The following is a 576,716-nucleotide window of genomic DNA, read 5'->3' as shown; positions in this document are numbered from 1 at the left end:
AAGAATTGGCTTCTACTGCTGTTCAGTCTCTTTTAAACCATTGAGTTGTGACCATTTCACTGAGTGTGTTCACAAGGATGCAGGATGGAATCATGCAGCAGACGATGGTAAAATAAAGGACCCTCAGCAGATAAATGAGGTCTAAAAAATGTAATACAAACCCCCATAAAAACACATTCCCATATTAAATAATATAGAATAATAGAGTGTTTTATGTTAACATACACACATCTCTGTGGTGTCTGCTAATTAAATACCAGAACAGTGTTTGTACTCCTTGGAAGCTTTCATTTTGTTGAGAACAAAACCTGCTGTATTTCTGGTAGTCATCTTTCATTAGGACACCATTTGAATGGATCAACAAGCCCCACCTCTCTGAAAATGAGATTAAATGAAAAGCAGCAGAGTCTTTTCCAAGCAGCCCAAACACCACAGCAATATCATCAAATCTCTAAAACTCACGATCCCATCATGATGGGCAGCAACAGTTTCATGCTGTCATGGCAACAAGAAATCTTAGGGTTACAAATCTGTGATTTAAAAAGATTATCTTGAGAGTGCCAAGGATTTTCATACTGCAGCTGCAGCCAAGGCATACACACTGTAGAGTTGCTGGCTATATCTATTTCAAAGAGATATAAAAATATGTATAAACATACATATATAAACAGACACACACACACATGTGTATATATCTATCTTTTATGTTTCAATTTGTCCTGCTTGCCATGTGTTTTTAAGCCTCATTCCTCTGTCTGATGTTCTCTATTTCGTTTGTCTTTCATTTCACCATGAAGCCTTGTTAATCTGATTCCATGGCAGTTTACAGAAGGCTTTTAGGAGATGTCTTGGGGGTTGGCCACTTATTTATTTTCTAAGAGCAAATTCAGCTCTTCTCATAGAATCAGCCAGGTTGGAAGAGACCTCCAACATCATCCAGGCCAACCTAGCACCCAGCCCTAGCCAGTCGACCAGACCATGGCACTAAGTGCCTCACCCAGGCTTTGCTTGAACACCTCCAGGAGCAGTGACTCCACCACCTCCCTGGGCAGCCCATTCCAGTGCCAATCACTCTCTTTGCCAAAAACTTCCTCCTAACATCCATACTAGAACTCCCCTGCCACAAGTTGAGACTGTGTCCCCTTCTTCTGTTGCTGATTGCCTGGCAGCAGAGCCCAACCCCACCTGACTACAGCCTCCCTTTAGGTAGTTGTAGCCAGCAATGAGCTCTGCCCTGAGCCTCCTCTTCTCCAGGCTAAACACCCCCAGCTCCCTCAGCCTCTCCTCACAGGGTTTGTGTTCCAGGCCCCTCCCCAGCTTTGTCACCCTTCTCTAGACACCTTCCAGTACCTCAACATCTCTCTTGAATTCAGGAGCCCAGAACTGGACACAGTACTCAAGGTGTGGCCTGAGCAGTGCTGAGTACAGGGGCAGAATAACCTCCCTCAGTACTTCTTTTAAGAAGTATCCTGCTTTGCATCTTCGTGTCCAAAGTACTTGCTTTAAATTATTTTACTGTTATTACTCATCTCAGGTCTAGTTTAATCTTCCCAGAGATTCAACTATAGTTAATAGAACCAATAACAATGGATAGGATGCCTTTCCCTCTTCCCCCCTTTTTTGTTTCCCAAAGAAAAGGAATTAGATGGAGAGAGAGAAAAGGTAAAGCACACCCAAATAAATAATCTCACTTTGATTTGGAAGTTAAAAGAAGAAGATTTTAACAATAAATAAAATATATTCGAGATAGGGAAGTCACAAAAGGTACAGGGAAGGGAAAACAAGATACAAAATATGTAAATACAACTGGATTTGTTGGCAATGGTTTTGTCCCCTTGTGGGTTATGTCCACTTGGTAAGACAAGGGTACCAGGAAATCGGATGGATGGATGGATGGATGGATGGATGGAGAGAGAGATGGAGGGAGGGAGAGAGGAAGAGAGAGAGAGGGGAAGAGAGAGAGAGGGAGAGAGAGGGAGAAAGAGGGAGAGGGAGAAAGAGGGGGAGAGAGGAAGAGAGAGAGGGCAAGAGAGAGGGAGAGAAAGGGGGAGAGAGAGAGAGAAAGAGAGAGAGAGAAAAATAGGAAGTTCCTCTGTTTTTCATGGGGTCAGAGTCAAGACCACTCCCCCAGAAGGGTTAACTCTTTACGTCACTGCATATTATATTAGAATTATGAGCATGTAGACACTGTTCCCTTGAACAAAATACACTTTACCTCCAGCATTGTTGATAGCTAAATATAGCTATAAATATCTCCCTCTCCCTATCCTTTTCCCTCTCCCTTTCCTTAAATAACCAGAAGTAGAAAGGAGGAGGGAGGTTTTAATGTTATGTTTCTTGGGTTGCTTTTTTTTCCCTCTGGCAGGAGGAGTAGAGAGGTTTTACTGCCTTTTTTCCTCTGGCAGTTATACCCCTGTGATATCTGAGGGTTGACTTTTCCAACGCTTGCCTGCCTTTAGCGTTGAGTAGCCATAGCATTGGCCGTTCGATGCATGATTATAGTGTACCTTTTACTGTGATCAGTGAAAAGAGCATTGTAAACTTTTGGGAAGCTGAGATTTTAATGCAAAAGGATGTTCTGTTCTGAGCAAAGGGAGCATGAACAAATTATGAAATGTTCTCTCTTGAACTAAGCTGCAAGATTGCTCTGCTAGTCACATGCAAGAGAATATCTCTCCAGCCTAAATTTAGCCTCATAGCAATCATGGAGGAGGAACAATGTCTGAGTAGATAAATCTTGTTAGCACATTTCATAAGACTAAAGGGAACTCCTGGATATGTGCCAGCACCAGAAATTGTGCCATAAAGTTAATGAAGCTCTATCTTAAAGCTACCTAAGTTGTTTGCATCTTCATTACTCATACTGAAAGCCCATTCCTGTAAGTATTCCTCTAACTTCCAGCCCAAACTGATTCATACCACATACCCATTTGTTCTTGTGTTAGTCTTGTTCTTCACCCTTAATAGATCTTCTCTCTTCCTGCTGTCACCCTCTAATGTATATAGAGGGAAAGATGATATCTCCTCTCAACCTCCATGTTTACAGCTGAACTCCTAGCCTCCAAAGCCTAATTTTTCTTGATTGATCTAGTGGCTCTTTTCTGCATTTCCTCCCATTGGAATTCTGTTATCCTCAACAAGGGAGCAGGCAGATCAGTAAATTTGAAGCCACACCTGAAGTATTGTGCTCAGTTTTGGGCACCTCAATCCAAGAGACGTATTGAGGTCTGGAGGGGATGCAGAGGAGGGCAATATAAAACTGGTGAAGGGGCTGGAGAATAAATCTATTGAAGAGCAACTGAAGGATCTGGGGCTGGTTAGTTTGAAAGAGAGGAGGCTGAGGGGAGACCTCATAGCTATCTACAGCTATACCTGAAGTGACCTTGCAGAGAGGTTGATGCTGTTCTCTTCTCACAGGTAAATAGTGCCAAAACAAGAGGGAATGGCCTCAAACTGCAACGGGGTAGGTTTAGACTGGACATTAGGAAACACTTTTTTCACAGAAGGAGTGGTCAGGCATTGGAATGGGCTGGACAGGAAGGTGGTGTAGTAACCAACCCTGGCTATGTTTAAAGGTCATTTGCATGTGGTGCTTGAGGATATGGTTTAGGGTGAGCTTTGTAGAGCAGTGTTGGTGTTTGGACTTGATGATCCCAAGGGTCTTTTCCAACCTGAATGATTCTGTGCATCTGAAGGAAATGTATCTAGTGTGAAATAACGATTTCTGTGCTTTTAAAAGGTAGGGCTGAGTTAGAAGGCAATATCTAAGCTTGCAAAACTGGAAGTCTTAGCAAGCACTCTTGGCAAAACTCTGAAGTAATGATAATTGCCACAAGTTCACTACTGGCTAGAGGATAGATAAGGCTTTATCTTTTTTAGTTCTTATCTGGAATAGCACATCCAGAATACAGAACAGACACAGCCTGAGTTTATCTTATACAAACTATCTCCCAGTGCTCTGAAAAGTTCTAAATTAGCTCTTGAGACTTGAGGGCTTTTCCAGAGTGGCACCAATGATTACATTAGGACACATCCTGAGGCTTTGCTTCCTTGGCATAGCTCTAGTTGTGAGATCTACACAGAATCTCAGATGTGTTTGGGCTGAAAAGGATGCTCTGAGCCACAATTCCTGGGTGAAGCAAGGTCTAGACTGAATTCAGAGCAGATTGTCCAGAGCTTCTTCCACACCTTCCTGGGCAACTCGTTCCAATGTTTACTTTTCCTTATTGAGATTTTCCCTCTCCTATATTTCAAGTCAGTGAGTCACATTTTAATTTATGAGCATTACTGTCATCCTGCTATCATGCACCTCCATAAAGGATTTGCTTCCACTTTCCTGGTAATGCTTGTTGTGACATCAGAACTGTTTCCCCTTCTCTCGTCCTTTCTTGTAGCTCAGTGTTTCAAGGCTGTCTGAACTCAGCTGCTTGTCTTTTCTGCTTCTTCAAAGCCCTGCTCCTGTGGCTGTTCGGTTCTGTGCATGGAAGCAAAGCTTTGAAATCAATGCTGTGTGACCACAGCATCCAAGTACTGAGTATTTAAAAGGAAGATGAGTGAGCACTGGGAAAAAGGACAAGAGGATGAGCTGAGGGAAAGGCTCATCTGTTCAAAATGTCAAGGCTTAAAATACTGCTGCCCAGGAATTTCAGGGAGCTTTCAGCCCAGCCAGCAGCTGCCAGCTTGTCCTACTTCAGGCATTTTGTCTTCAGAGAACTATAGACTGCTTTGAGACATTTTGGGTTTCTTCACATTGTGGGTTTGCATGCTCATTAACACTCCTTGCTTGGAAATGCTGAGTTATTTCTTTCTGACAATGAAAATCTCATTCAAATGGTGTACACAATCCTGGTGTACGTTTGTCAAGTTGAAGCGAAGCTGACACAGCCTGTCGAAGGCATGAGGTGGTTACATATGCAGTGGGTACTCACAGACCTCAACCCATGGAATAATTGCCTTCCCACTGGCAATGCCTCGATGCCCCACCCACTACCTTCCACCCCAACTTACTGATGAATTCATTTTTCCTTATGGATTGCAACGTTCCTATTACTGCAATTTAATTAAAGCAATTAATATTCATGTAGTAATGAACGGCGGCAGCGATTTTGTGTGCAAAATGGTCTTGGAAATAGCCTCTGTGACTGCAAATGCTTTCATTTAAATCAATAGCATAATTAACATCTTACTTATAAATCAGTAGACGCTTACAGAGCTCTGTGTTGGATTGCATTGGTGATAAGCAATGTTTGTCACAGCACCAGCTTGTGTTCAAGGCTGCTGGCTTTAGCATGAAATCTCTCTTTTTAGCATGAGATCTCCCTTTTTAGAATGAAGTATTTCTCTTCCCCTTTTTCCAACCTGGTTGATCCTATGATTCTGTTTGAGCACAGATCTGAGCTCTGTGCCCAGGCACCACCCTTCTCGGCCATGATGTAAAGATGTAGAACGTCCTCCTCAGAGAGGTGTTTGAATCTCCGTCCCTAGAGCTCTTTAAAAGAGGCAGAGATGTGGTGCTGAGGGACATGGTTTAGTGCCCAACTTGGTAGAGTTAGAGAGTGGTTGGACTCAATGACCTTGAAGGTCTTTTCCAACCAAAATGCTTCTGTGATTCTGTGATTCTGTGATTGCACTTTGGAAAGACAAAGCTCCAGGCAGCTGTGGACATGCCAAGAAGCAGGGGTGAGGGGAAGAACAATACAGCACAGTGCTGTTTTCTACCATTTAAACCTTCTGAGGTACATCTAATCATACAATGAGAAGATAGAGAATCAAGTGAAAGATAGGAAACTGAAAGATGAGAATCACACAATGCTGTGGGGGGAAAAAAAAAAAAAAAAAGAGGTGCTGAGTTTGAATCCTGTCCCTTGTCACCATTTCATTGTATTATTTTTAGTGGGAAGCTCAATATGAAGCCTTTGCTGGATGTCAAGAGTCACTGTCTTCTTGCAGATCTATAATTCTAAGCTATCAGATGTGGAAAAACAACCCACATGCACATCCTGTCATTGCATCGAGGTGGGAAAAACACTTCAGATATTACTGCTGTGCCCTGGCTTCAATTATCCTCAGCTAGCTAAAGCTGCCTGACATATTTTGTGGTTTGAGGGATCTGTTCTTCATTAAAAGTATTAGTAAGTACTGCTGGGACCAGGGAGGAGGGGGTGAACCTTTTTCTGGAGCATTCCCTCTACTTGCTCTTATAAATAAGTCTTTCTGCTGATTGGATTTCTCATCTGAGCAGGGGTGCTCTGCAGAGCTGATTGTCTTTGCTCTGTTCTGCTTTGCACTAGAGTGATATGACATTGTTCCCTGCGTAGGAGAGTTTTTAAATACCCTTCTGGATGGCCTTTCCAGCTGTTGCCTATTCTTTTTCTTTCCTCTTTCTTCCCTTCCCTGCTCGTTTGCTCATGTCTCCATCTCTCAGACATCACAGCTAGCCTTTCAGAGTGAACTGGGTGGGACACATGCCCTACATGTATCTCCACACTGTTTCTCTAGGAACATTTAGGCACCATGGCCAATAAAAAAAATGAATATCAGTTTTTTTGCTGAGTAAATAATTCAGCTGTATCAGAAAGACTCCTGAAAGGTTTCAGCCAAAAGTATGCACTTCATAAATGCTGTTACACTGCATGAATCTGGAAGGGATGCTTTTTTCCTAGGAATCGTGCTCATCCACAGTCCTAAGCAGCAAGCACCACAGATGCTGGGGATTTGCTCCTACTGATGTGTGAATTCTTCTGTGGACAGAGGCTGTAAAGTCATGAGGTAGAGGAGTTAGCTTCCTTTCATGTTGAAACTCATATTGGGATTTTGCTGCTCTGCAACCAAGCTTGAAAACTCTAAGAATCACAATGCAAACAATTAGAAACTGGTCTGCTCTGCAGCCTAACAGTTAGGACATTCATAGAATCATAGAATCAACCAGGTTGGAAGAGACCTCCAAGATCATCCAGTCCAACCTAGCACCCAGCCCTAGCCAGTCAACCAGACCATGGCACTAAGTGCCTCAGCCAGGCTTTGCTTCAACACCTCCAGGGACAGTGACTCCACCACCTCCCTGGGCAGCCCATTCCAATGCCAATCACTCTCTCTGACAACAACTTCCTCCTCACATCCAGCCTAGACTTCCCCTGGCACAGCTTGAGACTGTGTCCACTTCTTCTGTTGCTGTTTGCCTGGGAGAAAAGGCCAACCCCATCTGGCTACAGCCTCTCTTCAGGTAGTTGTAGAGAGCAATGAGCTCTGCCCTGAGCCTCCTCTGCTGCAGGCTGCACACCCCCAGCTCCCTCAGCCTCTCCTCATAGGGTTTGTGCTTCAGGCCTTTCACCAGATTTGTTGACCTTCTCTGGACATGTTCCAGCACCTCAACATCTCTCTTGAATTGATTCTTAAATACTGTTTTGTGTAGGAGTCCTTGAGTTGCATGAAGATCATGGCTATTTCATGCACCTTTAGCAAGAATGTGGAAGTATCAAATAATATGTTCTGATTTTATTAGTTCCAGGGGGTTTTATTTGCTTTAGACTCATAGTTTCATTGGTAAATGGTAGGTACAGCTTTTTGATCTGCAGTTCTACTGATATGTTGGCACAAATGGTCTAGTGAACACTGAGATTACAATGCACTGAGAAGGTAATAGCAAAAGTTGTTGCAGCACTTAAACTAAGCAGCATGAAAGTAACATAGACATTATGGATAAAGCAATTGTTTTTCTTGATAAGATATTTTAATAGGCTCTACTTGTAACTCACTAATGTGCCTCCTAGGATTTGATGGAGCTTGCTCAAAACCTCATCCTACATAGTTAGCAGTTTTTTGCATCAAGCAGCACAAATAGATTCTCAATATAGTTCAGAACAGCACTGCAGTTACAGCCAGATAATTGTAAGATGTGTTGTATAGCACAAGTACTTGGGTGTGCAGAACAAGACAAGAGAGTTGGCTTTCTAAAGACAGCTGGAAGCATTGACTGGATTTTGGTGGTACTTAAGCATATAATTTCTTTTGCAATCAGCAATGGGCTCTACACTTCAGAAAAACTAAGAAAACCCAACATTTCTTTTACAGGGCAGACTATATATCCATTTGCAGGGGCTTGCAGGAGTTTACAGGCCATACCCAAGTGTTTATGCTGCCTCCCTAAGAAGAGACTCTGTATTGCCTTAGGACCTCTGTTATGTGAAAAGAAGGTTATATGAAAGAGCCTGGGTACATCAAAAGGAGATTCCTCCTACAAGTGCTTTTCTACTACAGATGTTTCATACTTGAAATCCAGTGAAAAGGCAAAGGACAAGTGAATGTCTTTGTGTGTGTGTGTGTGTGTGTGCAAGCCAGTAAAGTCTGAAGTACTTAAGACAAACCCCTCTCTGGTTTTAGAATCATAGAATCCTAGAATCAACCAGGTTGGAAGAGACCTCCAAGCTCATCCAGTCCAACCTAGCACCCAGCCCTGTCCAGTCAACCAGACCATGGCACTAAGTGCCTCATCCAGGCTTTGCTTCAACACCTCCAGGGATGGTGCCTCCACCACCTTCCTGGGCAGCCCATTCCAATGCCAATCACTCTCTCTGCCAACAACTTCCTCCTAACATCCAGCCTAGACCTCTCCTGGCACAACTTGAGACTGTGTCCTCTTGTTCTATTGCTGGTTGCCTGGGAGAAGAGGCCATCCCCCACCTGGCTACAGCCTCCCTTCAGGTAGTTGTAGACAGCAGTGAGGTTTGCCCTGAGCCTCCTCTGCTGCAGGCTGCACACCCCCAGCTCCCTCAGCCTCTCCTAATAGGATTTGTGTTCCAGGCCCCTCACCAGCTTTGTTGTCCTTCTCTGGACACATTCCAGCACCTCAACATGTCTCTTGAATTGAGGGGCCCAGAACTGGACACAGTACTCAAGCTGTGACCTGACCAGTGCTGAGTACAGGGGCAGAATAACCTCCCTTGTCCTGCTGACCACACTGTTCCTGATGCAGGCCAGGATGCCATTGGCTCTCCTGCCCACCTGGGCACACTGCTGCCTCATCTTCAGCTACTCTCTATCAGTACCCCCAGGTCCCTTTCCTCCTGGCTGCTTTTCATCCACTCTTTCCCCAGCCTGTGGCACTGCTTGGGGTTGTTGTGGCCAAAATGCAGATAGAGAGATTAGCTTTTGATTACTTAGTAACCACAGAAACACCTGACAACAACAGTCAAGTAGGAACTAGAACCTCTGCCTGCAAAAAGGTGGTGGAACCATCAGACTGGCTGAAGTGCATCTGCACTAACGCATGCAGAACAGGAAACAAACAGCAGGAGCCAGAAGCCATTTGGTGTCAGGGACACTATGACATAACAGCCCTCACAGAAATGCAGTGGGATGTCTCACATGACTGGAGTGCTGCAAACCCTTCAGAGGGATAGCTAAAGAAGGAGAGGTGGTGGGGCAGCCTTGTATGGCAGGGGAGGTTTTGATTGTGTTGAGGATAATGATTGTGATGATAAGGTTGAGTGTTCATGGGTAAGAATCAGGGGGAAGTCTGCTGGTGACACTGAGTTAGGAAGAACTGTTGATCTGCTTGAAGGTAAGAAGGCTCTGCAGGGGGACCTAAACAGGCTGGATCAATAGGCTAAGGCCAGGTGTGTGAAATCCAACAAGGCTCACTATTGAGTCCAGCACTTGGGCCACAACAGTGCCATGCAGTTACACAGACTTGAGCAAGTGTGGCTAGAAAGTTGCCTGGCAGAGAAAGACCTGGGGGATTGCTCAACAGCTGGCTGAATATGAGCCAGCACTGTGCCCAGGTAGCCAAGACAGTCAATGGCAACATGGTCTGTTTCAGGAAGAGCAGCAGGACCAGGGAAGTGATTGTGTCCCTGTACTCAGCACTGGTGAGGTCACACCATGAGTCATGTCATGCGTCTTGGAGCCCTCACTACAAGAAAAGTGTTCACTTGCTGAAGCAGATCCAGAAAAGGGCAACAAAACCAGAAATAGACAAGGGAAAAGGGAATACAGAAACACAACAGTCCTCCCAGAAACCTGAGTCCCCAGGAGGGGCTCCCAACCACCCTTCCACCTTCTCCCCTTCCCTCCCCTCTCTCTCTCAACCTTAGCCCAGTCCCAAGGAAGAATGGAGGTTCGGCCAGGGGGTTAGGAAGCAAAGTGGATTAGTCAGAGAAGCTAGAGAGAGAAATGCATCTCAGAGATCCCCAGCAGAAGGAGCACCTTATCTGTGTTTGGATTTTTGTTCTTATACCTCTCAGCAAGCCAATGAGTGAGGTAGACATCAGCCTTATTTTCCTTTCACAGCCTGTAATCTAACTCTTCTCACCAAAACATTCTAGCTAGGCTCAAACCAGCACACTGTGCAAGAAAAACAAATGCAGCCCCAAAAGCCCACCAACAAACAGGTAGATAAGACTGCCTTTGCCACCACTGAGAGGTGTCAGGGGCAGCTGAATGGAGCAATGGACAGCCTGCTCTGACACTCCTGGGCACCTGGAAGAAAGCAGCTCAGCTCCTACCAGTGGAGAAAGATTTAGGGGAAAAGCTTTGGTTTACCCCACACAACTTAGTGCTGAAAAGAATAAGGCTGTTTTGTCCTGAGTCCTCAGCTGATCGTAGCAGACAGGAGCAATGAGGTGGCACTAATCCTCTGCTGCTGTAACTGGCCATTTGAGGAGCACAGGTCTCTCTTCATAGGCCGCCTGCAGGCAGGTCTGTTACAGGTGAGTCTGTCTGTGCTGATGATGGGGCTCTACATCAGTGTTCATATAATGAGGTGGACCTGTTCAATTCAGGGTCTGGAAAAGGTTAGATCCAGGAAAGAAAACATCCTTTTAGTTTCAGAATAAAAGTCTCTAAATACCTTGTTTGGTTGGGTTGGAACTCTAAACTATTTCTGATGGCACAGGTCAGCTTACTTAAGAAACAACAAAAAAAAGAGAGATACTGAGATGCTGGAGCATGTCCAGAGAGGGGTGACAAAGCTGGTGAGGGGCCTGGAACACAAACCCTATGAGGAGAGGCTGAGGGAGCTGGGGGTGTGCAGCCTGCAGAAGAGGAGGCTCAGGGCAGACCTCATTGCTCTCTATAACTACCTGAAGGGAGGCTGTAGCCAGGTGGGGTTGGGTTCTTTTGCCAGACAACCAGCAACAGAACAAGGGGACACAGTCTCAAGTTGTGCCAGGGGAGGTCTAGGCTGGATGTTAGGAGGAAGTTGTTGGCAGAGAGAGTGATTGGCATTGGAATGGGCTGCCCAGGGAGGTGGTGGAGTCACTGCTCCTGGAGGTGTTGAAGCAAAGCCTGGGTGAGGCACTTAGTGCCATGGTCTGGTTGATTGTCCAGGGCTGGGTGCTAGGTTGGCCTGGATGATGTTGGAGGTCTCTTCCAACCTGCTTGATTCTATGATTCTATAAAAAGGAGGAGAGCAATCCCACAGGTGCTTTTCATGAGGCTACATTTGCTTGAAGTTTCAGCTTTGTTGCAGCCAGTGAAATTAGCACTAGATTTGGCAATGGCACCATGAGTTTTGTTCCTTTTTTCTCCCACTGCTTTTGCAAACTTCACAGTCCAAGGAAGGTTAAATCCTTAGCTTACGACTTGCAGCCTCCATGTTGGATTATTTTTTGTTACTGTTGTGTGGGCAAAATGCCCAACTGAGAACTACTAGGGCAGTAGAAACTAAAACTAAGACTGTTAAAACACATTAATTGCATCTTGGGTACCTGCAAGATGCTTCACTGTTCACAAGAGGTGAAATGAACTGTCCTCACTGTGCATCAAGGATGGCATCCATCCGTGCATGCCAGCGTCTGTGCCCTGATTCATACCATGTCTCACCTTCATCTGGAACCTGTCTTTAAGAGGTATCCTGTTTGGACTTATTTCTACTGGACTGGCCACAAGACAATAGGGCAGCTGGGAGCAGGAGGTGGAGGGGTGCTGTGCGTGTGAGCAGGACCGGACTCTGCAGAGATGGCATCCAGCGCACAGAGAAAGGCACTGTAACAAAGCTGAGCCACTTCTTCCCTGCAGGCTCCCACCACGAAGCAAGTTCCTGACCCTTGTTCTGTCTCAAGCAGACATGCTTTCAATTAAAGCTGCCTCCTTGGCAGAAAAGGAGATATATTATAAAGGGCAAGCTGGGACATGTGATGTTTCCTCTCGACTCTTCCCTGGCAGTGTGACCAGAAGAATGACCTTGGGCAAGACTGCTTATGAGAAGGGGAAGAAAGTTTCTTTTGCTGCCTTTCAAGCTAAAGCAAAGCTGGAGGACTTCTTTTTCCTCTGACTTGAGCTTTTTTCTCTGAATAGTTCTCCCCTGTCACACAGAATTATTGTGTCCATTACAATCCTGTTTCTGTGAAACCTTTATTAGTATCTCCCAAGCAGACAACACTAAATTCAGTGATGTATGGATGACAACAGTTTGGGGTTTATGAGGAAGGAAAAAAAAAGGTTGGGGGGGAGGCCAAAAAAAAAGTCCAACAAACAAATGAAGAAACCCAAACCCAAAAGCTGTAAGAGTTCCTTCCAACTAACATCCTACTGGTGCCAGTAGCATGTCCCCTACTGACCAAATTACTGCATCACCACTACTGTGACCTCAGCAGCTCTTGTTTCTTGTTCATGGCCCCACTGCCATCATTCCCGTGACAGACATGAGGCTAATTCTCAGTTAATCTTTCCTAAGGGAAGCCTTGCCCTTGAGTTTCCTTGTTTCTCAGTAACCACTCCTTCCTCTCATGTTTCAGTTAAGTCCCATGTTCACAGGCTCACAGGATGTTAGGGGTTGGGAAGGACTCAAGGAGATCATCCAGCCCAACCTCCCTGCCAGAGCAGAACAATCCTATCTAACACAGATCACAGAGGAACACATCCAGACAGGCCTTGAAAGGCTCCACAGAAGGAGACTCCCTCCTGATCAGCCTTCAGATACTGATAAACATTTATCAAATCCCTTCTAAGTCTTCTCTTCTCCAGACTAAAAAGTCCCAGGTCCCTCAGCCTCTCCTCATCAGGCAGTGCCCTCCAGTCCCCTCATCATCCTCGTAGCACTCTGCTGGACCTTTTCCAGCAGATCCCTGTCCTTCTTTAGCTGGGGAGTCCAAAACTGAATGCAGTATTCAAGATGAGGTCTCACAAGGGCAGAGTAGAGATGTTCCCCCAAGCATTGCTCTACTTTTCAAGGTGGAATATAAACATATAGGTATATGCATACATATCTACATAAAGTAATCTCATTCTATTTGGATTCCTCTTGGAAGATAATGATGGTTGGACTTGCTTTAGAGTATGAATCTAAACCCTAGCCATGTACCAGCTACTTCCACAGGCGCTACTGCAGTTACAAAACAGCTTCAGCAGACAGGAATTGGCTTAGAGGAAGGTAACAGAAGGCAAGAAAATTGGAAACTAGAAGGGTTTGCATTCCCACGCTCCTAGATTAGTATTAAATTTAGAGCAGCTGATGCTGAATTATGTACCTATGCACTGGAGTTATTTGGTTTGATGTTGTAATGCTGGCTGCTCATGTGCACAGTGCTGTTTTCATTGTGTGGCTTTTCACAGCATCTCTTAACTCCCAGTTCTGTGCTTTAATAACAATGCCATCTGGCCAAGGTTGTCAGACTTGCCTCTGGAGGTTGAATGCCCATTTTCCCACTACAATTAATGAGATTTTGGGTGTCCAAAACCCCTGGGCACCTTGGAGTACACCACCTGCATCTTCTTGTGTTCACAAGTGCTGTGTGATTTTCAGCAGCAAGAGCCATTAAGCTAACTGGAGATGATGGGATGCTAAGAAGTCTTAGTGCTCAGCACTCTGGTTTCTGTGTGAAGTGTCCAAAGCTCACTTTGCTGTGCCTGGAATGGAATGCTGTTGGTTGGATTAAGAATGAACAAATCTCTTGAGCATCTTATCAAGTACATTTAATTTCTGTTCCTTAAAATAGTTGAGCAGAAGGCTAGAATGCTATTTTTTGTTGATCAGTATAAATGCAGCATTCTTAATGTCTCACATTAGAGAAGAATTTGCTAATCATAAAAACACATAAAATTCTGGCAGCCATCAGTAGCAGCAGTGCTCTGTAGCAGAACAAATGCACACTAATTTGATTCAGGATTCTGCTGACCAAGAGTGGCCAACCTTAGTGTTAGGTTCCAAAATCCTCTTCTATATTTGCAGAAGTGAGAAAAGAAGGCAGGCAGTTGCTCCTTGCAGGTTGTATTTCAGACTTTAGCTCTCTCCCCTGCATCATTTCTTCCTTCAAGTGAGAGTATGGATGGCCTCACAGCTGGACCCAGCTGTGCTAGTGAGTCATACTTACATTGCATATGGCTCAAGAGCCACCCTCTGGTCACTTTGTTCTTAAGCAAGTGGCCAGGAAGCTTGAAAGCAGAAATGCTGCACCAAAGCATTTCTATCCCATGGGTAAATAGCGCCTGTCTGATGGCAGATGTATTTCATGAACATCTGCATTAAAGGGTTGATTTATTACAAAGCTTTGCTCCATGAAAATGGGGTAAAAATGGACACTTGTAAGACAGAATGACAAATTATTTCTGTATACCACAGGAGAATCCTTTCAGCAGAGGTAGGGTAGGCGAACCCACTAAAATAATACATGGGATAAAAAGAAATGTGCTTCATGAAAGGACACTTTGGCCACAACAACCCCAGGCAGCACTACAGGCTGGGGACAGAGTGACTGGAGAGCTGCCAGGCAGAGAAGGACCTGGGGATGCTGGTAGATAGTGGCTGAACATGAGGCAGCAGTGTGCCCAGGTGGCCAAGAGAGCCAATGGCATCCTGGCCTGGCTCAGGAGCAGTGTGGCCAGCAGGACATGGGAGGTTATTCTTTCCCTGTACTCAGCACTGTTCAGGCCACACCTTGAGTGCTGTGTCCAGTTCTGGGCTCCTCAATTCAAGAGAGATGTTGCAGTACTGGAAGGTGTCCACAGGAGGGCGACAAAGCTGTGAGGGGCCTGGAGCAGAGCTCTGTGAGGAGAGGCTGAGGGAGCTGGGGGTGTGCAGCCTGCAGCAGAGGAGGCTCAGGGCAGAGCCCACTGCTGTCTGCAACTACCTGAAGGGAGGCTGTAGCCAGGTGGGGTTGGCCTCTTCTCCCAGGCAAGCAGCAACAGAACAAGGGGACACAGTCTCAAGTTGTGTTGGGGGAGGTCTAGGCTGGATGTTAGGAGGAAGTTGATGGCAGAGAGTGATTGGCATTGGAATGGGCTGCCCAGGGAGGTGGTGGAGTCACTGTCCCTGGAGGTGTTGAAGCAAAGCCTGGCTGAGGCACTTAGTGCCATGGTCTGGTTGACTGGCTAGGGCTGGGTGCTAGGTTGGACTGGATGAGGTTGGAGTTCTCTTTCAAACTGGTTGCTTCTGTGATTCTGTGACAGTCATCTGTAGGCAAATGGCAGTGAAAAATCAAGTAGTGAATCTGTTCCAGATAGTATTGTCTGGGGTAATCCATTTGCCTGTGCTTATATAATCTATTTATATAAGCATCTACATTGAAAAAAATCTCTGCATTCAGTCTTAAGAGCCTTGCTCAGTTTTATGTCTTTCTGGACTTTAAACAAAGGATATTTTACCCTTTACAGTCAACAAATAAAAGCTTTGTTCCTTTAGAAAAATCATGGGCTATCAGAATCTTCATGCAATAATCTTCTAGGACCTAAATATGCACAAATATGACTCAGCTATTAGATTTATAAGCTGCCTATGGGAGGGCTGTGTTCATTGTAAGCAGATATATCTTGTTTCACCTCTCAGTGTAGAATTTTTAGCTGAAGGATCTCAGCTTTTTCCTGTGCCAGGGTTAGCATGGAAGAGATTTGGCTGAAGACAAAGCTGCACTCAGGAAAAATAATAACAGAAATTTAAGAAAAATAAGAATCACAGAACTGTCAGGGCTGGAAGGGACCTCAAGCATCATCTATCTCCAACCTCCCTGCCTTGGGCAGGGACACCTCACACTAGATCAGGTTGCCCAGAGCCACACCCAGCCTGGCCTTAAACACCTCCAGGGAAGAGGCTTCCACCACCTCCTTGGGCAACATGTTTCAGTGTCTCATCACCCTCATGGTGAAGAATTTCCTAACATCCAACATGAACCTACCCATTTCTAGTTTTGCTCCATTCCCTCCAGTCCTATCTCTACCTGACACTCTAAAAAGTCCCTCCCCAGCTTTCTTGTAGCCCCCTTCAGATACAGAAAGGCCACAATATGATCTCATAGAAATCATAGAATCAATCAGATTGGAAGAGACCTCCAACATCATCCAGCCCAACCTAGCTCCCAGCCCTATCCACTCAACCAGACTATGAAAGTTCTATGAAAGTGCCTCAGCCAGGCTTTGCTTGAACACTTCCAGGGATAATAGTGACTCCACCACCTCCCTGGGCAGCCCATTCCAATGCCAATCACTCTCTCTGCCAACAACTTCCTCCTAACATCCAGCCTAGACCTCCTCTGGCACAGCTTGACACTGTGTCCTCTTGTTCTGTTGCTGTTTGCCTGGGAGAAGAGGCCAACCCCACCTGGCTGCAGCCTCCTTTGTAGACAGCAATGAGCTCTGCCCTGAGCCTCCTCTTCTCCAGGCTATCTCCTCAGAGCCTTCTCCTCACAGGACTGAATAATCCTTACTGTCTCAGTCCATCTCCATAGGAGAGGTGCTTCTGATAATCAAAGACACCAAGAGTTTCAGCATGGTCAATTTGCCTAAGAGAGTCAGTGAAGGGAAGGAAGCAGGACTGCAAGGGCAGGGAGCTGGAGCAGGAGCCACCCCTCTGGCCTCTGTGCGGGCTCAGTCTGGGTCAGGCTCCTTGTGCCATCGCACTCCTACATCGGTATGAATATGCCTGTGCAGAAAACACACAGGTCACTTAGGGCAGCAGAAGAAGCTGGCTGCAGGTTAGCATATCAGAACTGCTGATAAATCACACTGATGGGGGTCAGGGGGAGCTGTGTGGTGTCAAGGCTGTGGTTTTTTCCTTTCCTGAGACTGCTGGCTCTATATCTCAAGCGCTTTGGGCTAAATCAGAGGAACAATTAGGCTGTGTAAGCATGCAAAGCAATTCCTCCATTAGCAAAACAGGAGGAAACCCTGACAGACATAAATGAGAAGGAAGAAAGGACAGCAGTTTTCCCAGGAATTAGACACGTGTCTCAGAAGAAAGGCTGTGCAAAGAATATGCCAGCAGGCTCGGGAGGATGTCAAAAGGCAGGGGGATGGTAACCTCTGAATTGTTATTTGTTATGAATTTCAAAGGCTGCAGCCTGGCCTCTGGAACAGTTTATTAGCTGGGCTCAGCAGATCACTTCTGCCCTTGTTTACTGGTACAAGTGAGCAGAAAGGGAATAATACAGCAATGCAAGGAATTACAGGGAATTCATTACAGAGGGCTTGCACCGCGTAGCCGCTTGTTAAATGATACAAGCATTAAAAAGGCAAGACCCCACTTAATGCTTCTGGAAGGGTAGAACCTTGGTATTAAAGTGAAAAATAACGCTGCCCGATTTGAGCTCAATATTCCAAGAGGGGATTGTTGATTCATGTATACTGTAAGAAAATCATTGCAAGCTGCTGCAGGCTTCTATTTATTTTGCCAGGGCTCCGGCAGCATCCCTCCCTCTTCCCCCCCCGCCACCATGGTAGCTGAAGTGTGACTGAAATACTGTTTCTCCATCCCCCAGATGGCAGTGCTGCCTTCCAAGATAATCACCCTCAGTAGCTCCGGGAGAGGAATACGTGCGGGTCCCCAGCTGCCTTCCGTGCCACGGTTCTTTGTTTCGGGGGAGATATGCTGCAAGTTCTCCGGCAGCACGGCTGAAGCAATCAGGAGGGGTTTGCTCAGCCAGGGCTCCGTTAAGGCACCCACGGGCTCTCAGCCCCCTCATAATAAATGACATCTGTGAATGCAAGTTGCAATTGCTATTGAACTTTCGTGTTCTGACATCTTCTAGATGGACTGAGGAAGCAAAGTGATTTAGCCAATTTAGCTCTTAAAGGAGCTGCAAGAGACCATGCGAGCTAAGCTCGGGCCACAAGCCTTTGGCATCAGCCTTACTCCTATGTCTGTTTTCCTTACCAGCACAACCTTTGTACTCCTTAACAAGGTAGACTTGCAGACACTTCTTTAGGCTATTAAATCTCTCATTGACTTCCAGGGCAAGATGCTTGCTTAGAATCACAGAATCATAGAATCAACCACGCTGGAAGAGACCTCCGAGATCATCCAGCCCAGCCTATGTGTTTAAACTGGTGAACCTTTTGTTTCCTAAGAGGTTTGATTTTGTGTACAGAATCGTGTATCTCACATGTATTTAACTGACATTGCACATTTCCTCTCAGAGAGACTTGTGTGTTACTTCTGTCTTCCTATGGCTGTGAGAGTTTGTGGTGGCTCGGCCCAGGTGCTCTTAAGAAAGCCATAGAGTTCTCCAGAAGGACCAAAGAGGTCCAGAAAGTGGAGCCCAGAAATCATAATTTTGTTATTTGATCCTATATTCCTGCTAGCACTTTATTAAGTGGGCAGCAAACCCATGTCATAGAGTCATAGAATCAACCAGGCTGGAAGAGACCTCCAAGATCAGCCAGGCCAACCTAGCACCCAGCCCTGTCCAATCAACCAGACCATGGCACTAAGTGCCTCACCCAGGCTTGGCTTCAACACCTCCAGGGACAGTGACTCCACCACCTCCCTGGGCAGCCCATTCCAATGCCAATCACTCTCCCTGACAACAACTTCCTCCTAACATCCAGCCTAGACCTCCCCTGCCACAACTTGAGACTGTGTCCCCTTGTTCTGCTGCTGCTTGCCTGGCAGAAGAGTCCCCACCTGGCTACAGCCTCCCTTCAGGTAGTTGTAGACAGCAATGAGCTCTGCCCTGAGCCTCCTCTGCTGCAGGCTGCACACCCCCAGCTCCCTCAGCCTCTCCTCACAGGGCTGTGCTCCAGGCCCCTCTCCAGCCTTGCTGCCCTTCTCCAGACATGTTCCAGTATGCTTGATACCTCTGTGACTTACGCTGCACTTTTGTGCGTGGCCTTCAGATAGCTGAGTAAAAATCCAGCTGTACTCCCCTGTGCTGCTCCTACTGAGGCACAATAATGCATCTTCAGTGGCCTGGCTTTAATGGTAATTAATTAATCCTAGACATAAAATAAAAGATGCTATGGAATTAAAAACAAAGGAAAAAAAAGGACCTCAAACAAGCAAAGCCAAACCACACCAAACCAAACTCCAAAATGTGGTGTGTGAGGGTGGCTGGCAGCTGTGCTGGTACACTGAAGAGGGAGCAAGGACCTCTCAGCCTCTCAAGAGGAGCTGGGAGTCAGCCTTGTTTTCATAGAAAGTGAAGCTTTTTAGCTATTGAAAATCCAAAGTAATGGTCTGGGATGTCCCCCTTGTATTATGAAGTAATGAAAAAGGTGTTTCCAGACTGGGAGGCAATGATCTTTTTCAAGGCTCCCCACTCTGAGTACAGCTTATTTTCATGACTGGCAGGCCAGAAGCAGGAAAGAGACTTTGTGATAGTGTTTTCATCTTGCTCCTTTCCTTCTCTGGAGATACTTGTGTGTCAAGCAACCAGCAACAGGACAAGGGGACACAGTCTCAAGATGTGCCAGGAGAGGTCTAGGCTGGATGTTAGGAGGAAGTTGTTGGCAGAGAGAGTGATTGGCATTGGAATGGGCTGCCCAGGGAGGTGGTGGAGGCACCATCCCTGGAGGTGTTCAAGAGAAGCCTGGATGAGGCACTTAGTGCCATGGTCTGGTTGACTGGCCAGGGCTGGGTGTTAGGTTGGATTGGATGATCTTGCAGGTCTCTTCCAACCTGATTGATTCTGTGATTCTATGATTCTAAGCCCTCTCCAGAAATTCCTGCTACTTCTTTAATATCCTTAAATCACAGGTGACAAACGAATAGTATTAAAGATAATCCTCTGAGACTCTGCTCTGGCCACCCACTTAATGGCTTACAATTCAGTAGGGAATTGTTTTTCCCACCTTTCTTGTCCACATGGTCAAAGAGACAGTGAGGAAAGGTTGCAGGGCTTGAACATGCATTGCCCTTCCCCTACCAAGCCCTAGAGATGAATGCAAAGGCCTGTGGCAGAGGAGGATGAGGAGTCTCCCTGGGTCAGAGGTGGGCAGGGAGCAAGGAGAGAAAAACAGCAGTAACTGCACTGACAGCCTGTGTCAAAGGCTTCATCCTCAGTCTCTTCTGGAGGTGGTGCTGCTTTGTGCTGCTCTTTAATTAGAGCAACTGGTAAATATAACCTGGCCTTCCCAGTTAATTGGATAAGAGAAATGCAGATTTAGTGCAGGGCAGCTACTGTGCTGCTAACAGCACTTCCATCCTCAAATCCTCCTTTATCCTCTTCTATTCCCTTTGCCTTCCTACCCAAAAAGAAAAACACAGCCCTTGTTTTCCTGGAGGGAACTGTTTATTCTCCCATTTCAGTTTTCTCTGATTCCCTCCCTCATCACTCAAAACCCCTGTGTCATCAAGAGTCATGGTTTCCAGTCACACCTTCATGACCACCTCTTCCACTGGCCTCAGAAATTGCTAACCCACCCCACATAAAACGAAGAGCTGTCAAACAAATTTTGAGTTCTTGGCTCTTCCATAGCTGGAATTTATCCCCTCCCTTCTCCGCTCATCCCCTCCCCCTCATCCCCTCCCCTCACTTCTCCTCTCATCCCCACCCCCATCCCCTTCTTCCCCCCTCCCCTCCTCTCCCCTCCTCTCCCCTCCTCTCCCCTCCTCTCCCCTCCTCTCCCCTCCTCTCCCCTCCTCTCCCCTCCTCTCCCCTCCTCTCCCCTCCTCTCCCCTCCTCTCCCCTCCTCTCCCCTCCTCTCCCCTCCTCTCCCCTCCTCTCCCCTCCTCTCCCCTCCTCTCCCCTCCTCTCCCCTCCTCTCCCCTCCTCTCCCCTCCTCTCCCCTCCTCTCCCCTCCTCTCCCCTCCTCTCCCCTCCTCTCCCCTCCTCTCCCCTCCTCTCCCCTCCTCTCCTCTCCTCTCCTCTCCTCTCCTCTCCTCTCCTCTCCTCTCCTCTCCTCTCCTCTCCTCTCCTCTCCTCTCCTCTCCTCTCCCCTCCTCTCCCCTCCTCTCCCCTCCTCTCCTCTCCTCTCCTTCCATTCCCTCCCCTTCCCTGGGAAACTGGAGACAGTTTGGTTCAACAGCTGTATTACTAAACCCCCAAAATACCTTTTTCCTTCTTTCTATCTGCTTAGGTAGGGAAGAGGGAAGAGGGACTCAGCCATTTCAGGCATTTAAAGACATATCTGCTTGTCCCCAGCATTTGATTTCAGCTGTCACCAAGTCCCCTGAAATGCTTGCAAGGGAACCCAAGCTCATCAACTGCAGCCTCCCATTTCCAGTCATTACAGCCCTTTGCAACCCTGATCTATTTTGCCTGCAGAATATGGCAGCTGAAATGTAATCCTGGTTTGTTGGTTTTTTTAAGTGACCAGATTGCTCTGTTTAAAAGAAAAGCAACCCAAAATAAAACCAGCATTTGTGCTGCTTCAGAACAAGGCTTCTTCTCTCTTTTTGGATGAAGCTTGCTGCCAAACCCCTGACTTTTCCATGGATAGAATGGATTTTTTTAAATTATTATTTAAAAGCAAACTATGCAAAGTTTACTGAAAACAGAGATATTTTACCTCAAATTTACAAACCCAGAACAGTCTTTTCTCTTCTAAACAGAACAGAAAGTTTGTAACTGCTCATTATCATTTCCTTTATCTGAAAAACTATGTTTGACATCGCTTGGAAATGGAATCCTCCCCTGGAAGAGGGGATTGAGTCCAGCATCAGTAAGTTTGCAGATGACACCAAGCTAGGAGCATGGATCTATTGGAGGGTAGGACACCCCTGCAGAGGGACCTTAGCAGGGTGGATGGGTGGGCAGAGGCCAATGGGATGAGAGTGAACAAGGCCAAGTGCAGGGTTCTGAACTTTGGCCACAACAATCCCAAGCAGCACTACAGGCTGGGGAAAGAGTGGATGGAGAACAGCCAGGCAGAAAGGGACCTGGGAGTGCTGGCAGATAGTAGCTAAACATGAGCCAGCAGTGTGCCCAGGTGGCCAGGAGAGCCAATGGCATCCTGGCCTGGATCAGGAACAGTGTGGCCACTAGGACAAGGGAGGTTATTCTGCCCCTGTACCCAGCACTGGTCAGGCCACACCTTGAGTGCTGTGTCCAGTTCTGGGCTCCTCAATTCAAGAGAGATGTTGCAGTACTGGAAGGTGTCCACAGGAGGGCGACAAAGCTGATGAGGGGCCTGGAGCAGAGCCCTGTGAGGAGAGGCTGAGGGAGCTAGGGGTGTGCAGCCTGCAGCAGAGGAGGCTCAGGGCAGACCTCATTGCTGTCTGCAACTACCTGAAGGGAGGCTGTAGCCAGGTGGGGTTGGGCTCTGCTGCCAGGCAACCAGCAACAGAACAAGGGGACAGAGTCTCAAGTTGTGTCAGGGGAGTTCTAGGCTGGGTGTTAGGAGGAAGTTGTTGTCAGAGAGAGTGATTGGCATTGGAATGGGCTGCCCAGGGAGGTGGTGGAGTCACCATCCCTGGAGATGTTGAAGAAAAGCCTGGCTGAGGCACTTAGTGCCATGGTCTGGTTGACTGGCTAGGGCTGGGTGCTAGGTTGGACTGGATGACCTTGGAGGTCTCTTCCAACCTGGTTGATTCTATGATTCTGTGATTTCTCATGTATTAAATTAGAGGAGAGTAGCATAACTTGTTGCTATGCTTGGATTAAATCATCTGGACATTTATATTACATTTATATTAATAGACAATGAGGGAAAAAACAACAACAACCCCAACAAAAGAATCTTTGCTACCTTCTACTCAAAACTCAGAGGGCAAAACACCTTCTGAGGTGCAGCTGTCCCCATAGGGACTTGCAGGACATGTGCATCAAGGCATGTGGTTATAGATTTCTCCTTCTTTTGCAGGGACAACATTAGAGAGTCTAAGGAAAGGTAGTTAGAAAATGAAAGATTAGAGCTTTTAGGAGCAAAGATTAAATAAAAAGGAGCTTTCACTTCTCCTCATGCCCAAACGTTCTCCTTGTTTTGGCCAGGAAATGCACAGGCTGCATGGGAGAGATGTCTGAAGAGAGGTCTGTCTAATCTTAGCTTTGCCTCTGAACTAAACCCTCTGTCTAAGTGCGGGGGTCAAGGAGGGCAGCGGCACTGTGCAGCTTAGCTGGCGGAGCTTGGTTAAGTGTCTGTCTCCTGACAAATCAGTGCTTCTGAAAGCAGGCAGCCAGGGGCCCTTGAGGCAGGAAGGCTGTTCAGCCCCAGCGACTGGCAGCTGCTGCAGGCTCAAGTCCTCTCAGCAAAGGTAAACTCATAGAATGGGTTAGGTTGGGAAGGACCTCAAGGATCATCCAGCTCCAAGCCCCCGCCATAGGCAGGGACACCTCCCACTTGAACAGGTTGCTCAAGGCCTCATCTAAGCTGGCCTTCAACACCTCCAGGCAGGGAGCAGCCACAGCCTCCCTGGGCAACCTGTGCCAGTGTCTCACCACCCTCACTGTAAGGAACTTCTTCCTAACATCCAGTTTGTATCTCCCCTCTGCCAGTTCAAACCCATTCCTCCTCATCCTGCCATTACCAGACATTGTCAACAGTCCCTCCCCAGCCCTCCTGTAGCCCCCTTCAGATACTGAAAGGTCACTGCAAGGCCTCCTCGAAGCTTTCTCTTCTCCAGGCTGCAGAGCCCCAACTCTTGTAGCCTGTCCTCATAGCAGAGCTGCTGCAGCCCTCTGAGTATCTTCATGGCCTCCTCTGCACTGCTTCCAACACTTCCATGTCCTGCTTGTGCTGGGGGCTCCAGAACTGCCCCCAGGACTGCAGGTGGGGTGTGAGGAGAGCAGAGGATAAGATTTATTCCAGCCAATTTAATTGCAACATCCATGAAGATTAGTAACTAAACAAGAACCACCACAGTGGCACTTTGTGTTTCAGGAAGATTTTGCTCTCTGTCTTGCACTGTGTGAGAGTCTAAATCCTCTCTCTCAATCATCAACAAAGACAAAGACTGCATCTCTCTCCCTAAGCAACAAAGATAAAGATTGCCTTTGTTGACTTCTGGGGCTCAGACTCGGTGCTTGGCCTAAAGCTCAGGGATGCAAATCAGCAGACAACACCTTCAAAACTCCTGGACCTCAGCCTGGCTGGAATGCCCAGGATGCCTACATCTTATCTCAGCTAGCCCTAAGGGAAAAGGCTTCTGTGTATGCAGGGTATGGACAGGTGCAGCCAGGGAGGGGGTGGAGGCTCTCTCCTTGGTGGCGCTGGACCCCTGCGAATGCATGAGGATGTGCAGGAAGATTTCCTGGGGAGCTGCAGCTGGACACCAAGCAGAAAACTGTATAAAAGCAGGAGGATGCTTGCCAAAGGGTGGCTCTCCCACCAGACCACCAGTGGCACCTCCACCAGACCACCAGTGGCACCTCCACCAGACTACCAGTGGCACTTCTACCAGACCACCAAGGGCAGGCCACCACCAGACCACCAGAGTTGCACCACCACCCAAAGAATCCCTGACAAGCTCCACAGAAGATCATCCGTGGGCCATGCACACATCTCTCTCCCCCCTCCATCTGTGACTGAGGGTAATATGATCATAGCTTTTTTCCTTCCCCTCTTTTCCCTTCCCTTCCCTTCCCTTCCCTTCCCTTCCCTTCCCTTCCCTTCCCTTCCCTTCCCTTCCCTTCCCTTCCCTTCCCTTCCCTTCCCTTCCCTTCCCTTCCCTTCCCTTCCCTTCCCTTCCCTTCCCTTCCCTTCTCTTTTCTCTTCCCTTCCCTTCCCTTCCCTTCCCTTCCCTTCCCTTCCCTTCCCTTCCCTTCCCTTCCCTTCCCTTCCCTTCCCTTCCCTTCCCTTCCCTTCCCTTCCCTTCCCTTCCCTTCCCTTCCCTTCCCTTCCCTTCCCTTCCCTTCCCTTCCCTTCCCTTCCCTTCCCTTCTCTGTCATTCTCTTTATCTCTCTCTCTCCCTCTGTTTTGTCCAACCTTATCCTTTAATAAATAGTTTTGTGGTGATCTATGCTCTCGTTTGCACCTTAATTTCACAACATGGAAATCCATAAGAACAGGTCTTGCTCCTCTGGACAGAGATACTGTTAATCTCTGTTCTCTGGACCTTGACACTCTGTGACAGAATTTGTCATCTTTGCTCATGAAAAATATCTGATTCTGCCCATGAGCAACTGCACTGATTTCACTGGGGGGGGGCTGGAGGGAGCCATCCCTCAGCACTCACAGGGATGAATTTCACTGGGGTGGCTGGAGGGACCCATCCCTGGGCACTCACAGGGATGAATCTCACTGGGGGGGCTGGAGGCAGTCATCCCTGGGCACTCACAGGGATGAATCTCACTGGGGGGGCTGGAGGCAGCCATCCCTGGGCACTCACAGGGATGAATTTCACTGGGGGGGCTGGAGGCAGACATCCCTGGGCACTCACAGGGACGAATCTCACTGGAGAGGGCTGGAGGAGGCCATCCCTGGGCACTCACAGGGATGAATTTCCCTGCTGGAGGCTGAAGGGAGCCATCCCTCAGCACTCAGGAGGATGGGTTGGCCTGGGTCCCCATGATCCCTACCAGGCCACAAGATCCCTCTTTGCTACAGGTTGCATTCCACTGCATTTACTGCTGATTCATATTCCATTTAATTTTTGGCATATTTATTCATAATTGCTGTCCAGAACATTCACCACGGAGCAGATTCTGACATTCTGAAGCCCTAATTGCTAGTCTAACAGGGAAGCCTATGCTAATTGCCAGTAAGATAGTGTGGCTATTATCAAAGTGGCTGCTGGCAACATACCCAGCTGCCTGTTATCAGCAATGGAGAAAGTCTGCCAACTTTATGCTAAAAAGAGTTTTTCCTCAGAGTGGGTTTTAGATTCTGGAAGTTAAATCCAAATGTAGGGGGTATTTCCAAAAAGAATCCTTATGAAAGGATTCTGCACAGGGAAGTGAAACAGGGAGACCAAGAAAGAGAAACCTGCCTGGGAGCAGACAAGAGGAGAAGATGCTGTTCCTTTTGGAGCACTGGAGACAGATTGTTGGGATTGGTACAGGAGCACTCCTACTGCTTCTAAAATTGCTCGGGGGCTTGATTGGTGTAGCTTGCTCAGGTTTACAGGCACTGACTCATTGGTGGGAAAGAAAGACTTTTCCATAGGACAGATATTTAAGATGTGTTTTCTTCCTGGTTTTCTTGCCCAATCTCATGGGGCATTGCCACAGACAGCCCAGGCAGTTAACTTCACCGGTTTTGTCCCTTGATCTCTGCTCTGGTTTTGTGACACATTGGTGTGATGTGCTTCTGCTGCAAAACAGCACACTGAGTATGCTCAGGGCTGCTGGGAGGAGAGGATTCTGTAGTTCCACAGACCTTTCTGAGCTAAATTCTCACTGAGCCTGCCTACATCAGTGAGGAAACAATGAGCTAATGGCATCTAATGCCACCTCACATAGAAGAGTTCCCCATAAAACCACATGCCAGCTTGCAGCCTCCTTACAGAGTAGAACACAGAAGCACAGATTCATAGAATCAACCAGGTTGGAAGAGACCTCCAAGATCATCCAGTCCAACCTAGCACCCAGCCCTAGCCAGTCAACCAGACCATGGCACTAAGTGCCTCAGCCAGGCTTTGCTTCAACACCTCCAGGGATGGTGACTCCACCACCTCCCTGGGCAGCCCATTCCAATGCCAATCACTCTCTCTGCCAACAACTTCCTCCTAACATCCAGCATAGAACTCCCCTGGCACAACTTGAGACTGTGTCCCCTTCTTCTGCTGCTGGTTGCCTGGCAGAAGAGCCCAACCCCACCTGGCTACAGCCTCCCTTCAGGTAGTTGTAGACAGCAATGAGGTCTGCCCTGAGCCTCCTCTTCTGCAGGCTGCACACCCCCAGCTCCCTCAGCCTCTCCTCACAAAGCTGTGCTCCAGGCCTCTCACCAGCTTCATTGCCCTCCTCTGGACATGTTCCAGCACTTCAACATCTCTTTTGAATTGAGGAGGCCAGAATTGGACACAGTACTCAAGGTGTGGCCATAGGACCATGGTAAGTATTTACCCCCATGGTTAAAGCTCTGGATTAAAGCAAATAGACTTAATCAGCTCCCATCCAGGACACTTATTTCTTTAAGAGTTAATTGTCAATGATCATTTCTTTGAGCAGTCTAGTCTAAAGAGACTAGCCTGGAGAAGAGGAGGCTCAGGGGTGACCTCATTGCAACCTCAGGTCTACAACCACCTGAGGGGACATTGTAGCCAGGTGGGGGTTGGCCTCTTCTCCCAGGCAAGCACCAATAGAACAAGGGGACACAGTCTCAAGCTGTGCTGTGGAAAGTCTAGGCTGGATTTTAGGAGGAAGTTGTTGGCAGAGAGAGTGATTGGCATTGGAATGGGCTGCCCAGGGAGGTGGTGAAGTCATTGTCCCTGGAGGTGTTGAAGCCAAGCCTGGATGAGGCACTTAGTGCCATGGTCTGGTCGACTGGCTAGGGCTGGGTGCTAGGTTGGACTGGATGATCTTGGAGGTCTCTTCCAACCTGGTGGATTCTATGATTCTATGAACCCAGGATAACTTGAAAGATGATTACAGTTTGCTACCAACTACCGAATTTTCTGTAGGGCTATACCACAGCTGTTTCTCAGGGGTGATCTAGTAAACCACCACTAAACATTATGGAAAGCTCATTTCTGTTATCTTTGCAGTGTTTTGTTGCACAGTAAGGGGTATAGGGACTTCTTTGCTGCACTGCTGTACTGCTGTGCCTATTTCCTCTTATCACCTCAATTGCACTGGGAAATGCCTTTGGATGTGTGCTTCGAGATGCTTTATCCCATTCTGATAAGAAGATGTTAGGATAGACTTGATAGAAGGCAGTAAAAATGCTTTCCAGAGAAAAAGTGGTGAAAAGCTTCTGTTTAGAGCCCATGCTTTTTGCCTCTCTTAAGGAAGTTTAAAAAATAAGGGCAATAATTAGCAAATCCAATTAAAACAAAGCAATTTAGAGTTCAAATTCACTGGAGCAGCTGAAGCAGAGTGGCAATGTTGTGTTTGGCTGACAGATGTTGGACATGTGAGATAAGTCCTGATGTTGGGCTGAAGTGCTTTCTCTTGGGGTTTTCTCTGTGGGATTACAGATGACACCAGCTTTAGAATCATAGAATCAAGCAGGTTGGAAGAGACCTCCAACATCATCCAGTCCAACCTAGCACCCAGCCCTAGCCAGTCAACCAGACCATGGCACTAAGTGCCTCAGCCAGGCTTTGCTTCAACACCTCCAGGCACAGTGACTCCACCACCGCCCTGGGCAGCCCATTCCAATGCCAATCACTCTCTCTGACAACAACTTCCTCCTAACATCCAGCCTAGACCTGCCCTGGCACAGCTTGAGACTGTGTCCCCTTGTTCTGTTGCTGGTTGTATGGCAGAAGAGACCAACCCCACCTGGCTACAGCCTCCCTCCAGGGAGTTGTAGACAGCAATGAGGTCACCCCTGAGCCTCCTCTTCTCCAGGCTGCACACCCCCAGCTCCCTCAGTCTCTCCTCACAGGGCTGTGCTCCAGACCCCTCACCAGCTTCGTTGCCCTTCTCTGGACACCTTCCAGCACCTCAACATCTCTCTTGCATTGAGGAGCCCAGAACTGGACGCAGTGCTCAAGCTGTGGCCTGACCAGTGCTGAGTAGAGGATAAGAATAACCTCCCTTGTCCTGCTGGCCACACTGTTCCGGATACAGGCCAGGATGCCATTGGCTCTCTTGGCCACCTGATCACACTGCTGGCTCATCTTCAGCTACTCTCTACCAGTACCCTCAGGTCCCTCTCTGCCTGGCTGTTCTCCATCCACTCTGTCCCCAGCCTGTAGCGATGCTTGGGGTTGTTGTGGACAAAGTGCAGAACCCTGCACTTGGCCTTGTTCAGTCTCATCCCACTGGCCTCTGCCCACCCATCCAGCCTGTCCAGGTCCCTCTGCAAGACTCTCCTACCCTCCAGCAGCTCCATAACTGCTCTTAGCTTGGTGTCATCTGCAAACTTACTGATGGACTCAATTCCCTCATCCAGATCACCAGTAAAGATATGGAACAGGACTGTGCCCATCACTGATTCCTGGGGCACACCACTAGTGACAGTTGCCTACTGGATGTGGCACCATTCAGCACCACTCTCTGGGCCCAGACTTCCAGCCAGTTCTTGACCCAGCACAGAGTAAATCTGCCCAAGCCATCAGCTGTCAGCTGTGCCAAAAGCTTGTTGTGGCAGATGGTGCCAAAGGCTTTGCTGAAGTCTAGGTAGACTTTGAATCTAGTGCTACTAATGCCACCAGGAATTTCTCAGTAACCATCCTTTCCTCTTACAGAAACAAGTTTATCTGGTCCTCTTAGTACTTTGCCTATAATGAAGGTTCTAATTGTCTTTTCCTCATTATTCAGGGCCTTGATTGTTAAAAAACAAGAGCTGGTACAACTCCATTCTGTTCCCTTAAGTGTTATGGCTTTAGTTTCCCAAAGGTCATTTTAACTTTCCTGATTGCCTTCCCTGCTGTACAGTCTAACACTGATTGCAACCATGGGTTGACCTACTTATGTGCTCCTAATCTGGAAAAAAAAAGACAACAAAAAAGAACCAAAAAAGAATCCTAATTTAATTTTGGAAAGAGTGTTTGCTGGAATTTCTTAGCAGGGGAGATTTGGAGTGAGAATTAAGATTTTCCTGCTGTTGAAATGCAGAGTATATTTTTAGTCATCCTTTGTAACACATTTCTTCCTTTTCCCATAATGACTCAGTTAAATCCAAACAGTTTCATGGCAAAGTGAAAGTCAGTTTCTAGAACATTTTCTCTTTCTATCAGCTGGGGCATTTCTCTTAATGCTCATTATCAGCCTGTACCAAACCTGAGCAAAGTGAAAAGAAAGGTTCCCCTTGCAGGAATAACATCAAACCCAAACAACAGGAATAACATAACCCAAATGACATCAGACTTCAGTTCCACTTTAGATGTCTTCTCTTTTGTAACTGTGACACTTTGGGTGTTACCCCCCTCCTTATCAAATCACACAAACCAGACTCAGCCTAGATGGAAGTTAAGGAACGAAGCTTTATATTCACAGCTTAGCACAATACACAATTAGGCATTTACAATATCATAGAATCATAGAATCAACCAGATTGGAAAAGACCTCCAAGCTCATCCAGTCCAACCTAGCACCCAGCCCTAGCCAGTCAACTAGACCATGGCACTAAGTGCCTCAGCCAGGCTTTGCTTCAACACCTCCAGGCATGGTGACTCCACCACCTCCCTGGGCAGCCCATTCCAATGCCAATCACTCTCTCTGACAACAACTTCCTCCTAACATCCAGCCTGTGCTTTCCCCGGCACAACTTGAGACTGTGTCTCCTTGTTCTGTTGCTGCTTGCCTGGGAGAAGAGACAAACCCCCACCTGGCTACAGACTCCCTTGAGGTAGTTGGAGATAGCAATGAGCTCTGCCCTGAGCCTCCTCTTCTGCAGGCTGCACACCCCCAGCTCCCTCAGCCTCTCCTCACAGGGCTGTGCTTCAGACCCCCCCACACACACTGTCTTATCTGCATTTATGTTCTTGTCTTTATACATCTCAGCAAGCCTATGAGTGCAGTAGACATCACCACTGTTTCCTTTTCATAGCCCATAATCTAATTCTTCTCAGTAAAATATTCCAGTTAGCCTCAAACTAGCACAGTGACCCTCCCACACCCTTGCAATGCATCAAGGAAAGGAGAAGAGCCAACACGGTTGCAATATCCTTTGCTCATTTAAAAGCAATGCTTTTAGAAGGAAATAAATATAATATTGTGTAACCACTTAAAATAGCCGTGGGTAAAATTATGCTCCATTGGTTATTGTTCTTTACATATATTACCAACTGGAAAGGAAGTGAAATATGAATTAATGGACCCATTTGTACAAACTTGATTGTTAAGATTAATATGCAGGGTATGTCAGTTGCAAAGAGCAGAAATAAGTTAGTGGGTCTCACAAACACAGTATTTCACTGGAGACTAAGTGCACAGATGCTGGAAAGACAATTGTGTAGTTAAACCTCTATATGGGGAGAGCTCAGGGAAGATATCAAAGTGCAGATTCCCTGCAGCATGCTCTTATTGGCCAAAGGCCTGCCTGTGCTGCTGGCAGATTATTAGTGTTTATGAGTAAGAACACTCTGTGAAGGAAGGAGCTGGTGGAAGCAACAACCTTCCCCATTTCCTTCCAGGGCTGCTGGGCTCATGCTGCATCTGCAGCAGATTCTAGATGGATTTTTGCAGCTGTAAAAAATAGCTACAGGGAGTTTGGTTTGGAGTTTGTTTGTTTGGTTTTTTTTGTTTGTTTGCTGAGGTTTTTTGTTTGCTTGTTTGGTTTTGATAAAGCCCAGTTTTTGAACCCTGGGTAGTGTTCAGGCTGACTTCCATGTATGAAGGCAGACATCACAAGCAGCAAGACTACAGGTACATGTAGCACCTTCAAACTTGCAGGCTCACAGGATGAAACCCTGTCCTTAGTAAAAGGGTAAAGCTCTAGAGAGCTGGCTGGGAAGCTGATTAGTAGATTAGAAATTCTGTTAGCTGATTATTCAGGTTTCTAAACGGTGCCTCTAAAGACAGCCAATTTGCAGTCTTTCATTATGATGCAGAAAGCCATATTTTTGTGCATTGAGTCCAGATTTCACTTCACTATAAATGATCTTCCAGGAAATGAGCTCTGGGTGGGAGGGGGGAAAGAGAAAACTCCCACCATAACTGCATACCCCTGCCTGTAGTCTTCCTTTGTTATCTCTGATTCTTTCCACAAAAAAAAAGTGTGCTACTTTTGCTGGGCCATTTTAGAACCAAGTTTGGAATCATAGAATTAGAGAATAGAATCATAGAATAGGATCATAGAGGCAGTCAGGGTTGCAAGGGACCACAAGGATCAACCAGTTCCAACCCTTTCTGTCATAGGCAGGGACACCCTACCCTAAATCAGGCTGGCCAGAGCCCCAGCCAGCCAGCCTGGCCTTAAGCACCTCCAGGGATGGGGCCTCAACCACCTCCCTGGGCAACCCAGTCCAGGCTCTCACCATTCTCATACTTCCTCTTCATGTCCAGTTTGAATATCCCCACCTCCAGCTTTGCTCCATTCCCCCCACTCCTGCCACTCCTTGAGAGCCTAAAAAGTCCCTCCCCAGCTTTTTTGTAGCCCCCCTTCAGATTCTGAAAGGCCACAAGAAGGTCACCTGGGAGCCTCCTCTTCTGCAGACTGCACAGCCCCAACTCTTTCAGTCTGTGCTCACAGCAGAGCTGCTGCAGCCCTCTGAGCATCCTTATGACCCTTCTCTGGACACACTCCAGCACATCCACACCTTTCTTGTAATGGGGGCTCCAGAACTGGATGCAGTTTAAATCACTGAGGGGAAGCTGCCAATCTCTTCACGTGAAGAAACTTTGCAGCTCAAGTAAAAGATATCCTTTTATCATAAGGAAGGACATCTTCTCCCAGAACTAATGAATCCACTTGGAAACAGTCAATTTCCTGTGGAATACTTCCCATGTTCCTTCATTTTATCCATTCATCAAGCTTTTCAAGTAGAAGTGGAACAACAGTAGGAAAAGAAAATCAACTGGAAAATCACTAAACTGTTCTATTCTGCATCTGGATGCTAAGAATCCTCTTCAAACTCAACATTAAAGCATTGTTTGCCTGGGAAAAAAAAATATCGTGGCTTTGATAAAGACAAACAAACCCAACCTCAGCTTTTCCAGCTTTAATGAAGTAATTTGTGAGGCAGTAAGAGCTCTGCACTGCTGAGTTATTTTCAGAGCGTTTATCACAGGTGTTTCACATGCGTTCGGCACATCCCGGTTCTAATCTTCTTAATATGCTTAACAACAGGAGGGCAGCTATTGAGAACAAGTGAATGGCTTTCCTGCTTATTCTGGACAAGCATTATTTATTTGGGATTCACAGCCCTTTTCCAGCACTCATTTAATCTAAAAATCAACTCCACCTGCGCCACATCGCTAAGCAGAACAATTCCAATAAAGACAGAGGGACCTTCACGGACAAATCTGAGGCTTAGTGTTGTGGAGGGCCTGTAGGACCAAAAGCAGGCTTATTTATGCCTTGCCCTGCCTGGACATGTCTCTCTGCCTGCACCAGGGGTAAACAAGCACAAAGGGGCACAACAGAGCTGGTGCCATAAAGTCAGTTGCCCAGGACACCTGATTGCGTAAGCCCCACACGCCCAGCTGGTGCCTGCCCAGGGCTAGACCCAAGTGATTCCCATATTTGGAGTCCAGGCCTGTGGCTTTTGCCTAGTATGGTAAGGTTTGGCTGAGTGCCAATCTGATTGGTCATTCCAGTGGCCAATGGGCATTAATTCTTGGCCCACATTTAATAAACAGAGGTGCAGAGGCTCACGTGCTTGCTCCCCCACATTGCTTGCTTGCCTGCCTGCATACATCCTTGCAGAGCTCACTTATGCCTGCCTTGCTATGATTACCTGGTGTGTGCCACTGCCACAAGTTGCCAGGAGCAGACCCACTTGTCTGCATTTGATCGGCCTGAGTAGCCAGCACTACATTGTGCTCAGACAGCACGGCATCCTGCCTCTGCACCTGGGATCCTGCCTACGTATCCCTGGAAAGAGCATCCAGAAGGATGCAGCAGTGCAAGGTCAGAGACTGCCATTTCCCCTGAAGCCAGAGGATTCCAGCCTCAAAGTCCACAGGCAGAGACCCTGACGAATTGGACACTAGGCATAGGCTGTGACGTAGCCCTGGAGGGTGATTCATAATTAATCAGAATTGTGAGTAAATAATGTAATGCTTCTGTAATTTCTATTATCTCTGCCACAGAGCAGAAAAACAGTTTTCAGCCCACTCTGCTGGGCAAATAGTATATAGAGCCCAAGCAGCATTAGGCCGTGAGGAAAAATACTCTCTCTGTTAATAGCTTGAATGTCTGCTAGTTGTTATAATAGTCAATGTTTGATATATTCCCATGATGTCTTCATAACAGTGTAGAACAAATATTAATATTAAAGTTCAGTGTTTGGGGGTGGGGAGAGTTGAAAATATTGAAGTTAATAAATATATGTATTTTTATAAAACATCCTCTGGCATCAATTAATTTCTCCCCCTCCGCCACAATTGGCATAGGTGGCAGAATACCCCTCCATGGCACTTAGGCCAGTTCCTTCCATGTCTGTGGGGTCAGGAAAGCCAAAGATGACTCAATATCATAGAATCATAGAATCATAGAATGGTCTGGGTTGGAAGGGACCTCCAAAGGTCATCTAGTCCAACCACCTGTGCAGTAAGCAGGGACATCCTCAAATAGATCAGGTTGTCCAGAGCCCTGTTGAGCCTCACTTTGAGTAGCCAGTTCCCAACACACATCCATGCAACAATGCTCAGCGTGCTGGACATCAACCATTTGAAGACACTTTCATTCTCTGGGTGCCCACCATTTGGGGTTCACCCATCCAGGTTCTCATCCAGGTAACTGGCAGCTGGACAGCACTGTGGTCTTAAATCATGCAAATAGAGCAGAAACAACCCACAGTTCTCTAATTAGCCTCATTAATTCATTATCTGTGAAAGCTTTTACTTCACTGGTCCTATGATGGATTGCAGCAAATGCAATGCACATCCCAAGCCAAAGGTGAGGGCATGTAAGAGAGCAATGTCCATGAGATAATTTTCAGCCCCAGCAGCAAATATTTCTGTTTGTTTATTGTTTTTAACTACTCCTGGTTATTCCCCCCCCCCCCCCCAGTGTTTATGCTTTTAGTGTGTGATAAATAAGCTTGCCTGAAGATACCAGAGGGCATGTGGCACCAGAATATCACTGCAACATATTCTGAGTGGTGATCACACAATTTCTAGCCTACCATATGGCTTACTGCAGATGTCCTAGCATTAAAATGACCTTCTTCATTGCATAAAGGTCACAGATGCAGAATCCAACATTTTGTAACCCTTGGCAGGGGTACAGGTTATGCAGGTAGTACACCTGTTGCCTTGCCTGCAGTTCAGAACATTATCACCCAAAAATTGATGGAAATAAAGGGAGGGAAATTTAGCTTGGATTGCCATTGGTAACGTTGGCAACAAAGTGCAGTGTTCTGCGCTTTGGCCACAACAACCCCAAGCAGCACTACAGGCTGGAGACAAAGTGAGGACAGACTGAAAGAGTTGGGGCTGTTCAGTCTGCAGAAGAGGAGGCTCTGAGGTGACCTTCGTGGCCTTTCAGTATCTGAAGAGGTCCTCCAAAAATTCTGGGGTGAGACTTTTGAGGCTGTCAGAGAGTGACAGGATTAGGGGGAATGGAACAAAGCTGGAGATGGGGAGGTTCAGGCTGGAGGTGAGAAGGAAGTTGCTGAGCATGAGAATGATGAGAGCCTGGCATGGGTTGCCCAGGGAGGTGGTTGAGGCCCCATGGCTGGAGGTGTTTGAGGCCAGGCTGGCTGAGGCTGTGTGCAGCCTGCTCTAGGGTAGGGTGTCCCTGCTCAAGGCAGAGGGGTTGGAACTGGCTGATCCTTGTGGTCACTTCCAACCTTGCCTGATTCTATGAATCTATGCTTCCTAAGTTGTGCATGGCATTGTTCTCTGCAGCTGCCCATCTAAAAAGACTTTTACAGTCACTACAACCCACTAGTCCTTTCTGAAGGATTTTAACAGTGCAGTGCTGATGTATTCGGGAACATCTCAGAATCCTGTTCCCTCAGCCAGTCTCAGAGCATCCTATCATGCATGCTGTTTCTGCCTGCTCTGTGCATCTTCCCTAACAGTAAGCTGTCATGAAAACTACTGATTTAGTTTGCTTAGGAGATAACCAAGACATGCTCCCCAGCAATCTGACTGAATTGGGAACACTGGATGTGGGAGCAGGTCATTAAAAAAGCATAGCAGCCACTGCCACTTCTTTGTTTGGTTGGGTTTTTTTTTCTTATTTTTAATATTTTTAAAGTGAAATAAAATAATAAATTTACCAAACAAAGCAAAAGAAAAAAAAACTAAAAGCCAAAAAGAAAAACACCCCCAAAGACACAAAGGAAAACAAACATTGCACAAACCCAGACTAACTACCTAAGGAAAGCCCACATGGAAAAAAAACAAACTCCCCCAAATGTGGAAATAAAATAAAGCAAATGGAAAAACCCCAAGAAAATGATGATCCTGAGCCAGTGTGGTGTTCCCGCAGGGAAAAAGGACCAGGAGAAGTGCAAAGGCACAGAAGGTGAGGTGCCTGATGCTCAGGGAGATTGGCACAGCATTATGAAGCACCATTTCAGCTGCCAGAGGGCTTCATATTGATTTTCATCTTTCTTTTCCCATTCTCTGTGTATGCTTTTACAGAGACTTGAAAGAGAGTCTCCATTTTGCTCTTAGGAAAACCACATTTCTTGGAGGGCAGTGTTGGGAAGGAAAAGGAATATCTTTCTGCTTGGGAAAGTAGCAGCTTAGCACTTAACCAGAGGGTCACACACCCTGATGTTCTGAGGGGGTCCTGTTCAGGTCTGTAGAGTGGAGTTGGATGCTTTAGGAATATTTAGAGGAGTGATGTAAATCCATGAAGAGCTGCTGTGTGTTTTCCTATTTGTGCATTGGGAAAAAAGAGCTGGAGCAGCTCTGCTGTGAGCACAGACTGAAAGAGTTGGGGCTGTTCAGTCTGCAGAAGAGGAGGCTCCCAGGTGACCTTCTTGTGGTCTTCCAGTATCTGAAGTAGGCTACAAAAAAGCTGAGAAGGGACTTTTTAGGCTGTTATGGAGTGATAGGATTAGGGTGAATGGAGCAAAGCTGGAGATGGAGAGATTCAAACTGGAGGTGAGGAGGAAGTTGTTGAGCATGAGAGTGGTGAGAGCCTGGAATGGGTTGCCCAGGGAGGTGGTTGAAGCCCTGTCCCTTTAAGTGTTTAAGGCCAGGCTGGCTGAGGCTGTGGGCAGCCTGCTCTAGGGTAGGATGTCCCTGGCCATGGCAGGGGGCTTGGAACTGGATGATGCTTGTGGTCCCTTCCAACCCTGACTGATTCTGTGATTCTAAGATACAGACTCCAGGCATTCCTTTTGGAGCTATAAAACTGACATTAAGGCAAAGAGCACAGAAATACCTGCACTTGTAGATTATACATTCAGAAATACCTCCACTTGTAGATTAGAACCAAAGTTATTGAAAAGGTGGATATAAGGAAAATACTTTTTTCCTCAAGGGTGCACCAGTAGGTGCTCAGATAGGGAATATGGAAAACTCTGGTTGTGATTTAGGAAGGGAGAAAGGAATAAAGCAAGGAAGGGAGGGAGGGAAGGAAGGAGAGAAAGAGAGGAGAGAAAGAAATATTTGTTTGAATTTCAGTTAAAGTACTGTGAATAGTCTGACTCTATTGCTGCAGATGTTAGCTGCCTCTCTCTGTGTAGCAAAGGAAAAGGAACATCTTTGTGCTTGGAAAAGTAGCAGCTCACTTAGCAAGCACTTACCAGAGGGTTACACACCCTAACGTTCTGAGGGGGTCCCGTTCAGGTCTGTGGAGCAGAGTTGGACACCCAGGAATAAAGAAGTGATGTAAATCCATGAAGACTGCTGTGAGTTTTCCTACATGTGCATTGTGGAAAAGAGAGATACAGATTCCAGGCATTCCTTTTGGAGCTATAAAACTGAAATTAAGGCAAAGAGCACAGAAATACCTGCACTTGTAGATTATACATTCAGAAATACCTCCACTTGTAGATTAGAACTAAAGTTATTGAAAAGGTGGATATAAGGAAAATACTCTTTACTTCAAGGGTGCACCAGTAGGTGCTCAGATAGAGAATATGGAAAACTCTGGTTGTGATTCAGGAAGGGAGGAAGGAAAGGAGGGAGGGAGGGATGGAGAGAGGGAGAGAGGGAGAGAAGGAGATAAAGAAAGATTTGTTTGAACTCCAGTTGAAAGTACTGTAAATAGTCTGACTCTTGCTGCAAATGTTAGCTGCCTCTCTCTGTTTAGCACAGTAACAGATCAAAATTTCATCCACCCAAATGACAGTTTTAGAGGAGGAGGAGGAGTGAAAGGGAGGACAACAAAAAAATTGTCATGACACAGACATCTTTCCCTTTTCCACCCCATCTTATCTGGCAAAATTAAAAACCCAGCAGGAAATTAAACATATACACCTGACAAAGGACTGCTTAGGAGATGTGATGTGTGATTGTGGATGAGTCATTCACATTCTGGAAGGCTGAGCTCCTGGAAAAGATTCTAGTAAGCTCTGTTCTATTTATTTATTTATTCCCCCCCCCCCCTATTTTTTTTCTTCCCCAAAAGGCATTTTAGAACTCCTGTATTATAAATATGATTTATAGTTATTTTTATTGCCTGGAAAACAGGAAATGTTAAAAGCAAAAGCTTCCTAGCTAGTCAAATGGTTATTAATTTATCTGCCAAGTTCACAAATGAAAATATTTTAGCACCCTGTTTTCCCACCCTGTGGAAAGAATTCCTTTTTCTAGGTTGCTGTGAGCTGTATTTTTAAACTAGCATGGAGCTAGGAGGATGCTCTATGGAAGGAAGAAAAAGCAGGGGGTGGGAAGGTAATATAATAACAGGATTGCAAGTAACACAGTAATATTTAACACTTCTATGGCACCCCTTACATAAAAGTCTGCAGTGCCTTCATGATGGCTGAAATAATTATTTAGAATCATAGAATCAACCTGGTTGGAAGAGACCTCCAAGATCATCCAGTCCAACCTAGCACCCAGCCCTAGCCAGTCAACCAGACCATGGCACTAAGTGCCTCATCCAGGCTTTTCTTGAAGACCCCCAGGGATGGTGCCTCCACCACCTCCCTGGGCAGCCCATTCCAATGCCAATCACTCTCTCTGTGAAGAACTTCTTCCTAACATGCAGCCTAGACCTCCCCTGGCACAACTTGAGACTGTGTCCCCTTGTTCTGTTGCTGCTTGCCTGGGAGAAGAGGCCAACTCCACCTGGATACAATGTCCCTTCAGGTAGTTGTAGACAGCAATGAGGTCACCCCTGAGCCTTCTCTTCTTCAGGCTGCACACCCCCAGCTCCCTCAGCCTCTCCTCATAGGTTATAGAATCATAACAGCCTTAACACAGAGTGCAGATCCACGATGAGTGCTCAGTAGAGGATGGGATTGTCAGCAGTGATTACCTCTGGTGTAGCAAACAAACACTGCTTAAGGCTTTCGTCAATAATAAACATTTTAAACAGTATTTTGCTCTCCATCAATGAAACCATCTTGGGAATTCCAGTTTGCAGCATGTTGTTCCTGAGCTGGAATTGGTTCAAGGTATCCAGGTTAAGAGGCAAACTGTGGTTTGCAGGAAGATTGCCATGGGTGTTAAATGATCAAAAAGAGGTCACATCCCAACAGTAGGCTCCATCAAAGGATTAGACCTGCACCATCAGGGTGCTCTTTAATAAACCCCTATTAGAGCATTGGCTCAATGCAGACTTCAAAGGAAGACTGCAGTCTAGTGAATCACCAGCACTGTTTAGTGCAGACTGTGTAATGTCACTTCTCTTGAAGGATTTGACACAATGAGAGCACAAAGTGGTGAGCTGTACAGTCTGCAACCAGTGAGAACTTGTGCTTTCAGCAAACACATTTGAAATACTGCACTATATTTGCAAGGGCTACATTTAACTCTCCACTATACCAGGCCAATAGTGCTTTTAATAGGGGCACCTGTTGGATTAAGAAGGCCAGGTGTGATGAACTGTGAGATGCTGTTGTTAACTGCCTATAACATTTAACAGCTTGAATAGTTCTGAGCAGTGCTTATCCTGCTTGGGTGCATAATTTAGAATCATAGAATCAGTCAGGGTTAGAAGTTCCAAGCCCCCTGCCATGGCCAGGGACACCCTACTCTAGAGCAGGCTGCCCACAGCCTCAGCCAGCCTGGCCTTAAACACCTCCAGCCATGGGGCCTCAATCACCTCCCTGGGCAACCCATGCCAGGCTCTCACCACTCTCATGCTCAACAACTTCCTTCTCACCTCCAGCCTGAACCTACCCATCTCCAGCTTTGCTCCATTCCCCCCAGTCCTGCCACTCCCTGACAGCCTAAAAAGCCTCTCCTCAGATTTTTTTGTAGGACCTCTTCAGATTCTGAAAGGCCACAAGAAGGTCACCTGGGAGCCTCCTCTTCTCCAGATTCAACAGCCCCAACTCTTTCAGTCTGTGCTCACAGCAGAGCTGCTGCAGCCCTCTGGGCATCCTCGTGGCCCTTCTCTGGACACACTCCAGCATCTTCACATCCCTCTTGTAACAGTGGCTCCAGAACTGGATGCAGGACTCCAGGTGGAGTCTCAGCAGAGCACAGTAGAGGAGGAGAATCACCTCCCTGGCCCTGCTGGCCACACTTCTGCTGCTGCAGCTCAGGCTCTGCTTGGCTCTCTGGGCTGCAAGTGCACACTGCTGGCTCCTGTTGAGCATCTCATCCACCAGCACCCCCAAGTCCCTCTCCTCAGGGCTGCTCTCCAGCCACTCACTGCCCAGCCTGCATTTGTGCTTGAGATTGCCTCCACCCAGATGCAGGACCTTGCACTTGGTCTTGTTAATTTATTTGTTTGTAAAAGTTAAAGCTGTTTCAGAACTGAGATAGTGCCATGTGTTAGTTAATTAGAAGGGTTAGGTGATAGGTTGGACTCAATGATCCTAGAGGTCTTTTCCAAACTGGTTAATTCTGTGATTCTGTGAGATTGATAATGAAAGAATAATTTTTCCCATGTTAAAAAAAAGTAAAATGCCAACAACTGTTTCAGTGAGAACAGAGAAGGGCAATGAGGTTGGGGAGAGGTCTGGCAAACATGACCTATGAGGAGCGGCTGAGGGAGCTGAGGGTGTTTAGTCTGGAGAAGAGGAGGCTGAGAGGGGACCTTATTGCCCTCTACAACTACCTAAAAGGAGGTTGTGGTGAGGCTGGAGCTGGTCTCTTCTCCCCAGTTACTAAGGATAGGACAAGGGGAAATGGCCTCAAGTTGCATCAGGGGAGGTTTAGGTTGGCTGTTGGGAGGAAGTTCTTTCCTGAGCAGGTGGTTAGGCACTGGCACAGGCTGCCCAGGGAGGTGGTGGAGTCACCATCCCTGGAGGGGTTTAAAAGGAGAGTGGCTGTGGTGCTTGAGGCTATGGTCTGGTGATGGAGGCTGCTGGGATGAAGGCTGGATAATGCTGGTGCTCCTTTCCAACCATAGTGATTCACAATGATGAGCTGTTGTGCTGAGGGATTTGGTTTAGTCCAGGACTTGTCAGTGTGGAACTAATGCTTGGACTCAATGATCTTGAAGGGCTTTTCCAATCTGAGAAATTCTGTGATTCTGTGAGAAGTTCTATGGCTTCCAAGCATGGAGCTGATGACTGTAAAGGGTTTTTATTGTTTTGAAGGGTTGAGTCTCCTGTTACTCTTGTAAAAATCAACTATGACTGTCCCAGGCATCATGTGGTTATGCTCAGTAGCCATAAACATGGCAGCAAATTTCTCACAAGCTCCTGATATGTTCCTGTCAATGGCCTGGACCTGACACCCTATCTCCTTGTCCAGCAAACATCTTTCACCTGCTGGTCCCCACAAAAGCTCCAAAGTATGCAAGAAAACATCTTTCTTTTCTTATCAATGGGAAGAGGTTGGACCAACACACGGTAGCAGTGATGAGCCGAGGGAAGGAGATGTCAGGGAAGTGTGATGGTTTGGGTGTTCCCCACCCCCCAACACTCAAGAAAATCACCCAGACTAGGCTCAGTCAATCTGGGAATTGAATGAAGCTTTGTATTTACAGCTAAGCACAAGATACAAGCAGGTATTCACAATAGATACAGAAATAGACAAGCTAAAAGGTAATACAGAAACACAGCAGCCCTCCCAGAAACCTGAGTGCAGTGACTCCCAACCACCCTGCCACCTTCTCCCACCCCTCTACCTTACCCCAGACTTTGCCTTACATTCAAGGTGAGTTTGGAGAATCAGCCAGGGAGGTTAGGAAGCAGAAGGTTTAGTTAGGCAGGATAGAGAGAAGTGCAGCCCAAAAAGCCCAGAGAGAGAGAGAGACTCCATTATCTATATTCATGTTCTTGTTCTTATCCATCTCAGCAAGCCTATGAGTGCAGCAGCCATCACCACTGTTTCCTTTTCACAGCCTAGCATCTAATTCCTCTCACCAAAATATTCTGGCTACCTTCAAACTAGCACAAGAAGACAAAGCAGAGGACAATGGTGAGAGGTAGAACTGTGAATGGATAATTTGAAAAAGAACATATAGAAGGGAATGAAAGCAAGAGAGTGGAAAGCTACTAGAATAGAATAGAATAGAATAGAATAGAATAGAATAGAATAGAATAGAATAGAATAGAATAGAATAGAATCAACCAGGTTGGAAGAGTCCTCCAAGCTCATCCAGTCCAACCTAGCACCCAGCCCTGCCCAACCAACCAGACCATGGCACTAAGTGCCTCATCCAGGCTTTGCTTCAACAAGTCCAGGGATGGTGCCTCCACCACCTCCCTGGGCAGCCCATTCCAATGCCAATCACCCTCTCTGCCAACAACTTCCTCCTAACAAAAGGAAGAAGGGGAGTGATTAGTGAGGAAAAAATGAGCAAGTTTCTGTTCTGTGGCAAATGCAAATGGAAGACATCCACAGGAGTGATGACAGATGTAGGCACTGGAAAGAAGGGAAGAAGATGTTCAAGAATCAAGAACTGGTGAATATAATGATACAGATAAAAGAAAGAGAGAGCACTTCTCTATCCTGTGTCCATGAGCCTGAAAGAGGACTAAATAATAAGCTATGAATTCTCCCAGGAAAGTCTTTTCCTACCTTCATCTAATGTCAGCTCTTGATGCAGTTCAGTAGCAATTCACTCTTTAGATTGAAGGGGATTTTGTGCCACTCAAACTTGTGTGAGTAAAGCTTTGTTTAAATCTTGGTAAGACAGCTAAGCTGTGAACTCAGACACTTAGGAAATGAGGGGAGCAACAGTGACTGTTAGATTTTACCTGGGTTTGGGCTTGGTGCTGCAATGAATGGCTTGACTGAAATGTGAGCAGCTGTCTAGGGGATAGAATGCATAGCTATTTGGGAAAAGGTGGGGGAAAGAGCAGAAGCTGAAACAGAGCAGAGGAGAAGGGAAAGCAATCAGAATTTGGAATCTATTCTGAGCTGTATTGTTGATCATAATTGAGTCCAGGCCAGCAAAAATTGAAAGTGATAGTCATCTACTGGCCTATGAAAACCTCCTGAGAGAAAGCAAAGCATGTTTTTCTTGCTGATAGTAAACAGGACTCTGAAAAGAAGCTGTACAGGTATGGAATATGACCTTGTTTTGCCAAAGGACAGCTGGAGCACTGTGAATTTCCTATGAGAGCAGAATCATAGGCACCAGGTCCAGTTCTGGCACAGGAGGTGAACCTCTGAGGGGAAAAAAAAAGCTGATTTCCAGCAGCCCCTTGCTGAAAGGCTGCAGATCGCTTCCCTGGCTCTCAATACTAGTGTTGGGCTCCACTCCGCTGCAGAACAACTGCACATTCCTTGCATGCAGTGCTCAGAGCTTACTGAAGTAGGATTCTGACTGAATTCTTTGACCAAAGAACAGGCATAAACTGGTTTGCTTTGCTAAAGCCTTCCTTAGACTTGCAGCAGCTTTGCTCACAGACGACTGAGGAGATTTACAGATGTCCAGAGAAAAAAACAACATCTGACAGCAAACTCCTCCTTGTATCATCACCATTGCTGGGATGCCTTTCAGCATCCTCAGGGGGAGCAAGTCTTCCAGTCCTTCACTTGCTCAGCTCAGCCCTCTGATGTGCCTGGTGATTCGTCTCCTTTTGTTCTTCTTGAAGAGCCTGTCTCTTTGATGACAGCCTCTGATGTTCCTGTTTCAGATTCAAAGATACTGCCTTTTTCTACCGTAAAAAGAAAAATTGAAAGCAAACCAAAGGTCACAGTAATAAATGGAGTTCATAAAATCAAACACAATTAATTAAGATTGCAGAGAGAGATTCCTTCCAGTCTCTGGTGCTGTGGAAAACAACTGATCACTTAGGGACTTTCCTGGGTATGGTTTGCAATTCAGGATTGAGTTCTGGGGCTCTGTTTGGTTTTTTGTTTGGTTGTTTTTCAGTTACTGCTGCATACTTACACAAATTAGGAAGGAAAAGAAATCCCTGGTTCTGGGAATCATTTCAGATGCTGCTCACTGCTCTATGGCTGTCATTATGACCATAGTGTAGTCTCTGGCTGATGGAACTTAGCTTGGTGAAAAACAGTTATTGCTGTCAAGAATTATTTGTTTAGGGGGATTTTCCTTCTTAGGAAGCCCTCCAAATCATTTCACTCTCATGCCCCTGTACACAGCACTGCTCAGGCCACACCTTGAGTACTGTGTCCAGTGCTGGGGCCTCTCAATTCGAGAGAGATGTTGAGATGCTGGAACATGTCCAGGGAAGGGCGACAAAGCTGGTGAGGGATCTGGAACACGAACCCTATGAGGAGAGGCTGAGGGAGCTGGGGGTGTGCAGCCTGCAGAAGAGGAGGCTCAGGGCAGAGCTCATTGCTGTCTACAACTACCTGAAGGGAGGCTGTAGCCAGGTGGGGTTGGGCTCTTCTCCCAGGCAAGCAGCAACAGAACAAGGGAACACAGTCTCAAGTTGTGCTGGGGGAGGTCTAGGCTGGATGTTAGGAGGAAGTTCTTGACAGAGAGAGAGATTGGCATTGGAATGGGCTGCCCAGGGAGGTGGTGGAGTCACTGTCACTGGTGGTGTTCAAGCAAAGACTGGATGGGGCACTTAGTGCCATGGTCTAGGTGACTGGATAGGGTGGGTGATCTTGGAAGTCTCTTCCAACCTGGTTGATTCTATGGTTCTATGATTTACCCAAACTGCTGTAGCACAGTAACCACAAAATGAATGCTGATCATCAGCAGGCAGACTGAAATCTGTCATTTCTTATATTGGGCAGATGCTGTCAGTAATGGACAAAAAAAAAAGTCTTTTGCTTCTAAGGAGCTGAATTTTCAGCTGTGATGATAGTTCCAGCTGAAGGAAGTTAGAGCACTCAGGGTTGAAACTGGGCTCAGTGCAGAGTGGTGCCACTACTCTGGCTTATTCTCCATCCACTGTTCTGAAGTGCTGTCATATATTGTTCCTTTTGAATTTGAAAGCAAAGAAAGGTGCCCTGAGTATAATAGACTCTTTGACTTCCTTGGGTTTGAATGATCAGAAAATTCATTTCCCAGCAGGGATTTTTAGACTGTAATGAAGACTTTTAAAAGCTAGCTGTGTGTCAAGGAATCTGCCAGCTTTTCATCTGTAAGCTAGGGAATCACAGAACCACAGAATGGTCAGGGCTGGAGGGCACCTCAAGCATCATCTAGCTCAAACACCTCTGTTGTGGGCAGGAACACCTCACACTACATCAGGTTGCTCAGAGCCACATCCAACCTCATCTTAAAAACCTCCAGGGATGAGGCTTCCACCACCTCCCTGGGCAACCTTTTCCAGTGTCTCACCACCTTCATGCTGAAGAACTTCTTCCTAACATCCAATCGCAATCTACCTGCTTCTAGTTTGCTCCATTCCTCCTAGTCCTATCACTACCTAAAAAGTCCCTCCCCACATTTCTTGTAGTCCACTTCAGTTGCTGGAAGGCCTCAATAAGATCTCCCTAGAGCCTTCTTCCCTCCAGACTGAACAGCCTCAATTCTCTCCGCCTCCATAATGGAGGAGCTCCATCCCTCTGATCATCCTCATGGCCCTTCTCTGGACACACATCAGCATGTCCACATCCTGCTTCTAACAGTGGCTCCAGAACTGGACATAGTGCTCCAGGTGGGGTCTCACCAGAGTTGAGCAGAGGGGCAGAATCCTCTCCCTCACCCTGCTGCTCACACTCATCTTGATGCAGCCCAGGCTCTGCTTGGCTCTCCAGGCTGCAAGTGCATGCTGCTGGCTCATGTTGAGCTTCTCATTCACCAGTACCCCCAAGTACTTTTCTTCAGGGCTGCCCTCAAAATGGCAGAGTCTCCACAGAAACAGCAAAGGAGAGCAGAAGCATTGCTCAGTAGAGCTCTTTGGGCTCTGCACAGGCCAGCAAGCTGTAAACAAGCAAAGTGTGTGTTGGAGAGGAGTACAGATGTGCTGAGTACAGATGTGCTGAGTACAGATGTGCTGAGTACAGGTGCGTTGTGCCCCTGCAAATGATTTCCACAGACAGCACCAAACTAAGATTTCAGTCAGCCTGAGCACTATTGCAACAGTTTAGGGGATTAATGAGGGGAGGATGCTGCTCCAGTTTCCAGAACAATATAGCTGTCTGTGGAAAGTTCAGGGTGAGAGTGACTGAAAGGCAGGCTCGTAGTCTCTGTCTGAAAAGAAAACCCATCCCTCTCCAAAAGCATCAAAAAGTAGAAATGCTATCCCTGAGGAGCCTGACACAACTGTGTGGGGTGTTGAGAACATATTAGCTCTTAGCCATAGTTTTATTCAGAGCCTCAGTCTGTAAATGATACAGCAACAGTTTTGTTCAAGAGAAAAGAGAGTGAATGTTTGTAATTTCCACTACAGGATTTACTATAGAGAGTGGAACTTAACAATCAAGCCTTAGCTTCTCTTTTGCCTGGGGAAATAAAGTACTCATTTAAGCCAAAAGCTTTAAAGGATGTGGATGCTAAGTTTCAGGCTAGTTGTCTGAAAGTATGGATTGCAATATGACTAAATAACTGGCAGCAGTCACACCGTGGTACTGATGCTCCTGGGACTGTCATTCTAACAATTCCTCTGCTTGTCATCTTTGAGGAGGTAGGCTGAGAATTCCAGCCATGAAGAGCATGAGGCAATTCCCACATTCCCCAGCACAACAAGAGTGTAAGGATGGTCTGAAGCCTTCAAGATCATCATGGTAGGTAAAGGGGCCACAGAGATTCAGCTGAGTATGGGGAAAAAAACCTCTTTTCCTGTTCATGAGGTGAAGGACATTGCAGGCAGAAAGGGACCTGGGGGAACTGTTAGATAGTAGCTGAAGATGAGCCAGCAGTGTGCCCAGGGGGCCAGGAGCGCCAGCAGAACAAGGGAGGTTATTCTGCCCCTGTACTCAGCACTGGTCAGGCCACACCTTGAGTGCTGTGTCCAGTTCTGGGCTCCTCAATTCAAGAGAGAAGTTGAGGGACTGGACCATGTCCAGAGAAGGGGGATGAAACTAATGAGGGGCTGGAGCACAGCCCTGTGAGGAGAGGCTGAGGGAGCTGAGGGTCTTTGGCAGGGTAAACAGATCTGAAGGAATGTCAAGGGCAGAGGAGGAGATGGACAGGTGCAGGTACTGTTATCCACAGCCCTGCCCCAACAGCCCACGGGGTGAGCCCAAGTAGCTTTGGATCCTATCTAGCAAGACGGAGGTCATTCTGCCCCTGTACTCTGCACTGGTTAGACCACACCTTGAGTACTGTGTTCAGTTCTGGGCCCCCCAGTTCAGGAGGGACATTGAGATGCTTGAGTGTATCCAGAGAAGGGCGACGAGGCTGGGGAGAGGCCTTGAGCACAGCCCTACGAGGAGAGGCTGAGGGAGCTGGGATTGGTTAGCCTGGAGAAGAGGAGGCTCAGGGGAGACCTTATTGCTGTCTACAACTACCTGAGGGGTGGTTGTGGCCAGGAGGAGGTTGCTCTCTTCTCTCAGGTGGCCAGCACCAGAACGAGAGGACACAGCCTCAAGCTGTGCCAGGGGAGATTTAGGCTGGAGGTGAGGAGAAAGTTCTTCACTGAGAGAGTCATTGGACACTGGAATGGGCTGCCCGGGGAGGTGGTGGAGTCACCGTCCCTGAAGCTGTTCAAGGCAGGACTGGACATGGCACTTGGTGCCATGGTCTAGCCTTGAGCTCTGTGGTAAAGGGTTGGACTTGATGATCTATGAGGTCTGTTCCAACCTTGGTGGTACTGTGAAGAGCCATTGAGTATAGCTTCTTCTAAAGGTGTCACTAGTTCACACAAGTGGTCTCTGCTGCGTGACTCAGGCAAAGAGAATGGCAAAGAAGGTGATGCCAAGGAATCATCTGGCAAGCAGGCAGTTACTTTCCAAGTCATCTTCAGTTTGAAGAGCTAAAAGATTAAAGCAGAACAGGTGAGGGTTTGCTGTATGAAAGAAAACCAAACTCCTCAGCAGAGCTTCTGGCTAGTTTGGAAATGCAGCTTTTAAGGTGATACAACAATTAAAGTCTATTTTCTCTTTGATTGTATTTCTGCCATTCTTGTGCCAAGTTCTGCAGGTTTTCTGGCATTAACAGCATGAGGAAGCACCTGCTTAGATGTGAAAATAAGTTTAAAATTAAAGGCTTGTCTTAAAAATAAAATCTTCTGAGAGTAAGGCAGTTTTCTATCACAGGGTGGTTTGTTTCACCCTGAATCAAGAAAGGTTTTATTTAGTAATGTTATGTTTAGGTTTTCCAGTGTTTTCCTCCCTCCTCCTTTGTTGTCACTGCTGTGTGTTTTGAGATTTGTTTGTTTGATGTAGTTAGAATCACAGAATCAGGCAGGGTTGGAAGGGACCACAAGGAGCAGCCAGTTCCAACCCCCTGCCATGCCCAGGGACACCCTACTCTAGAGCAGGCTGCACACAGCCTCAGCCAGCCTGGCCTTAAATACCTCCAGCCATGGGGCCTCAACCACCTCCCTGGGCAACCCATTCCAGCCTCTCACCACTCTCATGCTCAACAACTTCCTCCTCACCTCCAGCCTGAGCCTACCCATCTCCAGCTTTGCTCCATTCCCCCTAGTCCTGTCACTCCCTGAAAGCCTCAAAAGTCCCTCCCCAGCTTTTTTGTAGGCCCCCTTCAGATACTGTAAGGCCACAAGAAGACACTTTGAAGCCTCCTCTTCTGCAGCCTGGGAAGGTTCTGCAGTGTGTTAAATTAATGAATGCCTAGAAATGCTCTGCAGAGGCTCTCTCAATAGCTTCATCAGTGTCTCCAACACCAGATGGATCACCAGTGCCAGGCTACTTCTTGCAGAAGTGACTATTATGAAGGGATTGTGAGAGAAATAAACCAACTCTGTCCTGTCTTCTCTGAACTCAAAACATCAACAGTGCCACTATCTCTTCTTGTCTGGGTCACTCTCTGCACTCCTTCATATTCTGGTGGGTTGAGAAAAGTGTGCAGAGCTCTCTGAAGTTGCAGTTGGGACTGGGCTCACCACTCCTGTGGTGAGACAATGATGAAAGGCATCATGAGGAGGTTTCCATGTTCCTCACTTCTCTATGTGTAGGTGTTATGTGTGGAAGAAGTCCAAAATGACTGTTTGCTGGACTTGATTCTTCTGCACCATCCCTTGGAGCAAGAGTCTTCTTTTTTACCAGCTACTTATGACTAAGTGTTCTGCCAGATGTCTTGTTCCCAAGGTGTGTGATTCAAACACTCCTAACAGCAAATGATAGGTTTGCTGTAGAAAGGGTTGCCATGCTTAAGTTGAAGGGCCAACCTTTGCCACATAGGATGCTCCACTAATTAGGCTGTCTGTGCAATCTTAGTTTGAATACAAATTGGCATGAACAGTACTTCACAGTGCTTTAACCACCTCAGCCAGGTCTGGCTAATTTCATAGAATCAGTCAGGGTTGGAAGGGACCACAAGGATCAGCCAGTTCCAACCCCTCTGCCGTGGTCAGGGACACCTCACACTAGATCAGACTGTCTATAGCCTCATCCAGCCTGGCCTTAAACACCTCCAGGTATGATGCTTCCACCACCTCCCTGGGCAACCTATTCCCGGCTCACCACCTTCATGCTGAAGAACCTCTTCCTAACATCCAATCTGAATCTACCCATTTCTAGCTTTGGTCCATTCCCCACAGTCCTATCACTGTCTCACAGCCTGAGAAGTCCCTCTCCAGCTTTCTTGTACTCCCCTTAAGATATGGAAAGGCCACAGTAAGATCCCCTGGGAGCCTTCTCCTCTCCAGACTGAACAGTCCCAACTCTCTCAGTTTCTCCTCATAGCAGAGCAGCTCCAGTCCTCTGATCATACTCATGACCCTTCTCTGAACACCTTCCAGCCCCTCCACATCCCTCTTGTTACAGGGGCTCCAGAACTGGATGCAGTACTCCAGGTGGGGTCTCACCAGAGCAGAGTAGTGGGGAGGATCACTTCCCTCACCCTGCTGCCCACACTTCTCTTGATGGAGACCAGGATCTGGTTGCTCTCTGGGGTGCAAGAGCACACTGGCAGCTCATACTGAACACCAGCACCCCCAAGTCCCTCTCCTCAGGGCTGCTCTCCAGCCACTCACTGCCCAGCCTATACTGATGCTTGGGATTGCTTCGACCCACGTGCAGGATCTTGCATTTGGTCTTCTTGGACTTCATGGGGTTGGCCTGGGCCCACCTCTGCAGCCTGTCAAGGTCCCTCTGGATGGATCCTTCCCTCCAGCTGTCAGCCACACCACACAGCTTGGTGTAGTCGGCAAACTTGCTGAGACTGCACTCGATGCCACCGTCCATTTGTATGTTATGCACTCAAAGAACACAGAGCTAAGAATTCCCAGACCACACAGAAAGGTATTTTCCAAGTCATCAATCTTCCCATCAGACAGAATTCCCAGTGTGGAATCAGAAATCTCTAGTCACTGTAGAGTAACAGAGGATAAATATCAAACTGCCTGTCACAGAAGGTATTAAAATGACCTCTGGAGGTCATTCAGTCTATCTTCTCCTCCAGGGAGGCAGGACTGTTGCCAACATGAGGTCATGTCACCGTGGCTTTGTATCTTGAAAACTCCCAAAGCTGGAGTTTACTTGCACAGCTTGACTCAGGGCTGCACTGCAAAGCTTCTCCTCCTAGGGAAAGGGTTTCTTTCCTAATGACTCCCTTAACCTCTCTAAGTCTTTCTTTTAGCTACCTTTGCAGTAGTTGTTGCCTGCTGTTGGATCACACCAAGGATCACACTAAGGACCTCTCAACATTTCCTTGTGGCCCAGGCCTATGAACCTTTCCCATAGGTGGTCCAAACCTTGATTGAGTTTTACACATGCAGACTCAGGAGCTCTAGGCAGAGGGGAATAAAAACTTCCCCATATACTTTTGGGCAGTTTCTCTTAGCAAAGCCTGGTCTGCAGTTTACCTTGTTCACAGTGAGAGAGATCAATCAGCCTGGAGTCTATCACTGCTCTTTTCAGTAGGGCTGTTACTCATCCTTTACTCATGTGTGAACTTGCACTGTCTCCAGAGCAGAAGCTTGTTTTGCTGTTTTCTGGACATCATAAGACCTCTGCTGGCCCAGTCCATAAGTCTGTCAAAGTCTCTTTGGATCCAGGTTTTGCCATTCATTGTGCAAACGCTTCCAGTTCCATATCACTGATCCTAGGTCATCATGATCACATCCTAGGTCATCACTGTGGTCATTGAACAACACAAGTAAGAGCTCAGCCCTAGGGGTACTCTGCTCGTTGCTGGCCATGAAGCAAATGCTGAGCCTCTCATTGTCGCTCTTTGGGCCCAGAGGTAGAAGCAATTTGCAGTCCATCTAACCATAATTTCTTCCAGTCCATAATTCTTTAGCTGCCAAAAGAACCTGCTGCGGGGTACGGAGTCAAAAGCTTTCCTAAACAAGAGTTGTGAGTTGTATCACGTTTGCAGACCTGCTTTTGTCCTTGTAGGAGGCCCTCAGGTTAGCTGAGCTTGGTTTGTCTCTCTGGTAAATCCATGCTGTGCACAACTTTCAGCTTCTTGTTCTCCACATGTTTGTAAGTGCATCCCCAAAAGACAGGCTGTGTGATCTTTCTAGGGGCTGCAAGATGCTTGGCCTGTAAGCCCCTGGATCCCTCCTTCCTCTTGCCTTTCTTAGAGAATCATACAAGCATAGAATCACCCAGGTTGGAAGAGACCTCCAAGATCATCCAGTCCAACCTAGCACCCAGCCCTAGCCAGTCAACCAGACCATGGCACTAAGTGCCTCAGCCAGGCTTTTCTTGAACACCTCCAGGGACAGCGACTCCACCACCTCCCTGGTGGCCCATTCCAAGGGCCTGTCCAGGTCCCTCTGCAGGGCTCTCCTACCCTCCAACAGATCCACACCTGCTCCTAGCTTGGTGTCATCTGCAAACTTACTGATGCTGGAATCAATTCCCTGGTCCAGATATTGATATTGAACAAGATATTGAACAGGACTGGTCCCAGCACTGATCCCTGGGGCACACCACTAGTGACAGCTGCCAACTGGATGTGGCACCATTCACCACCACTCTCTGGGCCAGGCCTCCAGCCAGTTCTTGACCCATATCAAAGTGAATATGTCCAAGCCATGAGCTGCCAGCTTGGCCAGGAGCTTGTTGTGGCAGACAGTGTCAAAGGCTTTGCTGCAGTCCAGATAGACTCCATCCACAGCCTGCCCCACACTCACCAGGCAGGGAACCTGATCACAAAAGGAGATCAGGTTGGTCAGGCAGGAGCCATGCTGGCTGGGCCTGATCCCTTGGCTATCCTGCAGGTGCTTTGTGATGACACTCATGACAACCTGTTCCATGCCCTTGCCTGGCACTGAGGTCAGGCTGACAGGTCTGGAATTTCCTGGTTCCTCCTTCTGGCCCTTCTTGTGGAGAGAACCCAGTGCCAGTATGCAAACCACCCAGGGAAAGCCAGTGGGAGGTAGGGAAATTTGTGTTTTCTCCGTGACAGGCAGGACACCCTGGAACTGCTTTGCTCTGGCAGAAGTGCCTGAGCCTGGGAAGGTCCTTGTTCATCCCATGCCAGACCATGTCTGTAAATGCACAGATTTGTATCCCAACAGACTCTGTCACTCGTATGCAGTTGTGGTAGCTTTAGGCTTCTCACTTCAGAATCTGAATTAACAGGACAGGTCACCACAAACACAATCACTCCTGCAGTAAATAATCCCAAACTTGCAGTCTAATCAACATTTTAGCTCAACTTCATTCTCAGTGTTTTGCCCTTTTGGGGGAATATTGGTTACAAAGGAATCTGACTCAGTCCCCTGAGTTAACGAATCACTCCTGTAGGCAGTGTGACTCCTTCCACTGAGGTCAACTGAGCATTTATTTTGTTGCATAAAGCAGCAAAATATGATTCATACACTGCTGGTACTCAGTGGCATATTTGCAATTTGAGCACTTAATGAATTTCAGTTCACCAAATTAATTGCCAGCTTAGACTGCAAAGGTTTCAGAGATTCTTGGGAACAAGAGAGATGAAAATTCAGTTCCTTCCTCCGAATGAGGTAGCACATGACCTCAGCAGCTAAGGTTCTCTTCAGAAAAAAAGATGGTTTATTTACTTGGAACAATCATCAAGCCAGAAAAAGTGTTCCCAAGTTCACCAGGACATGCTAAGGATGCTTTTACTAATTATTGCTGACATGAATGCAAAGATCATTCCAGAGTAGCTGGAGAGCAGCCAGGAAGAAAAGGACCTGGGGGTACTAGAAGCTGAATATGAGCCAGGAGTGTGCAAAGGTGGACAGGAGAGCCAGTGGCATCCTGGCCTGGATCACGAACAGTGTGGCCAGCAGGACAAGGGAGGTTACTCTGCCCTTGTACTCAACACTGGTCAGGCCACACCTTGAGTGCTGTGTCCAGTTCTGGGCCCCTCAATTCAAGAGAGATGTTGAAATACTGGAAGGTGTCCACAGGAGGGCGACAAAGCTGTGAGGGGCCTGGAGCACAGCCCTGTGAGGAGAGGCTGAGGGAGCTGGGGGTGTGCAGCCTGCAGCAGAGGAGGCTCAGGGCAGAGCTCATTGCTGGCTACAACTACCTGAAGGGAGGCTGTAGCCAGGTGGGGTTGGTCTCTTCTGCCAGGCAAGCAGCAACAGAACAAGGGGACACGGCCTCAAGTTGTGCTGGGCAAACTGTGCCAGGGGAGGTCTAGGCTGGATGTTAGGAGGAAGTTGTTGTCAGAGAGAGTGATTGGCATTGGAATGGGCTGCCCAGGGAGGTGGTGGAGTTGCCATCCCTGGAGGTGTTGAAGCAAAGCCTGGCTGAGGCACTTAGTGCCATGGTCTGGTTGACTGGACAGGGCTGGGTGCTAGGTTGGACTGGATGAGCTTGGAGGTCTCTTCCAACCTGGTTGATTCTATGATTCTCCAGGAGGGCAGGAGACAAGGAGCAACAGGTCCAAACTGAAACAGAGAAGGTTTCACCTCAGCGTGAGGATAAAACTTCTTTACAGTGAGTGTGACAGAGCCCTGGAGCAGGCTGCCCAGAGAGGTTGTGGAGTCTCCTTCTCCACAGACTTTCCAAACCCACCTGGATGCATTCCTGTGCAGACTACCCTGGGTGCTCCTGCTCTGGCAGGGTGCTTGCACTGCATGATCTCTGGAAGTCCCTTCCTACCTCTCGTGTTCTGTGATTCTGTAGTTCTGCTTGAGAGGTTGGGGTTTGACATAACAAATGGGGCTCATTTTCACTGCCACCAACTTTCAGTCTGTGTAGTCAAGGAGGCCTCCCAGGCACGCTTGCAGGCAAGCAGGGCATTGGGAGTCAGGCTTTGTGCATGTGAAAATGAAATGAAGCAGGCAGTGCGCTCGGGACGTCTGTCCCACAGGATGGCATTATTGCTGTTTAACCAAAAGCTGTCATTTGCTGACATAGTTAATTTTACTGTTGCTGTCACATCTGAACTGATCAGTTCGAGATGTAAATTTGATTTCAGATGAGAAATTAAATGGCTAATCAGCTGATCATTACATTCGTAGCATGTCATTAGCGTTTCAGGCCCGGCATCATTATTTCCTTCTGACTGCTGGGTACTTTCACTCTCACAGCATGCTATTTAACCCAACTGCTATCCTTCTTCTTAGGTTTAATTAACACTTGTGGGGAGCAAAAGAAAATAAATAAAACTCCCAAACGTTTACCAAGGAAAACAACCAGAATGACTCCTTTAAAATAGCCTGGGGTAAGCCTTACAGAGGTAGAAGAACACGAGATAAACACATCTGTGGATGTGAGATACCAGGCACATACTGCCTTTGGCACACAGTTCATCCAGTATGAGCCCACAGCTTGTTCTCTTCAAGTAGAACTTTTGTTCCATTTCATAGAATCATAAAGTCAATCAGGTTGGAAGAGTCCTCCAACATCATCCAGGCCAACCTAGCACCCAGTCCCAGCCAGTCAACCAGACCATGGCACTAAGTGCCTCACCCAGGCTTTGCTTCAACACCTCCAGCAACAATAGCTCCACCACCTCCCTGGGCAGCCCATTCCAATGCCAATCACTCTCTCTGGCAACAACTTCCTCCTAACATCCAGCATAGAACTCCCCTGCCACAAGTTGAGACTCTGTCCCTTTGTTGCTGGGTGCCTGGCAGAAGAGCTCAACCCCACCTGGCTACAGCCTCCCTTCAGGTAGTTGTAGACAGCAATGAGCTCTGCCCTGAGCCTCCTCTTCTGCAGGCTGCACACCCCCAGCTCCCTCAGCCTCTCCTCATAGGGTTTGTGCTCCAGGCCTTTCATCAGCTTTGTCGCCCTTTTTGTCTCTGAGTGAGTCTCCTGTATCAGAGACACCTGACACATGGTGCTAAGCCCCCTAGCCCTCAAGGCTTTGCTCAAACCATCACACCTTCCAACCCTTAACATCCTGTGAGTCTGTGACTCTTAGAAACCAACAACTCCTTTTTGAAGAGGGAGATCAAGTGCAGAGGAATCTGGGGGAGAATTGTCAAAACTAACTTTTTGCTTAGAAACTCCAGCAGTTCCTGGCTTGGAGTTGCATTTGGCATTTAGTGAGGAGTAACTTCTTTATACATGAAAACCCACACACACTTTATAAGTCAATGCATGCAGCTTACACGTCTTGAAGTTCCAGCATATAAATGCACTGAAAGTGTAACTTTCTCTGAATGCAGAGCAAAGAGGGAATTCTTCTGCCACTGCAGCTCTGGGCTGCTGGGATTGTGCACACTCCACACGCCCACACTGGATGAGTGGTGTGCTTCTCCAGTTCTCTTCATGCCCCTTCTTCTGGTGGTTGGCAAGACTAAGACAACCACTTCAGATGAACAGGGGGCAAGGCAGTGCTGAGACAGCGACTCTGGAGGGACAAATGACAGTGAAGAGCTTAGACTGTGAGTAGGACTGGGAAGCAAAATTAGGAGTTTGGATAGGCTGGATGTTAGGAGGAAGTTCTTCACAGAGAGAGAGATTGGCATTGGAATGGGCTGCCCAGGGAGGTGGTGGAGGCACTGTCCCTGGAGGTCTTCAAGCAAAGACTGGATGAGGCACTTAGTGCCATGGTCTAGTTGACTGGATAGGGCTGGAGGATAGGTTGGACTGGATGATCTTGGAGGTCTCTTCCAACCTGGTTGATTCTATGACACTTAAATGTCTTCAGTAGAATCATGGAATGCTTCAAAGATCATCATTGCAACTTCTCTGCAAAGCAGGACCACTCAGGTCAGGGCACAAAGGAATTTTTAAGCAAAATGTTCAGCTCTCTAGAGAAGGAGACTCCACAGCCCCTCTGGGCAGCCTGTTCCAGGCCTCTGTCTTTCTCTCAGTAAAAATGTTTTTTCTCATGCTGAGACAGAATTTTCTGCTCATGTCCATTGCACCTTGTCCTATCACTGAAAAGAATCTGGCTCCATCCTCCCAACAACCACCATTCAGGTATTTGTGTACAGTGATAAGATTCTCTCTCAGCCTTCTCTTCTCCAGACTAAACAGCCCCAGATCTCTCAGCCTTTCCTCCTAAGAGAGACCCCTCAGTCCCTCAATCATCCTTGTAGCACTCCACTGAAGTCTCCAGCAGTTCCCTGTCCCTCTTGGACTGGGGACCCCAGAATTGTACACAATATTCCAGACATGGTCTAACTAGAATATCAGGAACCCCTAAGAGCAGCTGGTGGTATTAATCTTCCAAACACCTTGAAAAGCAATCAAGGAACCAATAAAACGGCAGGAGAGAAGAAGAATAGGTCTGAAAAGAAGCTTCAGTGCCAGTGCAAGAGCAGCAACTCTTCAGGCAATGAGAGTGGGAAGAAAAGCAGAAGGAGATAACTGGAGATTGTAAAACAAGCAGAAGTCTAGAGTGGAATAGAAGGGAAATGTAATCAAACTAACAGAAAGGGAAAATGAGCCTAGTGAGCATGGCCACTGAATGAGGGAGTGGGTAGCAGTTCAGAAGAGCAGAGGAGCTGGCTATGCAATTGTACTGCACACCTTGTGTTTACCTGCATATCTCTTCTTATCAATGTAGCCCAAGACTAATGGGCCTTGGGACACAGAATGGCCAATCAGAATGGCAGTTAGCCAAGCTGGACCACATTAGGTGAAGCCATAGTCTTGCTTTACCCGAATTTGGGGAAAGCACAGGCCTTGCACAAGGCAGGCACAAGCTAAGTGTGTGTACCTTGTCTACCACAGGAGCAAAACAAGTCTGGGCAGGCAGAGTCCTTAGACTCAGTGGCTCCAGGTTCTTTGTCCTCTTTCCCGTGGTTACTTCTCCCCAGAACAGAAGGAGAGACAGCAGAAAAGCATTCCTGAGCAAACCAGGACAGGGATAAGCCTATTTGGGGCCCATCAGGCCTACCACAACAGCATATTGCTTACAATCAACTATTAAGCATTGTGCAGTAGCTCCAGATGTGGTGGCACAGGCCAATGTCAACCAGACCATCACGTTGAACTTCGCTTCTTTTCCCCACCTCTAGTGGGGGACTTGACTGTGGGAACCTCACAGTTACTGCTCAGATACCTATGGCTGTGGCAGTAACTCTCCTGCTCTAGCTAAGTCCCTTACGTCTGCATGGTGCTACTGTCTTGCAAGTCAGTGTTGTCAAGGGGCACAGATTGCCATTCTTTTACCTGTCTCTGTTGGATAGGTGTCTGTTTCAGAACCTACCTTGCACAACACAGTGTATCACTGCCAGAGGTACTGCCACCAGTGGTTTCTTCAGTATTCCATGCTCTAGAATACACACTTAGGGGTGGGAAGCTCAGCTTAAATGATTTAACCACCCTCTGTAGAGTAACAACTTTAATGAACAGTATTCTTTGGCTGAAAAACTTCAGTGGTTCCTGCTGAATTTTCTCCACTCTCTCTGAAATAGTAAAATCTGAGGTAGGATCAGAAGTCAGCTCCCTTGGTTCTGCACCTATTATCCATAAGTGCCTTTCCACGAATGCCCATCTATTAAATCTGAAGCTTTTGCTGCTTCTGTGGTTCAGCAAATGTGTATTTATTTCATGCAGTGGGAAATAGGTTCCACTGAGGATTTGTGAATCAGTAAGTCTGTGAATCGTGCTCTCAGATACTGTACAGGGACCATGAAGCTATAGAAGCCTATAAATGGACTGGGGCCAGTCTGTGGAGTCTGGGGTGTTGGCCTATGCAGCATGAAAACAGCACTTTGCACTGATTGTTTTCACTTTCAGCCCTTGGTTTCTAGAGCTTAACCCAGGTCGTGTGCTCTGAGATCCAGGAGCATGATATGCACTTGCTGTAAGTGATGCAGCAGCAGCTACACTTGAGTGTATATGGTAGTGTGTAAGTCCAAATGTTCTGACCATTCGGGCTCTGGGAGTTCAGACTGAGCACTCAAATGTTAGGCAGGCTCCACACCTAGGCTCTTTGTCTGTCAGATGGAATTAACACTACTCCTGGCAGATCCCAAGATTGCCCTGAATACAGTGTGTGTGGAACATCCAAACGGTGCTGTGAAGAGCGGCAGAGAAAAGCCTTTAAGGAGATTAATTTTCAGAAGAGTTCATTTTGTGTGATGCCTGAATCCAAAACCTGAAAAATGAGAAGGCAATGCAGTCACAGACAGCTCATAAAGTGAGCTCTGTCCATTTGGGTGCTAGTTCGAGCTAGCTAGAATGTTTTGGTGAGAAGAACTAGATCACAGGCTGTGGAAGAAAAACAAGGCTGATGTCTACTTCACTCATAGGCTTGCTGAGAGAGATAAGAACAAGAATCCAAACACAGGTGAGCCACTTCTGCTGGGGAGCTCCAAGCTGCATGTTTTCTCTCTAGCCTCTCTGCCATCTCTCTGATTAATCCACTTTGCTTCCTAACCCCCTGGCTGAACCTCCATTCTTCCTTGGGACTGGGGTAAGGTTGAGAGGGGTGGGGGAAGGTGGAAGGGTGGTTGGGAGCCCCTCCTGGGGACTCAGGTTTCTGGAAGGGCTGTTGTGTTTCTGTTTTACCTTTTGCCTTGTCTATTTCTGTCTATAACTGTATATACTGTAACTATCTGCTTGTCTATTGTGCTAGCTGTAAATATAAGCTTCATTCAATTTCCAGAGCTGGCTGAGTCTAGCCTGGGTGATTTCCAAAGTGTGTGTGTGGGGGGGGGGAGGGGCAGGGAACACCCAAACCATCACAATTCTGAATGAGAGAGTATCAAGTTGGGGGCAGGGAGGGGAGGGGGTAGAGTGTATAATTCTTCATGTGGGGAATATATCCTCACGTAGATGTACATAAGGCTGAGTACTCCAGCTTTAGTTTCCACATGCCTAAACTTTGGAGAGTTACACTCCATGACCTCTTAAAGTAGTTTTGGATGTAGGTGCTTTTATGTATGGCTTTACAAATCTGACAGATGTAAAGCTTGTGCAATTATTATCTATTTATTTCCTCAGACTGAGACATAAGAGACTGTAGAATAAGTTCCTAAGGGAAATGCTGGTTGCTTCAGTGGCTGTTAAAGCTGGGGTGTACCACGTACTGTACAGGACAATTCTACACTGCTAAGTCAGAGGACTGTGTGAATTTGTAGGGCTTTTTCTGTTGTGCTTGGCATGGTTCTGGGAAAGGCAGTCAGCCTGTTTCTGTGTTGTCCTGCTGCTCTGCCACAGCAAAAGCCTGGGCACAGGCAGGATAAATTCCCCAAGGATCAGTGCTGGGCACAGTCCTGTTCAATATCTTTATTGATGATCTGGACGAGGGGATTGAGTCCAGCATCAGTAACTTTGCAGATGACACCAAGCTAGGAGCAGCTGTGGAGCTGTTGGAAGGTAGGAGCCCTGCAGAGGGACCTAGACAGGCTGGATGGGTGGGCAGAGGCCAATGGGATGAGATTGAACAAGGCCAAGTGCAGGGTTCTACACTTTGGCCACAACAACCCCAAGCAGCACTACAGGCTGGGGACAGAGTGGCTGGAAAGCAGGCAGGAGGAAAGGGACCTGGGGATACTGATAGAGAGTAGGCTGAAGAGGAGCCAGCAGTGTGCCCAGGTGGCCAAGAGAGCCAATGGCATCCTGGCCTGCATCAGGAACAGTGTGGCCAGTAAAACAAGGGAGGTTATTCTTCCCCTGTACTCAGCACTGCTCAGGCCACACCTTGAGTGCTGTGTCCAGTTCTGGGCTTCTCAATTCAAGAAAGATGTTGAGGTGCTGGAAGGTGTCCAAAGAAGGGCCTGGAACACAAACACTATGATAAGAGGCTGAGGGAGATGGGAGTGTGCAGCCTGGAGAAGAGGAGGCTCAGGGCAGAGCTCATTGCTGGCTACAACTACCTGAAGGGAGGCTGTAGCCAGGTGGGGGTTGGCCTCTTCTCCCAGGCAAGCAGCAACAGAACAAGGGGACACAGTCTCAAGTTGTGCCAGGGGAGGTCTAGGCTGGATGTTGTTAGGAAGTTGTTGCCAGAGAGAGTGATTGGCATTGGAATGGGCTGCCCAGGGAGGTGGTGGAGTCACCATCCCTGCACACAAATGGCTTTCAGTCCTCCTGATGTGCCTGAGGTTACCTGAAGGAAGCAAGTGTTGCTGCCTGAACAGGGTGAGTGGCAAGGGATAATCTTGGCAAATGGAGCTGCTGCTAGCCCTGTGAAACTTGCCAGCATTTCTTCTGTTACCTCTCCTAGCAATAATGTCCTTCTGAACTGCAGCACTGTGTGTAACACCTACTCCAAGTGAGTGTGCAAAACACTTATCATTCTGATCTTGTTTTCAGGTGCTTGTAACTTTGTTGAGGCATTCAAATCTCAGTCTTCAATTCTGTCTGAAATCTGCCCTATCTATTCCCCCAACCCCCCCAAAGTTAAAAACCAGAAGAAAATCAAATTGTATGTTTTAACAGCTTAGCACTTCCAACAACCCAATGGGTTTCATTGCCACCTCACTAAAGCATTCTGGCTGGAAGATAAATTCCTCCTATTCCACAGAACATTATTTATTGAAGCTTTTGAAATCCTGTCAGGAAGAGGTTTATTTTGCATAACAAAAGAGTGATACTGCTCAGTGTGAGGCTGAGCAGTGCTGTTGGTTCAGCCTCTCTGTGAGCTGAGAGTGTTTCCCAAAAGAACGCTTACTCCAGAGCTGTGTAGAGTCTTACAGGGGGTGAGAAGAGTAGAAGTTCCCAGAGGTAAAGTAAAATGTGATAGCTTGCACTTAACATAATGGCCATAGACTGCTTACTCATGCCCTGTGCTGTGTTGGAACAAGAAATATTCTTCATGCAATCAGTGACAGCTATAGAGTTTCACAGTGCCTTCCAACGGGCATCATCTGGAAGGATGTGCTACTGGGTGGAAAACAGTGTCCTAGGACTTGTGCAGAAGGGCTGGAGCTGGAAACTGGATAGCTTACTGTGGATCCCTCCCCCAGTACAGCAAATTCACTGCAACTCAGAATTCTGGAAAGTGTGTGGGAGGGGAAATTGTATGAGAGAAGTTATTCTGCCCCTGTGCTCAGCACTGCTCAGGCCACAGTTTGAGTGCTGTGTCCAGTTCTGGGCTCCTCATTGAAGAGAGATGTTGAGGTGCTGGAAGGTGTCCAGAGAAGGGCAACAAAGCTGGTTGGGGGCCTGGAGCACAAACACTATGAGGAGAAGCTGAGGGAGCTGGGGGTATTTAGGCTGCAGAAGAGGAGGCTCAGGGCAGACCTCATTGCTTGCTACAACTACCTGAAGGGAGGTTGCAGCCAGGTGGGGTTGGGCTCTTCTCCCAGGCAACCAGCACCAGAACAAGGGGACACAGCCTCAACTTGTGCCAGGGGAGGTCTAGGCTGGATGTTAGGAGGAAGTTCTTGCCAGAGAGAGTGATTGGCATTGGAATGGGCTGCCCAGGGAGGTGGTGGAGTCACTGTGCCTGGAGGTGTTCAAGAAAAGCCTGGCTGAGGCACTTAGTGCCATGGTCTGGTTGATTGGCTAGGGCTGGGTGCTAGGTTGGACTGGATGATTTTAGAGGTCTCTCCCAACCTGGTTGATTCTATGATTCTCTGATTTTGTGATTCTAAGAAGAATAAACTACTGCAGAATATGGAATCATAGAATCAGTCAGGGTTGGAAGGGACCACAAGGATCAGCCAGTTCCAACCCCCCTGCCATGCCCAGGGACACCCTACCTTAGAGCAGGCTGCTCACAGCCTCAGCCAGCCTGGCCTTAAACACCTCCAGCCATGGAGCCTCAACCACCTCCCTGGGCAACCCAGTCCAGGCTCTCAGCACTCTCATGCTCAACAACTTCCTCCTCACCTCCAGTCTGAACTTACCCACCTCCAGCTTTGCTCCATTCCCCCCAGTCCTGGCACTCCCTGATACACTAAAAAGTCCCTCCCCAGCTTTTTTGCAGGCTTCCTTCAGATCCTGGAAGGCCACAATAAGGTCACCTGGGAGTCTCCGCTTCTCCAGACTGAACAGTCCTTAAAGCAGATGGTGATGGATGTGAGGTCAAGTGACAGCAAAGCAGCAAGGAAGAGATACAAGTTGTGCTTCCAGATAGAAGCTTTTGACACTCCAATCAAATTATATTAACTTATCCATTGCTGCCATTCTATGGCCTGTCCTTGGATGCTTCCTGCATCTGGAAGGGATGAGAGAAAACTGTTTCTTCTGAGCAGAGCAGCAGAAAATATGCTTACCATGGATGGTACCCCTCACTTCTGCAAGTCCCAAAACATGGCAATGGTTCCATAAAATCAGAGAATTCAGACAACAGTCAGCAGCCTCAGAACTCCTTTTGGAATTGTCTGTTGGGTGGCTTTGAACTCATTTATAGTTTTCAATCTAGAAGAGAAGTCTTTGCCTTAGAAATATTTCAGTTAGCATTTCAACTAAAACTAAGAGAAATATTTTCTATTTAATAACAAAGAAATTTATCCAGTTTGAAACAAATCTTTGTTCCATGCTGCATTCTATTTGACAATCTCTCAGCACCTCTCCTATAAGGACAGACTGCAAGAGTTGGGGCTTTTCAGGCTGGAGAAGAGGAGGCTCTGAAGTGACCTTCTTGTGGCCTTTCACTATCTGAAGGAGGCCTACAAAAAAGCTGTGGAAGGACTTTTTAGTATATCAGGGAGTGACAGGACTGGGGGCAATGGAGCAAAGCTGGAGATGGGGAGGTTCAGACTGGCTGTGAGGAGGAAGTTGTTCAGCAAGTGAGTGGTGAGAGGCTGGAATGGGTTGCCCAGGGAGGTGGTTGAAGCCCCATCCCTGGAGGTGTTTGAGGCCAGGTTGGCTGAGGCTGTGTGCAGCCTGCTCTAAGGTAGGTTGTCCCTGCCCATGGCAGGGGGTTTGGAAGTAGATGATCCTTGTGGTCCCTTCCAACTCTGCCTGATTCTATGATTCTGTCTGATGCAGGCTTTGTATCAAGTTCTTTTTGGAGGCTACCTGGTCTTATAAAACCAGAAACTGTCACTTGGTTTTTAAGTGCTGTGTAGCTGTTTAACAAGTGCTGCCTTTGGCCAAAGGCACAAGAAGCTTCTCCTGAACAAAATAACGTGAGATGAAGTTGAAAAATGATGTGTCACCTATGTGAGTGGGACAAATTTATGACAGCTTTGTCATGCTGAGCAGAGAAGATTAATGGAAGCTGAGGCTTGGCTGAATCAGTGTTGAAGCAAACCAAACCAATTAATTAAGTGGAAACATTTAGCAGAGCCTGCAACAATAAATGCATATGAATCTTGATGCAGATCTGTAAGATTTGGGGCAGGGAAGGAGGAATGAAGCAATGTAGAGAATAGAAAATGCTTAAGGGGGAAGAGTATCATTATGTTTCTGATGATGATTGTCTAGAAGGATTTAGCACTGAGGGAAAAACTGCTCTAGGACTTGTACAGAAAAGCTGGAGCTGCATTATTATTCTTCAATGTATCTGCTCTATATTTCACTCATGGTTCTCTGTTGTAGCCTTCAGATAAATTCTCCTCTTTTTGGTGTGTATTGTTCATGCTATTTGCTCATAATGCAGAAGAGTGATGAGTTTATTATGTTTAATTAAATGACCAAGACAAACTCCACAATTAGGAATTAAAAATGTATAGCCACCAAACCCCATGGGGCAGTTAATATCCACAGAAACTGTGTTTTCCCTGGATCAGTTATTCAAGTGGGGACAATTCTTTATAATTGTGTATGATAAGACCACCCTGGTGACTGTGCAAGCTCCTCTGGAGTTTCTCAAGTTTCCCCTTCCAAATGTCTCCAGAGTGACTTACAGACTAAGAAGAGGAGATCATAACTCTTGTTAGGCTTCAATACCATGGGTGTTAGAATAAGAGATGGGGCAAGCTTAACATAAGCAAGTTCCAATCCATTCATTGCATTCCAAACCTGTGTTTTTATACCTTTCATCAGAAGGCTACAAACTGTATTGAACTGCAATTGGTTACATGTACTTGGGTTAGAAATTACACACTAATTAGCATAGACATTCATCATATTCTCTCAGCAACACCTAGATTGTGTCTAAGCAGAGATAGGAGAAAACCACAGGCTCCAGCCCTACATCTGTTGATATTTGTTACACCATTCTCTGAGGTCATCCCAACCTTCTATTGTATCTTAACTCAGCACTTCTGAGCTTGTGCACTCTCACCTGTCCATGGCTGTACCATTCCAACATTTCCATAGAATCACTACAGTTAATATTACTATACCCAACAATAACTAATACCAGGAGTATCAGTGACCATCAAGCCTATTCCTATGTAACCGGGGGGCCACCAGGCCCCCCGGCCTTTGATCCCCTCCACCATTCACCCAGTGTGCACCATGGGCACTCACCAGCGATGCCAGGAGGAGGATCCCTCTGCCCAGTTGGGCAAGCTTGAGGTTTCTGCCTTTCCTGGGGCCCATTAAAAAGGGGAGTGAGCAGGGAGAGTAAAGTGGTGACACCTGGGGTGGGAGGAGACTCCAACAGAGCCCAGGTGCTCTGGGTTTGGGGGAAAAAGAGGGGAAATGGGCAGGTATGATGTTCCCTGGAGAGGAAGAGGTTCAGGTGAGGGCTTATTGCTCTACAGCTAACTGAAAGAAAGAATCAGAGAATCAACCACCTTGAAGAGACCTCCAAAATCACCCAGTCCAACCTATCCCCCAGCCCTATCCAATCAACCAGACCATGGCACTAAGTGCCTCATCCAGGCTTTGCTTGAACACCTCCAGGGATGGTGCCTCCACCACCTCCCTGGGCAGCCCCAGTTCTGTGAGGAGTGTGTCTGCTACCCAGGTTTTGCTCATGGGAGCTGTAATGAACCATGGCAGTGTAATTGTGAAACCAACTGGGGTGGCCTGCTCTGTAACAAGATCTGAATTACTGTGGAAATCACCACCCCTGCCAATCACTCTCTCTGGCAAGAACTTTCTCCTAACATCCAGCCTAGACCTCCTCTGACACAACTTGAGACTGTGTTCCCTTGCTCTGTTGCTGGTGATGTTGGGAATAACAGAGTTTGGGCTGCTCACCATGGTGTATCTCCACTTGAGATGCTGGGTTGAGATCTTCAGTGAACCTATTTTTGACCTTCTGTCTCCCATATGTCTCAAACAAAAGCTAGGCTGACAAAGTGGGAACCTACTTAACTCACAGATAGGTTAATAATCAAGAACTGTTGATTTCAGAGCAGAGGCAAAGTGTGGGTGGATTTCTTGCTGACAGAGGACATGAATTGACAACCATGAAGCAACCTGTGCTGCGGAGTGTCCTTGAGTCCATCCCAGAGGCAGCAACTAAGGCGGTGAAGCAAACCCCCACATGCAGCTGCAGCAGGCAGGGTCTGCTGGCTGCAGGAGGCTGACCCTACAAGTTGTTTATATAAGTTTAACCTATCTGTACCTCACACACAACCTTAAGCCTATCTGTACCCTCCACATGAACCAGTCTTAACTAAGCCAGCTATGCAAGCCTCTTCCAGGTTAGCATATAAGTCACTGTATCGCTGCAATAAAGTGGAGAACAATGATCTAACCATGTTGGTGTCACGATCTGTGACTCTGGGGTGCACTTGCTGTCAGCAAAATATACCACTCACTGCTTGAAATGTAGTTTTAAACTTGCAGCCAACTGGACTGTCAAAGTAAGGTTCTTAGAGTTCAGCTTTGTAACAGCTCAAGCAGCTTTATCCGATCAGGATGTGAGAGGAGTTTCTTCAAAGGACTCAAAACCTAAGTCCACAGTCCTGATCCCCAGTCTTTTGTCCTGCAGAGAAGAGTGACCCCAGCCTCAAGTGACACTAAATGATGTTTCTGTTGCTGACCATGCTAAATGGGATAGTGTTTTACACTCTTATTGATAATCACTTTGCTGGAGCATTCAGCAAAGTTACTTACAAGGGTACTGTTTTCTCTTTAGCAGAACACAGCTGATTAATTTTCAGGCAGACACAGGAGTGTAAGGATGAAAGCCTTCTTTCTTTGAACACAGAAATTGTCTCATAGCTCTGCCAATTCTTTCCTTTAAAGCAACCTCAGTAAATGAAGTCAGAAAAAGATGCTCAATATTTATTCATTGAAAAGCAGAGAGCTTTCTATTATCTTTTGGTGCCAAAACAATGTTAAAAGCTGCCCCCATGGAACTCTATTGAGCCCAATGAATTGTCACCCAAGATGAATTTGGTCCTGATACCTCAGTTTGGTCCTGATATCTCAGTTTTCACCTGCTAAGAAAAAATGGGTTTTGTCCAGCTTTACATATTCATCCTTCACAAGTAAGAAGACAAGCACTGAAATGATTGTTTTCTTTCTATGGACTTTCTGGTTCAGTTTGTTTTCTAATAAGGTGAGAGGGAAGTCAAGATCTCTCCATTTTTGTAATGGCTATGAAATAGCTTCACAGATCTGACGATGTTTACCCCCAAGCTCAAGATTTTTTTGATGGATTAATTGTTGTATGAGAAAAAATATAACATAGAATAGAATCATGGAATCAACCAGGTTGTGCCTCACCCAACCTTTACTTCAACACCTCCAGGGACGGTGACTCCACCACCTCCCTGGGCAGCCCATTCCAATGGCAATCACTCTCTCTGACAACAACTTCCTCCTAACATCCAGCCTAGACCTCCACCACCACAACTTGAGACTGTGTCCCCTTGTTCTGTTGCTGGTTGCCTGGCAGAAGAGACCAACCCCACCTGACTGCAACCTCCCTTCAGGTAGCTGTAGACAGCAATGGGCTCTGCCCTGAGCCTCCTCTTCTGCAGGCTGCACACCCCCAGCTCCTTCAGCTTCTCCTCACAGGGCTGTGCTCCAGGCCCCTCACCAGCCTTGCTGCCCTTCTCTGGACACATTCCAGCACCTCAACATCTCTCTTGAATTGAGGAGCCCAGAACTGGACACAGCACTCAAGGTGTGCCCTGACCAGTGCTGAGTACAGGGGCAGAATAACCTCCCTTGTCCTGCTGCCCACACTGCTCCTGATGCAGGCCAGGATGCCATTGGCTCTCTTGGCCACCTGGGCACACTGCTGGCTCATCTTCAGCTACTCTCTGCCAGCACCCCCAGGTCCCTTTCTGCCTGGTTGCTCTCCAGCCTCTCTGTTCCCAGCCTCTAGTGTCGCTTGGGGTTGTTGTGGCCCAAGTATAGAACCCTGAACTCAGCCTTCTTAAATCTCATCCCACTGGCCTCTTCCCACCCATCCAGCCTGTCTAGGTCTCTCTGCAGGGCTCTCCTACCTTCCAACAGCTCCACAGCTGCTCCTAGCTTGGTGTCATCTGCAAAGTTACTGATGCTGGACTCAATTCCCTTGTTCAGATCATCAATACAGATGTTGAACAGGACTAGGCCCAGCACTGATCCCTGGGGCACACCACTAGTGCCAGCTGCCAATTGCATGTGGCACCATTCACCACCACTCTCTGGGCTCTGCCATCCAGCCAGTTCCTGACCCAGCACAAAGTGAATCTGTCCAAGCCATGAGCTGCCAGCTGCTCTGACTGCTCTGACTTCATTACCATTCATAAAGTTCTCCTGCAAAACACTCCTGTGATTTCCTTATGTCTGTTTATTTGGATCCTAACCTGCATTTTTCTTCATGTATGTAATTGTTTCCTCTCTTTGGATTTCTGCTTTTGGAAGATGCTGATTAAGAAATGCAGCTGGTTTGGGAATGAGAATACAGAAATATCTGTTGGTGCTCACTGTAGAGTTTGGAGATTGTGTTTTTAATGACCGCTTGCATTGACCCAGAATCTTCTGAAGGGTAACACAGACATTATGGAGTAGTCACCTCAAAGCAGCCTCCCATAAAGCATTGGCCATTCACTAATGGTCACTATCTGTTCTATCACATCACTCACATGATTCATCCAGAGTCAGGAAGGAAGGATTTGCTTTTTCAGGCTAGTACAGAATCGTCCTTAATGTAGTTTCTGATGTAACTTCCAGGCTGAGTGTTGCAAGGATTTCAGACAATGTAATTCTATTGAAAGCCTTTGCACTGCCAGTGCCTTATTTGAGAGCTATAGTTTAAAGCAGATGTATCTTACAGCTTCCTAATAAAATGTTTTGTTTGTTCCTACTCTCTCTTGCTTAGAATCCACTTTGCCTTGGGAATAGATTTGCAGTTTTGTCCTGTTCTTGTAACTGTGTAAGTGGGCAGGGCAGTACTAAAACCAGATTTTTCTTTCATAGTAAACCAATTCTTCATCTCCAAGTCTGTGAGCTGCTCATGATTTGCAAAGGAAAACAACTACTAACTAACCCTTTTTCTTCCTGTCAACAGAAATGAGAGCAGCAATTTGTATTTATGTCCCTGATGAATTTTATTTCTTTTTACTGTATTTAGGTAGGAAAGGAGTTCTTTAGGAAGGATCTAAAGTGTTGCATCCATATATGCAAGCTATAAAGTAATACAGAAACACAACAGCCCTCCCAGAAACCAAAGACCCCAGGAGGAGCTCCCAACCACCCTTCCACTCTCTCCCCACCCCTCTACCTTACCCCAGACGTTTAAGGTGAGTTTGGAGGGTTGGCCAGGAGAGTTAGGAAGCAGACAGATTAGTCAGGCAGCAAGCTAGAGAGCAGTTCATGCAGCCTCAGAGCCCAGAGAGAGACTCTGTTATCTATATTCATGTTCTTGTTCTTATAGATCTCAGCCAGCCTATGAGTGCAGCAGACATCACCACTATTTCCTTTTCACAGCCTGTCATCTAATTCTTCTCACCAAAATATCCCAGCTAGGCTCAAACTAGCACACCAGACTTATAACAAGAAATATGTAACAGGAAAGTTGTTCTAAAGTACAGTTCCACTCAGACACACAGCCCTAATCAACAGTGCTGACAAACGCATGGCAAGAGATGTCTTTGTTTGCGAGTTCATAGAATCAACCAGGTTGGAAGAGACCTCCAACATCATCCAGTCCAACCTAGCACCCAGCCCTAGCCAGTCAACCAGACCATGGCACTAAGTGCCTCAGCCAGGCTTTGCTTGAAGACTTCCAGGGACGGTGACTCCAGCACCTCCCTGGGCAGCCCATTCCAATGCCAATCACTCTCTCTGACAACAACTTCCTCCTAACATCCAGCCTGTACTTTCCCTGGCAGAAGAGTTCTTACTCTTGATGTCCCTGAAGCCACTCAACAGCATCAGCAGCAAAGCAGATATGAACCCAGATTTTTTTTCTTGTTCTTATCCATCCCAGCAAGCCTATGAGTGCAGCAGACATCACCACTGTTTCCTTTTCACAGCCTATCCTCTACTTCTTCTCACCAAAATATCCCAGCCAGGCTCAAACTAGCACAAAGAGAACACTACAAATAAACTAAAAAAAACAAGAGAAAAACATTGACATTGAAAAATCCTGCTCCCTACTGACAAGGTTAGCTTTTCAGATGTGCTCAGACATCTATGAGAATTAATGAAATATCAGTTTGAGAGCTGGAATCATATTGCTCTATTACATTTTAATATGAGTAGGTGAAGATGAAGTGCATTCATGTAATGAAACAAATAGAGAAGTCTGCAGTCCTTACTTGGCAAGCATACTTGCATGTCATTACAGTAGTGGAAGGGGTAGAGTCTTTAGGCCAGCTGAAATTAATGCCCTGTTTAGCAGGATACATGGCAAAATGGATAAATTGCCTCATCTGGGAGATGCATTCTTATTTCCATATGAACCAAAATGATGAGGCAGCTTCTGCAGCTTCTCTTAGCTACAGCCTGATGATACAGTGTCCTAATGGAAATCAAGCAGTATGAAGAGAAAGTAGCTGTAATCTTCATGCCCATTAACAATTCTATATTCAGTGCCATTAACTGTAATAGCATTTGACCAGGACAGAGTTGAAGCCATTGATGGGCAGATGGGGGAAGGGAAGATAAGTTACATTTTCTTTGGAAAATTATATCTGATTCTGTACTTTGTCTTTCATGGCTACTCTTCCTCTACAAAGAAATATTAGCTGCTATTACTATTATTACTGAACTGTTAGAGCAAGTCCAGAGGAGGACCATGAAGATGCTCACAGGGCTGCAGCAGCTCCACTATGAGAACAGGCTACAAGAGTTGGTGCTCTTCAGCCTCCAGAAGAGAAGGCTTCAAGGAGACCTTATAGAGGTCTTCCAGTATCTGAAGGGGGCTACAGGAAGGCTGGGGAAGGAACTGTTGACAAGGTCTTGTAATGATAGGATGAGGAGTAATGGGTTTAAACTGGAAGAGGGGAGACACAAACTAGATGTTAGGAAAGGGTTCTTTCCAGTGAGAGTGGTGAGACATGAATGAGCTCATGTGTCAAGCTCCTCTTCTCCAAGCTAAAGAGCCCCCATCCCCCTCAGCCTTTCCTCCTAAGCAGGATGTTCCACTGCCTTCATCTTCTTCTTGGCTCTGCACTGGACTCTTTCAAGTGGTTCCAATATATCTCATTGATAAGTTCTTGTGGCACTGTGCTGTGCTTACTTTTAAGGGAAATCTGCCCAAGTGCTCAGGTATTTTACTGATAATTATTCTAGCAGAATTTCCTCTTTTATGTCTCACAGAAATTGACTCAGAATGATACTTGAATGTATTTCCTTAAGACAATAATATAGGTAAAAATGAAATGATGTTCAAGATGTATTAAATACTGCACAGGCTTTAATAAAAATACATCTAACAATATATGAAGCTTATTAGCTATAAAGTCTAAAAGCTATTTGTTATTTGCTATTAAGTATAATGGCACTTGCTGTTGAGTATAATTATTCTAGCAGAATTTCCTCTTTTATGTCTCACAGAAATTGACTTAGAATGATACTTGAATGTATTTCCTTAAGACAATAATATAGGTAAAAATGAAATGATGTTCAAGATGTATTAAATACTGCACAGGCTTTAGTAAAAACACATTTAACAATATATGAAGCTTATTAGCTATAAAGTCTAAAAGCTATTTGTTATTTGCTATTAAGTGTAATGGCACTTGCTGTTGAGTGTAATAGCAAATAATACCCTTGAGTTTTGCCAGGGAAGGCTTAGATTGGATATCAGAATCAGAATCAAGTAGGTTGGAAGAGACCTCCAAGATCATCCAGTCCAACCCAGCACCCAGCCCTAGCCAGTCAACTAGATATTAGAACAAACATCTTGATTGAAGGGGTTATCAAACACTGGAATAAGCAGCCCTGGAAAGTGATTGAATCACCATGCCTGGAGGTGTTCAAAAGGTGTACAGATGTGCTGCTAAGGTACATGATTGAGTTAGATAATGTTTGGACTTTGATGATCATAAAGGTCGTTCCCAAACAGACAAAAAAAAATCTAAGATAAGAAAACCTTCAGGTAGACTATGCAGAAAGCTTGACAACCTCAAGCAATTTTACTTGAGTACTGTGTTCAGTTCTGGGGCCCCCAGTTTAGGAGGGACATTGAGATGCTTGAGCATGTCCAGAGAAGGGCAACGAGGCTGGGGAGAGGCCTTGAGCACAGCCCTACGAGGAGAGGCTGAGGGAGCTGGGATTGGTTAGCCTGGAGAAGAGGAGGCTCAGGGGTGACCTTATTGCTGTCTGCAACTACATGAGGGGTGGTTGTGGCCAGGAGGAGGCTGCTCTCTTCTCTCAGGTGGCCAGCACCAGAACAAGAGGACACAGCCTCAAGCTGTGCCAGGGGAAATTTAGGCTGGAGGTGAGGAGAAAGTTCTTCCCTGAGAGAGTCATTGGACACTGGAATGGGCTGCCCGGGGAGGTGGTGGAGTCGCCGTCCCTGGAGCTGTTCAAGGCAGGACTGGACGTGGCACTTGGTGCCATGGTCTGGCCTTGAGCTCTGTGGTAAAGGGCTCGACTTGATGATCTGTGAGGTCTCTTCCAACCTTGGTGATACTGTGATACTTGTAAATGAAATTACTCTCCTACTCTGCATTCTCTTCAAGAACCACTTTTCAAGAGAGGCTGCTTTGATATTTATTTAAGCAGTTAGAAAACAAAGCTTCAGGTTGTGAAAACATCTGCCTGTCAGTAGCTTGTGTTTCAAACTGCCAGCCCGTGCATCCTCTCAGCAAGTCTCAGGTGGTTTGTAGTTAGCTGGTCACGTTAAAGATTTCAACTTGTGGGGTTAGCACTTGCCCTTTTCACGAGGAGATAGCTTGCTACATCTTGCTCAGCTGCAGACTTGCAGGGCATTTTTGCTCCTGGCAAATGGAGTTCAGGCCACACTAAGGTTTCAGCCCTGCTGTCCATCAAGTTGCTTTCTCATACACAGGAGCAATTTGACTGGTGACCAGCACACGGCAATTGTCCGGTTCCGTCAGAAGCAAGATGTGGCAGTTACAAGAACTCCAGTGGCTGAAGAGCTGTGTGCTACCCCTGGCCATGCAAATTCATGGACCTTCTTTCCTTGCATGTTTTTGGTTAAGTTCAGCACAACTCAGGTGTCCTCATCTTTGATGTGGGGACACAGGCTGTCCCTGTAGTATTCAGCTGCTCCCTTTTCCTTAGAAATCAGATATAGTTTCTGCCTACACTGCTAGGATACTGTGATACTGTGACCCTGGGGCATAAGCCTAAGGCAAAGTAACCCTGCAAGCACAGCTGAAAGTGAGCACTTCCCACATAAATGGACTTTTCCTTCCCTTCCTTTTTGTCATCTTTAAAGGTTGCTATTTTTTCCCAATGTAATACCAAATAAGTAAACTGAGGCACATAACTGTTAGGGGTAAAAAAAAACCCACCTCTTTTGTGCTATTTATTCTGTTCTTGGATCTGTTTCTTTCTTTAAATCTTCCTTAAGAAGCTTTCAACAATCTATTTAGCTTGACTCAGTTCAGAATATAAATAGCAAGTAGATCACTGTCCCAAATCTCATGGGTGAAACTCTCTTTAGTGCTTAAATAGCATCCACGAAGTGCCTGGTGCACACACACAGGAACGAGTCTGTGCAGACTAAGCTGATTTAAACACACGTCATGAGCCTGGCATGTCAGTAAGTGTCAGGTTGCAAACTGAACCTCCTGGCTGACCTAAGTGCTCTTAAGTGACAGGAAAGGAGAAAAAATCATGACAAGTTACCCCAAGCTGCCATAGTAAGTTTTACAATAGACCGTGAATGTTCTCAACTTGTTGCAAGCTATTTTTCTAGTGGAGCCTGAATTAATATGGATACAACTTCTGGTTGTATCCAAAGACCAATGTTCTCCTGGAGGGAGAGGTCTGTATTGCTGTTAGAGTGGCCACATTATCTGCCAGATCTTTTATTAAAGGGTTTTAGGAAGAATCATAGAATCATAGAATGGTAGGGATTGGAAGGGACCTGTGGAGATCCCTGGAGGTGTTCAAGAAAAGCCTAGCTGAGGCACTTAGTGCCATAGTCTGCTTGACTGGATAGGGCTGGGGGATAGGTTGGACTGGATGATCTTGGAGGTCACTTTCAACCTGGTTGATTCTATGATTCTATGATTTTATGATCAAATGCAACCCCCCTGCCAAAGTAGGGTTACCTAGGGCAGGCCACACAGGAATGCATCCAGATAGGTCTTGAAAGTCTCCAGAGAAGGAAACTGCACAATCTCTCTGTTCAGACTGTTCCAGTGCTCTGTCACCCTCACATTAAAGTCTTTCCTCATGTTGCAGTGGAACTTCCTGTGGTCCAATTGGTAGCTGTTGGCCATTGTCCTATTAGAGGGCACCACTGAAAAGAGCCTGGCCCCTTCTTCTTGACAAGTATCTTCAGGTATTTGTAAACATTAACAACATCTCCTCTCAGTCTTCTCTTCTCCAGGCTAAACAGCCCCAGGCCTCTCAGTCTTTCCTTACATTTAAGAGGTTCCTGTCCTTTAATCAACCTCATAGCCCTCTGTTGGACACTCTCTACTATATCCCTGTCCCTCTTAAATCAGCGAACCCAGAACTGAACACAATAGAATCATCAAATCATAGAATGGTTTAAGATGAAAGGGACTTCGAAGGTCATCCAGTTCCAACCACCTGCCATGGGCAGGGACACTTTCCACTAGAACAGGTCACTCAAGGCCCCATCCAACCTGATCTTGAACACCTCCAGGGAGGGAGCATCCACAACCTCCCCGATCAACCAGTGCCAGTGTCTCACCACCCTCACTGGAAAGAATTTCTTCCTAACATCTAGTTTATATCTCCCCTCTGCCAGTTTAAGCCCATCACTCCTCATCCTGTCACTGCAAGACCTTGTAAATAGTCCCTCCCCAGCCCTCCTGGTACTGGAATACTCTGAATGTGGTCTCATTAGGACAGAGAGGGAGGAGAACCTTCCTCAACCTCCTAGATGCATTCTCCTTATGGCACCCCAGGATAGCATGGTGTTTATTCTCTCCAGGTGCAGGACTCTGCACTTATCCTTGTTGAACCTCATCAAGTTCCCCTCTGTCCAGCTCTCAAATGGCTGCACAGTCCTCCAGTGTATCAGCCAATTGGCCTTGGTTGGCATCAGCAGCAAGCGTGCTGAAGGCATCAGCCAGGTCATTGATGAAAATGTCACATAAGTCTGACCCCTGGGGAAGACCACTAGTTACAGATGTCCAACAGGACTCTGCATCATTGATCATGACCCTCTGAGCTCTGTCACTCAGGCAGTTCTCAACCCACTCCACCATCCACTCATCTAATCCACGCTTCCTGAGCTTTCCTATGAGGACACTGTGGGAGAATGACAAGAATGGAGTGGCACTCTGCCAGGCATCACCATATTAGGTGAAGCCAGGGCTTTCACACTCCCCTTCCACAGTTGCCTCCTCCAGCACAGGAGGAGCAGAGGAACAGGGGAACATGTCTGGGCAAGCCCATATGGATAAGCCCATGTTTGCCCCATCAAGCCTACCACCACACAGCCTTCAGAAGCTGGCAGTTGTTCACTTTTCCAACGGCCTAGTGCAGTCCATTTTTCTTTCTTTCAGTGCAGCAGGTACATTCACTCTCAATTTCCTGCCGGTCACACTGAAGTAATTGCATGAAGACAGAGAAATGGGACTTTGTTTGAAAACAGATGCAGTTGAAAAACAAAAGCCAGTTCCATCATTTTCTTTCTTTGTGTCAAATTTTGCCCACAGAACTCTGAAGCTACTTTTTATATAGCATTTTATCTCTCTTGAAGGATGTTATCTTTCAGTGTGCCTTATCATTGCAGCGACTGCGAGTTTAGTAAGAGGTGTAAAGAAGACATATTGCATCAACACTTTGGGGTTTTGGAAGTGTACTCTATGCTACAGCTCAAGTGGAAAATGAAAAGAGTGTGAGGTCTGCTAGAAGCACATCATGAAAATATTGTCCTGGAAAGCTAATATGCCTAGCAGATGTCCTGGTGTGCACCACCCTTCTGCTTATGAGGGAAGCTAGGGTGGGAGGAAAACAAAGGCTTGGGCCATTATGTCCCCTCCCAAAGTGATAAACAGGTACCCACAGGTGTTTAGGTACTTGTTGGTGTCTTGCCCAGATAAAGGTGAGCAAGCCCTGGGTTCATCTAACATGGTCAGTTTGGCAAATGCCATTTTGATTGGTGAATCTCTGTGGGCAAAGGAGAAATTGAGGTCAGGCAAATAATGTAAATGGAGCTAAGTTGCAAGCAGTTGAGCTACTTCTGTCTTGCTGCCTCTGCCTCATGGAGCTGCCTCTGCCTCACTGCTCTTGGACAACGTTTTCTGCTTTGCCTCATGCTTCAGACCAGCTTAGCCCTGATGTTTTGGGCTTGAAGTACCTGGAAACTTAAGTGCCTCCTGATGTGGCAAGAAGTGCCACTGATGTTGTGCTCTCTGCACATCTGCAAGAGATCCTGCCTTCACCTCTGCAAACCTCTGTGTCAAGAGGAACCAGGATCAGGTCAGAGATCGTCTGCCTCTTTCCCAGCACCCTGGGAAGATCTGGAAGCCTCTCAATGGCTGAGCAGTTCCAACACTGCCACAAAGGAGCCAAGGACTAGCTTGAACTTTCTATTCCACTGCAGTGAGTAGAACAGACTTCCCCTAGGGCTCCAGGCTGCCTTTTATTTGTAAGTGTGGCAAAGCCATTTTGTGGCTAAACCTTTCCAGTTCTCTGATTTCTCTAAACTACTGAATTGCCCATAAGCATCCTTGTGAAGATCTTCCCAAATGAGTTAGATCCCAAAATGTAACTAATTTGTATATAGTTGTGGGTGAGACTTTCTGGAACTAAAACCAACTCCATATTTTTTAATTCCTGCCTCAAACTAACTCAATCTCTTTTTTTTTTTTATCAGTATTAATGTCTGCTACATGTAGATGAAGCAAGAAAATACATAAAGAAGCATAAAATAGGATTAAAGGGAATCACTCCTTGAGGATTTTCACAAACCCTGTATCATAATATCATGTGGAAACAGCTTCCAGGGTTTTTTTTCATTCCTAACCTTTTCCCTCCCTCACTTCTACAGGCATGTAGCAGGAATGCTTTAGCACTCTGCATTTAGACTTAACAGGCATTTGAACTTCAAAAATCCTTTTTTTAAACATAATTTAACTGTTCACATCTACATAATCATTTTCTTGGTAGCACTTAAGTAGCATTTTCCATTTTCTTGCCTATCCATGGAAACAAAGAAAGCTCTTTTAACATGTGACAGTCGTTCTTTGCTTCATTCACTGGTGTAGCACAGACTCACAGAACATCAGAGGTAGGAAGAGACCTCCAGAGATCATCCAGTCCACCCCCCTGCCAAAGCAGGATCACCCAGGGTAGTCTGAACAGGAATGCATCCAGGCAGGGTTTGAAAGTCTTCAGAGAAAGAAACGCCATAACCCCCTTGGGCAGCCTTCTCCAGGACTCTGTCACCCTCACTGTAAAGAAGTTTCTCCTCATGTTGGGATGAAACCTTTTGTATTTGCCGTTGGAATGGGCTGCCCAGGGAGGTGGTGGAGTTACTGTCCCCGGAGGTGTTCAAGAAAAGATTGGATGAGGCACTTAGTGCCAGGGTCTAGATGTCTGGCTAGGGCTGGGTGCTAGGTTGGACTGGATGAGCTTGGAGGTCTCTTCCAACCTGTTTGATTCTATGATTCTCTGATTTGAAATCACAGCTGTCAGCATTAGGAAGCCTCCATCCATTCAAGTTCAGCAGAGGCAGCACAAAGGGTGCTTACATGGGCAGTGTTTTCTAAACAGGCACTCTTGCAGAAAAAGCCTTTTTATTTAATATAAGTGTGCTAAAATGTAATTTTGCTCTTTCAAGTAAACCATTCCCTAAAAAAGATCCAATTATAAAATCACAACTCAATCTGTGACAAAGTGATGCTCAAAAGGCTCCACCAAGCAGACTCTAGACTACCTTTCGGGCTCTTCAAAGCAGGCTGTCAAGTCACACCGCCTAATAACAACAGGGAGTTGCATTCTTTGCACATAAATTTAGTCCTGCAAGAGTTCCTTTGGTGCAGCACAAGATAGTAATCTCATCTTTCTTTGTTGGCAGCAGAAAGAAGTAGATGCAGTGAATTGCTTCGTGGCTGCTCCTGTCTCTCCACTGACTGCAGATAAAAGCCAGACAACAATCTCTGACTGGCCAGTACATTTGCTATCTTTCAGAGAAGGGAGTTGTGTGAGAACAGTTCTATTTGTAAAGTTACCAGCTTCTGGTGTACCCCAAGAGGACTCCAGCTGGTTGTCCAATACTTACAAAACTCCAAGGCCTCTCCAGCTGATTTCTTTCTTTAATGAAAGAAGACCTTTGTCCAGCCTTGTGGTGTTTGTCAATCCCTACTCAGTCCATGTTTCTTTACTAAAGGTCATCACAACTCACTGTGAAATTATTGGAAAGTTTCTCTCTGATTTCACAAGGACCTGATCTGAGCCTTCTGCATGCACTGTGACCCTCTAGGATTTTCCTATTCTTCTCTCTCCATCTCCAAATTTGATGCTAAGCTTCTGATTCAAACAGCTGTCAAACACCCTGGTAGGTATTAAGTAGCTAGTGCTAATTTCACATTGGGTACATAATGCAGGCTACAGCACATACAATTCATAATCTAGAGTATCACAGAACCACAGAGTGTCAGGGGCTCAAAGGAACCTCAAAACCTCATCCAGCCCAACCTCCCTGCCAGAGCAGGATCTCCTACACCAGATCACACAGGAACACAGACAGGAAGGTTTTGAATATCTCCAGAGAGGGAGACTCCACAAACCCCCTGGGCAGCCTGATCCAGTGTTCTGTCACCCTCACAGGGAAAAAAATCATCCTCATGTTTAAATGAAACTTCCTATGCCTCAACTTCCACCCATTGCTCTTGTCCTGTCACTGGGCATCACCGAGCAGAGCCTAGCTCCAGCCTCCTGGTACTCACCCTGCACATATTGATAACCATTGATGAGGTCACCTCTCAGTCTCCTCTAAGCAGCACAGCCCCTGCTGCCTCAGGCTCTCCTCATAACAGAGATGTGCCACTACCTTCATCATCTTTGTGGCTCTGCACTGGACTTCTCAAGCAGTTCTATGTCCCTCTTAAACTGGGGGCCCCAGAGCTCAGCATAGCAGGTGGAGGGAGACATTCACTCTAAATTCACCATTTCTTTTTGCAGAGTAGGTAGAGTTTACAGCTGTAACAAATCCTTCCTGTTTACCCTTTTGATGTAGGCTTGGTTTCTCCTCACATTCTGTTAACAATATGAGCAGCTCAGCATGTTGCTGTTGCTTACAAATATGCTTTCTGATTCAAAATGGGATTTTTTACCCATTTATTGGCATTTTTGTTAATGGGAGCATGTGAGAGAGTGGGGAGAAAAAGCACTACTAAGCATAGGCACTGCCTTTGCTAGCAAGAGCAGACAAGGGGTCTCACACTACAAGGGCATAGAATTGCCTGCAAATCCTCACTGGCTGTGCAGCCTGCTGATTTAGCTCCTAGAGAGCCCAGATCTGTTTTGTGCAATGACTGCCTGTCATTTCTCAGGAGGCTACAATAGGAAGTTGTCACCTCCTTCATGAAGCTCCTGGTCGCCCTGCCATGTAGCCAGTGCCAATGTTTCCTGGATGAGTCTGGGCTGCTATTCCAACTCTCCTCTTTGATGCCTTTGTGACAGATGGTATGCAGCTATGCAGTGGCCACAGCTGAAAGTAACTTCTCAGGGTGTGATTGCTCTGTAAAGATTTTCCAGTGCTGCAGCTCAGAAAAACTTCAGTGGCAGGAAGTGACAGTTCAGAATTCAATTATGTAGATAAAAGCATTACTTCCCCCCTCATTGCATACCATGCCTACTAGTGACAATTTGCATTACCTAAATACCAGGAATCTCTGCTGCATGGAAACTAATCTGATGCATCCTCCTAGAAGATATGCTAAGGCACGTGGAGGTCACTGAGGTGACTTGAGACAGCCAAGCTGGTATGAGGAACAGTTATCCTTTTTCTACTGCTCTGTTATTGGGCTGCCTTTAACAGTCATGGGCATTGGCATCTCATGTATTTGGGAAGCTGCACAATCAGCAGATGGGCTAGTGTGGTGGATTTATCCAGCTGAATCTGTTTATGAGTGTTTGATGCCATGCTGCCATCATGCCAGCTTTAAACTGGAATTGCTGGCTGAAGCAAAGTGTCTAGTTTGGATTGTAACAGAAGAGGTAGCTTCCAGTTTCTGGATGCTGCTTCTAGCTTCCAGTGTTGAGGTGCTGGGCTTTTCTGCTGGGCTGGCTGTGGACTTGGGGGATGTGGAGGTCATTTTGTCAATGGCTTCTGTCACTGCTTCTGCTTTAGCTGTGGGTTTCTGCAAAACAGGTTAAGGTAATTGCATGTTGGAGGCACCATCCCTGGAGGTGTTCAAGAAAAGACTGGATGAGGCACTCAGTGCCATGGTCTACTTGACTGGCTAGGGATAGGGGATATGTTGGACTGGATGATCTTGGAGGTCTCTTCCAACCTGCTTGATTCTATTCTATTCTATCTCATGAAACTACTTATCTCAACCCAGGGCTTTTTGTGTCACTTTCCCTCCCAGTCTGGAGGTGGAGGGGCTTGCTTGTGAGAGCAAGCTGTCTTAAACCAAGAGAGCTAGCAACAAGAGCTGCTTGTGAGAGCAAAGCTGTCTTAAACCAAGAGAGCTAGCAACAAGAGCTGCTTGTGAGAGCAAAGCTGTCTTAAACCAAGAGAGCTAGCAACAAGGGCTGCTTGTGAGAGCAAAGCTGTCTTAAACCAAGAGAGCTAGCAACAAGGGCTGCTTGTGAGAGCAAAGCTGTCTTAAACCAAGAGAGCTAGCAGTAAGGGCAGTGCATGTTCTTCATCTAGGGCTAGTGCATATTGCCAACTTTTCACACAAAGCAGTGGCACCAAAGAAAAGGTGAAGAGCATTGCTGCTGGGTGGTCTGTGTGAGCCTGGTGGCAACACCCTACTAGCACAGTCACCTGGACTTTGCACTGCTCTTGACTGGCTTACAGTTGACTTAGGGGAAGTGGTTAAAAGACACATAAAAAAAAAAAAAGCTTTGTCTGATATTCAGATATCTTCAGTTTTAGACAGTGTCAGGAAAAGCCAGCTGATACAGTTCAGACACCAAAAATGTTATCTGAGCTCTTCGTAGACGCAAAGACAATTCTGCAGCACAGCAACCAGCACTTAAAGCAGGAGAAATGTTATTTTCAAAAGACTGCCTATTCCCAAGAAAACTAAGACACTTCTACTAAGGCCCTATAAAGGGGAAAGATGTTTTCTTAATACACCCTTCTGTCAAAACAACACAAAAATAGAATGCCTGGAGAATTAATGTGCATCTCGTATCAGTCACCTCTCATCATACTGGCCACTGAAAAGTGGCCACACATTTCTATCTCGGGGTACTCTAAACCTTCATGCTTGAATAGTGTGTCCAGTTCTGGGCTCCTCAATTCAAGAGAGATGTTGAGGTACTGGAATGTGTCCAGAGAAGGGCAATGAAGCACAGCCCTGTGAGGAGAGGCTGAGGGAGCTGGGGGTGTGCAGCCTGGAGAGAAGGAAGCTCAGGACAGACTTCACTGCTCTCTACAGCTACCTGAAGGGAGGCTGTAGCCAGGTGGGGTTGGGCTCTTCTTCCAGGCAACCAGCAACAGAAGAAGGGGAAACAGTCCCAAGTTGTGCTGGGGAAGGTCTAGGATGGATGTTAGGAGGAAGTTGTCAGAGAGAGTGATTGGCATTGGAATGGGCTGCCCAGGGAGGTGGTGGAGTCACCATCCCTGGAGGTGTTGAAGCAAAGCCTGGATGGGGCACTTAGTGCCATGGTCTAGTTATTTGGACAGGGCTGGGTGCTAGGTTGGACTGGATGATCTTGGAGGTCTCTTCCAACCTGTTTGATTCTATGATTCTATGCTACTCAATCACAGGGGCTACACTGACAGTTATCTGTACAGATACACTACAAGAGTGCAGCTTCTGGTGTTTGCATTGAAGCATCTTACAGCTGTTGACTTTTTGGTTATAAACCAGCTTGGACTCTTCTCCTTCTCCTCTCTGTCTTTAGCTGGCTTCATTTCTCTACTGATTTTCCTCACTCCTCTGATTCCTCAGTCTGAGGCAGTACAATTGCTTGTTGTCAGTGAGCATACTGTATAGGGCGTCTGCCTCTGAATTGCTTTCAAACTGATAACTCTTTCTAACAAGCTGCAAGACAGTGCTCAGCATGTTTAATGTTTCTATTATATTGCCACAGAATTAAAAACCCTTGCCAAGAGTTTTTTATTTCTTGTTTAAATCGTTCTGCCCTTCAATCAGGCAGGAGAGAGAGAGGACTCAGAGTGCAGGTGCGTAATTCCAAGCACAGCTATCTCTCCTACACATTCATGAAGGTTGTCATAGAAAACAAAACTGCTGCCAACATAGCTGCTAACAGAAGAATATGTACTCAATGATTATTAATTGTGTTTGGGTTTTATTCCTCTGCAAAATAAAAATGCAGAGGTAGAGTTCTACAGGCTGTCGGTGCTGGTGCCCTGTAGGTCTTGTCATGGAAAATGGACCAAAAAAAAAAGAGAGAGGGAGAAAGATGTTTGCTAATTTGTCATTATAATAAACAAACAAAAAAAAGCCAACCCAAAACAAAACAAAAGAAAAAGGCATCAAAGTGACAGTCCCCTCATAAGTCTGGCAACAACAGGGAAAAACAACTTCACAGCCTGATGTTGCTGCAGTTTGGCAGCCAGAGCGGTTTGCGTAGGCTGTTGCTGGCAGCACTTTTCATTAGCTTAAGGCCTCCATTCTGGAAAGAGAGTGGAGCTGTCAGGTGCAGATGTCCAGTTGTGCAAACAGGCCTCACTGGCACACTGTCCTGCTGAGCAGCCCTCCTGGGTCTCGCCCATCTGCCTTGCTTTAAGAAATGATCTCTTGTCATTATGACTTCCCTTGTAAAATTCAAGGATATTACCTGGCAAAATTTCTGCCTAATTCCCTGTCTCACCAAGCCAAACCCTTTCATATCTTCCTCCTTTCTGCTCTGCAGGTCTCCAACATGAACACTATCCTTCCTGCAATTCCTTACATAGGAGACAAGAATAAGTTTCTTTGGAGGTTTTGGATAAAAGAGTTTGTGGTCTTAAATTCTTAAATGTTCTACTCTAAACAAGGAGAGAAAACTTGTCTTTTTCCTCAATAATGAACTTATATGTGTTTAAAGCTAAATTTCCTGTTATGTTATAGTAGATATTAATAATCATAACATACAATGGCAGGCTATGCCATTGTACCAGAAGACGAGTCGATGAGGGAGGCAGCCAGGCTTATTTAACAAGGCCAAGGGCAGGGTTCTGCACTTCGGCCACAACAACCCCAAGCAGCACTACAGGCTGGGGACAGAGTGGCTGAGAGCAGCCAGGCAGAAAGGGACCTGGGGGATACTGGTAGATAGTAGCTGAAGATGAGCCAGCAGTGTGCCCAGGTGGCCAAGTGAGCCAATGGCATCCTGGCCTGCATCAGGAACAGTGTGGCCAGTAGGGCAAGGGAGGTTATTCTTGCCCTGTATTCAGCACTGCTCAGGCCACACCTTGAGTGCTGTGTCCAGGTCTGGGCCACTCCATTCAAGAGAGATGTTGAGGTGCTGGAATGTGTCAGAGAAGGGCAACAAGGCTGGTGAGGGGCCTGGAACACAAACCCTCTGAGAGGCTAAGGGAGCTGGGGGTGTGCAGCCTGCAGCAGAGGAGGCTCAGGGCAGAGCTCATTGCTGTCTATAACTGCCTGAAGGGAGGCTGTAGCCAGGTGGGGTTGGGCTCTTCTGCCAGGCAACCAGCAACAGAACAAGGGGACACAGTCTCAAGTTGTGCCAGGGGAGGTCTAGGCTGGATGTTAGGAGGAAGATCTTGCCAGAGAGAGTGATTGGCATTGGAATGGGCTGCCCAGGGAGGTGGTGGAGTCGCCATCACTGGAGGTGTTGAAGCAAAGCCTGGATGAGGCACTTAGTGCCATGGTCTAATTGATTGGATAGGGCTGGGTGCTAGGTTGGACTGGATGAGCTTGGAGGTCTCTCCCAACCTGGCTGATTTTATGGTTCTATGATTTCTTCCAGTCTGCCACTGTCTCCCTGTAATGAGATGTCCAGAGCTGCTGGAAGTGTAGCTGTATTTATTGTCCTACTCAGACTAAATATTCCTTGTGGAGCGAATGCTATTAAGAAAAACCTGCTTGCAAACTATTGCAAAGGCATTTCTCAGTTGTTTCAGATCTCTTTATGTGTGTACAAGGATGAGATATTAATCATTTCAACAACTGAAGAAAGATAATCCTTTCACTTCCATCTGAGGCAGCCAAGCTGAGCCAGTGCCTCACCTTCACTTGGATTAAGTTAAGTAAGAAGTGCCCAGTGTGAAAAAGTTTGTGAAAAGTAATAGTTAGAGCCTAAGTGTCATGGAAATGCAGAGAAGAGAACCTAAGCATGATTCTGTGAAACAAATGCAGTTCAGGCCATGCTCACACCTTCTGAGACTTACACAAATGACAGCTGCAAGTTCTTGATTGGCTCATTATGTAGACAGCAGAACTAATGCACAGCTAACTCATATATTAGGCATGCCCTGCATAAGGCAAGCAGAGGCATCACTGTGGCTTTTAAAAGTACACACTAAGACATGTGAAGGAGTAGTGGTCAAAAACTAGAGTCCCAAATGTTGTTTTTTCCTCTCAGAATACATAGCATCTTTAAAATTCAGCAGCTCCCTTGATGTCTGTCAACGTGTCTGTCTGTCTCAGGGAAGCAAAAGATGAGATGCTTCTTTTTCCTAAGGTCAAAACCTTTTCTTTTCAAGGATGTTTCTGTTGTTTCAAGATTCACATCCTCACTTTACAAGGAAAAAAACAAAAAGTAGATCTCCATGCTCTAAAATAGAGAGTGTATTTACATCTATCTCTTACCTTAATAGACTAATCAAAAGAAAATTGTGGGATCACAGGCTCACAGGATGTTAGGAGTCTGAAGGCACCCAAGGAGATCATCCAGTCCAACCCCCCTGCCAGAGCAGGACAATCCTATCTAACACATATCACAGAGGAACACATCCAGACAGGCCTTGAAAGGCTCCACAGAAGTAAAGAAGTTCCTCCTTGTGTTGTCACAGTATCACAGTATCACAGTATCACCAAGGTTGGTCATATAGCTTTGTTAAAAAAATATGGTTTAATTGATGCTGTTATCCCTATAATTCAAAGGGGAGAAAAGAGAACATTAGAAATCTTTTCTTTCTCTCTATTATTAGAGCATCATTTTTGTGGGACAGAAATTGCCATACTCAGTCAGGCACTGAGCTGGCTTTGAAACACTGAATGTAGTGTGCAAGGTCAACATAGCAAAGGCTAGGTTAGATAGTGCACAGGTGAAAGGATACAATCCCAGATAACATAGAATCATGGGATCATAGAATCAACCAGGTTGGAAGAGACCTCCAAGATCATCCAGGTCAACCTATCACCCAGCCCTATCCAGTCAACCAGACCATGGCACTAAGTGCCCCAGCCAGGCTTTGCTTCAACACCTCCAGGGACGGTGACTCCACCACCTCCCTGGGCAGCCCATTCCAATGCCAATCACTCTCTCTGACAACAACTTCCTCCTAACACCCAGCCTAGACCTCCCCCGACACAACTTGGGACTGTGTCCCCTTGTTCTGTTGCTGCTTGCCTGGGAGAAGAGACCAACCCCACCTGGCTACAGCCTCCCTTCAGGCAGTTATAGACAGCAATGAGCTCTGCCCTGAGCCTCCTCTGCTGCAGGCTGCACACCCCCAGCTCCCTCAGCCTCTCCTCACAGGGCTCTGCTCCAGGCCCCTCACAGCTTTGTCGCCCTCCTGTGGACACCTTCCAGTACTGCAACATCTCTCTTGAATTGAGGAGCCCAGAACTGGACACAGCACTCAAGGTGTGGCCTGACCATTGTTGAGCACAGGGGCACAAGAACCTCCCTTGTCCTGCTGGCCACACTGCTCCTGATGCAGGCCAGGATGCCATTGGCTCTCCTGCCCACCTGGGCACACTGCTGGCTCATCTTCAGCTACTATCTACCAGCACCCCCAGGTCCCTCTCTGCCTGGCTGCTCTCAGCCACTCTGTCCCCAGCCTGTAGTGCTGCTTGGGGTTGTTGTGGCCAAAGTGTAGAACCCTGCACTTGGCCTTGTTAAATCTCATCCTACAAGCTGGACCCAGCTGTTTTATTTCAAACACCACTTCAAATAATTCAGCTTAATGGGGACATGTTTTACAGCAAATCTATGCCAAATCATCCTCTTTTATCCCATTCCTCCTGCAGAGCTAGCAGCATAAGTAAAATCGAAGCTTCACTGAAGAGTGAAGCTCTGTGACTTTACCTCATAGTTCTGTCGGTACCTGTGATGTTTCAGGTGTTACCTGTCCCCCCACACACACTAGAAATCACCCAGACTAGACTCAGTCAGCTTTGGAAATTGAATGAAGCTTATTATTTACAGCTTAGCAGAATATACAAGCAGATAGTTGCAGTATATACAGTTGTATACAGAAATAGACAAGGTAAAAGGTACTACAGAAACACTGCAGCCCTCCCAGAAACCTGAGTGCCCAGAAGGGGCTCTCAACCACCCTCCCACCTTCTCCCACCCCCTCTCTACCTTACCCCAGACGTTACCTTGTGCCCAAGGAAGAATGGAGGGTCAGCCAGGGGGTTAGGAAGCAGGTGGATTAATCAGGTTAAGTTAGAGAGAGAGAAAGCAGCCCAAAGCCCAGGCTGTGACCGAATGTCTTATCAATGTTTACATTCTTGTTCTTATACCTCTCAACAAGCCTATGAGTGAAGTAGACATCCCCATTGTCTCTGTTTAAAGCCTGTGATCTAATTCTTCTCACCAAAACATTCTAGGTAGCTTCCGACTAGCACAGTACCTCATACAAGACCAAATGCGCCAGCAACCTCCTGTGCTCTGTGGGAAGGTTGGAACACAGGATTTCAAGATTTCTCCTCTAAAGAGGTTCAATTTCATCTAATGAGAACATATGGTTTTGACAGCACCCATCTTTAAGGAATGCAGTTAGCTTTCTTTTTCTCCTGTAGAAAGTATCAGCTTGAATGCTGAGCTCACTTACCAGTATATCACCAGAGTCAAGTATTCCAAATGCTCTCCTAACTATATGCACTTTCAGAAGGCTTGGGTTGGTGTGAATCATAGCTGCACTTCATAGCAAAGATAATGTTGTGTAAATGTTCCTGCCCAAAAGCAGTGAGTCATGCTACAATGACCATCACTTAATCATCCTGACTAAACAGAGGCTCAACATTTACAACGGAGTGTGCTAGCTTTCCAAATATTTTGGAGAGGGAGAAATATGGCAAAGTGTAAAAACTTCCACAAGCTACCACTGAATATTAATGCAGATGACCTGGCAGCTCCTGGTTTTACCTGTACAGTGTGTTATGGTTTTAATGAACGTGTTTGCAAAAGCAGTACAGTGGGGAATGCTTTTTTCAGCATCAGGAAGATTAATCCACTTGGCCTTTAACATGCTGACTACATTCATTTCACAGGAGATTAATGTAAAGCTAAAGAGATGAGAATAGAGGCAGTCACAAAGGGGGGATTCTGCTTTTCCCCTTGCTGTAACTGGCTTTTCTATACTTTGACTCTTGATGCCACTTATAGAGTGGCATTTTGTTATCAAATGGCCCTTCAAAGTACTGATTTACAATCTCATAGCTGCTGACCTGGGATTTCTCTTGGTCAGGTAATCTCTTTAACAGAACCCCATTAACAGAACCTCTTTAACAAAACAAACCTTCTTCTACAATAAAATCAAGTGTAAAAGTAAAATTCTTCCGTGTTGCTCTTTTTTCCCATGCTGATGAACAGCAACCACAAGCCAGCAATGTGTCCTTGGTGTAAAAGGCAGTGAGGTGTCCCAGACTGCATTAGGAAGAGCATTGCCAGCAGATCCCTCAGCGTTGTTGAAGCTGCAGCTGGAGTGCTGCGTCCAGTGCTGGGATCTGCAGTACAAGTGAGACATGGTGTGCTAGTTTGAAGCCAGCTAGAATGTCTTGGTGAGAAGAGTTAGATGCTAGGCTGTGAAAAGGAAACAGTGGTGATGTCTGCTGCACTGATAGGTTTGCTGAGATGGATAAGAACAAGAACACAAATACAGATAACAGAGTCACTCTCTTAGTCTCTCTCTGGGCTTTGGGCTGCACTTCTCTCTCTAACCTAACCTGCTGTCTATGTGACTAATCCATCTGCTTCCTAACCCCCCTGACCAACCCTTCAAACTACCTTAAACATAAGGCAAGATCTGGGGTAAGGAAGAGGGTTGAGAGGAAGGTGGAAGGGTGGTTGGGAGCCCCTCCTGGGGACTCAGGTTTCTGGGAGGGCTGCTGTGTTTCTGTATTACTTTTTTAACTTGTCTATTTCTGTATATATTGTAACTATCTGCTTGTACCTTGTGCTAAGCTTCATTCAATTTCCAGAGCTGGCTGAGTCTAATCTGGGTGATTTCCACAAGTGTGTGTGGGGTGGGGAACATCCAAACCATCAGACACGGACATAGTGGAAAGAGTGTGAATCCATCACTGCTAACGTGGTATGGGGCCAGCCTCTTTTGAGTGGTGCCCCATGACTGCACAAAAAACAAGTACAAACTGGAATACAGGAAGTTCTGCTTCAGCTTAAGAGGAAAAGTTCCAACTCAAAACTTCTTCACTCTGAGGGTGATGGAGCATTGAAACAGGCTGCTCAGAAAGCTTCTGGAGCCTCCCTCTCTGGAGACTTCCAAAACACACCTGGATGCATTCCTGTGTGGCCAGTCGGGTTTGGAAGGGACCACAAGGATCAGCCAGTTCCAACCTCCCTGCCACAGGCAGGGACACCCTACCCTAGATCAGCCTGGCCACAGCCTCATCCAGCCTGGCCTTAAACACTTCCAGGGATGAGACCTCAACCACCTACCTGGGCAACCTTACAGCAGGCTGCCCACAGCCTCAGCCAGCCTGGCCTTAAACATCTCCAGCCATGGGGCCTCAACCACCTCCCTGGGCAACCCATTCCAGCCTCTCACCACTCTCATGCTCAACAACTTCCTCCTCATCTCCAGCCTGAACCTACCCATCTCCAGCTTTGCTCCATTCCCCCCAGTCCTGTCACTCAGAGCCTAAAAAGTCTCTCCTCAGATTTTTTGTAGCTCCCTTCAGATAGTGGAAGGCCACAGGAAGGTCACCTGGGAGCCTCCTCTTCTCCAGCCTGAACAGCCCCAACTCTTTCTGTCTGTGCTCACAGCAGAGCTGCTGCAGCCCTCTGAGCATCCTCGTGGTCCTTTTCTGGACACACTCCAGCATCTTCACATCCCTCTTATAATGGGGGCTCCAGAACTGGATGCAGTACTCCAGGTACTCCAGAACTGTGTAGCCTTTCTGTTCTTGAGCAAAACTAGGTGGAATGCAGCCATTATCAGTTTAAAACATCAATTTTAAGTTAATGAGCCTTTTTAATACAAAGGAGGTCCTATGCTTTTGAAGGACTGAGGAGACAACATCTCTTTAATCCTTCTTTTGTTCACTGATGATGGTGGACCTTTCTGGATATAACACATTTTAGATCCCTGAACAAATGACAGAACCAGGATGATGAAAGGCAAACATGGGGGGGGGGGGGGGAGGGGGAAGGAGGGAAGAGGGAGAAGGAGGGGGAAGGAGGGAGGAGGGAGAAGGAGAGAGGAGTGGGACATGGTGGAGAAAGAAAAACAAAAGATCCCAGTTGGATAAAGGCAGATGTTACCCTCTTTAAAGGTAATTTAAGCACAGCATGGCATATGCCCTTTCTAGAAGGAGGACTAGATTGTATGCTCTGCAGTAAGGCTGGAATAGTGAGGGAAGAGCCTCTATTCCTTAACTTTAATCTTGGTGAGACCTGGCTATTCAAACATGTAGACATCTGCACAGTCACTCTGAGGGGAAACAGAGTAGGGAAAAAAAGTGGCCATAAGAAGTGTTGATGAGCTAGGCAGCTGCCACCACTGCTGCTTGCTATTCTTGCACTGGACAGGAAAACAGCCACTGGTGATGTTCTTCGATAAAATCCCTTCTGCTTGAGGTCACAGCTGAGCCCTGCAGTCTGCACTCTCTCATTCTTTACACCAGCTCACTTGGGCTCTGCAGCTGCCTACTCCCTCCCATTTCTAGGTTCTGGTAGTGCAGCAGCAGGCATTGCAGCAGGGAGATACAGAATCACTGAATACCCTCCCGGATAGGTGGGCTCCCTAGTACACAGAAAAGCCTCCTTCCTAACAACACCAGGCTGGAAAACAGTGGTGTGCACTACTCTGATGCAACAGATATGTTTAGGTAGCTCAGCTCCACACAAGGAGCACACTGGGTCTCTGTGAGAGGCTCGTGCAGCTGGATGTATATGCAGCAGTGGGGAGCCTGCCTTGGTTGGGTGGCTGCTAATACATTGTGGACAGAGTCTGCCTTGGAATTGGCTTCTGTATCAGTGATAAGAGCTCTTGCAGTTAATACAGGGGCAGGAAGTGGACACCTTTCTGCCTCAGCTGAGTGCTGCAGGTGCCATGAGGCAGGTCTCTCCAACAGCTGAAGAGACCTAAATGTCTCTCACCTTTCCCAGCAGACTTGGTCCAAACAGAGCAAACAACAGCCTAGGAAGAAAGGAACAGCAGCAGCAGCTGTGAAGGTTAGATGATCACAGAACAACATAGAAACACAGAATCTCCCTGTGTTCACAGAGAGAGTGATTTGCCATTGGAATGGGCTGCCCAGAGAGGTGGTGGAGTCATCATCCCTGGAGGTGTTGAAGAAAAGCCTGGCTGAGGCGCTTAGTGCCACGGTCTAGTTAATTGGATGGGGCTGGGTGCTAGGTTGGACTGGATGATCTCGGAGTTCTCTTCCAACCTGGTTGACTCTATGATTCTATGTGAGGTTGAAAGGGACCCCAAGGACCACCCTTTCTAGATGACAGTGAATTTTAAACTCAAAATGAGCAGAAAATAGATGCAGATGGGTCCAGTCAAATGAAGAGGTGCTTAATTTCTGTTCCCCATGCTTTATTAGGTGGTTGCTGTGGCTCCAACATCAGTTACCAATTCCAGCATGTTTTCCTTCATGTACAGGATTAGCACCAGTACATGCAGATACTGCTAAAGGGAGCAAAAACACTGAGAGTGATAAGTCAGCCAGACAGGTGATACGTTCTGAAAGCAGCACAGTGATCTGCTTTATTTACAGTCGGTCATAATAGCTAAAGAGGAGCATGTAAATCCTGAAAAGGGAAGCCAAGGCAGAAAGATGAGTGGGGAAGGAAGTGCATATTGAAAGTAAGGAGCACACTGGACTCTGCAGTTATTTTTGGCATATTTCTCTATAGGTGTTTCAGATACAAGAAGGATGTGGATGTGCTGGAGCATGTCCAGAGCAGGGCCAGGAGGATGCTCAGAGGGCTGCAGCAGCTCTGCTGCAAGCACAAACTGAAAGAGTTGGGGCTGTTCAGTCTGCAGAAGAGGAGGCTCCCAGGTGACATTCCTGTGGCCTTCCAGGATATGAAGAGAGCCTACAAAAGAGCTGGGGAGGGACTTTTTAGGCTCTCAGGGAGTGACAGGACTGGGGGGAATGGAGCAAAGCTGGAGGTGGATAGGTTCAGGCTGGAGGTGAGGAGGAAGTTGTTGAGCAGGAGAGTGGTGAGAGGCTGGAATGGGTTGCCCAGGGAGGTGGTTGAGGCCCCATGGCTGGAGGTGTTTAAGGCCAGGTTGGATGAGGCTGTGGGCAGCCTGCTCTAGGGTAGGGTGTCCCTGGGCATGGCAGTGGGGTTAAAACTAGATGATCCTTGTGGTCCCTTGCAACGCTGACTGATTCTATGATTCTATGATTAATCCTTGGACATAAGGAAAAATAAGTTGTTAATTTGGGGAAAACCCTGAGTTTAACTGATTCCAAAATAAAGAAGTGAAGGTCAGGTTGAGGGCATTTTAAAACTCCCTCTGAAATTCTCTTTTCCATACCAATTCTCAGTCACAGCTTGCATTGGGCTGGAAGGGACCCTCAAAGGCCATCTTGTCCAACCCTCCTGCAGTGAGCAGGGACACCTCTGACTAGAGCAGGCTGTCCTGCTTGTGGGCAGCCTGCCATCAGGTCTGATTTTGAACATCTCTAGAGATAGGGTCTCAATACTTTTCAACAATATTAGCATGTTTTAAGATGAGCAGTCTGATTTGCTTCTGCCAGGTTAAAAAAGGAGCAAAACACCAAAATCTAGGTAAAGAAGAAAAAAATCTCCAAGCCAGTGAAAGTCAACGTGGAAAATTATACTTGCTGCTTCTTAATCCAGACTGACACTGCAGTACCAGCAGACACAAAATACTTCTGCAGTGTCATCCTAAGGTGAGGCAAACAGAAGAAGCACTCTGGTAGTCTCAGCTCCTGACCAGCCTTAAAAATCAAAGACAATGTTTGCACCTAAATATATACAAAAGCAAAGCATACAGGGCTGTATAAAACTACTTGGATGTTCTTGGTTCTTGGGTTCTTAAAGAGCTTTGATTTCTTTACTCAAATGTTAGAGGTCAGCCCTGAGGAACAGGCCCTGGGGGTCTGGGGTGATGAAAAGCTCAACAGGAGCCTGCAGTGTGAGTGCAGCCCAGACACAACCCTGTGCTGGGTTGCAGCAAGAGCAGTGTGGGCACAGGGCAAGGGAGGGGATTCTACTCCTTGTCTCTGCTCTCCTCAGACCCCACCTGCAGTCCTGGGGGCAGTTCTGGAGCCCCCAGCACAAGAAGGACATGGAACTGTTGGAGCAAGTCCAGAGGAGGACCACGAAGACGCTCAGAGGGCTGCAGCAGCTCTGCTGTGAGGACAGGCTGCAAGAGTTGGGGCTCCTCAGCCTGCAGAAGAGAAGGCTTCAAGGAGGCCGCATAGTGGCCTTCCAGTATCTGAAGAGGGCTACAGGAAGGCTGGAGAGGGACTTATAACAAGCATGTAATGACAGCATGAGGAGAATGGGTTTAAACTAGCAGAAGGGAGATTCAAACTAGATGTTAGGAAAAAGTTCTTTGCAGTGAGGGTGGTGAGACACTGGCACAGGTTGCCCAGGGAGGTTGTGGCTGCTCCCTCCCTGGAGGTGTTCAAGGCCAGGTTGGATGAGGCTTTGAGCAAGCTGCTCTAGCAGCAGATGTCCCTGCCTCTGGCAGGGAGTTGGAACTGGATAATCCTTCCAACTGTTTGGATGCTTCCAACCCAAATCATTCTGTGTTTTTAAATGTAAAATACAAACCCAACTCCTACATAGTTCATCTTAGTTTGTGGACTGACTATTGTCAACAGCAGCCTTCATAACCCTCATCAGTAAATGTACATCTTTTTGCTGTAGTGTTTGCAGGAGTTAAAATTGCAGGTCAGCTAAACACATTGTTTTGCACCACATAATGTTTCCATATGCTTCAAATGTTTCCATACAGCATAGCAGCATTTATCCATTACCCATCTGCTTATCTGAAAAGCAGAAGGATGATCTTGGAGGGCTCTTCCAACCTTGTTGATTCTGTGATTGTACGCAGAGAATGTTCTGTTAGTGTTCTAGTTTAGAGCTTCCCAAAGCCCAAGAGAACAAAATTAAATATAGGATGCCTCCCCCTCTTCCCCCTTTGAAAAAAAAAAAAGAAGAAAAAAGAAAAGAACTAGGTAGGATGAGTGGAAAGGGGTAAAATACCCACCAAAACCAGGCTGGCAATGATTTTGGAAGTTAAAAATAACGTTAACAATAAATAAAGGGAATTCAAGGTAAGGGAGTTCACAGAGAGCTACCAGAAGGAAAGAAAGGCAAAATCTGGTGTGTGCATTTAGCTCATCTTTATCTCTGGCCTACCAGCTGACTGCCTGTCAAAAAGTTTTAAGTGAAGTTCTTGATTGTAGGTCAGTCCTCAGTGGATAAAACACCGAAACAGTCAAAGATAAGACACGGGGTTGGTCGTTCTCCCCCTGAGGAAGAGACTGCATCAAGGTAGACTAATGAATGCTGAATCATTTTCTCACCCTCGGGGTGGACATCCCTGTCAGGGCTGAGTCACTGTGAAAGCAGTATGCTGAACTGGTTTAAAATGCAGCAGCCTCCAGTGCTGCTGACAGATGGCTGTAACTTGAGCATTATGCACACTGATTTCTACGCCTTAGCAAGCCACGAGTACAAATACGCACGGCAATGACAGACTATCTCTGATGCAACTCTGTGCTAAGTGCACAACTGTCCATGGCCACTGAAAAGGACCAGAGGGGACAGGCTGCCAGGGTAGGCAAAGGCAGATATTTGATTCCAAGGTTTCTTCATTGCTTTTCTTCTTTTTTTTCTTTACCTTTTTCTTTTTTGCCTCAGAAGACTGCAGAATTTCCTGGAATAAGAAGTGTGCTACCTCTTGTGCTAGTTTGAAGCTAGCTAGAATGTTTTGGTGAGAAGAACTAGATTACAGGCTGTGAAAGAGGAAAAAAAAACATGGTGATGTCTAGTTCACTCATAAGCTTACTGAGAGGTATAAAAACAAGAATCCAAACATAGATAAGGGAGTCCTGCTGCTTCTGGGGGAACTGCCTGAGCTGCATTTCTCTCTAGCCTCTCTGTTATCTCTCTGATTTGCTTCCTAGCCCTCTGGTCGAACCTCCATTCTTCCTTGGGACTGGGGTAAGGTTGAGAGAGGTGGGAGAAAGTGGAAGGGTGGTTGGGAGCCCCTCCTAGGGACTCAGGTTTCTGGGAGGGCTGTTGTGTTTCTGTATTACCTTTTACCTTTTCTACAGATGTATATACTGTAACTATCTGCTTGTCTATTGTGCTAGCTGTAAATATAAGCTTCATTCAAGTTCCAGAGCCAGCTGAGTCTAGTCTGGGTGATTTCCCAAGTGGGGGGGGGCTTGGAGGGAACACCCAAACCATCACACCTCTGCATAATGAAACTGCATCTTTTACATTTTCTGATGAAAATTTCTTCTGATGTGCTCATCAGTTTACCTCATCAGCTGGAGGTGTTACAGCATCAGAACTGCAGACACATTCATTTTGAGGTACCTTTTGATTTTATCCACTGCATTTTAAATAGACAGCTGTGGTCTGACCCAAGAGAGAGAAGACAAAAAGGTAACTTGAGAAATATCTATCACCCAGGAGCAAACAATTGATAAAATCTTCTGCCCAGCAGAGAAAGATTTGGGCTGTTGATCGACAGGCAGCTGAACATGAGCCAGCAGTCTGCCCAAGAAAGCCAACAGCAACATAGCCTGTACTAGGAATAGTGTAACCACCAGGATCAGGCGAGTGATTGTGCCTCTACACACAGCACTGGTGAGGCCACACCTGGAGTCCTGTGTTCAGAGTCCTTCACTACAAGAAAGACAGTGAGGTGCTGAGGCAGGTCCAGAGGTGGAAAACAAAGCTGGTAGAGGATCTGGAGCACAGGTCTTACAAGAAGCAGCTGAGGGGACTGGGATTGTTTAGTCTGCAGAAAAGGATGCTGAGGAGAGACCTTATCACTCTACAACTACCTGAAAGGAGGCTGTAGCAAGGTGGGTGTTGGTCTCTTCTCCCCAGTAAAAAGTGATCAGATGAGATGAAATGGCCTCAGGTTGCACAAGAGGAGATTTAGATGGGCTATTAGGAGAAGCATCTTCACTGTCAGGGTTCTGAAAGGCTGGAATAGGCTCGCCATGGAAGTGGTTGAATTGCCACCCCTGGACAGATGTGATGCTGAGGAGCATGGTTTAGTACCAGACTCGGGAGAATCAGATGATGGTTAGACTTGGTCTCTTCAACACCTTTTCCACCTTAACTCTGTGATTTTCTAATTTGCCCCAGTTGACATCTCTGCCCTTTTTCAAACCCCACAATAGCAGCACTTCCCCAACCCTGGAACACTGCATGGCACTGTTGTGACCCACAGTCAGGCCCCAGCGCTCAACCTCAGCTCATCAATCCAGCCTCTCCAGCTGCCTCTGTTGAGCAGATCAGTGCTCACCCCCCCCCCCCCCCCCCCCCCCAACTTAGTGCCATCTGCAAACTTACTCAGGGACCACTTGATCCCTTTATCCATATTATTGCTAAAGTATTGAAAAGAGCTGGCCTCAGTACTGAGCCCTGGGGGGCACCACTTGTGACAAGTTGCCAACTGGACTTAAGTCTGCTCCTTGAGCCTGGCTAGCCAGCCAGATTTTTACCCAGGGGAACACCTGCCCATCTAAGCCATGAGGTGCCACTTCTTCCACAAGAACATTATGGGCAATTGTCAAATGCTTTACTAAAGTTCAGACAGACAACATCCACAGCCCTTCTCTGCTGGTTTGAGAATAACTGGAATGTTTTGATGAGAGAAATCAGATCATTGGTGGTGAAAAGAAAACAATGATGATATCCACATCATTCATTGATTTGCTGAGAGGGGTTAAAAAATCAAAACATAAACAGTGTTCCCTCTCTTTGTCCTGGGATGTTGCCCTATTTGTTTCTCCTGTGTCTTCGGATCTAATCATTTCCTTTTAACCCAGATTGGCTCTAATTATCTCACCTCTAATCTTGGTGACTAACTCATGAGCTTTGCTGGCTTCTGCTTGCTTGCTTTGTCTGTTTGAGACAGAGAGGAAAGAGGCAGGTGGTTTGAGCCCTTCTGGGCAGTTTCTGTGTCTGGAAGGGAGTTTGTTTTTCTGTGCTTGTATGTAATTGTAAACACTTGCATATATTGTGCCTATATGCTTGTAAATTGTGCTGTGCTGTAAATATAGCTTCATCTTACTTCCAAGTCATCTGAGTTAGTCTGGTAAATTCCAAGACGGGGGAGGAGAGGGGGATGGGAGGAAGCTCCAAATCCACCACACCTTCCTTCACTTGCTAAGCAGTCATCTTGTCATGGAAGGAGATAAGGTTCATCAAACAGGACCTGCCAACTATAACCCTGTGCTGGCTGAGCCTCATCACCTGGCTGTCCTGCACATAAGGCTCCCAGGAGTGATGGGATATGTGTGCTCTGCAGCTGAAGCCTTGCAAACAGCTAGCAGCTGCTGCCAATGGGATAATTTATATTGATTAGTCAGCAAATTCAATCCAGAGGGCCATGTGGAACAGGAGACCTTATCCTATTGAATCTGAGCTGTGAACCTGGAAAAGAGCTCCCAGTAGACGAGAGAGAAAAGCAAAATGCCTATATGCTTTTCCCTGCTTCGCTTCTCTACCTTCCTCACCTTTGAGGAGCAGTGGTGTAATTTTAAAGGACTGGTCAAAACTCTCCACGTTTTACTTTGATGGTTTCTTTTTTTCCACATCTTGTTACTTTTCTGTCATTTCTCCTGTCTGAAACAAGCAGCCTTAAGTCCTTGAGAAAATAAACACCACCTCCTTTTGACAAACAGCCTCTGTTCTGCTTTGTCAAGTGACTGATTGATCAGTTACTGTAGCCTTGACCAGGCTGTCTCTGAGCTGCCAGTTACTTCACACAGCAGTGCTTCCATGTAAATGACTGATCACCAGGGACTCACAGCCTTGTGCTGTTAGGCCTGGATCACTCTCTACTTTTACACTGATGAAGATACTCGGATAGTGAAACCCTTCAGTCCACTGGTTGGAATCTGACACACCCATGTGAGTTTGCCAGTACTAAAGACAACTCACAGGAGTTGAAACAGATTTCTCAGATAACCACAGAACATTACATCACATTATTTGCACTTGGCTAGCACATCCTCATAGCATCATGGCATGGCTGAGGTTGGAAGGGACATTTGAGATCATCTACTCCAACTTCCCTGCCATGGGCAGGTGCAGAGACACCTCTCAACTACAGTCAGCTGCTCAAGGTTCCAGCCAGCCTGGCTTTGAAAACCCCCAGGGAGGAGGCATCCACAACCTCCCTGGGCAACCTATTCCAGAGTCTCACCACCCCCATACTGAAGAATGTCTTCTTAAGACCCAGCCTAAACCTACTCTCCCTGTATACCAAAACGGCAGAAGGGAAATTTTCAATGTGGAAATCTTTTGTTCTCTATTTCTTCAGTTAGTTCCATAGACTAAACAGAGGGGGAAAAAACAGTGCCTTTTGTTCCTTTGTTCCTTGCCCTTTTCTGGGAGGTGCATTGGGAAGTTCAGGCAACTTTTTAAGTCAAGTTAGTTTTTTCTTGAAAGCCCTGTTCCAGGTGAGTTACACACAAGAAGAGAAAGGGAGACAAGAAATGATGAGAAAAGGAGACAAGAAATAAAGAGAAGTTGGCTTCAGAGAATACCTAGTCCCTATTCCACTTCTGCAGAAAGAGCCTGCCAGGAAGGCAACAAACAAGATGAACCCTAGACACGAACTCAGCTATAGCTTGCACCAGTGACAGTACTTCTGAAGAGTGTTTTGACACTTCTTCCCTTTAGTTTTCCATTTTTAAAGCCTGAAAGCATGCCACAGACCAAGACAAATACCTTAGACAGAGAAGCAGATTGCTTTGCAGCATGCAGATCCATAGGGAATACCCCAGGAAACGTGATGGGATTATGCTTGGGATATTTACAACTGAACTAGGCAACCTTTTAATGGACACAAACAGGTTGTCACCTGGGGCAGGCATTTCCAAACAGAAGATTGGGAAGTTTTGGGTGGCCATCCCAAAAAAATTTGTGGAATGCATCCTAGGATTCCCTGATTACACTTCTTGCTTCTGTTACAGTGCATATGCCTCTTACACCCAACTACATCCACTACTGTCACTGACAGTAATCAGACAAAAGCAAGGACCACCTTTGGATTGAAGCAGGTGCCCTTTGTTCCATGTGAGTGCAAGGGTAAGACTTGTGTAGGCCAAGTGCCAGCAGCACAAGTGTGACAAGTGTCAGCCATGTAACAAGCATCCCAAGTGTCCCCATCACCTCACAATGACTCACTTTATATCACCCTACAAACAATACATAAACATCATTCAGAGCCAGTCCTTAATATACATCATAGAATCAACCAAGTTCGAAGGGACCCCCAAAATCATCCAGCCCAACCTAGCACCCAGCCCTAGCCAGTCACCTAGACCATGGCACTAAGTGAAAACCTCCAGGGACAGTGACTCCACCACCTCCCTGGGCAGCCCATTCCAATGCCAATCACTCTCTCTGACAACAACTTCCACCTAACATCCAGCCAATCCTTCCCCCAGCACAACTTGAGACTGTGTCCCCTTGTTCTATTGCTGGTTGCCTGGCAGAAGAGCCCAACCCCACCTGGCTACAACCTCCCTTCAGGTAGTTGTAGACAGCAATGAGGTCTGCCCTGAGCCTTCTCTTCTCCAGGCTGCACACCCCCAGCTCCCTCAGCCTCTCCTCATAGGGTTTGTGTTCCAGGCCTTTTAGCAGCTTTGTTGCCCTTCTCTGGACCCGTTCCAGCACCTTAACATCTCTCATGTCTTGTTTCTCCCTTGGACCAGGTGGCCCACTACCTCTCCTCCCCCATGGGAACCATCCTGAGGCTGTGGGAATGAAGGTCAAATGCTCTCCACACAGCTCATTATCTTTCTCTCTTACAATTCTTCTTCTTGGACTGGCACACACTATGACCCTCAAAGCAGGTGGCAACTCACTGAAACAACCAGCAGGCAGTACAGGATCCTTCAGTTTGTGATTTATCTATTTCCAGCTCAGCTTCTAATTTTGCTAAAGAAGGCTTCTCAGCATGTGTCAGTAAGAGATTAATCTTGTATCCCTCTCAAAAATAACTGTTCATAGTTCTCCTTGTTTATCAGAAAGTCTTCTTTTATTCTCAGCAAGTAGCCTTGCGCTCTGCGGATGATGTGCAGATGGTCCTTCTTTCACCTTCTGATCCTGCAGTGGACATAGCTGATAAGCCACAGTCCTGCTCAACCTGCAGAGCATTCTGACAAAGGCATCCACTTCTTGACAGAAATTAATAACACAGTGGCTCTATTTGCATAGCTTCTTAGTTTTCCTGTCCCCAGCCATCCTGGGGTCGCACCACAGAAACTCAACGGAGGTCTAGAGCTGCGCACAGCCACTAGAAACACCACCTTAAACCCTGACTTCTGCCAGCTGAATGACACTGAAGGGCAGGCACTGCAAGTTCTCATTTCACAACTATAAACACTGACTTTGGGAAAGGATAACTCATTAACTTCTATTTTGTTACAGCACAAGTAAATACATTGGTGGAACTAAAACAGTTGCTTTAGTAAAGCAGTTGAATGAAGTTGGATAAATTGCTCCTCTGAAAAGGCTGTAATTATTTTTTACCCAGACATGAATAAATCACTTTTTTTTTTTAGTAAGCTCAGATGGTCCATTTGACCTGATGTACTTGTAGACTTCTACAGCAGTTGAGTCACCTGGATCAAAGCCATGTTTTAATAAGACACAGAAGAAATAGTATATTAGATCTCAGTCTTCTCTACTGGAAGTATAAAAGCAATCGGAATTGATTTTACTTCTGATTGATTTTACTTCTGATTGATTTTACTTCTTTGCTTTTTTTACCCTGACCCTTCTTTTGTTTGGTATAGGGAGGGTCTCCTCCCCCTCTACTCTGCCCTAGTGAGACCACACCTGGAATACTGTGCCAAATTTTGGGCCCCCTGGTTCAAGAGACAGGGACCTGCTGGAAAGAGTCCATGTCTCAGTTCTAGTTTAAATTTCCCAGAGACTCAAATACAGTTAACAGAACCAATAATAATTCATAGAATGCCTTTCTCTCTTCCCCCTTTTTTCCACAGAAAAGGAATTAGATGTAGAGAGGAAAATAAAGGTAAAGCACACCCAAATAAATAGTCTCACTTTGACTTGGAAGTTAAAAGAGAAAACTTAAACTATAAATAAGAGGTATTTGAGGGAGAGAAGTTACAAATTATGTAGGGAAGGGAAAATAAGATACAAAATATGTAAATACAGCCAGATTGATGGCAATGGTTTTGTCCCTTCGTGGACTGATGGCCAGGTGGTAAAGCAAAGAGCAGCAGGAAACAGGATGGTGATGCTGGCAAGCAGGGAGGCAGGCGAGAGAGAGAGAAACAGGCAGTTCCTCTGCTTTTACAGAAGGTGGGAGTGGGCTAACCACCACACCTGGGAGTGTTCAGACCCACCCCTGGGGAAGGGTCAAGAGGACCTGGGGTCAGGGTCAAGACCATTCCCCTCTGAGGGTTAACCCTTTACAGTCCAGCAGAGAGCCATGAGGATGACTGGGGGACTTGTGCATCTTTCCCCATGGAGAGAGACTGAGAGTCCTGGGGCTGTTTAGTCTGGAGAGAAGAATGCTGAGAGGGGATCTGAGCTATGTCTATAAATATCTGAGGGGTGGATGCCAAGTGCAAGGAGCCAAGCTCTTTTCCATGGTGCACAGCAGTAAGACAAGGAGACACAGCTACAAACTGGAACAGTGAAGGTAACTTTTTGACAGTGTGGGTGACAAAGCACTGGAACAGGCTGCCCAAAGAGGTTGTAAAGCCTCTTTCTCTGGAGACTTCCAAAACCTGCCTGGATGCATTCCTGCACAGACTACCCTGGTTGACCCTGCTTTGGCAGGGGGCTTGGACTCGGTGATCTCTGGAGGTCCCTTCCAACCTTTGATGTTCTGTGATACCACAAAGCAGTTTCTGCCTTCAGTGATCTTTCTTATCTGACAGTTGGTTTGTGACAGAGTAAGCTGACTAATCAGATGACTGTGGAAAAAGCCAAAGCCACACAGCAGATGAAGTCTGGCTGTGAACGATCATATGTGTTTGATGTGGGTGTGCTATGAAAGCTTCAGCTTTTTGAGTGCTGCTGTCTTTCTACCCAGATGCTGAAACATTGGTCAAGGCTGTTTTGCCATAGCAAATGTATATTTCATTTCTGAATTTACAGGGCTGAGTTTGGTAGCAAACTGTTTCCTATTTTCCTATTAATGTTTCTTTTACTTGGTGGCTTTGGGAACTACAGGTATCTCCAGCATCAGACATTTCCTCTAGACTGAGTAATAGCAGAGTCATGTTTGAAGGCATTTTAGTGACAAGAAGCCCAGCTTTCATTTGAGATGGTGTCTGTTGTTGAAACAGGGAGAGATAAAGAACACTACTTCAAATGGGGGAAATTATGGTTAAAAGCTAATCACCACCCTTGGGCATATTCAAAACTCAATGAGAGGCAGCCTTGGGCAAGTTGAGGTAAGCTGCCCCTGCCAGCTTGAATTACTGGAGCCTGACACATTGACAGCAAAATGTTACCTTGATCATTGTTGGCTCTCATTCAAGTTTCAAGCTATGGCTATCTTTGTTGATGTACAGATTGCCTTGAATTCTACAGTTAAAAGATGCTGAAAATTCATGGCACCACCTGATAGACCTACAACCATTGTTCCCTGGAAAACTGTTCTTTGCCTAACAGGTCTTGTTCTAGCCAGACTTAGCAAGCAAGCTTTGTAGTGGTGGGATATCAGGATTAGATTCATCAAATCGAGTCACAGAATCAAGCAGGTTGGAAGAGACCTCCAAAATCATCCAGTCCAACCTAGCACCCAGCCCCAGCCAGTCAACCAGACCATGGCACTAAGTGCCTCATCCAGGCTTTGCTTCAACACCTCCATGGACGGTGACTCCACCACCTCCCTGGGCAGCCCATTCCAATGCCAATCACTCTCTCTGCCAACAACTTCCTCCTAACATCCAGCCTAGACCTCCCCTGGCACAACTTGAGACTCTGTCCCCTTGTTCTATTGCTGGTTGCCTGGGAGAAGAGCCCAACCCCACCTGGCTACAGCCTCCCTTCAGGTAGTTGTAGACAGCAATGAGCTCTGCCCTGAGCCTCCTCTTCTGCAGGCTGCACACCCCCAGCTCCCTCAGCCTCTCCTCACAGGGCTGTGCTCCAGGCGCCTCACTATCTTCATTGCCCTTCTCTGGACACCTTCCAGCCTCTCAGCATCTGTCTTGGATTGTAGAGCCCTGAACTGCACTGTGCCTGCAAAGAGCACAGAGAAGTGAAATATTCTCCCTGCAGGTTATTCTGAATGCTTAATCAGAAGAATATTTCATATAAACTGTGTATATATGATCTGAAATTCAATTACTGCTATTTGCTGTTAACTAATTTGAAAAACAGGGGGGCTTTGGATATCAAAGTAATGATAATGGCAAAACTGTTCCTGCCTTCCTGTGACATGCAGTGAAAGATTCAAAAAGGGTCTGAGGGAGTTCAGATGTGCTTACCATATTATACAACTCGTGGGTGGTGCCTGCTGTAGGCAACAGTGAAAATGCTTCAGCATTTGAACAAGCAAACACAGATAAATGTCTCATTTGAAGTATACATATTTTTTTTTCCTTTTTTTTTTCCTTCTCTACTGCCTTTTAAAGTTGCTGAGCTTAGCACGTTGGAAATATTCCATTTGGGTTTATATTCTGTGGATAAGGAAATCATTAAGGAGGCAATGGAGGAATTCAAATGACTGTGCTGTAAAGAAAGCCTTTAAAGATAATTTGCTTCATAGAATCAACCAGGTTGGAAGAGACCTCCAAGCTCATCCAGTCCAACCTAGCACCCAGCCCTATCCTGTCATCTAGACCATGGCACTAAGTGCCTCATCCAGGCTTTGTTTCAACACCTCCAGGGACGGTGACTCCACCACCTCCCTGGGCAGCCCATTCCAATGACAAGTCATCAGAAAGCTTCCAAGTCTTCTATGTTCATCTTTTGGTCTTTTTGAACCTATCTGGAAGATGCTGAAAAGGTTGGAGGATGCTGAAGATCAGTACTTAGCTAATTCCACTGACATTCCTTCCTAGCAATAGAAAGCCTCTGCAAAAGTATCGCTGCATCATGATGATGCAAAATAAAGCACAGAGCAAGTATCCTGCACCTCACAGCAGTGCCACTATATAACCTTTGAAAACAACTCATTACTTTTTTACTGCTGTGGACAAAACACTTCCTAATTTAAGGCGTTTTACTCAAATTATCCTGGTAAACTGAGATGATTTGATTTGGGGACTAAATCAAGTGATGAGCTACTAGAACCCTGCAGCCCTGCTCTAACAGCCCTGGTCCATGGTTTTGATAGCAAGCTGAAAATATTCACTGCAGTGGATCTGTGAACCTTGTTATTCAGAAGTCAACAGGAATATATACCCCAGTTTTGGTACCTCTTAGCTTTCTAAAAAGGTTACTTTCCACTGTTTAGTACTGGCAATAATTTGCTGTTTGCAGTTTATTAGAAAAGGCAATTCTTTGTCAATGTTTTATGGCTGAACAATCTTGTGACTGACTTCCTCTGTTTCTTGCTTTCCATTACATGACTCAGTCTTCCAAAGGCAGTTGCTCCACTAGGAAGATAAGGTGAAAAGGCAACAGAAATAATTCAATGTGTCATCAAAATAAAATGTGACACAATTCTAGTTTATTGTTACTGAGGGAATTCCATTTCAGTATCTTTCCCACTGTGCCCAAAACGAAGACAAACTACTGAGCAATGGTACTCCTGGTCAGACACATTCAGTTGTATAACACACTCCCTCTACGTGCTCTTTAAACAAGGCAGAAGCCAAACAGTCTCTCTTTGTAGACAAAAGACCATTAGCCTTAAAACTTCCATCACTTCTAGACTCCAGAAATCTTGAAGATTAAATCTTGAAGATAAAATCTTGCCTTCTTTTCCAGGAAGAATACCCCTTGAATGTCAAGCAAACTGCACAGTTGCCCCAGAGTGCTGAAATTCTACAAATCACAGAAACGTTCAGGTTGGAAAAGTCCTTGGTGTGGGAATGCAAGGTGCAGAAGAGCTGTGAGAACAGAGTGAAGAAGAATAATAACAGATGGATGCTGACCTTGGTTCTCAGAAGCAGCTGGCTACCTTATCTCAGAAGCGATAGATAATGGACACCTCATTAATGAGAAAAACAGGGTGTGGTTTATGCAGATGGAGTGGGTTGTCCCTGACTATGCTAATATGCAGGTGTGTGCTCTACTGGCTGAGTGTGTTTATATTTGGGCTGTAATGAAATGCTCCAGCATTTCCACATCCTTTTTGTAATGGGGGCTCCAGTACTGGATGCAGTACTCCAGGTGGAGTTTCAGCAGAGCACAGTAGAAGAGGAGGATAACCTCCCTCAACATGCTAGTCACATTTCTCCTGATGCAGCCCAGGATCTGGTTGGCTTTCTGGGTTGCAAAAGCACACTGCTGGCTCATATTGAGCTTCTCATCCACCAGCACTCCTAAGTCCTTCTCCTCAGGGCTGCCTCTCCAGCCACTCACTGCCCAGCCTGGATTTGTGCTTGGCATTGCCTTGACCCAGATGAAGGATCTTGCTCTTGATCTTGTTGAACCTTCTGAAGTTGGTTTGTGCCCACCTCTCCAGCCTGTCCAGGTTCATCTGGATGGATCCCTGCCCTCCAGCCTGTCTGCTGCACCACACAGCTTGGTGTTGTCAGCAAACTTGCTGAGGCTGCACTCAGTGCCACTGCCCATGTCCATAACTTCACTTCTTTAAATGATTGACTTTCCCAATTCAACGTTCGCTCACATAAAACGCCGTACTCACATTTTACTCTGCAATTATGAGATCATTTGCCAGTCTTTTATGGCCTTTTATGGAGAGAGTAGGATCTCGTGGTGCATTTTATATAGAGTATTAAATTATGGGTTTTTGTCTGAACAAGGCACCAGGATTTGGAGTCTAAATGCAGTCTTGGAAACTGTTGCAATGTGTGGCTGTTTGAGCTGATTTTCTAGCTCAGACATAGGGGAGAGGTGACCATTCCAGGGATAGGCCAGAGAAGGGCAACAATAGATAAGTTAACATAATTTCATTGGAGCATCAAGAGCTTTATGTCTAGAAGCACAGCTTATTCTTTCCCCCTTGCTGGCTTCTGCTGCTTGAGCTGCACCTGCCTGCTATCTCCCCCGGCTGCTGGTTTAGCTGCTACTGCTTTTGCTGCTTCGCTGCCGCTTGACCCCTTCCCCAACTCCCTTAGATTATAATATTTTTTTCCTTTTCTAGTAGTTTATTTCTCTTTATACTGTTCTACCTACACTAAAAGAAACACAATTTCATCTTTCCCTGACTTTCAAAAAAAAAAAAAAATCTGTGTTGTGGTGAGTTTATTCTCCCAGGGGAGGGATCCACCCTAACCTGGGACACAATGTACTAAACTCATTTTAACCTTCTCAAGGTTCTCTACTTGGATTGTTTCTTTAGCTTGAGTCAGTAGGAGGGCAGTTGATGGAGAAAAGAATTCAACAGAACTAGTGTTAAACTGCTGTATTTAAGAAGGGTTGAGTAGAGACATGCTTACAAAAGTTGCCAAAAGACACACCATAGAATCATAGAATCATCCAGGTTGGAAGAGACCTCCAAGCTCATCCAGTCCAACCTAGCACCCAGCCCTAGCCAATCAACCAGACCATGGCACTAAGTGCCTCATCCAGGCTTTGCTTCAACACCTCCAGGGATGGTGACTCCACCACCTCCCTGGGCAGCCCATTCCAATGCCAATCACTCTCTCTGCCAACAACTTCCTCCTAATATCCAGCTTAGACCTCCCCTGGCACAACTTGAGACTGTGGGATGCATTGTGCCCAGAGTTTCCCAGTGTTGGCTGTATTATACAAAGGCATTATGACACAACTCCAAAAACTCCCAGGTGCCTCTGATGTTTTATAATGTGTTATATGCATTTAAACAGTGATCACTCCAATTTTCTGTCTTCTGGCACTTGAAATATTACTATGTTGTGATTTTCCTCCCCTGCTACATGCAAGCTTTTGCCTAATCATAGTCCTATATTTACCATAGCAGATGCACTTTGTACTTCCTCAGCTCTAGTTAAAGCTAAGTAAGAAACTGCAAACATTAATTGTGTTCCCTAAACCTCCTAACAGAAGCGACCTTTTTGTCATTGTTACTTTCACTTCTGTGCAGTAAGGGAGAAGTGAGTTTGCTCATTTTGTTTTGATTTTGTATCTACAGCACAAAAGAGAAGGATAAGACTGCAGAGAATTTGTAGCAGATAGAATATTTATGAGCCTGAGTTTTTTGTTTCTAATCTATTGCCAGACCCTGCCCATTTGAACAGTCTTACAAAGCATGCAGTGGAAGATGGTCTGTTGTTAGGAATCGACCTGTGACACCAACTCAGCAGCCACTAATTCAGTCACAAAGTGACTACACTGAAGGGCTGTGATGCTCAAAAGGTGGAGAAAGAATTTGTAGTGACCAGAGAGCATCTGCTCTCTGCCTTTAATGTTTTGTATGCTGTAGTTATCAGAGACGGCAGCATTAGCATCTGTAGCTCATTTCCTCCCTCTTTCTCTTGGTTCTCTGTCTATTTATGCTGGCTTAGCAAGAATATCCCTTCACATTTAAAAGAGAGAAATCCAACATCTGCATGAGCTTTAGCTGAGAACTAACACAGAACAGAACATGGCTGTGATGTTTTTCTTTCAAAATAAACACAGATATTTTCAAACAAAAGGAAAAGAAGAAGAAAAAAGGAGTCATTCTGACTCACCTTTTTTCTTTGACTGCTGTAATAATAGTTGGCCTTTTATAGAGCAAAGGAACCTGAGCAACCTGACATAGTGTGAGGTGTCCCTGCCCATGGCAGGGGATTGCAGCTAGATGATCTCTGAAGTCCCTTCCAGCCCTGACAATTCTATGATTCTAATAAGGAAAAATAAAGAGGATAAACATAGATGCAGCAACAGAAATGTATAATTCCATTTACCATAACTACTCTTTATGAGATCTTTCATGCTCTTTGTTTCAAGATTTATGTGGTTGTGTCACTTATTTCAATGATTTTCTTTTTCCAAGAGATGCTATTACTTTTCTCTGAGCTATTAAACATCTATTGTTTAATACTCACTAGAATATTTTGGCAGTAGCTAAGCATCAGTCTAATCCTTTTATCATAAAAGTCTACACTGGAAAGATCACCTTATTCTAAGGTTACTAAAATGAAAGCAAAAGCTCTTATATATTACAGTCCTCCTTCACCTTATTCTATGGTTACTGAAATGAAAGCAAAAGCTCTTACAGATTACAGTCCTCCTTTCTTTTTTTTACCTTCAAAAGACTTCCATTTTCTTCTCCAGACCTGCCACTTGCTAGTTGTATTATGAAAAGCTGTGCTTATAGCAGACCTATTGTAGAGTGAAAAGAGAAAATGCTTTGCTACAAGGCAGTAGCTAATTCACTATTCTTCAGGGATTGATATTCATCTATCCTTCAATAAAAGCTAATGGTTAAATAGACCCAATGCACTCAGCTAATCTAGGAAGAAGCTGATGGCTGGGGGCTGGGATTCAAAGTTCACACTGAAGTGCTATTCCTGAAGACAAAGATACTCTTACCTCTGCCTTAGAAAAGGATGACAATGCTACCAAAAAGAGTCAGATGGCTTTCATTCTCCAACACATGGCTTTATGCAGCAGCACCTACTGCATCAGGGGAAAAAAAGCTCTATTTTATTACTTTTTAAACATGCTTTACTTTTGTCATTATTTTTTCTTTTTAAGGGACTTGAATATTTAAACAAAGGGATCACATTTTAAATAACTCTCTGTCTAGTCTTTTGTTACTTGAATTTCAACACCCTTAAGAAGAGACAATGATTATTTTTTTCTTTATCTTCATGGAAAGCAATTTCAGCAAAGCACTCCCAGAATGAGGGGAGATGACAACACCACATTTCCCTCTGTGTAACTACCATTCCTGCTAAAGGTACTGCTGTGCTGTGCATATCAAACAGTCCAGGGCAAGAAGGAAAGCTCACTTGAGAAATCAATGAAAAATAAAAGCCCACAACCAACACAGCAAACTACACAAGGGCAGATTTTTATAAGCAAGGTTATGACTTCAACCACAATATATAGCACATCACATGGCTGCTGTACAGCTGCATCTGCATATGAGTGCAGGTATCCCACTGGCTCTTTTCATAGAGGATCTGAAATTGTTTTCTCTGTGCTGCAGGATATTTCAGTCTGAAAACAAAATGACCTGAACGTACAGATATATCATTTGACTGCAGGAATTTTGATCACAAATGGTCTAATCCTGGTGTCCTCCTCAAAACAACACCGACAAAGCTCTCCCTGACCAGTCCCAAGGAAGAACAGAGGTTCGGCCAGGGGGGTTAGGAAGCAAAGTGGATTAGTCAAAGAGGCTAGAGAGATACATCTCAGCCAGTTCCCCAGCAGAAGTGATTATCTCTGTTTTTATTTCTTGTTCTTATACATCTCAGCAAGCCTATGTGGGAAGTAGACATCACCATTGTTTTCCTTTCACAGCCTTTAATCTAGTTCTTCTCATCAAAACATTCTAGCTAGCTTCTATCTGTTCTATCTGCTCCTATCAGTTTAATATCTGATATGTCCTCGATGAGAGGACTTTATATTAAATGGATTTTTGGGCGTGGGAGTTGGATCCAGAGCCTGCTCCCACATTTAAAAGTTGAATTATTTTCTTAGGGCTGGGTGCTAGGTTGGGCTGGATGATCTTGGAGGTCTCTTCCAACCTGGTTGATTATATGATTCTATGACTTTGTATCTTCATGTTGAGGTACAGGAATGTGTCCAGAGAAGGGCAATGAAGCTGGTGAGGGGCCTGGAACACAGCCCTGTGAGGAGAGGCTGAGGGAGCTGGGGGTGTGCAGCCTGGAGGAGGCTCAGGGCAGACCTCATTGCTGGCTACAACTACCTGAAGGGAGGTTGTAGCCAGGTGGGGTTGGGCTCTTCTGCCAGGCAACCAGCAATAGAACAAGGGGACACAGTCTCAAGTTGTGCCAGGGGAGGTCTAGACTGGATGTTAGGAGAAAGTTCTTGACAGAGTGATTGGCATTGGAATGGGCTGCCCAGGGAGGTGGTGAAGTCAACATCCCTGCAGGTGTTCAAGAAAAGAGTGGATGAGGCACTTGGTGCCATGGTCTGGTTGACTGGCTAGGGCTGGGTGCTAGGTTGGACTGGATGAGCTTGGAGGTCTCTTCCAACCTGGTTGATTCTATGAGTCAAACTAGCACGGTGTGGTAAATGCTAATAAATGCTAATCTCCCATTCTGGTAGAGTTTTCCTGGTGAGTGTTGTTCCCACCAAGACTGCAGTAGGAGGTGCTGTGGCACCCAGCATGGGCAAGGTCTTTCTGCTCCAGACCGCAGCGAAGGGCTTGCCTTCAACCTTTCCAAGGGTATTTGCAAAGCTGTTAGAAGGAAAAGGCTTTCTCCCATTTGTTAGCATTCAGCAAGTCAATTCCTTTGAATCTGCTTGTGAGACAGCCTTGTTTAAAGAGTAACCAGTGAGGGCTGTGATTGGTCTGTATCACCCAATTAGCCACGTCGGAGTGCCTGCCATTTCGTTTTCTCAGGGTGTCATATTTTGCTAAATCCAAGCGACTCTGAAGAATTAAATATTCGGAGGGTTCTCTGACTCTCTCTTCTCAATTAATTACACTGACTGATTACAAGTGACAAGGCCTGGGCTATTCAAATGTACTGTTTTCCACTGAGGAAACACTACAAAATGTGGATGAGTCATTTTGTGTAAGACAATGGGGTCATGGCCAGCGTGAAAAACTGAGCTGGGAGTAAAAAATGGTCTGTGTGTGAGGACAAAACATGGTGGGGAAACTATTTCTCTCCATAAATGCACAGGATATTGCTTTTTACCTCTTCTGCTTTTGTAGAAACTGCCTCCTCTGCTTTTTAAATGTCATCCATATTTATCAGACTGCATGGTTCTTGACATTTAGGAACATTTTTTCATCAAACTGTAACCGAAGCTTTGACAAAGGGTACTAATTATCAGGAGACTGATTTTTTTTCCCCTTTCTTTCCCCCTTTTTTTAAGAAGCATCAGGCTACAGAAAAAGTGTGAATTATCAGCTAATTCTAAGGTTCCTGTAGCAGTCTCACTTCCCTTCCTGTTACAACATAGCTAGAAATAAGAACTTCAGAGAATCATAGAATCAGTCAGGGTTGGAAGGGACCACAAGGAGCAGCCAGTTCCAACCCCACTGCCATGCCCAGGGACACCCTACCCTAGATCAGGCTGCCCACAACCTCATCCAACCTGGCCTTAAACACCTCCAGCCATGGGGCCTCAACCACCTCCCTGGGCAGCCCATTCCAGGCTCGCACCACTCTCCTGCTCAACAACTTCCTCCTCACCTCCAGCCTGAATCTCCCCACCTCCAGCCTTGCTCCATTCCCCTAGTCCTGACACTCCCTGATATCCTGAAAAGTCCTTCCCCAGCTTTTTTGTAGGCCTCCTTCAGACACTGGAAGGCCACAAGAAGGTCACCTCAGAGCCTCCTCTTCTCCAGACTCAACAGCCCCAACTCTTTCAGTCTGTCCTCACATCAGAGCTGCTGCAGCCCTCTGCTCAACCCGTGGCCCTTCTCTGGACACGCTCCAGCATCTCCACAACCTTCTTGTAATGTGGGCTCCAGAACTGGATGCAATACTCCAGGTGGGGTCTCAGCAGAGCAGAGTAGAGAGGAAGAATCACCTCCCTGGCCCTGCTGGCCACACTTCTCCTGCTGCAGCCCAGGCTCTGGCTGGGCCTCTGGGCTGCAAGTGCACACTGCTGGCTCACGTGGAACTTCTTGTCCACCCTCAAGTCCCTCTCCTCAGGGCTGCTCTCCAGCCAATCTTAAGCGTTTGTTGAAGCATGTACAAAACGTAGTAGGACCTGAATGACTGGATTTTAAATGAGAGAAAAGTCATTAGGCTGCTTACTCAAGTAAAAAGAGTTACCACCACTCACAGCTACAGGCAATCCCTAGTGAAGGGAACTGCATTCAGGTTTTTTAAATGCTAATGCTGATTACTTGCCGATGATGCTCTCATTATCAATTGCATAGATGGTACAATGTCACAGGGTGTCAGGTAAAAAATTCCAGCATGAAAACTGGAGGAAATGCTCTGTAACTGAAAAGAAAGCTGCATTTCTTCCCAAAATCCCTTCACACCATTGTGTGTAACAGTACAAGTTGTTCACGTTGGAAACAATCATTACCAGCAAAGACACACTGGGCCCTCACCAGAAGCATAATGATTGTTTCTCACTAATTCCTTTCATGGTCCTCCAAATGAAGCCTAATGTAAGTATATAGATAGACATCTGAAATCCATTATTCACCCATCCTCAGTTGCCTAGCAATGGCACAACTGCAAAGCAAAGAGCAGTATGTGGCATGTAATACATTTCTTTCTCTTTATCAATACTTTTGTTTCAATACAGTTCTTCATTGAAATCTTGCATGCCATCACACACAAATTATTTGATTTCCCTGACTTACCAAACACAAACCTCTCAGTTTGAAGTGAGATTTTCAACTAGGGAAGAAATGTCAGATATCCCCACTGCAAACCCCATTTTAATTCAGTTACAATAGCAAAGCCTGCTTTGAATACCTGCATCATGAACTCAGATGTGCTAATGGCAACTCTTAAGTCAGACTATCCAAAAAGAAACACAGATATTCCCAAGACTTGACAGTTCCTTTACAGTGAGCTTTGCCTCTTCTCACTCTTTCATATCCTAAGTAAGACTTTTAGTAATATTTTCATGTTACAGTTTTTGAATGGTCACATATTCATGAAACAGAAAGGAAAGGAAGTAAGTAGAGCACTCTTTCTGGCCTTGGGGTCAGAAACTTAAGAAGGCCAAAAGTAACCCCCCCATGATATGAATGTAAAAGCTTCTGGAGCGAAAGGCAGATTTATTCTAGGGTACTGATACCCATCCCTTTCAGGAAGAAAATTTCTGGCTTGTTTACAGCTTGCCCAAATTTCAGCTCCCTACCCAAGTGCTTGGTGCAGTTGATTTCTCTAAGCCCAAAGTTTTCTCTCTTTTTGCTGTGGATTTGTGTGGTAGTTTGAGCCTAGCTGGGATATTTTGGTGAGAAGAATTAGACTACAGGCTGTGAAAAGGAAACAGTGGTGATGCACTCATAGGCTTGCTGAGATGGATAAGAACAACAACTCAAACATAGATAATAGAGTCTCTCTCTGGGCTTTTTGGGCTGCATGCACTTCTCTAACCTGCCTGACTAATCTTTCTGCTTCCTAACCCCCCTGGCCAACACTCCAAACTCACCTTGAATGTAAGGCAAAGTCTAGGGTAAGGTAGAGAGGTGGGAAGAAGGTGGAAGGGTGGTTGAGAGTCCTTCCTGGGGACTCAGGTTTCTGGCAGGGCTGTTGTGTTTCTCTATTAGTTTTTAACTTGTCTATTTCTGTCTATAGCTGTAGATCTTGTAAATACCTGCTTGTATGTTGTGCTAAGCTGTAAGTATAAAGCTTCATTCAATTTCCAGCTGGGTGAGTCTAGTCTGGGTGATTTTGCTTCAGTGTCTGGGGGGATAACACTCCACCATCACAATTTGTACAGTGCTTAGCATAATGCAGGATTGGTGCCCCACTCTTTCTATAAGGGAACAGTGAAGAAAGAACCTAACAGCTAAGGAAGCTGAGTGGCTTTTAACTGCTTCAAAGTAAATTAGGTAGCAGTTGTCATTGACAGTGTTTGCTGAGTCCTTTGGGGAAGGGCTCGCTTTCTTTTTCCCTTTCCTTCAAATCTTCTCAACTCAGAGACTCCTGAACTGCTTATTGAATTTCAACCTGCAGTTCATGAATCACTTAGATGCTAGCCTGATTAAATAGTCACAAGACCATTTCCTTAGAAATGGACTCATTATTATGTTACTTCCAGGAGTGTTTTGATTTTTAGGGTGTTTTTTTTATGGCAGATACAGAAAAAAAAAATTAAAAACAATGCCTGTAGTTTGGGATAGAAATGTGGGACTTGGAGGGAAGCAGTCCTCCTGCACTGAACTTGGCCTCCAGAGGAGGCCATAAAAATGATCTGGGCATTGGAGCACCTCTGCTATGAAGACAGGCTGAGGGAGCTGGGAGTGTTCAGCCTGGAGAAGAGGAGGCTCTGGTGAGACCTAGAAGCAGTCTGCCAGTATCTGAAGGGGGCTACAAAGAGGCTGCAGAGAGACTTTGCAAAGGCCTGCAGAGACAGGACGAGGGCAATGGCTTCAAACTGGAGCAGAGCAAATTTAGAGTAGATATTAAGAACAGGTTCTTTACTATGAGGGTAGTGGAACACTGGAACAGACTGCCCAGGGAGGTGGTTGGGGTCCCTTCCCTGGAGATACTCAAGGTGAGGCTGGACAGGGCTCCGGGCAACCCACTCTAGTTGAGGATGCCCCTGCTGAGTGCAGTGGGATTGGAAAATGAAGAACTTGGCAGTACTGAAGAAACTTCACAAGGCAAAAATGATTCTGTGGAAGAGTTGATTGGATTTGAGATCTGGTTATCTCCTGTAGGAAAATAACCCCCTCTCAGTTATTAACCAGCCATGGTTTCAGTCACTAAGTCTGCGTTTGTATAATCTTTAAGACATATGTATCTTAAAATAATCATCAGGATCTAGCTGAGGATGTCTGCTTAACTGCAGAGAGGGTTGGAGTAGATGACTTTTGGAGGTTCCTTCCAACCCAGACCATTCTGTGGATGACTTCTGGAGATCCCTTCCAGTTTGGACCATTCTATGAAAGCGATTCTATAATGTGTGAAACAGCTTTTGTAAAAGAGTGGCTGCAGTGATGTCAAACCTGAGTGACTCTTGTTTAGTACTCACAGGTAAGTTTCAGGAGAGCAATGAAGAAATGGCTTAGTTTGAGTGCCTTGTGCAGCTTTCTCTCAAATGTGCACTTCTACTGTAATTTGATTTTCTGCTGGAAGCTGTAATTATCAATTTCAGTGTGATTCAATACATATTTGTTTTTTCTACCTCAGTTCATAAAATTCTTGTGCATGTACAACTGAAATTAATTACAGTTTGTTATTTGGTTATAAATGATTCAGCCTTTAACAGCTTTTTACTGTAAGTTCAAGTCTGTTTCCACAAGGAAAGAGTTTTTCTTTCTCCAGCACATTTGAAATGGAAATGGAAATGAATATGGCAAAGTCAACAAGCTTTAGAATATGAACATTACTGAGCATTATCCAGTTTGTGAAACATGTATATCTGTACTTTGGAATCTCTCAGCTTGCAATATTCCTCAGGGAAGAACATTTTCTTCTCACATCTTCTCGGGTTTTAACCACTAAGTTTAAAGGCACTAAGTTATGGAGGCAGCCATACAACTATCACAGTATCACAGTATCACAGTATCATTAAGGTTGGAAGAGACCTCACAGATCATCAAGTCCAACCCTTTACCACAGAGCTCAAGGCTAGACCATGGCACCAAGTGCCACGTCCAACCTTGCCTTGAAGTGCCCCAGAGACGGCGACTCCACCACCTCCCCGGGCAGCCCATTCCAGTGTCCAATGACTCTCTCAGGGAAGAACTTTTTCCTCACCTCCAGCCTAAATCTCCCCTGGCGCAGCCTGAGGCTGTGTCCTCTTGTTCTGGCGCTGGCCACCTGAGAGAAGAGAGCAACCTCCTCCTGGCCACAACAACTATAAAATAGTTCAGGATGGACAGGACTTTTGGAGTGTTTCTTGTCCAACATCCTATTCAAATAAGGAAGACTCTGAGTTTGCTTTATCTTACCATCATCCCTGTGGAGAGGGATCTAGGAGTGCTGGTGGATAACACCTTATCCATGGCACAGCAATGTGCCCTTGTGGCCAAGAGGGACAATGAGATCCTGGGCTGTATTAGGAAGAGTGTGTCCAGCAGATCAAGGGAGGTTCTCCTCCCCCTCTCCTCTGCCCTGCTGAAACTTCATCTTCAGTACTGCCTTCAGTTTTGAGTTCCCCAGTTTAGGAGGGATCATAGGATGTTAGGGGTTGGAAGGGACCCAAGGAGACCATCAAGTCCAACCCCCCCTGCCAGAGCAGGACAATGCTATCAAACACAGATCACACAGGAACACATCCAGACAGGCCTGGAAAGGATCCACAGAAGGAGACTCCACAACCTTTCTGGGGAGCCTGTGCCAGTGCTCTGTGACCCTTACAGGAAAGAAGTTCCCCCTTGTGTTGAGGTGGAACCTCTTTTGCTGTGACTTACACCCATTGCTCCTTGTCCTGTCCCAGGGAGCAGTGAGCAGAGCCTGTCCCCCCACTCCTGGCCAGCTCTCAGATACTTATAAACATTTATCAAATCCCCTCTCAGTCTTCTCCCAACCAGCAGAGCCGCTCATGAGGGCTTTCAAAGCAACTCCCCTCCTTCCTCCTCCTTTCCAACTCCCCTCCCTTATCTCAGGATCCCCTTTACGTGTGGGGTAAGCTGCAAAAGGTCAGCAAGAGGTGTAAGAAGAATGATTAGTTCAAGTTATATAGGTGCAGGGAGAGATAGTAAAGCAGATGGCAGTCAGCCAGGGACTAACTATCTCTGTCTGTTTTCATATCCTACTCTAAGCAAAACCAATGGGCAATGCAGACATCACCATTATTTTCTTTTCACACCCAAGGATCTAATTTCTCTAATTAAAATATTCCAATCAGCCTCAAACCAGCTTGCAAGCTGGTTTCTGCTCACAGTTTGTAAGAGAAATTGACTCCTTTAATAGTAACTACTACAATAATGTTTTTTTTCCAGTCCTTTTGGGGAGTGAATATTCATAATTGTCTTAATCACTCTCAGTCCTTAGCCCTTTCTAGATATATTCTTCTCTCTTTCAGTTGTTCATGTTCTCAGTTCAGAGGAAACACATTTGTCTTTTCAGGTGTGCTACGTGGTTCTCCATAAACACTCTTCTCAAAAGCTCAATCCATACCAGCAGCATGATACAACAAAGAGATGAAGTGCTGCTGGTATGGATTATAGGTCAGGAACTGCATTAAAATTTGCAACAGTCTGTATAAACTTCCAGGATCTACCAGAAGACAATGACTCATACCTGCTTTTCAAAGCTCTCCCTTGCATGCAGCCTGTAAGAAATCCTCATTCCCCTGTAAATTGTGAACAAGGAGCAAACTCTTGCAAGTGAATCATAGAATCAACTAGGTTGGAAGAGACCTCCAAGATCATTTGGTCCAATCTAGCACCCAGCCCTAGCCAGTCAACCAGACCATGGCACTGAGTGCCTCAGCCAGGCTTTGCTTGAACGCCTGCAGGGATGGCAACCCCACCACCTCCCTGGGCAGCCCATTCCAATGCCAATCACTCTCTCTGCCAACAACTTCCTAACAACATCCAGCCTAGACCTCCCCTGACACAACTTGAGGCTGTTCTATTGCTGGTTGCCTCGGAGAACAGATCAACCCCACCTGGCTACAGCCTCCCTGCAGGCAGCTGCAGACAGCAATGAGCTCTGCCCTGAGCCTCCTCTTCTGCAGGCTGCACACCCCCAGCTCCCTCAGCCTCTCCTCACAGGGCTGTGCTCCAGGCCCCTCACAGCTTTGTTGCCCTTCTCTGGACACCTTCCAGCACCTCAACATCTCTCTTGAATTGAGGAGCTCAGAACTGGACACAGCACTCAAGGTGTGGCCTGACCAGTCCTGAGTACAGGGGAAGAATAACCTCCCTTGTCCTACTGGCCACACTGCTCCTGATCCAGGCCAGGATGCCATTGGCTCTCTTGGCCACCTGGGCACACTGCTGCCTCATCTTCAGCTACTATTCACCAGCACCCCCAGGTCTCTTTCCTCCTGGCTGCTCCCAGACACTCTGTCCCCAGCCTGTAGTGCTGCTTGGGGTTGTTGTGGCCAAAGTGCAGAACCCTGCACTTGGCCTTGTTCAGTCTCATCCCATTGGCCTCTGCCCACCCATCCAGCCTGGCCAGGTCCCTCTGCAGGGCTCTCCTACCTTCCAACAGCTCCACAGCTGCTCCCAGCATGGTGTCATCTGCAGACTTACTGATGCTGCACTCAATCCCCTGGTCCAGATCATCAGGATATCTCAGGATGTGAGGCAAGCTCAGCATTACAAAACGAAGCTTGCATTCAGAGTGCTTTATTGGTCCAGCAGGGCTGCTGCAATGGGAACTCTGGAGCTGAGCTTTGAGAATGAGCACTGCTGTTCTTCTCCATTTGGTACAGTTCACAGCAGTTTCAAGTGGAGATATTAGAAGGGAGGGGAAATTGTGTTTTGTAGGGGACCGATGAGGGCTGGGAGAGGATTCTTTGTTTGCTGTCATCATTTCTGTTGTGGCTGAATCCACAGCTGGGTCCCATGCAGAAAGATTGGCTATTTACACCACCATTTACATCATAAAGTGGTTTTCTCTCAAAACACTGCCTCCATGTGAGTCATGCTTGTTGGATTCCACCTGTTGTCTAATCACTACCTTAGCAGAGCCTCTCAGCATGAGGAGGGGCACAAAAATCAATCTTTCCTCACCGTCTTGTGTCATTACTCTGCTGTCCACTGGGTTTGCATTTAACGATTTCCAGTTTCACTCCTGTGCCTTTTCAGAGGTCGTGTGAATAAACGCTGCGTAGAACAGCTTCTCTTTTGCCTTACTGTTTTAGAGCAGGGGTCCTCAAACTGCGGCCAGCGAGGCGGACAGGGCCCCGCAGGGGCCTCCAAGCGGCCCGACGCTGTTTGCAGACCCACACACACAGACACAGACACACAGGCCCTGGGGGCTGGGCGGGAAACCAAGCGGCCGCTTCCCGCCGCTTCATCCGAGCGCCGCAGCCCCCGAGCGCCCCCCGGCACTGCGCTGGAACCGGACCCCGGCACTGCTGGGCTGGAACCAAACTGTAGTCCTACCCCCGTCAGTGTCTGAGGGACAGTGACTGCCCCCTGCTTAAAGAGCTTGAGGACCTCTGCTTTACAGGGATGTGCCTTCCCCTCCCTGCCCTCGGATGTGGACCTCAGAACCTGCTGCGCTCTTGTATTCAAAGCAGTGGGGACTGTGCCAGGAGCAGCGTGGCCTGTAGGACAAGGGAGGTACTCTCGTACTCAGCACTGCTCAGGCCACAGCTTGAGTCCTGCGTCCGGTTCTGGGCGCCTGAATTCAAGAGAGATGTTGAGGTGCTGGAAGGTGTCCAGAGAAGGGAGAAGAAGCTGGTGAGGGGCCTGGAGAGGCTGAGGGAGCTGGGGGTGTGCAGCCTGCAGAAGAGGAGGCTCAGGGCAGAGCTCATTGCTGTCTACAACTACCTGAAGGGAGGCTGTAGCCAGGTGAGGTTGTTCTCTTCTGCCAGGCAAGCAGCAACAGAACAAGGGGACACAGCCTCAAGTTGTGCCAGGGCAGGTCTAGTCTGGATGTTGTTAGGAAGTTATTGGCAGAGAGAGTGATTGGCATTGGAATGGGCTGCCCAGGGAGGTGGTGGAGTCACCATCCCTGGAGGTGTTGAAGCCAAGCCTGGATGAGGCACTTAGTGCCATGGTCTGGTTGACTGGCTAGGGCTGGGTGCTAGGTTGGCCTGGCTGAGCTTGCAGGTCTCTTCCAACCTGGCTGATTCTCTGATTGTGTATGTGTTTCTCTAACAACCAGTGCTTTTTAATTAGATATAGGTCTTTTAAGGACACATCTTTGGTGGTGTGCGGTCTAGAGGATTTGTTCTCAGTACATTGAGGTCTCAGCCATATTTTGAAAAGAGCCTTAAGACTCTGGAAAATGCCTACAAGACTCTAAAATAACATCTCCCACTGAAAACTATGCAGTTGCTAAAGGCAGCTAACGTTCATATAGCAGCAGTGTGAGGTTCAATACTTTTGTACCCTTCCACAGGAGAATTGAAGTCCAAGGAGAACATTTATCTCCTGTGCACTTGCAAGGCATAGAGGTTCTGGTAAACAAAGAGGGGGGGGGGGGAAGAATTTCCTTTTCCAGGTGCCACTGGGATTTTTCAAGAAAGAAAAAGCTCTCACTTTTCAAAAGGGATCATTAGTAACTGTTCCTGTAAACAGGCTTAACATTAGTAAACGAGTTGGGGAAGTTTCCTGACATTTTTCTGGAGTATTTAAAGCTTCATATGTGTTTTTTTTTCTAATGGAATGGGTTGCTTTTCTGGTTAGAGAATAATTTCTCCTGCAGCCCTCCAAATCGTGAGGCTGTTTTGTTATTGCAGGCTTACTGAAAGCAAGATGGGCTATGACTAAGCAAGAATAAATCAGCCCAATTTTCTTCTATCAACCCTGTTTCTTTAGGCTGAAGTCTCCTTTCACTTGAAGGAAGCAATAGTGCTTGCCAGCTTCTCTTGAGAACAAAGGAATATTATCTCAACAAGGGTTATTTACTCCAGTGTGTTTTTACTTGCCACTGCAGTGTCCTGCTTCCCTATCATGAAGATATGATGCTATATAGTAGCCTGTTAGGAATGACAAATGTGGTTAAAAGATATCGAGTGGTTTGATAAAAACAAGGAAAGATGGAGACACTAAAGAAAATGGAAGAAGAGGGAGGGAGAGACCAGAGAGAATATAAGAGAAAATGATGAAAAAATACCATAGCAACAACAACAAAACAACCCAACCCTGCCTAGTTCAACTCAGCATGCAAAAGAACAGAGTTCTGCTCTGTGAAACGTTCTAAAACTTGAACCTGTTGCCTCCTGAATTTGCTGGTGGGACCAGGAGAGACAATACCATGAGGATGCTTTTGTAAACCAGCAGTAATTGTACTTAGCTGACCAAAAAACATCACAGACAGGAAGAAGCTAATGCAAGTGGCATGGAAGGGTACAAAGAAGCATGACGAGGGAGTGAAAGCATCCTAAGACTTGAAGGGATCAGAAATTTGGGGGTTATTTTTAAAGCTAGTTTTGTAAAGCAAGAGAGAAAGGATTGAGGTTCCATGTAGGTGCCTAGCTAAAGTCTGTGGATTCTTTCTACATCAGTTGGTATCCAGGAGGCAGAGGGCAGAGGTGAAGGGGATGAGATTTAACAAGGCCAAGTGCAGGGTTCTGCACTTTGGCCACAACAATCCCAAGCAGCACTACAGGCTGAGGACAGAGTGGCTGAGAGCAGCTAGGAAGAAAGGAACCTGGGGGTACTGGTTTAGAGTAGCTGAAGATGAGGCAGCAGTGTGCCCAGGTGGGCAAGAGAGCCAGTGACATCCTGGTCTGGGTCAGGAACAGTGTAGCCAATAGGATGAGGGAGGTTATTCTTCCCTTGTACTCAGCACTGGTCAGGCCACAGCTTGAGTTCTGTGTCCAGTTCTGGGGTCTTTAATTGAAGAGAGATGTTGAGGTGCTGGAAGGTGTCCAGAGAAGGGCAATGAAGCTGTAAGGGGCCTGGAGCACAGCCCTGTGAGGAGAGGCTGAGGGAGCTGGGGGTGTGCAGCCTGCAGAAGAGGAGGCTCAGGGCAGAGCTCATTGCTGTCTACAACTACCTGCAGGGAGGCTGTAGCCAGGTGGGGTTGGTCTCTTCTGCCAGGCAACCAGCAACAGAAAGAGGGGACACAGTCTCAAGTTGTGGCAGGGGAGGTCTAGGCTGGATGTTAGGAGGAAGTTGTTGGCAGAGAGAGTGATTGGCATTGGAATGGGCTGCCCAGGGAGGCGGTGCCTGGAGGTGTTGAAGCAAAGCCTGGATGAGGCACTTGGTGCCATGGTCTGGTCGACTGGCTAGGGCTGGGTGCTACCTTGGACTGGATGATCTTGGAGGTCTCTTCCAACCTGGATGATTCTATGATTCTATGAAATCTCCCACAGCTAGCCAGAGTACCTTCTCCCAGCTCCATGTCTTCTGTCCTTGGCCAGTGCTGCTGATAATGCAGCTGCCTGCCTGCAGATGTTCATTGTTCAGTTCTCTCAGCTGTGTAACTGAAATAGCCTGTCCTGAAGCCATACTTATTCTTGAGGAGTAGGTCATATTTTACCAGTATAATAGAACCAGTAGATGTGAAACAAAACTATATGTATATGTTCCTATTAGCACTGTTAATTAGAAAAGAAAGCCTCATTTGCCGGAAGCAATCCAAGGGTGTAATAACATTTGGATTCAACACTGAGTACACTTCCAGTGAGGATATTATTTTTGAGCACTGAAACTGAAATGCTTCACTGCATTATTATTTCCATAGTGTGTTCTTGGGAAGCATTTTCCTTATGCACGAAACACCTCTGAGCTGTACCTCTCCAAATGTGGATGTTTAGTCATGCAACTGGTACATGCAAGTAACAAGATAGTGGCAAAATTAACAGAGAAGGGTTTATTGAAATACCTGCTCTCTTGCTTGAGAAGAAGGGAGCTCTAACAGGGGCTGCAAGGTAGGAAAAAGCCTGGTGTCACCTTTTCTTTTGCACACGAGGAAAGCTGACAAACCATGCTCAATCTAGCAGCAAATTCAAAGAGAACAGTCACACATAAACCCTGTGTAACAGATAAGGGAGTTGCTCTCTGGCTTTTGGGCTGCATTTCTCTCTCTCTAACCCAACTTGTTGCCTGGCTAATCCTTCTGCTACCTAACCTCCCTGGTCAACCCTCCAAACTCACCTTGGAAGTACGACAAAGTCTGGGATAAGGTAGAGGGGTGGGGAGAAGGTGGAAGGGTGGTTGGGAGCCCCTCCTGGGGACTCAGGTTTCTGGGAGGGCTGTTGTGTTTCTGTATTCCTTTTTAACTTGCATATTTCTGTAATATAGCTGTAGGTATTGTAAATATCTGCTTGAATGTTGTGCTAAGCTGTAAATATAAAGCTTCATTCTTCAGTTTCCAGACTGACTGAGTCTAGTCTGGGTGACTTTCTTAAGGGAGGGAGGGGAGGTGAGTAACACCCAAACCATCACAGTACCTAAGAATTTAGTGACTCAAATCAAACAGGAAAAAGCAGGTTTAAGCCAATGAAAGAGACTGAACATAAAGACTGCATATAACACTTTGATAATTTGGCCTGGCCATATGCAGGCAGTCTGGCTTTTTTCAAGAGAAACCCACACCTATGATCAGAGGATGCTCAGAGGGCTGCAGCAGCTCTGCTGTGAGGACAGACTGAAAGAGTTGGGGCTGTGCAGGCTGCAGAAGAGGAGGCTCCTGGTTGACCTTCTTGTGGCCTTCCAGTATCTGAAGGGGGCTGCAAAAAAGCTGGGGAGGGAATTTTTAGGATATGAGGTAGTGACAGGATTAGGGGGAATGGAGCAAAGCTGGAGGTGGGGAGAGTCAGACTGGAGGTGAGGAGGAAGTTGTTGAGCAGGAGAGTGGTGAGAGGCTGGAATGGGTTGCCCAGGGAGGTGGTTGAGGCCCCATGGCTGGAGGTGTTTAAGGCCAGGCTGGCTGAGGCTGTGGGCAGCCTACTCTAGGGTAGGGTGTCCCTGGGCATGGCAGGGGGGTTGGAACTAGAGGATCTTTGTGGTCCCTTCCAACCCTGACTGATTCTATGATTCTGTGAACTCTATAGAGGTTTGTTTTTCAAGGAGAGGAAGGATGACCAGGACTTTGCATTATGCTTCACTTAAGGTCATTTGCTCAAGCAAGCATTAAATTCAGAAACAATTTCTTTCAAATTTCAATTTCAGTGCCTCATGAATCACTTTCTCTTAACAAGAGATGCAGCTTAGAGCTGCATGAAATTCCTTAAAATACACACACAAATAAAGGGAGAAATCTCTTGGCATTTAGAATCACTTAGAACCTGTGAAATCCCTCGGAAGAACCAATGATACCTCAGATGCTTTGCTGAGCATCATACCCAGACATTAGTGTAAGCATGAGAAGAGCAAAGCGAGTTCTTGGCAGTTCTCATATTGCATGCACAAATGGAAGACTTCTTCCTTCCTCAGCTTCAAGTGTATTACCTCCAGCATTTGCTGGGAATCAGAACCACTGACAAGGTCCAAAAATAGAATCAGAGCATGGTTTATGTTGGAAGTGATCTCAAAGATCATCCAGTCCTAACCTCTTGCCAAGGGCAGGGATATCTCTCACTAGAACAGGTCACTCAAGGCCTCATTCATCCTGGCCTTGAACACCTCCTGGGCAACCTGTGCTAGTGTCTCACCACTCTCACTGGGAAGAACTCTTTCCTAACATCTTGCTAAAATCTCCCCTCTGCCAGTTTTAACATTTCACTCTTCATCCTGTCATTACAAGACCTTGCAAATAGTCCCTCCCCTGCTCTTCAGGCTGCACACCCCCAGCTCCCTCAGCCTCTCCTCACAGGGCTGTGCTCCAGGCCCCTCACCATCTTTGTTGCCCTTCTGTGGACATGTTCCAGTATCTCAACAACTTCCCTCTGTTGTTACCAGGTCAGTACTCTGGAGTTTTTAAGACCAACTTCAGCAATAACCATTTGATGCTTATTGATTTCCTAGTAACTTCTACATCTCTCCTGGTTCCTCTTCTCATAAGCATTTCATTACAAGTCTCCAAGCTCGAATAGCATACAAGACAAAAGTTGTTGTCATGCTCTGTTTTGCTTTTCATTATTCAAATAAATTAATGATTGCTCTAGAAGGGTGTGCAGGATTGCTGCTTCCAGCCATCTAAGCATATTAAGCTGTCCTCTTGGGAGAAAACAATAAGGCCACATCAGCAAGCCTGACATTTATTTCAAACTCTTACTCTAGAAACTGCAGTTAACAGTTGACTGCAAGGTCAAAAAGCTCTGGCTGAATGATGGGACAAGAATTCTTAAGATGATTTGCAGCAGGGATTTGTTATGAAGCCAGAATTGTATTGTCGTGAGGAAGCAGATAGGTAGTGAATATAAGCAAAACCCAGTCTGTCTGCTTTACATGCAGTCAAGTCTTAAAGGCAGGAATGATTCACAGCTGTACAAATGTGCAGTTCTGGAGCTGTAGGAATTATTTCCTCTAGTGTCAACCTTTGAGAAGAAATACCTTTGCGTATGGCTAAAGTGCAGAAGTAACTTTAGAAGCTCAACATGAGCCAGCAGTGTGCACTTGCAGCCCGAAGGGCCAGCCAGAGCCTGGGCTGCATCAGAAGTGTGGCCAGCAGGGTGATTCTCCCCCTCTACTGTGCTCTGCTGAGACCCCACCTGGAGTACTGCATCCAGTTCTGGAGACCCCATTAGAAGAAGGATGTGGAGATGCTGGAGTGTTTCCAGAGAAGGGCCATGAGGATGCTCAGAGAGCTGCAGCAGCTCTGCTGTGAGGACAGACTGAAAGAGTTTGGGCTGTTGAGTCTGGAGAAGAGGAGGCTCCCAGGTGACCTTCTTGTGGCCTTAAAGTATCTGAAGTGGGCTGGCACAAAGTGACAGGACCAGGGGGAATGGAGCAGAGTGGGAGGTGGGTAGGTTCAGGCTGGGGGTGAGGAGGAAGTTGTAGAGCATGAGAGTGGTGAGAAGCTGGAATGGGTTTCCCAGGGAGGTGGTTGAGGCCCCATGGCTGGAGGTGTTTAAGGCCAGGCTGGCTGAGGCTGTGGGCAACCTGCTGTAGGTAGGGTGGGCATTGCAGGGGGGTTGGAACTAGATGATCCTTGTGGTCCCTTCCAACCCTGATTGATTCTATGGTTCTAACTATTTTTCTTCCCTCTGCAAGGTAAAAAAGTACTACCCTATCTTCAGTTAAACTTTGCAATGAATAATTGAGGTACATAAGAATGAATTTGCTGGAAGTGGATCAGACTATGCATTTTAAACTTGCCAAGAGAGTGTTCCCTCACTGAGATTTCCTTTGCTGCCTTCCAAGGAATGGAAGTTCTACATGCCTTTTTTTTCATGCACTCCAGAGTTATGGGGGGAGGGAGGGGGGTGTCAACTACATATTCCCCTTGAAATGCTCTTACAGTATGCATCAGGAGTCAGAACACCACAGGAAGCTAGAAGGCAGCATGGGAATGCAGGGTTGGATGAAGGACACAACCCAAACTCCCAAAAAAGAAGCACTGGCAAAGTTGCAAAGGGTTTTTCTTATGGGTAAAACTTTTCAGATCTTTGGCCTCATGCAATGTGTGTTGTACTGACAACTGTGCTGCCAGCTCCAAGCATGTTTCCTGCTTTTCTCTGCTGTTATGCCTCTGCTAAAAGATCTAACAATTCAGCTGAAATACTTTGCAGCACACAGCAAAGCAAAGTATGTGAAATTTCTGCTTTATCATTTTGCCAAAGTCCTGAAAAGGCAATCCAGGGAAGGAGGATCCCAAAGTCCTGGTTCTTCCGGTGCAGATGTGGAGAGAATGAGAAGTGGTTAAGTCACCCCATTTGAAACCCAGTCCATATATTAGCAGAGCCTTACCACAGGCCTGCAAGGTGTATAAATACTGCTGCTCTATTTTGCAGGAGGCTGGGATGGAAGGGGACAAATTCTGCTGTGCTATAAAAAAAATGCCCTTGGCCAACTGAGTGAAGTCAAAGTAGGCAGCACTGTGCTGTGACTGTGCCTTATAAAGGACAACTTCTGTCCCTGCTGATTTCAGTTCCAGTTTACCTGCTACAGAACCCTTATATTTACTGATGCACCTGGCACTTAGGGACGTGGTTTACTGTGGACCCTTCAGTACTGAATCAGAGGGTGGACTGGATGATCTTAGAAGTCTCTTCCAACCTGGTTGATTCTATGATTCTATGATCTGGTGAGTCCAGGAATTAAATTTATTAAGGACAAGGATGCTGTGCTCTGAAGTTGACAATACTTCTCTAGATATCATCTGAGGACACCGTGTGCTTCTTGCCACTGCTTAAAGCACTGGCTCCAGACAATGTTAGTTCTTTGCACACTCTGCTTTTATTATTTAGCAAAAGAAACTTTTTTTTTTTTCTCTCTTTGAGTGAATCTCACTTGAATATAACCAGAGGAGCCACAGGACTGATTTTTAACATCTTGAAGGAGCTCATTATGCAAATAAAGTGCACTTTGGGGCTTCCATATTGACAAGTTAAAAGAAAGACATTGTCAAATTGATGCATGCTTGGGAATGCTTATGAGCAGTCTTGGACATAGGATTAAACAGAAGCCTTAGAATGCTGGTGAGCAGTCAACTTGCCTGGGCTCTGCATGCCAAATCAGAGCATTTCATCACAAAACCTTCCTCTGTACTTTATTTTACTTACCTTTCTTTTATTTTTCTTTTCCTCCTGTCTTCTTTTATCTACTTTCCTTTTCCTTTTTTGCTTTCTTTTTTCCCCCCTCTTTTTCTTTTCTCTTGCTTTTCAGCTAGACAAATACCACAAAAACCTTATTAGCAGACAAATTTCTGTTTCTGGTCATCTTTTCATTGGAAAATATAATTGATTTTTTGTTCTAAGTAGCAGCAGCAGAAGTTCCAAAACAACTTCTGCCTACTTTGATCAATTGCCTGAGTCTTCATTGCTCCAATGGACAAATGAGACAAGCATGCCCATTGGCCAATCAGAATGGCACTTTGCCAGAGCTAACCACACTAGGTGAATCCAGGGCCTTGCTTTATCCAAGTGTGGGAAAACATAGGCCTTGCACAAGGCAGGGACAAGTCAAGTGTGTGTACCTTGTTTACCACAGGTTGTAAACAGCAGCAAAACAAATCTGGGCAAGCCCTGGTCCTTAGGCTCAGTCTCTCCAGGTTCTTTGCCCTTTTTCCCATGTCTCTCCCTACTCTAAACTGGAAGTGGGAGTGGGAGACCATTCCTGGACATGCCAGGATGCATATTAGGCCTATTTTTGTCCATGAGCAGACAGTGTGAACTTGCAGCAGAGAAGGCCAATGGCTGCATGGGCTGCATCAAAAGCAGCGTTGGCAGCAGAGCCAGAGAGGGGATTCTGCCATTTTGCTCTGCTCTAGTGAGACCTCACCTGGAGTGCTGCATCCAGCCCTGGAGCCCTCAATATAGGAAGGACATGGACCTGGTGGAGCAGGTCCAGAGGACTGCCACTAAAATGAGCCTCTGCTATGAGGACAGGCTGAGGAAGCTGAGTTTGTTCAGACTGGAGAAGAGGAGGCTCTGGGTAGACTTAATAGCAGCCTTCCAGTACCTAAAGGCGGCCACAAGAAAGCTGCAGAGACTGTTTTGCAAAGGCCTGCAGAGACAGGGTGAGGGCAATGGTTTCAAACTAGAGCAGAGCAGGTTTAGGTTGGATGTTACTACGAGGGTAGTGGAACACTTGCCCAGGGAGGTGATTGGGGCCCCTTCCCTGGATATATTCAAGGTGAGGCTGGACAGGGCTGTGGGCAGCCTGATATACTTGAGGATGTCCTTGCTGACTGCAGAGAAGGTTGGACTGGATGACCTTTGGAGGTCCCTTCCAGCCTGAGCCTTCTATGATTCTATGATTTTATGATTCTATGAAGCCTGAGGTTGTCCTTCCAGGATTGTATTCCTCATATGTGTTTGCTTCCCTCAAGAAAATGTTACCAGTTGGTAGGAAAAAGAACACCCAAAGATGCCAACAAGGAAAATCCTAAGAACTTAGATATAAAGGAAGTGAAATGCTGTAATAGATAGAAGCTTTGTGATGCATTTCTGTTCTGAATAATGAGACTATGTGGCCAAATATGATCTTCTGGTTAGCTCTGACAAATTAAAGTGTCCACATGGAAAAAATGATTGGTAAATGTAAAGATACATCCAAAATTAAAGGGAGAAGTAATTAAGAGCACAGAGACTTTTCCATTTCACTTATTAAAAGAGGTTCCAGTGAACAAACACTGGGAAATCACAGAAGATAAAAGTGAACCAAGAAGATAGGCACTAAAGACAAAAGTGCTGAGAACACAGCCTAGCCATACTGTCTTGGTCCAGGGACCATCAGAACGAAAAATCAGTATCACCCAAGGTTAAAAGTGACATAAAACTCCTAAGTGGCCGTAAGTGTCCAAAGAGGGAGGAAAGACAAAGTAGTTCAATTACACTGAACATAAATTAAACACATTTGTCAGCGAGTTCTAATGGCAAGAAACAGCAAATTCAGTGGAGGTGAAGTAGCACAAAGAAGCAACTTCATCTAGGTATTGATTGCACATTTGAATGATACCCTTTAAGTTAAAGGCTCTTTCAAAAGACAATGTCACCTTGCATTCTGCCTACAACGGGCAATATAAAGAGGCCTGTCACTTCTTCTCAAAGTGATATCCCTGTTTTGCTATCAAATATCACTGTCAGCAAAGTGGTTATTTAAATGCATGACATGAATATTTTCCAAGTGTAGTTCTTTGTATACAGATGTATGCATAGTTTCTGGCCTGGCTCAGGAACAGTGTGGCCAGTAGGATGAGGGAGGTTATTCTTCCCTTGTACTCAGCACTGCTCAGGCCACACCTTGAGTACTGTGTCCAGTTCTGGGCTCCTCAATTCAAGAGAGATGTTGAGGTGCTGGAACATGTCCAGAGAAGGGTGATGAAGCTGGTGAAGGGCCTGTAGCACAGCCCTGTGAGGAGAGGCTGAGGGAGCTGGGGGTGTGCAGCCTGCAGCAGAGGAGGCTCAGGGCAGAGCTCATTGCTGTCTGCAACTACCTGAAGGGAGGTTGTATCCAGGTGGGGTTGGTCTCTTCTCCCAGACAACCAGCAACAGAACAAGGGGACATAGTCTCAAGTTGTGCCAGGGGAGGTCTAGGCTGGATGTTAGGAGGAAGTTGTTGTCAGAGAGAGTGATTGGCATTGGAATGGGCTGCCCAGGGAGGTGGTGGAGTCACCGTCCCTGGAGCTGTTCAAGCAAAGCCTGGATGAGGCACTTAGTGCCATGGTCTGGTTGACTGGCTAGGGCTGGGTGCTAGGTTGGACTGGAATACATTCTGACTATACTTACCATTAAAAAATTACATGACTGGCACTGCACTCCTGAAATCCAGGTTACTCTCTTAAAGATAGTCATACTGATGGATCTAACCTTACAAAAATTGTCTTTTTTATCATAGAATCAGCCAGGTTGGAAGAGACCTCCAAGATCATCCAGTCCAACCTATCACCCAGCCCTGTCCAATCAACCAGACCATGGCACTAAGTGCCTCATCCAGTCATATGATGTCAGTATGACTTGTGCTAGTCTCTTTGCAACCCAAAAGACAAGTTCCTACTGTCATCACTCCATCACTTTTAAAAGGAGATCTGACAGGTTTAATCATTCTCCTCAGGTAATTGAGAGCTGGACTTGTGCACTGCCAGATAACCACTTATCTTCAAGCAACATACTATTCTGAAAAATTAACAGGTTGCAGTTGTTAATAACTGCATCTGCCAGAGCTGCAGCCCACAGAATACACTCTATGTTATTAGACTTCATATTCTGGGAAGTTACTTTCTCCTTTGGGAACTGCTGTGTCATTGCTAAGCTGTGAGACTGTACAGGTACTGCATATTGTGATGGCTTGGGTTTGGCCAGTCTTTATGTTCAGTCTCTTTCATTGGCTTAAACCTGTTTTTTCCTGTTTGATTTGAGTCACTAAATTCTTAGGTACTGTGATGGTTTGGGTGTTACCCCCCCCCCCCCCCCCCCCCCCCCCCCCCGCCTCCCTTTAAGAAGGTCACCCAGACTAGACTCAGCCAATCTGGAAATTGAAGAATGAAGCTTTATATTTACAGCTTAGCACAACATTCAAGCAGATATTTACAATACCTACAGCTATATACAGAAATATGCAAGTTAAAAAGGAATACAGAAACACAGCAGCTCTCCCAGAAACCAGAGTCCCCAGGAGGGACTCCCAGCCACCCTTCCACCTTCTCCCCACCCCTCTACCTTATCCCAGACTTTGCCTTACTTCCAAGGTGAGTTTGGAGGGTTGGCCAGGGGGGTTAGGTAGCAGATGGATTATTCAGGCAGCAAGTTAGGTTAGAGAGAGAAGTTCATGCAGCCCTAGAGACAGAGAGCAAACAACTCCCTTATCTATGTTTGTGTTCTTGTTTTTATCCATCTCAGCAAGCCTATGAGTGCAGCAGCCATCACCATTGTTTCCTTTTCACAGCCTAGCATCTAATTCTTGTCACCAAAATATCCCAGCTAGGAGATACAAATCCATTCCTACCTAATGACAGTGCTTTTGTAGAGTGATTTTCTTGGTTACTCAGGAAAAGAGAGGATGAACAGAAGAAATGGCAAGGTGGGAACATGTTGCTCTTGAGTTACTAAATACCATGGGAGTTCTCTGGAATGGCTATTTTAGAATCCAGTCTTCATAAGCTCTGTGGTCACAGAGCTAAAGTGAAGCTCTTTCCAAGTCGTTATTGTTTTAGTGTCTAATTCTCAGTTTCAAAGCATCAGATGAGCTGTATTTCCTTTAGCTGTTAATGATGACTAGTGCCAAAGCAAAGACACCGAATGTTTTATATCATAAGACATGAAATGATATTAGGAAGTGCAGAAACTTTAAGTTTTACCCCTCTCAAAGGTCAGATGTGAATAAGTAAAATAAGAAATAAAGCTCTGAGCTTTTATTAAAGCTCTGTGGTCACAGAGCTGAAGTGAAGCTATTTCCTAGTCATTACTATTTTTTTGTTTTAATGTCTGATTCTCAGTTTCAAAGCATCAGATGAGCTGTATTTCCTTTAGCTGTTAATGATGACTAATGTCAAAGCAAAGACACTTAAAGGTTTTATGTCATAAGACATGAAATGGGATTAGGAAGTGCAGAAACTTCAGGTTTTACCCCTCTCAAAGGTCAGCTGTGAATAAGTAAAATAAGAAATAAAGCTCTGAGCTTTTATTAAAGCTCTTATATGGAGTCTTTCATCTGAGCACTGTACAAACATTAGTAACATTAAAAGTTTTGCAAGCCTTGTAGTCTCCATATTAGAGATAGAAGAAAGTGAGGCACAGAAAAAGTTATTGTCTAAACTCTCAGCAGAGTGTACAGGATTAACTCTCCTGGGGGAGTGATCTTGAACCTGACCCCAGGTGGTCTTGACCCCTCCCCAGCGGTGGGTTTGAACACTACCAGGTGATGGTGGTTAGCTCACTCCTCCTTCCTGTGTAAGATCCATAAAAGCAGGGGGACTGCCTGTTTGCTCTCTCTCACTCTCTTCCCTGCTTTCCTGCTTACCAGAAACCACCGTTCCTGTTTCCTGCTGTTCTTTGTTTCACCACAAGGCAGACAAAACCCATGGCTGTCAAATTTGGTTGTATATTTACATATTTTGTGTCTTTTTTCTCCTTCCCCATACCTTTGTAACTTCCCTACCTCATATACCTTTTCATTTATTGTTAATTTTTTCTTCTTTTAACTTCCAAATCACAGTGAGATTATTTATTTGGGTCTGCACACCGTTCCTCTCTCTTCATCTAATTCCTTTTCTTTTGGGAAAGAAGGCTGTGAGAAATATTTTTTGGATCCGATTGATCTGTGGCAAGAGGCCACAGGATAGGGAGGAAGGAGAATTTGAATGGAGTTGCACTTTACCCTTGCAGCACCACAAAAGTATGCACTTAGCTTGAGATAAGATGAGAGGAGCAGAGCAATAAATAATTAGAGACCAGAAATGCTGATAGGGTAGAAAAACAGGTGAGGAAGACAGCCCCTGCACATGAGCCAACAGTGTGTCCGGGTGACCAAGAGAGCCAATGGCATCCTGGCCTGCATCAGGAACAGTGTGGCCAGTAGGACAAGGGAGGTTCTTCTGCCCCTGTACTCAGCACTGGTCAGGCAACACCTTGAGTGCTTGTCCGGTTCTGGGCTTCTGAATTCAAGAGAGATGTTGAGGTGCTGGAATGTGTCCAGAGAAGGGCAACAAAGCTGGTGAGGGGCCTGGAACACAAACCCTATGAGGAGAGGCTGAGGGAGCTGGGGTTGTGCAGCCTGCAGAAGAGGAGGCTCAGGAGTGACCTCATTGCTGTCTACAACTACCTGAAGGGAGGCTGTAGCCAGGTGGGGTTGGGCTCTTCTCCCAGGCAAGCAGCAACAGAACAAGGGAACACAGTCTCAAGTTGTGCTGGGGGAAGTATAGCCTGGATGTTAGGAGGAAGTTGTTGCCAGAGAGAGTGATTGGCACTGGAATGGGCTGCCCAGGGAGGTGGTGGAGTCACCATCCCTGGAGGTGTTCAAGAAAAGCCTGGCTGAGGCACTTAGTGCTATGGTCTGGTTGACTGGCTAGGGCTGGGTGCTAGGTTGGACTGGATGATGTTGGAGGTCTCTTCCAACCTGGTTGATTCTATGAGCAAAAAGGAAGAGTCATACAAAGGACACTGCTGGCTTCCAATTCATGAAAAGGTCACTTGGGGAAGACCTCTTACTTCACCACTGAAGACCTCTTACTTCACCAGAGGGACCACTGGATAAAAAAGGACATGCACGTGTGCTAATTTGAAGCTCGCTAGAATGTTTTGGTGAGAAGGATTAGATTACAGGCTGTGGAAGGAAAACAATGGTGATGTCTAATTCACTCATTGGCTTGCTAAGAGGTATAAGAACAAAAATCTAGACATAGATAAGGGAGTCACACTTCTCCTGGGTGAACTGGCTGAGCTGCCTTTCACTAGATCTTCTGTAGCTTTCCACTAGCTCATTAAACATCCATTGCCAGGCTTAACTGACCTGCCCAGCCTGTACCAGACTGGGCATCCCTGCCCTGTTGTTTCGTGTTGTGTAGTCCTGCTACACAAGTGTGATTTTACATCCACTGACTGCAGCAGTAAGATTCCCCTGCATTCCCACCCAGTAGGGCCAAAATAGGTGCAAGAGCCCCCATTGTATGCAAAAAAATCCATTTCACTGAAGCAATAGGAAGTAGGACAGGAAGCTATTTTGTTCTGCTTTCTAAATGGATTTGAAGATGTTCTGTAAGCTAAATGGTAGGGAGAATCCCTCAGCATTTAAGAGTTAAAAAAGCTTCCCTTCTTCTGCCACTCTGTGCTAGTTTGAGCCTAGCTGAGATAATTTGGTGAGAAGAATTAGATGATAACTGTGAACAGGAAACAATGGTGATGTCTGCTGCACTCATAGGCTTGCTGAGATGGATAAGAACAAGAATACAAACATATTTAGATAACAGTTTTGCTCTTGGGCTCTGGGCTGCATGCACTTCTCTTTCTAACTAATGTGCTTCCTAACCCCCCTGGGCAATCCTCCAAACTCACCTTGAATGTAAGGCAAAGTCTAGGGTAAGGTAGAGGGGTGGGAAGAAGGTGGAAAATAGGTGCAAACATAAGGAAAAAAGTCTTCACTCTGAGAGTGGCAGAGGGCTGGAACAGGCTTCTCTAAGGGATTGTGGAGTTTCCATCTCTGGAGGCATTCAAAACTCACCTGGATATGTCCCTGTGTTGTTTACTCTAGGTGATCCTACTCTGAAAGTGACCTTGGACTACATGATCTTCAGAGGTCCCCTCTAGCCGCTACCATTCAGTGATTCTGTGTTTCTGGGTCCTGATCATCACCATTGTTAAAGAATGGGTCCTTGAGCCTCCTGAGAATCTGAGGTGTATTGGAGTGAAACCAAGACACAATACCTTGGGTAAGACTCTGATAACCTCATTCTTGGAATTGTCCCTCTAAGGCAGTGGGGGTGTCACCTGCCAGGTGTGGCATATTCACTCTGCAGAGATCTGCAAACCACCCTCAGTGTCACTCTGTCCTGTGTCTGCAGTGTGGAAGCAAGGGGGGCAGCTCAAGAGGAGGTTACTCATAGACACAAGCACACCAACCAGTTTATGGCTGATGACTCTTTCAGTGACTCCATACTCTCCTTGGGCATACTCGAGTGCTTTATGTAGAAGATTTAGAAGCACTTCAGAATGACAGGTAGGCTGAAGTGCCAGAGGTGTATGCATTACCAAGCACTGGCTTTAATGTCATGCATCTATTTACCTAAATCCTTTACCCCAGAGCTGTTGTTCACCAGAGTATAATAATTTTTATCTCTTCATGCTGTCACTACTTCTTGGTGAAGCTTGAAAATATCACGGGGCTAAATGAGAGCCTAGTTTACTTATAAATAGACTCAAGCAGCTCTAAGACAAATGTAGTTTAAATATTGAGCAGGAAAAGGTCTCACTGGAAAAAAACTCTTGGATCTCTGCCGAGGTAACTGCAACATTTGCCATTTCTCCATTAGTTCAGTATTCAAGAGCTAAACTGAAAATGCCTTTTGCTCTTCCTTACGATGGCTACTTAAAAGTGGAAATGACTTTAAATTGCCAAGCAATCATTTCTCTCAGGGGATCTGCTATGTTTTAATTCTAGTTACTTCTCTCTTTCCTCCTATTTGCACCCTCTTTCAAATGTTGTATTTGCTTAAAGATTTTTGTCCTCCATCACAAAATTCCCATGCCATGTCTGCCAGGTACAAACATTCAGAAGGAGATAAATGCAGAAACCAAAATGGATGCTGGCTACAGCATTTATAGCAAGTCATGGAATCATAGAATCAGACAGGGCTGGAAGGGACCACAAGGATCAGCCAGTTCCAACCCCACTGCCATGGGCAGGGACACCCTGCCCTAGTGCAGGCTGGCCACCACCCCACCCAACCTGGCCTTAAACACCTCCAGGGATGGGGCCTCAACCACCTCCCTGGGCAACCCATTCCAGCCTCTCACCACTCTCATGCTCAACAACTTCCTCCTCACCTCCAGCCTTGCTCCATTCCTCTAGTCCTGACACTCCCTGATATCCTGAAAAGTCCTTCCCCAGCTTTTTTGTAGCCCCCTTCAGACACTGGAAGGCCACAAGAAGGTCACCTGGGAGCCTCCTCTTCTGCACAGCCCTGTGAGGAGAGACTGAGGGAGCTGGGGGTGTGCAGCCTGCAGAAGAGGAGGCTCAGGACAGACCTCATTGCTGTCTCCAACTACCTGAAGGGAGGCTGTAGCTAGATGGGGTTGGTCTCTGCTTCTGGGCACTCAGTGACAGAACAAGAGGACACAGCCTCAAGCTGTGCCAGGGCAGGTTCAGGCTGGATGTTAGGAAGAAGTTCTTTACAGCAAGGGTGATTGGCATTGGGATGGGCTGCCTGGGGAGGTGGTGGAGTCACCATCCCTGGAAGTTGTTTAAAAGCCTGGATGAGGCACTTGGTGCCACAGTTTAGTTAATTAGAAGGTGTTAGGTGATAGGTTGGACTCAGTGATCTCAAAGGTCTTTTCTAACCTGGTTAATTCTGTGATTCTTGGTGAGGACAGTGATCTGCATTGCTTTCCTGCTGAGATGTCCACCAGCTGGTGTCGTTTGCACTTAGGTATGCGTTCACACGTGTGCACAAGCACACACACAGATGCTTTTGTGTGCATCAGGGGTGCTGGCAGAGCATTCCAGATCCTACATTTGCCTCACAAATACCTCATAGTCACGACTCTAAGAAAATTACTATTATCCTAATGGTTCCACAGGGCGATTTTAGTAAGGCTATAAAATACTTGTAATTAGCTAGAGCTTAAAATAAGTGAATGGAGGGAGGAAGTTTGCACTGCAGTTTAGTTTGACATACAGGAGGAGCCTAGACAGCTACAGCATCCTGATTTGTAGAAGAGTGATACTGATTTCTCAGGGAACAAAAGTGCTGCACCCACCTTTCTTCACTGCCTTTTATTGCCTATTTTCCCACCCAGTCAAGTTAAATGGTAAGGGAAGATGGATGAAGAGGGTAGGTGGAGAGAACACTGCTGCAGCAAATGGTGCAGCTCAAATTCTCCTCATTTTCTGTCTCTGCTTTTTGACTGGAGATATGCATGGCTTTTTTTTGTTGTTGTTGTTTAATACATCTTTCCAGAGCACCTGATTGCTTTGCTTTTAAGTTGCATTATTGTTCTTCCTGCCTGCTTTCATCTACCTTTCTTGCATCAAACATAAATGTGATCCCATCACTTTACCAGGCACAGAGAGCTCCTAGTGGTACTTTATCAGGACATAAAGCTCTATAAAAGCCAAAACACATTTTCCATGTTATTATTGTAACCTCAATAGCAGCAAAAGTACAATATTGTTCAACAGAATTTAAAGAATGATGAAGGGTATTTTTTTTTCCAGATCATTCTGTAACTATTCTGGCTGCAGGGGCATATGAAACCCTGAAACATATGTGTTTTGCTGAATAAGGATGCTAGCGGTGCCCCTCATGGCAATGTGATTCTAAAAGGCAGTGACAGTGTTGCTGGTGAATAAAAAACAGAGGAGAGAAAAGAGGCCACGCAGCAAGGAATTTGTATAACATTAAAAATAGATATCATGTGGAAACTCCTTGGGTATCCTTCACCTCTGCCTTCTTTAAAATAAGATCATGTTGACAGAAGTCAGCAAATGCTCACTGTGTAGTTAGGGTTTAATAGAACCATAGAGTGTCAGGGGTTGGAAAGGACCCCAAAAGATCATCTGGTCCAGTCCCCCCACCAGACCAGGATCACCTAGAGCAGATCGCACTGGAACACATCCAGATGGTTCTTGAATATCTCCAGAGATGAAGACTCCACAACCTCTCTGAGCAGCTTATTCCAGTGCTCTGTCACCCTCACAGTGAAAAAATTCCTCCTCAGGTTCACATAGAACCTCCTATGCCTCAGCTTCCACCCATTTTCCCTTGTCCTCTCACTGGGCATCATCAAGCAGAGCCTGGCTCCATCCTCCTGACACTCAATCTTTACATAGTTATAAAGATTAATGAGGTCATCCCTTAATCTCCTTCTCTCCAAGCTAACAAGCCCCAGGTCCCATAGGTTCCCCAGAAAAAAGAGATGATCCAGTATGACCTTCTTCATTCCATAGAATCACTGAGTGGCCTTCCTGATCATCAGAACACGTAAAAGCAGTAGCTACTAATAATTACAAGCACTCCCAAGGTCATCTGATAGTTTGTTTGGGAAGAGGCTACTCTGCATACCAGTGAGACCTCTTCTTGATGGTTTCAAGCTATTTGCACAGTGAGAATATTTCAGCTGACTGGTTTAGATGAGATACAAACTCAGCTGTCCATCAGGGAAGTAAGAAAAGCTCTTTCTTATGTCTTCAAGACCCTTCTAAGTGAAGGTGAGAATTATAGTTCTTTTATGCAAAGAGAGACCCATAAATGGGCTGAGGAACAGAGAACAATTCAGGGAGGCCATAATTGTTGGATTAATTTGGGCAATTAATGAGGCAGAGATTATAGAATATGTAGTTATTTTAGTTCCATAGAGCCCTGACCACAAACTATACAAAGGAGTTAAATTGGGGTTCTAATTAGGTCAGGAAAATCTTCACAAGGATGCTTATGGGCAATTCAGTTTAGGAGAATCAGAAAATTGCAAAAGGTGTAGCCACAAAATGGCTTTGCCCCATCCATAAATAGGCAGCCTGCAGCCCTAGGGAAAGACTTTCCACTCATGGCAGTGGAGCAGAAATGTTGATCCAGTCCCTGGCACCTTTTGGCAGTGTTGGAACTGCTTGGTTTGTTCTCACAAATGGTGGCAATTTGCAGCAGGGGCAGGTCACTCCAGCAGGAAGTCAGAGTGTGGTGGTCCAAAAGCAGGGACTGTGTTTTCCCTTCTGCAATATGCTTCTCAAGGTCTGCCTAGGCAACATCCCTTCTGATAAACTTGAAGCACTTAAGTTTCCAGGTACTTCAAGCCCAAAACATCAGTCTAAGCTGGTCTGAAGCACAAGGCAGAGCAGAACATGTTGTCCAAGCAGAGCAGCACACACTGAGGCAGAGCAGTGTGGCAGAGGCAGCACAACTGCTTGCAACTTAGCTCCATTTACATCACTTGCCCAGGTGCAATGGCTCCTTTGCCCACAGAGATTCACCAATCAGAATGGCACTTTGCCAAACTGACTATACTAGGTGAAATCAGAGCTTGCTTACCCTTACTTGGGCAAGACGCTAACAAGTGCATAAGTACTTGTGGGTACCTGTTTATCACTTTGGGAGGGGGCATAATGGCCCAAGCCTTTGTTTCCCCCATCAGCAGAAGGGTGGGGCAAGCTAGGACAACTCAATATGTGAAGGAAGATCTGATTCAACCCTTTGATAGGAAGGTACAAGTAAGTGGGAATCCATGTACAGCAAAATCTCAGTTTCTGGTTTACCAATAATTTTTTAACTGCTGAAAGCATAGTTCAGATGTCTTCATGACTGGGCTGAGAACTGCACTTAGAGGCTCTGACAGAAGATGGAAGTGTCTGTCCTGACATGGTTGCATCACACCCTCATCAACAACTCAGTGCAAGTAACTTTCCCTGAAAGAAACACCAAGCAGAAAACAGTTTCACAGGAGCACTGTTCACAGAGTGGTCAAAGTTTTGTGTCTTCAACTCCCATCTTCTTGTATTTTACTTGTAAGGCATGGAGTGAGTTAGGCTGCTATTTATATTCAGCCAGGTCTTCTACCACCTTATACTGAGAATGCAGTTGAGTCTGCTAAGATATTAATTAACCTGAAGAGCAGGTTGCAGTTGCTGAATATCTGACTACAACAATAGGCAGCTTTGTCAAGATAAGAACAAACTTGTTTAGGACCAGAGAAGAAGATACTGTAGTGAAGTGTGTGATTTACCTCTGTGGTAGTTTGACAACCATAAGCTTGAAAGATGCTTAACAGAGCTGGCCAGGAAGAGATTTTTACTTTTGTGGGAGGATCAGTGTGCCAGTTCTGCTGAATTCGTTGATCAGGATCTAAACTTGACAAAATCCAGGGGGGGAGGGAATTAAAAAAGAAAATTAAAAAAAAAAAAAAATCAGTAAATCTTTTCAGTAGTACTTCTCAGTCTGAGCTTATTAGGAACATGATGAACATGGTAGAGGTAGTAAATTCCAAAAGTCATGGCAGTCTGATGCAGTCCTCACTGACTGGAAAAGGGGAAACAGAACTCTCATTTTCAAACAGGGTAGGAAGGAACTCCAGGCCAGTCAGTCTCACCTCTGTGCCCAGTGAGATCATGAAGCAGATCCTCCCTGAGGCACGTCTGAGACAGGAGAATAGTGAAGAGGTGATTGAGTACAATCAGCATGGCTTCACCAAGGGCAAATCCTGCCTGACAGACCTGGTGGCCTTCTATGAACAGGTCACAACATTCACAGATGAGGGGCAAGCTACTGATGTCATTGACCTGGCCCTGAGCAAGGCCTTTGACACTGTCCCACACCACATCCTGGTCTGCAGGCTGGTGCCACATGGGTTTGATGGGTGGACCATGAGATGGATAGAGACCTGGCTTGATGGCCACACCCAAAGAGTGGCTGTCAGTGGGTCCATGGCCATGTGGAGGCCAGTGACAAGTGGAGTCCCTAAGGGATCAGTCCTGGGACCAGTCTTGATCAACATCTTTGTGGGTGCTATGGACAGTGGCACTGAGTGCAGCCTCAGCAAGCTTGGTGATGTCACCAAGCTGTGTGGTGCAGCAGACAGGCTGGAGGGCAGGGATCCATCCAGAGGGACAGGCTGGAGAGGTGGGCACAAGCCAAGCTCAGGAGGTTCAACAAGACCAAGTGCAAGGTCCTGCATGTGGGTCAAGGCAATGCCAAGCACAAATGCAGGCTGGGCAGTGAGTGGCTGGAGAGCAGCCCTGAGGAGAGGGACATCAGGGTGCTGCAGGGCCAGGGAGGTGATTCTCCCCCTCTACTGCACTCTGCTGAGACCCCACCTGGAGTACTGCATCCACTTCTGGAGCCCCTATTACAAGAGGGATGTGGAGATGCTGGAGCATGTCCAGAGAAGGGCCAGGAGGATGATCAGAGGGCTGGAGCTGATGTCTTATTATGACAGACTGAAAGGGTTGGGGCTGTTCAGTCTGCAGAAGAGGAGGCTCCCAGGTGACCTTCTTGTGGCCTTTCACTATCTGAAGGAGGCCTACAAAAAAGCTGGGGAGGGACTTTTTAGGATATGAGGTAGTGACAGGATTAGGGGGAATGGAGCAAAGCTGGAGGTGGGGAGAGTGAGGCTGGAGGTGAGGAGGATGTTGTTGAGCATGAGAGTGGTGAGAGGCTGGAATGGGTTGCCCAGGGAGGTGGTTGAGGCCCCATGGCTGGAGGTGTTTCAGGCCAGGCTGGCTGAGGCTGTGTGCAGCCTGCTCTAGGGTAGGGTGTCCCTGGGCATGGCAGTGGGTTTGGAACTAGATGATCCTTGTGGTCCTTTCCAACCCTGACTGCTTCTATGGAATCATAAAGAAGCACTGATTTGGGTTCAAGAGATGGGAAGCTGTGCCTGAGCGCTGCTGCCTGAGCGCTCACGTAGGAGCACGGTAACAAGACACATGCAGAAGTGGTGCTGTTCAGAACCTTAAAAATGATGATGGAGTGAATGTCAATCACTTACATGAAAAGCTATAACCCATTTTCCTTATCACATTCACCAAAAAAAGTGGAGACTTCATATTTTGCAATCTTCCAAGTCCAACCTTATTATACAGGGACTGCCACACTGAATAAATCAGAACTCCTTAAAGCGCTTTAGGCTGTTCACACAACTCCAGGCCACCTGTTCATGGTTCTAGTGCCTTTCTTTGACTTGCTGTAAATGTAGCATTCCCAAGGTCATCAGCTGTAAGTCTTGGTGGCATGGCTGCCCCCAGTTACATGCAGTCACAGCCAGATTACATTATTGCTCACACCGTGGCCTGGCAGGCCCCCAATGAGCAAATGTTTTCTGCAGGTAGCAGTTCCACACTCTGGGATGCTGCATTTATAAAGCAGTCACTTCTATTCCCTGCTTACTTTTCTGTACGAATATATAAGCAAGGAGCAAAAGAAGAGGAGTGACGCAGTTTAAAAGCTACAGGAAGAGAATCTGTGCCACAGGCAGCAGCAAGGCAGCCTTTCCACGCAGGTTTCTGAAGGCTTTGTTGGGGATGGAGCATGTCTGTCAAATGCATTGCCCAGAAGTAGGGCAGAGCCCACTTAGTTCTTAACGAGTGAATTCCTGTCACTGAAATTAACTCTGCAGCAAAGATAGACTTTTAGGCTATGTTTTCACTGAGGAGCTAGCACAGGAGAGTGGTCACATTGCTGTGCCTCCAGCAGAACAGAACAATTGTGCAATGATTTCCTGAAGTGCAACTAACTCAACTTAAAAGCACCATTGCAGACAAAGAAAATGCTTTCATATGTAATACTACTTAGACCCAAGCTCTGCTATAACCTGCCCCTCAGTCTGGAATAAGATAGAGGCAAAGATCAATCCACACTAGCAGTTTTGTTTGCAGAGTATCAGCTTGCATTTGTTTGGGCTGGCAGCTGTACTGTAACCCAAATGTGGACTCAAACAGCTCTGTGCTGCTCTCATGACAGTGGCCACCAGCTAGACGACTCTGGTAACATAGTCTTAATGAACAGCTGAGCTCATATCTCACATGAAACTGTCAGTGGAAACTCTGTGCAGATAGTCTGAAGCCATCAAAGAGCTCTCATAGGTGTGCTAATTAAAGTGGCCTTTTTCAACTCAGGTTTAGCATCTAGGAGACCTAAAGAGGAGGGTTCTATGAGAAAAATGGTTGCAACGTGAAGTTTGGTCTTGTGGAAATAGAACCCAGGGAGTGCATTTATACCTAGCCAAAGAATTGCACAGGAAAGGCTAAAGATTCAATATTCTTGTTACATGCTCCACCGGTGCCCTTACTACCACCCCAAAACATCTAACCAATCTTTTCTTGTCCAGTCTGATCTGGTATGAGTGTTGGGTCCTAGTGCACATGTTATGGGCTTTAGTGACACTTTAAAGCTGGCAAGTGGATCCAGTCAGATACACAAGCACTATCTTTCTGACTCCAGACCATCTGCACACTGTGGGCAGACTGCTCAAAGAACATGTAAACTACTTATGCATCCAAATGGGAAGCAAGATCCATGCCAGTGTAGCATGTGGTTTATGAAATGCAAAGTAAAGTAAAAGGTTGAAGATAGGATTCTTGTTCTGAAGCATCCTTGTGAATGCACAGGCGCCTGAAAGGGACCTCTTTCTCGTTAGATCCACACACTGCCTTTACTGCTACCATTTTAGCTAGTCTGACAGGTACATAGAGCTCCACCTTCCTAGAAAGACTGTTCTAGATCCTCTCCAGTCTATTCTTCATCTGTTTGCCTTTGTTACTACCATTTTTTTCCACTTATTGCTGCCACTCATTAATGAAGATAACAGAGAAAATCGGACCCCTAGGGATAATGCTAATAAACTCCCTCCAGCCTACAGCTGTTCTTCATCACTACTCCTGTTGCTTTGCCCTGGATGTGTCTTTTCATTAGTTTTGAGTTTCCCTTTTGATGGCTCACCTCTCCTATGTCACCGACAATGCTACATTTAACTTCAATATTCATGTAGTTAACATCTCCACGGCTGAATTTGCCTAGAAAACACATTACCAAGCTGCTCTTGCAAAATCTGCTTTGGATCCTTTCTTGTCATATTTTGTGTTCCTAATGAGCTTTCCTTCACCATTTGTTCTAGTATTGTGTATGTGGACAGAACCATGAGTTTGCACTTGCTCAAACTACATTTATTCTCTATAAACATATCACTACCACTTTTTCTACTCTCTGACCATATAGCAACACTTCTTACTAAAAAGATCTGTTAAAAACCCACACCATTAAGTTTGTAAGCTCATGTCTTAGTTCTAATTTAAATTCCCAGAGACTCAAATAAATTTGATAGAACCAATAACAATTTACAGGATGCCCTTCCCTCTTCCCCCTTCTTTCCCAAAAGAAAAGGAGTTAGATGAAGAGAGAGGCAAGGTAAAGCAGAGCCAAATAAATCATCTCACTGTGATTTGGAAGTTAAAAGAAGAAAAGTTTAACAATAAATAAAAGGTATTTGAAGTAGAGAAGTAGCAAAGATATAGGGAAGGGGAAACAAGATACAAAATAAGTAAATATACAACCAGATTTGATGGCAATGGTTTGTCCACCTTGTGGGTGATGGCCACGTGGTAAAACAAAGAGCAGCAGGAAACAGGAATGGTGATTTGTGATGAGCAGGAAGGCAGAGGAGAGTGAGAGCAAACAGGCAGTCCCCCTGCTTTTATGGATCTTAGACAGGAAGGGGGAGTGAGCTAACTACCATCACCTGGTAGTGTTCAGACCCACTCCTGGAGAGGGATCAAGACCACTTGGGGTCAGGTTCAAGCTCATTCCTCCAGGAGGGTTAACCCTGTACAGAACATCTACAAAAACTTGTGTTTGCAAACCCTTATGAGAATGTCACAAGTCTACAAAATTTCCCTCAACCTTCCTTCACATGCCCGAGTTTGTTACTAAAGCTACGACTGCATGTGTTAAACACGGCGTAAGGAAGTAACAAACATTTCCTCAAGGGCCAGTTGAAACTAAAAATCAAATGAGCTCCTCAAATGGTCATCTCAGTGAATCTTGGTAAGGCAAATTTAAAATCCTTTTAAACCCTTTGACGGTGTTTATCTTTCTGGTGGTGATTATCTGTCTTATCTAGCTGGTACTCATTATGACATTATCTACCTGTCCTTCCCACTGTAACCCAGGAGCTGACTGTTAACAGTTTTATGGAAGTTAGAGTGTGGGGATTTTTACCCCTACTGAGAAAAAGGCAAGTAAAAGTGCATGTACTCAGCACTGGTGAGGCCACACCTCCAGTACTGTGTCCAGTTTTGGTCACCACAGTACAGGAGGGACACTGAGGTGCTGGAGTGGGTGCAGACAAGGGCAGCAAGGCTGGGGAGAGGTCTGGCAAACACCACCTATCAGGACCGGCTGAGGGAGCTGGGGGTGTTTAGTCTGGAGAAGAGGAGGCTGAGGAGGGACCTTATTGCCCTCTACAGCTACCTAAAAGGAGGTTGGGGTGAGGCTGGAGCTGGTCTTCTTCTGCTGTATTATTAATGACAGGATAAGAGGAAATGGCCTCAAGTTGCATCAGGGGAGGTTTAGGTTGGATGTTGGGAGGAAGTTCTTTCCTGAGCAGGTGGTCAGGCACTGGCACAGGCTGCCCAGGGAGGTGGTGGAGTCACCATCCCTGGAGGGGTTTAAAAGGAGAGTGGATGTGGTGCTTGAGGCTGTGGTCTAGTGATGAAGGATGCTGGGATGAAGGTTGGACTGGATGATCCTGGTGCTCCTTTCCAACCGTAGTGATTCATAGTGATGAGATGTTGTGCTGAGGGATTTGGTTTAGTAAGGAACTTGTCAGTGTGAAACTGATGATTGGACTCCATGAGCTTGAAGGGCTTTGCCAATCTAAGAAACTCTGTGAGTCTTTGAAAAGGTTACTGAAGTTTGAGTCTCCACCAGTGTTCCAAACTGGTGTAAAGTATGAAACTGGTATGGTAAAATTTAATATTCTCTTTGCACTCTCTGCACCGTTGATTCCCCAGGATGCAAGCATCTGGATAATTTGAGTTGTAGGAGTTAGTTAAAAAGATATCCTTTTTTCTGAGTACTTCTTTAGAGAGGTGGTTGATAGCTGCCAAACAGTGTCATATATATTCCATGTGCATTTTGGCACCTGACTTGTAACTAACTCCATAAGCAAAATGAAAATTTAAAGGACCCCCAAGCCTCCATCAAACATCAGCTGATCCACTGCTGAATCTGTCCATGTGAGCATCAACTGCACTTTCTCCCTGCTCTTTGCATCTAGAAAAAAATGGTAGCCACTGCTGAGCTATCTGTGACCCATCAAGAAGCTGTGCCCTTCTCCTCCCATTCCCTTATGACCAGGCATGCTGTGCAGTACTGGAGCTGAAGGTAATGAGTTTAGCACAAGGAGAAGATTTGATTATTTCTGCTTTACATAGGCCATAAACCTGTCCAATCTCTTTTAAGAATCCTTTCAGTGTGCAATTCACTTTGCTTTTCACTGAATTGAATCCCCTGCCTGAAACACACTGCGCAACTGCGCTTAGAGCAGAGGAGTCATCTTTATATTTTCACTTTTATATACAAAGATGCTCTTGCTGTCTCTGGGTAATTCCTCATTAGAAAGATGAAGATCTGATCCAGAGCTTCCCCTCGGCATTGTCCCAGGGTTTTAATCACATGCCAACCCTACTACTAACTCTGTGGAACGTGTATGGCATGAATCTGTATGGCACTACCCTTCTTTGTGTTCAGCCCTGGTCACTTTTTGGCTGGGTTACAGGCAGCAGCTGCTAGTTTGGCAGCCAGTTCTGCTCAAGGAGATGCTAACTGCAGGGCAATGTATGCCCAATAAGCCAAGCTAAAATCATTAGGGGATCCCTAAACAAAAGGCTGCTATACTGAAAAAGGCAACCTTTAAATAAACTCAGAGAGGTTTCCAGCAGCCGGGACACAAGCAGAATCTGTCTTCCTTTGAAAGTTTACATAATCACTTAATTTAATCCTTCCTGTGGTGTTTCCCAGTCACTGCTTTAGTTCTTTGATCATAATATGCTAGGACAAATGTCTGGAAATATGAGTCTGCAAAGTGATGTAAATCTTGTTCCCTATTGGAGATGTGACTATGAGCATTATCTTCAGGATATTTTTCTTTCTCATGCATTTATTTCTGCTCTCTTTTCTCCAGGCTGTGATGACAGAAAAAGGCAGTGTTTTTTCAAGCTAAACCACAAAGTTTCTAGCATTTCCATTCTGGTTAAGAGAGTACTTTAGCTTGCATTTAAAGCTGAGGAAAAGCCATAACAGCCTGGACACCTGGAGTACTGCATCCAGCTCTGGAGCTCTCAATACATGAAGGACATGGAACTGATGGAGCAGGTCCAGAGGTGGCCATGAAAATGAGCTGGACATTGGTGCAGCTTTGCTATGAGGACAGGCTGAGGTAGCTGGGAGTGTTCAGCCTGGAGGAGGCTCCAGGGAGACCCAAGAGCAGCCTGACAGTGTCTAAAGAGGGCTTCAAGAAGGCTGCAGAGAGACTGTTTGCAAAGGGCTGCAGGGACAGGATGAGGGCAATGGCTTTGAACTAAGAGCAGAGAGAGCAGAGCAGATTTAGATTGGATGTTAGGAACAGGTTCTTTACTATGAGGGTGGTGGAACATTGGAGCAGTGAGGCGATTGAGGCCCCATCTCTGGAGATACTTGAGACTGGACAGGGCTCTGGGCAACCTGCTCTAGTTGAGGATGTCCCTGCTGACTGCAAGGGTCTTGGACTGGATGATCTTTGGAGGTCACTTCCAGCTCAGACTATTCTATGATTCTATGACTCTATATGTAAGATATGTTAAAGTATGGGATTCCCAATAAGCTATGGCTTTTGGCTTTCCTATTGTTTGGCACTTTTTTTGTCTCCATCATCAGGCATGTGGAGTGAAACATACTTGTATGTTTCTGTCTTATCACAGTCATATATGATATGTGAAATATGGCCACTTCTTGCTTTTCAAGTGGTTTTATGGTCTGACAGGCTTCATGAATAAAAGTCTCCAAAATAATACATTTGTGTCAACAAAGCAGAAATTAACATCCAATAGATCCTTGGAATTTTGTTTCTTTTAAACTTTATATTTGTGAATTTAAAACCAGAACAAAGGAGAAGAAAAACCTAAGAAGCATTCTGTCACTGTGGCAGCACTGTGGCTTCATGGCCACTTGGCATTTCATGTGCTCACATGGAGCAGGAGACATCATTAACAACAAAGAGAGCCAAGCTGAATCTCTTGAGCCAGATCTCAGAGCAACCCCCACCTGGCTCCAACCTCCTTATTGCTCTCTACAGCTACTTGCAAGGAGGCTGCAGTGAGGTGGGTGTTGGTCTCCTCTCCCAATTAACTAAAGACAGGACAAGAGGTAGTGGCCTCAAGCTGCACCAAGGAAAGTTTAGGTTGGATATTGGGAAAGATATATTTACTGAAAGAGTGGTGGGGAACAGACCACCCAGGGAGGTAGTAGACACACCAACTCTGAAGGTGTTAAAAAACCAAGCAGATGTGGCACTTGGAGACATAGTGTAGTGGTCATGGAGGTGTTAGGTAGAAGGCTGGACTTGATGATCTCAGAGGTCTTTTCCAACCTTAATGAGTCTGTGATTCTGCCATTCATTACCAACCCCCAGCATCATTTTGCTGAGGTCTCTTGGGAGAAAATTTGAATTATTCATCGTGTTTTTAAAAGTTATTGAACTTTAAATGTTAAAGAGTTCAGTCTATCCTGTATAAAATACTGAATAACTTCAAAAAGCAATCTTGATTTTGCTCTGGGGGGTCTGCTGCTGACCATAAAGCATTCAGGCAATATTTGTGTAGTGTATGATCTCAGAGGTGTAATCCCTGGAGTGAATTATGCATATTTGTATTCCATGCCAGGTCATCTTATTACCCTGAGGTGTATAAACAGTCCACTTGCTTCTCCCAGCTGGCAAGTTTTTGAAGCCCAGTCAGTATTTTTCTTGAGTAGCACCCATACCTCAGGTAAGGATAAAGTCCCAAGCCCCAACAGTGACACCATAACAGTAAGAGAAGGCTTTTAAAAGCTCAAGCCCATTCTAGCTGATCCTAATGAATCTTGATGACAGCCTGCACCCTTTTTCTTTCAGATGCTAGCAACTTTGATTCTATCCCTGCCCATGTCAGGGGGAACTAGATGATCATAGAATCATAGAATCAAACAGGTTGGAAGAGACCTCCAAGATCACCCAGTCCAACCTATCCCCCAGCCCTATCCAGTCAACTAGACCATGGCACTAAGTGCCTCACCCAGTCTTTTCTTGAACACCTCCAGGGACAGTGACTCCACCACCTCCCTGGGCAGCCCATTCCAATGCCAATCACTCTCTCTGACAACAACTTCCTAACAACATCCAGCCTAGACCTCCCCCAGCACAGCTTGAGACTGTGTCCCCTTGTTCTCTTGCTGCTTGCCTGGGAGAAGAGGCCAACCCCCACCTGGCTAAAATGTCCCTTCACAGGTAGTTGTAGACAGCAATGAGGTCCCCCCCGAGCCTCCTCTTCTGCAGGCTGCACACCCCCAGCTCTCTCAGCCTCTCCTCACAGGGCTCTGCTCCAGGCCCCTCACCAGCTTCATCTCCCTTCTCTGGACACCTTCCAGCACCACAGCATCTCTCTTGAATTGAGGGGCCCAGAACTGGACACAGCACTCAAGGTGTGGCCTGAGCAGTGCTGAGTACAGGGGCAGAATAACCTCCCTTGTCCTACTGGCCACACTGCTCCTGATCCTTGTGGTCCCTTCCAACCTTGACTGATTCTGTGATTACACAGAAGGGAAATAATGGTTGACTGTGGAGGACAGTGAATAGCAGAAGAAAATGGTTTGTTACTGATAGTCTTTTGGTGTCCATTAGGTAAGCAGTTTTTCCTATTTTCAGCAATGTCCTAGCTTGCTTTTAATTAATGTTGTATTACTCTTTTAAAGATACTGTTAATAAGGACATCTATTTAAGACATTAAGTCTCTAGCATTAATTTAATGGAAGTACTCCAATGGCCTCTATTATATCTTCCCAGTTAAATTAGTATGATGATCTTTTAATGGATGCTTTAATAGCCATTATTAACCAGGATATTATAAAATTAAGGCAGAACTCAATGGGTTCTCTGAGTTCCTGTTGTAGTCTTCTGTGAAGTCACTGATTCTGAAAAATAACAGCCTATATATTTTTAATTTAATTCAGTGGCATTTGGCAAGAGCTAAACCAGGAAAATGCATTTATACGGCAGGAGTAAAGACAAATATTTACTGAGTAAGATGTGGCTGTGATGGTTTGGGTGTTTCCCCAACCCCCCACACTTTGGAAATCACCCAGTCTAGACTCAGGGGCTCTGGAAATTGAATGAAGCTTGTTATTTACATCTTAGCACAATACACAAGCAGATATTTACAGTATATACAGAAATATATAAGTTAAAAGGTATTACAGAAACACAACAGCTCTCCCAGAAACCTGAGTCCCCAGGAGGGGCTCTCAACTGCATTTTCACCTTCTCCCACCCCTCTCTACCTTACCCCAGATGTTGCCTTGTGCCCAAGGAAGATTGGAGGGTCAGCCAGGGGGGGTTAGAAAGCAGGTAGATTAGTCACACAGATGGTAGGTTAGGTTAGAGAGAGATGCAGCCCAAAGCCCAGACAGAGAGGGATTGTGTTATCTATATTTACATTCTTGTTGTTATCCATCTCAGCAAGCCTCTGAGTGCAGCAGCCATCACCATTGGTTCCTTTTCACAGCCTGTAATCTCATTCTTCTCACCAAAACATTCTAGCTAGCTTCCGACTAGCAGAGTGGCCAATCTACAAACTCATAGGTTTCATTCTATGAGTCAAATTCTCTAGGAGGAGGTTCTGTGTAAACATTTGTGAGCCTACAGCTACGACCCTGCTTTTTTTCCCCCCAGTGATGTGTGCAATGTGTTGATTTCCCTGTGAAACCAGCTCTGAAAATAACTGGAGCCCATTTCTTCAGCGAAGGAATGAAAACATTCTTTCCACATAGACTCCTGTTTCCCATATTAAAAACAAACAAACACCTCATTTTCTTTTCTCAGTTTAAGAAACTATGCAGTGGCTGTGCATAGTAAACCTCAGTTCCAGCTGGGCTACTTCCTGTGTGAACTACCCTAGGGGATCCTGCCTTGGCAGGAGGATTGGACTCGATCTCTGGAGGTCTGTTCCAATCCCTAATATTCTGTGATGCTGTGTCATATACCAGATTCAAACTCCAAGGTATCACAGTATCACCAAGGTTGGAAGAGACCTCCTAGATCATCAAGTCCAACCCTTTACCACAGAGCTCAAGGCCAGACCATGGCACCAAGTGCCACGTCCAGTCCTGCCTTGAACAGCTCCAGGGACGGCGACTCCACCACCTCCCCGGGCAGCCCATTCCAGTGTCCAATGACTCTCTCAGGGAAGAACTTTCTCCTCACCTCCAGCCTAAATTTCCCCCGGCATAGCTTGAGGCTGTGTCCTCTCGTTCTGGTGCTGGCCACCTGAGAGAAGAGAGTAACCTCCCCTTGGCTACAACCACCCCTCAGGTAGTTGTAGACAGCAACAAGGTCTCCCCTGAGCCTCCTTTTCTCCAGGCTAACCAATCCCAGCTCCCTCAGCCTCTCCTCGTAGGGCTGTGCTCAAGGCCTCTCACCAGCCTCGTTGCCCTTCTCTGGACACGCTCAAGCCAAAGTATTGTAAAACTCAGACCACAGATCTATGTATTAAGCTCTTATTTTGGTCAACATTAGCATCCAGGCAGCAGAACCTGCACTTTCTCCTTATTGATTTTCCACTTGTCAGCCACATTCCCTAAAGTCTGTAGTTTATCCATGGCAAACATTATTTTTTCTTATCAATGCAGAAGGCTGTTGCTCATCACCTTTTCAATTCGGTAGCAATTATCATTAATTCCCATTTTCTCTTACAATCATCACTCTGATGTGGGAGCATGGTGTGATGGTTTGGGTGTTCCCTGCCCCCCTACACTTTGGAAATCACCCAGACTAGACTCAGCCAGCTCAGGAAATTGAATGAAGCTTATATTTACAGCTTAGCAGAATAGACAAGCAGGTATTTACAGTATATACAGTTATAGACAGAAATAGACAAGGGAAAAGGGAATACAGAAACACAACAGCCCTCCCAGAAACCTGAGGCCCCAGGAGGGGCTCCCAACTGCCCCTTCACCTTCCCCCTACCCCTCTCAACCTTACCCCAGTCCCAGGGAAGAATGGAGGTTTGGCCAGGGGGTTAGGAAGCAAAGTGGATTAACCAGAAAAACAGAGGGTAAGGTTAGAGAGAGATGCAGCTCAGAGCTCCCCAGCAGGAGGAGTGCCTTATCTATGTTTTGATTCTTATTTTTATACATCTCAGCAAGCCAATGAGTGAGGTAGACATCAGCCTTGTTTTCCTTCCACAGCCTATAATCTAGTTCTTCTCACCAAAACATTCTAGCTAGGCTTGAACTAGCACACATGGGCTAGAAGTGCAGCTGCCATGCAATTCAAAACCTCAGGTAAAAGTTGTTTTTTCTAGTAAGTAATGAGCTGACATTTTGAATGTGCCATTACCTCTTACATCTGGGTGGGCCATTTTTCTAGACATCATAGGATCATAGGATGTTAGGGGTTGGAAGGGACCCAAAGAGATCATCGAGTCCAACCCCCCTGCTGGAGCAGGACAATGCTATCTAACACAGATCACAGAGAAACACAAGTTTCTCAGTGCAGTATAACCCATGACTTGAGTCCTTGAGTAAGTCTCCTGTATGAAAGACACTTTCAAACTTGCCATGATCCCAGGGTAAAATACACTTGTTTCAGGCAGAGGGAAGAAGATGCTGCTGAGCCACTGGTGTGAGCTGCATACACGTGGCCACCTGTTAAGGAGCCACAGACAAGGAGAGATAGGAAGGCTGACGCAGACAAAGGCTAATGCAGAAAGGCAGGGGTTCTGAATCATCCCCCTTTATATACTTGATTTGAAAATCAAACTGGCCAATAGGCACTGGCAGCGTTGTTCTGGCCAATGAATTCAAAGCTTGGTGCCTCCTTTGACCACACAGGCACACTGAGGGCAGCACAGACACCTGACACGTTAGGGCGAAACCCTTACTGTTTGCACATCTACTCACTCCTGGACCCCAGCACGACAGAAGGAGGAGAGCAAGGGTTAAACCTGCCTGGAAGGATTTATGCCCTGCCAGGACAAGCTGCCATGCAATTGAAAACCTCAGGTAAAAGTTGTTTTTCCATAAGTAGTGAGCTGTCATTGTGAATGTGCCGTTATCTCTTAACATCTGGGTGGGTCGTTTTTCTGCAGCTCCCCAAGTTTCTCAGGGCACTATAACCAACACTCCATGAAGCATCATATAACATCTCAGGGTTAGCTGAAAACAGCTCTTTTAACTAACTGACTTGAATGTCCAGGATTTTCTCTGGCATCCTAATGGCCTGATTTGCATGCAAACCTGGCATTCCACACTGCAGCCACAGCTGGTAAACCTCATATGAATTTCACATTGGCCTTGCTTGAGATCATGAATCCAGCCTTCTCCAGAACAGGGCTAAGCAAACCCCTGCCCATCTCCCAGGAAGACTTGTCAGAAAGTGCCAACAAAACTCTTTTCACACAGCTTTGTTCCTACCTGTGCATATCCACCTGGCACTTATGTTCAGGCCACATCCACAGATGAACAAATGGTGCTTGCAGGTGTCAAGAGAGACAAGATTTAGTCTCTCACAGCAGGCTGAGCTGGGTGCTTTTGATAAATACACAAAACAAGTAAACAAGCACCAAAATGATGATGTCATAGCCTGGGAGTGGTAGAGCAAAGAGATTCATTGAGAAGGAAAAGGGGTTTGTTGTGGTTTTCAGGCAATCTTTTCAAGGGATGTCTTTAACCTGCATATACTACTTGGGTGAGCGTCAGGAACGCTTTTCCTACACCAGCCAACTTTGCATTGCCTTCTCCAAGCTCGGGCAGAGAGGCTGTTAAAAGAACCTGTGTGCTAGTTTGAAGCTAGCTAGAATGTTTTGGTGAGAGAACTAGAGTACAGGCTGTGAAAGGGAAACAAGACTGATGTCTACTTCACTCATAGGCTGACTGAGAGATACAAGAAGAAGAATCCAAACATAGATAAGGCACTTCTCCTGCTGGGGAGCTCCGAGCTGCATCTCTCTCTAGCCTCTGTGACTAATCCACTTTGCTTCCTAACCCCCTGGCCGAACCTCCATTCTTCCTTGGGACTGGGGTAAGGTTGAGAAGCATAGGAGGAAGGTGAAGGGGCGGTTAAGAGCCCCTCCTGGGGCCTCAGGTTTCTGGGAGGGCTGTTGTGTTTCTGTATTACCTTTTCCCTTGTCTATGTCTGTCTATAACTGTATATACTGTAAATATCTGCTTGTCTATTCTGCTAAGCTGTAAATATAAGCTTCATTCCATTTCCAGAGCTGGGTGATTTCCAAAGTGTGTGTGTGGGGTGTTTAACACCCAAACCATCACAACCTGCCAGGAGGCTCTTGCAAGAAAAGGAGATGCTTTTATCTGTAACATGCAGAATCCCCCAAGTGCAGCAGGCTACAAACATACTTAAAGCAGACTTCATCATAATGTGGGAAAAGATGCACACATCTGCTGTGCTGAACTCTGTGGTTGTGCCACAAACCCTTTAAAAACTGTGTTCAACATGTCAGTGGGGGAAAAAAGGAACATTAAAATAGGCCTTGAGAAGAGGCCTGTAAGAGCTGGGAAGGAGGTGGTTACCACACATGCCAGCTTGCCTGTACTTTTAGTTTGGATGAGAACAGCTCACACTTGTAAACCCAGGGAGAGAATGAAGGAAACAGCAGCTCAATATTTCAAAGATATGATGGAAGTCTGAATTTCCAGTTAGTAGTCTTTCCCCTCAGGAAAAGAAAGCCTGCTCCAGGCCAGTTCTGCTGTTCCTCTCATCTGGTGATGAATCCCTTCCTTATTTTCCAGTCTTGGACCTGGGAATGGAGGGCAGGACTGTGATTACAGTAGGCATTAAGGGAGAGTGAGCCCACACATCTCCCTGCTTCCCACTCCATATTTCCTGGCACCATCTCTGGGACCAGACAGAACATCTCTGCAGTGCCAGGGTATGTGATAGGCCAGAGCTTCACAGAGGTGCCAGCTGGAGTATGAGGATTCTGTACAGCAGGGCTTTGGATGCTATTTCCTTACCAAAAAGGAATGGGTCTATTGAAAGTGAAAGTCTGTTCCTGGAAATGCCACATGACTTAGGAGGATGGGCAGCCAGGTACAAGTGCTCCTCTGTGTAGCATGGAGGAAGCTGAATCCCTCCAATTCAGGGTTTGTTTAAAGGAAAAATGCTTGTTGATTAAGAGATGTTGCCTTCTTGCTTTCTCAGCAGGACACTTGCCTGAAATGCAGATGATTCAGATCCAATTTTCAGTTCCAATTCCAGTTCCAGATTGAATGGAACAGGGACCTGAACTCGAAGTCTCCATTCCCAAGTGAGTGTCACTAACTTAAAACCTAGTAGCTAGGGAAGCTCCTGGGATATTTTCATTCTAGCTTTGTTACAAGAGTTCCAAATTGGAGCCCATAATTGCTCTCAGCTGTAGTTTCATTGAAACAAATACATTCCTATAGAATCTGGTTTAAAACAGATTGGCATTCTCTGCCAGCATCAATGCATCAGGAATATTTTGGGGAGTTATGCTAGAGAAAGATCATTTAAAAGAAGACAAATGGGAAGGGTAGAAGAAAAGACTAGCAGGGGATCAGCAAAAAAGGTAGAGAAGCCAAAATGAAGCCCTATTTGGAAGGGAAACAAAAAACTTGTCTTCCCTTTGAAAGGCATCTCCAAAGCATCCCTCATTGGATGTCTCTCCTGCTTACAATTAGAAGGCCAACACTCATTCTGCTCACCAGTGAGCAGAGAATGGGTGGTGTATTCATTCACTAAGCTACAAGAGTCAATATCCAACCCAGAAAGCTGCATTTCACTTCAGAAAACCATCAGAGCCCAGCTTAGGATCGAGACCCTTCTCACCAATTGTATCTTGCAGACCTTTCTCTTCTGCCTTTTTCCTCACCTGTTTCATTTCATGCTTTCTAAAGTACAGTTTATATATATAAGCTCCCCTTTGTTTTCTACACTGCCCTCAGGCGGAGCAGGGCCACGAAGATGCTCAGAGGGCTGCAGCAGCTCTGCTATGAGGACAGGCTATGAGATTGGGGCTCTGCAGCCTGGAGAAGAGAAGGCTTTGAGGAGACCTTAGAGTAGCCTTCCAGTATCTAAAGGGGGTTACAAGAGGGCTGGGGAGGGATTATTTACAAGGTCTTGTAATGACAGGAGGGGGAATCAGTTTGAACTGGCAGAGGGGATATTTAAGCAAGATGTTAAGAAGAAGTTCTTCCCAGTGAGGGTGGTGAGACCCTGGCACAGGTTGCCCAGGGAGGTTGTGGCTGCTCCCTCCCTGGAGGTATTCAAGGCCTTGAGCAACCTGCTCTAGTGGGAGGTGTCCCTGCCTATGGTGGGGGATTGGAACTGGATGAGTTTTGAGGTCCCTTCCAACCTAAATAATTCTCTTATGCTATGATTCTTTTTTATTGCACTGATATTGTTTAGTCCAGAGCTTTCAGAATCACTCATTGAGGGGACAAACCTCCTCTCCTGCTCTGTTCCTTTCAGCAGATATGCTGATGCATTGCTTTTCCTCGGCAGAATACATAAAATGATGGAGTGGAACATCTTCCTTATGAGGAGAGGCTGAGGGGTCTGGGGCTCTTGAGCTTGGAGAGGAGGAGCCTGGGAGGTGACCTCATCAATGTTTATAAAGATGTAAAGGTGAGTGCCAGGAGGCTGGAGCCAGGCTGTGCTGGGTGATGCCCAACAACAGGACAAGAGGCAATGGGTGGAAGCTGAGGCATAGGAAGTTCCATGGAAACATGAGGAAGAATATTTGCCCTGTGAGGGTGCCAGAACCCTGGCACAGGCTGCCCAGCGTTGTTGTGGAGTCTCCCTCTCTGGAGATATTCAAGACCTGCCTGGATCTGTTCCTGTGTGATCTGTTCTAGGTGATCCTGCTCTGGCAGGGAAGTTGGGCTGGATGAGCTTTTGAGGTCCCTTCCAGTCCCTAATATTCTGTGCTCTGTGAAATCCTCAATAAAACTACGCTTGTTAGGGCACCCTGGCACAGACAGGACTACAGCATGGAAGCCTGAATCCACAATGTCTTCAGTGCCACTCTCCTCCTCCTATCTTGTATTTCCAGTACAGCTCCACTGAGATCTGCCATTTTCAGAGCAGCTCTTTCTTCAATTAACCAGAGCAAGCATCAGTAAGAACACTGTGGATCTGTATTCTTAGGTAAATCCCACCCTGTCCAAAACTGTGCCTCTGTTTCACACTGCACGTTGACCTTTCTCTAAGCACACATCTCTGTATTCAGAATACAACTTTTAACAGCAAACTGATTCTGCCAAGACACCAGCCAACCTGAATCCTTGAGATGTGAAAGCAAGTGAAGCCACTTTTAGAAACATACAGCTTTTAGCTGCTACAAGCAGTGATTTTGTGCCTATCTACAGCTGAGCTCCTTTGGATTTTATGAGAAAGCAGTAAATTCACTGTAAAGCAAAGTATAATTATACAGAGATAAAAGTTATTCCATTTTTTAATGTAAGCATTGTTTTAAAGCTGAATGATAAAATTACAGTATCACAGAATCAGGCAGGGTTGGAAGGGACCACAAGGATCAGCCAGTTTCAACCCCCCTGCCATGCCCAGGGACACCCTACCCTAGAGCAGGCTGCACACAGCCTCAGCCAGCCTGGCCTGAAACACCTCCAGGGATGGGGCCTCAACCACCTCCCTGGGCAACCCATTCCAGCCTCTCACCACTCTCATGCTCAGCAACTTCCTCCTCACCTCCAGTCTGACTCTCCCCACCTCCAGCTTTGCTCCATTCTCCCCAGTCCTGTCACTCCCTCATAGCCTAAAGAATCCCTCCCCAGCTTTTCTGTAGGCCCCCTTCAGATCCTGGAAGGCCACAAGAAGGTCACCTGGGAGCCTCCTCTTTTCCAGCCTGCACAGCCCCAACTCTTTCAGTCTGTGCTCACAGCAGAGCTGCTGCAGCCCTCTGAGCATCCTCGTGGCCCTTCTCTGGACACACTCCAGCATCTCCATATCCTTCTTGTAATGAGGGCTCCAGGATTGGATGCAGTACTCCAGGTGGGGTCTCAGCAGAGTGCAACAGAGGGGGAGAATCACCTCTCTGGCCCTGCTGGCCACACTTCTGATGCAGTCCAGGCTCTGGTTGGCTTTCTGGGCTGCAAGTGCACACTGCTGGCTTCTGTTGAGCTTCTCGTCCAGCAGCACCCCCAAGTCCCTCTCCTCAGGGCTGCTCTCCAGCCACTCACTGCCCAGCCTGCATTTGTGCTTGGCATTGCCTCCACCCAGACACAGGACCTTGCACTTGGTGTTGTTAAGCCTCCTGAGGTTGTCTTGCGCCCACCTCTCCAGCCTGTCCAGGTCCCTCTGGATGACATCTCTGCCCTCCAGAGTGGGATAGTCAAGAGTCAAACCAGATTCACATTCCTAAGTGAGTTCTAACTGGAGGGGTTTAGGTTCTATTAAACCCACTTTGAGACCAATAAATGTCAAAATGGAAAACAGTAAGAATGTGCTTAAAACTCTCAGTCATCTTGCAAGCAATGGCTTTTGGTGGAGTTTAGCAGTGCAAAATTTAGGCTAAATAATGCACTCTGTACAGAGTGAGTCACGTAGCAGAAGTCTAGTTCAAAGGCAATTTAAATTGTATACATTGTGTGAGGGCAGGGAAAGCGAAGGAAGAACTTCAGAGAACTGGGAGTTGTTGGAAATGATACAGATAAATGTATGTAAATGGAATTTCCATATCCTCTAGGTGGAAATTGGAAATAAAACCAACAAATGCAACCAAACCCTCTGCACTCCCACAGCTAAACACAGCTTCCACTGCACAGAACGAAAGTCAGCCAATACCAGAATGACTTTCACTGAAATGGCAATACACACATTCAGGTAACCATTCAAACCAGACTTGGGGCCAGTCAGGAAGAAGTGGAAAGGGAACTAGTCACAAGTGTTCTCAAACTTCAGACTCCCTGGGTTCTTTCACCAGCAGCTTCATTTTACAGAACCTCCCAGATTCATAGAATCATAGAATGGGTTAGGTCAGAAGGGACCTCAAAGCTCATCCAGTTCCAACCCCCCACCATAGGCAGGGACACCTCCCACTAGAACAGGTCTCTCAAGGCCTCATTCAACCTGGCCTTAAAACACCTCCAGGGAGGGAGCAGCCACAGCCTCCCTGGGCAACCTGTGCCAGTGTCTCACCACCCTCATTGGGAAGAACTTCTTCTTAACATCTTGCTTAAACCCTCTGCCAGTTTAAACCCATTCCTCTTCATCCTGTCATTACAAGACCTTGTCAAGAGTCCTTCCCCAGCCCTCCTGTAGCCCCCTTCAGATACTGGAAAGCTACTCCATGGTCTCCTCAAAGTTTTCTCTTCTGCAGGCTGCAGAGCCCCAACTCTCATAGCCTGTCCTCATAGCAGAGCTGCTGCAGCCCTCTCAGCATTTCATGGCCTTCTCTGGACTCACTCCAACAGTTCCATGTCCTTCTTGTGTTGGGGGCTCCACAACTGCACACAGGACTGCAGGTGGGGTCTGAGGAGAGCAGAGCCAAGGGGCAGAATCCTCTCCCTTTCCCTGTGCCCACACTGCTCTTGCTGCAGCCCAGCACAGGGTTGTGTCTGGGCTGCACTCACACTGCAGGCTCCTGTTGAGCTTTTCATCACCCCAGACCCCCAGGGCCTTTTTCTTAGGGCTGCTCCCAGCCATTTGCCACCCAGCCTGGAGCTGTGCAGGACCTTACACCTGGCCTTGTTGAATGTCATGAGGCTGGCCCGGGCCCAGCTCTCCAGCCTATCAGGTCCCTCTGGATGAATTCCTGCCTTCAGTTGACTGTGACACACAGATTGGTGCCATCTGCAGTCTTGCTGATTCTTCTGTCCATATCAGTGATTCCTGTGATACCTGTGGAGCAGCATCACCGGCATTGCACGTCAGTGCAATTTATTAGAGGACTGGAATCAGAAGGTACTTCTGGAAACCTTCCCAGAGGTTTACATTAGTGGATTCCCAGTCAGGACTACAGCATAATACAATGCATTAGAAGCTGAAGGCATAGAGCAAAGGCAAGATTTAATTACAGATCCTGTGTGGCACATTATAAATATTATGGCAAGGAGAAAAAAAAGTCAAGATTAAAACAAACAAACAAACAAACTGATGAGCAAAATCGTCTTAGAAATGACATCCTGAGGCAGGAGATATTGCTGATGAGTAGGAATAATATTTCAGCTCAGATAGTGCTGATGGTTGCAGCAAGCTCTGCGGAGATTACGTTTATCACGATATGAGTCACCTCTCTGTGGCTCTTCAGGAGAATCCTAATTCAGTCAGCTCTCCAGCTCTGGCTCAGGTGGTAGGATCTGAAGGCAAAGCTTACTCTGTTATACTTTCTATCGTTCTAGTGGCTTGGGTGTTCCCTGCCCCCCTGCACTTTGGAAATCACCCAGACGAAACTCAGCCAGCTCTGGAAATGGAATGAAGCTTATATTTACAGCTTAGCAGAGTAGACAAGCAGATATTTACAGTATATACAGTTATAGACAGAAATAGACAAGGGAAAAGGGAATACAGAAACACAACAGCCCTCCCAGAAACCTGAGGCCCCAGGAGGGGCTCCCAACTGCCCCTTCACCTTCTCCCACCCCTCTCAACCTTACCCCAGTCCCAAGGAAGAATGGAGGTTTGGCCAGGGGGGTTAGGAAGCAAAGTGGATTAGTCACAGAGGCTAGAGAGAGATGCAGCTTGGAGCTCCCCAGCAGGAGAAGTGCCTTATCTATGTTTGGATTCTTCTTCTTGTATCTCTCAGCAAGCCTATGAGTGAAGCAGACATCACCATGGTTTTCCTTTCACAGCCTGTAACCTAGTTCTCTCACCAGAACATTCCAGCTAGCTTCAAAGCGGCACACCTGTGAGTGCAAACCCACAACACTCCATTTGGTGAGAGCATTTTTCATGCTCAGATCAGCACTGGGGGGGTCAGTGAGTTCAAGGGCACATCTGCTGACAAGGGTGTGAGGCTGCCTAGCCCCAGGTGAATCTATTGCCATTGTGACTCCTGTAATCCATTGCAGCTCGGCCTGCAGAGCAGGGCATGTCACAGTAACTGAGACATCAGATTGCAATTAAACTGTAAATAACTTCAGCCAGAGACTTTTTTCCCCCTCAATTTGTCAAGGTTTGGTTTTTTTTTTTTAAGGAGAAGTGACCACAGAAAACATCAAATAAGGTCTATTTAAATTAGAGTCCAAGAGAAGGCAAACTAATACCAGTCTTTTGGGTAGAGGTCAGACACTGCCATTTTCATGAAGGCCTGTAAGACAAAAGTGGCATGATCATTCTCCTTCAAGAATCAATTTAGTCAGAGATAAAGCTTAATAACTTTCAGAGGAAAAGCCCAACTGAAGAGTTAGTTAACAAACCCTCATCCTACTGAACTGGATTTTTTAAACTTAGGAGGGATGACTGCTGCTCTAATAAATTCCTGAGGTTATTCTGCAGGTACCTTCATATTTATGAGGTAGCAATGATAATAAGGCTTTAGTGGGGAAAGCATGGGTCATAGATTCCACCAAAGCTAAGGTCTGAAGGAGTCCACTGCAAGTCTCAGAATAACTTAATCTAGGCTCTCATCCTCAGAAAGAACATTTTAATTTAGTATTCCAACATCAACCCTCTGAAGAAATCACCAATTCTTTGAAAATCCATCCTGAAGGACAAGAAGAGATCCAAATCTTTAAATCAATCAGTACCAAACACTGAACGTTTCCCTGGGATCAAATTACTGAGCTTAAGACAGTAAGCTCTTAGTCTGACTCTGGTGGGGGCAAGGATGGGCCACGAAGGTGCTCAGAGGGCTGCAGCACCTCTGCTATGAGGACAGGCTACTAGAGTTGGGGCTCCTCAGTCTGGAGAAGAAAAGGCTTCAAGGACACCTTATAGTGGCCTTCCAGTATCTGTAGGGGGCTACAGGAATGCTGGGGAGGGACTATTGACAAGGTCTTGTAATGACAGGATGAGGAGTAATGGGTTTAAACTGGCAGAGGAGCAATTTAGACTGGATGTTAGGAGGAAGTTCTTTACAGTGAAGGAGGTGAGACACTGGAATTGGTTGCCCAGGGAGGTTGTGGCTGCTTCCTCCCTGGAAGGTGTTCAAGGCCAGGCTGGATGAGGCCTTGAGCAACCTGCTCTAGTGAGAGGTGTCCCTGCCTATGGCAGAGGGTTGGAGCTGGATGATCCTTGAGGTCCCTTCCAACCTAGACCATTCTGTAAGCTTCTAGTGATGAGAATATTGATTACTTCCTTTCTAAACTGCATTTTTACTCTGGTTTTAGTTTTCCTTTTTTTCTTTTCTTTTCCCACTGGTCATTAAGTAACAGTTCTGACTAACTACTTCTGGTCACATACAGACAAGAGTTAAAAATAAACCAAGGACTTAGTGAGTTTCCCCTTTCTCAGCAGGGAACAATCTATGGCAGCAGCCATAATTCTGACTGCAGACCTTACCTCCATCCCAAAGAAAAAAAGAGCAGTTTGGATTCTTGTGGAAACAGGTCTAATGTCAAGGCTGAAGAGGATGGCTGTGATGGTGCAGAGCACTTCTCATTTAGGACTGGCAATGCTGTCACACACAAACCCTATGAAGAGAGGCTGAGGGAGCTGGGGTTGTTTAGCCTAGAAAAGGCTCAGGGCAGACCTCATTGCTGTCCACAACTACCTGAAGGGAGGCTGTAGCCAGGTGGGGTTGGTCACTTCTTCTAGGCAACCAGCAATAGAACAAGGGGACACAGTCTCAAGTTGTGCTCGGGGAAGTACAGGCTGGATGTTAGGAGGAAGTTCTTCACAGAGAGAGTGATTGCCATTGGAATGGGCTGCCCAGGGAGGTGGTGGAGGCACCGTCCCTGGAGGTGTTCAAGCAAAGCCTGGATGAGGCATTTAGTGCCATGGTCTGGTTGACTGGCTAGGGCTGGGTGCTAGGTTGGCCTGGATGATCTTGGAGGTCTCTTCCAACCTGGTTGATTCTATGAAACCATTGAATCACCTGGCCGGTAAACACCTTAAGATCACTGCATCCAGCCATAAGCTAACATCTCCCTGTGCACAGCTCTTAAACCCTTGTGATGGTTTGGGTGTTACCTGCTCCACCCCCTACTTAAGGAAAATCACCCAGACTAGACTCAGCTGCTGAAAATGGAATGAAGCTTTATACTTACAGCTCAGCACAACATACAGGCAGGTGTTTCCAATATCTACAGCATAGACAGAAGTAGACAAGTTAAAAAGGTAATACAGAAACACAACAGCCCTCCAAGGAACCTGAGCCCACAGGAGGGGCTCCCAACCACTCTTCCACCTTCTCCCCACCCCTCTACCTTACCGCAGACTTTGCCTTACATTCAAGATGAGTTTGGAGGGTTGGCCATTACAATGTTAAACAGAATTTGCCCCAACAGCAAGAAGATAGGTGAGAAGACTAGAAACTAAGGAGGTTAAAAGGGAAATGGTGATAGGAAATTCTCATTCACAGATTCATGAGCAGCTGGAGAAGATTTGCCCCAGACTAAGCAAAAACTATTAAGTATGGAAGTATCTCCACGGTGTGCAGCTGGAATCTCAGCTTCCTTAAAATCTGATATTTAAACTCAGCACTTGAAATAAAATTATGCTCAGCTAAGTGAACTTCTTTTGGTCCCTAAGAGAACTCAATCTACAGAAGCTAGCAGTTGTAGGAACTGTGTTTTTAAGAGAGCAGTGCACACATCCAGGCTTTGCTTGAACACCTCCAGGGATGGTGACTCCACCACCTCCATGGGCAGCCCATTCCAATGCCAATCACTCTTTCTGGCAACAGCTTCCTCCTAACAGCCAGCCTAGACCTCCCCTGGCACAACTTCAGACTGTGTCTCTCTGTTCTGTTGCTGGTTGCCTGGGAGAATAGACCAACCCCACCTGGCTACAACCTCCCTTCAGGTAGTTGTAGACAGCAATGAGCTCTGCCCTGAGCCTCCTCTGCTGCAGGCTGCACACCCCCAGCTCCCTCAGCCTCTCCTCATAGGGCTATGCCCATGCCCCTCACCAACTTTTTTGCACCATCCTGTTGCACTAAGGCTTCCAACTCATCTTGTTTGTTGCCTATACTGTGTGCATTAATGTCCATGCACTTCAGCTGGGCTGTTGATTTCACCCCTGACCCTGGCTTGTCTTCCTCAGCTTCCCCCTCAAACCTAGTTTAAAGCCCTCTCAATGAGGGTTGCCAGCTGGTGTGCTCGGATTCTTTGGCTCTTTTTATATAGTTGGATCCTGTCTGAGCCTAGCAGAGCAGGTGCAGTAAAGGTTGCTCCATGGTCAAAGAACCCCAAATTACACTGCTGGCACCAGGCCTTGAGCCATTTATTGATAAGGTGAATGCTCCTGTACCTTTCAGTATCCATCCCTGCCACTGAGCAGAACACCATCTGTGCTCCTACCCCATCAATCGACCCAGAGCCTGGAATTCCCTTTTAATTATCCTGCTGTGTTTCTTGTCAGCTTCATCACTGCTAGCCTGGACAACCAGCAGCAGGTAATAACCAGAGAGCTGAATTAGCTTAGGCAGCCTCCTTGTGATGTCCTGTACCTGAGCCCCAAGGTAACTGTGGAGAAAATTAGGTCCACTGGGTAGGAATTTTATTTCTTTTCTGTAAGTCCATTAAAACAACAAAGGCCTTTTTTTTTTTTACATTAACATATTGTAACGATTAAAAACTCTGCTTTGACATGGACAAATATCTTTCAAGGCTTGCAGAAGAGACATTACCATTGACTGTATCATCTTAACAGCATTGTTTCAGCCAGAGAGCTCTATTCCCTTCTTCTGCTCATGTAATTTACAGGCCATGGCACATGCTTGTGATGGTTTGGGTGTTACTGGCCCCTCCCTCCACTTAAGAAAATCACCCAGACTAGATTCAGCTGCTGGAAATGGAATGAAGCTTTGTACTTACAGCTTAGCACAAGATACAAGCAGGTGTTTCCAATATCTACAGTTACAGACAGAAGTAGACAAGTTAAAAAGGAATACAGAAACACAACAGCCCTGCCAGAAACCTGAGTCCCCAGGAGGGGCTCCCAACCACCCTTCCACCTTCTCCCAATCCCTCTATGTTACCCCAAACTTTGCCTTACCTTCAAGGTGAGTTTGGAGGATTGGCCAGAGAGCTTAGGAAGCAGAAGGATTAGTTACATAGATGGCAGATTAGAGAGAAATGTGAAGCAGACAAAGCCAAAGAGCAACTCTGTTATCTATGTTTGTGTTCTTGTTCTTCTCCATCCCAGCAAGCCTATGAGTGCAGCAGACATCACCATTGTTTCCTTTTCACAGCCTATTGCCACGTGCTGAATGCCACAGGCATCAGAAGAGACAGGGAGAATGCTTGATGCAAGCAAATTCCAACCCAATCTATTCATTGCATTCCAAACCTGTGTCATATACCTTTCATCAGAAGGCTACAAATTGTATTGAACTGCAATTGGTTACATGCACTTGGGTTAGAAATTGCACACTAATTGGTGTAGATATTATTCATATTCAATCAACAACACCTACATTGTGTCTAAGCAATCTAAGTCAGCAGAGAGAGGTAAAAACCACAGGCTCCAGCCTTACATTTGTTTGTATTTGTTGCACCATTCTCTGAGGTCATCCCAACCTTCTGTTTTATCTTATCTCAGCACTTACTGAGCTTGTCCACTCTCGCCTGTCCATGGATTATGTTCCAGTGTATAATATTCAGACAATTCTATAGAATCACTACATTTAATATTACTATTTCCAACAGCCTTCTCCCTAAAATATCCCAGCTAGGCCCAAACAAGCACAGTGCTACAGAAAAAGCAGTACGGGCAAGGAACAGAGCCTTTTCACTTGCAAACCAAATGTACTGCTGACAGAATTGCCAAAAGTAAGTAGCTGACAGGACTGAAACTGGCTAAAACACAGCTGTGAAGGAACTGACATCAAAAAAGATTTTCTCCTGATGATATTAGAATCATAGAATCAACCTGGTTGGAAGAGACCTCCAGGATCATCCAGTCCAACCCAGCACCCAGTCCTGTTCAGTCACTAAGTGCCTCAGCCAGTCTTTTCTTGAACACCTCCAGGCACAGCGACTCCACCACCTCCCTGGGCAGCCCATTCCAATGCCAATCACTCTCTCTGACAACAGCTTCCTCCTAACATCCAGCCTAGACCTCCCTTGCCACAACTTGAGACTGTGTCCCCTCTTTCTGTTGCTGGTTGTCTGGGAGAAGAGACCAACCTCCACCTAGCTACAAGCTGCCTTCAGGTAGTTGTAGCAAGCAATGAACTCTGCCCTGAGCCTCCTCTTCTGCAGGCTGCACACCCCCAGCTCCCTCAGCCTCTCCTCATAAATGATATGGAATCATTATCAGTAATGATATGGAATTTCCAGTTCATTTAGCCATGTGTTTTGCAAGATTTTAAGCGCAACAGTAGGCTAAACATCAGCATTCTACACTGTCTGCCTTTCTCTAAAAGAAGTAAATGTATTAATAAAACCAAATATTATGAAATGGTGACTAGTATAGGAGGGGAAAAAAAGTAATCCTGACAGTTGTATGGTTTGGCATGTCATATATAAATGCTAGTATCATTTCACAGTGCCCCTGCATGGAAACAGCAGCCTGAACTACAGGAAAACAAACTCCCTTGAGAACTACTCATCAGGCTATTGATATGCAAAAGTATTTTCTGAAATATAAAATACCTTAACTAGTTTTTAACCCTAGGAACTCTTTCCCATTTTTTTCTCCATCCCTGATCTGAATAATTAGATGACAGAATTTACTACACTATCCCTAAGATTGGACAGCAACAAGATCTGGCCACTCTAGGGACCTGGGAGTACTGGTTGGCAGTGGACTGAATATGGTCAGCAGTGTGGCTAGGTAGCTAAGAAAGCCAATGGCATCCTGGCTTGTATTGGAAACAGGGTGGCCAGCTGGAACACGGAGGTGATCATCCTCCTGTGCTCAGCACTGCTGTGGCCACACCTCCATCATTGTGTTCAGTTCTGGGCTACTCACTATAGGAAAGACATTGAGGTGCTGTAGAAGGATGATGAGGCAGATGAAGGGGCTATAAGGAGTGCCTGAGGGAGCTGGAGGTGTTCAGTCTGGAGGAGAGGAGGCTGAGGGGAGACCTTATCACTCTCTACAACCACCAGAAGGGAGAAGGGGGCAGCCTTTTCTCCTTGATGGCAAGCAGCAAGACCAGAGGAAATGGTGACAAGCTGTGCCAGGGAGGTTTAGGCTGGATGTTGGGAAATACTTCTTCACTGAAAGGGCTATCAAATGTTGGAATGGTCTGCCCAGGCCAGTGGCACTTTCTCTGGAGGTGTCCAAGTGGCATGTGGACCTGGAGCTTAGGGACATGGTTTGGCACTGACCCATCAGTGCTGGGTGGAAGGTTGAACTGGATGATCTTTAAGGTCTCTTCCAACCAGACAGATTCTGTGATTCTGTAATGGTTCAGGTAGTTTGTCATTTTATATAGCAGCTTCTGCCTGAAAATAAAATCAGGACTCAGTCCAGTTTGTCCTACTCACACTGAAATAAATGTTTTTCTGGAGTACCACCACCTCAGGGTGAAAAATTGGTGAAAAATTACATTCTAGGTGGCAAGAAAGATTAGGGATGCTGTGTTGTCAACCCAAAAGAGAATCCCTGAACTAGGGGCACCATCTACAGGGGAACAGACTGAGCCTGACTCAGATGTGTCCTTGGGCTACACAGCTGCCACTTGTGCAAAGCATGTGCAGGCTGCTTTGACTGCACTTCAACACTCCCCTGTAAAAATGTGTTTCTGCTTTCAATCTCATTTATGCAGCCATAGTGCCCAGGAGCCTGGATGACAGAGCAGGAGTCATGTTGTGTCGACTCTGTTGTGTCGACTGCTACGCAACTGCAGACCAAAAAACCATCTCTGACTAAACAATTTAGAAGCAGATGTGTAGAGATCAAACACAAGAGAACAGTGACATCAAATGACACACTCAAACATCAGTCAGTGGAGTAACAAGTTACTTGATTCAGATATTGATTTTACCCAGAATTAAAACCAAAACCCCAACAGTTGTCCTCCACTCCCTCCACACAACTCACAGTCTACCACATTGCTCTAAAAATCACCTTCAAAGGCTAACTACATATGATGCATTTGTTAGTTGTGTACAGTTAAACAGTTATCCCAGTGTTTATTAACTCTAATGAAGGTCAATTCTCACTTTTGGAACTGAGCTTCCTTACTTTGCTTTCATATCTTTCACATTTTCCTGATGGAGGTTTGGCTTCCTGACTAAGAATGTGCCTTCTGAATACATCACTAACCGGTCTATATACCGTGGAAACTTCACTGCGTAAATCAATGGTCAAAAATCAAGGGTAGGATGACAGTGACTTAAAATGGGATTCCAAGTTTTTACTTTTCAGCCTAACATACCAGCCCTTGGATTCCCAGTCAGCTGGGTAAAAAAAAAATCAATAGCAGGCATTTCATCTGCTAAAAGAAGTTTCAGAAACATTTGCTCAAACTCATACTATAGGAAGTCCATTTCTGCCATCTTCACAGTATCACACAGTATCACAGTATCATCAGGGTTGGAAGAGACCTCACAGATCATCAAGTCCAACCCTTTACCACAGAGCTCAAGGCTAGACCATGGCACCAAGTGCCACGTCCAATCCTGCCTTGAACAGCTCCAGGGACGGCGACTCCACCACCTCCCTGGGCAGCCCATTCCAGTATCCAATGACTCTCTCAGTGAAGAACTTTCTCCTCACCTCAAGCCTAAATCTCCCCTGGCACAGCCTGAGGCTGTGTCCTCTCGTTCTGGTGCTGGCCACCTGAGAGAAGAGAGCAACCTCCTCCTGGCCACAACCTCCCCTCAGGTAGCTGTAGACAGCAATAAGGTCACCCCTGAGCCTCCTCTTCTCCAGGCTAACCAATCCCAGCTCCCTCAGCCTCTCCTCGTAGGGCTGTGCTCAAGGCCTCTCCCCAGCCTCGTTGCCCTTCTCTGGACACGCTCAAGCATTTCGATGTCCCTCCTAAACTGGGGGGCCCAGAACTGAACACAGTACTCAAGGTGTGGTCTAACCAGTGCTAAGCAAAAGGCAATTCCCTTGTCTTCAGGCATACAAACTACTCTTAAAACGTGAGGATAGGAAAGACCAAAACAAAGGAAAAATAGCAATAGAATGACAATGGAGGACAAAGGTAGAGAGAATCTTTGTTAAAAATAAGTACTTCTGATTTTTTGTGACACAAGACCATCACTACAGTCGCAGCTCAACCCCTGTTAGTTTAGTTCTAATCTCTGCCTGACAAATAAACTAATATGCCACCAATATCAGTTACCTGCTGATGATTTTGCCCTCCTGATTTGCCTGACTTCCTGTCTTGCTTATCTAGTTGCAGTGCCTGTGATACTTGGTCATATGAAGGTCACTATACAAAAGGAAACTGATGATGGTCAGAGCCCTGAACGGTGATTTTGATGTGCTACAACTGCACTTGCTCCTGTATTTGCCTTAGTTCAACATCTGCTCTTTACATGACAAAACTTGTGAGGACAGGCTTGAGAACATTTTGGGTTCGTTTGCTTTAGCCCAGGCCTTCTCCTTCTTTATGCAGCAAACAAGGAGTCTTTCACCTTCAAACCCTAGTTCTTGTGGCTCATATTGCTTTCCAGTCTTGAAGTTTATCTTGAAGTCACAGGATACAGACAGTAAAAAACAAAAATGGCAAAGATAAACATTGCATAACTTCTGATCTTCTTTTTTCATTCCTATTCTTCTTAAATGCTGCTGTATCACTGGACCAAAGTCTACATTAAAGCCAACAAGTGTGAAGGACATAACAGAGTCTAGTTGCAAAGAGCCTGATGCAAAGTCTGAACGGTAGACACTATTTAAAACTGTATTTTTGATGCACTAATGCACATTAAGAACAAAAATGGAGTGTTTTGCAGGTTCAGAACATAATTTCTCCTGCCTCTGCATGTTTCTTCCCCTTTTGTCATAACAGGACACCTTGGAAGACAACTGTGGAAGATACGACAATAATAAATACAACCATCTTCTGGTTCATGAGGTTAGTGGCTAGCATCTTGCTAGCCCTCTAAGCATTCATCAAACAGCTCCTGAGCTCTTTTGTGTGTTCCTGTCTATTCAGGACATGTGTGTCATCCCTCAAGTTTCCCAAAAGTTCCTTTGGTGCTATCAACCACCACGGCTGGACAGAAACTGTCCATTTCCTTATGAATGCAGTAGTGGAATAAGGTCTGTTGAAAGGACTGGAGATCTCTTTCTGTAGGAACAAGCTTTTGAGCAGGAAAGGAACTGAAGGAAGCATGTGTGCTACAAAGAAAGAAACTTTTACAGCAATTTCTGAATTGCAAATCATGAAGCTCAGAAAAGCTTCAAGGGGAATCTCTCCTACCACCTCTCCAGCCCCCTACCATGCCTGCCATTTTATTTTTAGTATAGGAGAAACACAGAATTTGTCAGGGCTGGAAGGCACCTCAAGCATCATCTAGCTCCGATCTGCCTGCCATGAGCAGGGACACCTCACGCTACATCAGGTTGCTCACAGCCACATCCAACCTGGCCCTAAAAACCTCCAGGGCTGGGGCTTCTACCACCTTCCTGGGCAACCTGTTGCAGTATCTCAACACCCTCATCATGAAGAATTTCTTCCTAACATCCAATCTGAGTCTACCCACTTGTAGTTTTGCTCTATTGCCCAGTCCTATCACTACCTGGCACCCTAAAAAGTCCCTCACCAGCTTTCTTGTAGGCCACAATAAGGTCACCTCAGAGCTTTCTCCTCTCCAAACTGAACAGCCCCAACTCTCTCAGTCTGTCTTCATTGCAGAGGAGCTGTAGCCCTCTAATCATCCTCGTGGCCCTTCTCTGGATACTTTCTGGCACAGGGGAAGAGGGGCTCCAAAACTGGACGCAATACTCCAGGTGGAGTAGAGAATAATTATGTATGGTTCCTGCCACAGTCAGAGAGTCAGAAAGTCTGCACGTACTTTTCAGGGCTACTACTAGACAGCACATCTGTTCCTCACTGCCTATACCCTAAGAGAGGGCTGTGGTGCTTAAGTGACGTTTCCTGGCTTTGCTCAAATACTAAGACAGAGTATGATGTGTCATGCCTTGCAAACGCCTGACTCCCACAGACTTATGGCTGCGTGGCTGTTAGGAACACAGCGTCATGTCCTCACTAGCACTGAAATACGTGGGGGTTTTAACTGACCAGATAAAGGATTGTAGAAGAGATAGACCTTGATATCTATTGTATAGGGGAATCAACAGCCAAATTTAAGTCATACAGGGTTAACCAGGGCAGAGGTGACCACTTCTACATATGCAGTTCAAATTATGGCATCTCCTCCTTCCCACAACTCAGCAGCAGCCAATATTTGCTCTCCTTTCCCTGTTTCCCTCTCGTGACCTAATATGCCCACACAAGACAAATTCGTATTGTGACTAACACACCTAAGAACTGATGTGACCCATAAATGTGTATTTGAACTGAACTGGAAAATGGCTGTGAGTTTTAGAGGCAAATACACCAAGACAAAACTATGAGCAGGGAATGGCAGGATGATGTTCTGGTGAAGGCATAGCAAGTCACTTCCAAGATGTCCTTGGGAGCTTCTTGACTTTCTCAGTTACCTGCCAAGAATGGCATATGGGCTCACCTCTTTGCCAACGTTTGCTATTTGTCATATTAAGATGTAATTTAGTTAACTTTCACTCTTGTGTGCACAGTGAAACAACTAAATTGTTGTGCAACACATAACTGCTTTAAGTCTTCTTACAAAAACCAGTAATTCAGCAAGATCCTGTACCACTGTGAACAAACTTGGGCTAGAACCTCTGACCTGTTTGGCATCCTATGCCCAGTTATAGGTGAGGGGAAGCTCTTACATAATTACCACACTATTATTTTTTACAATGTTGCAGGTAAAAATATGTTTTCCTCTTGTGCTTTTAAGGGCATTGATGCAACTGAGGAACAAAGAACTTTAGTTCATTTGTTTTTAAAAGCTAAGCTTACATCTAAACCTATTTCTACCTCCCTCTGGAACCTGGGCAGCTTTTTATGTTATATTAAACATTAGACAAATAGAGTAGATCTAATTAAAAGTTGGAGAAATGTGCTTCCCTTAATTGAATTTGTTACAGTTACATTTCGCAGACCAATGTTAATCAAAGCTTGCGTTCAGAGTGGATGGATCAAGGGAATTGAGTTAACCCTTACATATCCTTACCTGAACACGCGATATGCTCTGCTCTCGCCTAAGCCCAGTGGCTCGGTGCTGACTCCCCGGGGCGGGCTGCTCAAGGGCCCGACGCAGGGGGAAAGCTGCATACCGCGGCATCCCCAAAAGTACCGAGTACCGGGGACCTACAATAGCCCCTGGAGGGGCCATCGCCACCTCCTCTTCCCGCCGCGCCCCCGCCCTGACAGCCCAAAGCCAGCGCCGCGCCTTGCCCTGGGCACCCGGGATACTCGAGGATCGCCGCGTCTGTGGCACGGCGCCTAGTACCGCCAGCCGCTGTCCCCGCGGCGGACCCAGCGCCAGCCCCGGCCACCATGCGCGGGGATACCATGCGCGGGGATGCCATCCTCACCGCCTCTCTAAACCTCCCCCGCCTCTGCTGCCTCTGCCCAGCCCCGCCCGACGGGGCGGCCAGGCACCGGGCGGCCGCGGGATGGGCGAGGCCGGCGCGGCGGCTCCACCCATGCTGGGCGCCGGGCGATTGGCTGGCGAAGCCCGTCTGCCCGCCCCCTAGCCAATGAGGGTGGCGGGCCGGGGGTGATGGGCTGCTTCTCGCGGGAGGGATTCCTGGAGACGCTGCAGTGTGGCGGCGCTCCCGGCGCCGCGCAGCCCCCGTGCCGCCTCCTTCCCCACCCGCCTCGCCTCGCCTCGCCCTGCCCGCCGGTGGCCGCCGCCGCCGCCGAAACTTCGCGCCCGCGCGCCGCCAGCCCGCTGAGCGCGGGGGGGCCGGGGCCGGGGCAGCTTCGTGCCGCGCGCGGGGGCGGTTGGCCGCGCGCCCCGCCGCGCGCCGCAGCCTCGCCCCGGGAGGGGCCGCGCGCTCGGCGGTTGGTGCCGCGGGGAGAGGCTGAAGGACGAAGCGGCGGCGCCTGCACGGGCTCCCAGGTAAGGCAGCGCCCCGGGGCTGCCCGCCGCCGCGCCCGGGCGGGGTCTGCGGGCGGGGGGGGCTCCCGTTGCGCGGGCAGAGGCGAACACATGCTCCGGGGGCGGCTGGCGGCGCCGCCTGCCCGGCGGCGTTGCCCGCAGCTGCCGGGGGGCGGAGGCCCACCCCCGGGGCGGTTACTGTGGGGGGGGGAGGGAGGGGGCGACTCAGACAAAGGGGGCCCTCGCGCCCCCCGCCCCCGCGGTGCCTCACCGTCGCCCCCCTCCTCGCCTCGCCGCTGGGAGCGGGGTGCCGTCCGCCTTCTCTCCCTCCCCCTCTCCTCCACCCTCTCTCGCTTCCCCCTTCTTTCCTTCTCATCGCTGCCCTGAGCCAGCGTCTAGGCGGTCGCTGGGCCAAGTTGTTTCTCCGGGTTTTACCCGGCTGCTGCCGCCGTGGTGCCCCCGCCGTGGTCAGGGTGGTCCGTCCCGGCGGGCGCTCTGTGCGGGGGCGGTGGGACACGCAGGTGTGCCTCTCGCGGCTCCCGAGCTGTGACCTTCCCTTCTGCCCGCTGGGCAGCATCTCCTCGTTTGTGTATCAATTCGCAAAAGGTCTTTCCTAGGTTGCTTAGCGAGGCTGTCAAGCGAATGCATTTTCTTTACGTGCAATTTCATTTTGCTTTCTTTGGACATTATTTCATTCTTCTTACTTGATGCTGCTTACCTGGCTTTGATTTTGGGTGTATTATAGTTTGGCTTATGTGCACACAAGGTATGGATCAGCGCTCTGTTTAAAAGTTCGTTTTGTCTATCAAACTCTACTAGGCAGAGTACTAAGGAAGTGGCAAAGAATGTTAATATTTCTATTGTTTCCAGTCTCCTGAAATAAAGATATCAAACGACTACCGGCTTCTGGTAGTCAGTACAGCAAGTAAATTAAACGTAGTCGTTGGAATGAGCCTTTATGGCACTTTCAACAATCTGTAATTCAATCATCTCTGATACAAGCTGCCTTTTGCTGTTATTCATCAGACCCAGCTGAGTGATTCCTGTCAGGTGGGAAGCGGTAGAGAGAAATCTCTAGGTAAATGTAACTGAAAAGCTTTCCAAGTGGAGTCCAAAATGAGCACAGAAAAGCACTTGGCCACAATCTCAAGAACAGATGTTAGCATCCAAATAAATCTTTTCTTTTGATTGTCTGGGTGCTGTCAAGTCTTATTTTCCTTATTTAATAGCTATTTGCGGGTGGAGGACGAGCTCTGCATTTATTGTTTTGTCAACTCAATGCAAAATGCTGTAGTGCAATCATATTTCACTGTCTCTGAAATAATATTCCCTGTGTAAAGGTCGGTAGAGTGATTGTAGATGCACATACATGTTGTAGACCACAGCTAGACTACTAATCAGCAGCGGCGATATTGATCCTCTGAGCAGCTATGCAGTGTACTGTCCGTGTTGCGTGTTAATCTATTTCGCCCTGTCAAAACTGCTTTGTTGTCAAAGAGAGTTACTTCATCCTAAGAAACAGAAGATGGTAGTTGTAGACCCGAGGGGTAGGTTGACATCTAAAGTTACAGATGAGCAGTTGTTTTAGGAGTGACCCTGAAAAGGGGAGAGGGAGCTTTTGGGTACACAGACATGTAGGAATCAAACTAATTTGTGTTGCGAGGATATGAAATGACATCTCCTGCCATGGTTAAATCTGCTCAGAAAAAGTAGAAGGAAATTCCATGCGTGTCTAGAATGGTATCGTCTTGCCTGCCTTGAAAACAAGTGACCTGATTTTTCTGTCTTAAGAATCAAATGCATATAGGTTTTCTTTTTCTTTCGACCTTCTTGAAATTGTAGTTCTATTAGTAGCATCTGAGGAGAATATACTTTAATGTGGTCTATTACTTGGCTTGTGGTACAGTTGCTCAAATTTTGCATGCATGCAATCCATAAATTGAAACTATATGGCTTAAAAACATAGTGTAGGCAGCTCGAGTGAGAAGAGATAATTTAAAGAAGAACCACAGGGCAGAAGATAATGACATACTGTAGGAAATAATCATACTCCTGCACTTGCAAAAGTATAAAATGTTCCAGTGTAGCCATTTCATACAAGCCAATTTTCCCTTCACATTAAGAGTGCCTATGTGAGCCTTATTAATCTTTGATGCAAAAGATGCTAATTCCATTTTAAGGATTGAGACTGGAATTTAAAGAGGTAGCTCTCAGACTAACAGTGCAGGTCTAATAGTCGTTCACCATGTGTGCCCTATATTGCAGTGTAAGTGAGGTCTAGCCTTCGCTGTAACACTGATGGGCGAGAAGCCCTTTAAAACTAGAGATACAAACCGGTATTTGATTTAAGTCTGAAATGTCCTCTCGCCTTAATCGTAACTTAAATCTGCCATAAGAGCCCAAAAGATGTTTGGTGTCGGTAAGCGTGGTAGTTGAGGAGGTGTGAGATAAGGCAATGTTCTGTTTGTCAGGAACCTAGGAGGAAAAAAAAAATCTATACTTTTGCAGCTAGCATAGGGAGACCGGAAACATAAAATCAATTTTTATGGCCTTTTTGCAGGGTTGGCTGTAACAAGTAGAAAAGAGCAGCTTAGGTTTTTGGCAGAAGTTTTTAATCCACTCAGCCCCACATAGAACCCAGTTAACTGATGCTTCCTTGCGGGAAAACGAAGGTCTTGTTTTATTATGGCAGCCTTTTCTTGTCCTCTCAGCAAACCAACTGCATTTGAAAAAACACTTCTGTGTGAATGTCCACTTAGTTATTTTTATAAGCATTTAAACATGCAATTAAGATCAATTCTTACTAGGGACTGTGTTCTGAATAAAGGCTGTGTGTGGCCTCGTGGTACCTGCTGCAGAGGAGACATCAAAGTTTGCAATATGATGGAAAAGGAGAGGGAAATATGTGTGTACATCCAGAAGAAAAGCACGGGGGGCAGTTGTGACGTGTGTGTACTGTGAGCTCTTTCCCTGTGCTGGTGGCAGTGTAAAGGTGCAGTTTTACAGAGAGAAATACTTTGCTTGGTTTACTTTGGTTTTCTATAGAATGTTTGTTTTAAACGTTCCTTGGTATCTAAGGAGAAGCCTAATTAGAAGTACACATAAGGGAGGCTTGTTAGCCAACTATGATTTTGTGTTTACTGCTGACATTTACTAAAGATACTCGAGGTTAAAAAAAAAGCATTTGCCAGACAGAATAAATAAAGCATTATGTTAACAAATATTTTCAGGATCGTTATGTACAAATGTCATCTTTGCTGGAGCAGGCTTTACTGCTTCCTAATACACCCCAGCAAGAGGGAGGATTAGGAAATCCTGGTTTTAGTGTTGCATCTTATGCAGAAATGCCAAAGCTGAATGCCTTAAGAGGAGGGCGACTGACAAAGGCTCTTCAGAGATTTCTTTTGGTAAGGGAATAAGAGCAGGCTACAGGCAATCTTTTACAGGTGCTACGTGGAGTAGCCAAGTGATATGTACAAAGAGGGTGGAAAAAGTTGTCTGGTTTAGGGGGAAAAAACTGTTTGGGTTTTTTTTCCCCCTTTTTTTTTAATGTCTTGAAACATACAGTGACCAAAAGCTATATAGGATCTGCAGTAAAGCTGCTCCTTAATAATTGCTGTTGACAAATATCTAATCAGAGCATTTTAGAGGCTGCCTTTTCTGTTTACTTTCCCCTGTGAATTAATGAGTAGCTCTTCTTGGGCTGTCTGTTTACTGTAAATGCTTATAATAGGGTTGATTATCATTCTTAACCTGCATTGCTTGTTGTTTTTTTATCACTACTGGTCTAGAGGTTATTTCCTTGGAACAGCAGGCACAGAACACTTCTCCTTCTTCAACCTAGAGGGAGTGATGCTGCCACCTTTTAAATTCTCAAAGGCTTGCCAACTCAGGGTGCCACTTCTCTTTTTCTAACCATCCTTAAAAGCTGCTGGGAGAGATGTGTCACAAAAAAGTAAATCTAGATGTCCTCTGTGCCATGTAGTTATTTGATAAGCTACTAATATTTATGAGTCTTCCAAACCAAAGAGCATATGAATTTTAATAATCATAGAATGTCAGGGGCTGGAAGCCACCGCAAAGGATCATCTGGTTCAGCCCACCTGCCAGAGCAGGATCACCTAGAGCAAATCAGTGTCACAAGAAATCCTAGAATCATAGAAAAAAACAGGTTGGAAGAGACCTCCAGCCTGGAGTTGTGCTTGGGATTGTGCCCACCCAGGTGCAGGACCTTACACTTGGCCTTGTTGAATGTCATGAGGCTGGCCTGAGCACACCTCTGCAGCCTGTTCAGGTCCATCTGGATGGCATCCCTGCCCTCTGGATGTCTCAAGAAGTGCTTTGGCTGCCTCAGGACCTTGTCTCTAACAGTAATACTCTTCTACAAAATGTTTGTGTACATCACTGGCAAGTGGCCATTAGAGATAACTTCTCTTATTTGGAACACTTAATGATCACAGTCTCAAACTGCACCAGGGCAGTCTTAGGCTGGACATTAGGAAGAAATTATTCACAAAAAGAGTGCTTGGCATTGGAATGGGCTGCCCAAGGAGGTAGTGGAGTCACCATCCCTGCAGGTGTTTAAAAGGAGACTGGATGAGGCACTTAGTGCCATGGTTTAGTTAATTAGAGTTAGGTAATAGGTTGGTGTGGATGATCCTAGAGGTCTTTTCCAACCTGGTTAATTTTGATTCTGTAACATGTAGTTTTAATTAGTTGCATACTTCTAGAAAAAGGGTTTTGTTTTTTGTTTTTTTCCAGAGCTGTAGAGAACCTTTCTTCCTAATCTATCTCTAGTTGCTTTTTATCATCAAAGCTTTGAACCGTGAGGAATTCTTAGTAGAATCTGTGGCAATTTGAGTGTATTGGCTTATTTACTATAAGGCAAATGGTGGTGACTTAAGGAAAGCTTAGTGGTGTGAGATTTTTATAGAAGGCACAATCTACTGACAAGTATCTGAGTGTTAAAGATTAGTAGTGGAATAGTCCAAACAAAATAGTTATGGAACTGATGTGGGGTGAGTTGAGTTGGCCTCTCTTCTAGTCTGTGCAGGAGAGGGAGAGACACCAGGCTTACATCCATGTGATGCGTGATGGTCAGACCCTACCAACTACCCTTCTTAATCCCCCTTTGCAACAATTTAGCCTCAACATTGCTTGTTCCCAGGGCTGAGCAGCCTGCCTTCCTGCACAGCTCAGAACTCCTTCCGCTTCTCTGCCAGCCACCCATCTGCAGCTGTGCCTCCTTACTCAATCCTGCTTACTCTCCTTATTTTCTCTGACTATTCAGTTCTACCCAAAACCTGGTGTTTTGTTTGCCTTGTTTTTTGTGGTTTTGCCTTCCCCCCCCCCCCCCCCCCCCCCCCTTCTATTTCTCAAAGTGATAAGCTTTCTGTTTTGATTTCTGTAAGACCTTTTGATTTAGCTCAGGGTGGTCTCATTGTATGGTAGAAGAGTGTTATTATCTATGCTAAAGATTAGTTGTGTTTTTTTTTACTTAATAGATTGCAGATGAGCTAGTGTGTGAGGAATTGCCATCTCCATTATTCCAACTCTAGTCATTATCTTTAACAGTGATCTGGAATAAAATGCAGAATCCATATTCATGAGTATTTATTCAGTTTGGCACAAAAATCAGAGTCAAAGTTGGAAAAAGTGCTATTATCGACTGATCTAATTTGGTTTCTCATCCTACTACATCTAAAATAGGTGTTTTAAGAAAATGAACCATAACACTTTTGTGATCTGCTGGAGGGTAGGAGAGCTGTGAAGAGGAACCTTGACAGGCTGGATGGGTGGGCAGAGGCCAGAGGATGAGATTGAACAAGGCCAAGTGCAGGGTTCTACACTTTGGCCACAACAACCCCAAGCAGCAAACCTGGTATTAGGTTTGCTTGCCTTTTTTTTTTGATTGTTTTTCAATTTTTTTGTCCCTCTGATGTGTCCTATACCTATAAATTGTCTTAGAGGAGTTCTGTTTAAAAAGAGAATGCCTGTTTCGCTTTCAGTGTGGGATGACTGATATCATGTCTCCCAGTGGTCTGGCCTGGACTTATGTAAATAGGCCTTAGTTAGTTTGCAGTTCTCCATCAACCAGGTTCCATCTGAAGGACTGTGTTCTTCCAAACCCCTTCTGGAACTGACCTTGCAAGTGGCAATCATTGTGCCTGGCATCTGAGCCAGGGAAACCTGTCACCAGTCTGCTTTGCACCAACATAAACCTGAGTCAGAGAGAATCTACCATGTTGTCTTCCCAGGTGTGGAGTCATGGCTGGTTAATTGATGGTACTGGTCACAGGCCTTAATTAGTTTGCAATTCTCCATCTGAAGGACTGTGTTCTTCCAAACCCCTTCTGAAACTGACCTTGCAGGTGGCAATCATTAGTTAATTGATGGTACTGGTCACACAACAGGTGTCTCTTGTGAGAGGGCCACAGCTGTGCTGGAGTAGCAAGAAAGAGTTATCTTGCAGAGTCTCTCCACTGTATTGCTAAAACTATGTGTGATGGTTTGGGTGCTCCCTGACTCCCCCACTTGAGAAAATCAGCCAGACTAGACTCAGTCCATCTGGAAATTGGAGAATGAAGCTTTACATTTGCAGCTTAGCACAACATAGAAGCAGATAGTTACAATATTTACAGCTGTAGACAGAAACGTTCAAGTTAAAAAGTAATACAGAAACACAACAGCCCTCCCAGAAAACAGTCACCAGAAGGGGCTCTCAACCACCCTTCCATCTCTTCCCCACCCCTCTACCTTACCCCAGACTTTGCCTTATGTTCAAGGTAAGTTTTGGAGGGTTGGCCAAGGGGGTTAGGAAGCAGAAGGATTAGTCACACAGACAGCAGGTTAGGTTAGAGAGAGAGGTGCAGCCACAAAGACATAGAGCAAACAACTGCCCTATCTATGCTTATGTTCTTGTTCTTATGCATCTCAGCAAGCTCATGAATGCAGCAGCTGTTGCTATTGTTTCCTTTGCACAGCCTATCATCTAATTCTCCTCACCAAAATATCCCAGCTAGGCTCAAACTAGCACAGTATGTCCTTGAGTAGTCCAGGTGAGGGTGGAAGTTGCATACATTTTGGTTTGGAGTGGTGCTTGCCACTGGATTGCCAGAGATATGTCCTTGAGTAGTCCAGGTGAGGATGGAAGTCGCATACATTTTGGTTTGGAGTGGTGCTTGCCACTGGATTGCCAAAGGTATGCAACTTCCATCCTCACCTGGACTACTCAAGGACATACATTTTGGAGTAACACTTGAACTGCAGAATTTCTGCATCCTGACATTAGAGTTCGCTTCTCTTCTAACAGCCTACATGTTTAATTAAAGATGTGCTTGTTAAATTGTTACAGTTGATAACTATATCTGGGATATTAATATTTCCCCAGGAAAATTCTGTCAGCAGATGCCTTTTTTTATCTTTTCCATAGTTTTCATTTCATAGTTGCTTGTCATATAATGAGTTGTCTTGCACAGTCTTTTCAGATTCAGCTTCCTTACCTCAAGCTTTAGTTGACTGCTAGTTAGAGCAGAGACGCCCCAGGAAATACCCACGTGCCCTTGACAGAGGTCAATGCTTCGTGCTACTCTCTAGCTGTGTAAGGCCTTTGCTGCTCTTACCTAGTGTATTTGTTCTATTTTTGTCAATGCCACATAATAGGATTGGAAGGTTTGTTTTCTCTGTTAATGTGTATTTAGCGCTCTCTTAGCTTCCTGAGAAAGCTACATGTGAAAACATCAAGTAATTGTCTGGGACAAAGCTAAAAGAGTTCACCTGCTCTAGTTCTTTCTTGCATTTGTCATTTTCAAAATATATGTCCCCTTCTAATAATGACTTGGGCCCACTTTATTTGGCATGCAAATATTGGCTCTGCAGGTTGCACACTGGCTAACCACTGTCAGCTGTTTACTCGAGAAAAAAATATTCATTATAAATATTGATGGAAGTTCTGTGTTGTTACAGGTGAGTGAGGACTGAAACCTCCTAAGAAAATCAGTATTTCAGAGGAATACTATTGAAATAAAATATTTATTACTACTCTCAAACAACTAGGACTCATACTTGTGAACCTAGCAGTGTTTGCTCTTGTAGTGTCAGTTGACTTCTAAAGCAACAGCTGGGGAAGTCTCCACTGGGGAAGTGTTGTTGATTGGCTAGGGCTGAGTTATAGGTTTGACTGGATGATCTTGGAGGTCTCTTCCAATCTGGTTCATTCTGTGTGATGAACCAGACTCCTACAGGCCCAGTAGGGACTGGCTACGTTGCTCTTGAAGGATGTGTCTCTGAAGCCAAAACATTTTTCTTCCTTCCTAGAGTGCTCATGATGTCTGTGCCCATTGACAGGATTCCAAAATGTGTGTATGCCACAGAGGTGAAAGGAAAATTAAATTGATAATTTTCATAGGGAGGTTGTAGCCAGGTGGGGTTGGTCTCTTCTTTCAGGCAACCAGCAACAGAACAAGGGGACACAGTCTCAAGTTGTGCTGGGGGAGGTCTAGGCTGGATGTTAGGAGGAAGTTGTTGCCAAACAGTGATTGGCATTGGAATGGGCTGCCCAGGGAGGTGGTGGAGTCACTGTCCCTGAAGGTGTTGAAGAAAAGCCTGGATGAGGCATTTAGTGCCATGGTCTAGGGCTGGGTGCTAGGTTGGTCCCTTCCAGCCCCTGACATTCTGTGATTCTATGAAAATCCCCCACCCCCAAGAAAAAAACCCAAAGAAGCCCTGAAAACTGAACCAAAGGGAAAAAAAAACTAACTGGGGACAAGAGCTTGCATCTTGTTCCCTCTTAACAGGTGAATTCCAAATATGAGTTGTAACCAGTGGCAGCTGTTTCATCAAGAGCTGCTTGGTGTTTGTGAAAAGCAATGTTTGCACTGCAGGCTCTTTAAAACAGGACCTGATGTCTCTTGTCATTCGTTTGCTCTCGGCAGCTATCTGAAAAGAGGTTGTAGAGAGGTGTGGGGGTTGATCTGTTCAAGGAAGTAACAAGGACGTAAATAAATGATCTCAAATTGTGCCAGGGGAAGTTTAGATTGGGTATTTGGAAGAATTTCTTTGCTGAAAGGATTATAAGGTATTGGGATGGCTTGTCCAGAGAAGTGGTGGTGCCTCCATTCCAGGAACTATCAAAGAGTTGTGTAAATGTAGTGCTTAGGGATATGATTGCATAACCCCCATCTTTGAAAAAGGGAGAAAAGGAGGACCCTGGAAACTACAGGCCAGTCCATCTCTCATCTACGCCTGGCAGGATCCTGGAGCAGATCCTCCTGAAGTCCTTGATAAGCCATATGGACGATGAAGAGATGACTCATGGTAGCCAGCATGGCTTCAACAAGGGGAAATTGTACCTTACTTTATGGTGCACTGTGATGGAGTTACAGCATCACTGGTTGAGGGCAGAGCAGCTGATGTCATCACACAAGTCCAGCTAGAAGTTTGGCACTGTCTCGCATGACATCCTGATCATCAGGTTGGAGAAGTATGGACTCAGAGGGTAGACCACTTGCTAGACAAGGAATTCACAGGCTGGCCTCCTTTGGAGTTGTCAGTGGTGCAGTGTTCAGATGGCGACCAGTGACAAATGCCATCCCTCAGGGGTCAGCACTGGTCCCAGTGCTGTTTGACAGCTTTGCCAGCCATATGGACAGTGGCATTGAGTACACCCTCAGCAAGTGTGTGGATGGCACCAGGCTGTGTGACACGCTGTATTGAAAGGATGCCATCCAGAGGGACTTGGACAGGCTTGAGAGGTGGGCTCATGCTGACCTTGTGAAGTCCATGAAAGCCAAGTGCAAGGTCCTACAAATGGGTTGGTGCAATCCCAAGCACAAATACAAGTTGGGTGAAGAGTGACTTGAAAGCAATCTGAAGGAGAAGGCCTTGGCCATGTCACCTGATGGAAGCACTCAACATGGGCTGGCCATTTGCACTTGTATCCCGGAAGGCCAAGCTACTCTTAAGAACATCCTTACTTTCAGCCTGGTATAAGATGCGAATTTATCAGTTTCAGACAGAAGGAGAAAGTTCCTGTATCCCAGTAATCTGCTTAGCAGTTTCCAGTTAGCCAGACAGCTTACCCACTTGCTTGCTGCAGAAGGAAGCTGTTTTATGCATGATGGCATGCTTACAGCTGGGATCTGAACTGTTTGCAGATGGGCAGCACAAAGGGGCTGGATTTTAGCCTTGTGTGGCCAGGAGGGAACATAGCTGTACCAGAACACATGGAAGACAGGGATGTGATTCAAGACAGCCAGAATGGCTTCAAGAGCAGGTCCTACCTGACCAACCTAGTGGCTTTCTGTGATGGTGTAACTGTATCAGTGGACAAGGGAAGACCAACAGATGTTACCTATCTGGACTTTTGTAAAGCCTTCAATGTAGTTCCCCAACTTCATTCTCTCCAAGTTGGAGAGTTATGGATTTGATAGGTTGACTGTTCCAGCAGATAAGAATAAGCCCATACAAAGAGTGGCGGTCAACATCTTGATGCCAAGATGGAGATGGGTGGCAAGTGGTGTCCTTTAAGGGTCTGTACTGGGACCACTGCTGTTTGATGCCTTCATCAGGGATACAGACAGTGAAACTGAGTGCACCCTTAGCAAGTCTGCAGGTAGTACCAAGCTGAGTCATGGAGTTAAGACTGAAGGATGGGATGCTGTCAAGAAAGACCTGGTCAGGCTGGTGGAGGTGGGCTAAGGAGAACCTCATGAGGCTCAGTAAGGCAAACAGCAAGGTCTCACATCCAGGTTGGGGCAATCCAATCCTTGATCTCAGTACAGGCTAGGGGGATAATGAAATTGAGAGCAGCCCTGCAGAAAAGCACTGGATGGAGAGCTGCATGTGAGCCAGCAATAGGCATTTGCAACCCAGAAAAAAAAATCCCATCTTGGGCTGTGTCAAAAAGAAGCATGGCCAGCAGGTCAAGAGGGGTGATCCTGCCCCTCTGCTCTGATGAGACCTCACCTGTGTTCACCCGTGGAGTCAACAAGAGAGATGTGGACCTGCCAGAGACTTCATGACTACATTTGAATACCTGAAGGGGACCTACAGGAGGGCTGGGGAAGGACTGTTTAGAACGGTTGTAGCAACAGGACAAGGGGCAACGGTTTGAAACTGGAACAGAGTAGATTTAGGTTAGACATAAGAAGCAAGTTCTTTACAGTGAGAGTGGTAAAATACTGGAACAGATTGCCCAGGGATGTGGCTGAGGCCCCATCCCTGGGAACATTCAGGATCAGAGTTGATGTGGCCCTGGATAGCCTGCTCTAGTTGAAGATGCCCCTGCTGACTGCAGAGGACTTGGACAAGATGATCTTTATGGATCCCTTGCATTGGGTTGGAATTCTGACTGTGTGGCATAAAGGAGAGAAACTCTTTCCATCTTCAGTAATACTTAAACTAGCTACCTCATGACAGTAAGTGGTTTCAAGGGCTTCTCTGATAGAGGAATTGGCAAAGTCCTGCTACATCAACTTCCCCAATACAGGAGCCAGTTTATCTGTCTGCAGGTTGATTTAAGTATTGGAGACTTCTGTTCCCCTTTTCAAAGAGCAGTTGATACAGTAGACTATCTAATTCTACTCTGGCGTGGGATCTTATAAAGGAGTAAATGAAATCAAAAGAAGAGCTTGTAGCTGCACAGTAGCCTGTCTTGATGGTAGACCTGTAGATTTAAAGTAAAGATTTTAGGATTGACTTCCAAGTGTACAAGTCTGTGCACATCAGTTGGTCATTTATATTGCGTAGGGGCCAATCAAAGCAGTGTCCTATTGATGTGGTGAAGCATTAGGTCCCATACGGCAGGTGGGGATCAATGGCACAGGAAGATTAAGGTTAGGATTCATCTTGTTTAAATATACCCTCAGAAGGTGATTCATTTGACCTACCTTAGGCATCTGTCTTGATGCAAGACTCACTGGAGCTATCTGGTCCTTCCCAGTGACTGTAAAAACTCAGGGACAGCTAAAATGCCATTTAATCAACTCATTTTTAGAGACCTGACATGGGACACTTTAAGCAATGTGCCAAAGTCCTTAGTGAGGAGCTGAAAACTCAACTTGGGATTTTTGAACCCAAATTCTTAGTGCTAATCACAATAGCATCAGTTTTATGAAGAGGAGACCTAGATCTGTTGTCTAAAACTAGGCTGTGCTTACTGCTGAAAGTTGCTTTTTAGAGTTGCAAACAAAAGTAATTGGACCACAGAGGGTTGATGGTGTGTTTGGAAATGCCCAGTTAAAAGCTGCCTGGGATTTGTTTTGATGCAGGTTAGTGTTGCTCTGTTTGATGCTCTGGGGAATACGTCAGTCTCAGCTGTGCCGTTACTTTGTGCAAGAGTCTAGGTTTAAAAAGAATGTTTGGAGATAAATCCTTCCCCTGTGCTCAGCACTGGTCAGGCCACAGTTTGAGTACTGTGTCCAGTTCTGGGCTCCTCAATTCAAGAGAGATGTTGAGATACTAGAATGTGTCCAGAGAAAGGCAACAAAGCTGGAGAGAGGCCTGGAACAGAGCCCTGTGAGGAGAGGCTGAGGGAGCTGGGGGTGTGCAGCCTGCAGAAGAGGAGGCTCAGGGCAGAGCTCATTGCTGGCTACAACTACCTGAAGGGAGGCTGTAGCCAGGTGGGGGTTGGTCTCTTCTCCCAGGCAACCAGCAACAGAACAAGGGGACACAGTCTCAAGCTGTACCAGGAGAAATATAGGCTGGATGCTAGGAGGAAGTTCTTCCCAGAGAGAGTGATTGGCATTGGAATGGGCTGCCCAGGGAGGTGATGGAGTTGCCATCCCTGGAGGTGTTGAAACAAAGTCTGGCTGGGGCACTTAGTGCCATGGTCTGGTTGATTGGCTAGGGCTAGGTGATAGAATCAACCAGGCTGGAAGAGACCTCCAAGCTCATCCAGTCCAACCTATCACTCGGCCCTGGCTAATCAACTAGACCGTGGCACTAAGTGCCTCATCCAGTCTATTCTTGGACTGGATGATCTTGGAGATCTCTTCCAACCTGGTTGAATCTGTGATAAATGCTTTGCTGCATAATCTAGCAAATTAGTCTGTATGCAGGGTCTGGGTAGTGCTATCAGGAAAGGATGAAGCTTGTGCTTCGTTCTTAATAGTACTGAAAGCTTTACTGTCAAATCCACAGAAAGATAGACATATTGACAGTAAAACTGTAAATGAAAGTCCATGTTATTTGGGATGCCAGTGATTTTTTTTTTTTCATGGTTATGGGCAGTTGATTGGAGTTGGCCTTGTCCAGTAGGCTTGCATGGAGGGAGATGCCTCCATGTTACTGCAAATCACAATAGTCAGGAGGGGGGAATGTTTCCTGAAACCTGAATAGTGAATCATAGAATGGTCTGGGTTGGAAGGGACCTCAAGGATCATCCAGCTCCAACCCCCCACCTTAGGCAGGGACACCTCCCACTAGAGCAGGTTGCTCAAAGCCTCATCCAACCTGGCCTTAAACACCCCCAGGGAGGGAGCAGCCACAACCTCCCTGGGCAACCTGTGCCAGTGTCTCACCACCCTCACTGGAAAGAAATTCCTCCTAACATCTAGTCTAAATCTCCCCTCTGCCAGTTTAAACCCATTCCTCCTCATCCTGTCATTATAAGAGCTTGTAAATAGTCCCTCCCCAGCCTTCCTGTAGCCCCCTTCAGATACTGGAAGGCCACTATGAGGTCTTTCTCAAATCCTTCTCTTCTCCAGGCTGCAGACTCTCATAGCCTGTCCTCATAGCAGAAGTGCTCCAGCCCTCCAATCATCTTAGTGGCCCTCCTCTGGACTCCAGCAGTTCCATGTCCCTCTTGTGTTGGGGGCTCCAGAACTGTACACAGTACTCCAGGTGGGGTCTGACAAGAGCAGAGAGTTCTGTTGGCTCCATCAGTGTTTGGATCTTGCCCTGAATTGTGCAGGGAACCAAGCAGGTCTGCACAGATTGGTAGTGATGGAAATGATCATGCTTGGCAAAGGATGGGAAGATTGTCATAATGCTTCTCTGGGCAGCAGAGCTCTTGGAGGAGGGCAGGAAAGCAACACCTCAGATATTACCAGAGCAGGTTTTTCCCCTCTGAATTGCATCAAGTTTTACCTCTAAACAACGTACACAGTCCTGTAAAGGTACTTGAAGCCTCTAGTTTTGGTGTGGTATGGTTTATAACTGAGATGAAATGCTGTTTTCTGAGCTGTAGTGCAGTGTTTAGATAGCTTTCAGTAATTTGTACATTGAAGTCTGCTCAGATGGTCCTGGTAATATGAGAACCCTTTAAATTCACATCACATCTCTGCATGGAAATAACACTCTGATGTTAAAGCTTCAGTGTGTAAAATTATTTTTTTCCAGTGAAGGAAAAAAAAAGTGAAGTCAGGAGAAAAAATCTGCTCCATTAAAAGCTGGTAATGGGGAGAATAAAACAAGATGCACAGAAAAGAGGAGGGGCATTTTCAAACAGGGTAGAAAGGAGAAGCCAGGGAACTCCAGGCCAGTCAGTCTCACCTCTGTGCCCAGTAAGATCATGGAGCAGATCCTCCTGGAGGCACTACTGAGACAGGAGAATAGTGAAGAGGTGATTGAGTACAATCAGCATGGCTTCAGCAAGGGCAAATCCTGCCTGACAGACCTGGTGGCCTTCTATGAACAGGTCACAACATTCATTAGTGAGGGGTGAGCAACTGATGTCATTGACCTGGCCCTGAGCAAGGCCTTTGACACTATCCCACACCACATCCTGGTCTCCAGGCTGGTGCCACATGGGTTTGATGGGTGGACCATGAGATGGATAGAGAACTGGCTTGATGGCCACACCCAAAGAGTGGCTGTCCACAGGTCCATGTCCAAGTGGAGACCAGTGACAAGTGGAGTCCCTAAGGGATCAGTCCTGGGACCAGTCTTGTTCCACATCTTTGTGGGTTGCATGGACAGAGGCACTGAGTACACCCTCGGCAAGTTTGCTGCCCACACCAAGCTGCAGCCAGGCTGGAGGGCAGGGATCCATCCAGAGGGACCTGGACAGGCTGGAGAGGTGGGCACAAGCCAAGCTCAGGAGGTTCAACAAGACCAAGTGCAAGGTCCTGCATGTGGATCAAGGCAATGCCAAGCACAAATGCAGGCTGGGCAGTGGGTGGCTGGAGAGCAGCCCTGACAAGAGGGACTTGGGGAAACTGCTGGACAAGAAGCTCAACATGAGCCAGCAGTGTGCACTTGCAGCCTGGAGGACCAACCAGAGCCTGGGCTGCAGCAGGAGAAGTGTGGCCAGCAGGGCAAGGGAGGTGATTCTCCCCCTCTACTGTGCTCTGCTGAGACCCTGCCTGGAGTACTGCATCCAGTTCTGGAGCCCCCATTACAAGAAGGATATGGAGATGCTGGAGTGTGTCCAGAGAAGGGTCACAAGGATGCTCAGCGGGCTCTGTATTGCAGGAGTCCTCTTCATGTCAGGTCTAAAATTAATTGTCTAGAAATAATTTTTCAGTGTACTATGTTGTTTTCCTGTCACAGCAAAAGGGTTGTCTTCTTGATACCTTTGGTCATGAGAAATCCTGATTTGTTTCTACCCTGCTTTAAGTCAGCAGGTAAGCCTGATTTTATAGCTGAATGAACCTTTATAAGGTAGACATCAGCTATGTATAAATACAGAGCTGCATATCTCCATGTGTCATGCTGCCAATGTACAACTGTTTTCTCCAGCAGTATGGAAATTGCCACTTATCTGCATTCTCTCTCTGCCCTACTTCCTCCACATATGCTGATATTCACTCAAGTGAAAGAGGCCAATTATACTTTGGCCATTCTATAAATAATGTAGAAGTTGTCAGTAGCAGAGGAAAATTTGTGTTGGAAAACTGAGGGAATGAATAAGGAAATAAATGCATCTTTTAGTGAGGGTGGTGATCTGTTTCTGTGTCACTTTGTGTGGGAAAAAAACTGTATTGGAACCCCAAAGCCAATAAACCAATCAACCAAAACCACTAACCAAACATGTTCAGCAGTTGTTGGTTTTCAATCTGTGAAGTAGCTTTAATAACATCCCAGGGCAATCTTACATCAGAATACTTTACAGTTTGTATTTTTTTTGTGGTTTTTTCTCCTCTCCAGACCCTCCAGGGAGCAGGTATTGGGTCTTTCCCCTTGGCCAGGAGAGGTGCTGAGCAGCACTTGAGCTGGAGGGTTGCTCTGGGACTACAGGAAGGCTGGAAGGAAGTGTGCATCTCTTCCTGGTTTTATGGAAAACCTTTGGAACATACAGTGCAATCTGGAGTCAGGCTTCCTTGAACGTAAATTAATTAGGTTCATTAAAGGTGGGCTTGTGAACTTCAGAGCAGCTGGGGCTGGCTTTCTGTAGCTGTTGTTGGTAGAGCCAGGGCCCAAGTGCTTGCTGACTTGAAGTCACTGTGAAGTTGGCCAAGCTAAGTAGTACCTTGTTAGTGTTGCTTATTGATGGAAGAGCGCTGAAATGGGATCCCAAGTGATGTACAGAAGTTGTTTAACCTTTGTTCTCTTCCTCCAGCTGCTGTTTCTTTCCAATACTATTTTTCAGGGAGAGAGGATGCTGTGGCCTTTGAATGTAGTTGCATGTAAGCAACCAATTTTGGGGGTCTTGCTGGCCTGGCAGCAGTTGTTGGTGAGATCTGCTAGGTTGTGTCAGCTAGGGCTGTGATGTCTCTGAGGCATGAACAGTATACTGGAGCTTACCTCATAACTGACTTTGTTTTCCAGTGGTGATGTTCCTAATGCAGTTGTTAAAAAGGACACTAAGAGAGCTAAAGACAAGTCTGTGTCTTTGGAAAGGCTTAAGACAGGAGTAATAAGGAGATGTGCAAGTATCTCTTGTGTTTGAGGAGGCAGCTGCAATGTTCCTTGTTATCTTTACTCTTTCGCGATTGAGCTGTTTGGCTCCAGATGGCTCCTAGGCATGTGGGGACAGGGACATGCACAGTCCAATCTGTTCAGCTGCAGGGCTCTCGTCAAACACAACCCAAGGTGCTGGCTATGCTGACCTGTTTAGAGCAGCTCAGCAGCCTGTTCTGCAGAAGTTACTTTGGTGCTTTTATTTCCAGAAACAGAGTCTTAGAAGCAGACTCCTTTTCTTGGGAGGAAGAGATTGCAAAGGTCAGAAACCGAAAGGCAAAACTGCAGCCACTGATCACCTTTCTAATGAAACTGTGAGTGTAGTCTTCCTGGGCTTCAGCAAAACCTTTGACACCGTCTGTCACAACAACCTCCTGGCCAAGATGGCAGCTTTTGGCTTGGACAGATTGACTCTGATACAGGTCAAGAACTGTCTGGAAGGCTGGGCCTAGAGAGTGGTGTGCCCCAGGGATCAGTGCTGGGCCCAGTCCTGTTGAATATCTTTATTGATGATTTGGATGAGGGGATTGAGTCCAGCATCAGGACGACACCAAGCTAGAAGCAGGTGTGGAGCTGTTGGAAGGTAGGAGAGCCCTGCAGAGGGACCTGGCCAGGCTGGATGGATGAGTAGAGACTAATGGGATGAGACTTAACAAGGCCAAGTGCAGGGTTCTGCACTTTGGCCACAACAACCCCAAGCAGCACTACAGGCTGGGGACAGAGTGGTTGAGAGCAGCCAGGAAGAAAGGGTCCTGGGAGTGCTGGTAGAGAGTAGCTGAACTCCAGCAGGTCCCTGCCTCTCCTGAACTGCGGAGCCCAAAATTAGATGCAGTATTCTGGGTATGGGCTCAGCAGGCCAGAGTAGAGGGGGAGAAGAAAGGATCAAAACAGCTAAATTCCCACCATTTAAGGTGGAAGAAGTTAAAAATAGGTTTTCAAGGTCTTCATTTAGGGACATGGTTTTAAAGATTTTTTTTTTCTTTTGCTAATCTGTCTGTGAAAACAAGTAGGTGGTATTGACTTCTGCTCAGCAAGAAGAGTCACTTCAGGGTAATTTTCCTGATAAAAGGCTTTGTGGTGAGTCACACTGACAATGTAAACAGGTAGGGAAATGAAGACAGCAAGGTACTTTTTTTCCTTATTTACATGTGTGGTTTGGTTTTTAGCATATGAATATAGCTTTTTCTTTTATGTCTCTTGGATTTTGGATGCAGTGTCTTAAAGCATGATGCTGAAGATGACAAAGTATCAAATAAGGAAAATTAATCCATTATTAATCACTTCTACTATCACCATTCTACAGTATCTGATTGTTTTTTTAATCTTATCAATATTCCAAATTTTAGTGTGTGTTTCACTTCATAGTTGTAGCTTGGAAATGTCTTTGTGGAAAAGGGACCTACAGGAAAGCTGGGGAGAGACTTTTTAGGCTGTCAGATAGTGATAGGAATGGGGGGAATGGAACAAAGCTAGAAATGGCTAGATTCAGATTGGACATGAGGAGGAAGTCCTTCAGCGTGAGGGTGATGAGAGCCTGGAATGGGTTGCCCAGGGAGGTGGTGGAAGAGCAGGCTGGTTGATGCTGTGGGCAGCCTGCTCTAGGGTAAGATGTCCCTGCCCATGGCAGAGGAGTTGGAACTAGATGGTTCTTGTGGTCATAGAATCAACCAGGTTGGAAGAGACCTCCAAGCTCCTCATCCAGTCCAACCTAGCACCCAGCCCTAACCAATCAACCAGACCATGGCACTAAGTGCCTCTTCCAGGCTTTTCTTGAGCACCAGCAGTGATGGTGACTCCACCACCTCCCTGGGCAGCTCATTCCAATGCCAATCACTTTTTCTGCCAACAACTTTCTCCTAACATCCAGTCTATACTTTCCCCAGCACAACTTGAGACTGTCCCCTTGTTCTTCCAACCCGGCCTGAATCTGTGATTGTAAGTGGTCTGAATAATGGTCTGAGTAGGTTTCTACTCACTGTCACAGCACCCTGTTGAATAAATATCAAACGTGTCCATAACACACGCTTTATGATCAGAGTATACATGTTTTGTCCAGGTAACTTGGTCTTTATTCATACCTGTGCTCCATGTGGCATTAAGGTATACGTGCATATGGATGCTATCTTGGTTCTGCAAACTTAAATGTGTCCCCTAAGGAACAAACAGAACACAAGCTGTGTGGTGACATAAAATGTTACCAAGAGGTTGCTGTCGAGTACATTTCAGCTCCCTGCTGTTTACATGATCATGGAATGGGATTCAGAGACCAGCCTTTAAGTGGGTTTTGGTGAGGCCTTGGGAGCAGGATACGTTCTCATGCATCAAACAGATCTCTGCAGAGGTTTTATACAGTTGCATATCTTGCTCATGCCTCTTTCTCTGACTGCATATGGGACTGTGAATCTCACTTGGAAGTAATAGTGTTAACTATGTTAGCTGAGTTGCGTGTGCACAGTGGTGATAGAGATCTGCTCTTGCGAGACCCCGCTCAGAGTGCTGCATCCAGGTCTGGTGCCCTAAACATAAGAGGGACATGATCCAGAGAAGGCCATGAAGATGATCAGAAGATTGGTGCACCTCCCCCATGGGGACAAGCTGTGAGAGCTGGGGCTGTTCAGCCTGGAGAAGAGAAGGCTCTGGAGAGACTTCAGAGCAGCCTGCCACTGCCTGAGGGGTGCTACAAGGGATTTTTTACAAGGGCTTGTAGTGATAGGATGAGAGACAATGGGATTAGGCTTGAGAAGAGCAGATTTAAGGTGCATATCAGGAATAAATTCTTTACAGCAAGGGTGGTGAGACACTGAACATGTTGCCCAGGGAGGCTGTTGATGCCCCCTTCCTGGGGGTGTTCAAGGTGAGATGGCATGAAGCCCTGAGCAACCTGGGCTTAGTGGCAGATGTCTCTGCCCATGGCAGGGCCTTTGAAACTAGATGAGCATTTAGGTCCCTTCCAACCCAGACCATTCTGCGAGTCTGCAAATCTATGTACAGTGTACTTTGGCACGGCACAGCTTGCACATCAGAGAATAATAATGCTCTTAGCCTGTCATGGGTGTGTATTTTCTGGCCTTGGGGATGTGTTTGCTGGTCCTAAAACTGCATTTCTTCCCTCCTCTTCTCAGTCAGTGCAGATTTGTGGGGTCCGACAGATGAAATTAGATCATAGGCTGTGAAAAGACAGATTCTGGATAAGGGTAGGGAGTGGAAAGAAGGTGTAAGGGTGGTTGGGATCCCCTCCTGGGCACTCTGGTTTCTGGGAGGGCTGTTGTGTTTCTGGATTACTTTTAACTTGTATATTTCTGTATCTAGCTGTAAATATTTGCAATGTATTGTGCTTGTATCTTGTGCTAAGCTGTGAATATAAAGCTTTATTCCTTAATTTCTAGCTGGCTGAGTCTAGTCTGGGTGATTTTATAGGAGTGGGGAGGCAGGTAACTCCCAAGCCATCACAGACCTTAACTGGCTCAATGCATGGTCAGAGGCCAATGGAATGAGATTTAAGAAGGCTGAGTTCAGAGTTCTATACTTTGGCCACAACAACCCCAAGCAGTGCTACAGGCTGGGGACAGAGTGGCTGGGAGCAGCCAGGCAGAGAGGAACCTGGGGGTGCTGGTGGATAGTAGCTGAACATGAACCAACAGTGTACTCACGTGGCCAGGAGGATCAATGGCATCCTGGCCTGGATCAGGAACTACTCTAGTGGCATAGAAGTCCACAGTCTATCATGTAAGAGTTCCCACTGTGTATGCTGTTCACTCTCTCAATTGCGTACTGAGCTGATTGTAATTCTACTGTTCACTAACAGCTTAATGTTTCTGTCACCTATCCCCTGACAAACTTGGTACTGCATCTGGGCACATAAAATCCACTATATGGTTTCTTTTTCTCAATGTGATATGGTGCAGACTGAGTAACAGCTTCTTAAAGTGTAGTGTGCTGCTATTGGTAATGACTGAAGTGAAAGCTACATCTGGTTGTTCTGGTGGGCCCAGATACAAAATTGGCCTTGGGCCATAACTACTTCTTAACATTTCTCAGTTCAGAGGTCTTCACTGTGATCTGTCAATGAATAGAAGTTGAAATAGTCATTGCAATATGAAGTTAATTAAAAGAATTAATATTGTGATAGTAATAATTTGGAAGAATTTCTAACAGCAGTGTTCAGCAAGGCTGAATTCAGTTACTTGTCTCCAGGAACTCAATGGCAAAGCAATCAAAATGTGCCTGCTGTCTCCTATCAAAGTAGGTCACAGCTGCTCTATCTTCCTGTTCATATCTTGGTTATCTCAAGAAATGGTGGGAACTTACTACAACAGTTCGTCTTGACTAGTAAGCCCTGAGTATGGGAACTACAGAGCTCATTTCTCCTGAGCTTCCGCTTTCCCTGCAGCTGCCAATACAGCATCTTGAGGGAGCCTGTCCATGTTGTTCATCTTCAAGTGATGATGCCAACCTGAAGGCAGGTGCCATTCTTGGAGATGAGAAGTTGTAGATGAGAGGCAAAATGACTGGTGAAAGGTATTTCTACTTGGAGGCTGCAAGTATGGTCCAGGGAAATAGGAAAGAAAATGGGAATGGATCTGGGGGTGAGTGATGGAAAGAAGGATGGAAGGACTCATCTGCTTCATTTACCACACAGTTTCCTATTAGTGCAGCAAATGAAGCTGGAATTCTCTAACAGTCTCCTTCACTATGTAACTCAAATTAATCTCTAGAGCAACCATAGCACTAAACAAAGCAGGAGCCTATGGAGAAAATAGTAGAGCCTTAAAAAAAAAAAGCCTGTGCTGTACTAGAGGACTGAATTCACTTTGCACAAGCAATTTCACTTCTGGCTTCTCTTAACTTTGGAGTAATTATCATGGCAACCATAATGATGATATTTTAATCTGTTTGGGGGACAGGTGGATTCATAGAATCAGCCAGGTTGGAAGAGACCTCCAAGCTCAGCCAGTCCAACTTAGCACCCAGCCCTAGCCAATCAACCAGACCATGGCACTAAGTGCCTCAGACAGACTTTTGTTCAATGCCTCAAGGGACAGCAATTCCACCAGCCCCCTAGAGCAGCCCATTCCAATGCCAATCACTCTCTCTGGCAACTTCCTCCTAACATCCAGCCTAGACCTCCCCCAGCACAATTTGAGACTGTCCCCCATTGTTCTGTTGCTGGTTGCCTGGCACAAGAGCCTAACCCCACCTGCCTACAGCCTCCGTTCAGGTAGTTGTAGACAGCAATGAGGTTTGCCCTGAGCCTCCTCTTCTGCAGGCTGCACACCCCCAGCTCCCTCAGCCTCTCCTCACAGGGCTGTGCTCCAGACCTCTCATCAGCTTCATTGCCCTTCTCTGGACACCTTCCAGTATCTCAGCATGACATGCACAACTGTACAGCACACAGGAAACATTCAACCTGCTGTGTTTTGGTGGAAGTGCAGCTCGACCTGACCTCATTGTGTCACACTGCCTACTACTTGATCATTTTTGCTTTCAAAATACTATGAAAAGAGAGGTCTCACAGACAGACGTCTAGGAAGCAAGTTTCTTAGAGGGAGTTGTGGAAGGGAGGTAACTGCAAAATAGCTGCTGCAGTACCCAGGAGAATGAGTTCTAAATCCTAGCACCTCTCTTCGCAGGTTTCATCTCTGTTATGTAAATAGCTGTGGTTCCAGGTGTGCTGACCTGAAAGCTGTCTGAAAGCCATGGCTTTTTGTGAATTATTTAATAGTTGGATTACAAATATTAATCATTTAAAAAAAAAAAAAAAGATGAAGCATTTTCTTTAAGACTTTTTGAAACTGGAGCTCTGTTTGCAAGTCTCTTAATGCAGCCCAGGACTGTAACTAATAGGTGCAACGTGAAGAAAAACATTTCACTCTGCGGCCTTTTCCACCCACGTCTTCAGGGCTGCCAGAAATCCTATCTGTCAGCTGAAATGATGTTGAAGTTCTAATCCAAATGTGACAGAGAGCAGGATTAGCAGAAGCTGTTCAGATGTGATAAAGTGAAGGAATAAAAAGGAGTGAAAGAGGAAAGTGTGATATTAGTGGAACATGACCCAATTATATATGTAAAAATATACTCAACAAAATAGGTCAGAAATACTTGTCTAGAGGCATTTGCATACTGCTTTGAATGTGGAGTCTCTTCCTGGCTGTAATAGCATTATGTAAGGTCTTGAGAGCTGTGTGTGTTTATCTGTAATGAACGCCCATAAATAGTGAGGTGAGATGCTGCAGTCTGACTCTCGTCTAGAATGTGAAACTGTATAAACTGGGATGTCAGGATTCTGCATCATTGCAGGTTCCTATTCCTTCCTCTCTGTTCCACTACTCTGACAACACGCTTCTACCTGAAGGGTGGTTGTAGCCAGGAGGAGGTTGCTCTCTCAGGTGGCCAGCACCAGAACAGGAGGACACAGCCTCAAGCTACGCTGGGGAAATTTATGCTTGAGGTGAGGAGAAAGTTCTTCACTGAGAGAGTCATTGGCTACTGGAATAGGCTGCCTAGGGAGGTGGTGGAGTTGCTGTCCCTGCTGGTGTTCAAGAAAAGCCTGGATGAGGCACTTAGTGCCATGGTCTGGTTGATTGGCTGGGGCTGGGTGCTAGGTTGGACTGGATGATCTTAAAACTTAAAACTTTACGTTCTGATAGCCAAAGCTATTACCATTAGCTGAAAAATGTAGTAAATGAGAAATGCTAGGACATTTTCTGGGATTTGTTTTTAGATCTGGACTTATTTTATTTGTTCTGTAAACAAAAGTAGTCCAATGATTGGTGTCTTGAAATTCAATGGTTATTTTAAAGTCAGAATTAGCTGAACAAGCACATGACCTTTCAGTGTATTATGAAGGTAATTGAAAGCGCTCTTTAAATCCTACTTTATCTTTCGTCAGCTAAAGAAAGCTCACAATTAGAGGCTGGGTGAACCCTCTCCTCAGCAAAGGTGAGAGCAAATGGCACAGCAATGAACAAGAGAAAAGCTGTCTGTCAATGCGCTAACAACTGAGCAGAATGATTGCTTTTTTAGGTGAGACTTCTAATGGAAGAAGGCTTTATAATATTAGTGCCACTAGGTTCCTGCTTCCTATATTATAAGTGTTTGGGTTTTTTAAAATGTTCTGAGGAGTGTACTTTGACTTTGCTGTGGATGACTGGAATGACTAGCTTGTGCTGGGGAAACCAGACACTCATTTAAATACAAGTGTTTCATAGGTTCATTCTGGCTTGGTGTCATTGGCAATGCTTTACCAAATGGTGCTACAAATCTACAGAGATTCCTTGTCTTGTCCTTAAAATCACAGAATCAGTCAGGGTTGGAAGGGACCACAAGCATCATCTAGTTCCAAACCCCTGACATGGCCAGGGACATACTACCCTGGAGCAGGCTGCCCACAGCCTCAGCCAGCCTGGCCTTAAACACTTCCAGCCATGGGGCCTCAACCATGTCCCTGGACAACCCATTCCAGGCTCTCACCACTCTCATGCTCAACAACTTCCTTCTCACCTCCAGCCTGAACTTAACCCATCTCCAGCTTTGCTCCATTTCCCTTAGTCCTGTCACTCCCTGAGAGCCAAAAAAGTCCCTTCCCAGCTTTTTGTAGTCCCCCTTCAGATACTGGAAGACCGCAGGAAGGTCACCTGGGACCTTCCTCTTCTGCAGACTGAACAGCTCCAACAGTTTCAGTCTGTGCTCACAGAGCTGCTGCAGCCCTCTGCTCATCCTTGTGGCCCTTCTCTGGACATGCTCCAGCATCTCCACATCCCTTTTGTAATGGAGGCTCCAGAACTGGATGCAGTACTCCAGGTGAGGTCTCACCAGAGTGCAGTAGAGGGGGAGAATCCCCTCCCTGGCCCTGCTGGCCACACTTCTCCTGCTGCAGCTCGGGCTCTGGTTGACTTTCTGGGCTGCAAGTGCACACTGCTGGCTCATGCTGAGCTTCTTGTCGAGCAGCACCCCCAAGTCCCTCTCCTCAGGGCTGCTCTTCAGCCACTCACTGCCCAGCCTGGATTTGTGCTTGGGAAATCCACTGGAAATCCAGATAGTGATACTGAATGGTGAGCTTCTGGTGTGAGTATAGTTGACTATAAATAGCTATAGCAGAGGTCGTGTGGTTTGATTGTTAGTAGGGCATCACATCAACTTGATGAAATAGATGTTTCAGATGTGACTTCCTGTTATGTCAAGACTGGTATGTATTTGTCCAGTGGCAGAACTTGTCTCCCCATATGTAATAAACTGTGTGGTGTGCTGTGGTTTTCTTGTTATTTGATATCTAGGAGGAGAAATACTTTGCCAGTTTAGCAGGAGGACCCCAACCTGCAGTAGTTCACTTTAGACTGCCATTGAACCTTCCTTCTTGCCTTTCTCCCCAACCTTGAGGCCCTACCCATTCTTAAACTGTTTCTTGCTCTTGTGTGACTAGATGGTAAGTTAATTCAAGGAACTGAGCTAACCTAAAGTGGATCCAGGAGAGGAAAAGCAGTAATGATTTTGGCCAGCTTGTACCACTGGACTTGCTCATAACCTACTCACTGGAGTGTGAATGTTAGTGTGAAAGAAGAGGCATGACTGCATACTCAAGAGTGGGAGGCTGGAAGCCTTTTGATGCTGTTGTGCAGCTGTTCAGTAAGTAATAACTTTCTAGATTAGTCGAGGGACTAACAGTAGTCAGGATTGATTCTTCTTATGTGGTTTGGGAAGGAAGGGAGGCAGTTGTTTCCCCTTATTGCAAATCTGCAGTTAATGGTTTCTAATAGAGCAGAGCACACTTCTGTTGCTGAGTCCTGTCAGTTGAGGGCTGATTTGGCACTGCTCTTGAAGGGTTTACCTCATATTACATTTAGGTTATAAAGCTTTCACAGCTTGGTATTCCTAAATGTCTTCTCCTGCATTACTGCATCTGTAAAGAATCTTGACTTCTCTAAAGTAATACTAGAAGTGGGGAGACTCAGATTGGATGTTAGGAAGCTCTTCAGCATGAGGGTGGTGAGGCACTGGAACAGGTTGCCCAGGGAGGTGGTGGAAGCCTCATCCCTGGAAGTTTTTAAGGTCAGTCTGGATGTGGATGCGAGCAACCTGATCTAGTGTGAAGTGTCTCTGCCTGTGGCAGGGAGTTGGAGCTAGATGGTCCCTGAGGTTCCTTCCAGCCCCAACGATTCTAAGTAGTCATTATTCCTAGTGCAACACATTAGTAGAGTAATGGATTAAAAATTCTTACATTGTTACAGGTGTGCATAGAAGTAGAGCAAATGTAGTATTCTCTTCTGTAGTGTATCATGGCTGTGGTACCAGTCCAGGCAGCAGCCTAGGACACTGGACAGCTCAGCGCTTGATGGTGTTGAAGGCTGATTTTGAAGGGATTTAGGATGTTATACCTACATACAATTCCTTGCAAACTCAAATGTACATTTGTAGAAACATGGAGCTGTTGAGGTTGAAAGAGACCTCAAAGATCAAGTCTGGTGGTTCACCCAGAGTCCACAATTCCACTACTACTGCTAAACCATATCCCTCAGCACCACAACCATATCCTTCAGTGCCACTGCCTCAAAAAGGTAGAGGAGTTCTTGCTTGTGCCCTGTCCCATGTCACGTCTGATTGCAAGCAACTGACAGTGAGTGTGCTTAGTCATTATATAAATAGCTGAAGTCATTTCTGTCCATGGGTCTTTCCTAGTCTTCAGTAGATGACAGCTGAGAACTGAAGGCTTTGGCTCAGTGTACAACAGAGGGAACAACATGGAAGCAGCATGCTTAAATAGCTTTTCATGGAAAAAAAAAACAGTTTCCAGTCTTTGCTCTCAGAAGAAACTTGCATGAGCTATTGTCTTGCTTTACCTTGTGCAAACATAAAATGTTTGCTCTGATGAGAGTTTCAACAGCTTCCAGTGACCTTCTCAGGTGAGGTTCTACAGTATCTGTGTTTTAGCTGGGCTTGAAATCTTGCTCATCAAGTTAGTGGACAAGCTTATAAAATCAGCTGGAGTTGTCATCTTATAAGTCTTTGACCTTAAAGTTTGTCAGTTAACACTTTGGTATCATTGTGTTTGTATTACTTACCAGGAAGATTGAGACTTCCTTTGCATCTGGACCTCTGTGGTTCTGTTTTATTTGGGGTGTTGGGAAAGTTGTTTCCTGTGATCTTAATGATTCTATCTTTCTGGGACTTGTCATTTATAGAGAGGAACAAGGTAATGGAGAAACAGAGGACACAGAAAGTGGATCTGGGCAGGGATGCATGGCAACAAGTAACCCTAAATCACTCTGGAAGGCAGTTGGCTGTGGATAGGGTGAATCTGGAAAGCTGCTTTAATGTGGTGACATTGAAACATCATTACTCAGTGCTGAAGTGCATTGTCTTACCTGCTGTTGCTTCACTTGGGGAAAGCTGATTTAGGGTTCTTTCATCACAGATGCCTGAAAAAAGCCTGAGCATTCTTTATCATAATGCTCTGCACTTAACACTTTGAATTCTTGGACAATCAAGAGCAGTGTGACCAGCAGGGCAAGGCAGGGGATTCTACCCTTTTGCTCTGCTCTCCTCAGACCCCACCTGCAGTCCTGGGTGCAGTTCTGGAGCCTGCAGCAGAAGCAGGACATGGAACTGTTTGAGCCAGTGCAGAAGAGGCCATGAAGATGCTCAGAGGGCTGCAGCAGTGATGCTATGAGGACAGGCTGAGTGAGTTGCGGCTCTGCAGTCTGGAGAAGGGAAGGCTTTGAGGAGACTTTGTAGTAGCCTTCCAGTATCTGTAGGGAGCCTACAGGAAGGCTGGGGAGGGACTCTTGACAAGGTCTTGTAATGGCAGGATGAGGAGGAATGGGTTTAAACTGGCAGAGGGGAGATTTAAAGTGAGTGTTTGCAGTGAGGGTGGTGAGACACTGGCACAGGTTGCCCAGGGAGGTTGTGGCAGCTCCCTCCCTGGAGGTGTTGAAGGCCAGGTTGGATGAGGCCTTGAGCAACCTGTTCTAGGAGGAGGTGTCCCTGCCTATAGCAGGGGATTGGAACAGGATGATCTTTGATGTCACTTCCAACCTAAGCCATTCTGTGATCTTAGATCCTGACATATACTGAAGTCCTAACACCCCAACTTCAAGTGGTGCAACCCACACAAGTGGTGTTCTCCATGTCTTGGTGTTGAGGCCAATTATGTTCAGTATCATAGAATCAACCAGGTTGGAAGAGACCTCAAAGATCATCCAGTCCAACCTAGCACCCAGCCCTATCCAGTCAACCAGACCATGACACTAAGTGCCTCATCCAGGCTTTTCTTGGAGACCTCCAGGGACAGTATCTTCATCAGTGGTCAGTTTGGTTTGGTTTCTGTTGTCAGTTGTTTTTTGGTGAGTTTTTTTGTTTGGTTGGTAGGAGGTTTTTTGCTTTGTTTGGTTCTGTGGTGGTTTTTTGTTTGTGTGTTGTTGTTTTTTTTAGCCAAAGGTGTAGGTACTGCTTTCTTTTGAAAGAAGGCAAAACATGTGTGGTGTGGGGGTTTTGTTTTTATTCTATGTGCTAATCCTTCTCTCATCACTATCTTGATGCTGAATCTTCTCCATCTATGGAAGAAATGTAGAAACTTGAAGAGGTGGAAAAATAAAAGGTAAAATAGGTCATTTGACTTAGGCTAAAAAGCACCTGTGTGATGTCATGTATACCAGAGCATGAAAGATGTTTGCAGACTGCCTGTGGCTTTGCTTTGTCTGTATGGCTTATGTTTTGCTGTTATTACAGTGCCTTTTATCTCATAGACTGTTTGACTGAGTGCTTGCATTGAGAGTGGCTCTTCGTGGAGGATGGTGAATGTTTGTCTTGCACTTTTTGGACAGTGAGGCTCAGAAAATGGATGAGAGTAACACGCTAGTGGCAGTGATCGATTTAAGACTTAGGATCCTTATTTTTGGTAAACAAAATATGTTGATGCTGAAGTTTTCCCCCATTAGACAAGGGAGGAAACAGGCACTGTAAATCCAAGCTGAAGCTTGCTGTTGTACTTGTGCAAGGACTCAGTTTTTCACACAGTGGTCAAGTGACAACGAAATGTAGGTCAAGATGGGTAACTCATCAGAACAACTGGTGAGTGCCTGCACGTGAAACGGATTCATCTTCACCTTGTGGGTGAAATGTATGTTCAACAAGGACGAGTGCGGAGTCCTGCATCTGGGGAGGAATAATAACCTGCACCAGTACAGGCTGGGAGATGATCTGCTGGAAAACAGTCCTGTGGAGAGGGACCTGGGGGTGCTGGTGGATACCAAGTTAACCATGGCACAGCAATGTGCCCCTGTGGCCAAGAAGGCCAATGGGATCCTGGGGTGTATTAGGGAGAGTGTGTCCAGCAGATCAAGGGAGGTTCTCCTCCCCCTCTACTCTGCCCTGCTGAGACCTCATCTTGAATACTGGGTTCAGTTTTGGGCTCCTCAGTTGAAGAGGGACAGGGATCTTCTGGAGACGGTCCAGCAGAAGACTAGAAGTATGATTAGGGGACTGGAGAGCATGGCTGACGAGGAGAGGCTGAGGGCTCTGGGGCTGTTTAGTCTGGAGAAGAGAAGACTGAGAGGGGATTTGATAAATGTTTATAAGTATCTGAGGGCTGGTCAGTAGTGGGGAGACAGTAGTGGGGGGACAGGCTCTGCTCACTGCTCCCTGGGATAGGACAAGCAGCAATGGGTGTAAGTTGCAGCACAGGAGGTTCCACCTCAACACAAGGGGGAACTTTCCTGTAAGGCTCCCAGAGCACTGGCACAGGCTGCCCAGAGAGGATGTGGGGTCTCCTTCTCTGAAGACTTTCAAGGCCTGTCTGGATGTGTTCCTCTGTGATCTGTGTTAGATAGGATTGTCCTGCTCTAGCAGGGGGGTTGGACTTGATTATCACAGTATCACCAAGGTTGGAAGAGACCTCACAGATCATCCTTGGGTCCCTTCCAACCCCTAACATCCTGTGAGCCTGTGTATAGAGTCAGCAAAATTGTCTTCCAAGTGCTGCATAGATGCTGTTCCAAATGTTTTAGGATTCATTTAATATACTTTAAAATATTAATGAACATCTTTTTAAAAATAGATTTCTTTCTTTAAGAATAGATTAGTGTACAGAAATTACTAAAACCTCCCACCTTAACTGTGGCCTATTTTTTCCTTAATTTTTGCAACAATATTAGGCTGAGAGGCAATACTTGAAGATTTGGAAGGATATGTGGGATCTGGAAGCAGCATAGTTCTTTCATATCCTTCTTGCCATGATCTCATTTCTATCTTTTTGTTGTGGAGTTGTTAAAGCATTGTTAATAATGATGTTGTGAACTAATGGTGCTTGGTAAAACATCTTCCTTTGCACTGGAACAGCTTGAGTTTGAAATACTAACAATTTACCCATCCTTTTCATGATAGAAAATGTAAGCATTGATGGTAGCAAGCCAAAATGTAATGGTACCTTCTCTGCCTCTGAAGTCCTAGGAGGTCTGAGTCACAGGATGTCAGGGGTTGGAAGGGACCCAAGGAGATCATCAAGTCCAACTCTCCTGCCAGAGCAGGACAATACAATCATTCTCAGGTCACACAGGAACGCATCCAGACAGGCCTTGAAAGTCTCCAGAGAAGGAGACTTCACAGCCTCTCTGGGGAACCTGTTTCAGAGCCCTTGTGTTGAGCTGGAACCTCCTGTGCTGTAGCTTACAGTCATGGCTCCTTGTCTTATCCCAGGGAGCAAGTGAGCAAAGCCTGTCCCTCTGCTCCTGACCCCCAGCCCTCAGGTGTTTATAAACATAGATTTAAATCTTCTCTCAGTCATCTCTTCTCCAGACTAAGCAGCCCCAGGTCCCTCAGCCTCTCCTCATTAGGCAGTGCTGCAGTCCCCTCATCATCCTTGTAGCCCTCTGCTGGACCTTCTCCAGCCGATTCCTGTCCCTCTTAAACTGGGGAGCCCCAAACTGAAGGCACTAAAAGATTCCACTGCAGGGGTGGCTGGTGTCAATAACTTATAGCTCTTACAATGTGTGAAAGTTGACAGAAAATGGACTCATGGACACTGAGGGCTGGTTTCAGGTAGTGCTTTTAGCTTGAGCTCCAGTAATTAAAATCTGAGTAGGCTAGTGTTCTGTGCTGAGCTGGCCTCAGAGCAGCGTTTACTCACAGTGACTACAGCATTTAATAGCCTCCTGTACCAAGTGCTGTTTGAGTACGTGTCTGTATTTGTGATTGGAGCTGCAGAGACTCAGCACTGCAGCTGAAGAGGTGTGCTGCTCCGATGGAAACTTCTGGGGCTTTCATAATTGAGGGAAATGGCTCACCTTCAGGATCAAAGAGGAAGAGGGGCCTTTGTTGTTAAAGGTTAAAAGGAAATCAGCTTTCCTCCAAAGCCAGCTTCCCTTGGAAAGTGCTGCACAATTGCATGTTGCTCATTGTGAAGAACTACTCTCCAACCTAAATCTACCCTGCTCCTGTTTCAAACCACTGCCCCTCATTCTGTCACTAGGAGTCCTCCTCTAGTCTTCTTGTAGGTCTCCTTCAGATACTGAAATGCAGCTATAAGGTCTGTCAGGAGTCTTCTCTTCTTCATGCTTATCCTGTAATCTAGTCCTTCTCACCAAAACACTCTAGCTAGCTTCAACCTAGCACAAGACATCATTACTGTTTTCTTTTCACAGCCAATGATCTCATTTTTCCCATTAAAATATTCCAATTAGCTTCAAACTAGCACACTCTGTACACAATGATATAGAGATGAGTAGGCACCATAAACTGTGAAACCAAAGCTCTAAAAGAAGGAAAACGGTAGACTCTACTCTTTAGACAGCAGCTCCCAGGCTTGATCTGGCTGCTGTTATTTGCAACTCCTGATACATCCTTCAACATGAAAATTGTTGAAACAGGCTGAACACTGCCTGAAATCTAAGTTCTCTTGCAAAGAGGTTATTAATAATGTATCTACTTACAAGACTGTAGTTTCAAGTTTTGAAGAACCAAAACATGTCTCTAAGCCATAAATCCTCATTTGAGGTTGCAGTGGCTTTTGAACTCCACTTGAGGCCTCTTTTGCCTAAGTTCATTTATTTCCATTATACCCACCTTTCATCTGAACATCCTCTGGCAACCTTGTTTCAGTTAACACTGCACATTGGAGCTTGTGCTGCTGGCCTGGTGATGCATCTTTAGATTTAGAGAAGAATACTTTGATCCATATCTTATCTCAGTCCATTTAAAGCCCATTTCTCAACAAACCCCTCCTGAATATGCCCCTTGTATTGATTCTGACCTGTCCTGCTTGAATCTTACCTTTCAATGGAAAGAAGAAAAAGAAGTGTGTGTGTACAAAAGTATGTTGTGTGTGTACAGGAGTAAAATACCTCTAACGTACTTCTGGGTGCTAGATGGGACTGGATGATCTTGGAGGTCTCTTCCAACCTGGCTGACTCTATGATTGCAACCTTCTGATTGCTTTTGTGTTGTAGCTCTTTGGAGACAGGTTTAACTCCCATGAGGCTTAGATATGCTTCAAGCACATTGCATATCCTGCCCATGAAAGAGGGGAATATGTCATGACATGACCTCTTCTCAGGTAACTTCTGAGATGGTAATGTGAGTGGTAAGAAGGGAGAGAACTGCTAAACTTCATTAACAAGCAGTTTTTAAATGAAAAAGGTCTATCACAGAGATCTTGTGGGTGGTTACTCAAGCTTTGATTTAACAAAGAGCAAATCCCAGATAAAGTACTTTGCAATTGGATTTTTATGGAAGACTGATTTACCTGAATAACAGCAATGCTTTTGTGGCAATTTAAACTAGCTTTTCCTACTTAAATTTGCGTTTCCTGATAGGATATAAAAAGCTAATTAAAATAATTGTTTAACTTAAAGGCTAAGTAGAATTGTAGAATCAGCCAGGTTGGAAGAGACCTCCAAGACCATCCAGTCCAACCTGTCCGTACACTACAACCTATACAACCAAGATCATCCATTCCAGCCCTAGCCAGTCAAATAGACCATGGCACTAAGTGCCTCATCCAGGCTTTGCTTCAACACCTCTGGGGACAGCAACTCCACCACCTCCCTGGGCAGCCCATTCCAATGCCAATCACTCTCTGCCAACAACTTCCTCCTAACATCCAGCCTAGACCTCCCCCAGCACAACTTGAGACTGTCCCCCCTTGTTCTCTTGCCGCTTGCCTGGCAGCAGAGCCCAACCCCACCTGGCTACAGCCTCCCTTCAGGTAGTTGTAGACAGCAATGAGGTCTGCCCTGAGCCTCCTCATCTGCAGGCTGCACACCCTCAGCTCCCTCAGCCTCTCCTCACAGGGCTGTGCTCCAGGCCCCTCACCAGCTTCTTCTCCCTTCTCTGGACACCTTCCAGCACCTCAACATCTCTCTTGAATTGAGGAGCCCAGAACTGGACACAGCACTCAAGGTGTGGCCTACCAGTGCTGAGTACCTGGGAAGAATAACCTCCCTTGTCCTGCTGGCCACACTGTTCCTCATGCAGGCCAGGATGTTCTTAGATCTCCTGAGCACACTGCTGGCTCATGTTCAGCTACTATCTACCAGCACCCCCAGGTCCCTCTGTCCCCAGTTTGTATTGCTGTTTGGGGTTGTTGTGGCCAAAGTGTAGAACCCTGCACTTGGCCTTGTTCAATCTCATCCCGCTGGGCTCTGCCCATCCATTCTGTCCAGGTGCCTCTGTAGGGCTTTCCTACCCTCCAGTGGATCCACACCTGCTCTTAGCTTGCTGTCATCCTCAAACTTAGGGATGCTGAATTCAATGCCTTGATCCAGATCATCCATTAAGATATTGAACGGGGATGGGCCTAGGAAACATGAGTGTGAGAGGCTATGCTGAAGTAAATAAAATTATCAGAATGGGAATTAGTTTAGACTGTGTCTAAAATGACCAAGAGTGTGTGCTTGTTTCTTTAAAGAAAGTAATCCAAGCAGTGTTAGTTTGTTAGTGGCTTTGCAGAGCTTGTTCTCTTCACCCAGACTGTGACAAGTCATAGGATTAGTCTTTTATATTCTTCATCTTCAATTTGAAATGTTGTGCTTTTTAAAAACTGTGACAACATTCATAGCGTTATAGAATGGTTTGTATTGGAAGGAGCCTTAAAGATCAAACAAAAACCCAAGAAGTCCCCATAAAGCACAAAACAAAAAGCCTTACAATTCAACAAACCCCAAACATATGCCCTAAGCACAGGGACCAGCAGACTATTACTTGTGGATGATTATCAATCAGCTTGCAGCAGTCACAAGTGCATCACAGAGCTCACTTTCAGGTGGGGTATGGGGAGATCCTGCCACAAACCACTTGGGATCCTGGACCCTGCCCAGGGAGGTGGTGGAGTTGCCATCCCTGGAGGTGTTGAAGAAAAGATTGGATGAGACACTTAGTGCCATGGTCTGGTTGATTGGACAAGGCTGGGTGCTAGGTTGGAGTGCATGATCTTGGAGGCCTCTTCCAACCTGGTTGATTCTATGATTCTGTGATGGTTTGGGTGTTTTCTGCCCCCCCACACTTTGGAAGTCACCTAGGCTAGACTCAGCTGGCTCTGGAAATTTGAATGAAGCTTATATTTACATCTAGCACAATATACAAGCAGATAGTTACAGTATATACAGTTATAGACAGAAATAGACAAGCGAAAAGGGAATACAGAAACACAACAGCCCTCCCAGAAACCTGAGTCCCCAGGAGGGGCTCCTAACCACCCTTCCACCTTCTCCCACTCCCCTCAACCTTACCCCAGTCCCAAGGAAAAATGGAGGTTTGGCCAGGGGTTTAGGAAGCCAAGTGGATTAATCAGAGAGATGGCAGAGAGGCTAGAGAGAAGTGCAGCTCAGGCAATGCCCCAAGAAGAAATGCCTTATCTATGTTTGGATTCTTGCTTTTATACCTCCCAGCATGCCTATGAGTGAAGTAAACATTGCCCTTGCTTTCCATTCACAGCCTGTAATCTAGCTCTTCTCATCAAAACATTCTATCTAGCTTCAAACTAGCACAGATTCTAGATATGCAAGCCCCACAATGCTACCCAGAATATATTATGAGATAAAACCTTTTTTTTCCTAATCTTTCTGCTCAAGGCTGATTTTTGCTTGGGAAGCACAACAAAGTAGCAGAAGAATTAAAACTTACAGTACAAAAGATGAAGCAATGCAGGATTCCAGATTGGTTCCAGTTGCTACAATATCAACATCAGTAACCCAAACCAGTATCTCTCTGCTCTAAGAATGAAGTTTATACCCTCTGAAAATCACAACAGAATTATCCAGCCAGAAGGGTATTAAACTTAGAGGTAGTTGTGGTTGCTGTTTTTCAGAATGCTAATGCCTTGCTTGGCAATGGGATGCCAGAGCAGGTACAGTGATGCCGAGGGGACTCTTAAGCTGCTTACATGTGCAGTCACCTTTTTCTCCTTGTTAGGCCAAAGCTTTTCTTCATGTATTTATTCTAATCAGGAAATGCATTTTAAAGCAATTATGCTATCCACAGAGTTGTTAGTAATTATGAAGTGCATTAATCAACAGTTCTGGTCTGTCTGATTAGTAATTTTTAATCATAAGCAAAAAAGAAATCACAGAGACAGTGTAAATAAAAATAACTGAAATCTATGCTCTGGGATGTGTTCAAATGTACACAAGGAGACAATGTGGCCTAGACTAGTTGATAAAAGCTGTGGGAACACATTGGTTTAGCCATGTTTTAAAGGAGCTGGGTTTAGAAGGATGGTGTCTTGGAAGGCTAACTGTCCTGGCTTGTGATGGGGGAAGCTAGAGTGGGAGGAAAACAAAGGCTTGGGCCATTATGTCCCCTCCCAAAGTGATAAACAGGTACCCACGGGTGTTTAGGTACTTGTTGGTGTCTTGCCCAAATAAGGGTGAGCAAGCCCTGGGGTCACCTAATATGGTCAGGTTTGCAAATGCCATTCTGGTTGGTGAATCTCTGTGGCCAAAGGAGTCTTTGCACTTGGGCAAGTAATATAAATGGAGCTAAGTTGCAAGCAGTTGTGCTGCCTTTGCCTTGCTGCCTCTGCCTCACTGCTCTTGGACAAGGTGTTTTGCTCTTCCTCATGCTTCAGACCAGGTCAGCCCTGATGTTTTGGGCATGAAGTACCTGGAAACCTGAGTGTCTCAAGTTTCCCAGGAGAAGCCATTTAAGTGCCTCACAATGTGGCAAGAAGTGCCACCAACATTGTGCTCTCTGCATGTGTGCAAACCTCCATGCCAAAAGGAACCAGGATCAGGTCAGAGATGGTCTGCCTCTTTCCCAGCACCCTGGGAAGATCTAGAAGCCTCTCAACGGCCAAGCAGTTCCAACACTGCCACAAAGGAGCCAGGGACTAGCTTGAACTTTCTATTCCACCACAGTGAGTAGAACAGACTTTCCCTAGGGCTCCAGGCTGCCTTTTATTTGCAAGTGTGGCAAAGCCACTTTATGGCCAAACCTTTTCCATATTTTCCTGATTCTCCTAAATGAATGAATTGCTTATAAGCATCCTTGTGAAGCCTTTCCCAAATGAATTAGAGCCCAAATGTAACTAATTTATATATAGTTGCGGGTGGGACTTTCCAGAAATAAAATTAACTACATATTTTATAATTCCTGCCTCGTTAATTGCCACAACTAAATCAGATGCCTCTCCACCTACCACCCCTCTGTGCTGCCTTGCTCTCATCCAGTCTTCCACCTTGTGCTGTCGGCACTGAGATGCACAGTCAGGCAGTACCATAAGTGGTTAGCAGCAGCTTTCTTGCTTAAAACCACGGAAAGAAAGCAACTCTGCCACCAAAAGTATATAACAATAACAATGTCAGTAAGTAATAGCAATAATAGCAACAACTGGAACAACAATAGCAACCAAACTAAATCAAACAAAACAACAACAATCAAAAAATCCCCCTCAAAACCCAACCAAACCCCAGGTCTTGTCTTGTCTGTTTTATAGACCAAATTTATGTCCTCTTAGTCTTTCCTACACCTGGTTTCTCCCATTCCGCTGTAATGCTGCTTCTCTGAGTTGGAGGCAGCTCAAGAGTCTTTCTTGATCTGTTGGTGTAGATGGTGGAGTTGGAGAGAAAGGATATATAGAGAATCATTTACTTTTTGTTCAAGTAACTGCTCTTTGTCGTTTTCTCACTTTATCACACACTTCCTTAGTCATCAGCTGTGCACTGGGAGGGATGTATAGGTAAAATATGCTACACTGGCTATGCCATGGGCCTAAGGCACTGGCATGTCTTAAACTGGTCAGGCCACACCTTGACTACTGTGTCCAGTTCTGGGCTCCTCAATTCAAGAGAGTTGTTGAGGTACTGGAATGTGTCCAGAGAAGGGTGATGAAGCTGGTGAGAGTCTGGAACACAGACCTGAGGAGAGGCTGAGGGAGCTGGGGATGTGCAGCCTGGAGGTGTTCAGGCAAAGCCTGGATGAGGCACTTAGTGCCATGGTCTAGTTGATTAAATAGGGCTGGGTGCTAGGTTGGACTGGATGATCTTGGAGGTCTCTTCCAACCTGGTTGAATCTATGATTCTAAACCATAGAATACAGGCTTCCAGAGGCTAAGTCCAGGAGGTGGCCAGGAAGTGTAATCCTTTGTTATTTTGTGCCCTGCATCTATATAAACAGCCTGTTCTTCTCAGTTTCCCTCCTCTCTGCTCCTAGGAGGATGCATGGAGCTTTATCTCGGGTTTGGTGTGGGGGAGTGATGGCTGAGTCAGCCTGGCAATGCTGCCACTTGGGGCCTGGAGCAGCCTGGCTCGCCTTGGAGCTGGCAAGCAGCTGCATCACTCAGGGGAGGTGGGTGGGGGGCAGAGAGGCATGGTGGAAGATGGAGACATTTGTAGCCTGGGTTTTTGGCCAGGTTGGGTGAAGGTTTTTGCCAAGATTGGCCAAAGGAGGTTTTTTTTTTTGGAGGACCATGGTTGAGGTGGATATGAATTTTGTACATTCTATATGCGTTTGTACTGTTGTAGGTAGCTGTGAGTAGTATTTCCATTTAATCTTCTAATTCTTTCCACCCCCGTGTGGAGCATTTCCTCTGCTCTGATTGGAAGGCATAAAGAGCTTCTGTCTTTGCTCCCTAAGCCCAGGATAGGCTATGATGTGAAGCTTTGCATTATGTTTATTGTTCTTCTTAGGAAGACTTTGAAAACAAAATCTACCCTAATCCGGCGCCTGTAATTTCCCTGACAGAATGACTTGGTAATGTCATCACATTAATAGACATGGATCCAAAACATCCATTAGGATTCACATATCTAATGAAGGTACATTTGCTTGATTTCTCTGATTATTTTAATGATTTTTGAGCTGCTTTCTGAGCTGACAGTAAATATGTATTTATTTGGTTGCTATTATTAAATAACAGTCTAGAAGCTAAGCGGTGTTGAGGTCTAGTCATGGCATTAATGATGAAGGAATATATTTGCTTATGATGAGTCTTTGCTATCTTTGGAATATCATTTCTCAATGTATGGTTCCAAGTCTTCCTTTGCCAAAGTCTGAATGCTTATCAGTTAATTTGAGCTGCTTGTTTGTGTGGCATTAAAATGACATAATTTTCTTCAAGAAGAATCATAGAATCACAGAATGTCGGGGGCTGGAAGGGACCTCGAGAGCTCATCTAGTCCAACCCTCTGCCAGAGCAGGATCACCTAGAGCAGATCACACAGGAACACATCCAGGCAGGTCTTGAATATCTCCAGAGAGGGAGACTCCATGATTCTCCTGGGTAGCCTGTTCCAGCGTTCTGTCACACTTACAGTTAAAAACAATCTCCTCATGTTTAAATGAAACTTGCTGTGCCTCAGCTTCCACCCATTGCCCCTTGTGCTGTCCCTGGGCATCACCCAGCAGAGCCTGGCTCCAGCCTCCTGGCACTCACCTTTATGTATTTATATACATTGATGAGGTCACCTCTTAGTCTCCTTCTCTCCAAGCAGCACAGCCACAGCTCCTCAGGCTCTCCTTGCACTCATGTTTGATGAAGATCTCCCTCCCACTGGCTGCAAGGTGCTGTGTTATGGGGGTAATGTGGTTTAACCAGCTTTCAGGTCACTTTCCCTAGATAAATTGCTATTCTCAATCAGCACTTCAGTGTTTGCAAATGAGCTCAGTGAAGTCTGCAGCCACTCTTGAGATACAGCCTCACAACTGTGTGGGTAAAGAGGAATGTGTTTTTCTCCCTGGTCGCTGACACCTTTTTTCCACAGCTGTAAAATAACACACTGAAGGCCTCATTTAATCTCATGAAGACAAAGGCATCCAGTGAATGCAGCACAAAAAGGTGCCAAAACAAGTGCCACAATGCTTATGAGCAAGGAAACATCAAGACTCCCAACAAACTTTGATCACAATCTATCCATATAGGTTGCTTTGGAATATTGAAGGGCAGTTTAGTGACTACTTCCATTGTGATGGTTTGGATGTTCCTTGCCCACCCACACTTTGGAAGTCACCTAGGCTAGACTCAGCTAGCTCTGGAAATTGAATGAAGCTTTATATTTACAGCTTAGCACAATATACAAGCAGGTAGTTACAGTATATACAGTAATATACAAGGCAAAAGGTAATACAGAAACACAACAGCCCTCCCAGAAACCTGAGTCCCCAGGAGGGGCTCCCAACTGCCCTTCCACCTTCTCCCACCCCTCTCAACCTTACCCTAGTCCAAAGGAAGAATGGAGGTTTGGCCAGGGGGTGAGGAAGCAAAGTGGATTAATCAGAGAGACGGCAGAGAGGCTAGAGAGAAGTGCAGCTCAGGCAATGCCCCAAGAAGAAATGCCTTATCTATGTTTGGATTCTTGTTCTTATACCTCTCATCAAGCCTATGAGTGAAGTAAACATCACCCATGTTTCCCTTTCACAGCCTATTATCTAGTTCTTCTCACCAAAACATTCTAGCTAGCTTCAAACTAGCACATCCTTGGATTGAATTTAGGCAAAAGGGGAGTACTAATGGTGCCTCAGTGTCCTTGTAGTAGAAAACCATCTCGTGCATGGTTTTGATTGGACATGAAAATGGAAGAGAGAAAAGACAAGCTATATTTCTTTAACTGCTCCATTTCTATGTTTTCTTTCCCCTCAGTCTTTTATATAAACACTATTTCCTTAGTATTTTAGGTAGTGCATTTTGAGTTCAAAGCCCTTTGCACAAATTACATTAATTAGTTTTCACATCTCCTCTGAGAATGGTGAGTAAATATCATTATCCTCCTTTTTACAGGTAGGCACTTTTATCAGGAGAGTTGAAAGAACTTGCCCAAGGCCACAAGGGGGAATATTGTCACAGCTAGTCCTGGAAATTCAGGCACTGCTTTGTCTCCAGTCCATTCCTTTCTTTGTGGCAATTTGCAAAGTTAATGGCTATCCTGTGTTACAGCAATGCAGCTTCTGCCTCTTCGCTTTTAGCAGCAATTTAAGCAAGGAAGAAATGAGATTTTTCTCTAGTCAGATTACGACGTAGTAATAGAACCTCCTCCAACAACAATGTCAAGTTAGTTATAGACATAGCAAGACAGTAAGTAGAAAAGTAGATGGGCAATGCCCTTTACAGGCTTTCCATGGAATAATGCCCGTTCCACAGTTAGTGCAGGTTGTGTTATGCCTGCAGCTCCGGTTTGTGGGACATACAGAACGTGTGGAGGTTTCTTTAAGCTGTGTGTTTTGGACTTCAGGAAAAGTGCTGCCAGTGTGTGCTTTCTGAGAGAACTCTTCTTGCATGAAGGAGATAGAGAAGCAGAGACAAGGAGATCTGTATTTGTGCTGGTTTGAGCCTAGCTAGAATGTTTTGGTGAGAAGAACTACATTATAGGCTGTGGAAGGAAAACGAGGCTGATGTCTGCCTCACTCGTTGGCTTGCTGAGATGTATAAAAACAAGAATCAACACATAAAGTACTACTCCTGCTGGGGAGCTCTGAGCTGCATCTTTCTCTAACCTCACCTTCCATTTCTCTGCCCTTTTCTTTCCTATTCCACTTTGCTTCCTAACCCCCTGGCTGAACCTCCATTTTTCCTTGGGACTGGGGTAAGGTTGACAGGGGTAGGGGGAAGGTGAAGGGGTGCTTGAGAGCCCCTCCTGGGGACTCAGGTTTCTGGGAGGGCAGTTGTGTTTCTGTATTACCTTTTCCCTTGTCTATTTCTGTCTATAACTGTATATACTGTAAATACCTGCTCGTCTATTCTGCTAGGCTGTAAATATAAACTTCATTCAATTTCCAGAGCTGGCTGAGTCTAGTTTGGATGATTTCCAAAGTGTGAGGGGGTGGGGAACACCCAAACCATCACAGTATTTAAGACATTTAAAATGCTGTGTTGCTTTTGTTGTGGTTTCAAGGCTATTTTGTTGTATATTTGCAAAGGTTTCTGTTTCTTGGTCTTGTCCTGAACAAGAGGACTGAGTTGAAGGGTCTGAGTTGGCTGGCTGAATTTTCTGTTCCTTGGACTTCACAAGTAGGTTAGTCACAATACAAAGAATTTAACCACCTCAGGAGACTAGTTAGTATTATATTTTCAAGTAGTGGATGGAAAAAGAATGAGAAGGAGCACTGATGCTTTAGAAACACCTTGCATGTCTCTAATAACTATACCATAAAAAATGGAAAGGTAGCCAAAGTACAGCTGTAATGTTACAGCTAGTAGTGACCCTTACTCTCCACGGAGAGCCACTTGCTAACTGCTAGACAGATACAGTGCAGGATGCTGAGGCGCAGGTTACCAGTAAATGGGGGAGTGGGAGCACACTTGCAGATGTCTGCTCAGAGCCTCCTCTTCTGCAGACTGAACAGCCCCAACTCTTTCAGTCTGTCCTCATAGCAGAGCTGCTGCAGCCCTCTGAACATCCTCATGGCCCTTCATGGCTCCAGCATCTCCACATCCTCCTTGTAATGGGGGCTCCAGAACTGGATGCAGTACTCCAGGCAGGGTCTCAGCAGAGCACAGTAGAGGGGGAGAATCACCTCCCTCAACCTGCTGGCCACATTTCTCCCAATGCAGCCAGGCTCTGCTTGGCCCTCCAGGCTGCAAGTGCACACTGCTGGCTCATGTTGAGCTTGTTGTCCAGCAGCACCCCCAAGCCCCTCTCCTCAGGGCTGCTCTGCAGCTACTCACTGCCCAGCCTGCATTTGTGCTTGGCATTGCCTTGACCCAGATGCAGGACCTTGCACTTGGTCTTGTTGAACCTCCTGAGGCTGGCTTGTGCTCACCTCTCCAGCCTATCCAGGTGCCTCTGGATGGCATCCCTGCCCTCCAACGTGTCTGCTGCACCACAGAGAAGCTGGAAAGGCAGGCAGAGCCCAAGCAAGACAGTGGCATAATGGGCTTTATAAATCCAAGTGAAGGGAAAAACACTAAGTGTTTTGCCAGACATTCTGGAAGCTATGTGCTCAGCATATGTGTGACAAGAGAGATTGGATCAGGTACCAGTGGGGTGGCAAAATGAGTCATTGGTTGGAAGTGTTAGGCAATTTTTCGTGATGGTGATTAAACTGTCTCTACAGATAGTTAGTAAATAGAGCTTGAAACATTAAAATTGTTAGTGGCTGTCGTGCTGTGCCCTCTTCCTTTCACACACACATAGTCCCTTTTATATTGAGCTATAGGGGTTTTTGTCTGTAAATTCAAACAAAGCCTTTCCAAGAAGAATCACATTGCATGTAGCTGTCCATAACATGATCTTATCCAAAGGGTCTTCTGCTGGGCAACATCTGGCTCTTTGGTTTTAAAAGAAGTGCATTTATTTAACTATTACTACTGTGAAAACCTTGAGCCTTTTGGTTTATTTTATTTTTTCATATCATGAATACAATAAATGAGCAAAGACTACCTTAAACTGTCGTGACAAAGCTGGTGAGGGGCCTGGGACACAAACCATATGAGGAGAGGCTGAGGGAGGTGGGGTTGTGCAGCCTGCAGAAGAGGACACTCAGGGCAGAGCACATTGCTTCCTACAACTACCGGAAGGGAGGCTGTAGCCAAGTGGGGTTGGTCTCTGTGATGGTTTGGGGGTTACCCCGCCCCTCCCACACTTTGTATTTGCCCCAGCTAACTCAGACGGACCCTGGGAATATAGATGAAGCAATTTATTTACAGCTAGCAGAATTTACAAGCAGCTATTTACAATATATACAGTTCTATACAATTATATACAGAAATATACAAAGGATAAACAATACAAAAGCACAACTCCCCTCCCAGAAACCTGAGTCCCCAGGAGGGGCTCTCAAACCACCCCACAACCTCCCCCCGGCCCCTCTCAACCTTACCCCAGTTCTCAGGAAGAAGAGAGGTGCAGCCAAGAGGTTAGGGAGCAAGGTTAGTAGGAGCAGGGTTAATGAGATGTGACCAGGTCCAAGGCAAAAGCAAGAGTGAGAAACAAAATGGAGAATAAGACTTTCTTCTTCCCAGAGTTCTCAGCGTAACTGTGAGAGAAGTTGACATCAATTGTTTTGATTTCACTGCCCGTTATCTAGTTCTTCTACCAAAACATTCCAGCTTGCTTCAAACTAGCACAATCCACCCCTTGTCTACTTCGCTCAGAGTATCGCTGAGAATTATCCAATCTAATTCAAACCAATATTTACACTAAAACAATATATACAAGTTCAGTTCACACTTCAATCAGATGTAGGTGATTCAAAAGCTCAGAACAGGGACTCCCAGGTGACATTGGGTTCGTGCTCACATACTGTAGATTCTATTGTAGATTCTCTCAGTGTTGGGCGCCGATGTTACCTGGAACAGAAAACTCCTAACAGTTTGAATTTAAACTCTCTCAGCTAAGGTTAGATTTCTCTGTGGAATACACTGGATTTCACCATTCTCCTGCATTACCCAGTATGTATGACCAGGACCTTCAGCAGAAACCACCCCTCGGACAGGTTTCCCTTCGCCCGAAGGAGAAAATACCCAAACAGTTTTCCCTAACAGATTCTTTTCATGTACAACAGGAACTTTATCACCGTCTACTGTTTGGACCAAATCTGATTGTGCAGGTCCTGCTCTGTTTACTGAACCTCTACTATTTACCAACCAGGTAGCTTGTGCTAAATTTTTGTCCCAGTTTTTCAGAGTTCCACCCCCCATGGCTTTTAGGGTGGTTTTCAGCAAACCGTTGTAGCGTTCAATCTTCCCTGAAGCTGGTGCATAGTAGGGTATGTGATAGATCCATTCAATACCATGCTCTTTGGCCCAGTTTTTCACAAGATTGTTCTTGAAATGAGTACCATTGTCTGACTCAATTCTCTCTGGAGTTCCATGTCTCCACAAGATCTGTCTCTCCAAACCAACAATGGTGTTACGTGCAGTAGCATGTGGAACTGGATAGGTTTCCAACCATCCAGTGCTGGCTTCTACCATCGTTAGCACATACTGCTTGCCAGAACGTGATCGAGGTAAAGTGATGTAGTCAATCTGCCAGGCTTCACCATACTTGTACTTTGACCATCTCTCACCATACCATAAGGGCTTAATTCGCTTAGCCTGCTTAATAGCAGCACAAATGTCACAGTCATAGATGACTTGGGTGATAGCGTCCATGGACAAGTCAATTGACCTATTGTGAGCCCATCGGTATGTTCCATCTCTGCCTTGATGTCCAGATGAGTCATGGGCCCACCGAGCTAAGAACAGCTCACCTCGGTGTTTCCAATCAAGGTCAATGTCAAGTTCAGAGTTGGTATCAACTTGAGCAATCTTAGCAGCTTGATCTGCCTTCTGGTTATGTTGGTGTTCCTCAGTTGCTCTGCTCTTAGGCATGTGTGCATCTACGTGCCGCACCTTCACTGGAGTTCTCTCCAGCCGTGCATCAATGTCCTGCCATAGATCAGCACACCAAATAGGCTTTCCTTTCCTCTGCCAACCATTCTTCTTCCAGTCCTTCAGCCAACCCCATAGAGCATTGGCTACCATCCACGAGTCGGTGTAGAGGTAAAGGATAGGCCAATTCTCACGTTCAGCCACATCAAGAGCAAGTTGAACAGCTTTTACCTCAGCGAACTGACTGGATTCTCCTTCGCCATCTTTCGTTTCGGTAACTCTCCTGGTTGGACTCCAAACTGCTGACTTCCATATTCGCTTGTTCCCAACAAGACGACAGGAACCGTCTGTGAACAAAGCATAGTTCTTTTCCTGATCAGAGAGATCACCATAGGGAGGAGCTTCCTCAGCACGAGTTATTTTCTCCTCTGGAGGTTTGGAACAGTCTGTGCCTTCTGGCCAGTTGGTGATCACCTCCACCAGACCAGGTCGATCAAGATTACCCATTCGTGCTCGTTGGGTTATCAAAGCCATCCATTTAGACCAGGTTGCATCTGTGGCATGATGTGGTGATGAACCTTTGCCCTTGAACATCCAGTTAAGAACTGGCAGTCTAGGAGCTAAAAGCAATTGTGACTCAGTTCCAATCACTTCAGAAGCTGCTTTCACTCCCTCATAGGCTGCTAGAATCTCTTTCTCAGTTGCAGTGTAATTTGTCTCTGAACCTCTGTAACAACGTCCCCAGAAACCAAGTGGACGACCACGTGTCTCATTTGGAGCTCTCTGCCAAAGACTCCAAGTTGGACCATTGTCACTGGCAGCCGTGTACAGAATGTTTTTAATGTCTGGACCAGATCTCACAGGTCCCAAGCCCACTGCATGGACTACTTCTCGTTTGATTTGATCAAAGGCTGCTTGTTGTTCAGGTCCCCACTCGAAATTGTTTCTCTTACGAGTCACATCATGCAGAGGTTTGACAATCTGACTGAAACCAGGAATGTGTAGTCTCCAAAATCCCACCACACCAAGGAAAGAAAGTGTGTCCTTCTTACTGGTGGGAACTGCCATGGTAGAGACTTTGTTAATCACATCCTGAGGAATGTAACGGCGACCATCCTGCCACCGCACTCCCAGAAACTGAATTTCTTTGGCAGGTCCTTTGACCTTGTCTCTCTTAATGGCAAAACCTGCTTGCAACAGAATGTCAATGATTTTGTTACCTTTCTCGAAGACTTCCTCAGCAGTTTGGCCCCACACAATGATGTTGTCGATGTACTGGATGTGCTCTGGAGCTTTACCTTTCTCCAGTGCATTGTGGATGACTGAGTGACAGATGGTTGAGCTGTGTTTCCACCCCTGAGGCAAATGATTGAACTGGTACTGGATTCCTCTCCAGGTGAATGCAAACTGAGGCCTGCACTCCTTTGCTATGGGAATAGAGAAGAAGGCATTAGCAATGTCTATGGTTGCATACCATTTAGCCTCCTTCGATTCCAGCTCGTACTGGAGTTCCAGCATGTCCGGCACAGCTGCACTCATGGGTGGCGTCACCTCGTTGAGGGCACGAAAGTCAACTGTCAGTCTCCAGTCGCCCGTAGGTTTGTGCACAGGCCAGATGGGACTGTTGAAAGGTGAATGAGCTTTCTCGATGACAGCCTGACTCTCCAACTGACGAATCAGCTGATGAATGGGCAACAAAGAGTCACGGTTAGTTCTGTACTGCCTATGATGAACAGTTTGAGTTGCAATTGGCACTTCCAGGTCCTCTATGTCATGATGTCCCACAACTGCAGATTCATCAGAAAGTTCAGGTCTAATAGACAATTTCAGTTTATCATCCTCAATCTCTACAGATGCTATTCCAAAAGCCCATTTATGACCCTTAGGATCTTTGAAACAACCTTGTCTCAAAAAGTCAATTCCCAGAATGCAAGGCGCATCAGGACCAGTTACAATAGTATGTGTCTTCCACTCTTTACCAGTTAAACTGATCTCTGCCTGTATCTTAGTTAACTCTTGAGATCCACCAGTGATTCCAAAGATAGAAATGGACTCTGTCCCTTTGCAATTAGATGGCAATAAAGTACACTGAGCACCTGTGTCAACTAAAGCCCTGTATTTCCGAACTCTTGAACTGCCAGGCCACCTAATGAACACATTCCAATAGATTCGGTTCTCTCCACTATCCCTTTCCTCCTCCTGGCTGGAGGCAGGGCACCCCTAATGCTGAACATGGCATGTAGGGTGTACACAATGATTGGTGTTGTTGCGAGAGGAACTGCAACTGTTGGAACAATTGCAGTTGCTCTCGGGAGCTGAAGAAGTGACAGCTACTTTCCTGGCACTGCTGCCTCTGTTTCTGCCACTCTGCAGATCCCTGACTCTCTTTGAAAGAGCTGAAGTAGGTTTACCATCCCATTTGTTCATGTTCTCCCCGTATGTGTCACGCAGAAGTATCCACAGTGACGCACGTGATTGCTGCTGTCTGGGTGAAATTTGTCTCCTCCTAGGCTGGAATTGCCTTGCAGGAGGTGGGCATCTGTTCCTGATGGCAGAAACATTCACCCATCCAGATGATGCAGGAATGGTATCCTTTACCAGATTGGAAATTGAGGTTGTAAGGTCCTCCTTCAGTTCTTTCATGGTATTCTCAAAGCCATCTTTCATGCCCTTTATTTCAGCAGTCATAGTTTGTATGGCACAGATTATACCAGAATGCGACAAGCTGTCCTCAATCTGCCTGAGCTGATCAGTGAATTCACCAACAGTGAAAGATCTTCCATTATCACTCCTTGCTAGAAACTTACTGGCCAAGATGTTAGCATAGGATGAAGGAGCAAGCTTAATCAGCTTCTTCATGAGACCTGTCCCCAAAGGAATATCGTCAGGCTCATGAGTACCATGATCTCCATAAAGCACTTCCTTCACAGCAAACTCCTTCAGAAGCTTAATTCCCTGCTCAACGGTGTTCCACTTCTTGGCAGCCCATGGCAAATCATCTCGGGAAGGATATCTCATAGCCACAGCCAACAGAATGCGTGTCCACAAGCTAACCCTACCAAGAGGACTTGCTAGGTGTTTGTCCACTCCACTCTCCTTAGTGAGTGGTCCCAGCTGCTTGGCAGACTTGTCTCCTACCTGCAGAGCATTAGCACCAATGCCACGGCATCTCACTAGCCAGCTTAAGATTGGCTCACCTGATTCCCTTGTGTATTCCTTCCTAACTTCCCTGACCTCTCTGAGTGGATCCTTGGAGCCTTGGATGTCATCTTCCTCCTCTTCTTCCTGTTGTTCTGGTGGTGCCTGGCCTAACACAATCTTCCTCATAGCATTCCTAAACTCATTGGAACCATCCTCTCTCTTGGCAGCTAACCTCACAGCACTCCTCTCACTTGAGTATTGTTGTCTCAGCACATCTACAAGGTCTTGCAGACTAACTGCCTCCTCTTCCTCCTCTTGCTGCTGATCACCAGAGGTCCCTTGTCTTACATCCTCCTGCGAACCACTCTTTGTCTTAGCTTTTGCCTTAGCAGGTGCCAGAAGGGCCTGAGCAGCAACAGACTTGGATGTGTCTGCTGGAGGATTTGAATTTTTAGGAGTCTGACTTGGAGGGTTTGAATCTTTAGGGGTCTGACCTGGAGCATTTGAATTATTGGAGGTCTGACTTGGAGCATTTGTATCCTTAGGGGTCTGAACTGGAGCTTGTGAGTTCAAGTCTGCCTTGCTTTTAACAGGAGGATTTTGGTTCTGGTCTGCTGGCTGGGGTTTCAAATTGGCTGAGCTGGTGTCATTAGGATTTGGACTGACTGGGCTAGCGTTACTAGCACTAGTAGTATTATTAACATTAGTGGGATTATTTGCCTGTCCTCCTGGGATGCCTGCCAACCCTGACGTGTTTTGATTGTTGCTAGGGACATTCTGATTTTGGGTACCTGCCTGTCCTCCTGAGGCTCCTGCTGAACTCTGCCTGTTATCATTATTGTTTACGTTAGTGGCGGGTACACTGGCCGTGTTCCCAGCACTTGGAGAAGGAGGGGCAGAGGCTGGCAAGGGGGAAGACGATGACTGTGTTCCCTTGTTTTGCTGTGAAAGAGACTGCTTCTGAGACACAGAATTTTTCCTAGCTCTTACAGAAACTGGTTTTGAATTTTTCACCAATAATGCCAAAATTAATATGAATATGCTTCAAACTAGCACAGTCTCTTCTGCCAGACAACCACCAACAGAAGAAGGGGACACAGTCTCAAGTTGTGCCAGGGTAGGTCTAGGCTGGATATTAGGAGGAAGTTCTTGATAGAGAAAGTGATTGGCATTGGAACGGGCTGCCTAGGGAGGTGGTGGAGTCACCATCCCTGGAGGTGCTCAAGAAAAGCCTGGATGAGGCACTTAGTGCCATGGTCTGGTTGACTGGCTGGGGCTGGGTGCTAGGTTGGACTGGATGATCTTGGAGGTCTCTTCCAACCTGGTTGATTCTGTGATCCTCTGAACCTAAAAGTAAGTAGTATGTCTTCCATTGGATTTTACTGAGTACAGGAATCCACTGTATAGATTTATTATTAAAATTCCTGACACTGAAATCTCCAAGATTTGATTGCTGCCAAGATATAATCTAGAAATTCTGTTAGTAAAACTTCAGTGGTGCATAATCAATTTCTAAATTAACTGAGGGTATCTTTCATTTGCTACAGTAGCTAACACAGCTCTCTATGAAAGATCACTGCAAATAGTTCAAAACTTCAATGTCTTTTTTTAATTAACTTATTTTTTTCCCAAAGTCTTTGTTTGACATCATTAAGATAGGAAAAAATATGTGTTAGTGGTGAAGAGGTCAGTGTGATTTCATTCTTGTTCTCTGACTTCTGACTGTCTTCTGGCTGCTGCCATCACTGGCAGCAGAACCAGCACCTCCAGCCTTGTGTCCTGCACTCATGACAAATTAAATACTTCAAAGCTATGAAGCTGATATTGTCTGATTTTTGAAACCTGAAGATGGCCACCTGTGTTACTCCTATCTGTCTGTAACACTGTGCAGCAGGAGGACAGAAACATTTCTAAGGCTACTGAAAGGATAAAGGAGAAGGTGAAATGCTGAAGTGATAAAGGCAAAGGTCACAATCATAGAATGTCAGAGGCTGGAAGGGACCTCAAAAGCTTGTCTGGTCCAGTCCCCCTGCCAGAGCAGGATCACCCAGAGCAGGTCACACTGCAATGCATCCAGACAGATCTGGAATATGTCCAGAGAGGAAGACTCCACAACCTCCCTGGGCAGCCTGTTCCAGTGCTCTGTCACCCGCACAGGGAAGAAATTCTTCCTCAGGTTTACATGGAACCTCCTATGCCTCAGCTTCCACCCATTGCCTCTTTTCCTGCCAGTGGGCATCGCTGAGAAGAGGCTGGCTCCATCCTCCTGGCACTCACCTCTTAGATATTTATAAACATGAATGAGGTCAGAAGATGGTTTAGAAAAATGTTGATAGGAATATTTTGGAACCAGTAAATCAAGTACAGCCCTTCTGCTTTTCTCTCTTCTGTGGAAGAGAAAACCTGTGTGCATTCTTGTCTCCTTGCTTTCAGCCTCTTGCAGGCAGATAGGAAGGGATGTTGATTAGGAAAGCCAGCATCCCTCTACCAAATACACTATCAAGATCAGAAAGAGAAGCCAGGAAGCCAAAGCAAAAAACCTCAATACTGATGATATCAAGAACAGGAGTCCTTGATAATGGATCTGTTAAGTTGGAGAAAGAGAGGAAGTAAGATCAGATGTCAGATAACTGCAGGAGGATCTAGAACTGGAATCAAAGGAAGGAACAAGGGTGGTGAACGTACTCTGCTACTCACAGGTCTTCCCTCTGGTTGCCTGGAGGCACCATCTGTGGAGGTGTTCAAGAAAAGCCTGGATGAGGCACTTAGTGCCATGGTCTAGTTGAGTGCCTAGGGCTGGGTGCTAGGTTGAACTGGATGATCTTGGAGGTCTCTTCCAACCTGGTTGATTCTATGATTCTTGCAGGAGAAGTAACAACTATGACATTTGATTCATCCCCAAACAGACAATGATCATTATTGTCTGTGTGCAATAGAGCCTTTAAAATATCAGAATATCAAGATATCAGAAGAAACCATGGGAAGATAGCAGAAGAGAGCCTTTTCTGTGCAAAACCCACTTCTGGGCTACTGTGCAAAATTCTGATTGAATAAAAACAAAAACCAGTTTTAAAGTTTTGATCCTTCTAAATCAAATAGTACCTTAGGAGAGATAAGCAGGGCGAGGAACGGGGCAAAGTGGTGAAAGGTAGCATTTTAATTTCCAATGCTTTATTTATTTCTGACTGAAGCATTACGTTCTTGCTCAGCACTGCAGTCTAACTGAAGGGGAAATCAGTTAATGTGAGAGGATATTTTTTTCCAAAATGAGTATTGTTTATTAATTTTGATGTTCAGAACTCTTGCCACCTCCCTGCCACTAATTTTAATAATAATGAGTTCTTTGTATGGTCATGGAAACATTTTACAGCTAATCACTAGATCTAGTAATAACCACCAAAATATGTAAGCATTAACTGAACTGAAACACAAACCCTATGAGGAGAGGCTGAGGGAGCTGGGGTTGTTTAGCCTGGAGAGGAGGAGGCTCAGGGCAGAACTCATTGCTGTCTACAACTACCTGAAGGGAGGCTGTAGCCAGGTGGGGTTGGACTCTTCTCTCAGGCACCCAGCAACAGAACAAGAAGACACAGTCTCAAGATGTGCCAGGGGAGGTATAGGCTGGATGTTGTTAGGAAGTTGTTGTCAGAGAGAGTGATTGGCAGTGGAATGGGCTGCCTAGGGAGGTGGTGGAGTCAGCATGCCTGGAGGTGTTCAAGCAAAGCCTGGCTGAGGCACTTAGTGCCATGGTCTGTTTGGCTGGCTAGGGCTGGGTGCTAGGTTGGCCTGGATGATCTTGAAGGTCTCTTCCAACCTGGTTGATTCTATGATTCCATGGAAGAAAAGATTCTTGTGGCCAAAATGTCACTTGTGGTCAATGGACTGCTTGCCCCCTAGATGGACCCAAGGAGTGCTTTGCTGCTTATGGCAGAAGGCAATGGAGAATTACAAAGAGGCTTTTAAGTGTTTACTCACAAAATTATCATTACCCAACTCGTGAGGGCTATCCACAGACCCAGACAGTGCCCAGATGCTTTCAGGCAACTCTGTCTTGTCGGCTGCTGAGACTTGATTCTTCCCAGGCTTCTGGGGAAAGCTCTGACCTTGTCTCCTGGCTCCTCTGGACAATCTCTGTGTCTCCAGGTCTTCTCATCTTGGCAGGAGAGTTTCAGGTGCAGGCAGGATGTCTTGCAATGTGCAGTCTCAGCACGATGTCGCGCCAGCTATGCAGGCCGATCACATGGAGGCATTTAGAGCCTGTTCCAGGTAAACTCACAACAGTGGAGTTTCCAGGCAATAAACAATAGCAGTAGGCAACAGCAGGCACAAATAGAACAGCAGAGCACACTGCGTTTACCTGCATATTTCTTTTATCAATGTGGGCCAAGGTTAATTGCTCTTTGGACACAGAGTAGCCAATCAGAATGGCAGTTAGCCAAGCTTGACCATATTAGGTGAAGCCATAGGCTTGCTTTACCCAAATTTGGGAAAAGCACAGGCCTTGCACAAGACAGGCACAAGCTAAGTGTGTGTACCTTGTCTACCATAAGGCCAAGACAAGTCTGGATAGACCAGAGTCCGTAGACTTCTTGGCTCCAGATTCTTTCCCATGGTTGCTTCTCCCCATAACAGAAAGAGGGAGAGCAGAAAAACATGCCTGGGCAAGCCAGGACATAAATAAGCTTATTTTGGGCCTATCAGGCCTACCACAACATGCAGTTTCTCAGGAAGGCCTGTCTCAGAATCACAAAAGCATCCAGGTTAACAAAACCCCTCAGGGTCACCAAGTCCAACCTATAACCCTATTCTACAAGATTCACCTTAAACCATATCCCTAAGCACCATATCCAAACAACTCTTAAACGTATCCAGGGTGGGTGACTCCACCACCTCCCTGGGCAGCTCATTCCCGTGCCTGATCACTCTCTCTGTGAAAAACTTTTTCCTAATATCCGATCTAAACCTCTCCAGTCTCAGTTTGAGGCCATTCCCCTTGTTCTGTCTCCAATTAGCTGTGAGCAGAGCCCAGCAGCAGCCTCTCCACAATGTCCTTTCAGGTAGTTGTAGACAGCCATGAGGTTTCCCCTCAGACTCCTCTTTTTCAAACTAACCATCCCCAGCTCCCTCAGTCACTCCTCATAAGATTTATTCCCTAGGCCCTTCACTTCTTTATATCTGCTTTGTTATGCCCTCTGGCTGTGAACTTCAGTAGATTGTAAGTTGCCCTTTAATCTGTTTTTGGCATCTGTGTATTCTCAGCATAGTAAATGATGGCATCTTTCCAGAAGGTATTTTCTTGGAAGACAATACTTGAATAAAAGCTAAAAGCAAGCTAACTTGATAATGTAGTTACTGGAATTATGCCTGGAGAAGGCTTCGAGGAGACCTTGGAGTGGCTTTCCAGTATCTGAAGGATACAGGAGAGCTCAGGAGGGACTATTGACAAGGTCTTGTAATGACAGGATGAGGAGTAATGGGTTCAAACTGGCATAGGGGAGATTTGAACTGGATGTTAGAAGAAGTTCTTTGCAGTGAGGGTGGTGAGACACTGGAACAGATTGCCCAGAGAGGTTGTGGCTACTCCCTCTTTGGAAGTGTTTAAGGCTAAGTTGGATGAGGCCTTGAGCAGCCTGTTCTAGTGGGAAGTGTCTTTGCCTATGGCACGGGATTGGAATTGGCTGATCCTTGAGGTCCTTCCCAATCTCAACCATTTTATGATCGTCTTCCCTTTGGTTAAGGCCACTTGGTATTAGTGTGATTTAGTCTTCACCTCAGATTAGGAGACAACAGGAAACCATACTTCTGTCACCTTACTTCAGAGGTAAAAATATACAAAACTCTGTTTGTACAGGAATTATGCACCAGGGAGTTACTCCCTAAACCTTAAGGACTCATTCAGATATTCATTTAGGTGGTTGAATCTTTCCCTTGTTTTTAATGAGAGATGGATCAAATGTCAAATTATTTTTCAGTTGTTCTGTTTTTTTTTTCCTCTCAAATTAATCAGATACGGTTAAATATGCACTAAGCATACAAAAATGGATCATGTGGCAACAAAAGTGGAAGCTATGGTTTCTAGCTTTGGCAAGGTAATTGCTGTTACCAGGAAGAGTCCAGCTCCTTGAGCAGCCCTAACACAGAAGCATAAATCTTCCTTTCTTCTTTTTGTAATAGGATGGGGAAGTGAGGTTTTGACTTGGAGCTGGAGTATAGGCTTGATATTGGGAGGAAGTTGTTGGCAGAGAGTGATTGGCATTGGAATGGGCTGCCCAGGGAGGTGGTGGAGTCACCGTGCCTGGAGGTGTTCAAGAATAGATTGGATGGGACACTTGGTGACATGGTCTGGTTGACTGGATAGATGTACAGTGTTAACCTTCCAGAGGGAGTGACCTTGAACCTGACCCTAGGTGGTCTTGACCCCTCCCCAGGGGTAGGTCTGAACACTACCAGATGATGGTCAGCCCACTCCCCCTTCCTGTCTGAAGATACATGAAAGCAGGAGGACTTCCTGTTTCTCTTCCACTGTGCTCCCTGCTTGCCAGCATCACCATCCTGTTCCTGGTTCTCTTTGTTTTACCATGTGGCCATCACTCACGAGGCAGACAAACCCCTTACCATCAAAAAATCAGGTTGTATTCACACATGCTGTATTTGTTTTCCCTTCCCTATACCTTTGTAACTTCCCTACCTTAGACACCTTTTAAATTTATTGTTAAATTTATCTTTTTAACTTCCAAATCGAGTGAGATTTATTTATTTGGATGTGCTTACCTTTGCTTCTCTCTGCATCTAATTCCTTTCTTTTGGGAAAGAGGAGGAAAGGGCACTCTATCAATTGTTATTTGTTCTATCAAATTTATTTGAGTCTCTGGGAATTTAAATTTGAGTCACTGTCCCTGGGGCTGTTCAAGGCAAGATTGGATGTGGCACTTGGTGCCATGGTCTAGCCTTGAGCTCTGTGGTAAAGGGTTGGACTTGATGATCTGTGAGGTCTCTTCCAACCCTGATGATACTGTGATGCTGTGAAATTAGAAGCGAGACAATAGGGCTGGGTGCTAGGTTGGGCTGGATGAGCTTGGAGGTCTCTTCCAACCTGATTGATTCTATGATTCTGTGTTCCTCATAAGTAATCTTTTAAGCAATCTTATTTTCTCATAACCCCGCCCTTATTTTGGAGTGCATTATGGATGAACTTTTACCTGCTGCACAAATAATGTCTCATACTGCTTACACTACTGATGACTTGAAAGAGTTTACCATTTGATATACTTGGCTGGTAAAACTGTATCATATGAAGGGCACTAAACTGAGGTTTTACATGCATGGGGGAAAGGGAGAGGCAGCCTTTGCAGTGCCTTGGTTTATGTCCTCTTGCTTCATCATAAAAATCTTAGTTTTTACTGAGTCATTTTTCCCCACCACTATTAAATACACAAGTTCCAGTTAAGCTTTATTACCTAAATGGTAACAAGAGCCAGTTTAAAAAACCTGCTTATGTTCTTTCTGTGTAAGGTGAATTCATTGTCTCCTATTATATGGAGGAAATTTGTGTTTTGGTGTTTTTTTTTGTTTGAAAATAAATTGTAGAGGGTTTTTAGCAGCGAGGGAAGGCATGGAGCAGCATACCACTTCATTAAGTATGGATAAAAACAACAATGTCTGGCTTCCAACCTTAAAAGTACAGCTCACTGCACACTGTTTGGCAGAATAGGAATGCAAGCTTGTGTGGATCTGGTTCTTCTCACAATTTAGCACATGCATACAGCCTACAATTACAAAGAAAACTAATGTTAAAGCTGTGAAGTCAAGCAATAAAACATAGCCAGTCCTGACTGTAACTCTTCTCAGGAACTTTATTTCCATCCCTGAGACCCCACCTGGAGTACTGCATCCAGTTCTAGAGCCCCCATTACAAGAGGGATGTGGATGTGCTGGAAGGTGTCCAGAGAAGGGTCATGAAGATGAGCAGGGGGCTGGAGCTGCTCTGCTGTGAGGAGAGACTGAGAGAGTTGGGGCTGTTCAGTCTGGAGAAGAGAAGACTCTAAGAAGACTTTCTTGTGGCCTTCCAGGATCTGAAGGGGGTTACAAGAAAGTTGGGGAGGGACTTTTTAGGCTGTCAGGTAGTGATAGGACTGGGGGGAATGGAGCAAAACGAGAAATGGGTAGATTCAGACTGGATGTTAGAAGTTGTTCAGCACGAGGGTGGTGGGAGCCTGGAAGGGGTTGCCTCTGGAGGTGTTTAAGGCCAGGATGGATGAGGCTCTGGCCAGCCTGATCTAATGTGAGGTGTCCCTGCCTGTGGCCAGGGAGTTGTAACTATATGATCCTTGTGCTCCTTCCACCCCTGACGGATTCTGTGATTGCCGCCTTCGATTAGGCCAGAGTACTTTCCTTACAGCTGTATAGGAATAGGAAAAACAAAGGTTTGTTTCTTGATCGGTGTCCCTAATCTCCAAAGAGCATTCTCAGTCTTCTTGCAGTCCTCAGCATTGTTTCCTGCTCGTCTCATTTTCCAGCTGAGACAGAGGACTGGAAGCTTAATATATAATTGAAGACTCACAAGGGGACTAAATTAAGGTTCTGCCTTGTTCTATATAGTACCAGTCAAATACAAAACGTTTTTGGTATGAGTGTTGGATGAAATGGATGTGGAGTTCATGTTATCAGGTTTATGCCGGCTTTCTCTGGCAGAAATAACAGGTCAGAGTTAGGATCAGCCACAGCTAGCAGTTTTTAATAGCTTCAGCCTGACAAAATTTGCATGGTTTCATGGGTCAGCACTTCTGACTCCTTTCCTGCATCTCTTCCTATTTTAAATGGAACGAGTGCACTGGAAAGAGAGCAGGGAGGGTGGAGGAGAGGAGCAAGATCATGCCAGCATTTAGAATATTGCATATTTATTCTTCATCTCAGATTTTGAAAGCCAGTACTTCAAGCTAAAAGCTTGTCAGGCATTTACCACCCCCTTTCCTGGAGACTGGCAGAATAGGAGATGAAGCATAGGTTATTTTAGCCCCATTGTTCAGTCTAACAAAGCTATAAGTAGCTGATTGAAAACAATTATCCAAGTATAATGTGGGTGTTATGAGCTGTGTATCAATGATAAGACTAACTATGTTTTAATGTGATTAATCAACCAGCTGCCAGAAGAAACAGGTTCTTCAAGTAAGTTCTTCCCAGAGAGAGTGGTTTGCCATTGGAATGGGCTGCCCAGGGAGTTGGTGGAGTCCTCATCCTTGGAGATGTTCAAAGCCTGGATGAGGTACTTAGTTCCATGGTCTAGTTGATTGGCTAGGGCCGACATTGGAAGAGACCTCCAAGATCAATATTGCCCCTCCAATCTGTTGAGTCTATGATTCTTTTGCAAGCCACTGTCAAAAGGAGGAGAATACCATATTTCCCTTTAAGCCAGCTCTAAGATAATGTTGCGTAGAGAGAAAAAGGAAATTAAATGCCAGAAATTATTCTTTTGGAAGTCATGGAAAGTTGTTTATATGACTTTACAAACCATTTGATATTGAGTGAGACTAGAGAGCAGTAAATGTGTTTATTGATCGAATGTTAGTAGTTTAGTTCCAGTGCACAGTGTTTAGGGTCTGATTCATGGTGCATGGAAGTGGGAAATTTTCAGTGATGCCTATGAAACCATCTCTGATAGTTAAGGAATACTTAATTTTGAGGAATTCTTGATCTTGATATCCCCATTGCAGTGTGATTTCTTAGAGAAACAGGTTAGTTTTACTCCATTATATGTCTCGTTCAGAGGCAAAGGGGAGAATGGCTTTAGATAGCTGGCTCTTAGTCAGATACCAAATGCAGATGAATTCCAGGTTACTCCAGATTAGCTAAACAGCAAATCCTGAAGTTCTGTGAAGAGACAGTGCCAGAGCCATTATTACTGAGGAGTCTGATTGTCTTGTGTCTGGCCAATCTGCAAATCTAACCTGACAAAGAAAGGCATAGATCACAAAACTCAAAGGCCCAGAGCAGTTGTGTAAGGTTTGAAAAGAGGGCAATTCACAGCTGAACGAAAATACAGAAATACACAGTTCAAAACTAAGATAAAGCAAAGCAATCTTCTCTCTAGGTCTGCTTTTGTTTGTAGGGAAAGGTGTTTATCCAGAGGAATGCTGTTGCTGATGATTTGGGAGCCAGGTTCTCAATAAGAGACCAACTGAGCCTTTGGCATTCTTACAGTGGGCACTTTAGACTGAAAACTAGCCTACAGCTCTGACCAAAAATTGTCTTAAGCTGCTGAGGGAGCTGGGGGTGAGCAGCCTGGACAGGAAGCTCAGGGCAGACCTCATTGCTGTCTACAACTACCTGAAAGGAGGTTGTAGCCAGGCATGGTTGGTCTCTTCTGCCAGGCACCCAGTGACAGAGCAAGAGGACACAGTCTCAAACTGTGCCAGGGCAGGTCCAGGCTGGACATTAGGAAGAAGTTCTTCACAAAGAGAGTGATTGGCATTGGAATGGGCTGCCCAGGGAAGTGTAGGAGTCACTGTCCCTGGAGGTGTTTAAGAGGAGACTGGATGAGGCATTTAGTGCCCTGGTTTAGCTAAGTGGAAGGATTAGGTGATAGGTTGGACTCTATGATCCTAGAGGTCTTTTCCAACCTGGTTAGTTCTGCGATTATTTTGGATTTGGAAAACAGTGAAAAAACTCAAATCCAAAACTGTTAAATTTGAAAACAAACAACAACTAAACTAACCAAACCAAGAAACCTCTGAAAACCCAACCAAACAAATGAACAAAACTGAACAAACCCAAACAACTCAAACCACTAACATGGAAAGCAATGCAGGTAGCCCTACCATTGTGATAAACCCCTACAATCCAAGGAGGAGCTTGATTCTAGCCAGTAAATTACTATGTCTAGCTAGGCAAAATAAAACTAATGTGATTGAATTCAGACCAGAACCTTTAGAATAGAATCAACCAGGTTGGAAGAGATCTCCAAGATCATCCAGTCCAATCTATCACCAATCAACTAGACCGTGGCTTGCCTCCTAGATTGGTGTCATCTGCAAACATACTAATGATGGACTTAATCCCCTCATCCAGCTCATCAGTAAAGGTATTGAACAGGATTGGGCCCAGCATTGATCCCTGCAGGACACTGCTAGTGATTGAGTGGCAACTTTAGTTACAAAGTTTGTGAAAACCCAGTCTCCAGGTAAGGAAATCAGACCTCAGTTCAATTTGCTTACGCAGGGAGCAGGTGATGTTAGCTATGGTATGTAGCTGGTGTTTCACAGAGCTGTTTCCAAAACCTATTTTTAGACAGCATGACTATGAAATATAACATCAGCTGAGATTTCTAATAGTAATGCCTTTTAATGTGCACTGGAACACGTTTGTGCTGACATTGAAGTATTGCTCAGCTAAGATGTTTCATAGCTTGAAAGGAAAGTTTTCTCTTCCTCAACAAACCATCTGTCACTAACTCACTATAGAAAGGACTGAGCAGCAGCACCAGGAGGGACAGTGAGGGATGGCACTTCCACTATAGGCTTCCCCTGGTGTGCCCTTTTCCACTGAAGTTTAGTGGCTGCTCTATTCTTCATTATTAATTGACTCCACTGCCCATCATCAGGATCCCTCGCTATCATGACTCTTCCTACCATCCCATGTTCATAGAACCATAAAATCAAGCAGGTTGGAAGAGACCTCCAAGAACATCCAGTCCAACCTAGCACCCAGACCTGTCCAGTCAACCAGACCATGGCACTAAGTGCTTCATCCAGGATTTGCTTGAACACCTCCAGGGATGGGGACTTCACCACCTCCCTGGACAGCCCATTCCAATGCCAATCACTCTCTCTGGCAACAACTCTGGCTCATCTTCAGCTGCTATCTCCCAGCACTCGCAGGTCCTCATCTTCAGCTACTATCTACCAGCACTCCCAGATCCTTCTCTGCCTGGCTGCTCTCAACCACTCTGTCCCCAGCCTGTAGCACTGCTTGGGGTTGTTGTGGCCAAAGTGTAGAACCCTGCACTTGGCCTTGTTCAATCTCATCCCATTGGCCTCTGCCCACCCATGCAGCCTGTCAAGGTCCCTCTGCAGGGCTTTCCTACCATCCAACGGATCCACAGCTGCTCTTAGCTGGGGTGCAATATGCTTCACTCTGACAATGCAGCATTAAAATAACGTCAGTTATTTGCTGGTGCAATTTAGGCTGACATCATCTATGATCAGTAGCCTGCACACACAGCAGAGGTGCTGCCTCTCTAAGCTACTCCAGAGTAAAAAGCAGGAGCCAAATGACTTCCGGTCCTATCTGTTACACAAAACTGATCACTACTGCCAGCTATTGCTTTTTTAAGCCCTTCTTAAAGTTGAGCTAATAGCTTATAGTGGCATATGCAGCCCCTCTTGATGTCCTTTGTGCAGTCATGGAATGTTTCGGGACCAGCTTGTAGCACCATTCTTGTTATGGATGTTGAATGTGGTCTGTTGTTTGGGAGTTCTTCATGTGTGCTGGGTTTTGTTTGTTTGTTTGGTGACCTTTGGTGTTGTTGGGTTTGGGTTTTGTTGCCTCAATCCAGCAGTTACTACACAGTGCTGTGGGAACATCCCCAAGGCAGTGTCCCTTGGAGTTCTTAGCAGAATTTCATCCTTTCTAAGAGGATGTTTTTCAAATGTATGGCAGGCAGGAAGGATAAAGGCTACTTGTTAGTCCCTCTTGTGTATCAGTGAGGACTCATTCAGCTAAAATAATGGCAGTCTGAAGTCTCATTAACTTGTATGGAGTTATCAGTGACTCTGACATAATTTACACCAGGACTGCACTTTCTGGAGAGCCATCAGCAACTGTGCTTTAAAATATGTAGAGTGAGTCAGAGATGGACTCATAGAATGCACTGGGTTGGAAGGGAACCTCTGAGATCATCCAGTCCAGCCCCACTGCAGTAGGCAGGAACATCCCCATCTGAGCCCCATAAGCCTCACTTGGAATGTCTCCAGAAATGAGACCTCTACCACCTCCCTGGGCAACCTGTTCCAATGTTCTGTTGTAGAAAGTAACTCCCTCCTAATAACTGTTTTTGATTGTGGTTGTTTTAATGCTGTGTTTATTTGTTGTGCACCTGTCCTCTGGACTCTTGCATGGTGTGATATAAAGTCCCAGGGCACGAACCTCGGTGTGTCAGCAAGAGATTCACTTAATCCAGCCCTGACTCCACTCTCTGCAGCAGACCTGGGGTGCTGTGTGTTCACAGCTCAATGGCACAGGTTTTCTAAGCCTGGAAGAGAATTTTAGAGCATGAGCCAGCTGTGAGCTGTGGCTTCTGGCATGTGTCACTAGCAGATACGTCATCTACACGTGGTCAGACTGCTTCCTCCCATTCCCTCTCTCAGAGCCTTTAAGTGGAGGCTCCCATCACCATGTAGGAAAGGGAAAGGTTCATGAAAGGATGCATATGCTGGGCCCAATCCTGTCCAATATCTTTAATGATGATCTGGATCAGGGGTTTCAATCCTCCATCAGTAGGGTTGCAGATGACACCAAGCTAGGAGCGGGTGTCGATCTGTTGGAGGGTAGGAGAGCCCTGCAGAGGGACCTTGCCAGGCTGGATGAGTGGGCAGAGGCCAATGGGATGAGATTTAACAGGGTCAAGTGCAGGGTTCTACACTTTGGTCACAACAACCCCAAGCAGTGCTACAGGCTGGGAGTGGCTGAGAGCAGCCAGGCAGAGAGGGACCTGGGGCTGCTGGTAGAGAATAGCTGAAGATGATGCAGCAGTGTGCTCAGGAGAGACAATGACATCCTGGCCTGGCTCAGGAAGAGTGTGGCCAGCAGGACATAGGAGGTTATTTTTCCCTTGTACTCAGGTCAGGCCAAACCTTGAGTGCTGTGTCCAGTTCTGGGCTCCTCAACTCGAGAGATGTGGAGGTACTGGAATGTATCCAGAGAGAGGCGATGAAGGTGGTGAGGGACCTGGAGCACAGCCCTGTGAGGAGAGGCTGAGGGAGCTGGGGGTGTGCAGCCTGCAGAGGAGGAGGCTCAGGGCAGAGCTCATTGCTGTCTGCAACTACCTGAAGGGAGGCTGTAGCCAGGTGGGGTTGGTCTCTTTCAGGCACCCAGCAACAGAACAAGAAGACACAGTCTCAAGTTGTGCCAGGGGAGGTCTAGACTGGATGTTGGGAAGAATTTGTTGGCAGAGAGAGTGATTGGCATTGGAATGGGCTGCCCAGGGAGGTGGTGGAGTCACCATCCCTGGAGGTGTTCAAGCAAAGCCTGGCTGAGGCACTTAGTGCCATGGTCTGTTTGACTGGCTAGGGCTGGGTGCTAGGTTGGACTGGATGATCTTGGAGTCTTTTCCATCCTGGTTGATTCTGTGATCAAGGGGAAAGGGGAAGGTTTGTGAAAGTTTGCATGTGCTTTAGCATGAATGATTTCTGTAACAGAAACTTAGTGCAATAAAAGCTATTTTGACTTATTTTCTGGCTTAATATCCCACTTCTATTTCAAATACTTTCACTTTCCTGTAACTCTTTAATTTCCCAGCTTCCAGTGGTAGTAACAAATAGTAGTTGTCACTCTGTTCCTTTTCAAATCTCTTTAAGTACAATTTACAGATCCACATTAAGATGTCTTGTAAAGCTTTGAGGTTTTGACAGTTTAATGTTGAGAGGACTATGCAGGCAGCCTCAGGACACTTGAGTGTGTTTTGGCATATAGTAGCTCAACTGCACTTTAGAGACTGATTGACCAAAGCTGTTTGCTGAAATGGTGCTTAGTTTTGAGGAATAATGTGACAAAGTACATGGGTCAGATCTATAGCTCTGTTCTTCTGCCACATTTCCTTGGTTGGAAGAAGCCATGATCTCTCTTTTTCACTTAGAATCTGTGATAAATCATGGAATAGTAAGGGGGTGGAAGGAACCTCCTGAGATCATTAAGTCCAACCCCCTGATAAAGCAGGCTCACCTAGGGCAAGGCAGACAGGAATGCGTCCAGATAGGTCTTGAAAATCTCCAGAGAAGGAAACTGCACAACCTCTCTGTTCAGACTGTTCCAGTGCTCTGTCACCCTCACATTAAAGTCTTTCCTCATGGTGCAGTGGAACTTCCTGTGTTGGTAGCTGTTGACCATTGTCCTATCAGAGGGCACCACAGAGTCTTCTCTTCTCCAGACTAAACAGCCCTAGGCCTCTCAGCCTTTCCTTGTAAGACAGAGGCTCCTGTTCTTTAATTATCCTCACAGCCCTCTGTTGGACACTATCTACCATGTCCCTGTCTTTCTTGAGCCATTGGGCCCTGAGCTGCATACAGTACTCCAGGTGTGGTTTCACCAGGGCAGAATAGACAGGGAAGGAGACTCCCCTTGACCTACTGGCCACACTGTTCTTAATGCATCCCAAGACAGCATTGTCCTGCTTGGCCACAAGAACACATTACTGTCCCATGGCTATCTTGCTGTCCACCAGCACTCCATGGTCTATCTCCATGGAGCTGCTTTCCAGCAGGACTCCATGGTCTATCTCCATGGAGCTGCTTACCAGCAGGACTCCATGGTCTATCTCCATGGAGCTGCTTACCAGCAGGACTCTATGGTCTATCTCCATGGAGCTGCTTTCCAGCAGGTGAGCCACTAATCTGTAGTGATGTATGGTGTTGTTCTTCCCCAGGTGCAGGACTACATTTGTTCTCAAGTTCCCCTCTGCCTATCTCTCCAGGCTGTCCAGATCTCCCTCAAAGGCCATACAGCCTTCCAATGTATCAGACAATCATCCCTGGTTAGTATCAGCAAGCTTGCTGAGGGTACACCCCACCTCCTTGTGCATGAAGGTGTTGAATATGACTGGGCCAGGACTGACCCCGAGGGAACATCACTAGTTATGGGTCTCCAGCTGGACTCTGAAAGCTAACCATATCACAGGATGACAGTATGGCAAGGCTTGGAAGGGACCCAAAGAGATCATCAAGTCATACAATCTAGCTCAGCTCACAGAGGAATGCATCCAGACAGGCCTTGAAAGTCTCCAGAGAGGAGACTCCACAACCTCTCTGGGGAGCCTGTTCCAGTGCTCTGTGACCCTTACAGTAAAGAAGTTCCCCCTTGTGTTGAGGTAGAACCTCCTGTGCTGCAGCTTCCACCCATTGCAGCTTGTCTTATCCCAGGGAGCAAGTGAGCAGAGCCTGTCCCACTCTCCTGACTCCCAGTCCTCTGATATTTTTAAACATTGATTAAATCCCCTCTCAGTCTTCTGCAGGCTGCACACCCCCAGCTCCCTCAGCCTCTCCTCACAGGGCTGTGCTCCAGGCCCCTCACCAGCTTCGTTGCCCTTCTCTGGTCATGTTCCAGTATCTCAACATCTCTCTAGAATTGTGAGGCCCAGAACTGGACACAGCACTCAAGGTGTGGCCTGACCAGTGCTGAGTACAGGGGTAGAATAACCTCCCTTGTCCTACTGGCCACACTCTTCCTGATACGGGCCAGGATGCTCTTAGATACCTGGCTATCTGGGCACACTGAGGCCGAAGGAGATAAGCTTTCTGTGATCCTACCAGGTTGAATCACCTTCATTTAGTGTATTACTGGGTAGAAAAGAAGTAATGCTTGGATGTCTTCAGTTCTCCTAGCTGTGACACACACAGGCTTGGGCTCCTCCTTCTAGTCCCAAGTTGCACTGTAATTCAGAAGGTTGATAGGCAGAAAGGACCATGGTTTAAGGACTGTTTGCAGGAGTTGGTATGAGCTTTGCAAGGGTTAACCAGGGAGGTAAGGGCACTGTGGGTTTACAGTGCACCCTGTTGTGTCTGGGTAATGCAGCACATATGGCCCTCTCCCAGGAGCCGCGGGAACAGTGGGAGAGCGCAGGTGCCATATGTTCTGCTGTACCTTGTCACTTGCAGGAAGGTAAGGACGTGGTGGCAGTTTTAACTTATCATTTCCTTTTATTGGTACATGTCTCAACTTTAATGTCTTCATTTGCATAAGTTTAAATAACTATGTAAATTATAGCTTTGAAACTGACATATGGTATTTTATGTGCACATCTATCCTCTAATGTACACTTAAGGAATACAACACTTTGACTAATAGAGCCCAAATGCTGCACTAGAGACATGTTGCCTGCTTCTGGCATTCCTACATTTCATGTCTCAAAGAAATAAGGAGGAAAAAAAAGTCCTTTTATTCCAGTCCTGTTCTATGTTTTTATTGATGATCTGGACCAGGGGATTGAGTCCAGCATCAGTAAGTATTCAGATGACAGCAAGCTAGGAGCAGGTGTGGAGCTGTTAGAGGGTAAGACAGCCCTGCAGAGGGACCTTGACAGGCTGGATAGGTGGGCAGAGGCAAATGGGGTGAGATTGAACAAGGCCAAGTGCAGGGTTCTACACTTTGGCCACAACAACCCCAAGCAGTGCTACAGGCTGGGACTAGAGTGGCTGAGAGCAGCCAGGCAGAGAGGGACCTGGGAGTGCTAGTAGAGAGTAGCTGAAGATGAGGCAGCAGTGCCCAGGTGGCCAAGAGAGCAAATGGTATCCTGGCCTGTATCATGACGAGCAGGACAAGGGAGGTTATTCTTGCCCTGTGTTCAACACTGGTCAGGCCACATCTTGAGTGCTTTGTCCAGTTCTGGGCCCCTCAATTCTAGAGAGATGTTGAAGTGCTGGAACGGGTCCAGAGAAGCTGGGGAGGGGCCTGGAGCACAGCCCTGTGAGGAGAGGCTGAGGGAGCTGGGGGTGTGCAGCCTGCAGAAGAGGAGGCTCAGGGCAGAGCTCATTGCTGTCTACAACTACCTCTTCTATCCTGGTTGATTCTACAGTTCCATTCTGTAGGAGTCTGTTGAGTCTGCCTGAAGTTCAGACTGAACACAGTCTAACACAAGCAGTAGCTCACTGCACGGACTAAAGCTTTTAAGAAATCCAGTTATTTAGATTGTTGTTTTTTATCAGAGCCCACGTGACACTAAAATTTCCAATGCCTGAACTTTTGAGGAGGTCACTGATGTAAAATAATAACTCTGGTGCTCTCGACAGATCCTTAGCTACTCATCTCATTTTCACACTGGTGAAATTACAGCAGAAACCCATACTAATTTGTTCTGTAATGCTGCATACAGTTTCTACTGCGTGCAGAGGGAAGTCATAGTGAAGTGGATTCATGGTGAAGTAGATCTACGATGTTTAGTTGATGAAGCACCCCTTGTTCTTTTGAAAACATCAGTTTACTGTGTTTAGGGTCCACAGGACAGTTTGCTTGTCGAATGTTTTGCTATGGGCAACCAATACTGTCACTAGCTTACAAATAAGAAGCAAGTACAAACAAAATTATTTTGTATGCCACTGTTAGAGCATTTGATTTTTGCATGTATTATGCTCTTGCTGTTTGCTATTTTGTCTCCCAACAGTGCAGCTGCTGAGTAACTTACTATATGATCAGAGGAATGATACAGATGCTTTTTAGAACTGATGCTGCTGCTGGGTTCACAGTTCACAGGGCACTGCTCTGAACTCCTAGTGCTGATTCTGTGTAGGCTGTGAGACTCTTCATGCTGCATCTCTTTACTGTCCAGTCAATGGCAAAGCTATAAGAGATATATTTTTTTTGTGGCATCTTGCAGGGTATAAATGTAGATGATGTGTGGAAAATTCCCCTGGGACCTTCACAGATTGTGGCATACTTCACAACAGGGATCCTTGAAGTTAACCACCATAGAATCACAGAATGGTCTAGGTTGGAAGGGACCTCAAGGATCATCTAGCTCCAACCCCCCAACTGTAGGCAGGGACACCTCCCACTAGAGCAGGTTGCTCAAGGTCTCATCCAACCTGCCCTTAAACACTTCCAGCAAGGAAGCAGCCACAACCTCCCCGGGCAACCTGTGCCAGTGTCTCACCACCCTCACTGTAAAGAACTTCCTTCTAACATCTAGTCTAAATCTCTCCTCTGCCAGTTTCAAGCCATTACCCCTCATCCTTTCCATAACTGTATCAACATCTTTTGTAGAGCAGTTGGATAGCAATTCTCCTTATATCCTTTGCAGGATGTATGTCAGCATACTGTCAGCACACTCATTTATCCTTTAGGTACTTGGAGAACAGCAGCTGGATATGAAATGCTTATTGTCTATCAAATATTTATAAAAGATATGAAAGAAGCAATGAAAGGTAGGGGATGCTATTCTCTTTGGTACAAAAATGATATTGGAAAGCTCCCTCTCTTTGTTTCCATTCCTTCTCCCCTTTCCCCTTCATCCAGCTGACTTGATGTGTAGTTCAGAGCTTCTCATCTGGCCAGGAATTCTGGATTTCTAAAATCTCAGGTTATGGTACTGACTAAGAACTGTTTCAGCTTGCTTAATTAATAATCATGCTTAATTCAATAGTACATAGCTATAGTTAGTCTTTGAAAGAAAGTGTAATGATAATTAATGTCTTTGAGGTGACACTCCATTTAGAATGACTGACACCCTGCATCTTCATCAGTAGGATGCTGTGGCACTGGAATAAAGGCAAAGAAAGGAGAAAGAGAAATGTCTTGTGGTGTTCTTTATATTAGCTTAAGTGCTGTTTGCTATGGAGGTCCGCAATGAGCTGCTTAAAAATCTAGTGTGGAAGAAGTGCTTACTTGTAACTCCTCCTATAGTGAAAGTGGTGCTTTTGCCTGTGGGTGGTGTGCTCTAAATTCTGTCACAACCCCAGTAAGAGGGGGAATGGTAAATCAAAGAAAGACCTTACTAAACATTGTGCTTAATCTGCTTGTAAGACAATGATTTTGGTTTTCAAGTGAAACATGGCTCTGTTTTTATTCCTGTGAAAAGAAACTGCTTTGAATTTCCCAGAACATGGATGGCAATGCAGGATTTGTGTGTAATATTTAATCTGACCTATACCTGTTGTAGTAGACTTCCCACTTTCTCTCCTGTGGTTTTGTTGTAAGAAGGTGTGAAGGATGATGCAAAATGAATGATCTGTATTAATTTTGATAACCAGGCAATGATTGTTAATAACTATGAAACTGGTTATTAACATTAAAACTGGCCAGAAGCTTATTTACAGGTTCAAAACCACAGAGGTTGGAAATTTATACAGGCAGGGGCACAGGCAAAACCTGAACACTTATTTCTTAAAGTGGCAAACACAGATATTATACTGGAAGAGGCTTTTAAGCATTTACTCAAAATTATAAATCAGACAGCACCCAAAGCAGGTCGAACTCTGTCTGATTGGCTGCTGAGACTTGATTCTTCCCAGGCTTCTGGGGGAAGGAGGCAGGCAATCTCTGACCTTGTCCCCAGCTCCTCTGCATGATCTGTGTATTTCCAGGACTTCTAGACTTAGCAGGAAGACTTTCAGGGGCAGGCAGGATGTCTTGAGGTGTGCAGTCTCATCACAGTGTCTCTCTGGGGGCTACACAAGCCGACCACATGCAGGCATTTGGAGCCTGTTCCTGGTAAACTCTCCAGGCAAATTCAGAATGTGAAATGAGGTGGCAGCAGTCTCCTGCTAGCTGCTCATCCCTTTTGTCAATATCCAGCCTGTGACTAATGGGGCACTGGACATAGATTAGGAAATTGGAATGTCTCTTTGCCAGGCCTTGCCATATTAGGCAAAGCCAGGGCTTTCACCCTTTCCTCCCAAGGTTGCTTCCCCAGCACAGAAGGAGGCGGTGCAGGGGAAGATGTCTGGGCATGGATAAGCCCATGTTTACCCCATCAAGCCTACCACCACAGAAGGTGACTGTGAAAAGATAGCATGGATGGTTAAGTGTGACAAGAAGAATATTGTCATGTTGCTGCACGTCAGCAAAGAAACTTGTGAACTTAAACATCAAACATTACAACGGTAGCATTATCTTCACATTCAAAGTGTTGTAGCTGCAAATAGAGCTTGACCCAGCCTTGCTTTCTTTTCCAAAGTCTGTGGAGTAGCAGCATGCATACATTTGCTGAAAAAAATGAATGTGAATTTAAGTAGTCCTGTGGATGCCTCAGGTGGGTTTTTTGTTTTGCTTGAGCGTTGGTTGGTTGGGTTTGAAAGATGACAGCAGTCTGTGCTTCATTTAATTAGAATTGAGATGTCTCAACTTAGCTGAGAACTTCTATAGCCAGAAATTGTAATCAACTAGACCTTTGACTAGAGACTCTTCTGTTAATTGTGTTTTAAGTTAAGAATCCATATGTAAATGTTTTAAATCCAAATTATGAGAGCAGGATCAAGTCAATAATAAATGATTCTTTCTCTGTTGCACCTTTAGGTATTGTAAAACAATTCCTCAGGTATGTCCAATGTTGACAGAACTTTCAGATGGTGTATCTTAAAACACATAGTACTTGTTTTGATCTGCTTATAAGAACCGTTAGTGTACCAGGCTGTTACTCAGGAGACTTGATTCTGGTACAGTTCCAGCTCACTGAGTGACCTTGACTGACGCTAAGCATCTCCATTTAGGTTGTTGAGAAGGTGGCACAGTTCTCCCTCACAAAATGCTTTGAGGTTGATTCTGAAGTGTCACTAGAGAGTTAGTTGCTGCTACTTACAAGCCAACACACAGATTTCTGCCTTTTAGGACTAGTAGGTGTTGTAGCAAAGGGTTTACCTCAAAAATGTACCTGTTTAGTTTTTTCTTTTGTTTTGGCTCCCATTTTATCAGAGGAAAGCAGCCCTAGGCCTGCTCTCAAGCTAGTCGCTGCCCAACCTATATTGGTGCTTACAATTGGCCCAACTCAGTTGCAAGACCTTGCCCTTGGTCTTGTTGAACCTCCAAAATCAATCAAATGTTTTTAATGACTTCTATGGCTATATATGTTTATTATAATATTTCAAATGGAGGCTTTTGATGGCATCTTTAGTGGTTCATTTCACTAGATATATCAGTTGTATCAATCTCTGCACTGCCCAACCTCTTCAGGCTTGCATATAGAATCATAGAATCAACCAAGTTGGAAGTGACCTCTGTTGCTCATCTAGTCCAACCTAGCACCCAGCCCTAGCCAGTCAACCAGACTATGGCACTAAGTGCCTCATCCAGGCTTTGCTTGAACACCTCCAGGGATGATGACTCCACCACCTCCCTGGGCAGCCCATTCCAATGCCAATCACTCTCTCTGGGAAGAACTTCCTCCTAACATCCAGCCTATCATTTCTGAAGTCTGCCTTCACTAGTCAGTATATAATTTTTTGACATGGCACCAGCTTCTCCTGTTGTCTTTCCTTGACAGCAGCTCTAGAAGCGTGCACTGTAAAAACCATCTGCGAGACCTCAGCTAACTTCTTTGTATCAGCAGCCCATTGAAGATCCCTCGTCTGGCATATGCTGCTGCTGAAGCTCTCTCTCATGTTTTCCTTTCTGTCCTCCAGGGAAAACTCTATGCAGTAACCCTTCTTTCTGTTTGGGAAGCTAATAACTTGTGTGTAAACATTATTCTTTACAAGTATTGCTAGGAAATAAAAAAAAACACAACAACATCTCCCCAAAAGCCCTGCAGTTTATCAGATGGTGTGAGACTGACCTTAGCTTCCTATTATTGCAGCCTTGGAGTCGACACAAAAGGTGTCACCAGGAAATAACCTGACTGTTTGATTCCCACTGATTTTTTTTTTCACAGTGCTTGCTAAAGTTTGCTTGTCACATCACTGCTCGGAAGGTGGGGTTGGTCTCTTCTGCCAGGCAACCAGCAACAAAACAAGGGGATGCGGTCTTGAGTTGTGCCAGGGGAGGTCTAGGCTGGATGTTAGGAGAAAGTTCTTGACAGTGTGTGGTAGTTTAGGTGTTTTCTGCCTCCCCCCCACTTTGGGAATCACCCAGACTAGACTCAACTGGCTCTGGAAATTTGAATGAAGCTTATTATTTACAGCTTATCAGAATAGACAAGCAGATAGTTACAGTATATACAGTTATAGACAGAAATAGACAAGGTAAAAGATAATACAGAAACACAACAGCCCTCCCAGAAACCTGAGTCCCCAGGAGGGGCTCCCAACTGCCCTTCCACCTTCTCCCACTCTTCTACCTCACTCCAGACATTGCCTTGTGCTCCAAGGAAGATTAGAGGGTCGGCCAGGGGGTTAGGAAAGAAGTGGATTAATCAGAGAGACGGAGAGTGAGGTTAGAGAGATAAAATCATAGAATCATAGCTCAGGCAGAGAGTGACTCCCTTATCTATGTTTGGATTCTTGTTCTTATACATCTCAGCAAGCCTATGAGTGAAGTAGACATCAGCCTTGTTTCTCTTTCACAGCCTGTGATCTAATCCTTCTCCAGCTTTCCTTGCTGCCCTCAGCCTGTCCAAGACAGCACAACTTGTCCCATCCATGATTCTATGGTGTTTGCTTTGAATGGGTTCAGATTGCTTGTTGAGGTTTTGTTTTAAGTCCCTCAGTCTCATCTGGGACTAATTCTGACTATGATACAGGAAAGTCTCTGCTGTCAGTTGGTTGCACACCGGTGCCACTTTGGATGTAACAGTGCAAATGCCAGGAGGAGAACCATTGAGCATTCCCTGCGTTGCCACCAGGGGCATACAGAAACCCATCCGAAGCTGATGTTAAGGAGGCAGGGGAAATGTAGCGAGATGCACCACATAAAAATTCTAAGTAGAAAGATACAAGCAAGTCACAACAACTGCTACAGAGTGCAGTTAATACAAGTGTTTAAAGATACAGGTTGCAAACATCTTCATTTTCTAGTTCTGTTGCAAAGACAATCTTTTTAGCAACTGAAGCATTTGAGAAGGCAGTTTGAATTATGGAAGTATAAAGTACAAAAGCCAACCAACCAAAAAGATACTTATGATCTCTCTGTCTTGCAAGGTCTGATGTCAGTATAGGTTAGTAATTCAGTAAAGAGATCACAGTTACACAGCTTAGGTGTCCAGTTTCTGTTGTAAAAAGCACATAGGATTTGTGTCTAAGTTATAGGTTTCATCACTCTGTTGTGCTTCATCAAATTCCCCCCAAATTGAGATTATTTCCAGAACACTTCCAATGTTTGTTTTTTATTGCTGTTTTCAGCAAGGGCTCCAGTCAGCTGCAACAGTGGTAGCAGCTGTTGTGGAAGGCCTGAATAGGCCAAAATAGGCTTATACATCTACTGGCTTTCCCAGATATGTTTTTTTGCTTGCTCTCTCTGTTGTGGAGAGAAGCAACTGTGGGGAAGAGGACAAAGAATCTGGAGCCACTGAGTCTAAGGACTCTGGTTTGTTTTGCTCCTGTTTACACCCTGTGGTAAACAAGGTATATACATTTGGCTTGTGCCTGCCTCATACAAGGCCTGTGTTTCTCCCAAATTTGGGTAAAGCAAGGCTATGGCTTCACCTGATATGGTCAAGCTCAGCTAACTGCTGATTCTGATTGGCTATTCTGTGTCCAAAGGCCCATGCCCAGAGATGAGCAGGTTACACAACATGCTCTGCCATTGTATTCATGCCAGATTCTGCCTGCTGCCATTGCTCTCTGCTCCTGGCAGTGTTCTGCCTCACTTCCTTGTTGCATCCTGAGCTGCCTAGAAACTACCTTCCTTGAGCTTCCCAGGAACAGGCATAACTGCCTCCATGTGATTGGCCTGCATAGCCAAGCATGGCATGGTGCTGAGACTGCACATCACAAGACATCCTGTCTACACCTGAAAGTCTCCTGCCAAGACTGGAAGTCCTGGAGGTACACAGATCATCCAGAGGAGCCAGGATAAAAATCAGAGATCATCTCTTCTTTCTCCAGCACCTTGTGAAGCCTGGGAAGAATCAGAAGCCTTAGCAGCTGACAGGACCCTGACAGAATTCCCTAAAAGCATTTTGGTACTGTCTGAAGCAGAAGCTAGCCCTGTGAGTCAGGATATGATTTTTTGTGAGTAAATACTTAAAGCTTCTTGTAATTCACCAATTACCTTCTAGTAATCCACCTAGTGAACAAGAAGTATAATTAACCACAAGTGGTGTATTGACCACAAGAACCTTCTCTTCCAATTGAATTAATGTTTATATTTTTGCTTGTTACTTCAGGTGTTCTAGAACTTATATTATTCCTCTGTATAATGTTTCCATGACTGTTGCAGAAGAACCTGATTATTACTAAAATTAGTGTTGCAGAGGGGAAAATCAATTGGTGCAAGATGATATTTTATAAAACTATATGATTTATTAGTTTTAATATTCTGAACTCTCACCACCTCCAACCACTGAATTTTAATATTAATATTTGCTCATTTACACAGTTATGGAAGACCTTCTAGGAATAACACCAAACAGAACTATTGCTATCTAGCAAACATTTAAACAATAGAGAGAATCCCCATGGTCAATATGCCACCTGGGGTCAATATACCATTTGCCCAGTAGCTGGGCCCAAGCTCTTTCTGCTTATGGCAGAAGGCAGTAGAGAATTACAAAGAGGCATTGAGCATTTACTCGCAGATTATTATTATTACCCTCAGGCTCCTCCAAACTAAAGAGCTAAGCCCTTCCTCTTAAGGAAGATGTTCCACTCCCTTCATCATCTTCATGGCTCTGCACTGGACTGTTTCAAGCGTTCCCCTGAGATCCTTCCTGAACTGTGGGGCCCAGAACTGGACACAGTATTCCAGATGCAGCCTCACTAGAGCAGAGCAGATGGGGAGGAGAACCTCTCTTGACCTACTAACCATATGCCTTCTAATCCACCCCAGAATGCCATTGGCCTTCTTGGGCACACTGCTGGCTCATGGTTCTCCTTCTGCCCATTAGGACCCCTTAGTTGCCTTTTCCCTGTGCTACTCCCCCACAACTCAGTCCTCAACCTATACTGGTCCATGGGATTGGTCTGAGTAGAGCCCATAGTTTTTTTGCTGTGGGAGAAGACTGCTTTTTACAAACTTCTCAGATAAAATATGGGTTTTCTTGGAACTTGCAGAGCTTTTCTACTTTGACTTTCCAGTTAGATGTGACATTTTGTTCTTGTAGAGAGCAGGAATAGGGAGTGTTTGGTTTGTGAAAATCTGTTGGCACAGAGGAAAGACAAAATAGTGTCTCCTGGCCATAGCTATGGACTTTCAGTGCTCTTAGAGCTAATTGACTGTAAGCTTATAGATGCAAGGAGACTTAATGGCTTCCTTGAGACTGTGACATGGAGCTAGTAGTAATGGTGGATACACACACCCCTAACTGCGCCTTGCCTGAGCTGTACTGCTGGTGGGGCTGGGAGAAGAAAGGAGAAAGAAAAAGGCAAGTGAAATGCAGCAGTAAAACTGGCAATGAACACAAGGTATTAAATCATTACTGGAACTTGGAATATGATTAGGGAAAGTTAATGGAAAACTAAGCCACTGTGCCAAATGACCATTGCTGGGTTAAAGGAGGCTAATTTGTAACACCATAATGACATTAGGCATGCTGCCTTGGGTTCTGACACTGAGCAGTGCTAAGCAAAACCAAAAAGTTTTATGTGTTGTGTATTTAGAATCATAGACTCAGTCAGGATTGGAAGGGACCACAAGCATCATCTAGTTCCAAGCCCCCTACCATGGGCAGGGACACCCTACCCTAGAGTAGGCTGACCACAGCCTCAGCCAGCCTGGCCTTAAGCACCTCCAGCTATGGGGCCTCAACCACCTCCCTGGGCAACCCATTCCAGCCTCTCACCACTCTCATGCTCAACAACTTCCTCCTCACCTCCAGCCTGAACCTACCCATCTCCAGCTTTGCTCCATTCCTCCCAGTCCTGTCACTCCCTTACACTCTAAAAAGTCCCTCCCCAGCTCTTTTGTAAGTCCCCTTCAGATGCTGGAAGGCCACAAGGAGGTCACCTGGAAGCTTCCTCCTCTGCAGCCTGCACAGCCCCAACTCTTTCAGTCTGTGCTCACAGCAGAACTGCTCCAGCCTCTGAGCATCCTCCTGGCCCTGCTCTGGACACACTCCAGCATCTCCACAGCCTTCTCGTGGGGCTCCAGAACTGGATACAGTACTGCAGGTGGGGTCTCAGCAGAGTAGAGGGGGAGGATCACCTCCCTCGAGGTGGAGGCCCCCAGCTTCTCTACTGGATTTGAAAGCTGGAATGGCCCTGCCCAATTTGAATAACAGTAATTTCCCACAGGCTTTGGAATGTAATTGGAAATAGGCAGGTGTAACATGGGCACTGAAACAAGCTGCCAGCCAAGGATTGGTCTTAAATTGAAGGGCTCATAAGGTCATTATTTTTTCTGCCCCTCACCTTTTAAACAGAAATAATTTCCAAGAGATACTGATTCTTTTAGAAAAAAATCAGAGGGGTGGACATATCACAGCTGACTTATGGGGTCTTATTTAGGCTTAAACAGCATTTAGCTGACGATTAAAAAGTTGGTCTTGATGGAAGTTTTAAATGTGCATGGCTGAGATTTTAGCTTGCTGTTGTATCATTTTTGCAGGTGTACTCTTAGTGCATCCAAGCCTTGCCCTTTCAGTGCACCTTATCAGCAGTAGTTTTACAATCTCTGGGGAATAGAGTGAGTGTTCTGTGTTGATATGGGGGGGGTTTATTATCATGTGGAACCAGAAGATGAGATTCATGTTTCAGCTTTTCGATGTCTACAGTCAGAAGCATCAGACTGTGATCTGGCATCTGTTTTTTTTTAAAGCCAGAGGAGGGAAGTTACTTCTTAAGTCAGTTGTTCTTCTATCTCTCTGTGGAGGTACCTGAACCAAGCCAAAGGGACCATCTTCTGAATGTGTTTATTCCTTTCAGACTGAAAAGGGAGCCTGAAATGCAGATGTCAACATTGGTCATTTGTCAGTTCCTGCTCTTTGCCACCCTTCAGTCCTATTTACAAAACTCAAGAGTGTTTTAGCTCTTTTATCAATGTCTTTTATTAATAACATTCATTAAATGAGTAATGCTTTACACTGGCTTTCCAATATGTGTAATACTCTTCAGATAATCACAGGCAGCAGAAGTATCTACAACTACCTGAAGGGAGGTTGCAGTCAGGTGGGGTTGGTCTCTTCTCCCAAGCAACCAGCAATAGAACAAGGGGACACAGTCTCAAGTTGTGGCAGGGGAGGTCTAGGCTGGATGTTAGGAGGAAGTTGTTGTCAGAGAGAGTGATTGGCACTGGAATGGGCTGCCCAGGGAGGTGGTGGAGTCAGCATGCCTGGAGGTGTTCAAGCAAAGCCTGGATGAGGCACTTAGTGCCATGGTCTGGTTGACTGGCTAGGGCTGGGTGCTAGGTTGGACTGGATGAGCTTGGAGGTCTCTTCCAACCTGGTCGATTCTATGATTCTAACTAGGCTTTTCAACATGGCTCACAAGACTCTTAATGTGCTTCACTGAAGTACAATGCAAACACAATTAACATTTTAATTAATTTTATCTGTTCAGACTACATGTAACTAAAATTAGGTAACATTCAGTCTATACGCTTTTGTCTGTTGTTAAGCTTGACCTAGTATATAATCTTCTTCAGATGTAAAGCTTCTGATTTGAAGCTTGTTTTCTCATCTTAAATTATAACAAAATGACCTCAGTGTTTTAAAGGGTGTCAATATTTTGTTAAACCTGAGTGGTTATTTCAGAGGAGTCACAGAAGTAAATGTCAAAGTAGAATAATTGTTTTGCAGCTTCCCCCACAGGCTAATTATTTGACCCAATGTAGTTTCTCTAACAAGTGAGTCATACTTCATCTTGTTAGTGTATGTGGAAGCTCCTGTCTTCTGCTGGGCCAGACAAGTTCTGCTGTCTTATACAGCAAATGGGTCTGAGTCTCTTGACATGGACAGACTCAATCTAACTGGATTTTGGGCTGGGAATGTTATATGAGGGCTGAGGAAAAATATGTTGGCTAATGTTTGCTTATCATTGCATATTGGATTAAAAAACTCCAGAAAGCAGGCATAATAGAAGGGGTCCAGAGGAGGCCATGGAAATGACCAGGGGACTGGAACACCTCTCCTATAAGGACAGGCTGAGGGAGCTTTGGTTGTCCAGCCTGGAGAAGAGAAGGCTCCATAGGGACTTAATAGCAGCCCACCAGTACCTGTAGTGGGTTACTTGAAGGCTGCAGAGGGACTGCTTGCAAAGGCCTGGAGGGACAAGACGAAGGCAATGGCTTCAAACTAGAGCAGAACAGATTTAGATTGGATATTAGAAACAAGTTTCTCACCATGATGGTGCTGGAACAGTGGGACAGGTTGCCCAGGGAGGTGGTTGATACTCCATGCACTGGAGAGGTATAAGGTCATGCTCGACAAGGTTCTGAGCAACCCAATCTTGTGGAGGTTCACAGAATTTCTCAGATTGGAAAAGCCCTTCAAGCTCATGGAGTCCAAGCATTAGCTTCACACTGACAAGGCCTTGACTAAAGCAAATCACTCAGCACAACATCTCATCACTGTGAATCGCTCTGGTTGGAAAGCACCACCAGGATCATCCAGTCCAACCTTCATCCCAGCAGCCTTCATAACCAGACCATAGCCTCAAGCACCACAACCACTCTCCTTTTAAACATCTCCAGGGATGGTGACTCCACCACCTCCCTGGGCAGCCTGTGCCAGTGCCTGACCACCTGCTCAGGAAAGAACTTCCTCCCAACAGCCAACCTAAACCTCCCCTGATGCAACTTGAGGCCATTTCCTCTTGTCCTATCATTAGTAATTGGGAGAAGAGACCAGCTCTAGCCTCAGGATGTTCCTGCTGACAGCAGGGGTGTTGGACTGGCTGATCTTTGGTGGTCCCTTCCAACCCAAAGTTGTCTATGATTCTTGCATAGCCAAGGAACTGGAGTTGTGTGAGCAGTGGGGGTGAGCTGTATGCAAAGGCATAGTACAAGCCACAGAACACACACTGCCTGTCTTTTTAATTCTCTGTGCAAAAACGGTGCCAGAGCAGCAGTGACAGCCAGGGCAGGTAACAGGCCAACAAGAGCAGTGCCAAAACTCGGTAAACTTAATTCATCTCTGTGTTTGCCATCTTTTATTACATCTGCCAGAGAGGCTTTTTAGCTCGAACCTTACCATACAAGCTATTGTCCAGGCAATATTCCCACTGGGAAATCACCACCAAATAGTTACTTTAGGTCACTGGCATTTCTCCTGCATAGTTTTATCTATATTTATTTGAAAACCAAACTGGCCAACAGGCACTGGCCCCATTGTTCTGGCCAGTGAATTCAAAGCTTCCTGCCTCCTTTGACCGTGTGGGCATGGTGAGAGCAGCACAGACACCTGACCCGTGGTGCTAAGTCCCCCAGCCCTCAAGGCTTTGCTGGGGCCAAACCCTTATTGTTTGCTCATCTGACTCACTTCTGGACCCTGGCACAACAGGAGGAGGAGAGGAAGGGTTAAACCTGCCTGGCAGGGTTTGTGCCCTAACCAGGACACAAAGGTTTTTTGGTCCTTATGAAAATCATCAAAGCTGAAATTTGCTTCTGCAGCTGCAAAATGTGTAGACAGTTTTTGATAAAATCCTGTTTAAGCAAACTCCATGGCTTTAGTTTATGCTGCTAAGGCAGCATCTTTGGAAAATGGGTTGAGGTTTCATGAGGTTAACACTTGTAGTAAGAGAGACAGGGACCTGCTGCAGAGAGTCCAACTGAGAGCCACGAGGGTGATCGGGAGACCTGAGCTTCTCCCCTCTGGAGAGAGACTGAGAGCCCTGGGGCTGTTTAGTCTGGAGAAGAGAAGACTGAGAGGGGATCTGATCAATGTCTATTAATATCTGAGGGGTGGGTGTCCAGTGGAGGGGGCCAAGCACTTTTCAGTGGTCTGCAGTAATGTACAGGGTTTACCCTCCAGGGGGAGTGATCTTGAACCTGACCCTAGGTGGTCTTGACCCCTCCCCAGGGGTGGGTCTGAACACTACCAGGTGATGGTGGTTAGCTCACTCTCCCTTCCTGTCTAAAGGTCTATAAAAGCAGGGGGACTGCCTGTTTTCTCTCTCTGTGCTCTCAGCTTACCAGCATCACCATGCTGTCCCTCTTTGTTTCACCACGTGGCCATCACCATCAGAATCAGGTTGTATTCACACATGTTGTATTTGTTTTCCCTTCCCTATGCCTTTGTAACTTCCTTACCTCAGATACCTTTTTAATTTATTGTTAAACTTTTCTTCTTTTTAACTTCCAAATCCAGTGAGATTGTTTATTTGGGTGTGCTTACCTTTTCTCTCTACATCTAATTCCTTCTTTTAGGGAAAGAATGGGGAAGAGGGAAGGGCACTCTATAAAATTGTTATTGGTTCTATCACGTATATTTGAGTCTCTGGGAATTTAAATTACAACCAAGACAAGTAATAAGGAGCAACAGCTACAAACTGGAACATAGAAGATTTCACCTGAGCATGGGGAGAAACTTCTTCACAGTGAGAGTGACAGCCTGGAGTGGGCTGCCCAGAGAGGTTGTGGAGTCTCCTCCTCTGAAGACTTTCCAAACCTGCCTGCATGCATTCCTGGACTATCCTGCTTTGGTAGAGAGCTTGGACTTGATCTCTGGAGGTCCTTTCCCACCTCTAATGTTCTGTGATTGTGTGCTTAAAATGCTGATAGCAATTCAGTTGCTTATGCCATAGGGTGGGAGTTATCCCAGAAGAGATGCATTCAGGTGAGGAGGAAGTTCTTCACTGAGAGAGTCATTGGACACTGGAATGGGCTGCCCGGGGAGGTGGTGGAGTCGCCGTCCCTGGAGCTGTTCAAGGCAGGACTGGACGTGGCACTTGGTGCCATGGTCTAGCCTTGAGCTCTGTGGTAAAGGGTTGGACTTGATGATCTGTGAGGTCTCTTCCAACCCTGATGATGATACTGTGTGATACTGTGATACTGATACAGTTTGGGTGGTGGGGAGGCCTTAGTGTGCAGTAGCTGCCACTTCTGAGCAGTGCCTGGAAGTGCCTTTGCTGAAGGAGAGCTGCACATTTGCAACAGCAAGGGAACAGCTGCTCTCTTTGTGTGCTTTTGCAGCTCCCCTAACAAATGGCTGATTAGAAATTGAGCAAAAAATTGTATTCAGCACAAACCAGGAAGGTGTCTTGTGCTTCTGAAGTGTGCATGTGGCATGGGGAGAGGAAAAGATGGAATGGAAGGAAACATTGTCTTCGTGAAGAGATCTGGCTTTTCAGAGTCACAGATAATCAGTTTTGCTTGTATCATGGAAAGTCAGGCACTGCAACCCATCGGCCGTGGAAAAATGGAGACAGATAAAAAACTAAGGGAAAAACTTCAAATCAATCTCTAAGTGCATGTCTGAGACAAAGTCTTAGGGCCCACTGCTGTGAAATGCTGTAATTGACTGGGTGGGGCTGGGTGCTAGGTTGGACTGGATGATATTGGAGGTCTTTTCCAACCTGGTTGATTCTATAGCAGACATCCATGAAAAATGTTCCCTTGTGTAAACAATGCACATCAAATTAATTGCTAGGGAGCTGACCTTGATCTTGGGGCTTGTTTTCGAGTGTTGTCCTAAGTACTTCTTGGTTCCAGATGAGTTCCTCTGTGATCTGTGTTAGATAGGATTGCCCTGCTCTAGCAGGGTGGTTGGATTGGATGATCTCCTTGGGTCCCTTCTAACCCCTAACTTCCTGTGAGCCTGTGATGCTGAGTTTCAGGGAAGCTGTGGTGGAAGATGTCTCTAGTTGGTGGTGTAAGGCAATCAATTTGCATTTTCAGGGAAGAGGGAAGTGTCAGTGGAAGAACTGAACTTGGCTGAGGCTTGTGCTGAGTAATCCTGATGTGCCATAGAAGATACACGCTGGTTGAACAAAGGCGTGCAGGGAAAAGCACTCTTGTTTATTAAGTGCCAGGATCTGTTGTTCTATATTAACTAGTCAGCTCATGCCACCACCTTTCCCTGTCCATCTGCTCTGAAAATGGCAGCTCTCCTTGCCTTTCTCGTGGAGATGCTCTGATGACTACATTAAAAGGACAATAGAGACTTGTTTAGAGGCCTGAAGTTAGTTAAAGAGATTTCCCTTGGTTTCCCTTCCAGGTTCTAATGACTGGCAGCCGTGCTGCCATGCAGAACCAGTGCGGCCCCACCTGTGCTTCAGCTGGAGCTGCCCCTCGCTAGGCAAGCACACAGCAGCTGTCTAATAGGGAAGGAATTGTGGGTACCCCATGCTAATTCAGAACTAGCCTTATTTCAGCGTCACTCTGAGCCTCACCCTGACTGCTCAGACTGCTTTTGAGACACAAAAAGTTATGGTGAAAAGGAGGACAAGTGTGGAGAATGTTTTGCAGCCCCTCCCTCCAGCCACCCCCTCCTCCTGCCTCTGAGAAGTGGCCTCGGTGTGAGTGCAGTGCAGGCTGTGTGCAAGGAGAGAACACCTCAATTCAAACAGCTGTCGGGGAGCAGGTATTAATCATGCCAATATTCAGCAAGCCGTGTCCGAGAGCTTTCTCGTTTCTTTAAGCTTAATATGGATAAAGCCATTACAGCAAGAGAAATTGGGAAAGGTGGCTTCACTGATAAGGAAAAGCTACCATCAACTTTGAATTAGAGACACTGCATAGCAGCTTTGCCTCTGGAGTGTTTCATAAGCATTGTGCGCTGCCTCTGCTGTGTGCTAGCTTTCCACTGACATGTCACCTCAGATAACAACATCATCTGTTTAACAGGCTCAGGAAGGAAACAAATTTGTTTCCCACCATCCTAAGGAAGATGTGGACACTCCACAAGCCTGCCCTCACTCTCTGGAAATTGTTTTGCATTTATGATTTGCACATTTTCCTTAGTAAACAAAGACTCCTCAAAGCGTTTTATTTAGGTACTGCCTCCAGTTCTGGAGCCCCCATTACAAGAAGGATGTGGGTGTGCTGGAGTGTGTCCAGAGAAGGGTCACAGGGATGCTCAGAGGGCTGCAGCAGCTCTGCTGTGAGCACAGACTGCAGGAGTTGGGGATGTTGAGTCTGGAGAAGGGGAGGCTTCAAAGTGACCTTCTTGTGGCCTTCCAGGATCTGAAGGGGGCCTACAAAAGAGCTGGGGAGGGACTTTTTAGGCTCTCAGGGAATGGAGCAAAGCTGGAGATGGGTAGGTTCAGCCTGGACATGAGGAGGAAGCTGTTGAGCATGAGAGTGGTGAGAGGCTGGCATGAGTTGCCCAGGGAGGTGGTTGAAGCCCCATCCCTGGAGGTGCTTAAAGCCAGGCTGAATGAGGCAGCCTGCTCTAGGTAGGGTGTCCCTGCCCATGACAGGGATGGTTGAACTGGATGATTCTTGTGGTCCCTTCCAACCCTGACTGATTCTGTGATTCTAAGGTCAAGACAAGGAATCTCTGTAGATTTGTAGCACCGTTTGGTAAAGCATTGCCAATGACACCAAGCCAGAATGAACCTATGAAACACTTGTATTTAAATGAGTGTCTGGTTTCCCCAGCACAAGCTAGTCATTCCAGTCATCCACAGCAAAGTCAAAATACACTCCTCAGAACGTTTTAAAAAACCCAAACACTTATAATATAGGAAGCAGGAACCTACTGGCACTAATATTATAAAGCCTTCTTGCATTAGAAGTCTCACCTGTGGGCAGCCTGATCTAGGGTAGGGTGTCCCTGCCTATGGCAGGGGGGTTGGAACTGGCTGATCTTTTTGGTCCCTTCCAACCCTGACTGATTCCATGATTCTGATTCTATGATTCTATTTTTCCCCCTCCCCCAAATCCTATGCCAGATTGGATGAGGGAGATAAATCTCATTCAGGAGGTAAGCAATGTACGATAGAATTACAGGACCAGCTGCTCTCTCTGTGTAGTTTGCTACGTTGACTGCTTTTTCTAAGAGCCCAAGAAGGCTAAAGCCAGCTAACTGATTTTAAAGTGCCAGAAGTAAGAGAGAATACTTAATGGACAAGAGAAATAAATGTACTTCTTCAGTCAGTTTGCTCAGCAATACTGATCTAATGTTGTCTAGGAAATCATTGAGCAGAATATTGTGCCCAAAATGATATTTATTCAACTTTTTTTTTTAAGTGGTTTAGGAGATAGAATCATAGCATCAGTCAGGGTTGGAAGGGACAGCAAGGATCATCTAGTTCAACCACCCCTGCCATGGGCAGGGACACTTCACACTGGATCAGGCTGTCTAGAGCTTCATTCAACCTGGCCTTAACCACCTCCAGGGAGGAGGCTTCCACCACATCCCTTTCCAGGCTCTCATCACCCTCATGCTGAAGAACTTCTTCCTGACATCCAGTCTGAATCTACTAATTTCTGTCTTTGTTCCATTTTCCCCAAAGTCCTGTTGCTACTTGACAGCCTAAAAAGTCCCTCCCCAGCTTTCTAGTATCTCCCTAAAGATACTGAAAGGCCACAATAAGGTCACTTTGGAGCTTTCTTCTCCCCAGACTGAACAGCCCCAAACCCCTCAGTTTTTCCTCATAGGATATTGATAAGACTGCAATAATAAACAAATACAACTTCCACTGGTGAAATGCTACATGTGGAAGAGCCAAGCACTGATTGTAGCCAGGCAGGGATTGGTCTCTTCTAGGCACCCAGGGATAGAACAAGAGGACACAGCCTCAAGCTGCAGCAGAGCAGGTTCAGACTTCATGTTAGGAAGACGTTGTTGGCAGGAAGAGTGATTGGCATTGGAATGGGCTGCCTGGGGAGGTGGTGGAGTCACCATGCCTGGAGGTGTTTGAGAGGGGGCTGGATGAGGCACTTAATGCCATGGTCTAGTTAATTAGAAGGGGTAGGTGATAGGTTGGACTGGATGATCCTAGAGGCCTTTCCCAACCTGGTTAATTCTGCAATTATGTGTTTTTTGTGAGTAACACTTTATTGAGGGTGGGCTGAGCTGAGGGCCCTGACCTGTGCTCTTTTAATCCTTAGCATCTATAAATCCTGTGGAAGTTTGCTGCAGCCAAGAGTGTTAGGAAATAGTTGTCATCCTACTCATAAAGGCACAAGTCTGAATACCTGTTTGTTACAGGGAGCCACTTGCCAAGCAGATAACTGGGTTGTTTCATTCAATACAATTGTTTGGACATAGTTATTTGTTCTTTCTTTTCTATTTGTGTACACAGAGTGGATCTTTGATGTTGCTATTAATGTTGCTTTTCTGCTCTATACTAGGATTGAAGCAAGCTCTAGCTGTCACAACTGGCAATGGTACAGTGTCTCACCATATTTTGGGGGGTTTTCTGTAGATGATTTATTAGGGATGTATAGAAAATGTAAATGAGCAGATAAGCAACTATTGCGATAGGCAGCTGGATCTAGGGCATGGCAGAGTGTTGTTCTGGAAAGTGTACAGTTAAAAGAATAATGTCTAATGAAAACATATGAATTAGCAAGCTGATTCTGGGAGCTGTTTACAGCCCTTTCAGTCAGGTGTCTGGAGCTGTGAGCAGCACGAGCTGGCAAACACTCCAGCATTATGGCGATGCAAAACGTGCAGGTAGAAAACGCACTGCTCGGAACAGCCTAGATGCTGAGCTGGGGACAGTTAGTACAGATGCTGTTAAGTCAGCAGCTGCATTACTAGCTTACCTTTGAAAATTCCTTATCAAACATCTCCTACAATGGTTTTTTTTCCAGCCAGTTCTTTGCTCTTAATCTGATCCAATAAAGAGTCCTAACCTTATCATAAAAGAAAGGACTGCCAAGGTCTCACTGGCACTTAATCCTTGATACTCAACTCATTTCTTTTCAGGCAAGTGGAAAGGTTGCTGCTCTTGAAATATCCCTTCACAAGTGTTTGTAATGATTGAAATGTCTAAATTAATGTATCTACTTAGATTTGACTTTCTTTACCAAAAAATGAGTACTTGGCTTGTCAGTTCTTCCCTCCTTAAGAATAAATGGTACATGGAGTCTGGTCTGAGAACTGGCTGTTAATGAAAGAGGAGCACAGGTAGGCAGCGATGTTCACAGGCTCGCAGGATCTCAGGAGTTCGAAGGGACACAAGGAGATCAGTGAGTCCAACTCCCCTGCCAGAGCAGGACGATACTATCCAACACAGATTACAGAGGAACACATCCAGACAGGCCTTGAACGCCTCCACAGAAGGAGACTTCACAACCTCTCTGTGGAGCCTGTTTCAGTGTTCTGTGACCCTTATAGTAGAGAAGTTCCCCCTTGTGTTGAACTTGAACTTCCTGTGCTGCAATTTACACTCATTGCTCCTTGTCCTATCCCAGGGAGCAGTGAGCAGAGCCTGTGCCCCCCCTCCTGGCCAGCCCTCAGATATTTATAAACATTTATTAAATCTCCTCCTAGTCTTCTCTAGTCGTCTCTTCTCCAGACTAAACAGTCCCGAGTCTTGCAGCCTCTCCTCATAAGCCATGCCCTCCAGTCCCCTCATCATTCTCATAGTCCTCTGCTGATCCTCTCCAGCAGATCCTTGACCCTCTGCAACTGGGGAGCTCAAAACTGAACACAGAATTCAAGATGAGATCTCAGCAGGACAGTGTAGAGGGAAGGAGAACCTCCCTTGAGGTGCTACAGAAGCTCTTTTCCCACTCTGTTCATTCAAACCCTGGGCATCTTTGGTATGTGTGTAAACAGTTTTGCCTCCAATAGTCTAAACTATTATGCCTCCAAAACTGATGACTTTAAACCAAGCAGGAATGTATATATATTGAGAAGAGGAGAAGTTATTGATTTGTGAGCTGAGAAATGGATTTTTTCATGGCAGCTGCTTTATGTAAAGTAGAGATGATATTCAGTTACATGAAAATGTCACTTCCAGTAGTTCAGTAGTAAAACATAGTAAAAGTAGAAAGATCACACATGTCTCAGGGGCACGCACCAATGAATTCCTGAAAAAGTGGAATAATTTCTCTAATTAGCACATTTCTTCAATGGGAAAACAGTGTGCAATTCTCTAAACCCATAGAGCTGCTCCTCTGAAGTGCTGGTTGCTGTTTAGGGAGGTTTGGAAGTGTGAAATGGGGAGACATCTCTTGATTGCCAACTCAAGCTCCTTACTGTTTCAAGTTGCACTTTGTACCAATCCACCTCATGGGCTTGTAAAGCACAGTGCAGCTAGCTGGCAGTCTGGGGAGGGGATGGGAGCTGCATCCATTTATTCTGTCCCAGGGCTGCTCCAGGTCCTCATTGTTCTAATGTTTAGATTGATGTTGTTTTCCTTTACAGTCTAACTTTATTGGTAGCCATCTTACATTCAGTCTTTCTTGTGCCAGCTGTGGCCCTCGGACTGAATAAGGGTTTTTTTTCTCCTTCAGTTCCCTAGAGTATTTCTCTCCTATTTTTCATTTCATGAGACCAGATATGCTTCAGCACATTTAGCCTCTTTTGTCAAAGAGATTTTCCATTCCTCTGATCATGTTGGCACCTCTTCTCTGTGCCTCTTCCAATGTAAACTTATCTTTCTTTGCCATGAGCGAGCAGGATTCTGTGGCACGTTAGAGATGATTAGATTTCCCCTCCACGTCTTGTACAATAGCAACCCTCTTTTCTGACCAGCCTTGTTTGATGCAGCTTAGGGTTGCATTGTCCATAGAACACTAACGACTCCTAGTTAAATCCTGTGACTGATCCTTTTCTACCTCCGTCATTTTCAACTGATGAACTTCTGACTTAGGTAAGAAATGTTTTCCTTAGCCCTTAGAGGCATGGCCTTGCTGTATGTGTGATGACTTTGGATTGGATTTGTATTATTGGTGTTCTCAAGGTCATCGGTCCCTTTGTGTATGGATATCCTAATCACAGAATGGTTTAGGTTCATCCAGTTCCAACCCCCCCACCATAGGCAGGGCCATCTCCTGTGGGAATGCAAAGTGAAGCAGGAGGTGGGAATGGAGTGAAGAAGGATAACAACAGGCTGATGCTGACCTTGGTTCCCACCAGCTGCTGGCTATTTATCTCAGAAGGGATAGATAACAGACACCTCGTTAATGAGACAAACAAGGTGTGGTTTATGCTGATGGAGTGGGTTGTCCTTGACTAATTATGCTAACGTGTAGGCGTGTGCCTTGTGGCCCTGAGGCATATATTGAGAGCCCAAATGATCAATAATGGTCTCTGGCATAATTCACATTGAATCATCCTGAGTCCATGTGACATTGCCTTTGATCCCATTGATCTGTGTGGCCTTGCCCTGTGGCAAGCTAAGCAGGGTTTAGCAACACCTGAGCTAAACCAGGTGTTTTGTAACAACCCCCCACTAGAACAGGTCACTCAAGACCTCATCCAACCTGGCCTTGAACATCTCCAGGGAGGAAGCATCCATGACCTCCCTGGGCAACCTGTGCCAGTGTCTCACCACCAGTGCTCTTCAGTACTCAGTGTTTCACCACTAACGCTCTTCAATGTTGATATATCTCCCCAAAAATGAATTAGCATAAGATTTCACCAGTGTAGTACTGATACTTTGGTCAAGGTCATTATGAAAATAACAAGATTTCTCCCAAGACTGATCATTGAGGAACTCTCTTAATAACTTCCCTCTGGCCCCAAACTTTTCAACATTAAGCACTTCCATTTTCTCTTCAGTCAGTTTCCTATTGACCTTATATTTCTGATATTAATCCTAATGTTCTGTAGACTGAGTAATGATTTCCCATGTGGCACCATATGAGAAATACTTTTACAGACTTGGGATATGTGAGATCTTTCACATTCCTAATGTCTTATAAACCCTAGAACCACAAAGCCAGCTATTGAAAGGATGGAGTGCAATCTGCCTTCCAAGCTCCCTTGACACCTGCATGTCTTTAAATATACTTTATCAGAAAAAGAAAGTTTTTGAGTTCCTCTAAAACCAAGCACATTTTTCAGAGCTGTGATTAGATCAGACTTACTGACCATTTGTTGCTTTGACTCCTTCTCTCATTCTCTGCTACTATTCTACTCTTTCCTATCTGATTTAGTTGTGGCAATTAATGAGGCAGGAATTATAAAATATGTAGTTAATTTTATTTCTGGAAGGCCCCACCCACAACTATATACAAATTAGTTGCATTTGGGTTCTAATTCAGACACTACCCAAAATGCTTTCAGGGAATTCTCTTACTGCCTTGTCAGCCAGTGGGGATTCTGATTCTTCCCAGGCTTCATAGAGTCCTGCAAAAAGGAGGCAGACAATCTCTGGCCTTGTCCTGGCTCCTCTGGATGATCTGTGTATCTCCAGGACTTCCTGTCTTGGCAGGAGACTTCCAGGTGTAGGCAGGATGTCTTGTGATGTGCAGTCTTAGCATGATGGCATTCTGGCTATGCAGGACAATCACATGGAGGCATTTGGAGCCTGTTCCTGGTAAATTTGAAGCAGGCAGTTTCCAGGCAAAAAAATCCCATGTATCAGGGCTTGTTACTTTGTGGCAGAGCTAGTTTATAGCTTAGCATAGCATGGTAGCAGGCAGCAGCAGGCAAGCAAGCATGAATACAGTAGCAGAGCACTGTGTATTACCTACTCATCTCTTTTTATCAATGTAGCCTGAGACTAATGGGCCTTTGGGCACAGAATGGCAGTTAGCTGAGCTTGACCATATTAGGTGAAGCCATAGGCTTGCTTTACCCTTTCTAGGGCAGAACACAGGCCTTGCACAAGACAAGCATAAGCTAAGCATGTGTCCCGTGTTTACCACAGGACTAAAACAATCTGGGCAAGCCAGAGTCCCTAGACTCAATGACTCTAGATTCTTTGTTCTGTTTCCCACAGTTGCTTCTCCCCAAAACAGGAAAACATGCCTGGGCAAGCCAGGACATGTGTAAGCCTATTTTGGCCTATTCAGGCCTACCATGACAGTTGGTCACTTGGATAGCTAAGGGCTACATGAGTTTGTCTCTGTGCATTGGCCAAATTTCTGTGGAATAACATCTCCAAGAGGGCAAGATATAGGCATGTGCCCTAGAACAGAAGTGACCAAGCTTCCCCAAAGCTCTGCTGGCCCTTTCTTGTTGCTGAAAATGTGGTGGAACTTAGAACAGTCCTTAGCTTGCTCACTGCATATGTAAGCAACCCATCATTGTGCCTCTTTTATCCCTGTTGAAGTACTACCTCATTCCTTGAAGCGAAAGTGAAGGAGTTGTGACAGACATTTACCAAGGTGAAACACTTTCTTTGTCTTCCTGAGCAGCAGAAAACAATTCAGTAAGTTTTAATGAACCTGAGAGTCTAATTTTTCAGACAGTGACAGCCCCCAGCTAGACCCTGCACTGCTGCTCACAACTTGCTGTGCTCTGTCATTCAGCCAGTTCTCAATCCATTTCGCTGTCCACTCACCTAGCCCGCAGTTCTTACACTTGCCTGTCAGGATGTTATGGCAGACAGCATCAGAAGCATCCACTGCTCTCCCTGCCATCTGCCCACTCAATCACACTACCACAGGGCAGTTAGTCAAACATGATTTCCCCTTGGCAAATCCATGCCAGCTAGTCCTGGTAGCCTTTTCCACCATGTGCTTAGAGATGACATCCAGAATAAGCTGTTCCATTACCTTGTCAGGGACAGAGGTGAGGCTGACTGGTCTCTAATTTCCTGAATCTTCCTTCCTGCCCTTTTTGAAGATTGGGGTGACATGGAGTGAAGCTGGAGATGGGTAGGCTCAGGCTGAACGTGAGGAAGAAGCTCTTCACCATGAGTGTGGCGAGAGCCTGGAATGGGTTGCCCAGGGAAGTGGTTGAGGTCCTGTCCCTGGAGGTGTTTAAGGCCAGGCTGAATGGGGCTGTGGGCAGCCTGATTCAATGCTTCTATGGGCTTGCCTGCAGCCCTCAGACAGCTCTCCTTGCACAGCCTTTGTACTTAACAGGGTTTAGCCAGGTTTGTAGTGCTACTGACTGCTTTGTTAAGTATTGTTCTTTGAAGACCCTATAGCTGGAGGCTCTAAAACTAGAGCTAGCAACCAGTGTTTTGCTTTTTGAAATTTTAGTGGCCTCTCCACCATTGGGAGGACTCAGGAAATGTGACTTTATTCCTGGAAACCTTGGACTTGGCTATTTTTTTCTCAGAAGTTACTTTTGTAACAGCAAATGATTGTGAAATACAGTGTCACAAGTCTCTGTTTATTAGTGAACTTCTAATATTAAGAGAATGTACTCTCTAAGTGAGATTTTTGCTCTCATGAGTTTAAGTATGGGAAGAGTCTTTCTAAGGGTTAAGCTGTATGGTACCATAGAATCAACCAGGTTGGAAGAGATCTCCAAGCTCATCCAGTCCAACCTAGCACCCAGCCCTGGCCAATCAACCAGACCATGGCACTAAGTGCCTCAGCCAGGCTTTGCTTGAATGCCTCCAGGGACAGTCACTCCACCACCTTCCTGGGTGGCCAATGCCAATCACTCTCTCTGGCAAGAACTTCCTAACATCCAGTCTATACCTCCCCTGGCACAACTTGAGACTGTGTCCCCTTGTTTTATGCTGGTTGCCTGAGAGAAGAGATCAACCCCACCTGGCTACAGCCTCCCTTCAGGTAGTTGTAGACAGCAATGAGATCACCCCTTTGTCTCCTCTTCTGCAGGCTAAACAACCCCAGCTCCCTAATAGGGTTTGTGTTCCAGGCCTTTCACCAGCTTTGTCACCCTTCTCTGGACCTGTTCCAGTATCTCAACATTTACAGCTTTATGGGTCTATATGGGACTCTTACACACTAGATTTAGGCAAAAGAGGTGAAGAGGAGTAGATTTTCAGCTGTGTCAGTAGTTAAGCCAGTGCTAAGGAATTATGTCGATCTTTAAGTGATTTAGAGGAAAGGGATAAAAATACTCCTATCTCAAGGGCACAGTAGTTTAATGAGTAGTATTGGAAATAGTTGTAAAGAAAGAGTTTCTAATGACATTCTCTTTGTGGAGTGCTAATGTCATTAAAACATAAATGTTACTTATAAACAAAAATGGTTGTTAAAGCAATGGCAGTTGCTTGGTTTATTGTGTTCTTTCACTGAAAGATAATAAAGGCTGGTATTCAGTATTCCTGTTTTCAACTACAGTGCTATTCAATTCTCATACAAGGTAATTTTGCTCTCTTTCTCCTCCTGTCTGTGTATTTCACCTTTAAATTTAGAGCTGTAGAGCTGGGTTTGTTGTTTTGACTTTGGTTTGGTTTGATTTGTTTTGTTTTTCCAGATTTACTGTCAGCAATTTGTTAGAGTAAAGCATCCTCTAGTTTCAGTTTTGGCTGTATGGATATTTCCAGCATCACCTGCTGCAAAAAACTTTTGTGGCAACTCCCTGCCATCTTCAGCACAGCTCCTTGGACTTCTGTGTCCTCTGCTATGTGAACAGAGGTGGAATATCCTGCTCTGAGTCGTTCAATTTTCATGGTATTAATTTTATTCTGAGCAGAGGTTTCAACAAATACACAGAGCCATGGCTCAATAGAGATGAATATAAGTACGTCTGAAAAGGCAGTGATGAATCCTTGTGTTCATGAGGTCAGTGGTGTGCATTAGAATAGCCATAAAGGAGGAGTGCCATGTTTTTCAAGTGGAGCTGAGGCTTATAGCCTGGAGAAGAGGAGGCTCAGGGAAAACCTGAAAGGTTGTGGCCAGGTGGGGTTGGTCTCTTCTCCCAGGCAACCAGTGACAGAACAAGGGGACACAGTCTCAAGCTGCACTAGGAGAAGGTTAGGCTGGATGTTAGGAAAAAATTCTTCACAGAAAGAATGATTGGCATTGGAATGGGCTGCCCAAGGAGTTGGTGGATTTACTGTCCCTAGAAGCATTTAAACAGAGGCTGGATGTGGTACTTGGTGCCATGGTTTAGTTGATTAGATAGTGTTGAGTAGAAGGTTGGACTTGATGACTTCAAAGGTCTTTTCTAACCCAGTTAAGTCTGTGATGCTGTGACATAAAAATATATTCTACACAAATGTGGCATTGTGACAGGAGAATGTCACCACTATGCTGTTTTGTTTGTTTGTTTTTCTACTGCCTGAGTAATTATTGTGGTGAGATGATCTCCTTACTTCCTGGCATTTGGTGGGTTCACACCAATAATTCACCCGAAATGGCTGTCTGTAGTCTTCAAGGCTCCTACTGGTGAGGTTGTTTGAATGCTAATGTAGGTCATAATTAATCAGTAGCAATTAACTAAAGCATAAAGCATTTATATGATCTTTATAAGTCACACCTAAATTCTCCAGAAGAGACAGCCTGAAATAGTACCAGAGTTTGGGCTTGCAGCTCTTTGTTCTGGGCTCATCCCATCTGATGTGCAAACATGCACGCCTTAAAATAGCCTCTGAGGCAAGCTGCTTGGCTCTGGCATTTGACAGAATCTAGCTGCATGATCCTGTAGCAGTGTATGGAGGACAACTTCTTACCTTGGCTGTTACATGAGCCTACCAGGGGTGCAGCCCTGCTTGACCTGATGCTCACTGGCTGGTGGGAGATGTGGTGGTCAGAGGCCACCTGAGGTCCAGTGACCGTAGAATTGTAGAGTTTTTGGGATGAGATTTAAGGCCAAGTTCAGGGTTCTACGCTTTGGCCACAACAACCCCAAGCAGCACTACAGGCTGGGGGCTGAGTGGCTGGAGAGCAGCCAGGCAGAGAGGGACCTGAGGGTACTGGTAGATAGTAGGCTAAAGATGAGCCAGCAGTGTGCCCAGGTGGCCAAGAAAGCCAATGTCATCCTGGGCTGGCTCAGGAACAGTGTGGCCAGTAGGACAAGGGAGGTTATTCTTGCCCTGTACTCAGCACTGCTCAGGCACACCTTGAGTCCTGTGTCCAGTTCTGGGCTCCTCAATTCAAGAGAGATGTTGAGGTGCTGGAGCATGTCCAGAGAAGGTCAACGAAGCTGGTGAGGGGCCTGGAACACAAACCCTGTGAGGAGAGGCTGAGGGAGCTGGGGGTGTGCAGCCTGCAGCAGAGGAGGCTCAGGGCAGAGCTCATTACTGTTTGCAACTACCTGAAGGGAGATTGTAGCCAGGTGGGGTTGGGCTCTGCTGCCAAGCAACCAGCAACAGAACAAGGGGACACAGTCTCAAGTTGTGCCAGGGCAGGTCTAGGCTGGATGTTAGGAGGAAGCTGTTGTCAGAGAGAGTGATTGGCATTGGAATGGGCTGCCCAGGGAGGTGGTGGAGTCGCTGTCCCTGGAGGTGTTGAAGCCAAGCCTGGCTGAGGCACTTAGTGCCATGGTCTGGTTGATTGTCTAGGGCTGGATGCTAGGTTGGACTGGATGAGCTTGGAGGTCTCTTCCAACCTGGTTGGTTCTATGATACAAAAGTACCGAGTGCCAAAACCAGTTCTAAGTAGGATACAGCAAAAATTGAAATATTGCCCTGTTCTAATCTTCCAGAAATGGTGTGTTAGTGTATCACCAAACATTCCTTGAAAGGTTATTTTGGGGAGGTAATCAAGAAAAAAAGGTGTATGTGCTTACTGAAAGCCTCAGCTTTTGCTTTCTGCACAGCCTTTTTTCTTGAGCTTCTCCCAGTGTTAAGAATGAGTGTTTGTTGGTTGTTTTGTTCTCAGCTGTTATTTATGTTTTGTCTTTGCACTTTCATTCTGGTAGTAGTTTGTCTTTGGATCTCTGTTCTGGTGTTCTTACTGAAGCATTGCTGCTGGATAGAGATTTTCCAGCAGGAATGGGACTTCTGCTTTTATATGGGAATTTCTGAAGTAACCCAGTACTTTGTGCTGACTCTCTGATGCCAACGTGTCAGTAGCATCTGTAAACTCTTTTGTTTTGTTGCTCTAATGTTTTTCCCTCTCTTCACTACGTATTTGAGCAGTTTCCAGCACACTGAGACTCTGATCTTCACTGAACGCTAGGATTTAGCTGAAAAGGGAATGCATATTAACTACCTGGGGAATACGTGGCAGAAAAGGCTCTCAGATCCCCTAGGTACACACAGGACAAAGTAACCAATTCCCACATCATGTTTCCTCAACCTCCCCCAAATCATGAATTTAAAAGGTTCGTTTAGGTCCTTAATTCCTTAGGTGACAGTGGCTGTTGGAGCTAGATTTGCAGCTCAGATACAGGAGGGAGGTGAACATTCTAGACACAGGCCATCTAATGGCAACAGTGGATAAGTTAATATCATTTCATTGGATCATCAAGAGCTTTATGTCTCAAAGCACAGCTTGGACCTTCCCCTGGCTGCTTCTGCTGCTTCAGCTGCCCCTGCTGCTATCTTCCCCCGCTGCTGTTTTGGCTGCAGCTGCTTTTGCTGCTTTGCCGCTGCTTGACCCCTTCCCCATCCTCGTTAAGGCTATTCTATTTCTCTAGGAGTTTATTCTCCTTCTACTGTTATATTTAAACTATAAGAAATACCATTTCATCCTTCCTTGACTTTCCACAAAAAGAAATCCGTGTTGTGGTGAGTTTATTCTACCAGGGGAGGGATCCACCCTGACCTGGGACAGTGACCGTGGGGAAACAGGCGGTTAGCAAGCTCTTGGATGTCATTTTATGTCATCAGTGCCATGAAACTGCAGTGCTATGGCCACAAAAAATGATCATCCATACATAGTTCATTCCATTATTACTAAAGAGTGAGCCAAAACTTGAGGTCACATGGAGATGAAGGAAAACTTCAGTATGGCATAAACATTAAATAGTAGTACATTGTGTAAAGGTAGTTGAAGCTCTGTCCCTGAAGGTGTTTAAAGCCAGGATGGATGAGGCTCTAGACAGCCTGATCTAGTGTGAGGTGTCCCTGCCCATGGCAGGGGGGTTGAAATTAGATGATCCTTGTGGTCCCTTCCAACCCTGACTGACTCTATGATTCCGTATGCCAGCAAGGATGACCTTGCGATTGCAGAGTCTGGAGGTGCAGCTGATTCTGTTATTCAAGACATTATTTTTGTCAAAAGATAGAGCTTTTGTATGTGTGTGTATGTATATACTTTCATTTAATGTTTTTCTATATCACTTTGAATCATAGAATTGTAGGATGGTTTAATTGGATGGTTACCTTTTGGAAAAAGAGATTTCTGACCAAAGTTACTAAGGATGTTGTTATGAACTACCTGGAGGTGACCAAAGCTGAAGAGAAATGTAGTTGATTTTACTCAAGTGACCAAGCATGGTGGGTGCCTGACTCCTATGAAAGTCCATGGAAATAAGATGCTTACTCTTTTAGATCCTTTTGTAAACTCTATTATGCACTTTTGTGCATCTTTGGACATCTAAATAGGGTAAACAAAGAAGTGCAGGCACTGGCAATATTGACACTATTGGAAATCAGCTCTGATTTTGACTCAGATCAGTGATTTCTTCCCCTGTACTGGACACTGGTCAGGTTACACCTTGACTACTGTGTCCAGTTCTGGGCTTCTCAATTCAAGAGAGATGTTGAGGTACAGGAATGTGTCCAGTGAAGGGCAGTAGAAGCTGGTGAGAGGCTGAGGGAGCTGGGGGTGTGCAGCCTGAAGAAGAGGAGGCTCAGGGCAGAGCTCATTGCTGTCTACAGCTACCTGAAGGAGGGAGGCTGTAGCCAGGTGTGGGGGTTGGCCTCTTCTCCCAGGCAAGCAGCAACAGAACAAGGGGACACAGTCTCAAGTTGTGCCAGAGGAGGTCTAGGATGGATGTTAGGAGGAAGTTGTTGTCAGAGAGAGTGATTGGCATTGGAATGGGCTGCCCAGGGAGGTGGTGGAGTCACCGTCCCTGGAGGTGTTGAAGCAAAGCCTGGCTGAGGCACTTAGTGCCATGGTCTGGTTGACTGGATGGGGCTGGGTGCTAGGTTGGGCTGGATTTTCTTGGAGGTCTCTTCCAACCTGGTTAATTTACTGATTCTCTGATTTATGCCACCATTTGAAATTGTTCTAGCTGTAGTCTGTTTGGTTGCCATCTGACAAAAAAAAAGAAAAGACCCATCAGCTGAAAATGTATATTTCCAGAGGACTAATAAATGTATTGTGAAGACAGAGAGACAGAAAGTGAAATTACTCCATATGACATACAGCTATTGGAGGTCTGATAAAGCTGGATTAGTTTCATCTCTAACAATGGCTGGTAATAAATCTTTGGGGGAAAAAAATAGATAATTGGAATCACACAATGCACAGCTCCTCTGTCTGGCATCAATTCCATAATACAATAAAACTCAGCATTTGTAAGCTTGTCTGGTTTTCAGGAAAAGAATGAGAATCATTTGATCCATCCTGGTACATCAGACAATATGGTGCAGGTGGTTTAAAAACAAAACAGTTAATCAGGCAAAATTTTGCTTAAGGTACCTGATGATTCATCATCCAGTCTATGCACACCATCAGTTGTGCCTTTCTGAGCCATTATTTATGGAATATTGAGGTGGCCTGAACATCAGCATACAACTGCTGAGAATGCTGCTGCCTTTTGAATGGCTTCTGTGGTTTGTTTCAGCTCAAAAGAGACTGACAACGTCGCGGTGAGGCAGCCTTCTGTTGTACTGAGTGCTGTGCAGTGGACTGTTTGTACTGGAAATTAAGCTTTGCCCCAAGTATTATTTTAGCCACGTTGCAATGTTCCTGAAGTCAGCTTTGAAATGGTGTGAAAATCAGAACTGTTTAATCATCCTTCCACTTCTTTTTCACATCTGTGTTATCGCAAACTTTAGGAGTTGCATTTAAGTCACTAAGGGCTGCTGTTAGGAACTTGCCTGCATGACTCCCTTTCAAGCACAACATTGCCTGGAAACACCAACAGAGACTATGAATAATTTCTTAGTGGGACTAGGTGGGGTTTTTCTTAAGAAACTGAAGAAATATAGGGAGTAGGAGGAAGCTGAGAGATGTCAAATACACCAAGAATGAAATTGTCAAGAGTTGGACAAGCTTGGACAGGCTGTAAATTAAGGGGAGGAAATTGGAGAAAGTAGACAGCTTCTTCCTCCTCCCCCCCAAAAAAAAGGAGGGGGGGGCAGGGGGAAAGGGGAGAAGGCTGGTGATACAGTTATGGACATGGGGTTTTGGTAGAGTTTATACCATACAACCTGGAAGAGAGACAGTCAAGTTTTCTTGTGTGGGAATGTGGAGAGTGAAAAGAATGTCAAGGGCGTAGAAATTTTACTGGTGTCAGTGGAGGTGAGATCTAGTTTGAAGACTGTGGCCCCAACAGTTACATCTAGGCTGCATGAGGATCCTGGCTGCCTGATCATCAGCATGAACTAGCACTGATAGGAGAAAGAAGGTGAGAAGAGGTCATTGATTAGCTCTCATCCCGACAAACCAAGACGAGAGCAGCAGTGTGTATCTGTATTGGGCCTGAGTCTCTCTAGAGCTAGCTTTTTTCATCGCAGCTCATATGGTGCTGATTTAGGTTAGAGACTAACTGTTGATAGGCTACCAACATTTTAGCTGTTGCTGAACAGTGCTTTCACAGTGCTAAGGCCATCTGTTACTCTGCCCCAGCGAGTATGCTGGAGGTGGACAAGAGGACAGGAGGGGATGCAGCCAAGACAGCTGACCTCAGGGTGGTTTGGACCTCGTAGTGTCAACCCTAGCAATAAGAACTGGGGGACAGTCTTTCAAAGTAGTTGTGGCTTGGAGGCTGCATGAGCATTGATTGGGAAACTGAAAACAAAAGGTACAAGAGTAATACTGATACACATCTGTGGGTTAGGGTGAACCTTGTAGAGTAAGGTCATCAGTTGGACTTGGTGATCCCGAGGGGCTTTTCCAACCGGAATGTTTCTGTGATCATGTGAAATCTTGTGTACTAAACTGGCTGTGACAGTGACCAGTTTGAGTTTTTGAAAGCTTTTGTGGTGCTGTGTTAGTAATTCTCTGATAACATCTGTGTCACTTAATGCTCTCTCAGAGCTTCTCAAAACCCACTTGTTCTTAGGGCATGTTACTTCACACATTGTAAAGCCTGATCACCTAATGTTGGAAAACCTTCAGGAGTCTTCAGAAAGCTCAGCTGCCTTTATCTGGTTTTAATGAGTGGGGTTTTTCAGTGGTATTATTTAGGTAATTGCTTGAAGGCTTATAGAGCCATTGGTCTCAAGTTTCTCATCACACGGAGAACTAGATCAACAAGCTGCTGAAAGGCCTGGAACACAAACTCTGTGAGGAGATGCTGACCTCATTCATCTTTATAAAGGTGTGCAGGTGAGCATCAGGAGGCTGGAGCCAGGCTCTGCTGGGTGATGCCCAGCGACAGGACAAGGGGCACTGGGTGGAAGTTGAGGCATAGGAAGTTCTGTGTGAAGTTGAGGAACACTTTTTCCCCTGTGAAGGTGACAGAGCACTGGAACAGGCTGTCCAGGGAGGTTGTGCAGTCTCCCTCTCTGCAAATACTCAAGAACCATCTGGATGTGTTGCAGTGTGATCTGGTTTAGGTGATCCTGCTCTGGCAGGGGAGCTGGAGGTCATCCTGTGCTTCTCCAGCTTTCTGATTCGGTTGTGTGTTGCTGTGTGCTTCGTTTGGGTTTTGTTGGGTGGTTGGTTGCTTGCTTTGTTTCAAACCTAGTTTTATGGCTAAAGCATTTTCTTTATGTTCCTCAGGAGTGGCAGTCTTCCCTGCAAATGTTGCAGTTGGAAAAAAATTGCTTTGCAACCTTTATTTGTTACTTCTTGTATGTAAGAATGCCAACTGCGTCACAGCTGCTGGTAGGGTAAAATGTGTCTGTCTAACCGATTGACTAATACACGATTGAAGAGAGCCCAGCCTGAGATCCTGATAAACTCTGAGCTATTGCCAGAGTTTTCTGAATGTTGGTTTGTCACCTGGAAGGACACACTGAGTTTTCTAGCAGGAGAATGGCACAGTGTAGATCAGCTGGATGTGTGCAGAGAACATTGAACTCTTAGTTTGGCACTATAAGTTCTCAGCTGGTCACATTAGCTGACTTTAATAACTGCTAGTGGAGTAAATCATAGAGTCATAGAATCAAGCAGGTTGGAAGAGACCTCTAAGATCATCCAGTCCAACCTAGCACCCAGCCCTAGCCAGTCAACCAGACCATGGCACTAAGTGCCTCATCCAGCCTTTGCTTGAACACCTCCAGGGACGGCAACTCCACCACCTCCCTGGGCAGCCCATTCCAATGCCAATCACTCTCTCTGCCAACAACTTCCTCCTAACATCCAGCCTATACCTCCTCTGCCACAACTTGAGACTGTGTCCCCTTGTTCTGTTGCTGGTTGCCTGGGAAAAGAGACCAACCCCCACTTGGCTACAACATGGACAGCTCTGGAACCTCCAAGCTTACCCTTTCTTTGTCAGCTTGGTAGTTTTGTGTGTTTGGGTTATTTTAGCATTGAAAACAAAAGCTGCTTTCCTTTGTCAGTGACTTTTATGCCCATCAGATTTATCTTATCTTTGATGTCTTTCCTAAACTGAAGCTCACACTCATAGTTTAAGCTTGAAATAGTGCCTTCATAGCAAGTAAATGAGTTGTTCAGTATGGAATTGGCTTGGTAAGAGAGGTCAAAATGAGAGTTTGATAGGACTTGGCACAATACAAAGAAATCATACAAAATGGATGTATTCACTCTGTAGTGAGCTATTGATTCTGACTTTTTAATGCCTGCTTCAGCATTCATCTGAAGGGGAAATAATTGTACCAAAACAAGATGCCTGTCACAGTTTCCTTTTGCTGTAACAGAAGAAATGTTGATCATCTGAGATGTAGATGAAGTAAAGGAATGTTACTAAGTAGCACTTTACCTAAGTGGAATGGAAGTAGGAGGGTGATAGAATCATAGAATTGTAGAATCAAGCAGGTTGGAAGAGACCTCCAAGCTCATCCAGTCCAACCTAGCACCTAGTCCTAGCCAATCAATCATACCATGGCACCAAGTGCCTCACCCAGTCTTTTCTTGAACACCTCCAGGGATGGCAACTCCACCACCTTCCTGGGCAGCCCATTCCAATGCCAATCACTCTCTCTGGCAACAACTTCCTTCTAACTTCCAGCCTAGACCTACCCTGGTACGACTTGAGACACAAAGGGGAACTTCTTTCCTGTAAGGGTCCCAGAGCACTGGCACAGGCTCCCCAGAGAGGTTGTGGAGTCTCCTTCTGTAGAGCTTTTCAAGGCCTGTCTGGATGTGTTCCTGTGTGATCTGTGTTAGATAGGATTGTGCTGCTCTGGCAGGGGGGTTGGACTGGATGATCTCCTTGGGTCCCTTCCAACCCCTAACATCCTCTGATCCCTTCCTGGCTAAGATCCATAAAAGCAGGGGGACTTCCTGTTTGTCAGTCTCTCTCCCCTGCCTTCCTGATCACAATCAACCACCATCCTGTTCCTGGTTTTTCTTTGTGTCACCATGTGGCCATCACCCATGAGGCAAACAAAACCCATTGCCATCAATTCTGGCTGTGTATTTACATGTTTTGTATCTTGTTTTTCCCTTCCCTATGTCTTTATAACTTCCCTGCCTCAAATGCCTTTTATTGTTAAACTTTTCTTCTTTTAACTTCCAAATCACAGTGAGATGATTTATTTGGGTCTGCACACCTTACCTCTCTCCATCTAATTCCTTTTCTTTGGGAAAGAAGAGGGAAGAGGGAAGGGCATCCTGTAAATTATTTCTTCTATCAACTGTATTTGAGTCTCTGGGAAATTTAAATTAGAACTGAGATATGCTCCCCAAAACTCTATTGCACACCTGGTCTGTATGGCTGTTGTGCAATAAAAGGCACTGAGATCAGTAACCCCATGCTTTTATTAGTGCTGTGATAGCTACTCATATTTAACACCAGTTGTGTTACAGAGCTACAAGGACAGGTATAAGCTGGATGTTGCTTATAGTTTGAGCAGCAGCCCAGGTTTAAAACAGAGACCTGGTAGAAGTAACATAGCCTGCAATGATGTCTGTGTATCACAGTTCTCGTCTAAAGTCACAGATCATCTAACAAACACTTTAGGGTAGTTCTTGTCTTGAAACCTAAAACTCTTGCTGCAATGTAATTAAGTTGCAGTAAAATAGAGAGAACATCCAAATCTACAACTGTCTGAAGGGAGGCCGTAGCCAGGTGGGGTTGGGCTCTTCTGCCAGGCACCCAGCAACAGGACAAGGGGACAGAGTCTCAAGTTGTGGCAGGGGAAGTATAGGCTGGATGTTAGGAGGAAGTTCTTGCCGGAGTTATTGGCATTGAAATGGGCTGCACAGGGAGGTAGTGGAATTGCTGTTGCTGGAGTTGTTCAAGCAGAGCCTGGCTGAGGCACTTAGTGCCATGGTCTGTTTGATTGGCTAGGGCTGGGTGCTAGGTTGGACTGGATGATCTTGGAGGTCTCTTCCGACCTCGTTGATTCTATGATTCCTCTGTTTGCTGCATAACGGAGATAACTTTAATATGCTTCAGGTTGAAAGAAACAAGTTTTGTTTAGTGCAGGTGATAAAAATATAGTCAGAAATGAAATGATAATAAGAAATGGAATAATATAGTCAGAAATGAAATCAATACCGTTACTGCCTTCCAGAGCTAAAAGAAATTTTGAATTTTATGGAGTTTGGGAGTGTTTTCCATTTTTTTCCCCCCTGCCCTCATTTTTTTCCCTGAGCAGTGGTGCTTCATGAAATTATGTCAGTGTACTTCTAACAATTCTGGACTTTATATAAGGGAAAACAGTGCACATAGTATAGATATGCAGTTTGGAAACTGGCTGAAAGGATTATAGAATGGCTCAGTCTTGGACCTCTACAGTTTTGTTGGTACTGAAAATCCTCTGCCTAGTCTGCACTCCTGAATCAGTGTGAGCACTAAATAACAGGAGGATTTAGCAATCCACAATTGGAGACGTGGGCTACAGCTGTAATGTTGGCATCAAGCATAGACCTGACTATTATCCTTACCAACTGGTGCAGGTAATGAAAGAGCCTTCCTCTGTTGACAAGATGTCCTGATGTGGCAATCACAGGTAGCATCTCTGCTTTCTTTCAGAGAGAGCAAATAACACTTCCTAGTGGGAAGTCAAAGTACCCAACCAAAGCCCTTTGTCCCAGTGCTTTGCGGTGCAGAAGGCAGCAGGATGATGTTGTGGAGCTGCTCAGACTGATCCTTTTCTTTTGGAACCTGTGGGTCTGTGAACCTCCTTGTTCTGTATTGCATAACTGTGGTCTGCAGATGGGAACAGCCAGAGTCAGTATGTGTTGTGTGCCCTTCAACCAAGAAACACTTTCTGAGGAGAAGCTGCCTGCTCATCCATGTTTCAACTTGAGTTACAGAAATGAAAGCTTGCTCTTTCCTTTTTTTCCCTCAGAAAGCAATGACAGCAGGGCTGGAGCAGCTCTGCTGTGAGCACAGACTGAAAGAGTTGGGGCTGTGCAGGCTGCAGAGGAGGAAGCTTCCAGGTGTCCTTCTTGTGGCCTTTCAGTATCTGAAGGGGGCCTACAAAAAATCTGGAAAAGGACTTTTCAGGATATCAGAGTGACAGGACTGGGGGGAATGGAGTGAAGCTGGAGATGGGTAGGTTCAGCCTGGAGGTGAGGAGGAAGTTGTTGAGCATGAGAGCAGTGAGAGGCTGGAATGGGTTGCCCAGGGAGGTGGTTGAGGCCCCATGGCTGGAGGTGTTTAAAGCCAGGCTGCTCTAGGGTAGGGTGTCCCTGGGCATGGCAGGAGGGGTTAGAACTAGATGATCCTTGTGGTCCCTTCCAACCCTGACTGATTCTATGATTCTCATGTTTCCAGCAGCATCCTTCATCAGTTGGTCGTTTGACCTTTCTCCGTTTCCTACGGAACCTTTTCCCATCATCTTTAATGCCTGCTACTTTCTTTCTGTCTCTTCCTTTGTTTTCCCCCAAATGTTGATGCTGCTGGGAAAGCCTGGTGAGGTGGCTCAGAGCTAGCCTCTTGGTGGAGAAAGACTAGTCCATTAAAACTATACTGCTCCTTTAAGTATCTTTTTATGCAGTTAGAAAGCAAGATATAAAAAAATGCAAAATGGAACTCTGTCTCCCCTCCTTTTTTTGCTCTTTGCATCTCTGTGTTGAGAAACGTAGATGGACTTCACTGGGGCAACAGCAGAGTCCTGTTTGGTACAGACAGAGGTACTTTTTCATACTGTAGCATGGACAGAGCATTAACATGATACAGATGATGAACAACCTTGTTTTTCTAACAGACTCTTCATCTCTTGTTCTCCTGTGCCACTTAGAATCATAGAATCAACCAGGTTGGAAGCGACCTCCAAGATCATCCAGTCCAACCTAGCACCCAGCCCTATCCAGTCAACCAGACCATGGCACCAAGTGCCTCACCCAGTCTTTTCTTGAAGATCTCCAGGGACAGTGACTCCACCACCTCCCTGGGCAGCCCATTCCAATGCCAATCACTCTCTCTGCCAACAACTTCCTCCTAACATCCAGCCTAGACCTCCCCTGGCACATCTTGAGACTGTGTCCCCTTGTTCTGTTGCTGGTTGTCTGGGAGAAGAGCCCAACCCCACCTGTCTACAATGTTCCTTCAGGTAGCTGCAGACAGCAATGAGCTCTGCCCTGAGCCTCCTCTTCTCTAGGCTAAACAACCCCAGCTCCCTCAGCCTCTCCTCATAGGGACTCTTATCTCTTTCTTTTCTTGTCTCTTTCAGGGGAGACAGCCTAGAACTCCTGGGAATGAGCAGGGCTTACTTTCTACACAGCTCATTACTTTTCTTTCTTGCATTCCTCTTTTCTCCACTCCCCCATCTCTGTGGAAGACAGATAAAGTGTTTTTTTTCCCCATGGAGACTGTTGGTATTCTGGCAAACTCTCACTTGTGGTCCACAGACCACCAAAAGGCTGAGAGATGCAGGATTCTACAGAAATGCAAACCCTGTGTTTGTCTTTCTGTATGTATCCTGTAACAAGCCCATAACATCCAGATCTCTTCTTTTCTGACTCTGTTTCAGAACAGTGAAGCCATCTGCTTGGTTTTCCTGCTGCATTTGGTCTCATTAGTCATCTTCCCATTTTTTTCAGGCTGCTTAATTTTCTTAGCCAAAGTATTATGCACTGTTCCTCCAATAAATCAGAGAGGTTTGTTCTGCTCCCCAAAGGACCTGTAAAAACTTCTAAACCTCTAAGAAAACCTGAAAATTCTTGTTGAAACATGGGTCATGTTTCACTGTTACCTTTATTAACATAATAAAACTTACTTTATTGACTGAATTGCCTGTCTTTTCCTGAATCCCAGAGGCTAATGCCTGTCTCCTTAGAGCCATTTGCTTCTAACTAGGATTATTTAACACAGGATCTGGATACAAAACTGAGTGTGATATTTGAAAGTTTTGGAGGTGGTGGAGTTAGCTTTTCTGCCTTGTAGTGAGGTTACCAATCCAGGACAGAATGTGCTTGTGGCTATCCCTGTAAATATCCACTGGGATGAGCAAAATTGTAAGCCTTTTCAAAAAGCATTAGAATTCAGAGCAAAGAGAGAGGCACTAATGTGGGAGACAGAAAAGCTCTGTCTGTGGTCCTTGCTCAGCATGCTTAAGCTTCTCCAAAACTTCTAAGGCTGACTGGGATCCAGGAAAGGACCTTTTGCAAGGGATTGTGGTCATAAGGTGAGAGGGAATGGATTGAAGTTTGAAGAGTGCAGATTTAGACACTATAACAGAAAGAAAATCTTTCCAGTGAGGGTAGGGAGGCAGTGGAAATGTTGCTCAGGGAGGTCATGGGTCATAGAATCAATCAGGTAGGAAGAGACCTCCAAGATCATTGAGTCTAAACTATTCCTTGAGGCATTCAAGGCCAGGTTGGATGAAGCCTTGAGCAACCTGGTCTAAAGAAAGGTGTCCCTACCCATGGCAGGGGAGAGTTGGAACTCAATGAGCTATAAAGTCCCTTCCAGCCCAAACCATTCTATGAATCTATGATAAACTCATGATCCTGTGGAGTCAGTCAATATACTCTTGTAGCAAGATGAAAAAGATCAAAACAAAGTTTCCTAGGGTGGCTTTTGATAAGTCTTCTGTGTGATGGGAAGGAGCCAGCTCTAGCAGTGGAAGCTGAGACCCCAGGGAAGAAAAACAATCAGCACAGGGCTGAGGAGGGAGTGACTGAGCCTTGATCAGCAAAAGCAGTGGGTTAGTAGTCAACCTATCAGTATAGGTTGTGGACTGACCTGTTGGAAGGCAGCAAAGGGGAAGAGGGTCCTAGTGGATGGGTGATTGACCATGAGCCAGCAATGTGCTCTTGTGGAAGGCTAATGCCATTCTGGGGTTGATTAGAAGGGCTCTGGTTGGTAGGTTGAGGGAGGTTCTCCTGCCTCTCTGCTCTGCCCTGGTGAGGCCACATCTGGAGTACTGTGTCCAGTTCTGGGCCCCCCAGGTCAAGAGTGACATAGAACTGCGTGAGAGAATCCAGCACAGAGCCACAATGATGCTGAAGGGAATGGAACATCTGTGTTAGGAGGAGAGCCTGAGGGAGCTGGGGCTGTGGTGCTTGGTGAGGAGGAGACTGAGAGGTGACCTCATTCATGTTGATAAATATGTAAAAGTGAGTGCCAGGAGGCTGGAGCCAGGCCCTGCTGGGTGATGCCTGTTGACAAGACAAGGGGCAATGGGTGGAAGTTGAGGCATAGGAAGTTTCATTTAAACATGAGGAGGACTTTTTTCCCTGTGAGGGTGACAGAACCCTGGCACAGGCTGCCCAGGAGGGTCATGGAGTCTCCCTCTCTGGAGATATTCAAGACCTGCCTGGATACATTCCTGTGTGATCTGGTCTAGGAGATCCTGCTCTGGCAGGGGGTTGGACTGAATGAGCTTTTGAGGTCCCTTCAAGCCCCTGACATTCCGTGATTCAAGCTGGTGACTTGAAAGGGTGACAAGAATTGCACATGGAGGCTGGGGATGAGGAGACAAAAAGCAGGAGATCTGGCAGGGAACTCTAGGGAAGACAGATTTAATAGGGAGTTGGGTATCTGGACAGCAGATGCAGAGCTGCCAGCATAACTGTCATTAACATCAGCCAGTAGTCCTGGCTGGAGAGATCTGCCAGTAGAGTAGTGAGCCAAGGAGGCAGGGAAATGGAATTAAATGGGAACTGTCTTTGGGTATATGGGAACATACAGTATATACTACATGCTGTAAAGAATGTGCACCCTTGAAATTCCTTTCAAAAAGCTACCCTAGGCACTGGATAAGCATGGCTCCCTTCCCAACTTTCCACAGGGTTCAAGAAGGCAAGTGTAGAGGCCTCTACCTGGGGAAGAACAACCCCATGCATCAGCACAGGTTAGAATCAGAGAATCAACCAGGTTGGAAGAAACCTCCAAGCTCATCAAGACCAACCTATCATCCAGCCCCGTCCAATCAACTAGACCATGGCACTAAGTGCCTCATCTAGGCTTTGCTTGAACACTTCCAGGGACAGTGGGGTTTGCCTGCTGGAAAGCAGGTCTTCAGAGAGGGACCTGGTGGACAACAAGTTCACCATGAGCCAGCAGTGTGCCCTGGTGGCCAAGAAGGCTAATGGTATTGCACAGTGCACTAAGAAGCGTGTGTGCAGCAGGTTGAGGGAGGTTCTCCTCCTCTTCCACTCTGCTCTGGTCATGCCACACTGGAGTGCTGTGTCCAGTTGTAGATTCCCCAGTTCAAGAGGGACAAAGAACTACTGGAGAGAGTCCAATGGAGGGCTACAAGGATGCTTGGGAGACTGGAGCATCTCTCATATAAGAAGAGGCTGGGAGACCCAGTTATCTTTAGCCTGGAAGAGAGAAGACTGGGAGGCAATCTTGTCAGTGCTCAGTTCAGTGGTGGCCATTGATAAGACAAGGGGCAGTGGACAAACCTGAGCACAGGATGTTTCACTTGAGCTTAAGGAAAAGCTGTTTTACTGTGAGGGGGACAGAGCACTGGAGCAGGCTGCCCAGAGAAGTTGTGCAGTCTCCTTCTCCAGAGACTTTTGAAACCCACCTGCAGATATTCCTGTGCAACCTGCTGCAGGAATACCTGCATGAGAAGGGGAGTTGGACTAAGTGATCTCCAGTGGTCCTTTCTGTCCATTCTGTGACTCTGTGGTTCAAATATATGTGACTCAGAGACTCTCATAAAGCCTCAGAAAGAAGCCAAATTAATCTTTCAAGTGCTTGATGCTGCAGTGCTGTTCCTTTATTAATGTCATTTGTTGCAGTGTAGTTTTTAGTATATTGTTCTGATAAATGAATGTATTCTGTCCAGACAGCCACAAGGTATAAAATAATTGTTGTCTGCAAAAGGCAGAATGTTTTCTTTTTAAACAGCTTTTCCTGATAGTTATTTCATTGAAGCCTTGGAATCATTTCAAGGATTTAGCCTTTCTTTTGTTTTTTGGTGGCAAAGGCACATTGTGTCTTGGTAGAAATTCCTGTTGCCCTATGACTTTGACACTGTCCTGTGCCGCATCCTGGTCTCCAAGCTGGTGACACATGGGTGTGATGGGCAGACCACTGGATGGATAAAGAACTGGCTTGATGGCCACACCCAAAGCATGGCTGTCAATGGCTCCATGTCCCACTGGCCTCCAGTGACAAGTGGAGTCCCTCAGGGATCAGAACTGGCTGAGACCTATTTGGATACATTCCTGTGTGATCTGAGCTAGATGGTGTTGTCCTGCTCTGGCAGGGGGGTTGGACTGGATGATCTCCTTGGGTCCCTTCCAACCCCTCCAACCCCTGACATCCTGTGAGCCTGTGATCTAGTGTGAGGAGTCCATGCCCATGGCAGGGGAGTTTGATCTAGATGATCCTTGTGGTCCCTTCCAGCCTTGACTGATTCTATGATTCTATAATCAAAAGCAGTACATGTAAGATATAGATTCAAAGCACTTGGGGCTGAGAAGGCTCCTTGGACCAGCCTCCTCATATGACATTGAGCATATTGTTTGATTTTGGTGTACCTCAGCCTCCATCTGTATAAAAAATGTATTGATGCAGCTTTATTTTATCTCACTATCTCAGGGATTTGATTTATAAAAATCTTAAAGACTTCTAACAATCTTATTCAAACAATTTCCAGCACAGTAAGCATTCGCTCTTCACTTCACTGGAGCTTCCTAGTCATAGCTGCAGGGGAAACAAGTGATGTGAGTTCTCCTAATTTGTCAGAATAAGAGGCTCTGTAGAAGGAAAATAGAAAAGCTGAGAAGAAGGGGGGAAATAAAAGGTATAATCCGAATTGTACTCTGCAATTGTTTGAGTCTAGGGATTGAATTATCTCATGTGTTACTTACGCCTCTTAATGCAAACTGGTTTGGAATTGTCTGCTTGTCTGTAGAAGTTACAGAGATGTGCAAGCATAAACCCATGTGGTTTTGGTATGAACTGAACTGAGTGAGCAAGCTCAGTTAGGGAAGCTCGAGGGATGCAGCAGCTGGGGAATGTGGTGTGTGTGAGATCACTAGGATTCACCCTCCTTGCCTCACTCATGACTCCTACGGAAATGCATCACATTGGAGCTCACTAAGAAAACAATCCAAGTGAGCCTGTGATGGAGATTTGTTAATGTATTTTTTTTCACTTTATATCTTACCAATTTGATTAATTCTGGTGATCATCAACTTCTGGCAATCAGCAGCTGAAGGGGACTAAAACCAAGTGTAATTAGAGGAGTTTTTTAGCTGTTTATGGGCAAAAATGGAAAGCACAGCTGCATAAGTGCTGGCAAGTGTTTATATGGAATGTCTTTCTCTTACAGGGAGAAGAGGATATTCTCCTGAGCCCTGAAGAAAGTAGCAAGTGACTGCTAGAGGCTTCACTCAAGATTTCCCTGTGGAACGAAGAGCACGTTGATGCCAGTCGTCATATAAGGTACTTGAAACAGTCCTTCTGCTACCTCCATACCTGTTCAGTGCTGCAATGCCTGGTGCTTTCTGAGAACTCAGATGAAAATTGCCTTTCCTGATGTACAGTCTCTTAGATTAGTGCATGTATCATTTTGTGGCAATACAGCAGATTTCATGCTGATGCTGAAGACAGGAAGAAACCCAAACAGTCGATATGCATTCGTTGGCTCTTCAGATAGTGGTTGTATGCTTTGCCTTCTCTCACCATCAGCTTGCATTTTATCAAATCCCAAGCTGTCATGGTTCATTATCCATAGATGATCTTGAGCAGCCTTGCATCTCAAAAAAATATGCTGTGGCATCTGCCATTGTGCACCACTACACAGATCACTTCTGAGGAAGGTTTGTCTTTGATTTATGCGTTCAGCAGTGTGTGCTCCTATGTTTGCTCCTGTGAATGTCTAGAGCGATGGGAGCTGCATACAGTATGTTACTATCATCTCTTGTGCTGGAGATTTCCTGTCTGCTGTGCCTTTTTAGCTAATAAGTCCCGTTTGAGTTGCTGCTTGCACACCTCAATCTCTCCCAGGCAGTCACGTTGCTTCTGTGGTCATTTCATAAGCTGCTGCACTGGTGATGTAAGCAGCACATTAAAATGAAGAGCTGTGGTTGTAGCATCAGTCTTGCATTCTAGACCCTGTATTTTGATTTTCCTGATTTTTGGGAGCCAGAAATAGAACTTATGTCACAATTTTATTAACAGAGAGCAATAATGTCCAGATATATATTCACTCAGGAAGCCTTCATTTCTTGTAAGGTAATTACATTGCTAAGAGACCGATAATCTTTTTTGAAAGACAGTCAGTAAAAGGCACAATACTCACATAAGTAAAAATAAGGAGATAAAAGTCCTCTTCATTCCTGTAATGTACATCTCTGTTTAATTATTGCTGTAAGAGTAAAAAGGAACATGCATATTTTTATCTAGGGATGCTCTGAGGTCATTTCACTGCTCTTTTGTTTCGGCGCTGCATTTGGAAATGAGCTCCTTCTGTTGCTGCTGCTCGATCTCAAAGTACTTGTTACAGCAGTCAAGAGAGAAAATTTATTAGTACCTCTTTTAGCTCTGTTTCAGTACTTCCTGACTTGGTTGCTATTGTAAATTAACCAAAGAAGCTGTTTGGTAAGAAATTGCATGGCTACATTTCTGACTATGCTAAATCTAAGCAGCACTGCTTGCTGTAGCCTAGATAGGCTTTTTCCACCCACTCGCTTTGATGTTTTCTCCAGGGATGAGGAGAGTAAGAGAAACAATCTTCTTCTGTTAGGATTCCTTATAATTGCTGGGCTTGCTGCAATTTCAGGGCAGCATTGCACTAAAACTGTGCCTTTTAATAGAAGAAAAGAATTTCACTGTATTCTGAAGGTATTTACAAGCCTCCTGTTTGCGTGTCAATCTTCCCATACCAATTAATTGTTTCTGTTTGCTAAGGCTTCAGCTCAGTTAGAGCTTTTTAGACTTTTTTCCACCTGTGCAGATGTTTCAGAGAGAGCTTGTGGAAGTGGAGATCGTTTACAGGTCAAATGAAAAGAAACAAGCTATAAAACCAGAAGAATCAGGGCTCTTCTCCACGAAGGTTCACAGAGCACGCAAAGAGCCAGGTGAAAATGCAAAGCAATAGATCCTCAGAGTAACTCGTCCCCAGAGACAAGAACACCTTTGGAAGGAGTAATGCGCTTTGTTTGTGTTGTGGAGCAGCTTATTGTGAGACTACCTTTCAGTGTATGATTTTAGCAGTAGCTGTGCCCAAAGCCTGCCTTTTATTTTGGGTGATAAAACACAGTACAGCTCTCTGGTGGATTTGGAAAGAAAGGGGGAGACAGTGAGAGAGACAAAAATATTTTCTTTCCTAGCTCCCCTGCATCTGTTCCAACATGACTTGCAAGTGAGCTTTTATTGTAGTAGCATGTTCTTCACGCTGATAAAATGGGTTGCCCAGGGAGGTGGTTGAGGCCCCATCCCTGGAGGTGTTTAAGGCCAGGCTTGATGGGGCTCTGTCCAGAGAAGGGCCACGAGGATGCTCAGAGGACTGGAGCACCTCTGCTGTGAGCACAGACGAAGAGTTGGGGCTGTTCAGTCTGGAGAAGGGGGAGGAGGCTCTGAGGTGACCTTCTTGTGGCCTTCCAGGATGTGAAGGGGGCCTACAAAAAAACTGGGGAGGTACTTTTCAAGTTCTCAGGAAGTGACAGGACTGTGGGGAATGGAGCAGAGCTGGAGATGGGTAGGTTCAGGCTGGAGGTGAGGAGGAAGTTGTTGAGCAGGAGAGTGGTGAGAGGCTGGACTGGGTTGCCCAGGGAGGTGGTTGAGGCCCCATGGCTGGAGGTGTTTAAGGCCAGGCTGGCTGAGGCTGTGTGCAGCCTGCTCTAGGGTAGGGTGTCCCTGGGCATGGCAGGGGGGTTGGAACTGGCTGCTCCTTGTGGTCCTTTCCAATCCTGACTGATTCTATGATTCTGCTCTATGATTCTAATTTCCATCTCTGTTCAGTATCATGCCTGTCTATATCTGAGACACACATGATACTGAACAGAGATGGAAGCTGGAACATGAAAGAGTGTCTGTGAATGTGTCTGGGAGGAAGTTGCCACTATTATATAGCTCATGCTAATTTAAATAAAGGCAAATGTTCTGGGGGGGATCTGAAAGTTGAATTTCCATTTGCACAATAGCTTTGAGGGCTTGCATGCTCATTCCCCTGCCTTGTGCCCTGAGGTGGATCGCTGCTAAAGAGATTATGCACCTGTACCCATGGGCTACAACAAGGTTTGCAGCAATGTGAAATAGAATAAAGATGTCTGTAAGGTAAGGACCGAGTGGAAAAGCAAATTAAAAATAGAGGAGGAACAAATCAAAGAGAATTTAAAAAAAGCCACACTGGGAACTTAAGGATGCAACAAAACCTGAAGGTCTGATGCGCAAACCTGAACTAAAAATACTTATTAATCTGCCACCCAAGCTGTAGAATTTGTCTGGGAGGTGTCTCGGTGCTGTTGATGTCTAGATAATAATTTACAAAGTGAGTTAAAGAGAACACTGTAATAGAGAGTCGATAGAGAGATCTTCTGGGACTTCTTGTTAGGAGGTGCTTAGTGAAACAGACAATGTTTGCAGGTTAAGTGTTTGTCCTGGAGTCCTGTATACCCCAAAATTCCTCTGCCTCTGTGCTTTGAATGGGAGAGGGAAAGGCGTGAAAAACCTCCTCCCCTCCTGCCACCCCACCCTGCGTGACGGGGGACAGCAAAGAGTCCTTCTGGCACAAGAGGCGCCCGAGCAGTGCCCTTGCTGGAATCGGGCTGGGATTGGCTGTGCTCTTCACACCTAGGCAGTGGTAACTCTGCTCTTTGTCTAGGAAGGGTATAAATCTTGGGGTACTTCCCACCTTGGGGTTCCTGCCTTAGAGTTCTCCCCTGCCTGGATAGTTCCTGCAGAGGAGTCCCCTGGCACTCCTGGGGGACAGTACTGTCCCTGCTTTGGAAGGCTTCCCACCATAAGCACCCTCTTTATGCAGCTTGAGAGGTGAGCCTTGGACTCCTTTTGAAAGAGAGAGAGGGGACAAGCCTCTGAACCTCCCTTTCTCTCACACAGCCTGGCTCACCTGTGAGTAAACTTTTGGCTCAGCCTGATTAATAGTGGGACTGCTGTGTTTAGTTGCTTAGCCTTTTCCAACTCCTGACTTATAAGAGTCTAATTTATCTATGCTATCCTTGTAAGATCTTCTCAATCAAACTGAATCTGCTAATTTAAATTAGTTTCTGTGTATAGTTCTGGGGGCAGGTTTTGGGAAAATAAAATAACACTATTTTTCTATACATTCCTGACTCGGCCACATGAATTCCCTGCCTCCACAACAGAATCTTAAGCTGGTGAAATATTCCATCAAATGTTTTAGATGCAATTTATCTCTAAGAGGTTTTATTCCCATTTCAAAATATTTATGGGGTGTTGATTTCCATGCTATTTTTTGTTTGTATTTAATGGTAGTAAGAAGGATGAAAGCAGATACCATTTTTAATTCCACTGTAGTTGCCTTGGATGTTCTGGAAATGCAGAGAGGAGCTCAGGTCAGCACTAGGGAATCTCCACGGAGCGCAGAGGAAGGCAGTTAATAGAATCATAGACACAGCTCCACAATCAGGAGGCCCCAGACCAACAACTCTCAGTGGTCTGACACCATTTAATTCCAGAAACTCTGCCAGCTGTTAGCACAACTGTCACAAGTTCTTTCCCATTTTATTGCCTTAGCAGGATTTTGTTTCTAGCCCATTTAAGGAGAAAACCTGGAATCCCAATTGTAAAACTCCATTAACCACCACGGAGCATGTAGGACTACAATGGAAATTCTGTTTCAGCATACCTCAGTGGAAGAAACACATTTTGTAAGCCAGGTTTAAATATCTCCTTATAAAGCAGAGAATGTTACCTATGTGCCCTCTGCATTGGTTGAGAAACATTATGCTTTCTCAGCCTGTTCCAGAATCATAGAATCAAGCAGGTTGGAAGAGACCTCCAAGATCATCCAGTCCAACCTAGCACCCAGCCCTAGCCAGTCAACCAGACCATGGCACTAAGTGCCTCATCCAGGCTTTGCTTCAACACCTCCAGCAACTCCTGGGCAGCCCATTCCAATACTGATCATCTCTTTGGCAAGGACTTTCTCCTAATATCCAGCCTAGACCTCCCCTGCCACAACTTCAGACTCTGTCCCCTTCTGTTGCTGGTTGTGTGGCAGAAGAGCCCAACCCCACCTGGCTACAGCCTCCCTTCAGGGAGTTGTAGCCAGCAATGAGCTCTGCCCTGAGCCTCCTCTTCTGCAGGCTGCACACCCCCAGCTCCCTCAGCCTCTCCTCACAGGGCTGTGCTCCAGGCCCCTCACCACCTTTGTCGCCCTTCTCTGGACACCTTCCAGCACCTCAACATCTCTCTTAAATTGAGGAGCCCAGAACTGGACACAGCACTCAAGGTGTAGCCTGAGCAGTGCTGGGTACAGGGGCAGAAGAACCTCCCTTGTCCTGCAGGCCACCCTCTTCATGATCCAGCCCAGGATGCCATTGGCTCTCCTGCCCACCTGGGCACACTGCTGCCTCATGTTCAGCTACTCTCTACCAGCATCCCCAGGTCCCTCTCTGCCTGGCTGCTCTCAGCCACTCTGGCCCCAGCCTGTAGTGATCCTTGGGGTTGTTGTGGCCAAAGTGCAGAACCCTGCCCTTGGCCTTGTTCAATCTCATCCCATTGGCCTCTGCCCACCCATCCAGCCTGGCCAGGTCCCTCTGCAGGGCTCTCCTACCCTGTAACAGATCAACACCTGCTCCTAGCTTGGTGTCATCTGCAGACTTACTGATGCTGGACTCAATCACCTCATCCAGATCATCAATAAGGTTGGAATTTTTCTGTCTATGAAGTGATTCTAGTAGGCTTCTCTATTTTCTGTCTACTGGGACATTGTTCACATATTATTGTGGAACTACAAAAAAAGCAGTGGCTAAGACGTTGCAATGCACACCAAAATTAGAAGTGAACAGTGTTGGCACAGTTGGCAGCCTTGTCTCAGAGCGAAGACTGTGATAGACCATGACCTTGTCAGTGAAAATGCAAATAATTGCACCACTACTTCTTCTTTTCCCTATATTTTTGACCTTTTTTTTGGAATTAACTCTTCACATTGTTCCTCTTCTGGAGCCAAGGTTCCACAGCCTGTTCCAGTGCTCTGTCACCCTTACAGTAAACAAGTTCTTCCTCATGTTGAGGTGGAACTTCCTGTGCTTTGGTTTCCATCCATTGCCCCTTATCCTATTCCAGGTCACAAGTGAGCAGAGCCTGTGCCCTCCCTCTTGACTCCCAGCCCTGAGATATTTATAATCATTGATTAGATCTTCTCTAAGTCTTCTCTTCACCAGACCAAAAAGCCCCAGGTCCTTCAGCCTCTCCTTATAGGGCAGTGCTCCAGCCCTTAATCATCTTTGCAGCCCTCCTTTGGACTCTTTTGAGCAGATCCCCTTCTAAACTGGGGAGCCCAGAACTGGATGCAATATTTAAGTTGAGGTGGTGAGGTCTCACTAGGTCCAAGTAGAGGGGGAGAACCTCTCTGGATCTGCTGGCCACACTCCTCTTACTAGCCCCCAATACCTTGGCCTTAGCCACCAGGGCACATTGCTGTCCCACGCAGAACTTGTCCACCAGCGCTCTCAGGTCCTTCTCCATAGTGCTGCTCTCCAGCAAATCACCTCCCTGCCTGTGCTGATGCAGTTTATTTTTCCTTCCCTGGTGCAGGACTCTGCACTTACCCTTGCTGATCTCTGCCCAGCTCTCAGTCTGTCCAAGTCTCACTGACTGGCCTCACAGCCTTCAAGTGTGTCAGCCAAGCCTCCCAGTTTGGTATTGTCAGCAAACTCTCTGATTCAGGATGAACAAGACATACCAAAGGCTTTTTCTGGGGGAAAAGAAAATGTCACAAAGTAATGCAATCAAGAGCAGGTCTTACTCTCTACAAGAAAGAGAATAAAACTGCAGGTGCAAGAAGGCTTCTTTCTTCCCACAGTGCTGCATTTATTGTGTTCTAGTCCAAACCAGAGGCAATTATACATCAGCTGTTAAACAAAATGAGAATAATCAAAGTTAGCTCACTGAGCCAGAGGTGGTAGTTGGAGTCCTTGCTGTTTCTCCCAGTCAATCTCAGCATCAGTGATGGTCAGAAAATAGACACTCATTCTCCCGCATATGTTTATGTGGCGGGGGGGCATGACTTTTATTTGCTTTTTGGCAAGCAAAAAAGGAACTAAAACTGCTTGGGAACAAAACAGATTTAGGAGGAAAGGCTGCATCTACAAGTGCATGCCATACTTGGGAGGAGAATTGTGATTTTTCAACTGGCTGGATAAAACACCCACTGGATTAGCACAGGAGAAAGCCAAGAACCTGGCAAAATTCGAGCTTCTTAGGAGATTTTAGGGGTGAGAATAAAAAAATTGCCTTTGTACAACAAAACAAATGGATAAGAGGGTGGGAGACTCAAGAGGGACAGGGATCTGCTGGAGAGGGTCCAGTGGAGGTCTGCAAGGATGATTAGGAGACTGGAGGGCATGGCTGATGAGGAGAGGCTGAGGGACCTGGGTCTATTTAGTCTGGAGAAGAGAAGACTGAGAGGGGATTTGATGAATGTTTATAAGTATCTGAGGGCTGCCAGGAGTGGGGGAACAGGCTCTGCTCACTGCTCCCTGGGATAGGACAAGGAGCAATGGGTGTAAGCTGCAGCAAAAGAGGTTCTGCCTCAACACAAGGGGGAACTTCTTGTCTGTAAGGCTCCCAGAGCACTGGCACAGGCTGCCCAGAGAGGCTGTGGAGTCTCCTTCTGTGGAGCCTTTCCAGGCCTGTCTGGATGTGTTCCTCTGGTACCTGTGTTAGGTAGGATTGTGCTGCTCTGGCAGTGGGGTTGGACTGGATGATCTCCTTGGCTCCATTCCAACCCCTAACATCCTGTGAGCCTGTGAACCGGACACAGTATTTGGGTTAGGGTCTCAGCAGAGCAGAGTAAAGCAGGAGAATCACCCCTCCAGCCCTGCTGATGCAAAAGGACACAGTTGGCCTTTCTGGGGTGCATGAGTGCTCTGCTGGCTCATGGGGAGCTTGTCCCCATTAATCACATTCCAGATAAACTATTGCAGGAGGTTACATATATGGTTTAGAAAATGATTGACTGAATGAGCTTGGAGGTCTCTTCCAAACTGGTTGATTCTGTGATTCTATGATTTGTCATAAAAGAGGATACAAGCTTAAGGAGGCCATAAACTTATTAGTTTGATTCAGAAAGACCTGTGGACCTGTTGCAGATTTGATGTGGAAAACTTTTCACCCCCAAAAAAAGTAGAAAATATTTTGTTACAAATTGGCTAAGGAAAAAGGAAAGACAAAAGAAAACCTAAGAGGATCCTTCTGACCACCTTCGCATCTGAATGAATCAGAATGGTGTGGTTTGGGTGTGACCCTTCCCCTCCCAGTCTTAGGAAATCACCCAGACTAGACTCAGCCCTGCTGGAAATTAAGGAATGGAGCTTTATATTTACAGCTTAGCACAAGGTACAAGCAAGTATTTACAATATCTACAGCTATAGACAGAAATAGACAAGTTAAAAATGATAGAGAAACACAGCAGCCCTCCCAGAAACCTGAGTCCCCAGGAGGGGCTCCCAACCACCCTTCCACCTTCTTCCCATCCCTCTACCTTAACCCAGACTTTTCCTTATGTTCAAGGTGAGTTTGGAGAATTGGCCAGGGAAGCAGAAGGATTAGTTACATAGACAGCAGGTTAGGGAGTAAAAGTGCATGCAGCCAGAGACACACAGCAACTGTTTTATCTATGTTTGTGTTCTGGTTCTTTTACATCTCAGCAGTGCATCATTGTATCCTTTTCACAGCCTACAATCTAATTCTTCTCTCCAAAATATTCCACCTAGCTTCAAACTAGCACAATTGGCCATTTTAAAAGACCAGATTGCAAAAGGGAAGAGCTCAAAGAAAGGCAGTTGTTTTCCAAGACATATTGGAATCATGAGCCTGAAGCAGTCCAGGGGTGGAGTTTCTGGATGGCATAAACCCACTGCTGAAAGCCACAGTCTCACTCTCCCTTCTTGTTCCATCCCTGAAAATCAACAGAGGAGTTTTCAGCCAGGTGTGCCCTATTGCTGCCTCACAAGGAACAGTGCAGGAAGTGCATAGGGCAGGCAAGCCCTGGCTCTGGCAGGCTCTCAGTTGGCAAGGGCCAGGTCTCCAGGCTGGGTCAGGCATATCCCTTCAGTGCCCACCTCTGCTTTTGGGCTGCCTGTTCTTTAGACCGTTTGTTAGGACACTCTCCAGAGATAAATGCATCCTCTGCTGTCTTCCCACTGTTCCTTTGGTAAGCTTTATTACTCACAACTTGTGTCTCTCCATGTCAGGAAGGTGGCAGGCCAGCCAGAGTGCTGTTGACCTTGTGAGTGTCAGAAACCAGTTGGAGTTGTTGGCACAACCAACCTGTTTGTTTTCTTCTCGCGTTAAGAGAAAAGCTCTACTGTGAAACTCTGTGTACTTTTACAATACAAATTCTTATCTGTGTCTGACAGATCTCATCACTATGAGAGATCCAAAATCTGTGTCTCTCTCTAAGATTTCATTATCTGGCACTTTCCTGCAGCAGCTTGTCTGCTACTTACACGGAGAATTTAATTTTGCCCAAACATCTTGTGCGTCTGTATCTCCTTGGTATTGATAAGAGTGGCTTGTGGTAATGCTTATCTCCTTTCAACTCTGGGAATGCAATAAAGGAGGAAAACACAAAGTAATAGCCACATGTATTAGTTAGGCAGACATCCATCTCTGTATTGGCTTTTCAGGTATCTTAAGCAACAGAGATCACAATAAAAGCAGCTTTAACGTGGCAAACCTGCCCACAAACCCAAATAAATTGCTCTCCAAAAAAAGAGCAGTCCAAGGTGGATCTTTCCTGTTGGTTCCTGCTTGTCTTTGTTTCCTTCTCTACACAGCTTTCTGAACAAATTGTTAATTGCCAGAGTTCTCTCTTTGCAGCTGCTGTAATTTGACTCTTGGAGGCATGTGAAGCTTGGGTCTGGTCCCTGGATTCAGACTCTTTGTCCTTGGAAAGTTAGCAAAAGTTGATATTCGAGCATACAGCTCTCTATAGGTGTTAATACCACGTGCTGTCACTTGCCAAAGTATCACTTCCTCCTGGGTGGGTGGTGGCTGCATAACTCAAAAGCCCTTCTTTGGCTTTAATACCACAGTTTGAGAGGTGTAGATGCCTGGAGGAGTGTGATGGTTTGGGTGTTCCCCTCCCTCCTCCCACTTTGGAAAATCACACAGCTAAACTCAGCAGCTCTGGAAATTGAATGAAGCTTTGTGTTTACAGCTTAGCACAATAGACAAGCAGATATTTACAGTATATACAGAAATATACAAGGGAAAAAGTTACTACAGAAACACAACAGCCCTCCCAGAAACCTGAGCCCCCAGGAGGGGGTCCCCACAACCCTTCCACCTTCCTCCCACCCCTCTACCTTACCCCAGACTTTGCCTTACACTCAAGGTAGTTTGGATGGTTGGCCAGGGTGGTTAGGAAGCAGTCACACCAAGAGCAGGTTAGGTTAGAGAGAAAAGTTCAGCCCAAAGCCCAGACAGAGAACAACTCTGTTATCTATATTTGTGTTCTTGTTCTTATCCATCTCAGCAAGCCTATGAGTGCAGCAGCCATCACCATTGTTTCCACAGCCTGTAATCTAATTCTTCTCACCAAAACGTTCTAGCTAGGCTCAAACTAGCACAAGGAGGATCTTCTGCAGAACTTGTGTCTGGGTGTATTCATTTGAATCTGTGAACTCCCTGATGATACATTTCTTGAATTACAAACTGCTTGCGTGGAAGGAGGATGTTTTACTCACGGTAATGATTTCCAGTGGGATCCCGGCATTCCTTTTCTTCTCAAATCCAGGTTAGCAGTGATCGAATTGTGGTTGTCATAGGCATCACAGCCAAGCCTTCAAGATGCCCTGAGGTTTACAGTGGCATAAAACTATCCAAAGTACATTTTCTTACTCTAACTCAAGTATTGTATGCATCTGCTGTGAAGGGATGGTGCCTCAAAATGCACGTTGTATCTCACCTGAGGTTGTTGAGCCAACTCTTGCATGCTTGGTTACATTGATTTTAGTGGAAAAAAATGTGGATTAAGATGCTAGCCAAACACAGTAGTCATTGTCAGCAACTAATGAACTCAGTGCTTGGCTAGGACTGGAGATAAATTTGAATCTACTTAGAATTACAACACGGTGTTCATTAGCTTCAGCAAGGGCAATTTTGGAGATAAAGTGTTGCTATCACCCAACATCTTAAATAAACAGTTGGTCTAAGCAGGTGGTGGGCAGAGATCAATGACTTTCCATTAAACAATAGGTAATTTCTCAGTAGGAAATTACTCCCATTCCCAAAAAGGGTCACATACCAAATTTCTTTTGCTAGTTTATGGCTGTGTGAAATTTGCCACTCGAGTATGCGTGGTCTAGAAACATGAAGAGGCAGAGCACCTGACAGGTGTTTTGAATGTTGTTTATAATGGTACACCTGAAGGCTTCCTTGTGCTTGATGCTGCATGCACAGAGTCTCAGCTTTACACTGAAGTTCACTGCCCTATTTGAATAGAACACAATAGAATAGAATAAACTAGGTTGGAAGAGACCTGCAAGCTCATCCAGTCCAACCTAGCACCCAGCCCTAGACAATCAACCAGACCATGGCACTAAGTACCCTACCAAGTCTTGAACACCTCCAAGGACAGTGACTCCACCACCTCCCTGGGCAGCCCATTCCAATGCAAATCACTTTCTCTGTCAAGAACTTCCTCCTAATATCCAGCCTAGACCTACCCTGGCAGAACCTGAGACTGTGTCCCCTTCTTCTGTTGCTGGTTGTGTGGCAGAAGAGGCCAACCCCACCTGGCTACAGCCTCCCTTCAGGGAGTTGTAGACAGCAATGAGCTCTGCCCTGAGCCTCCTCTTCTGCAGGCTGCACACCCCCAGCTCCCTCAGCCTCTCCTCACAGGGCTGTGCTCCAGGCCAGACTGACCATATTGGGTGAGACCAGGGCTTGCTTACCCTTGTTTGGCCAAGACACAAGTGCATAAACACCTGTGGGTACCTGTTTATCACTTTGGGAGGGGACATAATGGCCCAAGCCTTTATCTTGCTCCCACCTTTGCTTCCCCCATCAGCAGAAGAGTTGGGCAAGCCAGGATATGTTTTAAGCCTATTAGCCTTCCATGGCACTTCATATACTTATGTCTGCATAGATAGGATTTTGAGGGGATAACGGTGTACTGGAGAAGGGTGCAGATATGGATACATTACTCTGCCTTTTTGATTAAATCTTTTACAAACACCTTTATATTATTTCAGGGTAAAGTTCATTATCTTTGCTTTACATTTAGCTGTGTCATGGCCTGGTTAAGAGGGAAAGGAAAAGTGTCACCATTGCTAGAGTTATTTTCACAGTGTTTCCTGTTTCATTGTCTCAAGATTCACATGCTGTGTTTTTCTGTTCCATAAATCAAACCTAATTCAGCACTTCCTGAAGTTGTTCTTCCACCTATGTGTAACCTAACAGTGGACTAAAGTGAGATGACTTGAAGAGTGTTAGGTGATAGGTTGGACTCAATCATCTCAGAGGTCTTTTCCAACCTACCTAATTCTGTGACTTTGTGATTTGTTAGTTTGTGTTTTTTTGAAATCAAACTACAGCATCAGGGTTTGTTTTTTTTTTTGAGGGGGTGAATTTTATTCCATTTTAAAAAGAAGAATGTTTATTTTGCATGGATGAAGCTGAATTTTAGGGTTAACCGACACATTTGCATTAGAAAATGTCAGGGTTTGGTAATTTTTCATTAAGTGATTCTCCTTCAGTGGTTTGCATAGTAAAACAATTTGCATTTTTAGGATGTAAGGCAAAGCAGAAAATCTCCAAATTGTTATTCTATAAATCTATGTTATCTGCTATGCTACAAGAATGCTTAATTAAAACCACTTTAAAGTAGTTTAACTCTAGATACATATTTTGGAAGAAATTTGTAGAATCATAGAATAGAATCATAGAATCAATCAGGTTGGAGGAGCCCTCCCACTCTCTGGGAAGAACTTCCTCCTAACATCCAGCCTAGACCTCCCCTGGCAGAACCTGAGGCTGTGTCCCCTTCTTCTGTTGCTGGTTGCCTGGCAGAAGAGGCCAACCCCACCTGGCTACAGCCTCCCTTCAGGGAGTTGTAGCCAGCAATGAGCTCTGCCCTGAGCCTCCTCTTCTGCAGGCTGCACACCCCCAGCTCCCTCAGCCTCTCCTCACAGGGCTGTGCTCCAGGCTCCTCACCAGCTTCGTTGCCCTTCTCTGTCAGCTTCTGACCTGAGTATTGTGTTTAATGGAACTGTTATTTCTCTTAATTTAGCAATAATGCCCTTGCTTATGTCCCCTAAGACCAAAGTAGCCTTATCCAACAGCTGCTCTGCATGACTGTAGAGAGGACTGCTGCTTTTAGTCCTGTTACCTGCAGCATGCTATGCAGGCCTGTGTTCATCTTCGTTTACTTTCACCAGATGTGCAAAACTTCCTGTCTTAAATGTCATGCATATTCCTCTCTGCTTAGTCTTTCTAGCAACACTTTCTATATAAGATGGTTTGGGTTAGAAAGGACCTTAAAGATCACCTAGTTCCACACCTCCCACTAACCCAGGTTACCCAAGGTCCCATTCAACCTGGCCTTTAGCAGCTGCAGGGAGGGGCATACATGACTGCCTTGAGCAACCTGTTCCAGCATCTCACCACTTTCACTCTAAAGAATTCCTCTGGAATCCCCAGGCTAAATCTCCCCTTTCCTAGCTTCAAGTCTTTCTCCTGCATCCTACCACTAGGAGCCCTTGTCAAAAATCCCTCCCCAGCTCTCTTGTAGGTACCTTCAGGTACTGGTAGGCTGCTCTAAGGTCTCCCCAGAGCCTTCTCTTCTGCAGGCTGAACAACCCCAGTTCTCACAGAGTTGAGCCCCCCTGGTCTGGCCAGTTTCTCTGAAGTGACAACTGCTGCTGCTAAACCAGGAGCTGCTAGACTGTGGTTGGCTCAGAATCAGCATCACCTGTCACAGCAGGAACCTTTACCTCCTATGTGTGTTAGGTGACAGGAGCTCAGTTCCAGGTGTGGTGGTCCAGAATGGTGGTCTTTCAGTCCATGCAAGCCAAGCAGTCAGGCAGGTGGTCCCCTGTGAGCATGCACAAGCTCAGCCTGCATTCCCCGGCTGGTTTCTTGTCCAGTTGTTGCATGCTGGGGAGCTCCTGGGGGTCTGAGCTCATGCAGAAGGGGATTTTGGGGACAGTGAGAGTACAGAGAGGATGCTTGCCTAGCACTTGTCAGAAATTTAGCTCAAAACAAGTTGTTTTTCTCTGAGATATCGGGACACATTGCTCACCGTGGTCTTTGACAACCCTAAAATGAAGATCTGATGTAGAGCTTATGGGGATTTTGAAAGCTAAAGTGTGACTTTTCTGTTTGCTTACAGGCTCCCAATACACATTTAAACTCGGGGGGGGTTCTAAGTTTTGGATATCTGTGCTGGTTTGAAGCTAGCTAGAATGTTTGAGAAGAACTAGATCACAGGCTGTGAAAGGGAAACAATGGTGAGGTGTACTGCACTCATAGGCTTGCTGAGATGTCTAAGAACAAGAACATAAACAGAGATAACAGAGTCGCTGTCTGGGCTTTGTGAACTTCTCTACCCTAACCTGCTGTGTGACTAATCCACCTGCTTCCTAACCCCCCTGGCCAGCCCTCCAAGCTGCTTTGAGCATAAGGCAAGCTATCGGGTAAGGGAGACGGGTGGGAGGAAGGTGGAAGGGTGGTTGGGAGCCCCTCCTGGGGACTCAGGTTTCTGGGAGAGCTGTTGTGTTTCTGTATTACCTTTTCCCTTGTCTATTTCTGTCTATAACTGTATATACTGTAACTATCTGCTTGTCTATTGTGCTAAGCTATAAATACAAAGCTTCATTCAATTTCCAGAGTGGCTGAGTCTAGGCTGGGTGATTTTCCAAAGTGTGGGGGGTGGCTAACACCCAAACCATCGCAGTACCCATAATCAAAATGTTTCCTTTATCACTCAAAGTAAATTGGATTTCCCTTTCCCTCATTCTGAAGTGTAGGGCTGTTTTCAACTTTACCAGACAATTCCTTGTCATTAGTCTCCTTTCTAAGAGCTTTTGTGGTTTGAAGCATCCACACTGAAACAGAAGAGCTGCATGGAGGGTAGAATACTTTGAGGCTGCTGAAGCAGGGCAGCCAAATAGATTCCCCATGGTTTCTTTCTACATATCTGCTTCGTGTCCACTGCATGACTTCTGTAAAACCGTGCTTTTCTTCCCCTCTCTGCCATCAGCTAGTGGAGCTTCCAGGTGGACACCAAATTCTGCCTGTGCTCCTCTCAGCTGGATAACTACAGCTCACAGCAGCAGTTCAAATCTATAGGAAAAAAACTCCCCTGCAGGTTTTGAGCTTCATACTCTGCTTGTGATACATATTTATTTGCCTGCTTTAACTTCTTTTTTTAACTGCTCTAGCCATGCAAACATATCCTCCAAAACCTTTCTGTCCTCCATTCTGGATATGAAATTCTGATGTTGTGTTAATAATGTAGTGTGACAGATGGATGCACTCCAGGGCAAAACATTTCTAGGGGATGGACTAAGGAGTGCAACATTTCTACACTGTCAGCTGCTTGGCTTTGCAGCTTTGACAAATCCAGTGCTGAATATCACAGAATCATAGAATCACCTAGATCAGAAGAGATCTCCAAGCTCATCCATTCCAACCTAGCACCCAGCCCTAGCCAATCAACCAGACCATGGCACACAGTCCAACCTATCACCCAGCATTATCCAATCGAGTAGACCATGGCAGCTAGAGGAAGGCATCCAGTCTTTGCTTGAACACCTCCAGAGGTAGTGACTCCACCACCTCCCTGGGCAGCCCATTCCAATGCCAATCACTCTCTGTGAACAACTTCCTCCTAACAGCCAGCCTAGACCTCCCCTGCCACAACTTGAGACTGTGTCCCCTTGTTCTATTTAATCTGTATGAGTGAGTCTGTAAACAATTGTGCATGTTGACTGAGTAACTTGTATATTAAAGAAGAGCTTCCCCTTGCTTCACTGTAAAATATAATCTCCTTAAGGTAACGATTACATTACTGGAGTTGAATGAGGTTAAAGGAGGCAAAGTGCAAGGTCTTGCACTTGAATTGGAGAAATCCTCATTATCAATAAAGGTTGGGGGAGGATGTGATACAGAGCAGCCCAGTGGAAAAGAACTTGGGGGTACTGGTGGGTGAAAAAAGCTGGGCATGAGCCAACAACACACAGGTGCAGCCCAGAAAGCCAGTGGCATCCTGGGCTGCATCAAAAGCGGTGCAGTGAGGAGGCTGGGAGAAATGATTCTGCCACTCTGCTCTGCTCTGGTGAGACCTCACCTGGAGTACTGCATCCAGCTCTGGGGCACTGCAAGAAGGACGTAAATCTGATGGAGATGGTACTGAGTGCCACAAAAACGCTCAGAATGTACCTGCCCTATGAAGTCAGGCAGCATTTCATTATCAGAAGGAGACCTGCAAGAAAGCTGGAGAGGCACAGTTTACAAAAGCATGTAGCAGCAAAACAAACAGCCGTGTTGATCCTTGTATTTAGTAGCTTTAGGCTGGATGTTAGGATCAAGTTCTTTACTATAAGAGTGGTGGAACACTGGAATAGGTTGAGGCCTCATCTCTGGAGACACCCAAGGCAAGACTTACTGAGACTCTAACGGGAATGTCCCTGCTTACTGCAGGTGGATTGGACTGGATGACCTTAAAAAGTCCCTTCAAATCCAATGCATTCTGTGACTCTGTTCTATGACTTTAAGGTAAAAGAGTCTACAGTAACATCGGTCATTGCCATAAACTTTACAAACCCAAACATGGTACCAGTGTCTGGCAGAAGTGCTATACCTGCACTCAGCAACTTGAATCACAGAACCACAGAATTTCTCAGATTGGAAAAGCCCTTCAAGCTCATGCAGTCCAAGCATTAGTTTCACACTGACAAGTCCTTGACCAAACCAAAGCCCTCAGCACAACATCTCATCACTGTGAATTGATGTGGCTGGAAAGGACCACCAGGATCATCCAGTCCAACCTTCATCCCAGCAGCCTTCATCACCAGACCATAGCCTCAAGCACCACAGCCACTCTCCTTTTAAACACCTCCAGGGATGGTGACTCCACCACCTCCCTGGGCAGCCTGTGCCAGTGCCTGACCACCTGCTCAGGAAAGAACTTCCTCCCAGCATCTAACCTAAACCTCCCCTGGTGCAACTTGAGGCCATTTCCCCTTGTCCTATCATTAGTAACTGGGGAGACCAGCTCCAGCCTCACCACAACCTCCTTTTAGGTAGTTGTAGAGCGCAATGAGGTCCCCTCTCAGTCTCCTCTTCTCCAGACTAAACACCCCCAGCTCCCTCAGCCGCTCCTCACAGGTCATGTTTGCCAGACCTCTCCCCAGCCTCGTTGCCCTTCTCTGCACCCACTCCAGCACCTCAGTGTCCCTCCTGTACTGTGATGACCAAACCTGGACACAGTACTGGAGCTGTGGTCTCACCAGTGCTGAGTGCAGGGGCATGATCACCTCCCTACTCCTGCTGCTCACAGCATTGCTGATCCAGGCCAGGATGCTGTTGGCCTCCTTGGCCACCTGGGCACACTGCTGGCTCATGTTCAGCCAGTTGGCCACCAGCACCCCCAGGTCCTTTTCCTCCTTGCAGCTCTGCAACTGCTCCTCCCCCAGCCTGTAGGGCTGCTGGGGGTCGTTGTGGCCAAAGTGCATGACCTGGCACTTGGCCTTGTTAAACCTCGTGCCATTGGCCTCAGCCTATGGCTCCATCCTGTCCAATTCCCTCTGCAGAGCCTTCCTCCCCTCCAGCAGATTGACACTGCTGCTTCATTTGGTGTCATCTGCAAACTTGCTGAGGGTGCATTTGATCCACTCACACAGGTCATTGATGAAGGATGCTTACAGCATGCTCTAGTGTTGTGTCCAGGTCTAGCCCTAACAGCTACCCTTAAGGAACTCTTTTCTTGCCTTGGAGCAGACACAGAGTTTGGGTAAGAATAAGGAAAGGTTGTTTGACTCTCTTTGTATCAAATGTCTTTCTTTGTTATATACCTCATTTTATTAGCAGCTATTCCATGTTGGCGTAAATACAGTAATCATTTTTACCAGTAGCCTTACTGTGATGGTTTGGGTGTTCCCCCCCCGCCCCACTTTGGAAATCACCCAGACTAGACTCAGCCACTCTGGAAATTGAATGAAGCTTATATTTACAGCTAGCACAATAGACAAGCAGATAGTTACAGTATATACAGAAATAGACAAGGTAAAAGGCAATACAGAAACACAACAGCCCTCCCAAAAACCTGAGTCCCCAGGAGGGGCTCTCAACTGCCCTTCACCTTCCCCCTACCCCTCTCAACCTTACTCCAGTCCCAAGGAAGAATGGAGGTTTGGCCAGGGGGTTAGGAAGCAAAGTGGATTAGGAAAGGAAAAAAAACAGAGGGTGAGGTTAGAGAGGTGCAGCTCCAAGCTCCCCAGCAGTAGAAGCAGTAGTGCCTTATCTATGTTTGGATTCTTGTTCTTTTACCTCTCAGCAAGCCTATGAGACGTCATTCTTGTTTTCCTTTCACAGCCTGTAATGTAGTTCTTCTCACCAAAACATTCTAGCTAGCTTCAAACTAGCACACCTTACAAATAATTTTAGGCTAGCACTCTCTGCTGTGTAGTGACACTTGCACTCTGAGCTGCTGCAAACCTCATTTGCTGAAACAAAACTCATGTCACTTTTCATGGCAAGGGAGTGACTACGACATTCATAGCTCACATAGAGTCTGACAGTTGAAAACTAAAACAAATTACCTGGAAGGGCAAATCTCTTATTGGCTGACCTTGATACTAATAATGTTTGTGCCCTGGAATGTAAATGGAACACGTTACCAAGTTGGCTTTTCATCACAATAAATTAACAGCTTTTTAATTTACCTATCTCTGAATTCTGGTGGTTTTCAAAACATGTAATTTCAATCTACCTGAATCAATTTAACCAGGGGCAAGGCTAGGAAGTGACTCATTTGCTTCATGCCACTGGGTAGCATTATGCTGCTGAAGGAAGACATTCTGACAGATTTGTGTGCCAGAGAAACCTCCTTTGGCTGTTTCCAGTTGACAGAATTTCTGCAGCAGCTAATGTCCAAATGCAGACTCCAGTGGGTGAAAAACATCTCATCTGAGGAGGATGTGCACATTATTCATGCTCAAAGACAATTCCTTGCAATAATTCTTCCCTTAACATCAAAAGATTCTTTCTGATGTAGCAAGAGGAAGCCAAAATACAAAATGTAGGTAATTGTAGAAATAAAGGATAGTAATACAAAGAAATGTTCCTCAATTGCCAGCAGATTAAGAAAAGCAATTACATGAAGTCAGTGCAGTCAGACTATGATATCTGTTCTCATTGCTTGGCTCCACAGAGAGTAAGTTGAAAGAGATTCAGTAATTCCGAGAGGGAAGGCAGTCAGCAGTTCTTGTGAAGAGCTAGTCTGAAGCTAGCTAGAATGTTTTGGTGAGAAGAACTAGATTACAGGCTGTGAAAGAGAAACAATGATGATGTCTACTTCACTCATAGGCTTGCTGAGATGTATGAGAATCCAAACATAGATAAAAGAGTTGCTCTTTGCTGGAGCTCTGAGCTGCATTTCTCTCTAAGCTCACCCTCCACCTCTCTGATTAATCCACCTGCTTCCTAACCCCCCTGGTTGACCTCCATTCTTTCCTGGGGCACAAGGCAACATCTGGGGTAAGGTAGAGGGGTTGGAGAAGATGGAAGGGTGGTTGGGAGCCCCTTCTGGGGACTCAGGTTTCTGGCAGGGCTGTTGTGTTTCTATATTACCTCTTACCTTGTCTATTTCTAACTGTATATACTGTAAATACCTGCTTGTGTATTGTGCTAAGCTGTAAATATAAGCTTCATTCAATTTCCAGAGCTGGCTGAGTCTAGTCTGGGTGATTTCCAAAGTGTGGGGGGGCAGGGAACACCCAAATCTGTCCCTTCTTTCATGGCAGTGAGGTGGAATCCTGGCATCATAACTCAACTGTTTCTTATGTTTGCTTCATTTTGGACTGGCTGATCCTGGTGCTTCTTTCCAACCATAGTGACTCATAGTGATGAGACGTTGTGCTGAGGGATTTGGTTTAGTCAAGGACTTGTCAGTGTGAAACTAATGATTGGACTCGATGAGCTTGAAGGACTTCTCCAATCTGAGAAATTCTGTGATTTATAGATAACAGCAAAATCTCAGCTAGGGGCTGGAATATACATAGGTTAAAAGGCCAAAAAAAACCCTTTTCCTTTGTTTTTGGAGGGTTGTGGGAAGGGAGGGTAATCTAATGTTGTCAAAATCAGAGCCTATGTATTGCAAGACCTGCATTCTTTCCTGTATGCTCAAGTGAACAGTTTCTTCTTCCAGCCACCAGTTTTTACACCAAAGTGTACAGCACTTTTTACAGGCTGGGAAATGTAAATTGGTGTGGTTATATCTGAAAAGACAGGGCAGGATATTAGGAAAAGCTGGTTTCTTTGTGCATTTTGAATAGAAGTTTGGTTGTTATCCTCTTATTCAGCAAATTCTTGAGAAGGAATGTTACAGAGCTTCTAGGTGTGAAGCCTAAGAGTCCAGAGAAGGGCAGCAAGGCTGGTGAGGGGCCTGGAGCACAGCCCTGTGAGGAGAGGCTGAGGGAGCTGGGGGTGTGCAGCCTGCAGAAGAGGAGGCTCAGGGCAGAGCTCCTTGCTTTGTATAACTACCTGAAAGGAAGTCGTAGCCAGGTGGGGTTGGTCTCTTATGCCAGGCAAGCAGCAATAGAACAAGGGGACAGAGTCTGAAGTTGTGCCAGGGGAGGTCTAGACTGGATGTTAGGAGGAAGTTGTTGTCAGAGAGAGTGATTGGCATTGGAATGGGCTGCCCAGGGAGGTGGTGGAGTTGCTGTCCCTGGAGGTGTTCAAGAGAAGCCTGGATGAGACATTTGGTGTTGCAGACTGTGCTGCTTGTCATGATTGCTTGCCACAGGAACCGTAGCTCAAAGGCCTACAGATCAGTGTGGTCAAGGCCAAGTCACACAGGACTCCAGACAATGTGTTACGGCCCAAATATATACACTCAGCCAGTAGAGCACACGCCTGCACATTAGCATAATTAGTCAAGGACAACTCACTCCATCAGCATAAACCACACCTTGTTTGTCTCATTAACGAGGTGTCTGTTATCTGTCCCTTCTGAGATAAGGCAGCCAGCAGCTGGTGGGAACCAAGGTCAGCATCAGCCTGTTATCATCCTTCTTCATTCTGTTCCCACAGCTCTTCTGCACTCCCACAATTTAGTGCCATGATCTGGTTGATTGGCCAGGGCTGGGTGCTGGGTTGGACTGGATGATCCTGGAGGTCTGTTCCACCCTGGGTGATTGTATGATTCTAAGAACATAATCCATATATCAGTGCACAGCCGCTGTGATTTTCACCAGCCTGCTGGTTCAGTGTGATGTTCTTTTCCACATCCAAATAGAAACCACCATTTTTTTGCTGCTGGGGAAGGGCACTTAATATTCTGAAGCCAGCCACCCTCAAATAATTTCAGAATATAAAACCAAACTGTGAGAAACCCAAAATAATTTGTCATCACTTTGCTGTGTGAAGAAGGAAGCCACTTAAGAGGGATACAGGAAGTATGAACTGCAAATACTTCTGGGTTTGTAGGCTGACAGCACTGACCAGAGGCCTCCCAGTTATGAATGAGAATATTGAAGTGTCCACGTTTTTATATTGCAGTAGTGGGGAGATATTTTCAGTAGCAGTATCATAGGGGTGAGTGTACTGGATCTAGACAATGTCTTATTCTTGCCTAGTATTTGAAAATGATGAGCCAGAAAACCAAAACACATCAGGAGGTCAAAGAGCAGAAAGGACAACTGCGGTTTGCAGCATTGCCAGAGGACCAATGTTAGAGTCAAGGTGATATAGAAGAGATGAAGGGATAAGAGTTTGAGGGTTTGATGTGGGAGCAGGAGAAAGGATGGTAAAGAGAAGAAAAGAAGTGAGGAGAAGGTAAAAAGGAGACAGAAAATACCCAAAGGGAAGAATGATGCCTGTTGGACTGACAAAGTAGATGTGTTGCATGACAGCAGTAGAGGTAGGTGGAGGTGAAGTGAAAACTGTGTCTGAGTAGAAGGTGTGGTATTCTTTAGACCTGGAAAATAGGAGATTCCTGGCCAGCACAAGAATGGAGCTGGAAGTGGACAAAACGGATTTGAGGTGAAAGGAATTGATTTGGTCTCAGCTTTTTACCCAAGGGCATCCAGACTGAACAGAAATAGGAAATGGAATTGGAGGTTATAGGTTAGAAGAACGGAGAAGGAGAGGTTGCAAAATATATGTTCACTGAGCTGAAAATAGCTCTATGTTGTTTTAAAAGGAATCTCATATTTCATTTAATCCATCCTGACCTCAAAACAATCTGTTTAAACAGATACACTTGCAAGGAGAAGAGGCTTGTTGAATTTCAGTGTGGGATCCTCTCGCTCCCTGTAGTGTCATCATCAAACAAAAGCAGAAATAAGCATAATGTAAGTTTTGTATTTCTAGTTTTGGTTTGGTTTTCACTCATCTGGCAGCAGAGTTCTGACAGTCTGCTCTTGAAAAACTTCATGGCTGTCTTCATTGGTATTCCCTGACTTGGAACCACACCTGGGTCACTTGGGTGAAAAGCAGGCATCTTAACCACTGAGACCACCAGGGACCAGCAGTATTATGAGAGGCTGAGGGAGCTGGAGGTGTGCAGCCTGCAGAAGGGGAGGTTCAGGGCAGAGGTCATTGCTGTCTACAACTACCTGAAGGGAGGCTGTGGCCAAGTGGGTTTGGTCTCTATTGCCACACAACCAGCAAGAGAATGAGGGGACACAGTCTTAAGTTGTGGTGGAGGAGGTCTAGGCTTGATGTTAGGAGGAAGTTTTTGGCAGAGAGAGTGATTGTCATTGGAATGGGCTGCCCAGGGAGGTGGTGGAGTCACTGTGCCTGAATGTGTTGAAGCAAAGCCTGGCTGAGGCACTTGGTTGGACTGGATCATAGAATCAATCAGGTTGGAAGAGACCTCCAAGCTCATCCAGTCCAACCTAGCGCCCAACCCCATCCAATCAACCAGACCATGGCACTAAGTGCCTCAGCCAGGCTTGGCTTGAACACCTCCAGGGATGGTGACTCCACCACCTCCCTGGGCAGCCCATTCCAATGCCAATCACTCTCCTTGCCAACAATTTCTTCCTAACATCCAGCCTATACTTCCCCCTGGCACAACTTGAGACTGTGTCCCCTTGTTGTGTTGCTGGTTGTCTGGCAGAAGAGCCCAACCCCCACCTGGCTACAGCCTCCCTTCAGGTAGCTGCAGACAGCAATGAGCTCTGCCCTGAGCCTCCTCTTCTGCAGGCTGCACACCCCCAGCTCCCTCAGCCTCTCCTCACAGGGCTGTGCTCCAGGCCCCTCACCAGCTTTGTCACCCTTCTCTGGACACCTTCCAGCACCTCAACATCTCTCTTGAATTGAGGAGCCCAGAACTGGGCACAGCACTCAAGGTGTGGCCTGAGCAGTGCTGGGTACAGGGGCAGAATAACCTCCCTTGTCCTGCTGGCCACACTGCTCCTGATCCAGGCCAGGATGCCATTGGCTCTCCTGCCCACCTGGGCACTGCTGCCTCATGTTCAGCTACTATCTACCATCACCCCTACGTCCCTCTCTGCCTGGCTGTTCTCCAGCCACTCTGTCCCCAGCCTGTAGCACTGCTTGGGGTTGTTGTGGCCAAAGTGCAGAACCCTGCACTTGGCCTTGTTCAATCTCATCCCATTGGCCTCTGCCCACCCCTCCAGCCTGGCCAGGTCCCTCTGCAGGGCTCTCCTACCCTCCAACAGCTCCACACCTGCTCCTAGCTTGGTGTCATCTGCAAACTTACTGATGCTGGACTCAATCCCCTGGTCCAGATCATCAATAAAGATGTTGAACAGGATTAGGTCCAGCACTGATCCTTGGATGAGCTTGAAGGTCTCTTCCAGCCTGGTTGATTCTATGATTCTTTGCAATGCAGCCTGGCCAAGGCAGTCAGATATGATGAGCCTTCTACAGATGAAGAGTGAGAGTCACTTGCAGCTCCAGAGAATTTTTGTGAAACAAGGTAGTGAAACAAATAGAGAAAAGTTTCCCTGCCTCATAAAAGCAATCTTAAGGTGAGAACTTAGAGTGGGCTGTGATTTGATTCTGGCAGTCAAGCAGGCTTCCAGTGCCTATGGCAATCTGATTAGCAATGCAAAGGTGAAGTTTTTGGCACCGCTCAAGGTAGAAGAGAATTCTTTGAATTTTTATAGACACAAGCTAAAAACTAGTCCTCTGGTCTGCTCCTTGTGAGTGCTGCAGGAGACTTCAAAACAGCAGCATTTCTTCACAGTGCTGCAACCTGTCATCTTCTCAGCTCCTTCATGAGTTGGCAGTGGTAGGCGAATGGAGCGGTGATGTAAACTTGGCATCAGAGAGAGCCAGAGCCTGACATGGATTACAGCTCTAGAGCTGTTGACTTCTCACCCTGGACTAGCACTGGTAATTCCCCTTGCTTTCACAGTAGCATCTTGGCATTTACTTGGGGAAATAGATGGAAAGCCTAAAATAGACACTTAGTTCAACTAGTCTTCAGTTCGGCTATGATGCTGTGATGGTTTGGGTGCTCCCTGCCCCCCCACACTGTGGAAAAATCACCCAGACTAGACTCAGCTGCTCTGGGAATGGAATGAAGCTTTATACTTACAGCTTAGCACAATAAATAAGCAGATAGTTACAGTACATATACAGTTATATACTGAAATATACATTAGAAGGAATACAGGAGCACAACTGCCCTTCCACCTTCCACCCCTCTACCTTACCCCAGAGTTTGCCTTATGCTCAAAGTAGCTTGGAGGGTTGGCCAGGGGAGATAGGAAGCAGATGGATTAGTCACACAGATGGCAGGCTAGGTTAGAGAGAGAGGTTGACCCCCAGAGAGCGACTCTGTTAACTGTATTTATATTCTTGTTCTTATCCATCTCAGCAAGCCTATGAGTGCAGCAGCCATCACCATTGGTTCTTTTTCACACCCTGTAGTCCAGTACTTCTCACCAAAACATCCTAGCTAGGCTCAAACTAACACAGACGGTGTCAGCTACCTACTTTGTCATGCTTTTGCTACTCTTGCTGAACCTGTCACATGTATCTGATCTCTATTGCTCATCCAGTCCAACCTAGCACCCAGCCCTAGCCACTTAACCATACCATGGCACTATGTGCCCCATCCAGGCTTCTCTTGAGCACTTCCAGGGATGGCAACTCCACCACCTCCCTGGGCAGCCCATTCCAATGCCAATCACTCTCTCTGGGAACAACTTCCTCCTAACATCCAGCCTAGACCTCCCCCGGCACAGCTTGAGACTGTGTCCCCTTGTTCTGTTGCTGCTTGCCTGGCAGAAGAGCCCAACCCCACCTGGCTACAGCCTCCCTTCAGGTAGTTGTAGACAGCAATGAGCTCTGCCCTGAGCCTCCTCTTCTGCAGGCTGCACACCCCCAGCTCCCTCAGCCTCTCCTCACAGGGCTGTGCTCCAGGCCCCTCACCAGATTCATTGCCCTTCTCTGGACACCTTCCAGCATCTCAACATCTCTCTTGAATTGAGTGGCCCAGAACTGCACACAGTGCTCAAGATAAAGCACATCAGGAAAGAAGCAAATGAAACCAGGGGAGGAGATATTTGATTTCTTGGGCACTTTATCTTCTCTCTGTCTCTTACTGTTTTCTCATCTTCTGCAGGCTTATTGCCTTGACCTCGTTGATATATGGGCTTCGTGGAAGTGTTTGATTTAGTGTACATCCACATACCTGAAAGCACCCCTGATGTTCCTGGAGTTAGTTGTCAGCTTGCTGTGTTTAAAACACAACATTTACATCACATCATAAAATCTCCACATGTCACAGAGCTTTGCTGGAGAGTGGCACTGCTGTGGATTGTGTATTCTAGAGGAATTAAAGTTGCCTAAGAGCCCACACTCAAGTTATTCCTGAGACAGGGCTGTAACCTTACAAGAAAAGTGCTGATTTGTGTCAAGATGAAAAGCAACTGACAGTTGTCTTTGCCAGAATATGTTGAACATGCATATTTAATGCCACTGCAAAGCACTGATTAAAAAATTGTCTCCATGCTTTGTAAGTGATAGTAGGAAATTATTAAAGCAATTAATTGAGCCAGGGAACTCCAGGCCAGTCAGTCTTACCTCTGTGCCCAGTAAGATCATGGAGCAGATCCTCCTGGAGGCACTACTGAGACAGGAGAATAGTAAAGAGGTGATTGGCTGCAGTCAGCATGGCTGCACCAAGGGCTGCCTGACAAACCTGGTGGCCTTCTATGAACAGGTCACAACATTCATAGATGAGGGGTGAGCAACTGATAGCATTGACCTGGCCCTGAGCAAGGCCTTTGCTGTCCCACACCACATCCTGGTCTGCAGGCTGGTGCCACATGGGTTTGATGGGTGGACCACGAGGTGGAGAGAGAACTGGCTTGATGGCCACACCCAAAGAGTGTCTGTCAGTGGCTCCATGGCCAAGTGGAGGCCAGTGACAAGTGGCCTCCCTCAGGGACCAGTGCAGCCTCAGCAAGTTTGCTGCTGACACCAAGCTGTGTGGTGCAGCAGCCAGGCTGGAGGGCAGGGATCCATCCAGAGGGACCTGGACAGGCTGCAGAGGTGGGCACAAGCCAAGCTCAGGAGGTTCAACAAGACCAAGTGCAAGGTCCTGCATCTGGGTCAAGGCAATGCCAAGCACAAATGCAGGCTGGGCAGTGGGTGGCTGGAGAGCAGCCCTGAGGAGAGAGACTTGGGGGTGCTGATGGTTGAGAAGCTCAACAGGAGCCAGCAGTGTGCACTTGCAGCCTGGAGGGCCAGCCAGAGCCTGGGCTGCATCAGGAGAAGTGTGGCCAGCAGGGCCAGGGAGGTGATTCTCCCCCTCTGCTCTGCTGAGACCCCACCTGGAGTACTGCATCCAGCTCTGGAGCCTCCATTACAAGAAGGATATGGAGATGCTGGAGAGGATCCAGAGCAGGGCCAGCAGGATGCTCAGAGGCTGCAGCAGCTCTGCTGTGAGCACAGACTGAAAGATTTGGGGCTGTGCAGGCTGGAAAAGAGGAGGAGGCCCCCAGGTGACCTTCTTGTGGCCTTCCAGGATCTGAAGGGGGCTACAAAAAAGCTGGGGAGGGACTTTTTAGGCTGTCAGGGAGTGACAGGACTGGGGGCAATGGAGCAAATCTGGAGATGGGTAGGTTCAGACTGGCTGTGAGGAGGAAGTTGTTGAGCATGAGAGTGGTGAGAGGCTGGAATGCGTTGCCCAGGGAGGTGGTTGAGGCCCCATGGCTGGAGGTGTTTAATGCCAGGCTGGATGAGTCTGTGAGCAGCCTGCTCTAAGGTATGGTGTCCCTGGGCATGGCAGGAGGGTTGGAAGTGGCTGCTCCTTGTGGTCCCTTCCAAACCTGACTGATTCTATGATTTCCATGCTTGTGCCCTGGCCAAGGGAGTGTTTGTAGCCATCAACTTAATGCCAGAAAGCACCTGTCAGCTTCAGAAAAGTCATCTGCTGATAGGTCTCTTTTTCTACAGAAACTCATATTAAGGCCTTTCTTGAATTAGACCTTCCTTGAACTGTTTGATCTTAAACAGAATTTATTTCCTTATTGCCAGATGCTGAAATGCAAGTTTAGAAACCTCATGTGGTGTTTGCTTGATTTGGTTAAATCCATGCTGAGAGATGCCGAAAGGATCATTCTGCTTTGTGATCTCTGTTGTGCTGGCCCTTCCTATCCACACTCTCAGCTGGCTGTGTACCAAAGCTGCATCTATATCCACTTTTCTGCTCCAAATGTATTCCCTTACATCACCTCTCCCTTACTTAAAAACAAACACAAACAATCTTAAAATGTGCTTTGTGGGACCTGCTAAATTCTGCATTGGATTGCTCAGCAGAGAACTTCTGTGTTGGGCAGTTGCCCTCTGTGGGGATTGATGTGAGATCTGTGGTGTCACAGGAGTTTGGTATGGAAAGAGGAAAGGGAAAGAAATCCCCCTCAAGAGCTAGGCTGAATTGAGAATGTAGCTGCAGGAGCTAGACAAAGGGACTAGAGGAAATCTCATAACCTGCTGGAGTGGGTGCAGAGAAGGGTGATGAGGCTGGGCAGAGGTCTGGCAAACATGACCTATGAGGAGCAGCTGAGGCAGCTGGGGGTGTTTAGTCTGGAGAAGAGGAGGCTGAGAGGGGACCTTATTGCCCTCTACAGCTACCTAAAAGGAGGTTGTAGTGAGGCTGGAGCTGGTCTCTTCTCCCCAGTTACTAAGGATAGGACAAGAGGAAATGGCCTCGAGTTGCATCAGGGGAGGTTTAGGTTGGCTGTTGGGAGGAAGTTCTTTCCTGAGCAGGTGGTCAGGCACTGGCACAGGCTGCCCAGGGAGGTGGTGGAGTCACCATCCCTGGAGGTGTTTAAAAGGAGAGTGGCTGTGGTGCTTGAGGCTATGGTCTGGTGATGAAGAATGCTGTGATGAAGGTTGGACTGGATGATGCTGGTGCTCCTTTCCAGCCATAGCTATTCATAGTGATGAGATGTTGTGCTGAGGGCTTTGGTTTGGTCAAGGACTTATCAGTGTGAAACTAATGATTGGGCTCGATGAGCTTGAAGGTCTTGGAAGAAGGTTGAAGAAACTACCCACTGTTCATGAGCACATCAGCTGCTAACTGGAGCACCTCTCAGAGTCCTCTCCTACGAGGACAGGCTGAGAGAGTTGGGCCTGTTTGGTCTGGAGAAGAGAAGGTTTCAAGGCCTTCCAGAATATGAAGGGGGCTACAAGAAAGCTGGTGAGGGACTTTTTAGGGTCTCAGGTAGTGATAGGACTGGGGGGAGTGATCCAGGCTAGAGGAAGGGAGATTTGGACTGGACATTAGGGAGAAGTTCTTCACTATGAAAGTGGCGAGATGCTGGCATATTTTGCCCAGAGAGGTGATCGAAGAAGGGTTGGGTGATAGGTTGGACTTGGTCTTTTCCAACCTGGTTGATTCTGTGATAACCTGACTGCTCCCCTGAGTTAGTCTATCCTGAACTGGTCTTCTCTAGCCCCTTCTTCAGCACAGCCTGTTTGAAGCACGTGTGGCAGCAGCGGGTGTTGAGCGGCCAGATCTGCTTCGTCAGGTAGGAAAACAGAGGAGGCACGTTTCTGGTAAGGACGTTCTGTGTTGAGGTAGAGTATGGCCCTGCCTCTGGATGATTCAGACATTTGTTATGTTTGCTAACTTTTCTGCTTCTGCCTCTCCTGGGCCAGAGGCAGCACAGATTGCTTTTGTTTTATAGTCTTGGCTAATGTGCTTGCAAATTGCAGTGAAAGGATCTGAGGAAATTGCGCTATACATCAGCTGAGACAGAACAAATGGGCTTTCTTTTCAAACTGCTCCAGCCTGCCATTTGGGTGCAAATCAGGAGCTCTTAGGAAGTGGCTAAAGTTTGGTCTGAAGAAGCTCTCTTTCTGAGAGTCTAATAAGCAAAAATTAAGCAGGATTCCTCAAGACATATAGGAAGGTGAAATGAAAGGCTGGGCTGTGTTAGCGTTTGGCTCTACAGAGAGAAAGAAATACGATGGTGTGGAACACTGAGCTTCATTAGCAAAAGGAGCCCAATTAAAATATTTGCCATATGGGTTTTTTTTAGGGATGTCAAACAGACCTTCCTTGAATTTTCCTTGATTCAGAGATGCTAACACTAAATGTGCCACATGAGCTGGTAATTACAAGGTAATTATTTGATTTGCACTAAATAGATATTTCCATTGGATTCCTTCTGGCAATATTCAGCTGAAGAAGTTGATTTTATAGCCAAATACAATATCAAGAGGTCTTTTCTTTGCTCATCTCTGTAAGGAATAATAACGATACCTACCTCTTTTAATGTTCCTGGCCATCTGTACCCTGGCACTCTACAATGTCTGATGTGCTCCTTTTTGATTAGGCTATCAGATTTGCTGAAAGTGGACTTGATGCTTCCTTTTTCCCTTTCATGTGGGCTCGCAAAAGCATCTCTTGTCTTTCATCCTGCTTTTTTTTCTAATAATATCTTTGCATGTCATCTGCAAGGATTGACTGTTAAGCCCTTCTGTCACAGCCCACGGTGACACCTGTGATTAAAAGGTCTGCCCGAATTCCCCAGTCCTCTTGTAGTTTCAAGGTGAAGGAAGTCATGATGCTTCAAAGCTTCATCTCTGGGATTGCAAAGTCAGGCAGTTTTGTCTTGGTTCTAGCTTAAATTTCCCAGTGACTCAAATATAGTTAATAGAACCAAGAACAATTTATAGGATGCTTTGCCCTCCTCCCTCCCTTTTTGTCATGGAAAGGGAATTAGATGTAGAGAAGAAAAGGTAAAACACACCCAAGTAAAGTCTCACTTTGATTTGGAAGTTAAAAGAGAAAACTTTAACAATAAATAAAAGGTATTTGAGGGAGGGAAGTTACAAAGAAGGTATAGGGAAGGGAAAACAAGATCCAGTATATATATACACCACCAGATTGATGGCAGTGGGTTTTCCACACCTCATGCACTGATGGCCACGTGGTAAAACAAAGAGCAGCAGGAACAGGAGGGTGATGCTGTCAAGCAGGGAGGCAGGGCAAGAGAGAACAGAACAGCAAGTTCCTCTGTTTTTATAGGAGGCTAGACAGGAAGTGGGAGTGGGCTAACCACAACCAGGAGTAAGGGTTGGACCCAACCCTGGGGAGGAGACAGGAGGACCTGGGGTCAGGGTCAAGAGCACTCCCCCAGGAGGGTTAAACCTTTACATATGTGCACAGAACTGTGCTTTAAGATGCTTAATCTCTTTAGCTGGTGTTAGACAGTTAGGAATTTAGACCCACATCCCAGCAACAATAGGCTTATGAAAACTTTTGCTGTGCTTCCATAAGCATGGAGATAAAATTTCCTTTTGATGCCATCACTACTCCATTGAGCAGGAAAGGAAGCCGAGGTGGCCAGGCGGTGCGTGCCACTCACTGCGCAAAGTAGCATGGCTCAGCCACACTACACTGAAACATCATCACCTGTGCTTGCTTTGGAGCTCTGATAGAATCGTAGAATCAACCAGGTTGGAAGAGACCTCCAGCATCATCCAGTCCAGCCTAGCACCCAGCCCTATCCAGTCAACCAGACCATGGCACTAAGTGCCTCATCCAGGCTTTTCTCGAACACCTCCAGGGATGGCAACTCCACCACCTCCCTGGGCAGCCCATTCCAATGCCAATCACTCTCTCTGGGAAGAACTTCCTCCTAACATCCAGCCTAGACCTCCCCTGGCACAACTTGAGACTGTGTCCCCTTGTTCTGTTGCTGGTTGCCTGGGAGAAGAGCCCAACCCCCACCTGGCTACAGCCTCCCTTCAGGTAGTTGTAATTTCTCTCCCTTGCAGAACCAGCCAGGCTGGTGAATGTTTTTTCTCAGAGGTATGAGACGTGTCTCCTGAGCTGTGTGACTGCTTCCCAGCTTTGCTTCACAGCTTCTGCCAATCAAGATAATATTTTGCGGTAGTTTGAGGCTAGCTGGAATATTTTAGTGAGAGAAATTAGATGATAGGCTGTGAAAAGCAAACAGTGGTGATGTCTGCTTCACTCATAGACTTGCTGAGATGGATAAGAACAAGAACACAAAGCACAGATAACACTGTGGGTCTCTGTCATAGCTGGTGCCTGTGCTTTTCCCCCTGGCCTGCTTTCTGTGTAACTAATCCTTCTGCTTTCTAACCCCCCTGGCCGATCCTCCAAGCTCACCTTGCACATAAGGCAAACTCTAGGATAAGGTAGAGGGGTGGAGAGGAGGTGGAAGGGTGGTTGGGAGTCCTGGGGACTCTGGTTTCTGGGAGGGCTGTTGCATTTCTGTATCATTTTTCACTTGTCTGTCTACAGCTGTAGATATTGCAACTACCTGCTTGTATCTTGTGCTAAGCTGTGAATATAAAGCTCCATTCCTTAATTTCTAGCTTGTCTCAGTCTAGTCTGGGTGATTTCATAAGAGTGGGGGGGGGAGCAGGTAGCACCCAAACTGTCACACATTTGCAACCATGGATACCTGGCTACCCACCCACTACTTTTCAGACGCTGTCATTTGTCACTCAAAGTTTCCTCTTGTCATTTAGGTTAGAGTTTCTTCATCAGGTTGTAGCCTGATAGAATGGTTTAGGTTGGAAGGGACCTTAAGGATCATCCAGTTCCAACCCCCTGCCAAAGGCAGGGACACCTCTCACTAGAACAGGTCGCTCAAGGCCTCGTCCAACCTGGCCTTGAGCATCTCCAGGGAGGGAGCAGCCACAACCTCCCTGGGCAACCTGTGCCATATTGTTCTTGGAATTCGTGTGTTTTATACTCAGACAATGTATCTGTCTGCTGCTGTTTGGTTTTGTTTGGTTTATTTGTTGGTGTCTGTGACTGCTCCTCTGTGTCTAGGCAAAAGCAAACCAGTGTGAAGAACCAGAAAGATTACTGACAAAGAGATCACTGAGTCCCACCCTCATGCCAGAGCAGGACCATGCAATCTAGCTCAGGTCACAGAGGAATGCATCAGGACAGGCCTTGATAGTCTCCAGATAGAGAGCCTGTTCCAGTGCTCTGTGACCTTTACAGTCAAGAAGTTCCCCTTGTGTTGAGCTTGAATCTCCTGTGCTGCAACTTACATCCATTGCTCTTTGTCCTATTCCAGGGAGCAAGTACCTGTTTAGATAGGATTTGATTTAGTGCTTACCAGAAATCTGAGCAGCATGCAGGGCACTACTCTTGCATTAATAAAACAAAGAGTAAGCACTAGCTTGGTTTTGTCTGTATTTGGACTTGGTAGAATTTTGCATTTATTTAAAACACAAATTCTCTAGGAGAATTGAAACGGGAGCATGAACAAAATCTACACTTCCTAGATGTTAAGAAGAAGTTCTTTGCAGTGAGGGTGGGGAGACACTGGCACAGGTTGCCCAGGGAGGTTGTGACTGCTCTCTCCCTGGAGGTGCTCAAGGCCAGGTTGGATGAGGCTTTGAGTGACCTGTTCTAGTGGGAGGTGTCCCTGCCCATGGTGGAGAGTTGGAACTGGCTGATCCTTGAGGATCTATCATTCTATGATTCTCTAAATGCCAGCTGACATTACACCAGTGGTGAGTTACCACCTCTTAGTTTTGGTGTAGAACCTCACAATAAGTCTGGTTAGGATTTTTTTTCTTACTCAAAGGTTATCTTTGAAGGGATACATTTAAATGGCCAGCAAACATTGCAGCTCTTGCCACTTTAAGACTGTTTAGAGTAACACAGAAAGGTTATTAAAAGAATTTATGCATGGATTACATTGTTTAATCTGCTGAGGTGCTGCTGTTCACTGCCAGGGTTTGTGGGCAAACAGCTTGCCCACAGGAGTGCATCTCCCTACAGCTGAACTGAGCCATACATTCTAAAACTCTCGTACCAAACTTCCAGAACAAAGCCAGCAGCTGCATTATGTAACCCATAATCACTTCCAGCAGTGGACATGACAGCAGACTGGTTTGTCCTCTGATAAAGGCAATTAGATTTCGAGTCTCCAAAGACTGCAGTGCAGCTGACTCTGTCTGGAAGGCACTGGAGTTCTTCACAATGTTTTTTCCAGTTGGATGGCTTGTGTTAATTCCTGGTGCTCCTTTCCAACCATAGTGATTCAGAGTGATGAGATGTGCTGAGGGATTTGGTTTAGTCAAGGACTTGTCAGTGTGAAACTAATGATTGGACTCCATGATCTCGAAGGTCTTTTCCCATCTAAGAAATTCTGTGATTCTGTAATTCCATGTTAAGATCTACCTTGTCTTTCTAGGAAGGATTTGCAAGAGTGATTGAATTAGGGTGAAGGAAGCATATCCTTAACTAAAACATCAGCAGGGTATGCAACATCTTACAGAAATTAGATTAGAGGTGAGCAACATGGATACAACAAGGGCAGGTCGTGTGTGACTTGTTTTGTGGCTTTCAGGGATGGAGTAATCACGTTAGTGCACCAGGGGAGAGCTATCAGTGCCTTCTATCTGGATTCTGCAAGGCCTTTGACGTGGTCCCCACAAGATTCTTGCATCTAATCATGAACACCTTGAGTACTGCGTCCAGATCTGGGCTACTCTATTCAAGAGAGATGTTGAGGTACTGGAAGGTGTCCAGAGAAGGGCAGCAAGGCTGGTGAGGGGCCTGGAACACAAACCCTATGAGGAGAGGCTGAGGGAGCTGGGGGTGTGCAGCCTGCAGAAGAGGAGGCTCAGGGCAGAGCTCATTGCTGTCTACAACTACCTGAAGGGAGGCTGTAGCCAGGTGGGGTTGGTCTCTTCTGCCAGGCACCCAGCAACAGAACAAGGGGACAGTCTCAAGTTGTGCCAGGGCAGGTCTAGGCTGGATGTTAGAGGAAGTTCTTCTCAGAGTGAGCGATTGGCATTGGAATGGGCTGCCCAGGGAGGTGGTGGAGGCACCGTCCCTGGAGGTGTTGAAGCAAAGCCTGGCTGAGGCACTTAGTGCCATGGTCTGGTTGACTGGCTAGGGCTGGGTGCTAGGTTGGACTGGATGATCTTGGAGGTCTCTTCCAGCATGGTTGATTCTATGATTCTGTGAAAAACCTGACTATGCTTCAAAATTAATCGTAGAATCAGCCAGGTTGGAATAGACCTCCACGCTTGATCTGCTGGACACACTCTTCCTAATACGCCCCGGGATCCCATTGGCTCTCTTGGCCACCAGGGCACATTGCTGTGCCATGGGTAGCTTGGTATCTGCACCTCTTTACAATATAATGTTTTTTTACTCTTATATACTGCTGTCCATCATTTCTTCTTGGCAAAGAGACAGGCTGTTGGGTGTGAGAGGCCACCTAATCCCTGGTGACTTCGAATGAGTGCTATTTAGGGTGGGTTGGGTTGTTTTGTGGAGATATATTTAACATTCATTTCAGTTTTGTTATATTCCAGGCCTGCATTCAGTCAGTAATGACCTCAATAGTGCCTGTTTTAATGTAATCCCTGCTAGCTGACTGCTGTTCCAAGAATAAAAATTTAAGCCAAAAGATTTAATGAAATCCTTTGGGATTAGTGCTCACTGAGCTGGAGAAATTGCATATCAACCTTCCCTCTGTACTCTAACCATACGATTTGGTATTTGAATAGGAGGGTGTCCAAGAGAGACAACTCTGAGTTCATCAATAATTTACATTTTTGTTAGTTACAAACCTGGTATTTGGGATTCTGTTGCCATAGCAATCCATCTGGGCCTGAAGGGATGGTGTTTTAAGTGGTGGTTGTATAGGGATTCACAGTGTGTGCTTTAAATCCTTTCTAAACTAATCCTCAGATCTGTTCTGTGACTTGAGGCTTGGACAAAATTAATGTTGCTCACAGTAAAAAGTTTATCCTGAGCAAATTAAGCCCATAAAATATTAGACTGTGCATATAAAGTTCATAATATATGACAATTTCTTTTTCAATGTGTGAAGCAATTAATAAATGCACACAGCTCCAGTTTTTTTCCCCCCCAAAATACATTTAATTTGTTGCACATTATGCAACTAAAAATTATCCAGGCTGTGTACTGATTATTAGCTCATTTAAACTTCATCATCGAATGCAAGCCTCATTTTCCCAGATGTCAGTCCTGTGTTTTACAGGATGTCAGGCTATTCATAATGCCCTCTAACTTCCACTTTCAATTAGTCTGATTTTCTCTCATAAATAATTCTATAGCAGAGAATAAAAGTTGAAATTCCCATTTTCATTCTTAAACACCACTGGAGCTGGGTTTGGAGGTTTCACTGCTGATTTCAGGAGGCTAAACACCAGCTGCTTTTTCATTTGAAGTTTGCTTTGTTTTCTCATTTTCCCACCCAAAAGATCAAAATGATTTATTCAAAACCTCCCCAATATGCCACAGAGATTCAAGCAGGTTGGAAGAGACCTCCAAGCTCATCCAGTCCAACCTAGCACCCAGCCCTAGCCAGTCAACCAGACCATGGCACCAAGTGCCTCATCCAGGCTTTGCTTGAATACCTCCAGGGACAGTGACTCCAGCACTAAACCATAATGACATTGCATTAGCAGCTCTTTGCTACTCCAGACTATGGAGATTTACTTTGCTAAATTATTCCTTAGTGATTGAAAGGTGAGAAGAATATTCAAGGAACAGCCAAGAGCCCTACTGAGGAGTGGGTTAGCCCAATAGTCAAATCTGGTTTCTTCTTGGGGTTTGTAGATGTTCACTTGGTTCTTCCTGGATTGTGAAACAGTGACAGTGTGTAATGTTTTGGGTGTTCCCTGTCTCCCCCCCCCACTTTGGAAAATCACCCAGACTAGACTTAGCAGCTCTGGAAATTGAATGAAGCTTTGTATTTACAGCTTAGCACAAGATACAAGCAGATATTGACAATATCTACAGAAATAGACAAGTTATAAAGTAATACAGAAGCACAACAACCCTCCCAGAAACCTGAGTCCCCAGGAGGGGATCTCAACCACACTTCCACCTTCCTCCCATTCCTCTACCTTACCCTAAACCTTGTCTTATGCTTAAGGTAGTTTGGAGGGTCAGGCAGGGGGGTTAGGAAGCAGAAGGATTGGTCACACAGACAGCAGATTGGGTTAGAGAGACAAGTTCAGCCCAAAGAGACAGAGAGTGACCCTGTTGCCTGTATTTATGTTCTTGTTCTTACCCATCTCAGCAAGCCTATGAGTGCAGCAGCCATCACCAGTGTTTCCTTTTCACAGCCTAGCATCTAATTCTTCTCACCAAAACATTCCACCTAGGCTCAAACCAGCACACAGTGTAAAGAGATGGCTGAAGAGACCTTGGCACATGTTTGATTGCTGTGCAAGTTCCATTTTGTCTTTTACACTGCAGCTCACAGTGAATAGTGGAACAGGCTGTGCAAGGGTTGGGGTTTTTTTGTGGTGATTCTCTGCTGCTGAAAGCATTCTTCATCACCTGTGAGAAATGTAGAGCTTCTCTGTCTCTGTATGAGTCAAACAAGAGTTTCCTGAGGCAAACTGCAAAGAGTTCTTTCCTTGCAGTGCAGCAGGATTCCAGTGCGTGAGCAGAGACACTTGGGAGGGACAGGCTCTGCTCACTACTCCCTGGGATAGGACAAGCAGCAATGGGTGTAAGCTGCAGCACAGGAGGTTCTGCCTCAACACAAGGGGGAACTTCTTTTCTGTAAGGGTCCCAGAGCACTGGCACAGGCTCCCCAGAGAGGTTGTGGAGTCTCCTTCTGTGAAGCCTTTCCAGGCCTGTCTGGATGTGTTCCTCTGTGACCTGTGTTAGATAGGATTGTCCTGCTCTGGCAGGGGGTTGGACTGGATGATCTCCTTGGGTCCCTTCCAACCCCTGACATCCTTTAAGCCTGTGATATATATTCTTAAATTCAGCTGCACTTGCTGTTGTGTTAGGTCAGGTTCTTCTAGCCTGTCTTAGTGGGGCTGTTTCCATCATGGGTCACCACTGCAGATAACTGGGAACAGAGAGCTCAGAATTACCAAAAAAAGAAACCAAATTTTGTTTTGATTGCTTTTGCATATTCCTATGACTAACTGCAGTAAAACTTGGAGATCATTTGCATGATTACTTAGCCTAAAATTACATGCCCTGAAGTATCTTCTGGAGATACCATTTGTTAAATATAGATGATGCTTCACAGGGATATTACCAGATGTATTCAGGCATATCAGAAATGTGTTACTGTTGACATTTCCAATGGTTTCATTAGGAAAAGTCTTCCCTTGCAAATATTATTGAAATGAAGAAAGAGCTTTGGAAGATACCAGTGGTATGACAGATGCTATTTGGAGCTCTGAAGATACAGTTGTCACTGCAGGGAATCTCCTGCACTAGAGACCCACAGGAGTCCATAACCAAGGGTGAATGAATTAGTCTCCCAACACGTCAGATCAAGAATAGCCTGTGCTTAGTAGAAGGTGATAGAAAACCAGTTGGGTTGCCCTGCTGATTTTTTCTTCCATATCTTTCTCCAGAAATACAAATCCATCCTGTTTATTTGTAATCACAGAATCATAGAATTATAGAATCAACCAGGTTGGAAGAGACCTCCAAGATCATCCAGTCCAACCTAGCACCCAGCCCTGCCCAACCAACCAGACCATGGCACTAAGTGCCTCATCCAGGTTTTTCTTCAACAATTCCAAGGATGGTGACTCCAGCACCTCCCTGGGCAGCCCAATCCAATGCCAATCTCTCTCTCTGCCAACACCTTCCTCCTATCATCCAGCCTGTACTTCCCCCAGCACAACTTGAGACTGTGTCCCCTTGTTCTGTTGCTGGTTGCCTGGCAGCAGAGCCCAACCCCACCTGGCTACAGCCTCCCTTCAGGTAGGTGTAGCCAGCTGTGAGCTCTACCCTGAGCCTCCTCTTCGGCAGGCTTCACACCCCCAGCTCCCTCAGCCTCTCCTCACAGGGCTCTGCTCCAGGCCCCTCACCAGCTTCCTTGCCCTTCTCTGGACACCTTCCAGTACCTCAACATCTCTCTCGAATTGAGTGGCCCAGAATTTCTGTCACTATATTCCATCTCTGCAAGTCCTTGCAAAGACTGCTGCTATTTAGTCTCCTTGATAAGTGCTGATTTATATTGGTTGGATTTGACTAATTTATTCCAGATCTGCACTATGTTATTCATATGTTTCAGAAGCTCTGTCTGTTGACTCCCAGGGAGCAGGTTTTTCTACTTGAAGGACCACCCTTACTTGTGGCTTCACGGTCCTGCCTGACAAACCTGATCTCCTTTTATGATCAGGTTACCCACCTGGTGAATGTGGGGCAGACTATGGATGGAGTCTACCTGGACTTCAGCAAAGCCTTTGGCAGTGTCTGCCACAACAAGCTCCTGGCACAGCTGGCAGCTCGTGGCTTGGACTGATTCACTCTGATATGGGTCAAGAACTGTCTGGAAGGCTGGGCCCAGAGAGTGGTGGTGAATGGTGCCACATCCAGCTGTCACTAGTGCTGGATGATATTGGAGGTCTCTTCCAATCTGGTTGAATCTGTGATTCTGTGGTATTCACTGAGTTTTACTCCTCTAGCACATAACCTGTAGTTTGGTTTGGTTATTTTCAAGTAATGCTCAAGTAAACGTTTGTCTTTCATTTCTAGTGTCTGTCTTTGCTGAAGAAGGGAATAGTTAATCTTCTGCAAGGCTCAGTAATAATGTGGCACAGCTTGACAGAGACATGTTAAGCTTAGAGAAGCCGGGAAGGATTGAGATAGGGCACTGCAAAGCCCTGTGGCTCCGGAGTCGCTTCTCCAAGGCTACACAGCTACCCCTACTCAAGTGCAAGGCACACATAGAGACCTGCATAAAGCATTTGGCTTTGAAGCCAGGGAGGAAGTTGTGAGTAGAGCTTTTAATTGAAACCTGTCTTGGAATGTGTACGAAGTCCCTCAGTTTGGAATGGTTTGATTGACAGGGAAAGGCAACATTTTGGTCAAAGAGGTATTTGAGTACAGTAGTTCAGATTAGGTCTTCTGTGGCCTATACCAGGACACGTTACCCAGCTAATGAGGAGCACTAAGATATGTAAGGCCTGCTAAGAGTGTAGTCAGCTGCATTACAACCTCTGAGAAAGAATGTAGTTAATCCCACAGCTGTGCTTTACAGCAGCATCTGAGGTTTTTCTGGCCCGTCTGTCGCTGTCTGGCTAACGTCAGGTTGTTAAGTGCTCTGCAGCCCTCCCTGGTGCTGTCCTGGGCTAGGGTGGGTCCCTCCCCTGCTAAAATAAACTCACTACAACGTGGATTTTTTGGAAAGTAAGGGGAAAATGAAGTTGTATTTATTATAGTTTAAATATAACAGTAGAAGGAGAATAAACTGCTAGAGAAATAGAATAGCCTTGACGAGGATGGGGAAGGGGTCAAGCGGCAGCAAGGCAGCAACAGCAGCAGCAGCCAGGACAGCAGCAGGGAAAGATAGCAGCCAGCACAGCTGAAGTGGCAGAAGCAGCAAGGGGAAGGTCCAAGCTGTGCTTCCAGACAGAAAGCTCTCAATGCTCCAATGAAATGATATTCACTTATCCATTGTTACCATTATATGGCCTATCCCTAGAATGTTCACCTCTCCCCTCAGAGCTTCCGCTTCTAAGTTTCTCTGTTCTGAATATTTTTATGTCTGAGCTAGAAGTCCATCTCAAATGGCCACAGATGTCTAAGATATAAAATAGGCTGTTACGTAGAAGAGCTAATCTCTACAGCTCAAAAGAGTTTAAAACTTATTAGCAACGTGATACTGTATGCTTTGAACTCAGGGACCATATATCTGTCATCTCCCAAGAGCTGTTATTTGTTGTCTAACAGGTTTCTTTGGTAGACTGACTTGCAAATAAATGATTTCTGGCATGCCATAGATATTGTCAGCACTCTACACAAGTCATAGAATCAAGCAGGTTGGAAGAGACCTCCAAGCTCAGCCAGTCCAACCTAGCACCCAGCCCTAGCCAGTCAACCAGACCATGGCACTAAGTGCCTCATCCAGGCTTGGCTTCAACACCTCCAGGGATGGTGACTCCACCACCTCCCTGGGCAGCCCATTCCAATGCCAATCACTCTCTCTGCCAACAACTTCCTCCTAACACCCAGCCTAGACCTCCCCTGGCACATCTTGAGACTGTGTCCCCTTGTTCTGTTGCTGGTTGTCTGGGAGAAGAGACCAACCCCAGCTGGCTACAGCCTAAGTCAATATTCATTTTTGACAGAAGAAAAGGGAGAATATGTTTTTTTAATCCGTTATGTTGTGGATTCTCTATTAGGTGATGAAAGATGGTAGGACAGGCTGGATGAAATCAGGATTTGCCCCTTTGAAAGCTCAGACTAAGAGTTGGCACAATATATTTTGACAGTCTTAGGTAACAGCAGTTTCATTTTCATCTGACAAAGTGAATGTAAAATTTCAAATACCTTTACCTGTTTGGGTAACTGACTCCCTTTTTTTTAACTGTATCAAAATCAGTCATCTTCACACTCAAGTGTCCTCACAGCTTGATACTGCCTGTTCTTTCACCTTGCTGTTGCTCTCACCCCAACCTTTATTGCCCAGCAGTTCCAATTTTCTCCCTTCTCTCATGCAACCTTTATTCATGAAAACTGTTAATTGTGGAAATCTGCGCAGCCAGGATGCTGTGTTCCTTTGAATCCTGCCTTAGCTCTCACCTCTGTTGCCGTGCCTGTAACCTGCCCAAGAAAGGCTAAGCAGCTGGTGTGCTGTCATCAGTGCTTATTATGCTAACAGTCTGCATGAAACAGTGGGAGGCAGGCATCAAACGCCCCTCTGCAGCACACTCCTCTCTTCCAGAAGCAGTGGGGGAAGCTGTGGCTGTCGTTGGAGGTTCATGTTGTTTCTTCCTTAACTCCTTAGTCTAATGGAGAGATCCAGGCAGGATCTATTGCATAATGAGAATTTATTTTTGACCACAGGATTGCCAGCATCACAGGTATCAAAGTCTGCTGGGAAAGCCACAAGTGCCTAGCTGCAGTTCACGTGCCCAGAATTTGGTAGGAGATTTCAAAAGAAATTGATCCCCTGAAATTCTGCCTTTCCCACCTCTGCAGAATCTCCATCTTCTCAGGGAAAAGCAGCAACCTGGATTCCTCTTCTGGATGCTTTCACAAAACCCCAAGACTTTAAATCTTGGAGTGAGCCAAAATAAATATGAACATGCCAGACTTCTATGGTTCAGATTAAGCAGGGTAATTACTTTTACATGGATGATAAATGTCTGTATTTGTTTTTCTTACAGAAACGAGGAGCCCTGAATAAACACAAAGAAGCCAGTCAAGCACCCAGTCTGTATTGTGGACAGTAAGTGACCAGATTACATACTCGGGAGCTAAGCACTAATTCTGCTTCTATTATTGTATCATTTTTAACTCATTCACAGTTCTTTGAACCAGCATAAGAAATCAGTGCAGTGAGCATTTCTGCCTTTTTATCCAACTCAGTTTCATTTCGCAGGGGTAGGTAGATTTGGGTTTTTTAATCCTATAATCATCTTAGATAAGAGGTGCAGATAATCCATGCAGTGTGTCTTCACCACTGGCCGCTGAGTTTTCATCACTGAAAACACCGCTGCTGCCTTCTCAGTAGAAATGAATTCTGAGACTAGAAGGTCCTAACCTAAAAACAGTGTGACACAGATATTTGCTCACGTTTTTAGTGTCCCAGAAAACCACTTGGATTCATCAGAGCAGTCAGAAGCCGTTGGATTGTGACGTGAGTTTTATAGGTTTGCATTAACCACTTAATCACTGACTAATTACTCTGAACTGCCCTGGCCGTGCTGGCCTTTTGGAGCTACAGCTTCATAAAACACCAAGTAATTAAGGCTACTTGCTGAGACAAGGAAAATGAGCTGGGGTTGCATGTGGGATGATGCTGATGTCCTTTCAAAACAACATGCCAAGCTGCTGGTGCAGTGCCAGTGGTGATACAGTAGAGAACAGCCACTGCTTTTGGCTGCTGCCAGCCCTCAGTGGTACGTACTGGGAAGCATAGCAGGCTGTATGGGCGTACTGCACTGCTGGGTATTAAAAGGTGACAGTATCCTTCGAGAGCCAAAGCAGTTGGATGTGTGTTAAGGCATTTCTATTAACAGTTCCTCTATGCTAGGTGGTAATACAGCCTGCCTTTTTGTGGTAGAAAGCCCTGGGCAATAAGCAATACGCAGAGCACCATCCTGCCTGTGGAATCTGACAGCATATCAGGCTGTGCAATTGAAAGAGTTTTGTCATCCTGTGTGAGAGCTTTGTTTATTTAGCCAAACTTTGCTATGCAACAGACTAGCTTTGGATAGAAATAAATCCTGAATATTTTATGTTGTCAAACAGTGAAAATGAGCCACTTTGGTGGAGAAGAGTATGCATAAATCTTAACAGCCACAAAATGCTCAGTTCCTCGCCGGCGCCAGAGTTTGGTGATGGGCTTTAGCGTTACATTTAATCTGACAGCAGGAGAGGGGATGTGTGACATCTCACTGAAGCTGAGGGCAATGTCATGCCCGTTGGAAAATCCCTATGCTTATTCCTACAGTGAGCTAAACTGTGCTCCCAGTGGACATTTTTTAGACATGTAACAAATCATACTTCTCTTCCAGAAGATCATTAGAAAAATAATCAGTTTATAAAAAACCTTCTCAAAGCTCCTATCTTGTTTATCTGCTCCTCCTAACCTTCCCTTGCTGCTTCTGTCAGTCATCATTTCCTTAGACTTTTTTCTTCTTTCCCTCAGTGACTCTTGGAGTTTGTATTTTCTACACACTAACATGCTTCTCTTCACCCTGTATCTTTCTGGTGCTGCTTCGTTCTCTCATTTCCTGCATTCTCCACCACTTGGTCTTGGTTCTAGTTTAAATTTATCAAAGACTCAAATATAGTTGATAGAACCAATAACAATATATAGGATGCCCTTCCCTCTTCCCCCTTCTCTCCCAAAGAAAAGGAATTAGATGGAGAGAGAGGAAAGGTAAAGCACACCCAAATAAATGAACTCACTTTGATTTGGAAGTTGAAAGAAGAAGAAGTTTCACAATAAATAAAAGGTATTTGAGGTAGGAAAGACTTGGTGATCCTGAGGGACTTTTCCAACTGGAATGTTTCTGTGGTTCTGTGATAATCAAGGTAACTACAGCCCAGCCTTTAACATACCTCATGTCTTGTTTTTCCCTGGGCCAGATGTCCCACTGTCTTTCCTCCCCCATGGGAGGCATCCTGAAGCTGTGGGAATGAAGGTGGAATGCTTATACACAGCTTGTTATTTTTCTCTCTTGCATTGGATTCCCACATCTTTCCAGTCTTTTACCTTCACAACCAATCTGCTTCAATTTCATAGTTTCTCCTCCTGTCTCCCACACTGGCAGTGGTGCCAATCTTTGGCAAATGTTTATCTTGCGTTTTTCTCATATGAAAGAAATAGTCTGCAGCCCAAGAGCATTACTGCTGTTGTTGGGTAATCATGCAGAGAATAATGCTGTATACCTACAGCTAAGGAATTTGTGAAGGATTGCAACCTGGTGAAATATGGGTCATGTTTAACGTGGGGAAAGATGTGCTGGAGCTTTGGGGAGTTGCTGTTTAACTCATGCAACTGACTTTGAACCAAATCAAGTACACCTTCCCTCCTGGATCTTAAGTTTTGACAGCAGGTGACTGATAGTTGAATGCATAAATATTAGCCATTTGAAGCAATTTGTATAGTTCAGCTGATAAATGTATACAAGAAATCCAGATGATGTTCTAGACCTGATTGTAGGAAGTAAATTTCGTTACTCTGCTCTGGTAAGACCTCATCTGGAGTGCTGCATCCTGCTCTGGAGCCCTCAATATAGGAAGGACGTGGACCTGATGGAGCAGGTCCTGAAAAGGGCCACAAAAATGAGCCTCTGATGTATGAACAGGCTGAGGGAGCTGAGTTTGTTCAGCCTGGAGAAGATACGGCTCTAGGGGGACGTAATAGCAGCCTGCCAGTACCTGAAGGGGGCTACAAGAAGGCTGCAGAGAGATTGCAAAGGCCTGCAGGGACAGGATGAGGACAATGACTTCAAAGCAGAGCAGAGCAGGTTTAGATTGGATGCTAGGAACAGGTTCTTTACTATGAGGGTGGTTGAACACTGGAACATGTTGCCTCAGGAGTTGGTGCAGAGCCCATTCCTGGAGCTAGACAAAGTGAGGCTGGACAGTGCTCTGAACAACCTGATCTAGTTGAGGATGTCCTTGCTGATTGCAGGGGGGGTTGGACTGTGTGACCTTCAGCAGTCCCTTCCAGCCCAGGCCATTCTATGATTCTGTGATTCTATGATCCTGCTGCAGACACTTGAAGATATGCTCCTCACCTGTATTCCAGCATTAAGTAGGCAGAACTCACAGGCAGCTGTTTCAGAATAGCCTGAATTTATCTGTATACAGTGAAAAAAAAAGATTAATCAACTATTATTGGTACTTCATCACATACAAATTCTCTCTCCTGCTTGCAGAATAGGTTGACAGAACCTTTTCATACTATCCATCAGTTAATGTTATCAGTCATGGTATTAGGATTATAAACTACAAATGATCTAACAATGAATATATAATTAGAGGAACAAAACTCTGCAGTGGTTATTCAACATTTATAATGTGTAATTTGTTTAGCACTCTCTTTGGAATATACATGGAAAATTAGGATAATAAAACAGCAAATAAAATTACATTTATCTCTCATCCATCACCAGTGAGGAGCAGTGCTAGCAGTGTGGCCAGGCTATACATTTGGCTTGTGTAGGGAGGTTCTCAGATGCTACCTTTGGGCCTGCTTGAAACAGCCTTTTGACCTGTTTGTTGCTCACACACCACAGAAGAAGTCTTTCCTCTAAGACTGGGATTAATAAATTGTGGAGATTATTTCTTTTTAATACTTTATTTTTTTTCCCTGTCAACCTGAATTAAATCTTACAATTATAAATCTCAGGCAGTGAGAGGCAAAAGACAAAAAGAAGATAAAGTTAATATTATTCTGATTAAGAAAATGGTAAAATAAATGTTGTCATACAGACTGTTGTAATATACACTGTATTGTTGTATATATACTGCATTGTGGGGTGGCTGCCTCACTGAAAAGGGTTAGAAAACATTGGAATGGTCTGCCCAGAGCAGTGGTGGAGTCACCATGCCAGGGGGTGTTCAAGCAGCCTGTGGGGTCTCCTTCTCTGGAGACTTTCAAGGGGAGGTTCTCCTCCCCCTCTACTCTGTCCTGCTGAGACCTCATCTTGAATACTGTGTTCAGATTTGGGTTCCCCAGTTTAAGAGGGACAGGGATCTGCTGGAAAGGGTCCAGCAGAGGGCTACGAGGATGATGAGGAGGCTGGAGGGCATGGCTGATGAGGAGAGGCTGAGGGACTTGGGGCTGTTTAGTCTGGAGAAGAGAAGACTGAGAGGGGATTTGATAAATGTTTATCAGTATCTGAGGGTTGGCCAGGAGGGAGGGGACAGGCTCTGCTCACTGCTCCCTGGGATAGGACACGGAGCAATGGGTGTAAGTTGCAGCACAGGAGGTTCTGCCTCAACACAAGGGAGAACTTCTTTCCTGTAAGGGTCCCAGAGCACTGGCACAGGCTGCCCAGAGAGGCTGTGGAGTCTCCTTCTGTGGAGCCTTTCCAGGCCTGTCTGGATGTGTTCCTGTGTGATCTGTGTTAGATAGGATTGTCCTGCTCTGGCAGGGGGGTTGGACTGGATGATCTCCTTGGGTCTCTTCCAACCCCTAACATCCTCTGATCCTGTGACCTGGTGCTTAGAGACATGGTTTACTGTCACCCATTCAGTGCTGGGTCGAGGGTTGGACTGGATAATCTTTGAGGTCTCTCCCAGCCAGCTATATTCTGTTAATCTGTGATTCTGTATTTTGGTAGCATTTAGTTGTTCTCTTTGTTTTTTTCATTGCTTTAATAGTGCAAGTGGCTTTGTCTTTCAACTTTGATATTGTAAAAGGTTTCAGTCAGCCTTTGTGAAGGAGCTACCCTGCAGTAAGTATTCAAGAGGATGTCTGTCAAATTCGTGTAGTCAGCAGCAATCGAATTTCCTCTGTCACATGCTTTGGTTTATCAAAACATTGACCTGTTTGGTGGCTGCTGGGTAGTAACAGAGCTTTTTGGTTATTCTTGTTTGATAAAGGCAACATCAGGTAGCGTCACAGAATCACAGAATTTCTTAGATTGGAAAAAGCCTTCAAGCTCATCAAGTCCAATCATTAGTTTCACACTGACGAGTTCTTGACTAAACCAAACCCCTCAGCACAACATCTCATCACTGTGAATCGCTCTGGTTGGAAAGCACCACCAGGATCATCCAGTCCAACCTTCATCACAGCAGCCTTCATCACCAGACCATAGCCTCAAGCACCACATCCACTTTCCTTTTAAACACCTCCAGGGATGGTGACTCCACCACCTCCCTGGGCAGCCTGTTCCAGTGCCTGACCACTTGCTCAGGAAAGAACTTCCTCCCTAAAGAACATCCAACCTAAACCTCCCCTGATGCAACTTGAGGCCATTTCCTCTTCTCCTATCATTAGTAAAGACTGGATGAGTCAATTAGTGCCATGGTCTAGTTGACTGGATAGGGCTGGGGGATAGATTGGACTGGATGATCTTGGAGGTCTCTTCCAACGTGGTTGATTCTATTATATTCTATTCCAATGTGGGAGAACAGGAATTGGGAGAATGCAGAAAGAGCTACTGCAGGAGTAGGATGGCCCAACCGCACCTTGATGCAAGCAGGTGAGAAGAGACTTGGCCTGCTGAAAACGTTTGCACAAGCAGTTTGACTCTGTTTTGTGCAGGACTGAATTGACCTCAGCCTTACTGTGTTAGCTGGTGAGCAGGCACTATTGCCCTTGTTCACCCAAAGAACTGGTTCAAAAGCTACTGTGGTTTAGATTTTACCCTTCACTGTGCTCTATCCAGAAGTGTGCCAAGGACCAGAGATGGAGGAGCAAAAGGAAGGGTTCCTTGGGTTTGAAAGGGTCCATTTTTTTTACCAAGTTGAATTTATAAGCCTTCAGAAAGAAATGAGCCTGTGGTTTCTGAGTGTTCTCTACTCATCACAGTAATCTTCCCTTGCCTTATGATGTCAATCTTTCACTGCAGTAATAGCAATCTGGAAGTCGCTCAGAAGCACCCTCGTTGCCTGTGCCCAAAGGTTCTGGCGTTGCCCATTAAAATTCATCTGCATATACTGCAGGCTTGGATGAAATAGTTCATCTGAGTGTTCACACCACCTGAATTCTTTAATGAGGCCTTCCTCTAAATTAGTTTCCTTTTTCTACTTTACCTTCCCTCCCACAGTGGAAGTATGAACTCAGGCTAAATTAGTAACATTTGCCTAGTGCAAAGGCTTTCTCTTCTGCCTCTCTCTTAAATAGTATACTCCCTGACTCATCTGTGCCTCAAAACTTCATTTTTTCCACTTCTCTTTTCAATCCATTTTGTGTTGCACAGACACAGCTTTGCATTCTGTGAGCTCTCTGGCAGGGGTTTAGGTTCTGTACTGCTCTGAGGTACGCTGGTTATGCAACCTAATTTGGCAAAACGCCTCTCTGTTTGCACTTCCCTGGGGCTTCAGTTTAGTTGTCATCTATCATTTTAGCACCATGATTGATTACTCTCTACTATTTCATTTATCTGCTATGGCTTCTCAGCTTTTCCTTCCTTTGGTAAACACTGGCTTTTCCAGAGACGTTTCCAACTGATGTGTTTACCAAGTGCCCCTGAAGCCCTGTAATCATGAGGGGTTTTTTTCAGCTAGGATTTTAACCATTTAATCCTTTTAAGGGTTTCAATAAATTATTGGCTGATATTTTGCCTGTTCCTTCTAAATTTTGCACTGGAAATCTCGGTTGTATTTTCCGTTTGCCAGCGTTGTGCTGTTTCTTGATTCTGAAAGTGAAGGCACAAGTTTTTTGAAGATATATCCAATCTCACCAATTAAGAAGCTTTAATTAATCCATTAATGCTATTGAGATCCTTTTTTCTCTTCCATGAGCTGTGTCTTTTTCTCGTTCCTGCCCATTTCCCATGACTGCTTCAGTTCCTCCAAAATCTCAAATTGCAGAAGTGTATTTTTATTGAAAGGTGAGGTATTCACAGTCACATGCACCCAGGAGCTGGATCTTCCAAGGACAGCTCCCAAACATTTATTGCAGTGCCTGGCAATACTGTGTAAAAAGCAGCATAGTCTGGAGGGCTCTGCTGGCACTGTACAGCAGTAAACTTGGATCTTTCACTAATAGGCCTCCCAATACCTTTTCATTTCTAGCAGAAATAGTGCCCACTCCGCTCTTAGAACATAAACCTATTTCACTCACCCTTAGAAGTTATGATGTTAAGTGACAACATTTGTTTTAGGAAGAAGGATAAAGAAAGAAGAAATGCCATGGCACTGCTGTCTACAGCTCCCTGAAGGGAGGCTGTAGCCAGGTGGGGTTGGTCTCTTCTGCCAGGCAAGCAGCAACAGAACAAGGGGACACAGTCTCAAGTTGTGGCAGGGGAGGTCTAGGCTGGATGTTAGGAGGAAGTTGTTGGCAGAGAGAGTGATTGGCATTGGAATGGGCTGCCCAGGGAGGTGCTGGAGTTGCTGTCCCTGGAGGTGTTGAAGCAAAGCCTGGATGAGGCACTTAGTGCCATGGTCTGTTTGACTGGCTAGGGCTGGGTGCTAGGTTGGCCTGGCTGAGCTTGGAGGTCTCTTCCAACCTGCTCGAATCTATGATTCTATGAATGCCACCAAAGTGCACCTGATGAGGCAGGAGAAAATAAAAGTGAATGATTAAATAAGTTGCTCTTTTCCAAGCCCAGCACAGCCATTTTTGTGCAGTATCAATACAAGGTTTTTAAAACTGTGTGCAGAGTTCAATAAAGTGCTCAGCAGTCTGGGGTTACTGACCAATAAACTGGCCTCATGAGTTAGTGTATTGGTCAGTAAAAGGAGAAAGAGACAGGTTATGAGTTACAGACTGTCACAAACTGCATGGTGCAAGCCAGGCAGTTAGCTGTAGAGCTGTGTGATAGCTGTGAGTCACTGCTGCTCAAAGCAGTCATGGCCAGAATGCCTTCTCTGAGGTCTCTCCCTAAAGCTGATGATTGAGGTATGAGTAAAGCTCAGCACTGAATCTGTGGCTTCTGGGAGGTGAATCAGCATACAGCATACCTGTCCTTGTTTATCCTTGCCTGTTCCTAGACCTGTCTTCTGGTTACCAAAATGTTGCTTCATCAGTTGTTGGGTTTTTTTTTCAGCTGAGGAGCACAATTTAAATGCTGTCACGACTTATTTGCTGCAAAGTTTTGATGGGGTGGTTGGACAGTTCATTTAAGAGCTTGAGATTCAAAGGCTTAAAATACCCCCAGCTACCTCCATTCCTTTTATACCCTGCCACAAACCTACCTTATGGAGGTTATCTCAAACTGGAGCTTTAGAAATACACTCCAGGAGATGTAGGTAGTGATTATATGTAAGGGTTTTGTGCGTGGGTTGTTTCTTTTAAAGCAGTTAAGTATAGTAAGTATATTTCATGGGAATAAGCAGGTAGAGCAAATGTACCCTGGGTTTGAGACACATTTTTAGGTGTCAAAAATAACCTGATCACAGGAGATGTCAGAATGTTTCTAAACAGAAGCATTCATCACAGAATAACAGAGTATATCTGGTTTGGAAGAGACCTTGAAGCTCATCCAGTCCTACCCTCAACTCAGCACAGAAGGGTCAAAAGTAAACCATGTCCATAAGCACCAAGTCTACACAGCATTTGAAGCTCATCCAGTCCTACCCTCAACTCAGCACAGAAGGGTCAAAAGTAAACCATGTCCATAAGCACCAAGTCTACACAGCATTTGAAGCTCATCCAGTCCTACCCTCAACTCAGCACAGAAGGGTCCACAGTAAACCATGTCCATAAGCACCAAGTCCACATAGCATTTGAACACTTCTGGGGATGGTGTCTCCATGACTGCCCTGGGCAGCTATAGCAGTGTTTGAGAACCCTTTTAGTGAAGAAATATTTCCTAATACCACCCTAAACCTTCCCTGGCTCACCTCATAACCATTTCCTCTAGTCCTGTTGCTTGTCAGCAAAGAGAAAAGGCTGTCCCCTACTCACTCCAACCTCCCTTCAGGTAGTTGCAAAGAGCCCTCAGCCTCCTCTTTTCCAGACTGAAAACCCCCAGCTCCCGCAGGCACTCTGTAGCCCAGGTGCTCCAAGCCCTTTATGAGCCTTGTTGCCCTTCTCCGGATGTGCTCCAGGAGCTCAGTGTCCTTCCCCTCTGGACACGCTCCAGGACCTCAGTGTCCTTCCCATAGTAAGAGACTGCCACACTGCTGATTTCTGAGTTCAGTTATCATCTTTGGACTTGGCATGGTGCCAGTAGAAAGAAGAACTTGTTCCTTTATTTTTCAAGGACCACAATTTTTTTAGGCCACCTGTAGGAATAGTTATATTCAGAAAATGCAGCATGCTTTACCAGGTAGCAAAGAAAGGATGAGGGAGTTGCAGCCATAGTACAGAAGAAGGAGGATGAAGGATCACACTGAGATTTAAAAAGGATCTCCATAGTAACTGCATTAATTTAAGATACTTAATAGATGTGGTGTTACCCTCTTAGCTCTCTGAGTGGGTGAAATTTATTTGGTCGCCTAGAATTCGATGTGATTTATGCCACTGATGTGTCTCAGAAAGTGCAAGAGATTGAAGTTAAAGAAAGAAAGGTGAGCAAGGTAAAATAGGGGTGGCATTCTTGGGCAAGTTCACAGGATCACAGGCTCATAGGATGTCAGGGGTTGGAAGGGACCAAAAGAGATCGAGTCCAAACCCCCTGCCGGAGCAGGACCATAGCATCTAACACAGGTCACACAGAAACACATCCAGACAGGCCCCTCCAGAGAAGGAGACTCCACAGACTCTCTGGGCAGCCTGTTCCAGTTCTCTGGGACCCTTACAGTAAATAAGTTCCCCCTTGTGTTGAGGTGGAACCTCCTGTGCTGCAACTTACACCCATTGCTCCTTGTCCTATCCCAGGGAGCAATTGTACAGAGCCTGTCCCTGCCCCCCGACCCCCAGCCCTCAGATACTTATAAACGTTGATTAAATCCCCTCTCAGTCTTCTCTTCTCCAGACTAAAGAGCCCCAAGTCCCTCAGCCTCTCCTCATCAGGCTCCTCATCCAGTCACCTCATCATTGTTGCAGCACTCTGCTGGACCTTCTTCAGCAGATCCCTGCCCCTCTTAAACTGGGGAACCCAAAACTGAAGGCAGTATTCAAGATGAGGTCCCTGGAGGTGTTCAGGAGAAGGCTGGATGAGGCACTTAGTTCCATGGTCTAGTTGATTGGATAGGGCTGGGTGTTAGGTTGGACTGGGTGATCTTGGAGATCTCTTTCAGCAAGCTTGGTTCTATGATACTATGATTCTCTGTCTGGAGGAGAGCCTGGCAGGTACCCTGCCAGTAAGACGATGCTAAAACAACGCAGGCTGTGGCAAGGAGTAGATCCTGATCAGGATGGACCTATTGACATAGCTCACAGCTTACAGAAGTGTCCACTGGAAACATAGTGGCTGGCACAGAGAAGTTTTGTGAGAGCAGATTCAATTTCTATTCAGCTTTCATTAATCTCTTATTTCATGTTCCAAGTATCTCTGCTTCAGTGGAGAATAAAGCACATTTCTGCTGTAGTTAATGATTGTTGGTAGGTAGGATGTGACTCATAGGTAAGTGAACCTTGCCAATAAAGAGGATGAGTCAGTTCTAGAGGATTTTACTCTCATCTATATGGGGTTTTTCCTCCTTGACTGCTTTGACATTTTTTCTTCATGGCTTTCTTCTCCTGTTTGTTTAAGTTTGTTATTGCAGTGTTCTTGGTGTAAAGCATTTTCCTATGTGTGCTCTCTGTCTTTAGTGGTTTACTCTGTGGTTTTTTTTGTTGCATTGGATGTGCACATGGAGATGGCTGGTAAATCATTTTTAATGTCAGTCTTGTTTAACCTTATGAGCCATGAAACTTGAAACCTTGAAAATAGCTTCAAGAACTTCTCATGATTATGATATATGCCAGAAGACCCTGTAATATAAGAAAGCTCTAACTAAAGAGAGTTGATTTTGTGTGTCTCAGTCACCATTGTCTGAAGGGCAGTTGCCACAGCTGCCACATCCAGTGCAGGGAGTCAGGTAACGTGGTGCAACGTTTAGAATCATAGAATCAGGCAGGGTTGGAAGGGACCACAGGGATCAGCCAGTTCCAACCCCCTGCCATGCCCAGGGACACCTTACCCTAGAGCAGGCTGCACACAGCCTCAGCCAGCCTGGCCTCAAACACCTCCAGCCATGGGGCCTCAACCACCTCCCTGGGCAACCCATTCCAGCCTCTCACCACTCTGAACATCTCCTCACAGCCACTCTGACTCTCCCCACCTCCAGCTTTGCTCCATTCTCCCCAGTCCTGTCACTCCCTGACAGCCTGAAAAGTCCCTCCCCAGCTTTCCTGTAGGCCCCCTTCAGCTCCTGGAAGGCCACAAGAAGGTCACCTGGGAGCCTCCTCTTCTGCAGCCTGCACAGCCCCAACTCTTTCAGTCTGTGCTCACAGCAGAGCTGCTGCAGCCTCTGAGCATCCTCCTGGCCCTGCTCTGGACATGCTTCAGCACCTCCACTTCCCTCTTGTAACAGGGGCTCCAGAACTGGATGCAGTACTCCAGGTGGGGTCTCAGCAGTGTGGAGCAGAGGGAGAGAATCCCCTTCCTGGCCCTGCTGGCCACACTTCTCCTGATACAGCCCAGGCTCTGGCTGGCCCTCCGGGCTGCAAGTGCACACTGCTGGCTCCTGCTGAGCTTCTCATCCAGCAGCACCCCCAAGTCCCTCTTGTCAGGGCTGCTCTCCAGCCACTCACTGCCCAACCTGGATTTGTGCTTGACATTGCCTGGACCCACATGCAGGACCTTGCACTTGGTCTTGTTGAACCTCCTGAGCTTGGCTTGTGCCCACCTCTGCAGCCTGTCCATGTCCTTCTGGATGGATCCTGCCCTCCAGCCTGGCTGCTGCACCACACAGCTTGGTGTGCTCAGCAAGCTGTTGTTCAGTTGTTTAGTTGTGCACTTTTCTCCCACTGCCACAGTTTGTCTTTATGCCTGCTGGTGGAAGCTCTGCCTTTTCTCTGGAGCTTGCAGTGAATAACAATTGTTAGCACGACAAGCAATCAGCTCACCCCTAGGTTACAGTGCTGCTTCTTACAGCAGCTGGGTGTTCCATGAGGAGAGCCCATTAGATGGCCCTTCCCAGGGACTGAGCTGCCCAGATCCAAGGCAGTGTGCTGCATTTCAAATGTAATTACTAAAATGCCACCCATTTATTCCAGCACAATGCTGAGGTGCATTTTTTTAATCCTTTTAATTGCAGGTGTGTATCTGAGGTAACCTAGCAAAAGGAGTGTGCCTAATTAACTCTCTTCACCATTCTGTCAGTTGCTGGCAGTTAGTAAATATTTGGCCTGTCCAAACCTGATTTTTGAGAGTGGGTAATTTAGAGGAGATCAGTTAATTTCCACATCTTTTACCATGCTGCTTGCTTGGACTTTCCAGGTCACAGTGCAGCTAAAACAAAATGTACTGATGAAATAGAAGGGAAGTCACACATGGAGATGTGAAACTTGGAATGTAGACACCAGATGACACTTTAGCCACTGCCTATGAGATTCAAAACAATTGCTTATTCATTAAAAGCAGTTAAATTCTGTAGTCTTCTACCACATCCTGGTCTCCAGGCTGGTGACACATGGGTTTGATGGGTGGACCATGAGATGGATAGAGAAGTGGCTTGATGGCTGCACCCAAAGAGGCTGTCAATGGCTTCATGGCCAAGTGGGGGCCAGTGACGAGTGGACACCCTCAGGGATCAGTCCTGGGACCAGTCTTGTTCAACATCTTTGTGGGTGCCATGGACAGAGGCACTGAGTGCAGCCTCAGCAAGGTTGCTGCTCACACCAAGCTGTGTGGTGCAGCAGCCAGGCTGGAGAGCAGGATCCATCCAGAGGGACCTGGCCAGGCTGCAGAGGTGGGCACAAGCCAAGCTCAGGAGGTTCAACAACACCAAGTGCAAGGTCCTGCGTCTGGGTCAAGGAAATGCCAAGCACAAATGCAGGCTGGGCAGTGAGTGGCTGGAGAGCAGCCCTGAGGAGAGGGACTTGGGGGTGCTGGTGGATGAGAAGCTCAGCAGGAGCCAGCAGTGAGCACTTGCAGCCCAGAGAGCCAAGCAGAGCCTGGGCTGCAGCAGCAGAAGTGTGGCCAGCAGGGCCAGGGAGGGGATTCTCCTCCTCTGCTGCACTCTGCTGAGACCCCACCTGGAGTACTGCATCCAGTTCTGGAGCCCTCATTACAAGAAGGATGTGGATGTGCTGGAGTGCATCCAGAGAAGGGCCAGGAGGATGCTCAGAGGGCTGCAGCAGCTCTGCTGTGAGGACAGACTGAAAGATTTGGGGCTGTGTAGGCTGCAGAAGGGGAGGCTCTGAGGTGACCTTCTTGTGGCCTTCCAGTACTTGAAGGGGGCCTACAAGAAAGCTGGGGAGGAACTTTTTAGGATATCAGGGAGCGGCAGGAGTGGGGGGAATGGAGCAAAGCTGGAGATGGGTAGGTTCAGGCTGGATGTGAGGAGGAAGTTGTTCATCATGAGAGTGGTGAGAGGCTGGAATGGGTTGCCCAGGGAGGTGGTTGAGGCCCCATGGCTGGAGGTGTTTAAGGCCAGGCTGGCTGAGGCTGTGGGCAGCCTGCTCTAGGGTAGGGTGTCCCTGCCCATGGCAGGGCGGTTGGAACTGGCTGATCCTTGTGGTCCCTTCCAACCCTGACTGATTCTGTGATTCTATGAAATGAAAATTCCAAAAGTGTGTTTTTATTTTGTAGATCTGTGACTATGTTTTTCAGAGTCAATTTACTGTGGGGCATGTTCATGGTCTCTTGAAACTTCAGTGCATAGAAGGAAGTGAATCATGGTTTTAAGCAGAGTTGGAAATAACAAGTCAGAGCTCTATATCAAAAGTCACTCTGTGCAGTGCAGTTGTTTTCTGGACTGTGTATAATTATCCCAGTTTCAGCACGGGAACAAGCAGCTGTGAAAATGATCAATTCTTATTGCCTACTCTGTTATTTTCTGTTCCACAGTAAATGCTGGATTTATTTTTTTATACCTAAATGAATATTTTATGTCAAGGCTTGAGGAACAAAGAAAGGGCTGTGGGGAGGAAAAGATGAAGTTTATATGTATAATTGAAAGCTGCACTGAAAAGGACATTTTGGTTAATGCCAGTTCCCATGGTTACTTGCAAATAATTATGCAGTTTTAAAAACACAGAACTTTTATGCACATTCTTACTTCCAGGCAGATGAGTGTCCAGCAGTTGGTCATAATCAGATATCTAAAGAAGTAATTTATCAACCTTGGTCCTCAAAATTCATCTTAGCCTGTGTGCTTCACACCTGCGTGCACTGCGTTTGCATTGCCTTTATGGATTGGATTTCCAGTGTGGAAAGTTCTCTCTGTTTCAAACATCAGGTCACTGTCAGAGGTTAGTTCTGCCTCCACAAGTTTATTCCTAGGATATAGCAGGCTTTAGAGAAACAGTTCTTGTTTTCTCAACAGGCATCTGTTTAACGTTGAAGAGTGTTCCTCTCTTCTCTTAGGGACTCTTCTAATTGTGCACTCGATTTTATTAAAGCCGTTCGCAGAATCACGCAGGATCATAGAACCAACCAGGTTGGAAGAGACCTCCAAGCTCAGCCAGTCCAACCTAGCACCCAGCCCTGGCCAATCAACCAGACCATGGCACTAAGTGCCATGCCTCCAGGCACAGCGACTCCACCACCTCCCTGGGCAGCCCATTCCAATGCCAAAAACCATCACTCCTCTTATTTTTTTACTAGAAGTAGCTGGGTTCTTAAGAAGTCTTAAATTCAAATGTGACATATGGCAACTTCATTGAGTCCTGTGTCCAGTTCTGGGCTCCTCAATTCAAGAGAGATATTGAGGTGCTGCAACGTGTCCAGAGAAGGGCAACAAAGCTTTTGAAAGGCCTGGAACACAAACCCCATGAGGAGAGGCTGAGGGAGCTGGGGGTGTGCAGCCTGCAGCAGAGGAGGCTCAGGGCAGAGCTCATTGCTGTCTGCAGCTACCTGTAGGGAGGCTGTAGCCAGGTGGGGTTGGGCTCTTCTGCCAGGCAACCAGCAGCAGAATGAGTGGACACAGTCTCAAGTTGTGCCAGGGGAGGTCTAGGCTGGATGTTAGGAGGAAGTTGTTGTCAGAGAGAGTGATTGGCATTGGAATGGGCTGCCCAGGGAGGTGGTGGAGTTGCTGTCCCTGGAGGTGTTGAAGCAAAGCCTGGATGGGGCACTTAGTGCCATGGTCTGGTTGACTGGCTAGGGCTGGGTGCTAAGTTGGACTGGCTGAGCTTGGAGGTCTCTTCCAACCTGGTTGATTCTATGATTCCTCTAATATAACAATGTGAAAAATCACTTTCTCTGTTCTGCCTTTGTTTTGCTATGTCATTCTGCTCCTCTTCACACCAAAGTTCTATTAAGGAATCTTTTTAACCCCTTTTAACTAAATGCTCTCTTATTTGTGTTGGTTTGGTGATGATTTTTCTTACTTCTATGCTCAGTGCTTTTTCCCTTGCATCTTATCATGCTTCCAGTTTCTTATTTGCCATCTTTCCAGTCATATTTCAGCTAAAAGGTGAGCATGGAGACATCCCCATTTTGCCTCTGAATGTGATGTGAGCTTGAGTTTTCCTGAGCATAAGAATTAGCTTGCAAATTTCCACTGAGCCGACTCAGAAAAATGCTGTTCTCTGGAGCAACCAAACCCATCTGGGTATGTGAAGTTACATGATGCACTACAGCAGGCAACAGAACCTTGCTCCAGATGATCCCCTGCACACTGACTGGCAGCTACTTGTCAAATGTGAGGCTGAATTTCAAATGAGCTTGCCACCTCAGTCCCCTTGGCAATGCACCTGGAAAGCACAGATTTTGTTCAGCCAGCAGGTTATGCTGGAAATGGTTACTGTCTAGTTGACTGGATAAGGCTGGGTGCTAGGTTGCACTGGATCTTGGAGGTCTCTTCCAACCTGGCTGATTCTATGATTCCATGATAATGAACTCTCTTTCCTGCGGAGTCCCTGTAAAATTGTGGCTGAAGTGTGGGGGGGAAGCGAGGCAGAAGTTATTGCACATTTGGTTTACACCTACCATTTACAGCTTTCTCTGAAGAATCATAGAATGGTTGAGTTTGGAAGGGACCTCAAAGATCATGCAGTTCCAACCCCCCTGCCATACACAGAGGCACCTCCCACTAGAACAGTTTGCTCAAGGCTTCATCCAACTTAGCCTTGAACCACCTCCAGGGAGAGAGCAGCCACAGCCTCCCTGGGCAACCTGTGCCAGTGTCTCACCACCCTCACTACAAAGAACCCTTTCCTAACATCTACTTTGAACATCTAGTTTCAATCTCCCTTCTACCAGTTTAAGGCCATTACCCCTCATCCTGTCAATACAAGTCCCTCCTCAGCCTTCCTGTAGCCCCTTTCAGATACTGGAAGACCACTATAAGGTCTCCTTGCCACCTCCTTGGGCCATGCAGGGAGGTGGTGGAGTCACCATCCCTGGAGGTGTTTAAAAAAAGAGTGGATGTGGTGCTTGAGGCTCTGGTCTAGTGTTTAAAGATGCTGGGATGAAGGTTGGACTAGGTGATCCTGGTGCTCCTTTCCAACCACAGTGTTCATAGTGATGAGATGATGTGCTGAGGGATTTGGTTTAGTCAAGGACTTGTCAGTGTGAAACTAATGATTGGACTTGATGAGCTTGAAGGGCTTCTCCAGTCTAAGAAATTTTCTTCTCCAGGCTGTAGAGCCCCAACTCTCATAGCCTGTCCTCACAGCAGAGCTGTTGCAGCCCTCTGAGCATCTTCCTGGCCCTCCTCTAGACTCACTCATAGAATTAGCCAGGTCCTTCTTGTGTTGGGGGCTCTAGAACTGTACACAGGAGGAGTAATTTGGGCTGGTTTGGTTGTTTGTTTTGGTTTTCTGTTGGGTTTCCTGTGATACTTAGCATTATTCTTGATTAAGGGCAAAGGTATGGTACTTGGATACTAAGAAACCTGCAGCAGCCACAGGAAAGGAAGGAAAAGTTTTAGTTTGATTTTATAAATAGGTGAGTTAAGACACATAATCTGCAGGGTATTTCTTTGGTGTGTCCAGTGAGCACAAGACCTTTAACATCTGGACTCTTTCAGAATGCTGCACTTTTTTTGTAGCATATAATGCATTAAATGGTTTTCCTTGGAGCAACTTAGCACTGGAAGGAGGCAAAGCATACTGCTGGCCTGATTTCACAGCTATTTGTGGAAAGCAGAAAAGTACTGAGAAACTGAGTTCAAAGCCAGATATTGGTAGAGGAGTGCTTCTGTGTCACATTGCTCTTCTGTTTCTGCAACTGTGGGTGCTGTTCTCTGGATTTCTTCCACCTCTTCTCTTCCCTGAGCTTCTCGTGCTAGAACATTTGTGTGTGCTCTTTCCAACTCTCTATCCACAGGTCTTCATGCTTCTATTCCAGTCCCTTCCTGCCTCCTGTCTTTTCTCTCCCTTCTCCGGCTCACCTTCCTGTCCTAGTTTTGAGCCAGGAGCTGCCCAGGGCAAAAGGCCAGAAAGGTGTTTTACCCCAGAGGGGTGAAATCAAAACACTTGCACAGAACCACAGGCTAAATACGATTGCTGTTTGCCAATAATACAGAAATAGAAAAGGTATTCAGAAGAAAGGATCATAGACACAAATTAGGCACAGTTCTCTGCCTGGGTCTACCAGGCCAAAACCTTCCAAAGCCTTCCGAAACCTTCCTCTCCCCCTTCAGCCTCAACAGGCACAGGAGCAGACCAGACGGCCCCCCCCCCCCCCCCCCCCCCCCCTTTCCCAGGAAGAGCCTACCAAGCCTCAGACTCACATAGCCAGAATCACAGAATCAGCCAGGTTGGAAGAGACCTCCAAGATAGTTCAGTCCAACCTATCCAATCAATAAGCTGGATGTTAGGAGGAAGTTGTTGCCAGAGAGAGTGATTGGCATTGGAATGGGCTGCCCAGGGAGGTGGTGGAGTCACCGTCCCTGGAGGTGTTCAAGCAAAGCCTGGCTGAGGCACTTAGTGCCATGGTCTGGTTGACTGGCCAGGGCTGGGTGCTAGGTTGGACTGGATGATCTTGGAGGTCTCTTCCAACCTGGTTGATTCTATAAACTAATATTTACTAGTTGTAGCCCAGTATAAGAAGATCCTAGGGTTACTCTAGGAAAGGAACGAGTTAGGGCTGGGTGCTAGGTTGGACTAGATGATCTTGGAGGTCTCTTCCAACCTGGTTGATTCTGTGTGGATTCTATGTGGATTCTAAGCTAATGTAGGTCAGGAGACTGACCAGTGAGTAGTTTGAAAAGACTGAAGTTAGATGTTAGTTTTTTTGTAAAGTAGATACCAGGTCTTACAACTTTAGGCTAAGAAGGAAACTTCTTTCCTCTTTGCTTTCCAAACCTTCTCCATTCTGTAGAAGTGTTTTCTAGAAGATGCTGTTGACTTCTGTCTCAGTTCTAGTTTAAATTTCCCAGACAGTCAAATATAGTTAATAGAACCCATAACAATTTATAGGATGCCTTTCCCTCTTCCCCCTTCTTTTCCAAAGAAAAGAAAATAGATGTAGAGATAGAGGAGTGGCTCCTCAATTCAAGAGAGATGTTGAGATACTGGAACATGTCCAGAGAAGGGCAACAAAGCTTGTGAGGGGCCTGGAACACAAACCCTATGAGGAGAGGCTGAGGGAGCTGGGGGTGTGCAGCCTGGAGAGGAGGAGGCTCAGGGCAGAGCTCATTGCTGTCTACAACTACCTGAAGGGAGGCTGTAGCCAGGTGGGGTTGGTCTCTTCTCTCAGGCACCCAGCAACAGAACAAGGGGACACAGTCTCAAGTTGTGCTGGGGGGGTCTAGGCTGGATGTTAGGAGGAAGTTGTTGTCAGAGAGAGTGATTGGCATTGGAATGGGCTGCCCAGGGAGGTGGTGGAGTCACCACAAGTTAATTAAAATGTGTAGTTGGTTGTTGGGAGTCTGAAGGAGAAACTATTGTGATGTTTTACTGTTTAAAAGATACAGGATTTGATTCTCTGGTAGCAGCAACCTACTTTCTTTTGTTAGTTCTTAAACATAAAATCACACTATTAGTTGGGAAGTAATTTGGAATACATTATCCTATGGCAGCAACCCAGTTGGAGGCTTGGACAGGAGAATGTCGAAGGAGACATCTAAATGTAAACAGACAAGGACTTGGGGCTGACTTAGTAAAAGTTCCTCTTGGAACACACTGACTTTAAGCCCAGCAGTACAAAGACTGGATCTGGAGTAGTGGGAAGTGACAAAACTGCTGATGGATATATTACTGAACAGTGGGAGGTTAAGAGGCTCAATATCAGACTTCGAAGAGAGCTGATCATGTTCTGCTCCTTGTATAGTGCTTCTTTCTCTCCTTTATACTCTTTTAATTCCTGGAGGAAAATGAAAAATCAAAGTGAGTTATGAGCTGTTTAATTTGTCAAAAGAGTTTTCATAGCTGCTTTAGCAATTTTTTACTTGGGGCTCTGTAACTAAGGCAGATGAAGATCATGAAAATCCGAACAGTTGATCAGTGCAGCGCCTTTATTTTCACCTCATCTTTTCGTTTGGAGCCTACATCCTGTTTGCCATTTGTGACAGCGAAGCTAGGACAGAGAACTGTGTGAGAGCATCCTCGTAATGACTGTCTGAGAGTACAAACTGTTCCCAGCCAGCAGACAGAATGAGGCTGGGCTGTCAGTCAGGATACAATTTTAACTGGGAGACAGGATCATTTCAGATAAAATGGAGAACAAAATCACTGGGACACAGGGCAGATGTCTTTTTCTGCTTCCCCCCCAATCATATATGACTTCAGTGTCCAGGCACACCTTGTGGTCTCATTTCTCTCCCCCATAGCTTATCATGCCATGTCAACAGGGGAAGCTGCATAACAGAAATCTCTTCTTGCCATAAACCTAAGCAGCTGCTGAGGTAACAGCTGAGGTTAACCTGTGCTTCACAGTAGCTGCTAGGGATTTACCAGCAGACCTGTCTCTAGAAATGCTGTGAGCTTCTGGCCTGTCATCAACCAGCACAGCTGCAAAAAACCCAGAGGTGGTTTGAACTGACCATAGCTAAGCTGGTTAAATACTATGGAAAGAAGTTAGGCTGTAGTCCTGCTTCTCATGCAAGACTCAGTCTTCCTAGGATGAGAGCTCCACTTGCATGAAAATGAAGTAATCTAAATGACTATTACGTCTCTTCCCTTTTCTCTTTTTTGGGGGTGTGATTTTGCCATAATATCAACTACCTGATGCCATTTTCATAAGTAATATCAGTAATTTTAAGTTCCTAAGTGTGATTTGAAAGGATACTGTGTGGTAGCATAATGATGGCGTATAGTACGATGTGGCTTTGTGATGAGCCAGGAAGGAGGAGTGAGATCAGATCCAAAATTTAATGCACTGCATAAGAGGAAGAAGTTCTTTACAGTGAGGGTGGTGAAACACTGGCACAGGTTGCCCAGGGAGTTTGTGGATGCTCTCTCCCTGGAGGTGTTCAATGCCAGGTTGGATGAGGCCTTGGGTGACGTATTCTAGTGGGAGGTGTCTCTGCCTATGGCAGGGGGTTGGAACTGGATGAGCTTTGAGGTCCCTTCCAACCTAAACCATTCTATGATTCTATTTCCTTGCACTTTTGGATCGCAAAACTCGCTACAAATGTGTGTTAATGAAGATGCAAAATTTATTCAGGACTTAGGTAGGTTGATTCTCTGAAAATGTAGCCAGACCATCTTTGTCTCCACACATATTAACCAGATGTAGCATGAAATGTTTCCTTCAGCCTAGGTTGCATTTTGGAGCCACTCAGTCTCCAGAGTTGCAGGGTGGGAGCAGTATAATCCCGTTCTGGGAGGTGGAGAAGATGCTGCCTCCCAATCTGGGACTATATCTATAGAAAAGGTTTGCTGCCTGGTGGGATCGTTTACACTAGATACAGGCTCTTGAATTCAGCTGAATGGGTTATCATGTAAGCCTTGTTATTGGCTTCAGTTTTCAGGGTCATGAAAAGTAAACCCTGAGCTGAGTGTGAATTCTTGAAGCTGAGCTACTGGTTAAGTCTAGGCTATCTAAAGCTAATGCTCACACCAGAAGGCTTCTGTGCCATGCCTGGAGCTGTGTGGCAGTGCTTCTGTGCAGTTAAAGACTAGTGGCTGTAAAGGCTTTCCCAAGCTACACTTACAGAGGTGAGAATGAAGATTCAAAAAGAGTCTAGAAAGAAATCATTGGCACTGAGAGCAGTTTAAGCCTCTCTTTGATTTGCTCTGAGATGATACAGGAAAGCCTACACAGTGTCACTATCCTCACACAATAACAGAGGCAAGACAACTTTTTGGTTAGTTCAGCTGTTATTTCTCAAAGGACTGCAGAAGCTCCAGAGCTCTCTGTTGATATACTAGAGGTAAGGAGGTAAGAAGAAGGGGATAAGGCTCTGCCCAGAGCTGTGGTCTCCTGCTGACTCTCCCTTCCTGGCTGGGCCAAGCAATGTTTAATGGCTTAGGCTGAGCAGTTTATTGTGGGGAGCAACAGTGCCTCTGGGCCCAAGTCCTGGTCAAATGTCCACTGTCTCCCCTGACTGCAGAAGAAAATGTGGAGCCAGGCATGGAAACATTAACTCTGCTATTGCTGCAGCACAAGAAGAGAGGTGCTTATGTTGAGAAGAAACCAAAGTGCTCTGTTGGTGTGGTTGTTGAAGTCATGGAAGGAGCCTAGCCCTTGCCTTCTGCATAGATTGTTCTGACAATACATAGTCATTCCTACCAGTGCTTAAGAAAACAAAGATGTGACAGTTTGGGAGTTACCTCCCAGCTCTGTTGAAATCACCCAGACTAGGCTCATCCAGATGGAAGTCAAGGAATGAAGCTTTGTATTTACAGTTTAGCACAATATACAAGCAGGTATTTGCAACATCTACAGCTAGATACAGAAATAGACAAGTTAAAGGTAATACAGAAACACAGCAGCCCTCCAGAAACCAGAGTCCCCAGGAGGGGCTCCCAACCACCTTCTGTCCACCCCTCTACCTTATCCCAGAGTTTGCCTTGGGTGCAAGGTGAGCTGTGAGGATCGGTCAGGGGGTTACAAAGCAGAAAGATTAGTTACACAGAAGCAGCCCAGGGAGACAGAGACGCACCTCTGACAGACAGACACTGTGTCTTATCTCTGTTTGTGCTCTTGTTCTTATCCATCTCAGCAAGATGTGCAGCAGACATCACCAGTTTCCTTTTCTCAGCCTAGCATCTAATTCCTCTCACTAAAATATTCCAGTTGGTCTCAGACTAGCACAGAAGCTGTCAAACCTGATGCTTTGACATGGATCTACTTTTAATTGCCCAGTGTGAGATATTTTTGTTGAAACCTGTGTCCAGATGCAGGACCTGTACTCAGAAATTACATGGGGATGGGGAGGAGGCTCTGAGGTGACCTTCTTGTGGCCTTTCAATATCTGAAGGGGGTCTACAAAAAAGCTGGGGAGGGACTTTTTAGGCTGTCAGGGAGTGACAAGACTGGGGGGAATGGAGCAAAGCTGGAGGTGGGTAGGTTCAGGCTGGAGGTGAGGAGGAAGTTGTTGAGTATGAGAGTGGTGAGAGGCTGGAATGGGTTGCCCAGAGAGGTGGTTGAGGCCCCATGGCTGGAGGTGTTTGAGGCCAGGCTGGCTGAGGTTGTGTGCAGCCTGCTCTAGGGTAGGGTGTCTGTGCCCATGTTGGGGGGTTGGAACTGCCTAATCCTTGTGGTCCCTTCCAGCCCTGACTGATTCTATGATTCTGTGGTTCTATGAGAAGCATGTTGGAAGCACTGCTGAACTAAACTAAGTACCTACTGGACACTGAAGCTGAAAGCCAAGCTAACTGCTGGCAATTTTGTTGTCAAATGATGTCTTTTCGATGTCTCAGGGCTAGTAGATTTGTCTTTTCCCCCTTCTTATTATTTCATCAGTTCAAACCTGAATCGTGAAGCATGGTTATTAGGAAAGCAGTGTGGCTGTTGCTTTGAAGGGATGATGCTGACAGTGTAGCCACTTACAAGCTATTTGTGTGTTGTTTTGCCTGGAATTTGGACATGCTAGCCACTGGAGCAGAAAAAGCACAGCCAGTGTTGTCAAATATTATTGGTGCAATGTGCCTTTCTATGTGCCTGGCTGAGCAGCATCAAATGGCATTTGACATGGTTCTTTCCCAAGGCCATAGCTTGCTGCATGCAGCAGCCTCTCGGTTAAATCACTTTTCTGTTTCTACACACACGTACACAGGTCGTGTTTGTAATCTCTCAGGATGATTGTCAGGAATTTGGGAAATATTCCTCTGCCTACCCTGCTTTTTTTTTTTTCCATTTCATATTAATAAAGCACTTTGAAAAAATCATGATGTCTTTCCCAAAATAGCATCCTCGAGTTAAGCCTCGATGCATCGAGCCACGATGCACAGCAACCACAAATACGTTTTCTGAGGCAGTAAAAAATGGCTAAAATCACTGATTTAACAGTTATGAAATTAGACAAGTGGGGTGTTATTCTCCCATTTCTTTCTTGGATTAAGACTTGCAGACCTGTACATTTTGAGGGGGGGTTTATGGTGCACCAAATGCCTGTTAGCTATCGTTACAGGGATGCATAAACAGCGTTTGTTGTCTCTGCCCTCAATGCAAATAGAACTCCAGCTGCATTATGTAACATGTTCTACACGAGTCATGAGGAAATGCACAGTGGATTTAAGCAGCATTATTTGTGAACCTGTTGATGCTTTAACAGATTCTTATTTATTTTTATGTTACTTTCCCTTCTTGCTGGAATTCTTCTGCTGAATGTTCATTTTGTGCTTTGTGATGGTTTGGGTGTTACCCCCCCCCCCCCCCCCCCCCGCCACTTAAGAAAATCACCCAGACTAGACTCAGCCAGTTGGAAAGGGAATGAAGCTTTGTATGTACAGCTTAGCACAAGATACAAGCAGATAGAGTAATGTACAGAAATAGACAAGTTAAAAAGGAATACAGAAACACAACAGCCCTCCCAGAAACCTGAGTCCCCAGGAGGGGCTCCCAACCACCCTTCCACCTTCTTCCTGCCCCTCCACCTTACTCCAGACTTTGCCTTGTATTCAAAGTGAGTTTGGAGGGTTGGCTGGGGGAGTTAGATTGCAGATGGATTAGTCACACAGCAGGTTAGGTTAGAGAGAAGTGCAACCCCAAAGACAGAGAGTGACTCTGTTATCTGTTTGTGTTCTTGTTCTTATCCATCTCAGCAAGCCTCTGAGTGCAGCAGCCATCACCACTGTTTCCTTTTCACAGCCTAGCATCTAATTCCTCTCACCAAAATATCCCAGCTAGGCTCAAACGAGCTCACAATTCATAAACCCAGTATTTTAGAGGTATGGTGGCTGTGATGCCCTAGATGTGCAAATTCAAAATGAAGGGAGATGTTTGCTTCTCCTATTTTACTTTTTGTGCTCCTCCTCTCCAGGGGGATTCTGTAAAGAGTAGAAGTCAGCGGCGAGAGCAGCTATCTGGTAGACGTGTGAAGAATTCACCATGTGTTTCCGTTGGAGCTGGGTTTTGACTCATTTAGATCAAGTAATTGTGGCAGCTTTTCTGCATGCTATTTTTGGCTTTCTGTTCACTTTGGGCTGAGATGAAAAACACCTGCCAATCCATATTGAAACATTTGCCTTCCATTGATTGCTGCCTGCGGGGACTAGCCCAGTAATGACTGTGTTAGAACTTAGGGGTGAAAATGATCTCTCCATCTAGTCCTGTGTAGGATAACTCCCTGCAGAGAAGGACAAAATGGTCAAAGCCTCGCAGCTACTTTGCCCTAGACTTCCCTTTCCAGAAAGATTTTGTTCTCTGTGCCTCCTGCTTGCTGCTAGCAGCAGACCTAGAGCTCTTAGCCCTGGCTTTATGAAATTATGGTTTTATTAAAGCCTCTGCAGTATGTTGTTAACTTGGTAAGAAAAATCTCCACATTAACTTTTAACTCAGCTAATAGCCTAGCCTGTTTTGTTTTAATTCTCCCCAAATCAAATTCCAAGGAAAGAAATATGGAATGGATTTTTTACAAGCTAGAAATTAAGTTTAGTGGGGACATCATGTCAGACTATTTAGGCTTTATCATCTTGTCACCTGTTAGTTCAATTGAATTACAAGTAGGTAATCATAAGTGCACTTTTAGCATGTAATATGTTGCCTATTTAGTCATTTGTATTTTATATTAGTTTTAAGAGCAACACTGCTACTTAATTTTCCTCCTAATTTAGGCAATTCATTGTTTCAGTGTTCCTTTTCTTCCATTGAAGAGTGAAAGAGGTAAGGGAAGGCAAAAGGAGGGAAGAGAAGGGGAAAGTATATGGCAGAGAAACTGTTCATCTGCTGCTGTCAGATGCACAGAATCAACCAACTGGATCAAAACAGGAGAATAAACCTAGAATCTTTCCCAGTTATGGCAATATTTGGGCATTAGTTCTAGAGTTAGTTAAAAATACTCCACATGCAAACTTTGTGTTCTCTTGAAAAGTATTGGAGTAGAAATAAATGTTCTGTAGCTTGGACTTAACTGTGGTTGCTCAAGTTCTATGGACTGTGCATGCTTGAGTTCTATATGCTGTATGTGTGTGATGGTTTAGGTGTTCCCTGCCCCCCCCCCACTTTTGGAAATCACCCAGACTAGACTCAGCAGGCTCTGGAAATTGCATGAAGCTTTGTATTTACAGCTTAGCTCAATATACAAGCAGGTGTTTACAGTATAGAGAGTTATAGACAGAAATAGACAAGGTAAAAGGGAATTCAGAAACACAACAGCCCTCCCAAAAGCCTGAGTCCCCAGGAGGGGCTCCCAACTGCCCTTCTACCTTCTCCCACCCCTCTCAACCTTAGCCCAGTCCCAAGGAAGAATGGAGGTTCAGCCAAGGGGTTAGGAAGCAAAGTGGATTAGGAAAGAAAAACAGCAGAGAGAGGCTAGAAAGAAATGCATCTCAGCCAGTACCCCAGCAGAAGAGAGACTGCTTAATCTATGTTTTGCTTTTTGTTCTTATTCATCTCAGCAAGCCTATGAGTGCAGTAGACATCACCATTGTTATCCTTTCACAGCCTGTAATCTAGTCCTTCTCACCAAAACATTCTAGCTAGCTTCAAACTAGCACAATGTGCACAAGTTCTATGTGCTGTGTATGCTCGAGTCATCATAGAATCATAGAACCAACCAGGTTGGAAGAGACCTCCAACATCATCCAGTCCAACCTGGCACCCAGCCCTGTCCAGTCAACTGTACCATGGCACTAAGTGCCTCATCCAGGCTTGGCTTCAACACCTCCAGGGACAGCAACTCCACCACCTCCCTGGGCAGCCCATTCCAGTGCCAATCGCTCACTCTGAGAAGAACTTCCTCCTAAAGTCCAGTCCATATCTCCCCTGCCACAACTTGAGACTGTGTCCCCTTGTTCTATTGCTGGTTGCCTGGGAGAAGAGACCAGCCCCACCTGGCTACAGCCTCCCTTCAGGTAGTTGTAGACAGCAGTGAGGTCTGCCCTGAGCCTCCTCTGCTGCAGGCTGCACACTCCCAGCTCCCTCAGCCTCTCCTCACAGGGCTGTGCCCCAGGCCCCTCACCAGCTTCATCACTCCTCTCTGGACATGTTCCAGTACTTCAACATCTCTCTGGAACAATTATTTAATTGTGTTGATTTTTTCCTGTCCTTTCCTGAGCTCATAAGCAGTTTCCTAAGGTGGATCTGATTCAAGAGAAAGAAGGCTTTTCACCATCTGAAAGTTGATGGCTCTCCATGTGAGATTTGAGAGTATATGAACACCACAATAAACAAGATATTCTGGAGAACAGGTTTTAACTGGGCCACTCTGTTAGTATCTACTCCCTAAAATACATGTAAAAATAACTGCATGAAGCACAAACTGTCTGTGAAGTGCACTGCTTAGCAGTAGTTTGCTTATGTTTAACATTTGTTGGATATCAAAACAGCAATAAGATTAAATTAGGGTTAGCATTCAGTCTGGCTCAAAGCAGGCTTCAGCAAATTGCATTGATTTTAAGCTGTCAAATGCAAGCAGAGTATTGAAAGTTTCTTGCTTTTTAACAGCATAAATGCTTTTTTCCTTTCATTTGATGAAAGCAGTTTACCCTACTGCTACTCCTTCATTCAAATATTGCCTCACATCCAAATCCTCAAATGCTCATTAAGCTCAAAATTGAAAATAAGTTGCCCAAACCCCCAGTGGTGTTTTGGAAATAAAAGGATACATGGATTTGATTACTTCTTTCCCTCTCTAGAAGCACAAGGTTAAAGTATCTGATTTCCAGGTCTGCAAACTCCTTGTAGACCTGCCCTTGTAAGTGCATGGAAATATTAATAATCATTCTCTCAAGAATGCAGGTGGTTTGGGGGGACTATAAGTGCTCATTTTGTTGTAGTAAATAAATTTATGTGTGGGAGCAATCAGTTTGGAGTGACTCCCCCCTCCCCCCCATTGTATAATTTCAATCATCAAATTTGCTATGATTCTAGAATACCTTTTATGAAATAGGAGGTTCAAGAAGACTAAGTGCAAGGTCCTGTGTCTGGGTCAAGACAATCCCAAGCACCAATCCAGGCTGGGCATTGACTGGCTGGAGAACAGCCCTGAGGAGAGAGACTTAGGGGTGCTGCTGGACAGGAAGCTGAACATGAGCCAGCAGTGTGCACTTCAAGCCCAGAAAGCCAAGCAGAGCCTGGGCTGCATCAGGAGAAGTATGGACAGCAGGGTGAGGGAGACAATTTTCCTCCTCTACTCTGCTCTTCTCAGACCCCACCTGGGGTAGTGCACCCAGTTCTGGAGCCCCCATTACAAGAGAGATGTGGAGAAGGGCCACGAGGATGCTCAGAGGACTGGAGCACAGCCCTGTGAGGAGAGGCTGAGGGAGCTGGGGGTGTGCAGCCTGCAGCAGAGGAGGCTCAGGGCAGAGCTCATTGCTGTCTCCAACTACCTGAAGGGAGGCTGTACCCAGGTGGAGTTGATCTCTTCTGCCAGGGAACCAGCAACAGAAGAGAGTGATAAAGTGATTTTTGAAGTGTTTCTGGTAGATGAAGAAAAAAACACCTCTAGCATTTCATATGAAGCAAATTATAGAGTGGCCAGAAAATAATGTCTAAATGTGTTACAACTGTAATCATGTGATGATCACAGAATCACAGAGATACTCAGTTTGGAAAAGCCCCTCAGGATCACCAAGTCCAACCAATATCCCTACTCTACAAGGTTCACCCTAAACCATATCCCCAAGCACCACATTTGAGCAATCTTTCCACACATCCAGGGTTGTGTTTAAAATCCTGCATGTCCCTGGGCAGCTCATTCCAGTACCTAAGCACTCTTGCTGGGAAGAAATGTCCAGTTTAAACCTACCCAGTCACAGCTTCAGGCCATTCTCCCTTATTCCCTCACTGATTACCTATGATTAGAGACCAGCAGCAGCCTCTCCACGATGTCCTTTCAGGTAGCCATAGACAGCAATGAGGTCTGCCCTCAGTCTCCTCTGTTTCACACTACCCATCCCCAGCTCCCTCAGCCACTCCTCATCAGATTTATTTTCCAGGCCCTTCCTCAGCTTCGTAGCCCTCCTCTGGGCTCGCTCCAGCACCTCCACATCTCTCTTGTATTGAGTTGCCTGAATCTGAACACAACACTCGAGGTGTGGCCTCAGTAGAGCAGAGTCCAAGAGGATGAACACTTTCCAGCTTCTGCTGGACACAGCATTTCTGATGCCAGCCAGGATGCCTTTGTCTTTCTTGCCCACCTGGGCTCACTGCTGGCACATATTCAGCTGCTTGTCACTTACAATGCCCAGGTCTCCCTCTGCTGACAGCTTTCCAGCCACGCTGCCCCAAGCCTGTAGCATTGCTTGGGGTTGTGGCCCAAGTGCAGGACCTGGCATTTGGCCTTGTTGAAGCTCATCCCATTAATGCTGGCCATGGATGCAATCTATCCAAGTCCCTCAGTTGTGCCAAGGGAGGTCTGGGCTGGATGTTGTTAGGAAGTTGTTGTCAGAGAGAGCGATTGGCATTGGAATGGGCTGCCCAGGGAAGTGGCGGAGTCGCTGTGCCTGGAGGTGTTGAAGCCAAGCCTGGCTGGGGCACTTAGTGCCATGGTCTGGTTCACTGGATGGGGCTGGGTGCTAGGTTGGCCTGGATGATGTTGGAGGTCTCTTCCAACCTGGTTGATTCTATGATTCTACCCTCCTGCAGATCAACCCTGCCACCTCCCTTGGTGTCATCTGCAAACTTACTGCTGACACACTCTGTCTGCATCAAGGTCATCGATAAAGTTGTTAAACAGTTACTGCTTTTGTAATTCTGTTTCACAGTTAGAAGGTGGAAGTGTAGGGCTTCAGCTCTTAGCATTTCAGAGCAATATTGTGTTCAAGTGCAAAGGTTGGTCTGCCTTGTGTATTTTCAGGGAGTTCAGATCTATTATAGTATACCAAAATCACAATTCTGAAGAGAACTGTGGTTAGTGGAGTCTGATAGAGCTGCTCCTCTGTCCCTCATCCCTTATTTATGGCCAATAGTTGGACCATTCATGATTTTCCACTGCTTGATTTGAAACTGATGCTAGGTACAGTGGAAAATGTGCTTTCTAATAGAGTGCTGTAATCCACAGCACTGTGACAGTCTTCCTGTAACTCATGTGGAGAGTGCTTTGTGTGCCCAGCAAAATCCATTTGGAGTGTGGGATCTTTCTCTGCTGTCTGTCCTCATGCTTTCCATTTTGGAACGAGCTACAGGTGAGTGTAATGCTGAGCTCTACTTAAACAAGATGCTACTTTATTTACTTGGAGCCCTCACTACAAAAGGTTGGAAGCTGCACACATCAAGCTACTTTTCCGAGTTTGCACTCTGGGTGTGTTGATAACTAAATAGCAGCCCACTGATGGGAGGCTTTGAGTGCCTGTCAAGGGCAATCAGGAGTCACTGATAAATAAAGCCCTTGTTCCAGCAAAGTGTTCATAGTGCAGCCACGGTCAAGTAATCACAAAGACCCTCTGAGATGAAAACAGCTTGCGTGCAGGGTGCCGTAGCTGCTAACAGCTAGCTTTAAAGGAAGAGGCACGGAGAGTGCTTTGGTTCTGACTCATCTGCCATTCTGTTGCTGCCTTCCTAAGCCTGAAGGTGGACTTCTCTCTTATTCTTGCTCTTATGCAGTCGAAATCAGTGCAAAAAAAAAGGCATTTTAAAATCAAGTTTTCCAAGAAGATAATGGTGAGAATTGTAATGAATTACCAGAAGAAGAAAGTAAGCATCTGTCTTTGTGGTAAGTGAAACAGAAAGGTCATGAATAGAGTGAAGAAGGAAGGAAGTCACTCCTGGCAGTACTCTTCCATCAGCATTTAAGAACAAGGTCACTTGGAGTGGAGAACACTTGCATTTCACATCTCCAACCAAACCTTCAAGTTGAAGGCCTGATGTGTCATATGTTTCTTACTCCAGGGCCACAGCAATACCAAATGCTCTTCTTTGTTCTGTTATGAATAGAGTTCTCTCCTGAATGTAAAGCATTTCACTGTCATCTTTCTTCTTCACTGAACTGGAAGTTAGGAACAAGTTCTTCACAGCAAGAGTGATTGGCCATTGGAATGGGCTGCCCACAGAGGTGGTGGAGATGTTTAAAAGGAGGCTGGATGAGGCACTTAGTGCCATGGTTTAGTTCATTAGAAGGTGTTAGGTGATAGGCTGGACTCCATCTCTAAGGTCTTTTCCAGCCTGCTTAATTCTGTGACTCTGTGATTTAGGACTCTTAGTTTGATGCTGTACTTTCTTTTTGCTCTCAAGCTGTTGTAAAACCAGCATCAGTGGCTTGCAGCAGAAATCTCATGGTTGGGCTGAATTTTACCTCTGCTACTGCTCACTCTGGACCCATACATATAACATGTAAAGGGATTTGATTCCTTTATTGCCAGTCTTCATGATCTTTGTTATTTTATTGGTATTTTAGAGTACTCATAATCAATCCAAGCTCAGTTACAGTTTCTCCTGCAGGGCTGCTGCCACGTGTGAAAGCTGCAGTTATGTATGTTTCCTGAATCTACCTTTTTGTGGCAATAAAGCCACAAGATGCTATTGCCTTTGGCAATTATCTGTTTCAACTGGCCAGGTGGAAAATTGCCTAGAGACCTCAAGGTCATTTTTACAGGTTATGGCAGCCTAAAGGTGAAGGTGTGAGGTGGAATGTCTTAGACTTTGTCACCATTCCAATGCCTGTTTGCTACTGCAGACAGTTTCTTTCTTGGTGAGAATATAGATAAGGTAAAGAAAATAACCTCCAGTGTTCTGTAAGATACCATAAAATCTCAGCAAAGGGTGGTGGTTGTAACTAACCACCTTTGAGTGCACAGACACTACACTGCTGTGATGGTTTGGGTGTTACCTGCCCCCCTACACTTAAGAAAATCACCCAGACTAGACTCAGCCCACCTGGGAATTGAATGAAGCTTTATACTTACAGCTTAGCACAAGATACAAGCAGGTATTTACAATATCTACAGCTGTAGACAGAAATAGACAAGTTAAAAAGGAGCACAGAAACACAATAGCCTTCCTGGGAATTCCAGGCCAGGAGCGGCTCCCAACCACCCTTCCACCTTCTTCCCTGCCTCTACCTTACCCCAGACTTTGCCTTACATTCAAGGAGAGTTTGAAGAGTTGGCCAGGGGGGTTAGGAAGCAGAAGGATTAGTTACACAGACATCAGGTTAGAGACAGAGAAGTGCAATCCAAAGCCAGAGAGCAACTCCCTTGTCTATGTGTTCTCATCACCATTGGGTGATGTCTGCTGTACTCATAGGCTTGCTGAGATGGATAAGAACAAGAACACAAACAAGATGGGGGACAAGATGGCATGGCTGATGAGAGGCTGAGGGACCTGGGGCTGCTTAGTCTGGAGAAGAGAAGACTGAGAGGGGATTTGATCAATGTTTATCAGTATCTGAGGGCTGCCAGGAGGAGAGGACAGGCTCTGCTCACTGCTCCCTGGGATAGGACAAGGAGCAATGGGTGTAAGTTGCAGCACAGGAGGTTCCACCTCAACACAAGGGAGAACTTCCTTACTGTAAGGGTCCCAGAGCACTGGCACAGGCTGCCCAGAGAGGTTGTGGAGTCTCCTTTTCTGGAGCCTTTTGGGGCCTGTCTGAATGTGTTCCTTTGTGATCTGTGCTGGATTGCATGGTCCTGCTGTGGCAGGGGGGTTGGACTGGATGATCTCCTTGGGTCCCTTCCAACCCCTGCCATCCTGTGAGCCTGTGATAGAAAAGCATTTTTGGAAGAGCTAATACAGCCATTTAGACTAACAGCATGTCCTGTTCTTTTATGTCATTTAGTACATAACAACCTCCACTGATGACAACTAAGTTCTCTCTCTGTTATCTGTGGAACAGTAGCACTATAAACAGTATTCCTACAAACTTGAGCTGATTGCCATAGTGATTGACTTCATCTTTGCTCACTAGGTTCAGCTCTCCATATGGAAATAGGGCAGTTTTCCTTGTCTGCTGTCCATCAGCATGTGTGTCAATCAAGTAGGTGATGAACATACGCCTGTTAGGGGTTATATTTAAGATCATCAACTCATTTTGTGTGGGCTTCTAAACAGATGGCTTCTCATAGTCCCCACAGACATTATCTGGATTTGAATCACTGATAAGAGCAAGAAGGAATCTGTTTATATTCACCAATCTCCTCATTTGAGCTTCCACTTATTAACATTTTAAAGGCACAGATTTTATTCCATATGAAAAAAGTCACTGTACTGAATTAATAAGTAATTAGTGGAATTTCCCTCAATTAAACCTGAACACACAAGCCTGCAGCCTTGAATGTTGAGTACATTCTTTAAGCCAAAGTAGACACCAGCATAACTTGAGACAGAGCTCTGATATAAAATGGTCCAGCAAACATCATAGAATCATAGAACCAGCCAGGTTGGAAGAGACCTCCAAGATCATCCAGTCCAACCTAGCACCCAGCCCTATTCAGTCAACCAGACCATAGTCTTTCCTTGAACACCTCCAGGGACAGCAACTCCACCACCTCCCTGGGCAGCCCATTCCAATGCCAATCACTCTCTCTGCCAGCAACTTCCTCCTAACATCCAGCCTAGACCTCCCCTGGCACAACTTGAGACTGTGTCCCCTTGTTCTGTTGCTGGTTGCCTGGCAGCAGAGCCCAACCACACCTGGCTACAGCCTCCCTTCAGGTAGCTGTAGACAGCAATGAAATCTGCCCTGAGCCTCCTCTTCTGCAGGCTGCACACCCCCAGCTCCCTTAGCCTCTCCTCACAGGGCTGTGCTCCAGGCCCCTCACCAGACTTGCTGCCCTGCTCTGGGCACCTTCCAGCACCTCAACATCTCGCATGAATTCCCTGACCTGCCTGGAGGTCCTCTGCAGATATTGAAATGTAGCTCTAACGTCTCCCTGAAGCCTTCTCTTCTCCAGGTTGAACAGCCCAAATTCTTTCAGCCTGGCTTTACAGAAGTGCCCCAGCCCTCTGATCATCTTCATGTCCCTCCTTGGGACCCTTCCCTGCAGGCATTATCTCCCTTTTGTTGGGGGCCTCGTTACCCAAAAACTAGTGTCAGGGCTGGAAGGAACCACAAGCATCGTCTAGTTCCAAACCCCCTGCAATGGGCAGGGACACCCTACCCTAGGGCAGGCTGCACACAGCCTCATCCAGCCTGGCCTTAAACACCTCCCTGGGCAACCCATTCCAGCCTCTCACCACTTTCATGATCAACAACTTCCTCCTCATAGCCAGCCTGAACCTACCCATCTCCAGCTTTGCTCCATTCCCCCTAATCTTGTCACTCCCTGACGGCCTGAAAAGTCCCTTCCCAGCTTTTTTTTGTAGGCCCCCTTCAGATACTGAAAGGCCACAAGAAGGTCACCTGGGAGCCTCCTCCTCTGCAGCCTGCACAGCCCCAACTCTTTCAGTCTGTGCTCACAGCAGAGCTGCTGCAGCCCTCTGAGCATCCTCCTGGCCCTGCTCTGGACACACTCCAGCATCTCCATATCCCTCCTGTAATGAGGGCTCCAGAACTGGATATAGTACTCCAGATGATGTTTGATGTATGGTAGTAGGAATAAAGAGACAGCCAGTGTTGCTAGTACTCTATTTATGAGATCAGTCATACTTATAATTTGATTTTTTTTTCTCATGCCTTCTCAGAACCATTTTGCAGTCTCTTTTATTTTACATGCCCTTCTACCTTTTGTTTTGGTACCACTGGTTGTTTTTCTTCTGCTCCTTTTTTACCTTCTCATTTCAATTTCCTAAACAGATTATGAATCCAGTTAGAATTGAGGTGAACTTTTGAACTTAGTCTCCTTCAGCTGATTAGAAAATGGGCATAATGGGGAATCTCATTTTTAACAGGGACTTCATGAGAGCAATTGAATAGCATCTTTCAACTGGAGACCTCAAAGTGCTTCATAAAATTAGGCAGCATTGTTATTATTCAACAAATAGTAGAAAAAGTGGAAGATAGAAATTTAGGTATGCCATGCTTTTAAAAATTAATCACCTTTGAAGTAGGGTTCTGAGCCCTTTACACATTCAAATGAGCTTTACCGAGGTAACCACCTGAAAGCTCCCTCTGAACTTGCTTCTGTGCCACTGTGCATGATCTGCAGCCCTGGCCTTGGTGTTGATGTGGTGAGCAGAGCAGAACCCAAAGCTGAGCTTGCAGACACAGACATCTGAAAAATCAGGGGAAAAGGATGTGAGAATGATTGCACATCTACAGGATGGACAGGTGGGCTTGAGACACAGCAAGTCTTCATCTTCCTTGGGTAGGCACTTGTCTTACCAGCTGACTTTCTCCTGCTGCCATTATCCTCACATGCTTATCTAAGACACTACAGTGATAGTTCGTTTGCTGTTGTAAACCTTAACCAAAGTCATGTTCCTCACTTCCCAAAGACCTCAGGGCACACAGGAAATTTGCATCTCTACTTCTCTTTGAAAGTGTAATGCACAAAGCATCTTGTAGAGTTTTAAGGGCAAAAGAAAGAATATAGCTTAGAACTGAGCCATAAACAACTACTTTTACAAGAAAGAGAGATGCTGCTTTAATTTAAGAGCTTGATACTGCTGTTATCTCTACTGGAGCTGTGGTGATGCAACAGCTTTGGGGTCACAGAAAAATTGGAAGCTGTGCCTGCACCCATCCACTTCATAGAATCATAGAATCAACCAGGTTGGAAGAGACCTCCAAGAGCATCCAGTCCAACCTAGCACCCAGCCCTAGCCAGTCAACCAGACCATGGCACTAAGTGCCTCAGCCAGGCTTTTCTTGAGCACCTCCAGGGACGGTGCCTGCACCACCTCCCTGGGCAGCCCATTCCAATGGGAAATGACTGTGAAGAACTTCCTCCTAACATTCAGCTTCTGTTAGGATCATTCAGAGGTTATGATGGGTTCTGCTGAGACAGAAACAGACATTTTTAGTATTGTTTTGTTTTCTGGTGCCACACAAAGCATGATTTTACAGTGCAGAGTATTTATAACAAGAATAATGATGTCCCTCACTTTATGTGCAGAGCACTCAGCCAGATGCAATCCAAGTCCCTATAAATCTACCATTTATCACTCCATAACTTACAAAATGCATTTATGTTCTTCCCAGGGTAGATGTGTGTGTGTGGCTGGGTCTGTAGATAAAGAAATAGGATGTGCACACCCAAAGTCTTTACAGAAAGATTTCTCTTCTGTGTACAAGGGGAGATTCTGGAGTCATGGCCAAACTACTCTCTTTTTGGCTGAAAAGTTATTTGAATAGTTTTGTCTAGAGAAGGGTGACAAAGCTGGTGAGGGGGCTGGAATACAAACCCTATAAAGAGAGGGAGCTGGGGGTGTGCAGCCTGCAGAAGAGGAGGCTCTGGGGGGACCTCATTGCTGGCTACAACTACCTGAAGGAAGATTGTGGCCAGGTGGGGTTGGTCTCTTCTGCCAGGCAAGCAGCAACAGAACAAGGGGACACAGTCTCAAGTTGTGCCACGGGAGGTCTAGGCTGGATGTTAGGAGGAAGTTGTTGGCAGAGAGAGTGATTGGCATTGGAATGGGCTGCCCAGGGAGGTGGTGGAGTCACTGTGCCTGGAGGTGTTGAAGCAAAGCCTGGCTGGGCCACTTAGTGCCATGGTCTGGTTGACTGGCTAGGGCTGGGTGCTAGGTTGGACTGGATGATGTTGGAGGTCTCTTGCAGCCTTGTTGATTCTATGATTCTATTCTATGATTATTAAAGGATTCTGCACTTGAAAGGAGAGAGAATTTGTGAAGGTAGTGACCAAGCTCAATTATGCAGTAATGAAAACTTCTCTTTCCTTATAATTCCTGCTGTTGTTTTATGTTTTCATTCATCAATTTCAGGTGACTTCTCCAAAGTGAAAGACTTTCCTTTAGCTGTCGTTGCTTCCCTTACCTTTAGCTAATGTCTAATACAAGGCATCAGGTTTTGTTTCCAGGCCACGAGAGGAAACAACCCCCTCTTTATGGACTGTTTGGCCTTGAAGGTGTTGATTGGAAGGACACTTTTTAAAACATGAGGTGCTAAACAGAGAGCCTGGCCTGGGTTCAAGCTTCTGTCATGAGTCTGCCACAGAAAGTACTTTCTTTCTTGAAGGATGGAACCAAATACTCTACTAGCAGATACTATAAAAGACTACTTTTAAATGCAGCAACATTTGCATGTTATGTCTTTGAGTCAGAATCATTCCAGAAGCCTGGAACTGAATGAGTTAACCTAGGTCATTATAAGCCTGTCAGCCTGACATGAATCTGATGCAAAACAGTGGAAATGCAGATATGGGACCTGAATGATAAAGGCTTGGATCCTTCTGAGGCAAACAATATGTCTTATAAGCACAACTGTTAAGGAGTAAGAAAGGCAGCTCCAGTTCCAGAATGCAGAATGCTGCCCACAAAAGCATTTAGGTGCTGTAATGGGTAATAACAATGGAGAGAGCTTTAGTTTTTCCATCTAAAACAGCAGCCAACAGGACCTAATGCAATCACTCAGGTTATAAACAGGGCACTATAGAATAACACTGAGGAGATCATTCTAGCTGCTCTGCTTTGCACAGCTAGGGAATACAAAAGCTATTCCTGTTTCACACTATTCATAGGATCAGAGGATGTTAGGGGTTGGAAGGGACCCAAAGAGATCATCCAGTCCAACCCCCCTGCCAGAGCAGGACAATCCTATCCAATGCAGAGCACAGAGGAACACATCCAGACAGGCCTGGAAAGTCTCCACAGAAGGAGACTCCACAGCCTCTCTGGGCAGCCTGTGCCAGTGCTCTGGGACCCTTACAGGAAAGAAGTTCCCCTTTGTGTTGAGGCAGAACCTCCTGTGCTGCAGCTTACACCCATTGCTGCAGCTTACACCCATTGCTGCTTGTCCTATCCCGGGGAGCAGTGAGCAGAGCCTGTCCCCCCTCCTGGCAGCCCTCAGATACTGATAAATATTGATCAAATCCCCTCTCAGTCTTCTCTTCTCCAGACTAAGCAGCCGCAGAGCCCTCAGCCTCTCCTCATCAGGCAGTGCCCTCCTGTCCCCTCATCATCCTCATAGGCCCTCCACTGGACCCTCTCCAGCAGATTCTTGTCCCTCTTAAAGTGGAGAGCCCAAAACTGAACACAGTATTCAAGATGAGGTCTCAGCAGGGCAGAGTAGAGGGGGAGGAGAACCTCCCCTTGATCTGCTGGACACTCTCCCTAATACACCCCAGGATCCCATTGGCCTTCTCGGCCACAAGGGCACATTGCTGTGCCATGGGTAACTTGTTAGCCACCAAGACCCCCAGGTCCCTCTCCACAGTGCTGCTCTCCAGCAGTCAGCTCCCAGCCTGTACTGGTGCAGGTTATTATTCCTCCCCAGATGCAGGACTCTGCACTTGTCCTTGTTGAACCTCATTTGGTTCCTCTGTGCCCAGCTCTCAGCCTGTCCAGGTCTCTCTGGATGGCCTCACAGCCTTCATCTGTATCAGCCAAGCCTCCCAGCTTGGTGTTGTCAGCAAGCTAGGTGCTAGGTTGGACTGGATGAGCTTGGAGGTCTCTTCCAACCTGGTTGATTCTGTGGTTCTATGTGAGCAGATTAGCAATTGAAAGCAGATGACTTCATACCATAAATGATGCCTCTGACAGTAACAATAGTGAACTCTTTAAGACAGGTAGCTAATAAATCACAGTTGTGATTTTCTAGGGCAGAATCTCTGCTGCAAGTAGGAATGTCTTCTGGGAATTTCCAAGCCCTTAGTACTCCAGCAGGTCAGACTGTGTCATAACAATAATCCCTCCTGGCTTTCTAATCTGCCTGTTTGTGTCAGCAAAGCAGGTATGGCTTTGAGTTGTGCTGACATCAATGTGTGGCTGTAATTGGGTCTCTGAGCACATGGTGTTGTGTTAGAAGAGGCCTCTATACATAGGCCTTGGCCCATGGGGTGATACCTTCCATCTGGCTCTTGGTCACGAGAATAAGACTGGAAAATCACACTGCTTTGTACCCCTGACAGGAGAGGCAGCATTTTAATTTCAGCAGTTTGCTTTCAGAGCCAAGGAGAAGACACATAAGAAAATGAAGTACAAGCAATGACTTGAGGTCTGCTTACTCTTGAAGGAGGTTTGTTGAGGCTCAGCATCACCTACCAGAACAGTTGTTCCATTTAGCTTGCTTTAATTCGGTTTAGTTTTCATTTCCTTTAGTTTACTGTGGTTGAGTACCTCTACAGCTTCACCCTATCAACCCTCTCCTTGTGCTAATTAGTGCCTGATCATTTCACAAGACCCATTTTCTATCAGCTTCCACTCTAAGGTTGCCAGGCTGTGGCTGTTGGATGCACCATTCTCTGTCATTGCTCATTGCCTCGCTCCCAGGAAATGCTTTAGAATGTAGTATGATTGCTTACCCACCACAGCATGTGGCACAGTTTTAAGACTTGTGTCTTAATCAGCAATGGAAGTTTTCCAGGGGATTTGAGACAGTCCAGGGGATGGACTCTGCAAAGGACTGGGCAAAAGATAAGAGAGATGTTTATCCAATTCTGTTGGTCTAAAAATGGTGTACAGTTTGAAGCACAGCCTCTTCTGGGCTCTCTTCTTGCTTCCTTTGATCCCTGCCCCTCCTTCTGGCCTTGCTTGCTTTGCCCTGCTGACTGCACAGCCTGTTCTGGGCTCTCTTCTTGCTTCCTTTGATCCCTGCCTCTCCTTCTGGCCTTGCTTGCTTCTCTCTGCTGACTGCACAGCCTGTTCTGGGCTCTCTTCTTGCTTCCTTTGATCCCTGCCTCTCCTTCTGGCCTTGCTTGCTTCTCTCTGCTGACTGCACAGCCTGTTCTGGGCTCTCTTCTTGCATCCTTTTACCCCTGCCTCTCCTTCCAGCCTTGCTGGCTTCTCTCTCCTACTGTTGTTTGGGTTATTGATAAGGACACGGACTGGGATCTGGGAGGGATAATACTGTGTTAGTCGGCAGCAGCCTCTGAGCTTTGTCCAGGGAGGTGCCCAGGGGGGTAGCTGGGCTACTGCCCAGTTGCATATGTACATATGTATTTGTATATCTTTATTATCTTTTATATTTTGCCTGCTTTTCTAAACAATAATTTAATTTACTTCCAAATTCTGAATGGGAATTTACTCTTTGGGGGTAAATCCCAAATTCCTTAGTGCTGTAAAACCACTATGGGATAAAATGACAGTCAAAAGTAGCACAAAGAGCAAAACTGAACATGTTTTATTGCTTCCAGAACTGGTTTAGATTGTCAGAATAAGTGGAGGAGTTTTAAATGCATCCAGTTACATCCCCGTTACAAGAAGGATGTGGAGATGCTGGAGTGTGTCCAGAGCAGGGGCAGGAGGGTGCTCAGAGGCTGCAGCAGCTCTGCTGTGAGCACAGACTGAAAGAGTTGGGGTGGTTCAGTATGGAGAGGAGGAGGCTCTCAGGAGACCTTCTTGTGGCCTTCCAGGATCTGAAGGGGGCTACAGAAAAGCTGGAGAGGGACTTTTTAGGCTCTCAGGGAGTGACAGCACTGGGGGGGATGGAGCAAAGCTGGAGGTGGGTAGGTCAGGCTGGATGTGAGGAGGAAGTTGTTGAGCATGAGAGTGGTGAGAGGCTGGAATGGGTTTCCCAGGGAGGTGGTTGAGGCCCCATGGCTGGAGGTGTTTGAGGCCAGGCTGGCTGAGGCTGTGTGCAGCCTGCTCTAGGGTAGGGTGTCCCTGGCCATGGCAGGGGGTTGGAACTGGCTGCTCCTTGTGGTCCCTTCCAACCCTGCCTGATTCCATGATTCTATGCTTCTAAGTAACACCACTGCAAACATCTACCTGGGTGTCTGGCAATGCAACTCTGGTTATCAGAGGAAGATAAAGAACTTGCAGCAGCATTAAGAACAAACAACATTTTCTCGTTCATGGTACAGAGGTTTGTAACCATTTGCTTTGAACTGCAGAATTCAGAGTGTGTGTGTGTGTGTGTATGTATGTATCTATCTATCTCCTTCCTGGTTAAAACATACTCCTCTGCACTGCACTCTTCATACTCTTCTGCACTGTTTCTTTTGATTAATTCACCATATGACAAGAAACAGATATGCACACTATAATACACAATTTTTCTTGTGTGTTCAGGGTGCAGCACTTTCTAAATGAATCAGATTGTGTTCCAAGGTTAGGATCTTTAGGAATTATCTCTTTTTGCTTTTCTTTCTGTTCTTTCTTGCTTCCTCTTCTTCCCACCCCCCACCCCATTCTGTTTCAGATCTTTCTAAGAATTCTGCAGGTGGTTAAGTGAGCATCATTTCATAAAGACTATGGGAAGGCAGTGCACTACTCAAGAATGCTTTATGTTTGTATGAACTTAATTCTTCTACTCACTCTCTTGCCTCTTAGGCTGAGATGAGCTAGTTAAATGGCTTGAAATATTTATGTGTCATACTAATTCAAAGGTATCTGAACAGTGTGCAGATCAATGTTGGCCCTGAGGCAAGAAAATCCATTGGGTAAGCACACTTGATCATCATTAATAGAACTTCACTTTGCATCATCAGAATTAACTTTTCTGTGTAAGAACATGTTGCAATTAGGGCTTTGCTCTCCTCGTGTCACCGGTGCAGCAGCAGCAGCACTCTGACTCTGGGGGCAGGCTGATCCAGGCGATGCTGAAGCTGGGCGTAGGTCTGAACGTCAAGGGTGCTCTATTAATTCACACCAACTGACCCTAATTCCATCAAGTATGTGCAAGCTGCTGTCAGGTTTGCCATAGTAGCATAGAACTTATACTTGGCCACATCTGTTTGCTCTTCAGTCTTTTTATGCTGTTGAGGCAGATGGACCTTGTGCTTGGGCAGTTTCTGTACCAATTATGAACACAAAATCATGTGTGAGATCCTCATCTGCTTTGTGTACTCTGTTTACCAAAGGAGAGGTAAATGAAGGAGCATTGAAGCAAACAAAAAAGAAAACATCAAAAAGAACAGAAGGTAACAAGATGATGCTTAAGAAGGAACAGCTGAGGGAGCTGGGGTTGTTCAGCCTGGAGAAGAGAATCACGGAACATCAGGGGCTGGTCCAAAACTCACCCAGTCCAACCCCCTGCCAGAGGAGGATCTCCTATACCAGATCACACAGGAACACATTCAGGCAGGTCTTCAATATCTCCAGAGAGGAAGACTCCACAACCCCCCTAGGCAGCCTGTGCCAGTGCTCTGTCACCCTTGCAGAGAAGAAAATTCCTCCTCAAGAGAAGGTTCCAGGGACACCTGATAGCAGCCTTCCAGTACCTGAAGGGGGTCACAAGGAGAATGGAGAGAGACTGCTCATGAAGGCCTGCAGTGATAGAATGAAAGGCAATGGTTTTGAATTAAAGAAGAGGAGAGTTAGATTGGATGTTAGGAACAGGTTCCTAACGTCCAATCAATGAAGGTGGTTGAGCACTGGAACAGGTTGCCCAGAGAGGTGGTTGAAGCTCCTTCCCTGGAAATATTCAAGATGAGACTGGACAGGACTCTGGGCAACCTGATCTAGTGGAGGATGTCCCTGCTGAGTGCAGAGAGGGTTAGACTGGATGACCTTTAGAGGTCACTTCCAGCCCTGATGATTCTGTGAATCTAGGACTCCATAAGTATGCAGTCTCTTGGGGTTTTACTGTTATTATCACTGGATATTATCTCCTCGCTGTCAAGGTCTGCAGAATACATACATATGGTTGCATATTTCAAGCAGTGATCTCTGACTGGTAAAAGACAAACTCAAATCCCTATAAAAATACCTGTAACAGTAAAAAAACTTCAGCCATTGACCTAACTTAGTCTCTCAGCAGCTAACAGGTTCTCTGGCACAAAGTGAGGCGGTATGAATGGCAATCAGAATTTGGTATTTATGGCCTCAGTGTTTTCTGCAAGTTCTGTAGCTCTTGTTGATGATTCTTTTGTGAAGCAGGCACATAAAGAAACAGTGATAGTGGTTCTGATGGGTTTTGTCATAATTCCTTCTCTTGATGTTGTTAGTTGAGAGAAAAGAAGGGTAGGGGGTTAGTCACAGCTGGTCCAGGACAGGAACTGCAAAACCCGTGGTGGCTTACCTTAGTTGGACTCATACAGAAGCCACTGAGCTGTAGGACATGCTGTAGGGCCTGTGTTTTCTCTCTCCAGGTGCTTTGCTTTTTCTCCTTAACTTTCACAAAAGCATTATCTGAGCATGTAGTCTGTGTCACAGAATCACAGAATTCCTTAGACTGGAGAAGCCCTTCAAGCTCATTGAGCCAAATAATTAGTTTCACACTGACAAGTCCTTGACCAAACCAAAGCCCTCAGCACAACATCTCATCACTATGAATTGCTGTGGTTGGAAAGGAGCACCAGCATCATCCAGTCCAACCTTCATCCCAGCAGCCTTCATCACCAGACCATAGCCTCAAGCGCCACAGCCACTCTCCTTTTAAACACCTCCAGGGATGGTGACTCCACCACCTCCCTGGGCAGCCTGTGCCAGTGCCTGACCACCTGCTCAGGAAAGAACTTCCTCCCTAAAGAACATCCAACCTAAACCTCCCCTGGTGCAATTTGAGGCCATTTCCTCTTCTCCTATCATTAGTAATTGGGGAGAAGCAGACCAACTCCGGCCTCATTACAGCCTCCTTTTAGGTAGTTGTAGAGGGCAATGAGGTCCCCTCTCAGCCTCCTCCTCTCCAGACTAAACAAATTTGAGGGGATGTGAATGGATCTAGAACACTTTGGAAGAGAACCAGCATGCTAGCTCTTGTGCTAGCTCCTTGTGAAACACCAAAGTCTTTGCTGCAGGCTGTGATTTCAAACTACTGGATGGCTGAGCCATCTCTCATGCAGCAAACATGGAACCAAAACAGTGTCTTGGCTAACAGCAAATTTAGCTTTCTCAGCACCAGAGGGAAAGCTCTGAAGCTGTCTGAACCAGCCCATTTTTCTGAGAAGCTGTGGAGAGTAAAGTTCAATTGTGACTCCTCTTATGGGGTCAAGTGGCCTCATCTCTAGTCCTCTCTACTTTTCTATCTGTAGAAGATAGGGACTGACTTCCTGACTGCCCCCAATGCAGTTTTTATCTCTAAGTACAAGGTACAGTGTCTGTTGTTTTCACACAGAAGTACATCCTGCTTCATGAAAGGGCCTCAGACTTCTGTGATACCTGTTTTATGCATATAATTAAGATGTGCTTAATCATAGCACTTCACTGTATTCATTTTTAAATGTCTGTCTTAAGTGGCTGCTTCCTGAAGTGCTTTTTTTTTTAGAATGGGAACATTTGTGAGACAAACAAATTAATAAGATGGAGAAAGCAGAATGCAACATAGTGAAGGAAAGAAAGCAAGGCTGAACTCTGCAATCTGAGTTCCTTACGATAGGTCTTTGATTCACAGTGCTGGATGTTTTGCCTGAATGGTAGGGCAGGTGCTGTCACAAAGGATGTCACAACGTGAAAGCAGTGCTCACCACAGGTGTTAGAATAAACTCACAGCTTTGCTTTCAAGTGAAGCAGCAGAAGGCAGCTTGCACCATGCTGCCCTCGTGCAAAGTGGCCGTGTTTGCTGCGTACACTTCATCGCCGAGTGGCAGGTCCCAGTGCAGTGCCATGACTGTAGCCCAAGAGTGCCACCACCACTCCCCTGGGAGTACACAGCTCTCTTTGGCTTAGTATCTGGCTTCTCACAACTTTTCACTCTGCTTCCTGGCTGAACAAAAGAGAGAAAAAAAAATCAGAGAATCATAGAATCAACCAGGTTCAGGATGTTAAAACCTGTAAGTTTTGTAACTCACACTGAACTGATGCGTGAGAAATGAGCACACTAGAGTAAAACCTGCACTAATTCTGTAGTGAGGCTGTAGTATTGCTTCCTACCTTTGACACAACTGTGCACAATGACCATGGTTTGCAAGTGTGTCTGTGGCTCACAGGGGTGGCAGTGTGATATGGCAGCAATAGATTGCCTTGCCAGTGCAGTGCATTATGTTACGCAGCCTCTATCACCAGTTGTGTTTTCCCTTTTTGTTGCACTTGATGTGCAGCAGAGCCCAGCTTGGCTAGAGAGATGGCATTAGCATATTGCTCCTCGAGGAATGCCCTTGAATGTGCTTGAGTAGCTGTCTTCTGTGAAACGTGAGCAGCATTGCTTGCACAAAGTGTTTCAAGCAGTATGCAGTAGTCCTGCGTGCCTGTGCCTGCTTGAAAACCTCAGGACAGCTCTTCGGGCTGTCAGGATCGCTGTTCCATGAGTAGCAAGCAGCAGTGATGGGCAGGTCATTCACCTGGAAAGTCAGTGCTAGGTCACTTTAGAAAGCTCTTTGGTAGAGCTTCAAACAGGCTGCGCATGGGAGGCCAAGTAAGAATCTAATCTCACTTTTTGGCCTGAAGAGATCACTGAGGAATGAAAAGCAAACCTAAGGCTTTTCTACTGCTTCTGTTCAGAGGGTTGAGGGCAAGGTGCAATGTGCTGAAGGAGACATGCCATGTAAGTGACTGAAATTTGACTTTTTTTCCAGAGGTGGATTTATTTTCCAAAGTTTATTTAAATAAGAGATGTGTCTGACAGCCAAAGTGAATATCAACCAGGAATCAACCTTGGCGTGGCCAATGAAGAGAGACAGGCAGCATTACTTTAGATTAATATCACGTTGTGGCACTTGATGTGATGAATGGAACAAAATGTTGCTTTCTGGCACAAGTCTTAGAAATGGAGAAAATTGCAATCAATCAAACAGAGCAATGTTAGTGCAACTTGGGTGAGAAACCTAGTGGAAATCTAGGAATGCAATTGTACAGCTATCTGCCATTGCTGCTCATTCCACTCGTGTGAGTCCCACTGTGAGATTTAAGGGGTTTTCTCCTCACCCTTTTAATCAAGGCTTTAGTGTGAGCAGTAGAATTCTGTTGAATTGTCCATAAGCTGTTCACAGGATCATAGGATGTTAGAGGTTGGAAGGGACCCAAAGAGATCATCCAGTCCAACCCCCCTGCTGGAACAGGACAATACTACCTAACACAGATCACACAGGAACACATCCAGACAGGCCTTGAAAGGCTCCACAGAAGGAGACTCCACAACCTCTCTGGGCAGCCTGTGCCAGTGCTCTGGGACCCTTACAGGAGAGAAGTTCCCCCTTGTGTTGAGGCTAGAAGGTTAGAAAGCAGAAGGATTAGTTATACAGAAAGCAGGCCAGGGAGAAAAGTAGAGACACCCAGAGACACACATTCATAGCATCAACCAGGTTGGAAGAGACCTCCAAGCTCATCCAGTCCAACCTAGCACCCAGCCCTAGCCAATCAACCAGACCATGGCACTAAGTGCCTCATCCAATCTTTTCTTCAACACCTTCAAGGATGACAACTCCACCACCTCCCTGGGCAATCCATTCCAATGGCAAATCACTCTCTCTGTGAAGAACTTCCTCTAGAGATGATATAGATTAGATATAGATATAGATGTAGGTGTAGATATAGATTAGATATAGATGGCATCCTAAACAAGTCTGCTTCCATGAATTTTGTAGCAAATAATATTGCTAGGAGCTTTTTATTTACCACACAAGCACATCTGTGCATATATGTCTTTCTGTGTGTTACACTGAGTGGTCATTTTCTGTTTCATGTTCAGTTTTTCACATATTTCAGTATTTGATAGAATCATAGAATCAGTCAAGGTTGGAAGGGACCACAAGGATCATCTAGTTCCAACCCACCTGCCATGGGCAGGGACACCCTACCCTAGGTTAGGTCCCTACCACTTCTTCTTCCTGTTTAAAAATTAGCATCATACCTGGGAAGGAAAGAAAAGATGAATTTACTTTTTTTTTCCTTCTTGTTTCAATAGGGTAACTGTTTACTCATCATAGATTTTACTTTAGTTAATAAAGAAAACATCTCTGCCATTGTCATCCTCTTCTGGCTAATAGGCTGTGACAGAAATCGAAGCTGAAACTGCAGCCACCAATTATTTGGATTTCTTTGGTTTTGAAAAGCCAGGGGACTAAACATCACTTGTCTTTGTCTTTGTCCACAGACAAAAGTAAGAACTAAGTCCACCAGTTCTAGGAAACCTGAAATTAAATAGGGAAACTGCATTAACCATAAAATCAACCAGGTTGGAAGAGACCTACAAGATCATCCAGTCCAACCTAGCACCCAGCCCTAGCCAGTCAACCAGACCATGGCACTAAGTGCCTCATCCAGGCTTTTCTTGGACACCCCCAGGGATGGTGACTCCACCACCTCCCTGGGCAGCCCATTCCAATGCCAATCACTCTCTTTGTGAAGAACTCCCTCCTAACATCCAGCCTAGACCTCCCCTGGCACAACTTGAGACTGTGTCCCCTTGTTCTGTTGCTGGTTGCCTGGCAGCAGAGCCCAACCCCACCTGGCTACAGCCTCCCTTCAGGTAGCTGCAGACAGCAATGAGGTCTGCCCTGAGCCTCCTCTTCTGCAGGCTGCACACCCCCAGCTCCCTCAGCCTCTCCTCACAGGGCTGTGTTCCAGGCCCCTCACCAGCTTCATCACCCTTCTCTGGACACCTTCCAGCACTTCAACATCTCTCTTGAATTAAGGAGCCCAGAACTGGACACAGTCCTCAAGGCTTGGCATCCTGGTGGATCTAACTGCAAAGTTAAGTTCTTCCCTTTTTTCCCCTCCCTCTCTCCTCCTGTGAAGGAGGACACCCAGGCACTGATCTCCTGCAGAGGAGTGAGGTGTAGGTGGCCTTGGTGATGCTGCCAATTAGACCTGGAGCAGCTTAATTAGGGCCTGGAGTTGCCAAGCTGAATTTTGTGCTGTGTCACAAATGGAGTGGTGTGGAGGGTAGGGAGGGGGCATGGAAGCCTGCAGTTTGTTGGCCTGGTGTAAAGGGAGATCTGTGTGGAGCCTTGGCTTGATGAGCTTCTGTGGTGAGCCCAGCCTATGGATTTCTTTGTATGTTATGTGTTTTGCTATGCTTTGTGCTGTACCACGGGGGGGCTGTGGTAGTTTGTTCAGCCTGGAGAAGAGGAGACTGAGGGAGGACCTTATCACTCTCTACAACTACCTGAAGTGAAGTTGTACTCAGGTGGGGTCAGGCTCTTCTCCCAGGCAGCTTGTGACAGGACAAGAGGGCATGGCCTGAAGCTGTGCCAGGGGAGGGTTGGGTTGGATGTTAGAAAGCATTTCCTCATGGAAAGGTGATTAGGCACTGGAGTGACCTGCCCAGGGAGGTGGTGGAGACACCATCCCTGGAGGGCTTTAAGAAAAGATTAGATGTTGCCCTTAGAAAGTCAGTCAGCCACTCCTCATAGGTGATGTTCTCCAGACCTCTCCTCTGCAGTGCTCCGGCACCTCAGTGTCCCTCCTGTACTGTGGTGACCAAAACTGGACACAGTACTGGAGCTGTGTTTTTATGAGTGTTGAGTACAGGGGCATGATCACCTCCCTACTCCTGCTGCTCACAGCATTGCTGATCCAGACCAGGATGCTGTTGGCCTCCTTGGCCACCTGGGCACACTGCTGGTGCATGTTCAGCCAGCTGGCCACCAACACTCCCAAGTCCTTCAAGTCCTTTTCTGCCAGGCAGCTCTCCAGCTGCTCCTCCCCCAGCCTGTAGGGCTGCTGGGGGTCATTGTGGTCAAAGTGCATGGCCTGGCACTTGGCCTTGTTAAACCTCGTGCCATTGGCCTCAGCCCATCGCTTCAGCCTTCCAAATCCCTCTGCAGAGCCTTCCTGCCCTCCAGCTTGTAGGGCTGCTGGGGGTTGTTGTGGCCAAAGCATGGCCAAACTTTCCTATTTTCCAATCCTGTGTGTGAGCAGTTTCCTTTTGCCCCTTTTGGAGACTTGGGTTGGATCTGGAGTCTTGCTGATGCACCTGGGAGCAGAGGAACGTACATCACTGCAGGTGTAATTATGGAGGTAATTGCATTGCAGTAGATGTAGGACCAAAAAAAAAACCAAGAAATTAAAAAATTGCAAAGCAAATAAAATCAGCAGCAGCCAAAAGACAAAAAGATTCTGATAAATGGTTCATTTAGACCTGCAGTGCTGTGTGGGCAAGATTGGATTGCAATCATAGCCATTTCAAAAATGAAAACATTAAGAGAAAAGGAAATTGGAGAGAAATGGCATGGAAATTACAGCCTTTGATCCATTTTTTAAGAACCTTTTTATGAGACATCATCGTGAGTGGGCAGCAAATTCTTTCCAATCTCCACTTAGAGCACTTGTGAAAGCTTGGAGATCATGAGACTGAAATAAACGTTTCAGCACGGCTTGTGGGAGCCTATCTCTCTCCTATGACCTTTTTTAAGCAACACCAAACTTGCACTGAATGTTTAGTGCAATAACTTCGAATGTATATGCAATTATATAGACTATAGCTTGGCATGCTCCTGGAGAGAGGAAACTGTTTTCTGCAGGAGCAGTATCCTTTCATTTTCTGTCAAACCCAGGAACTACAGGTAGGGAAAGGCTGCATCTTGCTTTTAGAGATGTGCTGAGTAGAAGTACAGATGAGTTTTGCTGTTTATAATTTAGTCAGGTGTAAGATCACAGAATCACAGAATGTCAGGGGCTGGAAAGGACCTCCAAAGCTCATCCAGTCCAACCCCCTGCCACAGCAGGATCACCTAGAGCAGGTCACACAGGAACACATCCAGGCAGGTCTTGAATATCTCCAGAGAGGGAGACTCCACAACACCCCTGGGCAGCCTGTGCCAGGGTTCTGTCACCCTCACAGGGAAAAAAATGTTCTTCATGTTTCCATGGAACCTCCTACACCTCAGCTTCCATCCATTGCTTCTTGTTCTGGCATTGAGCATCACCCAGCAGAGCCTGGCTCCAGCCTCTTAACACTCACCCTTTACATCTTTATCAACATAAATGAGGTACCCCCTCATAGAATCATAGAATCAACCAGGTTGGAAGGGACCTCCAAGCTCATCCAGGCCAACCTAGCACCCAGCCCTAGCCAGTCAACCAGACCATGGCACTAAGTGCCTCAGCCAGTCTCTTCTTGAAGACCTCCAGGGACGGTGCCTCCACCACCTCCCTGGGCAGCCCATTCCAATGCCAGTCATTCTCTCTGGGAAGAACTTCCTCCTAACATCCAGCCTAGACTTCCACTGGCACAACTTGAGACTTGTTCTCAGGCTCCTCCAAGCAGCACAGCCCCAGCCCCCTCAGCCTCTGTATAAGCTTACCCCAAGCGGTGCTCCTGAGGAAGGCTGTGTCTTTTTCTTCTTACCAATGCATCCTTTTGAACCTTCTGGGTTCTCCTGCTGTCTTGAGGGAATTACCATGTCTCATCGTGGCAATTCAGTGTATCTACAGAGAGAAGAGCCCAAATGTTAACCTGAACAATATACAGTAATTGCCAAAGCGTAGCCCAGTTCTGCGCTAGCTAAAATCAGATTAAGCTCTGAGGCTGTAAAACAAAGATGATCACAGACTTGTTCAATCACTATTACCATACCCATAATTCTGTTATAAAACTTTAATGTATGGATGTGTTTGGCAATGCTTCTTATTTAATGCCAGTAATTAAAATCAAAATACATTGGGTTAGCTGTCCCGTTCTGTACAGCCTGAGTAATCAGCTTGCAGGTAATTGGCCAGATTAGTAACTGTACATAAGTGATTATTGTTGATGAGGAGAAATATGTTCCATCCTGGTCTGAAGATCATAAATGCTGTCACATAAAAGAATAAGCACAATATTTTACATTTCAGTAAACAACAGCTGGATTCTTCCAAGGCTGCTGCTCAAATCAGATTCAAGCTGCCTGAAGCAAAGCCCCTGTTTATTTTCATCTTTTATTGGAGTTGACTGGGTTCTGTTTTCATTAACATTTTCTATCTGCACTTTTTGAGTCAGAGAACATTTTCATTTTGCAGGAAAAGTAAATTTTCCTTTGAATTTGTGAACTTTAGGAGTTTTTGGGTTTAATTTCCTGAAGCATTATTAAGGTTGAAAATTATCTCTATTATAGGCAGGTAAAGATTAGAATCATAGAGTCATAGGTCAGGGTTGGAAGGGACCACAAGGATCATCTAGTTCCAACCCCCCTGCCATGGGCAGGGACACCCTACCCTAGATCAGGCTGTCCAGAGCCACATCCAGCCTGGCCTTAAACACCTCCAGGGATGAGGCCAGCCTCCTGGCACTCACCTTTACATCTTTATAAGCAGGCAAATACATGTGGCTTTGCACTGGAGAAGGAACAGGGAACATCAGAAGATGTATTTTGGAACAGGGAACAAGTTCATTAAAGGGCAGTTCAATAATAGAGAGGAAATAAAATCATAGAATCACAGAATCAGTCAGGGTTGGAAGGGACCACAAGGATCATCCAGTTCCAACCCCCCTGCCATGGCCAGGGACACCCTACCCTAGAGCAGGCTGCACACAGCCTCAGCCAGCCTGGCCTTAAACACCTCCAGCCATGGGGCCTCAACCACCTCCCTGGGCAACCCATTCCAGCCTCTCACCACTCTCATGCTTAACAACTTCCTCCTCACGCCCAGCCTGAACCTACCCATCTCCAGCTTTGCTCCATTCTCCCCAGTCCTGTCACTCTCTGACAGTCTAAAAAGTCCCTTCCCAGATTTTTTGTAGGCCCCTTCAGATGCTGGAAGGCCACAAGAAGGTCACCTGGAAGCTTCCTCCTCTTCTGCAGCCTGCACAGCCCCAACTCTTTCAGTCTGTGCTCACAGCAGAGCTGCTGCAGCCCTCTGAGCATCCTCCTGGCCCTGCTCTGGACATGCTCCAGCATCTCCACATCTGTCTTGTGGAAGAAGATTGTGTAAAATAGTTTAAATATTTATTCATGTCTAAAATACTTTAAAAAAAATTAAACTATTGAATGCTGAACTGGGCAGTGGAGCCAGAGCTGTGTTTTGCCATTGTGCTGCTGCTGCTATTGTGGTTGTTAATCATTTCTATAGTTTGTGTATAGATGCTGCTCACATCTTAGGCAAATTAAAAATGTCATCCATGCCTTGAAGTGTTTGCAGTCTAAAATTAGATGAAAGGCTGAGACAAGAGCTAACAGTTGCTGGCAGTTTGCTCTGGGGGTAGGATGTGTGGAAGAATTTCCAGGTTGGAAGAGACCTCCAAGCTCATCCAGACCAACCTATAAGCCAGCCCTAGCCAATGAACCAGACCATGGCACTAGGTGCCTCAGCCAGGCTTTTCCTGAACACCTCCAGGGACAGCAACTCCACCACCTCCCTGGGCAGCCCATTCCAATGCCAGTCACTCTCTCTGTGAAGAATTTCCTCCTAACATCCAGCCTAGACCTCCCTTGGCACAACTTGAGACTGTGTCCCCTTGTTCTGTTGCTGGTTGCCTGGGAGAAGAGGCCACCCCACACCTGGCTACAGCCTCCCTTCAGGTAGCTGTAGCCAGCAATGAGATCACCCCTGAGCCTCCTCTTCTGTACTCCAGAACTGAGTAAGCCCAAACTGGGACACTGGGCCACTTGTTCCAGTGTTCCACCAACCTCCTACTGGAGAACTTCCTCCTGGTGTCCCATCTGAATGTCCCCCTCTCTAGTTTAAAGTCACTGTCCCATGTCCTATTGCTTACATGCCCTTGTAAAAAGTCATCCCTCCCCAGCTTGCTTGTAGGCCCCCTTTAGGTACTGGAGGACTGCTACAGGGTCTCCCTGGAGCCTTCTCTTCTCTGTTCTGAGCCACCCCAACTCTCCTAAAGGTCAGCCTTGCTTGTAGAGCCTGAGATAAAGAAGCTATTCAGTACCTCAGCCTCTTCTGTGTCCTGTGTCACCATATTCAGCAATGAGCTCACATTTTCCCTAGCCTCCCTTTTCTAAACCTAGGTACTTATAGAAGCTCTTCTTGTCTTTTTTTAATGCCCTTTGCCAGATTCAACTCCAGATAGGCTTTGGCTTTCCTAACTACATCTCTGTGCATCACTCTGTTCCTCTCAGGTTGCTTCTCCCTGTTTCCACCTTCTGCAGGCTTCATCATTTGTGGGTGAGTTTTGCTGGGAGCTCCTGGTTCACCCATGCAAGCCTCCTGGAGGTTTTTTTTCTGGCTTCTCACTCCTTCAGATGGAGCTCCTGCAGAGAACAGGCCCAGATCATGCCGCCTCTCCTCAAATAACAGATGCTCCAGTGCCTTAATCATCTCTGGGGCTCTTCTCTGGCCACATTCCAGTATGTCTGTGTCTCTCTTGAACTGGAGAACATGGAACTGTGTAAAGCACTACAGATGCTCTCTCCCCAGTGATCTTTTTACAGATAGTCACAGGAAGAGTCATAAGTAATGGATGTGACTAGAGGAGATGGTGATTAACATGTGACTGCTCTTTCACAAGGGTAAGAGGAGTAAAGTTTACAGGAGAGGAAAGAGAGTGGGGAAAAAAGTAGTCTGAAAACTCAACAAAGGAAAGTCAGCAGGGTAGAAAGCACAACTAATTGGAAGCAACAAAATAGAGCAGAAGGATGAGAAACATATTGGGAAGGTGAGTGGGAGGGTGAGGATGAGAGGAAGGAGCTGAAGCTTGATAGAATTGATTAATTGAAGGCAAGGGGATTTTTTTAATGTTTATTTCAGCAAATTCTGGGTAGGGAACAAATTGTAGAAGTGGCAGGTGGCTAGAAATAAGATATACCCTGTCTAGACTTTATGTATCCTAAAGTTCAGCCATAACAAGTGTCTCTGGAGCTCTGAACCTGCTTTTCATGGGTTAGCTACTGATGACTACTTTGATACCTCAGTTGGACATGCTTGGAAGAGGGATTTGAGTCTAATGACAGCTGTTTCAGAAAGACATTCTGATTTGCAAAGGTGCTTCTTGTAGCAGGGTAAGCCTCTTCCTGGTTGTGGCTGAAATAGGTTACAGAGATGTTCTAAGGAGGGGGTCTGTTAGCATATCTCTTCAGAGCAGAGAAAAGCTCCAAAAAATGAAAGGAGGGCCAAAGGGATATTTTAAAATTGCCAAGTTCTCCCAGGGAAGAGAACAGTCAAACTTTGATTTGCTGCTTGAATTACACACGTTTGTATACTGAGCCAGTGAGCTATGGAGAAACTGAAGTGGTCCTAGTAAGGGTAGCATGAGATGTGAGCAGGTTTATAGTGTAAGAAAAGCTGCAATTCCTGTGTGACCTGTGTACACCTGACCTGACGTGCTTTGTTAAGTACCTGTTTTGTTTAACCTATAGAATCCCCCAACCTCTGAATAGTCAGAGAAGCAGAGAATCAACCAGGTTGGAATGCCAATCATTCTCTCTGGCAACAACTCCCCAGCCTTCCTGTAGCCCCCTCCAGATACTGGAAGGCCACTCTAAGGTCTCCTCGAAGCCTTCTCTTCTCCAGGCTGCAGAGTCCCAGCTCTCGTAGCCTGTCCTCATAGCAGAGCTGCTGCAGCCCTCTGAGCATGATCCAAATACAACAATATGTAAAATAATACCAAACTAATTGCTTTAGCATTTTTCAGATCTTTTTTTTTCTTCTCCTTTCAGTTTAAATTAATACAACAATATAGAAACTGCTTTATCATTTTCCAGGTCTTTTTCTTCTTCTTCTTTCAATTTAAATAAATACAACAATATAGAAACTGCTTCATCATTTTTAAGGTCTTTTTTTCTTCTTCATTCAATTTCAATTAATACAACAATATAGAAACTGCTTAATAATTTTTCAGGTCTTTTTTTTCTTCTCCTTTCAATTTAAATAAATACAACAATATAGAAACTGCTTCATCATTTTCCAGGTCTTTTTCTTCTTCTTTCAATTTAAATAAATACAACAATATAGAAACTGCTTCATCATTTTCCAGGTCTTTTTTCTTCTTCTTTCAATTTAAATAAATACAGCAATATAGAAACTGCTTCATCATTTTCCAGGTCTTTTTCTTCTTCTTTCAATTTAAATAAATACAGCAATATAGAAACTGCTTCATCATTTTCCAGGTCTTTTTTCTTCTTCTTCTTCTTTCAATTTAAGTAAATGCAGCAATATATAAGCTGCTTTATCATTTTCAGGTCTTTTTTCCCCGTTTTACTTTCCTTCTTTCCCCTCTAGTTGATACTCAAGCTATGCATAGAATAGTATAAGCCAAAGTGAAACTTACTTCTTCTGTTTATGTATCTGTGAAATAGCTTTCAGCTTTTTCACAGACTCATGTTGACCTTTGCTGTGCTTTTCACTTTTCCTTGCTTAATATTCTGATGGATCTCACCCTTTTCTTTTGGGGCAATGATTATTTGCTGGGCTGCTGTTTTCTGGAAACCAAATGAGTGGATACATTTGCATCGTGACCTTACCAAGCATTGGATTCATCTTACCCAGTTTTAGATCTAAAAAAGTTAGACATCATTTAAACACACTTTAAAAATCAGATAAGAGTGTTTAAATGTTCCTCTTTAGATCTCCCTTTTCACTCTGTTTTCTTCCTAGTCTCCTGTTAGCTCAAAAGTGGCTATCTCAAGTGAAGTGAGATAAATCTCACTCTTAAAGACCTCAGTGCCCCAAAGGGCCTGGTATAGATACTGAGCTATCTAAAGATGATGGAAGTCACATCAAAAAGAGGCAATGCACAGTGCTGGCTACTAATGATGTCACCATCATGCATTTGAAATGTGTTGCAGAAGTTCATAGTGCCTTCTGAGGTACAACAAAGTTTAAATGCAGCATTTCCAAGTGAAATGCCTCTTGGAAAAGCATTGCAAGGTGCCTGGATAACATTTTGATTAGCAATTGTTAGCACAGCTTATGGAGTGAGAAGTGCTCCTTATCTTGGAAGCACAGCTTCCAACCTGCACTCTGCTAACACCAGCAGTGGAAATAAGCGCTGCTGACGCTGCTGCTGCTGCTGCTGCTGCTGCTGCTGCTGCTGCTGCTGGGATTCTCTAGCTGAAAGGCATTTGGAGAAAATGCTCCCACAGAGGAATTTCTGAAGACATTATTGGGCTAGGCAAGTGGCAGCAATGTTTTGGCCTGGCACCATAACTGCTGTCTTCAACTCATTATGTTCTGCTGTAGAAAAGGAGGTAACATGAAGAAGTGAGGCACAAAATGAATCAGTTTACCTGGGGGTCATAGAATTAGAGAATCATAGAATCAAGCAGGTTGGAAGAGACCTCCAAGCTCAGCCACTCCAACCTAGCACCCAGCCCTAGCCAATCAACCAGACCATGGCACTAAGTGCCTCATCCAGGCTTGGCTTCAACACCTCCAGGGACAGCAACTCCACCACCTCCCTGGGCAGCCCATTCCAATGCCAATCACTCTCTCTGACAACAACTTCCTCCTAACATCCAGCCTAGACCTCCCCTGGCACAACTTGAGACTGTGTCCCCTTGTTCTATTGCTGGTTGCCTGGGAGAAGAGCCCAACCCCACCTGTCTACAATCTCCCTGCAGGCAGCTGCAGGCAGCAATGAGCTCTGCCCTGAGCCTCCTCTGCTGCAGGCTGCACACCCCCAGCTCCCTCAGCCTCTCCTCACAGGGCTCTGCTCCAGGCCCCTCACAGCTTTGTCGCCCTCCTGTGGACACGTTCAGTACTGCAACATCTCTCTTGAATGGAGGAGCCCAGAACTGGACACAGTCCTCAAGGCTTGGCCTGAGCAGTGCTGAGTACAGGGGCAGAATAACCTCTCTTCCTCTGCTTACAGCAGTTTGAGTCTGTCTTTGTGTCACAGCACCTCCTGGCAGACAAAAGCAGCCATTTAAGTCCTTGGCATTTCAGATGCTTTTATTTGTGACTAGTGCAGACTTCCTTCATAAATGTCTGTTCTCTGGCATTTATTGTGGTGAATGGAGTATGTGTCTGTTGTACTTTGGCAGAGGTGATTCCCAAGGTGACCAATATATGTAGTAATTAGATTTCAGTTTCCTTGTCAAAAGCATTGTGATTTAAATTGCTATGCTAAAACCTGCTAGATTCTATTCTGAGCACAGTTGCAAGGGTATGAATGTTGGCATGCATTAAAGAAGTAGTTCATGAATGCTTACTTATAAGTTTGACATGCAGTGTGTTTGGGTTTTAATTGCTCTTACTAAGCTCCACTACTGATGGAAAATATGTGTGCATTAATTAGTGCAAGGGCCAATCAGCATTTTAAATCAGACACTTTATCTTTTTGCCTATAAATTCTGATATTATGGAAGCAAGGTTGTTGAGCTGGACAGAAAAGTGCCACTAGTGAGTTGTAAAACAGTTTTTATAATGAAAAGGTACTGAACTTGATGATAAAAGTGAGCCTCAGAAAACATTCACCTTTAAAGAAATACCTTTCCTCTTTCCTCACCCTATACCATCCTTATCTTACAGCACTCCCTTTTTGTGCAGCTACTCTCTATAGGCATAAGAAATTGCAGCTGAGTTCTCCACGCTGACTGTAAATAAAGATTTTGCAGTTGTACTTTAGTGGTTACAAATTTCTTGTCTCCAGAAGCACAAATGAGTTTATTTCAGTGCCTGTGATAGGGAGGGTCAATATTGCTCTACTTTGCAGCTTCTAACTGCAAACAGAACATGTAAATCCATGGTGCTCTCCAGTTAAATAACCTATAGCCTGGTACTTACACTGCAGAAATAACTGCCAAGCTTCAAAGAATGACAGAATGTCAGGGGCTGGAAGGGACCTCCAAGGATCATCCAGTCCAACTCCCCTGCAGAGCAGGATCACCTATACCAGATCCCGCAGGAACACATCTGGGTAGATTCTGAATGTCTCCAAAGAGGAAGCCCCTTGCTCTTTTCACATGATTTACTGAAAACTAAGCCATAGGAAGTTGATTGCATCACATTAAGACCAGTTAGGACAAGGAACAGTGGATGTAAGCTGCAGCACAGGTGGTTCCACCTCCACACAAGGGGGAACTTCTTTCCTGTAAGGGTCCCAGAGCACTGGCACAGGCTGCCCAGAGAGGCTGTGGAGTCTCCTTCTCTGGAACTTTCCAGGCCTGTCTGGATGTGTTCCTGTGTGACCTGAGCTAGGTTGTATGGTCCTTCTCTGGCAGGGGCGTTGGACTTGATGACCATTTTGGGTTCCTTGCAACCCCTGGCACCCTGTGAGCCTGTGATTTCACACAGTCCTTAACTAACATCTTGCAAACCTTTCTAGAGTAAGCATAAACCAACTTAAATAAAAATTGACTTTTCTGAGTTCTTAAAATGAAGCATACAGAAACTACCCAAGATGAGGAACCTCCTCTGAAGTAATGGCGAGAACCCAAAGCATCTGTTCCATCTTACGGAGAGCCGCATGTGTGCAGCAACTCTAATTACATTGTTTAGTGAAGTCCCTGTTCTTTGGCAGCCAGTGTGAAGATTGAACCCTTCTTAAGGTACCAGTTTGCCCACGTGCCTCATAACCACATCTCCGTAGTAAACAGCGTGAAATGACAAAGGGGTAAATCAGTTCAGCTGAAACGTGGAACATCCACATCAGAGCATCACCTCTCTGTTTCTGCCTGAGAGAAGGATTGGATTGAACAGGAACTGTTAGCTCCTCTGGTGTAGAGCTTTGGGTATTAGTTGGCCAAGGCAGCAGTTATAAAACCAGAGTTCTTTTTTATTTTCCCTACCCTCAAACCATGTACAGAACTAGTTTAGGTAGTTTGAAGTGATAGAACAAGTTCTGCCAGGGGAGTTTTATATGGGATGTTAGGGAAAAGTTCTCTACTGGACAGGTAGTCAGACACTGGAATAGGCTGCCCAAGCAGGTGTTGGAGTCACCATCCCTGGAGGTGTTATGAAATGTGTAGACATGGCATGGTCTAATGGCCATGGTGGTGTCAGGTCAGCAGTTGGACTTGATGATCTTATTAGAGGTATTTTCTGACCGAAACAATTCTATGACTGATTGTTTGCTGGCATTGTTCCAGGACTGCAAACTGCATGAATCACCTTACAGAGATCTGGAAATGCCACATGTGAGTCACTATTTGTGTTGTTTATCTGTAGAACTCAAGCCAAGTCTTCTTCCAAAAGGCTTCTGGAAAAAAAAAAAGATTGAAATTCATCTGGCATAAAAAGTTACAGCAAACTGAACTGCTCAGGCCTGGCATTGCTGGGGAGGTGCAGCTGGATGAAGGATGAGGAAACCCAAGAAAATAAATACTTTGACACAGATCATTAGAATCACAGAATCAGTCAGGGCTGGAAGGGACCACAAGGATCAGCCAGTTCCAAACCCTACCAGGGACATGCCCAGGGACACCCTACCCTAGATCAAGCTGCCCACAGCCTCCTCCAGCCTGTCCTCAAACACCTCCAGCCATGGGGCCTCAACCACCTCCCTGGGCAACCCATTCCAGCCTCTCACCCTGACAGCCTAAAAAGTCCCTCCCCAGCTTTTTTGTAGACCCCCTTCAGATCCTGGAAGACCACAAGAAGGTCACCTGGAAGCCTCCTCTTCTGCAGACTGAATAGCCCCAACTCTTTCAGTCTGTGCTCACAGCAGAGCTGCTGCAGCCCTCTGAGCATCCTCCTGGCCCTGCTCTGAACACACTCCAGCATCTCCAAATCCTTCTTGTAATGGGGGCTCCAGAACTGGATGCAGTACTGCAAGTGGGGTCTCAGCAGAGTGGATTAGAGGGGGAGAATCACCTCCCTGGCCCTGCTGGCCATGCTTCTCCTGCTGCAGCCCAGGCTCTGGTTGGCTTTCTGGGCTGCAAGTGCCCACTGATGGCTCCTGTTGAGCTTCTCATCCAGCAGCACCCCCAGGTCCCTCTCCTCAGGGCTGCTTTCCAACCACTCACTGCCCGGCCTGGAGTTGTGCTTGGCATTGCCTCGACCCAAATGCAGGACCTTGCACTCGGTCTTGTTGAAGCTCCTAAGGTTGGCTTGTGCCCACCTCTGCAGTCTGTCCAGGTCCCTCTGGACAGATCCCTGCCCTCCAGCCTGGCTGCTGCACCACACAGCTTGGTGTTGACAGCAAACTTGCTGAGGCTGCACTCAGTGCCTCTGTCCATGGCACCGACGATTGCCCTCATTGCCCTGCTTCTCTATGGGAAAGGGCCTGCACCTTCTGAAATGCCTTCATCTGCTAATTCGAGTTCATTTCACAGGTCTTAGAAAATGTGGGGCAGCTCCACAGCGTTAAGGGTGTAGGGTTGGGTCTAAAAAGTCATAGGTAATAGCCTAGCAGTGTTAGTGTGCACACCATGTGAAGTACTCAGCGTACTCAGACATGGCACTAAGCGTTCAGCAGACGCTGAAGTCACTGAGAGTTACAAATTTGGAAATGACTGCCAATTAAATCCCTTCCATCTATCCTAATGACTGTCAATTCATGTTTGAAGAGTTGCTGGGGGGCTTTTGAAAAGACTCAGGGTGTTTGTTTTATGGGATCATCTCTTATGCTAATGTGTGGGATGCTTTTATTGTTGTTGTGTGCTCAGAGAATCAAGTGTGTGTCATTATCTGTCTTTAGACCTGCACTGGTATCTGAGATGGCTTCATAGTTGCCTGCTTGCCTTGAAATTGCCTGCCTGCCAGTCTTCCTTCTAAAATAACAACTGCAAACTTCAGCCCTGAGAAATATTTCTGGAACTCTCACTGTTGTGAGTCTTCCTAGAGTCTTCATTTCCTTTCAGAACTGAATCCCTTCATTTGTTCTGTGTTGTGAGTTCTCAGGCAAAGTTCACAGAAGCACAGAATGTCAGGGGCTGGAGGGGACCTCCTAAGCTCATTCAGTCCAACCCCCTGCCAGAGCAGGATCACTTAGATCAGATAGGCTCCATCATCAGCTATTCCCAGGGCTGACCAGCCTGCCCCTCTTCAAGGCACAGCTAACTACAGACAACAACTAACTTTCCCAGCTAGCCTCCCCATGGCCACTTCTCTGCAGCTGTGCCTCCTTATCAAGATGACCTAACATTACCCTGCCTACTCTCCTTATTTCAGACTACTCGATTCTGCTCAAACCCTGACACTTCCTGCTCAGCACTAGGCAGTTTCAGATTGTGGGTCTCAGATGCATTCAGACACCCTTCCGTGGTGTTTAACTGCAGGGTTTGGATTGGAGCCACTTCAGAGGAGTGGATAAAGATTCCCATTGAGTATGGGGTTAAGAGATTTTGGGATATATATATATGTATGTATTTTTACAGCCTGCATTTTCACAGAATCACAGCATAGAGCTGGTTGGAAGAGACCTTGAAGATCCAACCTTCCACCCAGTGTGGGAATCACGTTCGGTGGAGCGCTATGGGAAGATGACTCTTTGTTCACCAATATGGTTAGATGGTCAAATCCCCTTTATTTCCGTGATACAGTGACTTATATGCATTCTAGCAAGAGGCGTGCTCAGCTTAAGATTGGTTACAGTCAGAGGGCCCAGAGTTACATGTAAGGTGTGCATAGGTTAACTTATCACAACATTCTAAGGGTCAGCCTTCCAGACCACCCACTCCAGCCCCCTTAGTTATCTAGTCTCTGCCCACTGCAGCTGTGTGTGGGGTGCTCAGTTGTTTACATCTCGATTTCCTAGCCTCGCTGGGCACCAAGGACGTTCTCAGCGCCAGTTACCCATGTTTATGACTTTATGTCCTCGACTGGTGAGAAATTCTTCCACAATTCCCTCTTTTTCTTTTTGAGCAACCCACACCTGGCTAACTGCCTTAGTTAAGCTCTTCTTAATGCAAGCAAAGACAATACAAGCGCATAGCAGAATTATTATGAAAATAACAAATAGCTGTAAGCCTTCTCCTAATAAGCTGCTTAACCACCCCGGGATTGTCCCAAACAGGTTCTGCAACCAGTCATCAAAAGTCGATGTTTCCTTTTTGATCTTATCAATATGGCCTTTCAACCAGGTTATACTCTTGTGAATGGACTCACCATGATCTGATAAATTCAAACAACACATCCCTTCGAAGTCCTGGCAGCCATGTCCTTGGGCTAGCAAAAGAAAATCAACAGTTGCTCGATTTTGCAATAGGGCATGACGAAGGCTATTTTGATCAACCAATAGTTGTCCTAAAACCTTTGTGGTGACATTGGCTTGTTTTGCTGACCAACACGCGAGTCTCTCTAGCTGTACTAATGCTTTTCCAGCTGCTCCTCCTGGTAGAAATACAGCTAAGGCAACACGAGCAGCTGTGGATAATAATTGAACGTTGTCATTGCAACTAGGACTCAATTTTAAAGATCGCTTAGACCGGTGTCGGGCTAGGTCCCTGAGCTGACTAAGATGAGGGGCAAACATTGTCAGTTTACCCAGATAACATGGACCTCCATAAACGTTCTTTGGTATGCCTTGCCAGGCTCTATCACCACAAATAAGGAACACACCAGTGGGAAGTGCCTTAGCGGTTCTGTTGTTCCACAACAGATGACCTCAGCCCCTTCTTGATGCTTTAACACCATAATGCCAATTGTTTGCTCCAAAAGCACCTAAAGGTCTAATATGGGCCTTGTCAGTGTCGTTTGAACCGCAGTGTCCGCCCTCATTGCTAAGGAAGTTATCATAGGCTGTTTAACACAGGGGTGAATGGTGCAGCTACAAATCAACAGTGCTACAATCAAAGGAATAAACCTGTTAGAGCTTTCATCAGTAGCATTAGTCTGGCAAGCTAACAACCCAAGCTTAGCTAACAATCCCAAAAGCTATTTCTGCAAGCGACAGTAAGTCATTCGTTCAGAAACCCAAAAGTGCAGACGAACATCACAGTCACAGGAGAGTGCAGGTGTGCCACATCTGCGCTGGCTCTGTGTGGCAGTCGACGCTGCAGACTCGCAGATCACTCAGCTGTCGAGTATTCTTCTCAGACTCCCATAGTTCTGGATTCACTCGATGTTCTCATTACACTCCTTAGCTATGAGCTGTGTCTGACTATTGTGCTTAAGAACTACAGACCTCTAAATACAATACAAAGATATGCCCTAGATGTTACTATCAGTCTATTCTACTTAGGCCTTTTCCCACAGTTCTTCATCTGCTTTTAGAATTTAGGGCAGTGTTTTTTTTATCTCTTGCAGGGCCCTTGCAAGAGAAAAAAGTCACATTGCCATCTTATGCCAATTTGAGTGGGCTTTGGCCTTTACAAAGCTGTTAAACTGAACCTATTCCATTAAACCACAATCACTGAAAACTCATAAAATACCCAAATTCATTAGCCATGGTCCAAACCTTAAAGATCCATACAAATACAATCATCATGTCAGTGCTTCTTTCAAGTCCTTTCACAGTTCTGCCATCTGAGCAAGACTTCTGCTCACTTTAGGGAAAAACAGGTTGGTCATAATCAGGTTGGTCTTCATCAAGGCCTGTGAAAATAAATGGTCAAACACAAGCAGATACAAGAACAAATGCAGACACATCCATTGCCTAGGCTAGCAGATCCACTGGCCTAGTCTGTATGCTGTGATTAGAAAAATCCCGAAAAGGAAAAGATTTCTTCTGCTATCCTACTGTCCTCTAACCCATTTTCCCCTTTTCAATAATGCCTAAATGTACCCAAGAAAAACATCCCATAACATCCTTGTGTCCTAAGTTCCCAAAACTACAAACCCTTAGTCTTAACTTATCTTACCCTAAATATCTATCAGCTATAGGAACTTCAAGAAAAGCAAAGAAAATCCAAGAAGATAACAATACCATGGTATTCTCAGAAAAGGGAAAAGTCAGAATTGTCACAAGACTCAGTTCATGCAATTAGCAGCTGTTCCAGTAAACTTCTATACTAGTCCTGTCATTATCTGTTATTGGGGGAAGGAGCTGACTGGCATTAGCCTACAAGCTCTATCATTCCCTGCTCCTAGTCCAGAATCTGGTTAGTGACTTGCAATGTGGATCTCAGTGCCTACACCCTCGCTGTGAGAGGCAATGCATCTGAGTTCTAATCTGTCCTGCTTGGTGCCTTCCATGTCTGTATAAGTTTCCACCCATGGTCAGTGGCATTGGCATCTCTGCTATGTCCTAGCAATCTCCCTCTTTTTCTTTTTGCCACTGAGCAGGGGGTGCAAAAGTCATTGCTGCCTAATCTGTAGAAGGAATTAACCAGCAAGGCGATGGTGAATACCCCAGCCAGGAACTATCAGCCATCATCCGGAATGCAAACTGTTATCATCAGGTGACTAAAAAATACACCTGTGCGTGTCCATGCCTGTAACAGGGACAAAAATGGTCCTAAGTCATCCTTGTCATTCTTGCTACCATTTCCATAAACTTTCTGACATCTGTCTGCAGTAGCACAGTATCACAGTACCATCAGGGTTGGAAGAGACCTCATAGGTCATCAAGTCCAACCCGTCACCACGGGGCTCAAGGTCAGACCATGGCACCAAGCGCCACGTCCAACCTTGCCTTGAACAGCTCCAGGGCACCAGGGACGGCGACTTCACCACCTCCCCGGGGAGCCCATTCCAGTATCCAATCAGTCCCTCAGTGAAGAGCTCTCCCCTCGCATCTGGTGTTGTCAAAACAGCTTCGAGGCTTCGCTGCCTCCTAGCAGGGAAAAAAAAATCCGTAAAAGAAACAACGGGCGGGGGGGGAACGGGGCCCCGCGGGCCCTCCACAGGTGGCTAGAGGGGGAGAGGAGGAGGGGGAGGAGGCCAGCAGCCGCAGCGCCGCTTTTGTCCTCGGCCTTCCATCTCGCCCAACCCCTAGCTGTTTCAGGTCAGCCACCACTTGCTGTTTTCGTCCTTCTCCCATCCCACTATCGATCCTTAGTACACAACATGAAATCTACTCTGAAAACTCCCAAACTGCCGTCCTCCCTCTCAGGCTCTTCCAGAAAAAAAAAGGCAGAGGTGAAGCTGTGAGCTATCGAACAGCTAATCTCCCTGTAGCTATACAAACGCAAATTGACTAAACTCTGAAACGACTCAAGGAAACCCACAAACTCTTCCCACCCCACCGACCCCTCAGCATCCCCCTCAGTCCCCCAGCTGTTGAAGACTCGCGGGAGACCCCACGGCTTTGGGATGCGGTCCGTCGGAGATGGGCGGGCGTGCGGCGGTGAAGGGGGCGGATCTGAAGACTGTTCCGCCGAGCCGCGGGAAAGGGAGGGTCCCGAGCCGTCCGGTGCGGTCGCGTCTGCCGTCGGTCCGTTCTCTCTTTACCGTCCGTTCCTCTGTACCTTCAGTAACGTCTTTTACCGGCTGAAAACTAAAAGTCCGTGTCCCGTATCGCACGCAGTCATCCGCGGGGACGCGCGGGCTACAACGGCAGATTCGACACAGTACACACAGCGGCAGGCAGCCGCCCTCCGCGCGGCAGGTCCGAAAACTTTTCCAAGCTGAGAAGCGATTGTAACTGGCTGCCGGCGGGTCGCTACGGGCAGCCGCCATCATGGGTGTGTCAGTGAGTCGCTATAGGCAGCCGCCATCATGGGTGTGTCAGTGAGTCGCTACGGGCAGCCGCCATTGCGGGTGTGTCAGTGAGTCGCTACGGGCAGCCGCCATCACGGGTGCGGTCTGCATGCCTCGCGGCAAAGTTGTGTACTCAGAGCGGCTCGCAGGCTCTGCTGCAGTCACAGATGGTACTATAAAGGCAAATAGCCGGCAACCTTGTTGCGAACCGCGTATCGCTCCTGCGGTCAACGTGGCTACAATCGGGTTACCGGACACGGCTCCAGTAGGGAAGGAGGGCGGAGGCGGGGCGGGTGGGGCGACACGGGTGCCCGCCGGGATCGTACGGCACGCTCATTTTCAACTCCGCCACAGAGCTGGCAACCTTCCCAGCCACGCCTTTAACGGAAGCAGCTCTGCCGAGACCGAAAAACCGAACCACGGAGCCTTCTCTCTCCGGGACGCTCGGGGCGGGGGTGGAGGAAAAACCTGGCGCCGCGCACGCGTCAGAGCTGTTCGTAGCGGCCGGCAGGGCTAGGAGTAGTACCAGGAAGACCACCGCCGCCGCCTTGCATTCGGCTTTCATCCTTAGTAACGCGCGGAGCACCTCCCGCCGGGCGGGACTTAGCTGTCGGGTCGACTCAGAGTCTGTGCCGTTGCTAAGAACCGCGTCCCACAGTGCGTCTCCGACCTCCCGCTGCACTTTAGATCTTAAAATCATGGGAGGCTCTTTACTCGTCTGACCCTGCGCGTACGCCCGGGCCAGCAGCTCTCAGAGCTCAATGTCCGGCGAACTTCTCTCACGAGATAAATACGCCAGCAAACGCAGTGCCCCAGCAAATCCACTGTGGGCCTTACCTGCCTTACACACGGGCTGTTCACTCCGGAAATGAACGTCCAGACTACTGCCACCTCGGGGCAGCGCTACCCGGCCCAGCGGCACCGAATGACGCTTACTCTCTCCGATACGGAGAACGTCCCACAAGTTGATCGGACCCCTCTGTCTTCGGGCCAACCCTCCGGCCCCCAACGCAGTCTCACCTGCGGCCGGCTTGTGTCCTGACTCCTCTGTTCGAGCGCCAGATGTGGGAATCACGTTCGGTGGAGCGCTATGGGAAGATGACTCTTTGTTCACCAATATGGTTAGATGGTCAAATCCCCTTTATTTCCGTGATACAGTGACTTATATGCATTCTAGCAAGAGGCGTGCTCAGCTTAAGATTGGTTACAGTCAGAGGGCCCAGAGTTACATGTAAGGTGTGCATAGGTTAACTTATCACAACATTCTAAGGGTCAGCCTTCCAGACCACCCACTCCAGCCCCCTTAGTTATCTAGTCTCTGCCCACTGCAGCTGTGTGTGGGGTGCTCAGTTGTTTACATCTCGATTTCCTAGCCTCGCTGGGCACCAAGGACGTTCTCAGCGCCAGTTACCCATGTTTATGACTTTATGTCCTCGACTGGTGAGAAATTCTTCCACAACCCAGCACTGAAGAGTCAACAGTAAACCATGTCCCTAAGCACCAGCTCCACAGGCTGCTTGAACACCCCCAGGGATGGCGACTCCACCACTGCCCTGGGCAGACCATTCCAATGTTTGATAACCCTTTCAGTGAATAAATATTTCCTAATGTCCAGCCTAAATCTCCCCTGATGCAGCTTGTAGCCATTTCCTTCAGTCCTGTCACTTGTCAACAAGGAGGAAAGGCTGGCTCCCTCTTTGCTCCAACCTCCCTTCGGGTAGTTGTAGAGCACAATAAGGTCTCCCCTCAGCCTCCTTTACTCTAGACTGCACAGTCTCAGCTCCCTCAGATGCAACTTGTAGTTCATGTGCTCCAGGCAGTTCAGAAGCCTCCTTGCCCTATCACTGAGCACCACCACTGAAAAGAGCCTATGACCTTCAACTTGACATCCAACCCTCGGTTACTTTATCATATATTTTATCACAATATCAGATACTTTATCATCATCTAAGTTGAAAGCATCTTTTTTGAGAACTGTTAGATGCAAAAAAACCCTGCCAAATATAAATGATGCTGGTCCATATCCCTGGGCACCACCACTAAAAAAGAGCCTATGACCTTCATCTTGACACCCAGCCCTCAGATCCTTTATCATATATTTTATCATGATATCAGTTATTTTATCATCATATAAGTGGAAAGCATCCTTTTTGAGAGCTGTCAGCTGCAGAAGTCCCCTGTGAAGTATAAGTGCTGCTGATCCGTGTGCGTTTAGCCCTGACGTCTGACATATCCCTCTATTTATAGAAGAAGCTGGGAGGGGCTGGGTAGAGCAGAAGGGTTAGAAGAGGTCAGAGCTGTGCTAGCTGTCTTTTCACCTCGTGGCTTTAAGCAGTTTTGCTGTCCTCACTGTCTCAGTGCCAGCCCTCTGTAATGCTGGGCAATACCTGTAACCCTGAGCAGAAGGATTTGCTGTCTGCACACAAACGTCTCTGCTACCCCAGCTGCGCCGCTGTCTGGAGCTGCGTATCTGCCATTGGATCTGTTCCGTGCTGGCTAATTATATTGTCCAGTCAAACAACTGAAATATGGCAAGAGTAATTAGCAAAAGAAAACAAAATCTTCTCTTTTTTCCCCTTTTTTTTTCCCCCTCAGCCTGCTGGGAGCATCCACACAGCCACAGGCTGCAGCTGACCCACTTCTTGAGAAATGGCGCAGCAAAAATGACACTGAGGCAGCTAATGCCATCTGCTGACTAAAATAACACTGCCACTAGAACAGTCACCCCCAAAGAGGAGCTTGCAGGGCTGCTGCCAATAAAAATAATCAGAACATTATGTACACCTCTTTGGTTAAATATAAGATGAGCTTGAGAAGCTAAACCAGATACTTCAGAAATGAGGATTCATTTATCTTAAGCTTGTTCAGCAGCAAGAAAGTGAAAATAATCTGTTGTTAGGAAAGCTTTTGATAAACCTGGGGTTTAAACTTGCTGAATACCTTCTCTCTCGTTGTCTTGTGTGAGATCTGTGTCTTCTCAGAACCTCTGAGAGCCCATGCTAGCACCACTTTGCTGCTCATACTTTTGGCATGCCTCATATGCTGGAGCATGTCCAGAGCAGGGCCAGGAAGATGCTCAGAAGGCTGCAGCAGCTCTGCTGTGAGCACAGACTGAAAGAGTTGGGGCTGTGCAGGCTGGAGAAGAGGAGGCTCCCAGGTGACCTTCTTGTCAGTGTTTGAAAAGAGCCTCCAAAAAAGGCTGGAGAGGGACTTTTTAGGGTGTCAGGGAGCGACAGGACTGGGGAGAATGGAGCAAAGCTGGAGGTGGGGAGATTCAGTCTGGAGGTGAGGAGGAAGCTGTTGAGCATGAGAGTGGTGAGAGGCTGGACTGGGTTGCCCAGGGAGGTGGTTGAGGCCCCATGGCTGGAGGTGTTTGAGGCCAGACTGGCTGAGGCTGTGGGCAGCCTGCTCTAGGGTAGGGTGTCCTTGGGCATGTCAGGGGGGTTGGAACTGGCTGCTCCTTGTGGTCCCTTCCAACCCTGACTGGTTCTATAATTCTATATAAAATCACAGATGCTCAAACTTACTCAAAACCAAAGCCATAACTTACCCTTTCTCGTCCCCACGCATTGCTGCCGTGAGCTGCACACAAGTTTGTTAGAAAGCTGATTGTTCACTTCAAATGTGAGACAGGACTTTTTGCTCCAGAGACTTCACTATGAAGACATAATCAGTGTTAGGTGTGTCTCTGCTTTATGATATCTGCAAGTAGCCACTGAAGTTGAAATGTGTTTCCCTGTGTTTCTATTAACAAGTGCATTGCTTCGATGCAGTAGGCAGAGAAATTTGCATTTGAAGCAGCAGCCACATTGCCCAGCTAAAAGCCATTCTCTGAGCAGAGTGGATTACATAGAAGATAGGAGCAGGTTAATAACAGAGAATATCCTCACTAATAATGAAGAACCAGCTCTACACAGTAAAACAAACCAGTGAGCTCAGCTCTTCTCTTAGACAATTAAATGATAAATCAATGTCTCATTAAGGCCCACAAGGCACTTAAGCATGTTTGTAAGTGGGGTAGTGTCACTTTAAGTGGTGCCACTTTTGTGTGTGCCTTTCTGAGGTGAAATCCTCTTGGTTCTGTGAAGGTTGGTAAACTGCAGAGAGCTGCTGCCTCTGTCCAAGTGTGTGTGCACCGGCTGCAGCTGCCTTGCACCCAGCAAGACCTTGACTGGACTGAGGAGCTGCATTGCTCTTTGCGTAGCATTAACTGCCCTTTTTTTGTACAACAAGTATCCAAAGCTGACTCCTGGGACAGCAACAGCTTTGCAGCAGCTTTGGTCATTCCTTCCTATTCTACAGGGGACCTGCATCCTTTATTCATGTCCTCTGGACCATTGCTTCACTCTGTAGGTTTAATATAGAGGCAGTTTAGACTTGTATGGCATTTTCCACAATTCTTCCACTTTTTCAGGTGAAAACTACCTTTGGTAATTTTGAAGAAACAAGATCTATGCCTAAAAAGAGAGATGGCAAAGGAAGAGTCCTAACAAAATAGAATATGGAATAGTAGACAGGATGAAATGCTTATAGATGCTGTAGTTCAAAAAACAAATGCAATTAGATAGAATTTATTCACAATTTCCACTCTCACATACTTTCACCTTTTTGTGCCAGAACTATTCAAGGGAGATGTTGAGGTGCTGGAATGTGTCCAGAGAAGGGCAACGAAGCTGGTGAGGGGCCTGGAGCAGAGCCCTGTGAGGAGAGGCTGAGGGAGCTGGGGGTGTGCAGCCTGCAGCAGAGGAGGCTCAGGGCAGAGCTCATTGCTGTCTATAACTGCCTGAAGGGAGGCTGTAGCCAGGTGGGGTTGGTCTCTTCTGACAGGCAAGCAGCAACAGAAGAAGGGGACACAGCCTCAAGTTGTGGCAGGGGAGGTCTAGGCTGGATGTTAGGAGGAAGTTGTTGCCAGAGAGAGTGACTGGCATTGGAATGGGCTGCCCAGGGAGGTGGTGGAGTCACCATCCCTGGAGGTGTTCAAGAGAAGGTGGATGAGGCACTTAGTGCCATGGTCTGATTGATTGGCTAGGGCTGGGTGCTAGGTTGGACTGGATGATGTTGGAGGTCTCTTCCAACCTGGTTGATCCTATGATTCTATGAACTTGTTACATTGTTGTGGGTTTTGTCTTTTAAAGCCATTTCAATTCTCCTTAGTCAAGTTATTTATATTCAGAACATTTTATGCTACTCACAGAGGAGATACAGGAAAAAATATTGAAGGTCTGGTGGCAGCAATGTATGTGACAGTTCACTTCACTCACTGTTGTTGCTGTATCTGGGAATTTTTCAACAGCTGCACTGCAAAGTGTGCAGCATGTACAAACTCTGACCTTTCATTAGCTGCTATGGACTGGGATACTGGGCTCAGGAAGGCACAGGCTTAAGGTTATGTGATAATGGCTGACTGTGAAAAATTAAGAGTATGGAAAGAGCATCCATAAGGAAGTTGTATCTATAAACAGAATACAAAAGCCCTCTTAAAATTGCCACATAAAATGCCCTGGCTTTAAGCAAGCCTTTGTGCCAGACCAGTCGTGTTTCCTAGAGGCGTGGGTCAGAGCATGACTGCTCAGTGGGAGGAGATGCAGAGCAGAAGCAGGTCCCAAATGCCATCCTAGCTAATGGTCAGAATCCAGCAAAAATCCCATCATCTGTGTGGTGCTGTAGGAGCCCTGAAGGGAGGTGGACGAGGTACCCATCCTCCACATCTGCCCTACTCTCGCTGCTTCTACTGTTTCTCCCACTGCCCATCAGCACGTGGTGGTTTTCCTACCTAACCTGCGTGCGTGTGGGTCTCCTTCCTGCCAGATTTCATCCGTGCTGAGATGGTGACCAGAACTACCTGCTCTGGCCACTTCAGGGTACCATGCAAACTGGGAGTGGGTTTTGTTTAAAGCCTGTGAGACAGAGCCATGAGAGATCAAGGTGAGAACCCAGGAGGCACTGTGAGCCTGAGCACATCAGCCTCAGTGTCACCACTCGGTGCTACTGAATCCTGTGTAGGCCACCTGCCTACTGCCATTTCTGTAGTGATCTGTGGGAAGAAAAGAGCCTTACCCTTGTTTGTATCCTAATTAATACTGCTCTGTAAGAATCAGGTGCCAGAACTGGAGCTGGAGTCAGAGGGAGACAGGGCTTTGTCCCCAGGCTGAGGTAGGACTGTTCACTCTGCCTGATTGTCTTGTCAGTGGTAATGAAGAGATTCTCCATCTCAGGAAGAGAAAAGAGGACTCCTGGAGGAATTCATTGCTGCCCTTTGAATGTCTCATGTGACACCTTGTATGCAGCATTAGACAGCAAGGAACATGCCTTCTCCTTGACTCTCCCTCCTCCTACTTTGCCCTGGTTCTTTTCCAAGAGGAAATCTGCTGCCACTAGAGCTGGGGAAAGGTGCTCACTGAGCAGACATGCTGTGGTGCCCACAGGGACTTCACACAGCTTTGAGATGCCCAGTCCAGGGTTCTTACCTCTCTCAGGAGATGGCAAAAAGTAAAAACAAATCAAGATTTCTCCTTCTTTCATTATTTAAATATGCAAGGCAGCATTAGTCATTAGTCAACAGTATTCTGCAGTGGAAGGGATCAAACCAAGGCTTCACCAGTTTGTGAACTGAAAACTGTGTAAAATGTTTTCTAGGGATGGTGATTAAAATGCACTGAATACATGAGAGAGCCTCAGCATTGGTTAGTTTATACTTATTCATTCCTTTCACATTTTGCTTTCCTTCTGCTGACCTTTCTTGGGACTCATGACTCATTCTTTCGTGCTGTTGCTTTCTCCTCTTCCATACATCACCTCTTCTCTTAGAACCTTCTCTCATTTTGCTTTCTTTTTGTTTTTCTCTTCTCTCTCCTGCCTACACTCAAAGGTCACACCTCTCTCTCTGTCACCTTCCTCCATGGCTGTTTTACTACCTCCAGCACTTTCTGAGCTCTTTATCCTTAGAATAGGATAAAATAGAATAGAGTCAACCAGGTTGGAAGAGACCTCCAAGATCATCCAGTCCAACCTAGCACCCAGCTCTAGCCAGTCAACCAGACCATGGCACTAAGTGCCTCATCCAGTCTTCTCTTGAACACCTCCAGGGACGGTGCCTCCACCACCTCCCTGGGCAGCCCATTCCAATGCCAATCACTCTCTCTGCTAACAACTTCCTCCTAACATCCAGCCTATACTTCCCCTGACACAACTTGAGACTGTGTCCCCTTGTTCTGTTGCTGGTTGCCTGGCAGAAGAGTCCAACCTCACCTGGCTGCAAGCTTCTCTTTAGGTAGTTGCAGACAGCAATGAGGTCTGCCCTGAGCCTCCTCTTTGGTACTGGCCCCTCAGGATTTCGTTTTTTTTCCCATCATAGGTGTGTTTAGGTTAGAAATTTCCCTGTGGATTTGGTGCTTCCAGTCAGCAGTCACAGGGGGATCCCTGCCATAGGAGGAATGGGAGTGGGCAGATGCTAGTTCTGTCCTGAGGAAGCATCACCTGCAGAAAGGAGAAGGAAGTCTGCATCTGAATTCAGTCTTTTGTTGTTGCTGCTGCTTGCAGGGGGAGAAGCTGACTTCAGAAGACTGAAATGCCAGTGGGAAACATCAATTAAAGTCCAAGAGGAACACAGCACTAGTCCTTTTAAATGCTTGCTGAGCTTAAATGTTAATAGTAAGCTTTGTGAGAGATGGGGCTGGGGCATTTATAGCCTCACAGGCTATGATCCCAAGTCAGTTGCTATTTAATTAGCTATTTCTCTTACAAGAAGTTGATTTCTGCTTTTGGTTTTTCTAACATTTGATCACTACACTCCACAATCTTCCTAACTGAAGTCACTTAATAAATATTACATAACAGAAGATGGAGAAGAAAGTTCTGTTCTAGTTGGGGTGCAGTGAATATTGGAACACTGCATGAGCTTCCACTGCTTAGCCATAATCACAGAATCAGTCAGAGTTGGAAGAGACCAAGAGGATCATCCAGTTCCAACCTCCCTGCTATGGGCAGGGACACCTCACACTAGATTAGGCTGTCCAGAGCCTCATTCAGCCTGGCCTTAAACACCTCCAGGGATGAGGCTTCCACTGCCTCCCTGGGCAACCCCTCCAGGTCTCACCACCCTCATGCTGAAGAACTTCCTCCTAACATCCAGTCTGAATCTACCCATTTCTAGCTTTGTTCCATACCTGTTGCAGAACACCTGGTGTAGCTCAGGTGTTGCAGAACCCTGATTAGCTTGCTGCAGGAAATGTGGTCAAGGCCCCACAGATCAGTGTGATCAAAGGCAAAGCCACATGGACTCCAGATGATTCAATGTGAATTATGCCAGAGACCTTTACTGATCATTTGGGCTCTCAATATATGCCTCAGGGCACAAGGCACACACCTACACATTAGCATGATTAGTCAAGGACAGTGCACTCCATCAGCATAAACCATGCCTTGTTTGTCTCATTAACCAGGTGTTTGTTATCTGTCCTTTCTGAGATGAGGTAGGCAGCAGCTGGTGGGAACCAAGGTCAGCATCCACCTGGTATTATCCTTCTTCACTCCATTCCCACCTCCTTCTTCACTTTGCATTCCCACACATTCCTGCCAGTCCTATCACCACCTGACAGCCTATCAAGTCCCTCTCCAGCTTTCTTGTAGCCCCTCTTAAGATACTGAATCTGGATTTCTGTGTACCTATTCCTTCTTCTCTAATGGATGAAGGCTTCAGCAGGTCAAAATCTCCCTGCCACGTGTGGCTGAAAAGGCATTATTTGTACGTGCCCCTTTGGGCACTCCCAGCCCTCATATGCTGTTTTTCAGACGAGTCCATCTCCAGGTCCAAACTGAAGCTGACTTTTCTAAGGCTCGTCATCGAAAGGGATGCTATGTTTAGCTCAGGAGAAAGAAATCACTTTAGACAATAAAATTATTCTTCAGCTTTTAATGGTTATTTTCTATTCTGTCCCTTCAGTCCCTCAGAAACATTTCACAAAGCCAGACTCCTGAGGCTCCAGGAGCAGAGTCTGGGAAGGGGTTCAGCAAGCAGGGCCTGAAATAACACTTAAATGTGGGTACCTAATGAAGAGGCAATAGAAATGATCATAGGTAGCAGCTGCACAGAGCAAAACTGCATTTCACAGTAATTGTGGTGGCCTTCTCATTTCATCACAGCTTCACTGCCACCGCTCTCTGCTTTCCTCCCAGGCTGTGTTTCTCTGACAGTCTTTTGGCAGTGACAGCACATCCTCTTAGGGCTGGTATGATGTGTCCAGATTAAAATGAGAATGGCCCAAAACGGGACAATCCCCAGTGAGATCAGCAGGGGGCTGGATAACCTGACTCCTGCAAAGAGAACAAGCTCATCCACTCCATCTAAAAGAAGACTGAGAGGCATATATTGAAAAGCATTAATTGTTTAGTTACTGTCAGGGGCAAATAGTGTTAAAACTAAAAGGCCACTCTGGCCATGAATAAATTTAGACAGGAAGCTGTCCAGCCATGAGAGCAGTGAAATTCAGGAATAATCTTCATGTAAATGTAGGAAGAGAAACATCCTGAAGTGAATTTAAGAGGATTTTGGAAACAGTTGTAAAAAGGACTGCATCACAGGCTCACAGGATGGCAGGGGAAGGCAGCCAGGGGCATCATCCAGTCCAACCCCCCTGCCACAGCAGGACCATGCAATCTAGCACAGATTGCAGAGGAACACATCCAGGCAGGCCTTGAAAGGCTCCACAGTAGGAGACCCCACAGACTCTCTGGGCAGCCTGTGCCAGTGCTGTGGGACCCTTACAGTAAGGAAGTTCCCCCTTGTGTTGAGGCAGAACCTCCTGTGCTGCAGCTTACACCCATTGCTGCTTGTCCTATCCCAGGGAGCAGTGAGCAGAGCCTGTCCCCCCTCCTGGCAGCCCTTAGATGTTTATGAGGCCCCCTGAAGGGAGCCTACAGAAAAGCTGGGGAGGGACTTTTTAGGCTCTCAGGGAGTGCCAGGACTGGGGGGAATGGAGCAAAGCTGGAGATGGGGAGATTCGGACAGGTCATGAGGAGGAAGTTGTTGAGCAGGAGAGTGGTGAGAGGCTGGAATGGGTTGCCCAGGGAGGTGGTTGAGGCCCCATGGCTGGAGGTGTTTAAGGCCAGGCTGGCTGAGGCTGTGTGCAGCCTGCTCTAGGGTAGGGTGTCCCTGCCTATGTCAGGGGGGTTGGAAGTGGCTGCTCCTTGTGGTCCCTTCCAACCCTGACTGATTCTATGATTGTTTTTATTAACATAAGACACTATTGAATATTGGAATCTGATTTTAATTGCCTTATCTCCCAGCTTTCACCTTGGACTGCATTCTTCCAAACCTGAAGAGCTTTTGGTGCTTTAAGAATACTTGAGAGCATTTCTCTACAATGATTGTTTGCATACATATGCATCATCTCTTAGAAATGAGCTCCTGGGAAGCATTTTTTTCTAAGAGCCTGTCTCTGAAAGCCTCCATTTAACCCTCTTCATTTTCTCTGAGGTGTTTTCACAGAATCACAGATCATAAGAGGGTGGAATGGACCTCCAGAGATCAAGTCCAACCCCCCCTGCCAAAGCAGGATCGCCCAGGGTAGTCTGCACAGGAATGCATCCAAGCAGGGTTTGAAAGTCTCCAGAGAAAGAGACTCCAAAACCTCTTTGGGCAGCCTGCTCCAGGGCTCTGTCACCCTCACTGTAAAGGAGTTTCTCCTCATGCTGAGTGAAACCTTCTCTGTTTCAGTTTATACCTGTTGCTCCTTGTCTTATTACTGCACCTCCATTTGGGTGCTTGGCCCCCTCCACTTGACACCCACCCCTCAGATATTTGTCCACATTGATCAGATCCCCTCTCAGCCTTCTCCTCCAGACTGAACAGCCCCAGGGCTCTCAGTCTCTCTCCATGGGGGAAAATGCTCAAATCCCCCACTCATGCTTGTGGTTCTCCACTGGACTCTCTCCAGCAGGTCCCCATCTCTCCTGAACTGGGGAGCCCAAAACTGGACACAGTATTGCAGGTGTGGGCTCAGCAGGGTAGAGTAGAGGGGGAGAAGAACCTCCCTAGCCCTGCTGGACACACTTCTCCTGATGCACCCCAGGATGCCATTGGCTCTCTTGCCCATAAGGGCACATTGCTGGCCCATGCAGAACTGGCTGCCACGTCCAGGCACTTGCACTCCAGGGTCTGTTCACAGCATGTGTTTAGGTTTTCTTACAGGTTGTGATGGTTTGGGTGTTCCCTGCCCCCTCACACTTAAGAAAATCACCCAGACTAGACTCAGCAGCTCTGGAAATTGAATGAAGCTTTATACTTACAGCTTAGCACAAGATACAAGCAGAAAGTTACAATATCTACAGAAATATACAAGATAAAAAGTAATGCAGAAGCACAGCAGCCCTCCCAGTGCTCAGGAGGGGCTCCCAACCACCCTTCCACCTTCTTCCCACCCCTCTACCTTACCCTAGACTTTCCCTTATGCTCAAGGTGAGTTTGGAGAGTCAGCCAGGGGGGTTAGGAAGCAGAAGGATTAATCATAATCATAGAATCAACCAGGTTGAAAGAGACCTCCAAGCTCATCCAGTCCAACCTAGCACCCAGCCCTAGCCAATCAACCAGACCATGGCACTGAGTGCCTCATCCAGGCTTTGTTTGAACACCTCCAGGGATGGTGACTCCACCACCTCCCTGGGCAGCCCATTCCAATGCCAATCACTCTCTCTGCCAACAACTTCCTCCTCACATCCAGCTCAGGTTAGAGAGAGGGAAATGCAGCCTAAAAGCCAGAGAGCAAACTCTGTTATCCATGTTTGTGCTCTTGTTCTTATCCATCTCAGCAAGCCTATGAGTGCAGCAGCCATCACCACTGTTTCCTTTTCACAGCCTAGCATCTAATTCTTCTCACCAAAATATCCCAGCTAGGCTCAAACTAGCACACAGATGTTCTCCATTCTACCAGCTGGGATTGTTTTGAAGCCTGTCCAAAAAGTGTCCACTTTTTCTAAAGCCAAAGAAAGGAAGTTGCAGGCTGCTAGGCTCTTACCCATCCGACACAATTAGTCTGAGTTCCGTCACCGTGGGCACCTTGTCCTCACGTCACACAACTCTCTGAATCAGCCATTCTCAGTAACAACAGTTTGGGGAAGCTTCCTTCTTTCACCTTTCCTTGTGCTGTGTAATTGGGATGAGCACTGCTGAAGCTTGTCCAGACCAAAGTCATGCTCTGGGAAAGGAGTGCTTCATTTTCAGAGGACGCCTCTGAAGGTCTCCAGTCTGTAACTCCAGCGCATGACCCTGTTTTGTCTGCCATTGTCACTGGGTTGCCCTTAATTCTATTGATCTATTCAAAGACTTCCCATATGCTGAAATCTAAAATGCTGCATCATATTGTGCTATGTTTTCCCTGTCGTTTCCATTCCTTAAAGTGCCTTGGAATGCTGTCAGAGTGCCTTCATACATATGCATGAGTTGCCACTGCAGACGGAACTCTGTATTTTTAGAGCTAATGAAAAATGCATCCAAACTTCAAAGATGAATTAGAAATCAAGATTTCTGATTAGATATTTTGGGATGCAAATAATATGAGACCACTAGGATGCAGACAATAAAAAGGATGCTATTAATGTGTCTTTAGAGAGAGAAAATATCTCACATAAATCCCAAGCCATTTTCTAAAGCTCTTGGAAGGCAGGAAATGCAAAACTCCAGCTAAAATGACAGTTTTGCTGCCTGTGGTTTGTAGCTTGTGATGGTTTTAAGATGATTGTGTATTGTTTCTTTCCTGCTACATCACTAAAGATGTGAAGTCTCCTGGCAGAATCTCTGTTGTGTATTAGAATTCGCTGAAGCACAAACTGAAGCGAAACGCAGCACAGCATCGTGACTTAGCATTGGTGAGACACCTGTCAGCCCGACCTCAGTGCCAGGCAAGGGCATGGCACAGCTCATCCTGAGTGCTATCACACAGCACCCACAGGCTGGACAATGGATCAGCCCCAGCCTGCAGGGGTTTAGGAAGAGCAGTTCCTGCCTGACCAAGCTGATCTCCTCTTATGATCAGTTTACCCTCCTGGTGAATGTGTGGGACAGGCTGTGGATGGAGTCTACCTGGACTTCAGCAAGGCCTTTGACACTGTCTGCCATAACAAGCTCCTGGCACAGCTGAAAGCATGGCTTGGAAAGATTGACTCTGATATGGGTCAAGAACTGGCTGGAAGGCTGGGCCCAGAGAGTGGTGGTGAATGGTGCCACGTAAGTTGGCAGCTGGCACTAGTGGTGTGCCCCAGGGATCAGTGCTGGGTACAGTCCTGTTCAATGTCTTTATTGATGATCTGGATGAGGGAATTGAGTCCAGCATCAGTAAGTTTGCAGATGACACCAAGCTAGGAGCAGGTGTTGATCTGTTGGAAGGTAGGAGAGCCCTGCAGAGGGACCTAGACAGGCTGGATGGGTGGGCAGAGGCCAGTGGGATGAGATTGAACAAGGCCAAGTGCAGGGTTCTGAACTTTGGCCACAACAACCCCAAGCAGCACTACAGGCTGGGGCCAGAGTGGCTGAGAGCAGCCAGGAGGAAAGGGACCTGGGGGTGCTGGTAGAGAGTAGCTAGCTGAAGATGAGCCAGCAGTGTGCCCAGGTGAGCAGCAGAGCCAATGGCACCCTGGGCTGGCTCAGGAGCAGTGTAGCCAGCAGGACAAGGGAGGCTCTTGTGCCCCTGTGCTCAGCACTGCTCAGGCCACAGCTTGAGTCCTGTGTCCAGTTCTGGGCTCCTCAATTCAAGAGAGATGTTGCAGTACTGGAAGGTGTCCACAGGAGGGCGACAAAGCTGTGAGGGGCCTGGAGCACAGCCCTGTGAGGAGAGGCTGAGGGAGCTGGGGGTGTGCAGCCTGCAGCAGAGGAGGGGAGACCCAAGAGCAGCCTGCCAGTACCTGAAGGGGGCTACAAGAAGGCTGCAGAGAGACTGTTTGCAAAGGCCTGCAGAGACAGGACAAGGGCAATGGCTTCAAACTAGAGCAGAGCAGATTTAGATTGGATGTTAGGAACAGGTTCTTTACTATGAGGGCAGTGGAACACTGCAACAGGTTGCCCAGGGAGGTGGTTGTGGCCCCTTCCCTGGAGGTATTCAAGGTGAGGCTGGACAGTGCTATAGGCAACCTGTTCTAGTTGCTGAGTTCAAGGGAGTTGGACTGGATGAGCTTTGGAGGTCCCTTCCAGCCCAGCTCATTCTGTGATTCCATCCTGATTTGTTTTTTAGTGCCTTGAGGTTATAAAACCAGAACTGCCTGAGCTGCAGAAGCAAAGGCAGACTTTTCTACTCTCTATTAACTCTTGCCTCTCATTCTTGGTACCTTCCACTCTTACATTTTATTTTCCTGTTTCAAGGGGGAAAAAAACCCTAAGGGTGTTAGGTTATGTTTGGGGAGGTTGTAACTATGTCCAGTGCCTACCTCTTGTGGAATTCATAAATTCCACCACCTGAAAATGATTCACCAGTTTGCTCTGGCAGTGATTATGTAGTACGCTCGAGGATGTCTCTCTTCTGTGTTTAGAAACTCAACCTGCTGGAAAAGCCCTGCTGTGCAGTTTACAAGCTCTGCAGCAGGATAAAGATGTCAAAGCAGATTCTGCTTCCTTTTTTTTTTTTGCCAAAAAGTTTTCTCTTGGTTCAGAAGTGGCCTCCTCTGCCTGGGGACCACCTGTTAACAGACAGCTTTTGCCTGCCCAGAGCTCTGCTCCTTCACAGAACCTGCATATGAACTCTGGCATTTGCTTGGTTTCAGAGGTCTCACAGCTCCTTCCAAGACAAGGAAGGTTATTTCTGCATACAAGAAGCCCATTTTTAACAACTTATAGTTTACTGTCTTTGAACAGCCAAAGGTGTCAGATCACTGGGATGAGCAGAGGGCTGGAGCAGCTCTCCTAAGAGGACAGACTGAAAGAGTTGGGGCTGTGCTGTCTGCAGCAGAGGAGGCTCCCAGGTGACCTTCTTGTGGCCTTCCAGGATCTGAAGGGGGCCTACAAAAAAGCTGGGGAGGGACTTTTTAGGCTGTCAGGGAGTGATAGGACTGGGGGGAATGGAGCAAAGCTGGAGATGGGTAGGTTCAGGCTGGACATGAGGAGGAAGTTGTTGAGCATGAGAGTGGTGAGAGGCTGGAATGGGTTGCCCAGGGAGGTGGTTGAGGCGCCATGGCTGGAGGTGTTTAAGGCCAGACTGGCTGAGGCTGTGTGCAGCCTGCTCTAGGGTAGGATGTCCCTGGACATGGCAGAGGTGTTGGAATTGGATGATCCTTGTGGTCCCTTCCAACCCTGACTGGTTCTATGATTGTTTTTATTAACATAAGACACTACTGAATACTGGAATCTCATTTAATTGCCTTATCTCCCAGCTAACTCTCACCTTGGACTGCATTCTTCCAAAACTGAAGAGCTTTTATTGCTTTTAGAATACTTGAGAGCATTGTGTTGAGATATAAATGGCTATAATGAGAGTGGTGAGAGCCTGGAATGGGTTGGTCAGAGGGGAGGTTGAGGCCCCATGGCTGGAGGTGTTTCAGGCCAGGCTGGCTGAGGCTGTGGGCAGCCTGCTCTAGGGTAGGGTGTCCGTGCCCATGGCAGGGGGGGGTTGGAACTGGCTGGTCCTTGTGGTCCCTTCCAACCCTGACTGATTCTATGATCTAGTTGAAATATTGCAAGTTTTCAACTATCTACAGTTTGAGATGTGCTGCAGAAAGAATTGTCTTCAGTATTCAAGCCAGGAATTGTGATTACTGTTGAATAGATGCTGGGAAAAGATTCCTTTGCACTTCTTTTATTTTCCCCCTCTGCCTTATATCCCTGCTTTACTCAGGGAAAAATAAAGGGCAAACAAAGAAAGAAAAGATTGCACAGCAGCCACTAAAGATGGAAGGTGTCATTTAAAGGAGGGTCTGATAGGCAGAAAGATATGTACCAGGCACCTGGTGGTGACCATTGAAATGACTTCACAGCAATGAGAAATGCATCACTATAGAATCATAGAATGGGTTAGGTCAGAAGGGACCTCAAAGCTCATCCAGTTCCAAGCCCCCACCATAAGCAGGGACACCTCCCACTAGAACAGGTCGTTCAAGGCCTCATCCAACCTGGCCTTAAACACCTCCAGGCAGGGAGCAGCCACAACCTCCCCGGGCAACCTGTGCCAGTGTCTCACCACCCTCACTGGAAAGAAATTCCTTCTAACATCTAGTCTAAATCTCTCCTCTTCCAGTTTCAAGCCATTACTCCTGGTCCTGTCATGACAAGATCTTGTCAACAGTCTCTCCTCATCCCTCCTGTAGGTCCCTTTAGATATTGGAAGACCACTCCAATGTCTCCTTGAAGCCTTCTCTTCTCCAGGCTGCAGAGCCCCAACTCTCTCAGCCTGTCCTCATAGCAGAGCTGCTGCTCTTCCTGGCCTCCTCTGGTCTCACTTCTGTAGGATGAAAGAAGCAGTTGTGCCACCATCAGAACTGGGCTGGGTGTTTAACTTCTCAGCTTCTTGAACATTATAGCCACTTCAGAGTAATTAAATAAAGCTGAGCTGGATGACTATTACTTTCCCACACTTACAGGGCCTAAGCATGATTCATGCTTTGTGTATAAAGTATGCAACAGAGATGTAGTACATCTTGGAATGTTGCCAAGAGCTATTCCATGTTTATGACTGTAGAGAAACACAGATTTACTACACCAGATTAAACCTATATTCCATCTAGTTTAATGTAGGTTAGTACCCATCCAATATAGTACAGAATGTCTGGCAGGATTTGGAATTCAAAGAGACAGGCAGGAAATCCTGGGCCAGCTTCTTGTGCTGGAACAGTCACATGGGAAATGATTCCTAAGCGTTTGCTGCTGCTGGTTTGAGGAGTGCACAAAGGAATGAGGCTTCGTAGCTTTCCAAGGATGCAAAGAAACTTGTCAAAATACAAACCCAAAAGAGTTAACAGAGGTTTATAGCCACAGAAGTTAAAAATGGTTCCTGATAGGATACCAAGATGCAATTTCCTTTTGCTTTCTCGCTGCTGGTTTCCATTGCGCCTGGAAATGGTGGGCTCGAAATAGAGCCAATTAACTCTGGCACAGTGTTGTTAGGCTGCAGCAGGCAATGAGATGAACAGGTCTGCTGCAGAGCCAGGCCTTTCTTTCTGTGCTGTTAGAGTGAATTCTCTTATGCAGCTCTTTTAACAGTCCCTGTTTCCTAAGGAGGCAGAAGCACAGAATCACAGAGACTGTGAGGGGCTGGAAGGGACCTCCAAAGCTCATCCAGTCCAACCCCTCTGCCTGAGCAGGATTTCCTAGACCAGATCACACAGGAACACAGCCAGGCAGGTCTTGAATATCTCCAGAGAGGGAGACTCCACAACCCTCCCTGGGCAGCCTGTGCCAGGGTTCTGTCACCTCCTCATGTTTAAATTGAAACTTGCTATGTCTCAGTTTCCACCCACTGCCCCTTGTGCTGTCCCTGGGCATCACCCAGCAGAGTCTGGCTCCAGCCTCCTGGCACTCACCTTTACATATTGATAACCATTGATGAGGTCACCTCTCAGTCTCTTCTCTTCTAAGCAGCAGAGCTGAGCTCCCTCAGGCTCTCTTCATAACAGAGATATTCCATTCCCTTCATCATTGCTGTGGCTCTGCACTGGACTCTCTCAAGCAGTTCTATGTCCCTCTTGAACTGGGGGGCCCAGAACTGGACACAGTACTCCAAATATGGCCTCAGCAGGGCAGAGTAGAGAGGCAGGAGAACCTCTCTGGACCTACCTAGCCACAAACCTTCTAATCCACCACAGAATGGCATTGGCCCTCCTGGCCACCAGAGCACATTGCTGGCACTTGGTCAGCCTCCCATCAGATAGGACCCCCAGATCCTTTTCCCCTTCACTGCCTTCTGACAGGTCAGTCCCCAACCTATGCTGATCCCTGGGGTTGTTCTTTCCCAGGTGCCAGCCTCTCCACTTGCCCTTGTTGAATTTCCTTGCCTTTCTTACAGCCATGTTGGGGTCACATTTGCATCACAACAGTTGCAGCTTTTGGAAATGACCTGAAAATAATTGGTTATTGTTCACTTCAGCTGTGGTAAAGGAGCAAGCAGCTGCTGATGTACCAAGCAGTTGGAGTTAAGTCTGCAACTTGATTTCACTTCACTTTTCTAGAAGGACTGTCTGTGCAAGGAGGACTGTCTGAAGTCTTGTCTTCTGTGGCTGTACTGACCTGTTCCCACCTGTGTAGGCAGAGCAAGTGATGCACAGGAGGCATGTTTGGTGGTGCTGCCTTCTGAAATTGAGTAATGCAGGCTGACACAAGCTGCTTCTGTTAGGATAACAGCATACCAAAGTGTTCCATCATGCCTGCACTGCACAGCTATGGCCTCACTTAGAGAAGCAAAAACTGCTAAAGAGAACAGATGAAGGAAGGGACAGTTGATGAGAGGAAGGGGAGTTAAGAGGGGAAAAGAGGATTGCTGCATAGCCAGAGAATTATGAAGGAGTAGGAGGAGATTTTTCAAAGGCATAGATAAGTGTCTGAATCTCACTTTCTGCTTGTGAAAATCCCTTGCTAATTTTACACAAAGACCAAGGTAAGGATAGAGGGGGAGAACAGAGAACAGGAGAGTCAATGTCTGGAGGAGGGATTTAAAGAGCCTGAAGGTGGTTAATGAAGCAGAGAAATGTGATTTGTGGGGTAGCATGAGTCACACACCAGGAGAAGGAGAAGGAGGAGGAGAAGAAGGAGAAGGAAACAACAGCCATGAGCTGAAACACCAAATAAGCAGAAAGCCTTCAAAAAAGGTACAAGTACTTGTGATGGTTTGGGTGTTCCCTGCACACCCCACCCCCCCACACACACTTTGGAAGATCACCCAGACTAGACTCAGCAGCTCTGGAAGTTGAATGAAGCTTTGTATTTACAGCATAGCACAAGATCTAAGCAGGTAGTTACAATAGATACAGAAATATACAAGGTAAAAGGTAATACAGAAACACAGCAGCCCTCCCAGAAACCTGAGTCCTCAGACAGGGCTCTCAACCACCCTTTCACCTTCCTCCCACCCCTCTACCTTAGTGCAGACTTTGCCTTATGCTCAAAGTAGCCTGGAGGGTCAGCCAGGGGGGTTAGGAAGCAGATGGATTAGTCACAGGGACGGCAGATTAGGATAGAGAGAGAAGTTCAGTCCAAAGCCAGGCAGAGAGTGACTCTGTTATCTATGGTTGTGTTCTTGTTCTTATCCATCTCAGCAAGCCTATGAGTGCAGCAGCCATCACCACTGTTTCCTTTTCACAGCCTAGCATCTAATTCTTCTCACCAAAATATCCCAGCTAGGCTCAAACCAGCACAGTACTTTCTTTCAAAAGAAGCAGACACCCTGGGAGGTTGAGCTGGGATGTCAGGTGTATGTACAAGGAGAGTCTGTGTGTCTACCCTGCCTGCACTTGTCTGTGCTGCTGCAGCTCACGTCAGGGTGCTGGTTCTGGTCATCCAAACTGAGTGCTGATGCATCATCAGGGCTTCCCCTGAGAATACACATGCAGGTGTCAGGTGGAAGCGAAGCCCTAAGTGCCTTTTAGGCTAGTGTGTGTGATGGTTTGGGAGTTACCCACCTCCCCACACAATGAATTCACCCAGACTAGACTCAGCCAGCTGGAAGTTAAGGAATGAACCCTTATATTCACAGCTAAGCGCAATATACAAGCAGGTAGTTACAACAGATTACACATATTTACACCTAGATACAAAAATACACAAGTTAAAAGCAATACAGAAACACAGTAACCCTCCCAGAAATCAGAGTCCCCAAGAGGGGCTCCCAACCACCCTTTCATCTTCTTTCCACCCCCTCTCTTATCTCAGAATCTGCCTCACAACCTTGCTTACTGACCAGAGCCTCATTTCACAGCAGGTATCACTTGCCCATTTTGTCACAGGGTGGCTTGTTGCAGGAAGTGTGAATGGACTTCAACATAACAAAGCAAGCTTCACCTACCCTACCAGCTTTTAGTGCTAGAAGAAAATGGATAGAGAAATAATGTACCTGAATGTCATGTTCCTAAGCATCTTATTGCTGTCTACAGCTACCTAAAGGGAGATTGTAGCCAGGTGGGGTTGGGCTCTACTGCCAGGCAAGCAGCAACAGAACAAGGGGACACAGTCTCAAGTTGTGTCAGGGGAGGTCTAGGCTGGATGTTAGGAGGAAGTTGTTGGCAGAGACAGTGATTGGCAGTGGAATGGGCTGCCCAGGGAGGTGGTGGAGTCACTGTCCCTGGAGGTGTTGAAGCCAAGCCTGGCTGGGGCACTTAGTGCCATGGTCTGGTTGACTGGCTAGGGCTGGGTGCTAGGTTGGACTGGATGAGCTTGGAGGTCTCTTCCAACCTGGTTGATGCTATGATTCTGTGATAGCTGTAGGTGAGTTCCCTCTGAAGTGAAGCAATTTCCAAGCTTTCTCCAGGAATCTGCAAACACAGTGAAGAAGAAAACATTGACCAAGGGAGGTAAAGAATACTTACTGAATTCAGGCTAACCAAAACCCCACCTTGGCGCTACGTGATTTTGGCTGGGGGTTTGCCTTGTGTGCAGGCAAGGGCCAGACAATGCTTCAGCCTTCCTGACCCTTTCCTCCTTGCACCAAAGCGCCAGCCTCCAGTGTGTCTCTATTAGTAACACCCACTGGCAACCAGAACCTGACTGGTGTTACAGTCCTTTGCTCTTTGCCATGTCTTCTGCAGGAGCTGGCAGTATTTCAGAGGGAGGACTCTCCCACTTTGGAGACAGCAGCTGCCACTGTGTTTTCACCTCTCCCAGTGGTGCATTTTGGCAGTAGATTCCTTTGCAGCTGGGACTAGAGTTTGCATTTGGAAAGTATTGGTTTAAAAGACATGATCTTTAACAGACTTAACAGTTATTGTTTTCAAATGGTTGGAAAGGTGATGGAAATTCCAGTCAGTGCTTGTGTCTGTGGATTCAAAGCAAGTGTCGCTTGTTACCATAACTGCTGCTTCTCTGTCCTGCTGTGACAGCTGCTAAGGCCTGAAGCAAGGATGCCACAGCAGCCAGGCTTGCAACAGAAAGGGGCTGCTGGGGAGGACTTCTCAGCCTGGATCCAGGTTTTTTAAACTCTTCTGGAACAGACTACCCAGAGAGATTGTGGAGTCTCCTCTGGAGACTTTCAAAACCCACCTAGATGTGTTCCTGAGTAGCCTGCTCTAGGTGATCCTGCTCTGGATTGGATGGAGCAGCTCTGCTATGAGGACAAGCCACGAGAGTTGGGGCTCTGCAGCCTGGAGAAGAGAAGGCTTTGAGGAGACCTTATAGTGGCCTTCCAGTATCTGAAGGGACCTACAGGAAAGCTGGGGAGGGACTGTTGACAAGGTCTGATAACGACAGGACCAGGAGTAATGAGTTTAAACTGGCAGAGGGGAGATTTAAAGTGGGTGTTAGAAAGAAGTTGTTTGCAGTGAGGGTGGTGAGACACTGGCACAGGTTGCCCAGGGAGGTTGTGGCTGCTTCCTCCCTGGAGGTGTTGAAGGCCAGGTTGGATGAGGCCTTGAGCAACCTGTTCTAGTGGGAGGTGTCCCTGCCTATGGTGGGGGCTTGGAACTGGATGAGCTTTGAGGTCTCTTCCAACCTAACCCATGCTATGATTGTATGATTCATGGAGGTTGGACTCAGTGATCTCCAGAGGTCCCCTCCAATGCCTGATGTTGTATGATGGCAGGAAAGCTGAACTGAGCTTGTGTAGGGCAAGAAAGGTAACACTTGTTCAAAACTTATCAAGGGATGCCTTGACATTGTGTTCTCCAGGTGCTCAGTGATCTTAAAGCTTGGCTTTGTAGAGGGCAGAAGGGAAGAAGAAAGTGGCACTGTGTGTCTCTCAGTGTGTGTGCTAATGCACTTCTCCCCTCTACAGTGAAAGTCTTTTTTTGCCTCAGTTTAAACAATTTTAAAGGATCCTATTTGGATTTTGGCAGGAAAAGCATGAGCAGAACAGAATTAAAAGCTATGCTGTTTCAAGCTTTCATCTCTGGTTTGTTGGGGGTTTATTTTTTGCTAGCAACTAGTAATAAACAAACAAGAATTACAGGTTTGTAATTAAAGGTTTAGTAGTTGCTGCTTGGTTTAAAATGACCTTGAAGTGGGACTCTTCTTTTCATCCTCCTTTTCTCTTTGCTAATGTACATTCCAACAGGGATAATTCCCTTTCCTTTTAATTTCTCCAAGGCTTTTGTTGAAGTGAAGGCAAAACTTTGACTTTCCTCTCTTCATATTTATTATCATCTTTTTCTTGTCACATTCTTAACGTTTTATTGCATCCACTTTTAGTCCATTGTGAATGTCCAATTTTCTGCTTTTACCTCGCAGTGCTTAAACTACCCATTCTATTCTGCTCTGTTTTCATCAAGAACCAGCTCTTAGCAACTAGATAACAGCCTGATACCAAAGATTTCTTCTTTTCACTCGGTATAATGCATCTTTTCTCTCCCAGAGGGATTTCTGGAGCTCATCAAATGCCCATGCTACAGAACAATGCCTCCATGTGCTTTCTCTCCAACAGCTTTTCTTTTCATTTCAGCACATTTTGAAATGCTAAATTATTTGTTACTCTCTTCTGAAGAGAAAGCAAACAATTTTATCAATCATGTTGAGTCCTTTTGTGCTCCCTTCTCCTAATGTAGGTATAATCTCTGGAAGGCTTTTGGCTACAGCTTTGTAGAACACCCCCCCAAGGATTTCTTTAATAATGAGTGTTACATTCATTATAGAAGACTGAGCTCTTGCAAACGCTGTTGGCTTTGGGCATTTGAGTCCAGACACAGAGTCACAGAATAGTAGGGGTTGGAAGGGACCTCTGGAAATCATCTAGTCCAATTCCCCTGCTAAAGCAGGTTTGCCTAGAGCAGGTTGCACAATACCATGTCCAGGAGGGTTTTGAGTATCTTAGTTGGAGACTTCACAAACTCTCTGGGTAAGTCTGCAGTGCTCCAGCATCCTCACAGGAAAGAAGCTTCTCCTTGTGTTCAGGTGGAACTTCTGTGTTCTGGTTTGTGCTCACTGTCCCCTGTCCTCTCGCTGTGCACTGCTGAAAAGAGTCTGGCCCCATCCTCTTGACCCCATCCTCTTGGTATTTACAAGATCCTCTCTCAGTCTTTTCCAGGCTAAGCACACCTGGGGCTCTGATCTTTGTAAGAGGTGCACTACTCCCATGATCATCTTTGTTGACCTCCATTGGACTCTCTCCAGTAGTTCCTTGTCGCTTATAAACTGGGAAGCCCAGGACTGGGCATGGTACTCCAGATCTGGCTTCACTGTGACAGAGTAGAGGGGGAGGATAATCTCCCTCAACCTGCTGGGCACACTCTTCTTAATGCACCCCCAGGATATCATTGACTTTCCTGGCTCATGGATAACTTGTACACCAGAACTCTCAGGTCCTTCTCCACAGAGCTTCTAAATCCCTAGGCTGCAGTGTACAGTTGCTTCTCTCTAGGTAAAGGATCCTGCATTTGCCCTACTTGAACATCATTAGGTTCCTCTCCAGCCACCTCTCTTGCCTGTCCAGGGATCACTGAGTGACAGAACAACCTTTCAGTTTTCTGTCCTCAGCAAACTTGCTGAGGGAACACTGATAGTGCTTGTTCCAGGTCACCAGCAGGCGTCTTGAACTAATCTGAACCCAGTACTGACCCCTGGGGAGCATCACTAGCTGCAGGTCTCCATCTAAATCCTGCACTAATCACAACCCTCTGAACTCTCTCTTTTGGCCAGTTCTCAGTCCACCTCACCGTCCTCTCATCTAACCTACACTTCCTAAGCTTCCATATGAGGATGTGATGGGTGACAATGTCAAAAGCCCTCCTTCTGTTACTGGTTGCCTGGGAGAAGAGACCAACCCCCACCTGGCTACAGCCTCCCTTCAGGGAGTTGTAGACAGCAATGAGGTCTGCCCTGAGCCTCCTCTTCTGCAGGCTGCACACCCCCAGCTCCCTCAGCCTCTCCTCATAGGGTTTGTGCTCCAGGCCCCTCACCAGCTTTGTTGCCCTTCTCTGGACACCTTCCAGCACCTCAACATCTCTCTTGAACTGAGGAGCCCAGAACTGGACACAGCACTCAAGGTGTGGTCTGAGCAGTGCTGAGTACAGGGGCAGAAGAACCTCCCTTGTCCTGCTGGCCACACTGCTCCTGATGCAGCCCAGGATGCCATTGGCTCTCCTGCCCACCTGGGCACACTGCTGCCTCATGTTCAGCTACTCTCTACCAGCACCCCCAGCTCCCTCTCTGCCTGGCTGCTCTCAGCCACTCTATCCCCAGGCTGTAGTGCTGCTTGGGGTTGTTGTGGCCAAAGTGTAGAACCCTGCACTTGGCCTTGTTCACTCTCATCCCATTGGCTTCTGCCCACCCATCCAGCCTGTCCAGGTCCCTCTGCAGGGCTTTCCTACCTTTCAACAGCTCCACACCTGCTCCTAGCTTGCTGTCATCTGCAAACTTACTGATGCCATTAAACAGTAATAATACCATAGCTGTATATAGAGTTTCATGGTGAAGAAATTAGGGGGGAGAGGGAGAGAAAAATAAACAAAACCCAGCACTATCAGATTGAAGCACTCAAATAGACAACACCACCTGAAAGAGCAGATTTTTTATATCAAGAAGATGTCTGCAAAAAATAGAACTCTTTGCTCCTCTCATGTTCATCTGCTCATTTAAAACTGTTCTCTGTATGACTCTTAAGTGTACATGCATCCCTTCTTCTGATGTCCCACTTGGGCAGTTAGCTCAATCAGCTCTATCTGCAGCAAAACTTAAGGTATGTGACAGTGTGCATGAGGGTTTTCAACTGCCAGAGAGATCTAACTGCACCAGATTAATGAACAAGCTGTAACCATCCTGTCACCAGTTCAGGGCAGTGGAGTTTCATTACCAGTAGGTTAAGTAAAAGTTGCTCAAATTTCTATCCACAAGCTTGAGAAAGTGAATGATTCTTCTTACAGGCTTTTGGTGGACTACATTTTCCCTCCCAAACCAAAGAGCACTGTACTGGGCAGAAAGAAGAAGTGCTCAGAGCAGAGCTGGGCAAGGCAGCAACAGCAATAAATCAGCTGTGCCTATTAAGTAGGATTTCTATCTCCCCAGGTTGTTTTGGCAATAGCACTAACCTTAGTTGCCCTCCTGCAGCAGTAAGTGGCTAATGAGGCAGAAAAGTCTATCAATCACTGCCTCAGTCAGAATGCTACTGCAGACTGTTGTTCAACTTTAGGGTGGATCATCCCTCAGTCTAAAAAGGACATGATGCTCTGGAACTTCGCCTGCCATCCTAGGTGAGGCACTCAGGGGGACTGAATTGAGCTCAGGCATCTCAGCTGGCTTCAGTGCACTAAGTTTCTTTCAAAGCTGTGCTGAACATCCAGTGGGGAATATTGATGACCCAGAAGGCAGAGATGCCAGACTGCTTTGCTCATGCTCTTTATACAAGCAGAGCAAACCCAGATTGCAGATTTGATTAGAGGATCCCTAATGCTGTGCATATAAATGCCCTCACTCCCTGCAACCTTCAGCTGTGTCATAGCTTCAGACCAAGCTTCCCATACAACCCAGAAAATGTGAGTACCTCCACATGGGCTGCTCAGCAGCCAGCATGCTGAGAGAGAAGCTTGCCTAATCAGCAAGGTATGCTAAACCCAGGATTGACTCATAAACCCTCAACCTCCTGTCTCATAGAATCATAGCATCAACCAGGTTGGAAGAGACCTCCAAGCTCAGCCACTCCAACCTAGCACCCAGCCCTATCCAATCAACCAGACCATGGCACTAAGTGCCTCAGCCAGGCTTTGCTTCAACACCTCCAGGCACGGTGACTCCACCACCTCCCTGGGCAGCCCATTCCAATGCCAATCACTCTCTCTGCCAACAACTTCCTCCTAACATCCAGCCTAGGCCTCCCCTGGCACAACTTGAGACTGTGTCCCCTTGTTCTGTTGCTGGGTGCCTGGCAGAAGAGGCCAACCCCACCTGGCTACAGCCTCCCTTCAGGTAGTTGTAGCCAGCAATGAGCTCTGCCCTGAGCCACCTCTTCTGCAGGCTGCACACCCCCAGCTCCCTCAGCCTCTCCTCACAGGGCTGTGGCCCAGGCCCCTCACAGCTTTGTCACCCTTCTCTGGACAGTATAATGCACTAACACATTATAAACTGCCTCAGCTTACAGCACGTCAGATGTCTAAACCATCTCAGCTATGGATAAGGGCATCTTTTTCCCAGGGAAGGGAATGCATGATTATTAGTCCCAAATTAAGCCTTTTTTTTTCTTCTTTAGAGTAGAAGAACATTACAAGTTAGGAGATAATCGTCATGTAATTGATTGGTAATTTCCCCTCCCGCTGTGTGTGGAAAGCTGGTGCATGAGGCCATAGCATTCTCGACAGGAGGAAGAAGTATCACTCATTAGGCAACAATTAGTTCCCATTTCCACTGCTCCTCTTCCACGTGCTGCTGAGGTTGCTTTCTGAAGTGTAAGTACCGGAATTAACCATGCAGATATTGTAGTTTTAACTTAAAAAGCAAACCTAGGTGCAGATGCTTCCTGCACTGCCTTGCTTTTCTTTTTGGGACTGGTGACCTTGAAACAGTGATTTTCACATAGGCTCAGTTAGAACCTTTCACAGTCAGTCACTTGTTTCCGTGGTTTTGCAGCCCTGATCCTGATTCCAGTGCTGATTTTGCAGCCCTGATCCTGATTTCAGTGCTGGTTTTGCAGCCCTGATCCTGATTTCAGTGCTGGTTTTGCAGCCCTGATCCTGATTTCAGTGCTGGTTTTGCAGCCCTGATCCTGATTCCAGTGCTGATACCACAGAATTGCAGATTGTTAGGGGCTGGAGGGGATCTTAAAAGCTCATCCTGTCCAACCCCCCTGCCAGAGCCTATACCTATACCAGATCACACAGGAGCACATCCAGGCAGGTCTTGAATATATCCAGGGAGAGAGACTCCACAATCTCTCTGGGCAGCCTGTTCCAGTGCTCTGTCACCCTCACAGGGAAAAAAATTCTCATGTTTCCATGGACCTTCTTATGCCTCAGCTTCCACCCATTGCCCCTTGTCCTGTCATTGGATATCACTGAGCAGAGCCTGGCTCCAACCTCTTGGCACTCACCTTTGCATCTTTATCAACATGAATGAGGTCACCCCTCAGGCTCCTCCTCTTCAAGCTCCAATCCCCAGCTCTCTCAGGCTCCCCTCCTAAGGAAAATGTTCCACTGCCTGCAGCATTTGTGCAGCTCTGTGCTAGACTCTTTCAAGCAGTTTTCTGAGGTCCTTGAACTGAGGGACCCAAAATTGGACACAATATTCCAGATGCAGCCTCAGCAGGGCAGGGTAGAGGTAGGGGAGAACCTCTCTAACCGCAGCCCTTCTAATGCCCCCTACAATGCCACTGGCCTTCTTGGCCAGCAGAGCACATTGCTGGTATGGCTGAAGAAAACCCTGAAAAGTCTTTGTGTGAACCTGACACTTTCTGAAAATTGTGTATCTGCTCACAAACCCACCAAGGGTTGCAAGGACATTCTTGGAATCAAGCTGTCATTGTTTGCCTCTCTGCTAATGAACTCATAGAGTCATAGAATCAGTCAGGGTTGGAAGGGACCACAAGGATCAGCCAGTTCCAATCCCCTGCCATGGCCAGGGACACCCTACCCTAGAGCAGGCTGCACACAGCCTCAGCCAGCCTGGCCTGAAACACTTAAAGGGACAGGGCTTCAACCACCTCCCTGGGCAACCCATTCCAGGCTCTCACCACTCATGCTCAACAACTTCCTCCTCACAGCCAGTCTGACTCTCCTCACCTCCAGCTTTGCTCCATTCCCCCCAGTCCTGTCACCCCCTGACAGCCTAAAAAGTCCCTCCCCAGCTTTTTTGTAGCCCCCTTCAGATCCTGGAAGTCCACAAGAAGGTCACCTGAGAGCCTTCTCTTCTGCAGCCTGCACAGCCCCAACTCTTTCAATCTGTGCTCACAGCAGAGCTGCTGCAGCCCTCTGAGCATCCTCGTGACCCTTCTCTGGACACTCTCCAGCATCTCCACATCCTTCTTGTAATGGGGGCTCCAGAACTGGAGGCAGCTAGATACTTGTTAGTCACCTTACAAGAAGCACTGTAGCATATTCTGAATGCAGATGTGGGCAAAGTATACCTGTGATGTATATACAGAGGGAGGCACTGATGCATGCACAGCACTCCACATGTGTCTGGCTGATACCTGTGTGAGGCACTCCTGCAGTTTCTAACAAGTGTGATGCATGCACTAAGAAGTCTGAATATATTCTTGCTTGGAATTTGCCAAGCTTGATCTACAGAATTCGCTGGCATTTGAGTAATTTTCCCATTAGTACACTTGGGTGATGTGAAAGCTTTAATGCCACATACCAACTGTTTGCATTATTTCTAAATGCCACCCATTAATTACCCATGGAAGTTTATCGTAGGAACTGAAAAAACTATCTGAGCTCTTTCCTTCTCCCACCTACCACCAAGCAATGCAGCCCAAATTTCATGTCCTTGGTTACAAGGATGTAATCCCATGCCTCCAGCTGTTAACTGTGTAATCACAGAATCAGAGAATAGTCTGGGCTGGAAGGCACCTCCAAAAGTCAGCTTGTCTCACCCCCTCTGCAGTCAGTAGAGACATCTTCAACTAGATCAGGTTGCCCAGAGCCCTGTCCAACCTCACCTTAAATATCTTCAGGGAAGGGGCCTCAGCCACCTCCCTGGGCAACCTGTTCCAGTGTTCCACCACCCTCATAGTAAAGAACCTGTTTCTAACATCCAATCTAAACCTGTTCTGCTGCAGCTCACAACCATTGCCCTCATCCTGTCCCTACAAACCTTTGCAAACAGTCTTGTAATCTGCAGGAGGTCCTCAAAGATACATTCAACTGCTCTTTGAAATTTCATTTATAGCTGCATTCATGATGCAGAGGCAGAATGCAGCCTTGCTGTGTTCTCCTTGTGATTTAGCTTTTGGATACTGCAGATGTAACAGGGAAAAACTCACTTGGTGGTGAAATTGGAACTCAGCACTCATTAAGTTCAGCATATATGGTTGAATATACATGGAGAGAAGATCTTTTCCAGCAAGGAGGTGCTGCTTTTATGGAGACACTTGTCAGAGTAAAATCACACTGAGGTGCCAAGTGTTTCACAACCTACATCCAAGATTTAACTCATCTGTGAGGTAGCACTGAATGGCACATCTCAGCTTTCCACACTAGGTTGCTTGGTGCACACAGCATCCTGCTTGTTACCACTTCATTTTACCAACCCCACACTTAGGGAGTGCAGAAATTGGGGCGCATAAGAAATGTCAGTAGAAGGTAAATCGAAAGGGGAAACAGTGAATTTAGAACTATGACCAAACCATTTCTACTGTGTTGTTCCCTGTGAGCTCTACCTCACTGTAGTTCATCTCTGGGGCAGGTTATAGACTGTATTAGAGACATCAATCTGACAGGGGCCAAATATGTGAACGTTAATTGATTTTATGTAGCGTACACAACAAGGAATTTATTAGTCATAGATTCATCCAGGTTGGAAGAGACCTCCAAGATCATCCAGTCCAACCTGTCACTACCTGAGACCCTAAAAGGTCCCTCCCCAGCTTTTTTGTAGCCTACTTCAGATCCTGGAAGGCCACAAAAAGGTCAACTGGGAGCCTCCTCTTCTGCAGCCTGCACAGCCCCAACTCTTTCAATCTGTGCTCACAGCAGAGCTGCTGCAGCCCTCTGAGCATCCTCCTGGCCCTGCTCTGGACACACTCCAGCATCTCCACATCCCTCTTGTAATGGGGGCTCCAGAACTGGATGCAGTACTCCAGGTGGGGTCTCATCAGAGTGGATTAGAGGGGGATAATCACCTCCCTGGCCCTGCTGGTCACACTTCTCCTGTTGCAGCCCAGGCTCTGGTTGGCTTTCTGGGCTGCAAGTGCCCACTGATGGCTTCTGTTGAGCTTCTCATCCAGCAGCACCCCCAAGTCCCTCTCCTCTGGGCTACTCTTCAGCCACTCACTGCCCAGCCTGGATTTGTGCTTGGCATTGCCTCGACCCAGATGCAGGACCTTGCACTTGTACCTTCTCCACCCACATCAGTACTGAATCTGGATGGCATCAAAAGCCTTTGTGGCACTGGTGAAAAAGCTATTCTGATATGACATCTTTACCATGACCTTCTTTTCTTCTGCAAATGTAGTTACAGATCCAGCTTTACAACAAGCCAAGGAAGTCTTTTCTGAACTTGTCCTTTAAAAGCAATGTCCATTGCTGCTGCTAGAAAGATAGCATACTTCATTAATAGGAAGATGAATGAGTAAAAAAAGGTCTTATTAGCATCCCAGAATACTTAAATCTAGGAAGAGATCATTCATTGTAGATATCTTTAGACATTCTGATAGTGTTCTAATCTTTTTAATGATTAATTAATTTCATCAGAAAGCAGGGTAATGGGACAGGGTACGTTTTCAATGTGGTGTCAAACCTTTCTGTGCTAGCAGCACAGACTCATCCTGGGCATATCAGCACTGCAAGCTAATAGTTTCTTTAGCTCTCAGTGCACAGGAGCTGTAAACAAAACTGGCAGAGGAGCACAAGTGATGATAATGTGATTTTTTTGATGTTTTGAGACTACATTCCCAGCTGGGTGTAACTGCTGAGGTGAGCATATCTGAGATGCTGAATAGATAAGCTGTCAAGGAAATGTCATTTGACAGTATAGATCCCAGTCTACAACTTGACAGGCTTACCAGGGTACAGTGACCAGCTCTAATGCAGCAGGGATGCTATAGGAATGCTGGAGGGGGACTATTCATGAAGCTGTCTAGCAATGGGATAAGGAGGAATGGTTTTAAGCTGAGGGAGAGTAGGACTAGACTGGATCTTAGGAAGAATTTCTTCAGTAACAAGGGTGGTGAGGCTCTGGGATGGGATGACCAGGGAGGATGTGGATATGTCCCTCCCTGGGACTGTTCAAGGCCAGGTTGGATGAGGCCTTGAGCAGCTGAGTCTAATTGAGAGGTGTCCCTGCCCATGGTCACAGATTCACAGAATTTCTTAGATTGGAAAAAGCCTTCAAGCTCATGGAGTCCAAGCATTAGTTTTCACACTGACAAGTCCTTGACCAAACCAAATCCCTCAGCACAACATCTCATCACTATGAATCGCTGTGGTTGGAAAGGAGCACCAGCATCATCCAGTCCAACCTTCATCACAGCAGCCTTCATCACCAGAGCACAGCCTCAAGCACCACAGCCACTCTCCTTTTAAACACCTCCAGGGGTGGTGACTCCACCACCTCCCTGGGCAGCCTGTGCCAGTGCCTGACCACCTGCTCACGAAAGAACTTCCAACATCCAACCTAAACCTCCCCTGGTGCAACTTGAGGCCATTTCCTCTTGTTCTATCATTAGTAGTTGGGGAGAAGAGACCAGCTCCAGCCTCACCACAACCTCCTTTTAGGTAGTTGTAGAGGGCAATAAGGTCCCCTCTCAGCCTCCTCTTCTCCAGACTAAACACCCTCAGCTCCTTCAGCCTCTCCTCACAGGTCATGTTTGCCAGACCTCTCTCCAGCCTCATTGCCCTTCTCTGCACCCACTCCAGCACCTTCTACCCTAAGCCATTCTGTGATTCTGTTGAGAGTGGTGACAATTCCTTCTGGAAACTGACCCCCTGCTCATAATAGCGCACTATGTTTTGAATAATTCTGTTACTTTTCACTTTTAGTGAGGCAGCAAAACTCCAGAGGCAGCAAGGTAAAAAGACACATTCCAGAAAATGCCCCATTTGGAGGGAATGATTTGGTCAGCATGGAATATCTGACCTGTCTGCTGTCTCACTCCACCCAGGTGGTGTTCAGAGACATAAAAGGAGGAATGCACAAAATGAAATTGTCTGAAATCCTTCAAGCAGAAGAAATGTCACCAAATTTATTTACACAAGGTTAAATATTCACTGAGTCTCTTAGCACCTGCTAAGGCATGCCTCCTGTAATGTAACTGAGTAGTAGCCTTGTAGCAGCCATGCTAATTTGCTTTTCCATGCCTTGAGCTGCTGCTTTTTTGGTTCAGTCTATTGTAAATCTACACATGATTTCATAGAATCAGAGAACCATAGAATCAACCAGGTTGGAAGAGACCTCCAGGATCATCTAATCCAAGTTAGCACCCAGCCCTGGCCAATCAACCCAACCATGGCACTAAGTGCCCCATCCAGGCTTTGCTTCAACATCTCCAGGGATGGTGACTCCATCACCTCCCTGGGCAGCCCATTCCAATGCCAATCACTCTCTCTGCCAACAACTTCCTCCTAACATTCAGCCTAGACCTCCCCTGACACAACTTGAGACTGTGTCCCCTTGTTCTGTTGCTGGTTGCCTGGCAGAAGAGCCCAACCCCACCTGGCTACAGCCTCCCTTCAGGTAGCTGCAGACAGCAATGAGCTCTGCCCTGAGCCTCCTCTTCTGCAGGCTGCACACCCCCAGCTCCCTCAGCCTCCCCTCATAGGGTTTGTGCTCCAGGCCCCTCACCAGCTTTGTTGCCCTTCTCTGGACACCTTCCAGCACCTCAACATCTCTCTTGAATTGAGGAGCCCAGAACTGGATACAGCACTCAAAGTGTGGCCTGAGCAGTGCTGAGTACAGGGCAGAATAACCTTCCTCATCCTACTGGCCACACTGCTCCTGAGCTAGAGCAAAGTGGCAGAATCTCCTCACCTACTTGCAGGATCTTGCATTTTGCCTTATTGAGCCTCATGAGCTCTCCTTAGCCCACTTCTCTAGCCTGTCTAGGTCCCTGGAGAATGAGCCCTAGGTATTTCAGAAGTGCCTAAACATGCCAGAATGTTGGCAAAGAGAGGTTGTTGCCCTTGGAACACAGTCTTTTAGCTCTGATTTCCAGTCTACTCCTTGTTCTGTGATCTTCTGTCTGAAATCTTCTTTAGTCCTAAGAGTTGTTGCTACTTTACTGCTCTCTTTAAGAGGTGCTTTCTACTGGGACTCTCACCTTCAGGATCTCTACCAGCATGCTAAGACAATCAGGAAATACTTTGTACCTCTGCAGGGAAACTTCTGTCTTCTTGTGGATCTCCAAAGTGCATTTGTATTATTATTCAATGCTTCATTTTCAGAGGGAATTATGTCAAGATGACATAGCAGCTGGAGCTGGTAGTCACTTTGGTTAGCTTTTCTTCCCTAGGTTCTACACCCCTGACTTCCCCAAGGGTGCAAATCATCATCTCTGGGTTTTTAGTCAACACTTGCCTATCTCTGTGTAGAGGCAAGTAGCACTGCTTGAGAGTATTCCATGTGTTTGTTCCTTGGTTTGTGATTCTGTGGCACTAGTGTGGATGGGAAGTGGCATGCCAAAGAACTGGCATGCTCAGGGGCTGTGCTCTGTAATGTGCTTAGAGAAGCATGCTAAATTGTCCTTTTATTAATTGTACTTCTACTGATGACTGCCTGTTGCCCTTGAAACATGGACTGTTTCCTACCTAGCAACTGTAGTGAGCACTGAACTGGAAATCAGAATTACATTCTGTGACACTTCATTTTTTCACCTGCAGGAAAATCTGGCCTGCAACTACTATTTCCTAAATGGCAGATAATCTGCTGGTGGTTTGTAAATCTTTACCTTCAGCAGTGCACTGCAGCATTAGCACTTATTTTCCTTTCTGTAAAAGGCCAATTGAAATCTAATTATTCAGTACTCTGCAGTCTCTTGTAATACCACGGTGTTTGTACCAGAGAATAGAATGGAGTGGAATAGAATAGAAAAGAATGGAATGGAATCGAAAAGAAAAGAATAGAATGGAGTGGAATGGAACAGAACAGAATAGAAAAGAATGGAATAGAATAGAATAGCATAGCGTGGAATGAAATAGAATGGAATGGAATGGAATAGAATAGAATATAATAAAATAGAATGGAATGGAGTGGAATGGAGCAGAACAGAATAGAAAAGAATAGAATAGAATAGAATAGCATAGCGTGGAATGAAATAGAATGGAATGGAATGGAATAGAATATAATAAAATAGAATGGAATGGAATGGAGTGGAATGGAATGGAATGAAACAGAATAGAAAAGATTAGAATAGAATGGAATAGAATAGAACAGAATAGAGAAGAATGGAATGGAATGGAATAGAATAGAATAGAATAGAATAGAACAGAATAGAATCAACCAGATAGAAGAGACCTCCAAGATCATCCAGTCCAACCTATAACCCAGCCCTAACCAGTCAACTAGACCATGAAGCTGCAAGCTTTGCCAGGACCTTGTTGTGGCAGACAGTGTCAAAGGCCTTGCTGAAGTCCAGATAGACTACATCCACAGCCTGCCCACATTCAACAGGTGGGAACCTGATCATAAAAGGAGATCAGGTTGGTCAGGCAGGACCTGCCCTTCCTAAACCCATGGTGGTTGGGCCTGATCCCTTGGCTACCCTGTAGGTGCTGGATGATGGCACTCAAGCCAACCTGTTCCATGCCCTTGCCTGGCACTGAGGTCAGGCTGACAGCTCTGTAATGTCCCAGTTCCTCCTTCTGGCCCTTCTTGTCGAGTTGGAAAGCTGCAGCATTACAGTAAGAGAAGCCATCTGATATCCCCTCTCTAAGCAAGCAGGCATGTGCTCTTCAGAAGATTCTTTGCTGCAGAGAGCTTCTTGTGAGACAGCATTTTTGAGCTCCTTCATACCTATTTAAAACACCAATACAGTGTGGTTGGCATGTAAAGATCAAAGGCTCTGTAGCAAGTCTCAAAGCATCCGCACATGCCTCATGACATGCAGTGACCTCTAACTGCGCTAGAACTCTGCTGGGATTGTTCCTGGTCTTGGGAGGGATGCTCTGTTGTGTTCTTCTTTTGTTTTCTTTTCCCTTCTTCTAAAGAGTAACGCTTCAAATCCATTCTCCTAACATATTTTCCAAAATATCTCCAAAATTGGAAGCAAATAAATTGCATTTGCCTTAATTTTTAATTAGCTGCAAGTCATAATTGCAAATTGTGTCTTCCATGACAAAATAAAATAGTCAACTGCCAGGCCTGGAATTATTAAGCAATACATTATAATTAAGCAATTTAATTTTGATTTAATTATGGTATATCCTGCAGGGTTGGGAGGGGTTTTTTTTTCGGGTTTAACTGACATCCATTGACAAAATGCTACAATATAAACCAGCTCTAATGTTTGCAGCTGATGGCTCTGTGTGTTTTGCTTCGTGGTATTTGGCACTTGTCAGAGCATATGGAATAAGCCTTCTAGTCTGGAGCAGGGAGATCATTCTGCCCCTGTACTCTGCACTGGTTAGACCACACCTTGAGTACTGTGTTCAGTTCTGGGCCCCCCAGTTTAGGAAGGACATTGAGATGCTTGAGCATGGTCAGAGAAGGGCGATGAGGCTGGGGAGAGGCCTTGAGCACAGCCCTACGAGGAGAGGCTGAGGGAGCTGGGATTGGTTAGCCTGGAGAAGAGGAGGCTCAGGGCAGACCTTATTGCTGTCTACAACTACCTGAGGGGTGGTTGTGGCCAGGAGGAGGTTGCTCTCTTCTCTCAGGTGGCCAGCACCAGAACAAGAGGACACAGCCTCAAGCTGTGCCAGGGGAAATTTAGGCTGGAGGTGAGGAGAAAGTTCTTCACTGAGAGAGTCATTGGACACTGGAATGGGCTGCCCGGGGAGGTGGTGGAGTCGCCGTCCCTGGAGCTGTTCAAGGCAGGATTGGACGTGGCACTTGGTGCCATGGTCTAGCCTTGAGCTGTGTGGTAAAGGGTTGGACTTGATGATCTGTGAGGTCTCTTCCAGCCTTGGTGATACTGTGATACTGTGAATAGCTGGCATGCTCTTTTGTGCCACCCGGATCATGCACGATGTGGTTTTTCCTGGTTGTTATTTTGGGAGAGGAGCAGGGAAATCTTCTCAGACACCAGACTGGAGGCAAAGTTCACTGATACTAACTGGAGTCTTTGATCTGCTTTAGCTAGTGAGCTGCTGCAGCGCTGTTACAGACAAATGTGCTCATGAAATATGTATGGAGCTGCATCGTACACATACTCTGTGTCAACGTCGACATGGTTGTGTATTAGCCTAGAGACTGTGAGGGCAAAGACAGCAGCTAACGGCAGGCAGGGAACACTGCTTCCTTCGGTGCCACGTCAAGAACCTCACTGCAAAGCCTCCACCAAAGTGCTGCTTCTGAAGAAGGTGGCCAGCCCCCTGCTGGGAATAGCAATATTAAATGGAGTGATTCTATAGAGATGTCTCATTATGGTACACTGGGACATAAGCCACGGACAGGCGAGAGTGCATGAGCTCAGAAGTACTGAGTTAAGATAAAATAGAAGGTTGGGATGACCTCAGAGAATGGTGTAACAAATATCAACAGATGTAAGGCTGGAGCCTGTGGTTTTGGCCTGTCTCTGCTGGCTTAGATTGCTTAGACACAATGTAGGTGTTGCTGAGAGAATATGATGGATGTCTACACCAATTAGTGTGCAATTTCTAACCCAAGTGCATGTAACCAATTGCAGTTCAATACAATTTGTAGCCTTCTGATGAAAGGTATATGACACAGGTTTGGAATGCAGTGAATGGATTGGATTGGGTTGGGTTGGATTGGATTGGAAGAAGAGGCTCAGGAGTGACTTCATTGCTGTCTGCAACTACCTGAAAGGAGGTTGTAGCCAGGTGGGGTTGGTCTCTTCTCCCAGACAGCCATCAATAGAACAAGGGGACACAGTCTCAGGTTGTGCAGAGGGAGGTCCAGGCTGGATGTTAGGAGGAAGTTGTTGGCAGAGAGAGTGATTGGCATTGGAATGGACTGCCCAGGGAGGTGGTGGAGTCACCATCCCTGGAGGTGTTGAAGCAAAGCCTGGATGAGGCACTTAGTGCCATGGTCTGGTTGATTGGCTAGGGCTGGGTGCTAGGTAGGCCTGGATGAGCTTGAAGGTCTCTCCCTATCTGGTTGATTCTATGGTTCTGTGATTAGCATTGCCCTCTTATTCTTCTGATCCCCATGGTATCCAGCCCGTGGCAGCCCCCTACTGGGTCACAGGCTTTGCCCTCCCATGACAGCACTGGTGAGTGGCTTCTGGGCCAGACTATGCTTGAGTGCAAACCCTTCTTTAATGACAAGAATGGTGAGGTCGATTTTGAAAGCTTCCTTCTTGCCTGCCTGCAGGGCTGTGCCTGTGGGCTGGCAGAAATAAAGGTGAAGGACAAAAAGCTAATTCTCATCTTGATTTAGTCACTGGAGCACTCTCTGTGAAAACAGTCACCTGAGGCAGGAGAGCTCATGGTTCATCATGTTGAGTGCAGTTAGCTGCTCCGATGCCCCTGCAATTCAGACATGTTGCTGCCTTTTCCTATGGTGATGGTTAAAGTTCTCAGCAGGAGGTCAAAGGCCAAATGTCTCTGGGGGCTGAGAGCAGTCCTACACTCAGAGCAATAAAGAGTGTTTGTTATCTCTCAAACCCTATCTCCCTCTGGTTTTCTGAAGGAAAACAGGATGGTTATTCAGATCAGTGATATTTAGAATGCAGCAGGAGATGGGAACAGTGTTCCAGAAGCAGCAATGGCGTTTCAGCCGACCGGGAGCTTATTCTGCCCCTGTACCCTACACTGCTCAGGCCACACCTTGAGTGCTGTGTCCAGTTCTGGGCCCCTCAATTTAAGAGAGATGTTGAGATACTGGAAGGTGCCCAGAGAAGGGCAACAAAGCTGGCGAGGGGCCTGGAGCACAGCCCTGTGAGGAGGGACTGAGGGAGATGGGGGGGTGTAGCCTGGAGAAGAGGAGGCTCAGAGGGGACCTCATTGCTGTCTGCAACTCTCTGAAGGGACATTGTAGCCAGGTGGGGTTGGTCTCTTCTGCCAGACAAGCAGCAACAGAACAAGGGGACACAGTCTCAAGTTGTGGCAGGGGAGGTCTAGGCTGGATGTTAGGAGGAAGTTGTTGGCAGAGAGAGTGATTGGCATTGGAATGGGCTGCCCAGGGAGGTGGTGGAGTCACCATCCCTGGAGGTGTTGAAGCAAAGCCTGGCCGGGGCACTTAATGCCATGGTTGGGTTGATTGGCTAAGGCTGGGTGCTAACTTGGACTAGATGATCCTGGAGGTTTCTTCCAACCTGGCTGATTCCATGATTCTGTGACACTGCCCTTGCTTTGTGTGTGTTGTTCCACCTTCACCCCAGCAGCCCCCAGTGCTTTGCTTTGCCACGTCCGTGCAAGGAAGGGCTCTGCGAACCGCGCGTTAAACAACAGCGCTCTGAAATGATGCTGATGTGGGATTATGTTTGTTCCAGGCTCTCAGCTCTTCTAAAAGGGCTGTATTTAGGTGCCCTGCAGATGTCATGGCTTCAGGAATACACCCGTGAGACATCTGAATAATTTAAGGGGATGCTGGCAGTAGCAAATGTCACGCAAAATATCCGGAGGGGAAACAGCCCTCAGCAAGTGAAGATAAAAATGGATGCAAGTCAATTTCTGATGAATAAACAACTTGCTTAAACAGGAAACAAGACATTATTACTCAGACAGGAAGTGTTTTTCTGAATCATTTTGTGCATTTTAGGTAGAAACTTTGGCTGTGATCCACACCCCTGTAACTCTCACAGAAAAATAGCTCTGTAAATAAACTGTGGAATTTGCACATTGGGAGCAGCTATTGTGCAGTTTGCTTATACTTGCAAAACTGAAGGGCAAAACCTAAGCCTGCATGAGAATTTAACATGCATTTGGAGGTGTCCAGAGAAGGGCAAGGAAGCTGGTGAGGGGCCTGGAACACAAACCCTATGAGGAGAGGCTGAGGGAGCTGGGGGTGTGCAGCCTGCAGAAGAGGAGGCTCAGGGCAGAGCTCATTGCTGTCCACAACTACCTGAAATCAGGTTGTAGCCAGGTGGGGTTGGGCTCTTCTCTCAGGCAACCAGCAACAGAATAAGGGGACACAGTCTCAAGTTGTGTTGGTGGAGGTCTAGGCTGGATGTTAGGAGGAAGTCGTTGGCAGAGAGAGTGATTGACATTGGAATGAGCTGCCCAGGGAGGTGGTGGAGTCACCATCCTTGGAGGTATTCAAGCAAAGCCTGGCTGGGGCACTTAGTGCCATGGTCTGATTGATTGGCCAGGGCTGGGTGCTAGGTTGGACTGGCTGAGCTTGGAGGTCTCTTCCAACCTGTTTGATTCTGTGATTCACCTCAAGACATAACAACTGTAGAAGAGCTCTAAGCAGTAAAATGACTCTGTCTGAAATTCACCCTGCCAAAGGATTTTTCTCTCTCATCTAATAAATATTTTGTGAAGCACATGAAACAATATGCTTGGGAGGTTTTTGGGTGGTTTGGGTTTTTTTTAGTCAGGATTGGAAGAGACCACAAGGATTATCTAGCTTCAACCCCCCTGCTGTGGGGAGGGACACCTCACAGTAGATGAGGCTGTCTAGAACCTCATCCAGCCTGGCCTTAAACACATCCAGGGATGAGGCTTCCACTATCTCCCTGTGCAACCCATTCCGGGGTCTCACCACCCTCGTGCTGAAGAACTTCTTCCTGACATCCAGTCTGTCTCTACCTGTTTCCAGCTTTGTTCCATTCTCCCCAGTCCTATCACTACCTGACAGCCTGAAAAGTCCCTCCCTAGCTTTTATGTTGATGCAGTCATATTGCCTCAGTGAGCATCAGGTGCTATCACAGAGGGAGTGATTTGCCATTGGAATGGGCTGCTCAGGGAGGTGGTGGACTTGCTGTCCCTGGAGTTGTTCAAGAGAGGCCTGGATGAGGCACTTAGTGCCATGGTCTGGTGGATTGTACAGGGCTCAGTGCTAGGTTGGACTGGCTGAGCTTGGAGGTCTCTTCCAACCTGGTTGATTCTATGATTCTATGTTGGCTCTTTAGTCTTCTGTCAATGAGAGATCCATTTCACTGATTCAAACATTCTCTTTTGGGATTTTTGTTAAGGTTTTCTTGTTGTTTTGTTTATTCCAACAGTTGGCACAGCAGCTAAAATGGTGAGTGAAAGTCACCCCGAGGCCCTGGCAGCACCGCTAGCTACCACCGTAGCAGCAGCCCTTCCGAGTAATGTCACCGAGCCAGCCAGTCCTGCAGGAGGAGGAGGAGGAGGAGGAAAAGAAGATGCTTTTTCTAAGTTAAAAGAGAAGTTCATGAATGAACTGAACAAAATTCCACGTAAGTAAAGCTTTATTGCTTGAAATTAGCTTGGCTTTTTCTGCTGTGTGACTTCTTCATACAGCACACTACATGCTTTCCAGTCAAGCCTGGAAAAATGAGAAGGTGAATCCAGTTTACAGGCTGCTCAGAATTCATTGGAGTAGATAAAACGTAGCTGAATTCATGTGTAGCAGTTGGAGTCAATGGTCATCAAGGTCTTTTCCAATCTAAGCAATTCTATGATGCTATGGTAATTTGAGTCACAGGATGTCAGGGGGTGGAAGAGACCCAAAGAGATCGTCGAGTCCAACCCCCCTGCCAGAGCAGCACCATACAGTCTAGCTCATGTCACACAGTCTCCTCCCACAGCCTCCCTGGGGAGCTTGTTCCAGTGCTCTGTAACCCTCACAATAAAGAAGTTCCCCCTTGTGTTGAGCTGGAACCTCCTGTGCTGCAGCTTCCATCCATTGCTCCGTGTCCTATCCCAGGGAGCAGTGAGCAGAGCCTGTCTGCATGCGTTCCTCTGGTCTCAGCATCTGGGCAGTTCTTACTGATGAATTATTGCTGAACCCTCAAAACTGGAATGGCAAAACTTCACACTGGTCGTGGGACCAAGAAGCAAAATATTTCCTAGCCATAGTGCTTGGGGGGTTCATATATACAGCCAATGTGCACAGGCATAGTGCTTTAAAGGAAAATTTAGGCAGAGTTGTTAAATGATGAGAAAAAAAGAAACTTGTGTGCCATAGGGTACTAGAAAATGTAGGAGAAGTGGGGAAATGGCTTTTTAACAAGGCAATAGCTGTAGCACATCAGTAATGTATGAAAAAAACCATGCTCTTCCCACCTAGGCATTTGGTTAGACCAGCCATTGGCATTGTTTTCAGCAGTTCCTGTACCTATGCAGGCAGACTGCTGCCCTGGCTTCTTCCTGGGGGGAGTTGCAGTTTTCAGTCTGAGCTGCTTAATTTTTTGTCATTAGCAAGAGCATGCTTGCTGCATGCATCAGTTACTGGATATTAGGAACAATTTGTTCCCAGCAAGGATTCTCAGACACTGGAACAGGCTGCCCAGTGAGGTGGAGTCCTCATCTCTGGAGGGATTTCAGAGAGGAGTGGATGAGGTGCTGAGGGAGATGGTTTAGTGGCAGTGGTGAGATTGTGAGCTCTAGATGAGAGGTTGGACTTGGTGATCTCAAAGGTCTCTTCCAGCCTCAGCTGTTCTGTGATTCTATGAAAAAAGTAGACTCTGAAGTCACTGGGGTTAAATTCAGCGTGGTTCTTGTGGTCTGTGCTAGAAGGAGTTGATTTAAGGTCTCAATCTGTTCACATCTGTCATAAAAATACATGCCTTAGCTGTTTGCTTGTGATAGTGCTAGGATTCTTAGAATCATAGAATCACAGAATCAGTCAGGGTTGGAAGGGACCACAAGGAGCAGCCAGTTCCAACCCCCCTGCCATGCCCAGGGACACCCTACCCTAGAGCAGGCTGCACACAGCCTCAGCCAGCCTGGCCTTAAACACATCCAGCCATGGGGCCTCAACCACCTCCCTGGGCAACCCATTCCAGCCTCTCACCACTCTCCTGCTGAAGAACTTCTTCCTAACATCCAACCTGAATCTACCCCCTTCTAGTTTTGCTCCATTCCTCCCAATCCTATCACTACCTGACAGCCTAAAAAGTCCCTCCCCAGCTTTCTTGTAGCCCCTTCAGATTCTGGAAGGCCACTGTGAGGTCTCCTTGGTTTCCTACTGACAGATAAGAGTGATGCAAACAGATACTTTTGGTACTCGAGGAGGCATGAATGTGGGGACCCTGTGTACATGTGTGTTTTGAACCCAGGCTTTAGGCAGTCATTCTGTCATTAATAATATTTACTTCAGAAGAGAAAAACAAATGTAAACTGTTTTCAGGGAAGTGTTTTAACACAGCTAAGAGTTTTCAGTTGAGCTTATCCTTTACTTGAAAAAATGTTGTGTGACTGATAAGGATCAACAACCAATTAGAATATTAATCATGGGGGGGGTTTATCTTTTAAATGGATCTTGGGAATCTGACAGATGTCCCTTTTTTGCACAATTGATAGCAAACAGCTTTGGGCTGTCAGTCAGAATTCTCACTTGCAAGAGCAGAAGTGTTAGAGTGGTAAGGAGTCCATATGTCATTAGTTTGGTAATCTGCACAGTCCAGTGCAGAGCAGACTGAAATGAAATTGCCTGATGATATCATGGGAAAAACAAAACTATGAGAAGAAAAAGCGGAGAAAAGACCTGTGAAGGTTTGGGAGTTCCCTGTCATCCCCCCTCCAGCAAAGCTGGTGAGGGACCTGGAGCACAGCCCTGTGAGGAGAGGCTGAGGGAGCTGGGGGTGTGCAGCCTGCAGCAGAGGAGGCTCAGGGCAGAGCTCATTGCTGGCTACAACTACCTGAAGGGACATTGTAGTCAGGTGGGGTTGGGCTCTGCTGCCAGGCAGCCAGCAACAGAACAAGGGGACACAGTCTCAAGTTGTGCCAGGGGAGGTCTAGGCTGGATGTTAGGAAGAAGTTGTTGTCAGAGAGAGTGATTGGCATTGGAATGGGCTGCCCAGGGAGGTGGTGGAGGCACTGTCCCTGGAGGTGTTGAAAAAAAGCTTGGCTGAGGCACTTAATGCCATGGTCTGGTTGACTGGCCAGGGCTGGGTGCTAGGTTGGACTGGATGATCTTGGAGGTCTCTTCCAACCTGCTTGATTGTATGATTTTATGATTCTATGAGTGGTTTCCAGTACAAGAAGCTCTGTAACTGCTAGGTCTAGACAAAGGTCTGTAGAAGTGACCTTGGACTACTGCATACTTTTTCAAAAACAGCAGTTAAAGCAAGTGGAAATTCATAGTCATAGAGTCACAGAATGGGTTGGGTTAGAAGGGACCTGACAGATCATCAGGTTCCAACCCCCCTACTATGGGCAGGGACACCTCACACTAGATCAGGCTACTCCAATTCCCATCCAGTCTGACCCTGAGCTCTTCCAGGAGGGGGCATCCCCAAACTCTCTGGACAACCTCCTCCCGTGTCTCACTACCAGTAAAGAATTTTGTCCTTGTAGTTGATTTAAGTCTATCCTCTTTCAGTTTGAAACCATTACTCCTCATTCTGTCACTACACTCCCCGATAAACAGTCCCTTTCCAGCTTGCCTGGAGGCCCCCTTTAAGTATTGGAAGGCTACAAAAAGTCTCCCTGGAGCCTTCTGCTCTCCAGATTGGAATAATGCAGCTATTTTTTAAGTGTTCATGAAAGAAAACCCCAAAACTTACCACTACATGATAAATGCATACTGGGAAAAGTGCACCAGGCCATAGAACAAGTCTTGTTTCTTATGAAATATATTATAGCATCTATGGGACCTTATGCTGGTAGTGAGACCAGGACATATTGCCCCCACTGTAGAAATCTGCACTTTGATCCAAGGTCATGCAGTGATTTGGTTGTCTAGTGGAGAAATGAACCTGGGGTAGTCACAAATCCCATGGCAGTTGTCAGCTCTCCTCTTAGGGGCTGTAGATGTGATTGAATCTACCTGGCATCATCATGCTGGGACTCTTGAACAAGTCTCTCTACTGGGTATATAATTTTTGTTGTTGGTTTTGACATTTCAATAAGGAAGTTGAATGTTTATTGTACTGCAAAGAAGGCTTAGTTGTGTGTGTTGGTTTTTCAGTATTTAAAGATGAAATAGTGGCATTGGAGCATTTTCTATCCAAGTTAGAATCATAGAATCAAGCAGGTTGGAAGAGACCTCCAAGCTCATCCAGTCCAACCTAGCACCTAGCCCTGGCCAATCAACCAGACCATGGCACTAAGTGCCTCATCCAGGGTTTGCTTGAACACCTCTAGGGACAGTGACTCCACCACCTCCCTGGGCAGCCCATTCCAATGCCAATCACTCTCTCTGACAAGAGCTTTTTGCTTTCCCTGTTTTCCATAATAACACATCCTACATTAACAGACTCTAACCAACAGGCCTGTGTTTGTTCCTCATGTATAAATCAGCACAAAAGGATCACCAGCTAAGTGCAAATGGGCTGTCCCCAAAGCTCTGGGAGTGGGGCAGGAAGATGATAGAATTTCCTTGTTATCTGCTCAGTTGCTGTCACGAAGGAGTTGTCAGTGAGTTGTTGTTAGTCTGTTACAAAGCTGTGGATTTAACTCTGTAGACATTTTGCACGTTTTTTAATAGCTTACAGTTCTTAAAGCTTCTGGCAGGGAACCAGTGACATAACAAGGGGTCACAGTCTCAAGTTGTGCCAGAGGAGGTCTAGGCTGGGTGTTAGGAAGAAGTTCTTGCTAGAGAGAATGATTGGCATTGGAATGGGCTGCCCAGGGAGGTGGTGGAGTCACCATCCCTGGAGGTGTTGAAGCAAAGCCTGGATGAGGCACTTAGTGCCATGGTGTGGTTGACTGGACAGGGCTGGGGGATAGGCTGGGCTGGATGAGCTTGGAAGTCTCTTCCAACCTGGTTGATTCTATGATTCTTATTTAAAACTTGTAGCTAGTTGTGAACATCTTAGGAGTCTTTCTTAAAATGGAAGAGAATGTGAATTTGTTCCATCTAAGTAGTTTTTATAGCACCTTTCTGGGAGTTTATTGCTCTGTGAAAGAGAATAAAGGTGGTGAATGGGTGCCAGAGGGACAGTACAGATACTTGAGTGTAAGAACACTTCCAAGACCATAGATCAGGTCTTTCCTCTAGTAGTCTCAAAGTGCAGACCTATCCCCATGTCTTGCACATGAGAGATGAATGTCATAGTTAGCAGATGCTCTAATCTTTGCAGAGTAGTGACAAACCTGGCTTCCCATTTAAAAGTTCTAAAAGGTCTTGTGTTCATCCCCATATGGCAGAGAAGACTTGGGAAGCTCAACAGATGCTGCAGGAGGACTTTGGTTTTTTTTCAGTGCTTTGTTGTCTGTATGCAAGAGAGAAATACTTAAATGTTTTGGTTGCCTCTGCCTAAGATGTCTGCAAATGGAAATTAAGTCATCAGGGTTTAGTCATGGAATCATAGAATCAAGCAGGTTGGAAGAGACCTCCAAGCTCAGCCAGTCCAACCTAGCACCCAGCCCTAGCCACTCAACCAGACCATGGCACTAAGTGCCTCAGCCAGGCTTTGCTTGAATATGTAAACCTGTTTAAAATGTGGATGCACAGAAGCAGAAGTTCTGTGTTTCACATTGATTTCTGTCTCTTTAAAGCAGAATATACTCCACGTTTCCATCAGCAGGAGGTAGGCTTCCAAAAGCACCCAAATCATTCCAAATGGCGATGTCTCAACATATAGTTCACTCTGGATAAAGCCAGTAGGCTCATTTTATTACAATGACTCATACAATTAAAGTGCAAGAATCCTGTAAGGTTACTGAGGCATAGCTGTGAAGAACTTTTTCCTCCTCTGTTATGTTAATCCTTGCATTTTAGCTGTGAGTGGCTGATTTGCATAATCACAGTACAGTTGTTTTTCAATAGCGGTGCATAAAAGTCACTCTGTCTTAATTGCTTCTCAGACTTTCTATCCCAATCTATCTGTAGTATGCAGACTTTTTAAGCTGTTTACCAGAAGGAGAAAGGTAGCACCATCTCTGCTTTTACACTTTGCATTTTAAACAGAATCATTCCAACACCTGAAGAAGGGAGTAAACAAAGCAGATGAAATAGTGTTTATGCTTCTGAAAACAAAATTGCATCAGAAGACTTCATAGGATAAATGGAGTCTTTCCAGCCTCAAGTCTTTCCTCCTCCCTCTCACTGCTCCCATCTGGGCCATCGCCTACAGGCTGGGAAAATACCTGCCACACATTTACTTGCTGTAGTACCTAGCAAGACTAAGGGAAGGCAAGACAGCAACAGTTTGTAGTGTGAAGGCTTTAGATAGCAGGGGACAGACCTACTGGAGGGCAGTGAAGGGGAAAAGGTCCTGGGGATCCTAGTGGACAGAAGGTCAACCATGAGCCAGCAATGTGCTCTGGTGGCCAAGAAGGTCAGTGTTGTCCTGGGGTGGATTAGAAGGGCTGTGAGTAGTAGGTTCAGAGAGGTTCTCCTCCCCATCTACTTCATCCTGGTGAGGCCACATCTGGAGTATTGTGTCCATTTCTGGGCCACTCAGTTCAAGAAGGACCTCATGGAACTGCTTGAGTGTCCAGTGCAGAGCCACAAGGATGATGAAGGGAGTGGAACATCTTCCTTACAGAGGAAGGCTGAGGGAGTTTGGGCTCTGCAGTCTGGAGAGGAGGAGCCTGAGGGGTGACCTCAGTAGAGTTTATAAAGATGTAAAGGGTGAGTGCCAAGCGCATGGAGCAGGCTCTGCTGGGTGATGCCAGATGACAGGACAAGGAGCAATGGGTGGAAGCTAAGGCATAAGAACTTCCATGGAAACATGAGGAGGAATTTCTTCATTGTGAGGGTGACAGAGCACTGGAACAGGGGCATTGTGGAGTCCTTCTCTCTGGAGATATGCAAAACCCATCTGAATGTGTTCCTGTGTGATCTGGTCTGGCAGGGTACGAGGTCCTGCTCTGGCAGGGTACTTGGACTGAATGAGCTTTGGAGGTCCCTTCCAGCCCCTAACCCACTGTGATTGTGTGATACTGATACTGGCCACACACAGATAAAACTGAACATCAGTCAGCATTAGTTTACTTAATAGACCCTTTTGTAAAAACAAAGTGATCCTGATGTACTTGCTAAGAGCACATCCCTCTATGAGCAGCAGACCTCATTCTGCCATCAAGGTGAATAAAACAGCAGCAATCCAATAAAGTTCCAGCATGCATCTCACCAAATGCCCTTCAAGGTTCTGGCATAATCTTGCATAGCTGTAATGGCTGAATGCACTGAATCCATGATGTTATTATTACCTCTTTAATAGGAATGTATTGTATATTTCTAATGCTTTCTGCTCTCTTACATTGTAATTAAATCAAAAGCCCCATGTCTATACCAACCTTATTCTGAAACCTTTGGCTGGCTCACAGCTCCATTTGGCCTCAGTAGCTGGTGCTCAAACCCCTTAAGTTTGGTTGATGATGCACAGATGACTGATAATCCCCCGAAACAGGAGCTCAGCCCTTTGCAGTGATTCAGGCTAAAACCTGATGTTCTCTGCAGACTTATTTCACATTCTGCTTGCAGATATTTAGAGAAAGGTTTGGTTTCCCTCTCCTTGGCTTAGTGATTTTAACTGTCACAATGAAATGGGGCTGGAGACTCTGGAGAAAACTAACAAACAGTGTTAAAATAACTGTAAGGCTCAGGTCTGGTTTAATTCTAAGTAACAGCTGAGTAAGCTGAAGGACAGAGTTGTAGATGTACTTAGGTAAATGATTGAATAAAATAATTCTGAGTGTATATGTTTAGTCATAGAATCATAGAATCAAGCAGGTTGGAAGAGACCTCCAAGATCATCCAGTCCAGCCTAGCACCCAGCCCTGTCCACTCAACCAGACCATGGCACTAAGTGCCCCATCTGGTCTTGTTTTGAACACTTCCAGGCACGGTGACTCCACCACCTCCCTGGGCAGCCCATTCCAATGCCAATCACTCTCTCTGCCAACAACTTCCTCCTAACATCCAACCTAGACCTCCCTCAGCAGAACTGGAGACTGTCATTTATGTTTCAGCATTTAGACCTAGAGAGCCCTCATCATTTCTTCTTCCCTGCTGGTCTCTGCTGTTTTGCCCTTCTACCTTTCATGACTGACCAGCTGAGGCTGTATTAAGAGTTCTTATTAGCCTCTATAAGTGGCAATAAAGTTCATTCCTTAAGTTTTCTTTCTTAGATGGTATCAATATTATCAAAGAGATTGTTATTGAATTTTGTCTGTTATTGGAAAATTGAGGACTTTTTGTATGGAGTCCTTCTGAAGCTTAATTTTTATGGATCTGCCAGCTTGATCATGTGCAGAAAACCAATTCAGGCTCTTCATTTCACTGCTTCTCCTAATGGTCCTGAAGTACAGGTGTCACTTGGCAGAGGAAGGAGAGGGAATCTAATGCCATGGGTTAGTTAATTAGAAGGGTTAGGTGATAGGTTGGACTTGATGATCTCAGAGTTCTTTTCCAACCTGTGATTCTGTGGCACATTCCTGTCCAAGTTCATTTTAAAAAAGGCCAAATACTGATACAGCAGAATGCCTTCAGATTTCAAACCTGGATCCACAGGGAGAGACAACTACCAAAGAATGATAGAATCATACAATCAACCAGGTTGGAAGAGACCTCCAAGCTCAGCCAGCCCAACCTAGCACCCAGCCCTAGCCAAGCAACCAGACCATGGCACTAAGTGCCTCATCCAGGCTTTGCTTCAACACCTCCAGGGATGGCAACTCCACCACCTCGCTGGGTACTGACTCCAGGTGGGATCTCAGCAGAGCAGAGTAGAGGGGGAGAATCACCTCCCTGGCCCTGCTGGCCACACTTCTCCTGCTGCAGCCTGTTTTCTCTAAATACAGCAATCTAAATGGTAACCTCAGTTTGCCTTTTTTTTGTTCCTGAAGCCCTCAGTCCCAGAGTTCAGCAATTACATGAAAAGTTCAGGGTTTTTTTTCATTATTATTATTATTGTTAATATTATTATTAACAAACATTTCTAGATCACCTTCTATTAGTGAAAAGCTTGAAAATACTGCCCACACATATCCAGAAGGCACAGAAATCATGAAACAAAAGCAATTTGACTCTGTTCACAAATTGACTTTATGAAATAGGATTGATTATTTTTGAGGAGTCCAGCATATTTTGGATACTTCAGATAAAGAGCTCTGAAAATGCAACTTTTAAATCCAAAATATCTAAATAGATACTGAGGAGTGAAAGAATGGAAGTGAAAAACCTGTGAAGCAGAACATGGATGAGAATCCCAGTCTGGAAGGCAGAGTGTAAGGTCTGAGATCCTACTGAATTGCACTCTCTTCAGATTGTAGTATAGCCTCGTGTCCAGAGCAGGGCCACTGGGATGCCCAGAGGGCTGCAGCAGCTCTGCTGTGAGCACAGACTGAAAGAGTTGGGGCTGTGCAGGCTGCAGAAGAGAAGGAGGCTCCCAGGTGACCTTCTTGTGGCCTTCCAGTGTCTGAAGAGGACCTACAGAAAAGCTGTGGAGGGACTTTTTAGGCTGTCAGGGAGTGATAGGACTAGGAGGAAGGGAGCAGAGCTGGAGATGGGTAGGTTCAGGCTGGACATGAGGAGGCAGTTGTTGAGCATGAGAGTGGTGAGAGGCTGGAATGGGTTGCCCAGGGAGGTGGTTGAGGCCCCATGGCAGGAGGTGTTTGAGGCCAGGCTGGCTGAGGCTGTGTGCAGCCTGCTCTAGGGTAGGGTGTCCCTGGGCATGGCAGGGGGTTGGAACTCTCTGATCCTTGTGGTCCCTTCCAACCCTGACTGATTCTTTGTAGTGATTGGTTCATGAAGAACATCTTTACAGTCCCTGAGTTATTTCCATATCTGATGGGCTCCCCTCAACACATCCAGTCCTTAAACTTTGGATCTGTGGCAGTTGCCAGTTTGATCTTCATACAGGACTGGGCTAGGAACCTCAGGCTATTAGAAGTGTGAGCTGCTTCAGCATGACCCAGAAGTGCTGCTTCAGGTGGACTCTAGCCCAGCAAGCACCCATGTTTGCCAGGAGGGTTAGACATGTCCCATCAAAGCAAGCACACCCCACACATCTGAGGCACTGAAGTCTAAGGGAGGATCCTATTCCTACCCTTGCTATTACCTTGGCTTCTTGAATAAACTGAAGAGGAGAGGGGAAATTTAAACAGGAGGATTTTTTTTCCCTGTGAGGGTGACAGAACACTGGAACAGGCTACCCAGAGGGCTTGTGGAGTCTCCCTCACTGGAGGTATTCCAAACCCACCTGCACATGTTCCTGTGTGATCTGCTCCAGGTGGTCCTGCTCTGGCAGTGGGGGCTGGACTGGATGAGCTTTTGAGATCCTTCCCAGCCCCTGACATGCTGTGAAATCAGAAGAGCAGGCTTGTACTACCTGAACCAGAGCACCAGCTGCAGCACCCTCCATCCCAGCGCAGGGCAAGCCTGTCACATGCTAAAGCCATGTGTGTCTCTTAGCCAGAAGCACACTGGAAGCACAACCTCACTGTCAAACAGAATGGATTACGTGTCTGGAACATCCTTCTGGGACACAGCAGCTGGCTTTGAGTTGCGTGATCCGAAAGGAGAGGCAAGGGAGACGACTTCTGCTGCAAAATCTGTGCTGCTGAGAGCAGTTCATCCAAATGCAAGAGAAGCAGAAAAGCCTCCATTCAAATTGAATTTTGCAGCCGTGGGGATGCAGCAGAAACAGGGCTGAGCAGCTACCTTTGCTTTGGTGACAGGATTTTAACAAGGGGTGCCAGAGTATTCCACAGGGTCTCCTCTAGCGTATCACTGTGATTATTATTTTATAGGTTGCAACGACTCTGGTAGGTGTTTTATTGCACTATAGATATGTCAAGTTGTGCCAGGGCCTTATAAATTGAGTAGGGAGTTCGATTTACAAGCAGAAAACTGAACGTGGTTTGCTGGCATCTTTTCAAAGCTGGGAATGCATCCTAAAATTTCATGACTTTGTGTGAAGGGAAGTGCACTAAAATCATGTTTACATGCATAAAATAAACACAGTCTTTGCTGCTCCCTTTCAGACTTACCTGCAGATGAAGTGTCTGCAGAAATTACCCATTATCTGTTGCAATTCAGTTTGCAATCTTGCTCTGAAAAAAGAGAGTTCAGGGAATGATTGTTGGGAACGTAAAACTGGTAACACATTTGAAGATTGATTTTTGGCAGCGTGCTTCATAAAAGAAAAAGAAGCACTTGGGACTGTGGTTAATGGATTTGCTTTTTAAAACTAGAGCAGAAATGGGCAATGAAAATACAGGAATTACTGGTAAGATTGATACAGAATCATAGAATCAGCCAGGTTGGAAGAGACCTCCAAGCTCAGCCAGTCCAACCTAGCACCCAGCCCTGGCCAGTCAACCAGACCATGGCACTAAGTGCCTCAGCCAGGCTTCGCTTCAACACCTCCAGGGATGGTGCCTCCACCACCTCCCTGGGCAGCCCATTCCAATGCCAATCACTCTCTCTGCCAACAACTTCCTCCTAACATCCAGCCTAGACCTCCCCTGGCACAGCTTGAGACTGTGTCCCCTTGTTCTGTTGCTGGCTGCCTGGCAGAAGAGCCCAACCCCACCTGGCTACAGCCTCCCTTCAGGTAGCTGAAGACAGCAATGAGCTCTGCCCTGAGCCTCCTCTTCTGCAGGCTGCACACCCCCAGCTCCCTCAGCCTCTCCTAACAGGGTTTGTGTCCCAGGCCCCTCACCAGCTTCGTTGCCCTTCTCTGGACACCTTCCAGCACCTCAACATCTCTCCTGAATTGAGGAGCCCAGAACTGGACACAGCACTCAAGGTGTGGCCTGAACAGTGCTGAGTACAGGGCAAGAATAACCTCCCTTGTCCTGCTGGCCACACTGCTCCTGAGCCAGCCCAGGATGCCATTGGCTCTCCTGCCCACCTGGGCACACTGCTGGCTCATCTTCAGCTCCTCTCTACCGTCACCCCCAGCTCCCTCTCTGCCTGGCTGCTCTCAGCCACTCTGTCCCCAGCCTGTAGCACTGCTTGGGGTTGTTGTGGCCAAAGTGCAGAACCCTGCACTTGGCCTTGTTCAATCTCATCCCATTGGCTTCTGCCCACCCATCCACCCTGTCCTGGTCCCTCTGCAGGGCTCTGCTACCCTCCCACAGCTCCACACTGCTCCTAGCTTGGTGTCATCTGCAAACTTATTGATGCTTGACTCAATCCCCTCATCCAGATCATCAGTAAAGATATTGAACAGGACTGGGCCCAGTACTGATCCCTGGGGCACAGCACTGGTGACAGCTGCCAACTGGCTGTGGCACCATTCACCACCACTCTCTGGGCCTGGCCCTCCAGCCAGCTCTATCCTTGTATTCTAGGATGTTCTATTCTTACCTGAGCTGCCTCTGCCTAGGCACTGTGGTGGGCTTTAAGATATTCTCTTGCATTATTGTGAGACTCAGGAGCAGATAATGAAGCATTACTGTGAGCTGGCAGAGCTGAAGAACAGAGCGTCAGGCTTTGTTGTTCTTGTTACCTGTCGTGCTTGGAATCAGGTGAGTTTGCCACTAAGAGTGATGCAAAGTCCATGCTGAGGGCTGGTAAATGCAGCATACCCTCCTTGCTTTGGCTGACACATGGCTGTTTCTTTTAAGAACTCCATCTTTTCTAAAGAGATAAGAACTCTGTGTGTTTAAACTATCTGGCCAAAGTGAGTGAAAGCCACTGGCCACCAGCACGAGTCCTCAGGTATGCTGTTGGGTCCATAGCATCCTTTCTTGCATTCCTTTTGTGTTTTCAGTCCTGACTTGTGTTTCAAGAGAGGTTTTGAACTGATCTAGATCTGAAAACCTCTACTGCTTCCAGAACATGCAGCCAGTTTGCAAGAGGTGGCCTCAAATCTTTAGAAGGATCTTGGCATGAGGAGACTTTGTTCTGACTCTGCAGAAGGAGGCTGTGCTGCTGAACTTGAATGACTGCCTCATGAAGGCTGAATTCCAGCTGGCAGCTGAGCAAGCCATCTGCCTACTCCTGTGCAGGTTTCTGAGTCTGAATCTAATCTTAATGATCAACTTCAGCAAGAGCTCCCTAATTTGCTTACAGCCCCTATATCATCTGGGGGCATGTTTTAATGCTGTCGCTGGCAGAGTTTCTCTACTGCTGTAAGAGCTGCCAAAATGAAAGATGAGGTTTGCCATTTCAGATGGGAAAGGCATTTTGACCCACACCTAATCAGAAGCTCCAGAATGGCTCAGGGTTTCAATATTTTAGGAACCAAGCTCTGGGGGAAGTCTAGGCTGGATGTTAGGAGGAAGTTGTTGGCAGAGAGAGTGATTGGCATTGGAATGGGCTGCCCAGGGAGGTGGTGGAGTCACCATCCCTGGAGGTGTTCAAGCAAAGCCTGGATGAGGCACTTAGTGCCATGGTCTGGTTGATTGGCTAGGGCTGGGTGCTAGGTTGGACTGGCTGAGCTTGGAGGTCTCTTCCAACCTGGTTGATTCTGGATTCTATATTCACCAAAAAACCTGAGTTAAAGACCTCAGTTGTCTTCAGAGCAAGCAGAAAGTGGAGGCCCAGGTTTAGCCTCAAGAAAGGACTGGAGTGTGGCATGTCTGAGCTGGTGCTGCTCTCCCAGATTTGATATCTGGGAAGGACCCCAGGTTAGGCCATTAGGCACAGTCACAGCCTGAAAACACTTTCCCTGGGCTTACAGACCTGTGTTCTCTCCCTGAGCCCAGTGGCTTCGCTCTCCTGTCGATGTGCAATCTGCTGAAAGCAGAGGCAGTCACTGGAGCAGAGGCCTGGCCAAGGGCCAACGTATGCTTGTTGCTGTGAAATGCCATTAGACCAAATAGCAATTGGTGAAGGGGGGATTAGGGCTCCTCACTTCTAAACACACCTCCCACACTCACCGCCTGAATGCAGCCCTCTGAATCCTTCATTGCTTTCCTGGCTGTTCCTGCAGGAAGGGCAGATACCAGCTAGCTTTCTGGCTTGCTCTTTTGAGTTCCTTTAGTCTCAGGAGCACCAGGAACTCAAGTATCTTAGGCTAGAACTGAAATGATGTCCCTCAAGCTTAGTTGGCAGCTTTGATGTTACTTTGAAACAGCCAAGCAAAGCATTTACTGGACACAGTTCCTTAGAGAGGAAGAGAGAAGGGAAAACCTCATTGCTGTCTACAGCTTTCTGAAGGGACATTGTGCAGAGGCTGCTGCTGGGCTCTGCTCACAGCTAATTGGAGACAGAACAAGGGGGAATGGCCTCAAGCTGAGGCTGGGGAGGTTTAGATTGGACATTAGGGAAAAGTTTCTCATGGAGAGTGGTCAGGCACTGGAGTGGAGTGAGCTGCCCAGGGAAGTGGTGGAGTCACCCACCCTGGATGTGTTTAAGGGTTGTTTGGTTGTGGTGCTTAGGGCTATGGTTTAAGGTGAATCCTGTAGAGTAGGGCTATAGGTTGGACTTGGTGATCCTGAGGGGTTTTGCCAACATGGTCGTTTCTGTCATTCTGTGGTATCCTAAAGTTGGTAACCTGCCAAGAAGATTGAAAGTTGTTTCCACATGTCAAGCTTTCTCCTCCTACATCTGTGTTGGGGTCATCCACAATATGGCTGTACCACAGCGAGGAAGAGGCCCCCAGGACCAGGATAGGCATCAGATTTCTTCCTCAGGAATCAGTTTCTAGAGAGACAAGGCAGTGTTCACATAGTCAGCAGTGCTGGCAATGATTTTTGTGCCTTTCTTGAAGTTACTTTCATGGTCCTTCCTTAGCAGAGTTCCACTTGTGTTCATCCATTTCTATACTTGTTTACACTTTTCTCCTGCCCAGAACTTGCATTCAGAAATTGGCATAAGCATAGGATCATAGAATCAGTCAGGGTTGGAAGGCACCACAAGGATCAGCCAGTTCCAACCCCCCTACCATGGCCAGGGACACCCTACCCTAGAGCAGGCTGCCCACAGCCTCAGCCAGCCTGGCCTTAAACACCTCCAGCCATGGGGCCTCAACCACCTCCCTGGGCAACCCATTCCAGCCTCTCACCACTCTCATGCTCAACAACTTCCTCCTCACATCCAGGCTGACTCTCCCCACCTCCAGCTTTGCTCCATTCCCCCCACTCCTGTCACTCTCCCAGAGCCTAAAAAGTCCCTCCCCAGCTTTTTTGTAGCCCCCTTCAGATCCTGGAAGACCACAAGAAGGTCACCTGGGAGCCTCCTCTTCTGCAGCCTGCACAGCCCCAACTCTTTCAGTCTGTGCTCACAGCAGAGCTGCTGCAGCCCTCTGAGCATCCTCCTGGCCCTGCTCTGGACACTCTCATCTCTCTTGTGATGGGGGCTCCAGAACTGGCTGCAGTACTCCAGGTGATTGGGGCAGTATGCTTGAGAGGCCAACATTCATGGTTGTTTCTTCTTTGGGTTTCAAACCTCACTTCTCCAGAGCCATCTATTTCATGGTGTTTTCTAAGCCCTCGATAGCCAGCTTTCAGCTAGCACCTGCTCGAAGCTGCAATGTGGCATTCCCTGTCTCGGCCCCAGAGCTGCTTGTTTGTTTGCAGTGTGCCACGGGTGCAGATTTACTCTTAGCATGGGAAAAGAAAGGAGAGCAGAGGAACGCAGGGCAAGCTTTAGCTATTCATAAATTTCAGTCTAGCGGAGAATTTCGGATGACAGCTTGCTGATAGTAATCACTTTGCAGGAAAGTGTTGCAGAATACCAATTCCTAAACTCTCTTGCCTCATAAAATATGGATTGGTGAGTTTTATGTCCTAGGACAATGAGGTGACCCTGATGACTGAAAATAGCATGGGGGGTGGAGAGGACCAGTGGGCAGACAAGGAAGCTTCATGTTACCTGAACTGAGGGCACAGCAATGCCAGCTGAGTCCTGCAGTGTACGATGAGTGCACACTGGTGAATGAGTTTTCTTTTGTTTTCAAGTCTTTCCTTAACCAGTTTATATGACATGTGTGCTGGTTTGAGCCTAGCTGGAGTGTTTTGGTGAGAAGAATTAGATGCTAGGCTGTGAAAAGGAAACAATGGTGATGTCTGCTGCTCTCATAGACTTGCTGAGATGGATAAGAACAACACAAGCATAGATAAGGGAATCTCTCTCTCTGGGCTTTTTGGACTGCACTTCTCTTTCTAACCTGCCTGACTAATCCATCTGCTTCCTAACCCCCCTGGCCAACCCTCCAAACTCACCTTGAGCGTACAGCTACCTGAAAGGAGGCTGTAGCCAGGTGGGGTTGGGCTCTTCTGCCAGGCAAGCAGCAACAGAACAAGAGGACACAGTCTCAAGTTGTGCCGGGGAGGTCTAGGCTGAATGTTAGGAGGAAGTTGTTGGCAGAGAGAGTGATTGGCATTGGAATGGGCTACCCAGGGAGGTGGTGGAGTCACCATCCCTGGAGGTGTTGAAGCAAAGCCTGGATGAGGCACTTAGTGCCATGGTCTGGTTGATTGGCCAGGGCTGGGTGCTAGGTTGAACTGGATGAGCTTGGAGGTCTCTTCCAACCTGGTTGCTTCTATGATCTATTTTCAGTTAAGTACACCCTGGAGGTGTTCAAGACCAGGCTGGGTGAGGCCTTGTGAGGGTTTGGATATTCACACACACACACACTTTGCAAATCACCCAGACTAGACTCAGCCAGCTCTGGAAACTGAACGAAGCTTTATATTTACAGCTTAGCACAATGTACCAGGGTGGGAGGAAGGTGGAAGGGTGGTTGGGAGCCCCTCCTGGGAACTATGGTTCCTGGGAGGGCTGTTGTGTTTCTGTGTCACTTTTTAACTTGTCCCTTTCTGTCTATAGCTGCAGATATTGTAACTCTCTGCTTGTATATTGTGCTAAGCTGTAAATACAAAGCTTCATTCGATTCCCAGATCAACTGAGTTTAGTCTGGGTGATATCCTTAAGTGGGGGGTGGCAGGTAACACCCAAACCATCACAATAGGAAAGGCAGCAGAAGTACATTCTCACTTGAAATAGCCATGCAAGTATGATGCCTGCATTCAGGCTGAGTTCAGGCACTGAGATGATGCACAGCAGATGTTAGAATTTCAGAAGATTTAATCCAGCAAAGTACTCAAATGTGGACTAACCTTTGAGCTCCTGAGTAAGGCATCAAATGGGTTTTGTTACACTCAAGTGGTTTGGAGTATCAAGACTGCAAACACTTAACATTCTAATGCATGCTGCAATTTACCTGATGAATTAATTCATAGTGGGAATTGATTTTATTTTAGCCATGATTATGTTAGAGGTTTGTTATTCTACAAGTGGAGTTGTTTTAGGGACACGTGCTACACACACCTATACATGCCAGTACATGCCAGTGTCTTCTCAGAGCTTGGCAGACACCAGTGGAATTCTTTCTGCCTGCCATTCTGTTTTAGTAGGCTGCTTGTTGAGATTCATGCCCTTCTTCCTCACATGCCACAGCACACCCTGGCATGAGTGTTGTCAAAACAAAAAAAAAAGATGGCATTCAGAGCAGTTGTTTAGTTTCAGTGATCAGTAGAGTGCTACTTTGAGATCATTTGGGACAGGAGGGGGACTGAAATTTTCCAGTGGAAACCATTGGAAGAATGTAATTACCTCACTTGGGATTTAGGCCAATGCTGCAAACATCCAATTTCCACACAAGTGATTGAGGTTCTTTCCATTTAGTTTAATGAGAGTTGGATGCTGCTGTAAGGCATTACAATCCTTTCTGGGAAAGCCCCAGGGGATCTTTCATGGCCACAAAAGCTGAGTATGTTGGTTTAATGCTTCCTCCAAAGTACAGCAGCCTTACCTCAGCATGTCTCCACTGCTGGTCCTCAGCATTAGTGGCTCAGAGGGAAGCAGGCACCACATTGAGCAGGTCTCACGCTGTGCCAGGGAAGGTATAGGCTGGATGTTAGGAGGAAGTTGTTGGCAGAGAGAGTGATTGGCATTGGAATGGGCTGCCCAGGGAGGTGGTGGAGTCACTGTCCCTGGAAGTGTTCAAAACAGGCCAGATGGGGCACTTAATGCCATGGTCTGGTTGACTGGCTAGGGCTGGGTGCTAGGTTGGACTGGCTGAGCTTGGAGGTCTCTTCCAACCTGGTTGATTCTATGAAAAAAGCTTAAACAGAAATCTCTGAACAAGACAAGGTTTCCATCCAGCCTGATCTTGCTTTGGACAGCTGACATCAGTAACAGAAGACATCTGCAGAATTGTCTGTTTTCTTTGCTGAGTTCTGCCTTAATAAGCGAGGTTGAAGGATGAGTTATGCCTTCAAGCTTTTTCTTTTTTAACTGCATCATTTTGCCTAATAAAAGGTCATTACCTCCTCCTGTTGATGGGGCCTCCATTGCTGTTGTAATGTATCCTGGATACAGCTGCAGATAATTTATTTGCTGATTACTCACCTGCTATTAAAGTGGTTCCAAGTAAATTGAAATGGCAGACACACTGACTCTTGGAAGCTCTTCCAAACTAGAAGAGGAGGTCTGTGTGTTCTCTGCAGGGCCCAAGCTGCTTTTCAGATGCACCATATTTAATTAGATTAATTAGACTGCAGATAGCCAATTGCAGTATTAGTCTGTTTTGAGGTGCTTTCAGCCAGTAACAAAGCACCACCCTGTTTGCATCACTTAAATGTGTTAACCTTTTGCTCGCTGGAATGATCTCTGTGGAAGGAGATGTATAACCTAGGCATTAAAGTTGTCCTGTGGCAACATATGCAGAAAGTGGAGTAGCTCAAGAGACAATCATGCAAGGGAAGAAAAAAGGGAATTGTGCTGAAGAATTAGTTAGCTTTTAAATGAATCTTTGTGAGAATTCCATTTATACTTGTCTGAATTCATTTGGACTACTTCTTTTCCAAGGTAGTTTTGGGCAGCAATGAGGTCTGCCCTGAGCCTCCTCTTCTGCAGGCTGCACACCCCCAGCTCCCTCAGCCTCTCCTCACAGGAGAGATGTGTCCCTCTGGAGTAGCTGCAAAAGTTGACTGGAAATCCTTGCAAAGGATTTTGCAGAGAATTGTGACCTTACCTCAGTGGAACAGAATTTTGACTCTTGTTTTTGCAAAGACCAGGGGGGGGGAAAAGCCTCAGAGTTCTTATCCTGTAAAGAGTAGTCTTGTTTTTTAGGAGACACAGCTCCAAATTTGATTACATCTACTAATGAGGTCAAATGATGCTTTTAGGCTGGTAGCTAATGTAAACCTAATCTATTTATCACTAGTGGTCCCTGCAACAAAGTTAATGACCATTACAGCATTTAGAGTTAGGTGATCAGGAGTGGTGCTTTATATGCAAAAAGGCAAAAGTTAATAATCAATCATCATCATCTTTGATGATCTGGACTCTGTGATCTCCAAGGTCTTTTGAAACTGAAATGATTCTGTCCTCATCATAATAGTGCTGCTAAATGAGCTTCTGAGAAAGGAAAGCAACATGGCTATTAACCTCAACTGTACCTTGGGAGGAGATTTCTTCCTGCAGAGGCCTCTTCTGATGTGTGGGTTGCAGCCTTGATGGCTTTTTGAGGAGTGAAGGAGGTTAAAATACTAGGCAAAGGAGTAACCCATATTTGGGTTCTTTGCTTCAGTCTTTTAAAGTGAACTGAAGGCACAAAGGGAGAAAGGTCAAGTTCTGATGGTTTTTAAATGCAAGATGAGAACAATATTTTGTTCAAGTTTGTGCTGGTTTGAACCTAACTGGAACATTTTTTACTGAGGGAGATTAAATCCTTAGCTGTGAGGAGAAAAAATTAAACCCATCAGTTATCTATATCACCTCTCCCATTCTCCTGCACACTTCTTAGCTCTCACTTCTGGCTGTGCCTTTTTCTGGTGGTCTGGTCTCTGTGGCTGATTCTGCCTTTAACTCTCTAATCCACCAAACCCCTTTTTTCCTCTAACCTCCTTGCTGTCCTGTTTGGACATCTCAGATCTCCAGATTTATCATGTGAGATATATGTGGGTTGACCTGGTTATTTCTGAAGGGAGGGAAAGAGGGAGGGGGAAGAGAGTTTGGGTTGAGAGCCTCACAGTATCTCCAGGGTTGGAAGAGACCTCACAGATCATCAAGTCCAACCCTTTACCACAGAGCTCAAGGCCAGACCATGGCACCAAGTGCCACGTCCAGTCCTGCCTTGAACAGCTCCAGGGACGGCGACTCCACCACCTCCCCGGGCAGCCCATTCCAGTGTCCAATGACTCTCTCAGTGAAGAACTTTCTCCTCACCTCCAGCCTAAATTTCCCCTGGTGCAGCCTGAGGCTGTGTCCTCTTGTTCTGGTGCTGGCCACCTGAGAGAAGAGAGCAACCTCCCCCTGGCCACAACCACCCCTCAGGTAGTTGTAGACAGCAATAAGGTCACCCCTGAGCCTCCTCTTCTTCAGGCTAACCAATCCCAGCCTCCCGGGGACTCTGGTTGGTTCTGGGAGAGGTATTGTGTTTCTGTGTTACTTTTAGTTGGTATATAACTGCATATATTTGTGTATATCTGCTTGTATATTGTGCCAAGCTGTAGATACAGCTTCATTCTTCATTTCCAGCTCAGCTGAGTCTAGGTGGGGTGATTTCATCAGAGTGGAGGGGGGCAGGTAATACCCAAACCGTCCCAGAGTTGTATATGGTCAGAGACTAATTAATTTCTTTTCCACATGTTAGCAGTGTAAATGCTTAGCAGCAGACAGATTGCACAAAACTCTATGTCTCCTGGTACACATCCTCATAGTGACAGCCATGTGCTGGTGGAGCAGATTTCTGCAAAGGCTGCTGTGCACGTTCCTGCCAAGGGTGCTTTCCTGGGAAGTTTGGCTTGGTGGGGAGAGGCAAAGGGAGCTGTCCTTTGTGGTGCATGACAAAGCAGGGGTGAGATGTGCCCTAAGAATGGCTGTCTCTGGAAAGAGTCTTCAGAGAGATGGCCTCTTGACTCCTGCTCCCTTGCAATTTGCAAAGCTGGTGTAAAGACCTTGACGAGCACTTCTGCTTAGGTTGTGGCTGCTCCTTCCCTGGAGGTGTTCAAGGCCAGGTTGGATGAGGCCTCAAGTGACCTGTTCTAGTGGGAGGTGTCCCTGCATATTGCAGAGGGTTGGAACTGGATGATCCTTGAAGTGCCTTCCAACCTGAACCATTCTATGATTCTGTGATTCTAATTGACAGGGGTCTGAAGTTGTGCAGGAGGAGGTCTAGGCTGGATGTTAGGAGGAGGTTCTTGCCAGAGAGAGTGATTGGCATTGGAATGGGCTGCCCAGGGAGGTGGTGGAGTTGCCATCCCTGGAGGTGTTGAAGCAAAGCCTGGATGAAGCACTTAGTGCCATGGTCTGTTTGACTGGCTAGGGCTGGGTGCTAGGTTGGACTGGATGAGCTTGGAGGTCTCTTAGAACCTTCTTGATTCTGTGAATACATTGTAGTTTGAATGCTTGGTGCCAAGGCTGAGACCGTTCAGTCCCTCAGCATGCACCCCTCCAGGCAGTCTGGCAGCTCACTACCTGCCCTGGCCTTCCAGGCACACCCCATATACCTCACCTCTGCGCTCCCCATCCCGCAGGCCTGTGTCACACGTGCAGTGTTCTCCAGGCACCTGCAGCACAAACAGTTTACCTGCTGCCATTTCCTTAGCTGAGCAGCAAAACATCCAGGACAGAGATGCCTGCCAGGAGCGCTCGTGAGGCCCCCCCTGCACGATGGAATCAGTACAGCACCTGAAGTTCTCTGGGAGGGTGCACACAGCCACAGCCAGCCTTGCTGAGTCCCACCAACGTGAGCAGAGCCAGCCAGAGGTGGAGCAGCACAGTCTCAATGCCTGCACCCTCTTCTGGTGCACTCTTTGACTAAACATGTGGCATATGCTGGACCTTATCAGACACTGCTGGCTGTGCACCAAGACTAGAACTACCCAGCAATCCTGGCATCCCCTTGCATCCAGTTGCCAGAGGTTACTGGACCAAAAAAGACCTGTGATCTTTGTCATCTTGTGCATGACTCATCCTGGTTATGTCTGCCAGCAGCTGCATGTAAGCATTATAGAGCCATGCTTGGTGTTGCAGCAGGCTAGCAATGAAGGTCACAGACAATATGTTGTCACAGGGATGTTCCAGTCATGGTGACTAGGGCTAGGGAATTCCATCCATCTCTTGCTGAGACTTCAGCCTGAACGTGCTTCACATGCAGCCATTTGTGCAAAAAATAGACCAGACTGTGTGGCCTGAACAATTATTAAATGTACCAGGTTTCCAGCTGGGGCATTCTTGGTAAAAGCTGACACCCAGAAGACCACAGCAAGCCATGGGTAAAACCTGGTTTGTCTGGGGCTAACTCCTCATTAATGCAGTCACAGAATCACAGAAACATTCAAGCTGGAAAAGTCCCTCAGGATCACCAAGTCCAACTGATATCCCTACTCCACAAGGTTCACCCTAAACCATATCCCCAAGCACCACATCCAATCAACCTTTAAACACATTCAGGGTGGATGGCTCCACCACCTCTCCCTGGGCAGCCCATTCCAGTGCCAATCATTCTCTCTCTCTCAAGAACTTCCTCCTAACATCCAGCCTAGATCTCCCATGGCACAACCTGAAACTAGACCATGGCACTCAGAGCCTCAGCCAGGCTTTTTTTGAACACCTCCAGGGACGTTGACTCCACCACCTCCCTGGGCAGCCCATCCAATGCCAATCACTCTCTCAAGAACTTTCTCCTAACATCCATCCTAGAGACCTCCCCTGACACAACTTGAGATTGAATGGAAAAGCAACCTTGCTCCAGATGATATCTGTACACTTCAAATGCCAGATGGAGAAATGCAGATAGTCAGTCAGTTTAAGCCAGTGTCCCCTATTGCCCAGCAGAGTAAATGTGGCCTTACAGCTACATTCCTGTCAAGAAAATACAGCTTCTCATTTGAGCAGTTTCTGCCTACACACTGCAATTGGCCTCACAGACAGTAAGGATTCTAAACACAAGTCTTTAATTCTTGCTGGAAAAAAGAGATTGGTTTTGGTTTGCTCCTTGATTGCTTTTACAATTGATTGATCAGCAAATCAGTAAATCATTCTGGCCTTTGCTTTAGGAGCATGCTGTGGGTACAGCAGATTCTCAAGCAGCCCAAGCACTCTGGTTAAATTCATAGCCATACCTAGCACTGCTGCTAAGTTCAGTGTCAGTTCATTTGCAGAGACTGGAGCATTCAGCCATCCAAAGTTTGCATGATTTTGCATGATAAAGGCTAATGCAGAAGTTGTAGGCCAGAAGTGTAGGCAGTGAGTGAAGCCCTTCTGAGCAGTGCTCTTTCAAAGGCTGGTTTGCTTGTGGAGAACTTTCACTGTCAAAACACATCAGTAACTTGCATTTATTATTCATAGATAGCCTTGTGCAGCTGTAAATGCTCAGAACATAGAGAATGGAGGGGAAATGTCAGCACAGAATCATAGAATCAGCCAGGTTGGAAAAGACCCCCAAATCATCCAGTCCAACCTAGCACTTAGCCCAATCCAATCAACCAGACCACGGCACTAAGTGCCTCGCCCAGTCTTTTCTTGATCACCTGCAGGGTTGGTGCCTCCACCACCTCCCTGGGCAGCCCATTCCAATGCCAATCACTCTCTCTGGCAAGAACTTACATACATAATAATGGTTCTTTCTCATAGTGATGGGTCAAAGATAGCATCATCAAGTTGAACCACATTGAAAGCTGTGGCAAACATAGGGAAGTGAAAGCAGCATTTTGCAGACATACTATTAAAGCAAGAGATCATACCTAGAGGTGTTTGGGATGGAAACATAGCTGTATAAACCCAAAGACTAGAATTGAAGTCATTAGTATCTGTAAGCATGTGATTGCAGGTTCTGGCTTCCTCTTTTATAAGTCATTTTTCCAGGTATTAACATTTGCTTTTATTTGCATTGCTCACCTTTGCATTCCTTCTTCAGAGAGTAGTGGTACCCATAGCCCAGGTCCTTACTCACAGTGCATTTTCTTTAAGTAATGTCTAATGAAAGCTAAATTGATTTCCAGAGCTTGGCTCCTGGGGAGTTTTTATGCAGATCTGAATTAGCTACACCACAGAATCACAGAATCAGGTAGACTGGAAAAGACCTTTGAGATAGAATCATAGACTAAGTCAGGGTTGGAAGGGACCACAAGGATCAGCCAGTTCCAACCCCCCTACCATGGCCAGGGACACCCTACCCTAGAGCAGGCTGCACACAGCCTCAGCCAGCCTGGCCTGAAACACCTCCAGCCATGGGGCCTCAACCACCTCCCTGGGCAACCCATTCCAGCCTCTCACCACTCTCATGCTCAACAACCTCCTCCTCACAGCCAGTTTGAACTTACCCATCTCCAGCTTTGCTCCATTCCCCCCAGTCCTGTCATTCCCTGACAGCCTAAAAAGTCCCTCCCCAGCTTTTTTGTAGCCCCCTTCAGATACTGGAAAGCCACAAGAAGGTCACCTGGGAGCCTCCTCCTCTTCTGCAGCCTGCACAGCCCCAACTCTTTCAGTCTGTGCTCACAGCAGAGCTGCTGCAGCCCTCTGAGCATCCTCCTGGCCCTGCTCTGGACACACTCCAGCATCTCCACATCCTTCTTGTAATGGGGGCTCCAGAACTGGATGCAGTACTGCAGGTGGGGTCTCAGCAGAGCAGAGCAGAGGGGGACAATCACCACCCTGGCCCTGCTGGCCACTGATGGTCAAGTTGAACCTATCACCCAACGTTATCTATCTGTATCTGGGATTTGCTTCCTGATGAGAAGCTCTAAGTGCAAAAAGCTCATACAAACCCATGGTTTAGTAAATTAAAACTGCCAGTGCTCCCCTGTCAAGTTGCCAGAGCTTTGGATGAATATGATGCATTTCACATGCAAATATTTGGCTGTTGCAGCTTCCTGGTGAGTGTTCAACCCCATCTGAAACGTAGATTATTAATGCTCATCAATTCCGACATGCCGTGAACCTCCTTGGCAGAATAATATGGAAGCTGCTCTCATCTAACAGGCCTGATAGTCCTTTACTGTCACAGTTTAAATGCTACTGCTTAATTGCTTAATTGGGAAGTCTCAGTGGACAGCATCTTTGATATGGATGTCTTCACTTTTTAATTCAACTCTTCAGTTCTTCCTTCTCTTCAGGTTCTAAGGTAATAAAGCTTCCTCTGACACTGTACACAAAGGGAAGGAAATCACCAGGATGAAGGATTTCATTCTCTTTCACTGTTTGCAGCACTTTGGTGCTGTCACATGTTTGTGACTTCCCTCTGACTGTCTTTCCTCTGCAGTCAAATCTTCCTCAAGGCATTCGATAGTTTCTAATTGTCTAATGGCAGTCTTAGAGCTGAGACCTGTGCCTCTCCAATCCCTTTGTGTAAGGCCAAGTAAGGATATCTTTATGTTAGGGACATAATTTGTATCTTTTAAATCAACAGGAGCCAGCAGTGTGCACTTGCAGCCTGGAGGGCCAACCAGAGCCTGGGCTGCAGCAGGAGAAGTGTGGCCAGCAGGGCCAGGGAGGTGATTGTCCCCCTCTGCTGTGCTCTGCTGAGACCCCACCTGGAGTCCTGCATCCAGTTCTGGAGCCTGTGTTACAAGAGGGATGTGGAGATGCTGGAGTGTGTCCAGAGCAGGGCCAGGAGGATGCTCAGAGGGCTGCAGCAGCTCTGCTGTGAGCACAGACTGAAAGAGTTGGGGCTGTGCAGGCTGGAGAAGAGGAGGAGGCTCTCAGGTGACCTTCTTGTGGACTTCCAGGATCTGAAGGGGGCTACAGAAAGTCTGGGGAGGGACTTTTCAGGCTGTCAGAGAGTGACAGGACTGGGGAGAATGGAGCAAAGCTGGAGGTGGGGAGGTTCAGGCTGGAGGTGAGGAGGAAGCTGTTGAGCATGAGAGTGGTGAGAGGCTGGAATGGGTTGCCCAGGGAGGTGGTTGAGGCCCCATGGCTGGAGGTGTTTAAGGCCAGGCTGGCTGAGGCTGTGTGCAGCCTGCTCTAGGGTAGGGTGTCCCTGGGCATGGCAGGGGGTTGGCACTGGCTGCTCCTTGTGGTCCCTTCCAACCCTGACTGATTCTGTGATTCTAAATTGGGTAACTGAGTAAGTTGCCTTTGAATACAGCATTTAATGACAGGCTGAGACATGAGGTTTGTGCAGTGCAATAGAAGCAAGTGACTGGAGTGAAGCAGTCCTGAGGACTCAGCCCCACCCTGCAGACTTTGTGAGGGCAACACTTTGGTTTAAGTTTGCTCCCACAAGCCAAGTGCCTCTTGCAGCTGAAGCACTGTTAGGTGGGCTCTGGCTGTGTGTATTCCTATTTGATCCAAGTGCCTCTTGCAGTTGAAGCACTGCTAGGTGAGTTCTGGGAGTGTATATTCCTGTTTGGTCTTCATGCCCTTCCAGAGCACTGAGTCCAAGCATGGTGTATGGGTGTAGTCTGCAGAGACACCTCATAAATGCACTCCTAGGCCCAAATGAAAATGATAATCTAAGTGCATCACAGCTGCTGTAGTTGTGAAATGCTACAAAGGCATCAAATGACCCAGAACATGCACACAGCCCTGGCTGGCATCAGTGGAGAGAAGCCACAGAGTGGGATGAGAGCTCCCAACTCCTTTAGCTGCATCCAGGTCCGACAGGTGTAAGAGCATGAATGAAGGGTGTAAAATGAGCACGTAAGATGCCTCAGCTGACACAGTTTTGGAGCTTACTCTTTTCAGTGCCCTGCTGTTACTCACAAGTAAGCCACTTCATCTTCTTAACACTCTCCTTTTACAAACAGGCTTCATTCCTGCACTTCTGAGTGAAGTCTTAGAGCATACCCTGATTGGATTGGATCACTGAGACTAATTCAAGATCTTCTTTACTAGCTACCCCTTCCTATATATCTGTCTTTGAAAGCCTTGTAGAATCACCAAACCTTGTACCAATTCCTGAAAGCTTCTTCAAAACAAGTCTTCCATATTTCCCTGCAGGAGAAGGAGAAAGGAAGTTTACATACATTAATTACCCTTAAACAAATAGCTTTGCCTTGATCACATAGCTGGGGATTGCTTGTTTCAAAGCACCCCCTTGTGCGGGCACTGGGTAAGACAAGTTGCACAAGTAGCTTCTAGCCCATGAGTTGGCAGCCCTCGTTGAGAGGGCTTGAAGCTAGTTTTCAGGGGAGGGGAAGGGGATGAAGCCAGGCTCTCCACAAAGGAAGGTGAGGGTGGTAAGCCAGTGTCAGGGTGAAAATCAGCAGCCCAGCACTCTGGCAAAGAGGAGAGCCCAACCTGGGCTCAATGAAAAGAGCCTGGCAAGGAGGAGAGCCAAGCCAGTGGCAAGCCTGGGCTTCAGTTCTTCAACAAAGAAGCCAAAGAGAAGAGCCTAGCAAAGAGCAGAGCCCAGCCAGGAACCAAAGGAAAGAGCCTGTGAAAGAGGCTGAGGGAGCTGGGGGTGTGCAGCCTGCAGAAGAGGAGGCTCAGGGCTGACCTCATTGCTGTCTACAACTCCCTGCAGGGAGGCTGTAACCAGGTGGGGTTGGGCTCTTCTCCCAGGCAACCAGCAACAGAACAAGGGGACACAGTCTCAAGTTGTGGCAGGGGAGGTACAGACTGGCTATTAGGAGGAAGTTGTTGGCAGAGAGAGTGATTGGCATTGGAATGGGCTGCCCAGGGAGGTGGTGGAGTCGCTGTGCCTGGAAGCGTTCAAGAACAGAGTTAGTGCTGTGGTTTGGTTGATTGGATGGGTTGGACTGGATGATCTTGGAGGTCTCTTCCAGCCTGGTTGATTCCATGATGAGTCTATGATTCTTGGTGTCTCAGGAAATGATGAGATTATCATTGATTAGCATCACAGGAGCTATTGGGTTAAATTACATTACAGAGAGATGAGAGTATGTGAAATAGAAGCTGAGGCATCTGTATCTCACATCCTCCCCAAGCCACTAGGGAACTGCGTTGTTCATGCTCCAGAGAACCAAGGCAGTCGTGCCAGAGTACCATTTCACACAACACTTTCAGCACAAGGGCAACTAAGTTTCTCTGCCCACACAAGCTTTTTCATCCTACTAATTCTACTATCCTACCAATGCTCTCCTTCCCTATCTCCTCGATTACTCAATTCTCCCAGCTTATGTTCATTAGTCTGGCCCTCTTTCCTCCCATGGTGCTATCCTGCTGTAGAACCCTATCCCATACTGTTGCTGCTCCCCATATTCCTTGCCATCATGCTCCAAATACTACTGACATAACAGCAAAATAAATAGCTGGTAAATTGGCACAGCATTCATTTCGTGTCAGTATAACTCCTGTAGAGTAACACAGCTAAAAGTACAGTGTTGTGAAAATGCCATTTTAGCTACTAAGCATCTAAAAGACTAAATATGTGAAGTTTACAGTGTGAGAAGAGCACACACTGCTTGTGAAAGGTGATGGGTTTGCATTTGAGAGTGATGGATGAAAAGAAAATCATAATTCATAGGAGTCAGTTGTGCTACAAAGTGTTGCCACCCCAGCTTTGAAGATGAAACAAGCTCCCTAATGCATGAAATAGAGATTTTGAGTTGTGATAAGTGTAGAGCTAACACAGCTTTAACTGCAGAATTGCTGCTGCTAACTGTAAACTACAACCCATAAACAGCTGTTAATCTGTTCACTGTTTTTCTTCTACCTTTCATTTATTGAGTAATCAGTTCTCATTTGTTCTGCATATGGTGCAGCTTCCCTTTTGCAGCAGCTACATGCAATGAACATTTGGAGCCAAAAAAGTGTTACAGAAATTGTTGTTTAACTATTCTCCAGGCTGATCTAGTTGAGGATGTCCTTGCTGATTGCAGAGGGGTTGGGCTAGATAAACTTTAAAGGTCCTTTCCAAACCAGTGCATTCTATCATTTTCATAAGCAGGGATACTTGAATGAAAGGTAGAAAAAGTAGTGTGCTGGTTTGGGTGTTACCTGCCCCCCACACACACTTAAGAGAATCACCCAGACTAGGCTCAGCCAAGCTGGAAATTAAAGAATGAAGCTTTCTGTTTACAGCTTGGCACAAGATACAAGCAGGTATTTACAGTATATATCCAGCTACAGACAGTAATGTACAAGTTAAAAAGGTAATACAGAAGCACAGCAGCCCTCCCAGAAAACAGAGCCCCCAGGAGGGGCTCCCAACCACCTTTCCACCTTCTCCCCACCCCTCTACCTTACCCCAGACTTTGCCTTACCTTCAAGGTGAGTTTGCAGGGTCAGCCAGGGGGGTTAGGAAGCAGAAAGATTAGTCACACAGACAGCAGGTTAGAGAGAGAAGTGCAGCCCAAAGCCAGAAAGCAAACTGTGTTAGCTGTGTTTGTGTTCTGGTTTTTATACATCTCAGCAGCCAGGGTATAGGTAAGAATATAGCTATGTCCTGAAACTTTGAAACGTTGCTAGCTGTAGGGTATGGTGATGAACAGAGCAGACACCCTTGGATTGGATAGGCTTTTGGTCAGTCCTGACCTGCATTGGTTCACAGGCTCAGAGGATGTCAGGGGTTGGAAGGGACCCAAGGAGATCATCCAGTCCAACCCCCTGCCAGAGCAGCACAATCCTATCTAACACAGATCACAGAGGAACACATCCAGACAGGCCTGGAAAGGCTCCACAGAAGGAGACTCCACAGCCTCTCTGGGCAGCCTGTGCCAGTGCTCTGGGACCCTTACAGGAAAGAAGTTCCCCTTGTGTTGAAGCAGAACCTCCTGTGCTGCAGCTTACCTCCATTGCTGCTTGTCCTGTCCCAGGGAGCAGTGAGCAGAGCCTGTCCCCCCCCTCCTGGCAGCCCTCAGATACTGATAAACATTGATCAAATCCCCTCTCAGTCTTCTCTTCTCCAGACTAAGCAGCCCCAGATCCCTCAGCCTCTCATCAGGCAGTGCCCTCCAGTCCCCTCATCATCCTCATAGCCCTCTGCTGGACCCTTTCCAGCAGATCCCTGTCCCTCTTTAACTGGGGAGCCCAAAACTGAACACAGTATTCAATATGAGGTCTCAGCAGGGCAGAGTAGAGGGGGAGAAGAATCTCCCTTGATCTGGGGTGTATTAGGAAGACACACTCTCTCTAATACCCCCCAGGATCCCATTGGCCTTCTTGGCCACCAGGGCACATTGCTGTGCCATGGGTAACTTATCCACCAGGACCCCCTCCTCAGGGCTGTTTGGTTGTGAGGAGCCTGTGAGTCTGTCAGGCATAGCAGTGGGCAGGAAAGGGCTGCTCATGGAGCCTGACTGCTGGGATGGAATGCTGTTCCAGAAAAAGGAAATTCCCCATCAGTTCCAGTCGATTCAGTTCCAATGCCAGGTGGGTTGGGAAGGTGATTAAAGAAAGAAGCAAGTAATTGCCTGAATGTGCCGAGCACTTTACAGATTTGCACAGAGTAAATGTTTTGGACATATTGTTTTCAGATGGTTGATTAATCAAAATAGCTGCAAGGGAGTTTGATATGTGTCGCCAGGCATGTAAACAGATGTGTTCAATTGGCATTGTGTGTGCAAACCCTCAGCTGGGAGAAAAACAGGAATGATGAGAGGCTATTCTGGAAAAGGCTTCAGGTGTTTGTGTTGCAAAAGGCTGAGCAGTGAGAGAAATGTGCTTGTTTCTAAGTTTAACCCTACTAACAGTTTGCCACCTTCTTTTTCTGTGTGTTTCTTTTTCTCTTCCAGTGCCACCTTGGGCCTTAATAGCCATAGCCATAGTTGCAGTCCTATTAATTCTTACCTGCTGCTTTTGTCTCTGTAAGAAATGCTTGTTCAAAAAGAAGAACAAGAAGAAGGGAAAGGAGAAGGGAGGGAAGAATGCTATTAACATGAAAGATGTTAAAGATTTAGGGAAAACCATGAAAGATCAGGTAAAGTACCTCTCCTTTGCTTGAACTTTTGGGTTGCATTTGAAGGTTTCTTTTTGATGTGTCTAGAAAATGTTGTGCTTGCAGCCTGGGTAGGAACTCAGTGAGGAGGGCACTGATTGGTACCATGCTCTTGGTGGTGTGACAAAGGATGAATCAGGGTGTGGTGCCACTGCTGAAGCAGTCAATTTCCCTGTTCCACAAACAAAGAAGAAAAAAAAATGCTGCCATGCAGTGACTCATCTGGAAGGAGCAAATTTACTGAGCACTGTTGCACAAAATGAAGCAAATGTGTGAAACTTTTGAGGTCCTGTTTCAAGACTGTGAGCAGGACCTAGTAGAGCATTTGAATATCTTTCAAGCAGTGTTTCTGTGCTTACTCAATATTAACACAAGTAGCTCTGAACCCTAAATCTCTGTTTGCACGAAAGCAAGAGCTCAGCAGAAAAAGAAACAACAGTACAGAAGAACAAACAAGAAGCATAGAACCAAGGGAAAAGAACCAAAAAGGAAGAACGCAGAGGCATTCGACACCATGGTGGGGGAGCTGCAAGTTGGGAAGCCATCCTGGTAGCTCTAAGTGAGCTGAGTCACTTGGAGGAGAAGATAAGCATAATGCAAGGCAGATGAACTTCTCCTTCATATCTACTTCATGTGAGAGAAGCACAAGGTTGCAGGACCTGTTTCTCAGGACCACTGACTTGTTCCTGAAAGGAAATAAAGTGCATTTTAACAAGATTTTAGTGTTGTAAAGGATAGAAAAAGAAGAAAGAGGGGGAGAAAGGTGGAAAATTGAGGGGAAATGGGGTGGGATAGGGGCAGGGGGGAGCAAACAGTTGAGAATAAGCAGAATAGTGGAATAAATGGGAAGTATCCACCTGTCTTCACTGTGCTGAAAGACTTCCTAAGCTAAGAAGACAAAGGGCTGTATTTTTCACATCAAGTGCTGAAGAAATTCAGAGAACTGTTTTGCCAAGCCACTTCAGTAGGAGCTAATAACTGGAATGCTATTGCATGGCCAAGCTTGTGCTCTCAAGACCTCTGCTGAAGTCTGCCACAGTAGCCCAGGAACACCTATCCAGATGAAGTGAGAGGGTAAAAGCATGGTTGGGAATGAGCAGTTGCTTCCACAATTTGGGATCTAATGTGGAGAAAAGCTGGGCTGAAGGCTGATTGATTAGAAGAACAAGCTAGAGCTGGAAACTCAGAGACTAGGGCCAGCTGATTGGCACCAAGCTCCAAGAAGAGCAGCTTAGAGCACAGTAGCTAAGAGGCCCAAGAAGTAGTCCAGAACAAGTGGTGAGGTGCCACTGTGCAGTGATGGAGCAGCCACCAGTGTGACTCATCAGCCAGTTCTAAGAATCTTGAAACAGGTTAACAGGCTCCTCCAGGCATGTGATAGGCAAAGAGCAAAATCAGGAGCGTGGATGAGAAAGCTTTACAAGTCTGATGTCTAGCTGCAACTAGATTACATGAGTGGAATCCAAAATGAGCTCAGATAAGAGAAGGAAAATAATGGATGTGCTTCAAAGGTACAGAACTATCAAAGCTATTTCCAATTTCCATTATCAGACAAGAGGACAGTTTTTGTTGTTCTTGCTCAGTGGATAGCATGGAAGGAAAGAATTGAAGGTCCAGTTATCCTATCCCTGTTTGTGCTACTCAGCTGCAATAGCCATCCCAGACTGCCTTGTCACAACTAGCAGAGTCACACATAGAGAGGAAGACTAAGTGTACAAAGCAGCTTTCATCCATACTGCAAGTGGAGCAAGCACTCTGCATACTGCCCTGGTGCACAGCTTCACCCTTGGTTCCACTTGGAGAGAAGATGCTTCACGTGGTGCACTGATGTACTGGAGTGCCTGACACCAACGCAAGACAAATTCACACCTGAAAACAGCCTCATCAGCACACAAAGCCATTAACGAGCTGCAGCTATTCCAAGATTAGGAAGGTTAGTGAAACCAAGCTCAAAAACCACCACAACAGAAATGCTGAGTTCTTCCCTGAAAAAGCTCTCATGCTGATTTTATTTCCTCCATGTGATGCACAACGAAAATAACTCCTTTTCTTTAAGCACTTTGATGTAGCATTCCTACATTCCCTGTGTTTGACTGATTTTTTTTGTTCTGAGTTATTAATATCAAGTAGTTCTGAGATCTGTGCCCCCTAACAAGGCATGGAAACTCAGTTCATCAGTTGTTAGGTTACCTCAGGCTACTCTTAGCCAACTTAACCAAAAGTCATTTGGAAGAACTATTTGATTGTGCTCGTGAAAACAGTTCCATGAGGTGTTTGTTAAGGACTACCAGTGCTAATGAACCTAATAATTTGTTGTAGGAGAAATGAAGTGCAACTCATTGATTGATATTTAGGTGGAAGTTATTCCATACCATGTAAGACAACAACAGTCCTGTGGGTCTCTTTGGGTAACCTTAGGTGACCAATTTGGTGGAAAGATGGATAAGTGGGATGGGAAACCTACCTCACTTCTCCTGAAGCGAGTGAGAGAGTTGCAAACTGAGAAGACTAGAAGAGTAGTTGCCTTATTTTCCCCACACGACTCAGTTCTGGCAATGATTCAGCTAATACCATTAAACACTGTGCCAGTTGCACTTGGAATGGTCAACATTAAGGGGGCCCTGCCCCTTGCAGGCAGAGGCCACGGACCAGGAAGATAATAGTGGAATGTATATATTAGATGGCCTGGTACCTTGAAAAGGCAGAAATACAGGGCTCTAGTGGACACAGGTGCTCAATGCACATTGATGCCTTCAAATTGTAAAGGAATGGAGTCCATTACTATTTCTGGAATAACAGGAGGATCTCAGGAATTGACAAGGTTGGAGGCAGAGAGAAGTTTAACTGGGACACGCCATTGTAACAGGTCCAAATGCACCTTGCATTTGGGGGACTGACTTTCTGAGAGAGGGGGGCTTGTTGTATTTTATTACTGTTGTTGTTATTATTGTTGTATTTCCAATATATTATCAAGTTCTTTTTAAATATCTTCATGAGGACCTGGATAAATGACCACAGATTGTTGGAAAACGAACGTTTGAAATGCCAAATTGCATTATGGAGTTAATGCTGAGTTTCATTTCTGTGCTTTTGGTAGGGAAACTTAGTTAAAAGCTGAATCAGGCATTCCTTGTCTGCAGAGAGAGCTCGAGCTTTGCAGTGTTGCACAGATAGGTGTTTTGAGAGTATTCTGTGGAGTTACCCAAACACACTTCTGCCCAAACGGTTTTGGCATTTAACCACTGAGTTTGCTTTTGCACAGCTGAAGGTAAGGGGGGGGTAGCTTCTCAGTCGATGTAAATGCCAGACCTTCAGTAGGTGGGTAGATTACCCACTCTCCAGCCAAGCTGCCTCTTCACTGAGATTTCAACAGCAGACTACTCACATCAGCCCCTTCATTTCGTACCTAGCAGGCTGGTAGTGTACAGATTTAATTCTTTGGCATTTAATAATGCTGTCAACTGATTTCTTGATTTGTGACATTTTCTCTGGTTTTAAATCTTTTTTCCTCCTTTTTTTTTTTTGCCTGTATGAGTGATGGTTTTAACAGTTTAACCTTGAATTGTCAGTGTCAATTTGAACATACCTGGCTGAACTCAATGCAATGCTAACTGTGGAGTGTTTCAGCTAAGGGAACTGAACCACTTTGGTGGCTCTGCCATAAAACAGAGAGGAGGGTAATGAGAATGGGGTTTGGCTCTTTAAAGAAGCAAATTACAATGTAAAAACAAAAAAGAGAAAAACCGAAACAGCTGAAGATGAAGATGTGAATTTAATGCCATCATAAGGGGCAATGTAGAGTACCAAAGATCTGCAGTGTTGTCAAGAAATCAAAAAGGTGAGTTCAGTCATTGTTAGGCCTGGACCTGAAAGTGCTGATTACCTTCTGTCTTCAGCTGAAAGTGCATAATAGCAGCTGACAGGCACCTGGCATCTTGTAAGGTCCCAGTTCCCTAAGCACACAAACCTTGAAAGGGGGTAGCATTTGGTGGATTGAAAGTATGAGCTTCTGGGAGTACAATTTCCATCTTAGTCTGGTTTTGTTTGTCAAAGAGGAACTTTTGCCCTGCACATGCTCATGCTGGCCTGCACATCCACGCCAAGTGATTATAGAGCCAAACAGCTTGACTGAGTTAAGGATCCTTTTGACACTGAGACTCAGTCAGCTCAGCAGTGGTGCATGGTAGCCAGATACTACAAGGAGTCACTGTTAAGTGTGTTTGTGCTCCAGAATGTCCACTTGGCCTCAGCACAACTTTAAATAAGAAACTCTTTATGAAATCACATAGATTTTGAACAAATGTAGTTGAGCTACAGGGCAGGGGAAGAGTTTAAAGATCAGGTTTCCAGTCTTGAACCCCATTTGAGTCAATGCTGACTTTGTCAAGTGCACAACTCCACAAAGGGTCACCCGGAGGAACAGACTCCTTCTAGGGACAGCAAATTGCTAATGAATCTATTCCCGTCAAAAGGTCATTTCTCCATGGTTTTTGCTAATGTTTGTGTGTGGATGTTTTAATTTTCATTTCTTCCTCCTTTGTCCTCCTTGTCTGTGTTGTATCTCATGACTGTTCTGGATTGTCACTTGCGGTAGGTTTACTTTGCTATTTGGACGCACCTTGTCTGAAGCTCTGATACGTGATAGTCTTCTGACAGCTCCAGCTCCTCAGCTGAGAGTTATATATAGTAGCTTTGAAACACACATCAAGAGGCTGAACTAAATTGATTGGAATTTTGGTTGAGTATGTATTTGAGGGGCGGCTAGAGGAGAATGAGGGAAAAAAAGAGGTTGTCATTCTTTCTGTTGTTAAAAGACTAAGTCAAACTGTACTAGAAAGCTCAAGTTTAAAATTGATAGCACACAGAAATAACTTACTAATCTTATTTCCTTCCCCCCCCCCAAATGTCACCATATCAAAAGTAGATGAAAGCTCTGTGTATTTTTAATGTCTTCGTTTCTAAGTGTTGCTGAAATGATTGGTACCTCATGAAACTTGCTGTGGGCTCTCACATGATCTGAGTGCAGTGCCTACGCTTGAAGTTCTCAGTGCTCCCTACCCAACTCTTCTAAGTGGTCTTTCTCCCTACTTCTATTGGTGCAACCCAATGACAGCTAGCTCCAGTCTTCTCATGAGCTCTTCCCACCATACGTCTCACCTGTACAGTTGCAACCCAATGACAGCTAGCTCCAGTCTTCTCATGAGCTCTTCCCACCATACGTCTCACCTTTACAGTTACAACCCAATGACAGCTAGCTCCAGTCTTCTCATGAGCTCTTCCCACCATACGTCTCACCTTTACAGTTACAACCCAATGACAGCTAGCTCCAGTCTTCTCATGAGCTCTTCCCACCATACGTCTCACCTTTACAGTTACAACCCAATGACAGCTAGCTCCAGTCTTCTCATGAGCTCTTCCCACCATACGTCTCACCTTTACAGTTACAACCCAATGACAGCTAGCTCCAGTCTTCTCATGAGCTCTTCCCACCATACGTCTCACCTTTACAGTTACAACCCAATGACAGCTAGCTCCAGTCTTCTCATGAGCTCTTCCCACCATACATCTCACCTTTACCGTTGCAACCCAATGACAGCTAGCTCCAGTCTTCTCATGAGCTCTTCCCACCATACTTCTCACCTGTACAGTTGCAACCCAATGACAGCTAGCTCCAGTCTTTTCATGAGCTCTTCCCACCATACTTCTCACCTGTACAGTTTTCCAGTCTTTGCCAATGCCCCTTGGTGCCTCTCATTACTCTTTTTCTTTGGGGGGAAAAAAAACGCCCCCAGGCAGCCAGCTCCAGAGACTCTACACTGCCTGACACTTTATTGGGTCTGAGTTTAATACACTGATACAGGAACATTCCTGCTTAAGTTCAGCCTGTGGGCTGAGGAGAGCAAGGCATATAATCATATCAGTCATCAGCAGTGCCACAGCTCTGCTGTGAGCACAGACTGAAAGAGTTGGGGCTGTGCAGGCTGCAGAAGAGGAGGCTCCCAGGTGACCTTCTTGTGGCCTTCCAGGATCTGAAGGGGGCTACAAAAAAGCTGGGGAGGGACTTTTTAGGCTGTCAGGGAGTGACAGGACTGGGGTGAATGGAGCAAAGCTGGAGGTGGGTAGGTTCAGGCTGGACATGAGGAGGAAGTTGTTGAGCATGAGAGTGGTGAGAGGCTGGCATGGGTTGCCCAGGGAGGTGGTTGAGGCCCCATGGCTGGAGGTGTTTCAGGCCAGGCTGGCTGAGGCTGTGAGCAGCCTGCTCTAGGGTAGAGTGTCCCTGGGCATGGCAGGGGGTTGGCACTGGCTGCTCCTTGTGGTCCCTTCCAACCCTGACTGATTTTATGATTCTGTGTGCATTCCTGTCTCTTCTCAGTCACTGCCAGCTTGCTTTGCATGCATCCTGGGTTTCTTTTTTCTCCTTCTTAAAAAACAATATGTGAAGTAGCTCATTCCTTACATGTATTGTAACTTATTTTACTGTTAGGATGATATGGAGATGCAGATCTTAGTCCTAGTCTTAACATATCTCGTTTTCAGTGCTGGCAGTCTCGCTGCTGGAAGCTTCCCTTGTCAAGCACATTTCTTTCTCACGTTCTCTTGATTGACACAACAAAATTTGAATTCTTTATTCAGGGCCAGAGTTTGCAGGTTCCTAATGAGTGTCTGGGTGTCTAGGAGGCGTGCAGTCATTCCCTAAATTAAGTGTTTTGAATCACACTCTTCAGACATTTACCTGTATCCACTGATTGTGTGGAGAGCTAAACTCTTCCACTCAGTGCCTGGCTTCAGTGGGTATGAATAACTTCACAAGAAGAACAGCAGTTCCTATCAGTGAGGTATGCATTTCAAACCCCACTGCAAGTCATAGCACCATGCAATAGCTACTTGTTTACTTATTGAGCATGAGCATTTGTTCTTTACAAAAGCAAGAATACTAAAGATGGAGAGCAAAGTAACCTTCAAGCCTGAGTGTATTGGGTACCTGGTGACAGCCTATTTAGAGGAGAATCAGAGATTGATCTTACATCTTCTTTTAAGCAACTGTGATGGTTTGGGTGTTAGCCACCTGTGCAAGTTTGAAGCTAGCTAGAATGTTTTGATGAGAAGGATTAGATCACAGGCTGTGGAAGAGAAACAGTGCTGATGTCTGCTTCACTCATAGACTTGCTGAGAGGTATAAACAAGAATCCATAGATAAGGGAGTTGCTGCTGCTTCTGCTGGGGAGCTTAGAGCTGCATTTTTTTCTCTCTCTAGCCTCTCTGCCATTTTTCTGATTAATCCACTTTGCTTCCTAACCCCCTGGCTGAACCTCCATTCTTCCTTGGGACTGGGGTAAGGTTGAGAGGGGTGGGAGAAGGTGGAAGGGCAGTTGGGAGCCCCTCCTGGGGACTCAGGTTTCTGGGAGGGCTGCTGTGTTTCTGTATTACATTTTCCCTTGTCTATTTCTGACTATAACTGGATATACTGTAAATATCTGCTTGTCTATTGTGCTAGCTGAAAATATAAGCTTCATTCAATTTCCAGAGCCTGCTGAGTCTAGTCTGGGTGATTTCCAAAGTGTGGAGGGATGGGGAACACCTAAACCATCACACCACCCCCCCACACTTAAGAAAATCACCCAGACTAGACTCAGTCAGTATGGAAATTGAATGAAGCTTATATTTACAGCTTAGCACAATAGACAAGCAGATCCTTATAATATATACAGAAGGATTAGTCAGGCAGCAAGTTAGGCTAGAGAGAGAAGTGCAGCCCAAAAGCCAGAGAGAGACTCCTTTATCTATGTGTATGTTCTTGTTCTTATCCATCTCAGCAAGCCTCTGAGTGCAGCAGACACCACCACTGTATCCTTTTCACAGCCTGTAGTCTAATTCTTCTCACCAAAATATCTCAGCTAGGCTCAAACTAGCACAGCAACTGAGCCAAGAGAGCAGGTCTTTGTCAACCCTTTCTTTCTGTGGATCAGTGTGGCACCAAATAAATCATGTCTGGCTGTATCTAGGTTAATGTGCACTGTTAGATAGATGGAGCCCTAATCACAGGCTGTGACAGATTTTTCAAACAGAAATAAATGTAGTACTCAGAGTGGTCCTCCCATATCAAGGAGGTAGTTCTTTCCCAAAACATTCTTCTGTCTGGCCCATTGCCATTCATTTGGAGAGGATGAAGAAGAGTTGATTGAGCAGCATGCACTGGCCAAGCAGCCTCAGGCTGCCTCCTACTCCCAGCTTGCTGCCTAGCAGAACCAAGCACTGCCATATGGGAAGCTGAGGGCAGAGCACTCTGGCAGACTTTTGCAAGAGCACTTAGTTCTTGTGATTGGCACACATGGCTCCTTCATTCAAGCAGTTCACTGATCCACAGGCTGAACTTCCAAAATAGGTGCCCAGGCTGAGATCAGCAAATAAACACTGGCTGCAAGGCAAGCAGATTGATTTGGGGGCTTAACACCCCCCATGTGTATTCATATTTTACACTGAACACCTCCAGCATTTGCTGTCTCCTTTGGCTGGTTACTGTCACTATCAGAACAATTCAGCCAGCTCTTAAGCTGAATGTGATGACCTTATGTCAAGGAGTTACTAAAGGAAGGAATCTATTTGAGTGACTCAAGGGACCATTTAAACCCTGGGTAACAGTAAGGAAGTAACATTGAGGCATCGCGTGTGGGGTGGTTTGGGTGTTCCCTGCCCCCCCACGCCCCCCCCAGACTTTAGAAAATCACCCAGACTAGGCTCAGTCAATCTGCAAATTGGATGAAGCTTTGTATTTACAGCTTAGCACAAGATACAAGCAGGTATTGACAATAGATACAGAAATAGACAAGCTAAAAAGTAATACAGAAACACAGCACCCAGAAACCTGAGTCCCCAGGAGGGGCTCCCAACCACTCTTCCACTTTCTTCCCACCCCTCTACCTTACCCCAGACTTTGCCTTATGTTCAAGGTGAATTTGGAGGGTTGGCCAGGGGGATAAGGAAGGAGAAGGATTAGTCAGGCAGGTTAGAGAGAGAAGTGCAACCCAAAAGCCCAGAGAGAGGCTCTGTGTTACCTGTATTTATGTTCTTGTTCTTATCCATCTCAGCAATCCTCTGAGTGCAGCAGACATCACCACTGTTTCCTCTTCACAGCCTATAGTCTGATTCCTCTCACCACAATATCCCAGCTAGGCTCCCCAGAAGGGGCTCCCAACTACCCACCCCTCTGCCTTACCCAAGACTTTGCCTTGTATTCAAAGTGAGTTTGTAGGGTTAGCCAGGGAGATTAGGAAGCAGATGGATTAGTCACACAGACAGCAGGTTAGGTTAGAGAGAGAAGTTCAGCCCAAAGCCCAGAGAGAGACTCAGAGAGCAACTCTGTTATCTATCTTTGTGTTCTTGTTCTTATCCATCTCAGCAAGCCTATGAGTGCAGCAGCCATCACCATTGTTTCCTTTTCACAGCCTGGCATCTAATTCTTCTCACCAAAACATTCCAGCTAGGCTTAAACTAGCAGAGCATGCTGAACACAGGCAGGGTCCTGCTCACCCTGCACATCTGGCTCAAAGTAGCAGAGCATGCTGAACACAGGCAGGGTCCTGCTCGCCCTGCACATCTGGCTCAAAGTAGCAGAGCATGCTGAACACAGGCAGGGTCCTGCTCGCCCTGCACATCTGGCTCAAAGTAGCAGAGCATGCTGAACACAGGCAGGGTCCTGCTCACCCTGCACATCTGGCTCAAAGTAGCAGAGCATGCTGAACACAGGCAGGGTCCTGCTCGCCCTGCACATCAGCGTGGCCCACTGCTGCTGCACCAGGCCAACACTCTTACAGCAGAACAGCAAAGCAGATTTCACAGTGACCAGAGCCTGGCTCAGCCACTCGAAACCCATGCACAACATGCTGCTTAAAATAATTCATGGAGAGAAAGCAGGTGTTGATGGACTGAAATGTCACATCTCCTTCTGAGGGACTCTGATAGGGACCGTGTGGCAATTGCAGGCTTTTCTGCCTCACACTAGAGCAGCAGCCAGCAGTCTTTAGAGGCTTTTCTTTTTCTTTTGTTTTTATCCTGGAATAAAAATTGGCCTGGTTAGAAATATGGTGTCCTTCAATGAGAAAGAAATTGATAAGTAGTGAAAGTAATTGATAGAAGCTGCACCAGCATCAGTGGCCGTGCAGCCATTCCTAGGTTGGAGGAAGAATTGCCTCTCTGAGAAATTTATTGTTGGACATGGCACAGAACATTCTTGCTTTAAAATCCCATTGTTTTCTTCCATTCAGCTCAGCAGGCACTGCATGTGCCTGAGGACAGGGCATCATTCACATGGTAAAAAAATAGCCCCTTCACCATGTGAACAAAAGGAAAGATTGATGAGACAGGTGGAGGTGGAACTTGGGACAGCAGCATGCACTGTGTAGCAAATAAACTTACAGGCTGCAGTTAGGTTTTCCTACCTCACATCTCTCCTTCTTGCTTACTGGTTAGCTTTTACCTTAAAAATGAGGCCATAGGCCACCCCACGAATGGAAAGGAACTCTAAAAGCTCTGTTAAGAAAGTGGTTCACAGGCTCACAGGATGTTAGGGGTTGGAAGCGACCCAAGGAGATCATCCAGTCCAACCCCCCTGCCAGAGCAGGGCAATCCTATCTAACACAGATCACACAGGAACACATCCAGACAGGCCTGGAAAGGCTCCACAGAAGGAGACTCTCTGGTCAGCCTGTGCCCTTACAGACAAGAAGTTCTCCCTTGTGTTGAGCTGGAACCTCTTTTGCTGCAGCTTACACCCATTGCTGCTTGTCCTGTCCCAGGGAGCAGTGAGCAGAGCCTGTCCCCCCCCTCCTGGCAGCCCTCAGATACTTATAAACATTTATCTGATCCCCTCTCAGTCTTCTCTTCTCCAGACAAAGCAGCCCCAGGTCCCTCAGCCTCTCCTCATCAGGCAGTGCCCTCCAGTCCCCTCATCATCCTCGTAGCCCTCTGCTGGACCCTCTCCAGCAGATCCCTGTCCCTCCTCCTCTGGGGAGCCCAAAACTGAACACAGTATTCAAGATGAGGTCTCGGCAGGGCAGAGTAGAGGGGGAGAAGAACCTCTCTTGATCTGCTGGACACACTCTCTCTAATACACCCCAGGATCCCATTGGCCTTCTTGGTTTTCTGCATATGGAAATGAAAAATACTTTTCTTGCAGTTTTAAATCGTTTGTGACATGAAGTAGGCATTGAGGAGGCACAAAGGTAACTGAGGCTGGAATGAAAGTGCAAAATGCATCTTCCTGGGTCTTTGCATCCTCCTCATGGCTCAGACGCAGCCCTGACCTCTAGCTCACTGTACAGGGAAGAAGGAGCTTTGTTACCTGTGTCTCACACGAGTTTGCTTTCCAGGGACTCCTATAGACATGGAATCTGAAGGAGACCAGCAGAGCCACTGTGCTAAACCCCTTGCAGACCCTCTCAATCTCCACAGAGTTTTGAAAGGGAGTCAGTGAAAGTAGACCCAAAGCTGTTTGAATCCTCAGAATCTCTCTTGTGCTTTGTGCTAGATAGCAGCAGGGCAAATGCAGTGAGGTGGTGCAGGGCTTTGGGTGGAAGTGAGCTGGAAGCAAGGGATATTTGCAGTGTCAGGAGCCAGCAGCACAAGAGAGAGGCTTTTGTCAGCAACAGAAACGAGAGGAGGAGGAAACTCAGGAACTGTACAAACCCCACTGCAAGGTGTGGAGTTTGCAAAACTGCAATTACAAGCAGCATTCATTTTTCTTCCCTTTTTCAGCTACAGAGTTCATTCAAATATAGATTTAATGAGAGGCAGCTCAAAGATTTGTCTCTCAGGCCTAAGAAAACATGTATTGCACATTGTGTGGCTCTATTAAGGTGCCTGGCACAGAGGAGCTTCTCCCACTTGCTGTTTTCATTTAGATGTGGCTGTATCACTGCATTTACAATTTCTTGGTATGCTTCTAGACCTGCTTACATATAAGCCTATATTTTTCAGCTGCCTGGGCATCTGAGAGGCTATACAGGTGTCATTGCTGTGTCTTTCTGCATAGAATCAGAGAATCATAAAATCAACCAGGTTGGAAGAGACCTCCAAGCTCATCCAGTCCAACCTAGCACCCAGCCCTAGCCAGTCAACCAGACCATGGCACTAAGTGCCTCAGCCAGGCTCTGCTTCAACACCTCCAGGGACGGTGACTCCACCACCTCCCTGGGCAGCCCATTCCAATGCCAATCACTCTCTCTGCCAACAACTTCCTCCTAACATCCAGCCTAGACCTCCCCTGCCACAACTTGAGACTGTGTCCCCTTGTTCTATTGCTGGTTGCCTGGGAGAAGAGACCAACCCCACCTGGCTACATCCTCCCTTCAGGGAGCTGCAGACAGCAATGAGCTCTGCCCTGAGCCTCCTCTGCTGCAGGCTGCACACCCCCAGCTCCCTCAGCCTCTCCTCACAGGGCTCTGCTCCAGGCCCCTCCCCAGCCTTGCTGCCTTTCTCCGGACACATTCCAACACCTCAACATCTCTCCTGAATTGAGGGGCCCAGAACTGGACACAGTACTCAAGGTGTGGCCTGAGCAGTGCTGAGCATGTGTCAGACAGAAATGAGGAGACTCCTTGAGCACAATCCATAGTCATCCCAAAGTAGAAGAGCTAATTCTGGTCCCCAGCAAACCGTAATAATGCATCTCAGTGTTGCAGAAAGGCTTCTAAATGCCATGGAATTAAAAGAGCTATCAGGAAAGAAAAGGCTTTGCTGCCTCTGCATCTAAATACAGGCCTCCTGATTACAGTCATGTCAAGTTGAAGAGGCTTGAGGAAAATAAGTTGGCTTATAATTAAAAATACTTTATTGCTTCTAGAGCCAATAAAATATAGCTGCTTGTTTTAACTGATTGTAGCAATACAGCAGTGAGCTCCAATGTGATGTGATGCAGGGTGCCATAAATTGAGGGTTGCAGTTCTGTTCCATTAAATATTGATCTCTCAGAGAATCCCAATACAAAATGAAAATCCCTACAGGGTGTTTCAAGTACTTTGAAGCAATCAAATTCTTCCTCTTTGGAACTCAGCAGCTGCATCAGACATGAGAAACTTCTGCACTTCCTTAGAGTCAGCCTCTTGAAGCATTGGCCTCTGGTTTGAAAGCAAATCCATCTCTTGATGGCAAAAACTATTATCTACAGGCTGCTGGAGAGATAATAATTTGTCATTTCTTTCCTTCCCCCATGCCATGACCTTGGCCACATCCAAACTCTGTCTCGTTCATAGTGTTTCTTAGTGCTTCAGTATTTCTCTGCCAAGGTCAAAAAGAATCATAGAGCTTCTCAGCTGGTGTGAGTAATGTGCAGTGTTTTCCATCTCCCTGGGAAATAGCTTTCACCTTCCAATAGGCCTCTCATAACCTGTGGAAAAGTTTCCCAACCAAGCAGCATTTTCTGCCTGCACTTCAAAACTTCCTTGCAAGAGGCACATCAGCTTCCAGTTATACTTCCCCTAGTCATAATAACAACTTCTTCTCACCGAGTTGCCTCCAGCCCTTTCATCTCCCCGACTTATCAGCTGTACAGAGGAGTGGGACATTTCCCTTGAGAGAATAGGACTGTGTAACTAACTCTTGCCTTGATAACAGTTACAAGTGCCTCATGCCCAGAAATGAGCATGGAAAGTTCCTCTGGCATTCTCCCTTTTGTTCCCAAGCAAGAGCTGTAGGACATTTCCTCTCAAATGACATCCAGGTCACAAATAGATGGAGCAGCAGAAAGTCTCCAGAAATGGGCACGGTCTGGAAGTTCTTTACCAGTTTTCTATCATGGAGTTTCTCTGTTAGGGTAGTACAGGGATGATTCAGAGCAGCAAGTCGAGAGTTAACATCTCACTCTGAGTCAGTCACTGCCCACCCTAAGTTCCTGCTTGGGATTTCCCCAATCCAGATGCAGGACCTTTGGGTCAGGGCAACCCCAAGCACAGATACAGGCTGGGGAGTGACTGGCTTGAGAGCAGCCCTGAGGGTGGGGGGGACTTGGAGGTACTGAAGGACAAGAAGCACAACATGAGCCACCAGTGTGCACTCTGGTGAGACCCCTCCTGGACTACTGTGTCCAGTTCTGCAGCCCCTTTTATGAGAAAGGTATGGATATGCTGGAGTGTGTCCAGGGAAGGGCCACAGGGATAATCAGAGGGCTGGAGCTGCTCTGCTACAGGGACAGTCTGGGAGTTGAGGCTGCTCAGTCTGGAGAGGAGAAGGCTCCAAGGAGACCTTACTGTGGCCTTCCAACATCTGAAAAGGGCTACAAGAAAGATGGGAAGGGACTTTTTAGGGTGTCAGGTAGTGATAGGACTGGGGGGAATGGAGCAAAACTAGAAGTGGGTAGATTCAGGTTGGATGTTAGGAAGAAGTTCTTCAGCATAAAGTGGTGAGACCCTGGAACAGGTTGCCCAGGGAGGTGGTGAAAGCCTCATCCCTAGAGGTTTTTAATGCCAGGGTGGATGAGGTTGTAAGCAACCTGATCTAATGTGAGGTGTCCCTGCCCATGGCAGGGGGTTTGGAGCTGGATGATCCTGCAGCCAGGTGGGAGTTGGTGTCTTCCGCCAGGCAACCAGCACCAGAACAAGGGGACACAGTCTCAAGTTGTGGCAGGGGATGTCTAGGCTGGATGTTAGGAGGAAGTTGTTGGCAGAGAGAGTGATTGGCATTGGAATGGGCTGCCCAGGGAGGTGGTGGAGTCACACAGATCTCAGAGGAACACATCCAGACAGGCCTGGAAAGGCTCCACAGGAGGAGACTCCACAGCCTCTCTGGGCAGCCTGTGCCAGTGCTCTGAGACCCTTACAGGAAAGAAGTTCCTCCTTGTGTTGAGGCAGAACCTCCTGTGCTGCAACTTACACCCATTGCTCCTTGTCCTTCCAACATCACCTGTGAGTCTTACTCACTACCAACCTTTCCCACTGATCTCAGCCAGCTGTGCTGGAATTCATTTTCCTGGTAGAGTCCATCATTTGCTGACATCCAGATACTTAAAGCCAGCTCCCCAGCTTGCATAAATCAATGCTGGGGCATTGATTTCAGTCGTGCTATGCCAGCTGAATTTCTAGCTCATTGCAAAAAGTAGAGAAATAATTACTTAATACTGTACAGTTTTGAGTCTGACCTTTTGGATTTAGATCTACTTCCTGAAAAATAACATTTTCTGCTTCAGAGATCAATCTTCTTACCACTCCCACACAACTGTTGCATAACCCACACTGCATTCGTGGCTGAGTGAGAATGTTAATGCTTTAGCATTCAGTTCTTAACCAGCCACCAGCAGCTATAGAGCTGCTTTCCAGCCTTGCTGTCACTTCAGATAGAGAACTCCAGCTGCAACTGATTGTTTATAAATGCCATTGGTCTCTTCAGGCCAGGTCAAGAGAGGCTCCCTACAGAAGGGCCTTTCCCCAGACAGGGCTTTAGTAGAGAGGCATACTGTGTACAAATAACACCTCTGGGTGAATGCTCAGCATTGGCTTTTCACACCTTCAACTTTCTGTGGACACTGTCTGCCACAAGCAGCTCCTGGCAAAGTTGGCAGCTCGTGGCTGGGACAGATTCACTCTGATATGGGTCAAGAACTGGCTGGAGGGCCAGGCCCAGAGAGTGGTGGTGAATGGTGCCACATCCAGCTGGCAGCTGGCACCAGTGGTGTTCCCCAGGGATCAGTGCTGGGCACAGTCCTGTTCAATGTCCTTATTGATGATCTGGACCAGGAGATTGAGTCCAGCATCAGTAAGTTTGCAGAAGACACCAAGCTAGGAGCAGCTGTGGAGCTGTTGAAAGGTAGGAGAGCCCTGCAGAGGGACCTGGCCAGGCTGGATGGGTGGGCAGAGGCCAATGGGATGAGACTGAACAAGGCCAAGTGCAGGGTTCTGCACTTTGGCCACAACAACCCCAAGCAGCACTACAGGCTGGGGACAGAGTGGCTGAGAGCAGCCAGGCAGAGAGGGAGCTGGGAGTGATGGTAGAGAGTAGCTGAAGATGAGCCAGCAGTGTGCCCAAGTGGGCAGGAGAGCCAATGGCATCCTGGGCTGTCTCAGGAGCAGTGTGGGCAGCAGGACAAGGGAGGTTATTCTGCCCCTGTGCTCAGCACTGCTCAGGCCACACCTTGAGTGCTGTGTCCAGTTCTGGGCTCCTCCATTCAAGAGGGATGTTGAAGTGCTGGAAGGTGTCCAGAGAAGGGCAATGAAGCTGGTGAGGGGCCTGGAGCAGAGCCCTGTGAGGAGAGGCTGAGGGAGCTGGGGGTGTGCAGCCTGCAGCAGAGGAGGCTCAGGGCAGAGCTCATTGCTGTCTGCAGCTACCTGAAGGGAGGTTGTAGCCAGGTGGGGTTGGGCTCTTCTGTCAGGCAACCAGCAGCAGAACAAGGGGACACAGTCTCAAGCTGTGCCAGGGCAGGTCTAGGCTGGATGTTAGGAGGAAGTTGTTGCCAGAGAGAGTGATTGGCATTGGAATGGGCTGCCCAGGGAGGTGGTGGAGTCAGCATGCCTGGAGGTGTTGAAGCAAAGCCTGGCTGAGGCACTTAGTGCCATGGTCTGGTTGACTGGCCAGGGCTGGGTGCTAGGTTGGACTGGGTGATCTTGGAGGTCTCTTCCAACCTGGTTGATCCTATGATTCCATGATTTTCCATCATTTTTCACTCTATCTCATCATTTTTGCCCATTTTCAGTTCTTACTCAGGTAAAACTCTGCTGGAATAAGTTCTACATAGTTAGTTATGCTTCATAGGGTCTGATAATTACAGGCATTCCATTTCCCAAAGTGCAAATACTTCAGCTTTCTGGTACAGAAAAAAAAAGAATTGATTACATAATTTAACATTTTAATTATGTTTAAAACCTAAGGTAACTGCCATGGCCTTCAGAAACAGCAGATTTTGTGCACTGGAGAAAGCTGTGAGGAGTTTTGTGTTTCTTTCCAAACTCAACTTACAATCAATTTGGTTCAGCCAAGCTTTATAGCAAGAATGAATAAAAAGGAAATTGATCTCGGGGTCGGGGTTTGGGGGGAGGAGGGAAAAGAAGAAACATGCATTTGCTGATGGCATGGTGAAAAATTTGCTTCCATATTCATTCTGAATAAACATGGAAAGTGTTTGGCATATGACTGTAGGAAGAACTCATCCACAGCACATGCTCTTGGTCATGGTTAATCCTACCCAAACGTGTTGCCACTTGCAACCGATTCACAGCATGCACAGCCAGGTCTGACCTTGCCAAGGTAGCCTCGAGTAGAATGAATGTCTGACTTTGCTTATTCAGTAGCATGTGTTTGCCTCCTTGTGCCTCTTCAAGAGGCAGTGTTGAGCCCAGGAGAATTCTTTCACGCCGAGTTGATATTTTGATTCCACTTTCAGGTTTTATAACAGCCCTTGCTTGTAATAGTCCGAGAAGCTTCCTTCCTCTTTCCATTGCTTGCCTGCTGATGTATAACATCTTCTTGAGCAACTCAAATAGTATAAATATGTAAACTGCATATTTGGATTTCTGCTGTCATGCTTGCTTTTAATGGCTCTGAAATAGATTTGAGGACAGTGTCTCTTTCCAGCTGCCACTCGAAGAGTTTGTGGTCTTTATGAATATTGCATCCCTTCTTTCTAGGCTCTTAAGGACGATGATGCTGAAACTGGGCTGACTGATGGAGAAGAGAAAGAAGAGCCCAAAGAAGTGGAGAAACTAGGGAAAATCCAATATTCTTTGGATTACGACTTCCAGAACAATCAGGTTTGAAAGCCCCAACTTTTTTCTGTGTCTGCAAGGGGGGGAATGAAATACTGCATTTAGTTATAGCAGGTATTTCTGCAATCCTTACTGCTTGCATGGAGTAAAGGCAGAAAGCAGGTCTGAAGATTTGTGACAGAAGGACTACAAAATGGTATTCAATGTGCTCAGAGTTGACATTTAAACCCTAATCAAACCTGAAGTTTTCTCTAATGGTTATTAATAAGATCGTGTTATGGAGCCAGCAAGCAGGCAATAAAGGAGAGATTTAGCCCCCAGATATTTTAAATGTCAACAAACAAAATTTGGTAGGACAAAGAGGTTCTGCAGGTGTTGATCTGTTGGAGAGTAGGAGAGCCCTGCAGAGGGACCTGGACAGGCTGGATGGGTGGGCAGAGGCCAGTGGGATGAGACTGAACAAGGCCAAGTGCAGGGTTCTACACTTTGGCCACAACAACCCCAAGCAGCACTACAGGCTGGGGACAGAGTGGCTGAGAGCAGCCAGGCAGAGAGGGCCCTGGGGGTACTGGTAGAGAGGAGCTGAAGATGAGCCAGCAGTGTGCCCAGGTGAGCAGCAGAGCCAATGGCACCCTGGGCTGGCTCAGGAGCAGTGTAGCCAGCAGGACAAGGGAGGCTCTTGTGCCCCTGTGCTCAGCACTGCTCAGGCCACCCCTTGAGTGCTGTGTCCAGTTCTGGGCTCCTCAATTCAAGAGAGATGTTGAGGTGCTGGAAGGTGTCCACAGGAGGGCGACAAAGCTGTGAGGGGCCTGGAGCACAGCCCTGTGAGGAGAGGCTGAGGGAGCTGGGGGTGTGCAGCCTGCAGCAGAGGAGGCTCAGGGCAGAGCTCATTGCTGTCTGCAGCTCCCTGCAGGGAGGCTGTAGCCAGGTGGGGTTGGTCTCTTCTGCCAGGCAAGCAGCAGTAGAACAAGGGGACACAGTCTCAAGTTGTGGCAGGGGAGGTCTAGGCTGGATGTTAGGAGGAAGTTGTTGTCAGAGAGAGTGATTGGCATTGGAATGGGCTGCCCAGGGAGGTGGTGGAGTCACTGTCCCTGGAGGTGTTCAGGAAAAGCCTGGCTGAGGCACTTAGTGCCATGGTCTGGGTGCTAGGTTGGGCTGGCTGATCTTGGAGCTCTCTTCCAACCTGCTTGATTCTATGATTCTATGATTCTGTGTTGCTCTCCAGGAAATACATCCACTGGCTCGGAAAATTTTAGTTTGAAACAAGAGTTCTAATAAAAAAGTCTGTGTGAAATAAAACAGGAAAGTTGGACAAGAAGAATCTCTCCCCTCAGGGGCTCATACTCCTTCAGTCCTGGGAGTACTGGTGGATGAAAGGATGGCCATGAGCCAGCAGCGTGCTCTTGTGGCCAGGAGGGCCAGTGCCATTCTGGGTTTTTTCAGAAGGGCTGTGGTTAGTAGGGCGACAGAGGTTCTCCTGCCCCTCTGCTCTGCCCTGATGAGGCCTCCTCTGGAGTATTGTGTCCTGTTCTGGGCCCCCCAGTTCAAGAGGGACATAAAACTGCTCGAGAGAGTCCAGCACAGAGCCACAAAGATGAGGAAGGAAGTTGAAGAGCTCTCTTTTGAGGAGGGCCTGAGGGAGCTGGGGCTTGTTAGCTTGGAGAGGAGGAGACTAAGAGGTGACCTCATTCATGTTTATAAAGATGTAAAGGTGAGTGCCAGGAGGCTGGAGCCAGGCTCTGCTGGGTGATGCCCAATGACAAGACAAGAGGCAATGGGTGGAAGTTGAAGCAGAGGAGGTTCCATGTGAAGGTGAAGGTGACAGAGCACTGGAACAGGCTACGCAGTGGGGTTGTGGAGTCTCCCTCTCTGGACATATTCAAGAAGCCTCTGGATGCCTTGCAGTGTGATCTGCACTGGGTGATCCTGCTCTGCCAGGGGAGCTGGACAGAATGATCTCTCGAGGTCCCTTCCAGCCCCTGCCATTCTGGGATTCAGTACCTTGCTCTGAAGCTGCCAAGACCTAACTCTGGCATACTTGCCCTAGTTTTCAGTAGGAATAGACAACATAATGTGATACAGACCGAGCAGGTCAGGCCAGATACCAAGCTGTCTGCTATTTAATTCCCCTGCCTGGACTCTTGCTGTCATTGGGATGATTTTTGCTGATACAGCAGTTCAGAGTCTGAATGAAACTCACTGTGCTTGACTTCAGACCAAAGAACACCAACACATCTGACTTCTTCACTTCTAATGCATGTCTTTCAGTGGGCTTGAGAATACATACCCTGCATTTCATTTTTTGACAGCTTAAGTCAAAACCACATCATTCTTCTCTATTCCCCTCTACTTGTCTCTGACCTTCTGGATATTTATACCCAGCTATGACCTGGCACAAGACAGAGTATTTCTCTCTCTTTTGAATTCTATTTTTGGCTACCACTTCCTATTTTTCAATGCAAGACCAAAAAAAATAAATCCAGAGGCTTGTTGCAGAGGGGAAATTAATTAATGGGAGATGATATTTTTCCAAAGTTAATACTGTTTATTAATGTTGCTATTCAGAACTCTGCCACCCCTCACCACTAATTTTAATAGTACTTAGTTCTTACATGGTCATGGAAGCTTTCTATGGATAATCACTAGATCTAGTCATAACCAGCAAAATGTATAAACATTAATTGAACTGGAAGAGAAGATTCCCACAGTCAAATGCCCCTTGCAGTCTATATGCTGCTTGCCCACTAGATGGACTCAAGGAGCTCTTTCTGCATATGGCAGGAGGCAATGGAGAATTACAAAGAGGCTTTTAAGCATTTACTCACAAGTTATTATTACCTGCTCCTAGGGGCTGGCCACAGTCCAGAGTGCCCAAATGCTTTCAGGGGAACTCTGTCTTGTTGGCCGTGGTACTTAATTCTTCCCAGGCTTCTGGGGGAAGGAGGCAGACAATCTCTGACCTTGTCTCCTGGCACTTCTGGACAATCTGTGTATGTCCAGGACTTCTAAGCAGGACTTCCAGGTGTGGAGGCAGGATGTCATGCAGTGTGCAGTCTCAGCACGATGTCAGGCTGACCACACAGGCCAATTGCATGCAGACATCCAGGGTCTGCTCCTGGCAACCTGCGACAGTGGAGTTTACTGGCAGACAATAAGGCAGTAGGCAACTGCAGCAGGCACCAGCAGAGCACGGCTGAGCACAGCAGAGAGCACAGCAGAGAGCAGGTTGTTCACCTGCAGATCTCCTTTTATCAGTGTGGGCTGAGATTAATTGCCCTTTGGACACAGGATAGCCAATCAGGATGGCAGTTAGCCAAACCTTACCATGTAAGGCAAAGCCATAAGCTCACTTTTCCCAAATGTGGGATAAGCACAGGCCTTGCACAAGCTAAGTGTGTGTAGCTTGTTTGCCACAGGACCCTGGGAAGGCTGCAGAGCTGGAAAATCTGTTTGTCTCTGGCCATCCTGGGGCCTCATCTCAACCAGCAGAGCCTTGTGCAGAGCTCAGGTGCCAGGAGGTGCTGCTGGAGGCAAGGAGCCACATCCCTGCAGCTTCCCAGAGCTTGCTTCCAGGGGCAGAGATGGGCCAGAAAGTGGAAATAGTCTCCCAAACCCTGCAAAAATGAACCTGTTCCTCCTCTGCTGGGAAACTTGAGCTGGGTTTGCTCTGGGCCATGTGGAAAAGCTGTAAGAGAAAGAGTCACTGCCCTGCACCTCAGCTCAGCCCTCTCCTGAGCTGCAGAGCTTCCAGCTGATTTGTGCTCTTTAACTGGGAGTCTTGAGCTGGAGGAGGGGAGATTGAGAGTGGAGGTGAGGAAGATACTCTCTAGAATGAGGGTAGGGAGAGCCTGGCACAGGTAGCCCAGGGTGGCTGCCCCAAGCTGAAGGTGTCCAAGGCCAGTCTGGAGGAGGCCTTGAGCAGCCTGGGCTGGGGGAGGCTCTTTTGTGTCCTTTTCCCACGCTTGCCTCTCTTGTGGAACAGAAAAACATGCCTGGACAAGCCAGGATGTGTATTAAGCCTATTTTGGGTCTATCAGGCCTACCACAACAAAGCCTTTCAAGAGTCCATGGTGCAAGGAGCCTCTTCTCAACTTCTCCTGCAAATTTCCTCGGCCATGTGTTGAGCCACCCTGGTCCTCCTCAGTCTGAAATCAGTATGAAGCATTGGGCCCTCCAGAAGCAGATCTAAAGAGGAGACAAAGGCTAAGTTGCAACTGTGTTGTGACAAAGATGTTTCAGTATACTTAGAATACAAGACCAGACTTTTCTGTGTGATTTGTATTGAAGCAATTGGGGCTTTTTGAATAAAGGGAAAGAAGATGAGTGAGCAAGAGATCACAGAATCATCCAGGTTGGAAGTCACCTCCAAGCTCATCCACTCCAACCTATCCCCCAGCTCTAGCCAATCAACCAGACCATGGCACTAAGTAGAAGGGTGTTCTATTTAATTAAGGTAATACACTCTTTGAGTTACAGTGCCCTGGTGTATTTTGCTACTCTAAACTATGCTGCAGCTTGGCATTTATCAGAAGATAGATGATATGAAAGAGTAGGAACAGGGCTTCAGTTAGGTTATTACAGTCTTGTAGCATGGAACTAGAGGCTGCAAATCTGGCTAATATAGTGCATGGAGTTAAGCGTGCCGATGAGATGATTGATGCACTCTCCAGACCACAGTTCCTCAGTTTTAGAGAGAGAGAGAGAGATTTTAAAAGGAATTGAATTGCTTTTCTGCTCTCTTAACTGAAAGTCAAAGTCTCGTTTTTCAGTCTTTGGTGGGAAAGACTTAATGTAGATCCTGCACCCTGAATAAATGCAGACCCCTGTGTTTATGAACTGGCATGCACCTAGAATAAGAATGAGACTGAAAAGAAGAAGTCTATGTTATTAATCCATGGAAAATGTTCCATGGAATTTAAGAGTCCTATAGGTGGGCAAGCATGCAGGCCATTGTGTGAATTGAAAAAACACTTCCAGCTGAGGAATCTCTCAGAGCCAGAGTCTTCTTTCCTAGACTGAATATATTGCTCTCTATTCCAGGCCTTAGAGCTTCTGTTTTCAATTTTAAACAGTTCCTCCATGAGAAAAGTAAATATATTGTGGCTGAAACAATGAGTTAGAGAAAGTATTCTCAGAGTTCATTTGCAGTTCTTAATATCATCTTTCTTGGTTACCCTTGAAGAGTCATTTAAACATTTAGCCTAGTTTTTTATCTGGGAAATGAGATTTTAAACTCTTTCCCTCAACTCCATTGTGCTGCAGAGGCTTAGTGCAGTCTATGATGCTTAGATAATGTAGCATAGCATAGCACAACATTACATAACATAGACTAACAGCATAGCATAGCACAGAATAACATGGCATGGCATAGCATAGCGTATCATAGCATAGCATAGTGTAGCATACCATAGCAGAGCATAACATAGCATAGCATAGCATAACATGGCAGAGCATAGCCTAACACAGCATAGCATACCATAGCATAGTATAGCTTAACATAGCAGAGCATAGCATAGCTTAACATAGCATAGCATGGCATAGCATGGCATAGCATAGTATAGCTTAACATAGCAGAGCATAACATAGCATAGCATAGTTTAACATAGCATAGCATAACACAGAATAGCATAGGCTAAATATAGCATAGCATAGCATAGCATAACATAGGATAGCATAACACATCTTAACATAGCATAGCATAACATTGCATAGCATAGATTAACGTAGCTTAGTATGGCACAGCATAACATGGCATAACATAGCATAGGCTAACATAGCATAGCTCAACATAGCATAGCATAGGCTAACATAGCATAGCATGACTTAACATAGCATAGCCTAGCATAGCATAGCTTAACATAGCATAGTCTAACATAGCATAGCATAGCTTAAGATAGCATAGCATAGCCTAACATAGCATAGTTTAACATAGCATAGCATAGCCTAGCATAGCATAGCCTAACATAGCATAGGCTAACACAGCATAGCATAATTTAGCATAGCATAGCATATCCTAGCATATCATATCATAGCTTAAAATAGCATAGTCTAACATAGCATAGCATAGCCTAACATAGCATAGTATAATTTAGCATAGCCTAACATAGCATAGCATAATTTAGCATATCATAGCATAGCCTAACATAGCATAGCATAGTTTAACATAGCATAGCATAATTTAGCATATCATAGCATAGCTTAGCATAGCATAGTTTAACATAGCATAGCATAACATATCATAGCATAGCCTAACATAGCATAGCATAGTTTAACATAGCATAACATAGCATAGTATAGCATATCATAGCATAGCCTAACATAGTATAGCATAGTTTAACATAGCATAACATAGCATAGTATAGCATATCATAGCATAGCCTAACATAGTATAGCATAGTTTAACATAGCATAACATAGCATAGTATAGCATATCATAGCATAGCCTAACATAGCATAGCATAGTTTAACATAGCATAACATAGCATAGTATAGCATATCATAGCATAGCCTAACATAGTATAGCATAGTTTAACATAGCATAGTATAGCATATCATAGCATAGCCTAACATAGCATAGCATGGCAGAGCGTAGCACAGCATAGCGCAACATAACAACATCACATGGCAGAGCATAGCATAGCATAGCATAATACAGGCTCACAGAATCACAGGATATCAGGGGCTTGGAGAGACCTCAAAAACTCATCCAATCCCCCCTGGCAGAGCAGGATCACCTCTACCAAGTCCCACAGGAACGCATTCAGGCAAGTTTTGAATCTCGCCAGAGAGGGAGACTCCACAACCCCCCCCGGGCAGCTTGTAATTGCCTTGCATAGCATTGCATAGCATAGCATTGCATAAGCTTTCATTTCTAACACTTAAGGAATTGCCAAAGCATGTCCAAGATTCAAATGTTTGTGTCCTAGCTTCAAAAGTGTGCAAGAGATGTAAGAAACTGTTTTTTCCTGTTTTGCAATGAGATTACAACCTTTTCTGAGGATTCAGGGACCAAAGGTTAGTTTCCTGGGGTATTTTTTTTCCAAAGCCATCCTTGGTTTTCTAGCTGAGGGCATTGATGCACAGAGCAAGAGAAGTTAAATATAAGAAAGCCTGCAGGGTCCATTTATTTTCCATAAAGTTCTGCCTGAAGATTTGCATTTGATAGATCACCCTTCTGAGCGTGGCTGGAGGTAAGGTTACATGTTGAGAATTCAGAATACAAATCTTGTAGTCAAAATTAGACATTCTTGATTGTTTAATAAGGTGATTTCTATTCATGGTACCCAGCACAGAAAAATAATGCACCAGAGGAGAGAGCAATTGAAAGTTATTTGATTGCAGTCTTCAAAAAGATGAAGTCTGTATTTAGCTGTAATCAGCTGCCCTTTGAAAACCTCCTTCCTGCTTAAAAACAGCCTTTGTACAGTCTGCGTCTGCCATAAGTGGCTATAGTGTTGCTTCATTTGCCTCCTTTGAAGGGTGAGGAAGGGGAGTGGCAGTAGGTTTTCAGGCACCAGAAATAGTCTGCATGTGTACTTCTCTGTTACAGTCTCTTTATAAATATCTATCTGTTGGAAATTCATTCTGCTGGTTTTCTCTCTCTGCAGCTTCTGGTTGGGATTATTCAAGCAGCTGAGCTGCCTGCATTAGATATGGGTGGTACCTCTGATCCCTACGTGAAGGTTTTCCTGCTGCCTGATAAGAAGAAAAAATACGAGACAAAAGTCCACAGGAAGACCCTTAACCCTGTTTTCAACGAACAATTTACATTCAAGGTACATCTTTAGGAGTAATTTACACTTTTTGTCTTCAACCAGTACGTATCTCGTGCATAGCTCTGAGGTTAGACATCTTGGTTAATTGGTAACTGCACTGCGGTAATCTTTCATGTAGTAGAAACCTGTGATATTTAATTCTCTGCTGAAGAAGGTACAACATCAAGTCAGACCTTGAGAGGTGTAAAAGGCTGCCATGGAGGCAGGGAATTAATGTGGCCAAGGAAGGAATTATAAAAATAGAATTCTTTTATTTAGGCTCTCAGGGAGTGACAGGACTGGGGGACATGGAGCAAAGCTGGAGATGAGGAGGTTCAGACTAGCCATGAGGAGGAAGTTGCTCAGCATGAGAATGGTGAGAGGCTGGGATGGGTTGCCCACGGAGGTGTTTAAGGCCAGGCTGGATGAGGCTTTGGCCAGCCTGCTCTAGGGTAGGGTGTTCATGCCCATGGCAGGTGGGTTGGAACTAGATGATCCTTGTGGTCCCTTCCAACCCTGACTGATTCTCTGATTCTACTTGACTGAAAACCCTATACAGAACTAGTTTAGGTTTATTTAGAGATTCTAATTCGATCAGGAATCCTTCAGAAGGATGTTATGGACAAATGTAGAGGTTCAGGAAGTCAGGCAATGGAAAAGGCTAAGCTACAAACACAGCTTTACCCCACTGTCAATCAGGCTGAGCAGAGAATGAAGGGAGCAGCAGGCTTTACTCATGGAGGTGAAATGGGTGTTTGGTGATCATCCCTTGCTGGATTTCTCTGCTGCTCAGCTGCCTCCTGATGCTGCAAGCAATATCCACGCGGCAGCAGCCCAAGGCAAGTGGCAAAGCTGCCAAGCTCAGAAATGTCTCTGGACACAGCTGCCACAAGACAGGGATTTGTGGAAGCAATGCTGCCTTAGCAGTGGCAGGGCAGAGCCACACTGTTGGGATCTCCCCAGTTCAGGAGAGCAGCCAGTAAGTTGGCTGTGATGTGATGTGAGAGTAGCTGAGTCTGGGTGCCACCAGCAGCTCTCTCAGAAGGACCCCAGGACTTGCCAAGCTTCCAAGTTTGCACAGAACAGTGCAAAAGTGGAGAGAACATCCAAAGGCAGGGACAGTGTCAAACCAAGAGCTGTGCAAAAGGTAGGAGCCATCCAAAAGCAGGGATGGTCCAAAACGGGAATTCTGTCATGGCAGGAACCTGTCCTGTCAGGAGCTCTGTCAAGGTGGGAACTCTCTCGAGGCAGGAACCACCTCGCACCTTCTCCTGTTTATCCTCTTCTGGACAAAGTCTCCATTTATCATTTTATGCTGGGCACAAAACCCAGCCAAGCAGCAGCCCAGCTCCTGCCGTGGCTCAGCACACTGCCAAAGGCCTCCTGCTGCTCCCTCTCCAAGCCTGCGGGGCAGGGAAAGCAGTTTTTGTGCCTTCTCCTCCCCATTCAAACCCACGGGGGAGGAGAAGAAAGGAATTTGGAGTGCACTGGAACAAAGGCACAGTTTAATGTTAGGCACCCCTGTTATCCTGCTGTATGACAGTCTGATCCGTATTTTATGGCTGGATAAAGCCAGTCAGAGCACAGTGACACTTCTGTAAGTATCAGATACATTTCACTAAACCAGCATTTCCTTCAGATATCTTTCTAGTCCCATTTCCAAATTCCAGTCTCCCATTTCTTTTCCCCTCAAAGCCAAATTAAAGCTCACTGAAGGTAAATGGATGGGCAATATGACAGATTAGGCTTGCTGGACTCTGCCACAGCAATTTTTGCCATGCTGCTTCACATAGGAAAAGAAATATTGGCTGGGGTTTAATAACATGTGAAAGAAATAAATGTGCTGCAAAATCTTAGTCACTTCAAGAGCATCTCTCATGAGCTTTTAAAAAATGTTAAAAGTCTTAATCAGTAGCCTAAAGCTCAGGTAAAAACAATAAAGGAATACTCTACAGTATGTTTTGTAGGGCTTCACCTAATATAGAGTCCTCTGCTGCTACTCCTCTGAAGAGAAGGCTCCCAGGTGACCTTATTGTGGCCTCTCAGTATATGAAGGGGGACTACAAAAAAGCTGGGGAGGGACTTTTTAGGCTATCAGGGTCAACCAGTGCCTGAGCTGCATCAGGAGAAGTGTGGCCAGCAGGCCAAGAGAGGTCATTCTCCCCCTCTGCTCTGCTGAGACCCCACCTGGAGTACTGCATCCAGTTCTGGAGCCCTCATTACAACAAGGATGTGGAGATGCTGGAGTGTGTCCAGAGCAGGGCCAGGAGGATGCTCAGAGGCTGCAGCAGCTCTGCTGTGAGCACAGACTGAAAGAATTGGGGCTGTGCAGGCTGGAGCAGAGGAGGCTCCCAGGTGACCTCCTTGTGGCCCTCCAGGATCTGAAGGGGGCTACAAAACAGCTGGGAAGGACTTTTCAGGCTCTCAGGGAGTGACAGGAGTAGGGGGAATGGAGCAAAGTTGGAAGTGGGTAGGTTCAGAGTGGACATGAGGAGGAAGTTGCTCATCATGAGAGTGGTGAGAGCCTGGCATGGGTTGCCCAGGGAGGTGGTTGAGGCCAGGCTGGCTGGGGCTGTGGGCAGCCGGCTCTAGGGGTGTTGTCAGGGGATGCTGGAACTGAATGATCCTTGTGGTCCTTCCCAACCCTGACTGATTCTATGATTCTGCTTTAGGCCATCCTCTCTGTGCCCAATCTTATAATGAGAGCTACAAACTGAAAACAGGAACAGTGAAAGACTCAGGCTATGTAATCATTCAAGGAAAAAGCTGTCCCTGGAAGCCAGAACTACTACTGCATATATAAGCTTATTTTTCCCCTTGAAGATGTCCATAAAAACAGTCTTTCATGGGGAGTTATTTTTCCTTGATCTTCCCCAAGAGAGCATTTAAATGAAAACAGTTAAAAAAATGAGGTTCCTGTGCAGCTCACGAAAGAAAAGGAACAAATCAATAATGCTGACGTCTGAGATGAAGGCACAAGTGATAAATCAGATCATCCACTCCTGGACTAGAATGTCCACTTGTTTTAATTCACATCTGAGAGATCCACATTTTGTGCTTCAAATGAACGTTTCCTTTCCACTCAAGACCTGACAGAGTGTTTAGGTGTGTCCCAGTGTAGTAGTGATCATCCTCTGGGTCTGTACTCAAGAGCAGATCAACAGAGCACTTCAAGTACTGTCCTGGGGACTACTGTGAGGAAGACAAGCAACAATTTAAGCAGTGCTGCAGCTGTAATAAATAACTGCCGTGGGAACTACTGATGGTATCTCATTTACTTGGGCAGAGACTTACTTCTGTGATCCACTGCAGGTGGCACACAGCTTCTGTTAGGATCCTTCCCATCTCTCTCTTTGGCAGAGCTGCCCAGCAGGCAGCTCAGGCTCATTTTGTTACCTCCTTGCAGGGCAGAGCTGTAAGCTCCCTGCCTTCCTCTGCAAGAAGGTTGAGTGGAGATGAGATGGGCTATGTTTCTGCTGTAATTGCATTTGAGCCCTGGACCTTACTCCTCATCTTGGTCTGGATTATCTTGGAGGTCTCTTCCAACCTGGTTGATTCTATGATTCTATGATCTTGAGGCGGTTTCCTGAGTTAGTCATTGTTTCTTCCCAGACATCTATCATGCTGCTCCATGGTGCAGGTGTTGATCAGGCTCCAGCTGTCTGAAGTGTATTCCTGCACTGTGCTGCCAAAAGAAGTCCTAGCTGGACTACACCAGTCTGGCAGGAGAAAGTGTTCTTCTTCAGGCTCAAAGTGGGAAGAGAGTTCACATCCAGAGCAGTGACACATCTATGCCAGGAAAACACTCCTATACATGTTCCTCTACCAAGACCTTGCCTGCATTAAGTCAAAAGGCTCAGTATTTCTGAGCAGAGCAGAAAGCAGGGAGAGGGAGCAACCCTTCACAAGAGCTGAGAACATCCTTAGTACTCCTGGACAAAGCCAAAGGCTGAGGCTAGCTTAGAGGCAGTCAATCACAGACCAAGTCATGTCATTGGATCATCTTTAAAAGTGAAACTAGTTAAAATAAGCTTTATTGAAGTCAAGTTAATGATTGAAACCAGTAAATAATGATAAATGTGATCTTTCCATGCATTTCACAATCACAGAATTTCTTAATGTGCTAGTTTGAAGCTAGCCAGAATGTTTTGGTGAGAAAAAACTAGATTGCTAGATCTGATCCTTTTCACCAAAACATTCTAGCTAGCTTCAAACTAGCACAAGTGTTTACTGAGGCCCGTGGAAGCTGTTTGTACTTGCAGCATATATTCAGATTGACCAAGTGTTCAGTGCAGATCCAAACAACTCCTGAATCAGACCTCTCCAGACAGACACTCAAGAGTAGCTTACCTGAACCAGGCATTTTTGTCTGCATATTCAAAATGTGACTCATAAGCATCCTCACCTGCAGCACCTGGCTGAAACACGTCAGAACAGCTGGAGAATGAGTCTGGCCTCGGCCTTCTGCCACCACGGGTTTTAGCTACACACTGTGACTTACAAAGCCCCTTACAGCCCGTGGTGTGAAAGGCAGAATAACAAAAGCTCCAGCTCGGTGAGTACTGGGCAGTGGTACTGGGAGAGAACTGTTTAGTGTCTAATCGCTGCCCAACACAGCCAACCACTGCTGCCTTTAGCATCAGCCTGGGAGCTGCCTGTTTCTGACCGATGACAGCTGATTTACTGGAGAAAAGACACCACTGTGTGGAAGTTCCTGTGTCTTCAGTGCGAGTAATTGGGCTTCCCCTTTCAGTTTCATCACCCACAAAATGATTTGAAGCAGAATGAGAAAAACCCAGGGAGTGATGAGTGAGCTGCCAGATTGTTCTATCGAGTGCCGGAGCCTGCTCTCGACAACTACTGCATCTGGTGACTGAAACAAAGAGGCCCCATAATTTCCTCTGCGGTTCAATTTACCTGAGATGACAGATGATAAACCAAAGGAATAGGTTTGCATTGTAGTGGACTGATCTTTATTGTCTCAGCTACAGACTTTGCCATTTTCTCTTTTTTGCAGGTGCCATACTCTGAGCTGGGAGGAAAGACTTTAGTGATGGCGGTTTACGACTTCGATCGCTTCTCCAAGCATGATATCATCGGGGAGTATAAGGTTGCAATGAACACGGTGGACTTTGGTCATGTCACTGAGGAGTGGAGGGATTTGCAAAGTGCAGAGAAGGAGGAGGTAAGAAAAATCAGGCTTTCCTTTTCCCCCACTTTTCAGCCTGAGAAACAGGCAAGCTAGCAGCGCTGGTTTTTGCCGAGACAGCTCCCATCTGCTATCAGCATTTCTCAGACATACTTCACCTGATGGATTTCTGATAAACATCTTTTCCAATACTCAGTGAATGGAACATTCTCCTTTGCCAATCCTGTTTTCAGTCTTTCTGATACTTTAGGGAACACATTAACAAAGTTTTCATGAATTTGACTTTTTTCTTGAACTGAGGTTGTAGCCAGGTGGGGTTGGTATCTTCTGCCAGACAACCAGCAACAGAACAAGGTAACAGAGTCTCAAGTTGTGCCAGGGGAAGTATAGGCTGGATGTTAGGAGGAAGTTGTTGCCAGGGAGAGTGATTGGCATTGGAATGGGCTGCCCAGGGAGGTGGTGAAGGCACCGTCCCTGGAGGTGTTCAATAAATACTGGATGAGGCACTTAGTGCTATGGTCTGGTTGATTTTCTAGGGCTGGGTGCTAGGTTGGACTGGCTGAGCTTGGAGGTCTCTTCCACCCTGGTGGATTTTATGATTCTCAGAAGCAAAATGAAGGTTATATTTACAAAGGAGGACAAAATATTTTTAGAAGTATAAAAGGCAGTAATGATATACAGGGTATGTTTTTGGCTATTTACAATTTAGCAACTAGCTGAGGACCACCATTGTACAGTTAGTCCAGCTTTCATCCCTCCTGAGCAGCCCCAAAGGAACTGCTAGCAGCCTTCCCCCTGACCCTTTGTCCTTTCCCTGTGCTTCACCAACACAATATCTGAACCAGCAAGTCAGAAGGGAGATAAGGGAGCCATGCAAGCAGGCAAAGCCACAGAAAGAATCATGGAGTCATAGAATGTCAGGAGCTGGAAGGGACCTCCAAAGCTCATCCAGTCCAACCCCCTGCCAGAGCAGGATCTCCTATACCAGATCACACAGGAACTCCCCCTCCAGAGAGGGAGACTCCACAACTCCCCTGGGCAGCCTGTTCCAGAGTTCTGTCACACTCACCGGGAAAAAATTCCTCCTTATGTTTCCATGGAACTTCCTGTGCCTCAGCTTCCCCCCATTGCCCCTTGTGCTGTCATTGGGCATCACCCAGCAGAGCCTGGCTCCAGCCTCCTGGCACTCACCTTTCCATCTTTATAACCATTGATGAGGTCACCTCTCAGTCTCCTCCAAGCAGCAGAGCCCCTGCTGCCTCAGGCTTGAAAAAAAGAAGAAAAGAGCAGAAAAGGTTTGTGGTCTGAAATATTAAACTATCCAGCAAACAAATGGCATAATATAAACTTAGCAGTTATTATTATCTGTGTCCTACCCCTGACTTTCTTTAATTTTACTCAGTCCCTGGAAAGTTCATATTCTTATTTTCAGTTAGGAACTAGGCTGTGTGCTAATTTGAGCCTAGCTGGGCTATTTTGGTGAGAAGAATTGGATTATAGGCTGTGAAAAGGAAACAATGGTGATGGCTGCTGCACTCATAGGCTTGCTGAGATGTACTGAATACTTGAGTATTGCATCCAGTTCTGGAACCCCATTACAAGAAGGCTGTGGAGATGCTGGAGTGTGTCCAGAGCAGGGCCAGGAGGATGCTCAGAGGGCTACAGCAGCTCTGCTGTGAGCACAGACTGAAAGAGTTGGGGCTGTGCAGGCTGGAGAAGAGGAGGCTCCCAGGTGACCTTCTTGTGGCCTTCCAGCATCTGAAAGGGCCTACAAAAAAGCTAGGGAGGGACTTTTTAGGCTGTCAGGGAGTGCCAGGACTGGGGGGAATGGAGCAAAGCTGGAGGTGGAGAGAGTCAGACTGGCTGTGAGGAGGAAGTTGTTCATCATGAGTGGTGAGAGGCTGGAATGGGTTGCCCAAGGAGGTGTTAGAGGCCCCATGGCTGGAGGTGTTTAAGGCCAGGCTGGCTGAGGCTGTGGGCAGCCTGCTCTAGGGTTGGGTGTCCCTAGGCATGGCAGGGAGGTTGTAACTAGATGATCCTTGTGGTCCCTTCCAACCCTGCCTGATTCTATGACGAGCAGGGGACAAAAGAGTGGGAGAAGTCCTGTCACCATATATCTGTTACCAGCTAGCACAGAAGGCTTTGCAGTTGCAGCAGGTCCAGCCACAGCCAAGCAGTACCCTGGCTTCAGAATTACCAGTCCAATGTGTGATGATGCAGGTGTGTGGCAACAGGCACGCACTTGTCTTGTGGTAGCGCTGGTGGCCGTGCTGCGTGCGGCAGCCTGCCTCACTAATTGCAAGGAAACAGCATTAACAAAGCCCAAATTAAAACCTGAGCAGCTGGATTTCATCCAAAAACCTTTGACAAGTGCAGTTCTGTTATTACCAACAAAAATGCTTTGTGGACTGCTGTGTGTGTTCTAACTGAGTAATGAAATTGACATCTCTTTCTGGTCTGTGCTATTGGAAGCATGCCTTGGTTTGTCTCTTGTGTGCCCTTGCAGCACTTAGGTAAGTGTCGCGGAGGGGGATTCTGCCGCCGACGCCCATTGTGGCAGAGGGGAGAAATTAATTGGTGCAAGATGACAGTCTATAGAAATATATAATGTATTGACTTCAATGTTCTGAAAGCTCAACACCCCCAACCACTGAATTTAATATTAGTGGGATCTCCATGGTTATGAAAGACATTCTAGGAGTAATATCAAACGGTAACTTGTTAATAACTGACAGACATTCAAACTATGAACAGAGAGAGACGTTTCCCCGCAGCAAATACCGCTTGGGGTCAATGTGCTGCTTGCCCAGTGGATGGGCCCAAGCTCTTTCTGCTCTATGGCAGAAGGCAGTAGAGATTTACAGAGGCATTAAAGCATTTGCTCACAGATTCTTCTAATTATCAATCACCCTCCGGGGCTACGTCACAGCCTATGCAAGTGTCCTATCTTCAGGGGAGTCTGCCCATGGACTTTGAGGCTGGAATCCTCCCAGCTTTAGGGGAAAGGAGACTCTTCCTGGCTCCTGAGGAAAGGACAGTCTCTGACCTTGTTCTCCTGGCTTCTTCTGGACGCTCTGTCCAGGGATTCTTAGGCAGGACCTCAGGTGCAGCAGGAGTACGATGCCATGCAGTGCCAGCACAGTGCCATGCTGGCCACAGAGGCCGGTCGTGTGCAGACAAGTGGAGTCTGCTCTCGGTAATTCGGCGGCAGTGGCGCACACCAGGCAGTGATAAGGCAGTGGCATGCAGTAGGGTGCACAGCTGCATGGGAGACTGAGCTCCGTAGATAAAGGCAGGCAGTGCAGGATCTGGTCCTGGTAACTCAACGCAGTGGCGTGCAGCTGTGCACAGCTGGCTGGGAGACGCTGTCTCCGGAGAATACAGCAGATGCACTGCGGGCGAGCCGGCAGGCAGGCAGGCATAAGCAGAAAGCAGTGCGGGTGAGTCTAAGCAGGACAATGAAAGCGAGCGAGCACCTTGTTTACCTGTGTATCCCTATTTAGCAAATGTGGGCCGAGATTAATGGCCCCTTGGCCACCAAAATGACCAGTCAGCTTGGCAGTTAGCCAGAGCTCAAGGCCTTGTCCAGCCTGGCCTTGAACAGCCCCAGAGAGAAGGCCTACGAAGACAACCTACCCCAGAATCTTACCACCCTCATATGAAGAACTTATTCCTAAGATCCAGTCTAAACCTACTCTCCCCCAGCTTAAAACCATTCCCCCTTGTCTTGTTGCTAGACACCCTCATGAAAATTCCCTCTTCAGCTTTCCCATAGGCTCCCTTCAGATAGTCCAAGGGAAGGCAGCTGAAAGGTCCCCCTGCAGCCTTCTCTTCTCCAAGTGGAACACACTCAGCTCCCTCAGCCTGCCCTCATAGCAGAGCTGTTCTAGACCTTGGATCATCTTTGTGGCCCTCTTCTGGACTCCCTCCAACAGCCCTGTGTCCAGTTTCTCTTCTTTCTGCTCATAAAGCTCATCCTCCTTTTTTCTAAGTGGTCTTGAAACTGTTGGCAGAGGCTGAATTTTAATGAAATATTCAAAGCTCTACCCCTGGCAGCTCAGGCATTTGAATGGCATCTTTCTGACACCTCTTCCTCTTCTGGGGAAGCTCTGATTAATAGATGTACGTTGATGAAACACTTTGGAGGTGCAAGGCTTTACGTCAGCATTTGTTATGGCCATGAGAGGGCTTTGGGGATGTACAAGTCTGCACAGTGACTGCTAAATACTGGGGAGGCCACTATTAATGAACTGCATACCATGAGCCCTTTTTGCCTGGCTGCTTTTAGCTCTGCTGGCCTTGTGAATGCACAGAGGTGATTTATATCTAGTAGGTCTTCAGTTTCCTATGACTGAGAGCATGGGAGAGAAAAGTGGTAGATGCTGAAAGATGATTCACTTTTACCGAGGATGACATATAATGGTTTGGGCACAGCGTTAAAAAACAGATGATAGGAGTTTGCTCCTCTGTGTCATCCACCAGATGTCACTGCCATTAACTTTATCTGAGCACACACTGCATCCAATATCTGTTATCACTCCAGTACAGAAGGCCAGACAGACCTCTACCTTGCTCACAGCAGTGTGAATCAGACCCAGAGTCATCCTCCGAATACTTCAACTGATTTCCCTCCAGTCACTTTGTTACCACAGCACTCAAATGGAGAACCTGTTGCCACAAACGTTCCCAAGACATTTTAGGGAATATCAGGAAGAGCAGAAACAATTCTTCCCCTGGAAAGCAGCGGAGAAGCAGAGCCTTAGTGTGTGAGGAGAAGGATCTTGAGCCTGCCAGTATCCCGTACCAAGAGCTGTGCAGATGTGTTGCGGCTGTCACCACGCAGGGCTCTGTGCGTTAGGTGAGCAGGCATCTGCCGTGCGCAGCTCACGTAGCAGATGGACGCTCGCGTCACAGGAGGTCGCAGTGGGTACGTTTGGTATGTGGCTTTTGAGTTGCACATCTAGCAAGATGCACAACAGCTTCTCTCCTACGTGATGCACAGTGCCAAGCAGAGGTAGCACAAGGAAACACAAGAACTGGAGCAGAGGCCAGTTGCACTAGACTGGACTTTCAACTGTGGACAGGCGTCTCGAGGTGAAATTGTGCTGACAAAGTAGATGTTAGACTCGGTGCAAAGCATCTAATGATCCACACACAAAACAGTAATAATTATATTGATTCTAGACAAAGCATATTCAAAGGACCTTGTAGAAAGTTATAAGGCCAAAGGATGGAATAGTGGCCAGTTCTCCACCTTTGCCTCTTAATGTTATTGCATGGATTTCTGTTGCTCAAGTATAGGATATCTTAAAATGCTTAATAGAGGAGGGAGGTGTGATGGTTTGGGTGTTCCCAACCCCCCCACACTTTGGAAAATCACCCAGACTAGACTCAGCCCATCTGGAAATTGAATGAAGCTTTGTATTTACATCTTAGCACAAGATACAAGCAGGTATTCACAATATCTGCAGCTGTAGACAGAAATAGACAAGTTAAAAAGTAATACAGAAACACAGCAGCCCTCCCAGAAACCTGAGTGCCCAGGAGGGGCTCCCAACCACCCTTCCACCTTCTTCTCACCCCTCTACCTTACCCCAGACTTTGCCTTATGTTCAAGGTAGTTTTGGAGGGTCAGCCAGGGGAGTTAGGAAGCAGAAGGATTAGTCACACAGACAGCAGGTTAGGTTAGAGAGAAGTTCATGTAGCCCCAGACAGAGAGCGACTCAGAAAGCAGCTCCCTTATCTCTGTCTGTGTTCTCGTTCTTATCCATCTCAGCAAGCCTATGAGTGCAGCAGACATCACCAGTGTTTCCTTTTCACAGCCTGTACTCTAATTCTTCTCACCAAAACATTCTAGCTAGGTCTGGACTGGATGATCTTGGAGGTCTCTTCCAACCTGGTTGATTCTGTGATTCTATGAAACCAGCACATGAGGCAGAGGAGTTCAACGTGCAGGGGCATTTGAGAAGCAGTGTTCTGAGTGGTGTTTGCATGGGCTTTGGATGAAGATGCTGACTGGGATCAAAACTGTCTGAGAGTTCTTCTTCAGAAGACTTAAGCAGAAGTTATTTCACTTCGATGCTGGAAGCATTTCTATGTACCTGCAGCTGCTAGATTCAGCTAGCTGATGCATCAGTCATTTGTGTGTCTCCAAGTGTATTCCAAGGAGCAGGCACTGACACTACGCTACAAAGAGATGGTTTGAATGGAGACTGCAGAAGGAATTCCAGGGAGTTCAGCCATAACCACAGACTGCTCCCACTTATAAAGCAGAATCAGCTGACCAATGTGAGAGGGCCACAGATGATGTTGTATATGGATTTTCCTGCACTGTTCTCCACTTAGACTGTAATATGTTTACTTACTTTTCTGACTACCAGCATCAGTGAATGTGTTATCCAGAACCAACAGTTTCTCACTGGGATTCTAGGCAGAAGCTTTGCAGTAGTCCAGGCTGATACCAAATTTCCCTTTCCCCCCTCCCTTTGCAAAGCACAGTGACAAAAATCATTGTGCTGTTACAAAGGAGCATCAGAAGCCAAGGGAAGCTGTAGATTGTATCAAAATGCACTGACCTCCAGAACAGAGAGCAGCATTTTAATGACTACAAGCAAAGAACAGCTCTCACAAAGAGGGAGCTGGTCAAGGGTGACCTCACTGCTGTCTACAATTACCTGAAAGGAGGTTGTAGCCAGGTGGGGTTGGTCTCTTCTGCCAGACAACCAGCAACAGAACGAGGGGACACAGTCTCAAGTTGTGCCAGGGGAGATCTAGGCTGGATGTTAGGAGGAAGTTGTTGGCAGAGAGAGTGATTGCCATTGGAATGGGCTGCCCAGGGAGGTGGTGGAGTTGCCATCCCTGGAGGTGTTCAGGAGAAGACTGGATGAGGCACTTAGTGCCATGGTCTGGTTGATTGTCTAGGGCTGGGTGCTAGGTTGGCCTGGATGATCTTGGAGGTCTCTTCCAACCTGGTTGATTCTGTGATTCTATGATTCTGTGATTCTGTGAAAGGTACTCTGCCTCTGTTTACTGTTGTAGGCATCTTGGTTGATTCTGTGATTCTGAGATGACAGGTTTGTAACTAAAAGTCTGAGGCATGGTATGCCACTCTGGTCCACTCACTTAGCTGTGCCCACACCATATAGTACTGAAACATCTTGGCTGCCAGAAGCATCACAGAATGCATTTCTGTAAAGCTTAAATACAAAGGCTTAGGAATAGCAGCCCAGGAAAGAAAGAGATTAGCCATTTTCCTCCTTTTTTTCCCCTCTGTCAGTTCTTAAATACCAATTTAGACCGTGTCAGGGATTACCATAGTAACCATTTAACCTCTTCTGAGAGCCTATTGTGTTTCAGTCGAGTTTAACAATGAGTTTAACTGGCATTTGGAGTACTTTGTGTTGTGACAGGAATTAGCACCCAGTGCCCTTATTTTGGAGAAATCACAGTTAGAATCTAGAACATAATTGCTGTGTTTTCAGTTCACTGGTATTAAGCTTCTATTGTTTTTCATGTTAATATTTGAAGAGGCAGAATATGTGACTTTAGAAGGTGTTATCAGCTCTTATTTCTAGGCTAAGTGATTTGACAGACTCATTCCTACAGTTACCTGTTGGATTGTATCATGAAACTCAGCCTCCCACCAAATGCCAAAGGAACTCCTCACAGTGGCTGCTGTAATTGTTAGTGCTGGAGCTGAGTGGGTCTCTTACAATCAACTCTGCTGCTTTCCTCTTTCTTTTTTGTGGCCTTTGGTAGCTTACTCTGTGTTTGTTAGCATCACAACTAGAACCTGATTGATAGTGGAGTAAAGCTGGTTGTAGCTTAGCCTTTTCCATTGCCTGACTTCCTAAATCTCTACACTTGCCCATAACATCCTTTTGAAGAGTTCCTGATTGAATTAGAATCTGTAAATAAACCTAAATAGTTTTGTACATAGTTTGGGGGCAGGGTTTTCAGTCAAATAGAATCATAGAATCAGTCAGGGTTGGAAGGGACCACGAGGATCATCTAGTTCCAACCCCTCTGCCACGGGCAGGGACATCCTACCCCAGAGCAGGCTGCCCACAGCCTCAGCCAGCCTGGCCTTAAACATCTCCGTTAGGCTGGAGGTGAGGAGGAAGTTGTTGAGCATGAGAGTGGTGAGAGCCTGGAATGGGTTGCCCAGGAAGGTGGTTGAGGCCCCATCCCTGGAGGTGTTACCATCATTCTATATACCTGAATGAGTTAGTTATTAAGATGCACTTTTAGCCTCCAAAGTTGCTGTCTTCTGGGTTTTTTTTTTGTTTGGTTTTGATGTGTTGGGATTTTGTTGGTTGGTTGGTTGCATTGGTTTGTTCTTGATTGTTGCCATCATTCTATATACCTGAGTGAGTGAGTCAGCTAGTTATTAAGGTGCACTTTCAGCCTCCAGTCTAAAGTTGCTGTTGTTTTTAGTGTCTGTATTGACCAGAGGTCTAACTTCTGTAACTCACTCCACTTCCTCTCCTCTCAGAACATTCTCCCTCTGTGTATCTGCATGGGGATGAGATGTAGATCAGAGTACCACGCCAAAACCCATCTTTCTTTTGTGATGAGTCTTCTCTGATGGAAGCTTTTGTGAAGGATCTAACAGTTTTGAGAACAGCTTTTCACTGCTTTAGCTGGGACTTCTAATTGCAAATGGCTGCTTGGCTGGCTCACTCATTAGAGGGATGGAGTGATGCAGTAGCTGTTTTCTCCCCTTACACTGGCAGAATTTCTAGAGTACAATTTTTTTCCTGTGAAGGGCCTGGGTATGGTCACTGCCAAAGAATTACTATTCTTGCTGTCTCTGTAGAGCAGAAAAACAACTCCTTTTGAGCTGCAGTCATTAGTGTGCAGGTGAAATTAATGTCTGATCTGCATTTAGACCTAGATGTTGTCCGTATGTGCTCTTGCTGGCAGAGCACTAGATGGAAATACCTGAAAATGTATCCATATGACATGGATGCAAAGACATTTTCCTTGAACATTAGGTCTGCAATTACAGTCATAGAAATAGCACCAAGGGTAGGAGTTTCCAAAGTGAAAGTGAGAATGAGAGGTCAGAGTGGCATGTTATTGCTGCTCAAACAGTGAGATGCATTCGCCTACATCAGAACAGAATTAGGAGTTATTGCTGCTTCTACTGTCACTGATAATGGCAACTAAAATTGGGAACCTTTCTCTAGTGCCTTTTTTTCACTTGTAGCTAACCCTGAGTTCAGATCTCTCCTTAGATAGACACCTTGCCAGAAAATTCTCTAGACTATTAGCATTACCTGGGGTTTATAACCTTCTTATGGTGTCAGCAGCGCAGAGCAGCACTGCAGCTTCTCTTTTAGCATGCATGTCTGCAAGCAGACAGTGTGTGAGCTTCTCATTACATCCTTAACCAGTTTTAGGTGCTCTTTAAATTACTTTGGGTAATCTTCAGAACTACTGGGTTGTCTGGCATCCAGTTAGGTTTTTTAACCTTTGTTTTTCCATAACTTCATCAGTACCTGTGAAAACTAACAGGAGGATCTCTGTTGGTGAGTGGCGGTGAGGCTTCAGAACTGACAGCAGCTCATTTTCACACGAGTGCCCTGAGGTCTGCAGCCCTGTCTGTTAATTCCCAGCCCAGAATTAGATAGCAGTGAGTTATGCTGAAAGCATTTGTACTCAGACTTTCACATGAATCAGCCAGGGCAAACACTAATTTTCTGTGATGCCCTAGGGCAGGCAGGTTTCCAGGAGACATGGGTCACTTCAATTAATTGCACTCACTCTAATCTCTCTGCTCATACCTAGGGTACAGAAAACTTTGTGTCTGTGACACAAAGTAAGAGCTGCAGCTCTTCCACAGTGTGTCTCTCTAAACTCTCACTTATTTCTTGCCATATTCACCCTTTCATTTTCTTTCTCTATCACTCTTAGACATCATCTTGGTTACGGCAATATACCAAAGCTCTCCCAAAAACCTCACCTGTAACTTCATTTCCCATCCAAACATATATTTGCTTCTCCATCCTCTTAGTTTTAGCAAGGACCAGTTTGTCTCGTTGCATTTTGATATAACAAGCTATGATGTTTAACTGGATCTTTAATGATACTTTTCTGCATACCCTTTAAATCATTAATTCTCTTATTAAATTGCTTTCAAGATTTTCTTCAGAGTGTCTGTGATACTAATACCTCTTCTGTGAAGAAAGGGTGAAGAGAGTTGGGGTTATTCAGCCTGGACAAAAAAGGGCTCAGAGGAGATCTTATTGCTGCCTTTCAGTACCTGAATCAACCAGGTTGGAAGAGACCTCCAAGATCACCCAGTCCAACCTAGCACCCAGCCCTAGCCAGTCAATCAGACCATGGCACTAAGTGCCTCATCCAGGCTTTGCTTCAACACCTCCAGGGACAGCGACTCCACCACCTCCCTGGGCAGCCCATTCCAATGCAAATCACTCTCTCTGCCAACAACTTCCTCCTAACATCCAGCCTAGTCCTCTCCTGGCAGAACTTGAGACCGTGTCCCCTTTTGCTGGTTGCCTGGGAGAAGAGGCCAACCCCACCTGGCTACAGCCTCCCTTCAGGGAGTTGCAGACAGCAATGAGCTCTGCCCTGAGCCTCCTCTGCTGCAGGCTGCACACCCCCAGCTGCCTCAGCCTCTCCTCATAGGGCTGGGCCCCAGGCTCCTCACAGCTTTGTCACCATTCTCTGGACGTGTTCCAGTAGTAGTGGTAGTGTTACCCCTGTGTCAAGGTAAGAGGAAGGTGACTCAAGGAGACTCCCTTAAGAGCTTGGATGTTAGGCCCTGCTTGATTTTGGAGCAAGGAGATAGAAACCCTCTGATTCCCAGCCCAGGGCATTATGCTGCATAGCCATGAGCTTCAGGCTTTGTGAGCTCCAGTTTCCTGGTGGCAGCAGGACATTCTGTTCAGCATTTCCCTGCATGTTTTAGTGAAGTTATTAAAACTAGGTGTCCCATCAGACATGTTAGTATCAGCATTTTGGGGAAATTCCACTGGAAAATGCTTCCCCAGACCTCACTGACCAAGGATCCAAACAGAAGGCTGCTGACAGTAACCACTGGTCAGTATAGGCAGCTTTGCACCTCTGCTAGAGAACTTTTAGAGGGCTTTGCAAGTCCCTGATTTTAAGACATCAGCAGATTGACAGTAACACATCCCTCATGGCTTCATCAGTCACTCTATCTCTGTGTCACAAACTCTGCTTCATTTGTTACTTGGATGCTCCTGCATTCTACTCCGAGGCATTGATTCTTGTTACAAACATCCTTAGTAGACCCAAGCCATTCAATACATCACGCTGCTGCTGCTGCTTCTTTTGTGCACTCTGTCAAGTCTTTTCCAGAAGCCTGCAGAAAATCTTGGTTTCTATTTTTCACTGTCAGGCTTTTCTTCCATGCTTCCATTAAGAGCTGTGACTTTTCCCCTTCTCTGTAGCTTTCAGCATCTTGAAAACAAAGCACCCAGGAGCTGCGTGCAGTGCACTTTCTGTCTCTGCCAGACCAACAGTCAGTGGCCACTTCACTTCTATGCTGCAGTGGTTTTGACAGCATTACACTAGGAGTTCACGTGCTGTAGCTTATGACCCTAAATCCTCAGCAGAAGGCACTGCCTTGTAAGATACCTTCACTGATTCACAAGACATTTAGAAGTAGCCTTGAGTTTCTTTGTCTTACACTGCACAGTTTGGGCTTTCAGTTCTATAGGAATCTACTCTGTGTGCCTGGTTACAGCTAAGTGATTCAGCACTTTCTAGCTCACCAACCTGTTGCATTATTATTTACCACTAGGACATTTCTTTAGTATCACCTGCTTGCTTCACTGGCAGAAATGGCTCCCAGTTCTCCAAAACCAGCTGTGGGCCTTAAACAGAACACAGAACCACTGAACCACAGAAAGACAGAACCACAGAGCCACAGAAAGACAGAACCACAGAAGCACAGAACCACAGAATCAGAGAATCACAGAAACACAGAATCACAGAAAGAAAGAACCACAGAATAACAGAAACATAGAAACACAGAAACACAGAAGCACAGAAGCACAGAAACATAGAATCAGTCAGGGTTGGAAGGGACCACAAGGAGCAGCCAGTTCCAACCCCCCTGCCATGCCCAGGGACACCCTACCCTAGAGCAGGCTGCACACAGCCTCATCCAGCCTGGCCTTAAACACCTCCAGCCATGGGGCCTCAACCACCTCCCTGGGCAACCCATTGCAGCCTCTCACCACTCTCATGCTCAACAACTTCCTCCTCACCTCCAGCCTGAACCTACCCATCTCCAGCTGTGATTTCACATTTGTTACATTTCATATCCTTTAAATCAACACTTGTGCAAGCTGTTATGAGTCTTTTGTTTCAGCTGGCTTTGCCAAAAGGCAAAGGGCTGACAGATACTGCATCCCATTTGGCCCTTCTTTTTTGAGTAAGGTGGGCATAACATTAGCAGTGCTTCAGTCCTCTGGAATTTCCCTTGTGGTCCAAGGTTTATTAAAAATGAACCTCACTGAGCCAGAGATCTCATGGCAGTCTGCTTGCCTAGATTTTTATAGATGACTGTGGTGACTTCTTTCTTTTTTATTGGAAAGATTAATGAAATCCAGACTGTGGCACTGATTGCTAAGATGACCTGTAATGAACTCTCTTGTCTTCCTAAAGAGCGTGTTAGGAGAGTCTTTCAAAGAGAAATCACCTGGGAAGTAGGGGAATACAAGAGGGGTTTGGCAGCATGGGTTTATTTTTCAGTAGTTTCATAACAATGTATTGGCACTGGAATGGGCTGCCCAGGGAGGTGGTGGAGTCGCCAGCCCTGGAGGTGTTCAAGAAAAGCCTGGATGAGGCACTTAGTGAGAGTGAATTGTCATAGAATCAACCAGGTTGGAAGAGACTTCCAAGATCATCCAGGCCAACCTAGCACCCAGCCCTAGCCAATCAACCAGACCATGGCACTAAGTGCCCCAGCCAGGCTTCTCTTGAGCACCTCCAGGGATGGCAACTCCACCACCTCCCTGGGCAGCCCATTCCAATGCCAATCACTCTCTGCCAACAACTTCCTCCTAACATCCAGCCTAGACCTGCCCTGGCACAGTATGAGACTGTGTCCCCTTGTTCTGCTGCTGGTTGCCTGGGAGTGCCATGGTCTGGTTGACTGGCTAGGGCTGGGTGCCAGGTTGGACTGGATGATCTTGGAGGTCTCTTCCAACCTGGTTGATTCTGTGATAAGTATCACAGATCACAGAATGTCAGGGGCTGGAAGGGACCTCAAAAGCTCACCCAGTCCAACCCCCCTGCTATGTTGCAGAAGCTCCCAAAGCAATACCTGAAGCCACACCAGCTGTGGCATCCCCTCCCCATTGAATCTATATCTTATTAAGAGGTGTGGTGAGAGGCAGCAGTGCTGAGACAAGAGGAGGTTGAATTACTTGCTACAAGGATACACTCCTGGTTGTACAGGATTAACCCTCCAGGGGGAGTGACCTTGAACCCGACCACAGGTGGTCTTGACCCTTCCCCGGGGTTGGGTCTGAACACTGCCAGGTGATGGTGGTTAGCCCAATCCCCCTTCCTGTCTAAAGGTCTATAAAGCAGGGGGACTGCCTGTTCTCTCTCTGCTTGCCAGCACCACCATTCTGTTCCTGGTTCTCTTTGTTTTACCACAAGGCCATCACCACCAGAATCAGGTTGTATTTACCTTTTATATTTGTTTTCCCTTCCCTATACCTTTGAAACTTCCCTGCCTCAGACACCTTTTTAATTTATGGTTAAACTTTTCAACTTTCAAATCAAGTGAGATTTATTTATTTGGCTGTGCTTACCTTTGCCTCTCTCTACATCTGATTGCTTTCTTTTGGGAAAGAAGAGGGAAGGGCACTCTATCAGTTGTTATTTGGTTCTATCAAATTTATTGGAGTCTCTGGGAAGTTAAATCAGAACTGAGACACTGGTAATTAGATTCACTAAAATCTAAGCATACTAAAAAAACCACAAACCCACACCACTGTTCAAAGATATTTAGGAGGAATAAACCATACTGGAATGAATCTTGATGAGACTATCAGATGCATTAAGACTTACACTTATTGTCATTGTATCACTGATTGGTTTTGATCAAAATGGTGTTTTCAGAGAATCACAGAATGTCAGGGGCTGGGAGGGACCTCCAAAGCTCTCCCAGTCCAACCTCCCTGCCAGAGCAGGATCACCTACACCAGATCACACAGGGGTGCATGCAGGCAGGTCTTGAATATCTCCAGAGAGGGAGACTCCACAACCCCCCTGGGCAGGCTGGTCCAGTGCTCTGTCATTCACACATGGAAAAAATTCCTCCTCATGTTTAAATGAAGCTTCCTATGTCTCAGCTTCCCTCCATTGCCCCTTGTGCTGGCTTTGGGCATCACCCAGCAGAGCCTGGCTCCAGCCTCCTGGCACTCACCTTTCCATCTTTATAAGCACTGCTGAGGTCACCTCTCCTCCCAGAAGCACAGCCCCAGCTCCCTCAGGCTCACCTTGTAGCAGGGATGTTCCATTTCTGTAATCCTTTTTGTGGCTCTGCACTGGACTCTTTCAAGCAGTTCCCTGAGGTCCTTCTTGAACTGAGGGCCCCAGAACTGGATGCAGAATTCCAGCAGTGGTCTCACCAGGGCAGAGTATGAGCCTGGTATAGGTAAGTCAGTAGGTTTGTGTACAGAGCACTTGTAAAAAGGAATTCATTCTTGAGCTGAGCACAAATATTTAATGAGATGAACCTAAGACTCACCCTGCAAGGTGTTGTAGAAAGAGGCATGTGTTAGTTTCTTCATTTCAACTGGAACCAAAGACAACAGGATTAAAAATACCTGAGAGAAGATTTTTCATCTTTCTGACTGCCCTGAGACAAGAGTGGGTCTGAGCTGTTCTGAGGGGTTTACCTCTTTTCCAGCTACATATCCTTTACGCTGTCTTATGTTTTTAAGCAGTTTTGATGCCCAGGAAACATCTCCAACACAGAAATAAGTAAAAGAGGGCAAAGTAATAAAACTTCCAAAAGGAGGAGCAGTAGCACAAACAGGGATTTCAAATCCTGCCTATCATAAAATCAGTCAGGGTTGGAAGGGACCTCAAGGATCAGCCAGTTCCAACCCCCCCAGCCATGGGCAGAGACACCTCACACTAGATCAGGCTGTCTAGAGCCTCATCCAGCCTGGCCTTAAACACCTCCAGCCATGGGGCCTCAACCACCTCCCTGGGCAACTCATTCCAGCCTCTCACCACTCTCATGCTCAACAACTTCCTCCTCACAGCCAGTCTGAGCCTACCCATCTCCACTTTGCTCCATTCCCCCCGGTCCTGGCACTCCCTGGGTGCCTAAAAAGTCCCTCCCCTATACAGAGGCAGGAGATGGAAATAGAAGATGTCATTGACTTGGGTTAAATTAAACATGAAGAAGTCTTCTCATCCTGATGAGTTACAGGTGGAGAACTCTCTTGTTACAAGAATTCACCTATCAGCTGTTAGCTTAGATCTGCTCTCTGTGGTTTCCCCGTGAGTAAATCCAGTTCCTTTCCAGCTTGCTGTGTAGTCCCCTGCACTGCACCACTGTGGTTGCAGCGCAGTGAAGATCCTGACCTGCTTGTATGGCTGAGTTGTCCTCTTCTGAAAATAAGGACAGGGTTATGTTGCTTGCTGCCTCAGAAGCTGGAAAACATAGCAAGGAGCTTCCTGAAAATTCAATAGAAAGTAATGCCTTAAAGAAGATGCTGAGGTTTGTGCCCTGTTCAGGGAAACTCTTAAACATGTGCTAGGTCCTCTCCCGGATTGCTTGGCCAACCTCTAGCAAACCAGCAGCTTTCTAGACTGGAAACAGTGACATCAGGTACTGCCCCTTGCCCAACTGCCAGTTTAGGAGATTTTAGAGGAGGCTGCTGTGTTCTGTGGGGTTTGTGCCCTGGAAAGGAGCTGGGAGACTTGGATACCAAGTTACCCATGGCACAGCAGTGTGCCCTTGTGGCCAAGAAGGCCAATGGGATCCTGGGGTGTATTAGGAGGAGTGTGTCCAGCAGATCAAGGGAGGTTCTTCCCCTCTACTCTGCCCTGCTGAAACCTCATCTTGAATACTGGGTTCAGTTTTGGGCTCCCCAGTTGAAGAGGGACAGGGATCTGCTGGAGAGGGTCCAGTGGAGGGCTGTGAGGGTGAGGGGACTGGAGGCAACTGCCTCATGAGGAGAGGCTGAGGGATCTGGGGCTGCTTAGTCTGGAGAAGACTGAGAGGGGATTTGATAAATGTTTATAAGTATCTGAGGGCTGCCAGGAGGGGGGGAACAGGCTCTGCTCACTGCTCCCTGGGATAGGACAAGGAGCAATGGGTGTAAGCTGCAGCACAGGAAGTTCCATAACACAAGGGGGAACTTCTCTACTGTAAGGGTCCCAGAGCACTGGCACAGGCTGCCCAGAGAGGCTGTGGAGTCTCCTTCTGTGGAGCCTTTCCAGGCCTGTCTGGATGTGTTCCTCTGTGATCTGTGTTAGATAGGATTGTCCTGCTCTGGCAGGGGAGTTGGACTGGATGATCTCCTTGGGTCCCTTCCATCCCCTGACATGCTGTGAGCCTGTGTTATCTTTCCTGTACTGACTGTTTGGGGTCTCAGATCTAATTGGGAAACAGAATATGCAACTGTGGCTCACTATTTTGGTGTTGTTTTACCAGGAGAGTTGAAAGCATCTTGAGAGGTGAAAGCCTTGTAACACCTTCCACCAAAATGTTGAAAAGATGAATATCTGTGTTAGGGATTCTGCAGCACCAAGCAAAGTGATATGCATAAATAGCATTTTTCTCTGTAGCTCGTTAGGGAACTGCACTTGTCAAGGCAGAAATGGCTACTGACAAATACAAGAAGAAACATGAGACAGGCAGGAGCCTCTTAGAGTTGTCTCTAAGAAGTCCAAGTTCTCAGCAGGACTTCAGATAGCCTTTTCTATGGTGAAGAAGTATTGCCAGCACTGTGTCATTCATGTTCTGCTCTGTTGCATCCTCTTTAAATGTAATGAAGTTATGAAGTTGCTTAGCCAGAGAAAGTCTTTTGATTGCTGTTCAGGCATTATACATGACTGGGTTAATGTCTGTGACCCTCTCAGCTGGAAGTTTCTACCACTAACTTACAGTTTCCATCAGGGATCAAAGTAATTTACTACCATAAATAATTTATACATAGGACTGAAAGAAATCCATACTGACAATGAGGCACCTCCATGAGATAATCACAGGCTAGGCAGAGGGAAGACCTCTTTTACTGTACCAGAAACACTCATCTGTACCCCCTAACCCTGCAGGGGCTTGCAATTATCTCCTGCAAGCCACACCTCTAGTGATTGTTTATTTTAGTGTTTGTTTCATTGCAGTATTGCCACCTGCAGTACCTCACAGGATAGCAGGAGTAGGTCTCTGTGGCAGTAACTGTTTGTGAAGTGCCTCCTCCAGCCCCTGCTGAGGCGCTCAGATCAGAGGCAGCAATCCTAACACCATATTGTGCTTGCTAAGCAGGCTCTAGACTCAACCCAAATGCAAACCCCACCTCCAGACAAAGTAGTGATTTGTGAGAGTCCTGAACAAAACAAACACACACACACAGACCAGAGCGTGGAGCAGTTAGAAGCATGGCACTAATTGTTTAGATCTAGTCTAAGAGGGACAGGGACCTGCTGGAGAGGGTCCAGCAGAGGGCTACAAGGATGATGAGGGGAGTGGAGCACTGCCTGATGAGGGGCCTGGGGCTGCTTAGTCTGGAGAAGAGAAGACTGAGAGGGGATTTGATAAATGTTTATCAGTATCTGAGAGATGGGGGGGGGAAGGGAACGACACAGGCTCTGCTCACTGCTCCCTGGGATAGGACAAGCAGCAATGGGTGTAAGCTGCAGCACAGGAGGTTCTGCCTCAACACAAGGGGGAACTTCTTTCCTGTCAGGGTCCCAGAGCACTGGCACAGGCTGCCCAGAGAGGCTGTGGAGTCTCCTTCTGTGGAGCCTTTCCAGGCCTGTCTGGATGTGTTCCTGTGTGATCTGTGTTAGATAGGATTGTGCTGCTCTGGCAGGGGGTTGGACTGGATGATCTCCTTGGGTCCCTTCCAGCCCCTAACATCCTGTGAGACTGGGATTGAAAAGTACCTTCAAAAATGTTCAGACATTCTGTCAATGACAGAATCACAGAACCTTAGGGGTTGGAAAGAACCTCTAGAGACCATCCAGTCCAACCTCCCATGCCAAGGCAGGATCACTCAGGGTACTCTGCACAGGAATGCATTCAGGTGGGTTTTGGCAGTCTCCAGAGAAGACGACTCCACAACCTCTCTGGGCAGCCTGCTCTAGGGCTCTGCCACCCTCACTGTGAAGAAGTTTCTCCTCATGTTGAGGCAAAACCTTCTATATCTAAGTTTGTATCCATTGTTCCCTGCCTTATTGTTCCTTGTTCATCTCTGATAAACACCATGGAACACAAGTTCTGTGCTGCTGCAGGCAAAGCTCTGCCTAGTGAATCCAGAAGTGAGGGCAAAGCCCTTGAATGTCTGGTGGTACAAAGCTGTCTAAGAAGGGAGACAAAAATAAGTTTTCAAATAGAGCCTGCTTCAGTCTTATTCACAGAGCCTCACCAATCAACCAGGCTAATTGAAACCAAGTCTACCATGTAATAGAACAGCAACCACAGGGACCGCCGGGTGGCTGTGTGAGCTGTGGCCATGATAGCACAAATCAATAAGCAATTCATTTCTTCCATTCTGCACAAGCTGCAAGAGACATATCAACTTCACTGCTGGCCTAGCCTGTATGGGCTTCCAGACTGGAGTGTCAGGAGAACAGAAGCTTGTTTTGCTGTCACCATGTCATTGCAGGCTCAGGCAGAGCTGAGCACCAGCTATGCAGATTGTACAGATGGCATAAGTGCTTCCATGACCTAATCTGTCCTGGGATTTATAGTATATGCAGGCAGGGAGGAATGTTAAGTCCACAACAGTGCAGCCCATGCTGGGAAGGGCATCCTAAGTTAAGTTTAAGATGTCAGTTGTCTGACACTAGGACCTGGGAGTTTTTGAGCAAGGTGATGATGTCAGTATAGACCTGCCGAGTCAAACACAGGGCACTAAGATACTGCTCCCCAGCTACCCCCTTTGCAACCTGAAGAGTCCTGATCTGTTTGGCTTTTCCTTCTGCAGAGGCTGTGTCATATCTTTGACCATTCCTGCTTCTTCTACTGGACTCTTTCACAGTTTTGCCACCCACATCCTTTCTGAGGTGGGAAGGACACCATAAACATCACATGTGCCTTCTAACAGTGCTTTTATACCTGCTCTGCACATTTAACACCATGAGCTATTTGGGTTTGTTTGCTTTTCAGCACTTCCTAATTGTACAGGGCTGTTTCCTGACCACTGGTGGTCACTGAGCAGGGACCTGTCTATTACAGTCTCTAGGTCTCTTCCCCAACGTTGGAGTAGAATCATGGTTTAGGTTGTAAGATCATCCTCAAAGCTCAAGCACCTGCCATAGGCAGGGACACCTCCCACTAGGACAGGTCGCTCAATGCCTCATCCAACCTGGCTTTGAACATCTCCAGGGAGGTTGTGGATCACAGAATCACAGGCTCAGGACACACTTCATTGCTGTCTACAACTACCTGCAAAGAGGTTGTAGCCAGGTGGGGTTGGGCTCTTCTGCCAGGCAACCAGCAACAGAACGAGGGGACACAGTATCAAGTTCTTCTGAGGGAGGTCTAGGCTGGATGTTAGGGGGAAGTTCTTGCCACAGAGAGTGATTGGCATTGGAATGGGCTGCCCAGGGAGGTAGTGGAGTCGCTGTGCCTGGAGGTTTTCAAGCAAAGCCTGGATGAGGCGCTTAGTGCCATGGTCTGGTTGACTGGCTAGGGCTGGGTGCTAGGTTGTACTGGATGAGCTTGGAGGTCTCTTCTGACCTGGTTGAGTCTGTGATTCTCTGATTCAGTGAAAAGCACCTTTCTAAAAGGTACAAAAATGGATTGCAATCTAACACCTGGTCTTATCTGCTTTCACAGCAAGAAAAGCTGGGCGACATCTGCTTCTCCCTCCGGTACGTGCCTACCGCTGGCAAACTGACTGTGGTCATTCTGGAGGCAAAGAACTTGAAGAAGATGGATGTCGGTGGACTGTCAGGTATGGGCATCTAAACCTACTGCTGGGTTTTGCAGGCTTGTTGATGTGTAAAAGCAGCACCTTTTCTGTTGGAGATCTCTTGGCTGAAGAGGTAAGGGCTCTTGTTCACCCTCTGGAAGAAGATGCTTTGTGTGTTCCGAGAGCTAGGGAGTGAGGGAGTACAGCAGAAGCCAGGCTAGATTTAACCGACGCAGTTTCGCTCGGCACTGCCTTCCACTTCAAGACCAAGTCTGAAGAGTTAACCAGTGAGATGACAGTACAAGCTCTCTGTGCTTCTATTCTGTTGCCTGGAGATAAATACAGACTATTCAGGCAAGAGGGGAAAATCTGACTACAGTTCTTGCTAGCTGTTCCATCTCACAGAATGTGAGCATTTCCCTGCAAGGTTGTTAGCAATACATGATGGAAGAACTGGCCACAGGTCACAGTGCTGACTGCTGGCTGAGATGCCAGGATAATTGTTGAGACATCTGAAGAGCTCAGGTGTGGTTGCTTCCATCTTCAGAGTTGAGAATGCGCTGCATTTGTGTGTATGTCAGCAGTCAGTGACAGTCTTGTACCTGTGGTAGTCAGGTTGGTATCCCTAACGTGTTCTGTACCTACTAAATGGTCCTCACAGCCTTTCCTCGTAGTAAGGCTGTCCACACCGTGAGTGAGGTGGCATCTGCCATCTCTAAGGGAGGGTGCAGGCAGCACACATTGCACTAGGGCTGTCTCTATGGCAGGGCTGTCCCAGGGATCTGATGGAGCTTCATGTAAGCTTCTGGTTTCTGCTGTGCCTGGAATTTGGACACAGACTACTGTTTAAGTTGGCAATTACCTGGGACCAAATTAAATAATGAGGTAATCTTTGCTTCTGTTTAAAAGATGCAGTTTCTACCCACCATTGAGAATGAGGATGTCACCAGCATAGCCTTAGAAGTAAAAACCTGTACAGCTGTGGCAAACACAAAGCTGATGTAACTGCTGACTTTGAATGAGCAAGTGACAGGAAAAACATGTTCTGCTTTTATTTTCCTGTAACCTTACTGCAAGTTACATCCAAAACACAGGAGAAAGGGGAACCTGCTGAAAGCAAGCTTGAAGGGTTTATTTACCAGTTGTAATGAACAATAACAAGAGAACCTTCACAGAGTGAGAGGAAATAGTCTCTTACCAGTACCAGTTAGAGTGTTTGGTTGTTTATTTTGCTTGCTTCTAAACTCTTCAACTGCACAGCAGCAGATATAGTAAAGTAAAAGATATGACTACATTGCTGCAGTCATTGCCTCACCTCAAGCAAATCTAGGTTTCCCTTGTCTAAAATGGACACTGGGTAAGGACACACTGCTAAGAGTTTCCCTAATGCTCTACTGAACCAACCTCAAATTCATGTTCTTAAGCACATTTACTTCCTAATTGTTACCTAGTGAAGGAATAGATTCTCATAATGAAGAGATGTGGGAGTTTTGGGCTGAAGTAGAACTCTAAGAGCCAGCTCAGTGATATTATTTTCCAAGCTTTGCAAGAAATGGATAATGAGTACTCAGCTCTGAAGGACAGAAAGGAGCAGGGGAAGCACTAACAAACTAGAGACCCTCTGCGAACTTCAGCTGGAAAGTGTAATGCATTGGGTTGGGAACAACTATGGGGAAACAAATGGGCTAAGCCTTCTCTTTGCTAAAGCACATATAGGACAGTTAAATCTGTTTCCAGGATGTGCTGGTTTGAGGCTAATTGGAATATTTTACTGAGAGAAATTAAACCCTTAGCTGTGAGAAGAAGAAAAAAAAACCCCAACAGTAGCCTGAATCACTCATTCCTCTGCTGAGACATGCAACAAGACTCACTGCTCACACACTGCTCAGTTAGCTCTCAGTTCTGCTCCTTCTTTCTGGCAGTCTGGTCTCTGTGGTTGTTTCTGCCTTTACTCTGATCCAACCTAACCCTTTTTTCTCTAACCTCCATGTTGTCTTTTTGACATCTCACCTCAGATCTCTTCAGATTTATCATGTGAGATATACAAGGGTTGATCTGGTTATTTCTGAAGGGAAGGAGAGAGGTGGGGCAAGGGTGGGGTGGAGGGGGTTTGGGTCAGAAGCCCTCCTGGCAATCTGATTGTTCTGGATGGGGTGTTGTGTTTTGGTATTACTTTAACTTGTATCTAACTGTATATATTGGTGTATATATCTGCTTGTAAACTGTGCTAACCTGCAGATATAGCTTCATTCCTTAACTTCCAGCCAGCTGAGTCTAGTCTGGGTGATTTCATAACAGTGGGGGCAGCAGGTAACACCCAAGCCATCACACAGGGTTTTGTTTGGTTTTTAGGGCTGTGCCCAAGTAGAAACACCATGTTCTCCAAGAGACAAACCTGATGGGATACCACCCTTGCAGCAGGAATTCAGAAGCTGCTGAAAGCAATAAATGGCAATTAGTACAGTATTCCTGAGGCACTGCTTGTAGATGGAAAAGTGTTGGTTTGAAGTGGGTCCAGCACCTTCCATTAGGGGATTTGTCTTTTGAACAAATTATGCAGAAATACCTTTTGAAATCAAGCTGAGATTCTGCTGTCATTATTCACACTATAAATAATACCCACTCTCAAAGTACAGTGCTGCTGGGTGGTAATGAAGGTGGCAGGATATTATCTTGATTAGCAAGTGCTTCCCCCACTACCTTTGTTATTTTCTTTAGATACTAAAATGACTTTTCTCTTTGCACAACTGAAAGTTTTGCATCGCAGCAGAGGTGGGAAGATGTCAACAATCAAATGTTAAACTGAAATCTCAAACTGAATGCTACCTGTATACTCAAGAGCACTTACTGTCACTAAGGGAAAGCCATTAGCAAGAGGTGAAAATTACATAGGTGGCACAAATGGAGAAAAAAACCTTAGAGGTTTGTCAAAAATAGGCAAAAAAAGTACTTGATTTTTTGAGTTGAGAATGTGTCTTTTTGTTGCTTTCTCCTGTTTTGGAGAATGTGCTGGAAAAGCAGAAGACAGACATTTGGAAAGGTCTCTGCTTTCTCTTGCATCCTGCTTTTATACCTCTCTGTGGTGGCTATCCACCTTGCAGAAAGGAGGAGCAGGACCCTGGCTCTGGCGGGAAGTCTGATGTGGCACTGACAAGCATTTGCAGCACAGTGGCAGGTGACCTTGTAGTTTTACTCTGTGTGCTTCTCCCCACATCTGGAGCTTGACTACTGCTAGTAAATACCTGCCCCGGGCTGCGATGCCGCAGGCGTCAGAAGAGACAGGGAGATGCTTGATGCAAGCCAATCCATTCATTGCATTCCAAACCTGTGCCTTTATACCTTTCATCAGAAGGCTACAAACTGTATTGAACTGCAATTGGTTGCACGTACTTGGGTTAGAAATTGCACACTAATCAGTGGAGACATCCATCACATTCTCTCAGCAACACCTACATTGTATCTAAGCAATTTAAGCCAGCAGAGACAGGCCAAAACCACAGGCTCCAGCCTTACATCTGTTGATATTTGTAACACCATTCTCTGAGGTCATCCCAACCTTCTGTTTTATCTTAACTCAGCACTTCTGAGCTCGTGCACTCTCACCTGTCCATGGCTCATGGTCCAGTATTTCAAGTTCCAATAGCTGTACCATTCCAACAAATACCTACTATACCTTTGCACCTCAAGGACGTGGGAAGCTTTACCATTTGTTATCTTTACTCTCAGTATAAAAACCAGTCACTGCAGCTCAACAGTCCTCTGAACTCCCATGTGGGAAAGTATTAAATCTCTAATTGTGACCTAATGATGCTTAATTTTTCATATGTGTATTTATGTTGTGCAGATTGAGAGCCCAATTCTAAAAACAATAGGCTGACCAAAGCAGGTCCCATGGAAACATGAGGAGGAATTTTTTCCCTGTGAGGGTTACAGAGCACTGGAACAGGCTGCCCAGGGGGGTTGTGGAGTCTCCCTCTCTGGAGATATTCAAAACCTGCCTGGAAACATTCCTGTGTGATCTGGTCTAGGAGATCCTGCTCTGGTAGGAGGGTTGGACTGGATGAGCTTTGGAGGTCCCTTCCAGCCCCTGACATTCTGTGATTCTCTGAAACTACTATTTTATATCAAAAATAATCAGTGATACAATGACAATAAGTGTAAGTCTTAATGCATCTGATAGTCTCATCAAGATTCATTCCAGTATGGTTTATTCCTCCTAAAGATCTTTGAACAGTGGTGTGGGTTTGTGGTTTTTTTAGTATGCTTAGATTTTAGTGAATCTAATTACCAGGAGTGTATCCTTGTAGCAAGCAATTCAACCTCCTCTTGTCTCAGCACTGTTGCCTCTCACCACTCCTTTTAATAAGATATATTTCAGTGGGCAGGGGATGCCTCAGCTGGTGTGGCTTCAGGTATTGCTTTGGGAACTTCTGCCACATAGCAAATGTTAAAGGAGACCCTAAACTCTACCTATGAATGCTTAGGAAGAAGAGGGTTGTCACCAAATCCATGTGTGTGTTCTTCCTTCTGGAGAAGGCTGCAGATGGAGCCCCATAACCAGTCCCTGATGTGTGAAAGCTAATCTCAATATTTACAAGTTAGAAACAGCAAATACACAGCACCTCTTTGTATCTGCCAAGCAAACACTCTGTCAGACCCATCTCTGGAGGCCAAATGGTACTGCAGCAGAAATAAAGCCAGTGCTCTACAATCAGTGATTTTAAAGATTGCATTCCAATTCAGAAGGCTTGATTGGATGTCTCAGAAAAGGAAAAATGAAAGTCTGTTTAGAAGCCAGCTCTTTGAAGGCAGCCTGAATGCTCATGAATTATGCACTCAGAGCATTCCCTTTAATAACTTCATTAAAACATAAGAAACCTTAACAGCTAGCTAACACAAATGCAACGTTAGGGGAGGAGCAGTACAGCCTCAGTGTCAGTGCCTTGCTACAAGCCATATTGTAAGCATAACTCAGTGAGTATTAAGGGGAAAGAAAACAGCCTTATGAGAAGACAAAAGCAAAGCAACCAACAAACTACCACAGCAGCTGCATGTGCAACTAGCTTAAGCCTGAAGAATCCGACAGAGATCAGTACCAACATGTACTTTAAGATCTCTACTTACTGTTTGATTTCTACAACATCTATTAGCTCAGTGACTTTGCTGTAATACACTGACAGCAGATGGCTGCAGCAATACATCTCTCAACACCTGTGGGTTCCTACAGTGGTGATGGAATCAGGCACCAGATCTCCATCATGTTGAAATCTTTATCTCAACACTTGTGGGCTCCTACAGTGGTGATGGAATCGGGCACCAGATCTCCATTGTGTTGAAATCTTCCTCTTCTGCCTGGAAGAACATTTCTGTTGCTGACATTGTCCTTAAGACTGGGCAGCAGGGAGGGGGGGTCTTGTCTGAAACAGTCCTCTTTCAATGGGTAGGTGCAGCCTTAGGGAGTTGTTTCTGCCAGTCACAGTATCAAGCCATTTCTTCATAGGATCATAGGATGTTAGGTGTTGGAAAGGACCCAAAGAGATCAAGTCCAACTCCCCTGCCAGAGCAGGATAATCCTATCCAACACAGATCACAGAGGAACACATCCAGACAGGCCTGGAAAGGCTCCAGAGAAGGAGACTCCACAACCTCTCTGGGCAGCCTGTGCCAGTGCTCTGGGACCCTGACAGGAAAGAAGTTCCCCCTTGTGTTGAGGCGGAACCTCCTGTGCTGCAGCTTACACCCATTGCTGCTTGTCCTGTCCCAGGGAGCAGTGAGCAGAGCCTGTCCCCCCCCGTCCTGGCAGCCCTCAGATACTTATAAACATTTATCAAATCCCCTCTCAGTCTTCTCTTCTCCAGACTAAGCAGCCCCAGGGCCCTCAGCCTCTCCTCATCAGGCAGTGCCCTCCAGTCCCCTCATCATCCTCGTAGCCCTCCCCTAGACTCTCTCCAGCAGATCCCTGTCCCTCTTCAACTGGGGAGCCCAAAACTAAACACAGTGTTCAGGATGAGGTGAGGGAAAAGCTGAAGAAGGCAATTCTAAAATCAAAACACACTCCAAAATACAAAGTATTCCTCCTTGGTGCCATGTTAAAGGATACACAGACTCTCATATTTTAGGGCATTTTGGCAAAACAGTCAGGTAATTGCCCATTTTAGAGTGAGCACACAATTTCTACTGAATCCTATGCTACAGGCTGCTGCATGCAGTAACATATTGTACTGGGACCATCAAATGTGACAATTCCTGCAAAGGAGCAGAGTCAAATTGTTCCCACTTTTCAATGCTGTGCTTAAAGGGACCAAAAAGACATTATGCCTGCTGATTACCAGTTGAGTTTGTACAAAAGCTGTGGGCATTGCCTTGAAAAACTTCAGGACAAACATTGTGCCAGAAAAGCTGCTGAGCTCAGTAGGTGTTGGAACAGATTGTTGATCTGCAAAAGCAGGGAAAGCTGATTGCATGTCTGCGTCTCTGTAACCGCACACACAGACCAAAGGCACAGGAGGTCAGCACCCAGCTGCGTGGATGCTGCCAGCCAGTAGTCATCACTGCCTGTCAGTGCTGTCGGTTCCCTACACAATACCTCCTGCCAGAGAGAGAGAAGAGAGTCCTCTTATTCTGCTGTTGGAACAGCTACATCTAAAGAGTGTAGTTTGTGTGTGTTTGTGTGTGTGCTTCTTCCTGATTACATTACAGTATGTAATGTTGGGATGCTGGAACGTGTCCAGAGAAGGGGGAAGAAGCTGGTGAAAGGCCTGGAACACAAACCCTTTGGCCACAACAACCCCAAGCAGCACTACAGCCTGGGGACAGAGTGGCTGAGAGCAGCCAGGAAGAAAGAGACCTGGGGGTGCTGGTAGAGAGTAGCTGAAGATGAGCCAGCAGTGTGCCCAGGTGGCCAAGAGCCAATGGCATCCTGGGCTGGCTCAGGAGCAGTGTGGCCAGCAGGACAAGGGAGGTTCTTTTGCCCCTGTACTCAGCACTGCTCAGGCCACACCTTGAGTGCTGTGTCCAGTTCTGGGCCCCTCAATTCAAGAGAGATGTTGAGGTGCTGGAAGGTGTCCAGAGAAGGATGACAAAGCTGGTGAGGGGCCTGGAGCACAGCCCTGTGAGGAGAGGCTGAGGGAGCTGGGGGTGTGCAGCCTGCAGCACAGGAGGCTCAGGGCAGACCTCATTGCTGTCTACAACTACCTGAAGGGAGGCTGTAGCCAGGTGGGGTTGGGCTCTTCTGCCAGGCAGCCAGCAACAGAACAAGGGGACACAGTCTCAAGTTGTGCCAGGGGAGGTCTAGGCTGGATATTAGGAGGAAGTTGTTGTCAGAGAGAGTGATTGGCATTGGAATGGGCTGCCCAGGGAGGTGGTGGAGTCGCTGTTCCTGGAGGTGTTCAAGCAAAGCCTGGATGAGGCACTTAGTGCCATGGTCTAGTTGACTGCATAGGGCTGGGTGCTAGGTTGGACTGGATGATTTTGGAGGCCTCTTCCAACCTGGTTGATTCTATGATTCTGTGAGTCTGTGCTTTTATTTGGTTATGCAGTCCCAAAGCAAGTGTGAAGATGTGTGTGTGTGTGTGTGTGTGTGTTAATTATATGAAAATGAGATAGTTAATACTTTAGGGTTTCAAATTCTACATTAATTTCATAGCAACATGAGTGACTGTAAAATGGATGTAGAAATACTGTAGATAGATTCTGAAGTCTTTAGGGAAATTAGTCAGTTCTTTTACAAGTAAGCTTAATGTATTTTTACCCACTGAAGATTGCAGCCTATGTCTTTTCCTTTAATGGGTTTGAAGGGGAAAAAGAATTAAAATATGAGCTGAGAGTGAAAGTGTCTTTTTTCTTCTCTATAAATACAGTTTAGGTCGATGCTTAAATGGTTGCAGAAAGTGATGAAAGAATAAGAGGGTATTCCCTTTTCAGCACTGTGTAAAGTCATGTAAGTTTCTACAACTGCATCCAGTTCTGGAGCTTTTGTTGTAAGAAGGATCTGGAGATGCTGGAGTGTGTCCAGAGAAGGGCCATGAGGATGATGTGAGTCACCGTCCCTGGAGGTGCTCAAGAGGGGACTGGATGAGGCACTTAGTGCCATGGTCTGGTTGGTTGGCTAGGGCTGGGTAATAGTTTGGACTGGATGATCTTGGAGGTCTCTTCCAACCTGCTTGATTCTATGATCAGAGGGCTGGAGCTGCTCTGCTGTGGGGGCAGACAGAGTTGGGGCTGTTCAGTCTGGAGAGGAAAGGGCACTGAGGAGTCCTTGTTGTGGCCTTCCACGATGTGAAGGGGGCTACAAGAAAGCTGGGGAGGGACTTGTTAGGGTGCTAGGTAGTGATAGTACTGGGGAGAATGGAGCAAAACTCAAAGTGAGCAGATGCAGATTGGATGTTAAGTTCTTCAGCATGAGGGTGGTGAGATACTGGCACGGGTTGCCTAGGGAGGTGGTGGAAGCCTCATCCCTGGGTGTTTTTAAGGCCAGGCTGGATGTGGCTCTGAGCAACCTGAAGTAGCATGAGGTGATGACACCAATGTGATGACAGAGGAAGTGTATGCTTCAGTGTAAGGAGAGAGAGAAAGGCAAACAGGGGCTTCCAGTTCTCTGTTAGTATCATTATGCATATGCCTCATGGAGGAGAGTTGTACAAATCTGCCCACACACACATCTGGCAGTGCCAGTGTTGCTCTGCTTATTGTTCAACACAAATGGAAAAGAAGTTTTCCCATTGCCAGCTCCAAAGTTTAGTTTCCAAAACCTTTCTAAGTGAAGGTGGAAGTTTTGCTCTTTCTTCTCTTGTTGTAGCTCCCCCAAAAGGTCTCATTATTTAGGACAGCTAAGGTGCTGGCAGCTGGCTTACAGATAAAGGAATCTGGTCTTTCTTTTTTTCTCCCTTAACAATATACTTGGTTTTCAGCTAAAAACTGCAGGGATTTTTCCTCCCTTATACCAGTCTTGTTGATAAGACAGTGCCAGATGTGTTCCTCTCAGCTACTGGATCTATCACCAATCTAACATAATAGTAGAACTGATAAGAAGGGCAAGGGAGGTTATTCTGCCCCTGTACTCAGCACTGCTCAGGCCACACCTTGAGTGCTGTGCCCAGTTCTGGGCTCCTCAATTCAAGAGAGATGTTGAGGTGCTGGAAGGTGTCCAGAGAAGGGCAGCAAGGCTGGTGAGGGGCCTGGAGCACAGCCCTGTGAGGAGAGGCTGAGGGAGCTGGGGGTGTGCAGCCTGCAGAAGAGGAGGCTCAGGGCAGAGCTCATTGCTGGCTACAACTCCCTGAAGGGAGGCTGTAGCCAGGTGGGGTTGGGCTCTGCTGCCAGGCAACCAGCAACAGAACAAGGGGACACAGCCTCAGGTTCTGCTGGGGGAGGTCTAGGCTGGATGTTAGGAGGAAGTTGTTGTCAGAGAGAGTGATTGGCATTGGAATGGGCTGCCCAGGGAGGTGGTGGAGTCGCTGTTCCTGGGGGTATTCAAGCAAAGCCTGGCTGAGGCACTTAGTGCCATGGTCTGGCTGACTGGCTAGGGCTGGATGCTAAGTTGGACTGGATGAGCTTGGAGGTCTCTTCCAACCTGGCTGAATCTATGATTCCATTCTATAGAGTAAGTATCTCCTGATGTTCTATGATTTTCTTCATCTTTTCTTTATTTATCAAGCTATCTTCTTTTTTGTCTTCCAATACCTGAAGAGATCCTACAGGAAGGCTGCAGAGGGACTTTTCATAATGGTGTCTAGCAACTGGACATGGGGGGATGGTTCTAAGCAGAGGGAGAGTAGGTTTAGACTGGATCTTAGGAAGAAGTTCATTCACACAGGTTTGGTTGCCCAGGGAGTCTGGATGCCTCCTCCCTCGGAGTGTTCAAGCAGGTTGGATAAAGCCTTGAGCAGCTGAGTCTAATTGAGAGGAGACTCCCTGCCCACGGTGGGGAGGTTGGAGTAGGTGATCTCTAAGGTTCCTTCCAACTAGACCATGGATCTAGTTGACTGGATGGGACTGGGGGATAGGTTGGACTGGATGATCTTGGAGGTCTCTTCCAACCTGGTTGATTCTATGATTCTGTAAGTGCCTCATCTAGGCTTTTCTTGATGTAGTGGCTTTCTTCTCCAGTGGCTTTCTTCTGTAGTGGCTAAGTGTTACAGCTTGAGGTTCCATGAGGTAGCAGGGAAAATGGACTTGATAGCTTCTCAGCCATGAAGTGGGTTTTGCACTGATGAAATGTTCCACTGCATTAAGAGCTGGCCAAAAGCCCAAGGTCAACAGCAGTCTCTTAGCTTTTTAAAAGATAGCCCTGTAAGCAGTGGAACTATAAAGAGTGATTTCCTTTACATTTTGAAGTGTAACTGAGTATTCTGATGCCTAATAAAATACATACTTGAATTGAAAGGGTTCTTTCCTATGGCTTGAACATCCGTAATATCTTTTTCATGCATGTATTTTCTGCTATGTAATAAGAGGTGAGACCATGTTGGAGCTTTTCACCTCATATAGGGATACTTAGGCTCTCTATGCTGCCTGCTTGCCTGCTTTCACAAAGGCAAGGAATTTCATATCCTTGAGAGGGATGTGAGACTATTAGATTTCATTGACAGTGGCAAATAAACTATAAAGCTATGGAAAGGGGCCAAAATCAGTTGTGATCTCATTGCTATCTACAACTATCTGAAGGGAGGCTGTAGCCAGGTGGCGTTGGGCTCTTCTGCCAGGCAATCAGCAACAGAACAAGGGGACACAGCCTCAAGTTGTGCCAGGGGAGGTCTAGGCTGGATGTTAGGAGGAAGTTGTTGGCAGAGAGAGTGATTGGCATTGGAATGGGCTGCCCAGGGAGGTGGTGGAGGCACCATCCCTGGATGTGTTGAAGAAAAGCCTGGATGGGGCACTTTGTTGCAGAACCCTGATTAGCTTGCCATGGGAAACGTGGCCAAGGCCCCACAGATCAGTGTGACCAAAGGCAATACCACATGGACTCCAGATGAGTCAATGTGATTTATGCCAGAGACCTTTGCTGATCATTCGGCTCTCAATAAATACCCTCAGGGCATAAAGCACATACCTACACATTAGCATAATTAGTCAAGAACAACCCACTCCATCAGCATAAACCACACCTTGCTTTCCTCATTAATGAGATGTCTGTTATCTATCCCTTCTGAGATAAGTTAGCCAGCAGCTGCTGGGAACCAAAGTCAGCATTCGCCTGTTATTATCCTTCACTCCATTCCCACATCCTCCTTCACTTTGCATTCTCACAGCACTTTGTTCCATGACTGGCTAGGGCTGGGTGCTAGGTTGGACTGGATGATCTTGGAGGTCTCTTCCAACCTGGTTGATTATCATTCTGTATCAGTCAGCAGGCTGGTACTTGCACACAGAGATGACAGAGTGATTACCTACACTGTTTTCTTGGGAGCTCAAAAATTAAAAGAAGTACTTTGTTATATCACAAGTCCAATGACAAGCAAGCTTTAATGATGCATTTAAATCTGCTGACAGTTTCTTCTTGTCTTTTTTTTAAAGCAATTTAATACTTTTTCCCTTTTTAAAATTAAAGTCTCCACAGGCTGTGGAGTCTCCTTCTCTGGAGCCTTTCCAGGCCTGTCTGGATGTGTTCCTCTGTGATCTGTGTTAGATAGGATTGTCCTGCTCTGGCAGGGGGTTGGACTGGATGATCTCCTTGTGTTTCTTCCAAGCACTAACAACAGCCTGTGAAAAAAATCTAGGTAGCTGTTCCAGATGGTTTTAATTGCTTTCCATGGATTGCAGACCCTGGATCTGAATAACCTGAGCCATACCCTGTTTTCAGGAAACAAATGTTGGCACTGTTGGCGTTGTACTTCAGCGAAGAGCGCAGTCCCCAGGCGCTTCACTGCTGTGCGCTTGCATAGAGTTCTGCTTTCTACAGCACATTCAGCGGATCAGCACTTTGGCTTTCCTTATTTACATGCTGTTTGCTGTATTTCCTCTTTGGTTACAGTTCCAGCTTATTTGAATCTTGGAAGGTTAAGTGGGAGGGAAGGCTGGCATCACTACGAGTGTTGTCTGCCCCACCCAGCACCCGCATCTTGCTTTTAGATGTGCCCAGTTGTTTTTCACCACCGCTTCGTGGTACATTCATAGAATCACAGAATCAACCAGGTTGGAAGAGACCTCCAAGCTCATCCAGTCCAACCTAGCACCCAGCCCTATCCAATCAACCAGACCATGGCACTAAGTGCCTCATCCAGGCTTTTCTTGAAGACCCCCAGGGACGGTGCCTCCACCACCTCCCTGGGCAGCCCATTCCAATGCCAATCACTCTCTCTGTGAAGAACTTCTTCCTAATATCCAGCCTATAACTACCCTGGCACAACTTGAGACTGTGTCCCCTTGTTCTATTGCTGGTTGCCTGGGAGAAGAGGCCACCCCCCACGTGGCTACAATGCCCTCTCAAGTAGTTGTAGACAGTAATAAGATCACCCCTGAGCCTCCTCTTCTCCAGGCTGCACACCCCCAGCTCCCTCAGCCAGGATGCCATTGGCTCTGCTTTGACATCTCTCCAGCCCCGCACAGTGTGCAGCAGGGGACTCCCTGCCTGAGAGCACAGATTGTTAGCTGGTTCTTATTCCTGAAATTGAGTTACATTTCCATGAAGCTTGCTTCAGACGTGGGGAACCCTCTGGGGACGGGAGGATTTTGTTTGTTTGACTGACACTGTGTCAACCAGGCATGCTGAATGAGGTGCACTGTACAGCAAGGGCATGCTCCATGTGTTCTTTGTGGCTGTTTGTGTCCTGTGTTTGAGAACAGGGCGAGGCAAACTGATAGCGCTGCCGTCTAGAGACTTTAATGAAGTTATTGTGCTCAGCCTAATGAGGAAGGTGGAGCTAAATTTTTGTTAGTAATGTGCATGGTAAGCACAGAGAAGGCAGAAGAGCAAGAAGCTGCTTCTGGGTATGACAGCTCTTCATTAACGGTGATCAAACCTTCTGTCATTCGCCTGCACTCCCAAAGTATTAGAGTCAACAGACAGCATCTTTGGGTCAGCTGTAGTTACAGGTGCTGTGTCAGGACTATGGAGTGTCCTACTGGACTAAGGAGTGCGTTTTGCTGGTCAGAATCATGTCTGGCATATTGAAAGGAACGGCAGCCTTCCTGAAACACAGCAGTTGGGTTCCTTATTCGGGAGAAGGACAGATGGTGCAGTTTTTCCAGCAGAGATCCAAGCATTCCCCTATACCATGCCCTGGTGAGCCTGCATCTGGAATATTGTGTCCAGTTCAAGAAGGACATCAGGGAACTGCTTGAAAGAGTCCAGTGAAGAGCCAAAAAGGTGATGGAGTGGAACATCTCCCTTCAGAGGACAGGCTGAGGGAGCTGGGGCTGAGGACAGGCTGACGGAGCTGGGTTCTGCAGCTTGGAGGAGACTGAGGGGTGACAGCATTCATGTTTATAAAATGTGAGGGGCAAGTGTCAGGAGGACAGAGCCAGGCTCTGTTCAGTGATGTCCAATGATGGAACAAGGGGCACTGGGTGCAAGCTGGGGCACAGAAGGTTGCATATGAACATAAGGAAAAACTTTGGTGCACTGGAGCAGGCTGCTCAGAGAGGTTGTGGAGTATCCTTCTCTGGAGACTTTCAAACCCCGGCTGGGCACGTTGCTGTGTGACTGCTCTACCTGGCAGAAGGGTTGGACTGGATGGCTTTTCAAGGTTCATGCCAACCCCTAATGTTCTGTGGTCCGTACAGGATTCTGTATTAATTCCAGTGTTGTATCATTGGAAGGTGACATGCTGGTCAAATGCGATGAGGGAGGACTTCATTGCTGTCTACAACTACCTGAAGGGAGGCTGTAGCCAGGTAGGGTTGAGCCCTTCTGCCAGGCAAGCAGCAACAGGACAAGGGGACACAGTCTCAAGTTGTGCTGGGGGAGGTCTAGGCTGGATGTTAGGAGGAAGTTGTTGGCAGAGAAAGTGATTGGCATTGGAATGGGCTGCCCAGGGAGGTGGTGGAGTCGCTGTTCCTGGAGGTGTTGAAGCAAAGCCTGGGTGAGGCACTTAGTGCCATGGTCTAGTTGACTGGCTAGGGCTGGGTGCTAGGTTGGACTGGATGCTCTTGGAGGTCTCTTCCAACCTGGTTGATTCTATGAAAACATTCACACTCATTTTTATGTTGTTATCTTTGTTTTCTCTGTTAGTTTTTATTTCTTCTCAGAAATGCAGGAGCTGTTTCTCCATCTGCTAGTTTTCCCTCTCCATGTACACTGAATGTTTATTTTTCTCCTTGTCTCTCCAATTGCATAACACATCTTAAGAAGTGGAAGCTGGCTATAACACACAGTTATTCTGCCATTCCACGGCACAGTAGTAAGAGGCATTTCCAGATAGTTGTTGACTTCCATCAGGTGAAGTTTCTGTTCTATCAGGCAAAGGGTGATAGAACTGAGACGTGGGAGATTTTTTAGTGCTGTTCTGTTTACTCATTTTGTAGCCATGCAGATCTTTAAAGGCTGCTGCAGGAGCCAACTGGGTGCTTGTTCTGTGTGTGCATAAATGAACGCCACCTTTGTGCCTCAAGGAAACAAGGAATATTGCCTATCACTGACTGGGGGTTTTATTTCTTGTCAACAATCTCTGTGTGAATTTTCTATGAGGATAATAAAGTAGTCTGAATAGCACAGATTCCTGGAAGGTCTGAGAGTCATGTTCGAGAGAAAAAGGGTAGTGATGAGTGTGTGTCTCACAAATGAATCAGAAGGAAAGAAATAAGGTCTATAAGAAAGGGTAAATTGCTTCATGACATTGTCAGGTTGGCATGGTAAATAAAAATGTGACATGGAACTGTTGGAGTGAGTCCAAAGCAGACCAAGAAGGTGCTCAGAGGGCTGCAGCAGCTCTGCTATGGGGACAGGCTATGAGAGTTGAGGCTCTGCACTCTGGAGAAGGCTTTGAGGAGGAATGTATAAATTTGGCCGCAATTTGTTTACCTATCTTGAGGTACAGAATTAGAAGTCAGCTGGGACATGCTTAGCAATGACAGAAGCATAGAATCATAGAATCAAGCAGGTTGGAAGAGACCTCCAAGATCATCAGTCCAACCTAGCACCCAGCCCTGGCCAACCAGACCATGGCACTAAGTGCCCCATCCAGGCTTTCTTTTCTTGAACACTTCCAGGGACAGTGACTCCTCCACCTCCCTGGGCAGCCCATTCCAATGCCAATCACTCTCTCTGACAACAACTTCCTCCTAACACCCAGCCTAGACCTCCCCTGGCACAACTTGAGACTGTGTCCCCTTGTTCTGTTGCTGCTTGCCTGGCAGAAGACACCAACCCCACCTGGCTACAGCCTCCCTTCAGGGTGTTATGGACAGCAATGAGCTTTTGCACATGGCATGTGTGCCCCAGTGTTAGATACGTTGTGTGCTGTGCTTTTGCCAACCTCTCCTGAGTCACTCAGTCACAAAGCCCAAACAGTCACCAACTCCACAATTCAGGGCCAAGCAGTGATAAACTGAAAAGCAGGTTTGTGTCTCAGATATACAGAAACTCCTTTATCCAGTTCTGACATCACAGAGAGCATGTGAGGTTTGTTTTAATGCACTAGAGGACTTATGTGGAAAGAATACATTTTAATACTCAAGCCTGCATAGATGCTTTAGGGCTTGAGCTAATGCTTGCCTGAGTCCCTTAGACACACAGACAATAGGGGAATGACAGTGCGTGTGGACTGGACCATCCCTGGGGTGACAGGGCTCACCAGATTTCCAAGGGAGCACTCAGATGTGCATGTGGCTCGTTCCCTCGAGATCCCAAAGCCAGTTCCTGGGTGTCAATGAACCATGCAGCACTCGGTGATTAAAATATTTAAAAGAGGACTCAGATTACAAAGTACTTTTGAGTTCCTAAGGCAGCAGAACTGAACCAAAAGAGAAATGTCCAACTGTGCTTGTTTGAGAAGCACCTTAGCATTTCTTACAGTCTTGACATTTTAACACTCTTACAAGCCTTCTATGTTTGCAAGTATGATCCCAGCAGTGTAAAATCTCTTAAATTAGAGGCCTTCATCTCTCCTTGCCCATATGAGTGTCCCAAATAGTGGTTTGCAAAGTCCAGACATTGCCTGCCAATATCCTGTTTGTCCTGTGAGCATTTCCTTCTCACCTGTGTCCAGATTTAAGAAAAGGGTTTCATTTCCTGACCACCATCCAAGACTATATTCTGGTGGAAAGGAAATGCTCAGAGGAAGTGGAGGTTCTAATTCCTTCATGTTAAACAGAACCAGAGTTCCAGCTTACTGCATGTTCTGTTCATGCAAATCTAGTCCTCTAGTCTCTGCTTCCAAGAACTTTCTACCCTTACTCCTTTCAGTACCCAAGATGTGCCAGTGTTGTCATCTATGCACCTAAATACTACTTTGAGCCTTAAGGGTAACTCTAACCAGGTTTGATAGCAGTTTGTTGTGTAACCATATATAAAGGTATCTAGCTAAGTGTGACCTTGGAGAGCATTTCTTTGTGCCATCTTCAGTGTGGGACAGGACTGCCTCTCATCACACCAAGCTAAGTCAGGTAGGGGTTGGTCTCTTCTCCCAGACAACCAGCAATACGACAAGGGGGGACAGCCTCAAGTTGTGCCAGGGCAGGTCTAGGCTGGATGTTAGGAGGAAGTTCCTGGCAGAGAGAGTGATTGGCATTGGAATGGGCTGCCCAGGGAGGTGGTGGAGTCGCTGTCCCTAGAGGTGTTCAAGCAAAGCCTAGATGAGGCACTTAGTGCCATGGTCTGGTTGACTGGCTAGGGCTGGGTGCTAGGTTGGACTGGATGAGCTTGGAGGTCTCTTCCAACCTGGTTGATTCTATGAAAGGGGCCTCTTGGGTGTTACTGTGAATTTGCTGATTATTTGTCTTCCCCTTCTTCCCTGAGACTGTTCATCTGTGTCATCATTTGTATCGTGACTGGGCTTAAGATCTCCAGACAGCTTGATCATGCTTGTGCCCTTAAAGCATCACCCCAAAAGCCACATAGCAGAATTTTAAATGCTGTTCTTCCCTGCCATCACCTGAGCATGAATCAGGACTGTTGTAAATAAGCAGCCCTTATGAAATGCGTAGAGTTGGGTATTTTCTCAGGGGATTAACTTGTTTACCATCACTGCAAGCCTGGGAACCATTAGCCCAGCACAGTGGTAAAATTCACAGCTGAAGATGTACTCAGTAGGTTTTGATACGCACAGAATTTGAGGTCTACTCTTCTCCAGCTCACAGTGGTAACAGATTTGGAGTTTTTCCCATCTTATCTATGTATTCAGTCTCTCTGGTTGCATGGGGGAGCATCTGTAGATTTCAGAGTAAATTTTGGTACATCTGCAGCTGAAACTGTCTCAAGTTCTTATTGAACCAGGTAATTTTTATCAGATATCCTTGAAGGTGATAAGAGGATCAATGCTATGAGCAGTGCAAAGCATCCCAGAAGTACTGTTTGGAGAAAAGCAGCTTCATTGTAATGCAAAAATCATCTCAGTGCCCCAGCCATGCCGGGAGAGCGTGGGCAAGAGTTTGAGTGATTTGAATACAGGATTCCTGATACAATAATTTCTGCCACACAGCAGGCCTGAAATGATTACTTGTCCCTGTAGGGTAAATGGACCTGCTCATCATGCAGGTCTTTGTCAAGATAATGTATACACCTGTTTGGAAGATTTAATAGTTGTGGTTGAAATAGCAGGTCTGAAACTCGAGGGTTAGGAGGGATAGTTAAGCTTGAAAATCACTTGGAAGCAGCTGATTTTGAGTTGCCATGGCAAAGGATTTTCAGACAATGAGATGCTTTTACATTAATATCTTTGTAAGCCTTGTTGTGATGGAATTGTTTCTGTGAAGAGCAGCCTCCTTCTTGCTTCAGCTTGAGCAGACACAGATAAAATCATAAAGTAATTATACAGTGCAGAAATAATTCTGCAGTTAATTCGCAAAGGATTTTGCCACTAGTTTAGGGATTCTGCCTCTGGTAGATTTTATAACAGGGAAATGTTATTTTCTTATCAACAAAACTATCAAGATACCCTATATGCTTCCCAGAAATACCAATGCATGGAAATGGCAGTGATTTTCAGCTGTGCTCGACTATTAATTCTGAGCAAGAGCAGAATTTACCCTATTGATTCCTTACTATTTTCCTTTGAATTGTGGTTTCTGTTTGTCTTTTATTTGGCTTGAGTTTTTTGCAGCAGGTATTTTTCAGATGATCTTCCTCATCTGTAGCTAAAATACAGGTCTGAAAAAGTGTATCCTGTCCAGGACTGAAATGAGATGAGAAAAGAGACTTATTGGCAGAGGGAAATCTGTGAAGAAATTTGCAAGGGATTATTCCACTTTGCCTCAGTTCTAGTTCAAATTTCTCAGAGACTCAAATATAGTTAATAGAACCAATAACAATTTAGAGGATGCCTTTCCCTCTCCCCCCTTCTTTCCCAAAGAAAAGGAATTATATGTATCATAGAACCAACCAGGTTGGAAGAGACCTCCAAGCTCACCCAGCCCAACCTAGCACCCAGCCCTGGCCAAGCAACCAGACCATGGCACTAAGTGCCTCATCCAGGCTTGGCTTGAACACCTGCAGGGACAGCGACTCCACCACCTCCCTGGGCAGCCCATTCCAATGCCAATCACTCTCTCTGCCAACAACTTCCTCCTAACATCCAGCCCAGACTTCCCCCGGCACAACTTGAGACTGTGTCCCCTTGTTCTGTTGCTGCTTGCCTGTAGAGAGGAAAAGGTAAAGCACACCCAAATAAATAGTCTCACTTCCATGTGGAAGTTAAAAGAAGAAAATGTTAACAATAAATAAAAGATATTTGAGGTGGGGGAGTTACACAAGGTATAGGGAAGGGAAAACAAGATACAAAACACATAAATACAGCTAGATTGATGGCAATGGTTTGTCTGCCACGTGGTAAAACGAGCAGCAGGAAACAGGATGGTGATGCTGGCTAGCAGGGAGGCAGGGCAAGAGGCAGTGAAACAGGACCTGCTTTTATAGGGATTTAGACTGGAAGTGGGAGTAAGCTAACCACCATACCTGGTAGTGTTCAGACCTACCCCCAGGGAGGGGTCAGGAGGACCTGGGGTCAGGGTCAAGGCCACTCCCCCAGGAGGGTTAGCCCTTTACATGTTTCACAGAATCAGAATCATAGAATGTTAGAGGTTGGAAGGGATCTCCAGAGATCATCCAGTCCAACACCCCCGCCAAAAAGCAGGATCACCTAAAGTAGTCTGCACAGGAATGCAACCAGGCAGGTTTTGGAAGTCTCCAGGCAAGGAGCCTCCACAACCAACCTGGGCAGCCAGCTCCAGGGCTCTGTCACCCTCACTGTAAAGAAGATTCTCCTCATGTTGAGGCGAAACCTTCTGTGTCCAAGTTTGTGTCCATTGTTCCCTGTCTCATTGCTCACCACTGAAAAGAGCTTGGACACTCTCCTGACTTACACATCCAGTGTGTTTATTATTTTGTTGGCATTGAGAGCCTTTAATACCAACATTCCAAACTATTGTTTGGCTGTTCTCCTCCTGCTTCTCTTTGAGAAAGAGAGAGTGTACCATCCTCTCTTTCCAAGACAGTTTGGAGTTGTCCTTATCATTGCTGCTTAAATTTATAGTTGCTCTCCTTTCGGTTGGGAGCAGAACCAGGACCAATTTTGGTTGCTTGATTGTATGCCCATTGCCAAGATTGTGTGCTCCTTCCCAGGGAGGTGGTGGAGTCACCATGCCTGGAGGTGTTGAAGCAAAGCCTGGATGAGGCACTTAGTGCCATGGTCTGGTTGACTGGCTAGGGCTGGGTGCTAGGTTGGACTGGCTGAGCTTGGAGGTCTCTTCCAACCTGGTTGATTCTATGATTCTAAGAGGACTGAATGTCCACTACTGTTATTGCTCTTCATCTTTTACCTGCTGCCCAGAAGCTGACAGCAAATGGTACTGGTAGCAGATTCTGTACAATAATGAATAATACTCACATCTGCTCACTGCCACCTCCCAGGGGGCTGGCTGTGGTCATGGCTTTTTCAGAGATAAGTTTTCTGAGTGTCTACTTTTCCTGCTCTCTGGAGGGTGTGGGAACAGCATGAAGGAAAATTATAACAGATGGATTGTGACCTTGGTTCTCATAAGCAGCTGGCTAACTTATCTCAGAGGGGGTAGATAACAGACACCTCGTTAATGAGGAAAGCAAGGCGTGGTTTATGCTGATGGAGTGGGTTGTCCTTGACTAATTATGCCAATGTATAGGCTTGTACCTTATGTCCTGAGGGTATATATTTAAAGCCAAATGATCAATAAGTGTCTCTGGCATAATTCACATTGAATCATCTGGAGTCCATGTGGCATGGCCTTGATCACACTGATCTGTGAGGCCTTGACCATGTTCCCCTAGGCAAGCTAATCAGGGTTCTGCAACAGGAGAGGCCATCAGAAAAACAGGAGTTCACAGGCCAAAAAAGAGCTTTGGGGAAAGCAGCACTGAGTCTGTGACTCTCACACCCAGTGGCAGTTTGTCACACAAGTGCAATGGGCTTCAGGACATCAAGTGAGATGTTCTGACACACTTTTCATTAAGGATTTTATCAGGTTCTTTTTAACTTCATGTTTGCTTGACATTGACCATTTTTTTGTTTGGGGTTCTGCAGGCCCAGAAAGCTTTCAGATAAGGCTTTAATTGGAGGCTTTTCAGTGTAATTATGAGCTGTACATTCCACAGGAACGAAGCTGATGCTTTTAAGTTATAACACAGTGTAAACACTTCATGCACTCAGCTGCTATGCTGATGCACAACACTGAGACCTGCATCACAACACATCAGCTCCACTCTCTGTACTGCAGCATCCCACCAGCTATTTACTCAGCTCAGCGACAGCAGCAGCACACAACTAATTGGGGCCTGACAATTCTTTGTAGGTATCATTAATTTAGCTCTGTGTTTCAGTCAGAGGCAGCACCCAAAGGCCATAATAACATACCCACATATTGAAGCATCAAAGGATTGATTGGATTACATAAACAGATCAATCAGATTAATCTCAAACCCATCATGTTTTTAGACATGCATTATTAGTTCAGTGGAAGCATGGAGCAAACTGATGTATGGAGAAGAATCATCTGTACAGCATTATGAGCCGTGAGTGGTTGGCACTTTGAAATCAGACTAAATACTTAAGCTAAGTAAAATTAATAATTTAGGAAAGTTTTAGAGAGAATCGAAGAACTTTGCAAGATTAATGATCTGTTTGAAGGCCCCCAAAATAAAATAGCTCAAAGTTACAAAAAGGGCAAAACTAGATCATGAGAAGATTTAGTAGTAAGTGGGGGAACAAAAGAGATGTGGAATGAGGGATGCTGAATAGTGGGGGGGCCTAAGCTCATTTTCTGGAACAAGGTAATATACAAAGAGAAATACTAAAATAGATGGAGAACTAAGAAATAATGGCATTGCAGCTTTTGTGTGTTCACAGCTCTTCCACAATAGCTTGGAGTCTAACTTAAAGCAGCAGTGAGGAACTATTCAGCTGGTGTGGGAGGACAGCAGGGCTTAAGTTGTCCAAACTTTCTCCCATCATGCAGCTGAAAATATGCTCACCACACGAGCAAAGTGCTGGTATCATCTGCCTGTCTGCTGCATGCTGTGGACAGAAAACTTTGCAGTCATATGATGCGTGTGCCTGTAGTCTGGCAATAAAAGGAGCTCTGTAAGCTCACAGGAAGAAGAATGAACAAGAAGGATTCATTCTGACAGGGGTCAAGAACTGGCTGGAGGGCCAGGCCCAGAGAGTGGTGGTGAATGGTGCCACATGCACTTGGCAGCTGGCACCAGTGGTGTGCCCCAGGGATCAGTGCTGGGCCCAGTCCTGTTCAATGTCTTTATTGATGATCTGGACCAGGGGATTGAGTCCAGCATCAGTAAGTCTGCAGATGACACCAAGCTAGGATCAGGTGTGGATGTGTTGGAGGGTAGGAGAGGCCTGCAGAGGGACCTGGATGGGTGGGCAGAGGCCAGTGAGATGTCAGGAAGTTGTTGGCAGAGAGAGTGATTGGCATTGGAATGGGCTGCCCAGGGAGGTGGTGGAGTTGCCATCCCTGGAGGTGGTGAAGCAAAGCCTGGCTGGGGCACTTAGTGCCATGGTCTGGTTGACTGGCTAGGGCTGGGTGCTAGGTTGGACTGGATGAGCTTGGAGGTCTCTTCCAACCTGGCTGATTCTATGATGTCAGTTCCTGCAGCCCTGCCCCACTCCCTTCCATTTCAGAGGACGTGTAGAGAAGGCCTTACAATCCAGGCTGTTTAGCTCTGGGTTTCCTGAAGAGTTCAGTGCAGACACTCTCCAAACTGCAGAATGGCTTTCTAGCTTTCCTGGTAACTCCCATTCTTCAAAGCCACACTCCTCTCTAAAGACCTTGGCTGGTTTTAGCTGCCAGCAGCTAAAACTGCCAACAGCATTGCAGCTGCTATTGATCTGAGTATGCAGGGTGCTCATTTCTCTGGGGGGAGAGGCCTTTACATTAGGGCTAGTTTGGGTTTAAACTACCTGTGACCTTTGAAGGGTAGGTAGTGCATAACTCTCTGACATTTTGCAAGCTGGGTTTGTACTTTCCAGGTAAATCAGTCACGATCCTTTCTCTTTGGTAGAGGAAAGCAGAGGCAATTTCTGCTGACCTGATTCTCTGAGGGAGGAAGCTGTTAATCACCCAGTTGTGGCAAGGGGCTTCAGGCACACAAGCACCTCACCAAATGACCAGAAAACATGCTTCACACCCTTCTCAGCTGGCCACATGTCCCTGAAACACAGGAGCTCTATCTTGAGAAAGGTAGCACTGCCAGGATGGAGTTTGGTCTGCCCTGGGTGTCTGGAGAGTATGGACAACTTCACACAGGGAACAGGAACAGCATTTTGAAGCTGTTCATTTAATTGTTTAGATGATGAAGCACATAAAGTGTAAGACTTTACTTCTTTTTTTCACTATGCATCTAGCAGCATACCTGTAGCTGTTGCAAGGATTAATATGCAAGTGTGAGCATGGCAGAAAAATAATGTCAGGAGAACTGCAACTGGAATGCATAATTAAGACAAATGAAGACTCCAGCAGAGGCGTGGGTTCTAGTTTGTTATGCTCAGTGCTTTGGTCAATAATCTGTAGTTCACAGCTATTTATATAGTAAATAACCCCCTGAAAATGCTGTGTTTCCATTACTATGCAAATCTTATGTGTGGGAGTAATGCTCCTAGAGGAGTGGTGCTGAACAGGTGTCATCCTCCCTCACTCCCACACCATTTCCATCTTGGAATGATTTGTAGTTCTTGTAACCAAGACACTGGAAGAAATGAATAAACACTCCCCCTGTACAACATTAAATTAGGGTTCTACATCACATACAGCCAGTCCTAGGGGGCATCCCCATGTGCATGGCATCAGTGTATTATGCATCAAATGAAGGAACAAGGATGCAGCTTTTGTTAAGTGACAGTTTCCAGTTTGTCAAGGACTGGTGGTGTTTGAAATGAGCAACTGAAGTGTCTGTGCTGGTCAACCGCTGACTGAACATGAGCCAGCAGTGTGCCCAGGTGGCCAAGGAGGCCAGTGGCATCCTGGCCTGTCTCAGGAGCAGTGTGGCCAGTAGGATGAGGGAGGTTATTCTGCCCCTGCACTCAGCACTGGTCAGGACACACCTTGAGTGCTGTGCCGAATTCTGGGCCACTCAATTCAGGAGAGATGTTGAGGTGCTGGAAGGTGTCCAGAGAAGGGCACCAAGACTGATGAGGGGCCTGGAGCACAGCCCTGTGAGGAGAGGCTGAGGGAGCTGGGGGTGTGCAGCCTGCAGAAGAGGAGGCTCAGGGCAGAGCTCATTGCTGTCTACGATTTCCCTGAAGGGAGGTTGTAGCCAGGTGGGGTTGGACTCTTCTCCCATACAACCAGCAATAGAAGAAGGGGACACAGTCTCAAGCTGTGCCAGGGGAGGTCTAGGCTGGATGTTAGGAGGAAGTTGTTGTCAGAGAGAGTGATTGGCATTGGAATGGGCTGCCCAGGGAGGTGGTGGAGTCACCATCCCTGGAGGTGTTGAAGCAAAGCCTGGCTGGGGCACTTAGTGCCATGGTCTGGTTGACTGGCCAGGGCTGGGTGCTAGGTTGGACTGGATGAGCTTGGAGGTCTCTTCCAACCTGGCTGATTCTATGATTCTATGATTCAAAATGCCTGTGTTCAAGAATGGAGAAAGACAACATCTTGTTCTTCCATATGCAAGAAAAACAAAGAAACAAAAAACTCTTCAGTGCAGTAGTGGCTAATAACATCCCTGCAGTTCAGCCTCTAATCCTCCAAAACAGCAATCATGGTGTTACTGTTTATTTGTACACAGTAGTTCTGGCCATGGATCAGGCTCCAGCTCAGTTAGGCTGTGTAAAGAGAAGGTTTATGATGGTGAACGAGCAGCACTGTGAATACCAGCCTCCAGCTGTGAGGAAATTCTGACTTTCAAGCCATGTAAATATTGTCAAGTATCAATCAGGTGAAAAAAAAGGCAGCATTTTGGGGGTTGTTTTAAAGGAAGATGATTGCTCACCTCAAATTTATCCTTTTTAGCCAACTTTTTTCACTTGTGGCAGGGTGCTGCTAATCGCTAGGTTCTGTTTATTCTACAACTGGAGAAGAAATTGCATATTGATGAACATTTTCAGAGCAATTAAATAAACTAAGGTTCTGATTGTAGCTTGTGAGATGGAAGAGAAGTGCTATGTACATAAGACAGTTGTAGACTTAGGCTGTGTTTACACTGCTGGCTGTTTGGGGCAGGGATTATCTTCTTCTGTGTGCACAGAAAGTAAAACCCATTGAAAGAAATCCAATGAAAAAGGCATTTCTGTGTCTGAATGACTAATGCTGGAATAGATCCAATCCCTTTCCAGAATTGTATTGGTCACAAAATGAGCCTCCAAGCAAAACTCTCAACACCAACCACTCTGACCAGCTAATCCTGCTGCAAAACAAAGGGAATACATTTGTTTTTTTTCAGTCCTGTGTAAGGAAAAGTTGAGAGCTTGGTACTAAAAGTTTGAAAGGGGGGAGAAGGGGGGAGGAGGTGGTGGAATCATAGAATGGTTTAGGTCAGAAGGGATCTTAAAGATCCTCTAGTTCCAAACCCCTGCCATGTGCAGGGACACCTTCCACGAAACCAGGTTGCCTCATCTAGCCTGACCTTCAGCACCTCCTGGGAAGGAACCATCCACAGCCTCCCCTGAGCAATCTGTTCCAGTGTCTCACCACACTGACTGTAAAGAATTTCTTCCTAATCTCCCCTCCTCAAGCCTAAAGCTGTTCTGTCTTGTCCTATCACCACAAGCACTTGTGAAAACTCCCATCCAGCTTCCTTGTAGGCCCTTTTCAAGTACTGGAGAGCTGCTATAAGGTCTCCTCAGAGCCTTCTCTTCTGCAGGCTGAACAGCCCCAGCTCTCATTGTTTTCTATATGCGTGGGTAAGAGAGGAGAAGGACTTCTCTTTGAGAAATACTGCAGTCTTTGCTTAGCCTCTGAGTATAGAGAACAAAAATGACTTAGAGAAATGAGCTTAGGAAACAGCTGGAGATTCATTTTGTTCAGGCTGCTGTGCATGTTGTGCCAAGCATATCCTAGGCTGCCCACCTGGGAGTGCAAAATGCAGTGTTATGAAATCAAAGAACAATGCAGTCATAGCTCCCCCAGCCTGTCCTTGTAGCAGAGCTGCTCCAGCCCACCCAATCGTTCTTGTGGCACTCCCCTGGACCTCAGGTCCATGTCTTTCCTGTATGGAGGGCTCCAGAGCTGGATACAGTGATCCAGGTGAGGTCTCACCAAATGAAAGGCAACAACCTAAGTCTGCATAAGGTAGCTAGCCAAAGCTGAGGTAATAGAAGGCAGAACAACTGAGCTAACAACAGCCTTTGGGCTAATGTGCCCTGGCATTGAGAACCTCATTGCTGGCTACAACTACCTGAAGGGAGGCTGTAGCCAGGTGGGGCTGGGCTCTTCTGCCAGACAACCAGCAACAGAACAAGGGGACACAGTCTCAAGTTGTGTCAGGGGAGGTCTAGGCTGGATGTTAGGAGGAAGTTGTTGTCAGAGAGAGTGATTGGCATTGGAATGGGCTGCCCAGGGAGGTGGTGGAGTCACTGTCCCTGGAGGTGTTGAAGCCAAGCCTGGCTGAGGCACTTAGTGCCATGGTCTGGTTGATTGGACAGGGCTGGGTGCTAGGTTGGAGTGGCTAAGCTTGGAGGTCTCTTCCAACCTGGTTGATTCTATGATCCTGAACCAACAAATCTTTTAGCTATTCTGGAAAGATTATTATGCTCTGCCCCACTTAAGCATTGCAAATGGCTATGAACATGTTCATTTTGCTGTAAGCAATCTATTGTGCAAGTACAGAAAACCACCACTAATGTTTTTTGTTAAAGGCAAAGACTCTTTTTAGTATTATGGGGGAGTTCACTTTCAGCATCCTTAAGTAAGCTGAAGAGAAATGGCACAATTTTGACAGAACATATTTTATTAATGTAGCATTATGTGATCATAGTCACATGAGCATTATTGCTGACAGATTGCTTGCTAAAGAAAATTTGATCAGTGTGAAATCCAATCAGTGATATATTAGCAATGGGTTACAAAATGCATTGTATTATTGCATAATGTATTACAAAAATGAGATGCCATAAATCTTCCAAAAGATTCCTACAACAGTAAACAGAGACAGAGTACCTTTCATGGAATCATAGATTCAGCCAGGTTGGAGGAGACCTCCAAGCTCAGCCACTCCAACCTAGCACCCAGCCCTAGCCAGTCAACCAGACCATGGCACTAAGTGCCTCATCCAGGCTTTGCTTGAACACCTCCAGGGACAGTGACTCCACCACCTCCCTGGGCAGCCCATTCCAATGCCAATCACTCTCTCTGCCAACAACTTCCTCCTAACATCCAGCCTATACCTCCCCTGGCACAGCTTGAGACTGTGTCCCCTTCTTCTATTGCTGGTTGTATGGGAGAAGAGCCCAACCCCACCTGGCTACAGCCTCCCTTCAGGTAGTTGTAGATAGCAATGAGCTCTGCCCTGAGCCTCCTCTGCTGCAGGCTGCACACCCCCAGCTCCCTCTGCCTCTCCTCACAGGGCTCTGCTCCAGGCCCCTCCCCAGCTTTGGTGCCCTTCTCTGGACACATGTTCCTCCTCAAAGAAAGAAGGAACGAGCAAAAAGTTACATCACATGCATAAAGATAGTGCATTCCTAACATACTTTTTGGTGATATTTAGATCTGTAAAGGCCAAATTCTTCTGAGGGAAATGGCAGTTATCAGCTCTCCTCAGTCTTTAAATTGAACTCCAGACTGCATGTTGAAAAAAGTCATTATTAAGGAATTGGTCGAGGGATGAGCATGAGCCTAATCTTCTAGTTCAACAAAAGGCTTGTTCAATCATGTAGCTGTGTGTGAAAGCTGATGTGGAGTGCTGCTGACTGTAAAGCCATGGCTCTGTACATATCACAGTTGTAAATAATTTAGCCAGATGCAAAGCAGTGAAACCAGGTCTGAAATGAAGTCAATGCCATCATTGTGAACAACCAAGTATGTCGTAGCACTTATTCAAGGAGTGTTTCTGATATTTGAGATGGCAGATGATGTGTTTAGGGTCAGCTTGCCAAGCCTCAACAGCTATGCCTTTTCACTTGCTGGACCTGACTATTGATCTGAATGGAAACAGGCAGACTGATTACAGCATAAACTGAGATGTCACTCCCAGGGAAATATTATTGGTGGCTTTGCCAAGAGCGGAAAAAATGAACAGAGCAAAAAAAAAGATTTACGGGGGAGGGGGGAAAGACAGAGTTTCAGAATGATCCTAATGCAGCAGGTAGTTGTTCTGGTCTGGTGGATACACTGTGCTACAGCATCTGAAGCAGTGCCCCTGTTGTGATCCATTATCACCATATAGCGCTGTTGGAATTAGTACTAATGAAAGAGAGTCATAAACCGCTGATAGAAATGGTGCTGTTCCTCCATGGTTTGCTGACTGAGTGGCTAAATAACTCTGTTTGTGGAGATATTCCATTATAAAGAAAGCACAGGTAACCTTTACAGAAAAGCAGTTAGATAATTTTGTCTGTTAGGACATTGTTGGTCTGATGCTCTGCTCTCGGAGCAGCTGACTCTGTGCCAGTGACGCCGGCGCTGTGCCTGCTTGTTCTAGGGGGGAGCTGCGCACGGCTTGGCGTTACCCGTTGTGGTCTGAAGTGCCGCCTTGTCTTTGCTTGCTTACCATCAATTTCTCACTGTTTTCACATTGGGGTTGCTTCAAAGCAGGTTTGGACAGCACGATTGGGTTTTGTGGCACGAGGACTGAGCCTGGTATTGAGACCTAGCAGGATGCCAGCTGGCATCTAGATGTGTCACACAATGGGAACCTTCCTCCTCTTGTGTGGGGGAGCGCCATGGAATTTTCACTGATCCGTGGTCTTTGTCTGTTGAGCAGTAGGTGAGGAGTTGTTTCTGTGCCTATAAATGCTGTAATGCTGCCTGCTTTTGCTGTGTTACACAGAGCTGTTACTCAAACGAAAATCCCACTGACTTGCCTCTTCTGCACTGCCCATGTATGTGCTATGTCAGACCTCAGCAGTCTGCAACAAGACTTCATCATAGAATCATAGAATCAACCAGGTTGGAAGAGACCTCCAAGCTCATCCAGCCCAACCTATCCCCCAGCCCTGTCCAATCAACCAGACCTCTTAAACTGGGGAGCCCAAACCAAAAGACATTATTCAAGATGAGATCTCAGCAGGGCAGAGCAGAGGGGGAGGAGAACCTCCCTTGATCTGCTGGACACACTCTTCCTAATGCACCCCAGGATCCCACTGGCCTTCCTGGCCACAAGGGCACACTGCTGTGCCATGGGTAACTTGGTATCCCCCTGATGCTTTCAGAGGTTGAAACTTGGACTAAGCTAGAGAATAAATAAGAAAAGAGGCTGCAAGTGGCTGAGTTTTAGAGCATGCTGTTGGTAAACAGAGGGCAGAAGTGATATTGCCAAACCCAGGCTCCCAAATTTTTGCTCTCGGCTTAAAAACAAGTACACTTAAAGTAGTAATAACTAAATTATTCTCAATTTGATGCTGTAGATTCTGTGCTTTCAGAGTTTTATTTCTAGCCCTGAGGGTTAGAGAGGTTATTTTTCATTTGAAATGCAAGCTGACAATCTCTCATGATAATGTAATGTCGAGAAATGAAGGCTGCAAGAAATATGCTCTATGTCTCAGGGGCTGAGATAAAATCAAAGAGCTGGCAGCAGTGAAGACTCTTAAAGTCTGCATACAACTGATTTTGCAGCCTCATTTCTCAAATGATACAGTACTTACAGGAGGTGGTTGCTGGCTTGAATATCAATGCCAGAGTTCTTCAGTGGATTATCTTTGATCAGTTAAATAGGTTGATGCTTTAGAATGTCATCCAGATTCTGAGCCAAACTGAAAGAGAAGACACAAGCAAGCCTAAACCCAGGGATCACAAGCAAGGAGAAATGCTTCTTAAGCACATTGATAGAAATAGAAAAAGCTACAGATTTATATAGGGGAGAATGGAATTTTGTGTATTTGTGCAGACTTCCAGTATTTAATCACAGAATCAAACAGCTTGGAAGAGACCTCCAAGGGTCCAACCTAGCACCCATCCCTATCCAGTCAACCAGACCATGGCACTAAGTGCCTCAGCCAGGCTTTGCTTCAACACCTCTAGCAATGGAAACTCCACCACCTCCCTGGGCAGCCCATTCCAATGCCAATCACTCTCTCTGGCAAGAGCTTTCTCCTAACATCCAGCCCAGACCTCTCCTGGCACAACCTGAGACTGTGTCCCCTTGTTCTGTTGCTGCTTGCCTGGGAGAAGAGCCCAACCCCACCTGGCTACAGCCTCCCTTCAGGGAGTTGCAGACAGCAATGAGCTCTGCTCTGAGCCTCCTCTGCTGCAGGCTGCACACCCCCAGCTCCCTCAGCCTCTCCTCACAGGGCTGTGCTCCAGGCCCCTCCCCAGCTTTGGTGCCCTTCTCTGGACACATTCCAGTGTCTCAAGAGGTCTAACAATTACGTTGTTAAAATGCTCCCCTAAAAGGTGGTAAGTTTCTGGTCAGTAACACCACCTGCTGAAGTCAGACTGCTTGCTTTCCTTGCCTTAGAAGATCAGCTGGTTTTCAAAGCAAAGAAGTTACAGCTGAAACTTTCTAGGTACCTGATACTGAATTCTGGCCCAGTCAATAACTGCAAACGATGAAAGGTTTTCTCCTCAGCCTTTGTGTCCTCTGGCTGCATTAGAAACCAAACAGAGACATATGAGATGACACAGCAGGCTTTTTAATCCTTTAGAAATGGTTGGCAAAGTCACCTCTTTACTCCCAAAAAGCAACACATAAAGGTGCAGTACGTGGGGTTTTTTAAAAGTAAATAATCAAGGATTGAAGCTGAGAGAGAGGAGATTTAGACTGGATATTAGAAATAAAGAGGATAGATGGATGGATAGATAAATAGATAGATATAGATGCATGGGTAGAGAGATAGATAGATAGATAGATAGATAGATAGATAGATAGATAGATAGATAGATAGATAGATAGATAGATATAGGTGGATGGATGGGTGGATAGACGGATGGAGAGATATAGAGATAGATAGATAGATGGATGAATGGATGGATAGATAGATATAGATGGATGGAAGGATAGATCAACAGATGGATGGATGGATCAATAGATGGATGGACAGAGAGAGATAGATATATAGATAGGTAGGAGGATAGATAGATATAGGTAGACAGATGGATAGATAAATAGCTATGGATGGATAGATGGATGTATAGAGATATAGATGGATGGATGGATACATATAGAGATAGATGAATGGATAGATAGATATGGATGGATGGATAAGTAGAGAGAGATGGATGAATGGATAGATAGATCAATAGATGGATGGATAGAGATAGATGAATGGATAGATATAGATAAATAGATATGGATGGATAGATAGAAAGATAGATATAGATGGATAAATAGAGAGATATATAGATGGATGGATGGATAGATAGATAGATAGATAGATAGATAAACAAAAGACAGATCAGTAATAGCCTAGACCCCCCAGGACCAAGGCCTCGAGAGTAGGCCTCACTACACAGCAAAAGCAAATCTGCCACCAGCTAGAGCCTCACTGCCACACAGCTGTAAGAGAAGCAGTAGCTGAGAGCCAAGGTGCCCAGAGCCGAGCTGAGAAAGCTGACTGGAAGGTAGGCTCCTTACAGAAGAATCATGCAGGATATGGAATGGAATAAACTGTACAGTGCTGGGGGTGTGCAACCTGCAGAGAGGAGGCTCAGGGTGACCTCATTGCTGTCTACAGCTACCTGAAGGGAGGCTGTAGCCAGGTGGGGTTGGACTCTTCTCCCAGGCAAGCAGCAACAGAACAAGGGAACACAGTCTCAAGTTGTGCCAGGGAAGGTCTAGGCTGGATGTTAGGAGGAAGTTGTTGCCAGAGAGAGTGATTGGCATTGGAATGGGCTGCCCAGGGAGGTGGTGGAGTCACCATCCCTGGAGGTGTTCAAGCAAAGCCTGGCTGAGGCACTTAGTGCCATGGTCTGGTTGACTGGCTAGGGCTGGGTGCTAGGTTGGACTGGATGATCTTGGAGGTCTCTTCCAACCTGGTTCATTCTGTGATGATTATATCCTGTGCCTTCTCCTGGTTACTTCTAGTCTCTGGGGGGAGCTCCTTCTCTATGGTTTTACATTTAATCCCTAAACTAGAACCATTATGTTACTCTTTAGACACTAACTCTTAACTGAATGCTTCTCTCTAGGTGAGCATTATCCATGAGAAAATATGTAGTAACTGGCTTGTAAAGGAAAAAACAAGTGCAAAGTTGAGTCTGCTGTAACTACTCTGCATGTCTTTATTTAATAGGTATTATAGATTCAAGTCCTGTAAGCTGGAGTGGAAGAATCACAGAATCATAGTCAGGGTTGGAAGGGACCACAAGGATCAGCCAGTTCCAACCCCCCTGACATGTCCAGGGACACCCTACCCTAGAGCAGGCTGCACACAGCCTCAGCCAGCCTGGCCTTAAACACCTCCAGCCATGGGGCCTCAACCACCTCTCTGGGCAACCCATTCCAGCCTCTCACTTGGAAGGGGTACTGAGCTTCAAACCCCACTCTTCCCTGTTCCCATAAATTCCTGCCCAGTGTATCAGCTTTTCCTATCAGTCCCAAACATAACTGAGGGAAGAGGATAGAGCCTTTTTGTTGGTTCCAGCTAAAAAGGAAGAGATAACTCCAAGTGATCAGCAAGGTGATTTTAGGTGAATTTATGCAGCTGCATCCTCTGGGTGCCACCACATTGCCTGAATTTAGCTTTAACCCATGGAGTCTCCCAGGTCCTGGGGTGGAATTCAGTTTGCAGGCTCCCAGTGGTGTTGAGTGATTATTTCTCATCCTCCCCTACTGTTTGGTGTCTGGTTTGCCTTCCTTGTGGGGGTGGATAGAAGTGTCTCAGTGAAACTTCAGCTGTGTTATATGCTTCTTTTGTTGCTCATTTTCATATAATTGGTGGATCAGTGAAAACTTAAACTGAATGTCAGAAAATCAACATGCTTGGAGCTGACAACAGCACACAACTACACCACCTTAGCAAGAAAGGAGAAAAGACAGCACTTACATCAGTGTGCTGGAGGGTAGGCACTATATGATTAGGAAACTGCAACTCTTATTCTCGTCTGAAAAGCTATGGAGAGCCATGACTCCTATCCTGATTCTGCATTCCCTCAGCCTTTGCTTGTTTTTATACCAAGACAACATGCTGATTCACAGAATCCACCTGAATTCTTTCCCCTGAGCAAGCAGGAGGCATGCTTACAATCTCCTGTTTTGACTCTAAGCCTGCCATCTTCCACAAACCACCTTTCCTCTCAGCTAGCAATATTTCCATGGGCAAACTTTTACTTGTGCCACTATGCTTACAGTCCTTTCAATTAAATTCTGTGGGGAAACAAGCCTATTCATTTTGGTTGTGTGAGACAAGGGATGCTACAGGGTCCTAATAGCAGAGGATTAGAAAAACATCTTAATACAGCAGTTCCCTGCCCATTGCAGCCAAAGGCAACCATGCTTGATGACATGCAAGGTTACTAAGGCTGAAATACTCTTGTTGCTCCAAGGGGTATCCATACCCCTGTTTTCTTCCTACCCTCCAGACTGTTGTCTCTCTGTGAAATAACAGATGCCAAAACCAGAATAGATTTCAGACCTTACTTGTACCTCAGTTTCACTAAGTGTGCTGCTATGCAGTGGAGCATGTCGGTGTGTGATGGGCAAGGAGAAGGAATGGTTGTGCTGTGGGCTGCTAAGGAGCAGGGGGGGTTATGGCACATCACCATGTTTGCTTACCACAGAATCATAGAATGGTTTAGGTTGGAAGGGATTTCAAAGATCATCCAACTACAACCCCCTTCTGTAAGCAGGGACCCCTCCCACTAGAGCAGACTGCTCAAGGCCTCATCCAACCTGGCCTTAAACACCTCCAGGGAAGAAGCAGCCACAACCTCCCTGGGCAACCTGTGCCAGTGTCTCACCATCCTCACTGGAAAGAACTTCCTCCTAACATCTAGTTTGAATCTCCCCTCTGCCAGTTCAAGCCCATTCCCCCTTGTCCTGTCATTACAAGAGCTTGTCAAGAGTCCCTCCCCAGCCTTCCTGTAGGCCCCCTTCAGATACTGCCCCAAAATCCTTCTTCTCTGTTGGGGCAGCTTCTGGAGTACCTGCATCTTGTGAGCATCCACTGCCTTACTGCATCTGCAGTGTTGAGTGTAGAGCCAGAGAGCTGTGACAGGACTGTTTGCTATGTTGAGCTTGGACTCCCAAATGCCATGTGATAGGAGTGAGACTCTGCCACGTGTTCCAGACTATGCACTGGTGTGCCTTGCAGACCTGGCCTTCATTCCTGCAGAGCAGATACAGCATCTGTAGATGTCAATCACATCTCTCTGGAATGCATCCTTTGAGCAGTGGCATCATGGATTAGTCATCTTGCAGACCCTCACTAATAAAGGTTGCTCAGGATGCAGCCATGCACAGCTGGGGCAGTGTCACGGCGAGTCCTGTGTTCTGCACCCACACACACAGAGCTGAATGGTTAGCAAACCTGTGCTTCAGGTGAGATTTCCTCTGCACCACGAGGTGGGTGGCCAGTGAATGAGTGACTACATCTGTGATTAGGGGAAATCTTGTGGAAGGGCCATACTGGTTCTAAACTGAAATGTATGAGGGTGAGAGCAGTTTACATGGGACTCCACTGCAGTCTAACATTGACTTTCCAGCCAAAATGAATGTGTTAAAAGCATTTGAAGCTGCTGACTGACATGTATCTGAGGATTGTTTCATTACACAGCAAAAAAACCCAACCCACAAACACATGTAAGGAACAGGGCTTGCTTTAATCTGCACATTTCTGAGCTACACTTGAGTAGGAAGTCCTATAAAAGTGAAAACAGATAAAGAAGCAGTCAGTCCTGCTGCTTATGATTTGGATTTGAATTATTGTTTGTTTTGTTTCCTCAATCACTTTGCTTTACTCATTTGGCTGGAAGGCAAATGGGTTCCCTGTTGATTTCTCTCCCTTCAGCCAGAGGCTTTTTTCTACTCGGTTTGATTCCTAATATGGTAGCAACCACAGATTTCATCTGACTACCAGAGGGCTCCTCTCAGCTGCTGGAATGCAGCAGGGAAAAAGTCCTGCAGAGACCAACAAAGACAGTTGCTGCACTAAGACTAATAAGGAGCAGAAAATGAGATTCCTCACATGTGCAGAAATTCCTGCTTTGCACTGCTCTCTACATCACTGCTTTGGTCTTACTGTACAGTAAGGCTAGGAATTGTTTCATAGAATCAACCAGGTTGGAAGAGACCTCCAAGCTCATCCAGTCCAACCTAGCACCCAGCCCTAGCCAATTAACCAGACCATGGCACTATGTGCCCCATCCAGGCTTCCCTTGAGCACTTCCAGGGATGGCAACTCCACCACTTCCCTGGGCAGCCCATTCCAATGCCAATCACTCTCTTGGACAACAACTTCCTCCTAACATCCAGCCTAGACCTTCCCTGCCACAGCTTGAGACTGTGTCCCCTTGTTCTATTGCTGGTTGTCTGGCAGAAGAGCCCAACCCCACCTGGCTACAGCCTCCCTGCAGGGAGTTGCAGACAGCAATGAGCTCTGCCCTGAGCCTCCTCTGCTGCAGGCTGCACCCCCCCCAGCTCCCTCAGCCTCTCCTCACAGGGCTCTGCTCCAGGCCCCTCCCCAGCTTCATTGCCTTTCTCTGGACACCTTCCAGCACCTCAGCATCTCTCTTGAATTGAGGAGCCCAGAATTGGACACAGCACTCAAGCTGTGGCCTGAGCAGTGCTGAGCACAGGGGCAGAAGAACCTCCCTTGTCCTGCTGGCCACACTGCTCCTGAGACAGGCCAGGATGCCATTGGCTCTCCTGCCCACCTGGGCACACAGCTGGCTCATCTTCAGCTCCTCTCTACCAGCACCCCCAGCTCCCTCTCTGCCTGGCTGCTCTCAGCCACTCTGATCCCAGCCTGTAGTGCTGCTTGGGGTTGTTGTGGCCAAAGTGCAGAACCCTGCACTTGGCCTTGTTAAATCCCCTTGTCCAGATCATCAATAAAGATGTTGAACAGGACTGTGCCCAGCACTGATCACTGGGTCACACCACTAGTGACAGCTGCCAGCTGGATCTGGCACCATTCACCACCACTCTCTGGGCCCAGCCTTCCAGCCAGTTCTTGACCCATGTCAGAGTCAATCTGTCCCAGCCACGAGCTGCCAACTTGGCCAGGAGCTGCTTGTGGCAGACAGTGTCAAAGGCTTTGCTGCAGTCCAGGTAGACTCCATCCACAGCCTCCCCCACATTCACCAGGTGGGTAACCTGATCATAAAAGGAGATCAGGTTGGTTACCCATTGGATCAGGTTGGTTTTCCCATTATCTGGCTGAATTGGCTTTCTTAATCACTTCAAAACCCATCTTTTTCACTAAGTCTGGAAGGCACTTTGTTTATGGCAGTGAAGTCGATGGCTTTGAAGCATTCTGTCACAGTATCAGCAGATTCATTATGGCACAGAGGAATAATGTCTTGTGGGAATGGGGAAAAAAAACAGCTGAGGCTTTCCCCCCTCATTTTGTTTTCTTACCTGTTTCATTCCACACAGTCAACTTTTCAGACCTCTGAAATACTCACTGTCCAATATGGCAGGAAACAGATTTTCCATGGTTTGGTTTGCTGCTTCTTTTAATAAAGTGTTTTTCAGGTCATAGCTGTCAAACTCACTGAATCTGGGAGCAGCCTTTACTGGCAACATCCTAAAATCCAAAGGATTAAGTTCCTTCAGCAAGCAGGGTCTCTGAAAGGTTAACAGGGAGCTGGAAGTTAATTTCATTCCAAATACAGAACAATAGTGTGCAGTGACATGACTTTGTGATAAGCATTTGTTAAAGCTAAATCCCCCCCTAAGCCCTGCAATTGTTTCCCTTTGTACTAATGGCAAGCTAAGGAGAGGTGCTCCTGGCCCTCTCCTGCAGCTATCAGAAAGGCAGCACCTTTATTGTTTGCTAAATATGGCCTCTTTTGAAATCAGACCTCAGTTCTCCTTTGGTCATTCTTTTGAACATTTGCAATCTTCATTTCTGACACAAGATTTTGGTTTGTTTTGTCTTTCTGAAATCCGCAGACTTCTTATCGACTGGTGCAGAAAAATGGTCAATAGGAGTTTGCAAAGGACACAACTGAAGCTTTGAGACTCCAGGGAGATTGACTGTCTCGTGTTCTTAGCAGTGATTTTTTTTAACAGGAACAAAGTGCCTGTAAAAAACAGACTCATCTATGAGTCCAAATGTTTAATACCTTTGCAGATCTGTTCTGAACGTGGGGAGCGATGCTTGGAAAGAGCTTTTCCAACAGCATTTCACTGGGATTGCTTATGGGCTTTGTTCCAAGCAACTACTGCCTTGGGTTGGCAGGGCTGTCACTGAGCTTTCCTTTAGAATCTTAGAATCAACCAGCTTGGAAGAGACCTCCAAGCTCATCCAGTCCAACTTAGCACCCAGCCCTAGCCAATCAACCAGACCATGGCACTAAGTGCTTCATCCAGGCTTTGCTTGAACACCTCCAGCGACAGTGACTCCACCACCTCCCTGGGCAGCCCATTCCAATGCCAATCACTCTCTCTGACAACAACTTCCTCCTAACATCCAGCCTAGACCTCCCCTGGCACAACTTGAGACTGTGTCCCCTTGTTCTATTGCTGGTTGCCTGGCAGAAGAGCCCAACCCCACCTGGCCACAGCCTCCCTTCAGGTAGTTGTAGCCAGCAATGAGCTCTGTCCTGAGCCTCCTCTTCTGCAGGCTGCACACCCCCAGCTCCCTCAGCCTCTCCTCACAGGGCTCTGCTCCAGGCCCCTCACCAGCTTTGTTGCCCTTCTCTGGACACCTTCCAGTACTGCAACATCTCTCCTGAATTGAGGACACAGCACTCAAGGTGTGGCCCGAGCAGTGCTGAGCACAGGGGCAGAAGAACCTCCCTTGTCCTGCTGCCCACACTGTTCCTGTTCCTGGCCAGGATGCCACTGGCTCTGCAGAAAAAAGCACTTATCAGTGCCATCTCCCTGTTAAACTCTTTCAGCTCCTCATCTAAAGTCATGCTCAGGCTTGTCTTTTCAAATTGCTACTTTTACCACTACTACTTTTAATTCTGAAAAGCCAAAAAGTTTCTGATTTGGACTCCTGACCTGTTGGATTTTTGTTAGAGGTCATGATTCCCTCACTAGACTACATCAAGGTCTTGTTTCAGTGGCGTAGCACACAGAAATATGATGAGCTACCCAGATTTAATCTGGCTTGTCAGCGAAGCACAAGATCAGTCTGCTCCATCACTTTCATTCCAAATTGGATATCTGCAGTGTACATTTGTAGTGGGCACCCAAGCTGAAAACTGTTGTGTAGCTTTGGGTTCCTGATAGGCTGTGTCACGTTTGACTGCCCTTTAAGCTAAAGTGGTGGACAGTAAGTGCTGAACATGTCAGTCAAATGCCCTCTTGTGCCATTTGTCTGGGATAATTTGAAGGAGAATTTGGGTGTGATGGGGCATGAGCTATTGATTGTTTTATCAGAAATGCTTCCATCTTTCATCTAATGCTGCCATTTGCCAAGTTCTCTGTCCTCTTGTCTCGCAGCAGACAAGACTAATGTTCTTGGCACCAGAGTGTTCTTACTGCAGATGCCTTTAGCCTTGGGCACTTGTTCTTTGGTCTGTCTTCCATAAGTACATATCTCCTGGTCTAACTTTCTAACTTGTAACTTGTTTGGGGTAAACAGCCACGGTAAATTCTTGTAGCAAGGACTTCACCAATTACATAACTCTTCAGTGAGCGTAATAGAATCATACAATCTTAGAAGCAACCAAGTTAGAAGAGACCTCCAAGGGGAGGAAGCTGTTGTCAGAGAGAGTGATTGGCATTGGAATGGGCTGCCCAGGGAGGTGGTGGAGTCGCCGTCCCTGGAGGTGTTGAAGCCAAGCCTGGATGAGGCACTTAGTGCCATGGTCTGGTTGGTTGGCTAGGGCTGGGTGCTAGGTTGGACTGGATGATCTTGGAGGTCTCTTCCAACCTGCTTGATTCTATGATTCCGTGATCCACAACCTCCCTGGGCAGCCTGTTGCAGAGTCTGACCCCTCTTGTACTGAAGAACTTCTTCCTAAGATCCCATCTAAACCTACTCTCCCGCAGCTCAAAACCATTCCCATTTCAGGTAATTATATTCTGCCTCTCGAAACTGTTCCAACTCCAGCAGAAAGCAGAAATTATCACTGGAACACAATTGTGTAGCTACTGGAATCTTCTTAATTAGTAACTGCTGCTGGATGAATTTGAACCCATAATGTAGGCACTGCTATGTAAATCTGTCACTCAGCCAGGGTCCTAAATCTCTTTGGGCCTCTGCAGCTGAAAACCACACAATCAGTATCTTCTCTTTCCAAAGTGAGTGGTAATCTGATACCATTCTGTAAGTTTATCACACTGCTCTCAGCTTAATTGCACCTGCATATTTAGTTGAGACATCTGACAATGACACAGACAGGAGTCAGACAAAGAACTTAACCACTGTGCAGCCTCTGCCACTAAGCCAAAACATAGGAAATGAATCTTGGGACGGTACAAAAGTACTTTTGCCATCAGTGTCTCACAAATACTTACATTACATTCAGTACTTCATTACATTCAAGCCTCATGAGCAGTCAGTTCCTCCCTTTTTGGTGCAAACACAGAGGAGCAAGGCTTACTGCTCTGACGCTCATCATTTTCGTGCAAAGTGCAGGTTGAGTTGCTTTACTTTTCCACAGGAGTATTTCACAGTTACCCAGAGCCAAAACTCAAGGTGCATTTTCCTGTTGGTTCAGCCCACCTTTGCTGTGCTTTGTAGAACTGTTTGGTTTGCCTGTCTGTGATTATGCTGAAGTGAATTGCTTGGATGCAAGAGATGCAGATTAGCTGTCCTTGCGCTGGCATTAAACTGAAGAAGCTCATTGTGATGGTTTGGGTGTTACTCACCCCCCCACACTTTGGAAATCACCCAGACTAGACTCAGCCAGCTCTGGAAATTGAATGAAGCTTATGTTTACAGCTTAGCTCAATATACAGGCAGATATTTACAGTATATACAGTTATAGACAGACATAGACAAGGGAAAAGGCAATACAGAATCACAGCAGCCCTCCCAGAAACCTGAGTCCCCAGGAGGGGCTCCCAACTGCCCCTTCACCTTTCCCCCACCCCTCTCAACCTTACCCCAGTCCCAAGGAAGAATGGAGGTTTGGCCAGGGGGTTAGGAAGCAAAGTGGATTAATCAAAGAAACAGAGGGTGAGGTTAGTGAGAGAGAGATGCAGCTCAGCACTGGCCAGCAGCAGAAGCAGATATCTTTGTTTTCATTTCTTGTTCTTACCCATCTCAGCAAGCCTATGAGTGCAGCAGCCATCACCACTGTTTCCCTTTCACAGCCTGTAATCTAGTTCTCACCAAAACATTCCAGCTAGGTTCAAACTAGCACACTCATGAGCACTCATTTGTGCTGTTTTAAGTCAGAGCTTTGACTACTGCTTTCTTTTTCCCATTTTTTTCCCCTCTCCAGTTTTCTGTTGCTTTCCTCATCTGGCACTGTAGCACAGAATCATAGAATCAGTCAGGGTTGGAAGGGGCCACAAGGATCAGCCTGTTCCAACCCCCCTGCCATGCCCAGGGACACCCTACCTTAGAGCAGGCTGCCCACAGCCTCAGCCAGCCTGGCCTTAAACACCTCCAGCCATGGGGCCTCAACCACCTCCCTGGGCAACCCATTCCAGCCTCTCACCACTCTCATGCTCAACAACTTCCTCCCCACCTCCAGCTTTGCTCCATTCTGCCTACTCCTGTCACTCCCTGAGAGCCTAAAAAGTCCCTCTCCAACTATTTTTTAGCCCACTTCAGATCCTGGAAGGCCACAAGAAGGTCACCTCAGAGCCTCCTCTTCTCCAGATTCTGGCTCTCTAGCATGGATCTAGCAGTCCTCTCTCCAACCACCTCTGGCCTAGCTGCATGTCAGAGCCATTTATAAAGCTGTGTTTCCAGACCTGATTTTCTTTACATCTTGGATCCATTTCCAAGCTCTGCAAGAATTTATTCTGCTTTCTGGAATCAAAACGTTACTGTCTGCTGACACCTTTGCTCTAAATGTCAGTGATGTGTGCTTTGGCATGGCTTTTGCATACATTTTCTTCTAATGGGGAGAAACATGTGCTAATTAGCACCCAGCTATCCTGAACATTTTGAAGACAAAAATACACTGGAGGCAGTTCTGGCACCATATTTCTTCTTCTCATTCTCAGAATTTTAGTTCAGAACAGCTAGGAGCAGGTGTTGATCTTTTGGAGGATAGGAGAGCCCTGCAGAGGGACCTGGCCAGGCTGGATGGGTGGGCAGAGGCCAATGGGATGAGATTGAACAAGGCCAAGTGCAGGGTTCTGCACTTTGGCCACAACAACCCCAAGCAGCACTACAGGCTGGGGCCAGAGTGGCTGAGAGCAGCCAGGCAGAGAGGGACCTGGGGGTGCTGGCAGAGAGTAGCTGAAGATGAGCCAGCAGTGTGCCCAGGTGGGCAGGAGAGCCAATGGCATCCTGGCCTGTCTCAGGAGCAGTGTGGCCAGTAGGACAAGGGAGGTTTTTCTTCCCCTGTACTCAACACTGCTCAGGCCACACCTTGAGTGCTGTGTCCAGTTCTGGGCTTCTCAATTCAAGAGAGAAGTTGAGACACTGGAACATGTCCAGAGAAGGGTGACAAAGCTGTGAGGGGCCTGGAGCAGAGCCCTGTGAGGAGAGGCTGAGGGAGCTGGGGGTGTGCAGCCTGCAGCAGAGGAGGCTCAGGGCAGAGCTCATTGCTGTCTGCAACTCCCTGAAGGGAGGCAGTAGCCAGGTGGGGTTGGGCTCTTCTGCCAGGCAAACAGCAACAGAACGAGGGGACACAGTCTCAAGTTGTGCCAGGGGAGGTCTAGGCTGGATGTTAGGAGGAAGTTGTTGTCAGAGAGAGTGATTGGCATTGGAATGGGCTGCCCAGGGAGGTGGTGGAGTCACCATCCCTGGAGGTGTTCAAGCAAAGCCTGGCTGAGGCACTTAGTGCCATGGTCTGGTTGATTGGCTAGGGCTGGGTGCTAGGTTGGACTGGATGATCTTGGAGGTCTCTTCCAACCTGGTTGATTCTATGATACTCTTTAACTGGTAATGTGGATCTTGTAATGGATCAAAGATCAAATGTGCCACTACACAGAAATAACATGGGGGTTTTGCTTGTGTGAGGAATATCTGATTAGATACCAACTCCTTTTGGTTCCTTAGCCACCAGCAGCCATTCAAAGCAAGAATGGCAATTCCAGCGAGAGCAGGAAAAGCAAGTCATAGTTTATAGTGATGCCATGACCTGCTCCCTACTCTGGCTGCAGGTAGCACTAAGGGAGAGGATTGATATTTAAAGGGCAAAGCCTCTTCCTGCCATGCAGTCTGCCAGGCACACAGACACAGCGCTGTGCCAGTCGCAGGTCAGAGGGTAGAAAAAGCACAGTGCTGCTCCCAGCCAAGGAGCAGTGTGAAGAGCTGCAGGGCACCCACAGAGCAGCCTGCCCACCATGTGTGTACTGAGCAGTGCTCCCAGCTCTTGGGAAAACCAGCCCGTGGCCCTGCTGCCCAAAAACAGTGGTGGCCTTTAATCAACAAGGTTCAAAGTCAAGACATGTGCAGGATGGTTGCAGCTACCTGGTTGCAGCAGCAGGAATGTGGTCGAAGCTCCCACAGATCAGTGTGAACAAAAGCAATGCCACATGGACTCCAGGCTATTCAATGTGGGTTATACCAGAGACACTTTACAGTATCACAGTATCACCAAGGTTGGAAGAGACCTCATAAATCATCAAGTTGGACTGGATGATCTTGGAGGTCTCTTCCAACCTGGTTGATTCTGTGATTCCATCAAGTCCAACCCTTTACCACAGAGCTCAAGGCCAGACCATGGCACCAAGTGCCACGTCCAATCCTGCCTTGAACAGTCCCAGGGACGGCGACTCCACCACCTCCCCGGGCAGCCCATTCCAGTGTCCAATGACTCTCTCAGGGAAGAACTTTCTCCTCACCTCCAGCCTAAATTTCCCCTGGCATAGCTTGAGGCTGTGTCCTCTCGTTCTGGTGCTGGCCACCTGAGAGAAGAGAGCAACCTCCCCCTGGCCACAACCACCCCTCAGGTAGTTGTAGACAGCAATAAGGTCACCCCTGAGCCTCCTCTTCTCCAGGCTAACCAATCCCAGCTCCCTCAGCCTCTCCTCGTAGGGCTGTGCTCAAGGCCTCTCCCCAGCCTCATTGCCCTCCTCTGGACACGCTCAAGCATACTGATTGTTCTGACTCTCATTATATAGTCTTGAGCATAGAGCACACACCTACACATTAGCATAATTAGGCAAGGGCAACCCAGCCCTTTGCATAAACCACACCTTGTTTTTCTCATTAAGGAGATATCCACTATCTGTCCTTCCTCAGATAAGGTAGCCAGCAGCTGTGGCAATCAAGGCCAGCACTCAATTGTTCTCACTCTTCTCACATTGCATTCCCACAGTTGGGTTTGGTGGGAGCTCTGGCAAAGCTAAGGAAGCAATGCAATACATGTTTTGTACCTTCTTCCATCAGGATCACTGCAATTGTTCAGCAAATTTTCTGTAGTGGAAATTAGGACAAATTCCTATTTCAATTTGAAATGTCAATTACAAACCCTTGCTGAAGGCTTTTCTCTTTTTTCTCACTGAGCCTTAAATTTGCAGAACTAAAATCTGTAAATACCAGGCTGAATTACCTTTCTTAATGCTACTTCTTCTCTTGGTTACTTAGATCCTTATGTGAAGATCCACCTGATGCAGAATGGTAAGAGGCTGAAGAAGAAAAAGACTACAATTAAAAAGAACACTCTGAATCCCTACTACAACGAGTCTTTCAGCTTTGAAGTACCATTTGAGCAAATTCAGGTAATGTCAAACTGTGTTTTGTCTTCCCTCTGCATTCCGTTTCTCAGCCCTTATAAATATTTAACATCCCCTTGTTAATTATCACGTGTGTATGCCAGCCCCAGATGAGTCTGACTGCTTCAAGAGGGAAGGAATAAAATGCAGAGTACTGCTGAAGCTTTGATTCAGCTGTGAGAAATGAGTAACTTAGATTTTCTGTTAACAGAAATGAATTTAAAAACACCCCGAATTTCAGAAGGAGTTAGTGAAGGAATGTAGGGTTCTTGGTTGGACTTGGTGATCCTGAGGGTCTTTGTTTCTGTGATCCTGTGAAAATCATATCTTCAAGGGTCATGAGGAGCACCACAGGACAGTCAAATCCCACTGCTACAGGCAGGCCAAGCCCATGTTAGACAGACTGTTTGCATTGGCAGCAACATCTCCAGGCCATCGCAGTCCAGAAAATGCTTCTTAGTGCCAAGGAAACTGCTAGCATGTTTGTTAGAAGAGATGGTGCTTTCCACTGGTGCCTCTTGGGTTTTGCAGTGCAGCTGCTCCTTTAATGCATGATACAAAGAGAGGATCACATTTCTCTGTAGGTTTAAGCCAGAGTCACAGGCTCACAGGATGTCAGGGATTAGAAGGGACCCAAGGAGATGATCCATTCCAATCCCCCTGCCAGAGCAGGACAATCCTATCTAACACAGATCACACAGGAACACATCCAGACAGGCCTGGAAAGGCTCCACAGAAGGACACTCCACAACCTCTCTGGGCAGCCTGTGCCAGTGCTCTGGGACCCTTACAGGAAAGAAGTTCCCCTTTGTGTTGAGGTGGAACCTCCTGTGCTGCAACTTACACGAATTGCTTCTTGTCCTATCCCAGGGAGCAGTGAGCAGAGCCTGTCCCCCTCCTGGCAGTCCTCAGATACTGATAAACATTTATCAAATCCCCTTTCAGTCTTCTCTTCTCCAGACTAAAAAGTCCCAAATCTCTCAGCCTCTCCTCATCAGCCATGCCCTGCAGTCCTCTAATCATACTCCTAGCCTTCTGCTGGACTCTCTCCAGCAGATCCCTGTCCCTCTTCAACTGGGGAGCCCAAAACTGAACACAGAGTCCAGGAGATTAAAGTCATCTCAGTTTCGCACCTTCGCCTAGCTGTTCTTGCATCTTCATACAGCAAGGGAAAAGCCATTTTGCCTACAGTGCTCATTGTTGTGTCATGATTAACACAAAGAAAGAAATAATCCAATAGTAACTACCCCCCGAGCTTCTGCTTGCTTTTTATATCTGTGATTGTGCCATGCATCCAAATCATAAATGTTCATTTGGGGAAGTAACCATCAACATTAAAAGTGAGTGCACTGCGAACAGCAACACTGCAACATCATTTTGGCATCTAGAAATACTTGCTTTGGGAGATTGCCTTTTATTGTGAGTGCTCTGGGGAGGAAGAGTCTTGAGTTTGATGTACACTTCTATCATGAGCAACTATATAAATACGTCAGTGCCTGTTGGAATCGTCTCTGGCTCAGTGAATTGTACAATCTCGTAAGGGAAGGGACTCTATAAAACAGACCTCCTGAGCTTGGTTTTGCAGATGTGTTGAAAGAGTCAGTAACTTTTAGAAGCTAAATCTGTAAGCACTGAAATGAATCATTCTAGTTGGACTTCTAAGTTGCTCTGCAATCTCAAGCAACCTCATGCTTGAGAATAAAATCTCTTTCTGGAAGAAATGTGTTTTGGTGCACTTCTTGCTCCAGTTCAGGAAACTCAGACTGCAGTAAGGAGCTGCATGTGTTTGTTGTAGGACAATGTGCTGGTTTGAGCCTAGATGGGATATTTTGGTGAGAAGAATCAGATGCTAGGCTGTGAAAAGGAAACAGTGGAGATGTCTGCTGCACTCACAGGCTTGCCGAGATGGATAAGAACATAAATACAGTGTGAAAAGGAAACAATGCTGACGTCTGATGCACTCATAGGCTTGCTGAGATGGATAAGAACGTAAATATAGTGTAAAAAGGAAACAATGCAGATGTCTGTTTCTGTATTCCCTTTTACCTTGCCTATTTCTGTCTATAACTGTATATACTGTAAATATCTGCTTGTATATTGTGCTAAGCTGTAAATATAAGCTTCATTCAAATTCCCAGAGCTGGCTGAGTTTAGTCTGGGTGATTTCCAAAGTGTGGGGAGGCAGGGAACACCCAAACCATCACACTATGGCTCTGTGAATTGGTGCTTCACCAGGGGAACCTGCTCTGACTGTCACACAGGTACACCCTGCATGGGCTCTCTGATGTCACTGCCTGTTCAAGATTGGTCAAAGTACTGCCATGCTCACTGCTCTTTTTCCTTCTCATTGCAGAAGGTGCAAGTTGTTGTGACTGTTTTGGACTATGACAAGATTGGCAAGAACGATGCCATCGGGAAAGTCTTTGTGGGCTACAACAGCACTGGGGCGGAGCTGCGGCATTGGTCAGACATGCTGGCCAACCCTCGGCGGCCCATCGCGCAGTGGCACACCTTACAGCCCGAGGAGGAGGTGGATGCCATGCTGGCAGTCAAGAAGTAAATGAAATCAAATCAAATCAAATCACAAAGAGGAAAAAAGAAGAAAAAAGCCTTTCTGCATTTGCCCACAATAGTGCTCTTTAGCCAGTATCTGTAAATACCTCAGTAATATGGGTCCTTTCGTTTCCAGCCATGTGTTCCTGGCACAGTCAGTTGTACTTTTAATTCCCTGGTTTTCATTTGCACAAATTGAAATGCAGAGAGCCCTCTGAAGGCGCTTCATTCACCACTGCCCCCCTCCCCACCCCCCCCACCCCCACCCCAGATCTACTCTTCTTTTAAGCAATATGATGTGTAGATAGAGCATGACAGAAATTATTTATTGTATCACACAGTTGTATATATAACACCAGTATGCTGAGGATTTCTTTCCAGTTTGTGTATTTGTATGTTGTAAGCGTTTCCTAATCTGTGTATATCTAGATGTTTTTAATAAGATGTTCTATTTTAAATTATGTAAATTGACTGAGATATAGGAGAGCTGATAATATATTATAGGATAACTATCGTATCGTCTGCATTCCAGAAGAAAAAGAAACCAACCAACAAGAAAAATTCCAACTTGTAAGGCACTAGTAGTGTTATACTGACATCTTAAAGGACAACTTAAATCTGAGCTTTCCACTGGACCATCCTAATGTCCTATGCGTCCACAGTGAATCTTGGAGGGGCAAATCCAATTGGGCAGACTTCTTTCACAGGCAACTTAGCATGAACTGAGCAGCTCCGTGGCTGACCTCAAGGAGATGTAGCCAGAAGCCAGGATGTAATTTTCTTGTATATATTCCGAAGCAAACACATAGCAGACTGAGATGGCTTTAGATTGAAAGTTGAGGAAGCAGTTCCATAGGAGGCAACGATTTCACCTGACGTACAAAGCAAGACCATTGCAGAGGTTGCGCAGGGAAGGGGGGGAGAGAGGGGGGGAGGGAGACGCAGCAGCAGCAGCGAAACGCCGCCATAAAAGCAAAGAGTAGCTCTCCGTTATCACCTTTCTACAAAATTTGCATACTGTGAATTCCATCCACGACTCCACATTATAATGAGTTTGCACATTAGACTTTGTAACGAGATATTTTGTTATACTGACTCAGATTAGAAGGAATGCAGAATATTTTTTAGACACAGCCGTGTGAGTTTATTATACGAACTAGTTTCATGGTAAAAACGAGACAGTATTGTAATCCCATCAGAAGATGACAAAATTTAGCCATAGTTCTAAATGCACTTCAAAGTAAGCCAAAAGAGAACAGCTAGTGACCTTTTATATACTATTTATACTTAAGTTTTAATTTGTCCTTGAAAAAAAAAAAAAGAAAAAAAAAAAGGGGGAAAACAAAGAACAAGTTCTAGAGAACTGAAGCAACCTCTTCTGTATACTAGATGCTCGTTTCAGGAGGAGTTTTTAAATGTTTTCAATGTTACTCTGTAGTAAATGGCACTATTATGAAGCTATTAGTCATTCCATACGAGTCTTGAAAGACTGCTCTGTGTATCACTGTGACTGCCGTGTGTGCTTAGAAACGTAGTTCTCTCAGTGGATAGCAACCAATTTATTCCGTAGTGATATTGTAATACTACTGCCATTCCCTTCTACTGCACTGCCGAAGGACCGCGTAGCACAAGCAGTTCTAGCGATCGTGGACCAATTTAGAACTGGGGAGCTATGCAGGGGACATGGATGCTATATATTGAATGGGTTGACCACACAGCATTTTGTCAAGCCCTGTGCAATACTCTACATTTCCCAACCTCCCTCACCCCACCCCCCCCCTCGGCTGCTTTACTGTAGATAGTCATCTTACAGCTAGCCAGCAAATCATCTCAGCTTGGACCATCTCATCAAGTCATTTAGGGCATCATTTCTATCTCATGTACCGTCCTTTGAGGCCCCCTCGCTTATCTTTGCAAGCAGTGAACAGTATTTATAACACTTTGAAGAGTTCACTCCTTTCAGCGACGCAAACCACCCCAGAGATGTGGAAACGCTAACCCTTTTGGGAGGAGGCTGGAGAGTTACCTGTTAATGTTCTCATCAGTGGTATCTGACAGAAATTGCTGAACTCAAACAACAAAGATGAATGTAAACAGAGCCCTGCGTACTGAAAACTAAGTTCCACAGCCTCCCTCAAGGCTCTGCTTCTTGGAGCCAGGCGTAACAGTCTTAGTTAAGAGGTCAGCACAGCATGGCAAAGCTCTGATGTTTTCAGTACGTTGAATGTAAAAGAAACAGCAAAGAAAAGGGAGCAGAACTAAAGTCTGTATCTCTCCCTGCCTCCAAAAGTGAGAATAGCAAGACCCACTTTCTTTTTTACATGACACATGGGAAAAACACAAGCGAGACATTGTTCGGATAGAAACAGGCACATACATGCAAAGCATCAAGCTGGAATACTTTAAGATCTTACCTTTAAGGACCAAACACCACCAAAGAAAAGCAGACAGTCAGCTTTCCAGCATAAGAGCTTCATGGTCTCCAACTTTCAGTTGTTCATTCAGGATAGCTGCAGGTTCAAACTGCCAGAGTGACTCGTTGTGTTAAGGTACTCTTAATGCTTTCTCTTCCTACACTGCCAGACTGAAGGTCACCTTAGAACTGGTTTGTAAGGTACAATGATTCTCAGAGACCGAACCTGCCGTGTGACCAAGATGACATTTTCATCCTCAAAGAAGCCACATGTACCTTTCTGACAAAGCTGTGTGAAGTATTAGAATCTGATGCTGTAGAAAGATCCTAGTTGCCTTTGTGTATATTTACTGCCTGCTTGAGTGTTTCTCTGTGTGGGTTTTCTCTGTATCTTGTAGAAATGTTTGGGGTGTTTTCTCCTGCCATATCGCTCGTGGCCCGCGAGCTGACAACTTTAGCCGTATTTTACCTTCATTTTTGATGAGGTGGTTTCTATTTTGTTTCACTTTGTGTAGTGACTTCCCACAGTAGTTTTCCAATTGTCGTTAAAATAACATACATATTACACAGATACTCAATAAAACTGTTTTATTTCCTGTTGATGTGCTGGCATTTCTCTTTCGCTCTGAAGTGTTGCAAAGACGTTTTGCTCCAGGACGCTGGCACAACCATGAACTTCAAAGGATGACAAGAACATCGCTTTTCAAGGGGCTGCTTTCATCGGCGCTGTCTGCTCTAAGATGGTCACACCTAGCAGTGCCTCAGTAGATGAATTCTCCACCTCTATTGCAGATGAAGAACTATTACCTACCTTTCCAAAAAGGGTGATGATTTGCCTCCCAAACCACCATTCTCTCTCCAGACATGGACTATTTTCTGTACTGTGGCAAAAAACCCAAGCAGTTACCTACTCATTGGTACTCTCCAAACCAATTGTGTCAGGGCTGTGATGGCCAGGCTTTCCATTTGGAGAGAGGTGGTGTGTTTTAACTTGCATTCAAGAGCTACCTCTAAGGTGGCCATAAAGCCAAGCCTCTTGTAGGCTAAGAATCATTAACTAAGAGCTTGCACTCTAGAAGGAGGAGGGAGAAGGTATGGGATGAAGTGAGTCCGCAAACAAAAAAATGACTGAAAAACATTGTGCGCTGAAACAATTTAAATTCTTGAGACTATGGAGAGAAACAGCTCAGAACTCCACAAAAATCCCAACAAAACAACTCCAAATCTGTACTCAGGTTTGGTTTGTGCAACCATTTTTCCCAAAAGTCTGCACCTTGCTTCTTCTTCAGTCTCAAGAGAAAGATGTCCATTCATCTGTCCAGTTCTGGGCTCCTCAGTTCAAGAGAGATGTTGAGGTACTGGAATGTGTCCAGAGAAGGGTGATGAAGCTGGTGAGGGACCTGGAGTACAGCCCTGTGAGGAGAGCTGGGGGTGTGCAGCCTGCAGAAGAGGAGGCTCAGGGCAGACCTCATTGCTGCCTGCAACTACCTGAAGGGAAGCTGTAGCCAGGTGGGGTTGGTCTCTTCTCCCAGGGAACACAGTCTCAAGTTGTGCTGGGGGAGGTCTAGGCTGGATGTTAGGAGGAAGTTGTTGTCAGAGAGAGTGATTGGCATTGGAATGGGCTGCCCAGGGAGGTGGTGGAGTCGCTGTCCCTGCGGGTGTTGAAGCCAAGCCTGGCTGAGGCACTTAGTGCCATGGTCTGGTTGATTGGCTAGGGCTGAGTGATAGGACTGGATAAGCTTCTGTGACTCTTTCAGGAACAACACGGTGGCAATTACTGATCCACACCAGTGTAACCACAGCCTCAGAGTGTTTCATGAGGCCTTACTCTGAGAGCTCACTGAAAATGGTTTCAGAGTTGATCCATTCCCCTGTTTGCCTTCATTTCTCCCCCAGCTCTCTCTTTCCTCTTCTTCATTGCTTAGTGGCTGTGAGCACTAAATGGACTGATGCCATTCTTGGCAAGCCAGAGGAGGCTGGCATCTCCTGGTGGGCCTGGTGATTCAGAGAGCGGTTACTCTTCCAAAACTGTGAACCACAGGAGTTTGTGTCGGTGGCTTTACACATCTTCTGTGAAGTCTGCTGGGCTGAGGTAATGTCTTGTAGTGCAGTGCAGTTCCCCAGAGTCAGAGGCAGGTTCCACATTATGGAAGTGCACTTTTGCTTCCTTCTTCACCATCACCTAGGCTGCTGCATATGATCAGACTAAGCATGTACTTCTTAGAGCAGTTTGCCCAAGAGCAGACTCAAATCCATCAAAGTCAATAAATAAAACTACTCTGATCCAGGTCCTGCAGTTCTTGAGAATACCAAAATGAGATCTTTGTCAGTCAAACCCAGTTCTTACAGCAGGGTTAATCAGTTAAAGCCAATCATTACAACTGGTGCTTCATATGGTAGCCATTACACTAAGTGGCAAAAGCAGCAAAATACACCAATTTTGTCCAGATCATTTCACTCCTAATCAACTGTCAAGAAAAACATTCTTCCCAACTGACAGGCTGTCACCACAGCAAAGGATCTGCATCTCTTGATCACTTTTCACATCACAAGTCAATGAAAGTTAATAGGCTGTTAGTTATGGAACACAAAAATCAAAACATTTTTCTTTCTGATCACTCTACCAGGCAATTCCTTTCCTTTATGCATTAACATTTCCAGAGGTGAGAGTCCAAAACACCACAGGCACGTACCCATACTCTCCAGCACACTCTTACCACTCATAATTATCCAGCCTTGGGACAGATCTCCAGATGGTATTCTTGGGAAAGACCTGTATGTGTGTTTAAGGCCAGGCTGGATGAGGCTTTGGTCAGCCTGATCTAGGGTAGGGTGTCCCTGCCTATGGCAGGAGGGTTGGAACTAGATGATCCTTGTGGTCCCTTCCAACCCTGACTGATTCTGTGATTCTATGACTTTGAAGAAGAATCAGGAGGGTAACATTACACCTAAACCAAGTGACTAGTGGAGAAACCGCATCACAAGATGCCAGTATCCAGCAGAGCCATACGATAGCTCTAATCCCCTGAGGGAATGGATTAGAGCAGCACCAGAAAGAGCACATCGAATGCAGGCGCAAAAGGTTTTATGTGATGTAACCAGGGCCAGGCCCCAGCACATCAATCCCAGCCAGCCCTGGAAAGGAAATGCATCAAGGTGATGAACATACTATGGATAAAAGAAATGTATGCAAAGCTCTTTCAGCAAACCTTAATGGAATCCTTTTGGTAGCTCATGTCTTGCTCTCTTGGGCCACAAGCTGAGGCACTAAAAACAGACTCAGCTGGTTGAACACAATCTCCTCTAAACAGGGCTGACTCCCACAATGGAAAGCAAGAGAAGCACACTAAAAGCCCAGTGAGTTGAGCTAAAGACAGGGTGTCTGATGGAATGGTACGATGCACAATTACCCAGTTTCACAGGACAGCGAGGCAGAAGCAGCAGAAGGCAGCCATATAAAACAGTGGCCCCAAACCTGCAGCTAGCACAGCAGAGAGGATCAACACCCCAAACCCTGAAGCAGCAATGGGCAAGAGGCAGCCTCTGGTGTTACAATCCAAACTCTCATTTTGAAGCTGGCATGAGGTTAGCAGGGTATTGAAGAGCAATCACCAGATTCAATTGGCTAAACCTGGGGCATTAGTTTATATTACATGCAGGATAAAGAACTATCTTAATAGTGCACCAAAAGCACATGACAAACCAGTGCAGAGACAACTTTCACACCGTCTGGTACTTTGCAACTCATGCCTTCAGAGTTTCAGGCAGAAAAGCCAGACTTCTGCCAAATTACATTGTGTTCAACATAAAATCAATCCAGATTTCTGCAAACAAGGGAATTGTCTGGAAGTCCTTAATGGTGCTAAAGAAAAAGTGAAATGCACTGGGGCAGTGAAAGGTGAAGCCCTTTTTTCGCAGAATTATAGAATTAACCAGGTTGGAAGAGACCTCCAAGATCATCCAGTCCAACCTAGCACCCAGCCCTAGCCAGTCAACCAGACCATGGCACTAAGTGCCTCACCCAGGCTTGGCTTCAACACCTCCAGGCACAGCGACTCCACCACCTCCCTGGGCAGCCCATTCCAATGCCAATCACTCTCTCTAACAACTTCCTCCTAACATCCAGCCTAGACCTCCCCTGGCACAGCTTGAGACTGTGTCCCCTTGTTCTCTTGCTGCTTGCCTGGCAGAAGAGCCCAACCCCACCTGGCTACAGCCTCCCTTCAGGCAGCTGCAGGCAGCAATGAGCTCTGCCCTGAGCCTCCTCTGCTGCAGGCTGCACCCCCCCAGCTCCCTCAGCCTCTCCTCACAGGGCTCTGCTCCAGGCCCCTCACAGCTTTGTCGCCCTCCTGTGGACACCTTCCAGTACTGCAACATCTCTCTTGAATTGAGGAGCCCAGAACTGGACACAGCACTCAAGGTGTGGCCTGAGCAGCATTGAGTACAACTTCAGATATATATATATATACACACACACTTCATATATAGTACTTGGAATATTTCTGGTTCTAAACACTTCAAACACCCACAGAAAATGTCTCTTCGTCCCAGTGCAGTCCTATGTCTATTGGCACAATGCTTGCTGACTTCAACAAGGGCCTTTCTCCATTACAGTGACTACTACACTGCCTCTGCAAACATCTCTACCTATTTTTCAGTTAAACTAAGCATTGGAAATGTGGAAAAATGGGAAAATTCTACCCTGTTAAAAGCTGGCATGGAGTAAAAAGTTATCTCTGGCAGCTGAAACAGATCTTAGTAGCTCAAATACAGGGTACTAAAGGAAATTGAGGGAGTTCTTGGCAGGAAGAAGTTTGGAACATCCCTGGAGGTGCTGAAGCAAAGCCTGGATGAGGCACTTAGTGCCATGGTCTGGTTGACTGGCTAGGGCTGGGTGCTAGGTTGGAGTGGATGAGCTTGGAGGTCTCTTCCAACCTGGTTGATTCTATGATTCTGTGTGTATGGAGATTACATAAATGAACAGAAAGATGAATATAGAGGGAATTAATAAACATGTATCCTAGCTACAGACTCCTGCCATGCCAGAGAGCAAGTGCCTAGATGCAGATTCAGACCAGAGCAAAGATGATTCCTACTGTCCTGTGTTTGAGCCCTCCAGGTCTCTAGAAGAATAACCTGAGAAGATTCAGGCTTCACCACTGTTTTGCTTCATCCTTCCAAAAAGAGCTTTTTTTACCTATAGAAAGAATTGCATTTCCCACCGCAGCCCAGCCATGAGGAGAAGGGGCTAATTGCTCTCACTCCTTGGATTTAACACACACAAACAGCTGCCTGAAACGATGTGACACCCTGACCATAATTAAATCTGCAGTAATTAGCAACACAACAACAGATAGCAAGAAAATCAAGCAAGCTTCTTCAGCTGATGTTCTTTAAAGTACAGGTAACACAGAGGAATAAATTCAGGGAAAATAAGAAGAAATCACCTGCAGATTAGGGGCCCATTTGGCTTCTGCCTTTCCTCCTGTCCTTGTCATGTCAATAGAACCACAAGATCTCTTCTAACTAAACTTTTGATTCCCCTGCTTGCTACTTTTTAATGTTGTATTTACTGAGTTCCCTCTCTCAGCTGATCACAAACTGTTCTGTTGTTGAGTCTGTGACTGATTATAGAAAAAGAATAATCTGTATTAATTTTGATACCCAGGAGTTGATTGTTAACAACTGTGAAACTGTTTATTAACATTAAGACTCGCCAAAAACTTATTCACAGGTGCAAACAATGCACAAGTTGGAAATTCATACAGGCAGGGCACAGGCAAAACCTGAGCACTTATTTCTTAAAGTGGCAAGTGCAAATACGTGGTTGTTTGGGTATTACCCACCCCCCACGCATTGGAAATCACCCAGACTAGACTCAGCCAGCTCTGGAAATTGAATGAAGCTTATATTTACAGCTTAGCAGGATAGACAAGCAGCTATTTACAGTATATACAGTTATAGACAGAAATAGAGAAGTTAAAAGGTAACACCGAAACACAACAGCCCTCCCAGAAACCTGAGTCCCCAGGAGGGGCTCCCAACTGCCCTTCCACCTTCTCCCACCCTTTACCTTACTCCAGATGTTGCCTTGTGCCCCAAGGAAGAAGGGACGGTCAGCCAGGGGGGTTAGGAAGCAGGTGGATTACAGGTGGATTAATCAGAGAGACGGAGGGTGAGGTTAGAGAGAAATGCTGCTCAAAGCCCAGGCTGTTCCCAAGCTGCCTGTATCTATGTTTATACTCTGTTGCAAAACACCTGGTTTAGCTCAGGTTGCAGAACCCTGATTAGCCAACCGTGTGCAGGCATTTGGAGCCTGTTCCTGGTAAGCTCTCCAGGCAAATTCAGGATGCAAAAATGAAGCAGCAGCAGCCTCCTGCTACCTGCTCATCCCTTTTATCAATATCCAGCCTGAGACCAGTGGGGCATTGGACATAGATTAGCCAATCAGAATGGCACTTTGCCAGGCTTCACCATACTAGGCAAAGCCAGGGCTTTCGCTCTCCCCTCCCAAGGTTGCTTCCCCTGCACAGAAGGAGGGGGAGCAGTGGGATATATCTGGGCATGGATAAGTGTGGAAGCATTTCTTGCTGACAGAGGACATGAACTGATAAACATGAGCAACCTGTGCTGCAAAGAGCGTCCTTGAGCCCATCTCGGAGGCAGGAACTAAGCCATGAAACAAACCCCCACGTCCAGCTGCGAGGGGGCAGGATCTGCTGGCCGCAGGAGGCTGACCCTACAATTGTTTTCTTTAAGCCTTCCATGTAGCCTTAAACCTCTCTATGCCTTCCACATGTACCAATCCTAATTAAGTTAGCTGAATAGGCCTCTTCTAAGCTTGGCACAAAAGACGCTGTATCACCCAATAAAGGGAGCACAACTTTAACCACGTTGGTGTCTGCACAGTGACACTGGCTGTGATTTTCACCAACAGATAAGCCCATGCTTGTCCCATCAAGCCTACCACCACAGATTCTTCTCATGCTTCCACTTGCTCCACTTGTGCCTAGCCAACTTTCTTGTCCTTTTGAAAGCAAGTGGTGCCTAACAATCTCTTAGGAACATGAGTCCAGGAAAAAACCTCTTGCATTGCACAAGCCTTTGCAACCAGTTAGTACTTGTTTCAGAGTACAGATTACGAAGGTGCTACGGTGTTTAATCCTACCCCACAGCATAATACCTTTCTGTACAGGTGCCATGCAAAACTATACTTTTTCATTATCTTACTCTGTGCTTTATTAAGAATGAGTCATAGCAGCACTTCAAAGAAGTGCAGCAGTACTTTTGATGGAGAAGAAATGTGATGGATCAGGCAACACCAAGGGCTTTTATTTCCCCTGCGCCAGGATCTCTAAGTCAGTTCCCACCATGCCTTTCATCATCTCAAGTACCTTCATCACATCTCCTGCAACCCTTCCCCAAAGAGAGACTGAACACCCTCTGCCTAGCACCATCCTGCAAGTCCATTTCATTATAACTAAGGCAGTCAGCAATCAATAAGAACCGCACAATAGCTTCAGACAGTCACCTCCCAGCCTTGTTTGAAATTGGCAGCACAAATACTTCTCTGATCTGACTCTAGAGGAAGAGGACCATCTCTGCCCAAGACCATTGCTGCTGATTTGGCTCATGTTCTCTCTTTAAGGTATCTCTGGGGGAGCAAACATTTGGTTGTACCACTAGATTTTAAAATGCATTGGAAGAGTAAGGAAGTTAAAGACATGAACTACCAGGGAGCTCTTTCCTCTCCTTGCTAACTGGGCTAACAGCTTTGTAGTACCTTCACTTTCCTTCGTCTATGTGTGCATTCATTATCTCCTGGGTGACAGCTCCATAAATCCTCTTGCCCTCTTGATATGTTCAAGGATAGATGAGGAGCTCCTTCCTGACAGAATATTTTATGTTCCCTGCACTAGAACACAGCATGTGCCTTGACTACCAGCTGTTGAACACAAATGTACACTGGAACAATGTTCCTCAGCACCTCAACAGTAGGTCTCTTCCACATGTAAGCAGCAATGCACCATTCCTTGATGAGTGTATTGTTGCATTTTCCCACTCTTCTTGTTGTCATGTTTGACTTCTTTTCCTATGGCTTGCAGCACTCAGACTTCCACAGTTTGGGCAGCTGGGCATTGCTGCAAATGCACAAGCAAAAGGCTTGAAGCAAAAGGCTTCAAGATGCCTAGCTTTTAGCATTGCAAATCTAAGCTCACAAGCTGCTAAATAATCACAGAAGCATAGAACGGGCTGGGCTGGAAGGGACCTCCAAAGCTCACCCAGTCCAACCCCGCTGCAGTCAGCAGGGACATCCTCAGCTAGAGCAAGTTGCCCAGAGCCCTGTCCAGCCTCACTTGGGGTTTGGGCAGAGCTGAGTGGTCTGAAATAGGAGAGCAAGAAGGGTAACATTACGACAGAGCGATAAGGAGCACAGCTGCAGGGAGAATAACCTTGAGAAAGCAGAGAAGCTGCAAAGTTAGCTGTGCAAGGGGGACTAAGCAGGGGCTGGTCAGTCAGATTTGCTTCTAGCTGTGTGGACAGCCCATACTCTGCTCTGTAACCCAGCAGAATTATACATGTCATATTAGCTCTCTATGTAAGCATTGCTCTCAGCTGCAATAAACTTTCAACTTATGCATCACATTGGTGTCAAAGTCATCGTACCAGTCGCTGCACGGATGAAGGATTTCCCGGCACCTCGCCCTGAATACCTCCAGGAATGGGGCCTCAACCACCTCCCTGGGCAACCTACTCCAGTGTTCCACCATCCTCATAGTAAAGAACCTGTTCCTAACATCTAACCTGAATCTACTCTTCTCTAGTTTGAAGCCACTGCCCTCGTCCTATCCCTGCAGCCCTCTGCAAACAATTTCTTGCATTCTTCTTCTAGCCCCCTTCAGATACTGGCAGGCTGCTATTAGATCTCCCCAGAGCCTTCTCATCTCCAGGCTGAACACACCCAGACACCTCAATCTGTCCACATAGCAGAGCTGCTCCAACCCCCTGGTCATTTTCGTGGGCCTCCTCTTTGTGGGTGAGACCTCCAGGTGAAGTGTCCCCAGAGCAAAGTGGCAGAATTAACTCTCCAGATCTGCTGGCAACACTGCTTTTGATGCAGCCCAGGATAATCACATTGTCATCATGCAAATCATCTTACTCAAAAGCTGTGAGGATTTTCAATATCCTTAAAGGTTGCTGAACTCTTCCTTAGAGTGAAAAGAGAGAGGGAGAGAAGATGAATGCCATCTTCTGGTTATCTCATTAACAATATATCTCAGTGCTGCAAAACAGCCACTTACTGTGCCAGGGGATTGCAGAGCTAGCTCAGTTTTCAAAATCCTGCAAGAATTGTGTATCCTTTCACTTTGTACTGCTTAGAATACACAAAAAAAAACCCCAAAACATTTGATCATGTTAATTACCTAGAACAGTTTTCCACAGAGTGGATGTGTTTGGTCGTATTAGCAGCAGCACAGTCTTTTCCTTGCCATGCAAAACCGTTCCACGCATGCCTGTTAACACAACCAGAGGGCACTTCTCAGGGGCAGGGGGATGGAGAGGGGAAGAAATCCCAGCACTTCAGAAATTACTGACATGGATAATAGCAATAAATGACTGACTACATGTCCAAAGCAAAGCAGCTAAGCCAGTGAAGGGGCTAGAGCACATGTCTTATGAGGAGAGGCTGAGGGAACTGTGGTTCCTTCAGGGAAAACAAAGCTCAAGAGGAGGCCTTGTTTAATAAGTGCAGTGCACGTGGAAAAGGCTTATGGTCAGGTCTTCATCTTCTCCCAAACTGCAGGGTAAAGTGAGCAAGGTCCTGCCAAGGGGCAGCTGAGGACTTCAGCTTGGTCGGAACTGTATTTGGCAGCAGCCCTTGCTGCTTGCCCTTCCTCCATGCTTGGTGCAAAAGGCATAAAAGGCAGTTGGTTATGTTTACTGGTAAGCATAACAGCAAGGGGCACAAATATCCCTGCTTCAGGCATTAGCCCCATCAGTCCCACAATCCCATCACCACCATCTCTCACCCACCAGCTGCACCTCCCCAGGACCAGTGAGCACCAGTTCCTGCACAGGCATGACTGATCCATCTCCTTTGCTAATGCTGCCAGCAAAAGCTGAGTGAAAGCCTGCCTTTATATGCATTCCATGGCTGGATGTACCTGTGTTTGCAGTCCAGGACTGCAGTTCCCAAGTCCTCTCCGATGCCAATGACAGGTGGATCTGCTGGGGTTTTTTGCCAGGCCTTCCATCCCACTTAACTGAACTTCTTGTGTGCTTAGAAATTAATGAAGTGATTGCTGGCCTGCCTGGCAGAATGCTGCATTGTGATGATCATGTTTTACTCCTGATTGCCTTTTTTTTTCAGGGTATCTTATGCAATCTGCTTCACATTTCTGCTGCCTCTGGTTCCATGTATGTAGCTAGGAAACAAGAATCTTTATCTCTTTGAGAGCTTGAGTTCCGTAGGTAGTGTGCAACAGAGCTGAATATTAACAATCCCATTAATTCCACAGTTAGGAACTTCTGTAAGTCTCTGTCAGTGTGCTCTATAAACCTGGCTCACCACGACAAAAGACTTCTTTCAGTAACGAGTGGGCAAGCATCACTCTTCTTCTGTAGGCAGAAATTCAGTGCCATTTACTTGACCTCACATCAGTAATGTGCCATACAGGGCTGCAGCGGTGATTAAAGCTTTGGTCTTGACACAGCTCAGACCTCAGGAATATCTGCACAGTGTCACTCAGACACAAAGCATCACTGAAGCTGCTTGTGCAGTATCTTCTGGTCGGTTACAGCAGAAACTGGTCAGGGCTAGGCAGTGGTGTGGTAGATTCCACCAGGTATTGCTACCTGCAATGTTTCAAAAGCCAGCCATTGCCTAACATGAGAAGCACATCCTACCACCCTCTGGTAAGATTTGTGCCAAGGTAAAGGGGGCATATGTCGTGTGCAAGCAGTACACACACTTCATTGCTCACTCAGGATGGATTAAGATGAGACGCCTCTATCATTTCTGGATCTGGAGCATTGCAAGGCTAGATTGATGAATTATCTCTCTTCCACTTTCAGCTGCTGAGCTTTTTTTGCAGTGCAGAGTATTATTTCCTTAGGCATCCAGTGTTTTTGCACATTCCTTTCTCTCCGTGCAGCTGTAGCTCCACTTTGTGGAAGAAGAGGAAAGCAGAGTGTGCCTCAAGTGTGTTAACTACAGGATTGTGCAGTTTCTGAAGCTGGTAGGTGTTTAAAAGATGTGGGTCTTCAAAATGAACCAAAATCTGATTAGCAAGGACTGTTTCTCACTCTTTTTCAATCTGAGAGGCACCCAGACCCACACCTTGCTCTATCTCTTCCTCCTAACTAGTTGTAAGCATGCAAAAAACAACTGTGAAATACAGCATGCAAAAAAATGAACTGAAATGTGTATTGACACGTGCAGCCATGGAAACTGCCCGACCACAGAGTTCTTTTCCACCAATGGCATGGTTTGGGTGTTCCCTGTCCCCCAACACTTAAGAAAATCACCCAGACTAGATTCAGCCAGCTGGAAGTTAAGGAGTGGAGCTGTATTTACAGCTTAGCACAATATAGAATCATAGAATCAAGCAGGTTGGAAAAGACCTCCAAGATCATCCAGGCCAACCTAGCACCCAGCCCTAGCCAGTCAACCAGACCATGGCACTAAGTGCCCCAGCCAGGCTTTACTTGAACACCTCCAGGGATGGCAACTCCACCACCTCCCTGGGCAGCCCATTCCAATGCCAATCACTCTCTCTGACAACAACTTCCTCCTAACATCCAGCCTAGACCTCCCCTAGCACAACTTCAGACTGTGTCACTTCATTCTGTTGCTGGTTGCCTGGCAGAAGAGACCAACCCCACCTGGCTACAGCCTCCCTTCAGGTAGCTGTAGACAGCAATGAGCTTCCTCTTCTGCAGGCTGCACACCCCCAGCCTCTCCTCATGCAGAGAGAGCACTGAACCATCAGTGGTGGCCCAAGGAAAGGGCATGAGAAAGCTGGAAGCCTCACTTAGATGCACACACTCCAGGGATGCGTACGGTCTTGAAGGATGGTGTGAGCGTACCTGAAGCCTCCTCACTGAGGGCCATATTGGTGCTGATGGAAAGAGAGAGAACCACACAAAGCTCCGACTGGGACTGCCTGCTCCAGGAGTCAGAGTTGGGAGCAGAAACTGTTGGAAGCAGAGAGAACCACACAAAGCTCTGACTGGGACTGCCTGCTCCAGGAATCAGAGTTGGGAGCAGAAACTGTTGGAAGCAGAGAGAACCACACAAAGCTCTGACTGGGACTGCCTGCTCCAGGAATCAGAGTTGGGAGCAGAAACTGTTGGAAGCAGAGAGAACCACACAAAGCTCTGACTGGGACTGCCTGCTCCAGGAATCAGAGTTGGGAGCAGAAACTGTTGGAAGCAGAGAGAACCACACAAAGCTCTGACTGGGACTGCCTGCTCCAGGAATCAGAGTTGGGAGCAGAAACTGTTGGAAGCAGAGAGAACCACACAAAGCTCTGACTGGGACTGCCTGCTCCAGAAGTCAGAGTTGGGAGCAGAAACTGTTTGGGAATACTTTGCTTAACAAAATTCAAGGAATGAGCGCAGCTGGTAAGCAGCTACAGCATGTCCCAGGCCTGAGAATGCAGGACTCCAGGACACCATATTCTCAGCCACATTAAGATGTAAGCAGGCCTCTGGAGCTCAAGCAAAAGCCCTTGTTTCAGGACTGCTGCCAGACAGCCCATGCTAAATATTGACAGTTTCAGCCTTCCAATTCCCACCAGCTCTCCACATGGATCATTCGCCTGGAGCTTGTTTCCCAAGCAGACCTCTCTGGAGAAACTGTCTTTCCTTCCAGGATTTAGCTTAACACCAGGGAAGTGAACCATGTAAACAGTCTGAGCCTCTGGAACCTCTGAAGGGGAGGAATGCAGAGAGGAGCGGAGATGAAGGACTAGAAAGTAATTGCTGTAAACAAACCCATCAGCTTCTTTTAAATTAAACACATACCTATCTCACCACTGTTTCCTGTATATGTATATGCAGGGCAGCTCAGTGCATTCCTGGGAAATAGCAGAGGCAGTGCTCCAGCATCCAAAGCAACATTTCTTTAAGCTTTCCCTAAGGAAATGAAGTTTGTGAGAGTCTAAAGCCTGTAATGTTAGGAGGCTTTGCTGCTACGTGAGGGAAGTGCCAGAGCTGCAAAACTGGACTTGCAATGAATTGGAAAGGTGAATGAGACCTTTCAATACTGTTACAATCCCTCCTGTCTGCTTGGTGTTCGTTTTTAAAAGTGCTTCTCCTTTCCCTGCGTTTCCTTCCCAGGGGAAGAGCTGCAAACCTCTATAGGTAAACGAGACGAAGCTGAAGACAACGGCGATAATGCCGAGGGTCGTGGAGCCTTCGCACGGCGCAGTTCTGCTTGCTGAAAGCGGCTGGAGGACCCCACAGTGCTCCTCCTTGACTGCTGGAGAGGGTTCTGTGCAATATGGCAATGCCACCAGAAGATGTCAGGCATGGTGCATGAAGGGGGTGGGCGACGGCTGAGCAAGCCCGGCCCGCAGACAGGCGCCAGGCTGAAGAGTAGATGCCAGGCACAGCTGTCATTGCTCGCAGGCTGTGCTTGACTCCTACTTCAGGCAAATCACAGAACCACAGGATTTCTTAGATGGGAAAAGCCCTTCCAGCTCATCGAGCCCAGCCATTAGTTTCACACTGACAAGTCCTTGACCAAACCAAATCCCTCAGCACATCTCATCACTGCGAATCACTATGGTTGGAAAGGAGCACCAGCATCATCCAGTCCAACCTTCATCCCAGCAGCCTTCATCACCAGACCATAGCCTCAAGCACCACAGCCACTCTCCTTTTAAACACCTCCAGGGATGGTGACTCCACCACCTCCCTGGGCAGCCCATTCCAATGCCAATCACTCTCTCTGACAACAACTTCCTCCTAACATCCAACCAGGGTACTCTGTCCCCTTGTTCTGTTGCTGGTAGCCTGGCAGCAGAGCCCAACCCCACCTGGCTACAGCCTCCCTTCAGGTAGCTGCAGGCAGCAATGAGCTCTGCCCTGAGCCTCCTCTGCTGCAGGCTGCACACCCCCAGCTCCCTCAGCCTCTCCTCACAGGGCTCTGCTCCAGGCCCCTCACAGCTTTGTCGCCCTCCTGTGGACACCTTCCAGTACTGCAACATCTCTCTTGAATTGAGGAGCCCAGAACTGGACACAGCACTCAAGGGGTGGCCTGAGCAGTGCTGAGTACAGGGGCAGAATAACCTCCCTTGTCCTGCTGGCCACACTGCTCCTGATGCAGGCCAGGATGCCATTGGCTCACTTGGCCACCTGGGCACACTGCTGGCTCATCTTCAGCTACTATCTACCAGCACCCCCAGGTCTCTTTCTTTCTGGCTACTTTCCAGCCACTCTGTCCCCAGCCTGTAGCACTGCTTGGGGTTGCTGTGGCCAAAGTACAGAACCCTGCACTTGGCCTTGTTAAATCTCATCCCATTGGCCTCTGCCCACCCATCCAACCTCTCTAGGTCCCTCTGCAGGGCTCTCCTACCCTCCAACAGATCAACACCTGCTCCTAGCTTGGTGTCATCTGCAAACTTACTGATGCTGGACTCAATCCCCTGGTCCAGATCATTAATTAAGATATTGAACAGGACTGTACCCAGCACTGATCCCTGGGGCACAGCACTAGTGACAGCTGCCAGCTGGCTGTGGCACCATTCACCACCACCCTCTGGGCCCAGCCCTCCAGCCAGTTCTTGACCCAGCACAGATTGAATCTGTCCAAGCCACGAGCTGCCAACTTGGCCAGGAGCTGCTTGTGGCAGACAGTGTCAAAGGCTTTGCTGCAGTCCAGGTAGACTCCATCCACAGCCTGCCCCACGTTCACCAGGCAGGTAACCTGCCCTTCCTAAAGCCATGCTGGCTGAGAAGCTACTGATTACTAAGAATAGAACTGAGTTCACTATATGATAAATCTAAAGGTTAAAGACATTCAAGATTACAGGAGATAACTCTTTGGTTTTGCTCCCACTAAGAACAATTTTGCTCCAGTAGGTTTTTATAACTCCCCTCCCATTTCCTGCTACACATCCATAATCTTCATGGAATACTGGGATGACAAATGGAGCAATAATAACCCACTCATGTGGATTCATTTCTGCCCAGTGGCTAGAGCCAGGCAGGCAGGAACCAGTCATCTGCCCAGAGACATTCCAAACTAACGGTACCTGCCAATTGTCAGACAGCAGATGGCAAGCCACAGCTTTTAGACTTTAAATCACAACTGGTCCTGCAGAAACAGCAACTGCTTTACCAGCCTTAGCTTCCTCTGTATCTGAGAGCATGTACTGGGACTGACTGTCTTACCTTGCCAGCTGGCAATCTCCTAATAGCTCCGGGCCACATAAAGCCAAGGAATAAACCAGCTTGGATTTCAAATGGAGAACCAGTGTCCTCTTCCACTTCCCCAGAACAGAATGGATTTGCTGGCCCAGCCTTCAGATAGAGTCAGGGTAAGGGTAAAACACTTTTTGGTTCAAGCTTGTGCTTGAACCGGGACACTCTGTTGTGGGTCAAGAACTGGCTGCATGGTCAGGTCCAGAGAGTGGTGGTGAGTGGTGGTGAATGGTGCCACATCCAGCTGGCAGATGTCACTAGTGGTGTGCCCTGGGAATCAGTACTGGTCCCAGTCCTGTTTAATATCTTCATTGATGATCTGGATGAGAGGATTGAGTCCAGCATCAGTAAGTTTGCAGATGACACTAAGCTGGGAGCATGTGTGGATCTGTTAGAGAGAAGCAGAGTTCTGCAGAGGGACCTGGACAGGCTGGATGGATAGGAACAGTCCATGGGCATGAGTTTTAACAAGTCCAAGTGCCAGGTTCTGCAATTTGCCCACAACAACCCCATGCAGTGCTGCAGGCTGAGGACAGAGTGGCCAGGCAGAGAGGGACCTGGGGATACTGGAAGGTAGTAGCTGAAGATGAGCCAGCAGTGTGGCCAGGTGGCCAAGAAGGCAAAGGGCATCCCAGACTGGATCAGCAACAGTGTGGTGAGGACCAGGCAAGTCCTTCTGCCCCTGTACTCAGGGGTTAGGCCACACCTTGAACACTGTGGCCAGTTCTGGGCTCCTCAATTCAAGAGAGATGCTGAGGTGCTTGACCATCTCCGGAGAAGGGCACCAAGGCTGGTGAGGGGGCTGGAGCACAGCCCTGTGAGGAGAGGCTGAGGGAGCTGGGGGTGTCCAGCCTCCAGAAGAGGAGGCTCAGGGCAGAGCTCATTGCTGTCTACAACTACCTGAAAGGAGGTTGTAGCCCGGTGGGGTTGGTCTCTTCTCCAAGGCAATCACTACCAGAAGCTGTGCCATGGTTTAGCTAATTAGAAGGTGTTAGGTTGGCCTTGGTGATCTTGAAGGTCTTTTCCAACCTGGTTAATTCTGTGTGTCTGCGATTAATCAATGTAGACCTGAAGAGTGTTTCAGTAGCATTAAAACCATGAAGCCAACTTTACATTACAAAACTGCAGTCTTTAAAATGCTGACAGCCTCAGCACTAAGCAACAGCTCGTGTTTAGCAATGAATCATGACAATTACTTTCCAATGTCCAATAATTCTGGTGAAAATTGTTGCTCACTTGAAGGCTGAGAACAGATGCAGCCCCAATACTGCAACTTCAGCACGGTTTTGGTCTCCTGTAACCATAACTTTGGCACTTCCTGCCCATTCCTCAGAGAAGTTGATTACAATTACATCAGGATGGTTTTCCTTGTCATTTTATTTGGCTCCAGTTGGGAAAAATCCAGATCAGCCACACCTAACTTGAGTGTGATTGAATTGCACACATGTACCTACCCCAGGCCTAACCAGCCTGGAATTCCTTACAATCTCCACTCCATCTACTGACCTGCACTGGAATTTCTGATGGAGTTCATAAACTAACACTGCAGGTCGAGAGAAGAATGTTGCAAGTGAGAGACAGCAAACACAGCAGCCGAGAGGCACGACTTCATCCAAACTCTGGGTGCTGAGGAATGTGGAGGCTGGGAGGGCAGCATGCAGTACCCTCACACTCCTTCAGGGCTCTGCTTATCAGGACTAGATAGAGCTGATCAACTTTATTGATCCCTCCTTAAAAAGCAGGCTGCTTTTACAGCTCCAGCCTCACTACAACCTCCTTTTAGGTAGTTGTAGAGGGCAATAAGGTCCCTTCTCAGCCTCCTCTTCTCCACACTAAAAATGCTGGTTTAGGGGAGATAGAAAACAGTTTCTGATGCTCTTGTAAGTAAAGTTACTTTCCTTAGCTGCTCTTAATACTTCAGCACTGGGCTCCTTTGGGCTTGGAGCTCAGATTTGCTTTTGTTTTGCTGTCTTTTTCCCCCCTTTTTACACAGCTGTAGTAGTTCTGTGTCTCTGATGTCAGAGCAAAAATACAGCTGAGCTAAACAACACATGATCCTGAATGGCAGTTCCAGGAGACGCTGCAATAGGTGTAACATGTAGAGAGGTAACTTAGGACCACCACACACAAGTCTTCAGTCAGGACATTTGGCCTCTTTAGGCCTGGCCTTCAGCAAGAGAATTCAGAACAAGCATTCAGATGGAAACTCCACTACAGAGCTGAGCATCTATAGCTCACTTCATGCCTTGCTCTCTTCCCATGCTGAGGCAGGGAAGCCATTCCCACCCACCACACAGCTCTCCTTTTTCCCTCACCTTCGTCAAAGGCAGCCAGAAGGGTTTGTCTGTTGGATGCCTTTTCCCTCACATAGGCACAGGGCTTTTCACATCACCGTCCCGTTTAGGTATGTCCCTGCCAGCCTCAGCAGTTGAGGAAGAAAATGCAGGGCCTGGAATGCAGGCAGCAGTCTGTCATCAGGGCTTCTTCCCCTTCCCAGCAGGGCTTCTTCCCTTTCCCAGCAGGGCTTCTTCCTTTTCCCAGCAGGGCTTCTTCCCTTTCCCAGCAGGGCTTCTCTCCTTTCCCAGCAGGGCTTCTTCCCTTTCCCAGCAGGGCTTCTTCCCCTTCCCAGCAGGGCTTCTTCCCCTTCCCATCACGGCTTCTTCCCTTTCCCAGCAGGGCTTCTTCCCTTTCCCAGCAGGGCTTCTTCCCCTTCCCAGCAGGGCTTCTTCCCCTTCCCAGCAGGGCTTCTTCCCTTTCCCAGCAGGGCTTCTTCCCTTTCCCAGCAGGGCTTCTTCCCCTTCCCATCACGGCTTCTTCCCTTTCCCAGCAGGGCTTCTTCCCCTTCCCAGCAGGGCTTCTTCCCCTTCCCAGCAGGGCTTCTTCCCTTTCCCAGCAGGGCTTCTTCCCTTTCCCAGCAGGGCTTCTCTCCTTTCCCATCACGGCTTCTTCCCTTTCCCAGCAGGGCTTCTTCCCTTTCCCAGCAGGGCTTCTTCCCTTTCCCAGCAGGGCTTCTTCCCTTTCCCAGCAGGGCTTCTTCCTTTTCCCAGCAGGGCTTCTTCCCTTTCCCATCACGGCTTCTTCCCTTTCCCAGCAGGGCTTCTTCCCTTTCCCAGCAGGGCTTCTTCCTTTTCCCAGCAGGGCTTCTTCCCTTTCCCAGCAGGGCTTCTTCCCTTTCCCATCACGGCTTCTTTCCTTTCCCAGCAGGGCTTCTTCCCTTTCCCAGCAGGGTTTCTTCCCCTTCCCAGCAGGGCTTCTTCCCTTTCCTTGCCTAGGCCTCTGCCCTGTTTCGCTGGGCAAGCTCTCGACCCTGGCTCCCACAGAACACCCCTGGCTGCCTCGTTTGCTTTCTGCTGAAGAAGTGGATTGCAGAACTGACTTCTGATCTGATGGCCTTTGGGTTGCTCCCCCAACCACGATTCCCCAGCTCTAGCCTCTCCATGCAGTCACCCACATGTGCTGCCCACCAGTACTTCTCCTTCCTTCTAAAGGCTCTTCTCGAAGGACTGGATGCTGCTCATGCTGCTCTTGAGCTCCTTTAGTTTCTCTCACAGACACTACTCCTGCTTTGCTGTGACTCAGGGGAACAGGTTGTGACCGACAGTGACACTGCTCTGCAGAGTTTGCAATGCTCCATCCTCACCCCTGCTTCACACAGCCAAATTCCTCATTTCCTCTGGGAAGAAAGTCTCAGGGAACCATAGAATAGTTTGGGTTGGGACCTCCAAAGCTCATCCAGTCCAACCCCACTGCAGTCAGCAGGGACATCCTCAACTAGAGCAGGTTGCCCACAGCCCTGTCCAACCTCACCTGGAATATCACTAGGGAGGGGGCCTCAACCACCTCCCTGGACAACCTCTTCCAGTGTTCCATCACCCTGATGGTGAAGAACCTGTTCCTAACATCCAATCTAAATCTTCTCTGCTCTAGTTTGAAGCCACTGCCCTCGTCCTGTCCCTGCAGGCCTTTCCAAACAGCCTCTCTGCAGCCTTCTTGTAGGCCTCGTTTAGGTACTGGAATGTTATAATGAGGTCTCCCCAGAGCCTTCTCTTCACTGCTACTCTGTCAGCTCTTCATGAACTTAAATCCTGCCTGACTCTTGCAGAGCTTGCAAAGTCCTGGGTTCCTCTGCAGCTCCACCAAACCTTGCTGTCAGCCAGTCTCAGAGGCTCACCCACAAGGTAACCCAAGGAAAGACCTAACAGATGACCCAGCAGAGTACACACTCATGCTCTCAGAAGCTGAGAACTCTGCTGCTCAGAATTTGCCCCTGGTTCTGCTCAGCCATCTTCCTCACCTGTGGGTACTTTCCCTCATTTCCCTTTTTACTGCACGTCACTGAGACCCTTTTTGAAGCTCCATGTGCCAAGCACACTATCCAAACAGATCTGAAAGTCCACAGCAAGTTGTAAGCCTTTGAGCTGTTTACTGAAGATCAGAGAGGCTCAAAACCGGCACACAGACTTCTCATCAGCTGAAAACTGACAAAAGCAGCAGCCTTTAAAAGCTTAACTGCTTGAAAAGGAAGCACCTCCCGGCCCTCACCTTTCACAGCCCACAGTCTGGATGCCTTTCTAAGTTGACTGGATGCCTTTCTGGTTGACTGCTGTTATTTTGCTGAGTGCTGGGACAGGCTGTCTGCTGGCAAGA

The 576,716-nt window shown here is 46.4% G+C and overlaps 1 protein-coding gene, 1 long non-coding RNA gene and 1 pseudogene across 3 annotated transcripts; all 3 read left to right on the top strand.

The window, feature by feature from the left end:
- Nucleotides 1-109,309: 109,309 nt before the first annotated feature.
- LOC135175170 (U2 spliceosomal RNA) lies at nt 109,310-109,463 on the top strand (annotated as a pseudogene).
- A 62,800-nt stretch (nt 109,464-172,263) lies between these two features.
- SYT1 (synaptotagmin 1) lies at nt 172,264-557,237 on the top strand. 2 transcript variants are annotated; one of them, XM_064141971.1, is made up of 11 exons: nt 172,264-172,375; nt 280,382-280,494; nt 322,063-322,124; nt 426,741-426,938; nt 457,144-457,328; nt 474,962-475,075; nt 482,638-482,805; nt 487,802-487,969; nt 507,969-508,086; nt 551,544-551,677; nt 554,025-557,237. In XM_064141971.1, the coding sequence occupies exons 4-11, from the start codon at nt 426,758-426,760 to the stop codon at nt 554,229-554,231; spliced, it is 1,275 nt and encodes a 424-aa protein (XP_063998041.1). In that variant the 5' UTR covers nt 172,264-172,375; nt 280,382-280,494; nt 322,063-322,124; nt 426,741-426,757; the 3' UTR covers nt 554,232-557,237. The 2 variants fall into 2 exon arrangements, with proteins under 2 accessions (XP_063998041.1, XP_063998040.1); XM_064141970.1 differs by having other exon boundaries at nt 474,953-475,075.
- Nucleotides 508,121-509,220, top strand: LOC135174635 (uncharacterized). Its single transcript, XR_010302040.1, has 2 exons — nt 508,121-508,177; nt 508,954-509,220. It is a non-coding gene; the product is annotated as an uncharacterized LOC135174635 (long non-coding RNA).
- Nucleotides 557,238-576,716: the final 19,479 nt, after the last annotated feature.

This window comes from Pogoniulus pusillus, chromosome 4 (assembly GCF_015220805.1).
Source record: "Pogoniulus pusillus isolate bPogPus1 chromosome 4, bPogPus1.pri, whole genome shotgun sequence".
Lineage (NCBI taxonomy): Eukaryota > Metazoa > Chordata > Aves > Piciformes > Lybiidae > Pogoniulus > Pogoniulus pusillus.
Note: the sequence above shows the minus strand (reverse complement) of the source record. Positions and strands in the feature narration are given on the sequence as shown.

Excerpts from the sequence above, each read along its gene's own strand:
- SYT1 (XM_064141970.1), top strand. The coding sequence starts at position 426,758 with ATGGTGAGTGAAAGTCACCCCGAGGCCCTGGCAGCACCGCTAGCTACC. Across the intron at positions 487,970-507,968 it reads AAAGTGCAGAGAAGGAGGAG|CAAGAAAAGCTGGGCGACAT; the intron begins GTAAGAAAAATC and ends CTGCTTTCACAG. Across the intron at positions 551,678-554,024 it reads TACCATTTGAGCAAATTCAG|AAGGTGCAAGTTGTTGTGAC; the intron begins GTAATGTCAAAC and ends TTCTCATTGCAG.